We start from the raw sequence: 440,815 nt of genomic DNA, 5'->3' as shown, positions 1-440,815 counted from the left end.
TATTTTTATTTATTTTTTTTTTTAAATTTTTTTGTTTTGTTTTGTTTTTAGATTTTATTTATTTACGAGAGAGAATGAGAGACAGAGAGCATGAGAGGGAGGAGAGTCAGAGGGAGAAGCAGACTCCCCGCCGAGCAGGGAGCCCGATGCGGGACTCGATCCCGGGACTCCAGGATCATGACCTGAGCTGAAGGCAGTCGCTTAACCGACTGAGCCACCCAGGCGCCCTATTATTTTTTTTAAAGATTTTATTTATTTATTTGACAGAGAGAGAGACAGCAAGAGCAGGAACACAAGCAGGGGGAGTGGGAGAGGGAGAAGCAGGCTTCCCGCGGAGCAGGGAGCCCGATGCGGGGCTCGATCCCAGGACCCTGGGACCATGACCTGACCTGAAGGCAGACGCTCAACAACTGAGCCACCCAGGAGCCCCTCATATATTTTTAAATAGACTTTTAAGAGCAGTTTTAGGTTCACAGCAAAACTGAAGGGAAAGGACAGAGAGTTAACATACACCCTCTGCCCCCACACATCCCGCATTATTAACATCCTATACCGGAGAGGTATATTTTTTAAAATCAGTGAATCTACACTGACACACAGTCCAGAGTGTACATTAGTGTTGTAACTTCTATGGGTTTTGACAAATGTGTAAGGATGTGTATCTACCATTATAATATCATACAGAATGGCTTCAGTGCTGTAAAATCCTCTGTGCTCGACCTATTCATCCCTCTCTCCCCTCAACCACCGATCTTTTTACTGTCTCCATTGTTTTGACTTTTCCAGAGTGTTCTGTAGTTGGAATCATACAGTATGTAACCTTTTCAGACTGGCTTCTTTCAGCTATATACATTGAAGTTTCCTCATGTATTTTCATGGCTTCATAGCTCCTTTCTTTATAGCTCTGAGTAATATTCCATAGTCTGGATATATTGCAGTTTATTTTGTCCATTCACCTACTGAAGGACATCTTGGTTGCTCCTGAGTTTTGGCAATTATGAATACAGCTGCTATAAACATCAGTGTGCAGGTTTTTGTGTGGACATTAGCTTTCAACTCATTTGGGTAAACAGCAAGAAGCATGACCACTGGATTGTATGGTAACAGTATGTTTAGTTTTGTAGAAACTGTCAAACTGTCTTCCAAAGTGGCTATACGATTCTGCATTATCATCAGCAATAAATGAGAGTTCCTGTTGCTTTGCATCTTTGCCAGGATTCAGCGTTGTTAGTGTTTTGGGATTTTAACCATTCTAATAAATGTGTAGTAGTGTCTCGTTGTTGTTTTAATTTGCAAGTCCTTTATGACATTTGATGTTGAACATCTTTTCATATGTTTACTTTACATTTGCATATCTTCTTTGTTGAGGTGTCTGTAAAGTTCTTTGCCCTTTTTTTAATCAGGTTATCCATTTTCTAATTGTTAAGAGTTCTTTGTATATTTTAGGTAACACTCCTCTATCAGATATGTCTTTTGCAAATATTTTCTCCCAGTTTGTGGCTTGTCTCATCATTCTCTTGACAGTCTTTCAAAGCTTTTAATTTTAAAGAAGTCTGTCTAACCAATTATTTCTTTCATGGATTGTGTCTTTGGTGTTGTATCGAAAAAGTCATTGTTGTATCCAAAGTCACCTAGATTTTCTCCTATGTTATTGTCAGTTTTATATTTGTGTTTTACATTTAAGCCTTTATTTCATTTTAAATCTTGATCCTTGAGTACCTGTCATTTCAGTATGTGTGACAAAATGGGGAGTTTACACATAAAACACATCTGCACACTGAAGTATAGTAATTTTGAGAAAATGCATTGGTGTAGTTATTTGGGTAATGAGCAGATCTAGCTGCTTTTTTCATGTTTAAAAAATGGGTGAAGGAGCGCCTGGGTGGCTGAGCAACTGATGCTTGATTTTAGCTCAGGTCATGATCTCAGGGTTGTGAGATGAGCCCTGCCTCAGGCTCCGTGTTCAGCGGGGAGTCTGCTTGAGATTCTCTCCTTCTCCCTCTGCCCCTCCCCCTGCTCCTTCTGTTGCTCTTTAAAATAAATAAATAAATAAAATCTTAAAAAAAAAAAAGAGGGGCACCTGCATGGCTCAGTCAGTTAAGTGTGTGCCTTCGGCTCAGGTCATGATCCCAGGATCCTGGGATCGAGCCCCACCTCAGTCTCCCTGCTCAGCATGGAGCCTGCTTCTCCCTCTGCCTGACGCTCCCCCTGCTTGTGCTCTTTCTCTCTGACAAATAAATAAATAAAATCTTAAAAAAAAAAGGGTGAAGTTTGTCAAAGGAAAAAATGAAAGAAAGGAAGAAAAACCATATATGAGTATGACTGACAGACAAACTATGGTTATTCAGATTCAGAAATTTTCTTGAAGATGAACAAAGTGAGCCTGTCACTTAAGAAACATAATTGAGGGGCGCCTGAGTGGTCAGTCGTTAAGCGTCTGCCTTCAGCTCAGGTCATGATCCCAGGGTCCTGGGATCGAGTCCCACGTGGGGCTCCCTGCTCCGCGGGAAGCCTGCTTCTCCCTCTCCCACTCCCCCTGCTTGTGTTCCCTCTCTCGCTGTGTCTCTCTCTGTCAAATAAATAAATAAAATCTTAAAAAAAAAAGAGAGAAACATAATTGATAGTGGGGCGCCTCGGTGGCTCAGCCGGTTAAGTGTCTGACTCTTGATTTCAGCTCAGGTCATGATCTTAGGGTCCTGGTATTGAGCCCCTTCTTGGGCTCCCTGCTCAGCAGGGAGTCTGCTTGTCTCCCTCTCCCTCTGCCCCTCCCCCTGCTCACACTCTGTCTCTTTCTCTCTCAAATAAATAAATAAAATCTTTAAAAAAAACCAACAACAAGACACCCTAGAGAAATACTCAGTATATATTTGATCTGCCAAGAGATCAAAAAGTTTGAGAACCCTGTTCTATAACACTCTCCATTACAGCTGATCCGTGAACAACATGGATTTGAACTGCACAAGTACATTTATATGCTGATTTTTACAGTACTGTAACGGTATTTTCTGTCCTTTATAATTTTCATTACATTTTTTTCTCTAGCTTACTTTATTATAAGAATACGGTGTCTAATACATATAGTATACAAAATATGTGTTAATTGTGATATTGGTAAGGCTTTCGGTCAACTGTAGGCTATTAATTTTGGGGGGAGTAAAAAGTTATGTGTGGATTTTCGATGGGCAGGGGTGGTCAGCGCCCCTAACACTTCCCACTCCCCCCTTCAACGGTCAACTATATATGGTTGGTATCTTAGGAGATGGTGGGCAGTCACCAGGCCCACCTAGCTTAGGCACCTCTCTCAGCCATTGCTACTCTTCCAATCCAAAGGCCAAGTCTGTCTGAGAGACATGATCAGTATCCTCACACTCCCTGGGGAACCAGAACACCAGTCTTGATATTCTTTTTTTTTTTTTTTTAAGATTTTATTTATTTATGTGAGAGAGAGAAAGAGCACAAGAGGGGGCAGCGGGAGAGAGAGAAGCAGGTTCCCCGCCGAGCAGGTAGCCCGATGCGGGACTCGATCCCGGGACTCCAGGATCATGACCTGAGCCGAAGGCAGTCGCTTAACCAACTGAGCCACCCAGGCGCCCCAGGCGCCCCAGTCTTGATATTCTTAACGTTACCCATACTTACCTAGTGTTTAGCTACGGCACAGTTCTGACACTCAGGTGAGGCAAGAGACCTGCATTTAAACCCTGCATTTTGGGGCGCTTGAGGGGCATGGTCAGTGGAGCCTCTCGTTCAGGTCATGGCTGTGGGATCGAGCCCTTGGTTGGGCTCTGTGCTCAGCGCAGAGTCGGCTTGAGATTCTTTCTCCCTGTCCCTCTGTCCTCCAGCGTGTGTTCTCTCTCTCTGAAATAAATAAGTAAATACATATTTTTAAAAAATAATAAAAAATAAACCCTGCCTTTCTGCTTCTCATCCTGAGCTCATTCCCACTCTGGTGGAAGGGCTTTCTCCCCCACGTATGGCAGGAATCTGTGCTTCCTACTCTCTATGGCTTATTCTATCGTCCGTCCTCTAAAAGGCATTGTAGAGGGGCGCCTGGGTGGCTCAGATGGTTAAGCCTCTGCCTTTGGTTCAGGTCACGATCCCAGGGTCCTGGGATCGAGTCCCACATCAGGCTCCCTGCTAGGCGGGGAGCCTGCTTCTCCCTCTGCCGCTGCCTCTCTCTATCTCTCTCTCTGACTCTCATGAATAAATAAAACATTTAATAAATAAATAAAAGGCATTGTAGAAACCCAACGTTAGCATTTCTGAGAAATCCCTCTTTATTTCTTAAAAGAACCCTGGCTCTCAAGACTATTGTCTCACGGTGAACTTTTAAAAAAGTCTCATTCGAAGCGCAAAGCTGAGCCACAACTTCTTTGTTTTAGCCCGGTTCATCTTTCTCTTCCCTCAGGCAATAAACTCTAGTCGGTGGGAAAGGGTGACGGGGAGAGTGGGGGGCGAGTGGGGAGGAGCTACCGGGAAGGGAAAGTACATTATTACCCAATAATTATGGATTGCAGGTGCTAATTAGGTTGAAGAAAAAGTTCAAAACACTGAGATCCAGGGTATTGAGTGGCAAGTCCACGTGTAGATGGGAACAGCAGGTTTACAGCGGGGTGATTTGGAGAAAAAAACCCCACAGATTTCAGACGTCTTTCTCAGTTCTTTCTCATATTTGTAAATGTATGTTGAATCAAGTAGAACTCTTCATTTGCAATTTTAAAATTCTTTCCTTTTACTTTCCAGAATTGGGGAACTGGGACAAAGGGAAAGCAAGGGGAAGGAAGTTTTTTTTTTTTTTTTTTTTTTTGACGCACCGTCAGAAAGAGGGAAGAGTTCATTAGACTCTCTAATTTCAAATTACATTTAATTGGATGTCAAATGATATGAAAATTATTAAGTTAGGGTGCCTGGGTGGCTCAGTTGGTTAAGCGACTGCCTTCGGCTCAGGTCATGATCCCAGAGGCCTGGGATCGAGCCCCACATTGGGCTTTTGGCTCAGCAGGGAGTCTGCTTCTCCCTCTGACCCTTTCTCCTCTCATGCTGTTTCTCTCTCTCTCTCTCTCTCTCTCAAATAAATAAATAAATAAAATCTTAAAAAAAAAGAAAATTACTAAGTTAAAAAATGTACAGCTGACAGGATAAACAAAGGCATATCGATGTTATGTACCACTTTAAGTGTAGTTGGGAATGAAAAAATGCTCACCTCTCCTCAATTTATTTGTAAAATGTATATTTAGACAAATATATGGTTATCTCTTCTGTTTGCTGAGTCGGTATTTCTCTAGTTTAATGCTTTAATTGCAAATAGTAATATTAGCCATCAAATATTTATTGAGCACTAACCATGCGCATGAGGATTGGGACACTGTGGTCCCAGAGAGGAGGAAGGGCGAGAAGATGATGACACACTTCACAAGTAGGCGAGAGCCTCACACATCAATGTTCAGTGGCCACTGGCCTTTGGTGAACGGGGAAATCTGGGCACCTCTATTATTTATGGCCACGTTCCTACATTTGTATCACACATCTACAATTTATATAAAGTGCTTTACAAAATGTATCCCATTTCATCCTCTCATCACTCTCCTGTTAGGTCGAGATTATCATGCTTATTTAACATGCAAACCTCTGAGGCTTCGAGGGGATAAAAGGTCCCCCGTTGCACAGCTAGTCAGTGGCAGAATTAGGAGTGGAACCCAATGTCCTGAATCCTGGGCCCAAGCGCACGTCTGCCTCCCTTCTGGGAATGGGAGAGCATGCCCTGCTGTGGCGAAGGCCAGCCTGCTTGATTGTATTCCTTTTCTGGCCTTACCATTTACTGGGGAGGAATCCCAGGCTCCTCCAGGGGAAAGAATCTCTGCAATTAGACTAAATATAGTCTGCGAGAGGCTGCATCTCATTTGGACTAATTATACTGTCACCCATCAGAAGAACAAAGAGTGAAGAATTTTCAGGCCTCATCATTTCCATTCCTCTTGCTAGCCTGGGCTTCCATGGGATCAGCCTGGAGACAAATGTTAACAGAAGAGACCTGTCCGTGGACTGAGGAAGGTCTGGGCTTCCCTGGCCAGCACAATGACTGCATTTAGAATTGGAAGGAGGCCGGCCTGGGGAGAGATCCCCCCGTCCTGGAGACTTCTGGATGAGAGACCGTGGACAGTGCAGGCTGCCCGGCAGTCACATGACACATCGACCACCCGTTTCACAAAGCCCACTGTGTCCTTCCCTCTAGCAAACCCTTGGCGAACACAGGTGCGAGCCACGTGGGGAGTTTATGAAATATCGCGCTGTAAGGAAAGCAGAAGAAACCCGCCCTGAATCCCTAAGCGTTGAATTCAAAACCAAAGTTAGAAAAATTCAAGAGGAGAAAGATACTTTGGTCAAGACATGTGCTTGTGGGGCGCCTGGGTGACTCAGTCGTTAAGCGTCTGCCTTCGGCTCGGGTCATGGTCCCAGGGTCCTGGGATCGAGCCCCGCATCGGGCTCCCTGCTCCACAGGAAGCCTGCTTCTCCCTCTCCCACTCCCCCTGCTTGTGTTCCTGCTCTCGCTATCTCTCTCTCTGTCAAATAAATAAAATCTTTAAAAAAAAAAAAAGACATGTGCTTGTAAGTCTGGGGGTTGAGTTTCATTACTGAAGGCTAATATGTCAGGGGCAAGTTTAAGCAAGGAAATATTGTCTTAGGAAGTTTTTACTAAGTTCTGTTTATATTAAGGAAGTGCCATCGAACACCTGGCATCAGCCAGTAACAAAAAAGTTTTTTAAAGATTTTATTTATTTGAGAGTGCACGTGGGAGTGAGCGCACAAGCAGGGGGAGGGGCAGAGGGAGAGGGGGAAGCAGACTCCCCGCTGAGCAGGGAGCCCAACATGGGGCTCGATCCCAGGACCCCGGGATCACGACCCGAGCCGAAGGCAGACAGTCAACCGATTGAGCCACCCAGATGCCCCAGATAAATTGTTTTATCAAAGAATCAGTAAGCACATCTCTGACAGGTTCCAAGTAAAATGCTGCATTGGAAAAGACGGATGGCACATTTCAGATCACGTGTTTGCACATTTTAAAATCAAATCTCATTTCTTAGAAAAGGTACGTAGCTTGTTCAGCCGATGGGATGTGAAATACAGAGTTCAAAGCATTCACACCCTAGTTTGAATCATCATCTAACCCAGATGAGTAGGGACATGCCTCACACATCCTGTGTCTGGTACTCATTTGTGGCTATTCAGGCTTCGTCAATAAAGTACCAATAATCCACTAGGATAAAATGAATGGAAATGGTAAGTGGTCTTGCATTGCAGGTGCACATCCTAGCTTCCCTTCGGATCCATATGCTGCCTCAACACAGGATTCTGCTGCAGATCCGCTATGAGACAGGAGCTCCCACCTGTACCCAGAAGCTAGAGGAGAGGGAAGGAAGCCAGAGCCCAACACAGTGCTTCTGGAAAGCACTACAGAAGGCAAAGGAGCAAGCTGATGTGAGGATCCAGGGCTCTTCATGCCGAGAAGCTTAAGACTGGCCATTTCCATTCTTTCTGGGCTTGGTAGCCCCTCCATCCCCCCAGTCCTTTGGTTCTCTCCTCTCTCTTTCTCTCTCTCTCTCACTGTCCTGAGCTCTTGCTCTCTCTCCCTCCTTCTTCCCTCCCTCTCCTTCTGGCTTCATGTTATTTTGCCTCACTATTCCTCATCCTCTGCTTTGTCCAAAATTTCTATTGCCTTGCTGCCCAGATGTGAGAAAACTATCAGATCAAAAGCCAGCCACTCTGGAAGTCTGGGCTGCCCTAAAAACCAAACCGGATTAATTACACCCAGACAAGCTTTTAAAACACTTGAAAAAGAAAGAAAATCAAATGACTGAAAACTTGGATTCAGTGGCCTTGAGATAATTTGGATCATTTGCATATCCTGGTAGGGTTTTCAAAGGGTAAAAAAGATAAGGCCTTTTCCAAGAACTTTTTTTTTTTAAAGATTTTATTTATTTATTTGAGACAGAGAGAATGAGAAGGAGGAAGGTCAGAGGGAGAAGCAGACTCCCTGCTGAGCAGGGAGCCCGATGTGGGACTCGATCCTGGGACTCCAGGATCATGACCTGAGCCGAAGGCAGTCGCTTAACCAACTGAGCCACCCAGGCGCCCCCCAAGAACTTTTTTTTTAAAGTAGGCTCCATGCCCAGCATGGAGCCCAACATGGGGCTTGACCTCACGACCCTGAGATCAGCACCTGAGCTGAGATCAAGAGTCAGACACTTAACTGACTGAGCCACCCAGATGCCCCAGGAACTTTTTGTCTGAAAACTTATTTCTGTAAGAGAATCAGTCAAATATAACACTCAAGGAATGCAGTTGTCGTGCTGAGTTACTCTGAAGACAGACTCCCAGGTCCATTCTCTCTGTCCCCGAGAGGAATACGTTTCTGGTTCGAGAAACTGGAAGAGCCTCCGCTAACATGGGCAAGTGTCATAGAGCCTAGAACAGAAGGGCTGGTTTTTCTAAGACTCGTAAGGGTGGAATGTGTTTCTCCCCCTTTGTGGCCCAAAATAACCGATTGTGGGATGAGCAGGCCCCCTCTAGACCATGGTTTCTCAGCCTCGGCGTATTGAAATTTGGTTCCAGGCGAGTCTGTGCCGGGGGGGCTGTCCTGTGCCCTGTAGTGTGTTTAGCAGAACCCCTGACCGCCACCCATCACATGCCAGGAGCACGCCCCCCTCCCCCAGGTTATGACAACAACATCAAAAAAATGTCTTCAGGGCAGCAAAATTGACCCCTGTTGAGAACCACTGCTTTAGAGAAGAGGATGGAATATTCTGTTCCAAAATATACATATAAGATACTAAGTTTTTGAAAGTATTTGGGAAAAGAGGATGTTTTAGAAGAAATATGATGATACTCCCTTCATAGCTTGCAAGGCATTGCTCCAAGCCATTGTTTCTGCTAAATTATAAGCTTTCAAGGGTGGGAACAACATGCATCTTTCTTATTTACTGCCGTAGTCCTAGGATCCAGTATAGTGCTGGTGATGTACTAGGTGTTTAATAAACAGTTGTGGGATGAAGGCATGATTTATTGAGCAAATACTACATGCCAAGCACTATGCCATGTTCATGTACTAACCCTAATCGTCATGATGACACTAATAAGATAGGCATTAAAGTAAAACTCTTCAACAAAGCAAATTCAGATATTGCATAATTGTTATTTGCCTCCTGGTTCCTGTCCTTCCCCCAGGCTCTGCTCTCAAATGGATGAGCTAAAGTTCTTACCCTTACTGACCAGAGTGGGGAGGGCTGCAACTCCCTCTGGGGAAGTGGGGGGGGGGGGGCGGGGAAGAGAGCGAGTCCCTGTGTCCTCAGTGTTCTTCCAGCCAAATTTCCCTGGGTCCAAAAGACACTGTGGGTGCCAGGTGACTCGGAGATTCCTGGAATTATTGCTCCTGTCCTGGGAACTACAGCCAGCCGCGGGACCCATCCTTGTCCCCATCAATATTTAAACCAGAGTAAACGTACTCAGGTGACACCAAACCACAGCTGAGACTGGAAAGGGCTTAGCTCACATCATCAGAACCTTGGGAATCCAATCGTTTTACACAGTTGACCTCTCTTCGGTCTACCCATCACCTGATGGTGGGGTTTTACTGTATCATCCCTATGGTACGAATGGGGAAATGGAGGTCCTAAGAGATCGCATGACTTGTTCACCTCACAAAGCGGCTCATGGTGACCCAAGATCCGAACCACGCAAGGCTGGGCTGCCTCCTTACTCTGCCAGACGCTACAGAGCCGGACTCACGAACTCTCCCAGCGCTGAGCTGCGGACTGCCATTCCTGCATTCCCTGTGCTACAGTTCCCTGAATGGTGCGGGATGGGGGGTCACGGTCTCTATTGCGTGGGCTGGGGAGGGGCAGATGAACAAGACCTGGCTTAGGGCCAATAGCCCCTAAGCTACGCCAAGCCGGGGTGCAGCAGACATACCGGGATGCGCAGCGGGCAGGACCGGACTGGCCCGGTAAGAACAGGCAGAGGCAAAAATGCAGCATCGACGGAGGAGGGGAGCAGGGTGAGGCTGCACCCTGATGGGGAGCTTGCTCAGCACTTCTGCTGTAGACCGGACCGCAGGCTGGGTGGTGGCCTCCTAGAATGCCCCCAACGGGAAGCCGGCATCAGAGAAGCAGGGCTCTTGCACCTGCCACGTTGGGGAGCGTGCGTGTGGAATTACATGCATCTACAGTTGCTTGCGGGGAAGAAAGCGAGCTGGGTGCAGGAGGAAGCCCACGGTCTTTACACGTACCCTTTTTAATTTTTTCGAGCTCTCTCATTCGTTAAAAAGTGTTACGCTTTGGGCAGTTGTGTGGTCACCAGTGTGGTTGTTGATCTGCATCAGTGAGTGGCGCCGACAGGACAGACCGGGGGTCCAGCTGGTCAGAGAAGTCAAGCACACAACCGTTTCTAGCACAGACGGTGGAAGCCAACATGCTTTCATTGAGGGAGGAACCGCGGGACACCTGACCCCATCTTCCTGATCTGGGAATCCCGTTGCAGGAAGGCAGCCAGGTGTGCTCTGGGAGCTGGAAACGGAAAAGGAGCTAGACCCCGAACACAGTCCGCGTGAGCAGGTGGTCCCAGAGGTGAGCCGAGGGGGAGGTGCTTCCAGGAAAGGAGAGCAGGCCTGCTCGGTTTGACGAGCCCAGGGTGGCAGAGGGGGTGATGCCATGGGACAGGACGGAGCTCGCTGCCTCTCCCCCACCCCCCGGGGGCTCGCTCTGTCTACTCCCGGCCCTCACCTCCCCGGGTCCTCTCTTCCCTCTGCAAGGAAGACGAGCTGTGAGCAATTGTACTTACGACATCCCTCTCCTTCATAGTGTGAACCCGTGTCATATATTACCATGAAAATGATTTCCTGTTATTTCATTAATCAAATTCCGTCCACGCAGGGGAACTCAAGTGCTAGGTCTTTCATTCTCATTTATTTTTTCGTGCGTGGAAAGTTAGTAGTGTATATATATATATATATATATATATATATATATTTTTTTTTTTTTAAGATTTTATTTATTTGACAGAGAGACACAGCCAGAGAGGGAACATAAGCAGGGGGAATGGGAGAGGGAGAAGCAGGCTTCCCGCAGAGCAGGGAGCCCGATGCGGGGCTCGATCCCAGGACCCCGGGACCATGACCCGAGCCGAAGGCAGACGCTTAACGACTGAGCCACCCAGGCGCCCCAGTAGTATATATTTTTTAAAAATGTATCCAGACGTTTATTGATATTTACTAGGTTCTAAATTTTGTTGCAGATCCTAGGAACATAAGACACAGAAGATTCCTGCTCTCTCATGGCTTTGGTAATGCTAGGGAAGCAAGGTGGGAAAGAAACGTGTGTAAACAGATAATATAATCCAGATAGCGATCATCATATCTCTGAAGTTAACACCATGCATTACAGTTTCCTGAATCACTACGTTTATTGTTCTAGATAATATTCTGATGCTCATCACACGTGATAGTTTCCCTGCTCCTCGGTGTCCCGGAGAAAGCATGAACCCTAAATGCAGGTAGGCTTCTTTTCGGCAGAGCCACTTAGCTCTGAAGCTGTTATGTTTCCAGGGGGCTACTTTGGGTCATCCCATTTCTTCCCGGCAATGTTAAGTTTCATCTGCGATCAGTGAGTCAGCCATGTCATTGATTTGCTGCCGTGGTTAAGGAGGTGAGAAGTATCAGGGAAGAGCTTTTCGGGTAGGGAGGATTTTGGAATGGTGAAGAGTTTCACCTTTTTTGGCAGGTTGGAACAGGCTGAATAATGAGCCCCTGAGATGTCCACACCCTAATTCATAGAAGTGGCATTGCTTTATACAACAGACAAAAAAGGGCAACTGTTTGCAGGTGTGATGAAGTTCAAGACCTTGAGTTGGGGAAATGCTCCTGGATCTTCTGGGTGGGCCCAATGTAATCCCAAGAGTTCTTACAAAAGGGAGGCAGGGGATCCGAATGGGCAGAAGTCGATGGGATGATGGAAACAGAGGGGGGAAGGCAATGTGATGTGGGCCAAGGAATGAGGAACGCCTCTAAGAGCTGGAGAGGCAGTGAATTCTCTCCAGAGCCTCCAGAAGGAAAGAGCCCTGCAGACCTTGATCTTAGTCCTGTAAAACTCATTTCGGACATCTAACCCCTTGAACTATTAAAAAAATCATTTTGGTGTTGTTTTAAGCCACTAAGTTGTTATAATTACAACAAGAGCCAGAAATCAGTGCATGTATGATTTTCATCCAGACCCCACAACAGGAAAATGTACGACTCCTTCTCCTTCTGGCTCCATCTCTTCCATCTGGTTGCAGAGCAGGACTCAGTTTGGGAAGCCAGAAGGAATGATAGAGTTGTCTAGGGAAGGAAGGTCACGCAAGGGCAGGCATCTGATCTCCTTTTTCTCTAGCTGCTAACATTACATCCCCTGCCTCCTGCCTTCTTTTGTAGTCTCTCTTCCCGAAACATAAAAGGGAGCCTTCCATGCCTCTCTCTCTGCTCCCAGTGGAGAGGGGCCGCATCGATCTGGGAAGACCAGACTGATGGGGAAAGACCAATCTGAACTAGTTGTGATATTGATTCCCTGGCAGCCAGTGGAGGAATCTGTAAGGAATAAACGAGCGAAGGAATACATGAGGAATTCAGTTCGTTACCAAGCATTTTTTGAGAGCCTCCAATTTACCAAGAACTGCATTGATACTGGAGAGCTAAAGATAATGAAGCAGAGTCCCCGACCTTGAGGAAAGGCAGATGTACACACAATGGATTATAAAACCATACATCACATTCTGTAACAGATGGATCGAATGTGCCTTAGGAACACAAGACACAGGCAGTAATTCTGGCCAGAGATTAGCCATAGCTCAGGAAATATCATCCGATCTGGGCTTTGAAGGATGCACAGGAATTTCACAGAGAAGAAGAAATCCGTGTTCCAGGCAGAGGAGAAGAGACATGAAAATGCATGATTTAGCAGCCCGCAGACCTGCACCGCCCATCCCTCTTCTTTACCTTACGGGCCCCTTGTGTGGCTTCATTACCAAGCTGACGCTAAGTTTCATGCAGAAAGAGTGTGGGTAGGAGTCACGCACCAAGGACCATGGAGACCAGAAACTAGCAATGTGTGGGGGGACAGTTTCCTTCCAAACGCAGGACTACTGGCCTCGTATTAGCTGCCACCCAGCCTTCTCTTCGCTCTTTGCCTGTTCCAAATCCGCCGTCATGTCTTACTGCCTATTCATATACAACCCACGGGCCGTGGAACATTCCTCCCTTTTACCTATGTGGAGACCACTACATAACTGTTCAGAAATGCATTTTTAAAACTATGAGCACAAGACATTATAGAAAAAAAAGGGGGCAACCCTCTCGGGACCCCTCCTTCTTTGGGAGCCTTGTACTATCACTCCCTGAACTTTGCTTTACTATATAACTCAATAAACTTTGCTTTGCTGCCCGCCACTGTCTGGTCTACCTCTTCGTTCGTTGAAGAAGAGGCGTGACCAAGAACCGTGGGCACTAAAGGAGGAGAAATCTGTAACAATTCCTCCGTAACTATTAACCATAGCAACGAGTCAACTCTAAGGCAAAACTTCCAGATCAGCCCCAGAAAAGGAGGGAGGCTGGCCACCCATGGCTTTTCTTTCCCTCACCCCATCCAGTCCCTCCCCTTTCCAATTTTTTTTTTAAAGATTTTTTTTAAATTTATTTATTTGACATTGAGAGAGGGAACACAAGCAGGGGGAGTGGGAGAGGGAGAAGCAGGCTTCCCGCTGAGCAGGGAGCCCAATGCGGGGCTCGATCCCAGGACGCTGGGATCATGACCTGAGCCGAAGGCAGATGCTTAACGACTGAGCCACCCAGGCGCCCCCTCCTTTCCAATTCTTATCCACCCCCCAGTTAACCATTCTCCCAGAGCCCCTTCTTAAGGCCAGCCCACTGGCCCCGGAACCTGCTCCACCCCCCTGCTGTGTCCCCGGTGCCTTGGGGCCTGTGTTCTGTCACTTCCAGGGACAGCGGAGACGTCCTCCCCAACCAGCCCTTTCCCTCCCTCTCCCCGCAAGTAGAATGTGTGCGTCTTCCTCTTCACAGTGACCTTGGTGACATCAGCCTTCCCATTTGCTTCCCAATGGAAAGGAGGGAGGGCGCGGCGAATCCCCTCCCTGCCTGGAAGCCTGGGGTCCAGTCTCGCTCCTGCTTGCCTCTCCTCGGCCCAGCTCAACACTAGGAATCCGCTCCTTTGCCTTCTCTGCCTCAGACCCCGCTCCGGAAAGGAGACCTGCGCAAAAGTCGCAGCGCGGGCGGCGGGGGCAGCGAAGCCGGGAGCCCTCCCCTGCGCAGTGCATGGGGTGGTGGCATTTCCAGGGCCGGTGGGGCGCAGGGCCAACGCCACAGCGGCCTGACTCCCCGCGGCCCTGCGCGGTCACCGGTGGAGCGGCCCTGCTGGCAACATCTTATCAGACCTGCCCCTGGGCCAGAAACGCACGTGGCAAAAATAAATAAAAAATGAAGGACAAAAAACCCCCCAAAAAACAAAAAAACAAAACAAAAAAAAAATGAAGGACAACCCCACCACCACCAGAGAGAGAGATTGCAAACTAAGACTCTTAGCTAGAGACAACACACGGAGGGCGACCAGAGTGGGGAGATCGAGGTGGGGGATGGGTGGAACAGGTGCCGGGGATTAAGGAGTGCACCTGTCGTGAGCGCCAGCTGATGTACGCAAGTGACTCACTATATGGTACACCTGAAACTAATACTGCACCATGCGTTAACTGGAATTGAAATAAAACCTTTAAAAAAAAGGAATTTGATAAATGTTCATCTTGCATGTACCATTTCAGCTTTTGTCAGGAAACTTAAGTTAAAACTCACGAAGTTAGCAAGCTCACTTGTCCAAGTCAGGTCCCTAGCCTCCCACAAACACTAAGAGACAGGGGCTCTGTCTTCAGATGTTGGCTGGGACAAACAGGGCATGCCTGTGGCAGCCTTGAGTTTTCTCAGGCAGGTACTTCCAGTGGGGCCTACGGTCATCCCAAGGATGTGGCCTTGAGCTGTTGGCAACTATGTTAGTGTTCGTTCACGTGTTTCTAGGCTGGGCGCCTGGGTGGCTCAGTCGTTAAGCACCTGCCTTCAGCTCAGGTCATGATCCCAGGGTCCTGGGATCGAGCCCCGCATCGGGCTCCCTGCTCAGCGGGAAGCCTGCTTCTCCCTCTCCCTCTGCCCCTCCCTGCTGCTTGTGTGTGCTCTCTCTCTCTCTCTCTCTCAAATAAATAGATAAAATCTTAAAAAAAAAAAAAAGTCTTTCTAGGAGGTCAAGGAGAGAATGGTCATCACCACTCAGATGGCTGGCCTTGTCCCTGAAGACTTTCCAGGACATGTTCCTGTCTTTGAGATACTTTGTTCTATTTGTTGCTCTTGGGACCCCAAAGATATCTCTCAATAAGTTCTCCTAGTCTCCCAATAAATGTTCCTTTCTTTTTTTTTTTTTTAAGATTTTATTTATTTATTTGACAGAGAGACAGCGAGAGAGGGAACACAAGCAGGGGGAGTGGGAGAGGGAGAAGCAGGCTTCCTGCCGAGCAGGGAGCCCGATGTGGGACTCGGTCCCAGGACCCTGGGATCATGACCTGAGCCGAAGGCAGACGCTTAACGACTGAGCCACCCAGGTGCCCTATTTTCTTTTTTTTAAAGATTTTATTTATTTATTTGACAGAGAGACAGCGAGAGAGGGAACACAAGCAGGGGGAGTGGGAGAGGGAAAAGCAGGCTTCCCGCGGAGCAGGGAGCCCGATGCGGGGCTCGATGCAGGGGCTCGATGCAGGGGCTCGATGCAGGGGCTCGATCCCAGGATCCCGGGATCATGACCTGAGCCAAAGGCAGACGCTTAACGACTGAGCCACCCAGGCGCCCCATAAATGTTCCTTTCTTTAAGCTACTTGGCTGGAGTCTGGGCTCAATAGGAAGCAATCCCTAACCAAGACAGATCATCTTGTCAACACAGCCCACATACTTGTCATTTTTAAAGGTTAAATGGCCGTTCCTTCTTGTTAATGCATCTTAGCTTGTTTTACAATGACTGAGCTCATTTCTAGTTTTTTTAATGCTATTGCTAGAGCTCCGGAGAACATATGTAAGAGTTACTCGTTCCTCCCTCCTGTAAGGTCAACAGGTGCCCTGACTTCAGAGCTCTTCTCCAGCTGGAGAGCAGGGGCGTCTCTATTCCCACAGCCCCATCTCAACAGGGTTTCATTTTTATGTATTTTGGTTTGTGTAATGGTACCTTGGAATTGTTTCACTGATATTTTTAATTTGCTAATGAGGTTCTGTGAGGATTAAATTAGATACTATGTGGAGAGAACAGAGCACAGAGCTGGGCATATAGGAAGCTATCGTCATTAGTATTGACAGTTGCTGAGTAAAAAAAAATTAAATATTGACCTTATATATTTGTATTTTTTCTTTTTTTTTTTTTTAAGATTTATTTATTTCAGAGAGAAAGAGCTCGCCTGCATGCAAGCAGTGGGGAGGGGCAGAGGGAGAGGGAAAGGGGGAAGCAGGCTCCCTCGGAGCTCAAAGCCCGATCACCTGGGGCTTGATCCCACCCCCACCCCTCCCACACTCTCGACTCCCCCACCCCCCCACCCCGTGTCCTGAGCCTAAACCAAGAGTCCGAAGTTCAACTGACTGAGCCACCCAGGAGCCCCTGTTTGTGTTTTTTCTTATGTATTTGTGTTGAGGGTTGTTTCTCTCTCTCTTTTAAAAGATTTTATTTATTTGGCACAGAGAGAGAGAGAGAACGCCAGCAGGGAGAGGGAGAAGCAGGCTCCCCACTGAGCAAGGAGCCCGATGCAGGCGCCCCGGTTGTTTCTTTTTATCTACATGGTAGCACCTTCTCAGTCTGTGTGCCGCCTCCTGGCTCAGGCCTCAGGCCGCTTCACTTTACTCACCAGTTAGTGGTTTCATTCCATCCTGTGTCCTTACTACTCTCCGTATGCAGCAAAGCGCACTCCCGTCTCTAGCCTGGATCTCTCTCCTGTTCTCCAAGCACATCTAACTGCCTCCTCAACATCTCTGCTCGGATGTGGCATCTCACACTTAATAGCCTCCAAAGCGGAGCCCCTGCTCCCCACTAAAGCTGCTCCTCCCGTGGCCCTTTTCCATCTCAGCCAATGGCAACCATCCTTCCAGGTGCTCAAGTTAAAGACTCTTGAGTCTTCCTTGACTCATTTTTTTCCTCTCCCTCTTTATATCCCTGGCCTCCCAAATCCTTTGGGCACTATCTTCAAAATATATCCAGAATCCAGTCACTTGTCACCACCCTGGCCAAGACACCAGCATCTCTCACCTGGCTCTCTCACCTGCAGAAACGAGTCTTCCTACTTGTACACTCGAGCACCCTCAGCATTTCAGCTCTTACCTTGGCCCTCCTCATGCTCATGTCCCATGTCTGGCAATGGTCCTGCCTTCATGGTGAAGGTGCAGTGCGAGAAGAGGACACCTCTTATTTACGGCGAGAGACCGTTTGCAGAAGCTCGCCAGCAGAGCTCCCTTCACCTGCCCATCCCTAAACCAGTCACCCACAAGAGGGACAGATCACCGGACTGACCTGGACCGATCGGGATCACCCCTGAGCAGTGCTGGGCACAGGGTTATCTTTTCTGACGAGTAGACCTCCGAGCAGCAGTGAGGTTTTGTTTGTTGAGGAAGAAATGGGGGACAGATGTTGGGTGAATACCCAAACAGAGTCTATCACAACGTGGGAGGTCAGAGAGTCAATAACAGAGTTTCTGAGCTGCTCCCAGTGTGGGTGGCCCCGGATCCACAGGCCTTGGCCATATACCAGGGACAGGGATGTGGCAGGGAACTTGGGTGTATTTCTGCCAAGGGGAGGTGCCCACCTTTCTTGGGGGGCCCTTTATTTCAGGTTAATGGAAGAAGGCACTTAACAGTGTTAGTATCCTCGGGCTAGGTAACAGATGACCACAAACTGGGGCTTAAAATAATAGAAACTTATCCTCTCTGAGTTCTAGAGCCTACCAGTCAGAAATCAAGTTGTTGGCATGGCCACGCTCTCCCAAGGCACTAGGGGAAAATGGATTCCATGTCTTTTTCTTACCTTCTGGTGCCACCAGTGAGCCTTGGCGTTCCATGGCTCATGACTGCATCACTCTTGTCCTGACCTCTGTTGTCACTTGGTCTTCTCCCTGTGTGTCCCTGCATTCTCTTTGTGTAAGGACATAGCCATATTGAGTTTAGGACCCACCCTATTCCAGTATGACCTTATCTTAACTGATTACATCTACAACGACCCTATTTCCAAATAAGGTCACCTTTTAAGGCCTGGGAGTTAGGACTTCAACAAATTGGGGGGGGGGGGGGCATGAAGGAACCCGTAACACATATTTACAGTATTAATGAGAACCTAATTTTTCTTCACTTCTTCCTTTCTGATCTGAACGCCTTTTTTCATTTTTCTTGCCGAACTGACTGATTTAGAACCTCCAGGCATTTATAACTATAAGTTTCCCTCTATGTACTGCACTCACTAGCTGCGTCCCATACATTTTGGTATGTTGTACTAAATTTTCTTTAGAAACTATTGTGTGTTGAGGCTTGACTTGAGTTTGCTATGTCAGTATTAATAACTGAAATTTTGAAGATGAATATGTATAAAATGTTCCTTCCTTCCTTTCTTTCTTTTCTTCTTTTCCTCACCTTTAAAGAGTAAGGGTCATTTACTGGAATAGTAGCCACGGATTGGGAATTATAGTGCTTAAAGAGAGAGCATAAAGACATTGTGCATTAACGTCCTCTGTTTTCTCATAGTTGTTCACACCTGGGTTATGTCTTTCCCATTGGTGCTAATGGGGCCAAAGCTTGATCCCACTGCACGCATCCCGTCAGTCCACAAATTACAGATGCTGTGCTTAGGAGGAAGCAGCCGCGACAGACTGTATAATCTTTTTTTTTTTTTTAAAGATTTTATTTATTTATTTTGAGAGAGAGAGAATGAGAGAGAACACATGAGAGGGGATAGGATCAGAGGGAGAAGCAGGCTCCCCGCCGAGCAGGGAGCCCGATGCGGGACTCGATCCAGGGACTCCAGGATCATGACCTGAGCCGAAGGCAGTCGCCCAACCAACTGAGCCACCCAGGCGCCCCAGACTGTATAATCTTAAGACTATATATGAAATTCGCATTTTTCATTTCAGTGCACTATTGCTTTAAGTTTTATCTGTAAGCCAGCAACTTTTTGTCTAGTTAATCACCTTCATTTTACAGAACCATTTTTAAGACCCATGGATGGAATTCACTCAGTGATGAAGTGTTTGTATTCTTCAGCTTCCTAGGGATTGGAAGAGCCAAAGGCCCCAAAGGGAAGCATCACCATGGGACCGGATCTTCTATTGTCTCCCTCTGAAAAAGATGCTTTTCTTCCCCTCCCCCCGGCTGCTCCCCCACAGCTCCCAGCATCGCTGGCACCAAAATGCTCTTCCAGTTCACAAGCGGTCCCCTGTGAAGCCCGCCTTGGCCCCCTCTCTCCAGCAAAGTCCTCCCAGGCTCTAATTACATCTCAGGAACTGGCATTCTCCTCCTGCCCTCTGTCCCCAGGGAAAGAAGCTTCTGCCTCTCATTGAGTTCACAGCAGGCAAACCTGACACCGAGGCGAGGATTTCTCCGACTGCATCTCCCTGCGTGGCAACAGCGCTTCGCGCACACCCACCCGGGGTGAGCAGCCCCTGGCGTTTCCACCTGCAGCACGTACCCGGCTCTGCCGCGGCCCAGGCGGTGAAGGCAGGTGGGCCCTTTCGAGCTCGCCCCTCCTTCTAGACCCGGCCCCTGCAGAGGCTCGAAATCTGCCACTGGGCGGGGGGTGGAGAGCGTGGCTCGCGGCGTGAATCCACTCATCGTAGAGCTCGAGCAGAATTAGGCGAGATAAAAAGTCAGACTGTCAGCTCTTCCCGCCGCCTTGCCCAGACCTCATCCTCCGGCCGTCGGCAGAGCACTCCCCCCAGCCTGCGGCTTGAGCAGCTGCTAAGGGGCTGCCCCCCCTCACCTGCCTCTGCAGGGGACCATTAGCTGCCGGGAGCGGAGGCTCCGGTTGCTGAGAACACGCTGGGCTCAGAGCTGCCAGCCGGAGCAGCGACCGTGGAGTTCACCGGGATGCTTTTTGACCTTGGAGTTCACCGGGATGCTTTTTGACCTTGGAGTTCACCGGGATGCTTTTTGACCTTGGAGTTCACCGGGATGCTTTTTGACCTTGGAGTTCACCGGGATGCTTTTTGACCTTTCAAGGTTGGTGAAGACTCCGCAGTTGCATACAGTTCTGTTATTAAACGTTTCCGTCCTGAGTATGGTTTCTCATCTTGTAATTCGGAGGAGAAAAGGGACAGTAGCAAGGTCGTTTTTTTAGTGACTGTAACACTGTGACAGTTTTAAAAGTTTTAGAGAAACAAAGATGGTTACAACTCTCACGTTTTGTTTTTCGCATATTGTTTTGTTTTTTATTTTTGTGTAGCTATAATGATATTTTCTGCACTTAAAAATGCATATTTTTTATTGAAGTATAGTTGAAGTATAGGGTTACATTCGTTTCGGGTATAAACACAGTGATTTGACATCTCTATACGTTCCGCAGGCTCATACAGGGTAGCTGTCTTCTGTCACCGTGCAACCCCATTACAGTATGGTTGGCTGTATTCCCTACGCTCTAGTTTTCATCCTCCTGACCTCCTCATTCCATGACTGGAAGCCTGTTACTCCCACACCCCTTCACCCATTTTGCCCATCCCCCACCCCCACCCCTCTGGCAATCACCAGTTTGTTCTATTTATGGGTCTGTTTCTGCTCCCCCCCCCACTGCCATTTGTTTCTTTAGTTGTTTCATTTTTTAGAGTACACATAGAAGTGAAATCATGTGGCATTTGTCTTTCTGTGACTTATTTCACTTAGCATAATACCCTTTAGGCCCATCTATGTTGGCAAGATCTCATCCTTTTTTATGGCTGAGTAATACTCCATTGTATGTGTATACCGCATCTTCTTTGTTCATCTATCCATAGACACTTAAGTTGCTCCCATATTTTGGCTAATGTAAGTAATGCTGCAAATAGGGTGCATATATCTTTTCAAATTAGTGTTTTTCTTTCCTTTTGGCATTATTGGATCATATGATATTTCTATTTTTAACTTTTTGAGGAAACTCCTCACTGTTTTCCACAGTGGCTGCACCACTTTATATTCCCACCGACAGTGCACGGGGGTTCCTTTTAAAAATCAGATTTTTTTGGGTGCCTGGGTGGCTCAGTTGGTTAAGCAACTGCCTTCGGCTCAGGTCATGATCCTGGAGTCCTGGGATCGAGTCCCACATCGGGCTCCCGGCTCAGCGGGGAGCCTGCTTCTCCCTCTGACCCTCTCCTCTCTCATGCTGTTTCTCTCTCGCTCGCTCTCCAAATAAATAAATAAATAAATAAATAAATAAATAAAATCTTTTTAAAAAATCAGATTTTTTTTTTTTTTAGTGTTGAGCTGTGTAAATTCTGTATATATTTTGGATATTAACCCCTTATTGGACATATCATTGCAAATATCTTCTCCCATTCAGTAGGTTGTCATTTTGTTTTGTTGATGGTTTCCTTTGCTGTGCAAAAGCATTTTACTTTGGTGTAGTCCCAATAGTTTGTTTTTGCTTTTGTTTCCCTTGCCTGAGGAGACATATCTAGAAAAATGTTGCTAAGGCAGCTATCAGAGAGATTAGTGCCTATGTTTTATTAATAATGTATATTATTTAGTAAGTATTACCGTAAGTTTCTTTTTTTTAAGATTTTATTTATTTATTTGACAGAAAGAGCGAGAGCACCAGCAGGGGGAGGGGCAGAGGGAGAAGGAGAAGCAGACTTCCCAATGAGCAGGGAGCCCAATGTGGGGCTCAATCCGAGGACCCTGAGATCATGACCTGGGCTGAAGGCAGATGCTTAACCGACTGAGCCACCCAGGCACTCCTTGCCCTAAGTTTCTATATAATCCTTATGGTAGTTTTTTTTTTTTTTTAAGATTTTATTTGTTTATTTATCTATTTGAGAGAGAGCATGTATGTGCGTGGGGGGGGGGCAGTGAGGAGCAGAGGGGGAGAGAGAGGAAGAGGGAAAAAACCCCAAGTGGACTCTGAGCTGAGCACGGAGTCCCATGTGGGGCTTGATTTCAGGACTCTGAGATCATGACCTGAACCAAAACCAAGAGTAAAAGGTTTAACTGGCTGAGCCACCAGGGACCCCTCTTTATAGTAGCTTGAAAGGCTGCCTAATCCACTGAGTTGATGTGTATCACAGATGACATATCACTTCCTTACTTGTTGCATATCTAGGTTTTTGCAGAAGTCATTTAGTTGAAGAAGGTGCCAGAGAATGCAGTACTCGCCAGGGGGGTGCTAAGGGGGGGGCCACAGTGAAGGTTCTGGTATCCACTGCCATGTGAAGCCATTGGGTACCATGGGATGGGGTTGTAATAGGACAGAAACAAACCACTCACCTATTTTGTCAGAGACTAGTCCTGGTTCTGTGTACTTCAACTCATGCTTGATCTTAAAAAGAAAAAGAAAAAAACCCAAACCCAAAAAACTCATGTTAGAAAAAAATGTTGAGGTCTGTGTCTTTTTAGTACTGCAGGAACCCCATGGTGTCCTATCAGGGTCCAAAAGCCAGAGCCCACTGGTCAGCACACGGTAGAACTTCTATTAGGTTCCAGGACTAGCATGGCTGCAGCTGGGGTTTGTGAAGTGGGTAGTATACACACTTAGGAATAGAAACAGGACTCACCTTGGGGAGGGGAACCACAAGTAGAGATTCTTAGCACACACACACACCCGCATACCATGAGGGGCCCAGGAATTAGCATTTCGACAAGTATGCTGATTATCCTGATACGATGATCAACGGGATGGGAGACACACAACCTCTGGACATAGCTTAGGACCTGTGGTCAAGACTGCTTTCCTGATGCAGTAGCTGGGCCCTACCATGTACTCTGCCCACTTCTCAGGGAACGGGGCGTCTGCTTGGCTCCTCCACTCTCCCAGGTTCTGGCTGGGCCCAACTCCTGGCTCGTGGGCTTCCACGACACCGGCTGCTTGAATGTGGGGCGCAACCGTCCTCATCCTGCCTGGCTGTCGGACACTCCCGGGTGACTCCTTGAAGGGACACTCACCAGTCCTCACGCTCTCCTATCCCCTCCACACCTCCTGCCTGGTACTCACGGGCCTTCGCCTCCCGTCTGCTGCCAGGCCCGCGCCACCTCCTCCCCACCCTGGTCCTACCTCCCCTCAGCCGGCACATCCACCTGCCTCGGAAAGAATCACCCTCCGGTCAGAAAGCCAAACAGACCTCCCGGGAGCTACTATGAATGCTGTGCTTGGCAGCCGCGGAGGCTCCTTCCAGCTCCCGTTTCTCAGCTTTTCTGAAAAAACGGCAGGGTGTCTCACCCTCTGTCCTGTGGGTCTTTCATGATCACCTCCAAAATGACGCCTTCTCACGCCTCCCCCGTGCCCTGGTCAGTGCTCTAATCTGGGACCTTATGATGTCTACCCGGTGGCCTCCTGCTCGCTGCAACCATCAGCTCGTTACCATTTACAAGCAGATGAACATGAGGCCAAAATAGGTACAGTTAGTGTTGGAGTCAGTCAGTCAAACCAAATAAATGTGATATATTTAATGGCGCCTTCTAATTATTCTGCTGTATGGTACTTCATCATGAGTAATAGCCGTAAACGGGAGTCACCCTGCTGTATGGCTGATGACTCAGACATGGGTTTGTAAATTCGCCCTGACCTCTGCTCATAAACCAACCAAGTAGGAACGGCCATGCAACTGCAATGGGCGGCCTCACCACCAGAAGGCAAAGGTGCGGGGTTTCTGCCTCTCTTTCTGGTAGCTTGCAGCTTCTGGGTGAAGGTGCTAGAGAACAGCGGGTTTCTAGGCTCCTGGAGTCCCAAAGTGGGTGGGGGCGGTGAAGGAAGCTACCAAGGTGGGAAAAGAAGGAAGCCGACATTAACTGATAGTTTCGGGCACGCTGGGTTCTGTGTTAGTCACTTCCACACACCTATCTTACTTAATCCTTTTAGCCGCCGATTGACAGAGGAGCAAACAGAATCAGGGGGACAGAACACCCTGCCCCAGACAATGGAGCTAACTCCAGTGCAGCACGGATCGAAGCAGAAGCTGTCTTGACGCCCAAGCCTGGGCTTTAGGGCACAAATCAGACCAGCAAGGGAAGGCTAGCGTGCCTCATCACAACCGGGCTTCGTTTGTAGGAATGACCATCTCTGTTCTTGCCACCTGGGCTCCGACCACAGCCGTCTGTGAGCTTCAGGCTTCTGCCTCCAGAAACGGTGCTTCGGAAGCCTGGCAGGCTCCTTTCCTTCCCGAAATTCAAATACTCAAGTGTCCTTCTAGAGTCAGGCCTCAAATCTTAAAAGATGGACCAGACACCCTAGTCTAGGGCTCTAGAAATGGGGGTGTGAGCAACTGCCAAACCAGCGACTCTGCCCAGGCCAGGCTGGTCGGCTTGTACCGAGCTCGCACACGTCCAGCACCGCCCATTTTGTCAAAGTTGCACTGGTCTATTTTTATGCAGTTATGTATATCGTTTTGAAGAACACACCGTGGACAATTCCACTTCTGGGTACATGCACAGAAGAACTGAAAACAGGGACTGAAGAGGTATTTGTCCACCAAAGTTCCCAGCAGCATTATTCACAGCAGCCCATTGTTGGAATCGACCACGTGTCCACTCACTGAGGAATGAATAAACAAAACACATATCCATACAATGCAATGTTTTTTTAAAGGTTTTATTTATTTACTTAGAGAGAGAGAGCACAGAGGCAGAGCGAGAAGCAGACTCCCCACTGAGCAGGGAGCCCGATGCAGAGCTCAATCCCAGGACCCTGGGATCATGACCTGAGCAGAAGGCAGACGCCTAACCGACTGAGCCACCCAGGTGCCCCCATACAATATTATTCAGCCTTAAAAAGGACAGAAGTCCTGGCACATGCTATAATGTAGATGAACCTTGAAAACATTATGCTAAGTGAAATAGGCCAGTCACAAAAAGACAAATATTGTATGGTTTCCCCAATAGGAGATACCTAGAGTAATCAAATTCCTAGAGACAGAAAGTAGAACAGTGGTTACCAGGCACGGGGGTGGAGGGAAAAATGGAAAATTGGTGTCTAATGGGGACAGTTTCAGTTGGGGATGTTGGAAAGGTTCTGGAAATGGATGGTGACGATGACTGCACAACAATGTAAATTATTGAATGCCACAGAACTGTACTCTTTACAATGGCTAAAAATGGCAAATTTAATGTTATGTACAATTTACCATAATTTTAAAAATTGTGTTGAACACCTCCCCGAAAATCTCAGCCCTAATTTGCCAGTGACCTGACCCTGAAAGGAGCCTCGTCTCCCACCGATCACAGCCAAAGGAGCGCCGCTCTGGGCACCCAGGAAATCCCTGCTGTCTGGCATGGCAGCAAGGGGACCCCAGGAAAGGCTGGCTCTCTCGGCCATGTCCTCGAAAGCTCCTGAGATCCCCTCACGCCCCAGCCTCCCATCAGACTGTGTCAGCCCTGAGCCTGGATAATCAGCGTCAGGGGCTGCTTCTGCCCAGGCAGCCAGCCTTGTGGGAGGAAAGCAAGTGCCAGCTAGCTGCACTTCGCATTCAAGCTCCAACTCAGCAGGGACCTTCGTGTTGCTTGGAAATCGCATGCTTTCCAGCTCAAGTGCCGTCAGCAGCTCGTTTTTTTCCACCATGACTCTTCCAAATTCTTTTTTTTGTTAAGCTTTCCGTTTTTCAACATCCCCATCACGCTGGCAGCAAAATCTCTCCGTTTCTCCTTCACTCACTTCATTATGTTCTCCTCCCTTTCTGTTTTGCTTGGAGCTGATGCCCCAGGAGAACGAGGGCCTTCCACGGCCTCCCTGGTTCCCTATTTCAATTCAACATCAATGATTTTAGATATTGCGGTTCTGAATAAGGTTTACCTGAAAGAAGTTGCTGTCATTTAAAAAAAGTTTCTTCTTCTTCATCATCTTCGTCTTCTCTTTCTCCTTTTTTTTTTTTTTAAGATTTTATTTATTTATTTGAGAGAGAGAGAGTGAGAGAGAGCATGAGAGGGGAGAGGGTCAGAGGGAGAAGCAGACTCCCCACTGAGCGGGGAGCCCGATGTGGGACTCAATCCCGGGACTCCAGGATCACGACCTGAGCTGAAGGCAGTTGCTTAACCAACTGAGCCACCCAGGCGCCCATTCTCTTTCTCCTTCTTTTTAAAGTTTCTTTTGACAGCATTGCCTTGAAGGCTCAGGTATGTCTCTTCTGCTAGCGCTGACGCCACCACGGCCCCATCCATCCTCTCTTCTCCAGGGCAGTGATGCTCATGGTCCTTTTATCACCATCTTCTTACCTACAAGCATGCTCAAAGGTGTACACCCCAAAAAACACATTCCCTTGACCCTGCACCCTATTCAGGGGGCCACCTAACCCTCTTCTCCTTACCACCAAACTTAATGAAAAAGTTGTCAGAGTCTGTCCCCACTTTGTGATGGTGCTTTCAGCTTCTTACAGCCTGGCTTCTGGCGCCCCCCACCACAATGCTTACCTGGGACCCCCCCCCCAGCCCCCGGGCTGGCCTCGCCTGCTCATCATGGTCGCCACTTTCCATCCCAGCCCGGGGACCCTGCTCTCCTCTGTGCCCTCTGTCCCACCACTTTCTCTGTCATTTGCTTCTTCTCCTCTGCCGCCTACAGATGGGGTCACGAGGTTCTGACATTAGCCCTGACATCTCGCCCTCCCCCGCTGCAGCCTTTGAAGGGCTAGCTCTCAAATGCAGCCCTGACTTGCTCTAGCAAGCCTCTTGTTGGACTCACTGCATCCTGAGCGAAGCCCCTCCCTTTCACCTCCTGCTCCAGCCCATTCTTCCCAGTTTCCTGTCCCCATTGTCAGCATCCCCAGCGCTCTGTCTCCTGGGCTTGAAGTCCTGGACTTATCTAGGGCTCCTTCCTCCCGCCAGACACCAGTCAGTCACCAAGCCCCGTCGGTTCTGCCTCTGCAGCCCTCCTCACGTCTTTTCCTTTCTGTTCAGCTGCTGACACCCCAGCCCCATCCAGCTCTCTTTGCCCCTCCCTGGTATGGCTGCTCCTTCCTGTCTTCCCGGCTCTGACTGTCCCCAAGGTCCTGTTGCTGTGCACTCTGCGTTATTCTAAAGCACGGCCAGGCAGACCACTGGAGGCACGACTCCCCCTCCTGGCTCCAATTCCCCTTCGCACCAAATCTTTGGCTGCCCTCACTCCAGGGCTCAGGCCCAGCCTCACCGGACCGCTCACGGCTGCCCAGGTGCCCCAGGGCCTTCCCCCACCTCTGCCTTTTCGGCTTCCACCGGCTCCTCAGCCTGAACACCTCCCCAGGGGTCATCTCCGCCAAAACCCAGCCTTTAAAGCCCGGAGCAAGGGACCCTTCTGGCTGGACGTGATCTCTTCCTCCTCCTGACTTTGGTAGCAGTGGTTTGCCCCACTGTTAAATATTCTGCCTTGGAGCCTACACCTCTCTGTCTCTCCGTCTCTCCGTCTCTCCGTCTCTGTGTCTCTCTCCCTTCTCCCCCTCCCCCACACCCCTGGCTGGGATGCAAGCTCCTTGCAGCAACAACCCTTAGTCATCTTTGTATCCTCTTGGGTGTCTTATGCAAAGTAGATGCTCAAAAATGGGGTTACTTTGACAAGAAGATGATCTTAACTTCAGATGGGCTGGTGAGGTGATGTCACTTCCGTCAGTGTCTCTCTGGTTTCCAGCAGCAAAACGCCTTGGTCAGGTCACCCCTTGGGCCGTGTTGTTCCCTTGTTCTCAGGTCTCCTGCCAGAACCCTCTTGGCAAAAAGTGGGGCACCTCAGGGTCTCTCACGGTTGCCTTGTTATACTTTCTTCCTGAGTTACCCTCTTGGATGGAGCTACAGATGGCCTGAATAACCCTTTCCTAGTTTAGGGACTCAGGGTCGGCCCCTCTGGGTCACTGGCGGGTCTCCTGGATGCTTCCAGGACAGGTCTGGGCCTGTGTCAGGGCTCTTACAGCTGGAGGGCCTCAGGGCACCCCCAGAGCGTGTGTGGTGGGCTTTCCTGTTCTCTTGCTCCCATAGGAACACCCGAGTAGTCACCAGAGTGAAGAGCAGAGATAATTTCTTTTTTTTAAGATTTTTTTCTTTTTTAGAAGAGAAAGGCTCCCTTCTTTTTATTTATTTATTTTTTTTTTTAAGATTTATTTATTTATTTATTTATTTGAGAGAGAGAATGAGACAGAGAGAGAGAGCATGAGATGGGGGAGGATCAGAGGGAGAAGCAGACTCCCTGCCGAGCAGGGAGCCCGATGCGGGACTCGATCCCGGGACTCCAGGATCATGACCTGAGTCGAAGGCAGTCGCTCAACCGACTGAGCCACCCAGGCGCCCTCTTTTTTTTAAGATTTTATTTATTTGGAGCACCTGGGTGGCTCAGTCGTTAAACGTCTGCCTTGGGCTCAGGTCATGGTCCCACGGTCCTGGGATCGAGCCCCACATCGGGCTCTCTGCTCCACGGGAAGCCTGCTTCTCCCTCTCCCACTCCCCCTGCTTGTGTTCCCTCTCTCGCTGTGTCTCTCTCGGTCAAATAAATAAATAAAATCTTAAAAAAAAAATAAAAAAGAAAATATCTTCCTAGAACCTTGGGCTTTCAGAGTTGGAGGACACCTGCTCATTTTACAAAGGAAGCACGAAACCCAGAGAAATTGCGTTCAGCGGTCAGCGTTGCAAGGTTGGAAAACAATGGCTCATGTATAGGAACCCTTGATTCTCTGATCCTGGAGCCCTCCGAACTCTCTGCCACGCCCAACTGGTGCAGTCTGGGTGTTTGTTTCTTTCCTCTTAATGCACAGCAGAGAAGTGACAGTGCGTGTTTGCCCTCTGGCCATGGCCACCCACAGAATCTCTTGCACCGCAGATGTTTGGACGTAGAAGCGGGAAAGCTCCAGACCTTTAAGACCCCACAGCCAAGGGGCCCCTGGGTGGCTCAGTCGGTTAAGCAGCTGCCTTCACCTCAGGTCATGATCCCAGGGTCCTGGGATCGAGCCCCGCATCAGGCTCCCTGCTCAGCGGGAAGCCTGCTTCTCCCTCCCCCACTCCCCCTACTTGTGTTCCCTCTCTCGCTGTCTCTCTCTGTCAAATAAATAAATAAAATCTTTAAAAAAAAAAAAAAAAAGACCCCACAGCCAAGCCAAGACCTCTGATGCATAATGAAAGACTGACTGGGGCTGCTTCTAAAAGAGGGCTTCTTTACTCCTTCTGGGGGTGGTTCTGGCTGACTGGCATATTAAGCATGAAGTAGCCTGTAACTCCCTGTCCTTCCCCTTCCCCTTTGCCCCTGCTTATAGTCCTACCTTGCCTTGCCAGGAATAACCTTTCTCCAGCCTTCTATGTGCTCACCCTCTCTGATCTTTAAGTACTAGTTCCTCCAAGAAGGCTTTTAAAAATCTTCCTGTGTATCAGTTATCTATTACTGCCTAAAAAAACCATCCTGAAACTTTTTACTCAAACTTTTTTTTGGGGGCGCCTGGGTGGCTCAGTTGGTTAAGCGACTGCCTTCGGCTCAGGTCGTGATCCTGGAGTCCCGGGATCGAGTCCCACATCGGGCTCCTTGCTCGGCGGGGAGTCTGCTTCTCCCTCTGACCCTCCTCCCTCTCATGCTCTCTGTCTCTCATTCTCTCTGTCTCAAATAAATAAATAAAATCTTTAAAAACAACAACAACAACAACTTTTTTTTTTAAAGATTTTATTTATTTGACAGAGAGAGGCACAGCGAGAGAGGGAACACAAACAGAGGAGTGGGAGAGGGAGAAGCAGGCTTCCCGCCGAGCAGGGAGCCGGATGCGGGGCTCGATCCCAGGACCCTGGGATCATGACCTGAGCCGAAGGCAGACGCTTAACTGACTGAGCCACCTGGGTGCCCCACAAACTAACAGTTATTTATAATTTCCCATCATTCTGTGGATTGACTGAGTGGTTTCAATGGTGGTTTCGCCTGAAAACCCTCATTCAACAAGGGTGGGAGGGCTGATGGTCAAGATCTCTGGCAGTTGTTGGCTCACCCCCGGGGCACCTCAATTCCCCTTTCTGTGGCCTTTCCTCCACCAGTGGGCCCAATAGGCTTACATGGCAGGTGCGGGCGATATTCTAAGGTGCACGTGCTTGTCAAGGCTCTGGCATGGCATTGTCCCATTGGCCAAAGCAAGTCACAAGGACCACACTCAGAGTCTATGGGAGAGGGACACACACACGGTGGGTATACTGGGACGGTTCTTCGAACAAATGGCTCACATCCCTCCCACGTGCAACATCCCCTCATTGCTCCTGGTGCCCTCACGTCTCATCTAATCACACCCCAGGCTCACAGTGCAGGGCCTCCTGATCAGCTCAGGCCCTGGTGCATGCAAGCCTCCTCAGGGGCGGTGCCTCTGTCATTCCTCTTGGTCCAAGGACTGTGAGTTTAAAAGAAACCATCTCCTCTTCTCCAAACACCCAACACACAATGGTGAGAGGGGGCAGGATGACTTCCGTAAATACATTCAAAGCGGGAGCAGTAGAAGCAGCGGGAGACACACAGCCACTGGGCAATTCTAAAAAGAGCAGGATCTGGGTTGTCAGGGCTCTCTACTTTGGAGGTAAGTGTGCTTCTGCCCTAGGGCCCTGCGAGCTCCCTGGGACTGACTCCTCTGTCCATTGTTCTCTGTGCCTCTTAGCTTTGCCCTCTGGGCTTTTGTTCCACCTTCTGAGATACTCTTCCCGGTCAGGAAGAATTGTGTCCGCTCCTGAGGACCTCTCAGCCTGCTTTCTGCACTTAGAACTCTCCCTGTCCAACGACCCCCCCTGAAAGAGTGTCAGAAAAGAGTCTACTTGGTTAGACAAAAGCCATTCCCGCAATTAATTTAGAGATGGTTCTCCCTTCGTTTTGGGCAGCATGTTGGAGAGCTACGGGGCTATGACCTTATGATTCTTGGAAGCTCCTTTTCTGGAGAGGGCTAATGGCCACCACCTTGTATCTTTCTGAGGTCTTTTTTTTTTTTTTTAAAGATTTTATTTATTTGACAGAGAGAGACAGTGAGAGAGGGAACACATGCAGGGGGAGGAGAGGGAGAAGCAGGCTTCCCTCGGAGCAGGGAGCCCAATGAGGGGCTTGATCCCAGGACCCTGGGATCATGACCTGAGCCGAAGGCAGACGCTTAACCAACTGAGCCACCCAGGTGCCCCTCTTTCTGAGGTCTTTTTTTTTTTTTTTAAAGGTTTTATTTATTTATTTGACAGAGAGAGACACAGCGAGAGAGGGAACACAAGCAGGGGGAGTGGGAGAGGGAGAAGCAGGCCTCCCGCTGAGCAGGGAGCCGGATGCGGGGCTCAATCCCAGGACCCTGGGATCATGACCTGAGCCGAAGGCAGACGCTTAACAACTGAGCCACCCAGGCGCCCCGTCTTTCTGAGGTCTTAACAAAGAGTCACAGCCTCAAACTTAAATTTGATCTTTACCCTGAAGCCATGTCTTACTTGGAGACTCTTGTGGGTTAGAGAGACCAGAAATACAATACTTTATTTTGTTTTGTTTTTTATTTATTATTTTATTATTATTATTTGAGAGAGAGAGAGAGCATGCAAGTGCAAGCAGGGGGAGTGGCAGAGGGAGAAGGAAGAGAGTGAATCTCAAGCTGACTCCCCGCTGAGCGTTAACTCTTGATCCAGGACTCGATCTCACAACTCTGAGATCATGACCTGAGCTGAAATCAGGAGTCAGACGCTTAACCGACTGAGCCACCCAGGCGCCCCTGAACTTCTGGTTTCTTGCTGTCCGTGGCCTTGGCGATCTTCCGCACACTGAAGAGCACGGTCTCGCTTGAGGGCTTGCACTCACCCACGGTGACAATGTTGTCATTATGGATGTCCCTGAAACCGGGGGGCAGGTGCATGGATATGTTCTTGTGGCGTTTCTCGAAGTAGCTGTACTTTAGGATGTGGTGGAGGTAGTCTCGGCGGGTGAAAATGGTCCTTTGCGTCTTCATCTTGGTCAACACACCAGGTGGGATCTGCCTTCAGATGGAGACACTACCAGTAAAAGGGCATTTCTTATCAGTACAGGTGTCCTCAGTGGCCTCCGTGGACATCTCAAAGCCCAGACTGACGTTTCTTTAGTATCACAGAGGCTTCTCAGTGTCTCCAAACAGGCCCCTCTTCTTATTTTGAAAGCTGGTCAGCTGCTTCTGGTAGGCATGCTCACTCTGAATGTCCGCCATCTTCCTGCCCCGCTGAGGAAAGGTCTGTAAGCTTCTTTAAGCAGAAATTTCCAGGTCTGTTTTTTATCCCACCTTTTATTTCATAGCCTAGTACGCAGTAAGTATTCATTAAATAGTAGCTGTTAGTGAGAAAGTCCTAGAAACACAGCGCAGGGCATGGATGTTTGTGTGGGGTTGGCATGGAGTTCCTCCTTGCTGTTTCTCACCAAACACCCAAGTACTGCACAGATTCTCAGTCTCCTCAGGCCCATGACTTTTTCAGAGTTCTGTAGAGCCATGAAAGAATGCTGACTGGTGGGAATGTGGTTTAAGCTGTTAGTCTACGTATAGCGTAGTCTCCTCCTTCATAATCACACTTAACACCTGCATCCCAGCCAGGTGCAGACCCTCTGAGGCCCAACCCAAGCCCAAGGTCTCCCTCTCATCTCTTTTTTTTTTTTTTAATTTTTATTTATTTATTTGACAGAGAGAGACACAGCGAAAGAGGCAACACAAGCAGGGGGAGAGGGAGAGGGAGAAGCAGATTCCCAGCTGAGCAGGGAGCCCGATGGGGGCTCGATCCCAGGACCCTGGGACCATGACCTGAGCCGAAGGCAGACGCTTAACAACTGAGCCACCCAGGCGCCCCTCCCTCTCATCTCTTAAGGACAGAGCTCTCATCACGTGTTCTGACCATGAGTCCTGGGTTTTGAGGAACTTGAAATCTAGTTGAGGAAGCAGAATGGGCACATACGAAAAATACCCCAAACTACTTACTAATCAACATGTCAACAAAGGCAAAAATCAGTCACTACCACTGGGCCTGGCAATGTAGGGGATACAACACCGAAGTGGTCAGGATGCAGTGAGGCTAGTTCTCATACACTGTCTCCTGGAGAAGGCGAAGTTTGGGTTGGATCTAGAAACAGGGTATGGACGGATATTGGTGCAGACAATAGAGGGTGATCTAGTATGAGTGTCTGTGAAGGTCTGGGGTCAAATGAATGAGGTAGGAAATTAGCACTCGATGTGTGGCCCAGAGTAAGCAGATCCGGAGGCAGGAAACAAAAAAGGTTGGGAAGATAAGTGGAGTGACAGATACGTGTTTAAAAGCCTCAGCAAAGCAAACTGTACCCAGCGGGTGTTGTCTGGGTAGCTGAGGTTGCCTCTGTGGGTGCAGTTTGTTTCTGGAATTTTCCTCACCTTCCAGTGGTTTTGCATTCAGGGCCATTAAAGAAGGGAGAAATAGCGGAGGTGGGAGGCTGCTTGGCTCTCCCTGTGTTCCCCGGTTCCAACGGGTAACTTCCTTCTTCTCTGCAATTTGGGCTCTTTGCTCCTGCATCTTTGCAAGAAGTGGAAACATCCCAATGACAGAAAAAGGAGGAACTTTTCTGGTCACCCATGGTTCTAACCCATACCTGAAGCACCCTTTTTTTTTTTTATTCATCATTTGAGAGAGCAAGAATGAGAGAGAGAGAGAACACATGAGAGGGGGGAGGGTCAGAGGGAGAAGCAGACCCCCTGCTGAGCAGGGAGCCCGATGCCGGGACTCGATCCAGGGACTCCAGGATCATGACCTGAGCCGAAGGCAGTCGCCCAACCGACTGAGCCACCTAGGCGCCCCCTGAAGCACCCTTAATAGGACATGAAATTAAGGCCCAGGGGTGGTGAGGCCCAGAGAAGCGCTCAGCAGCGGTGGACCCAGGCCCTAGAAGAATTCATGGTGGGGAACGAGAAGAGGCCGCCACGGGCTGAGCTCTGAAATGCTGAGATGAGGAACATAAATGTGCGGAGGCACGGAGCAGGAGAGGTTAACCGCTAGACAAGGAGACCCGAGACCGGTGAGGGCGAGAAAAGACAGCCCAGCTCAGTACAGGTAACGAGGAAGCGCGTTCTTGTTCTGGGGCTCGCTGGGCTCACGCGTCCTTCTTTCTAGTTCAAGAGAGTTCTAGAGAGGGGCCCGGAAGTGGGGCGCAGAAGAGGAATGGGCATGCGTAGCTCTCTTCTCTTTCGTCCCTCCCATGGTCACAGGGACCCAAAAAACGTTCCAATGTCCAAGGCGACATTCTGGCATAGAAAGCAGCTCAGCACACCTGCCCCAGTCACCCGCGCGGGAACAGCCGGGGGCGCACTCGGGCCCGTGTGGGCACTGGAGACCTGGTGGAGTTGTCTTCCTCCTTCCGCTGAGCTGGTCCACAGAGGCCTTTTGCCCTCTTCCTACAATCAGAACCTCTTCAGATAATTAACTTTAACAAATGGAGAAGCTCAGTGCTTCTCCATTTTGGCTACACATGGTATCACTTGCAGGCACTTTAAAAAAATTCAGTTCATCTAGCATGGGCCTGAGACGGAGGGATTTCCTTTTTAATAATTAACTAATTAATTAATTTTAATTCAATTAACATATAAGGTATTATTTGTTTCAGGGGTATAGGTCTGTGATTCATCAGTCTTATATAATACCCAGTGCTCATTATAACACATACAATACCCAGTGCTCATTATAACACAGAGGGATTTTTTTAACGGCATACCAGGTGATTGGTATGCAGCCAGATTGAAAACAGCTGGATTTACTAATCTTGAGCCACTTTAGAAAGTTTAGTCAACATAGAATTTGTTGATCTTTTGAGGTGTCTGAAAATACCACATAAATAATTAGCCTTTGGGGACGTCTGGGTGGCTCAGTTGGTTGAGCATCTGCCTTCGGCTCAGGTCATGATTCCGGGGTCTGGGATCGAGCCCCACATCAGGCGCCTTGCTTGGCAAGGAACCTGCTTCTCCCTCTGCCTGCCGCTCACTCCTGCTTGTGTTCTCTCTCTCTCTGGCAAATAAATAAATAAAATCTTAAAAAAAAATTAGCCTTTGGTATACCAGCAAAACCTAGGAGATACCTTCCCTTGGATTCTGTGGCCTCTGGGTTGCTTTCCTGGGGAATTCTTTTTTTTTCCTATAGATTTTATTTATTTATGAGAGAGAGGGAGGGAGAGAGCAGGGGGAGGAGTGGAGGGAGAGAGACAAGCAGACTCCATGCTGAGTGTGGAGCCCGATGTGGGGCTCGATCTCAGGACCCTGAGACCATGACCTGAACTGAAACCAAGAGTCGGATGCCTAACCGACTGAGCCACCCAGGCGCCCCTCCTGGGGGAATTCTCGAGGATCTTTAGTGTATCTTTTAGGCTCTGGCCTCCTGAGCTTTCCACAGTATGGCAGAATGGGAGATCCTCCTGTGACCATGAGCACGCAGAAAATACCCTAGTGGCTCAGTGTAGCTGTCCGTTTGGTCCAGTACAATCTTGAGCTTGACACCCAAGGACAGTTCTGTTGAGGAGCACAACTGCTGTCCATAATGTAAATCTCAGAAAGTTTCATTCGTAAGGTTTTCCACGCAATTTGTCACAGACTCTCAGACCTCACAAGACATTACGGAGGGTGAGACTACCCCTGTCTCAGTACTGTCTCTCTTCCTGGCAGTCCTGTCCCCATCCAGCCTCTCAGTCGGTCTCCTGGGCCATCTTCATTTCATGTTTGGACAAGACTGAGAACCAATGATTTTTGGACAAGACTGAGAACCAATGATTTAGCCTCTGGGTGTGTGTGGGGGGGAAGGATTTCCACATTGCTACCCACAGTGCAAAATAGCAGTTCCTATTTATCTCTTCCAAATTTGCCTCTTTCAACCACCATCAGCCCCCTCCGACTGCTGGTATAGAAGATTCAGTGACCGCATCTTTCCGACTCTGTACGCCTTTGGCATATCACCTTTAAGCCCTGGTCTTCCTCTGAAGGCCAGTGTTTGGTTTTTGTCATCATGTAAAGAACGCTCTTTCTGCTTGTTATTTTAATTGCCCTCTATCGAACCCTTTCCAGTCCTGTTATATCCTCTGTAAGTGCCAGAGAATAGAATGACACACAGTATAGTGTCCATTTACTATAATTTGATACAAGGATGGGATTGTGATATTTTGTGTCCAGGATTCTTATTTGCATGTCATCAGGGACTTTTGGTGGGAGGGGTGAAGGGCAGGGCAGTGGATTCATAACTTTAAGAAATGGTTTTCAGGTTCATTAAATTATTTCCCTTGAGCTGCTATTACCTTCTTGTTGCCCACAGATGCTCAGCAGGCAGATGTCTGCCCTCCCACACAGCTCGCTAACATCCTTCTGCCGCTTTATTTCTACCACTGTAAGCTCACTACCTGGCCAAACTTGGTGTCACAGACGACCTTGGTGACTCCACTGTGTACCTCTTCCTCGGATCATTTATAACCATGGAAATTAAGACTTGGATGTTCAGACAGCAGAATGCAAACGGGACAGGTTTTAATAATAGATTTTGAAAAATATTCTTTCTTGTTTTCAAAAAAGTGCATATTCATTTAAGACTGTTGGAAAATATAAACAACTACAAAGAAAATTAAAAGCACTCCTAATCCTACCTCCCAGAGATAATCTCTGCTAATATTTTGGTTTCCGTTCTTCCAGTCTTTTCTTCAGGAAGCACAACACCTCCCCCCATAAAACTCTTTCCCTCTATCTTTTTTAACACAAACACCAAGAAGCAAAACGGTATGAATAATTGGCAATAATTGTCATTTGCCTAAGTCCTCTCCCAGCTTTCCACCCACGGGGTAACTATTTTCTCAGAGTCTGTGTTTGTTATTTCCTTGCTTTATAAAAGTGATTTTATAAATTGTTTGGGTTTACTTGATTTTAAGCTTTATAAAAATGGTATCATGCTCTAATCATACGTCTCTTGCTTTTCTTCACTCAAAAAACACATTGGTTCACTTATCCATGCTGTGTTGTGTAGATAGAGTTCATTCGTTGTGACAGCTATTCAGTATTTCCGTTGTAGAGATGCACACGGTTTGTGTTCATTCGTTTCTTGCTGGTCACGTGGATTGTTCTTAGTATTTTGTCATTGTAAACATTGCTTGTACATGTGTCGAGAGTGTCTTTGGGGTGAAATCTTTGGCTATAAAGTATGTTTCCAACTGATCAGCCTCCTGTCCGCCATTTGGAATCGTCAGACTTTAAAACTTTTGCCTTTCTAGTAGGTTTATAATATTGTAGTATTAATTTGCATTTTCTTGAATACTAATGAACTTCAGGATCTTTTCATGCATTTACTTGCCATATGTGTTTACCCTCCTATAAAATGTCTGCTTGTATTTTTGAAACTTTTCCGCTAGCGGTTGTTTGTCTCTCACAAATATATATATTTTAAAGATTTTATTTATTTATTTGACAGAGAGAGACACAGTGAGAGAGGGAACACAAGGGGGGGAGTGGGAGAGGGAGAAGCAGGCTTCCCATGGAGCCGGACCGTGGAATCATGACCTGAGCCAAAGGCAGACACTTAACCAACTGAGCCACCCAGGCGCCTATCTCAGAAATATTTTTAAGCAAAATTTGAAATTGTACTCACATATCATTTTATACTCTTCTATGACATAAAACATTCTTTTAGGGGCGCCTGGGTGGCTCAGTTGTTAAGCGTCTGCCTTCGGCTCAGGTCATGATCCCAGGGTCCTGGGATCGAGCCCCGCGTTGGGCTCCCTGCTCCACGGGAAGCCTGCTTCTCCCTCTCCCACTCCCCCTACTTCTGTTCCCTAACTGTGTCTCTCTCTGTCAAATAAATAAAATCTTAAAAAAAAATTCTTTTATACTATCATTTTCATGGCGGTGACATCTTCTATCTCATGGATATCTTGTAATTTAATCGAAGTTTTATACCTGTTTTTTTTTTTCAATTTTAGTTTTTAGAAGTAATTCTGGTAAGATATCCTAATGCATAAATATAATTACACATCACTAAATGTTTTTGTCAAAGAAGCTTCAAGAATTTGGATTTCTGGGTCAAAGGATATCAACATTAAAAAATATTGATATAGGGACGCCTGGGTGGCTCAGTCGGTTAAGTGTCTGCCTTCGGCTCAGGTCATGATCCCAGGGTCCTGGGATCGAGTTCCGCATCGGGCTCCCTGCTCCACGGGGAGCCTGCTTCTCCCTCTGCCTCTGTCTCTCTCCCTGTCTCTCATGAATAAATAAATAAAATCTTTAAAAAAAAATATTGATATATATTTCCAAATCATTTTAAAGGTTCTATAATTTATATTTCTTCAAAAAACTCTTTAACACTGGATATTAAATATCAAATATTTTGCTAATTTGTAAATATTAGCAATAAAGATAATATTTTAAATTGTTTATTGGCCACTGTGTTTCATCTTTTCCTGGTATTCTTTTTTTTCCAGCTTATAGTTTGCATTCAGCTGAAGGTATATCTAAGTACTATACACAAAATTTCTTGGTTTACTTCTTTCTCCCTCTTCATGTGGTTATGTCATTCATTTGACACGCAACTGGGTTTATTTGTTTCTGTTTGCATCTAGTTACAGGTTTTTAATTTTTTCTTATGCTTGTTGGTTTAATTTTATTATGATTTTTAGTAGTTTTATTTATTTAAATAATCTCTACACTCCACATGGGGCTCAAACTCATGACCCCGAGATCAAGAGTCGCATGCTCCTCCGACTGAGCCAGCCAGGTGCCCCTTAATTTTATTTTTGAATGTATATAACATTAACATGTTTCCAAAGCCAAAACTACCCCAAAAGATATCCTCAAAATTGTCTCTCCCTCTCTTACCCTTTCTGCCTGTTCCCTCACCCAACATCTTATAGGCAACCAATTTCATTGTTTTCTGGTTTATTTTTCTTGTGATGATATTTTACTAAAAGAAGCAAATCCCTTTTATTTTCTTATTTCTTATCTTTATTATCCAAAAGGTAACATACTATATATTTGCTTTTGTACTTTGCTTTTCAAACTTAATAATATACTTGGGAAATTACTATGAATCAGTTCATGAAGATATTCCTCATTCCTTTTTAGTGCTTCCTAGGAGTCAATTATAAGTTTATTTAACCAGTCTTCTCCGTTTGGACATTTAGGTAGCTTCCAATATTCTGCCAATACAAGTAACGGTACAAAGAAGAAGCGTACATATGTAGGTGTACATGTTATTTCTGGAGATATCTTTAGGACAAGTTCCTAGAAGTTGGAGAGCTAGGTTGAAAGGTAAATACACAGAGGCACCTGGGTGGCGCAGACGGTTAAGATCTGACTCTTGGTTTTGGCTCAGGTTGTGATCTCAGTTGCGGTCTCAGGGTCATGATCTCAAGGTCATGAGATTGAGCCCTGCATCGGGCCCCGCACTCAGCATGGAGTCTGCTTAAAACTCTCTCTCCCTCTCCCTCTGCCCCTCCCTCCTCTCCCTGCCATTTCTCTCTCTCTCATAAATAATCTCAGAGGGGCACCTGGGTGGCTCAGTCATTAAGCGTCTGCCTTCGGCTCAGGTCATGATCCCAAGGTCCTGAGATCGAGCCCCACATCGGGCTCCCTGCTCCACGGGAAGCCTGCTTCTCCCTCTCCCACTCCCCCTGCTTGTGTTCCCTCTCTCACTGTGTCTATCTCTGTCAAATAAATAAATAAAATCTTTAAAAAAAATAATCTTATAAAAAAAAAGAAAGGTAAATGCACAGATTGTTCATTAGATATTGGTAAGTGCCCCTCTAAAGGGGTTGTACTATTTCCCATTTTCTCTAGTAATATTTGTCTCCCCATAACCTCAGCAACAGAGTGAGGCTGTGTATGGCTGGACAGTCGTCCCAACACCATAATAAAAAGTCCTTCTTTGTCTCAGCCGTTCGACTGCTTCTCATATACTAGAATTCACATGCAGTTGGACTGATTTCTGTACCTTCTACTTGGTTACACTGGCTGCCTATTCATGTGCCAGAATCACACTGTTTTCAGTCAAGAGGCTCCATAGTGAGTTTTGATATTTATTAGAGCTAGCCTTCTCTCATATCTCTTTTCAGTGTTCCATTAGCTGTTCCTGAGTGTTTATTTTTCCACAAGAACTTTGGTATCAATTTGTCTAGTTCCAGAAAACAAGAAAAAACTTGTTTCTATTTTGGGAGAATCATATTAAATTTATAAATTAACATAAGGAAAACTGTCATCTTAATGATGTTGAGCTCTTTTAACCAAAACCAAAGGATGTCTCCTTCAAGTATACTTTTGTGTCTTTCAGGATCGTCTTATAGTTTTCTTTTTTTCAAAGAACCAGATTTATTGAGACATAATTCATATACCTTTCAATTCATCCATTTAAAGCATACCATTCAGTGGTTTTAGTATAATCACAGACTTGTGAACTCATCACCACAATCATTTTAGAACATTTTCATCAACTCAAAAAGTAATCCCATACCTGTTAGCAGTTCTTTCCTAATCCCTCCAACCCCTCCAGCCAACTACCAACCACCAACCTACTTTCCGTCTCTGTCAATTTGTCTATTCCTTATATCCCATATAAATAGAATCACATAATATTTGGTCTTATGTGGCTGGCTTCTTTCACTTGGCATGTTTTCAAGTTTCTTCCATGTTATAGCATGTGCTGCATTCTGTCTTGTTTTTGTTTTTTAAGAGAAAGAGAGCGTGCATGTATGTGTCGGGTTGGGTGGGTGGGAGAGGGAGTGGGAGAGGGAGAGGAAGAGAGAATCCTAAGCAGGCTCCATGCCCAGCACAGAGCCCAAGGTGGGCTCTCGAGCCTGAGATCACAACCTGAGCAGAAATCAAGAGCTGGCCGCTTAGCTCACTGAGCCACCCAGGTGCCCCTGCTCTGTTCTTTTTTATTGCTAAATACTACTCCATCGTATGGGTGGATGTACCACATTTTGTTTATCCATTCATCAGGTGATGGAGTTTGGGGTCTTTTTCACTTTTTGGCTGTTATGAATAAGACTGTGAACATTTGTGTATAGGTTGTTGTGTGGGCATATATTTTCAAGTTTCTTGGGGTATATACCTAGAAATAGAATTGTTAGAGCATATGATAATGCTATTTTAATATTGCAAGGACTGCCAAGCTGTTTTCTGAAACAGTTGCACCTTTTTACATTCCCACCAACTATGTATCAAGGTTCCAGTTTCTTCACATCCTCACCAACACTTGCTATTGTCTGTGATTTTGTTGGGAGCCATCCTAGTGGGAGTGAAGTGGTATCTCATGTTTTTGATCTACATTCCACTAAGAGCTCATTATGTTGAACATCTTTACATGTGCTTATTGGCCAGATATATATATCTTCTTGGAAGAAAAGTCTGTTCAAATCCTTTTCTTATTTTTCAGCTGAGTTATCTGTGTTATAATTGTGTTGTTCATACATTCCCAATATAAGTACCTTACCATATATATTATTTGGAAATATTTACTCCCATCCTGTAGGCTGTCTTTGCATTGTTTATGGTGTCATTTGATGCACAAAGGTATTTAATTTTGATAAAGTCAAATTTATCTACTTTTTCTTTTGTCATTTGTGCTCATGTGTGTATCTAAAGAGGCTTTGCCAAGGTAACAAAGATTTACACTATGTTTTCTTCTAAGAGTTTTACAGTTTTAGCCTTTTTACTTAGGTTGTTGGAGTCCTATTCAGTACTGAATGTGACTATATTTGAAGATAGGGTCTTGAAAGAGATAATTATATTAAAATGAGGTCATTAGGGGGCACCTGGCTGGCTCAGTTGGAGGAGCATGCTACTCTTGATCTTGGGTTCATGAGTTCGAGTCCCACATTGGGTGTAGAGATTACTAATAAATACATAAGTAAGTAAATAATAAAAAAAATAAAATGAGGTCATTAGGGTGGGCCCTACTTCACTATGACTAGTATCCCTAGGACAGACACTCACAGTATTCAGTGAAGACCATGTGAAGACACAGGGAGGAGAAGGCTATCTAAAAGCCAAGGAGAGAGGCCTCAGAAGAAACCAATCCTTCTGGCACTTTCATATTGGACTTTTAGCCTCCAGAACCGTGAGGAAATAAATTTCTATTCTTTATTTTTTTTTTTAAGATTTTATTTATTTATTTGTCAGAGAGAGAGAGAGCGAGTACACAAGCAGGGGGAGCAGCAGGGCAGAGGGAGAAGCAGGCTCCCTGCTGAGCAGGGAGCCCTATGAGGGGCTTGATTCAAGGACCCTGGGATCATGACAAAGGCAGATGCTTAACTGACTAAGCCACCCAGGTGTCCCATAAATTTCTATTCTTTAGGTCAGTCTGCGGTACTTTGTTATGGTAGGTCTAGCAGACTAATATAAAACCCTACTTGGTAACTGAATGTTATTTTCTTTTAATTTAATTTAATTTAATTTAATTTAATTTAATTTAATTTAATTTAATTTAATTTAATTTAATTTAATTTATTTGACAGAGACACAGCGAGAGAGGGACACAAGCAGGGGGAGTCGGAGAGGGAGAAGCAGGCTTCCCGCGGAGCAGGGAGCTCCATGCGGGGCTCGATCCAGGACCCTGGGATCATAATCTGAGCCGAAGGCAGACACCCAATGACAGCCACCCGGGTGCCCCAGTATGTTATTTTCTTAAATCATATGGGTCTTGTGCTTTTTTGGGAGAAATAACTTTCTCTATTTCTTTTCCTCTAGTATAGGAGTGACAAACTGCAACTCATGGGTCAAATCAAGTTGGCTGCCTATTTTTTTTTTTTTAAGATTTTATTTATTTGTTTTAGAGAGAGAAGGGGCAGAGGGTGAGGGAGAGAAGCAGACTCCCTGCTGTGCAGGGAGCCCAATGTGGGGCTTGATCTCTCCACCCTGAAATCAGAACCTGAACCAAAACCAAGAGTCAGACGCTTAACCAACTGAGCCACCCCAGCGCCCCTGGCTGCCTGTTTTTGTAAATGCAGTTTATTTGGGACAAAGCCACACTCACTTCTTTGTATATATCTATGGAGGCTTTTTGCTTCAATGGCAGAGTTGAATATTAGATCTGCAAACCCCAAACATTCACTATCTGGTGCTTTAGAAAAAAATGTGCTGACCCCTGCTTTAGTAAATACTTAGGATGGGCTTATATGCATATTATTCTTTGAGTTCTTGCATTTTAAAAAGACTGTTTGTTTTTATTTTTCTTCTATAGAGTTCAATGCTTGAAAAACAGTGTGGATGGGTGGATACAAAATCCCTTAGCTTGCATTTTCTTTGCTTGAGTTTTTAGAAAATGCTGCATCACTATTGCCTTGCTTTGCTCTTGAGAAGTCTGATGCCAGATATTTTGGTTACCAGATTCCGTAACAATCTACTTTGAAAAGTAATGGTTTAAGGTGAGAGCTATTTTGATTATAATTTCACAATTTTGGGGGTCAGGAATTTGGGTGGGGTTTGGCTGGATTATTCTTCTGTTCCACATAGCTTCAACTGGGGTCACTCAGTGGTACCCAGCTGATGGATGAACTGATATAGAGCATTCATGATGACTTCACTCACATCGGCTAAGGCCAGCTAGCCTCTCTCCCTCTCTATGCCATCTCAGAGCCTCTCCACAGGGAGTTAGATTTTTTAAAAAAGATTTACTTATTTTATTTTAGAGAGAGAGACTGCATGAGTGGGAGGGGTGGGGGGGGAGAGAGAATCACAAGCAGATTCCATGCTGAGCGCAGAACCAGATGCGGGGCTCTATCCCAGGACCCTGAGATCAAGACCTGAGCCGAAACGAAGAGTCGGACACTTAACCAACTGTGTCACCCAGGTGCCCACGGGGGTTAGATATTCCATATTGTGGCTCAGGACTTCAAGAGCAAGTGTTCTCAAAGATCCCGGTGGATTCTTAAGACTTTTATGACCTAGGCTTGGAAGTCCCATATACATCACACATTCTGTTGGTCAAGCAATTCACTTGGGCCAGCCTGGATCAAAAGGAGGGACAAAGAATTTGCAGACTTCTTTAATGTACTGCAGCCCCATGTCCTTACCTTTTTAAGTAATTTGAACTTTTTGCACTGAGGCTTTGAAAAATTCTTATTTTTGTCTAATAGTTTTAAGAGGTTGGCTCTTAGAATTGATCATTTTGTGATGATTTCCCCAAGTACACTGGGGCTCTTTCATTATAGGTTTACATTTTCTTATTTCCAGAAAGTTTCATTATATGTGGAACTTCAGCTGCACCTATGTTGGACGTTCTTTGCTTGTACTCAAATGACATTCCAAACTGAGACAGAAATAAGCACAAAGGTATTGAAGCAAGGGAAAGTAGGAACATTGCAGGAGTTTGCTTGGGATGTGTGTGGGAAGTGACAAAAGAGGGAGTGGGGAGATGGACAAGGGCTAGATAAATGGAAGGTCTTGTGTGCTATGCTGAGCAGTGACATACACAGGCAGCACATTCTGGAAAGTTTTTTCTGACATGCAGTATGGAATACGGAATGGAAGGAATGAGACCATCAACAGGATTGTTGAGTGAGGTGGGGATGGGAAGGAAGGAATCAAGGATGACTCCCAGGTTTCTGAACTGGGCAACTGAGTGGACAGTAATGCTAAAGACTTTTAGACACGTAGAGCTTTGTAGTGTCTGTAGGGCATCCAGGTGGAGAAGTCCAGCAGGCTTTGTGTCTGTGGAGCTCAGATGAGTGGTCTGAGCCAGATAACTCACTTGATAGATGCTGGTGTATGTGGCAGACGAAAACAGGGAGTGGATGGAATGGCATCGGGAGATGGTGTGGGGTGAAATGAAAGCTGAGAACAGAACCCAGGAGACTCAGGCGAGGTCAAGAGGGGTGAGGAGGTGAGTCATGTCGTGAAGGCCAAGGGAGTTTCAAAAAGAGGAGGGTGCTTTGTGTCGTCAAATGCCACCAGGAGCTCAGTAATACAAGGACTCAAAAACAGCCTGTGGCATTTAGCATTAAGCAAGCCCTTAATGACTGAGCGGTGCAGTGACGTGGTGGCGACAGAAGTTACAGGGCCGTGGGTTGATGAGGGAGAAGCTGCTGAGTTGGCAGAGAGGAGTGCAAACTACTTTCAGGATGTTTGTGAAGGAAAATACTGACAGGGACCAAGCAGTACCTAGAACACAATGCAGAGGGACAGAGGTGTTTCTTTTTCTTGAGGACAAGAAAAGCTCGAACATGGCAGACGGTGAAGGAAAAGGTACGAGTGGTTGATAATTTTGGGAGTGAGAGCTGGGGCATGATCGAAATATGTTTGAAAGGAGTTTTCTGAGGGTGTGGGAAGTGATGAGGTACAGAATGGCGCAGGAGAGATGCTAATACAAGTGTACTTAATTTCCAGAATAGTTTATTCTAGTCTAGCTCACGTACTGAAATTACCTCGGTTTCAATCGATAGGGCAAATATAGCAAACAATATGGACATATTTATTTTATCTCATTTACACATCTTTTCTCCAAAGGGTAGGATCAATGTTTTACCCTTTCAAAGCCTCCCACATAGTTGGTGCTCAGTAAGTAGTAAATGAATAAACAAGACGTCTCTTGCCTGTATTCTGAGTATCTCAGCATATTCAGAACACAGTCAAGACCCTGCATACACGTGAAAAATTCTTCTAAGTGTGCAAAAGAGTCCCAAAATTCATGTGTGAAAGGTGATGTCCTTTTTTTGAGGAACCTGTTTACCCTCACTGAACAAAGTTGGTTACCAGCATTTTCTTCACCATAGGAGTTTAAAAATAGGAAAATGAGAGGAGGAGGAAGAGGATGTTCTAAAGGCAGGCAGGCCGACAGACAGCAGGAGGAGGCGCGATCTGCCTTACCATAAGGTGCCAGAAAGCAGTGAAAACCAGACGCAAAGCATACTGGCTTGGGGGCTCTTCGCTTAGGGACTTCCATCCCGCACTCACACAGCAATTGTCCTTAAAGGACTGCTGATCTGGGCCTTAAGAAATGGCGAGAAAAACGATCCTTTGAACCATCACCAAAAAAAAAAAAAAAAAAAAAAAAGCATAGCTGTTCCTAATTTCGAATCATCTCCTGTGTTTCACACAGTTTGGAAAGGATTCTATCAGAAATGGATAATATTAAAACAAAAGAGCTGATGCTGAGATGGTGAACCTGGGTCCCCTCAGTTCCCTTGTCCAGGCTGTTTACCTAGCCTGGATGCGCTCCTTTTTTTCTCCTAGAACGTCTTTCTTTTTCTTCCTTCCAGGCGCAACACAAATACCACCTCTTCCAGGAACCCCTCCACACGGTCCAGGCGGAAGTAATCTCTTCCTCCTCTGCCCTCCCATAGCATCTCCTTGTGGCTTGGCTTTGCATGGGTCACCAGGCCGGGTTGTTTACACGGCTGCTTTTGCACTAAATTATGCGCACCTCGAGACCAGGGGCCGTGACCGTGACGGGGTACCTACCCAGCACCTGGTACAGCGCTAGGCGCGGAGTCGGTGCTCCGTAAGCGCTCGCTGAGTTGAATCAATTTGGAAAAATCCCTCAGGGCGGGCAAGATCTCTTGCTCGAGGCGCGGATGAATGATTCAAGGGTGGTTTTTTGCATTCTTTACCTTAGAGTCACGGCGCGCCGAGTATCCAGCTGCCCGGCACATACCTGTGGAGTTGAAACGCACCTCCGCCGCCCGCCGCCCGCCGCCAGCCGCCAGCGTGCGGGACCAGCCCCAAGGGGGCAGGTTTCCCCCGCGCGTCCGCACGCCGGCCGGGGAGCTGGTGCGGGGGGGCCCGGGTCCTGCTCGGCCGCAGGGGGCGGGGTTCAGCGGGAACTCGGCCCGCTTGCCCGCCCCCTCCTCCGCGCGGCGGAAGCCCCGCCCCCGGCCGCGCGCTCGCGCAGGCGGCGCGTGCCCGCCCCCCGCCCTGCGCCCTCGCGCCCTCGCGCCCTGGCGCCGGGGGCGGGCTTGCTGCGCGTGCCGGGCGGGGAAACTGCGCGAGCCGGGCGCCTGAGAACGTTCCCCGCGGGGGCGGCTCCGGGGCCTGAGCGGGTGCCGCCGCCACCTCAGCCGCCGGGGCCGGGCCGGAGGACGCGGAGGAGGCTGCGGCCGCCCGAGACCTTCTCGAGGTCCCCAGCTCCGGCCGGGAAGTGAGAGAGGTGGGGGTTCGCGGCGGCGGCCGCGGGCTGCAGGAGAGGAGCTGGGTGCTGGAGCCTCGCGCCCGCGAGGAGCGGGAAGGAGCCCGCGCAGCGCCGGGACCTTGGGAGCCTGCGGGGGTGCAGGGCCGGGAGCGGCGGGGACGGGGCTCCGGGAGCCGGGGCCGCTGCACCGCGCGCGCTGCGAGGGGAGACGGTGCCGCGCGCCCGGCCCTGGAGGGGCGAGCGGAGGGGATGGAGCGGAGCCCCGGGCCGGCGCTGCCGGGCTCTGAGTGCCGGGCCGGGGAGGGGGGTCTCCGGGGTCCCGAGCGCACCGTGGCCGCAGGGCGCCGGGCCGGGGTGCGGGCGCCGGGCTGATGCTGCTGAAGCCCGGCTCGCTGGGAGGAGGCTGTGCGTTAGGTGCTGTAAGGGGCGAAGGAGGCAGGTCCTGGCAGAGGGCAGGTGAGGCCGTTAGGCCCTGGCAGAGGGAAGGGAATGTATTTCAGATCACCCCCAAACACTGTTTGCCGAGGCTCCTAACAGTGAACCTGTGCACCGAGGTCACCTTTGAAAGGAAGGTGTCCTGCGAGGAGGGAGGATGGAGCTAACAAATGCTTGCTGTTAAATTCCTGTGCCAGGCCTTGGGATTAGGAAGACCTTCCAGCATTTCTAGCAGACGTTTATTGATTAGCTACCTTGGGTTAGAGAACCGTGGTCAGCACCGGGGCCACAAAATAGTGTAAAACACACCGTAATTTGCTATTTAGGTGCTGACAATTTGGTAGTGAAGGTATGCGTGTAGAATACAAAGTGGCATTGAATTTCGCCTCATACTTCACTTTAGGTCTTTTCCCAGTGTTGGGAAATTGGAGCCATAAATTGCTTGGTTTGGGGATAAAGCAGAAGAGTCAGAGGAGCTTGTGGGGGAAATTTGGGAGAGTTTTGAAGGCAGTTCTGCCTAACATTTAAAGGGGGAGAAGGGAAGTTCCCTTCCTTCCCTCCTCGAATTAAGCTCGGTGACTATCACTGCTAAATCCTCAAGGACAAGAACAGTGCCTGGCCCACAGCAGTCAGGCAAAAAATAGTACTGCATGAATGAATGAACCAAGCAAGGTTTTGCTGTATTTTACACGCAGCAGTGTTAATTATTTTGGTATTAGGGATGGCTGATGGACTTCCTCTGTTCCTGAAATATTCTTTCTTTTCTTCTCCCTTTCTTCTTCTTCTTTTTTTTTTCTTGTCTTGTGAGGTAGCCCAGGTTTCTAGGTCTGGGAATTTAAAGCAATGGCCAGGGTGATGGAGTGGTGATGTTTGGGGGCCACCCTGCCACTTCTTTATTGCATATTGGCCATCAGGAGCTTACTTCTTGGGACATTGCTTCAAATCATCCAATTCTGGCCCTTCTCTTTTCTATCGCTCAGGAAGAAGAGTACTTTTGTCTAGGCAACATTTTTTTTCTCTTTTATCCTGGTTCTTGGATCTTCCATCTGCAGTAAGAGACTCTCTCTGCTCTTCTGTAAGGGCTGCAATTCTACCTGTTGTCTGCCATGGTTGGATTTCTGGGCTCTCCAGCTCCCAGCTGCTGTTTCAGTGCCCGGGGTTGCAGTGCCTGTTGGATTACTTTGTCTGCCAAATTAAAACTTGACCTTTTATGAGTTCTATGAGGATTTTTATCATACGTAAGTGGAATTACCTTTGGAGAGGGTGACGTAGCTGAAGTTGTGCTAGCAAGGTTTTTGAGTGTTCCCTACCCATGAGACAGATTTTCTACTAAAACCAATAGAATGCCAAGTTACCTTTTATTTTATGACTTTTTTCTTCTTTTTTTATTTTATGACTTTAATAGAAATCTTTTAAGGGCCCTCGTGCCCACGTATAAAAAACAAGGGTAATATATATATATATTTTAAAGATTTTATTTATTTATTTGAGAGAGAGAGTGAGAGAGAGAGAGCACAAGAGGGGGTAAGGTCAGAGGGAGAAGCAGACTCCCCGCCAAGCAGGGAGCCCAATGCAGGATGACCTGAGCCGAAGGCAGTCGCTTAACCAACTGAGCCACCCAGGCACCCAAAAAACAAGGGTAATATTAATCCAGATTTGGTCTCGTGCTGTAAGCCTTGAAGAACTAAGTTCATATCTCTTTCGTTTCAGAGTATAACCAGCAGGAGTCCATCAGTTCTTGTTTTGGGGTACCCTAGTCCTGTTATTTTGGGTGCCTTATTCCAGGTTCTCCCAGTGATATTATAATATATCCGTATGTTTATATTTCTTTTAAAATCAACTTTATGGATGTGCAATTGACATACAATAAAATACCCAAATGTCTGTGTACAGTTGGATGAGTTTTGAAAAATATATATACTTTGTAACCACTATCCCAATCAGGATGTAGAAATTTTGGGGTGCCTGGGTGGCTCAGTCGTTAAGCGTCTGCCTTCGGCTCAGGTCATGGTCCCAGGGTCCTGGGATCGAGCCCCACATTGGGCTACCTGCTCAGCGGGAAGCCTAATTCTCCCTCTCCCACTCCCCCTGCTTGTGTTCCCTCTCTCGCTGTGTCTCTCTCTGTCAAATAAATAAATAAAATCTTAAAAAAAAAAAAAAGAAATTTACATCATCCCAGAAAATTCCCTCATGCTGATTTATACTCCATCCCCTCTCATTTACTTCTAGTTATACAAGCATCAGGGCTGTGGTGTCTAGTTGTGCAGGATGTATATCGCCCACCTTTAGGGGGTGCCATTCCTAGCAGATTCCCTGCAGATGTACCTCCTGGGGTTGTCTCATGCACAGTCTGTGGGGCTATGTACTGCAGCTCTGCAAATGGCTCTTGTACACACACTTACAAAATACTCAAATAGTACAGACTGAATAAAAGCCCCCTTGGTCCACTCCCTTTTCTACTGAAATTGCAGTTATCAGTTTGTTGTTATCCTTCCAGACCTTTGCATTTTCATCTATGTATAGCTAATACTGAAAAAAGACAGAATTTCCCTCCACCCCTAAGTTATTAACATGATACTGTACATTGTTCTGCAACATTTTTTTCCCCCCTAGCAAAATGTCTGAGATCTTTCCATGTTGGAACATAGGTATCTACCTGATTTTTCTTGACTCCTACATGATCTCTTATGTGGTATGTGTATTGTACTATAGTTTATTTAACCGTTTCCTCATTAAGGGCCATTTAAGCTCTTTGCTGTTTCAGACATTGCTGCAGTGAATGAAAGAAGTAGAATTGCAAAGGGGGTGCACATTTTAAATTTTAATTCAGGGAGATTAACCATGGAACTTGATCTGGTTCATTTTTTTTTTTTTAATACTAGGTAATGTTCAATTGTGTAGACTTAAATCACCTTTTTCATTCTTCATTCACTGAGGGACAGACAGTTGTGTTACTTTAGATGCTAATTCTTTGATGGATATATGTGTTGCAGATGCATCCTGCTAGTTGAGGCTTGCCTTTCCCTTGGTTAGCAGTGTCTTTGTATGCAAGTTTAAAATTTTAATGTGTATTTATGAAAAATTTCCCTTAAAAAAAAGGTTGTGTTGAGTGTAGTTTTTTGCTTTTGTTTCTGTTTTAAAGATTTATTTGTTTGAGAGAGAGAGAGCAAGCAGGAGCTGGGGCAGAGGGAGAGGGAGATGGACAAGGACAAGCTGACTCCCCGCTGAGCAGGTAGCCTGACATGGGACTCAGTGCCAGGATCCCAAGATCATGTCCTGAGCCGAAGTCAGATGCTTAACCAACTGAGCCAACCAGGTGCCCCTGTGTGTGTCTGGTTCAAGTAAATTTTCTCTACCCCAGCGTATGAATGATGTATTTCTGTATTTTCTTCCAAAATGAAAAAAGGGGTGCTTGGCTGGCTCAGTTGAAAGAGTGTGCCACTCTTGATCTGGGGTTCTGAGTTTGAGTACCGCATTGGGTGTAGATATGGCTTAAATAAATAAAACTTAAAAAATTTTAAATTAAAAAATGTTTTGCTTTCTTTTTTTTTTTTTTTTTTTAAGATTTTATTTATTTGACAGTGAGAGATACAACGAGAGAGGGAACACAAGCAGGGGGAGTGGGAGAGGAAGAAGCAGGCTTCCCAAGGAGCAGGGAGCCCAGTGTGGGGGCTTGATCCCAGGACTCCGGGATCATGACCTGAGCTGAAGGCAGACGCTTAATGACTGAGCCACCCAGGCGCCCCCCAAAAAGTTTTGCTTTCCATGTGGAATTTCGATGTGGTGTAATGAAGAGAGACTTTTTTTTCCCCCCAATTCGATAATGAAGAGGACTTTTTTTTCCACTTCAGATAACCAGTTTTTCAGCACCTTTTCTCATTTTTTTCAATTGTAAAATATACATGAAATACAGTTGACCATTTTAGCCATTTGTAAGTGTACATTTGTGGTATTAAGTACCTTCATATTGTTGTGTAACCATCACCACTGTCTATCTCCAGAACTTTTTCATCTTCCCCACCTGAAACTCTGTACCCACTAAACACCAATTCCTTATTTTCACCTCTCTTCAGCCCCTGGCAACCACCATTCTACTTTCTGTCTCTATGAATGTGACTACTCCAGGTACCTCATATAAGTGGAATCATACAATATTTGTCCTTTTGTCTGGCTATTTCACTTAGCATGTCTTTGGAGTTCATTTATATTGTAGCATGTGTCGGGATTTCCTTTCTTTTTTAAGGCTAAATACTCTTCCATTTTATGTATATACACATTTGTTTATTTATTCATCTATCAGTGGACACAGATTGTTTCTACCTTTTGCCTATTGTGAATAATGCTGTTATGAATATGGTGTTCAAGTCCCTGTTTTCAGTTCTTTTGTGTATATACACAGAAGTGGACCTATCCATGATATTTTTTTTTTAAAGGTTTTTGTTTATTTATTTCAGAGAGAGAGAGAGCACAAGCAGGGGGAGCAGGAGAGGGAGAAGCAGACTCCCCACCGAGCAGGGAGCCCGGGATCATGACCCAAGCCGAAGGCAGACGCCCAACCCACTGAACCACCCAGGCGCCCCTGTCCATGATATTTAAAAAAAAATTATGTACATGACTGAATATGACCAAAATGGGTAGATAGTAGAGAGTATATACCCCTTCTTCTCCACCTGCAGTTTCTCCTGTTATTAACATCTTGTTTTAGTGTAGTACCTTTGTTATAACTGATGAATCAATGTTGATACATTATTATTAATTTAAGTTCATAGTATCTATTAGGCTTCTCTTTGTGTCCTTTGTGTTTTGTGGATTTTGACAAATGCAAAGTGTCATGCATCATTAATGTCAGCACATGACATTTCATGTAATGTTATTGCACTATTGTCAGAATAATTTCATTGCCCTGAAAATCCCGTGTTCCATCTACGCATTCCTTCCTCCCTCCTCCTGAGCTCCTGATAACTACTGATTATTTTACTGTGTCTATAGTTTTGCCTTTTCCAGAATGACATATGGTTGGAAATCATACAGTATTGTAGTCTTTCAGACTGTTCTCTTTCACTTAGTAATATGCATTTAAAGTTCCTCTATGTCTTTTCTTGGCTTGATTGTTTGTTTGTTTGTTTCTTCTTTTAAATTCTAGTTAACATACAGTTCAATATTGGGTTCAGGAGTTCAGTGGTTCATCACTTACATAGAGCACCCAGTGCTCATCATGGCAAGTGCCCTCCCTAATACCCATGCCACCTCTTTCCCATCCCCCACACACCTCCCTCCATCAACCCTCAGTTTGTTCTCTGTAGTTAAGAGTATCTCATGATTTGTTTCCCTCTCTCTCTTTTCCCCGCCCCCCCGTATGTTCATCCATTTTGTTTCTTAAATTCCACATGAGTGAAATCATTTGGTACTTGTCTTTCTCTGATTTATTTTGCTTAGCATAATACACTCTAACTCCATCCATGTCATTGCAAATGGCAAGATTTCATTCTTTTTGATGGTTGAGTGGTATTCCAATATATATACCACATCTTTATCCATTCATCAGTCGATGGACATTTGGGCTCTTTCCATAGTTTGGCTATTATTGATAATGCTGCTGTAAACATCGGGGTAACTTATTTCTTTTTATTGTTAAATAAATTGTTAAATAAATAATATTTATTTAACTGGTATTCCAGTACCAGTTTGTTTATCCATTCACCTATTGAAGGACATCTTGGTTACTTCCAGTTTTGGGAAATTATGAGTGAAATGTCTAAATATTCATGTTCAGGTTTTTGTTTGGATACAGGTTTTCAACTCTTTTCAGTAAATACATAGGAGCATTTTTGGCTGGATTGCATGGTAAGAGTTTAGCTTTATAAGAAACTGCCTAACTGCCTTCCGAAGTGGCTGTACAATTTTGCATTCCCATTAAGTAAGAAATGTATATCCTTGCACCCTAAATGTACTTAAAAAATAAGTCTTTGTCAGACTGTTCTCTAAAATTAAACTTCATCTGGAATGAATTCTTATTCTAATTGTTGCTTTTGTTGGCCATCTTAGCATTATATTTCTTTATGTCTTTTGAAGTTTTGTTTACAGACTCATTCGAGTGTTGAGTGCTTTTGATTTTGTTTTCCTTATTTCTGTGCTCACCCTTCTCTGTGAGATATTTCAGGTGTTCCCATTGACTTTTTGGACAATAGTCAAGAAGTCAGGTATAATAATGGTGGGTCAGGGGGTCCTACTCTTTGAGATAATTGGGTCTATTTTAGATCGATTCACAGAGTATGTGAATGTCTTGGCTCGGTTCCTGGTCATGAGGCTGTGTTTTTATCTTCCCGCTTTTCTAGGCCTAAAGCATTACATAAACCGTAGCTCTAGGCAGAGACTGGCAGCAGTATTTTGTAGCTTCCGTTCAGCTCCAGCTTCATCCTTGGCTTTAAGCAGTGAGTCTGGTTCAGATGTCTCCTGTTTCTCCACCTCCTTTATTTTGTCACTGTCACCCTGCAGAAGGTACGCACCTGCTTCTGGACTCAGCGTCTAGCAAGCCTGTAGCTTCAGTCCTGCTTACATTTTTGTGTATCTGCTTTGTTTCTGATCCAAATGGAGTTTTATCTTGTTTTTGAGCCTGCCTAAGTCATTAAAAAGAAAAAAAAAATATATATATATATTTATTTATTTTTTATTTTATTTTATTTTTTAAAGATTTATTTATTTATTTGAGAGAGCGAGAATGAGAGAGAGAGAGAGAGTACATGAGAGGGGGGAGGGTTAGAGGGAGAAGCAGGCTCCTCGCCGAGCAGGGAGCCCGATGCGGGACTCGATCCTGGGACTCCAGGATCATGACCTGAGCCGAAGGCAGTCGCTTAACCAACTGAGCCACCCAGGCGCCCCTATATATTTATTTTTAAGATTTTATTTTTAAGTCATCTCTATACCCAATGTGGAGCTTGAACCTAACAATCCTGAGATCAAGAGTCACATGCTCTAGCGACTGAGCCAGCCAGGCACCCCAAGTTATTTAAAAATATATTTAAAAAATATTTTATCTGTTGCTGTGTATTTGGAGTGGAGGGGATGCATCAAAGTGTTTACTTACTGGGCTACTTTGATTAGAAGATCTAACTGACCAGGCTTCTTTCTAATCTCCACACCACTTATTTTGTTGTTTCCGTTATTGCAATGCCTAGACCCTCCAGTACAAAAGTTGAATAGCAGTGATGATAATGGGCATTTTTATCTTTTTCCTGAATGAGAATGCTTCCGGTGTTTCACTATTAGATATGAATCTTACTGAAAGTTTCTGGTAGATTTCTTTTGTCAGTTTATGGAAGTTTTCATCTGTTCTTGGTTTGTATTATTTTTTTGTTTTATTTATTTAAGTAATCTCTGCACCCCCGTGGGGCTTGAACTCACAACCCCAAGATCAAGAGTTGTATGTTTCTTGACCGAGCCAGCCAGGCGTCCTGGCTTGTGTGTGCATGTTTTTTTTTTTTTTTAAGCTTTTATTTATTTATTTGAGAGAGAGAGTGAGCGAGAGAGAGAGAGCACATGAGCAGGGGCAGAAGCAGACTCCCCACTGAGCAGGGAGCCTGATGCGGGGCTCCATCCCAGGACCCTGGGATCATGACCTGAGCCGAAGGCAGACACTTAACCAACTAAGCCACCCAGGCGCCCCTGGTTTATATTTTTATTGGGTGTTGAATTTTTTTTTTTTTGGCATTTGTTGAAATTATCATTGTTTTCTCTTTAATATGTTAAGAGCAGGACAGACAACTTTTTGAGTTGCAGATAACTGAGAGAAACATATATTGTATATGATTTACTTGATAATGCATTTTTTAACAAAAAATGAATCTTTAGAAAACTCAACTTTGATCTTGAATTTTTGTGTATTAACATTATAAATAAGCTAATACAGAACTAAAATGCTATAATAATCAGGTCTGGGCTAAATATTCTTGTAACTAAGCTTCACTATAATAAAATAGTCCTCAGTTAAAACAATTTTTGGGGGGCACCTGGGTGGCTCAGTTGTTAAGTGTCTGCCTTCGGCTCAGGTCATGATCCCAGGGTTCTGGGATCGAGCCCCGCGTCAGGCTCCCTGCTCCGTGGGAAGCCTGCTTCTCGCTCTCCCACTCCCCCTGCTTGTGTTCCCTCTCTCGCTGCATCTCTCTCTGTCAAATAAATAAATAAAATTTTTTAAAAACAACAACAACAATTTTTTGGGTAACTTCTGGGACTCTTCAAGGATTTGTTCAGCCCCTAACCATTCCCACTTCTTCCTGGCTTCTTTTTGTAGACTCTTTACTCCCTCCTTTTAACTTTTCTCTCTGCTCTGTCTCCTCTTGCCAGAGAGAGACTTTCTTCTGTGAGTAATAATATTATTTATTGTGAGGCTATAGTGTATCAGGTGCTTTTCATAGATAAGGACTATTCTTTAATCTTTATAAGTTTGGAAGCTAGGTATGATATCTCGAGTATATGGGTGAGGAAACTGAGCTCAGAGAAGTTAAAACTTCTTTAGGGGGCCATACAGCTAATCAGTGACCCTGCTAGTATTTGAACCCCGGGGCAGACTTCAGAGTCCTTTCTACATGCTGTCTTTAAAGAAGACTGTCGTTCCAGTTCAATTTGAGTTTTGTGTTTTGGCTTACCGACGTGATTCCTGAGCATGGTGATAGGACCACTTTGTGTCTCCAGTATGTTTTCCTTAAGAGACTTTTTCTTTTTTTTTTTTTTCAAGATTTTATTTATTTATTTATTTGACAGAGAGAGAGACAGCAAGAGAGGGAACACAAGCAGAGGGAGTGGGAGAGGGAGAAGCAGACTCCCCGCTGAGCAGGGAGCCGGACGTGGGGCTCGATCCTGGGACCCTGGGATCATGACCTGAGCTGAAGGCAGACGCTTAACGACTGAGCCACCCAGGTACCCCGAGACTTTTTCTTTCTTTCTTTCTTTTTTTTTTTTTTAAAGATTTATTTATTTATTTATTTGAGAGAGAGAGAGAGAGAGAGAGAGAGAGAGAAACAGCATGAGAGGGGAGAGGGTCAGAGGGAGAAGCAGGCTCCCCGCTGAGCCGGGATTCCCGATGTGGGACTCGATCCCAGGACTCCGGGATTATGACCTGAGCCGAAGGCAGTCGCTTAACCAACTGAGCCACCCAGGCGCCCCTCTTTTCTTTTTTTTTTAAAGATTTTATTTATTTATTTGACAGAGAGAGACATAGCGAGAGAGGGAACACAAGCAGGGGGAGTGGGAGAGGGAGAAGCACTCCCCGCCAAGCAGGGAGCCCGATGCGGGGCTCGATCCCAGTACCCTGGGATCATGACCTGAGCCGAAGGCAGATGCTTAACAACTGAGCCACCCAGGTGCCCCTGGCGCCCTAATATTTCTATACCTTTAAATAAATCAGAAGAATTGTAAGTTAGGAAAGAGTCTTGCCTATAGGATTCTAGTCTATGCATCATCCAAGAGGGTAGTTACACAATAACATCAATAATAATGATAATAATATTAGGAGTTAATATTTATTAGGCTCTTATTTTGTGCCAGGCATTGTGCTAAATGCTTTACATAATTTATTAATAGTTACCACAGCCCTATGAGGTTATTATATTAGCTATTCAGAGCTCTTTGTAGTAGTGGAGTGAAGTTTTAAATATTTTTTTATTGGAACCTAGAGAACTTTTTCAGATTTGTAAAAAAGAAAATCTTAGGGTTTCACAAACATTTACTTTCCCTGGCTTTTTTTTTTTTTTTTTTAATCTAAAGGAGAAGAGAAAAGAAGAAGTGGTAGAGGAAGGATAGTTGAGAATTTTCCTGAAATAAGTAAGGAAGTTAGTTCTCTTTCAGGGAAGTTTGACTAGTTACACTAAGTACTGATTAGTGACAATCTCTCTTATCTCTGACTTCTTTTTTTTTTTAATTTTTTAAAAGATTTTATTTATTTATTTGACAGAGAAAGAGACAGGGAGACAGGGAACACAAGCAGGGGAGTGGGAGAGGGAGAAGCAGGGAGCCTGATGCGGGGCTCAATTCCAGGACCCTGGGATCATGAGTGGAAGGCAGACTCTTATCGACTGAGCTACCCAGGCACCCCCTTTTTTTTTTTTAAGATTTTATTTATTTGTTTGACACACAGAGAGAGACCACGAGAGAGGGAATACAAGCAGTGGGAGACGGAGAAGCAGGCTTCCTGAGGGGCAGGGAGCCTGACGTGGGGCTCGATCCCAAGACCCTGGGATCATGACCTGGGCAGAAGGCAGACACTCAATGACTGAGCCACCCAGGCGCCCCTTATCTCTGACTTCTTAAATAAATGGGCATCCAGAGAAAAACTGATAGGAGTTTTGCTGGGAGACAGTGAATTTGCTCAAGAAGTTTTATTACATGGATGCTTTGAAGTAACTGAGAGCTGGAAGGGTTAAGACATTAATAAAAAGATTCAAGGGAGATGAAGGATATTTAACACATAGGTGTAATACAGAGATAATTCTGGAAACATTTCTAGAGCCTGTTCTCTTTCCAATAGTCTTTTCCTTTAGTCTTTCCTGCTTGCAGACTTAGTCCAACTCTGGAGCATATTGCTTTCTAGATAGGACTAACAAGGGTCCAGACGTTTTTTGCACTAGTCTCCAGACTTCATTTAACTGCAACATGAAGTCTAAACCAGCACCACGTCTTGTGGACCTGTATTTTCCTCACTCCTCATGTTTGCCCTGGAGGGGGCGATGTGGTGCAGCAGAAGGAGAGTAGGCTTTAGAGTCAAATGGGTTGGTTGCCTAACTCCACGAATTACCAACTTTGTAACCTTAGGCCAAGTTAACTTACCACATAGGCTCTAAATTTCCTCATCTAATTCTGCCACCCATGTTACTCATTTGTTCCTCAAACCTAGCACAGTCCCATTTTCTCATTCTAGGGTTTTTTTTTTTTTAATTTTTAATTAAAAACAATGTTTTTTTTAAAGAGCAGTGTTTTCTAGAGTGGGAGATGCATGCAAAATGATCCTGTAGGTAGGGTATAACAAAATATGGGCAATTAACTTTTACTAATATTTTGTCCATAGGTTGACACTTTAGTCCATCTCTATGTCTGGTGATACACATCGGGTTTGGTAAGCTAAGTAACCTGAGGGGGGATACTGGGGACACCACAGCCTGGAGGGGCCCGTCATGTGAGCCTCCTTACTTGTTGGCTTACATTCTGTTTGGACATATTAAAGTTCATCTCTGCCTGGCTTAGTGGTCTTTCAGATCATATTATCTGATTTTAGTTAGATGAACCTTGTTAAATAGACAAAGGCCTTAAAGGATTCCTGCAAAGAAATTGCAGGTTGAAGTTTCAGATTCAGCTGAAGATTGAAGTAATAATGCAAGGACACAGGAACAACAAGAAAAACACAGAGATGATACTTTTATTTATATTATAAGCTTGTCAGTCTAATGCAAAGTATAAAATAATAATGATCTAAGTGGATTGAAGAGGAATCTGTAAAAAACTGTTAAATATTATTTGATATATGGGTTTCTATGCACTGTTGAGTATATTGGATCTTAAGATACTAATGATAGTATGAGGCTACTGTTATCAGTTGAGATATTTTAAAACTAAGCATTTGGTATATGAAGACAAACTTACTGAAAATTTTCAGTGATGATTATAGTCATGAGCTAATTAATCTAGTACATTAAAAATTATTAAGTTAGTGATACGTTTTTAGAAGATTCTTTGGAGATTTTTTACTTTAGGGGTAAAAGATAAAAAGCCATAAACCTTTGCTCTCCCTGTTTTGGTAAAAGTGGCTGAAATGCCATATAGACAAATTAATAACTTTAGTTTGGTGACTAAAATGCATTCTTTGTTGGGATACTCATAGAAGACATTGCTAAAGATTGAAGTAATAAATATTATATCAAATTTGGAGTTTGCGAGAGTTTGTGTACATTTGGATAAAAATACAGAGCTTATGGTATTTGATATACTCCATTTCAATATTAAAACATATGGAGTCCTGCCTCCCCAACCCCCCACCCTCTAAAGAAAAGATTTATCAGAGAATATACTCCAAGTAAATGACTTAACATTTTATTACGAGATAGGACCTATAAAGTGTAAAGAATAATACAGGGTGCCCAGAACCCAGTCTAATAAATAAAACATAGCTAAATAGAGTTGGTGTCCTTCTGCAGCCACATCATTCTGCTGAACTTGGTGATGCATGCTTCATGTGCACTTGGAAAGAATTTGTATTTTGCCATTATCGGGTGGGACTTTCAATAAGTATCAATTAGATCTAGTTGGCTGATGGTGTTTTTCAGTCCTTCATATTCATCTTGACTTTCTACTTGTATTGATCATAGAGGAGAATTGAAGTCTCCAAGTGGAAGTGTGGATTTGTCCATGTCTTCTTTCAGTTCTATCGGTTTTTGCTTAGTGTATTTTGAGGCACTGTGGTTAGGTATGTAGACATTTAGGATTGTTATGTCTTCTCAGGGAATTCTATATGTTATAGGTCAACAATACAATGTTATAGATATTGTTTTATGCAGTTGCTTTTTATTTTGAAGATTTTATTAATTTAATTAATTTAATAAATTAGTTTATTTATTAGAGAGAGAGTGCCATGTGAGTGCAAGCCAAGCGAGGGGGTGGGGAGGGTCAAAGAGGGATGGAGAGGGATAAGCAGACTCCACGCTGAGGGTGGAGCCACATTGGGGGGGGGCCACTCTGTCCTACAACCCTGAGATCATGACCTGAGCTAAAATCAAGAGTTGGATGCTCGTCGACTGAGCTACCCAGCCTCCCCTAAAGATTTTATTTTTAAGTAATCTCTGTGCCCATCGTGGGGCTTAAACTCACAACCCCAAGATCAAGAGTCGCATGCTCCACTGACTGAGCCAGCCAGCCAGGCACCCGTATGCAATTGCTTTTAATTTTTTTTTTTTAAGATTTTGTTTATTTATTTGACAGAGAGAGACAGGTAGAGAGGGAACACAAGCAGGGGGAGTGGGAGAGGGAGAAGAGGCCTCCCGCGGAGCTGGGAGCCCGATGCGGGCAGATCCCAGGACTCTTAACGACTGAGCCACCCAGGCGCCCCTGCAATTGCTTTTTAAATCAGTTAAGAGAATAAAGGAAAAGAAATATGTAACTGTTCTGTCTTTAAAAAAAAAACTTTTTAGGAACAGTTTTAGATTTACTGACAAATTAAACAGTAATAGGGAGTACCCGGATGTACCTCTTGCCTGTTCCTTCTCTTATTAACATCTTACATTAGTGTGGTTCATTTGTTACAATTAATGAACTAGTGATGATGTGTTATTATTAACTAAAGTCCATGTTTTATTCAGATTTCTGTAGTGTTTCCTCATGACATTTTTCTGTTCCAGAATCCCGTCCAGGATACCACATCATAATTAGTTGCCACGTCTCCTTAGACTTCTCTCAGCTTTGTCAGTTTCTTAGGCTTTTCTCATCAAGTTTTTGATAAAACTTGATAGATTTGAAGAGTGCTGGTTAGGTAGTTTGTATATTTTCCCTCAATTGAGATTTGCCTACTGTTTTTCTCATGGTTAGACTGGGTTTATGGGTTTTGGGGCAGAAGACCCTAGAAGTAAAATGCCATTTTCATCACATCATGTCAGGGGTACATCCTGTCTACATAATTAGTCACTGTTGACCTCGATCACCTGGCTGAGTTCGTGTTTGTCAGATTTCTCCACTGCCAGGGTATTTGTCCCTCTCCCTTTTCCTCTTTGGAAGGAAGTCACTGAGTGCAGCTCACACTTAAGGAGTGGGGAGTTATGCTCCACTTTCTTTAGGGCAAAGTATCTACATAAATAATCTGGAATTCTGCTGCCTAGGATATTTGTCAATTCTTCATTTGTTAATTTATTCACTCATTTATATTAGTATCAACTTAAGGATATTTAATACTATTTAATGTTGTTGCTGAAATTGTTCCAACTTTGGCCATTGAGAGCTTTCAGTTGGCTTCTGTATTCTTTTGATACACTCCTGTCATATGTTTTTTTTCCCCTCCCAGAACTTCTTTTCTTTTTTTTTTTTTAAAGATTTTATTTATTTATTTGACAGAGAGAGAGATAGCGAGAGCAGGAACACAAGCAGGGGGAGTGGGGGAGCGAGAAGCAGGCTTCCTGCTGAGCAGGGAGCCCGATGTGGGACTCGATCCCAGGACCCTGGGATCATGACCTGAGCCGAAGGCAGACGCTTAACGACTGAGCCACCCAGGTGCTCTATTTTCTTTTTTTAAAAGATTTTATTTATTTATTTGACAGAGAGATATAGAGAGAGTGCAAGTAGGCAGAGCGGCCGGCAGAGGGAGAGGGAGAAGCAGGCTCCCCACCAAGCAGGGAGCCCGATGCGGGTCCCGATCCCAGGACCCCGGGATCATGACCTGAGCCAAAGGCAGCCGCTTAATGACTGAGCCACCCAGGCGCCCCTAAATTTTTAACTCAACTAGCATCTAGTGGTGCTATTGCTATATCACATGGTAATAAGACTATGATTAGCTTTGTAGAGACTGCCAACCTGTCTTCCAACGTGACTGTGCATTATCACGCAATGGATGAGAGTTCCTGTTGCTCTACATTCTTGTCAGCATTTGGTATTGTCATTTTTTTTTTAAATTTTAGCCATTGTAGCAGGCATATAGTAGTATCTCATCGTGTTTTAATTTGTAATATCCTAATGACAATGATATTGAACATTTTTTCATGTACTTATTTGTCATTTATGTCTTCTTTGGTGAGGTATCCAGATCTTTTGATCATTTTTTAATTGGGCTCTTTTCTTTTTTTAAAAGATTTATTTATTTATTTGGATGGGGTTAAGGGCAGAGGGACAGGAAGAGAGACTCTGCACTGAACATGGAGCCTGATGCAAGGCTTGATCTCACTACACTGAGATCAGGACCTGAGCTGAAACCAAGAGTCAGATGCTTAATGGACTGTGCCACCCAGGCACCCGCTTTTTTTAAAAAAAGATTTATTTATTTTAGGGGGTAGGGGCAGAGAGAGAGGGAGAGGGAGGGAGCTTTTTTGCTTATTGTTGAGTTTTAAGAGTTCTTTTCATACTTTGAATACAAGTCCTTTATCAGATATGTTCTGAAAACATTTCTTTCATATTAGGGCTATTCTTTTCATTATCTTAGCAGGTGTTTTTTGTTTTTTGTTTTCTTTTTTCCTTTTTTTAAATCTTAGTTTCTTTTGCACTGTGGTTAATTTTGATAAGATCCAGCTTATAAGTTTTTTCTTTCATGGATTGTGCTTTTGGGGTGTTGTATCTAAAAACTCATTTATTCCATTTGACTTTGGGCTTAAGACATTAAACAGCCTCTTTTAGGGGCTTATGGTTCTAACTCTATTTGATTGAAGAAACTGCTTACATTCTTATAGCTAGGATGCTGTTTTTTTTTTTTTTTCATATTTTATAGACTAAGGCTGTGCTCTTTTTTTTTAAATTTAAATTATTAGTTTTTCTTTAAAGACATTTATTGTTGCATTGTTCAAAGTAGTAGATAATTGGAAATAATTGCCAACAATCAAGGCTTGGATAAGGAATTGTGATAAAATTCTGTTTTGCCATTCAAAATTAGGTTTTTGAAGAGTGCTCAATGGCATGGAAAGATGCTCAGATATATTGTTAAATTCCTCCCCCCCAGCTTTATTGAGGTGTAATTGACAAATAAAATTGTGTGTATATATATATATATAAAGTGTACAACGTGATGATTATATAGATATATATCAAATGTCATAAGGTGTATATATACATATATATACACCTTATGAGATGATTACCACAACTGAGTTAATTAACACATCTGTCACTTCATGGTTACCTTTTTTTGTGGTGGTTTAAATTCTCTCTTATCAAATTTCAAGTATACAATACAGTACAGTATTATCAACTGTACTTACCATGGTGTATATTTGATCCCCAGAACTCATTCATCTAATAACTGAAAGTTTGTATCCTTTGATCACTGTCTTCTCATTTCCCCCACCTCCCAGCCCCTGGAAACTACCATTCTACTCTGCTTTTGTAGTGAACTTGCCTTTTTTTTGTATTACTAGATTCCACATATGAATGAGTTCATGGCATTTGGGTATTTTTCTTTCTCTGACTTAGTTGGGTGGAATGAAGCTCCTGAGTAGGGTGATTAGGATCTGTGAAGATTGAATGTGTTGGCATAAATACACCTAGTGGATTTCTTTGTATGTCTACAGGATGAACTACAGGAAGATGTGGGTGCAGAGTCTGAGACCACGGTGTCATAGAATTGTATTTGTGGGGGTGCGCTGGGTGGCTCAGCTCAGGTCATGATCCCAGGGTCCTGGGATGGAGTCCTGCATTGGGCTCCCTGCTCAGTGGGGAGCCTGCTTCTCCCTCTGCCTGCTGCTTCCACTGCTTGTGCTCTCTGTCAAATAAATAAATAAAATCTTAAAAAAAAAAAGAATTGTATTTATGCATTCATGTGGACAAAGATTTTGGCAGTCAAAATGGGAAAAAAGGGTGGATACAAGTGATCATGAGGAAGGAAATGGCAGTGTTTGAAATCAGAGTTAGTATGTGAAGGGAATGATACAGAGGTGTTGGTTACCTCTTGATCATGAGGCTAAGAAAAGGCAAAGTGCCAGGAATGCGAGTGGAAGGAAGTAAAGAAATGTACTTGGGTTCATGTAAGTGTTGATTTTCAATGTTATATCAGAAGGACAAGGACATACAATCAGGTATGGCAGTAGGATTAGATATTTGTTGAGTGTGGAACTATTAAAATCATAACTACAAAGCTTTAGTTATTAGTATCCATAGAGCACTGGATGGATTCACCTATCATTAAGGTCTAGGGAAGTCATTTATAGTAATCTTAGTTTATATGTAACCTGTAAATTTGGATTTTATGTAATCTGAATTGTAGACTTGGTTGAAGTGAAAAGACTTAATGTTTTAGTTTGAGTTCCCCCAGAAGCTGACTCAGACATGGATTTGAGTGCAAGTATTTTGTTTTGAAGATTATCCCAGGAAATCCTAGTAGGGGACCATGAAGTGAGATAGGGAAGGGAAGTTTAGCAAATAAAGGATTTGTTTCAAGCAAGTTACCACTGTGAGTAACTGGAGCTTATTCCTGCTGGGGAACTCTAGGAGCCGGTATAAAGCATGTCCTCAGAGTTCAACCTCTTGAAAGGGCAAGGTAGGTGGAGTATCTACCAATCATTGGTTAGGACTGTTTCCAGAGGATGGTAAATCTATAGTATTTCAGGCTTGGCATGCAGGGAACAAAATGGACTTCAGAAGTCAGAGAAAGCCATCAGTTTTTGTTTGTGTTTTGTTTCTTTTTTTTTTTTTCTAAGATTTTATTTTATCTTATTATTTTCTAAGTTGGCTCCATGCTCAGTGTGAAGTCCAACATGGAGCCTGAACTCATGACCCTGAGATCAAGACCAGAGCTGAGATCAAGAGTCCGACACTCAACCGACTGAGCCACCTAGGTGCCCCTTGAAGATTTTATTTTTAAGTAATCTCTACACCCAGTGTGGGGCTCAAACCCACAGTTAAAGAGTCATGTGCTCTACTTACTGAGCCAGGCAGGTGCTCCCTGTTTTGTTTTGTTTTTAAAGCAGATGCTGTCTGTCCAGTGGAGACAGAATTGGCAAAGATTAGGAGATATGGGCAGGGGAGCCCTCTTTTGCCTCTTTTCTTTATACTCTGCCATGCGGTTCTAGCATCTTCAATTCATTTTCTATAGGTCATCAATCCTCCTCACCCCGAGGCTTAAATGAGCCAATCCAGCTGCACATTAGCACTGGCTCTAGGTGTCCTTTCTGGAAGATTAAATCCTGGGTCATGGGGGAGTGCCCCTACATCAACAGTTCTCCTCACCAACCTTACACTTGGTCCCCAAGTTCATTCCCAGGTATGTCCTCCCAGGTCCCACCAGTGCATTTCATCAGGTCCAATAGCTGTTTTGGGAATCACCCCTTTCCATCCCAAGTAAGGACAGTACCTCCCTATTTCCATGATGCCGAGACTTGACCTTAGTTATTAGCCTGGAATTAGTGAAAGAGGTAGGGACAGATCTTGAGAAGGGTCAGCATCTTTTGAGGCATGCATCTCAGATGAGGCCTTTTCATGGTCTTTGCAGAGGCAGAGGAGATTGCCATCTTGTAGCAAGAGCAAGAGAGCCACTTCTTCTGGCCCAGAGGGTTCAGGAGAATCTTGACTGAACTGTGAATTCAGTCTTTTAAATAATTTACCTACTTTCATAATCAGAATTTGGGCCTGATTTTTAGCACAATCTGCCTTCTAGTTGTAGGGACTCAGAATTCCTTAAAATGCTGCTATGAGGTCTTCTGGCTGTCATACCATGCTTTGAGTTGATACTTAGATGATTTAGGCTTTGACATTTTCTTTCTTCTGTGTATCAATGCTACGTAACAAAAACTCAACCAATTTAATTGTCTTTAAAATTCTTGATGCCCCTATATTTCTCAAATGCTAAAGCTATCACATAACCCAGTCATCTTTACCTGTATCTCATCCTAGCTCCACCACATCAAGTGTCTTATTAGTAATATTGAAGCAACAGCCCACCAGGGGTTCTCATCAAGCCACTTATTACCACTTATTACCAGCACTGGGAACCTTGTCATTTGGTTGGTGAGTGATCCACTTAACAGAATCCATCTGGAAGACCTGTTATACCAGGATCAAATCTGTCTTATTCTGGGTTACCCTAGAAGCAAATGCTGGTGTAAAGACAAGTGCAAGTTTGTTCTTGTTTTCTTTTGTGGGGGGTTGTTTGTTTGTTTGTTTTTAAAGGTGATCCTAGGAGATACCAGTAGAGTGGAGAAGTGAGACAGAGAAGAGAAAGTAGCTAGTAAAGGCTTTCCTATCAGGCACTGTGGGTAAGCAAACTTAATTCCAATGAGGAACTCTGGAGGCCAGTGGAAAACATTGCCTTTTGTTGGGTAAAGGAGCTGCAGTATTTATATATTAACTTCCATCAGTGGGAGGGTTCCTCTAGGGATGTTAATCCCCTGGTGCTTCTAGACTGCCCTGCAAATGTCAAGGCTGCCTTCAGTGGCCAGAAAAAGCCCTCAGGCAAAGAAATGCAGATGCTGGCCACTAGAAGCTGATCAGGGTGATGGAATAAAGGCAGGATATCAACTGGGTCTTCTATACTCTTTTTTTTTTTTTTAAAGATTTTATTTATTTTTTTTTAGGGAGCGAGCGAGAGAGAAACAGCATGAGAGGGGAGAGGGTCAGAGAGAGAAGCAGGCTCCCCGCTGAGCCAGGAGCCCGATGTGGGACTCGATCCCAGGACCCTGGGATCATGACCTGAGCCGAAGGCAGATGCTTAACCATCTGAGCCACCCAGGTGCCCGGGTCTTCTATACTCCTAAGTCAACAAATAACGTAGGGGCGCCTGGGTGGCTCAGTCGTTGAGTGTGTCTGCCGTCGGCTCAGGTCATGATCCCAGGGTCCTGGAATCAAGTCCCGCATTGGGCTCCCTGTTCTGCGGGAAGCCTGCTTCTCCCTCTCCCACTCCCCCTACTTGTGTTCCCTCTCTCGCTGTGTCTCTCTCTGGCAAATAAATAAATAAAATCTAAAAAAAAAAGAAAAAAGAAAACAAATAATGTCAGTGTTGTAGCTACTGTTGAGTAACAAGCTTTTCTTCCACCTTAGTTTGGTTTTGACAGTTTTTTTAAGTATATATGTATTTTAATTATTATTATTATTTTTTTAAGATTTTATTTATTTATTCATGAGAGATAGAGAGAGAGAGGCAGAGGCAGAGGGAGAAGCAGGCTCCCCGCGGAGCAGGGAGCCCGATGCGGGACTCAATCCCAGGACCCTGGGATCATGACCTGAGCTGAAGGCAGACGCTTAACCGACTGAGCCACCCAGGCGTCCCTATATGTATTTTAATTATAATCCTGTGTTTAACATGTGATTTGCAAATATTTTTCATCCGGTGGTTAACTTGTCTTTTCATTTCTTACCAGTTTCTTATATAGAACAAATTGTTTAATTTTGGTGATGTTCAATTTGTCTTTTTTTTTTTTAATGGCTTGTACTGTGATGTACCAGACCATGAAGACTTTCTCCTGTGTTTTCTTCTAAAAGTTTTATACTTTTTATACTTTACATTTATCTTCCATTTCAAATTATTTTTTGTATGTGGTGTGAAGTATAGGTCAAGGTTCATCTTTTTGTCATATAGATAACCAGTTTTTCCAACACCAAGTCTGTCCTTTTTTCACTGAATTTCTTTTGCACTTAAAAAAAAAAAAAAAATCAAATGGCCTCTTCCAGTACTGTGCTGTCTTTATTACTGTGGCTTTATAGTAATTCTTAAAGTTTTCTATAATCCTGCATCTTGATTTTCCCTTATCAAAATTGTCTTGTCTATTCCCTTTGCCTGTTTATATGGAATTTAGAATTGTCTATATTTACAAAAATTTCTGCTGGAATTTTGATTAGACTGTCTGATTAGATGGTATGTCTTTTTTTTTTTTTTAAAGATTTTATTTATTTATTTGAGAGAGAGAATGAGAGAGAGCACATGAGAGTGGGGAGGGTCAGAGGGAGAAGCAGACTCCCTGCCGAGCAGGGAGCCTGATGCGGGACTCGATCCCGGGACTCCAGGATCATGACCTGAGCTGAAGGCAGTCGCTTAACCAACTGAGCCACCCAGGCGCCCCTAGATGGTATGTCTTTCTGTTTGTTTAGGTCTTTTAAAAATTTCATCACTGTTTTGTGATTCTAGTATACAAATCCTATACGTATTTTGTTAGTATATACCTAAGCATCTTATTTTTGTTAGAGATATTATAAATGCTGTTTTTCAAAGTATTCAATTTCTAGTTGTGCAGTGCTAGTAAACAGAACTGTGGTTGACTTTTGTGTTTTGACCTTGTGTCCTGCAACAGTGTCAGACTCACTTTTTAGTTCTAGGAGCTTTTTTTGGCTCCTAGAATTTGGAATTTCTACAAAGATCATGATGTCTGCAAAATAAGGATACTTTTATTTTTTCCTTTCCAGTCTGTTTGCCTTTTATCTTTCATCTTATTTCACTGGCTAAGACATCCCATATAATGTTTAATAGAAATAGTAAGAATAGACATCTTTGTCTTGGTCCCAGTCTCAGGGGAAAAGCATATAGTTTTCTACCATTAAGTGTGATCTTAGATGTAAGTTTTCTGTAGGTGCCCTTTATCAGGTGTAGAAAAGTTTTACTTCTAGTTTGCAGAGAGTTTATCATCAGGAATGAACCTTGTATTTTGTCAAATGCTCTTTTTGCATCTGATATAAACATGTTTTTTTAATTAGATTATTAATATGTTGGATTATATTGATTAATTTTCAAATGTTGAATTGGCCTTGCATTCCTGGGATAAACTCCCACTGCTTCCAAGGTTTTTATATATGGCTTGATTCAATTTATAATATTTTATTGAGGATTTTGCTCATTGTTGAGGGTTTTCGTGTCTGTGTTCATGAGAGACATTTGTTTTTGTACTTTGTCTGTTTTGGGTATCAGGATATTACTGGCTTTTTAAAATGAATTGTAAGATGTTCTTTTGTGTTTTCTGGTAGCAATTGTATGAAATTGGTGTTATTTCTTCTAACATCTTTTCTATTACTGTTCTTCATTTGTAACACTTTGTAATTATTTTCCTTTCTGAAGAACTTTCCTTAGCAATTATTTTAGAGGGTGTCTGCTGACTACAAATTCTCTCAGTTTTCTTTAATTTCTGAAGGTTAGTATTCTCTCAGTGTAAAATTAAAAGCATTGCTCCACCGTCTTCTGACTTCCATAGTTTCTGATGAGAAATCTGCAGTAATTCAGGTCATCATGCCTCTCGAACAGGAGCTGGTAGGCTATGTTCTGTGGGTTGACTGACTGTTTTCAAAATAAAATTTCAACAAAGCCATACCCATTTGTCTACGTATTGTCTGTCGCTGCTTTCACGCGGCAGTGGCAATGGTGAGTAGTTGTGACAGAAACCACATGGCCTGCAAACCTAAAATATTTACTGTTTGGCCCTTTAAGAAAAAAATTGGCTGATCCCTATCATTTACCTATGGGTAAAATGTTCTTTTACGCTGACTCCTTTCAAGAATTTTTCTTTGTCTCTCAATTTGATTATGATGTGACCATCATAACAAGTTTCTTTGGCTTTAACTTGTTTGCTCAATTTCTTGAATTTGTGGTATGTCTTTCACTGAACTTGGTAAGTCTTCAGCTAGTATGTCTTCACCACATTGCCACACTCCTTTTCTCCTTATGGGATTCTGAGTACATGGTGAATGTTGGATCTTTTGTTTTTGTCTACCCAGTCCCTGAGGCTTTATTCCTTTAAAAAAAAAAAAAATCTCTCTCTTGCCTTTTTTCCCCCCCTGCTGTTCAGATTGGATAATTTCTACTTGATATATCTTAAAGTTGGCTTTCCTCTGTCATCTCCATTCTTCGGTTGAGTCCATCTAGTGAGTCCCTCTTCCCCCCAATGAGTGTATATTTCAGTTCTAACATTTCCATTTGGTTTCTTTCATATCTTTTCTTTCTCTGCTGACACTTAAGATTTTATTTCATTTTATTTTATTTTAAAGATTTTATTTCACAGAGAGAGAGCACAGCAGGGGGAGCGGCAGAGGGAGAGGGAGAAGGAGGCTTCCCGCTGAGCAGGGAGCCCGATGCAGGGCTTGATCCCAGGACCCTGGGATCATGACCTGAGCCGAAGGCAGATGCTTAAGGACTAAGCCACCTAGGCTCCCTGACACTTAAGATTTTAACTCTTGTTTCAAGAGTGTTTGTGATTGCTAATTTGAGCATTTTTATAATCGCTACTTAAAGTCTCTGTCAGGTTACAACAACATCTGTGTCATCTTGTCAGTGGCATCTGATGATTGTCATTTCCCTTGTGAATTAAGATTTTCTTGGTTGGTTGTTTGCCAAATAATTTTGTATTGTGTCTGGACATACTGAACATGATAAAACTTTGGGTCTTCCTTAAATTTTCGGAGAGTGTTGATATTTTTGTTTTAGCATTATAGTTTGGTAGACCTCCCAATGATCCAGAATATAGTTATATTAATTTTTTCAAGATTAATTTGGAAATAGGGGCGCCTGGGTGGCTCAGTTGGTTGGGTGACTGCCTTCGGCTCAGGTCATGATCCTGGAGTCCCGGGATTGAGTCCCGCATCGGGCTCCCTGCTCGGCGGGGAGTCTGCTTCTCCCTCTGACCCTCCTCCCTCTCATGCTCTCTGTCTCTCATTCTCTCTCTCAAATAAATAAAATCTTTAAAAAAAAAAAAAAGATTAATTTGGAAATAAAGGCAAAAGTTAGAAAATTGTCATGAAGAAATTAAAGCTCTCCAGGAATTCTTTTTCTTTGAAAAAAAAAGTGGTGTAGAGAAATAGCAAAAGTAGAAAAAAGCTATAACAAATGAGATATGTTATAAAGGATATTATGATATTATTTTTAATCTATGGTTAGCATTTAAAATTTGTATTACTAGGGGTGCCTGGGTGGCTCAGTCGTTAAGCATCTGCCTTCAGCTCAGGTCATGATCTCAGGGTCCTGGGATCAAGCCCCACATTGGGCTCCCTGCTCAGCGGGGAGCCTGCTTCTCCATCTTGCACTCTCCCTCCTGGTGTTCCCTCTCTGACTGTGTCTCTCTCTGTCAAATAAATAAAATCCTTAAAAAAATAAAATAAAATAAAATTTATATTACCTAGTGAGAGACCAAGATTAGGGAGGAGGCAGTAAACTTTTAAATATCTTCCTTTCTTTGTAATTATAGGCTACTGGTACCAACTCTTTTTTTTTTGTTTTTGTTTTTAAAGATTTTAATTTATTTATGAGAGAGAGGGCACAAGCAGGGGGGAGGAGCAGAGGGAGAAGAAGAAGCAGGCTCCCTGCTGAGCAGGGAGCCCCATGTGGGGCTTGATCCCAGGACCCTGAGATCATGACCTGAGCTGAAGGCAGATGCTTAACCAACTGAGCCACCCAGGCGCCCTGCAAGTCTTGTTTTTTTTCTCTAGGACCTAGATTTCATTATATTTTTGCTGTTTCTAGTTGCTTTGTCTTTTGGCTTTCTTCCTGTTTAAAATTTTTTTCTCTTGGGGGTGAATTGTTAAGTAACCATCATGTGTGTTAAGCCTACTTGGTAATACATCAATGATTTAGGAAAGGATTGGTCTTAATTATCAAAATATTAGGTGTAGAATGTTAAGGAATGCATTTACATTTTAAATTTTCTTTAGGATATATTTAAAACTAAACTTGCCAGGCCCCTTGTTTTAATGGATATGTAATTTTTGTGCAGTTACCATTTAATTTGTGATTCTAATACATTTGAGACTGTGCTATATAAATCACTCCATGATTTACAACAGTTTAATCTCCTTAGGGAAATTGTTTGGCTTATGCTCTTTGTCTAGATATTTTTTCTTCACAGAATAAGGCAAAATTCAGCTGCAATTATCACAGATTTTGCATCAGTAGGGTCTGTGCTTATTGGTTTTTTAGCTTTTTGGGTGTGGAGATTTGACAGTATGCATCTAAAAGCAATGATTATGTAAGATGTTTAGTGAAAGGGTGGGATTTGACTCTACCACTTCTGAGTTGTGCCCTCAAGCAAGTTAGTGTTCTTTTCTAGGCTGTTTCCTAATCTATAGAATGGGGATAATAATGATACCAGTATCTAGGGTTGTTGGAAGGATTCAATGAGGTAGCACATGGAAAGAATTTTAACAGAGTGACTGTCAAAGCCTATGTCTGTCAACCTAAACTATTACTGTGTGGTAAAAAATTCATCTCTAGGAGTTCTTTGAGTTTGGGGATGAATTCTTGCTTTGTTCAATATTGTTTAATATGAAAATAGAAGATTTTATTTATGTCTTTTATGTATAAGCTAATAACTATTATGTTCTTTAGCCTTTCATTATAATTATTTTCTAAATTATATTTAGTACCATGTTTATCTGGATAAAACAGTAGGGATATGGGAAGCTGTGTCCCAACTAATCCAGGACTCTGCAGAGAAAATAATCATAGTTAGAAATAAGACATAGCCCCATATTTTCAGCACAGAAAGCAAGTGTACAAGCTCATTTAATTATTGACTTTGTAATATTATAGAAGCTATCAAGTAAATAAAGGGACAGTGGTTTGTCTTTTTCTATATCGGGCTTCCACTTTATTTTTACTGATTGTCTCTTAAATGTGCATCAACAGCTTGGTTTCCTGTACCTCTTCATAACAGAATGATAAGCACTTGGTTGAATTGTCAAATTGCAGTGGTTTATTGTATCTTTCTTTGTTTCTAGGATGATTGAGGAAAGTGGGAACAAGCGGAAGACCATGGCGGAGAAGAGGCAGCTGTTCATAGAAATGCGTGAGTCCTGAGTGCTTCTGGATTCCTTGTCTGTATGGGTGGGGATGCCTTTTTTTTTTTTCCCTGATGAAGTCAGAGCTTTAAGCATTAGCATGTTCCTTTTTTTTTTTTTTTTTAAGATTTGTTTATTTTAGAAAGAGGCAGAAAGAGAGAGAGAGTGCAAGTGAGCTGAGGGGCAGAGAGAGAGGGGCAGGGAGAGAATCTCAAGCAGACTCCCTGCTGAGCACGAAGCCTAACCCAGAGCTCCATTTCATGACCCTGAGATCATGACCGAGGCTGAAGACAAGGGTTGGATGCTTAATCGACTGAGCCACCCAGGTGCCTCATGAATTAGCATGTCCCAATCTTGGGCGGGGAAGAAAGGGAGTTAAAGAATCATGGAATTGAAGGACCTCAAGCCAGAGCGTATATTATAATTGAGTTGACCTGAAATGCTTTCTTCAGCAAGATCATTAATACTAAGGCAGAAATGTTACCTAGGATATCTGTGAGTAGTCTCTACAACCAATGTGGGGCTCAAATTTACAGTTCCGAGATCAAGAGTCACCTGCTCTGCCGACTCAGCCAGTCAGGTGCCCCAAGGCGCACCAGTCAGTTTAGATCTCTTGCTGTAACTCCCTTGTTACCATGAGCTTGCAGGTGGTGAGAAATAATTAATACATTGTATAAGTTACCTTTTACTAGATACAGATTCTAAGGTGTAGAGGGCTACTTGTTAGGACAATACTTAGAGATATAGGAATAATTAAAAGCACAAATGTAGGGTCACCTGAGTGGCTCAGTCGTTAAGCGTCTGCCTTCGGCTCAGGTCATGGTGATCCCAGGGTCCTGGGATCGAGCCCCACATCGGGCTCCTTGCTCAGTGGGAAGCCTGCTTCTCCCTCTCCCACTCCCCGTGCTTGTGTTCCCTCTCTTGCTGTGTCTCTCTCTGTCAAATAAATAAATAAATAAATGTAGTCATCCAAGCCAGTCATCCAAGCCAGAAACCTTGCAGTCCCTTCCCTCTACCTCACCTTCCACCTCCAAAGAAATCACAAAATGCAGCTGAGTTTTACCTCATAAGGGAGTCTTGGATGGTCTGTTCCTCGTACCACAGTGGTTTTGAATCCAAGCTCTACCGTCAGACTGCCTGTGTTTGGATCTTGGCTGTATAACCTTAGGTGACTTGACTTAATCTCTGTACCACAGTTTCCTTGTCCATAAAATGGGAATAGTATCTACTTCATAGAATGATTGTGAAGATTAAATGGGATAATGTCACTTAGGCACTTAGCACAGTGCTGGACCCAGAATAGTAGGTATTTAATGTGGTTAGTTTTGTTTAATATTTTATCATTGTTACTTTTCTGAACTAAAGCAATCTGTTTTGGATCCCTCCTTCCACGGTCAACCCTTTCAAATCTGTGATCGGTGATGCTGTATGCAGTGAACTGTATAAATCTGTGTTACTTCCTTCTTAAATCCCTTCAGTTGCTCCTCGTCACTCTCCCAGGAAAGCCTGAGCTCCTAGGCATGCCAGGCAAGCCCTCCTGCAGGCAAGCCCTCCTGGTCTCTTTTATCCTCAGTTCTCAGGTTGCCAGTTCCCATCACCCGCCATGTGTGTCATTTCCCAGCAGTACTGAATTGGCTTTGCTCCTGCAGTTGGGCCCCCCTTCATCTGCCTTGTTGTGCGCACTCACCGTTAAGGCTCAGCATAAGGGTCATCTTTTCATTAATTTTTTAACACATTTATTGAAGATCTATTATGTTCCAGGCACTGTTCTAGGTGCTAAGGTTAAGGGGAGAACAGAACATAGTCCCTGACTTCTCGCATATTGCTTACATTTTGGTGAGGAAACAAAATAAGGAAACCAACTAGATAAACAATAAATCCTGATACTAAGAAGTGTGTGGGGTGCCTTCAGTAAGTAAACATGAGCATGCAAGGGAGCACAACTGGGGTAGATCTTTGGAGTAGAAACTGGGTTTTCTGTGAAGATTTGGGTTTGCTCCTTAGTGAATGTCATCATTCTGACACAGAGAGCTCAAACAAATGGCCTTTCTCTGTAACAGACTCAAGGATATGGACTGTTTTGGAGATGTTTGGTGAGTATGGCTTCTTGTCTCCCCTTTCTTCATGGGAAGAATTGCATTGCTGACAGTGGTGTCTGTTCCTAAAAGCCATGCTCTCTGCTTTGCAACATCCCCCCAGATCTCCAGCATTATTACCTTCAATGGATGTAAAAATCATCTTTTGTCAGCCTTATCATAGGGTTCTACCATCTAGGTTTTGGGTTGATTTTATGGCAATTTTGAATCCACTGATGTTTCGGTTTGGATCTTGGCTGTATAACCTTAAGTGACTTGACTTAATTTCTGTGCCACAGTGGGTAATTGATAGATTTTTACTTATTGTAGGTCTATCCATCATTTTTTTTTTTAAGACTTCACTTTTTTAGAGCAGTTTTAGGTTCACAGTAAAACTAAGAGGCAGGTACAGCAAGTTCCCATAGCACACATGCACGACTTCCCCCATTAACAACACCCCCCACCAGAGGGTACATTTGCCACAGCTGATGGGCCTGTGTTGACAAATCGTAACACCCAAAGTTTGTAGTTTACATGAGGGTTCATTCTTTTTTTTTTTTTTTTTTTTTTTTAAGATTTTATTTATTTATTTGAGAGAGAGAGAATGAGAAACAGAGAGCAGGAGAGGGAGGAGGGTCAGAGGGAGAAGCAGACTCCCCGCCGAGCAGGGAGCCCGATGCGGGACTCGATCCAGGGACTCCAGGATCATGACCTGAGCCGAAGGCAGTCGCTTAACCAACTGAGCCACCCAGGCGCCCATGAGGGTTCATTCTTGATGTTGTACATTCTTTGGGACTGTTTTTTTTAGGAAGTGGAAACAAAAGTTTATTGAAGATATAGAGAGAGATACAGACAGACCACCCAGGAGACTCAGAAAGGAAAGGAGAATGAGTCTCATCTTTGTTCAGGGCCTGGGGGTTTTTACTAATGGTTGTGCTCAGGTGCACATGTCCTCTCAGGGATCCAGGAACTGGTCAGAATGAGGTCAAGGTCCAGGTGTTCATCTTAGGTCACTTATTCCTTGAAGCCAGGGGTCTTGGTGTTGAAATGTCTAGTGTTGGTGGTCTAGAACACACATATGATAGCTTCATCCAGTCATCCTTCCAGAAAGTGGTCGCTTTTCTGTTCAGAGTTGCTGCTCTTCTTTTCTTTGATTTCCTGTTGAGTTTGTAGGTGTTCAGAATGGTTTGATCCTTATCTAGCTGAATTCCTGGGACCAGACGAAATTTAGGTCTCCTACTCCTCTGCCATCTTGCTCCTTCCCTGGGACTGTATTATTTTTAAAGAAAAATGGTTTTGACTACTATTTTTGCAACTTTTTTTTTTTTTTTTTAGGATTTTATTTATTTATTTGAGAGAGAGAGAATGAGCCAGGGGGAGGGGCAGAGGGAGAGGGACAAGCAGATTCCCTGCTGAGCACGGAGCCTGATGCAGGGCTCCATCCCAGAACCCTGAGATCATGACCGGAGCCAAAATCAAGAGTTGGACGCTCAACTGACTGAGCCACCCAGGCGCCCTCTCATATATTGAAGAATAGGGAGGATAGCAGTCATCCTTGCCTTGTTTTTGACTTGATAGAAGTAATATTTCACTATTTAAATGACATTTGTTGTAGGTTTTGTGTTGTTTATCAGGTTAGGGAACTACTTCTGGGTTCTAATTTACCAAGAGTTATTACTCTTATTTTCTTTAAATCATGAATGAGTATTGACTTTTATCAGATGTTTTCTGTTTCTCTTGAGATGAATATATTTCTCCTTTACTCTAAATATAGTGCTAGGGCTCACAATCTTTTCCTTAAAGGGTCAGACAGTAAATATTTTAGGATTTGCAGGCTATATGATGAGTTCTCTGTCACAGTGACTCAACTTTGCTGTATAACATGAAAACAGTCCTAATAATTTAATAATTTAGTTAGGTTGTATTTTTTCATGTTGTGTGACCTTTACTATTATTCCTTTCTATAATATTCTTAAGCCTTTCTGTTTTTAGACAGTAACTTTAAATGCCCTACTATTCTTTCTATGCTTAGTATTTTCTTTTATGGACTCTAAGTGCCATGAGAATAAGGATCACATCTATTTATGTTGGTAGCCCCAGTAGCTTGATAAATGTTTATTGAAAGAAGAGTGGAATAAATTACATACAAGTAATTTGCTAGCTTATGATTCTTATATGGTATAAAATTACTAAGAAAAATGAAAGGTGGTAGTTAGAACAGTAGTTCTTTACTCTGGTACTAAAGTATACATGAATCTACAAAATGCTTGATGCCATGCCTCCCGGCTCAGAGATTCTGATTTTATTTGTCCTTTTCCAAAATTTTGTCAGTTTTATCGGTCTTTTGAAGGAACTTTGGCTTTGTTGATCCTCTCCAAGTATCTTTGTTTCTGCCTCATGATTTTGTGCTATTGTGTTTATTACTTTCTTCTTTTCACTTCAGGCGATTCTCTTGTTCTTTTTCCAACTTCTTATGTTGGGTAACTCGAGCTATTTATTTTCAGACTTTTTTCCTCTCTTATGTAAGCACTTAAGAACTTCTTTCCTGTGATTTTCTATTTTTGCATTCCATGTGTTCCGAAAGATGCCATTTTCATGATCACTTCTCTGTGGTTTCTAACTTCTCTTAGGAATAATTAGAAGTACCCTTTTAAATTTGCAAATAAATGACTTTTAATTAAAAAAATATTTAGCATAATTGGGATGTGGGTCAGGGAATGAAGGCTGTTGTAGAATCTTTGAATTTGGTGATATTTTTTGTTATATGTTTTTGTAAATATTCCATGTGTGCTTGAAAATAATGTGTATGATTTCTTCATTATTTAGATTTAACTTGTTCCATGTTTTATTCAGACCTTTTTTGTCCTTACTGATTTGACCGCTTAATTACTGAAAGTTGTAAAAAATCTCTGCTTTGATCATGGACTTTAATTTTTTACCCCTTAGTTCTGACAGTGATTTGAAGCTTTTGTTCTTAGATGCACATGTATTAAAATATTACATCTACCTAGGAAATTGAATATTTTGTCATTATGTGGGTATACTCTTTTTCTAGTGATGCTTTTTGCTGTGAAGTTTATTTTGTTGTTATTAGTATAGCTATACCAGTTTTCTTTTGGTTAGTATGCCTTGTACAGTATCTTTTCTTTCTTTTAAAAAACTTTCTGTATCCTTATGTTTTTTTTTTAAGATTCATTTATTTATTTTGGTGTGGGGGGGTGGAGGGGCAGAGGGAGAGAGAGAATCCTAAGCAGACTTCACGCTGGGCGTGGAGCCCAACATGGGGCTTGATCCCATGACCCTGAGATCATGACCTGAGCCAAAATCAAGAGTCAGATGCTTAAGTACTGAGCCACCCAGGTGCCCCTGTATCTCTTTATGTTTTATGTGTATCTCCTGTAAGCAGTGTAAGCTAGATTATTTAACAACAACTATTGTGACAGACAGTCTTTGCTTTTTCACTGAAGAATTTATCCTGTTTAATTTTTTTTTTATGAATACAGATATATTTCACTTTTTCTTCCAGCTTGTTTTGTGCTTAAACTGTGTCCTTTCTCTGTTGTTTTTTCTTCCTTTCTTGCCTTCCTTAGATGAATTGAGCTTCTTCCTTCCATTCCACTTTTCTGTCTTCTTGGTGGTGGGTTGTATATTCTTTTTCTATTCTTTTTGTGGCTACCCTAAAAATTCTAACATCAATTAAAATGAAGTCCAGAGCTTATCAATATTTATAACTTTATTCGAAGCAATACAGGATTATTAGACAGTTTTAGAGCACCTCCTTCATGAAATATATGCTATTTTTAGTATTACCTTTTTTAACATGACAAATTAGACTTTATAGTTTTTTTGTATGGTCAGTTTTTCTTTTGTCTAACTTACTTGATTACCACTTTCTTTGTTTGCTTTAAAAATTTAAGTCTAAATCTAGGTGGAGCCAGTCATGTGTCCCTAACATTTCCTTTTGTGGGATTTTTTTTTCTTCTGTTTCTAGTTCACCCACTGACAGAGTCACCATTCTGTGGTCTGTACCTTCCTCTCTGTTGGGACCTCTGGCTTCATCTCTGATCCCCAGGGTTTCTAATCATACTGCCAAAAAAAACAAGGAAGTCATTTATGTTTATTTTTGTTACTTATTCAGACTCCTACTCTCTTGAAAAGTTTAGCTTATTAAAAATTGTTGTAGGGGCGCCTGGATGGCTCAGTCGTTAAGCGCCTGCCTTCGGCTCAGGTCATGATCCCAGTGTCCTGGGATCGAGCCCCGCATCAGGCTCCCTGCTCAGCAGGAAGCCTGCTTCTCCCTCTCCCCCTCCCCCTGCTTGTGTTCCCTCTCTCGCTGTATCTCTCTCTGTCAAATAAATAAATAAAAATCTTTATTAAAAAAAATGGTTGTAAGGGTTTCAGACAATTCAGAAATGTTACTATCCTTACATTTACTAGGTTTATTATCTCTTCTCTTCTTTCTCTTTCTCTTCTCCTCATCTCTTTAGTTAAATGCCTTTTTAACAAACTATACTTACTTCCTTACACCTTCTGTGGGTGTGCCAAGCACCTCTACCAAATCCTGTGGCTCCCTAGAATGCAGTTTGGAATCCTGTGTTCTATCTGAAGAATGCTACATGCATCAACATGTTTATACAGGGAAAGGAGTTGCTTTCCCCACTACTTTTATCATCTCCTTGTATTAGCTTTTCCAAAATTGTATAGTTTGTGTAATATTTTGACTTTACTTGGTATATTTTTGGGGGAAAGCAGGTCAGTCTTTTATACCAGCAACACAGAACTTTGTAACTTTCAGTTATTTATTCATTCAATAAATATTTCGGGTGCTAGTTTTATTATGTCCTATTGAGCATATAGTAGCAAACAACACAACAATAAAATGGTCTCTGCCTTCATGGAACTTGTTTTCCTGAAAATGGAAATAAGGAATGATAGGGCAGTTGGGGCCATGATTGGGGAAGCATGGGGGGCCCAGGAAGGGGTCTGGGAGGAAGCAATGTCTAGGCTGAGTCAGTTCAGTGATGTGATGAAGAAAGGGCTGGAGTAGTAAGTAGCACTTACGAAGGCTCAGATGAGAGAGCTTGGCATGTTTGGGTAATTATATGTAGCCCGTACTCATTGGAGTTGGGTGTGAGGTAAATTTGAGAGTTGCACAAGCCAGACCTTGTAGCTGAGTGGGGTAGTTATGTGTTTTCCAAACCTAGCTTGATTATAGGACTCCCTGGAACGAAGATTCCAGGTTCTTGTCCAGGAGACTCTGATACAAGCTTCTGATACAGGCAGATACAATAAAACCCTTCCATTTGACTCTTTGCTTTTCTTCGGATCTGGTTATACTATAGAAGTTGATATCCTATTCTCATGAATGAAGAGAGTCATAATATGGAAAGAAGGGTTAATCCTTTCTCATCCTTTCGCTGTACCTCTTGGATACTCAGTATTTTTAGATTGTCTCCTGTCCGTCCAGGAGCTTCACTGGGCTCTCCACCTGTGGCTAGAGTTCTGCCTATGTGTTTAGTTAGGACCCTTTGTACCATTTCTTGATAAGCTTGAAATATACTGTATGACATTAGTATTAAAGTGACATTTCAGTGTATTTCTTATAAGGAAATATTCTCAAAATGAATGATAATAGAGTGAAGAGTCATCTTTTCTAGTTCACAGTATCCAAAGGGATAACATAATCATTTTAGTTTCTTCACTGGGGGCTTTCTCTTCCATTTTTTATGTGCCAAACTACCATATTTTCTGATCAGGAAATCAACATGACACTTACATAAGGGAAATTTTTTAAAAGTGAAGGCTATTCTTAGAGCAGTGTATGAGGATTTTCCTTATAGAAACCAGGAAAGATGACTGCTTCAGAAGAAGGTAAATGTATGAGAAAAATGACAAAGAATAATACTTGATTCTTGAATAGCACCTAGAACTTCAGGGGCTGGAGCTTGTGGGGTTTCCCATTTTCCCCAACTAGTTCCCTTTGGGCTTGTGTGATATTTGCCCTATTTCATTCTTCATCTGAAGAGAGTGAGTTCTATACCATATGCACTGACGTTTTCCTGTCGTTATTTCTCCACTAGCAAACATGGCCCAATAAATGTCCTGCAGTCTGACTGATCAGATTACTACTCTTTCTGTTTGGTTAATTGGGGATGGGACTTCCCTTTCCCAGCTGCTTACCATTGATTTCCTAGTATTTCCTGTAGAAGTGGTATAGAAGGAAAGATTCACTGAGCTTATGAGTGTTCTCCATCAGGGTGTTTGTCAGGCTGGCAGACAGGATAAGGTAGGCAAAACTGCTGGCATGGAGTGGTCACGTAGAAAGTGTGCCTAACCCTTCCTGACCCCTTTTGTTTCCTCAGAAGAAGGCCTGGTTGACATGTGATATATGGCCCATGCACACGCTGTGGAATAGTCACTTCCCAGCATTGAGAAATTCAGTGGTAAATCCCGTTGAACATCTGTTGTTTGTACTTTTTTCAGGTGCTCAGAATTTTGATGTCATACGACTATCAACTTATAGAACAGCTTGCAAATTACGATTTGTACAAAAACGATGCAACCGTAAGTCATTTCAGCTAATTTCTGTGATAGCTGGATAGTGCACTCAGTAATAGAAAATAAAAGGTTTTAGTATCTTTTAGTCATATTGTAATGTTAATTGAATTGTTTTTGTCTTAAGTGTTTATTAAAATGTAAGCTTTGTCATGGAAAGAACTTGTCATTTAGTGTGTGTCTCAAAATGTTTACAAAATTCAATAATGTAACTGGTTTTGAGGCTGGCATAGTATTAATGTACTTTAAATGAGAGAATTGATTTCTTCTTCTCACCTGTTTTAAATAACTTTTATACAAAATTAATACGATAATCAGCTTCCGGAAGAAAAAAACAGTAATATGCTGATAGAGGTGTAATAAGTTAATTTTCTTGATTAAAATGAATACAACATGAATCAGCCTTTTCTATAAGTAATCACTATGAGAATTGCTACTTATAAGTAAATAAAATATGTATGTGTGTATGTGTGTGTGTATATATATGTAGGCCTATATATATATACACAGACACATAAAATCTTTTTTCTCTTAATTTCCATGAAGATAAACTTATGTCAGACTTATTGTACTTTCCTCGTGTGTGTGTGTGTGTGTGTGTGTGTATTAATAAAGAACGGTTTTGTATAATGGAAAGAACATTGGCTTTAGAATTGGAAAAACATGAGTTTTAGTCCTGGTTTTTGGCATTTACTATAAACATGAATGTTGGGTAAGTCACTTTACATCTGAAAACTTCTACCCTACTTTAAGTGTTATTTTCAGAAATCTTAGCATAAAATTCTCTCTAGAGAGTTTACCATGCCGTCCTGACTGAAGTCTCTGGTTTCCTAAAGCATTGTTTTTCAAATTATGGGTTGTGACCCAATAATGGTTCATGAAATCATTTTGATGAGCTGTAGCCAGAATTTAAAACATGTAATAAAGAAAAAAAGAGAAAAAAAAAATCAGAACACAAATTATGTGGTAAGTCTAAAAGTATTTTGTGAAACTTTTGTTTTTTATATATCTAGAAGAGTGTGTGTGTGTGTGTTGGTGTTGATTTAAATATATTTCTGTGGGTTGTGGTAAAAAAGTTTAAAAACCACTGTCAGAGCAACAACCATTTTAATAATTCTTCCTGTAATTATTCTTGGGAAACAGTAGTCTATGTGTGGAGGGTTCAGAGTCTGAAACCTGGCTACTGGCATTAGTAATGTACAGTAAAAGATGCATTGTTCTAGAACTTTGATTTTGTCACCTAGGATTCTTTAATCAGACTAAATTTTTTTTTTTTTTTTTTTTTGTGGATGTACAGTTTAGGTAGGAGTAAAACTTTAGTTTTGTCCACCTGTACGTTCTATTGTCTCTACACTGTTTATTGAAAAAAAAACAACACCCTTTTTTCTTCACTGCCCCCAAATCTTTCGTCATACTCATTAGGAGAAATATATAAGAATGTTCATAGCAGTTTCTATATATGAGAGGACCTGCTTTTGGACTCTTGTCTCCCACTGGTCTGTTTGTCTATCCTATCAATAACCACTACTGTAGCTTTATAATGTCTTTTTTTTTTTTTAAGATTTATTCATTTATTTGAGACAGAGCGAGAGTGTGAGGGGGCTTGGGGCAGAGAGAGAGGGAGAGAGAGAGAATCTCAGGCAGACTCTGTGCTAAGCAAGGAGCCCAACTCAGGGCTCAGTTCCGACCCTGAGATCATGACCTGAGTCAGTCTCAAGAGTCAGACGCTTAACCAACTGAGCCACTCAGGCACCCTGCTTTATAATAAGTCTTAATATCAGATAGAGCAAGTCTTCCTACTTTGTTCTGTTTTTCTTTTTAAGATTGGGACATTTTTGGCCTCTTACATTTATTTTAATATACATTTTAGAATCTGATTATCAATTTCTACTAAAAGCAAACAAAATAAAACAAAGAACTCTGCTGGGATTTTTTCCATTTTTATTTCTTTTTTTTAAAGTATAATTTACATATAGTAAAATTTATCCTTTTAAAGGAGAGCCCTGTGGCATTTTGTTGGGACTGCACTGAATCTATAGGTTAAGCTGGGGAGAATCACCATATTTCCAATTTCAGATTACCTCCTGTGAACATGGTATATCCCTCCATGTATTTAGGTCTTTAATTTCTGCCAATTATATTTATAGATTTTTTTTTTTGTAGAGATGTTGCACTTCCTTCATTGGATTTATTCCTAAATCTTTGATGATTTATGCTACTATTATAAATAGTATTCTAAAATTTCATTTTTGTCAGTAATAGAAATAGTGACTTTTATATCTTCTATCTAGCAATCATTCTAGACTCAAATATCAATTTTAGTAATTTATCTGGAGAATCTGATTTTCTACGTGTAGAATTTTGTCATTTCTAAATAATGACAGTTAAATTTCTTCATTTCTGAAACTCACATGGTTAATTACTGCTTATTTATATTGGCTAGGACCCAAAATACAATAGAAATGATGATAATGGGCATTGCCTTTTTTTTTGGTAAAGATTTATTTATGTATTTTAGAGAGAAAGAGCACGATTGTGTGAGCATGCAGAGGGGCAGAGGAAGGGGGACAGGGAGAGAATCTGAAGTAGACTCCCCACTGAGCATGGAGCCTGACATGGGTCTTGATCTCACAACCCTGAGATCTTGACCTGAGCTGAAATCAAGAATGGGATGCCTAACTGACTGAGCCACGCAGGCACCCCATTTCTTTCTTTTTTTATTGTAGTTGATACACAATGTTACATTTGTTTCATGTATACAACATAGTGATTCTGTAACTCTTTGTTATGCCATGCTCACTGCAAGTGTATCTACCATCTGTCACCATACAAGGCTGTATTGACTGTATTCCCTATGCTTTTCTTTTTATTCCCATGATTTATTCATTCCCTGACTAGAAGCCTGTATCTCTCATTCCCCTTCACCCATGTTGTCCATCTCCCTCCCTCAGGCAACCACCAGTTTGTTTTCTGTATTTATGGGCCTGTTTCAGGTTTTTTGTTCTTTTGTTTTTTTATATTCCACATATAAGTGAAATCATATGGTGTTTGTCTTTCTCTGACTTACTTCACTTAGTATAATACCCTCTACATCCGTCCATGTTGAAAATGGTAAAAATCTCATTATTTTTTATGCCTGAATAATACTCCATTCTGTATGTATACCACATCCTCTTTATTTATTCATCTATCAATGGACACTTGGATGCTACCATATATTGGCTGATATAAATAAATGTTGCAGTAAACAGAGGGGTGCATGTATCTTTTCGAATTAGCGTCTACGTTTTCTTTGGGCAAATACCCAATAGTGGAATTACTGGTTCATATGGTAGTTTTATTTTTAATTTTTTGAGGAACCTCCATACTGTTTTCCACAGTTACCGTACCAATTTACATTCGATAGTGGGCATTTCTTACCTCGTTCACAATATCAGAGGAAAGGCTTTCAACATTTTACTATTAAGTAATATGTTTGGGGCAGTTTTCTGTAAATACCCTTAATCAGATTAAGGACATTGCCTATACTGTGTTTCTTAATTTCTGAAGTGGTCTTTTTGACGATTTGTAACTTAATCTCATTTTGATCAGAGAGCATGGTTGATACGACTTGAATCCTCTGACATTTGCCAAGATTAGCTTTATGGCTCAGGATAAGGTCAATTTTCATACACATTGTTTGTGTTCTTGAAAATAGAGCATATTCTCTAATCACTGGGGGCAGTATTTCATATAGTGCCCATTATGCCTCCTTTGCCAGTTGTAATGTTTGTCTACCTCTGCACTTAGGCTTTGTACCTTTGCTCTATCACTTACTAAGAGAAACGTGTTAATAGCTCCCACTAAGCTTGTGAATTTGTCTCTTTGATGTTTTGTTCAATTTGACAATATATATTTTTGAGGCTATTGTAAGGGAGGCAAAACCTTACCTCTACCCTCTTAGGGTCTCTGGTTAGGCCTGAGAGTTAAATTGACATAAGACAGATTAGGAGAAGAGCACACAGATTTTTACATGTACCTGGAGCCCCCATAGCAAAATGAAGACCCGAAGGAAGGATGAGGCCTAAGTGCTGATATACTAGGGAAGAAGAAGTAGCACTTGTGGAAAAATAACTAAAATATATGGGGAGTCTCAAGGAAGATAAGGGTTATTTTAATAAAATCTGTGCAGATTTCTCTTGGCCTCAATTCACTGTCTCTGGGGATAAGAATGTTTCTTTCCCCTTGGAATAGGGAGGGCATCTTTCACTTGGGAGTTTATTTCCTGCTTTCCAGAAGAAGAAAGAAGTTTAGCGTGACCTTCTTGGCACCTGCTGTTTTTCAAGTGTCAAAATAGCTCAAAATAATCCTTACGCCAAAGTGGCGTATTTTGGGATCTTACTCTGCCACCCTGCACCATTCTGCTGGCTGTAAATAAATGAAAAGTTTTTATACCTTTCTGATGAATTAAAACTTTTAAATTGTTGACAGTTCATTTTCTTTGTGTTTTAGTCCATCTTGTTGATATCTGGAACATGATTGAAGCCTTCCGAGACAATGGCCTTAATACACTGGACCATACCACTGAGATCAGTGTGTCCCGCCTCGAAACTGTCATCTCCTCTGTCTACTACCAGCTGAACAAGCGCCTTCCTTCTACTCACCAAATCAGCGTGGAGCAGTCCATCAGCCTCCTCCTCAACTTTATGATTGCTGCATATGACAGGCTAGTACCTTGCATGCTTACTTCATTTTAAGAATGTTTGTCCCTTAGTCATCCTTCTTCCAGATTGCCTTGCTGAGGGTTGTCAACTTAGAATCACAGTGAAAAGGGAAATTATTCCATCTAAGTTCCTTCTAAAGACTGGTTAAATGCCAGAGTGACTCACCGTCCTAGGGCATGTCACATAGTAAGTGCTATAAAATTATGGAGAATCACAACACTGAGACATATTGTTTGATCAAATTATAGATACCTTAGTGTAGCTGTTCTCTATCCAGAGAAGTATAGCTAAGTTGTGAATTTGATTATGGGCTTTCTATTTGACCTTAAAGCTAACCTTTCTTTACTCTGTAAAGAAATAGTAAATGCCCCTTGACTCTAGTCTTATTTTCTTCTCATTATGTTTAGGATACTATTTTAATTTTTTTCAGTGCAGAACATTGTCTTTACACCTTATAGCACTAGAAGAAAACGATTTAAGTGTACTCCAAATTAAAACAGAAGTGATTTGCTGTATTTGTATTCATGGAGAATAAAGTTGGTGTTATAAAAAACAAAAAGAAATCATAAATGATGGAACCACAAAAGTTAATGTTTATATTCCAGGAACCAAGAGTTTAGATTTTTGATTTCTGATATATTTTTGATCATCTGGTTTGGATGCATTAATTCTTTCTGCTTCGTTTTTTCTCTCCATAGACCTACTTTGAGTTCGTACATTTGTAAAATGTTATTCATTATACTTTATAATATTGAAAGACTCTGTGAATTAATGGTAAAAGTCTGCAGGTGTCAAAGCCAAGTCACAGTGTAGGATCTCACTAAATTCACATTTTTATAAGATGTTATCAAATTAGATATTCCATCTTTTAATAAAAAATGATTTTAGGAAATTTTTATTTTTATTTTGTTTATTCTTTTAAAGATTTTATTTACTTATTTGAGAGAGAAAGATAGAAAGCATGAGCATCGGGAGAGAGGCAGAGGGAGAGGGAGAGGCAGACTCCCCGTTGAACAAAGAGCCTGATAATGGGGCTCGATCCCAGCACCCTGAGATCATGACCTGAGCTGAAGGCAGATGCTTAACCGACTGAGCCACCCAGGTGCCCCAGGAAATTTGAATTTTTTTTTTTTTTAAAGATTTATTTATTTGACACAGAGAGAGAGACAGCTAGAGAGGAAACACAAGCAGGGGGAGTGGAAGAGGGAGAAGCAGGCTCCTGGCTGAGCAGGGAGCCCGATGCGGGGCTCGATCCCAGGACCCTGGGATCATGACCTGAGCCAAAGGCAGACGCTTAACGACTGAGCCACCCAGGCGCCCTGAAATTTGAATTTTTAAAACAAAAGTACACATGAGACATAAGTCCCAGAATTTGAATGCCATTTTTTTTTTTTTTTTAGTAATTTAGATTAGTGAATTCCTAAGGTTAATTTTATACTGTTCAGGGAATGACTCTTTTGATCCAAAGACCTTAGTAAAAATGGTTATTTCTGTGGTGAATAAGCAGCACATGACACCAATTCACTGAGTAAATCAATTCAGGGTTGCACAACACAAATTAATTCAATAAACAATTTTTTTACAAAATCAGAAATAAAAGTCATCTTACTGTTTAAAAATGATAAGACAGAGATTATAAACTTTGATTCCATAATCATGTCAGGTAAGTTAAATACTATGGCTAAGGAAGGAAGGAGAAGGAAGAGCAAAAAGATAGCAAGAGACAACAGAAGACCAAACTTAGGAGCAGAGGAGTCCTGGGACATAGTCACAGATAGCTGGACACATCCAGACAGAGACAAAGGAAAAGAATAAGCAAACAGTAAATCAAATGAAGACAGATCAGAAGAACAGCACACTAGAGAACTAGGAAAAACAAAAAAAGTTGAGTGAGTTAAGAAGAGGAAGGACAGTAGTATGTCAGTGGTGAATTTGGTAATTCTCACCTCATATCCTATTGAAAACTTTGGCCATGGACATCAGAATCAATCCTCACATCATTGCTAACCTTGAACTCTTACATATCTGATATATATGATAACATCTTATTTTGCTCTTCAGTAATTTGAAATTGGCTTTCATGTACTGGTAAAATGAAAGGATGTGGTTATTGGAATTTTATTTTTGAAAATTACAGTATTTTGTTGTGAAATATTTCAAATATTAGTCTCTCTATTGATTGGCGTCTTTATTTACTTAGGCTCGAGAGTCCCTTTGATATGTAGAGTATCTAGTTATTGATTTTAATTAGTCTTTTCAGGATTTTGTTATTTCATAATTCTTGAGTTAAAATTTGAATGCAACAATTATTTAAGTATTCTTAAGTCCCCTAACCTCTAAATTCACAGTCAAATTTTTAGCCAGGTTGTTTTTTGGTTATAATGGATTATAAGACTATAAAACTACAGCGAGAAACAAATAGGATCTAGACTTTCTCCATCAAGTGTGCATTTTATTAGGAATTAATTTATTTTAATGCTGAGGATTTAAAGTATTTTACATTTGACAACTAAAAACACAGACAACAATACTGTAAGCATCTCTGTAGGACATTAGTAAAAGCTATGAGGAATAGTCAAAACATTTGGATAGCCTCATTTTTTTCCTTGTTGGGTCCTCAGTATGACAGTATCTGTAGTCATGTGGTCTGGTCCGAAGGTGCAACAGGTGATGCTGTGATCAACTATTTCTTCTTTTTTAAAGAACAAGAATATTGAAACTCCCAGCATGAGGAACAGGAAATCTTCCTTACTCTTCTTCATTTGAGCCAATTTCATTATTTAGGGCTTGTGATTTACAAACTCCCTTTCCATCTCTGATGTATTAGGTCAGTGTCTTTAGTTGCAAGCAGTAGAGAACCTACTCACATGGGCTTTTGCGGTAAAAGGAAGATAGGCTCACATCACTGAGGAGCCCAGAGGCAGGCCCGCCCTCGATCTTGCTTGTGTCAGAGCCCTGGCTTCAGTTCTCTTCGTAGTGGTTGTGGTTTTGCCCTCCTCTTGTATCAGCTTCATCCTTTTGCTACTTCAAAAAATGCCTGCTGTCAGCTACTACGTGTTTCCCCTTTCAAGTCTAGGAAGCAGAGAGAGCTGGTTTCTTTCAACACCAAACTAAGGTGTCTGAGCGTCCCTCCAGAAATGTGCATTTGGGCCATGCATGTGTCGGTGTTATGCTTTTTAGCTCAAACAGATCAGGAGTTGTGTCTCTGGAGCAGAGGGTGATTAAATTCTCACCCTCACTGCTTGTTGCCTCACAGTGGGGGGTGGTTGGACTGGCTATGAGGGAGATGGCCACGTGTCCACCACGAAACTCTGCAGCACGTCATAAACGTCTGGCTCCCTTTCCTGTTAAATGGCCCCCGCTCTCCACCCAGCTCCTAAAATCTGAAACCTGTAAGAATCAAATCCACCCTTCCTTCTCCCTCAGCTTCACATCCATGCCGTTACCAGGGTCTGTCATTTCTACACCTTGAATCTCGATTCTGTGTGCGTCTCTCCAGCCCCACCGCTACCACCCAGCCCGCCACCATCCTCTTCTGCCTGAATTGGTGGCGTGGTCTCTAAGCGCTCTTTTTGCTTGTGCTTTCTTCCCTATCCATTCTTAGAAGTAATAAACATCGCGAGCCCCACTATCTAACCTGGGAACTTGAACATTAGCAGTAACTTACGTTTGTCTCTCTTGTCCCATCCCACCGACCTGCACGTAAGTAAGGTGAACCTGATTCTGATTTTGTGTTATCATGTTCTTGCTTCTTAAAGAACAGTTCTTTCCACATAGAGAGGCATAAGCACAGTGTTGTTTAATTGTAATTATTTTTACTAATTGTAAAAAGAAAGTCATGCTGTCTGTACTATTATCTGATTTACTTCCTTCATGCATAATAGCTTTTCAAGATTCGTTCATGTTGCATGTAGCTGTAGTTCAGTTATTTTCACAGTTGCATAACGATCTGTTGTGTTACTGTACATTTTGTTTTCCCTGGGTTCTGGTTCTGAGAAACAACACTGCCTGGAATGTTCTTACATGTGTGTCCTGGTACATGCATACAAGTGTTCTAAACTGCTCTCTTGGTCCTAACCTGAGGAATGGAGTTGCTGATCGGGTGGGGGAGGTACATGAAATTCAGCCTTAGAAGATAGTATCAAATTATTTGAATAAATTGTACCAATGCATGAGAGATCCTCTCAATCCACATTGTTTCTGAAAGCCTTACAGTTGTCAGACTTCACTTTTTGCTAAATGACATCTCATTGTTGTTTGATTTGCATTTTCTTAATTCTCAAGCATGTCTTTGTGTGTTTCTTGGCCAAATATATTACTTCTGGGAAGTGCCTGTTCATGTCTTTTGCCCACTCTAGTGTGTTGTTTCTTCTTTTTGTGCTGATTATAGGGGCTCTTCAGAGACTCCAGGTAGCAGTCCTTTCTTGCTTATCTGTATTGCACATATCTTCTATTTGTAGCTTGACTGTTTACTTTTCTTAGGGTATTTTTTTCTTAAAATTTTTTTTTAGTTATTTTAATTTTTAATTTTTATTTTTGGGGGGAGGTGGGGTGGGGCAGAGGGAGAGAGAGAATTGTAAGCAGGCTCCACACTCAGCGCAGAGCCTGATGTGGGGCTTGATCTCATGACCCGTGACTCGTGAGATTTTGACCTGAGATGAAATCAGGACTCAGACGCTTAACCGACTGTGCCACCCAGGTGCCCCCTCTTAAAGTGTTTTCTCTCTCTTTTTTTAAAGATTTTATTTATTTGACAGATAGAGACACAGGGAGAGAGGGAACACAAGCAGGGGGAGTGGGAGAGGGAGAAGCAGGCTTCCCACGGAGCAGGGAGCCGATGCAGGACTCCATCATAGGACCCTGAGATCATGACCTGAGCCGAAGGCAGATGCTTAACGACTGAGCCACCCAGGCGCCCCTTAAAGTGTTTTCTAATGAAAAATTTCAAATATATACAAACATAGAAAGAATATTGTAATAAAACTCAAGGTATCTATCACTCAGCTTCAGTAATTACATCATCGATCTTATTTCATCTGTGTCCCCAGGCTCTTCCCCCCCCGCCCCACCTTCCTTGGCTTCTTTTGAAGCAAACTCAAGTGTCATTACTTCATGTGCAAAGATTCCAGTGCACACATTCTGTTGTGTTATAATACTATTTTCCCCCCAGATTTTTGCTCTAAGAAATACTACTGCTTGGAATGTAATGAAAGTACATCTTAAATGGAACAAACCTATAAAAAATCATATATCTAATGAAACTAGGTTTGGATAAAATCTTCAAAATACATCAGTGTTGAACCTATCAGTGGAAGGCTCAAGGTTATTGTTTATCATCTAAAATAACAGTATAGAACACTGTTGCTACTTTGAACAATCCAAAGATTTCTTTAGTGTAAAGAGTTTTATGTGTATAATTTTTGGTGGGTAAATATGGAAAAAGTTGCTGTGTAGTTTGGAAATATGGCTAAGAACTATTTTTAAACCTTGCTTTAGCAACTTAATTTGGATATATTTAAAAGTTCCATAGGTTTCTCTTAATACTGAATGCTAAAAACAAAACAATATAAAAAAAGCAAAAACAATTTCTTTTTTTTTTTTTTTTTAAGATATTTATTTATTTATTTAACAGAGATAGAGCACAAGTAGGCAGAGCAACAGACAGAGGGAGAGGGAGAAGCAGGCTCTCCACCGAAGAGGGAGCCCGATGCGGGGCTCGATCCCAGGACCCTGGGACCATGACCTGAGCCGAAGGCAGCCGCTTAACCAACTGAGCCACTCAGGCGCCCCAACAATTTCATTTTAAATAAGTAATTGTATTCCTTATATTCAGAATATGCCCAGCTAGCATATTATGGAATGGACGTTGCTAAAGAAAGATAATATTAGGTTACAGTCTTCCTCAGTGATTTTTAAACAAAACTATCATATCCTGGGAGGCACAAATACTTCGTGTACTTATGTGTAGTATTTACTCTTATCTCCGCTTGTTCTCGGATGGATTCAGGATGGCAGGAAAAAATACAGCCAAATACAAGTAGGAGAGAAGTAGGGCTGAGTGGGAAGAGTTGGATGCTCACAGTAGCAGCACATTTAGCTCTTACAAGGGTGTAAACATAGCTCTTCTAGGAAATTTCCAGGGGTTGGTGGGGAATGAGGTAGGGGTTTTGGATGTTTTAAAAAGGTGAAGTCCTAAGGGGAAAACTAGTGTAAAATGAAGAGGAACAGCGGCCCTGGTGCAACAGGAGGAGGGCAGCCCACCTGCCTATGCCGCTCCCCTGTGCAGCCACGTGGGTGTCAAGATGTGATGTCACCACAGCCTGTTCACTGAGCCACAGTCTCAGCACTTGGTGGCAGGATTATTCCCGGAGCAAAAATGAGTGAACTTGACCAACTGAGCCACCCAGGCGCCCCCAAAAATGAGTGAACTTGAAGTTCACTTACCACCCTTCCCATAACTTGCTCTTTATTTTGTAGCTTTTCTTTTCTTTCAAGAGAAGTCATGCATTCATGCTAATATTCGAAGAATCTTCTTGATTTCAGGATTTGCAGACCTGCAAAGGGTTTCACCATTAGTTACTATTTCAGGAAAAAAAAATTTTTTTTCCTTATTATTTAGGCCTTATCTTACTGTTTCCTTTTTATACTTTTTTTTTTTTTAAGATTTTATTTATTTATTTGACAGAGAGAGACACAGTGAGAGAGGAAACACAAGCAGGGGAGTGGGAGAGGGAGAAGCAGGCTTCCCACGGAGCAGGGAGCCCGATGCGGGGCTTGATCCCAGGACCCTGAGATCATGACCTGATCAGACGCCCAACGACTGAGCCACTCAGGCGCCCCTATACTTTTTTTTTTAAAGAAAAGGCAGGAAAACACACACTTTTTCTGAGTGTTACTTTTTCCTTGCCTTTGTTTCTCTCTGAAAGTGAGGAGAGAGGTAGAAACAGAGGCTTCTCTGGTCCATTCAGTTCCTCCAAATTAATCTGATTAAGACACTGTTTTCATCATGTAACTTCCCACCTCAAGAACCTTCCAAAACTCCCTGTGATTTTTGAATGAGATTCCTACTCCTCAGTTCTAATGGCATCAGTCCTTAATTCCCTGCTCATACCAAGCCCTAAGTAAGCTACTTGAGGCACTTTTCTTTTCTTTTTTAAAAATTTTATTATGTTATGTTAGTCACCATACAGTACATCATTAGTTTTTGATGTAGTGATCCTCGATCCATTGTTTGCGTATAACACCCAGTGCTCCATGCAGTACGTGCCCTCCTTAATACCCATCACTGGGCTAACCCATCCCCCCTCCCCGAGGCACTTTTCAATTTTTCCAACATGACATACTCATTTCTTCCTCCAAGCACACACACACACACACACCCCGACCCCCACCCCACTCAAGTTTTTACCTGCTGTGTAACCTTATAATCACCAACCCCATTTTCATTCCTTTGATGACATATAGTATTTGTCTATATCATTATTTTGACCTTAAATTATATAATGCTCAGAGCTGCTTCATGAGTGTACAAATAAGATTGACGGCCCTTGAGAGCAGAGATTTTACCTTATGTTTCTTTGATTCCTCAATAAACACAGCGCTAAATTCTTAATAAATATTTGTAAGGTTGAAATGAAAATTATCAGGCATTCTGATTGTGATAAAATTGAATAATATTCTAAGTTGATTTTACTTGATTAAGCTGTTTGACATTTGCCAAATGGATTCTTGATTTGCAGTTGGTTATTGCATAATCCATTCACTGTGAAGCTTTGTAAATTAAGATTAATTGGAAAAATATGAGTTTCTGAAAATCAAAGAGAAATGCTCTTATTACTCTTAGCTACATGTGATAATTGGACTGGTAATAGTGTTTCTAAAGTAGAAGCCTATTTTTATGTGAGAAGTACTAATTTATGGTTGGCAGCATCCACAATTGTTTGTTGAAGATGTAGAAACAGCTTGTTTTCTTAAGTAAAAAATGCTTCCTGTGGTCTTGTTTTCAAAAGTATTAATTTGAATACCAAGTTCTTACTAGATAGTGCCAAGCTGTAAACACCATCCAGACCAGGTTAATTTAAATATTTTTTAAAAATAGGTAGGATTTGAGACTTTGCTAAACTGAAATGAGCAAACCTGCATCCAAAGGGCACAGGTGAGGATTGTCGAGGCTTCTGAAGGTATCTGCCTGTTAAAACATAGCAATGTGTATTCAGGGTGACTCACTGTCTGCTTAGCTTGGCACAGAGCTAATCATGGTGTTTTTTCAGCATTGGATAATAAGAACTCTTTTTAGAAGTCATGTGTATGGTTTATTGTCAGACTATAAAATGATAGGTCTATATAAGTGAATCATGCAGGGAAGTCTGAGAAAGAGAAGCATGATGTTTCTTTTTGAGGGAGGGTACTCCCTGGAGAGACCGTTTGGGTGGGGTTAAAATAACAAGTTTCCTCTCTCCCATCATCCTCAACAAATATTACCTGTTTGTCCTTTCATTTTAGTATCTTTATGTAGGGGTTAATAGTCACTGTTGTGTTACTTACTAAATATTGACCTACTAATCAACTCTGCAGTTATCATAGGCCAGATTTTAAGTTGAGCCACATTTTTTTGGTGATAAAACCCGGTTAGGGGCGCCTGGATGGCTCAGTCGTTGGGCGTCTGCCTTCAGCTCAGGTCATGATCCCAGGGTCCTGGGATCGAGTCCAGGCATCGGGCTCCCTGCTTGGCAGGAAGCCTGCTTCTCCTTCTCCCACTCCCCCTGCTTGTGTACCCTCTCTCCCTGTCTCTGTCAAATAAATAAATAAAATCTTAAAAAAAAAAAAAAACCCGGTTAAGTATCTTTTCTGAATCCTTTTTGCAGAGAACTGATTGTGGGATGAACTTGGACTTTACATTGAAAGGACTGAAAACACAGTTGTTGGTGAGGTTATATATGCCACAGCCAGGGCAGCTAACTCTTTAGTTTTAAATGTAACTTGACTAGTGTATACAGATTAAATTCAGATGTCTGGTGGGAAGGATCAAGAATGAGTTTTTCCAAGAAGAAAGAATCAGTTAGATAAAGGACATAATCACAGGGTATTAGGCGGCTAAGCGGCTGCAGTCCTTCTGTACGACCTCTAATTGCAGAGCAAGAATGCAGGAGTGCTAATCCAACACTAGAAAACACAGTAAAAGCGACACTTTCCCTTTGCTTTGTTTGGGGGCAGCTATAGGAAGTTTTAGTTAGGCTTAAAGTTGATGGAGGAGCCTTAGTGCCAAGAAAAGCATTCAGAGCAAAGGAAAAAACGCTGACATGTGGCCTACAAAACAAACAGTTGAGAGGAAGGAGCTGAGGTTCTTTCTATTTGAAGAGAAAAATATAAGTAATGTGATTTCAGGAAGAATTCTGAGAATATCTTCACCAATTTTATTAGTTGATTAGATTTTCTGTAAGTATCTTTAATAAGTACTTAAGGTTTCTTTAAATATACCATTTATTAATTTGCTTATATCAGTATTTCCTTTTGAAAGGTGAAGAAACCTTTTGATGGTTGAAACTGTGAACCTAAAGTTGTAAATGATGGTCAGCATTTATAAGTGGAGAACGTTAGTTTATCATTTGGACCTGAACCCACTGCCTTATTTGAGAATGCACAGTTATATACTTATAAACAGATTCTTGAACACAAGGGCTCAGTAAACATCATTCCCAGATCTCTCTGTCTGCAGGTCCTCATGATCCTTAATCTCAGATGCCTCTCCTTTCTCCTTACTTAAAACACCCTCAACCTTGCCTGTAATATTCTCTTTATCCTGTTGAGTTACCCACTGACATGTACATGCATAGCCCCTCACCCTCCATAAGATATGTATTGCGAAGCACACAGATGTTTGCACACCTCAAAAGAGCATGCAGGCAGAGAGGAGATTCATGGTGCAGTGGGTGGGAGATTATGTGTGGAGATTGCCATGTGGCTGTTGTGAATGGAAAAATGGTTGGAAAGTAGATCTGAGAGGTGATGAGTTGAGGAACCACACATTATGGATAAGAATTAGTTGAGGGGTGATGCACTCTTTTAATACATCTGTGGGCTGCTTGATCTGAGACCAGCCATAGAGACTATTAATAATCCTAATGAGTGGAAAAGGATACAAGTGCTGATTCAGGTCAATTGAGAAGGATATTGTTATCCCATATTTGAATATAAGACTTTCTGAATCTAGAACGAATATTTGCATTTGAGCTGAGTTAAAGAATATTTGAATAAGGAATGGGAAGTGTTGTAAATACTAATGTTTCTAAAGCATTTTGAAGATTAGGAAAAAAGTGTTACTATAATAATTTTCAGAAGTAAAGGTGTCAGTACCCATTGCGCCCTGCCATGTGGCATTTATTGATGGGCATTTATTGATAACAGAGTTGGCTTTGACCTGACTCTCTTGCCAGTATGCTGGGCTCTGCTACACTCTCCCGTTTGCACAAATGGCCTCAGTTTCTCAGTTTCTTCTTTGCAGCAGGAATAGATCTCATTTTTTGTCTTTGAAGGAAGAACATGAGATTCGGAGATAGAGTTATACAATTACAATATGATTTATTCTCTTTCATCTTTTATTATGTCCTTTGATTTATCATTACCTGCAAAATAAAAGCTAAAGTCTTAGTCCTGCCTTCAAAGTTTTGTGTTGGTAGTTCTCAGCTCTGGGTGCATATCAAAATAACCCGAGAAACTGTTTAAAAATACCAAGCACGGGCTGGGATTTAGGCATCTGGATTTTTGTATCCACATTAATGAGGGATACCAACTTGTTTTCTTTTGTTGTAATGGACTGTTGTGTTTTTGGTATCAAAATAATGCAGGTCTCATAAAAGATTTGGGAAGTGTTTCTCCTTTTTTTATGCCCTCAAAGAGTTAGCATAGAAATGCAATTATTTCTTCTTTAAATGTTTAGAATTCACCAGCATCGCTTTCTGCATGAGGAGCTTTCTTTTTTGGAAGGCTTAAAAATACAGATTTAGTTTCTGTGATGGATATGGGCCTATTGAGGTGACCTGTTTGTTCTTGCATGAACTGTAATGGTTGGTGTTTTTCAAGGAGTGGTTTGTGTCTGTGCTGTTCTAATTTAAGTTGTTGAATTTATGGGCTTTATAATATTTCCTCATTTCTGTCATGTTTGTAGAATGCGTGGTTGATAACTGTTCTTTCATTCTTGATATTGGTAATTTGTGTCTTCTTTCTCTTTTTCTTAGTCAGTGTGGCTAGAGATTTATCAATATTATTGATTTATTCAGAGAACCAGCTTTTGGCTTCATTAATTTTTCTCTGTTGTTTTTCTGTTTTTAATTTCACTGGTTTCTGCTCTTAAGCATATTATTTTTTCCCTTTTGCTTGTTTTGGGTTTAATTTGCTGTTCTTTTTCTAGTGTCTTAAGATTATTGAATTGAGAACCATCTTTTCTAGCATAAGCATATTTAATACCTAAAGTGAAAAGTGTCCACCTTGCCATGCTTTCCTTTGGCTGCCTTCTTTCCACCCTGGATGCAACCAGTGTTCTATTTTTCAACATCCTTTCCCAGAATGCTAGATAGCATTACAGCAGTTATTTTATTCCATGCTTTGCCTTTTTTTTTTTTTAACTTGGTAATCTATCTTGTATATAATTCTTTATCTTTCATATATTATTTTTCCTTCTTTTTTATGATAGCATAAATAGCCAGTTTTCTATTAATCGGCATTTAAGGATAGGGCCTGGGTCTTGGTATTTTTAATATTTTTATTATTTTTATGCATTTTATTATTAATTTTATGCATGCAGTTTATATATCTTAAATGTCTTTTAACCTGTGGGTTTCCCTTCATTTTCCACCTTAAACCATTAGCTGGGTCCAGTAATGGTAACCTTCACTTTCCCAGGATTTATTTTTTAAACAGTTTTTATTGAGAATTAGAAAATGCCTACAGAAAGATAGTAAGTGAAGTCCAGTGTAATGTGGCACTGGGAAGCAGATGCCCCATGTAGGTTCTCTGGCGGCTGAGGGACAGAGTACTGTCAGCATCCGGGGGCCACTGGTGTGGTCCTTTCTGTGTCACCCCTTTCCTTTCTCCCAGAGGTAATCGATATCCTGATTTTTATGGAAACCTCTTCTAAGATTAATTTTTTACTTTCTTCTGGATATTCTCACATCATGAAATCGGTGTCTGCAAAAAAACGTTTGAGCAAGTTTACCTTAAAAAATGTTGTTTGCTGTGCATCAGGGCTTCATCTACTGTTGGTGAGCACTTCCTCTTTGTTCTCACTCTGCTGGTCACCAGGCACTACTCCTTGCACTCTGGACTTCAGGAATGTTCTCTCTCGTTGCTTCATCTTTCTGGGCTGCTTTACTTCAGGATAGAAATCGCATCCATCATGGTTCTTTTTTTTTTTTTTTTTAAAGATTTTATTTATTTATTTGAGAGAGAGAGAATGAGAGACAGCACAAGAGGGAAGAGGGTCAGAGGGAGAAGCAGATTCCCCGCTGAGCAGGGATCCCAATGCGGGACTCGATCCCGGGACTCCAGGATCATGACCCGAGCCGAAGGCAGTCGCTTAACCAACTGAGCCACCCAGGCGCCCATGCATCCATCATGGTTCTTAGCTGTAAGCAATAGAAACCATCTCTGGCTAATCTGTTAAAAGGATATGCGTGACCCACAGACTCTCTGAGAAGGTTGGGAAAGTGGGCTTGATGACCACACTGCCCAGAAAAATATCTCAAAATTTTGTCACAAAACGGGTCTTGTGAAGACACCTCTGCACCTCTCTGGAGCACAGATGTTGTTGCCTGTGCTCCGGATACCACTGCCGCTGGGCTGGGGACCTGCCGGAGGAATCCGTCTCTGCTGCCTCAGGAAGCTGCATGTAACCCCTCCGGGTGTGGCCACCCTTGCAGGTGGACTCTTTGAAGTTCCTGCTTCTAAAAGCTGATCATTTTCTATGTGGGCTCGAGTGGGTTTATCTTATTGGTGGAACTTGGGGCATGTGCCCATGTCTTAGTGTTGAAGAAAAATGGGAAAGCAAACAAGTGAGGTTTTCTTTTTTTCTTTCTTCACACTTTGGTGGTGGGACATGTATTGGTCTCAGAAGATAGGGCATGCTTAAATATACACGTGGCATTTGGACGGTTGGTGACCAAAAAGAAATGTCCACTGTAAAAGTTCTGTATCAGTCTTAGAAATCCATTCCTTTTAATAGTTGATGTTCTTCATAGCTACTCATGTTGCTTATACAGTACAGTAGGTATTTGACATGGGCATATTCCTTATATTGGCAGGTGCCATAAAAGATATGGAGCAGTGTCTGCATTTCTAAAGAACTACATATTTAAAAACCCAGTCCTGGGGTGCCTGGCTGGCTCAGTCAGTAGACCATGCAACTCTTGATCTCCAGGTTGTAAGTTTGAGCCCCATGTTGGGTGTAGAGATCACTTACAAATAAAATCTTTAAAAGATAAAATAAAATAAAAACCCCATCCTAATTTTAGCTAATTGCAGGGATTCCTGTTTTATCTTATGAATAAACTTAATGAGTTTAATAGTTGAAAATCAGACTGTAACAAACATTAGTATTTCCTGGAGATCTTTTCACTGTGAACCTTCAGGTTTATAGACCATTTGCCTTTTCCAGGTGTCATCTTACTGTATAAAAGTTTTGGAAAATGGAAGACACTCTATTAGGACCATCAGTAAAGATAAATAGAATGACACTTGCTTTTCAAAACCAAGATGATGTAGTTCTCGTTATTGTAAAGCTATTTTACTCTTACTGTGACACTTTGTACACACAAGCTTTATAAAATGAACACAAAAGCCCATTGTTCATTTGCATGTGATGACTTTAAAAGCTGGCTAGTGATGTTTTCACCTGCTGTGAGCAAGGGCGTGGCTGGCTGGCTGGAGCAGTGGACATGTCGGGTCAGGGGGGCTTGCTGACATTGCTTTGGCTCTGCAGATGATGTACAGCACTGTTTTGGATAATTCGTATATGTTCTGTATTTCATCTTTCCAGTCACTGAAAAAGAATTCATATTCCTATTCTTTCCCCTTCACTTTTCTCACAGTGGTAGTATGGGAAGATCTGAGACAGATCAAGCTTCTTAGGATAAACACATGGTAACATAAGGTTGTCACAGTAAAAACAAAGATGAATGTAAAATAAAATCTTTAGAGCAGTGTGCACCCTGTGGATTGAGTACATAACAATAAACTGTTGTTATCATGGTGGGAGGACACATTTCTGAATTATTCAGGCCAGGTGGTGCCTCAGTTTTGAATACTAAAAACAACTCAGCTGTGGATTTCATAGGCTAAATTGATAGGAAATTTACTTCTGGTTCATCCATTTGGCCTCTGTGTCCAGAGCCAGTAGAAATTTCTTTGCAGAATGTTTGTAGCTCCTTTCCAAATAACTCAGGTAGTTTTAACCCTGTTTACCTAACATACACGAGGCCTTAATTCTGCAAAGGAAAAAAATCCAAGGTTTCTAAAAATCCAAGGTAATATTGTAGCATATAAAGGTAAGGGCCAGCTTACTAATTGCTTGATATTTAGTGATAGCTTTGATTACTTTTGTGGTTCCAGTTAGCAATTGTTTCTAATATAATTTATTTTGCAGTGAGGGCCGAGGCAAGCTGACCGTATTTTCAGTTAAAGCTATGTTAGCAACCATGTGTGGTGGAAAAATGCTGGACAAACTGAGATGTAAGTACTTCCATATTACTTGAAAGATTGTATTTTCAAATCAGGACGTTTGAACAGTTTTAAATTAATGTTTTCAGAATTTTGGATGTTGCTGTATTGAACTTTTTTGTTTTTACTACATCATTCACTTTGTAGCAACTGGCTCAGAGTATTTAAGTTATGCCGCCTACTGTTGAGATGGAAAAATTGGTTCACCTAATTTGTTTAGGTTTTTTTTGTTTTTTGTTTTGAAATAAAGCAACAAAACTAAAGAGATTCAGAACAGTAATGTTGACCTTGAAAAAAGTCTTTTAAAAATGTTTTCCATATTATCAAAAATTTTGCTTGGAGATGATTGTTGAGTGCTTTTAGTTAGAAAATAAATGTGACTATTTTTACCAGGTTTGGTCAAGATTAGCCCTCTTTAAAATAAATTTATTCTTCAACAGGTGATATTTGCTGTGATTAAACTTTTCCTTGGTAGCTTAGAGTTAAGCAGTTACTTAGAAATTTGGAGCCTGTTTTTTAGTTCATTTTTCCTAAATTTTTTCCTACTGTTGGCCATTTTGTCATTTTACTGTTCCTTAGATACTATAAGATTAAATGAAATCAAATGAGGTGAAATTCACAGTTATTGAATTTTTTTGCATGTGGTTTTCATTTATTCATTAGTTACTAACTGCCTAAGATATACCAAGCATTGTTCTAACTGCTTACATATATTTTCTCACTGAATGCTTAAAATTTCTTTGAGCAGCAGGTGGTATATTCTCCATTTTATAGATGAGTTAACTGAGGGGATGAAGCTGGGATTTCAACTCAGGCTATCTAGCTTCATAGCCCTGTCCTAAGCTACTTTGTTGTACTCCATATACTAATCCTGTAATGGGAGGCACGCTCGTGATACAGCACAGTGATCAAAGTGCCATGTTGTAAGGAAGAAACTCTGGCAGGTTTCAGGGAGGTGAGATTGAACCTCTGGGTTTTAATGAAGTGTTGAGATACCCTATGAATTGCTCTGTTGAAGAAACTGGGTCATCTGTCCTATAGCATTTCTCATGGACTAGATTTTGATGATTGCATCCCCATGATGTTCTTCTGTGTCCTACATTTTTTGTGTTAATTGAAAGATATAGAGGCTTGGTCGGATTTAAGCACAGGCTTTTGGGCAAGATGACTTGATAGGTGTATTTATTTTCTGTGCATTTTCTTACATGTTACCATGACATTGGAAGCTGGAAAGCTGGATGGTTCACCGGATATAGATATAAATATTCTAAAGGAAGGTCTTAGATAATCTATGTTTGGTCAGCTGTTATCTGGTTTATCTTCATTTCAAAATCAGCTGCACTGTAAAACAAATTTTTAGTAATAAAACTTCTAGTTTTATTAAATACTCTTCTGAGTATTTTTCACATAGTATCTCAAAATATTACTCTTTTAGGCTGAAATTTCTTAGTATTTTCTTAATTCTAGCATGGTGTTTCTCTGAGGAAGATAATATAATATGGATGAAATTATATTTCATTCAAACACAAAGAAAAAGAAAGCTGGAATTTTATCTGTTTTTAATGATGATGACACCAGGTAAAGAATATACATTGCTATCTTTGTGAGTACTGGAGAAGGTGGCTGAAAAATGGAAAACTGATGATAAAACTGCATTGTAGGTAACTCTGGAGTCTGTAAGTTTCTATGATTAAATCTGCTACATTTACATCGAGCTGGGACCTGGCACATAGTGTCAAAATTTTGCCAAATATCAATAGTTGATTGAGTACTAAAATTATTGCAATTCTCTTTTGTAACTGTTGGAGAAAAAGTGCAAATTTTAGTATTGTGTGAAATGTGGAAGGGATCCAGGTGATGGCAGGGTTTTTTGTTTTGTTTTGTTTTGTTTTTAAGATTTTATTTATTTATTTGACAGAGAAAGACACAGCGAGAGAGGGAACACAAATGGGGAGTGGGAGAGGGAGAAGCAGACTCCCTGCCGAGCAGGGAGCCCGATGTGGGACTCGATCCCGGGACTCCAGGATCATGACCTGAGCCGAAGGCAGTCGCTTAACCAACTGAGCCACCCAGGCGCCCTGTTTTGTTTTTTTAACGTGGATTTTTAACTTCTTGGAGGAACACAAGTGACCAGTATTCAAGTGACACAAAGGACACGTGCCCAGGCCAATGTGACATGTCAGTGTGCTCAGAATGCCAGATCATTGCACATCAGATATGGATTGATGAGATACCAGCCATGCTAGCTCACTAATTACCATGTTTATATCATGCAGATAGATTTAAAATCGTCTTTATGTTCAAAATTACAGTTTCTTTACCATCTGTAGCTCTGTTTCATTATTTTTGTTGTACTAATTATCTTGGCTCGAGAATGATATGTTTAACGTAAGTAAAATTTTCAGGTATTGAAGCCTATCACCACTTCTTAATTTTAATCATCCAGAGTGGAAACCAGTTTACATGTGGTCTGTCCGTCTTGTTTTATACAGAGCTCACGAGTTATAATTTACATATATTTCATAGCTCAGGGATGTCATCCTCTGGTGCATTTGGGGCTAATTGTGAGGCTCTGGGTTTCTTGTCCCTTCTGATGTTTTCAGACGACTGCTTTCTTGGTTCTTGAGCTTTTTGTTGGTGGTGGCAGCAGGGGTGATGGTGTGTGTGTCCCCTTTATCACTGGTAAATGTGACAGGATTATCAGAGTATCAGTCTCTAGAAATCTCTCTTTGCTTCTCATTTACATTTAATATGGAGAAAACATAAGCAAACTTTTGCACATTTTATTTAAGGTGTGAGTGTAAGTGACGACTGGAACTTTTGTAGTGGGATTGGCAGTTTGGCTGTTGTAGGAATCCTTTTCTCCCTGGCTTTCAGATCACAGCTGTGTCCTGCTTAGTTGAGGTGGCTGAATAATAGCGTAGACAGAAGTGAGCCAGAACACTGTACTGTAATATCCAGTGACATTTGCTCACTTTCTTCTCTCAGCTTGTTCCACTGACTTTGGTCTCACTTTCTCCATCTTCCTGCCCCTGACCGCACTTTCTGCTGTTACCTCTGTTAACGTTCCTTTTAAATGAGGTTTTCATGTTTATGGAATACAACTTAGTGTTTCTACTTTTCTTCCCCTTATTTTGATCTTTCTGCATTTTACCTCTTATTTTAGATTTCTTTTTCCTGTAATTTTCTCCCCTCCCCCTTTTTGATTTGGTATATTTTTTGTTTGCTTGTTTTGGGGTCAAGATAGCATTTAGAACAACTTAACCACTATTTGTACTGTAAGCTTGAAACATTTCTTGATTAGATTTTTCAGGTCTCTCTTAAGACAATTTCTGTCCCCAGCTAGCACTCATTTATAGAAATAATTCACTTTTGTGGCCATTAGGGACTATATCCTAGATTCACAGTTAACTTAGGGTCAGATTCTAAATACCAATGATTTAAAATCAGAATACAGACTTTAATTATAAGCATGATCAAGGCAGTAATGTCAGAAACCCTAAAAAATAACTCAGAGAACAAAATTTACAGACTGTAAAGCCCATTATTTATGATTTGTCATTTAATTGTCATTTAATTTATGTGATTTATTTATTTTGTTCATTTCTGCTATTCGTTTTCTAGGAAACTTAGTCTCTTATTCAGACCTCATCTATCTTGCATTAAAAGATAGGAGGAGATGATTCATGTAGTTTATTTTTAAATTTTTTAAAAACCTGGTGTAACCATTTTGAAGGACAGTCTAACAGTATGTATCAGGAAGGCTATAAAAATATCCATATCCATTGACTCAGTCTATTTGTTGAGTTTACCTGGGGGAATTAATCAGAGTGCACCCTAAATTTTATGTATATTTGCTATGACATTTTTTATAATATGCAAAAACTTGAAAGAGCTTCAGTGTCCAAAACTCAGAGCTCGGTTATAGCTCGGGATACCCCTCATGACTGAATATAATGTCCTCAAAAACGTGTTTCAGATCAAAATGCATAAGTGTAATATAGTTTTAGATAAAAATTTGTTATGCATATAGAAAAAGAAATAGTATACCAAAATGATAACAGGTATTTTTTTCTGGATTGTAGCATAAGAATGTTTTTGTAATAATATTTTGCATGTTTTTGATAGACCACACTTTGAATAGCTGGAGAAGAGATGATCTGAGGTGCTGTTTGTGCCCAGAACTGGCAGTTCTCACCGACATTTCGATTGCTTGCTTCCTTGCAGACTGTAGAGGGGCCATCCTTTGCAGCTATAATTAAACAGATTCACCTGTTCAAAATTTAGCCTCCTCTGCAATAATAGTCTTTTCACTGCCTGTCACTGCAGAGTTACCCTGGCTGGTTTCTGCTAACCATCCCTTCTCGTCATTAGACAGAAATGACTCTTTCATCTGAATGAGTGATGTCCACATTTGCATTTCTCATATAACCAAAACGTTCTAGAACTGGAAGCAAGTAAGAGATAAGTCCCCAATCAGTATTTTATCAATAAGAAGAAAAAGAAAAACAAAACCAAGGGAGGCCTTGAGACTTGTCTGAAGTAGTTACTGACTGAGTCAGCTCTATGGAGAGGCCCAAGGCATGCTGACTGCCAGCCTTCAGCCTCACTCTGACTCAATGAAGGATGTAGGAATATTCATGAGTTTGGGAATAAAATATTCACTTGGATTTGGTTACATATAGGTACTTATAAACATGCAGATGTATATACATGTTTTTGTGGGTTAGATTACTTACTTGGCAGAAAGATGATAGGCGGGAAGAGTCAGTTGCCAGAGAAAGCTAACATATAAAAGGAAATGGTATTCTGTTTATTGACTTGACTCTATTGTAAACAAACCTATCATCTTGCAAAAGCATGTGACTGGTTACGTGGGGAGAAAAAAAGAGTGGATAGATGCAGTGAGTAAAACCAGGATCATTATCACCAGAAAAAGAAAACAGAATGGAAACATATGTGATGATGGTAGAATACTAGCATTATTTTGCCATTATACAAAGGACAGAATATATTTTAAAGTGTGTATACATAAGCATTTAGGGACTTGATTGTGGGTATTTCACAAGGGAGAAAGCCTACATTTTTATCTGGAAACAACTAATGGGGAATTAGCATACCTTCTTTCAGAGGTGTATAAATAGAAAGAGAATTACTGGGGAAATTAACCAGCGTTCTGGGGAGTAATTTAGTCCCTTAATGCCAGAAGGGTTGAGGGCTTTAATTAGAGGATTAGTTTAATTTTTTATTAAATTTATTGTCTTTTATTTATTTCTTTGGTAAGATCTTTTTATTTGTGTATAGTAAATCACACTGACTTTCATTGTTATACTTCATTTAAGATAAAAAAAATTAGCAGTAATTTTATACCATTTTTCTTACAGATAAAAGAAGCCTAATCTTTAAAAAAAATATGTATATACTGTTGTAAACCAGTAACTCAGGAAATAATCAGTTACTTCACTATGCTTTCAATTTGGGGTCTGGCGGTATTTCTCTTATTAAATCAAACAAAGAAACATGTTTCTGCTTGTCTCTTGTAAATGTAATATGGCCCTATTATGTTACAGTTTCTTTTTAATGAATTTTTAAAAAATTGATTACTCTAAATATATTTTATGACATGGTAACCAAGTGTAACAGAAAATAATACTTTTTTGAAGGGAGATGTTAGTCATTTTATTATCCAGTCACTCCCTTTTATTACTCTGAATGAGTCAGGTGTAGATTTGTCAGTGCAGTGAATACACAGATGTTTTGTGATTGTGGAACTGTAGATAGTTGTATTTATGTACTTGGTAGCATTAGTTTCCCGTCTTGAATATTTCCACCTTTTAGTTAGTGAGCACAACCTAATCACATGCTAGTTTATCAGTTATTAATACACTGAGTGGCAACAAAAAACATAACTAACAGTGGCTGAACACATTGGGATTTATTTTTCTCCTGTAAAAATAAGTCCAAAGGCTGGTAAGTCAGAGTTGGTACCATGACTGAAGGATGTTGTCAGAGACTCAGGTTCCATCCTCTTGTCCTGCTCTGCCATGTAGCTTTCCTCCTTACGATCTTAAGTGATTGCTGGATGGGCCTCACATTCTCTTTCCAGGCAGAAAGAAGAAAGAAATGCCTCTCTCAGGAAAGCAGAAGCATTCCCAGAAATCCACTTTAGGGTTACATTGTGCAATAGAGACAGGGTTCCATTGTGCAATAGAGACACAGGGTTCACCTGGGAAGCAAGCAGGGGAAAATAGGTATTGAGTAGTTACACACCTCACCACATCCCATACTGACCCTTTGTTTTCATTCAGGTTATTTTCCTCATTATAAGAATAGAACCCAGCTATTTCAAAATGAAGTCACTATGCGCTCCTCTCCTTAAGGGCATCAATTTTTCATATGATTGGCAATATCTCCAAAGCTCTGTATCTTGAACTGTGGCCCAGTACTCTGGTTCTAACTGCCTGCAGGGTGGTTCTACCTGGACATTTGCTGGTTGGTTCAAATATACTTATGTACAAAGCTAAGTATCTTTGTCTTCATTTTCTTTTTTTCAGTCAGAATTTTCAGCATTTTCCCATACTAGAAACTTAAAATAATCCTAACTTCTTAAATTCCTTTATTCCCTAATCCAATTTGCCATCAGCTGTAGTTTCCTGCATTGAAATATCTTGGAGGTGACCCTGACCCCCCCCCCCCCCACTGTCACTGCTGAAATTCACACACTCCCTACCTCATTTGTGCATCATTCATAGGGTTTACTAGCTGATTTCTCCAATCCTGTTCTTCCTCTTTTATCCATTCTGCTGGTCACTAATAGTCTAATTTTATTAAAACTTAGTTTTCTTAAATATTTCTCCCCTATGTAAGAGTTTTTAAGCCAAATTCAAAGTGCTTTCTCTTTCAAAGCTTTCTTTCATACCAGATACTTTTCTTATTCTGTCTTTATTTCCCTTTATTTCTCAAACTAAATTATCTTTCTTGTTGAAGAATGCACTCAGTGCACTGTTTCCTGCTTACCTCCCCTAACAAATACTAGTGGCCGTAGAAAGTTTCCCCCTCTTCTCTGGTTGTGTCCCCCAGTCCCCACTTCCAACCTGTTTTGATCTCATCATTCCAAGTTCTACCTTTCAAGGCCTAGCTTCTAAATTCCTTTCTTTTCGATCTTTCTTGACAGTTCCTGCCTCTGTGTTTTCATAGCTGTTCTAAACTATATTTTGAAGAAGCTGTGTGGTACGATGGGATTGCTTTGAAGTCAGAGAAGTATAATTTTAGATCTTTACTTAGCTACTTACCAACTTTTTAGTCATAAGCAAGTTAACCTTTCTAAGCTAGCTTCTTTATCTATACAATTTAAATAATTACATGTACACACATACGCCTTACCTTTTTGTGAGTGTAAAATGAGGTAATGTTTAGTAATGTATAGTAGCACTTAGTATTAGGGATTGTAGCTTGAAAACAAAAACCCAGGATAAGAGTGTCTTAAACAAAGTTGAAGTTTATTTTTCTTTTATATAAAAGAAGTCTAGGGTTAGGTAGTCCAGGGCTGATTCGGTAGTTCATCTGGGACCTAGGCTTTCTCTACCTTAGTTTTCTACCCTTCAAGAGTATCAAAATTGCAATTACCACATAGTCCAAGGCGGCTGCTGGAGCTCCAGCCATCATAACTACATTTCAGATAGCAAAAGGAGGAAGAGCATGAGAGGGGAAAAAGGGCCTGCCTTCCAGCTTAGTCAGCTTTCTTTAACCAGCTTTCCTGGAAGTCCTTCACAACCATTCTAATGATAGTCTCATTGGCTAGTACTTAGTCACATGAGCACCCCTTGCTAAAAGGAGGCTGTACATTTTAGTCTCTTAGTTATTGGGTACATTGTTGCACAAAACAAAATTAATGTTCTATTACCAAGAAAGAAGGAGATAATGTTGGGTGGCTATAGGCAGCCTCAGCCATGGTTACTTGTGGTAACTTTGTGGTGCTTGACAAATAATGAGGCTTAACAAGTATCTTTATGCCTCTATTCTTTCTGTTCCACTTAGTGTCAATTTAGCGCTTTATTCCTCTTTGATTCAGATGTATCTTATATTTTCAGCTACACTGAAAGTTTCTTGGGGGATAAAGACTGTATATCATAATTCTTTGTCATGTTTCACAACACCTAACAGAGTGCTTGGCATTTGGACCACACAGGAGGAACTTAGTATGTATTTGTTAAGTGATTGATTTTATTTTTTACTGGGACCACATAGTTCTTTTAGCTTCTCATTGAATCTCCCCACCCGCCATGAGCATCTAGTACTTTTTCTTCAACATCAAAGTAGCAGCTATCTAGAGAGGATGTACTGCAGGTTTTCATTCCTTTGATAATTTCCTGTTTTCTGATGCCTAAAAAGTTACTCTGTGGAGCTGATATTCTAACATTTTATCTTTCTTTGGTTAATGTATTTAAAATGTATTTGTTTTACACCTAGTGCTTCAGGATAAATACCTCAGATTAAACCTAAGGAATAATGCATATTTGTATGTAACATATATCAATTACATATATATTTCTAATACTCTTATTCATTATGAATATATAGAATAAGACTTTTCAAAATGCCACTTTTGGCAAAGCCTCAGGAAATGATTTTTCTGTGCATATTTAATTCACTTATTTGTAAGGAAGCTCAATGGTTTGAAAAAAAAAGCTTAGGTCACATTTCTTTGTCACAGTGATTTTGAGCTGCTAGTGATTTTTCTTTTTCTCCCTGACCATGGATGAGAAGAGAGGAAGAGCTAACTGGAGAGAGGAGACTCTCTCCAAGAAGATAAAGAAGTAGTAAATACTGGAAATTTCTTTCCCATCTGCTTGAGTCAGACTTTATGGTAAAAATAAGATCTTACAGTATCAAAGTATCTTGGGATAGAAAAGTTTATAGGAGTTCTTTCTATTCTACTTTGGAACTCACTGAATGGAATATTTTAAACATGCTTTATGCTTGCTTCAAATTTATTCCTTCACAGGTATTCATTACATTATTAGCATATGAATATATAAATATAATACAATCTCATACCCCATAACCTATGTGCTAATATATTCATACACCCAAACATGTGTATGTCTTATATAAACACATATATAAATTTTAAGAGATAAAGGCATGCTGCTACAAATTCTTCTTGGAACAAAGTTAGTTATAAATAAAATAAAAACCTTATCATCCATTTATGCACACTCAAAAAGAGTAGGTAGGTAGACCTACAGGAATGGCTATTTGGTTTGATGTTTAGGTATATATTAAGTATGTGGGAGAGAGGGGCCTGGTCAGTAAGTAACTATACAGTGTTAATAAGAAGGAGAATACATATTAACTAAAAATCATATTAGCTTTATGGTAATTTTTAATGATACTTTTTGACTTACACAAATGACATAGAGTCATTTATTTATAAAAAGTTGATATTTCTTTCTAGTTTGACTTTATTTGGTTTTGTTCTCATAGATGTTTTCTCCCAGATGTCAGATTCCAATGGCTTAATGATATTTAGCAAGTTTGACCAGTTTCTGAAGGAAGTTCTGAAGCTCCCAACAGCTGTCTTTGAAGGGCCATCTTTTGGTTACACAGAGCACTCAGTCCGCACCTGTTTTCCACAGCAGGTAAGGACAGTTTTGTAAAATCTAGGACTAGAAGAGCGCTCATTCATCCCTCTACCTTGTGTCAGATTTGACTAGATTGCTTCTGGTCTAGGGACGTAAAGTCTTGAGTAGGAGAGAAAAAAGAGCTTTAAGCGGGAGGGGCGTGAAAAAGAGGACATATTAAAAAATTCACCTGAGAATTCTGGTTTGGGGGAAAGGGGAGTCTTTCCTGAAAAATGATAACATATGAAATATTTTAAATTACTAAGATTTTTAAAGAAAAGTGTTTAAGATGAAGTGTTTATATTATTGCTACTGGACATATATTACTCTCCTGAATGAATTCTTTAAACTGTGAAATACAGGAATTTTGGTATAAAACTCTATACAGTACCGGACCTTTTTTTCCTGAGCACTGAAGACAAGGAATGCTACACAGCTCCCAGCTGCCAGTTCAGAATCCCTCAACGGTACACTGCCATTTTCATGTGAAGAAAAGATAGATTGGGTTTCTTCTTTATTTGTGTGTCCTTGTGCGATCCTACCCTTGAGGTTGTATGTGTGAATTCCTGAGATCTTAAAACGGTGCCTCAAATAACCCCGAGCAGGGTGGACGCTGATTGTAGCTTCATTTATTCAGGTAGACATGAGATAAAAGGAGCTTCATGCTAAACTCAGAAATTATGGAAAGTGGGGAATTAAGAAAAAGTCTGTGTTAAAACTAATGAGTAAAAGATTAATGGACGTAGGATATTGACGTAGTCTGAAAGTATCTCCCCATAAGATGTTTATTAATTATAAAAGGAAACATAGTAACCTTAGAAAGTTACGATGTTGTAATAGAGAAACCTGTCAGATCCACATTAACCAAGTGATCAACGTCCCTGTCCCCAGTAAAGGGGACAGACTGGTATCCCTGCCTCCCGATAGGTTGCACTGAGAAGTACCCAGTATCCCTACTGTGGTACTTGGGCCAGAAAAGCACAACCTGAGTCTCATATTCCTTTTTTTTTCCTTTTCCTTTTTTTTGTGTTTGATTTTATTTTTTACAGTTTTATTGAGATGTAATTGACATAACATTGTAAAAGTTTAAGGTGTACAACATAATGATTGGATGTTTGTATATATTGCAAAACAGTTATCCACCATAAATTTAATTAACATCTGGTGTGAGTCTCATTTTGAGGAAACATCTGACAAACCCAAATGAAGAGATTTCTACAAAATAACTGGCCTGTGCACTTTAAAAATGTCAATGTCATGAAAGACAAAAAAAGACTGAACTGTTCTATGTTACAGGAGTCTAAAGAGAGAAAAAAATGCAGTTTATGATCCAGGATTTTCTTTTGTTATAAAGGACATTATTGGGACATTTGAAAAAAATCTGAATAAATTTTGTAGACTAGACAATAGTATTTTGTCAATAAATGTTAATTTACTGATTTTGATATTTGTATTAAATTAAGAGAATATCCTTGTTTTTAAAAAATGTGATCTGAGGTATTTAAGGGCAAAGGGTCATCCCTTCTGGAGTGTTAACATTTGAGGAATCTGGGTAAATGGGAAGTTTTTGGGTAACCTTCTTACAATCTTACAGTCTAAAATTACTTAAAAATAAGAAGTTAACATATAAAAAGAACAAATCTAAAGGTTTGAGAACTGAAAGTACATTGTAAACTGGATCCTCCTGACCGGTGATACTTTGATTCACAAGAGCCAAAACCAAGCACACATATACTTTTTTTTTACATTTGAAGTTAAGAATTCCTATTTATCTGAATTCAGACTTTCAAACAATATTTTACAGTTTGTTTGGAGATTACTTATTAGCTTTAGCACCAAAAGTGATACCCATAATACTGGTGAGTTATTTTTACCAAGCTCTGAGGAGATGTTCTCCCCAGATTTGTATGCACTTGGGCTGATTGTTTTTGTGGAAATTTGTCTCTATACGTTATTTTGTTTCCTCCGTGTAAATGACAGTATCAGCCTTTAGCATATTAAAAATAGCTGTGTGCTTCAGTTTATTCTAATAAAGTGTAGTTTGCACTTCCCCTCCCCACCCTGAATATGCATTTTTAAATGGTGGGAGGCTGTCCATACGCACCCTGGTACAGGAGTGTACTGCAGGTGTTAAAGCGCCTGGAAGCAATGTGAGTGAGGGTGGGTGTGATAAAGAAACTGCAAACGCCTTTCATTTAGCACTCATCTCACTGCCGGTACTTTCATAGTACCGTTTCATCAAATGGTTGCCCCCACGATACTCAGGTAATCTTGTATAAGACGTACATGTGGCTTTTCACACAAGATGCTTCCTGGAGGTCAGGCTAAAACTTGATCAAGTTCCGGAATGCTACTATTAAGTGTCAGAATGGGGAAGGCAATTTATAGAAAGGCGTGTCCGTGAAGAGCAACGTCTGACCAGTGGATGACAATTATGCGGGGTGCTAAACCCAAAGTGACCTTTGATCTACTTGTCATCTGAGTACTATGATGAGACTCTGGAATTGGAGCAGAAGTTTGAAATGTCGAAGAATATACAAAAATTTCCAACTGTTAATCCTAAGAATGCTATCTAGAATTCTCCGGATTACCTTATGACTTTATTATGAAGCTTTTGAACTCACAGCTGACTGTTGCTTCTTATCTGCTTCAGATTCTTAGAAAAAACTCAGTCTTTGTTTTTTGGTTTTTTTTAAAATTTAGTTGTGCTGGTAGTAGTGTTGCCACTGTTTTGTTAGTCCTCTGTCACAAGGCTACCTAGGTTCTTAGGTTTGTGCCAACCCTGTTTTTCTCATATACCTTATTATTATTTTTTATTCATTTATTTTTAAAAAGATTTTATTTATTGGGCGCCTGGGTGGCTCAGCTGGTTAAGCAACTGCCTTCGGCTCAGGTCATGATCCTGGAGTCCCGGGATCGAGTCCCGCATCGGGCTCCCTGCTCGGCAGGGAGTCTGCTTCTCCGTCTGACCCTCCACCCTCTCATGCTCTCTCTCTATCATTCTCTCTCTCTCAATAAATAAATAAAAATCTTAAAAAAAAAAGATTTTATTTATTTATGTGACAGAGAGAGACACAGCGAGAGAGGGAACACAAGCAGGGGGAGTGGGGGAGGGAGAAGCAGGCTTCCCGCAGAGCAGGGAGCCCGATGCGGGGCTCCATCCCAGGACCCTGGGATCATGACCTGAGCCGAAGGCAGACGCTTAACGACTGAGCCACCCACGTGCCCCATACCTTATTATTTTTAAAATCCACAGTTTTGCAGTATGTGCAATTTCTCAGTAATGTGTGCATTGCATTACAGGAGAAATACTTGAATTTTTTTTAATGATATGAGGAAAATTTACATATTTGTTTATTTTTATATAGCTTGAATTACCTTTTTTTTTTTTTTAAAGATTTATTTATTTATTTGAGAGAGCGAGAAAGTACATGAGAGGGGGGAGGGTTAGAGGGAGAAGCAGGCTCCCTGCCGAGCAGGGAGCCCAATGCGGGACTCGATCCCGAGACTCCAGGATCATGACCTGAGCAGAAGGCAGTCGCTCAACCAACTGAGCCACCCAGGCGCCCTAGCTTGAATTACTTTTTAAAAAACGATTTTGCAAACCTACCCAAAATAAGAGATGTTGGTCTTACATAGTTTTAAAAACACATCAAAAATTAAAAGCATTTATAAATTAATTCAGCAGAACACATCAACTAGAACAGCTAAAATTCAGACTGACACCAAATGCTGGTGAAGATTTGGAGCAACTAGAACTCTTACACAAACCGCTTTGGAAGAGGCCCTGGTGGTTTCCTACAAACCTCAACAGATACCTACCCGTGATCTGGCAATTCTACTCTTAAGTTTTTCCCACATGAAATAAAAACTTATGTCCACAGAAAGATTTACAAGGATGCTTTTATCAGTCTCCGAAGCATATGAGGTGTCCATAATAAACCACTGGAGTAAAGTTAATTCAAGAAATAAGATGTTTGGAATTTGCTTCAAATTAATCCAGACTGAAGGAAGAGTGAAGGCATAAATTAAAATTAGTCATATGGGGATGCCTGGGGTGGCTCAGTCAGTTAAGCGGCTGCCTTCAGCTCGGGTCATGATCCCGGGATCCTGGGATCGATTCCCACATTGGGCTTCTTGCTCAGCGGGGAGCCTGCTTCCCTCTCTGCCTGCCACTCCCCTCCGCTTGTGCTCTCTTTCTCTCTGACAAATAAATAAAATCTTAAAAAAAAATTAGTCATATGTTGAGAATTGTTGAAGCTGGATGACAAGCATATTATACTATGGTCTCTATTTTGGTAAATTTAAAAAAATTAATAGAAAGATTAATTCTCATTGTAAATTTGTGATCATGATTATTGTCTGAATAAAGCAGTGTTATTAACATAGCACCTCAAGTCTAATATTTTGGTGGGTAGACCAAATATATTGATTCTTCACTGGTTATTTATTGTTAAAGATTTTATTTATTTGAGAGAGAGAGTTTGTGTGGTGGGGGGAGAAACAGAGGGGGAGGGATAGGGAGAGAATCTCAAGTAGACTCCACTGAGAGTGGAGCCTGATGTAGGGCTCGATCCCACAACCCTGAGATCATGACCTGACCCGAAACCAAGAGTCGGATGCCTAGTGAACTGAGCCTCCCAGGCGCTCCTGATTCTTCAATGGTTATCAACTAACAAACTGACTTTAGAGACTTAAAAGTTATTAAATGCAAGCAGTGAATAGCAGTATTTTAAATTTCTCCCCAATTTTTCTAAACTTCAGAGTTTGGCGATGAATTCTGTTTCTCCTTAAAAAGATGATTGGTATTTGTTGTATTATTTCTTAGGTTTGTATTGACTTTAGTTTGAAGTGTTCAGTCCACCCTGCAGAAGATTTTTTTTTTTTTATTGTTTTTTAAATGTGTGATTTTTTTTTTTAAAGAAGGGGGTGGGGCAGAGGGAGAGGGAGAGAGAGAATCTTAAGCAGGCTCTATGCCCAGCATGGAGCTCATCACGGGGCTTGATCTCGCCAACCCTGAGATCATGACCTGAGCAGAAATCAAGAGTCAGATGCTTAGCCGACTGAGCCACCCAGGCACCCCTCACCCTGCAAAGGACTTTAAATTTGATGTCTGTCTTTATGGAAGACTTAAATAAGTAGAGTAGGGGAGAGAGGGAGGAGAGAGGGAGATGGGGAAGTAGAGGCAATTTTTCACTCAGTGTTGCAGGGCTCTCCTTGATTCAGAGGGCAGTGGGAAATGGGTAGTGATGGGATTACATTATTGCTGGTGGATTTTTCAGAATAGCAACAGTATTTCTCATGCCTGGAGATATCCTCTGCTTATACTTCGACCAGCATATCCTCTTCCGCTATATGCCAAAATGACTTTTCTTCCCACTGTATCTTTGAAGTGAGATATTTTCTGGATGTTCCGACCTCGTTTTCCTGGACGTTGAATAAAGTTTGCTAAGAATTGCCTGGCACATGTATATGTGTCTTTCATAGGAATTCTAATTAGGCAGGTTTTACTGTCTCCATCAGCAGTCCCTCGTTACCATGATAATCTAGTTGGGTTATTGCCACGTTTCATTGATTTGAAGACATTCTTTCACACCTTAATGTCTCTGATACCAAGATACCTCCTATGGCCAGTGACATCTTACAATTGCAGTTGGCCAGGCAGTGGTTATGATCAGTTGTCTTTTCTTGCACACGTGTGAACTTGGTCAGAGCTGTTCCTGTTGTTACTTCAGATGAATTATGCCCACGTTTGATACTGCATGTGTTGTCATTTCAAATGATACTGGTTCACACTGACATGCCAGTAACCCCTGACCTACCCTCTCTTCAACAGAGGCCCTCATATTTCATATCCCAGCTAAAATGGCCCTTCCTCTTTGATGCTCTGAATCTCTCAATGTAGCATTAATTAATTGTTCCTCTTCTGCATTCCCATGGCATGTTTTATCTAGCTCACTTAGGCCCTTCAACTTTATAGCCCCATGACTAACGATGTCTGGAAAATGACTGATGCTTACTAGAAATTTGTTGGATTAAATGATTTAAATTAAATATGGCATGAGAAAGTATCTTTGACTTGAATTCTAATTCAAAGCTTAAACCTCATGGCTGTACCTGCAACGTTGTTGTTTTCATTGATTTTTTTTTTTCAAAGGTTTTATTTATTTGACAGAGAGAAAGACAGCCAGAGAGGGAACACAAGCAGGGGGAGTGGGAGAGGGAGAAGCAGGCTTCCCGCGGAGCAAGGAGCCCGATGCGGGGCTCGATCCCAGGACCCTGGGATCATGACCTGAGCCGAAGGCAGACACTTAATGACTGAGCCACCCAGGCGCCCCAGTACTTTAATTTTCAAAATAAATCTGTGATATGGACAAATTCAGTGTCTAATAATATCAAAAGTTTGGCCCATAGCACTGGTCCTATAACCAGTTAATGTGTATTTGCCTTGGTCAGACAGAAAATTTCTAACTCTGCACAAAAGTTTGTATAAAAATGTTTTTAATCTGGAAGATTTAAAAAAATGTTTTTTTTTTTTTTTTTTTTTTTTTTTTTAAAGATTTTATTTATTTATTTGAGACAGAGAGAATGAGAGAGAGAGAGCACATGAGAGGGGGGAGGGTCAGAGGGAGAAGCAGACTCCCTGCCGAGCAGGGAGCCCGATGCGGGACTCGATCCAGGGACTCCAGGATCATGACCTGAGCCGAAGGCAGTCGCTTAACCAACTGAGCCACCCAGGCGCCCTAAAAAAAATGTTTTTAAGTTTATTAACTATATGTCATACGTGGTTTAATTGATTATCAAGTAAGTTAGGCAATGGATAAGAAATACCTGTTGCCCATAAGGAAATAAGACGTTTTAACGGAAATGATGAGTTTGGGAATTGCACCTGTGATGATCCAATGCTAAACTAACTTGTTTTCTCATGTTATTTTAGTGATACTGAATTTCTCATTTTTTTTTCAAGTTTTTTTTTTTTTAATTCTTATGTTAATCCCCATACATTACATCATTAGTTTTAGATGAAGTGTTCCATGATTCATTGTTTGTGGATTTCTCATTTTTAAGCGATGGTCCCTGTCCCCCTTTAAAACAGGGAAAATGTAGTCATGGGAGGAGGGAAGGAGGTGAGAATGGCTCTAGGGTAATAATTGTCAGTATTGAGGCTTAGAATAACAAAGGGCTGGGAGGTAGGTGACCAAAAAAACGCTCACTTCCAAGAAAAAAATGAGTACACACAAGGATAGAAACAGCCTGTTTTATAGTGGAAGGCAGAGATAAATCATGGTGTCTCTGTTCAGTGGATCAGGCAGCTGTTAAAATGATTAGAAATGAAGACCTGGTTGCAAAACAATATTTAATAAAAAGTTAAGTGAAAAAACATTATATATTTTTGTCTGCCCTGTGTACATAATTACATAGAAGCATATATACATTTGGAGAGAAATATAGCAAAATGAGAATTGTGGGAAAGTGTATTTTTGCAATTTTATTATAGTTTTTGTTATAAATATCATTGTGCTATAAAAATAAGGAGAAATGCAAAGAATGTGTTCAACTCAAGAAGAAAAACCAAAATAAAACAAAAAAGGAGAAAAAAGAGCCAACCTGTCTTCCACATAGTTATTTACCGAGTCATGGAATTTTGAGCTGGGAATTTTATCTCAGCTATTCTCAAACTTTCTGGTCTCAGGACCTCTTTACAATAAAAAATTATTGAGGACCCCAGAGAGCTTTTGTTTATGTGGGTTATACCTATTAGTATTTCTATACTAGAAATTAAATTTGAGAAATTAAAGATACTGATTGTCATTTAAAAATAGCAATGATAGGATGCTTGGGGGCTCGGTTGGTCGTCCAACTCTTGATCTTAACTCAGGTCTTGATTTCAGGGTCATGAGTTGAAGCCCCGTGTTGGACTCCACGCTGTGTGTGGAGCCTACATGAAAAAAAAATAATGATAAACCTGTTACATCTTAAATAATACACTTTTATGAAAAATAACTATATATTCCAAAACAAAAATATTTAACAAGTGTGCTGTGGTTTTACATTTTTGCAAATTGCTTTAATATTTGGCTCAATTGAAGACAGCTGGATTCTCCCATCTGCCTCTCCATTGATTCTGTTGTGATATTTTGTTTTGGTTAAAATATGGAAAGAAATCTGACCTCACACAGGGAGGAGTTGGAAAAGGGAGGAATGCTTTAGTAGTTTTTTCAGATGATTGTGGATATGCCACCTTGCTTCTCGCACACCCCACTGGACACCTATGAGAGACTGAAATTGAAAAGGGCAAATAATGTCTGAGAATTGTTATGAAAATAGTTCTTGCCTCATGGGCTCCTTGAAAATGTTTTAGGGACCTACAGGGCAGCTTCTGACCACACTTTGAGAATCACTGCTCTACCCTTTCAGAGGTGAGAAAACTGAAACCAGAATGTCAAATGATTTTCCCCAAATTACATGGTTTATGGAAGACAAGTTACTTGGACAGAGTTCTTCTGGTTTCATTCCTGATGCTTTTGGAGGACTTCAAAATTACAAAATGACCTTAGGACAACTTTTGTAAACTGACCCTGAGTGTTTTTTAATCAGGGTCTTCTGAGATGTCAAATATAATTGTTCCTTTTCATCTTGAAGATTAAAAAAGAAACCTCCATGATAGGTGAATCAAAAGTAGCATTAGGATTATAGGTAGACTTGTAGAAATGCAATTTTAATATAGAAATATTAATTTAAACATACATTTAGTTTTTGGTTACTACCTCTTACTAGCTTCCTAGCATCTTCTTTCTCAGTAATTTTATGTAGACACTTTCCATTTATTTGCTTTGTTGCAATTATCTGCATATCCATAATTAGAGACATTTTCCATATCTGGACCTCCGTTTAAATTCTTCGGTGACTTTCTGGTTTTATTTTTAATGTTGTCCACTCATTCCTCTGAGGTTCCACTGAGGTCTCAGAAACATCAGTGACTTGGATGCCCAAGATGGAAAACACTTTGGAAAACTTTATTTAGCCTGATTGAGTAGGTAGTTTTCAAACCTCACCACCAGAGCACAGCTTTCTTTAGAGGGCCTTTGTATGGTAACTTCCTCTTTATCACCCTCAGTCAGCCCTCTTGCTCGCCCCTTCCTTCACCCTATTCAGTGTTGGCCTCCAATCTCTGTCCTCGATCAGAGGCTTTCCTTCATATTTCTTCATCTTTTTCAAGTTTTTATTGCAAAAGCCTCTTTCTTGTTCTGCCATCTACTTTTATCTTCCTTTTTCTGTTCCCTATTTACCAGTTTCTTTTAAAAAAAGATTATTCTTTTTTTTTTAAAGATTTTATTTATTTATTTGAGTGAGAGAGAGTACACGAGAGGGGGTAGGGTCAGAGGGAGAAGCAGACTCCCCACTGAGCAGGGAGTCTGATGCGGGACTCCATCCCGGGACTCCAGGATCATGACTTGAGCCGAAGGCAGTCGCTTAACCAACTGAGCCACCCAGGCGCCCTTAAAAAGATTATTCTTAATAAGAATTATCTCCTTACATACAATGGAATCAAGATTCTCATAGTTGCCAAAAAGATACACAAAAGTGAGTCTGTAATCTCCTGTTTGTATGATGGTAACCATCATTGGAAAAGTGTCATGATGGACAGTCAAATGCTGGAGGCCACCATCCTCCTGACTTATCACCACAGTGCCTTCACTCCTTGCTTCCAGTTTATGGTGAATAGTGGTAAAAATCACTTATTTTGTAATACACTGGCAAAATCTTTGGGTCAGCTCTAACTAATTTTATCATTTCCCCCCCCACCAAAATAAAGTATTTTAAAGTTTTATGGGGAAACACCCCATTTTGTAGATCCTGTTATCACTTCAGGAAAAGTGGTGGGACTGAGAACACAGTTCTTGGGAGAGACTGAGATAAAATTCTGGGTGCCTTTTGGTGTCCGCTTGTCCCTAGTCCTCAGTCCCTCCCCGTGCCTTGGAATGGTGGGACCAGGACTTGGAAAAGTCCTACTTACTACTGGTCCTGCATTTCCTACCCTCCTGTGTCTGCCCTTTTGTTTCTACCCTTGTTTTGGAATCAAGTCTGAAGTGGGGGCCGAGGTGTCCAAGTCGCAATTACAGAACTCTCACATCTAGTTGTAAGGCACTCCCTTTTCCTCCTTTTTCCTTTCCTTTTGGAGCTGCAAAGGTGTTTTGTGGGTTAGAGGAAATAAAAAGACAATTCATTAATTTGAAAATTGTTGAGAATCTGTTCTATCTACATCACATGACTCTTTTTTCTAGACTGTTTTATTTTCTATGCCCAGTGGGATGTAATTATGCCAGTGTTCCACATGCAGTGGAAGCTTCATATGTATTTGTTTAAAAGAGAGAAATAAAGACAGAACACAAAAATGCAGTCTAGCTGGGGAGATGGTGTAATGGGGGAGTGATGGACAGTGGGTGTTCAGGCTCTATTTTCATCCCTATTGTAACTGTCTTTGTGATTGGGTCAAATTACTTCACTACTCTGTGCTTTAGTTTTCTTTCTGTAAATGAGAAAGTTGTTAAGTGATGTTTAACAATGTTTGCTCCTCACTTTAGTATTTATTCAGTGATTACTTATCAAGTGCCTGTTGTGTGCCTGGCACTGTTATGAAATGCTGGAAATAGAGTAAACAACAAATGGAGTAGTTCCTGCTCTCGCTGATGTTCTGTAATAAGGTGTGGGATGTCTGTCTTCCCTGTGGGTAATAGAAATAGTAATTTGAAGGGCAGCTGAGTTCCAGTCCTCGCTCTGTGTCTGATTTGGGTAGGGCCTTTACAGGTTATTTATTTATTGATTTCCCCCTAAAGATTTATTTATTTATTTGAGAGAGAGAGAAAGAGAGAGAACAAGTGGGAGAGGGACAGAAGCAGAGGGAGAGGGGGAGAGAGAATCCCAAGCAGACTCCCTGCTGAGTGTGGAGCCTGATGCGGGGCTGGATCCCACATCCTGGAGATCATGATCTGAGCTGAAATGAAGAGTCAGACGCTCAACCCACTGAGCCACCCAGGTGCCCCAGGACCTTTATAAGTCATTTAAATGCTTTGTTCCTTTATTTCTCATCTGTAAGATGAAGATAGTGATACCTCAACTATTTACCTTACACAGTTGTTTTAAGACTCAGAATGATGTATGTGGAAATGCATTTGAATATAGCAGTAATGTATAGTGTGTTTCAGTGTCTATAGTAATGTAAAATATCGTTGTATTTTGCTATAGAATTTCACATGGAATTCATTACAACTTGGTTGAGAGAATTCTAGATTAACTTAAATTTGGAATTCAGAGATACTTGAATAATATAAAGTATGTTTGTTTTTCTTCTCTTCACAGAAAAAGATAATGCTAAATATGTTTTTAGACACAATGATGGCCGATCCTCCTCCCCAGTGCCTTGTCTGGCTACCTCTCATGCATAGGCTCGCCCATGTTGAGAATGGTAAGCAGAACTTTGATCATTCAGTCCCTTGTGCTACAGGAAATACATGAACTGATGGTATTTGTAGTGTCCTTAGCTATTAACATTGAAAATTATAATTGACATTTGCTGTCACTGTGTCATTTGAATTTGTGATTTTTAGCTTTCGGAAGAGGGATATTTATTTCTCAAAGAAAAGTAGGGGAAGGGGGCTTATTATTTAGGGTACCAAGAAACAGTAATATCAGGTCATAAAACTTTGTGGGTCAAACTCCAGGCTTTCCCCCACTGAGAATCACTTGAATCCACCTGATTTAGCCATGACTTCCTTTTTTCCCCCCCTTTAATTTATAAAAGTCACAGTTCTAAAAAATTGGATATATGCAGTATCAACCACTAAAACTGTAATGATTTTGGAACAGTTTAAAGGAAAATAGCTACGATAGAATTTGGTACTTCACACATCTTCACTTTCTGCCTTTACTATTTTATCTTGACTTACTCTTGGTATCCTTTCCGGGAATTTGACTTAAATCTTTGTCTTGCTTGGAATTGAAATGGTAGTTATCTCCTGTAACTTCTTAATTCTTTCTTCTATCGCTATCGGTTTATCTCCTTGTTTAGGTTGTGTGAGTTTGTTAAAGGAAAGGCTATAGTTTCTTATGTAACCTCCTCTCAAGGCTCTTGCCTGTTTCTTATTCTGCCAAAGAGAACCAGTAACAGCTGAGAGGCCCGAAAAAGTAGAGCTCTCTTTTTCCCCTTTGTGAGAATGAAATGCACATCCATACTCTGTCTTTTCCCTCTCTCATCCATACCTTTTGTTTTTAAACCTCTCAGCTTTTTGCCCCACTGTGGCCTTAGTTCACAGGTACCTTAGATTCAGGATTATTTTCTTCAAGGTGTAGAATATCTTGACTAAACTAAAACGGCTAAATTTTTTAACAGGATTTTTGGATAGAGATTTATACTGTTAAATTATTATATTATTACTGAAGTATTATTGGCTCTTTTGGAGGCAATACTTTCAAAGCCTGAAGTGTTTTAGGACTTTCATATTCAGTTTGTTTTCTTAAAGTCATTTCGTATGTGCCATACCATATAGAAAGAATCTCATTTGTCCTGATTTTTGTTATCTATATGAACATTTTACTGTGACTTTGTATATAGTGTATTATTTGTTGATTACATTCTTATGAAGTTAGTGATATTTTTCTTAGGGACAGAGAAATAGTATGAACTCATTAACATATCTTGAAAATAAAACGTTATCTATCACAATAACATTTATCTACATATCTTAATTTTTATGGTGGGGAAATAAATTCTAAAATTATGGTATTTCTATATTTCTGTATGGTATTTTTATTGTTGTTTGGGCCTTTTCTATGAAATTCATCACTTGAATTATATTGAAGTTACTACTTATAAGGACAGATATCTATTTAGTTACACAAAAGTTGTACTTTTTATATTGTTTTACTAATCCAAGTGTATCGTGTATAAGATTACTAACATGCGTTCTTCCAAAAAGAATGCTTTTACCAAAACCTGATCTTATTTATAATTGACTGAGTACACTTGATGATCCTCTGCACATTCTGGTTCTTTCCATTTCCACCTGGTCAACCCATGATACTGTCTAATGTGTGGCTCTTGACTGGTGTAGAAGAGGAGAGAAATCACACAGATATACATGTTCAACCAAGATAATCAATATACTTGATAATTTAATATTAATGTACATGTATTATTTAATACTAACCAAAAATAATTGTATAGAATTATAAATGCTGGTATGCTGATGTTGCCTATGTTGATGTGAGCTCCAGATTGATTTGTGAGTAGTGTTCTTTGGTGGAACTTTACTAGATTGTAGTTTTATTGTTTTTAATTAAAAAAATTTTTTTTAAGATTTTATTTATTAGAGAGAGAGAGAGAACGAGTGAGCACAAGGTGGGGAGGGTCAGAGGGAGAAGCAGACTCTCCAATGAACAGGGAGCCTGATGCGGGGCTCGATCCCGGGACTCCGGGACCATGACCTGAGCCGAAGGCAGACGCTTAACCACCTGAGCCACTCAGGCGCCCCTAGATTGTATAGTTTTAATTTGGAGCACAGATTCTTATTAGCACTTAAATTATTCCTTAGAAATATCTTGATGACAAAAGCTTGAATTTTTTAGAGGAAGGATGTCCTTTGGAATTCTCATTCCTGATTTTACTTTTCTTACAGTCTTTAATGATTCTGTTACATTGTTTTCCTCACCTGGTGCTCATTTTTGTTTTTTGAGCCTTGATGGCCTAGTTAATGTCCATTTTTGGAAACAGGACCCCAAATCCTTATTATTGAGATAAGAACTCTTACCTATAACTAACATGGTAATATGTCTAGCCTTACTTTTTTTTTTTTTTAAGCCAGTTAACCACTTACGCCCAGGTGTGTGATAGCTTTTAATCCAGCCAACATTTGAAGGCTTTCAGTTGAAAGGTACTGTGTAAAATACCATTTTCAGGTAACAGAGACACTTAGTACATCATCTGAGCTCTCACGGATCTCATGTTAGGGAACGAAACAAATGTCTCTGCAACTAACAATGATACATCTCTCTAAAACGCAACAGGTTTGGGAAATAAATTTTAGACTGAGAAGGCTTCTTTCTCTTCTTTCCTTACATATTTATCTGAATTTTGAGAAACACGAGTTTCGTTAAAAAAAAAAAAAGAAATTGGTTATTTTCTCAGGTGGGTTGGAATATAATGTAATAACTTGAGAAACTCTTCTCATCTTTAGGGTTAGGGTTAGGGTTATTGTCTTTCCCTTTCATTCTAGTAAATGGCAGGTTCCGTTAACTAGGAGACAATTTAGAATTTTCGCTTCCAATCGTTTTCATCTTTGCTTGTGTACGTGAGGTTTGGTTTTCCCCTGTACTGACTTTATTCCTCCAAATGAAAATGCCTTCTTTCCCTCCCCCGCCCCCGCTGTCTGCTTCCGCAGTCTTCCACCCGGTGGAGTGCTCCTACTGCCGCTGCGAGAGCATGATGGGCTTCCGGTACCGGTGCCAGCAGTGCCACAACTACCAGCTCTGCCAAAACTGCTTTTGGCGCGGCCATGCCAGTGGCCCTCACAGCAACCAGCACCAGATGAAGGAGCACTCGTCCTGGGTAATTGCTTTATGTCCCAGCCCGGGTCCTCCGCTGTTACTCTGTCTCCGCGGCGGCCCCGGGCCGGCTTCCGGGTAGATGCCTTGCGAGCGAGGACGCCGGGTAATCTGGTGTTCGCGCTGATGGCCCATGGCCATGACGGCCATGACGGCCATGACGGCCATGACGGCCATGACGGCCATGACGGCCATGACGGCCATGACGGCCATGACGGCCATGACGGCCATGACGGCCATGACGGCCATGACGGCCATGACGGCCATGACGGCCATGACGGCCATGACGGCCATGACGGCCATGACGGCCATGACGGCCATGACGGCCATGACGGCCATGACGGCCATGACGGCCATGACGGCGGCAAATACCTTGGGCCTCATCCCCTGGTTTTATTGGTTTGTTTGTTTCTTTGTTTGTTTACTTATTTATTTTCATCACTTGATTTTAAAAGGAGAATTTTTAAAGTTCCAGGAGATGGGGATATTATTACAGTTGAAGTGGAAAAGTGAGAAGAGTCTTCTTCTTTTAGAATTGTGCAGCGGGGTATCCCCTCAGAGCTTGCTCTCTGGGCTTTAAGTAAGATTTAAAGTTCTTTTTCTCAAGCATATTTGTTTCATGTCTCTAGGGTTTAAATGTTGCACAGAAAGCTGCATGAAATAAAGGAGTTAAATTTTCATCTCTCTGAGGTTGGGGAAATATTGTATCTTACAGTTGCCACATTGATGTCCGTACGTTCAAAAGTAGTCCTTTAAATAACAATATTTGGGTGCAGGACGTGTGATTTTCCTGCGGTGTTTATAAATCACGTAACAAGCTTAGCATCAATCATTTTTCTTCTCTTTTCTCAGTTTATTTTCAGAGTTTTTAAAATGCCATCCGTTTATTTCCCAAAAGTCGTTTTAAAAACTTTTCCCTTTAGTTTTCGTTGGTTGGTCGGTTGGTTTGCTAAAGGGTAGAACAATATATAGGGTCATACATATAATTCAGGATTTAGGTTCTTACCCTTGGTTATCCTACTGGACTTTAAGTATTAGAAAGCTTCAATTACCAGGGGTTTTTTTCTTTCTTTTTTTTTTTTCTAGTTAGCCTTCTTAAAACTCAATCAAGAAAAAAGGCAAGTAAGTTCATATCAGGGATTGGTTTAAAAAAAAAAACCAAACCAAATTTCAACCCACATGTACACTTCACTTCCTACGTCTCTGACATGTTAGAGATAATTTTTTTTTTTAAATCAGATAGGTTTTCAGTTACACTTAACCATAAAATTTCGTTAAACTGAACATCCTATCCTAGGTTTTGTTGTGTTGTAAATTCCAGTACTTTTTTGGTTGAGGAGTGATTATTTAAAATTTTTAAACAAGCAATGGAAAAAAAAATACAATGTAGTAGTTTCTTTTCTTTTTCATTGAATAGAGATAATCTGTAGATTTTCAAGTTGTTACTTTTCCCTTTCTTAAAGTGCAAGTGTCCCACTTAATTGATTTGTTAATGTTTTTCCCATTGTTTTTTAGAGTCTAACTCTCAACACTGAGATAACTCTTTGCTCTGTTACCACTTAAAATGATTGGATTCATTGAGATGTTTCTTCTGACAATTCTCATTCTAGATGTTGAGGGGAAGTGAGGAACTTGTTCGTCATAGTTTGAACTTGCTCATTTAGCTAATTTGTAGCCCTTTTAAGAAATGGGAATTTTACATTTTTTTTAAAGATAAGTGGCTAAATACTGCTTTATGATTTACAAAGCAGCGTTTCATATACTCTTGAATTTTGGCATTGAGTTAAAACACATAAATGAAGGTACAGAAATCACAAATGAATTCTTGTATTTTTGCTTGATCCTCACAACATTCTTGTGAAGTAAGCCATATTCCCATTTGTTATTTTTATTTTAGCTTTGTTGTTGTTGTTGTTGTTTTTATTTCATTTATTGTTGTTATAGTGACTGGAGATTTCAAGAAAAATCAAGTATTATAGGCATGAAGCTGGTATCAGTTCTGAATTTTGATGAGTATATGCATTATGTGTGACTGATGCATACTGGTAAGGTTTTTTAGTAGTGTGTGTGTGTGTGTGTGTGTGTGTAACTTGTTTTCAAGATTAGAACTGTATGTGCAGTGCCCTTGTTCTTTGAGGAAGATGTGAGTGAATTTTGGGACTGATGTGGGTAAAGAAGATTCCACTAACAAAAAGATGTGTAAATCACTTTAATAGTAATTTCTTTGAAGATTGCCCACTGTGTTTATACTAGTATTTGAGTGAATATTTTTCTGTGTTCACAAGAGATAAATTTAGTGTGCATTTAACAAGTTTGTATATGAATTTGTATTGTAGATTTGATAGGTGTTATATTGGTGCTTGGAAGTTTACTTTGACTTTTCCAAAAGTTTCTGTTTAATGTTTTACCTAAGTAACTATGCAGTGTAATTCATTTATTCTTTTAGTCATCATTCATTTGACTTTAAAATATTTTAGGAAAAAAATGCCATGTGGTATCATATCTGTGATTCATTTTGTGCATTCATTATTCATTCATATTATTTGAGCTCCTACTGTGTCGTTCCAGGCACTGTTACAGGCATGTAGGGTACATCTGTGAACAAATCAGATTCCTGCCCTGTGGGGCTTAAATTTTAAGGGGTATAAAAGAGGTCATTAGGGCTCATTGACATCGCTGTTTTCCTATTTTTGCCGAACATACATCTAGACTACATTTCTCAGCCTTCCCGTATCTAAGAAGGACCATGTAAATAGCACTTATCAGTGGAATGTGATTGGAGTGATACATGTCTTCCGGGAATAAGACCGTTAGTAGCTGAGTGCCTCTTCTGTTCTCTCTGCCAGCTTAGTGGGGAGAATTTCATTAGGACCCATAGGAGGATAAAACCACAAATGAAAGGAAACTAGGTCCTTGAATGATGGGTGGAGAAGAGTATTCTGCCAACCTACTTGAATTGATGGGAGCAAGAGAGAAACTTTGTGTTAAGTTACTGAGGTTTTAGTTTTTGCTATAGTGGTTGGTACTGGAAGTAGAGTCCTGTTAAAAAAAAACCTTAAAATCTGTGTCATTGACTTAGCAGTCAAATAGCTCTGATGAGGACACTCATATTGGAGTTGGGAAGGACAGAAACTCGTGTTATGCAGTGGTGACCAATTGGGTTAATTTGTCATCCATGATAACTTAGAAGGCACATTTCGTGCCACCTGAGCTCCAGGTCAGAAGTTGGAAAGGATTGGAGTGTGAGTGTGTGTTGGCTGTTTTTTTAGGTATGATGAGAAAGAGATGAGCTTAGGAAAGAATTAACAAGTTTTCAAGCAAAAAATGAAAGGAACTAGAGAAAGTTCTGACAGTTGGAGCAGTGACAGGAAAAACAGATTGCTTATAGACCCTGGAGCGCCATAGGTAAGAGTTGAGAAAGGCTTTGAGCAATAAAGGCCTAGGGAACTTTCTCAGTTGAAGAAAGGTAGCTTAGTCCTATGGTGAAGATCAGATAAGGGCATGAGTTCTCGTTCTTGGCTGTTCCTCAGAATCACCTTGTTCTCACATATGTAGCTTCTGATTTAATGGGTCAAAGGTATATGAAACCTAGATAAGGCAGTTTTTAAAAGTTCCCCCAAGTGATTCTCTCATGCAGCCAAAGTTGGAAACTGCTGACCTTTTGTTTCATATGGCCTCCAGGTGGCCTCTGTTAGTTCAAAGCAAGAGGAATGGAGGCAAAGACATAAATCAGGCTTGAGAATTATGTCTAGGAAAGGACTTTGTGTGTGGTTACTGGCACTTGGAACTGACTGGAAACAAATAGATCAAAGGCCTACTAAGTTTTTGAGGGAATTGTATATTGGCAAAGGAACCATGAGCCTGCATGTAACAAGCCCTTGACTATTTGAGCTGTAAACCTACTTCTTAAGGATCCAGACCTTGCTCTGGGAAGAGATGGGTTATGAAGGTTATACAGCCCCTAGGGAGGGCATGCCAGAGCCCACTTTGCCAAGGAGGAGATTGGATAAGGAAGAACCTCCTGCTCGTGTTCCTTCATTGTGTAGTGGAACTGGGGAGGGTGGGTGCAGATAATTTGCCCTGTTTGTTCCTAGTTTGCATCATAAAGAGCTACACATGGTCTTGTTAAAGAAGACTTCGATGTACCCAGAGGCCCTGGACTTGTCTTTAGATGCACTGACTAAATGGGACCTCAGGTTTTCTCTTGCGAGAGATTTAAGTGTGTTTTATGTGTAGAAAGAGGAAGAAAAAGGTATTTCATGATTAGAATTACTTACCAATATCCATGTTTTCCTTCTCTTCCTGGACCTACACCTAGATGATATAGCCCATCCTCCTTGCAGCCCGATGGGGCCATATGACTAGTTCTCACCAGCGGAATTTATTTGCAAGTGATCTGTGTTACTTCTGGGTCAAGGCTGTTTTAAGCAGATGTGTCCCTCTCATCTTCTCTTTACCCTTCTCACTCCCAGTAGACACTGGCCACATGGAAGGATCTCCAAAGAAACAAGTAGAGGCAGATGTCCTTAGATGGGTATCTGGTAGATGGATCAGAGCCCCTCAGCCAATTTACACTGGACTCGCACATGAGCAGGAAATCAGAAAGCAGAATCCAGAGTATCGGGTCATAGAGGCTGTGTTGAGAAAGTGAGATTTGAGCGTGTCTTGGGTGTCTGTAGCAGACATTTGGGGAGGAGGAGGCGTTTTCAGCATGGAGTCTGAGGGCAGGAGTGTGCTTCTGAGTTCCGGGAACAGCAGAGAAGCCTGTGTGCCCAGAGTGGAGTCAATAGGAGGAGGAGGACTACAGGAGAGGAGGTCAGATCGCTCACAAGGGCCATGCTGGCCATTGTAAGGATGTTGGCCTTTGCTCTAGGGAAATGAGGAGTCTTTAGAGAGTTTTGAGTAGAAGAATGGTATGGCTTGATTTATCTTTTAAAATGATCAGGCTGGATAACATGTAAAGGGTAAAGTGGGAGGAAAAGATAGAAGCAGAGAGACCATTTCAGGAGAAATGACTGCAGTCATCAAAACCAAATGCGGTAGGATGGTGGTAGTCAGGTGGTGACAAGGGTGGAACGAGGATGTACTTTAAAAATTGCCTGATGGGTTGGATGTGGCTTGGGAGAGAACAGGAGTTAAGATTTTGTCCTAAACAACTAGAAGGATGGAATTGTCATCAGCTGAGATGGGACAGCTGTGGATAGAGCACACATAGAGGTGAGGATTGAGAGTTCACTGTGGAAATTCAGTTTGAATTTAAGGTGCTTACTAGATATCCATATGGACTTGTTGAATAGGCCCTGGCACATGAGCCTAGACATCAAGAAGGAAGTCTGAGATAGAAATCAGCTTGGGGGTCCTTGGCAAGTGGATGATACTGAAAGCCATGAGACTGGATGGTCCCCCCGAGTGAGTGAGTAGAGAGAGAGCAGAGAAGAAAAAAGAGAAGAGGAATGAGAACTGACGTCAGGGGTCATCATTAAGAGATCTGGGAGAAGAGAAGAACCTGCAAAGAGTGACGCAGGGGAAGAAGCTCTCCTGGAAGCGTGTGAAGAGTGTTTGGAGAAGGAGGGAGCGATCATCTGTGTCCAGGGCTGTGACAGACAGTCCAGTGAGAAGATTGAGAAGTGGCCCCTCATCTAACAATGTGGGGGTCGTCTTGCAAGAGCAGTGGGGACAAAACCTGTCTGAAGTGATCTATTCTAACACTGTTTTCTGATAGTTGTTCTTAGTGGGATTTTAGGAGACCCGATTAATCCCACTTTGCTTTTCCCACTCACAACTGCAGCCTCCCAGGAGTTAGGCAGATGGCAATCTGTTCAAGAAGGTGGTTTTAACTGTGAGGGAGTAATGGCCTTGCCAGTGGCCCCTGAATTGAATACAGCCCACCCCAGTGCAGGCCCTTCCAGCAGGGAGCAGAGCTGGAAGCTCAAGGCTGAGGGCGCAGAGGAGAATGTGTGCTTTATGTGGTGCCTGCAGATACCAGGAAACAAGGGAGGGGAAATGGCTGAGCTGGCATGTTCATGCCTTCCCTCGGACCAGCTAGGCTGGTCAGAAGAATGAGGGGCAGAGAGGGACCCGGGGGGTCCTCCACATGGAAGCAAGGCAGTGGGCCATGTAATCGGTATTGATTTTTACATTCTAGTTTGCAAGGATATATTCAACATCTTCTCTGAGGTTCCCGGGTCGTATTCCTGGTAACCTTGCCACCAGGAGGCCTGCGGTGTACAGTGTTTTAGTTATTGTTGCTGCAGAATAAGCGTCTACAAAACTAGGGACTGAAAACAGCTATTTTGTTAGGCCCACGGCTTTGGTGTCAGGAGTTTGGACAGGGCAGAGGGGCTGGGTTGTTCCTGCTCCATGACTTCTGGAGCCTCTGCTGGATTTCTGAAATACCAGGCAGGGTGGGTGGCTTGAATGACTGGAGGCTTCTTCACTCGTGTGTCTGGCATCTGCCTGGGGAGGGCTAGAAGGCTGGGCTCCACCAGGCGGTATCCTGGAGCCACCTGTGTGTGGCCTGTGGCCTGTGCATTCCACAGCATGGTGGCTGTGTTTTCAGAGAGAGCGTCCCTGGAGGAAGCATCTGGAAAACCAGTGTTCCAGGAGCGTTAGGGGAAAGCTGCAAGGCCTTTCCTGCCTGAGCTGTGGAAGTCATGCAGTCACGTTCTGCCAAATTGTGCTGGTTACAGCATCGAGGCCCTAGGGCCAGTCCAGCTGGGGGGAGGGAGAGGATGCTGGGGGTGGTGGTGGCCATAAAGGCCCATCCGAAGGAGCATGTGTGGTGTGGTGAGTGGTATGGTGCAGTTATGTTTGGGAATAATTCCTGGCATATAGTTAATCCTCAGTAAGTATTTGTTAAATAGATGAATGAAAGAACATACAAATGAGGATATCCAACCGTGCATCCAGTCTGCCACGCTGAGGAGAAAGCTTTATGATCTGCACAAGGCTTTCTGTTCAAATGGTTAATTCACCCAGAGAAACTATCTATCATGTTTTTCTACGAAGTTATACTTTTTAAAAGAGCACTTTGTTAAAACAACTATGCATAATATTTACTGGGATTTTTTTTCTCATATTCCAGTATTCAGATTTGGAGGATGATTCTTTCAAAGTATTTCAAATAGAGTGTTGTTGTTGTTTTTAATCACTGTTAAATGATCTTAACCCTGGCCTTCATTTTCCTTGGTCAGGGCATACATGCTTTTCTGATTTATTTTATGCATTTTCCCCTTCTTCCTTCCCTCCCTGTCCTCCTCCTCCTTTTTTTTCCTCCTCCTCCTCCTCTCTCTCTCCCTGTCTCTCATGTCTCTCACTTTCTTTCAATTAGCGTGAAATATATGTAACATAAAATTTACATTTTACCTCTTTTTAGGTGTCCAGTTCACTGGCATTAAGCACATTCATATTGTCGTGCAGTCATCGCCACCATCCATCTGGAGCTTTTCCATTTTCCCAAACAGAAGCTCTTAACCCTTTCTCAGAAAGGCTAGGAAGAAGCCATTTCCTGCCCTCCCCTCTGCCTTACCTTCAGATCTCTGCTTACCCTGATCTTCACTTTACCAAGAAAAATTTGGTCTCCACTTGGCAGGAAGGCTGTTTGTGTGTTTATACAAAATGCACTTGTAGTAACACGGCTACTATTTGTTAGTTGAGTGGCTTAGTAGAGCGAGTTATATAATACAGAATATATGGAAATTTCACCTTTCTTCCCAGCAGAGGGCAGGCTCCATCTCTGAACAAAGTTACTTACCTTGTTCTTCAGAATCTATAAATGAGGAAGTATTTGGATTTGTTTAGCAATCTCTGTTAATATTATTGCTTCTTTTTAAAAAATAAATATTAACAGGCAACACACATATGTCTAGTATACTTATTTGGGCATTAGTGATATTAAATAATTTACCTTAAGGGTTCAGAGCAAATTTTTTTGTCATAGACCTGGACCAGTTAAGATTTGTTGTTGACCTGTCCTTGTCAGAAGCAGTATTTAGTTCTCATGTGACTAGCACACCTCTCCTCACATCTCTAGAATTTTGAGAGGATATGTATGCAATGAGAAAAAAGTATGCTTCTTGGTCATGTTTCTGCCCAGGTTCAAATAGTCACGTCCTAATTTAACTACTTTGTACATATAGTGTAAAACTAGGCAGGAGGATTTAAAATTTTTTTTAATTTTTAAAATTCAAGTATAATTAACGTACAGTGTTATATTAGTTTCAGGTGTACAATATAGTGATTCAACAACTTTATACCTTACTCAGTGTTCTTCATTAAGTGTGCTCTTAATCCCCTTCACCTATTTCACCCCTCCCCCACCCACCTCCCCTCTGGTAATCATCAGTTTGTTCTCTATAGTTAAGAGTCTGTATTTGGTTTGTCTCATTTTTTCCCTTTGTTTATTTGTTTTGTTTCTTAAATTCCAAATATGAATGAAATCATATAGTATTTGTCTTTCTCTGATTGACATGTTTTACTTAGCATAATACTCTCTAGGTCCATCCACATTGTTGCAAATGGCAAGATTTCATTCTTTTTTTATGGTTGAGTAACATTCCATCATATGTATACCACACCCTCTTTATCCATTCGTCTATTGATGGACACTTGGGTTGCTTCCAAAATTTGACTATTGCAAATAATGTTACAATAAACATAGGGGTGCATATATCTTTTTGAATTAGTGTTTTTGTTTTCTGTGAGTAGATACCTGGTAGTGGAATTATTGGATCATGTAGGAATTTTATTTTTTCCATTTTCCACAGTGGCTACACCAGCTCATCTCTCACCAACAGTGCATGAGGGTTCCTTTTTAGGAGGACGTTTTTTAAAGGCATAAGGCAGTATCCACACTTGTGGCAAGTTATAGCACAAGGTAAGACAAATACATGAAGACATTCCACACAGAATCTACAAACTGGACATGTAGCCCAATGCCCCACACTCCTCAGAGAAGCTGCTGAGACTGTCCGCTGTGGTTCCCACCTCTGTTTTCATTAATCACGATCCGCTCTCACTGTCTTACTGACACCACCATTCCCATCTCCATCTGTCGGTGACTCATTGCTCCCCCACCCCCACCCCCATCCTTCTTGCAGTCCTCAGTCCTCTGCATCTCGAGTGCTTTTACAACTGCTGCTCCTTAGGCAGCAAGCTGCCCTCACTTGTCCTGCTTCTTAAGCATTTCTTTTACCCCCGTCTTAATTGAAGTTTGGCTGTCTGTTAGGAGCTCCCCTTCTCCTGCACCCTTTCAGTTGGTAGCTATTTATTCTCCCACATCTATGTGTTTTTGGGGATTGGGAGGTGAAATTATTGTGAGGGTGGCTATATAATTTATCATATACAACAGACTTACTTGAGAGTAAAGGAGGCCCTATTCTTTATGCAGGGAGGCACAGCATGCAGAAACTGGGATTTCCTGGGTAAACTGTTTATGGACACTGTTTTAGTGTTCTGTTACTGCGTAATAAATTATTACAACGTTAGCAGCTTAAAACAACAGAGATTTGTTATTTCCGTTTCTGTGTGTCAGAGGCCTAGGCAATGGCTTGACTGGATTCTATGCTCTAGGTCTTACTGGGCTGACTTCAGGGTGTCAGTCGAGATTGTAGTTATCATCTGGGTTGGGGGGGTCCTCTTGCCAGCTCACTGGTTGGCTGAATTCATTTTATTGCAGGTATGGTATCGAGGTCCCCATTTTCCTGCTAGCTTCCAGCCAGGGAGGACTCTCAGTTCCCAGAGGTCACCTGCAGTTCCCTACCATGTGGCCCCCAGAGGCAGTTTACAAAATGGACATTTGCTTTCTTCCAAGCCAGTTGGAGCAGATTTCTCTGACTTCCTCTTCTGCAACTCGCCAGAAAAAATGCTCCTTTTAAAGGGCTCACCTGATGATACCAAGCCCATCAGGGTAGTCTCCCTTTTGCCATATCAGAGGGGTGATAGAGTTCATCATCTTCACAGGTTCCAACTACATTCAAAGGGGAAAGGATTCTCTGAGGACAAGTGTTACTGAGAGTCAGCTTAGAATTCTGCATGTACTACTCATCCTCGTCATTTTCTTCCTTGTTTTCTACCTTGCCGCTTCTAGACCATTACAACCTGAATCTCCAGGATTAAACAACCAACAACAACAACAACAATAAGCAAGACACTTTTTTGAGGCTCGTGCCATTTTAGCTCTACCCTCCTTCTTCTTTTCTGATTGCAGTTCTCTTGTCGTTTCCCTTCATTCCAGGATGGATTGGTACCAGAATTGTGGTCACTTCTTGGGTGATTTCAGTATCTAGAGAGTCAATCCTTTCAAGACCCTGGCCACACAGTTTCTTGACTTCCTGGACTCTGACAGTCTTCTCCGCTGAGCCTCAGACATCCACTCCCCCATGTACACCCTGGACCCTCTCAGCACCTCTGACTGCTCTACTTCAGAACCACTGATTTAGATGCCCCATTCTGTGTTGTCATTCCAGCTGACTTGTTCAACTGCTCTCTCATTAAGACCATCCCCTATCTTCCTCCAGCCTCTACTCCATTGACTTGTCTGCATTCTCAGTCCTCTCTTTGTCTTTCTTTTCTCTTTATCGTTTTAGATATGGTGCTTCTTTCCTATACCATAAACTCCATTGTCCTGTGACTTTTTTTTTTTAATCCATCTCTCTGTCAACTAAATTCATGGATGAATTAATCTGTCTGCTTTCTCTTAAGTATTTCTGGAGAAAGCCATACAAAAGGGCAGACTAGTATTACCATAAACTCATGATCATGAACTTCATAGTGACTCTCAGTACTGCAATCCTGTTCTCTGAACACCTTGCTTTTCCATTTTTTGCAATGGTCAGTTAAAGTTGTATAGGAATAAAATCTCCATTTAAAAATAACCATCTACCCCCACTCTTCCCTCTCTTTCAAAAGCTGACCTCCTTTCTTACTACACAGAGAAAACAAAAGCCATTAGAAGGGAACTCCCTTAACTTTCTGCTGCTGAGTTCACTCACTCATTTATATTTATTCAACAAATTCTTATTAGGTACCTGCTACATAGCAGGTGTACAGTGAAAACTATAAAACATCATTGAAAGTAATTAAGGAAAACCTAAGTAAATAGAAATACCTACACATTTGTAGATTGAAGGACTTAATATTGTTAAGATGACAGTACTCCCTAAATTTATCTACAGATTCAATGCAATTTCCATGAGAATCTCAGCTGCTTTTTTTCATAATCCTATAAGCTGATACTAAAATTCATATGGATATGCAACGGACTCAGAATAGCCAAAACAATCTTGAAAAAGAAGAACACAGTTGGATAATTCACACTTCCTGACTTTAAAGCTTATCTCAGTAATAAAACACTAATCAAGACAGTGTAGTACTTGCATGAGGTTAAATGTATAGGTAGATTAATGGAACAGAATTGAGAGTCCAAAAATAAGCCCTTACATTTGTTGTCAACAGATTTTCAACAAGGGTGACAGGACTGTTCAGGAGGGGAAGAATAATCTTTTCAAAATATGGTGCTGGGACAATTGGATATTTACATGCAAAAGACTGAAACTGGACTCCTACCTTATACAGTATAAAAAATTAACTCAAAGTGGGTTATAGACCTAAATGTAAGAGCTAAAACTAAGAAACTCTTAGAACAAAACATAGGCATAGATTTTTGTGACCTTGGGGTATGATACCTGCACCTTCCTAGATGTGATACTAAAAGCACAAGCAACAGACAAATAATAGATAATTGAACTTCATCGAAATTAAAAAGTTGATGCTTCAGAGAACACCATCAAGACAGTAAAAAGGCAATTTACTGAAAAGGAGGAAATACTTGAAAATCATATATCTGATAAGGGACTTGTATCCAGAATTATAAAGAACTCTTATAACTCAACAAAAACCACCAAATAACCCAATTTAAACATGAGCAAAGGGAAAGTAGAGTGGTGGTTACCAGGAGCTGGGGGTGGGGGAAAGAATGAGAGTTGTGTAATCAGTACAGAGTTTCAGATTTGCAAGACGAACAAGTTTGGGAGATCTGTTTCACAACAGTGTGAATATACTTACCACCACTGGAGTTAAGTAATGGTTGAGATGGTCAATTTTCTGTCATGGGGTTTTACAGTGAAAAAAAAAGTAAGTTGACTTTAGGGGGAAAATGGGTAAAGGATCTGAATAGACATTTCTCCAAAGAAGATATACAAACGGCCAATAAGCATGTTGAAAAGATGCTCAACGCCATTAGTCATTAGGGAAATGTCTAATCAAAGCCACCATGAGATGCCACTTCATACCCACTCCTCTCCTTATTTCTTAAAATAAGAAAAGATTGACAATAACTAGTGGTAACGAGAATGTGAAGAAACAGGAACCCCGGTACACTGCTGGTAGGAATGTAAAATTTTTCCACTGTGGAAAAACAGTCTAGTAGTTCCTCAAAATGTTAAACAGAGTTACAATGTGGTCCGGCACTCCCAGGTGAGAATGGAGAATTCTCCTTTGGGAATTGAAAATACACGTGCACACAAAAACTTGTATATGAGTGTTCATAGCAACATTATTCGAAATAGCTAAAAAGTGGAAATAACCCAAGTATTGGTCAACTGACGAATAGATAAGCACAATGTATGTCAATATAGTGGAATATTACTAGACAAGAAAAGGAAATGAAGTACTGATATATGCTAAAACATGGATGAACCTTGAAACTATGCCAAGTAAAAGAAGCCAGACACAAAATGTCACCTCTTGTATGACTCCATTTATATGAAATGTCCAGAATAGGCAAATGCAAAGAGACAGAGAGCAGATTTGTGGTTGCCAAGGCCTGAGGAGAGGGGAGGAATGGGGTGTGACTGCCAATGAGTATTGGATTTCTTTTCGGGGTGAAAAAAATGTTCTGAAATGAGATAATAGTTATGGTCGTACAACTCTTTCAGTATACTAAAAACCACTGAATTGTAATGTTAAAAGGGTGAATTTAATGGTCTGTAAATTATATCTCAATAAAGCTGTTTCGTTTTTTTTTTTTTTAACTTGGTCAAGAAAAGCCTTTTTGAAGAAGCGACATTTAAACTGAGATTGGAATGACTAACTTGAGGTTGGTGGTTATAAATTCAAAGTCCGACCAGTCAGCATAGTTGGGTATTTACTTCCCCAGTGTGTAGAGGGTAGAGGAGCAGAGCGGATGAAGTTGGGGTTTAGACAGAGAGTATGACAAAGGAAGAGAGCTGGCAGAGTGGTGGGGTTGGAGAGTATGCAAAGAAATGAATACAATAATGGGCCATGGAGTGTAGGTTGATTAAAGGAGAAATGAGGCCTTGAGGGATATAGGGGACTGGGGGAAGGTGGTAGGCTCAGTGGAGAATAGGACCTGCTGGCATTGAAGTATTGCTGGAGGTAGGTCCTTAAAGGAGTGAGCTAGACGAACAGAAGTTTGTATGAGAGTGGGGTGCTTGCAATCGAGATTTTTGGTGATGTACAGTCATTGGCAGTAAAATGTTCCAGGATATGACTGTGAGGCTGGTGGCGGATATCGAGGAGGGGAAAGGTGGTTGAAGGTGAGTTCAAGGAAGACCAGTGTATAAGTAAGTTTCCTAGAACTGCCAGAACAAATTATTGCAGACTTGGTGACTTAAAGCAGAAGTTTTGGACACCACAGATTTGAAGTCAAGATGTCAGCAGGACCACACTCCCTGTGGAGACTCTAGGGAAGAATCCGTTTGTATTAGAGGTCTCCAGAGAAACAGAACCTCTGTACGTATTACGTGTATTGATACATATATATTTATATATAAGGAGATTTATTATAAGGAATTGGTTCACGCAGTTCTGGAGGCTGACAGGTCTCGAGGTGTGCAGGATGAGTCAGTAAGCTGGAGCCCCAGGAGAGCCGATGGTGGAGTGCCAGTTTTGGTCTGACAGCTTGGGAACCTGGAGAACCAAGGGTGACATTCTGGTCTGGGCCTCCAGACCCAGGAAGAGCAGATGTTTCCATTCACGTCTGAAGGCAGGAACAAGCCAGCATCCTAGTTCATAGGCAGTCAGGCCAGAGGAATTCTTTCTTATCTGGGCGAGGGTCAGCCTTTGTGTTCTGCTCAGGTCTTCAACTAATTGGATGAAGCCCACTCGCATTAGGGAGGGGAGTGTGCTTTACTTGGTCTACCAATTTATATGTTAATCTCCTCTAACTAAAAACACCCTCACAGGAACACTGAAAATAATGTCTGACCAAATATCTGGGCATCCAGTAGCCCAGCAAGTTGATGTGAAATTAACCGTCACACCATTCTTTGCCTCCTCTCGCTTCTGGTGGCTCTTGGCATTTCTTGACTTGTGGCTGCATCCCTACAGGTACCACCTCCGTGGTCACACCGCCTCTTCCTCTTCTTTCTCTTCTCCTTTGTGTGTCTATTTTATGAGGAGACAGGTAATTGCATCTGGGCCCACCCAGATAATTCAAGATAAACTCTTTGTCTCAAGGTCCTTAACTTAATCGTGTTTTGCCATAGAAGGTAATATTCACCCTTTTTGCCATATAGGCAATATTCTTGCGTTCCAGAGATTAGGATGTGGATATATCTTTGCGGGCCACCATTCAACCCACTATAACTAGTATATGGGAAAGGTCAGCTATGTGGATGTTGGAATCAACAGGAATTATGGCCGGTGTAATGTTGGACTCCACTACGGACAGATACGTAGCATTTTGGTCTGATGATGTGAAATTCAGAACTGGGGTTTTAAGGAAAAGGCAGAATGATGTGAGAGTGGCAGTGAGATTCTAGGAGAAGATCAGTTTGAGGGTATGAGAGAGAAAGCAGCTGCCTCTTGAATGGCTGCAGGGGCAGCTGAGCCGTCGGGGAAAGCCAGGTTTCCTCCAGGGCAAGAAGGTGAGGTAACACTCAGAGAAGAGGATTCTCTGCCAGAGAAGGGGGATGGGGGTGCGGACTATGAAGACAAGTAGAATGAGAATTGAGGATCAGTGGGAGATGGGGCCGTGGGAGGGCATTACAAGGCCTGATGGGAGTGAGCATCCAAGTGGGAGTCTTGGATTTCTGATGAAACAAGCATGGTGTGATAACCTGATGACAGAGGTTGTGCTGGAACGCGTCCCAGGTAGTGTCCAGTGCAGACCATGGTGCTGCTGCTAGCAGCGTGAGTTGGGACAGGTCTTCCCAGGCACGCGCAGAGCCCTGTGCCCGTCCTGCCTCCTGTCCCTGTGGTATGAAGGCCTGGGAGGGAAAGGGCCCTGAAGTTCTCCTGACCGACAGACTAACCGCTTCACTGGCCAAGGTGCTCCCTCTGAAACTGTGGACTTTGTGGTGCCATCTGAGAGAGAGAAGGAACAGGCTGGAGATACCTGATAGCAGTTATCAGCATTTTCAGTAGGTTGATTGGGAGTTTTAAATATTGCTTTTTTCAGCATCTGAACATTGCCCCCACTCTACTATGGTATTTGGATGTACTATTTATTCTTAAATCCATTTACAGCTGCAAAAGTGCTGAGTTTGAAAGCAGAACATTTGAAATGGACCCAGCTGTTTAAAAAGATGGATGCTTATCAAAGAAAGTATTGGTGTATAGTTTATGAACAATAAGTCATTTTTTCCATCCAGCTTGATTATTCTTAGAGCAAAGAGATGACAGGGAGGTTTTCCATTGCAGAGAAATGTATGACTTAACCCAAACAATGCTTCAGATGAGCAGTTTCCTCCCACAGTCCTGACTCCCCCGCAGCACTTTCTCCCACTTTAGATCTTTTCTGATTCTTACAGGTGGCCGCCAGAGCTGAGCTGGAGAACGTGTACCCTACTTCCATGTGTGGAGAGGGTTATAGGGATCCATATGACCCTGCGATGTGAATTGCTTGTTTCTATATTAACTCACATACATCAGGAATTGCCTGTATAAACTGGTGCTTTCTGAGGTCTAGTGGTGCAGATTTAGGGTAGAACTGTTTCTCTAAAGAAGTTTAATACATGTGGATTGTATATTCATTACGTTTTCTCTCCATTTAGTGACTACAACATGTGCAGTGATGGAATGTTCATGTGTTAGTGATGAAACCTTTTATTACCTCTGATAAGCTGATACTATGTTCCCTGGCATCTCTCCTGAGCTGTGTTTTCTTCTCTTTTGGTGCCCTCCCACTGAATGTTTTCACACAATTCCAGGTTTTTAAATGATCCCCTGGACATAGATGGATTTCTGCAATTCTTACTTCCAGCCCAGGGTTCTTATCCTGGTTAAGACTCCTCTATTCAGTGGTCCAGTGGGCATTTCCATCAGAAGTCTCACTGGCCTTTCTGTCAATACATAACTCTAATGATTTTTCAGTCAGTTTTCTTGGACGTCTAAGTAGATACCTGTATCACCTATAGGAAACAGTAACTTAGTAATTTCCCGATAGTTACAACTTTTTTTTTTTTTTTTAACCTCTTTGTGTTGGTAGGAACTTCTAGAGTAGCATTTCCTAAATTTACCTGAAAAGAATCAACTGGGCAGTTTATTACTATACAAAATACCAAGTCTCTACCCCTGGGAATTTTATCTTTGTGGGTCTGGGTTGAGGCAGAGGAATCTGCTTTGTTTTGCTTTATTTTTAAAACAAATACCCCAGGAATTTTTTTTTTTTTTTTTAATCTTCAGGCAAGTTTGGGAAACTCTGTTTCAGAGCAGTGCTAAGTAATAGTGGTGGTAGTCTTTGTTCCCTGACTTTGTTGTGTTTGTATCATGGGTGGTGTTCATTGACTCCTGGCTCTCCTCCTGCCTTGACCTGTGGCCGTATTTGTGACAACCTTTGCAGATATTGGTTACCCAGGTGTAGTCACACAGTTGGTGATCTAAGCCAGACAAAGAGCTCGCTGCCCTGGTAATCCTCCCCAAAACATTTCTAGTGCCTGTTCCATTCCAGGCGCTGGAAAGTGGGGCTATGCACAGACGCACACAGCAGGTCTTCTTGGTTTTCCCACCCGCAGCCTCTCTTTCTTGGGACTCTGTCTGTCAGTCTCTGTCTACAGGACTCCGTGCTCTGCTCCTTTTTGTTCTAGCTGACTAGACCCTTTGTTTGCCACAAACTGAAGTATTGGTCACACCTCCTTGTCCTGTCCTGCCACACAAGCTGCCCTTGCTTTTGAGCCAGAGCTCTGTCTGCTCAATGTAGACTTGTAAACCAGATGATTTATTATACACCGAAGTTCTCTTTATGGAGTAATGTTTTGAAAGCCTTTACAGTTATGTCTTTGGTCTGGGACTTTTATTTATATCCTTGACTCACAGACAGCCCTCCACATAACCAAACTATTTGTAGGTGCATGTTCCCACCGTGTTTTCTTATCTTTCTGTCTTTGAGTCTGTTGTTCAGGCTGCCTTGTCCTCCTCTACTCCCCATCCTCCCAGCTTTGCCTTGCCACCTAATGTAGAGCCTCTACAATTCTGCTTAGCTGTTGCCTCTCTCCCTGGTCCCTCAGGCTGATGTAGATGTCTGCCCATGCTCTGCGGTGGCACACTGAACGCCCCTTTCAGCTTACCCTGCCATTGTGAGTCTGCTCATTTGTCTTTATATTCCATTACATCCTCAGTCCTCAGTATGTTATTAGCCTTTATACCTCAGTGTTTATTAAAGAACTTTCTAAAAGTTGACATTTCCCACTTGTTCCAGTTTTTAAACCATTTCTGATCACAGACATGTTCATTTTATGCCCACCTGACACTTAAGAGATTGATAAAATCAAGTTCTGGAAGGAATGTGGAGAAGAGTATTCTAGAAGATTCTTGGCAGGAGTGTGAATGGATGCATTTGAAAAATAAAATTTTAAATGAATATAACCTTTGACCCAACAATTCCCCATCTAGGAATTCTTTCATAAAAACATTATGTACTAAGTGTATTAGGATTTCTGTATGAGGCTATCATATCAGCATTATTTGTCATAGCCTACCCCCCGTAAAAAAGGAAATGGCTAAAATATCCAATAGTAGCAAAATGGTTTTAATTTGTTATGGTATGTACATAACTTTACCTATGGAATTCTGTATATGTATCAGTCAAAATAAGTGAAATCGATTTTTGTGTACAGATACGTAAAGAAGTCTGTAATACATCCCATTCTCCTTTCTCCTCAGTGAGAACCTCTATTTTGATTTTGGTGTTTAGTATTTCCACTCATATTTTTTGTATTTTTTGTTATACACGTGAATGTAACTATTGAAATATATAGCATCGTTTCTTATATTTTTAAACGTTATCAAAATAGCATCATAGTACATATATATTTTTTTCTGCAGCTTTCTTTTTACCTGCATTGTTTTTTAAATGATCTGTGTTGATGTGGTTATTTTCAATGCCATTTAGAATTCAGTTCTGTTAATATACGACATTTGATTTATTCTCCTATTGATTGACATTCAACTTGTTTCTGATTTTCTACATTTCCAAACAAATTTTTAATGGATTTTCTGTACAGGTCATCTTGTGCAGTGTGAAGCTTTTCTAGGGTATGTTTTTAGGAGTGGAATCCCTGGTTCAAGATCATTGTGCATCTTCAGTTTTACTAGATATTTCAAATTACTTTCCGAGGTGGCTTTACCTCTGTATACTTCCACCAGCAGTGTATGAGCTTTGCTATTTATCTATATCTTAGTTTATAAGGAATATATTACTTTTAATTCTCTCATGGAGCAGCAAAACTCTTAACATATTGTTTGAAGAAGATGGGACTATGAACTGCCAGTTAAAGCTACAGAGAAAGAAAATTCTATCCATGGGATCAGACTGTTGTCTTACAGGGCAATCCACTACTCAGTGCAGCATTTTTCACTGTTGTGTATACTGTGAAGGGTGCCAACTCCCAAACAAAATTGAAGGCTTCATTCTCTTAGGCCAGCTCAATAGGACAACTGAGTTAGGAGCAAAGTTTGGCCTTGAACTGTGTTTTTGTCTATATGCATTCACAACTTTTTCAGTTTTTTCTTTTAATTCAAATTCAACATATAGTACATTCTTAGTTTCAGATGTAGTGTTCAGTAATTCATCAATTGCATATAATACCCAGTGCTCATCACATCATGCACCCTCCTTAATGTCTATCACCCAGTTACCCCATCCCTCCACCCACCTCCCCTCCAGCAACCCTCAGTTTGTTTCCTAGAGTTAAGAGTCTCTCATGGTTTTTCTCCGTCTCTGATGACTTCCCATTCAGTTCTCCCTCCCTTCCCTTATGATCATCTGCGCTGTTTCTTATGTTCCACATATGAGTGAATCCATAGGATAATTGTCTTTCTCTGATTGACTTATTTCGCTCAGCATAATACCATCCAGTTCCATCCACATCGATGTAAATGGTAAGATTTCATCCTTTCTGATGGTTGAGTAATATTCCATTGTATATATACACATTTTTATCCATTCATCTGTCGATGGGCATCTCGGCTCTTCCCAGTTTGGCTGTTGTGGAGACAACTTTTTCAGTTTTAATTTACTTGCATTAATGTAGCAATTGTTTGTGCTTCAGGAGTGCCAGTGTCACCCCCAGGGTTGGTATGTGGGGAACCATAAATACTCCGTTGGCGATCATGGCATACCTAGGAATGTCAGTCTGTCGATGTTGAATTCCTGCAAATCTGTTTTCTTTTTCACCTGAAAGAGGAGCTGAAGCTATTTGCTGCTCAGTCCAAGATACTGCTGTTCTTTATGCAGCTCTTACCTCATCTATTGTTGGACCAATTGGAATAACAATGGTTCCTTTTTTGTGGGTTAAGAGGTTGTTGTAACTTATAAGCATATTTCAGAAGCCATATGTGAACTAATTACATTTTATCCTACCTAACCACATTTTCATAACTGTTAGCTAATACTCTTAAATCTTGGAAGAGTAACAAAAATTACATGGATTACATTTCTCTCGTACATTAATCAATCAAAATTATAGTTTTACAAATTAAGTTAAAGCTCCAAACTGGAGCTTGGCAATTTGAATTTTTTACTCTATAAAGCAGTTATTCTGAAGGCCAAAAGTAATGTATCACAAGAGATACTACAAAATTTTCAAAATAAATTTTTATTAACTTTAATTTAAAAAAAGAAGTGGGAATTCCATTTCAAGGTGGTGGACTAAGGACCTGCTATAGCTTTTCCTTCTTGTCCCAAATATTTAGAAATGATACATTAGAATTTTATTTTTTTTATTTTTTTAAGATTTTATTTATTTATTTATTTATTTGACACAGAGAGAGAGACAGCTAGAGAGGGAATACAAGCAGGGAGAGCGGGAGAGGGAGAAGCAGGCTCCCCGCTGAGCAGAGCGCCTGATGCGGGGCTCGATCCCAGGACCCTGAGATCATGACCTGAGCCGAAGGCAGATGCTTAACGACTGAGCCACCCAGGTGCCCCGATACATTAGAATTTTAAAAATAATCTGCAAGTATACTAGAGGGGGGAAGAAAGGAAAACCGATGGTAGGCCTTAGATCATGAAGAATCCCCATGAAAAGCACATGGGGTCTGTTTGCAAAAGAAAACCTTGGTCCAAAACAAGGTTAAGAAAGTATTGCGGCTCAGGATAAGAATAGCACCTAGAACAGTGTCTACTTCCATTTGGAAGTAGTTGTTATAGGGAGCTGTGAAGGGCTCCGAGCAAGTGAGTGACTTCGGTACCGTTGCATGGTGATGGAGGTGTCTCGGCAGGTGAAGTGTCTGTAGGAACTGGGTTTGGAGAGACAGGGCTGAGTTCCAGGTGCTTAATGAATTCTAGGAGAACAAGAATCTCCCATGCTCAGAAGACTAGGTACTAATCTTTTCCATGAGGTGGTACCTCCTGTCCCTCCTTCACTCTCACTGAAACACTCCTCCCCTCTGCAGTGCACATGGACAGACTGTGTGAACAGTCTTGATGACAAAGATGAGCACTTTTCTTCCTTCCTTCCTTCCTTCCTTCCTTCCTTCCTTCCTTCCTTCCTTCCTTCCTTCCTTTCAAGTAGGCTCCACACCCAGTGTGGGGCTTGAACTCACAAACCTGAGATCAAGAGTTGCATGCTCTACTGACTGAGCCAGCTAGACGCCCCAAAGATGAGCACTTCGCTAAACATCACCAAAAACAAGAGGAACACAAACATGCAGAGGAGATAACAGAATAATTTATTTCAGACATAGAATTAATAGAATAAATAGAACTAGATTTTACAGTATGCATAGTTGAAACCTTGGAGAGAGATTTCAATTATTTTATCTACCAAAAATAATTAAGTATTGATCCGGGAAATTAAAATTTTGATTATCAAAGTGAGATTCATTAGGTGGGCTAAATGACAGGTGTTTCCAGCTGAAGAGCAAATTTGTGAGCTGGAAACTAGAGCAGAGAAGCGTCCCTAAGCCCATCATGAAAGGATAAAGTAATAGAAAAGAAAACTAAGACATGGAGGATAAATGGAGGATTGCCATCTAATAAGAGTTCCAGAAAGAACCTGAAGAGAATGCGGAGAGATGATAGTTAAAGAAATAAAAGATCCAGTTTTGAGATGGTTGACCAGACACATACTACCTCTTTCTCCTTCTGCACCAGACCCATAGAAATGATAAAACTTTAAGTTAGATGAATACATTCCCTTTCAAGATGGAAAAGAAAAGGAATGTTCCAGACCAGAAGCCATAAGACATCTTTAAGCAAAGGAGGTATATATTAAATGAGAAGTTGCAGAAAGGAGCTGCTCACACTGCCTGTGTGAGGTCATCATTACTGCCGCGACCCAGGATCTGCTCTGCCTTCTTCGTCAGAACAGATTCAACATGAGGTGCCCTGGCCAGAAGGCCACTGCTGGCTAAGATGACGACTGAACTGTCCTGTGGGAGATGTATGCATGGCCAAGAACCATGAAAACCCAGAGGACACCTAGCACAGTGAAATATAAATAGGAGAACTACACTTTAGCAAGTAGAGCAATGAGAAAGACACTTTAAAAATCGGTCAATTTAATTTCCTTAGAGGACCAGGGATAGACTTTCATGCCTTTTTGTTTTTTTGTTTTTTATTTTTTTAAGATTTTATTTATTTGACAGAGAGAGACACAGCGAGAGAGGGAACACAAGCAGGGGGAGTGGGAGAGGGAGAAGCAGGCTCCCCGCGGAGCAGGGAGCCCGATGTGGGGCTCGATCCCAGGACCCTGGGATCATGACCTGAGCTGAAGGCAGAAGCTTAACGACTGAGCCACCCAGGCGCCCAACTTTCATGCTTAATACAAGAAGCAGAAATTATGAAATGGCCAACAATAATGAAAATGAATGTGGTTGTTGAACAAGCTTACTGGATAGGCTATAGCAAACTGGATATAGCTAAAGAACAAATTAGTGAACTAAAACAAGGTGAGAAATTCTCTTCAAAGCTCAGCATCAGGGGCGCCTGGGTGGCTCAGTTGGTTAAGCGACTGCCTTCGGCTCAGGTCATGATCCTGGAGTCCCAGGGTCGAGTCCCGCATCGGGCTCCCTGCTCGGCAGGGAGACTGCTTCTCCCTCTGACCCTCCCCTCCTCTCATGCTCTCTCTCTCTCTCATTCTCTCTCTCAAATAAATAAATAAATCTTAAAAAAAAAAAAAAGCTCAGCATCAAGAGTCATAAGAGTTTGAAACAAAGGTTGAGGCATTTGGGACCATGGGGAAGTTACAATATTTATTCAATAGGAGTTGCAAGTGAGGAAAATGAGTTGAGAAGTGTGAGCCCTTAGGTAGAAAGAGCCTACTAACTGTCAAGAAGATTAATTTTAAAAAGAAACAATACAAAAACAGCACCTATATATATCGCGGTGACAATGATGAAGAGAAATTCCTAGGAGACACCAGATGGAAAAGACTGAGAGTCCAAATGATATAAACTTAATTGCCAGTGTTAAGAAAACAGTAACACAATGTCTTCAAGATGCTGAGAGAAAATAAATTGGAACCGAAAATTCTCTCCCCCACCAAACTGTCTTTCAACAGTGAGGGCACTATAATAACATTTTCAGACTTGAAGAACTTTGACAGCCTTTTGCTGAAAGAACTAATTCAAAGATACACTGCAGTAGGAAAAAAAAAAATGAACCAAGAAGGTAAGAATAGGATACAAGAGAAAAGAGGAAGCAGAGAAAGCAGGAAAACAATGTTATACCTAAATAAATATTGGTTGTAAAATAGAAGATGACTTTTATTAAGTTGTAACTTGAATCAGCCAAGAGAGCAACATGGAATTATCAGACTGGATACTGGATTTAGGCCAGTGGTTGGGGTTTAGTCCCCCCATAGCATAGGAAATCTAACTTGGATCCATTAAGAATGAATAGAACTGATATTTTTGTAAAGGCTGGGACTTTAGAATGGCAGCCTCCTTGAAAAAGAGGAACTAGAAATACTCCACTGGCCGGGAGAGGGTACAAATGGGACTCCCATACAAAAAGCAATCCCTGCTTTATATATGGACTACATCTTCTTTATCCATTCATCTGCTGAAGGGCATCTCGGTTCTTTCCATAGTTTGGCTATTGCGGACATTGCTGCTATGAACATTGGGGTGCATATGGCCCTTCTTTTCACTACATCTGTGTCTTTGGGGTAAATACCCAGGAGTGCAATTGCTGGGTCATAGCATAGCTCTATATTTAATTTTCTGAGGCACCTCCACACTGTTTTCCAAAGTGGCTGTACCAACTTGCATTCCCACCAACAGTGTAAGAGGGTTCCCCTTTCTCTACAACCTCTCCAACATTTGTTGTTTCTTGCTGTGTCAATTTTTGCCATTCTAACTGGTTTAAGGTGGTATCTCAGTGTGGTTTTGATTTGAATTTCCCTGATGGCTGATGATGATGAACATTTTTTCATGTGTCTGTTAGCCATTTGTATGTCTTCTTCAGAGAAGTGTCTGTTCATGTCTTCTGCCCATTTTTTGACTTGATTATTTATTTTTGGGGTGTTGAGTTTGAGAAGTTCTTTATAGATCTTGGATACCAGCCCTTTATCTGTAGTGTCATTTGCAAATATCTTCTCCCATTCTTTGGGTTGCCTCTTTGTTTTGTTGACTGTTTCCTTTGCTGTGCAGAAGCTTTTTATCTTGATGAAGTCCCAAAAGTTCATATTTGCTTTTGTTTCATTAGCTTTTGGAGATGTATCTTGAAAGAAGTTGCTGTGGCCGATGTCAAAGAGGTTATTGCCTATGTTCTCCTCTAGGATTTTGATGGATTCCTGTCTCACATTGAGGTCTTTCATCCACTTTGAGTTTATCTTTGTGTATAGTGTTACAGAATGGTTGAGTTTCATTCTTCTGCATGTAGCTGCATATATACAATGGAATATTACTCAGCCATTGGAAAGGATGAATACCCAACTTTTACATCAACATGGATGGGACTGGAGGAGATTATGCTAAGTCAAATAAGTCAAGCAGAGAAAGTTAATTATCATATGGTTTCACTTATTTGTGGGACATAAGGAATAGCATGGAGGACATTAGAAGGAAGGGAGAAATGAAGGGAGGGAAATTGGAGGGAGAGATGAACCATGAGAGAGTATGGACTCTGAGAAACAAACTGAGGGTTTTAGGGGGGGGGTAGGGGGATGGGTTAGCTGGGTGATGGGTATTAAGGAGGGCACATACTGCATGGGGAGCACTGGGTGTTATACGAAAACAATGAATCATGGATCACCACATCAAAAACTAATGATGTATTGTATGGTGATTAACATAACATAATAAAATAAAATTTAAAAAAAAAGCAATCCCTGCTAAAAGTGAACTCATTATCAAAAATTGCAAGCTCAGTTATGAAATGATCAGCAAGGGAATCAACAAATAGCAGCTTTAGGGCACCTGGGTGGCTCAGTCGGTTAAGTGACTGCCTTCGGCTCGGGTCATGATCCCGGGGTCGGGCTCCCTGCTCTGTGGGAAGCCTGCTTCTCCCTTTCCCTCTGCCTGCCGCTCTGCCTACTTGTGCTCTCTCTCTGTCAAATAAATAAATTAAAAAAAAAAATCTTAAAAAAACCCCAAAAAACAAATAGCAACTTTAGTGTGCCAATAACTTTAGAAAATTCTACATTTAATAAGTTAAAGGGGCTACTGGGTGGTTCAGTTGGTAACGTGTTGGACTCTTGATTTCGGCTCAGGTCATGATCTCATGGTTATGAGAGAGAGCCCTGAGTTGGGCTCTATGCTCAGTGCGGAGTCTGCTTGTCCCTCTCCCTCTGCACTCCCCCCACCCCCACGTTCACACACTCTCTCTCTCTCAAATAAATAAATTTTTAAAAAGTTAAAGTACATTTAGAGATAGTGACATTTTAGAAAGGAACAAGTCAATATGAAAAAGGACCAAATTGGACTTCTAGAAATAAAAAAACATTAAGGTTAAAGAGGGGTAAAGTAGCAAATTAGAGACAGCTATAGCAAAAATTAGGGAAAGGAAAACATCTGAAGAAATTAACCAGGATATAGAATATTGAACACAGATATAGGGAAATGGAAAATGTGAAAGGCAATTAAAGGATAGAACCAAAAGATCAACCTAGAATTCTGTACTTAGCTAATCTATTCAAGAGCAAAGAAGAAAAAAGATCTGTTTTTGGAAAAAGTCTTAGTGGTTTTACCATCCATAGACCATTGCTGAAGGAATAATAAAATACATACTTTGGGGAAAAAAATGAATTGAAGCAACAAGGAAGAAATGGGATACCAAGAAGAAATGGTGCACAGTGGAATTGGTAAACATGGGTGAATGTAAATAAGCATCATGTATAAAATAATAATAATTGACTAATTTCAGTGGGTTTAAAATAACATGCAGCTAGAGAACTAGTTAACTATGACATGAATGTAGTTGAGGCATGAGTAGAGGTAAAGGATTTTAACTTAGAGAATGAGAATACAGATGCTAAATAAGATTGCAGTAAGTATTCATCTTAAAATAGTTAGTGGAGGTTTCTGGCTTGTCTGAGGATTTAGTAGGCTTATGTTTCTGCTTGGATCCCCTCAGTGGTGGCTTGGAGCTCAGGATGATGGACTCAGAGAGAGTAATTTGAAGTGAACATGACAGGAATGGCCTCTGAGGCACCAATCCTGAGCTTTTTCCATTAGGTTGTTGTGCTGCCGAGTGTCAGGGCCTGTCAGCATGTGCCCTGAGCTGAATCCTGTGCTGTGCAGCAGTTAGCTTGAGGCTGATTGAAAATGCCATCATCTGAGCTCAACAAAACATTTTTTCAGAGTATCTTAGTGCCTGGTCCACGGCTGTCTGAGCAAAGCGAGTTTTAGCCCTGGCAGAGGAGCACATAGTGCAGCCGTAAAGGCACAAGGCACGTCTCGCTCCCTGCCTTGGAGTCTGCCCCTCATTTGGAAACTCTGTGTCCCTATCTCTGACTCAGCCAGGTTTCCCCTCCATGACCTCCACTGTGGTACTTGGTGTCCCCAGTCTGTCGCTGACTCCGTGCAAGAACGTCTCACCATCCTGCGCTGTCTCTCTTAATCCCTATGTGTTCTTTCTCTGAGTAATTTCACCTGTGGAGGGGCTTGTACTGTGAAGAGTAAGACACACGTAGTTGATACGAGCTTTAGTTGCTGCACCTATTCAAATTGAGACTCTAATAGTCTAGTTCATTAGACTATTGGGAGGGCTAAATGAGCCTTTGTGTGCAAAGCCCCTGTCAGGTATGTGACACCACATTCTTAATAACCGTTGCTTCCAGTTCAGGAAAAAAAACAACAGAAAGCAACCACTAGAAGAGTAGACTCAAAGAGTATGATTGCCAAAAAAGGGAAACAAAATGAGAAAAATAAAACCTAAAAAAGTATGAAAAGATAAAGATATAGGGAAAGTAATGAAATAAATAATAAAACAATGATACAGTAAGCTATAGAAATAAATAAAAGTATATTAGTAGTCAGTAAATTAAATTTTTTAGATAAAAAGCAGCAGTTGTCAAATGGGTATTTTAAAAAATTGGACTTACGCTGTTTATAAGAGACAGAGGGAAAAAAAAGATAGAAAAAGGTTGAACATTAAGGATAAAAAAGGACATACCAGGCAAAGTACCAACCAAAAGAAATTTAGTAAAACTATATTAATCTCAGAAAATAGGTATCAGGGCAAAAATCTTTACCAGAGAGGCTAAAATGATACATTTTACACTATGTATATTTGGTCACAATAAAAATTTTTTTAACAGAGATAGTTTGCCAGAGATAAAAAGATGCAGTTAACAATTCCACAGAAATACGCATTTACTAATGTAGCTATAAAATACATAAATAATATTAATAGGGGCACAATAAGTTGAAAAATACATTATTAAAATGATAACTTTAACACACTTCTCTCAACAATTGTTAGAATCATTAGACAAAAAAATAACCAGACTATATAAAATTTGAATGTACCCAATAATTAATGATTACACATTCTTTTCAAACACACACAAGAAATTGACCACATTAAGGAAGCCTTAATGGAGAATTAGTATCATATAGACTATACTCTGTGACTATAGTGCATCTGGCTTAGGAATTAATTAACAGAAAGATGACAAGAAAAAAACCAGTAGATTGGTTATTGAAAGCTTAGTTGATAATGAACAAATTGCTGAAACAACCTCACTTACCAAAACTGGTTCAAGGTGGAATAAAAAACCCAAATAGTTATAATAATTAGAGAATTTGAATTAGTAGCATAAAAGCTTTACAAAGTAATCAGGCCTGAATGACTTGATATGAATTTCAACAAGCATTCAAAGAAAAGATGAATTCCAGTATTATGTAAAACTTCCCAGATTCCAGAAAAAATAATGAGCAATCCAATTTCGTTTTTGAGGCTAGCATAACCTTCGTACCAAAACCTTATGAGGACAGCAAGAAAGGAAAATTACAAGCTGTTTTCATGAACAGAAATGAAAACCTAAAGAAAATACTGTGAAACTGAATCTAGCAGTATACACAAAAGATAATACATCAGGACCACACTCGTTTTATTCCAGCAATTAAAAATAAATTATTATAACTTAACCAAATTCATAGATTGATGGATTAAGTTCATATAGTCACCTCAAAAGACTTACATAAAACATTTACTAAAACCCAATATCTGTTGATAAGTACACACACACACCACACACCAAAAAAAAAAAAAAAAAAAAAACCTTCAAAACAAAAAACCTTAGCAACCTAATATAAAATATTTATAAAAGCTGATAGTATCCATTATATTTACTGGTGAAATGTTGAAATTATTTAAGATTATAAACTAAACAAAGAAGCTTGATGTCACCACTTCCATTTAACATTTTATTGGTAGTCCTAAGCAGCATAATATGGAAAAGAAAAGGTGCTTGAATTGAAAGGAAATAAAATTGTCATTATGTGAAGATGACTGTCAGTGTAGGAAGTCTGAAAGAATCTATAGATAAATCAGTAGAGTTAAAAACTTCTCTGCATCAAAGGACACAAACAGAACATAGTGAAAAGGCAGATGATGGAATGGGAGAAAATATTTGCATATTCTGTATCTGATTAAGGGTTCATATCCAGAATATAGAAAGAACTGTAACTCAACAACAAAAAACAAGTAACTCAATTGAAAAATGGGTTAAGGACTTGAATGGACATTTCTCCAAAGATAATATAAAAATTGCTAACAAGCATATGAAAAGATAAGTGACATCGCTAATCATTAGGGAAATGCAAATAAAAGTTCAGTGAGATATTCCTTACACCTATTAGGATAGTTACTATTGAAAAAAGGAAAAAGTGTTGGCGAGTATGTAGAGAAATTGGAACCCATCTTTGGTAGACTGTAAAATGGTGCAGCTACTATGGGAGATAATACGGAGATTTCTTAAAAAATTAAAGATAGAATTACCAACAATTCTACTTTTGGGCATATACCAAAAGAATTGAAAATATTGTCTTGAGATATTTATACACCCATGTTCATAATATTATTTACAGTAGCTGAAACTTGGAAGCAGCTCAAGTGTCCATTGATGGATGAATGGATAAACGAAATGTGGTATACATATACAATGGAATATTATTCAACCTTAACAAAGGAAAGAAATTCTGACACATGCTCCAACATGGATGAACCTTGAGGACATTATTCTAAGTAATAGAAGCCAGTCACAAAAAGGCCAATACTGTATGATTCTACTTAATGAGGTTATCTAAAGTAGTAAAATTCATAGAACCAAAAGGTGGATCGGTGGTAGCAGGGGCCCAGAGAAAGGGGAAATGAGGAGTTGTTTAATGAATATAGAGTTTCAGATTGGCAAGATGAAAAAATTTTGGAGGTTGGTTGCACAATGTAAATATATTTTACTGAACTGTATATGTATTTTATGTATGTCTTACTACAATTCTTTTCTTTTTTAAAGATTTTATTTATTAGAATGAGCAGGGGAGGGGCAGAGGGAGAGGGAGAAGCAGACGCCCCTGCTGAGTGGGGAGCCCGACACAGGGCTGATCCCAGGACCTTGAGACCATGGCCTGAGCAGAAGTCAGATGCTTAACCGACTGAGCCACCCAGGCCCCTTACTATAATTCTTAAAAATAAAGTAAAATGAGAGCAGGGTTGCTGGTTACAAAATTTATGTATAAAATAACTAGACGTATAGATCCTTTATGGACAAGGTTTTAACTTTATTGAAAGACATTAAAGAAGGCTTAAATATATGAAAAGAACACATTGATGAAAGGAATGTTCAGTATATACAGATGTCATTTCTATCGAAAATTGATGAGTTCCATTGAAATCGCACAGGATGTTTTGTGGTAAATGATAAACTCATTTTAAAACTTACGAGGAAATTCAGAGGGTCAGAAATAATGAAGACACTCCTAAAGAAGAATATAAGGTATTACCTGAGAAGATACGAGGAAGCTACAATTAAATCCCTGTTACACTGTACAGAGATAGAAATGAAATATTGAGTAGAAAACAAATGAACTTATTTGTTAAATGATCCTGTGGCAATTGATTATCTATAAAGAATAAAATTGGATTCTTTCCTCATACCTATAAAAAAAAATCAGTTCTAAGTAGATTCAAATTAAATATAAAAGAAAAACTATAAAACTTTAGAAGACAATATGGGAGACTATCTTTATGACCTCAGGGAGGGAATATTTCTTAAGATATAAAAAAACAATATAAAGGAGAAGATTAATAAATTGGGACTACTGTTATGATAAAGATTTCTGTTCTTCAAAAACAAGCCTTAAAGTAGGAGTTAATTGTGAGACATAACCTCTGTAGGGTTAAAATACAAAAAATATAAAGAACTCTTACAGGGCGCCTGGGTGGCTCAGTCAGTTAAGTGTCTGCCTTCAGCTCAGGTCATGATCCAGGTCATGATCTGGAGTCCCTGCTCAGTCGGAAGTCTGCTTCTCCCTCTCCCTCTGCCCCACCCCCAGCTCGGGCTCTCTCCTTCTCTCAAATGAATAAATAAAATCTTTAAGGACGGGGCGCCTGGGTGGCTCAGTTGGTTAAGCGACTGCCTTCGGCTCAGGTCATGATCCTGGAGTCCCGGGATCGAGTCACGCATCGGGCTCCCTGCTCGGTGGGGAGTCTGCTTCTCCCTCTGACCCTCCCCCCTCTCATGTGCTCTCTCTCTTTCTCTCTCATTCTCTCTCTCAAATAAATAAATAAATAAAATCTTTAAAAAAAAAATCTTTAAGAAAAAAAAAAGAACTCTTACAAATCAATAAGAGAAAGGCAACCCGGTGAAACATTACACCAAAGACAGGAATAGACAGGAATAGGCATTTCACAGAGGAAGAAACCCAAATGGCTCATAAACATTGGAAAAGATGCTCAGTCTTTTTGGCGATCAGGGAATCGCAAATTAAAACCACATTACCATTTATCACCCACTAGATTGGCAAATGTTAAAATATCTGACAATAATAAGGGTTAGCCAGAATGTGGAGATTTAGGAAGTCTCTCACACAGCTGATGGAGTGGAAATTAGTGTAACCACTTTGTAAAAACAAGTTGACAGGGCCTAGTAAGATTGAATGTGCATTTCCACTCTGATGTAACTCCTACACATGGCCACCAGGAGACATGGACAAGAAAGTTTATAGCAACATTGTGAATGAGGGAAAAATGGAAACAACCCAAATGTTCATCAGCAGTGGAATGGATATATAAATTATGATGTAATTAAGCAATGAAATACAATCAGTTGGTGAAAAAATGTATGACTTACAGTTACATATATCAATATGGATGATTTGTAACATAATTTTAAGTGAAAACAAGTTGCAGAAAAATATATCTGTCTATATAGACTTTAAACATGTATTAAATCATGTATTATTTATACATAATTGCTAAAATATAAAATCAAAGACATGATTAATACAAAATCCAGGATCTAGGTTACCAGGAGAGGAGCAGGTGCAGTGGGGGAGGGGGCTGTTAGCATAAGCTCCCACAGCAAGCTTCAAGCTTCTGAGCAACTGCCATATTTCTGTTTCTCAGGCAGAAGAGTGGGTAGGTGGGTATTTGTTTTATAACTTTTTAAACTGCATATACATATTTTATACCCTCTGACATAGTTTTTAAAAACTGCAACCTGTAGTATTTTTAAGAGATGGTAGGACATGTTTTGATATTAGGTGATGTGGATTATTAAAAACGCACAAAATTTGAAAATCATCACCTAAGACTGTGTTGGGAGGAGATGTCCTTTTTCAGGGTAAGGCCTCTCCATATGTTTATTAGTTTGAGGGTCCAGGTGACGGGAAAGGTACAGAGACATAAAGTGGTATCTCTGGCAGAGTGACTTAAACGGGGTGTAGAAGGCACCAGTCCCTGCACCTGGGCTGCCTTTCTTATTTCCTCACTTCTGTAAATATTTAGTGACTGACTTGTGTTGTAACTCAAAAAATAAGCTTATGTGGTTTGGTCAGGAAAAAGCAATCTAGAAAATTCATCTAGGCAAATTGTACAAATAACATATTCTGTTATAGGACAGATTCTGGGGCTATAAAGAGGAGTAAGATGTAGATTCTACCTTTTAGGAACGCCAGTTTCAAAGATATAGGCACGTAAATTGAAAAGTGCACCATAACGTAAACACAACAGTGGAAACATGTCCACTGTAAATGGGTAGCTGGGAAAGGTGGTCTCTGACTTATGGAGCCAGGAGGAAAGTCTGCCCAGGGCAAGGCTTGCAAGTAGTCTTGAGAGCTGAGCAGGAAACTTACAGAAAAATAGACTGGCAAAGGGCAACCTCAGAAAGGCCCATGCCAAGGTACAGAGACCTATGAGAACATGGCGTTTGGGCTAATTGAAGCTCATCATTGATGCTAGTGTGAGGAGAGGTGGGAGCCAGATATGAAGGCTTTTGTATGGACTGTGATGGTGTGCATTTAGATCTTATTCTATAAGCGATTATCAGCCTTTGAAAGGTGTCAGGCAGAAAAGTGTGACATGAGGTCTGGGGGCAGTATAGAAAACAGAGGGGAGGATCAAGTCACATTTCAGCACATCGTCCTGCAAAAGGAGGATATGGAGAGCACTTAGAGGGGATGTTTAGAGTTTCTGCTTTGTTTAGCTTTATATGATTTTTAGGAAATTAGATTACATTTAGATTTTGCCCAGAATTTAATGTGTTGAAGGTGTTAGTGGTAGGTGATTTGGAGCCAATATATGAAGTTTCTGGAGAAATTGATATTATTCAGGGTGCCTGGGTGGCTCAGTTGGTTAAGCGACTGCCTTTGGCTCAGATCATGATCCTGGAGTCCAGGATCGAGTCCCGCATTGGGCTCCCTGCTCAGCGGGGAGCCTGCTTTTCCCTTTCACCCCCCACCCCATGTTCTTTCTCTTTTTCTCATTCTCTCTCTCAAATAAATAAATGAAATCTTTAAAAAAAAAAAAAGAAATTGATATTATTCAGTCTGTATTATAAACAAGGTATTAACTTTCCCTACATAGTCTTTTTTTTTTTTTTTTAAAGATTAATTTTAGGGAGAGCGAGCCAGAGAGAGCAGGGGGAGGAGAGGGAGAAGGAGAGTGTCTTACGCAGGCTCCTTGCTGAGCACAGAGCCCGATGTGGGGCCTGATCCCATGACCCTGAGATCATGACCTGAGCCAAAATCAAGAGTCGGATACTTAACTGACTGAGCCACCCAGGCGCCCTGTCTTTCCCTACATAGTCTTTTTTTTTTTAAGATTTTATTTATTTATTTATTTGACAGAAAGAGAGAGACAGCGAGAGAGGGAACACAAGCAGGGGGAGTGGGAGAGGGAGAAGCAGGCTTCCTGCAGAGCAGGGATCCCGATGCAGGGCTTGCTCCTAGGACCCTGGGATCATGACCTGAGCCAAAGACAGACACTTAACGGCTGAGCCACCCAGGCGCCCCTCCCTTAAAGGCAAAGAGAGTTTTGCTTATTTTGTGTTAAATACATGCAAGCATATAAAAGTTAAGTGGAGATGTGGTATTGATAAGGCACACAGCTGCAAACAAATTCTATTTTTCAGTGGTACATACGGTAATACACTGCAGAGTGAGTAGAATGAAATATTTACACCTTTTTGCAGTTAATATCCTTCTAAGGAAATCTCAACAACTGTGTTATTTAAAGGAAATTGGGTGGGCAACAATATCAGTATATGAAGAGCCTCCTTTATGTATGGGTTTCCGATGTGAATGTTCTGAATAACTTAATTGTGGCATGTTGTTTACTTTTGTGCATATTTACTATTAAATCTTAGACTCACTGGTCTTTGGATTTGGTGTATATTGTTCTACCTTACAGAGAAATGTATTAGTATGCCAACTTATTCTTGTACCTTCAGCATATCTGAATTTATAGTCACGGGTCTGATGCTGCCTGTGAATATGAGGGCACTCTTCTGTGTCTGAATACATAGCCAGACCCTTAGCATCAAATGTTCTGCCTCACGTTTATTTTGGGAATAATCTCTTAATAGGCACGTTTTGGGATGTGACTTAGCAGCCAATTTGCTAACATTCAAAAGCCACGAGCTCTCAGCATTATCTTAGCCTTTTAGTATTTTAGTCCAGCAAAAATTTCTGACTCTGATTGGGAAATTAACTATAACATCTTACCAAAAATGATCCAGAAGCATCAAAAGAGAGCGTTCATGCAAAGGGCACAGAGAGAAGTTCAAAAGGAAAGTTAACATTAACTTAAGAGTGCATAGTAGAAATGAGGGAGTAAGCATAGAAATGAAGGACCACAAGTGACCTTGGAATAACTGTAGGTTCCTTTCTATAAGGCAAATAATGTTGATTATAATGCATCTTAGCTTTTATTTCGAAAGATATTTTCTGCAGTTCTTGTCACCAAGTTTTTTTGAAATTCTTCTTCGTTCTTTTAAGATTGAATTTATTTCCTTATTTTCTACTTTGACACAGAAATCCCCTGCAAAGAAGCTGAGCCATGCAATTAGTAAATCTCTGGGGTGCGTACCCACCAGAGAACCCCCGCATCCTGTTTTTCCTGAGCAACCAGAGAAACCACTTGACCTTGCAAATATAGTGTAAGTATACACCGGAATTTGGATGTGGATTATACTGAAATGGAGACCTTGCTGATTTCTTTTGGATCAAAGCCAACTTCACCTAACATGAACATTTAACCTTCTGGTTTTTACTTTACTTTTGGGGAACTTAGGACTTCAAGATTTCATTTCTTTAAGTCACCATAAGTATTTATATGGAAGCCTAGCTCCTGAGCCCTGAAGTAATATAATGTAATATATTATAATAATAATGTAATAAAAGTAAAGCCTCAGTAATATAATGATCTCAAACAGAAACATTAATTAATATATTGAAGAGTAATTATGAACTGGTTTTAGCAAGGTTGCCTTTTTTTGTTTGTTCTTCCGTAAATCAGTGGTAGAGATCATTTTTTCTCTGCAGCAATAATGCCTATAGTTATTTTTTTTATGTTAGTTCAGGCAACATAGAAATGAAAATCAACTTCATTTGCTTCTTTGTATTGAGAGAAAATTAGGAAAGATAAGGTTGTATTCTATAAATAAAACTAGTGTTTTATTTTTACTTTCTTTGAATATTCATGCTAAATGAGAGAAAGCCAGACAGGAACAAAAAAGAGAAGTAGACAAAGAGGAAGAGTAAGGAGGAGGAGAAACAACGAAGCGTTAAGATTCAGCCTCTAAACTGGATTCTTAACTCTGAATTAAATGGTGTTGTTACGTGTCCTCCTGGATAAAGTAGTAGGGTTTTTTGTTTTGTTTTGTTTTGGGGAGAGGGGCAAGGGCAGAGGAAGAGAGAGAAAGAGAATCTTAAGCAGGCTTCATGTCCAGCAAGGAGCCTAACACAGGACTCAGTCTCACAACCCTGAGATCATGACCTGAGCTGAAATCAAGAGTCAGATGCTTAACCAACTGAGCCACGCAGGCACCCCAAAGTCAGTAGGTTTTTGATCATTAGTCTTTATTGGGTGTTGACAAGTTTTTCTGTTGGAGCAGACATCTATTTTCTTTTACCTCCGTATAAAACACTTAGGGTTCTTGATCTTTTATTTTCTTTCTCATTCAATAATTTGAAAGACTTTTATTAAAATAATGCATACATATAAATTAGAAATTTAATAATACAGAAAAATATAATAAAATACAGCACATCCTCCGACACTTCCTTGCCTTGTGCTTTGTCTAGGTTTTCGATCTGTGAGATGTCTTTGCATTTGAGTAGTAACTTGTTTCAGAGCCATTTATTGGATGATCTGTCATTCCCCCACTGACCTACAGTGCCACGGTCGTCATAAATGAAGTGTCCAGATGTGCGTGGTCTGGTTCTGGGCTCTTCTATTCCTGTGGTCAAATTGTCTATCCTTATGCCAACATCATACTATTTTAGTTACTATAAGGGATTAAGTAATGTTTTTAGTAGGAGTGTCTTGTCTATTCTTTGCCTTTTGCTCTTTCATATAAATTTTAGAATCAGCTTATTGAGTCCCTCATAAAATTTTGTTTGGATTTTGATCAGAGATTCGTTGGATCTAAAGATCACATTGGGGAGAATTGACATCTTTACAGTATTAAGTCTTCCATGTCATGAATGAGCTGTGTCTTTCTATTTATTTAAATATCACTTTGTGCCTTTCAGTAAAGCTTTATAATTTTCCCTAGAAAGATATTATATATGTTAGATTAATTCTTCCATACTTTTAAAGATTCTTCTGTACAATTTGTTATTGCTCTTGCAAATGGTGCCTTTTTTTCCCTACAGTTTTTTTGAGATATAATTTACATGCGATAAAATGCACCCACTTCAAATGTACAATTTAGTGAGTTTTGGCAAATGTATACTGTCATGCAAATGGTATTTTCATTGAGTTATGTTTTTCAACAGTGTATTGCTGGTATGTGGAAATGCAAATAATCCACTATCTAGTCATCTTGCCTGATGTGCTCATTAATTCTAGTAATTTGTACTGAGATGTTTTTGGATTTCTTATAAATAATTGTATCACTTGCAAATAATGATAGTTTTGTTTTTTCCCTCCCAGTCCTATACTTTTAGATATTAATCATACCTTTTTTTTTTTTTTTTTTGGTCTTCGTACTGGCTGAACCTCCAGTGCAATATTGAATAGAAATAGTTTGGTAGGCATTCTTCTGTTATTGCTAATCCCAGAGAGACAGCTTTCAGCGTTCATTTAGTGTGTTATTTGATGTAGGTTTTATAGAAACTGTTGATCAGGTAAAAGAGCTTCCTTTGTATGCCTTGTTTGCTAAGAGTGCTTTTTTTGGGTCATGAATGGATGTGGAATTTTATCAGACTTTTCTCCCTTGACATGATCATGGGAGTCTCTTTATTCTATTAATGTAGTGAATTATATGAATTTTTTTTAAACAGCCATACATTCCTGGAATAAACATAAGTTGACTCTCTTTTTAATACACTGCTAGTTTTCATTTGCTAATGTTTTGCCTAGATTTTGCCTATGTTTAAAAGTTAAATTGTCCTGTAATTTCCCTTGTTTGTTTGTTTTTTTATTTTGTTTTTAGGACAAAGTCTGCCCAGTTTGCTATCTTCAAAAAGTTGAGGAGAATTCTCTCTTTTTATATTTTTTGGAAAGAACTTATTTAAAATTGGAATTATTTGCTCCTTCAATTTTTGGTGAAATTCACCAATGACGTTATCTCTGCCAAAAGCCTTCTTTGTGGGAAAATTTTGAACTGTGAATTCTATTTTTAAAAACAATTATAAGACTTCGTTTTTATTTCTTTATGAGTCACTTTAGAACATTTTATATTTGTCAGAATTTGTCAGTTTCATTTGAATTTTCAAAGTTATTGGCACAAAGTTCGTAATGTTTGTCTATGGTATGTGTGCTAATGTCCCTTTTAAATTCCTACTCTCGTGTATTTATCATTTTTCTTTCTCTTTGGTTTTTCCTTGAACACATCTTGCCATAGGTTTGTCCAGTCTATTGGACTTTAAGAGGACGAACTTTTGGTTTTGATGATTCTCCTACTGTATGCATTGTATTTTTGAATATTATTTGTGTCCAACCTTATCTTATTTCTTTTGTTACACTTTCTTTGGGTTTATCTTGCTACTCTCTTTCTAACTTCCTTAAAGATATGATTAGCTTACTCATTTCAGGTCTTTTCCCCCTAATTAATGCTATGAATTTCTCTAAGTTCTCTCTGAGTAGTGTCCAAGTTTTCTTATGTACTTTTTTGTTTTTCTAAATATTTTCAAAGTTGTGATATGAATTCTTCTTTAAGAATACTATACTTTCTTTTTTCTTCTTGTTTTTTTAATTTTCTTTTCTTTTTTTTTTTTTTAAGCAATCTCTACATCAGCATGGAGCTTGAACTCACAACCCTAAGATCAAGAGTTGCACACTCTTATCAGCTAAGCCAGCCAGGCACCAAGCAGCATACTTTCTTAATATCCAAACATATGAGGGTTGTTTAGTTGCCTTTTTGTTATTAATTTTTAGTTTAATTTCATTTTGGTCTAATAAGTGGTCTATACTATTCAATTCTTTCAAATTTGTTTTGACATGCTTATTATATGTAGTATATGATCCAGTTTTTATTATGTTCCTAGTAAGCATGAAAATAATGTTCATTCTATGCTTGTTTGGTTTAGAGTTCATAGTGAATGAATGTATGTCAGCTAGGTCAAGTTTGTTAATCCTGTTGCTCTTATCTTCAAAACTATACATATTTCACTAGGAAATTGAAAATTTGTTCTTATCTAGTGAGTCTCTTTATTCCTAATAATTCTGTTTGTTCTCAAGTCTATTTTATTCGCTAAACATCTTTTAGTGTCTTTTGCTTGTATGTGCCTAGTGGAACTTTCCCCATCCTTATACTTTTAACTTTTCTGTATCCTTAAGTGTTCAGTATGCTTCTTGTAAATTGTAAGCTGGGTTTTAAAAATCTAGTCTGACAACTTGTCTTAACTGGCGAGTTTTGTCCATTTAAATGTATTATTATAATGTTGTTATTATAATTAGTCATAAGTAAAATTGGCTTTCATTATTATAGTTACAAAAGTATTACTACTGTAATAATTGAACTTTTTTCTACTATCTTACTTTGTGCTATTTATAATATTTTTAAAATTCCCCCTTTATTTGCATACCCCACTCTGGTCACCCTTTCCTCAGGGGTAATCATTCTGATATGCTCATTGTATATCTTTTTACCAGTATATATTCTTGAAAACTAGGTTGTGTTTTGTACATTCTTTTAAAAAATGTATGTCAGGTGGCACTATGCAGATTTTACCTGTCCGTTCTCCCTACATAGCTGCCTTCAGATCTCTGCCTCCACATAAAATGCTGCAGTAAACAGATGTTTCCCCGGTGGACTGGGTAAGAATTTCTTTAAACTGAGGGTATAGTTGTTGGTCAAAAGTTATGTATATCCCAACCAGAGGAAGTGTGTTGGGGAATCCGGTATTTTAGTACAGACCTGCAGTTAATCTCTCCCGTCTGAGTTCAGGCCTCATTCAGCTGCATCTCCCTGCTGTGGCTGAATTCAGAGACTTTCTGGTCAGTTTCACTAGCGAGTAACCTCTGGTTTTTCACCAGGCCTAGAAAAGAGGAGCCTTTGGCTGTGTGGTTTTGGGTAGTGGACTGAAAGAGATAGGAGGTGTTCTGCTTTTTTAGGTGGACTTTCAACCAATCCTCTTATTTTTATTTTTTATTTTTTATTTTTTTTATTTTATTTTATTTTTTTTTAAAGATTTTATTTATTTATTTGACAGAGAGAGACACAGCGAGAGAGGGAACACAAGCAGGGGGAGTGGGAGAGGGAGAAGCAGGCTCCCCGCAGAGCAGGGAGCCCGATGCGGGACTCGATCCCGGGACCCCGGGATCATGACCTGAGCCGAAGGCAGTCGCTTAACCAACTGAGCCACCCAGGCGCCCAATCCTCTTATTTTTAATGCAGCCCCTCTCCCCTCTTTCCGAGGCACCAGGCAGCTCTAATTACTGAGCATTCCTGATCTTGTGGCTTCATTTCCCTTGTTGCAGGAGGACTTGGACCTCAGGTTTCTTCTTCTCTCTATATTGAACCTTACCCATCTCCAGTTTCTGTTGGAAGTTTGGTATGAATTCAGTCTAGGACTGAGAGCTAAGAATTGGAACCTTGAATTTCTCTTATTGATTCTTATCGTTTTATTATATTTGCCTCGGGCCTTTTTTTTTTTTTTTAATAAGACATTGTAGATAAAGTTGTGGTTTCCTGTGTCTTTCCTAATCCCATTACCCTTTCTCTCCCCATAGAGTAGCCCCTAACATTTATTTGGTATTTATTACTCTATACACGTTCTTTTTTTTTTTTTTTTAAGATTATTTATTTATTTATTTGAGAGAGAGAGACACAGCGAGAGGGGGAACACAAGCAGGGGGAGTGGGAGAGGGAGAAGCACTCCCTGCCAAGCAGGGAGCCCGATGCGGGGCTCTATCCCAGGACCCTGGGACCATGACCTGAGCAGAAGGCAGATGCCCAACGACTGAGCCACCCAGGCACCCCTCTATACATGTTCTTATACTTTTACCAGATGTTCATGCATCCATAAAATAACATATTTTAAAACTTTATATAAATGGTTATGCTCTACATATACTTTTGTAAGTTTATTACTTTATTAAATAGTATGTTTTTGAGATTTATCCAGAATCTCAGATGGCATTCCACTGAATGACTATACAATAAATAATCCATTCTCCTATCGATAGACATTGAGGTTGTTTTTAGTTTTTCACTACAACCTACAATGCAGCTTATGAGCATTCTTTTTTTTTTTTTTTTAAAGATTTTATTTATTTATTCATGAGAGATAGAGAGAGAGGCAGAGGCAGAGGGAGAAGCAGGCTCCCCGCGGAGCAGGGAGCCCGATGCGGGATTCAATCCCAGGACCTTGGGATCATGACCTGAGCCGAAGGCAGACGCTCAACCGACTGAGCCACCCAGGCGTCCTTATGAGCATTCTTATACAGAGCATTTCTCTAAGGTATGAGTGTAGCTGCTGGGTCCTAAGATATGAATATCACATAATCAAGATAGATTAGGTGATAATGCAGTAGAAAATTAACCCCCAAATCTCATGGTTCAACATACGGATGTTTATTTGTCACTCATGCAAAGTCCCTTGTGGATGGGAAGGACTCCAGAGCAGCTGAACTATAGACAGTGGCTCAGTGGTTTAGGCTGCTTCAGTTTTTGGCTCACCATCTTAACGTGAGGCCTCGTTGATCCCTGCAGCAGGGGAAGAGACCATGTGGGGTGCTCATACCCATCTTCCTGTATTCAAAAGTGACACATGTCATTTCCCTTACAATTCTACCTAACTTCAAGTGTATATCATTTTCCATATACCTAGGAAGGAGAGGAGAACTTAGATACTGGTCAGCTCTAGTAACATATACTGCAAGTGTCTTCGTCTTCACTAGGTGTTACCAGACTAGGTATTACCTAGAATTCAGATTTTATATTTCAAATATTTATTAATCTAAATTATTCCCAAGGCAAGAATATAGTCAAGAGGCCACTCAGAGAACAGAATATAGCTTCCTTTTCAGATTCTGATGAAATTTTGAGCAATTAATCTTATTTGGGTTGACTACACAACTTTTTTTTTTTTTTAAGATATTATTTATTTATTTGACAGAGACACAGCGAGAGAGGGAACACAAGCAGGGGGAGTGGGAGAAGGAGAAGCAGGCTTCCCGCTGAGCAGGGAGCCTGATGCAGGGCTCGATCCCAGGACCCCAGGATCACCACCCGAGCCAAAGGCAGATGCTTAACCGACTGAGCCACCCAGGCGCCCCGAGAAGAGTTTTCATAGCTGTCATCAGACTCTCAGAGGGATATGCACCTGTAAAAAAAAGTCTAGTTTTTTTTTCTTTAGTATATGTGCTGCCGAAGCAAGCACAAAAGTTTAGTTTTTGAAATGGGTCTGGAGAGAAAAGGGCATTTTATTTTATTTTTTATTTATTTTTTAAATGAAGAGGCAGGCTCTCTCTTTTTTTTTTTAAAGATTTTATTTATTTATTTGACAGAGAGATAGTGAGAGCAGGAACACAAGCAGGGGGAGTGGGAGAGGGAGAAGCAGGCTTCCCGCTGAGCAGGGAGCCCAATACGGGGCTCGATCCCAGGACCCTGGGACCATGACCTGAGCGGAAGGCAGACGCTTAACAACTGAGCCACCCAGGCACCCCGACTAGACAACTTTTAAGGTCCCTTTCAACTTTGAGTTTCTCTGTTTTGTAGATTTTTCTTCTATATTCACAGGTCACTGGGTCCCAGATTTGGCTGATGTCAGGGTCACTCAGCTTTAAAAAGTATAGATTACTAAGTCACTTTCATTCTGGGTTAGGTCAGCTAATCATTATTCTGGGGGTGGCCTGGAAATCTATCTTTTGAAAAAGTTTCCTAGTGAATCTGATCAAATTATGGAACTGCTTCAGTAGAATATAAATGGTTTTAGCTGTATGAACAAGCTAATAATTCAGTATTAAGCATCCAAAATACATATAGAATATAACTAGAATATAAATATATGACTAGCAGTTCTTAACTCTTGCTGAGATTCTTTTTTTTTTTTTAAGATTTTTTTTGTTTATTTGACAGAGAGAGCACAAGCAGGGGGAGCAACAGGCAGAGGGAAAGGCAGGCTCCCCACTGAGCAGAGAGCCCAATGCGGGACTCGATCCCAGGACCTTGGGATCATGACCCAAGCTGAAGGCAGCCGATTAACCAACTGAGCCACCCAGGTGCCCCTGAGATTCTTAATTATCCATTCATTCAGCAGATAATTATTGAGAACCTTCCAGGTACTATGCAAGGTGCAAATGGTATTCACACAGTGCTTGGCTTCTATGCAGATAGGTTTGAGTGAGTGAGGTAGCCAGTTTTATAAAGGGCAGTGTCTGCTGGCTTCCATAGGAAAGAGTTATAGGGGGAGCTCTAAAGATGAGAAATTTGTGAGGAGTGGGCTGCTGTGCATTTCTAATCTTGATCAAGAAAAGAAGGTCTCTGTTTTGTAGAGATGAAGATGAGTCCTGCTTAAAGTCAGCAAAATATTTCATTTGAATAGGATCATGATTATTTTAATCAGTTTTATTGTATTAATATTAATTATATTTATTTAAAAGGGTTCTTTTTTAGACAAAGAATAGACAGTCGTCTTGCACTTAGTGAGTCTTTACACATTGTAGGTATTACTTTCAGACACCTAAGTTGTTTATATATGTTTTACTAAATATCAGTAATCCTGGTTCAGATGAACCCCATTTACTGAGGGGGTTAGGATTGGGGATAAAATCCAAGGGACTGGATGACCAACATAGTTAACCTTCCCCTAGGCCACTAATTAAAATTTTTTCAAGTTGTTGCATGCTTATTTGCTCACAACTTTTAAAAGATGGGACATGCTAGAAAGTCTAACCTTTTCTTTTCTTTTTTTTTTAAAGATTTATTTATTCATTTGAGAGAGCGAGAATGAGAGAGAGTACATGAGAGGGGGGAGGGTCAGAGGGAGAAGCAGGCTCCTCGCCGAGCAGGGAGCCCGATGCGGGACTCGATCCCGGGACTCCAGGATCATGACCTGAGCCGAAGGCAGTCGCCCAACCAACTGAGCCACCCAGGCACCCGAAAGTCTAACCTTTTCAAGCTGAATCTTTCTCAGAGTAGGGAATAAGGTTTCTTACTAAAGTTTTTTATTTAAAGATCGAATTTGTTAATTTTTTCTTTTTTTCTGGCTTCCATTTCATGTTTAACATTAATGTTCTCATCTCAAAATTATAAGAATACATCTGTCTCTAAAAAATTTCTTATTTCTGGATTTTTTTCTTGTTTTGTTGTTGTCGGATATGAGATAAGAATTTAAGGGTTTTTCTTTCTCAAAATGGTTAGCCATTTGTCCCAACTCCATAATGATTTTCCTCCTGATTTGTTGCAGTTTTAATTTTGCTTTCCTTTTAGCAATTGATACTCACCTTGATAGTCTGAGAAATAATATAAATCACATATGTGTCTGTAGCTGTAAAATAATTCTAGATGTCTTTTTTTTTAAAAAAGATTTTATTCATTTGACAGAGAGAGAGAGCGCAAAGCAGGGGGAGTGGCAGGCAGAGGGAGAGGGAAAAGCAGGCTTCCTGCTGAGCAGGGAGCCCGACGTGGGGCTCGATCCCAGGACCCTGGGACCATGACCTGAGCTGAAGGCAGACGCTTAACCGACTGAGCCACCCAGGCACCCCTGTACAAGATGTCTTTACCTTATGGTTTGTCTTTATCTTATTGGCAGGCTAGAAAGGCTTTTGTGAAGAATAACATTTATAGTGAAGCCTAAAAGATGAATAGGGATTAGCCATGTTGGAGGTCAGTGGAGGAACATTCCCAGCAGAGGGGGAGCAGTAGGACAGAGAGCAGAGGCCACCTGAGATTTTGGACATGATACTGAATTTTGAAGGGTTTTATTTTTATTTATTTATTTATTTATTTATTTTTAAAGATTTTATTTATTTATTTATTTGAAAGAGAGAGAGAGAGAAACAGCATGAGAAGGGATAGCGTCAGAGGGAGAAGCAGGCTCCCCACCGAGCCGGGAGCCCGATGCGGGACTCGATCCCAGGACTCTGGGGTCATGACCTGAGCCGAAGGTAGTCGCTCAACCAACTGAGCCACCCAGGTGCCCCTTGAAGGGTTTTAGATGGGAGAGAGAGATGTTGAATTTTGCATTTTAACAAATCACTGCCTGCTGTGTAGAAATAAGGAGTGGGGACAAGAATGAAAAGAGGCCAGCTAATTTTTTTTTTTTCAGAGGCCAAGTGAGAGATGATGGTGGTTTGGACTGTCATGGTGGTAATGAGAAGAGTTTGTGAACACAGAAGGAATTTTAGGTTTTACCATTATTGCACTCCTAGAAATAAAGTTAAAACCCAATGGAAATGTGGGACAGGAATTGAAATTAAGTGTGAGATAAAGTATATTTTAATGTTAATTGCTTACATTTCATGTTGATATAGAGATTTTTCCAGATTGTCATAAATTCAAGATTCAAGTGTTTTTATTTATTAGGCCCCCACAGTGTTCCAAGCCCTTTGCTCACCTCTTCTGTATATATCATTTCATTTAACTCTTATGGCAACCTTTGCAGTGTAAATATCATTCACCTAAAATGGGTCAGGAAACAGCATTGGTGAGTTTCAGTGACCTACCCAAGATCACACAGCTCACAATGTTGGAGTTGGGACTGGACTCCACACCCAGCCTCTTTCCATTGCACCTCACTTTCCTAACAGGCAGACCCAGTAAGAAATTGTTACCATGGAAACATACAGTAATTGAACCATTGTTTGAGCCCTGTGGTTCGATTTAGTATCAAGAGAGGACATTGAATATAGCTGTATGTTGGTTGATTGAAATATAGAAGGGAGACAGTGTGGTATGATAGAAGAGAAACTAGACTAAAAATAGAGACATCTGTTTGCTTTACTGTGAAGTGATTAAAACTTAATTATCTCAGGATATTGTTTAAGGTTAATGTATTTGAAAATATTTTTTTAAAAAAAGATTTTATTTATTTGAGAGAGAGAGCATGCACATAGGGAGGGGCAGAAGGAGAGGGAGAGAATCTCAAGCAGACTCCACGCTGAGTGGGGAGCCCGACACAGGGCTCAATCTCATGACCCCAAGATCACGACCTGAGCTGAAACCAAGAGTCGGATGCTTAACCAGACTGAGCCCCCCCAGGCACCCCTGAAAATACTTAAGAGGTTAGGATGCTATCATACTGTATTCTAAACTTTTAAAGTCTTTTCCTCAGAATTAAGTAAATCCTATCACAAAAATGTAACCTCCACAAAGGCTGGGACTCTGTCTTACTCTTCACTGAGTTCCTAGTGTCCAGAATAGTGCCTGGTGCTTGGTGGGCGTTCAGAATGCTTTGAATGAATGAATAACACTAAACCTGCTTTATACAAACAGACATCTACCTCATCACCTCCTCTGACTTTTTATGTTTGTTCCTTTCAGAAAATAGTTCAGGTCACGTACCTACATTAAGTCTCCACTAGATGTCAGGCATATTTCCTTGATTGGTTCATTGTGTTTTGTTTTGTTTTGTTTTGTTTTTCTTTTCTGGTGAGTTGAGAATATTAAGTAAACAGGTTTTTCAAATAAACCTCACACAAAACCAATTCACTCATCTTCAACACTAGCAACTTTTCTTACTTATGAGTCTCTGAGAGAAATTAGTTATTTCTTTTGGTCAAAACATCTTTATAAAACTTTCTGGCTGTAGATGTCTGATAGACTTTCTGCTAGCCTAATTCAAGCAATTTGCTGTTGCTTAAGATCTAATTATCTAACCACACAGTCCTTATACCTAATTTCTTTAATTAGTGGTTAATCACCATTACATTTCAGTTTATGGTTACTTATTTCTGAGAGAGGGCAAAACTTCCTGTTGTTGGCTTAGTGTATTTATTCCTCTGAATTTCGTCAGGGGAGAGAATGACCAGTGTCCCGCTGGACACACCTATGATTGATACGTTCTCCTAAACAGGGCTTGGCAAACTACAGCCTCCAGGTAAAGTCTCGCCTGTTGCCTGTCTTTTATGGCCCATGATGACATTTTTAAATGGTCGAAGAGAAAAAAATATTTCATGAAATAGAAAGAGTAATAATATTTTGTGAAAATTATATGAAATTCAAATTTCAGTGTCCATAAATAAAGTTTTGTTTGGACAAGCCACACTTAACTCCTTTATGTATTATCTTTGCTTTCAGGCTACAGTGGCAAAGTTGAATCTTTGTAACTAAGATTGAATGACCCTAAAAACCTAAAATATTTTACAGCATAGGAAATCTAGTCAGTGGTAATGTAATAGCAATGTCTAGTGACAGATGGGAGCTAACCTTGTGGTGAGCACAGCATAATGTATAGACTTGTCAGATCACTATGTTTTTTTGTTTTTGTTTTTTTTTAAAGATTATTTATTTATTTATTTGACAGAGAGAGACACAGTGAGAGAGGGAACACAAGCAAGGGGAGTGGGACAGGGAGAAGCAGGCTTCCCGCGGAGCAGGGAGCCCGATGCGGGACTCGATCCCAGGACCCCAGGATCATGACCTGAGCCGAAGGCAGACGCTTAACCAACTGAGCCACCCAGGCGCCCGTCAGATCACTATGTTGTATACCTGAAGCTAACGTGTATCAACTATACTTCAGTTTTAAAAAAACAAATGCAGAATATTTACTATCTAGCTCTTTAGAGAAAAAGTTTTGCCGACCCCGATTCTTAAGGAAGGTTGATTGATAAAAACTGCAAATTTAGGGAACTTTGTGCTTCTTGATATTTTGTTTTTCTGAATGTTCATCATCATCTTTGATGGTTCAGGTGGTTTTTTCAACCCAAGGGTGAAGGTTAATTGGTAACTTCTGTTGAAGCACTTGGATAAAGTTTGTTACCTAGAAACCAGACTGCCTTATTGTTTCTTGCTGCTTATGCATATATAAATATATAGCCTATTTGAACAGCTGAGCCAACCAGTTTTTTCCACACTTTGTGTCAAAACAGAATTAACCTATATAATAAAAAATTCATTATTTAAATTATAGTTATAATTAAATACTTTAATATGGCTCTTATTTGTTCTCTTTTAACTGCTCTTCTATTGAATGCTTAGACCGTCTATGCATTATTTTGATTTGATCAAAACATATCTGTCCTTATTTATTTGAGAGAGCGAGAGAGTGAGCACGAGTGGGGTGAGGGTCGGAGGAAGAAGCAGACTCCCCAATGAGCAGGGAGCCCAATGTGGGGCTCGATCCTGGGACGCCGGGATCATGACTTGAGCCGAAGGCAGCCGCTTAACCGTATCTGTCCTTTTTTTTTTTTTTTTTTTTTTTTACTTTTCAGCTTTTATTACAAAAAGAAGAGCATGATCCCAGCCCAGTTTTCCAACAAAAGTCACCACCTCAAAGTCTGACTTGGTCAGGGCCTCTCTGGATGGGGAGTGGGCTGGTAGACATGCAGGGCCCCACTCAGACCACCCACTTCACCCTCCCCTGCCCCGGGCTGGACCTGACATATGTAGAAGCAGCTCTTACAGCTGCTCACTGGGCCTCGTTGAAGCGAGTCACCATTGTCTTGTGCAGTGTCTCTTTGTAGGACTTGGTTGAAGTGACCCCATAGGAGCTGCCTCAGGCACCCAAGCCAGAACCCCGCACCCGTGTCTGGGCCTCAGTGGGCGTCACAATGCCCTGCTTCTTGCGGCCCAGGCCACTACCCTCCATATTTGTCCTTTTTTAAATTTCAAGTTCATAGATTTTTTTTAACTTTAGACAACCATGCTTGAAACATCTCATGCTTACAGTATTTGTGAACCTTTTCTGGTAAAATATGAAAACTCTGCTTGTTTTATTCTTATTCATAATGATTTTAAGTAAATCGGTAGAAATTTGTGAGACGGGGAATAATGTAAGACCATTTGTAAAAACCCTATGAAATTTGTAAGACTCTGTGAAAAAAACAACTACTTGTTGAACAACTACTCTATGAAAAAATAACTACTTGTTTATGTTGTTTAGATATTAAAGCACATTTTTATGATGCTTCTTTTAAAATGATGGATGAGTCTGGATTTGGAGACGGCTTTTGTGACAAGGATGCTTCTGGCTAATTGTCCTGTGCCAAACTGAATGCCTCATTGTTAGCAACTTTTTTTATAAGCCAAATTTGGGTGTTTTCAAAAAGAGTTATTAACTGACTTGAACTGTATTCCCGAGCAAATTGTGGGTGTTACAGAATTTTATAATATTGATATGTTGGTCTGGATGAAATCACTGTCTTCCACAACTGTTTACTGAATATGTATTGTGACTGGGGCTCTGTGCTTGGTGCTGAGGATAGAGTCTTATTTGAGAAGACCGACAAGATGATACTTTTCTCTTTGATCACTAGATGAATCTGATATTCTCGTCACTTGAAAGGAGTATCAGATTCGTTTTGGGTATCTTGGTCTTTTGAGATTGAACCTATTTGGAAGGTTATAATTTTGAGCTATTTCCAATAGGTAAGTATTATACTTTGACTCTTAGATCATAGCTCATCTGATACTAATTCTGTCGTGCACTTTGCTGTAGTGATTTTGAAAAACCTAGGCAATGGTGATGTAATCTGCTCACCAGTGGGCCAACAGACACCTTTTATTTCAGGTCTGTCTAATTTAATCTTTGGAGAAAAGAAAAGCTGCTTTTTGTTCTCCTAGTCATATAACCTGGAATGTGAAGGTTCTTATGGCTCTTAAGGGTCACGACTCATCTGATACTAATTCTGTCTTAACATTTTGCTGGGATGATTTTGAAAACCTAGCACCTGAGGAATACAAGAGATTCTCTTAGGTCTTTGAGCTTCTCTTCATCCTGGTTTGGGTGTCATCTTTTTGGCTCCATTTCAGGCTGAAGGTCCCAGATAATTATTCTCTTCCAGGGTTAGGGCGCTTGCTGGCCCTGGAAGTATATCTCTCCAAAAAAGAAAGATGGAGGACAGAGAGCGCTGATACTAAGGGTCATGTGTTGTGTAAGGTAGTCCTAGAAATAGGATAAGGTTTTGTGTGTGGTGGAGGGGGGAGGGCGCATGCATTCATGAACCACACATGTGAGTATATATGTACCTGTGTATGTGTGTGTGAGAGAGTGATGGTCAGGTGAACAGCACATGTGGTGATTGATTATGATGCAGTAAGGAGAAACAGTATTATTTAATACAATAAAACTCAGGGTTTAATCCTAGGAGGGTAATTATTTACAAGTGACTGTGACTTTGGTCTGCTGAGTTTCACCTCCCCCCTTGAGATTTTTCTCTGTTTACCACTGTCATCAAGCACTGTGTTTCTAAACTCTAAATTTAACATGATCTAAATACCATCCCTTGGTTTTTTTCTCATTTCATTGTGGTAAAAATACATAACATAAAATTTACCATCTTAACCATTTTTCAAGTGTATAGTTCAGTAGTATTAAGTATATTTATATTGTTGTGAAACAGATCTCCAGAACCTTTTCAGCTTGCAAATCTGAGACAACCTATCTATTAAACATCAACTTTCCTTTTACTACAAGCCCGTGGTAACCACCATTCTACTTTCATTTTCTATGAATTTGAGTACTTTAGATACCTCATCTAAGTGGAATCATGTATTTTCTTTTTCTTTTTGTGACTGTCTTATTTCATGTAGCATAATGCCCTTAAGGTTCATCCATGTTGTAGCCTGTTTCAGGACTTATTTCGTTGTATGTATATACCACGTTTTGTTTGTGCATTCCTTCATCAGTCGATGTTTGGGTTGCTTTCACCTTTTGGGCCAATCTGAATAATCTGCTATGAAGATGGATGTACAGACAACTCTTTGAGACCCCGCTTTCAATTTATTGAAATCTATGCCCAGAGATGGGATCGCTGGATGTTAATGGTAGTTCCACTTTTAGTATCTGAGGAACTTCTGTAGTGTTTTCCATCCCAGCTATACCAGTTTACATGCCTACTAATGATGTCCAAAGGCTCCAATTTCTCTACATTCCCACTAACACTTGTTATTTTCTCTTTTTTCTTATTACTGTTTTATTTAAAATAGTCACCCTAATGAGTGTGAGATAATATCTCATTGTGGTTTTGCTTTGTCTTTTCTTTTTTAAGTAGTTTTATTGAGATATTTACCTACCATAAAATTCACCCACTGTGACAGTTAAATAACTCTTAGTAAATTTATATAATTTTGCATCCATCACCATCATCCAGTTTTAAAACATTTCTACCATCCAAAAGAGTTTCCTGCTACCTATTTTTGGTCAATTCCAGCTCCTACTGGTGGCCCCAAGGCAACCACTGATACACTTCCTATTTCTATGACTTTGCCTTTTCTAGCAATTTCATATAAATAGAACAATATAATATGTAGTCTTTTGTTCTCTTTCGTTTGGCATAATATTTTCGAGGCTTATCCATATGGTATCAAGTATCAATAGTTCATTCCTTCTAAATGCTGAAAATATCCCATTACATGAATATACCACATTTTATTTATCCCTCAGCAGTTGATGGACATTTGGTTCATTTCCAGTTTTTGCCTATTATGAATAATGCTGCTATGAACATTTGTGTCTCTATGTGGACATTTTTTTTTTAAACGAGTTTGTTTTAAAGATTTTATTTATTTGAGAGGGAGAAAGAGCATGAGCAGGGGGAGGGGCAGAAGGAGAGAGAGAATCTTAAGCAGACTCCATCCTTAGGGCAGAGCCTGGTGTGGGGCTCAATCTCAGGACTCCGAAATCGAGACCTGAGCCAAAACCAAGAGTCAAACGCTGAACCAACTGAGCCACCAGGCTTCCCAAGAGGATGTTTTTATTTCTCTAGGATGGATACCTAGGAGTAGAATTGCTGGGGCATGCAGAAAGTCTATGTTTAACTTTTTAAGAAACCGCCAAACTGTTTTTGAAAGTGACTATACCCTGTTACATTCCTGCCAACAACACGTGAGAGTTCCAATTTCTTCACATTCCCACCAGCACTTCATTTATTGTCATCTTTTGGATTTTTGACATCCTAGTTTGTGAGTAGTGGTATCTAATTGTGGTTTTAGTTTGCATTTCCCCAGTGACTGATGATGTTGAGCTCCTTTTCATGTATTTATAAACTGTTCATGTATCTTCTTTGATACAATTTTCTGTTTAAGATCTTCTGCCTGTTTAAGTAGTCTTTTTGTTTTTTAATAGTTTTATATTTACAGAAATGCTGTAAAGATTGGGCAGGGAGTTCCCATATTCCCTGCACTCAGTTTCCCCTGTTGTTAACATTTTACAAATGAACCAGTATTGATATTAGTATTAACTGAACTCCATGGTTTATTGAGGTTTCATTAATTTTTTTCCTGATGTCTTTTTTCAGTTGCAGTTCCCATCCAAGATACCCCATTACATTTATTCCTCATGCCTCCTTGGGCTCCTCTGGACCCTGACAGTTTTTTTGGCCCACTTTATAATTGAGTTATCTTACTGAGTTTTAAGAGTTCTTCATATATTTTGGTCATAAGTTCTTTATCAAATACATGATTTGAAAATAATTTTTACAGTCTGTGTCTTTTCATTTTCTTAATGATCTTTTGAAGAAAAAGTTTTTAATTTTGAGGAAGCCCAATTTGGCAGGTTTTTTTTCTTTTAAGGATTATGCTTTTGATGTCATATATAAGAAATCTTTAACAATGGATCGTGGATCACCACATCAAAAACCAATGATGTATGGTGACTTAACATAACATAATAAAATAAAAAAATAAAAATAAAAATAAAAGAAGAAATCTTTGCCTGGGGCGCCTGGGTGGTGCAGTCGGTGAAGCGTCTGCCTTTGGCTCAGGTCATGATTCCAGGGTCCTGGGATTGAACCCTGTATCTGGCTCCCTGCTTCTCCCTCTCCCTCTCTCCCTGCTCGTGCGCTTTCTCTTGTCAAATAAATAAGTAAAATCTTTGAAAAAAAAAATCTTTGCCTGACCCAGGGTCACAAAAATTTTCTCCTATGTGTTCCTCAAAAATTTTAGTTTTAACCTTTGCATTTTAGTCTATTATCCATTTTTGTGTTACTTTTGAACTAATTATGATTGCTTTAAAAATCCTTGAAAAGTAATCATTCTTAATAGTGAGAAATCTGCTCTTCTTTGAACTTTATTTCTTCCCAAGCCAAACCTAGGTTATACCTATAATGGAATTTCATGCAGACATTGAGCCTCAGAATTATATTTCACTGAGTGGAATTTCTTTTTTTTTTTTTTTAAGTTTAATTTTTTTTAGTAATTTCTATACTCAATGTGGGGCTTGAAATCACGACCCCGAGATCAAGAGTCATATGCTCTTCCGACTGAGCCAGCCAGGGTCTCCTTGAGTGGAATTTCTTAATAGATAGAATGTGTATACTGTGATCTGGTTGCAATTTAGAATAATCTGAATATTTCTTGGCATCTTTGTAGGTCTTTATATTGCCCACTTTTGATTAGTACCTGAGTTTAGCACCTACTAAATTAGCCCTTTTCATTTTTCTTAAACTTCAAATCTATCTACATATTTCTGACAAATTAATCTTCTTGAATCATTGCCTTTATCATATTACTTCCCTGTTTAAAAGTCTGCAAAACTCCATTGCCTGTGGAATTGAGGAGGCACTCCTCATGCTGGAATTCAGGACCCTGTGTAATCAGGACCCACCCCACTCTTTGAATCTTATCTTCTTCTACTAAATTTATGTAGTATAAAGCCTGTGCTTCAGCCAAACCTACCTCCTTCCCACCCTTTAAAACTTTGTATCTCTTCCTGCCCCTCTGAGCTGACTCATGAACTTCCCAAGCCAACTACTCCCTTTCCTGAATGCCCTTTTTTGCCTCTTTCAGGTTTTTCCTCTTTTGTATATCCATGAGCCAAGCTTAATTCTACTGTATCCACAAAATCTTTGAACCTTGAAGCAGCTAACTCATATGGATCTCTTCTTTCCTTCCCTAAATTCCTTTAGCTCTTGGTTTATCAGTCATCCGGACACCCAAAGTGCTGTTCTCTTCTTTAAGGATTTTTTGAGTACGTATTAGGCCTGATTTCTTTAAGATTGTAAGCACCTCCTTTGCACCTTCAACTTCTTAAGGGATGTCCTTTGTGTATGTCATTTGTGCCTGGTACATTCCAGGTGTTTGTGAGACTAAACTTCACTGACTTGTTACGCTTCTAGAGTATGGAGCACAGTTGTAAATTCTCAGTGAATTAGGTTAAATGTGGTAAGTTACTTATAGCCCCTCTCTTCAGGGTCGCATCTTGGGAGCTTGCTTATTGATTGTATATGACTTTGCTGATCTTACTGAAGCTTTGGAAGGCAATCAAGGAAAGGCTACTCAGATTATAAAAGTCTGTATTTTTTTGTGAGCTTTTGGAGAGAAGATCTTGTTTTAATATTCAAAATAATCCTAGAGGTCAAGATAAGGACAAAATAAGGCATCTTCTCCTTTGGTAAAGTAACCTTTCTCTTTTGTCTTACTTTTTCCCTTTTGGATAATGTTAATGGATCATCTTGAGGTTAAAGCTGGGTACCTTGCCTCCCAAGTGTGAATTTAAGGAAATATTCTATTAAATTGTATTGAATGATTTTCCTCCTTGGTTTTTCACTTTTTAAATGGAATTCTTTTTGGAACTTAAGTGACTTCTTTTTTCTCTTTAGTCATTTCTTTCCAGCTGTCACCACCTCATGTTTAATTCTGTGTAAGTCCAGCTGTTATTTTTCACTTGTTTCCTGTGTCCAGTTTATTACAAGAAAAACATTCTTGTTATGAGCTGCTCCATAGAGTTTCTTGAGATGAATATTTAACATCTTCATTTTAAGAAATTAATTAAACTGCCATTGATATTATCTGTGTGAATTTAGACCTTTGGAGAGCTTAGAAGTCGAGAAGGGTATAATATAGTGGGATAAAAATCTTGCTGCCAGATTGGACATGGAGTATGAGAGAAAGAGAGAAATCAATTTGGCCTAAATAACTGGAAAAATAGAGTTGGAGATACCTACAGGTGAGACACGTTTGGGTAGAATTAGATCTCCAGTTTGGACATGTTCAATTTATTTTGACAGCCAAATAGAGATGTCAGATGGCACCCCAGCTAGCTGATTTTTAAAAATTCTTTTTTTCTAATATGCTGAGTTAAGGCAATTATTTATTTATTTTTATTTTTTTTTAAGTTTATTTATTTATAATCTCTACATTCAATGTGGGGCTCAAACTCATCACCCAGAAATCAAGAGTCGCAAGCTCTTCCGACTAAGCCAGCCAGGCACCCCTAAGGCAATTTTTAAAATTTCCAAACACATGAGACTTTTTGGGAGTATTCCTTGATGCTTTCTGATATTATTGAGTTTTGGTCACAGGTGGTATTCGGTATGATGTTGATTCTTTGGTAGAGTTGAGATATCTTTTAGGGTTAAGTATCTGAACAATTTTTCTAAACATCCTGTGTTTGTTTTAAAAGATTCTCAGATTACTGAGTGTAGTGTTCCCAGTATTCCCATTAGATCAAGTTTGTTAATTATGTGTTTAAAAAAGATTAAATTTAATTTTAAAAATGCATTAAGTGACTATAGATGGAAATGCCAGCTGGCTGAATATTATGGGAGAAGCTTGTGGTAAATTTTCCATTAAGATCATTAGGTACAGGGCGCCTGGGTGGCTCAGTTGGTTAAGCGACTGCCTTCGGCTCAGGTCATGATCCTGGAGTCCCTGGATCGAGTCCCGCATCGGGCTCCCTGCTCGGTGGGGAGTCTGCTTCTCCCTCTGACCCTCTTCCCTCTCATGCTCTCTCTCATTCTCTCTGTCTCAAATAAATAAATAAATAAAATCTTAAAAAAAAAAAAAAAGATCATTAGGTACAGAGGAATTGTTTCTTAGCAATTTGGACAGAAATGACCATGATGTACTCTGGAGAACTGTGTGATGACTCAGAGAACCTTAAATGATGACAAAGACACTGATGTCAAAGATGCATTCAAAGAGTTTGAATAGGGGCACCTGGGTGGCTCAGTTGGTTAAGCGTCCAACTCTTAATCTTAGCTCAGGTCTTGACCTCAGGGTCATGAGTTTGAGCCCCATGTTGGGCTCCATGCTGGACATGGAACCTACTTGAAAACAAAAACCAAAAAAACCTTAAAGAGTTTGGATGAAATTGATTCATGAAAGTGAAATAAAGTTATATTTCTAAATTAGTGTGATCTTAAATGTTAAGTAGCAATGGAAGGAAGGAGAGAAATAGGATTAAGTCGAAGTACAAGTAGCAACAAACTTTTGATACATTTTTTCTTTTTAAAAAATAGGGGAAATGGGGTGCCTGGGGGGCTCAGTGGGTTAAGCATCTGCCTTCGGCTCTGGTCATGGTCCCAGGGTCCTGGGATCTGGTCCCACATTAGGCTCCCTGCTGAGCAGGGAGCCTGCTTCTCCCTTTCCCTCTGCTGCTGCGTGCTCTCCCTCTCTTTCTCTCTCTCTCCCTCTGTCAAATAAATAAAATCTTAAAAAAAAAAATAGGGGAAGTGACCCCAAATATAAGATGATCTTTCCTAAGAAAGAATCTCCAAAAACTAATTTGAACATGTAAACCTTAAATGAATCAAGTCAAATGCCTTTTTGGTGTGGATACAGTGGAATAAGTTACAAATGAAACAATACTGGTGGATCTAAAAATTTAACATCTTCAAAATGAAAAATGCCCTAGACTCCTTCTAACACACACTCCTGCCTACGGGAGCATTCTTCAACTTCTTGTGATTGTGTCCATTTGTCATTTTCCCCAACCTTTGTTATGGGGGCAGAGGAGAAATTGGGACAGTGAAGACCTTGAGAGAAGAATCTGTAAGAGTATGGTTGTCAGCCGTACTTCTCCTCTAGGCATTTCGACAGACAAACAGGGGCACCAGGGGTGGTGCTCTTAGCAGTCAGAGAGATCAGATAGATAGTAATTCAAAAGCCTTCATGATCTGTTGCTCAGTCCTTGCAGTAGAAACCTGGCTTAGAAACTTTTTCTCAAAGCCAAATAATTTCATATATGAATTAGGGATTTCTGTGTAATTAGAGAGAATAATGGATAATTGATGAATATCTGTGAGCCTTTGAACATACTCATACAGGTTGAAATTGGGAAATACATATCCTGCAACTTGGTTCTTTTGGAAGATTGTTTTGGCAATTTTATTTTTCTCCTATTTCCATATGAACTTAGGATCAGTGTGTTTTATAAAAAAGGCAGCTATGATTTTGATAGGGATTGAAATGAATCTATAGATCCATTTGGGGACTTTTGCCATCTTCACACTATTATGTCTTCCAGTGCATGAACATGAAATGTTTTCCCATTTTTTTTTTTAGATCTTCTTTAATTTCCTTCAATGATATTTTATAGTTTTCAGTGTACAAGTCTTCCATTGCTTTGATTAAATTTTTTCCTGAGAATTTTATTCTTTTTGATGCTGTTGTAAATGTAATTGTTTTCTTAATTTCATTTTTAGGTTGTCCATTGCTAGTAGATAGAAATGCAAGTGATTTTTTGTATTGGCCTTTGCCATGTGACTTTATTGAACTTATTAGCTTTAATAGTTTTGGGGGGATTTGCTTGTGTGTTGGTGGATTTTTTTTTAAGGCTGACCCCTGTTTTTTGGTGGATTCTTTAGGGTTTTCTGTATATGAGATCATGTCATCTACAAATAGAGGTAGTTTTACTTCTTCCTTTATAATTTGGATATATTTTCTTTTTCTTGCCTAATTGTTGTGATATACCTTCACTATGGAATGATAATTTGGCTGGATTTAGAATCTAGCCAAAAGATGTTTTCCCTTCATTCTTTGAAGATATCATTCCTCTTTTATTTTGTAACCTCTATTATCTTGTAATCTGATAACAATCTGATTCTCCTTCCTTTCTATTGACTTTCTCATGTTTTACTAGTAACTTTTAGGGTTTTCTTTGTAACATTGGTAATACAAAGTTTTACTATAATCCATCTGGCTATGAGCTCTTTTCTTTTTAGTTTATTTCTATTTAATTTAATTTGTTTTAATACTCAGAGGATTCTTATTCTCTAAAGGCTCATATCTTTCATCAGTTCTAAAAAATTGTTCATTCTCTTTGGTCTCTGGAACTCTGAGAGATAGACCTTAAGACTGGAATTAGCTCTTACATTTGTTTAAGAAAAAAAAAAAGTACCATCACTCTTTTGCTGGATTCAGTCTGGTATTCAGCCTGTCTTTGGAGTTGTTTCTTTTTAATCTCAATAATGACGATTTTCATTTTTAAAATCTCATATTTCTTATTTTTGAGGGTGTTATGGATACTATTCTATCCCTTAGGTGGCTGAGGATATTAGGTATACTAATTTTAAAGACTTTTATAGATGCTCTGTTTTCTCTGATTTTACGGGCAGGGTTGGGGGAGGTTTGGTGTTGATTAAGTTCTTCTAGCTTCCTCAGAGGTGGCCAGCCGTCCTTGGGTGGGGGTCATGGCAGCTTAGCACAGCCCTGTTCACCACAATGCCACCTTGTTTATTTTCTTCCTTGGGGGGGGGGGTTCTTCATTTTTCTTTTTTTAGGTTTAAAGAGAGTTTCCTTTTTTCGTTTTGTTTCTAGCTATGCATGCATCTATTTATTTTTATATCTTTAAATCGTTTTTCTTTGGTGCAGGAGGGTAAGCTCTCAGCATGGGCTCAGTCTGCCACCTTGAACCAGAGGTCTCCCCACTACTTTTTAGCAGATTTATAATTCACTGTCGTAGCGCTGTCTTCAAAGGGCTCTGTGTGGCCTTTCCAGCAGAGACTTTGCTACACATTTAATGAATGGTGTGTGGTTCTTTATTCCCCTTGCGAACTCCCTAATGTATTAGGACATTTCAAATTACTTTTAGATTCTTTTGGCCCAGAAATTAAATACCAAGACTGCTCTAGCAGGCATCACTGGCCGGATGCATTTAGCCGTTTCTTCATATGAGAAGTGTTGCTGTTTTCGCGTGCTCAGGTGAGCTCCTGAGCCCGCTGTTTCATCATCATTACACCTCCCTGTTAGCTACCCTTGGAATTCCTTGTCTGGACATATTTCTCTAGTTAAAATTCATGTGACCTCTTCATGAATTTGCACTTTTAGGTTTAGTGAACGCGTTGTTTCAAGTAGGTTAGAACTGTAAGTAGAACCATAAAATTTCATTCTTGAACCGGTATTTGTTGAACACCCACTCTATGTCAGTCATGGTGTTAGGTTGTTAGGTATGCAGTGTGAACTCGGGTGCAACAGACGCGGTGGGCCCTGCTCTCCGGAAGTTGACAGCCTCTTAAGTGAGACCAATCAAGAAGTCAATGCTAATTACATGTAACTGCAAACTGGTAAGTCCTATAAAGGAAAAGAACGGGATACTCTGCATGAGTAGAGCAGACACTTCTAATTTAAATTTTGTAATAAGGAAAGGGATTTTCAAACTTTTTGAAAAGCAGCAGCGGAATATTTTGTTTATGACATTTTATATGGAGTGGACGTGGAGCTGCTTTACTGACACGAAGTTCAGGTCTAATCTTCCTCTTGCTCTCCTCCATGGTTACTGAGGCATCTCGTGGAATCCTTTGATGCTCAGGGAGTGCATGTGGAAGCCACTGTTCTAAAACCAACCCCTTCATTTCACAGACCAGTTAGCTGAGGCACAGAGGGCTTCATTGTCCAGCATCATGTAGATCACTCAGTCTGCCGAGTACCAGAATCAGAACAAGAACCCACCTCTCCCAAATGTGTGTTCATTTCACTGCCCACTGCTCTGGTTCCCCTTTGATGTGTTTTATTATAAAATTAAGGTATTTCAGTCTCTGCTATGCTGTAGTTCTTTTTTACCCCTTAAATTATTTTTACCCATTGTTGTTCACATTGCACTTCACATTCTGTGCTCTGCTCCCCTTTGTATATCCTTAGAGTTTGTAGCCTTGGAAGATATCCCACTGCTATTTTGTTTTTTATTTTATTTCTGACATGTCATAGAAATCAACTCTTTCATTTTCTGCCAAGAATTCAAACACACACATCCGTTTTATTCTTTAGGCTTTTAAAATTTATATCAAAGTGTTTATATTAACCCGTTAGCATTCTGATTTGTTGGGTTGTTTTTTCTTGCCTCTTCATTTATCTTGGCAAACGAAAGAATTCTCTGCCAGGCACTTCAGTTGTTAGTCTAGGTTTCATTTTGACTTCCTCCTGTTTTTAGTGTAATACTTGTGTATCTTGTACTGTTTTTGTTTTTGTTTTGTTTTACTGTGGCAAAAAAGTTCAGGGCCTTGGTAACATTTTTGCTTGGACACTTAGGAAGCATAAGGAAGTGGTGAAAATTAAGACAGCCTAGGACCTGAGGCTTAGTGTCTGGGCAGTGAGTGCAGAAAGGAAGGTGTTTGTCCTGATTTGGGAGCCTGGTAGGGAATCAATGGTTTGGAGCAGAATGGCACGTGAGAGCTGTACTTAGGAAAGTAATTTTAGCTGTGCGAAATCTGATGAGTAACCATCAAAAGTTGTCTGGACCCTGGCGGACTAACAGAAAGCCGTTCCGATGTTATTTACGTTCTGCCCACCAAGGGCTGCCGTATGGTGATGCCAGTGGACTTGCAGACCAGGCGCAGGTAGATGGGACGGCTCTGGGGGAGAGGAAAGAGATTAGAGGGCACAGGATGACTCAGAGCGTCCGGGACATTCTCATTCTGTGGATGCCCCACTGGAGGTGTCCCTGGAAGCCCATTTGGCAGCTCACACTGTACCCCTTCTGTCACAGCTGCCCTCTGACGAGCTGCCCTTAGGAAGCAGGGAGCTCTTGACATCCAAGGAGGAGGTAGACACCGTTGTCTGTTTTTTTCACTCTGTGTTCCCATTAACTCCTTCGACAAAACAAATAACCAAGGCTTTACTAGTTCTCCCTTCCTCCCAATCCTACGTACCTGGACTGCTTGGCAGACACAGTCCAGCAAGCTACTTTCCTCTCAAGCCTTAGGCAGTTAGGGGAGGAGGTAGGGGGATGCTCCATAACGGCCCCCTCAGAATGGAATTGCAGACTGCATGAATTGGGTCAGTGATTCGCAGCAGAACTTGGATTCCCCTGCAAGACGTGTGTTTCATGTTTATGCGTCCAAGGAGTGGTACCTACTCTGTGTGTTACATCTGCCTTTCTGTCATTGGCTGCACTCGACTGCTTGATGGGCTTGCTGCAGAGTGAGGACGCATGTTTGCCTTCTAGTGAATTGTTCTCTCGTACCTGCTCTCCCCAAAATGCTCCGTGGGATAAACTGCCTTGTGGAGAAGATTCTTCGCCATGTGATTGTTCTGTTTCCTTAGAGACAACAGCAGTGTAACGCACTAGATGCCAAGTCCATAGAGAAAGAAGAGGTATTTGCTACAGAACGTAAAGGTTTGATAGCTTTTCCTTGCCTTTATGTATTTGCTGTTTGAGCTGCTGGGCTGATGATGATCATGTTTATTTTTGGCAGGATGCAAGAGCCTCTGGAACTTCCCAGGCATTTATTATAAAAAAGGGGAAGCCCACTGCATCTTGTCCTGTCTAGTTCATGGTAAAAATACCTGAGAATCCGCTGTCTTCTCTAAGAATGTATCTGTTTCCATTTTTGAACACAAATTTCATAATGACCATACAAGCAAATCAGGAAATGACATTGTTGCATCATGCAGTGACCTCTCTATGAACAGAAACTTGTTGAAGTATTTAAGTTGCTCTCTTTTCTCATCTTTCTAGAAATACAGGAGTTGATGTCTACATAAAGTATTGACAAGTTCCTCTCTAAGCTTAATGAATAAAGAGAACAAAAAAGGGAGGGATTCGGCATGGAAAGGTTTTTTAAGATAAAATAATACATTTCTGTCGATTTAGTTATCTGTCTTATAGACCCTTTCCCTGCTTTTTCAATAGAATAATATTAAACTGAGCAATAGTACTAAATAATTTGCTAACTCAGTCATTCATTTTGCACTTCTGCCCTTTTCCAGAGTTAGAGCAAGATATCTGGGTTCCTCAGGGTGTCTCTAGCTGCTGTCTGGTGGTGAAAGTTCTGTATAAGAATGTGTTTGTGGTAAACCTTTCCTTCCTGAGAAATATTTCATTATAAGTATTATACCACAAATGGCTATGGTGAACTGCTAGAAATTGAATTTGAAGCATGTGTGTCTATTGGTAGGTCTTTTTTACGTTGATGAATTAGTTGCAGTGTGTTTAGATTAGTAGTTGGTTCGGAAATTTAAATCTCTCTGTTGTTTCAATAATAGTAAATGACCAATATCATAAATGTACTAAGCTAGAAGTCAGAGAATCTTCATTGTAAATATGTAACATTATATTTATACTACATTTATCATACCATATGTTTTGTTGTTTTTTTTTCCTAACCTTATGGTTTTCCAAAAGGCAGTTTTGTTTGTTTAACTTCTTTGCTTTGGCAGATAACCATAGAACATAGTGGAGTAACGGGGAATGGTTTGTGTGGTATAGAAAAGTAAAGAGGAAAACATCGTATTCCTCAAGGAGCATAAAAATGATCTGCACTTGTCATAACTGTTGTCAGGCAGGGTGCTTGAGAGAGTAATAGAATCATAGAGATAAAGGGGATCTTAGAATGTGTCCTCCTTCATATTTCACCAGAGTTATAGTCAGTATGCCAGTGTTATAAATCATTGTCACTCCCAAAGATTCTCTTCATCATAATGGAATAATTAGATAAACTGTCTTATTAGATCATATATTGTTTTAACGTGGGGGTCCGTGACTAGTTTTATAGACTACTAAATTTTGGAGGGTAGTGACAAAGAAGAGAGAAACACATCCTACCTTCATTCTATGCTCAGTGTTCATCTAGGCTGATGATCCCAGCAGAGATCCCAAAGTGCCTGGATCCTGGACACTGCCACTTAACACTTTACTTTTGAAGAAAGTTAATCTTTAAGTAAGTGAATATTTTTCATTGATTTGCTCTGCAGCCTTTTTTCCAGGAACAATAACCTCTTTAGAGAATTGGTCCTCTCAGCCCTGTGTATGCTGTTCTGAGAGTACTACCAATCAAAGTATTGGGCGCTTGTGTACCAGAAGGGGTTTTCTGGGAATTTCCAGTTGGAATGAGAGGAAGAGGTTTTGTTCTCCAGTGTAGAGGCTACAGTTTTAGGCAGAAACTATTTCTTGTTAGCGGAAAAAGCCACGAGATATGTATAGACTCACACCTAAAGTGAGATCTCAGCAAGGATAAGAGTCAGCGTCCTAATGACATTCCAGTGTCCTGGAAGCCAGCTGCACCACCACCCTTCATGAAGTTTACTTATGAATTTAGTGATCATGTAGTGATGACACACAGTAAATTCCTCTTTTTTTTCCCTAAACTACTTCAAGTTAGATTTGAAGCCAGTGGTCCTATTCTTCCCTGAGAGTTCTGATCTGAAATTTTCATTTGCATAATACAGGGATGCCTGGGGTAGGATGGTAAGTCTGTGGATTTGAATTATTCGGTGGTTTTAGAACCAGAAAAAAGTGGGTTCTGATACTGGTTCTGCCACTTACTAATTTGTGACTTGGAGCATGTTAATTCGCTTCTTTGATCTTTATTTCCTTATTAGTGAAATAGGAATACCATGATGAGTAGTAACAAGAATTCAAATAATGTATCTGAGGACCTAGCTCAATGCTAATGCAATGGTCATACTTAACAAATGATAGTTCACTGCCCCTCCCCTCCCCAACCCTCTCCAGTGTTCTAAAAGTAAAGAAATAAATGTAGAATATACAGCTAATCTTCTAACTTCCATAGGATTTTTCTAGCTCTTTTGTTGTACTGATCTTTAGTTAATTGCTGGAAATAATTAAGTTGTCGTCTTTCTTTGTTATAAATGATTTTACACATTTTTGGTTGTAAATGATAATTGTCAAGTCACATTTGACCTAAGAATTATAATATGTTAAGCTGGGGGCGCCTGGGTGGCTCAGTGTGTTAAGCGTCTGCCTTCGGCTCAGGTCATGATCCCAGGGTCCTGGGATCGATCCCCGCATCGTGCTCCCTGCTCCACGGGAAGCCTGCTTCTCCCTCTCCCACTCACCCTGCTTGTGTTCCCTCTCACTGTGTCTCTCTCTGTCAAATAAAATCTTAAAAAAAAAAAAAAAAGTTAAGCTGAAGCTTAAGTGCCTGTTGTTGTGATGACTGATGATTATGAGGACTGACTGGTTTATAAACTTTTTTTTTTAAAGATTTTATTTATTTATTTGACAGAGAGAGACACAGTGAGAGAGGGAACACAAGCAGGGGGAGTGGGAGAGGGAGAAGCAGGCTTCCCGTGGAGCAGGGAGCACGATGCGGGGATCGATCCCAGGACCCTGGGATCATGACCTGAGCCGAAGGCAGACGCTTAACACACTGAGCCACCCAGGCGCCCCTGGTTTATAAACTTCTTGTGGGCAGACACAGCCTTCCACTTTGTTTTGTTTTTTGCCTTTTCTCAAAGCCCCAGACAGTGCCTGGCATGAATACGGCATGGATTTTACTTCTTTTGTATGCTGATAAGGTCCTTGTTTCTTTAAATGGAGTTCGTAGTAATCAGAAGGGCTTGGTGGAGATACTGAAATTTCAGGAGCCATTTCTCTGATAAGAGAAGTGAGAAAGAATGTAATGGGGCCAAGGATAGGTATCTAGGGGAAGACTTGAAAGCAGGGGCGAAGAACAACTTGCTTGAAGGATATGGAAAACCTAAGTAGTTTGATAGATGAAAGAATAATGTGGTCGACAGGTGAGTTTTGAATTTGTGTTAAAGTATGGTGAAATCTGCTACATGATCTTAAAGATGAGAATGGAGATCAGAGTGAGTAGGGAAGATCATTTCAGAAGCAATGCAGGTGTCTAGAATTGAAGGCAAATAGCTGGCTACAAAATAATTAACGGAAATGATTAAATACCTCATATGTAAAGCACTGTTTGGGCAATGATCAAGAAAATGAAAGCATAAGGCATGATAAAATCTTTTTCCCTTTCACACTAACAGTAATAAACAGACCCAAAAATCAAGTAAAAAGTCCCCAGGGGCGTGATTCGCAGGTCGCTGTCAAGGTTAAAGGGAACTGCAGGACTGCAGCCTTAACCTCTATAAACAGAATATTCTGGGAGGAAGAGCAAGATAATGAGCAAATACTTTAAGAAGTCTAGGGTAGGGTAAGCATCCACCTATCTGGATGACTTCCCACAGAAGGAGTGCTGTCAAAGGGCCTACAGAAAAGTGACAGCCCTCACAGGTGCCCAGGATCTCACTTGTTCTCTCAGGCTGCGGCTGGCTTTGTTCATGTACTCCTTTATTCATGCACAATTTTTAAGTAGCAATTTTACTTAAATAACGACATCATATTTTCACATCCTTGGTTAGAGAGTTCTACCCAAAAAGTGTTTACCTCTGGAGCTGAGTCAACTTAAAAAACCAGAACAAGTAATTACACTCGATGCTGGTCCTGAGCCCAGTGTTAAACTCCTTTTTTTTTTTTTTTAAATCAGCAGTCTGGCTGATAGATAATTTGCTCATTAAATATATGTAGTTTGTTAGGCTGAGATGAGGAATCCATAAGACCTTTGAAATTAAGATTAGATTTTAAATTGATCTTAATAAATTAGAGATCTGTTTTTGAAGGAAACAATTTATACCAGCTTATCTAGTTTTCCTTGAGGTAGCCTAGAAGTGGCGAAGGATGGGAGCTCTGCAGCCAGGTGGTCTGAGTTCAGATAGGCATTCATAATACAGAGCTCTAATAATGTGATAGGGGAGAGAATAAATCACCCCAAAACTGTACTCCAGGGGTATATAGTTTTACCTTCCTAGAAAAACAATTTTTAATTGATCTATAGAAATAGATTATTTCCTATAGAAATAATTTTTAAGAACTATGATCTAACACCATGCCTTTGTTTTTAATTTATAGACTAAACAGTCTCAAGTAAGCTTTTCTAAAAGCGTAGTAATCAAAGGTGGTAGAGACACTATACCATAATGATTGGTTAAGAACAGAGACACAAGAGCCATACTGCCTTGGTTCAGATCCTACTTCTGCCACAATTTAGCTGTGACCTCCGGTCAATTACTTCTCTCTGGGCCTTGGTGTCTCCCTCTGTAAAATAAAGTTAATAATAGTATCTGTCTCATTGGTGGTTGTGAGGTTTAAATAAGTGAATCCTTGGGAAACGTTTGAACTGAGTGTGATACATATTAAGCACGCAACAAGTATTGCTGCTTCTGTTATTATTAAAGACACTCCATTCTGGTGATTCCATGACGAAGTCACATATGCGAACTTGCTGTGGATGCGAACAATACAAATATATTTACCAAATACAACCACTAATTATGTTGTTACTCCATGTTCCGAGACTAGTCTTAACAAAGCTGAAGTTAACAGAAAGACGACTTCTCATCCACTCTTCACTCCTCTGTATTCCACAGCATGGTGCTAACTCATGACCAGCAAATATTCCATAGAAGCCTGAGCCATGTCTCAGACTCTGCTGGGTAGTTGAAATACAATGGTTAAAACACACACACATACACACACAAATTTCTTACAGTCTGGTAGAGGAAATAAGGTAGCCTGATCTAAGATTTGTTTTTTTTTAAGATTTTTTTTTTTTTTAAAGATTTTATTTATTTTTTTGATAGAAAGAGACACAGTGAGAGAGGGAACACAAACAGGGGGAGTGGGAGAGAGAGAAGCAGGCTTCCCGCAGAGCAGGGAGCCCGATGTGGGGCTCGATCCCAGGACCCTGGGATCATGACCTGAGCCGAAGGCAGACGCTTAACTGACTGAGCCACTCAGGCACCCCTGTTTTTTTTAAGATTTTATTTATTTATTTGAGAGAGAGAGAGAGAATGAGGGAGAGAGAGCACATGAGAGGGGGGAGGGTCAGAGGGAGAAGCAGACTCCGTGCTGAGCAGGGAGCCTGATGTGGGACTCGATCCCGGGACTCCAGGATCATGACCTGAGCCTAAGGCAGTTGCTTAACCAACTGAGCCACCCAGGCGCCCCTAAGGTAGCCTGATCTAATATGTTTTCTTGACTTTCTTTTGGGGGATTGTGGGGTAAGGATGTTGGGGGGTTGTGCAGTTATGTATCTACTTAAATCATTTGCAGGTCTTTTGTCTACTAACAGACTTCAGTTGGTTAAACGCTTTCCTACAGTTTGCTTTCTTAAGGATAACAGTACACTTTAGAGAATTTGACTCAGTGGTATTATAGCTTCTATTTTTCCTTTTTGTCTTTTTTTGGGCCCCCTCCCCCGCCCCTGTGGAGGGAAGGGGAGGGACAGAGGGAGAGGAAGGGAGAGAATCTCAAGCAGGCTCCATGCCCAGCAAGAAGCCCGATGTGGAGCTCCATCCTACAACCCTAAGATCTTGACCTGAGCCAAAATCAAGAGTTGGATCCTTAAGTAACTGAGCCATCCAGGCACCCCTTTTGTTTTTGTCTTTTTTTTTTTTTTACATTAAGCATCTTTTTCTCTGAAAATCAGGAAAAATTTAACTGGAGAATTTGGGGAAATACAGGAAAGTATAAATAGACAGGAAAAAGTTACCTATAATTACACTTCTCTTAACATTTTGACATATTTCCTTCAGATACTTTGTTTTACACTTATACTATAATATATGATTGTTATTATATTATTTAGCTGAGACCATGGTGTGTGTATGTATAATTTTATTTTATTTTACAGGGTTACTGTGAGGATAAAATAAATAATATATTTAAGGCTTTAAACACGGTGTCTGATAGGTATGCATCAAACATTCAAAAATTGTTAGCTATTATTGTAGCTATCTTGCCCTTTTTTACTTCTTACATGCTAAGCATTTGGAAAGTCTTAATAAGCATTATATTTTAATGACAGCATAATATCCTATAATTATGAATGTACTAGGGCTTACTTTTCCTTTCCCTCATATTTGAACAGCTAAGTTTCTTCCAGAATTATCTTATTGTAAATAATATTTCCATAAATATTTTAAAATACAAACCTATCTTTGCATTTCTGATTAATTCCTTGGAATATAGATTCTTAGGGAATTGCTGAGTCAAAATGAACATTTTTATTTTTTTATTTTATTTATTTATTTTTTAAAGATTTTATTTATTTGACAGAGAGAGAGAGAGACAGTGAGAGAGGGAAAATAAGCAGGCGGAGTGGGAGAGGGAGAAGCAGGCTTCCCGAAGCAGAGCAGGGAGCCCGATGCGGGGCTCGATCCCAGGACCCTGAGATCATGACCTGAGCCGAAGGCAGACGCTTAACGACTGAGCCACCCCGGTGCCCCCAAATGAACATTTTTAAAGAACTTTGATGGATGTGTTGCCAAATTGCCCTCTAGAAATTTTGCTTAACTTTATACTTTTACTCTTACTTAGTAAAGTAACGAGCTATGTCAGAAAATCCTCTCCAGCACTAAGGATTGCTTTTTTAAAAAACATGATCATTATTTTTATTTATTTATTTATTTATTTATTTTTAAGAGTTTTTTTTTTTTTTAAGATTTTATTTATTTGACAGAGAGAGAGACAGCGAGAGAGGGAACACAAGCAGGGGGAGTGGGAGAGGGAGAAGCAGGCTTCCCACTGAGCAGGGAGCCCGATTCGGGGCTCGGTCCCAGGACCCTTGGGATCCTGACATGAGCCGAAGGCAGCTGCTTAATGACTGAGCCACCCAGGCGCCCCCATGTTCATTATTTTTAGAAGGGAAAATGGTCTATAATTTTAATAGTTTTTTTCATAATTAAAATGTTTTTGTTATTTATATTTCTTTTTAAAGGTGTATTTTCACTTTGCCCTTTTATTAAATTGAAACCTTAATAATTTTGTTATAAATTTGTGTGACTCCCTTTTATATTAAGGCTATTAATTTTCTTGCTCTGTCACATTTGTTGAAATAGTGTCCTAAATTTATATTTTTCTTTCTTTTCTGATTTTTTAAATTCAAATTAATTGTTCTTTTCCTTCCTAATTTTTCCATTGCTTTTGAGCTTAGGAACTCCTCTCTATCCATAGACCCATATGTTTTTTTCTAATTTATATAATTTAACATTTACATTTAGCTCTTTAACACCCTGGAAATACATTGTTTTTCATGTGGTAAGGTGATCTCAATATTTTCCCATGGCATGTTGCAGTTTTTCTTACTTCTATTAAATACTTATTGCATTATATTGTAATTATTTTTTCTATAAATTATTTTTATTATAAATAATTTTTCTTCCTCATAGGACTTAAGTTTTTATCTTTTTCATTTTTATCCCCAGCAGCTAGCACCATACCACCCACTTTGTAGAGAACAAATAGTTGATAAATGAAAAAAGAAATATACAGTTATATATAATTTGTCCTGTAAGATTTTAAATGCATGATGAATTATTCATCATCTATTCCTAGCTTTCAAAACCTTCAGAGAGATTCTGTAGCAATTTTAATTTCAAGTTAGTGCACATTCCAGAGCATCTGCCAGAATGGAGTGGTCTGGTCATAAGAGAAGTAATGTGAAAATGACTTGTATCCGTAAATGAAATTTTTACTTTATAGCAAGAGGTGTATCTGACCAGTAACTGGAAGCTCTTTACCTGTTATCTAAGCCAGCCTCTTACTGGATATTTCTGCAAACCTATCCTGCTCTATTTGAAAATAGTAAATAAAAATATACCTTTATAGTGATCAGAATACTCAAATGAATAGCTACAATTTAAATGATGATGCTCAATTATTTTCAAACTTGATATCTCACCTGGGTTCCTATTCTCCTTCTTCCAACTGCTTTCTAGATATCACGTACCTGACTCAGTTCTCCTACCTTATCTTTTTTTTTTTAAGATTTTATTTATTTATTTATTTGACAGAGAGAGAGAGTGATAGAGACAGCAGGAACATAAGCAGGGAGAGTGGGAGAGGGAGAAGCAGGCTTCCCGCGGAGCAAGGAGCCCGATGCGGGGCTCGATCCCAGGACCCTGGGATCATGACCTGAGCCAAAGGCAGACGCTTAACGACTGAGCCACCCAGGCACCTCTACCTTATCTTTTTTACCTGAGCAGTATTTTTTCTTTTCTCTCTTTCCCACTATCCACCCTTGTAATCCCTGACCTGGACAATTGTCATAACCTCTTAATTGGTCTCCCAGCTTCCATTCCATCCTTCTTCCCAATCCATTGTACATAAATGATTTTTAAATGGGGTAAGCATTAGAAAAAGTCCTCTTTCCCCTCAAGATTCAGGTTCACTAAATTGAGGGCAGACCTTGGGTACTTGTTTTACAAAAAGCTTCCAAGATGATTCCTATGTACACCTTTGATTAAAACCAATGATTTACAAGCTTCTCAGGTTATCTTTTCAAAGCCCAGCCATAGGTACATCATCCTTTGACTCGAAAGTATTCTGTGCTTCCCCCACTGCCTCTAGATAAAGTCCAGACTTCTTAGCTTGTGGTAGAACAGGCTTCATTCACATCCTGGCCCTAATCTACTTTTCCAGAGGCATTTTCAGCTACTCCCCTTCAAGTGCCTCTGAGTCCGCCAACTAAGTAAGTCCCAAATATGCCATGTACTTTTGGGTTTTAGTCCCCTTTTCCATATCACTTTGTCCAACTGGGGTGCCCTTAACTTTTTTTCTGTAGCTGGGAATCTCTCTCCCTCAATGTTAGCTCGCCCTGACTACTCTTGCCCCTCCTTTCTCCAGGCAGGAGTCACTGCTCTTCACTGGACTCAACACTTTGTACTTGTGTTGCTGCTCCCCACTACTTTGCATAGTGATAATTTGTTTATATATCTGTCTTCATCAATATATGATTAGGTTATTGAGGTAAAAATAGTCTTACTTATCTTTTATGAGTAGGCACCCAGTAAGAATGCTTCTTTCCTTTTGATTAAGATTTTTAAAATTCTCTCCAAGTCGTCTTTTTATACCTACCTCTTCTGCCTAGCAGATTACTTCTATTTGTATCATCCATTTGCTTCTGTCTTCTCATCAAAAAATTGGCATGTCTTATGAACAAAGAAGGAACCTTCCGAATTTGTACCAAGTGATGGTTGGTGGTCATTTGGGTATCACAGAACTCATTAGTGTCTAAAGATACCTTGCTGAGATCTTCAACAAAGGAAGATGTAGAACATCTGGTGACCTGTTCAATGTATTCAACAGGTTTTGAATGTTAAAGAAGACTACCAAAACTGATCTGATCACTTGGATCAATTCTGCTTTGTAAGTTTCTGTAACTGGTACCATTAATGTCTACTTCACACCTGGAAGCATTCTTTCAGCTGTCTTATAGGAACTATGAAACAGAAGTCATTTAAGCCAGAAGTCATTTATAGTATATTACATCTTCTAAGACCACGTCTGAATTGTTGGCTTTCACAGTGAATTGTGGGTCTTTGGTAGATCCTACAGTAAAGACCCCCTTTATGTTTTCAAATACCTCTTTCATTTTGGACCTCAAACACATAGTACCTATTTTTCTAGCAAAACGTGCTAGAAGTTCACAAAGGCTATGAAGCTTGGGGGGAGTTATGATTACCTTCCAACTTACAGTGTAATCATTACTGTCTGGTTCTGAATATTAGAGAAGAGGCTTTGATATGTGTGCTCTAAGATAATAATTGTGCATGATATCTGCCAAGAGATAGAGATGATTATTAATGACTTTTGTGGCATCAGACCAAACAAAATACTACAAATCATGAAATTTTATTGCATGGATCCATGTGTAAGAAATTTTTAAGAAGTTTTTTTTTTTTTCTATTGTCATTTTTCCTCTGAGAAAATCAGACAGGAAATTGAATGTAGTAGTATCTTCAATATTGAAAAATACTAGGTAACTGCATTAGTTCTGAAAGCAACATGAGCATGTCCTTATCTTATTTGGGAAATGGGTTACGAATAACAATATATTAAAGAGGCAAAGCCCATTCTATTTTCAGGAGCAGAATGTTTCTGGTGCCCTCAAGCATGAAAAGCTATGGTGTTGGATTTGTCTCTCTCATAGGAATTGTCTCCTTGTTCCATTTGGACAATTGATTTAAAAGGACTAGAGGCAAAAATATAAATTTAGGATGAAAATTAAGTTAATCTCTGTATTCAGTTTAATTAGTCAGCCTAAAACGATTGATTATAACGCAGCACAGCCATGGGCATTAATAGGCTTGAAAGTTTGGGGGCAATGTTGGATACCTGCCTGGAAGATAGGTAGGGAGATGAATAGTGTGGAATTAAATTCTCGCCTAGAAAGGCATATTTCAATTCTGAATGTCTTACTTTGTGACTTGTCACATAAAGGGAGGAATGTGTAACAGTAAACATAGTGCTGTGGCTTAAAAATCAGGAGACCTAAATCTGTTCCCTGCAAATTACATTCCATCTTTGATCCTGTCCATTAAATGAAAAATCATTTAAAATATTTCCTTACCCAGAAATGAAATTGAGTTAGAAGAAAGGGAGGAGTGTATATAGACAGATACAGAGATAGGTAGGTAGGTAGGTAGGTAGGTAGGTACACAGGTAGGTTGATAGATCGATCCATCCCTCTTAACCTTTCCTTTAGATTCCTTGGCTTTACCTGAAATTTTTCCCTTGAGTCCCTGTTTGAGTGTACTGTAAAACCTGCAAAATAGCAAAGACTCTGGTCCCTTAATATTCACCAAGCCTTGCTAAGTATAACCTCTACAAGAACACTTTATATGATTAACTCAGCACTTAAATATAAGGAGAAACCAGGAGCTAGTTCCCAGCATCTAAATATGAGAGCAGGACTTTTCTACTTCACTTTTTGGCTTTGATGGACAAATTTCTCTGAGAAGTACTTCTTTCAATTTAGAAGAGGAAGTGAGGGATTTCCCAGGAGTAATATTTAGCAACAGTCATGTGGCTCCACATGCAAGGCAGAAACCCTTTGGAGCTGAACTTGGTCAGGAGGGAGAGGAGCTGAAGACGGCTGAAAGGCAAAATCATAGATCCCTTTTGGTAACTTTGGATTCATTCATTTAAGACTCTCCAAGACGAAGCAATAGACCTTGGCTCCAGAAAACCAGCGCTAGAGACAAGTTGTTAAAAATACTTACCTTCAAATTTAAATTTGGATCAGGTTATAAAAGGAAGCATTCTAATTAGAGGATCAGTATAAAATTGTTAAGGTTCTAGTAAAGGACTAATAAAAGAATTTTTTTTTATTTTATTTTTTTTAAAGATTTTATTTATTTATTTGAGACAGAGAGAATGAGAGACAGAGAGCATGAGAGGGAGGAGGGTCAGAGGGAGAAGCAGACTCCCCGCCGAGCAGGGAGCCCGATGTGGGACTCGATCCCGGGACTCCAGGATCATGACCTGAGCCGAAGGCAGTCGCTTAACCAACTGAGCCACCCAGGCGCCCTAATAAAAGAATTTAGTATTTAACAGTCTGTTTTGGAAAAAATATGGAAACTAAGTCCGAGGGAAGACAGTGTGATCTCTAACCAAATCAGGAAAAACATGCATGTTGCCATTGTGACCTGTATACTACAAACATCAAAGGTCTCATAACCCTGGAAAGCACCTACAATGCAGAGAAATTAAGTAGCAGCTCAGACTTGTGTCCTAAACTATGAAACAAAAGCCAGCGGAGTTACTCCGTGTTGCGGTGTGTGTGTAATTGGTCACTCCTCCTGGTACAGCACAGCTCTGTGGCCCGTTGGCTTTGAGCTCGAGAACCCTTCCTGTGGAGTTTGCTTGGGCTGCACTTATCGATTCCCACCTGGCTCTCACTGTGCTTATCAGGAGGAATGATAGTTGGTTCCTTTGCTCTTATCACTCTTTGATTTGTTTCTCCTGGTCATGTTGGTAATTATTAATATAATGTAAATGTCTTTGCTTTCAGTCCACCTCGGCCGCTGGCTAATATGAATGACACCATGGTGAGCCACACGTCCTCCGGAGCACCCACTCCCACCAAGAGGTATGTAGGGTTCCCGCCTCAGTCACTGCTCAGAGTTGGCCTGGCCTGGGAAGCAGAGCATTCCACGGGACGTAAAGGACTGGCTTTCTTTCTCCTCCTTTAACTGTCTTTTAATATTATTTTCTAATTTTTTTCTTCCTTTTTTTCCTGCTAACTCGTAAATACAGCAACCGAAGGAGTCTGCTTGTGAGTGGTGCCTGGGGTGGAAGCTCTTCATTTGTGATAAGCAGTGGATAGAGAGAGTGTCAAAGCAGATTAGGCACTTTTGAGATCTTTTTTTTTTTTTTTTTTAACATTAAACAGTATTTTGATGATCATGAATTGCAACAATTTTGCATTTGTGTTCTTTAAATGTCAAAGATCGTTTCTGCTTCCTGATTAGACTGTGTGAATTGAATTAATCTCTGATACTCTCCTAAATCATTCTATATATGATTCATGAACATTTAAGTTGAAAGCCTGAGTCTCTCTCTTAGTTATACAAGGAGTTTCCTGTAGGGTCCTACAAGGAGCTAGAACTGTGTACTCCTTTCTCTTCTTTATTTAATTTACTCTTCTCCAAAATTCTCTTAGGCAGGACTTAAAAGAACTCTATAAAATGGCTCACTTTCTGTTTGATTTGAGCTGTTCCATAATCAGAGCATTGCAGGAACTCCCTCAAGGGGCACAGCCATTAAAGAATTCTTTCTTTTTTTTTTTTAAGATTTTTTTTTTATTATTATTATTTATTTGCGAGAGAGAGAATGAGAGACAGAGAGCATGAGAGGGAGGAGGGTCAGAGGGAGAAGCAGACTCCCTGCGGAGCAGGGAGCCTGATGTGGGACTCGATCCCGGAACTCCAGGATCATGACCTGAGCCGAAGGCAGTCGCTTAACCAACTGAGCCACCCAGGCGCCCTAAAGAATTCTTTCTAACAGTCATCACCCAAAGAGAAGAAAAAAAAAACAACAAAGACATTCCACCTGACTCCCCAAGTTCTTCCTGAAGAAAACTACTTTGTGCCATATGTACTGATTGCTTTGGATAATTCAGCTGTAGAAATGTCATCTTCTTAATGATACTTTGACTTAACATATAATATATAATACTTAAGATCAACTGTATTTGTTCCCATTGGCTAAAACTCCTGGAGCACTGTTTCCCAAACTTGACTGATGAGAAGAATCGGAAGAATCATCTAGGTCAGTTGTTAAAAATATAATCTTCTGGGACCACATCAAACCCAGTGGATCCTGAGATCCTGAGAAGCTACACCTTCAACAATAAGTATTCCAGGTGATTCTTACCATCAAGCAAGTTTGGGAAAGAGCCTTGGAAGGAAGCTAAGGAGTGCACTGTAAGGCTACCCTGGAATAGAGGAGTTCGGGACTTAATAAATTAGAGTGACCTGATAATGCAGTGTTATCCACTAGGAGACTCGACCAACCAGGTAAGAGCGCTCGCCCTCCACCTTCCTGAGACACTACCAGCAGGGAACAGACACACCGCTTCCTTTGGGCAGAGCTGAGGGGTATCAATGCCTAGAGAATAGACTTGAGCCAGACTATCGGCATTTGGATCCTGACCCTCCCCTGACCTTGAACAAGATTCGTATCTTCATTTTTTAAATTTATAGAATGGGGACAATAAGAGTGTCTACCTTGTGGGGTTATGTGAGAATTTAAGATACTGTTTTCATTATTTAAGAAGTAAACTAATGAGAGAACAAGTGGGTGGGTATGAAGAGGTAACTTACAAATAATACCCTTTCAAGGAAGAACAGAGAACTTCTGGAAGGATACAGAACAATTAAATCTCTCCCACCAACTGAGATAATGCAACAACCCTCACTGGCCTTAGTCCTTAATTTTTTATGTTAAAACACCCTTAGCGTTCAAATCCAGACCCAGAATCTAAATATCAACTCCAGGGATGTTTCCATTTCAAAACCAAGAGGCCAAGGTGGATTATTGAAACAAGTCAGCTTGCACGTGGTAGATTAGTCTCAGCAAGGCCAGCTATTAGGGTTTTACTTCATCTGAGTTGTTCTCTTCATTTACTAGTTTTGTCACTCTGAGTCACTTGAGTCCCTGAGGGCCCTAAGTGCCCGGTGACCAAGGCCCCAGACATTCAGTGACCGCAGCTAAACGTAGCTGCCAGAGGCTATTAGAGGGGGGGCCTCTTTCTGAACAATGTTTTTTGCTTGAGAAGACTGACAGAGGGGGCTCAGGAACAGTGCTAATCACTGCTGCTTCTGTGAAAGGACCAGCCTTTATGCTGGGTGTTGCAGTATTGAGCCCCAGGCTTAGGATTAAGTGGCCTGCGGCAGTTGTCAGTCACTTTTGAAAGTTGTTTCAGGTGGTATACTATAGCCTGGATTAAGATTTTATTTTAAAGTCAGCAGTTTAGCTAGTACCTCTTTCTAGCTGAGCTAAGTCTAGTAGAGTTGGTCAGTCCTCAAGGTGGTTGTCACACTGTATAGGGGTTGAGCAGCAAAAAAAGGCAGCCAAGCCCTTAGCGGGCCAGAATGGAAGACTGGGCGCTTTCATTTATCGAGAAGAGTAGTTGCTGGAGTAGAGGCCATATGGGAACAAGATGGTCCCACCCTAACGATTTAGTCATTAGAATTTTGGAGATTTCATTTATATCTGGGATGAGATTGTGATGTAACATGTGGACATTAATTGCATAATTCATAGATTTGGCTTTTCATGGCCCAAGTTACCAAACCTGGTAAATTTCCAGCTAGTATTCTATATACTTCCATAAGGACTCATCAGTTTTCCTTTCCTCCTCTGAATGTCGTCAGACCTGTGTCTCCAGAGTCTGATGAAAGCTAGGAACCCACACATCAGCACAATCACAGAACTTCCTCTGCTGGGGCAGAGAATCCTCAAGGGGATTAAAGTTCCTTTAGAGCTCAGTGTAAGACATAAATCACTGAATCAGACAAAACATGCACAGTAATAAAAATGCAGGAAAAATTTAAGAGCTACAGTTTCTATCTTTTCAATAGGCAGTGGGTATAAAAATAGTGACAGCCACAAGGGTCAAAAATACTATATTAGTCCAAATAGAAGATTGTCACAAATGTAAGAGTTAACTTTTTATTTTTGTTTATTTACTTTTTAAAGATTTATTTATTTTAGAAAGAGAGTGGGTGCATGTGCATGAGTGGGCCTCAGGGCAGCAGAAGAGGGAGAGAGAGAATCCTCAAGCCCACTCCCTGATGAATGCAGAGACCGACACAGAGCTTGATTCCAGGACTCTGAGATCATGATCTGAGCCACAGTCGAGAGTCGGACACGTAACCGACTGAGCCATCCAGGCACCCCAAGAGTTACTTTTTTTTTTCTTTTACGATTTTATTTATTTATTTGACAGAGAGAGACACAGCGAGAGAGGGAACACAAGCAGGGGGAGTGGGAGAGGGAGAAGCAGGCTTCCCGCTGAGCCAGGAGACTGATGCGGGGCTTGATCCCAGAACCCCGGGATCATCACCCGAGCTGAAGGCAGATGCTTAAGGACTGAGCCACCTAGGCACCCCAAGAGTTACTTTTTAAAGAAGAAAACCTTATCAATTGCAGAGATGCTGGCTGTCATGTGAGATACAATGAATTATGTTCCTGCAAGGGTCCACTGTGGGGGTTTGCTCTGTATAATATTCTTTTAGTATGCCTGTATTGAAATTGCTATAATTGAGTAGAAATTTCATTTTTTGCTTCAGTATAATTAGTTTCTGGAAATTTGCTTTCTTTCAAAAGAACCAAAACAATACACTTAAAAACAAACAACAAAAAACTTTCAAAACTTTAAAACAGAGACTTAAAATCCCTCCCCTTCTACCTGATTCCTCCAAGGCTTGCTTCGGTCCGTCTCCTTCCACAAGGTTCAGAATGTGGATGGTGATATTATTCTCTGGACTATTGTACTGTTTCTAATCATAATGTACTTTCAGACTAATATGGTAAATGATGCCAATATTTTTAATTTTTTTAATATCTCCTAAAGCCTTAGCTTTATGAATTTTTATGAATATTTAAACTTTCACAGTTCTCTGGGCATTTCATAGAACTATGGCAGTAACAAAGACTTCCAATATCAAACTTCTGCTTTGTGCATTTGGTTGATATATTAGTATCAACTCTTTTTAACTTCAGGTATTAAAATTTAACGTCAAAAAGCACAAACCCCAGGGGCGCCTGGGTGGCTCAGTTGGTTAAGCAACTGCCTTCAGCTCGGGTCATGATCCTGGACTCCCGGGATCGAGTCCCGCATCGGGCTCCCTGCTCAGTAGGGGGTCTGCTTCTCCCTCTGACCCTCACCCCTCTCATGCTCTCTCTATCTCATTCTCTCTCTCTCAAATAAATAAAAAAAAAAATCTTAAAAAAAAAAAGCACAAACCCCATTAAGCAAGATGAAAAAGTTTAGGTTTTAATGATCTCTATAACATTGTGTTCATAATGGATACTACACTGTACACTTAAAAACGTGTTAAGTGGGTAGATCTCATGTTACCTGTTCTTAGTTAAAAAAAACAAGAAGGGAAAAAAGGGACAACCCCACAAAGACAAAGGCAAAAGCAGGAAGCAAAGGGCAGAAGCGTTCATGGATCACAAAAGCAATGGAAAAGCTGCTGGGATGCCCACCTGTAGCTTCTCCATCTCTTGGTTACTCTCAGAATGCCATCTCCATTCCCTGCTGCTGTGAACCACCCTCTCCTAATACTGCTGATGGCCTCAGGTGCACAGCCACAGAGTCGCCACTCAAGAGGTTGTGTTTTCCTACCTTGGATTAGAAAACTCCAAGGAAGGATTCCTGCTGTCCTGGGCTGTATTACTGCCAGTCTGTGTGTCTGTGATGGGCTACACCCATTAGACCTACATCATCAAGACGGAGGGAGGAGCATTTCCCCAAAAGAAGGTTATACTGTCAGGAACAGAAGAGAGAGGCCATGGGAAAGACATATAACAAGGTTGTTGGCAGACCACTGTTTTGCTACCCAGTACACCAATGTGTGCAAAAGTGTGTACATACACCCATCCATACACACCTTCTCATACCGTTTCCACTAACAGGGCTTTCCTTCACATAATGCACATAATGAATTCCATGTAAAACTGCATGTAAAATTCCATGTAAAACTGGAGAGTGCACGTCTCTCCCAGGAGTCTGTCCGCCTCCTGTAACAGCCCTGGGCGCTGGATACCTAGGCTATGTCCACTCATCCAGGTCAGGTCTCTGTATGTCTTTTTGTGACTCATCAACCCATCCTACCCTGAAGCAGATAATAAGTTGTGAGCACTATGCACCCAGTATAGAAGGTATAGATCAGGAAGGAGGAGCATTGTAATTCAGATAGTGGGGAAAGGGAAGTGACAGACAACATGGCATATTGAGCCACATTTGCCTATGTTTCCTTTTGAAACACCACCAAAATGACAGCCAAGAGATCATCTTGAGTAAAAACTCACAAGAAGAAAGAAAAACGGAAGAGGAGACAATAGCAATGAGAATTTGGAAGCAACAGAGCAGATGAGTGACTGGAAACTGATTTATGGATTGGAGAAGACCAGAGCCTCAGCTGACAGCAAGAGGAGCCCAGAAGAAAGCCCGCCCCAGGAATGAGAAGGCTCTGAAAAGGAGGATGCAGAACAGTTGGCTGGTAGTCTGTACAGGAAGCACTTAGAGCCACAGATTGTCTACATATTGGGTAACTGCCCCTACCCCACTCTGCCAAAGAGTTGAGGTTTATGTTTGGGTTTTCTGGAACAATACAACCCCCATAAGACCTTAGTTGTCTTAATTATCTCACCCTCAGTGGGTGAGACAATTGCTTTCAGACAACCTATCTCCCAGTTTAACCATTTGCTTTTCTCAGTAGCCATGTAGCAAAGATTGATGTATTCCCTCCTTGGGATGGAGTGTTGCTACCATCCACACCTCAGCTTGACTCAGCTAGTTCTTCTCAGTGTTACTCTCCACTTCTAGTATCAGTTTCTCTTTTAGTCGGAACCCTTGGTTCTAAGTGACAGAAGCTCAGTTTGAATTAGCTTAGGGAAAATAAGAAGGTTTTGGGTTTTTTTTTTTAATTTATTTTAGAGAGAGTGTGCGTGCAAGCAGGGGGAGGGGCAGAGGGAGACGGAGAGGGAGAGAAGCAGACTCTGCCCTGAGAGTGGAGCCCGACAAGGTGCTCAGTCTCAGGACCCTGAGATCATGACCTGAGCCAGAACCAAGAGTCGGACGCTTAACACACGAACCACCCAGGTGCCCCTGAAGGTTTTTGTTTTTGTAGCCAAACTGTGGGAAGAGCAGAGTGGTATGTGGCTGGTCCTCAGGGATGACCAGAGCCAGGGGAGCTCTAACTCGCTTAGGTGTTTCCCTACCTCCCTCAGCTATGCTCATGCTCATTGTTCCTCCCTGTTGTATGTCAGCTGCTTCTTCCCTAACATAGCTACCTTTCACATGACAGGGAATATATCCATGACACCTGTGTTCATATTTCATAACCTCACTACCCTGTGGTGATTGACCTTCTCTTTGTTCCAACTTGAAAACTCCCAGTGAAAGTTCTTTTGGGTCCATTGTGGATCGTGTTACTCACCCACTGGTTTTCTGTTTGCTGGCCCCACCTAAAATAACATGGTTGAATGGGTAGGGGTCGATCTCCAAAGAAGGTGTTCTGCTGTCTGTGGAGAAGGTAGGAAGCTGAAGAGATGCATAGCTATAGGCTTCTTTTTTGGGTGGTTTCTGAAAAATATTGCATGTGTAAGTATATTATATCACCCTTCCATTAGCATAGATTTGCTTCAGGAGACCCTTTTTTCCCCTACCACCTCATTTTTATTTCTCTCAAGGGTTAAATAGTGCTTTCTATTCTGTTCAGATTATTAAGATGTATTGTGTTGGGACATAACACTGTCTTTGGGAGATAACAGGTAAATATTAGAGCCACTAATTCTTAGTAGTCACCAATTGCTAGGAATCTTAAGTAAAGTCAAGATTTTATCAGTCAGAAGTTTTTAACTTTAACACGTACTTCGGAAGAAGGAGAAGCGTTTTGGGGTAGGGGCAGAGGGAGAGCGAGAATCCCAAGCAGGCTCCATGCCCGACACGGGGCTCTATCTCACCACCCTGAGATCATGATCTGAGCCAAAATCAAGAGTCAGACATTTAACTGACTGAGCCATCCAGGCGCCCCGGAAAAGCATTTTTTAAAGACCAGAGGAGGCCATAGTATAAATATTATTTTTGAGCTGAAGACACAGAGATGAGTTGCACTATAATAGTATTAAAATGGCTTTATGAATGGGTGCCAACGTAAAGGTTTTATCTTGTTATCTACAGAATACTGCAGAATGACAAAAGCCACAGTCTGCTGTGTTTTAGACAGAAAATAACAGAGATATTGGCACAACTAAGAAAGGAGGTAACCTGAAATTGGTCAAGCCAGAAAACTATCCATTTGGGAACTCAGGCTACTGATGCTCTTCCCTCCTGTGAAATGAGAATACGAAATTTGGTTGAGGGGCGTCTGGGTGGCTCACTTGGTTTCATGTTTTACTCTTGATCTTAGTTCAGGTCTTAATCTCGGGGTCATGAGTTCCATGCCCAGCATGGAGCCTACTTAAAAATTTTTAAAAAGAAATAAAGAAGAGTTTGGTTGAAAAGCAAGAATTAATGAGGATTTAAGCATGATCATGAAACAAGTAGCTTGCATGAATTCTTCATGAAGATCTCTCCAAGACAACACAAGAATTACTTTTTTCTCCAATCTATTTTTGAAAGACAGAAAAGCAGAGTAATTGAAAATTAACACATAATCTTATGGGTTGCAGGGTCCTCAGTGTTGGCAGATTTCCAAAGTCCATCTGATGGCCCAGGCAGACAGCCAGGTTTCAACTGTTTCTGGGTTGGGATTAAATTCCATTTCCATTCAAGCATTTAAGGTAAACGCTTCAGCAATTCTAACTCAGGTTAGTACAAACAAAAAGGTTGAGTATTTCCAAGTCCATACTTTAAAGCTTAAGTTTGAAAAATTGAAGCCTACAGAAGAATAGTAACTAATAGTTTCCACCTTTCATTGGACTAAGGCTAGAGGGTCTCAACATGAGCAAGAATTATATCCATTATGGACTGTCAGCTGAACAGAGGGGAAGAAGGAACAGGTCTGGGGAGGAAAACTGAGTTCAGTGTTGCCATGTTCAGACTGAGATGCCTGAGAGATCCTGAGAGTGAAGACAGGTTCTGTGGATTTTGGATGTGGGGGGCCAAGGAAGGGGATGGATGATTCTCCTCCAGGTTCCTTTCTGGCTTAAGTTAAGGTACTTGTGGTTGAAACACAGGAGGAAAATTTGGGCAAAAAGATAACAAGATTATGTTGAGTTAGAAGTACCTATGGGACACGGAGGAGCCAGACCTTAGCATGAGTTCTTGTCATCCAGATTCTTCCAGCTACCTCAGATTCACACTAGCAAAGGACAGACAGGTACTCAGATCCAACAAATGACCAGAAGAACCTACACACACACACACACACACACACACACACACACACAATTTTACCCATTTTTCACATCTGCCTTGGAGACTATTAACTTGAATACCTCTTGACCATATGTCCTGTTAAGAAGCTGACTCAGGGGCATCTGGGTGGCTAAGTTGGTTAAGTGTTTGCCTTCAGCTCAGGTCATGGTCCCAGGGTCCTGGGATTGAGTCTCGCATCGGGCTCCCTGCTCATCGGGGAACCTGCTTCTCCCTCTGCCCCCCCCCAACTCGTGGATTCTCTCGCTCATAAATAAATAAATAAGATCTAAAAACAAAAAAAGGGGGGCGCCTGGGTGGCTCAGGTGGTTAAGTGTCTGCCTTCGGCTCAGGTCATGATCCCAGGGTCCTGGGATCAAGCCCCGCATCAGGTTCCCTGCTTGGCGGGAAGCCTGCTTCTCCCTCTCCCTCTCCCTCTCCCACTCCCCCTGCTTGTGTTCCCTCTCTTGCTGTGTCTCTCTCTGTCAAATAAATAAAATCTTAAAAAAAAAAAAAAAGCTGTCTACAAAGCAGGGCACTGCTTTGTAGTGACATGCCAAGGGTTTGCACATTTAATGGAAATCCCTATAGCAATGCTGAAACTCCTATGGTGATTCAGTTTAACCATGGTTTTTCATTCCTTTTAACATCAAACTATTAAAATATTTCAACTTACTGTAGTAAAGCAGATATTTGAAACAAATCAGTGCTGTGGTTAACAAAAAAATCTTACTTTTTTTCATGGATCTTATTAGGAAATCTCTGGTCTCCTCCCTACCTCACCCCCAAAACATTCTTTCCTTTTTCACCAGATGGCTTTTTCTGAAATACAAGTCTAATGACGTTACTCTCCTGGTCAGAACTTTCCAATGACTCTTTCATTCTATAGCACTGTCCAATAGCATGGAAACCAGCATGGTAGCCACCAGCCATGTGAGGCTGTTGAGCACCTGAACTGTGATAGAGGAAGTGAATTTTTAATTTTATTTAATTTGAATTAGTTTGAATTGAAACAGGTACATGTGACTAATGGCAGCACAGTTCTACAGGATTAGGCCACCGTGTCTGGGTCCTGCTTACTGTGGTGTCCTCGTCTTCTGACTCAGTGCCTGACACCTCATAGGTGCTCCAGACATACTCAGATGCCCAATTTCCACCAGAAGTGCTACCAGAACTGTCGTATATTTGACAGTGAAAATCACCTACTTTTATGGATGGAATTGACATTTGTCAGTTTGGCATCTGTAGCTTATGAAGCTATTCCAAGGGGACTGTTGCCAGCCTCCCCAGCCCTGCCTTATTTTACTCTTTCTACTCAGCTTCTACACACAGAATTACTCAAATCACTTACAGTTTCCCAAGCACGTTTCTGCACATGCTGCTTCTGCCTTTAATGCCTTCCCACCCTTTTCCCCCTTTATTCCCCTTTATCATCTAATTCTTCCTTCTTAACTTCAACTCCTCCCGGAAGCCTTCCCTGATACCCTAAGCTAGATTAAGTAGATTAAGTGTTCTTCCTCTGTGATCTGTAGCCTCTTGTTTGTATCAGTGTATTGTAATTACCTGTTTGTTTGATGCCTTTCTAGATAGACTATAAGCTCATTGAAGGTGGGGACTCACCAGCCTTCATCCAGAAACTTACTTCTTTTCTCCAAATCTTGCTGTTGCTTGCCTCGTAATCAGTACTTCCTCTGTTAGGAAAAGGATTTTCTTCTTCAATTACTTCAAGCACATGGCATCTTATAACATTGCCTGCTTAGTCCATTCAGAGCAGAGAAATAAAAAACATGAGTTACAATGACCTATCTGGTTCTACTCCAGTCCTGCATCGTTCACTCTAGCTACGCCCGCCCCTGGTTATCTGTCCCTTTCCTCTGCAAGAGTGAGAAACTGGCTCCTGTTGCCCACCAGCCATGTACCTGGTAGCATGGATAGCGGTTTCAATATTGCTGATTTATTTCTTCAATAGATTATTGAGATATAATTCATTCACCATACCATCCACCCACTTAAAGTGTATGATTCAGTGGTTTTTGGTGTATTCACAGAGTTGTGCGGCCATCACCACAATCAATTTTAGAACATTTTCATCACCCCCCAGATTGATTTACTACTATAAGATCACTCCCTGCAGTGTGGAGAATTGACTATAGTGGGCAAGAGTCGAAGAGGAAAGCAAGCAAGGGCTGTTGGGTAGTCTGAGTGGCACTTGGTGAGACTTTCCAGATGAGAAAGGGTGGGGACAGGGAGAGCAGTGAAAGGGGCTGGTTTGAGGGTCTTGTTTCAGAGAAGAGCCAGCAGGACTGATTAATAGTTTGGATGTGAGGCATCAGGAAATGAGAGAAAACCAGAGGCCTTCCACTTTGAGCTTGATGGTTGGGTGAGTGGTGATGCTATCCATTTAAACTGGTCAGTTTTGGGGTGCAGCAGGTGAGGAAGTGGGTGGAGAGAGTCAGGGGTTTTAGTTTGAACATGTTAGGTTTGGGATGCCTTTTAGGCAGCCATGGGGAGATGCTGAATAGGCCCTCAAATACATAATCCTGGAGCTCCAGGGAGAGGTCAGGGCTGGAGATGCAAAGTTGTGAGGATTACAGTAATACCTTTTTGGTAAGATTATCCTGAGAATAAGCAAAAGAGTATATGTGAAATTCTCTGATAAGGTCACAGGTACTTTCTTGGTAATGACTACTACATTATCTTCTTTAATCCTTCCTGTACTCTCTAAAGTACATAATACATGAAGTAGATTTTATATTATTATTATTATTTTACAGATGAGGGGACTAAAGCAGAGAGATTAATGTCCAGGCTCACACAGCAAGCAGGTGTGTGTGGATTAAACCCAAGACTGCCTCACTCCAAAGCCCAGGCTCTGGTTGCTATGCTCTCTTGCCTCCTGCTGAGTAATGAGTCCTGCTCCTGGGGCTGCAAACTGCCACTCTGGACGGACGCAGCCTCTGCTTCTGACCTTGTCCCCGCCACAGCTTACCCATCGTCCCCTCCCTCATTGCTCACATCCCTTTCCCACAGGGGGCGCCTCTTCACTTCTGTCAAAGGTACCCTCTCTTGCTGCCTATAGAGCTGCTGAAGCCATGAGACTTAAACACCCCCATCCTCTTGAAGAGCAGGTCTCACACTGGAGTGTGCCTCAGAAGCACCTGGAAGCTTGTTTCAAATGCATGGAGTGGGGAGGGTGCCTTGTGAGGGAAAGAATGCTGCTCAGGATTACCCCCCCTCACTCCTCCCCCTCCCCGGGAGAAATGTGCTCATATCATCATCACTCCTCTTTCAACTCTGGTTTATTCTCCTCACCCTTGCTTTTACTGATCTCCCTAATTGGATAAAATTCTATTATGTCTTTTTTTTTCTTCTTAAGTAATCTCTACAGATAATGTGGGGCTTGAACTCATGATCCCAAGATCAAGAGCCGCATGCTGTACCGGCTGAGCCAATCACGCGCCTTCTGTTATGTCTTCTTAGAGGAGGACAGTGTCCCTCCCATCATAACACATACTACATTTGCCATTTTACATTTATTTGTTTGATCATCTCTTTTTCTACTGAACTGTTAGCACCAAGAGAGCAGCCGCCATGTCTGGGTCCCGCTTACTGTGGTGTCCTCGTCTCCTGACTCAGTGCCCGACACCTTGCAGGTGCTCCAGACATGGACTCAGATGCCCAACTTCCACCAGAAGTGCTACTAGAACTATCATATATTCGGCCATGAAAATCACCTACTTTTATGGTTTGAATTGACATTTGTCAGCTTAGAATAGAACAATTATTATTATTATTATTTTATATATTTATTACTTGTATGGGATTCTAAACTATTCCAAATTACTGACTTTGCTTTAGAAAAACAGATTTCTAAAGCAAAACCTATTTGTAAGTTGGAGATTGTATAGAGATTGATATTTTATCAAAAGGAAAGTGTTTAAATTCAAAAAAGTAAATCTGGAAAAACAGGTACACCTTTGAATGAGTATATATATCACATATATATCTAACGTAATACCCACACCCCAACACAGAATTGTCAGAAAATTCGTGGGCCTTTAAGTTCCTTATTTACTATAGACAGCGACTGATAACGCTTTTCATTTTGGTTTAGATCCCTAGTTATCTGGCAAATGACACTAGTTCTGAATAGCAGTCTTTGTAGAAAATTAAAATGGAGTTTAATAAACTGTTGCTTCTACAGTAAATGCTTCCAATTTCGTTGCTGCCATTCCCTTTTGAATGCACCCTGGTCAGATTTCCACTCCTGTTCACTGCCAAAATCGGTTCTGTCGAGGAGACCAGTGCCGTCCTCAGTGTTAAATCCAGTGATGAATTCTCAGGACTTACCCAGGTTGATCTGTCAGTGGCCGTTGACATAGATGATTGCTCCCTTCTACTTGAAACACTTCCCGTACTTGCCTCCAGGTGTCCTACTCTTCCAGTTTTCCTCCTCTTCCTCCGTGGCCCCCTTCGCTAGTTTTCCATACCTCCTTGAACTCTAAATGTTAGTATGCCAGAGGGACCACCTCTCTTTTCTGTATGTCCTCCCCGTAGGTGATACCATCCAGACTGTGAGCTTTTAATACTGTCTACATACCAGTGACTTCCAAACTTCTTTTTCTGGCCCAGACCTTTTCTCTGAGCTCTGACCTCGTAGATCTTCCTCCGAATCAGTACCTTCACCTGGATATCTAATACACATCTCACAATTAGCATGTTCCAAACTGAGTTCCGTGCCTCACCCTACCAAACTTGCCTCTCTTTCAGTCTTCCCCATCTCAGTTAGTGGCAATCCCGTTCAGAGTTTGCCTAGTCATTAGTTGCTTAGTCAGAACTCCTGATGCTTCTCCATCTACGGTGTCAGATTATTAGATCAGCTTTATCCAAAAACGCTGTCAAAATAGGCCCAGGATCTTGCCATTTCTTATTACTTCAACAGCTACTACTATTCTCCTAGCCACTCTTGTCTCTCATCTGGAATGTGGCAGGAGGCTTCTAATTAGCTGCTTCTTCCCAACTCTCTGATACTTCATCTTCCATAGTGCAGATGATCTTATTAAAATATAAGTTAGAGAATACCTGCCTCTGCTCAAAACCCACCAGCAACTTCTCGTATCAGAGTAAAAGCTGAAGCCCTTATGCTGGCCTCTATAACATTGCTACTTTTCAGTCTGCTAAAGAAGCAATTTTGTTTTCTTTTAATTTCTAGTTTGAAGTAGATCAATACTTTACAAAAGTATAAAAATGAGTTACTACAGAGGCACCTGAGTGGCTCAGTTGGTTAAGCGACCAACTCTTGATTTCGGCTCAGGTCATGATCTCAGCGTCATGAGATTGAACCCTTCCAACCCCACCACCCTGCGTGGGCTCCACGCTCAGCACCAACTCTGCTGTCCCTCTCCCTCCGCCTCTCCCACACCCCTGCTTGCACTAACACACACTTGCGCACACACTCTCTCTCTCAAATAAATAAATAAAATCTTTTTTAAAGTGAGTTACTACAGAGAGAAATTCCTCTGGTCATGATGAAGTAACTGATGTCATATTAGTTCTCCCACTATAAACTTCTAGAAAACTATTCTAACTAAAGCAACTGTTTTCAGAAATTAGTAAGTAGGGCAGGACTGTTTTCTGAGGGAAAGGAAATAGATGAGGAGAGCCCTGTGATTGCCCAGGCTTTCTACTGGGAGGTATTTACTAAAGTCTAGTGCTGGAGACAAAGCAGGGTAAGTGCTATTTGCTGAGAATAAGGAGAGAGAGATTGGAGTTTGGGGAGGCTGGAATTTGCCAAGAGGAATACCAGAGGGGAGGAAGCATGCAGAGAAAGAGCTCCCTAAACCTGCATACAGGTCCCTTCCATCTTTGGCTGAAAACTAAGCTGTGTTTGCATAGAATGAGATTTCATAAGACCACCAAAGAACAACTACCTGGGAGAGAACAGGTCCCAGGGATTTGAAAGTGGAACAGCTACTCAAGCCCAGCCTGTTTTGGGGTTCCAACCAACCAGAGTAGAGACATCATCCAACACTGGGGACATTCAATAAAGACCCCAGGAAGGCCATACTTTAGGAGCAGGGTGAAAATAGCCCTAGATAAAAGTTACTCTAGGTCTGCACTAATGAAACTTTAACACAGGCCACAAAAGGACCAGCCTGTCCAAAAGTAAGTTAACTACCAGATTCTTTAGAAGAAGACAACAAAATCCAGACATTCAACAACATAATCCTCATAATTTCCATCATCCAGTGAAAATTTAGAGGACATAGGAAGCAACTGGAAAGTATGTTCTGTGACCAGAATAAAATTAGTCAGTATAAACAGATCCAGAAATAACAGGCATGATGCAATGAACAGAGATGGACTTTAAAACAGCCACAATAGGGGCACCAGGGTGCTCAGTCAGTTAAGTGTCTGCTTTTGTCTCAGGTCATGATCTCCAGGTCCTGGAATTGACTCAGCAGGGAGTCTGCTTCTCTCTCTCTCCCTATGCCTGGCCTCCCTGCTCATTCTCTCTCTCTCTCAAATAAATAAAAATCTTTTTGTTTTGTTTTTTATTTTATTATGTTACATTAGTCACTATATAATACATCATTAGTTTTTGATGTAGTGATCCATGATTCATCATTCTTGTATGACACCCAGTGCTCCATGCAGTACGTGCCCTCCTTAATGCCCATCGCCTGGCTAACCCATCCCCCCACCCCCCTCCCCTCTAAAACCCTCAATTTGTTTCCTGGAGTCCATAGTCTCTCATGGTTCATCTTCCCCTCTGATTCCCCCCCTTCATTTTCCCCTTCCTTCTAATGTCCTCCATGCTATTCCTTATGTTCCACAAATAAGTGAAACCATATGATAATTGACTTTCTCTGCTTGACTTATTTCACATAGCATAATCTCCAGTCCCATCCGTGTTGATGTAAAAGTTGGGTATTCATCTTTTCTGATGGCTGAGTAATATTCCATTGTATATATGGACCACATCTTTATCCATTCATCTGTTGAAGGGCATCTCGGTTCTTTCCACAGTTTGGCTACCGCAATAACCAAACTGAGCAATAGTCAAATAAGTAAAAATCTTTTTTTTAATTTTTTTTAAATTTTTTTTTAAAGATTTTATTTATTTATTGGAGAGAGAGAGTGAGAGAGAGCATGAGAGGGGAAAGGGTCAGAGGGAGAAGCAGACTCTCCACCAAGCGGGGAGCCTGACATGGGACTCGATCCTGGGACTCCATGACCTGAGCTGAAGGCAGTCACTTAACCAACTGAGCCACCCAGGCGCCCATAAATAAAAATCTTAAAAAAAAAAAAAAAAAAACCAGCCACACCAAATACCAAAAATGTAAAGGAAAATATTAGCATAATGAGGAAAAAAATGGAAATAAAAAAGAACCAACTATAAACATAACTGGAGGTTTCTGCATATATATTCTACTTCAATGACAAAAAGTTTTAAATTAAAAAATAGAACTTCTGGAGTTGAAAGAGATAATACCCAAAATGAAAAAGTCAGTGGATGGACTTAACAGTATATCAGAAATGACAGAAGAAAAAGTCCACTGAACTTAAAGACATAGCGATACAAACTATCCAAAATGCAATACTGGAAAATGAACAGAGCCTCCAAGACTTATGGGACAATGGCAAACAGCCTAACAGAGGGAGGAGAGAAAAATTATTTCAGGAAATATTTTTTCTCAAATTTCCAAATAAATTTTTACAAATTTGATGAAAACTATAAACCCATAGCTACAAGAAGCTCAACAAACTATAATCAGGATAAACAGAAAACCATACCAAGGCACATCACAATCAAATTGCTGAAAACCAGTGATGAAGAAAAAGTATTAAAAGCAGCTAGAGGAAAAAATGTTATATACAGGGGGAAAAAGATAAGATTTTTGAAGTGATTTCTCATTAAAAACAATGCACTTGGGGTGCCTGGGTGGCTCAGTCTGGTAAGCATCTGCCTTCACTGAGGTCATGATCCCAGGGTCCCTGCTCAGTGGGGAGTCTGCTTCTCCCTCTGCCTGCCACTCCCCCTGCTTGTGCTTGTGCTCTCTCTCTCAAATAAATAATAAAATCTTTTTAAAAAAATGCATGCTAGCAGAAAATTGAATGGCATTTGAAAGTAGTGAGAGAACCTGTTTTTACTCCTTCTAAAATATATAGATTTCCTAGCTTTATCCACTGAAAAGTTCTAGAAGCAGTGATCGTCCAGGAACAAGGAGCACCCTAGAACCCTAACTGTGGTCTCTAAACATTCTTTCCTAGTAAAGGGAACCTGCAATCCTTGAAGGAATAGTTGATTCCAAGTGTGGGGCAGGACACACACAAGATAGGACTGGGGCATCTTACCAACCAAGTGGGTCATCTGTGCCAACCAAGGAAGCTAATGATATCTAATGGATATATTAGATTAACACAGGAGCCTACTTATAGGAGCTCCCACTGGCCAAAGATAGGACAATTTGAACATCAAAATGATGATTGTAATGGATTGAAGTAATCAGATACATAAAAATCTATGAGTCCCTAATGATACTAAAAAAGAAAACTCCTTGGTAACCATTGGAGGTTGCTAGGGCACTAATTCATTGTTCTGAAATTTGTTAAATAGTAAGAAATGCCAAACATTTGTTTTACCTTTTCTGAATGATCGGTATTTCAAGATAAACAAATAGAGAAACTAATAAATGCAGAAAAGATGATAAAATTGGAAACTGGATCTTGAATCTAGGCAAATCATTAGTAAATGCTAAAGCCATTAGGTGAAAAGTTGATGGGGGACTTTATAATGGAGAGATGTAACCAATAACATCTGAATCCACTGATTAATATTTATATTCCATTGTGTGCCCCCTATTTGATTTTTAAGTGCACCATATTACCTACAACAGATTCTAGCCCCTTCTCAAAAAATGAAACGAAAGCAAAAACTTTAATCAAATCTCTAGCTCTAGCCACAGGGGATAGAGAAACAAATTAAATGGCACCAAGAAAATAATCAGTCAAATCCAGAATCTAGGGTATGCCACTAGATAACTTGCTTTCTTCACAAATAAATGACATGACAGAAACAAGGAAAAGGAAGAACTGTTAGAGATTAAAAACAGAAACATATCAACCAAATGCAGTGTGTATGCACCTTGTTGGAATCTTGATTCTAAATGTAGATGGATATTTTTGAAGATCTGAGGAATTTTTTGGATGGACTGAGTTAAAATTTTCTTAATTTTTTTTTTAGGTGTGATGATGGCATTGTGGTTATGTAAATTAAGTATTCTCAAATGAAATAATAAATTGTCTGGGATTTGCTCCAGCCACCTCATTCTAGACAAAAAGTTGAGCGAAGGAAGAATAGATTCAATAAGTTGGCAAATTTGGGGTTTTGTTGAAGTTTGGTGATGGGTACATGAAAAGTAGTCATTAGTTCACTCCCCATTTTGTGCATGTTTTAACATTTTTGGAATAAAACACTTTTAGAAACTCTTTTGCTTAAGGACCGTCTGAATGTCTATAAAAGAGTCTCGCTCAGAATGTATACAGTGTTGTCTTACAATAAGGAACAATTCTAACAAGTTTGGTTTAAGTATCAGTTTTATGGGAGAAAATAGAATGATGCTAAAGGCAGTACGTATCCTTATAGAAATAAAAGGGTTTAACTGGTGTCATGAGGTAACACTGAAAATTCTTTACATGTAGACAAAAGCTATAAAAGCAGTAGGGGGCATTTGGTGATGTTAAATAGACCCACTCTGCCTGTTTTCCTGCCATTGGGCATTCCCTAAAAGGTGCATCCATCTCAGAGCCCAGAACGTGGGTAAGACTGATGGGCAAGGCTTCTTGGTGACCCCTCCTTGCTTTCCCCTGCTCAGATGCGGAAGTGTCAGTCACCCAAGGCTGTTTCCTAAGAGACTGCTTTTGTTTAAAGGATTGGTGAAACGTATTTTCTATGGTCTAACACCATATTCCATTATGTATTGTGGTTTTTTATTGTTTTCCTTATCATGATTTATTATTTTTTTCTATTTTTCTTTGAAGTTTGCCCATGTTAATCCATGTTCATTTTTCGCTCTGTATGTGTTTGTGTTGTGCTTGGTGTCTTTGCGTCCGTTGTTCCTAGGTTACAGTATAGCCAGGATATACGCAGTCACTTGGCCGATGAGCATGCGCTGATAGCCTCCTATGTGGCCCGTCTGCAACACTGTGCACGGTCAGTGGTAGAGCAGCGACAGCAGGCCGGTCGCCAGGGGCTGATCAGAGGGAGGGAGAGCTGTGTTACCTGGGCTTGCCAGCTGGAAAAAGCTCTGCATGTGGGGTTTTTCTTGAGAAGCTACCAGCTATGTTTGGCAGAGTTTAAATAATTGCTAAAGCATTAACTTCTAAAAGAGAAGGAGCCTTGCCAAGCCTGGGCACTTACCTAAACATATCGTCAGAAATGCTGTTTTAAAGTGGAATTCATTTCCTTCAGCTTACACTTAAAGGCTCTGTAAATGGCAAACATACGCAGTCCCAAAGATGTACATTCACAGAGCTCTTTGATGCACCCTCTTACTGCTCATTCTTGTCTAAATAATGAAACCTTTCTACCGACATTCAGAGCATAGGGTTAATCAACCCACAGATATCTCACTTTGTCTAATCTTTGATACCATCACCCTGTAACATCTTTGCATGTTACAACTTCATCTCTTCCCCCCAAATCTGGTCATTGTTGATTATTTAAACCACTGGTTTGCAATAGTGGTATTGGATCATTGTCACTTGAGGGAGACTTTACCCAAACAATATGTACGTCCACATGTGATAATTATACGTAATATAATAACTCCATATTCCCCTTTCTCTGAAAACTACTGGTAGTGACTCACTGTTAATGTGGGAATATGCCTGGTTCCTCAGTGGGTTAGGATAGAAAAACGTTTGATAACCACTAACTACAGCAAAGTTAACCCTTTAAAACAAAGTGCCATTGCATTCAGGTAGACCCAGAGCTACCTGTCCACTCTGTGTCCATACCCATTCTGCAAGGAGAATAGCAGGTAAAGTTTAAATAATCTAAAGCCATCCCTCCACTCTACATAGCAGCAGATTGATTCTTACTCTTAGAGAGGAAGCGTAATTTATTAACTAAGCACATAAGAGAGTCTGGAGCCTTACATTTTGATCTTAGTTTTGCCCAGAACATGCCGTGGCTCCGTGAGAAGGTGTTGACCTTGGTTTTATTTCCTGTGATAACAAGAATAAATAATGTGAAAAAATATATATTTGGAAAGGACTGTTTTCTATATTATACTTCATACCATTTCCCATAGTTTTGCCAGTGTGACTAAATAGCTTTGATATTTTTTGGCATTTATTTAATTCTAAAGTCTACTTTCCTACTTCCCAAGTATGTTTAATAGGCTTTTCCTATGGGAGGGAAGGAAAGGCCTGATAATTGGGCATCATATCAACCAAGAGTGCCTCTTCAGCCAACAGATGATTTCTGTGCAGTCTGTCCCAGCTCCTTGGGTCTCTAGGAATAGAGTTGTCTCATCCCTGGCAGGACAGCTTACTTATTATCAGTAAGGGCAGTTGTCCAGGTGATTAAAAGTTTCCATGGTGAAAATAGAAGCAGAGTGTTGGCAGAGGCTGCAACCTGATATTTCAGCCCCAGAAGATTTATGGGAGGTTTAGCTAAGGTCCTCAAGCGTCCTGGCTTAGGGATTAGGCTTCCTGAGCAAGAACTGGTGGCTGGGAGCCCTGGGAGAACATGAGGATTGGGTGAGTACTGCATTTCTTGATTTATAGTCTAAGGAACTGAGCTTCATGCTCCTCAAAGAAGTCAGAAATTTCCTGGCTAATTCTGAAAATGAAAGTCAGCTCAAGCAGAAAAATAAGGAACCTTTCTAATTTTCCTCTTAATTTTCATTGACCTTAAAACCTCTCATCAACATAAAGTTCTAGTTTCTGGTTGGAAAGCATAGCCAATTAAAGCAACCATGTCGTCCACACTTAGGTATAAATGACAAGTAGAATTAACCTTCCTAGGGAGATGGAACACGATGGAGGAGAGGGAGCTTTTTTGCACAGAGGAAAAAATTAAGTTTTTGTTATATCCCTTGCCAAAACAAAGGGCAGTAACTTTAAGTCCCATTTCTTAGGTTGCCAGTCCCTCTATAATATTATCCACTTGTATAATGTTCATTTTTGTTGTTTTTTTTAAAGATAAAGGTAGTTCTCTTATTTCCAGCAAACAACTTTAAGGCACAAATATTATAGTTCAGCCTTGACCTTGGGGCCTTGACCCTAATGTATTAAAGCCAATTGATGGTAGCATGTTCTTATTACAAAATCATCTCATGAGAGGATGATGATACAGACTGACATTTGCGTACCTAAAATTATAAAGTATTCAGAAGTGGCACAGGCAGAAGAAGTACATTAAAAAGAAAATCCATCCTAGAGGAAAGACCAAGTTAAGCTTAAAGACTTAGCCACAATGATAGAAATACAGAAAGGTGAAAAAAATCTAGGAAAAATACAGTTGATTCTATACATGAAAAGGTCAGATACATTTCTATCAATTTAACTTCACCCTTCCCAGATTCCCCCCCATCAGTAATTATTACAAGATTTGACGAGTATTGAACTCATGTCTTTAAATTTTTTCTTATTACTAATTGTGTTGCTAAATTCCATTCAGAGGTTTTTGGAACACCAAGAACCAAGGGCCGACGTAGAAGCAGGCCACAACAGCCATCTTGGGTCAGTTGTCATCACCACTGTTACCTTAAAGCATCTGCCAGACTTAAACAAACAGAATTCTATAGCCACAGTCCCTATTAATCTAGGAGTGCCCTGCTATGGATAAATGACAGTTGATGTAACATGCTAAACTAAAGGAGTCCATTATTTCATAATCCAGTCAAAAGGTCATTGCATCACATATACACAGAGCTAGGAACACTTCCTTCATCCAGGTGCAGCAGTATCTGATATCCCACATAAGTCTTAAAGACCTTAAAGTTAAGGTGCTGGTACTCTTGTGAAAGAGTAATGGACTAAATTAATTCACTCTAAGATGGGGCTGTAATTGTGGAACAAACATGGTGAAAGAAGAGAAAGACACATCGAAAGGGAATGTTTGATACCATGGATTCTTCTCCAGCTTTACCATATGTTGGACCTGCCCTTTCCTGGGCTCCTCAGTTTTCCTCAGTTGTTCAGCCAGTGTTAAGTGTACTTTTCTTTAGCCCTCTGTTTTTCATGATGCTTTAGTTTTCTCTTGATCTTTTAAAATTCAAGACCTATGTCTAAAAGTTATGAGTTTTTCCAAAACATTTGATTAGAAATCCCCCCTCAGACTTTGCAGATGCTCTGTCTTTTCTCGGACCTTGCATTCAAAAAGAAGTGCCCCTTCTTACAGCGTAGGAGCCAGGGGGATGCTGCTGAAAAGAAAGGGCATGTGTGGTCTCATCATTTCTCTATAAACCACCTTTCAGAAGACCATTATTATCTATGACCCAGGCCTCTTGTTTCTTTTGCTACCATACTTTTTTATAAGCTTTCTCCCATCTGTTCTTTCTAAGAGAAAAGCAAGGGTAGGGAATGTTTAATAGACACCTGTTGAATTTTTTGTCTCTTTGGCAGTGTCCTGGATAGTCCAAGCCGACTGGATGAGGAACACCGACTTATAGCTCGCTATGCTGCCCGGCTGGCTGCAGAAGCAGGAAACATGGTGAGTAAACGAAAGGTCCTAGTAGAGTAGCGGAAATTAGCATTATTTTAATATACAAATTGTAGGTGATAGTAAACATGAAACTTAGAAGAATAGGTACCTCAGGAACAGAAGGAGAGGAGTGGGTTGTTTAGGGAAGGGATTATAGTGGCCTTTAATTTTATCTACAGTATCCTCTATAAAAAATGAATCAAGAAAATCAAAGAGGGGCGCGTGGGTGGCTCAGTTGTTAAGCGTCTGCCTTCGGCTCAGGTCATGATCCCAGGGTCCTGGGATCAAGCCCTGCATCGGGCTCCCTGCTCAGCGGGAAGCCTGCTTCTCCCTCTCCTACTCCACTTGCTTGTGTTCCCTCTCTTGCTGTGTCTGTCTGTAAAATTAATTAATTAATTAATTAATTAATTAAAATCTTAAAAAAAAGAAGAAAATCAAAGAGCTAGAATTTGGTTCTTTAAAAAGCAATAAAATTAATTACCCCCTAGAAATCCTGATCAAGAAAAAAGGAAAGAAAATACAAATTACCAATATCACAAATGAAAGAAGGGACATTGCTACAGACCCTATAGTTATTATAAGGATGATAAGGGAATATTGTGAGCAACTTTTTGCCAATAAATTTGGCAACCTAGATGAAATAAGCAAATTCCTTGGAAGATACAAATTAGGGTTGTCTGGCTGGTTCAGTCAGTAGAGTATGCAGCTCTTGATCTTGAAGTTGTGGGTTCAAGCCACATGTAGGGTATAGAATCTTTTTTAAAAAAACGACACAAATTAACAAAACTGACTTAAGAAAAAATAGAAAATCTAAATAGTCCTAAATCTGTTAAGGAAATTGAATTTGTAATTAACTTCCCACAAAGAAAACTCTAAGCTCAGAGGGCTGAACTGTTGAATACTATCATATATTTAAGGAAGAAATAATAACAATCTGACATAAATTCTCAATACACAGAGGAAGAAGGTACACTTTCCAAGTCATTTTATCAGGCTACTCTAAACCTGATACAAAAAAAAAGCCATTACAAGAAAATAAAATCCATAATCAAATTCTCTCATGAATATGGATGAAAAAACCTTTAACAAAATATTACCAAATTGAATGTGGAAATATATAAAAAGGATAATACTCCATGATCAAGTGAGATTTATCCTAGGAGTACAGATTCATTTAATACATAAAAATCAGCCAACGTATTTCACCATATTAGCAGTTTAAAAAAGAAAATTATAAGATCATTTCAGTAGGTGCAGAAAAAATATTTGACAATAATGCCCATTTATGATAACATTTCTCAATATACCAGGAGTCAAAGAAGCTTCTTCAATCTGATAAAGAACACCTACAAAAAAACGTACAGCTAATATTATACCAAAAGGTTAAATTTTGGAGTATTTCCTACCTAATATTGAGAACAAGCAAAGGTGTCCACTTTTCACCACCTCTATTCAAAATTGTACTGGAGGCCTTAGCCAGTGAAGAAAAGGGCATAAATGTTGGAAAGGAAGAAGTAAAGCTGTCCTATTTGCAGACGACATGATTATGTAGAGACAGTCCTAAGGAATCTATAAAAACACTCCTAGAACAGATACATGACTATAGAGCAGTGTTGCAGGATACAAAGTCAGTGTACAAAAATTGATTATATTTCCATCTATAGCAGTGAGTAATTAGAAAACTAAATTTAGGAAAAACACCATTTACTATAAGATTAAAAAAACATCAAATACTTATGGATAAATTTAATGAAAGATGTTAAGACTGAAAACTATAAAATATTGCTGAGAAGAATTAAAGAAAACCTAAATAAGTGGAGAGGTTTGCCATGGAATATTCACATTCAATATAGTTAGGATGGCACATTTTTCCAAATTTATCTGTAGATTCAATACCAATCCAAATCCCAATAAACTTTGAAGAAACTGGCCAACTGATTTTAAAATATATTTGGAAACCAGAGGACTTAGAAAAACCAAGTCTTTAAAAAGAGCAAAGTTGAAGGACTTAACAACTCTACTTGACATCAAGACTTACAAAAAGCCACAGTAATCAAGAAAGTGTGATATTGGCAAAAGAATACACAAGTGGGACGCCTGGGTGGCTCAGTCGGTTAAGCGTCTGCCTTCGACTCAGGTCATGATCCCAGGGTTCTGGGATCCTTGCTCCTCAGCAAGGAGCCAGCTTCTCCCTCTGCCTGCCTCTGTCTCTCTCTCTCTCTGATAAATAAATAAAATCTTAAAAAAAAAAAAAAAAAGAATACACAAGTCATCCATACAGTAAGCTCACATGTATAAGGTCAAATGACTTTTTTTTTTTTTTTAACAAGGCACAAAAGAAATTCAGTTGGGAAAGGAAAATCTTTTTAACAAGTGCTTCTGGAAAAACTATATATTTATATGAAATAAAGAACCTCAACCTCTTCCTCATACTTTACGTAGGAACCAGTTTGAAATGTATCATAAATTTAAACATAAAAGCTAAAACCATAAAGCTACTAAAAGAAGGCTTAGAAAAATATCTTCATGTCTTTGGAGCAGGCAAAGAATTCTTAGAGGAATCATGAACCATTAAAAACTGATAAGTTGGACCTTATTGAAAATAAATTCTTTCCTCATTAAAGAATACTATTAAAAAGACAAAGCCCAACCTGAAAGAAAATATTTGCAACACGTGTCTGACAAAGGACAAACTATGTAACGAATTCCTGCACCTCAAATTCCTGCCCAAATTTTAAATGGTCTAAAGACTTGGACAGACACTTCACAGAAGAAGATATACAAATGGGCAATAAGCACATAAAAAGGTGCTTGATATCATTAATCATCAGGAAAATGCCAATTAAAACCATAATGACCCACTAGAATGACTACAGTGAAAAAGATTGACAACATCAATTGTTGGAGATGAGGTGGAGCACATGGAATTCTCATACACTGCATACCAAAAGTACATAAATTTGATTACGTGTACATGAAATTCTAGAATAGGTAAAATTGATTTATAGTGACGGAAATTGCACCAGGTACTGTTTCTGGGAATGGGGATATTGAAATAAAGGTAAGGAAACTTTCTGGATTGATAGAAACATTCTGCATTTTTATAGAGGTGTGTGTTACGAGAGTTGTATGTATTTGTCAAGACCGATTGGATGGCATACTTAGGATATGAGTATTATATCTCAGTTAAAAGAAAGAGGAACCAAGAATGGTGAATATGTAAGTTTGATTGCATTGAGAAATGGCTACCCAAGGATTTGCCATGGGTTTACTGCAATTTTGAAATAATTTATAATAAAATGTTCTCTTTTTTCTTTCATTTCAGCCCTTTACTTTCCTTGAAGAGTTATGTGCATATTAATATCCATTTTTCCTTCCCTCCCTCATGTATGTATTCATTTGGCAAATATTTATTTTGTTCCTATGATGTGCCAGATTGGATACTATGATGAACAAATGATTCCTGCCCTCATGGAACTAACAGTCTAGTGAGAGAGACAAACAGTAAACAAATACACTATTAAACTTAACTATAGGGGCGCCTGGTGGCTCAGTCGGTTAAGCATCTGACTCTTGGCTTCAGCTCAGGTCGTGATCTCGGGGTCCTGGGATCGAGCCCCGCATCAGGCTCCCCACTCAGCAGGGGAGTCTCTTTCCCTCTCTCTCCCTCTGTCCCTCCTCCCACTCATGCTCTCTCTCTTTCTGAAATAAATAAAATCTTAAAAAAAATAAACAATTACAAATAATTAGGTGCACTGGAGGAAAAATGGAAGGAACTATGAAAATGGATAGCAGGTCCCTGACATACACTGTATGGCCTCTGTGAGAAAGTGTTACTTGTGTTGAGATCTGAAGATAAAAGAATTCATTTTCCTGAGAACTAAAAAGGACTGAAACCCAAAGCAGCCCCTGGGCCACTGTTGCTGCCCCTCCTGCCCTATGCTTAGGTTTTAACTGTCTTGAGGTGCAGTGGGCAAAACCTTGTATGTATGCAAAGTGGAGAGTTGGAAATGAGGCTTTCACATTAAGCTAGGCCCCTGAAAGCATTATAACCCGGTGAAGGTACAGTGTAGAAGACCATCCGCCAACACAAAGATAGAACAAGAAAGCTTTAGGTTCTCCTCCTGTTGGAGTGGAAGAGGTCTCCCCTGGGGATTCACAACCTTAGTCCTGTCTGTACTTGTGTTGGGTCCATTTACATTACTTCATAGATTGAGAAACACCAAAGTAAAATTTTAATATAAAATTAATCCTACGGCATTGAGGAGAAGCAAAATATAAATCCTCTCCTGAGGTTAACATTCTCAATTGAGGCCAAGCAGTGATTCCCACAGAAAGAGTCCAACTAAACATGAACTCCTGAGCATCTCTGTCAGTGACTTTAGATACTAGAATCATTGGCTATAGAATAACTATGTTTAAAATTTCTTCAGACCTGAGGGGCGCCTGGGTGGCTCAGTCATTAAGCTTCTGCCTTCGGCTCAGGTAATGATCCCAGGGTCCTGGAATCGAGCCCCACGGGGGGCTCTCTGCTCAGCGGGGAGCCTGCTTCTCCCTCTCTCACTGTGTCTCTCTCTGTCAAATAAATAAAATCTTTAAAAAAAATAAAATTTCTTCAGACCTGAAAGAAGGAATTAAAAACATGATAAAAGAAAAGACTATCTAAAGAGACTGGAGATGAAAACAATCCAAATAGAACATAAACATTTTAAAAACAAAAGTTGCTGAAATTTAAAACTCAGTGGATGGGTTAAATGTTAGGTCAGACACAGCTGCACAGAGAATTAGTCTGCTGGAAAATACATGTAAGAAGGTTCCCCAAATGGGGGCGCCTGGGTGGCTCAGATGGTTAAGCATCTGCCTTCAGCTCAGGTCATGATCCCAGGGTCCTAGGATTGAGCCCCACGTTGGGCTCCCTGCTCAGTGGAGAGCCTGCTTCTCCCTCTCCCTCTGCTGCTCTCCCTGCTTGTGTTTGCTCTCTCTTCCTCTCTCTCTGTCAAATAAATAAAAATAAAATCTTTTTAAAAAAGAAGTTTCCCAAATACAACACAAAAAGGTGAAAAATTTGAAACAAGGTTTTCAGACATGGAAGATGGAGAACCAACAGTCAACTCATTGGAATCCCCCCACCTCCCCCCCCAAAAAAGGAAAGTAAATTTATTTTCTATTAGGTGAGAAAGTATTTGAGGGATTAATGGCTGAAAAAATTTACAAAATTGATTCATGACATGAATCCTCAGACTGAAATATCACAATGAGTCCTAAACTGGATAAATAAAAGTTCACACCTACGTGTATCCTAGTGAAACTGCAGAATACAAAGACAAGATACTCAAAAAGCAACCAGAGAGGATAGATACCTACAAAGAATCGATAATTAGATTTCTCAACACCAAGAACAATATAACAATTGTTTCATTAACAAAAAAAAAACCCCTTTATTTAAAAATAAATAACACATCCAATTATATCCAGTCCTACTAATGTTTATGTTGAAACTTTAAGAATTTTCTTTATGAAAAAAGATAGTCAAATATCATTAATATACTGAAAGTAACTAAACCTGTCAAAGGAAAAGGAAAAAGACTTTTTCTGGCCAGGATTGAGAAAGGTCCCGGTGAGACTCATGCTAAAAGAATAATACTGATGGCTAACTTTTATTGACTGTTTACTATGTGCCAGTCATTATTCTAAGTGCATATTTTAGCTCATTTATTCATCAAAACAATCTCATGAGAAAACTAATCTTCCAAAAGGTAAGGAAGCTAATCAAGGTGACAGTTTGTAAGTGGTCCAGCTGGGACTGGGGTACTAGTCTGCCAACTACTGAGATTTAGCTACAGAAGGTTGTAGTTCAGGAAGAGCATTAAATCTGGAAGAAAAGAGGAAGACAAAAGGAGGAAGGATCTGAGGCTGAAACAACAGACTATGTGAGCATGAAGGGAACACCCAGTGTGGGACAGGGGGCTGTTTCAGCTTCTGTGAAGGCCCTGAGCTCGGAGGTTGCAGCGCCTATAAGATGCTTGTGTGGCTAGAGCCCCGAGAACAATATTTGGAGTGAAATTGGACTAGACAGGCAGCCAGGTGTCTCAGGACCGTCTTCCATAAACATAGTATATTACTTTTAGGAATTGTACCAATTTATCTTTACTTCTTCATAGAGAAATAGAGTAACGAAAGCTTCCAATGGAGAGTTCTTGCTTTGTTTCTCCTCAAAAAAGTAATTTATTCCTTTGGGTTTGTTTAGACTTCAAACTTTTCCTTGAGAATCCAGTATTAGGTCACACATCTGACTCCTAACATTACAACTCTAAAGGTTAGTGGAAAAGAACAAAATGGAGGGGGCGGGGGGCATCAGGGAAAAAGAAAAGTTCCATTTAATCAGTTACACCTTACATGTGTCCTCAGTCAGTCACAACTGTTTAGGTCATTGTAGAAATTAGAATGTATAAAATTAAATGTGTTGAGATAGACAGCATTGTGGTTGAATTTTTAAAATGAAGTGTATTTAATGCCATGATGTAGTCTTAACTGACTTTACCTCATGCTTTTAAAATATTGTAAATAAAAGCTCCAAAGCCATCTGACCCTGGAAAGGAGGTCACAGTTCTCCTTTCCTGCAAACAAGATAAGTCTGTTTACACCTGATAGTTTCTGATGCCAATTCTCTAATTTGTGTGAAAATGATCATTGTTAGAGTGGTCTTAAGAGAAATGCTGATACGGTCCCTTTCGTCTTCAGTTTGTTTTCCAAAGTGTAGTTATCTTATTAAATATTGGGCCTCTCAGGAAGGAATCTTCTTGACTAGATTTCTGTTAAACAGAAGACTACCGATCCACTAATCTCTCACTCGTGCAAGTGCTTTGCATAAAGTGGGTGTAGGCTCAAAAGAATTTATTTATAACCTGCCAGGTAGGCTTTGTATTGATTTTTCTTTTTTTTTCCAAAACCTTCTTTAACAAAAAAAGACCATTAAATTACTTGAGCAGCCAGCATTGCACCCCATGGAGTGCCTCCGTAGCAGATCCGTCCTGTCTCCTTAGGTGACAGTATGGCCACTGAAACCTCTTCAGGCTCACCCTTGAACAAAGAGATTCGAGGTTGCTTAGATGAGCTAGGAAAGCTCATTTGTTTTCCTGGAGTGCCTAAATTCCTTTAAAACCAAACCAAAACAAAATTACAGTGTGTGGTAATCATAGTAATAACAGCAAATTCTTAAAATTTCATCACCAACATCAGCAACATTGGATGTAATCTGAGGAGGGTTTGGGGTGGTTTGTTGTTGTGTTTTTTTTTTTTTTAATTTTTTTTTCTTTATGTGAACTTCATTATGGAAAACTTGGAAGAAATGTGAAAGGGGAAATAGCGTGTTGTCATCCCACCTCACATGTTCCCCCGAGAAGCTTTTTTTCAGATAGCTCAGCCCAGCCTTCACAGCCTTATCACTTTGCCTCCTCCAGGCATGCACCATTCCAGAAATATCCTTATGGCTTCTTACAGGTAAAGATCAACAGTATCCATGTGGTATTTCACACACATTTAATGACTCAAAGCCCCTGTAAAATAGTAGTTGTCAAACATGGATACATACTATAATCATATGTGAAACATTTAAAAAATAGATCCTTGGCTTTGCTTCCAGCCTACTAAATCAGAATCTCTGTGTTTAGAGTCCACTGATTTTTATTTAAAAAGGAAAAGCAAAACTTCAGTCTTCTGATTTACAGCTAGCTAGGGACCCACTACCCTAAAAAACATTGGGTTTTTGAGAGAGATTAATAATCCACAGCCCTCCATTTGGTCTAAACGAGATGGGAGGGTGCGGCGTGCCCCTGGGATACAAAGAAAGCCTAGCTGGTATCAGGCATATCTCTGGAACTCATCCTGCCAAGTTCGTACAGATGGGAAGCCTCCAGTCCTTTTTTAGGAGGTTTCAGAAATGCGTGCTACCAGATTATAGTTTGCTGACTACGTCGGCTTTCCTTGGTTTTGTAACATTTGCCCAGTTTTACCCGAAAGGGTCTTGTTTTCTACCCTGAGCCACCCAGGCGCCCCTACTCTGTATTTTTCACATGTATTTCCATCTCATTAAAGATGAGAGAGCTCTGTGAGATTACCTAAACCTAAGAGAATGCTCATGTAACAGAGGAGTTGATCCTCTTCACATATCTTTCTGTAAATATTCCCATTTTACAGCTAAGAAAATAAAAATATAGGGAAATAAAATAACTCAAGGTTTGCAGTGAGTAGATAGCAAAACCTAGGATTCCTCGCTAGCCTATCTACTTCCATTCTTCGCTCACTATGGTAAATTATATAGGAGCCAAAACAGGGTTCACTTTCTATAAACTTTTTATTATAGAACAGTTTTAGATTTACAGAGAAGTTGCAAAGCTACTAGAGTTTCCAAATAACCCATTCTCAGTTTCTCCTATTATTAACATATTAGCATGGCACACATATTACAATTAATGAGCCAATACTGATGCATTATTATTAACTAAAGTCCATACTTTGTTCAGATTTTGTTAGTTTTTATCTAATGTCCCTTTTCCACTGCAGGATTCCATCCAGGATAGCACATTACATTTAGTTGTCATGTCTGTTAGTCTCCTCTGGGCTGTGACAGTTTCTCTAACTCTCCTTGTTTTTGATGACCTTGACAGCTTTGAGGAGTACTAGTCGAATACATTGTAGAATGTCCCTTAAATGGGATTAGTCTGATGTTTTCCTCATGATCAGACTTGAGTTACAGCTTTTGAGGATGAGGTAAGCGCCATTTTTCTTCCATTGTATCGAGGGTACATAGTACCAACATCATTTATCACCGTTGATGTTGACCTTGATCACCTGGCCAAGGTAGTGTTTGTCAGGTTTCTCCAACATAAAGTTACTTTTTCCCCGCTTTCCACACTGTCCTCTTTGGAAAGAAGTCACTACGGATAGCCTGTACTAAAGGACTGAGAGATAAGCTCCATCTCCTTGAAGGCAGAGTATGTACTTACAGTATTTGGACTTGAGTCCATATTTCCTTGTTCAGAATCCTACAGTGGCTTCATACCACTTTCAGAATGAAATGGAAACTCTCCAATACTAAAAGGCCCTTGGTGGTCGGGGCCCAGGGTCATCTCCTAGAGTCTGCTACCAATTTCACCAGAGCCTGCTCTGTTCCATCATACTGACCCGAACACACCCAGATGGAGCAGCTGCAGGCCTTGGCCTCTGCCCAGCACACCCATCCCTTAGCCCAGCACCTGGTTTGCTTCCCCACTTGACTGAGTCTCTGAGAGCCTTTTCATTATCACCTCATTCAAAAAGAGTCAGTCTTCTGTCTCAGTTTACTCTGTTTTGTTACCCTATATTTCATCATTGAATTTATCACCTCTGATGGTCTGTACTTAGATCTTTGGTTCCTTAGCTTTCTCTCCCAGCATCATGTAGCTACACAAGGGTGGGGCTGTATCTTACTCACTCATGCATCCTACTTCCTAGAACAGTATCTAGCACATAGTAGATGCTCAGGAAATATTTGCTAAATAAAGGAATGAACTAGTTAATTTTTTAAAGAAATCATTCTTAGGTCTCTTGTGGTCGAAGTATTCTATGTCTTTATGAACTAATAATTCCCTTTCTATCTTTTTCTCTTCAGTATCCTCGAGGCATTTTAGGAAGAGAGACCTGGCCTGCCTTTCTTTTTTTTTTTTTTTTTTTATAAAAGAAGCAGTGTGGAGTTTAAGATAATAAATAAATAAACTCCTATGTTTCTCTGTTACTTAATGTACACTTGACTGTGTTCAGAATTTGATTGGGTGAAATAAGCCATCATAAACACTTACCCCTGGGGGCTCTCCCTGTTGTCAGCCCAGTGGAACTGCTGCCTCAGGATAGAAATCTTCTTCCACCCACGCTTCTTTGTACTTGAGTAACAATACTTCTTGGTGCCAAAGAATCTCACCTGGTTAGGAATTGCTGCTGATAATAACTCTTGATCCCTGTTTTAACCTCTTCTTTGAAAGAAGCCTCAGCCTTGCAGTAACTGAAAACTGAAAAAATTCTTTAGAAATATCCAATGAAGGGGCACCTGGGTGGCTAAGTCGGTTAAGCGTCTACCCAGAGGTCATGATCCCGGGGTCCTGGGATCGAACCCCACATAGGGCTCTCTGCTTAGTAGGAAGTCTGCTTCCACCTCTCCCTTTGCCGCTCCCCCTCCACTTGTGCCCTCTCTCTGTCAAATAAATAAATAAAATCTTTTTTAAAAAGAAAAGAAATTTCCAGTAAAATACTGTGAGGTTTTTGTTTGCCATCACGAAGCCAGTTCATTTTAGAGCCCATTTCCTCATCCATAATTTTCCCTGATCCCACGCTAATAAGGAGCCATTTGCTTTAACTCCAGTTTTCAGGAATTGGAAATCTGTTATTCACAGCAGATTCAGTCTCAGGCAAGCCATTTTTCTGAGGCTCAGCTCTGGCTCTCACAAGATTCTGGAAAGAATATAGAAAATTTGCTCAATTGGCTGTTGGTCCACTCTAAAAGAAGAAACATCACCTTTTTTTTTTTCTTTTAAGAAAAAAGTATTTGGTAAAAAAAAAAAAAAAAGCCTCCCACCCACATTTGCTATGCTGTTTTACCCCTGTTTATTTAGGAAGTGCCACATGAAAAGAATTACTTATTGCATCTTTAAGCTCTAGATAGGAAACAAAGTTTCTGCTTCATGGTAGGTCATGTTTTGGGTAGAACCAAGTATGTGCAGAGTGTAAAGCATAGCCATTGCAGAGCCTTCCTTTTGGGCTTCCATTCTGGTTAATGAAAAAAAAGGGAACCATCACCTATGCATCCTTTTTCCTAGTTTGTGTTGATTGGCTTCCATATTCTTAAAGGAGGTAATAAGGGTCAGGAATGTCAGTGGATATGCAAATCAAACCACAAATGATTTCTCCAGAGAAGATATGCAAATGCCCAATAAGCACATGAACGCATGCTCCACAGATTAGTCATAGGGAAAATGCAAGTTGAATTCACAAGGAGATACCACTTCACACCTACTAGGAAGACTACGATCAAAAAGATGTACAATAACAAGTGTTGACAAGGATATGGAAAAAATGGAACCTTCATAAATTGCTGGTGAGCATGTAAAATGGTGCAGCCACTTAGGAAAATAATTTGGCAGTTCCTCAAAAGGCAGTTACTGTATGACCCAGCAATTCCACTCCTAGATGTATACCCAAGAGAAATGAAAACCTATCTGTACACAAAAATGTGTCCACAGATGTTCATAGCAACATATTCAAAATAGCCAAAAAATGGGAAGAACCCAAATGCCCATCAACTGTTGAATGCATAAACAAAATGTGGTATATCCATGTAAAAATATTGTTCAGCCCCCCCAAAAAATGAAGTATTGATACATGCTACAACACAGATGAACCCTGAAAACATTTTGCTGAAAGAAGCCAGACATAAAAGATCACATATTGTATGATTCCATTTATATGAAATATCCAGAATAGGCAAATCCATAGATGGAAAAAATAGGTTAGCAGTTGTCAGGATGTGGGTGTAGGGGGAATGGGGGATGACTGCTAATGGGTATGGGGTTTCTTTTGGGGCTGATGAAAATGTTCTGGAGTTAGTGGCAGTAAGTAATCTTGTAAATATACTAAAAACCACTGAATTGGACACTTCTTGATTTCAGCTCAGGTCATGATCTCAGAATCCCAGGATCAAGCCCCATGTTGGGCTCTGCGCTCAGCACAGAGTCTGCTTGGGATTCTCTCCCCCCCTCTCCTTCTGCCCCTCCCCCTCCTCGTGCTCTCTCTCTCTCTCTCAATAAATAAAATCTTTAAAAAACCCCACAAATTAAATATTTCACATGCACTAGAATCTGGTTAAAACAAAAGACAATGACAGGTGTTGAAGATGTGGAGAAATTGAAACTGTCCCTCGTTGGTGGGATTCTAAAATGGTACAGCTACTTTGGAAAACAGTTGGATCGTTCCTCAAAATATTAAATACAGAGTAAACATATAACTCGGGAATTCCACTCCTAGGTATTTACCCAAGAGAAATAAAAACATATCAACACAAAGACTTGTAAATGAAAATTTACAGCAACTTCATTTGTAACAGTCAAAAACTGGAAACAGTGGAATACTATTCAGCAATAAAAGGGAAGGAGCTCCTGATTCATGGAGCAACAGTGACAAACCTCAGAAACATCATGCTTAGTGAAAGCCAGAAACCAAAGACTGCATATTGTATGAGTCCATATATATGAAGCTTCTAGAAAAGGCAAAACTATAGACAGAAAGTTATCAGTGGTTGCCTGTGGTTGAGGATGAGAGTGGCAATTGACGACAAACCAGCATGAGGGAATTTTTTGTGGTGACAGAAAATGTTCTAAAACTGGACTGTGGTGATTGTTGCACAACAGTTTAAATTTACTAAGACTCCATGAATGGTATACTTAAAATAGGTGGATTTTATGGTATGTAAGTTATACCTAAAAAATCTGTTTTAAAAAATCAGTAGTCTAGGACTCAGGATATAGTTTAATCACACACACACCAAAAAAACAAAAAGAAAAACAACCCTTTCTTTCTCCTCACTGTAGACCCGTCCTCCCACTGACTTGAGCTTTAACTTTGATGCCAACAAACAACAAAGACAGCTTATTGCAGAACTAGAAAACAAAAACAGGTAAGTGCAGAGGTCGAGCCAGCTTCTAAAGTCCAAGATCATCATGTGAGTATCTGTTTCTCATTTTCCTTGTAGATTAGCTGGCTTTGTAAAGAAAGACCCCACCTCAGTGAATATAGGCCAGACCAACTCATGGGAATGCCCCTACTCTAATCGGTAGATCTCTGCACGCTATACATTCTGGTAGCTCACAGCCCTGCTTACGTGCCCTCAGGTGGATTCTTTACCCCAGTGCCTTCTCCCACCCACCAGGTCCCCTCCCATGATTCTGTTTTCCACTCCAACCCCCTTTTGCTCTGTCTAGTCATCTTATCCTGGCCCACTGTGTTGTGTGTGACTGGTCTCTCACCACAAAGCCATTTAAAGACACAGAGAGGGACGCCTAGGTGGCTCAGTCAGTTAAGCGTCTGCCTTCGGCTCAGGTCATGATCCCAGGGTCCCGGGATCGAGTCCCACATCAGGCTCCCTGCTGAGCAAGGAGGGACTTGCTCCCTCTGCCTGCAGCTCCTGCAGCTTGTGCTCTCTCTCTCAAATAGGTAGATAAAATCTTAAAAATAAATAAATAAATAGATAAATAGATTAATTAATTAATTAAAGGCATGGAGACCAGACAGCACACCAGTATGCCCTGAGAGGCAGAAACCGGGACAAGGAGTTGGATGTAACGTAACAGGCACAGGAAGAAGAAATGGCAGCTCTCATCATTCAGCAGCTCAACAGGAAGAAGAGAGACAAAGACGGGAGAAGTTAGCATAGGACCCACATTAGGAGGTTGCAGGGAGTTCTTTTTTCCTTTCCCTAGAAAGGAACAGAGCTTTCTAGTGGTGGTTTTCCTTTTGTGGAGATTTTTCAAGTTCTTGAGAAGAGTATTTATATCACTTTTTCTACCACAAAGGATTGTTTCATTGAGGAAATATGAAGTGCAGCAGTGTTAAGAAGGTGGCTCTTTGACATCTTGGTCATTCGGAAACAGAACAAGATTGGGAGAGGCCACTGTACTACAGTTAGAAGTCCTGACAGGAAAGAGCGAGCTGTGCAGCCATCTTTCTTTCATCTGTCCTCCCTAGGGAGATCCTGCAAGAGATCCAGCGTCTCCGTCTGGAGCATGAGCAGGCTTCCCAGCCCACCCCCGAGAAGGCGCAGCAGAACCCCACATTGCTGGCAGAGCTGCGGCTGCTGAGGTAAGTATCTGCTACAGTAGGAATTTATGTGTCAGGGAACCAAACTAGTGGGATAGAATCTGTTTATCACTATAACTAGTCCTGTCAGAACAAATGCATTCCACTCATTCTGTTACCGCTTCAGGTGTTTGGCTTCCATTATTAATGACTCTGAGAACTTTAGCCATCATTACAGAACCAGGTCAACACCATTCTCCAGCTCCAGGACAAGCAGAGCAGTGTTTATACTTTTGTGATTGCTTTAAGACCATTGTGCTACAATCTTCTTATCTTGTTAATTAGTCTGACTTTAAAGACTCTTGGCAGGAATAATGCTCTTCTGTCCTATGAGTATATTCTCCTGGTGCCTCATGGAGCAGGACTCTTGAAGGAGAAGGGTGCTTGCTACCTATACGCATCCTCAGACACAAAACCAAGTGGGAGTCCCTTGCACCATGGCTGTGGAATCTTCCCACTTCAGCATAAATACAAACTGTCTCAGGACTGGGAGACTAAAGGGCACAGGATCTGACTAGGGGTAGAGAGCAGCTTCAGCCCCCATTCGGATGCTATTTTGGAGGAAATGGAGAAATCTTCTAGAAGACCGTAACATGAAAGTGAACCAGTCAAAGCTATTAGGGTCTTATATCCTATCAGTCTTAGAAAGATGTGTGTGTACTCTTTGGTAAGTGAAGACATTTTGGACACTAAGTGACTTGATTTTCACCAGACCTCTAAATTTCCAAAGAGTGGGTTCTTTCTGTGTAGGTTGTAACATTTGACATTCCACAGTTGATTTTTAATGTGCTATCACCTGGGATTCTGCATAGCTATCCTTTTTTTTTTTTAATTAACATATAATGTATTATTAGTTTCAGAGGCAGAGTTCAGTGACTCATCAGTCTTATATAATACCCAGTGCTCATTACATCATGTGCCCTCTTTAATGTCCATCACCCAGTTACCCCATCCTCCCCCCCCACCCCCCCCCAGCAACCCCCAGTTTGTTTCCTATGATTAAGAGTCTCTTATGGTTTGTCTCCCTCTCTGGTTTCATCTTGTTTTATTTTTCCCTCTCTTCCCCTATGATCCTCTGTTTTGTTTTTAAAGTCCACATGTGAATTAGATCATATAATTTTCTTTCTCTGATTGACTTATTCCACTTATAGCTGTCCTTTTTTAATTTTTCTTTGGCTTAGTCATTTAGCTTCTCAACCATGATTTCTTTTCCTAGAGAATGGACATTATTGTTTTTCTCTAACTATCTTTCTGTCTAGATTTATATCATCAATAAATAAGTCACAAAGAATTTAAACTGTGCAGATGAAAATCATTAGAGATATAGAGATTTCCATTCTTCTGAAAATTCATTTTAGTTTCTGTATTTAATTGGGCTTGAGGATTTGGTTGCTATGCGGTCCTCTGTTGCATGCCTGGGATGTTGGCAGGTTGGTGCTACACTAGGAAGTCTGGGAGAACATGTCCTGCTGACTCAAACCCAGTGTAATTCCAAACTCTCAGCATAAGATACAACTGTTCTGTTTCCCCACCACGGCTCAGGCACAAGTAACTATTTTGTATTTAGCAAAGCAAAAATGGTTCTACTCCAGTTTTAACTGCTGCTGGAAGTGGGATTGCTAGAAGTCCTTTATTAAGCTGGAGGGGTCTGAAAAATATCATAGATTTAGTAGGCAAAGGGCTAAGTCCAGTGGTGTCATGTCATGTAGGCAGCAAGAAGCAAGAATTTAACCTAAATCCAAGGAGGGTCTAACTCTTGAGAAATCAGGAAGTATTTAAATAATCTAAAAAGCAGCTTCCATTATCATTGAAGAAAGAGGGACTCTTTCATAATTGTGCAGGATCGATTGGTTATGCATACAGACAAAACATACTGGCTCTTTGCTTCATACTGTATAGAGAAAATACCACCAGATGGATTAAACATGAAGACAAAACTTTAAAACTTTAGAAGAAAATGTAGGGAATGTCTTTTTTTTTTTATGATTTTATTTATTTATTAGAGAAAGAGAGCATGATCAGGGTGCGGCGGAGGAGCAGAGAGAAAGGAAAAAGCAGACTCCCTGCTGAGCAGGGAGCCCAACATGGGGCTCAATCCCAGAACCCTGGGATCATGACCTGAGCCGAAGGCAGGCACTTAACTAACCATGAAAGAAGTTGGTAAATTCATCTATATTCATATTAAGAACTGTTGTTTATCAAAAGACATATAACGGGCAAGATTCATTCCTAGGTATCTGACATCCTTCTGGTTTTGACCAATATATAGGAATCCAGGAACTGCCAATACCCAGCTAGTATAATAAAAGAAGATGGAGAATTGCATTCTTAGGATTAGTTGTCATGAATTCTGACAACCAGGGTTGTCTTTTCCCCTTGATTATTATTTTTAATGGCATATTCATTGGCTTCCAATATATATATATGACAAATATATATGACATATATGACAACAGCATATATATGACAAATGTGTAAGATACGAAGTATAATGATAAAATGAATACGCATGAACCCACATCTACTCATATATTGTTAAAACCGTGTTGTGTAAAAGTGCCCCCGATCCCATTTCCTTGCTTCCACCTTCTCCACAGAGCTCACCTCTATCCAGAATTTGGTTTATCATTCCTTTGCCTTTTAAATAGTATTATCAAATATATGTGTATTCCCACATATTGAAGTGTTTAGTTTTGTGTTTTGTTTTTTGAGCTTTCGAGAAATGTTATTATATGCATATAGTGGAAACTTCCCCCCCCCCCCGCCGCCCCCCAGTATTATGCTTCAGGATCCTTCCATGTAGCTGGAGTTCATTCATTTTCACCACATATTATAATGACTTGGTTATGCACAGCACAGGGAAAGAGTACTGCATCCAGTCTTAAAAGTTCAGGGAAGAAAGGCTTTCTAGAAAACTGAATGAGTCAGTTTCTCTATATTGCATTTATAGCTGCACTGTACTGGAAATTTAGAGAGTATGAAGACTAGAAAACAATGGTTCCATCTTAAAAATTTATAATATAGTTTTGAAAATAAATGTAAAATAATTTTCTAGTCAGTTAACTAATATTATATAGTGTTACTAAATAGTATGGGCACTATGTCATAAGAAATCTAAGTAGGTGGGGCGCCTGGGTAGCTCAGTCAGTTAAGCATCAGCCTTTGGCTCAGGTCATGATCTCAGAGTCCTGAGATCGAGCCCTGCATTGGGCTCCCTGCTCAGCAGGAAGTCAGCTTCTTCCTCTCTCTCTGCCCCACACCCTGCTCATTATCTCTCTCTGTCTCAAATAAAAAATAAAATCTTAAAAAAAAAAAAGAATATAAGAAGGAAAATATATACACACATATATACATATATGTGTATATGTATGTGTATATATATATGTGTGTGTATATGTGTGTATATATATATATATACACATATATAGGCTGGAAGCAGTTAGACCCATGGAGGTGGTGGAAATTGAGCTAGACCATGAAAGGTAGGGATGATGTGGATAAAACCTGGGAGAAAACATTTCAGATTAGAAGTGGAGTTGGGGTTCAGCATGATTCCCCAAATAACTATATGATACATTTCAGAGGAGGGAAGGAGTCTTGGAGCTAAGAATTTGTTTCAGGCATCCATTACATTAATCTTTAAAGTGCCAGTGATATGAGATAAAATTAGTTGAATAATTGAGACCGGATTCTAGGGAGCCTTAAGTGATAGGTGATTGGAAGTCCTTGGAGGATTTCAAACAATAATTGTGTAACTTCACCAGATGTTAACTGAGTACATACTGGAGGTGTGATATTCTCTTAACCATTCAGTACATGCAAAGACTCATCCCTCACCTCAAGGATTTTGCATCATGGTAGGAATGACGGCAATGCAAGATAAAATAAATTAAGTACCACAGAGAAGCACCAATTGCTATGGTGATTAATTGAGCAGGACTTGACACCTGCTGAAGTAATCAGGAGAAGCTTCCTGGGAAGAGTGACATTTGGGTTGGACACTAAGGAGTGAATAACATTTGGAAGAAGTGGGGGAATGGCTGTGAGTCGTGAAATGATAGGATCTGTTTAGGGAAAAAGGAACCATCAACTAGACATCCAGACATGGAAGGGAATAGAAGGTGAGGCACTAGGGATAGGAATGTTGGTGGGGTCTGGAGCAGCATTCTCTGATAGAAATATAATGTGAGCCACACATGTAATTAAAACTTTTCTAACAACCACAATGAAAAACTAAAAGGAAATAGGTGCCATTAATTTTAACACTATCTTTTACTTAACCTGATTTACCCAAAATATTACCATTTCAACATATAATCAACATTAAAAAATATTGAGATATTTTACTTTCTTTTTTTTTTTCACAGTAAGGTTTTGAAATCCAGTGCATCTCAATTCAGAATACCCATGTTTCAAGTGTTCAGTAGTCACGTATGGCTAGTGGCTACTAGAGTGGACAGATGAGGCATGGATCATGCAAGGCAAGAGTTAGTGATGCTAGAAATGCTACTAAGATTATTACATAAGATGATGAACAGTCTTTGAGCAGCATTGTAAAGTTCATAGAACACTTTCATACCTAGTATCTTATTTGATCTTCAAAACATTGCCATTGCTGTTTGTAGTTAGTCCCATTTTAGCAAAGAGAAAATTGAAGCTCTTACAGGGTAAGTGACTTGGCCAAGTTTGTAGTATTTAGTAAATGGTGGCCCTAAGTCTCCTGATTTCTATTCCACCTCAGCATACCAGGTGAAATCAGGATTAATCAGGATGGGAGACCATTGCACATGTGAGGTAAGGTGTGCCTGGATAAAGTGAGAGATGTGTGGAGAGAAAGACACGTAAAGTTCTAGGAAAGAATCATGTCAATTGGGTGATGGAGAATAGGATATAAGCAGAAAAGTATTAAAGAGGACTGAAGTTTTCAGCCATGACAACTGGAAGAAATCAGGAAAGAGAACTATTTGTGGACCACAGTCTTAAGTTTGGTTTTGGACATGTTGAGCTAGAATTGACATGAAATCTGTCCTCAGGAAAAAGTGAATTCTCTTAGACACAGAGTCACCCTAATGTCAGTCACGCTCTTGAGGCTGGTGTCTGGTGCTGGAAGTAATAGCAACGGAACCCTATTCTCCCTGAGCAGTTTTCATACATTTTCTCACTACCGATTTAAATGTGGACTAGTTTTATGTATCTTTCTAAATGAGGTTTTTGACTTCCTGAGGAATTTTTTAAATTGCTTTATTAATAATATTAATAATACTTTTTCTCTATATTGCCATATCTATACTGTGTGTTTTCCAAAGCATTTTTACGTACTATTCTCACAACAGTAAAGGAAAGAGAGCAAAACAAATATTATGCCCACTTTCTAACTAGTAGAGGTTAAATGACTTGCTCAGCTTATCAGACCCTGGTAAGTAGCAGAATTCGGGTCTAAAATCAGTTTCACCTACACTTGGACCCTTCTTTGAAGATCCCTTTATCTTCAGAGTTTTCTTGCTGATGGGCTTTTCCCCTCGGACAGGCAGAGGAAAGATGAGCTGGAGCAGAGAATGTCGGCACTGCAGGAGAGCAGGCGTGAGCTGATGGTTCAGCTGGAAGGGCTGATGAAGCTGCTGAAGGTGAGAGAGCCCTGGCGCCTCCCCGCTCCCCGCTGCCCCGCCTCCCCACCCTCCGCTCAGCTGTCCTCCTTCGCCTTCACCACCGGCTCCACTGCCTCCCCTGTGGTGTCAGGACAGGACTCAGCTAAAGGATGAAATGCCGCTGTCCCTAAAGTTAGCTGTGACTCCAGAAATTCCTCGAAACTAGTGTGAAGCCGGATGATAAAAAATGAGTAACTGGAACTAGAGTTCTGTCCTTGAGTAGTTGCTTATATGAATAAATATAAAGGTTTGTAAAGAGGATATTAACTATATGTAAATGAAAATTTCTCAACGATTTAAAATTTCTTAAGACAAGTTTTCAAATAGTCCACCTAAATACATAACAATTATTAACTATTTTAGTAAGTATTACAGCAGGAAACCAAGCTAATCAGACTAACTCTAATGAATAACTTTATTAGGAGGAAAAAAATAGCATATTAGCTCTAGGTTTGTTATATTGGAGCTTAAATAACTTTGGGATGATTCAGGTCTCACTATCTTTTTCTTTTTTTTTTTTTGAATTTATTACAAACCCTGTGCCCCAGAGGAGAGAGAGGCACTCTTGGCATTTAAATGTCCTCACCTAGACAGTTTTACTGGCATTCAACAGGAATATTTACCCAGATACGGAGCAGCAATACCAGAGCACATTTGTTCCTGCTGCTAATTCCTTGGTTCTCTGTGTCTGTGCTGTAAACCACTGTATTTTGTGGTGGGACAGAGTTAGCAGCCAGAGTGGAGATCATACAATGTGGATTACCTCAAAAGCCAGGCTGAGGGGAGTGGATTGAATCCTGTGGTAGGGGAGTCATTGAAGTTTTTGGAAATAATGGTTTGGGAAAATGTGTAGAGCAGATTAGAGAGGGAAGGAACTAAAGGAGAAATGGAGACAAATATAATCATCTAGCTTGAAGTGAGTGACAAGGGTCTAGACTAGGAGTGGTGGCTCAAGAAAACATCCACTTGGAGACTTTTTTCTACTTCTCTATTCCAGACGGGTCCCTTCATAATGAAGCTAGAGGTATTAGCAGCTTGGGTAAATGCAGTGTTTGTGTTTTAAACTGACTTGGGACTTGCTCAAGACAATCACTTCTTTTAGTCTTGAGCTTTGGTCCTGGGTATTTGGGTGGTTTTGCAGGGACATGTTTCTACATTAACCCTTTTAACAGAATTTCTCCTGAGAAATATTTCACGTCTAAGTGGGTCTTGTTTAAAGAAAATCTTTTTTATTTTATTTTTTTAAGATTTTATTTATTTATTTGATAGAGAGAGCAAGAGAGCACAAGCAGGGAGAACAGCAGAGGGAGAGGGAGAAGCAGGCTCCCCGCCAAGCAGGGACCCCGATGCAGGGTTCGATCCCAGGACCCTGAGATCATGACCTGAGCCGAAGGCAGACGCTCAGCCATCTGAGTGTTTAAAGAAAATCTTACGCATAAAACCTGGCCCACATCCCTCTAACAGTTGTCAAGAATCCAGCTACTCCAGCCCCATCACCCACTCAAGACAGCAGAGATGTACTTAAATGCATTTGGCTGTTGTAACATCTGGAGCCGTGTAGGGCTTCGAAAGCCCTGCCATGTGGGGTAGTCCCCTGTCAGGAGATAAATGGATCCACCCACCCCTTGCCTGGGTCAAACTCCTTTTTTAGTAAGATGCTCTCAGACATTCCCCAAACATAGGTGGGAAGGTACCCTAGGGTAATTTTTGTAAAAGGCAAAAGGTTTATGCAAACTGAAGGGAGGTCAGAATATATTTCCCCAAAGTACCGCAGTGTGCTTTCTCGTCAGCTGGGTGACCCTCATGTTTCTTAAGAGTTCCTGGTTCAGAGCCCCATGTATATTACTTAACTTTGTAGTTCACTTCCAATGCTGGTGTTCAGGGGCTAAGCAGAATGGGCTGATGCCTAGAACTCTGATACCAACCCCTGAGTTTCTTTGTATTTCTAGCTATTGTCTTACAGTAAAGTAAGCAGGATCCTGGTGCCCCAGTTTGTAGAATCCCCTGCCAGCTTCTTAAATGTCTTAGAGTTTACTCATCTGATAGGCTGAGGCCATTCATACTGGGAGGAGGAATTTGCAACACAGACCAGGAATGTTGTCTTTTTATCCATTGATTAGAACTTACAGTTGAAAATCTCATGCCTCTAGTGTCCAGCTACCTATAAGGATGATAGCACAATCCTAATTTGTATATTACACGCACTCCGTAGGAGTCATTGACTTCCATGAAAATTTCAAAGATGTTTTCCTACTGTTAAAAAAAATATTCACCAACCCATAATAAAAGTACACTTTAGAATCCTAGTTTTAATTTCAAAGGACTGTCCTGCCTTCATTGATGTTCAGTCTGCTAGCATTTAATGCTCTCATAAAACAGCTGTAAGCACTTAGTCAAATGGACAATCAAACCACATGGTCTGGGATACTCATAAATTAAAATATGCCACACAGTAAATTTCCATTTCACAGCAAGTTCTTTCTACTGCTTCAGTGAAATATAATGTACATTGTCTGTTTATCTGAAAAATGATAATTTAAGGAAGCATACATATGAAGTGTCACCATTGCTTATTAATTCATTCAACAATAATCTTAAGTCCTTTTTTGGGAATAAGGCAGGGTGAAAAGTAATCATATATTTATTTAACAAGAAAATATTGGTTCCTGAATATCACATTTAGCTATTTGGCGATGAGTAAGATTTAGTCCCCGTCACCAAGGAGTATCAGGGACCTTCTTAATAGTTTTTTTGTTTGTTTGTTTTCTTAATAACATAATGTAGACTGACACCCAGGTACCCGTGGTCAGAGTGTATCTTTTCCTTACATTTTTCCCCTGATTAATGTGTATAGGTAACCTCTGTCTCAAACTTATTTCATCTGGAAGTGGTTGTATGTTGGTGTTTCACTTTCTAACTCATGTCCCCAGTATTTTTCTGCCTCATTTTCCATTTTTCTAATATTGCTTTTGAAACATAGTCACCAGGTGAATTCTGTAGTTTTGGATTTCACCCTTATTTGCGAACGAGGTTTAGAATATAAATTTTCATATAAATAACTGCAATGTTTATGGCAGTACTGTGGCCACCTAGCCAGACATCCCCCACGTGATGTGGAAGAGTCTCACATGTTTTTAGGTGACATAAGCACTTCTAGATTTGCACTTTTTAGTTAAAGTATTATGACTTCCTTTAAATCAGCTTGGCTCCTAGGCCAGTTGCGATCAGTCAGTGTTTACTGACCACAGCTGACGATAACAAAAAGGTTCCAAGACCTTATATCTGACCTGTTTACTGTGTTGATAGAGCCTTCAAGGCTTTATCTGAGTAACTTCCAGTGAGTTTAAATACTGTAACACCATCCCGAGTAACACTTTGTCAAAGCCCGCCCCTTTTTAATCCCAGTGTACAGTGAAGGCCTCTGACTCTGGAAAACGCTGCCCTGTCCACCCCTCCCGTCCTAACCTGACACATGATTACTGCAGATTATAATGATGTCATGTCTTTGAACAAACTATCAATAGCAGTCACCAGATGTGCAAACATGAAACACTGCCTTCTGAAATTTCCTTATTCTGTTGAGCCAAAGCAATGTTACCTCCAATACTAAACCCGGAAAAAACAGTGAAAATAGGGAGGTGTCTTAGAAACAGTTCTGAGAACTTTCATCCTGGTCTTCTGACCTCAGCTGCCATTTCAGCCTGTCAGGATTGCCTCCTCCCTCCCCCACCATTTCAGTGTCCATGTCAACACTTAGTGCCAGGAATAAAAACACATTTTAAATTGTTTAATAACTCTTCCTTTGGCTCTCTGCCTTGGCTAGTGAATGGAAGAAGTGTTCTGCCTTACAGGGAAGCCTGTCCAGGAAGGGGGAGATATCCTCCCAACTGCAGAGTTAGAATCCCTTCTAATCAGAGCCGTACATGCCAGATACAAAAGCTAAAAGGTGCTAACTTCATAAGGCTAACTCAGCTCATGCTCAGGGCCCCTCTTTGCTTGGGCTCCTGTGAGTATACGTATGGTCAGGCATGTAGCAGCTGGGTTTGATTATGAAGAACATCTTCTTGTGCTGACTTGGAGTCTCCTTAAGAGAGTTCTTGGTGCCCATTTAATTCCTAGTCCATGTCTCTCCCTTGCAGGAACAAAATTATTTTTTTCCACATTTTTTACCTCCTCTTTCCTTTTTGTAATTGGTGGGACTTTCCGAAGTCATTCTCGCCATGGCCCCCAGATCTGCAGACTCTGTGAAAGCAGAAGCTCTCGTCTATCCCTAAGACTTCCCACACACATGTTCAATGAAGACGGCCTGCACGGATGGATCCGATTTAAATAGAACCATTGCAACCGCTTTTAGATTTGCCCACTTGAGGCAAAGAGCAAAGGCTCCCTGACCACAGTTACCCATGATGAGGCACAGAAAGAAGAAGCAAAAAGACCCGTGAAAAGACAGAGGGAAGGACTGAGGGAGAGAAACTCAGAAGTGTTTATTTCGTCTTCCTAGTGGTGCATGCTGATAGCTGAGAGCTGGCGAGTACCCACGCTGCCCACGGTCACTGGAAGGCTCTGGAAGACAGAGGCTACGCCTTAGCTTCATGTTTCCAGTGCTTTATGCATAAATACTAAAGGAACCTGTGTTGAGTTAGTGAAAAACTGAGGTCAAGAGTTCTTTTTCAAAAGCCTCTCAGGGCCCTGGAGCAGTTTCCAATTTATTGGAGGAATGGGGATGCATGTGCGTCCTTGGGGAAAAAAAAAAACCCACAAAGCAGCCCAAAAGCAAGTGGAGAGGAGGGGACTAAATAAGGGAATCTGTGGTCAGGTGAAATTGCTAGTTTGGGGGAAGTTTTTAGAGCGGTGTCTCTCAATCTAAACAGGCATCAGAATTAGCTGCCAGGCTCTGACATGCTTGGCTGTGCCCCACCCACCCTGAGTTTGAATTCAGGTGGTCTTGGCTGGTGCCCCAAACTTGCATCTCTGACAAGTTCCCCGGTGCGGCTGCTGCTTTGAGGTCTGCTGGTCTAGAGAAATATAGCTAACACACATGAATATGGGGGATGGCGAGATTGATTATTGGGCTTTTGAGGCTTCGTGGAGCTGTCTTTGAGTTTACCCTAAACAGCTGGGTGACCTCGGGCAAGTCAGGCTCTCTAGGCCTTTTCAGTCTGTAAATGAGGAAGTTGTATTAGATGGTTTCCCAGCTCTAGAAGCTAGCACTGAATGAACCGGATGGGGAAGAGGCCTGCCGTTCACTCTGTCCAGCTGATGGTGCTCTGATGGCAGTCAGGGCCTTTGGTCTCTGAACCTGGGGGCCTGGCCTGGCTTGCCAGATTCTTCTATCATTTCTTCCAGATGTTTGTGGTGATGGGCATTAATCTCTCTCCTTTTTCCCTCTGCCTTTTCTTCATCTGCAACATCTCTAGGAGGAAGAGCAAAAGCAGGCAGTAAGTGAACTTGGGGATTCTCGCTCCTTTTGCATGGTCTTCTTTTCGAACTCATGTAACTGTTATATACGTTTTCCTCCCCTCCCTGTGCAAGTTCATCTCTGCAGAGTTGGTTATGTGTAAAACCCTCACCAACTCTCTCCGTGGTGGTGTAAAATGGCCTGAAAGTCCACGTCATGTTTACCTAGTAGAGCATGTTCTTACTTGAAACCAGAGCTTGTTGAATTTTTTTTTTTTTAAGTACACATCTGTTGTGTTTAGTTAAATATGCATGATTAGCCAGGCCACGATTGCATTTTCCTGCTTTTGTCTAGAGTGACTTTAATTGCTCGAAACAGCTTTTGGGGTTGTGCGGTGACCTCAGGTCTAAATGCTATGTCATGAATGATTGTGCATGAAAATGTGTAGTTTTTGTGATGACTTGAAATGTCCTTTAGTCTTGATCAGGCTTCTGGATGCTCCAGCTCCAGTAGCCTTTGTAACAAAGTTACCAATGAAAACTAAGTGTTTATGGAGCTCTGGTTTTTGAGCTAAAATGGCTGTTGCATGGTGTTTAGGGAAGTTTTATGTTTGTTTCTATTTTTCTGGATAGCCCTTAACCCACACAAGAAAATCAATTGAGGGCCTATCCACAATAGTACCCCATATGTGTATATAACATTGTAAGGTTTTCAAAGCATACGTTTTTTTACACAAGCTAAACCTGATTTTTAATTCACCTCAGGGCTTTAATTTTAAAAGCGAGAAATATGAGATGTTTAATTCAAAAAATTTACTCATTTCTTTTTCAAAAAACAAACTGATCCATGTTTTAAATTAAGAATAGGAATCTACATTATATTTTTTATTTTCAGTTAGGACAATGAAATAATAAAGGGGAGAAGAAAGGAAGGAAGAGATCAAATGAGGGGATGAGGCAAGAAAGGAGCAAGGGAGAGACAGACCGTCAGAAAGAGGGAACAGGGGCACCTGGGTGGCTCAGTTGTTAAGCGTCTTCTGCCTTCGGCTCAGGTCATGATCCAAGGGTCCTGGGATCGAGCCCCACATCAGGTTCCCTACTTGGTGGGAAGCCTGCTTCTCCCTCTCCCACTCCCCCTGCTTGTGTTCCCTTTCTCTCTGAGTCTCTCTCAAATAAATAAATAAAATCTTTAAAAAAAAAAAAGAAAGAGGGAACAAAGATAGATTATGGGATTAAGATACGCGAACAACCCAGAAATCTCAGTGGCTTTACTGTAACAAAAATTTGTTTGGTTTTGGTTTTTTCCTCATTAATACATAGTTTATTGCTTTGATCTTATGGCATGTCCTCAGTAGGTACATTCACATGGGCAAAAGCAGGAGAAGATGAGGATGGAAAGTCAAGCCCAGTCATTAAATGCTTCTTCCAGGAACTGACACACATCACTTCCACTGCATTTCATTGGGCAAAGCAAGTTACATGACCACCCTTGACTTCCGGGGGACATGGAAGTATAATCCTCCAGTTTGCTTGGAAGCCGCAGAGAAGCAGATGCTGGTAATGCCTACCACGAGTAGGAGGATGGGTGAGCTTGTGATTAGAGAAGGAAAGAGAACATCTTTCCTTCCTTCTCCCTGCTCCCCGCTTTCCCTGACAGCCTCATCTCCTTCCTGCCGACCTAGGGCATCACCTCACCTGTTGCTGCTGACGACCAGTGTTCCCCTTCTTCTCTTCCCTCCCCTACACCCCAAAGATGCATGTCACAGCTAAAACCACCTGCTGGGAACTTATTCCAGCAGTCTGCACAGACTAGCATCTCCTGATCCCTCTCTGAATGTGCCAGCTCAGAGTGAAATACCTTGCACCTTACCTGAGAACTCTCTCTCAGAAGAGGGCAGACATTATGAGTATCTATTTTTAATGGTAGCAGTAGAGCTTCCAATAGACATTTCATTTTTTAAAAATATTATGGATTGCCATGTAATCCAAGAACCAGAAATTGCCACTTCTGGTATTTTGTTTCTCAGGTCAATTTAAAGCTGACCTTGGGGCATCTGGCTGGCTCAGTCAGTAGAGCATGTTGACTCTTGATCTCAGGGTTTGAGCCCCATGAGTTCGAGCCCCATGTTGGGGGTAGAGATTACTTAAAAAAATTAAAATATTTAAAAAGCTGACTTGAGCAGATAAGGGATTAAATAACATGCTCACTTCAGTGACTGTGCTTCTGTGTGAGATCATCATCCCCTTGAAGTTGGCAAAATAAGCTAGACCTGGACCACTGAAGCTTGCCCCTAATGAACTGCTTGTTTGTATGTCTTGGGCGTTCTCCATGGCCATGGTCCTGTGTTCATGACCTTGTCCTCACACTCTTATAGGACCACCCATGGCATGAATTGGTACAAACTATTTTTTTTCCTCATATTTCTCCACAACGGTGTAGGTAAGACATTCTGTTCTGTGGATATAGGTTTAAATATCCTCTGTTTAGGGGCGCCTGGGTGGCTCAGTTGGTTAAGCAACTGCCTTCGGCTCAGGTCATGATCCTGGAGTCCCGGGATCGAGTCCCGCATCGGGCTCCCTGCTCAGCGGGGAGTCTGCTTCTCCCTCTGACCCTCCCCCTCTCAAGCTCTCTCTCTCTCTCTCATTCTCTTTCTCAAATAAATATTCTCTTTCTCAAATAAATAAAATCTTTAAAAAAATAATAATAAAAATAAATAAATAAATATCCTCTGTTTACATCACAGGTTTAAACTGGACCCACCCAAGGCTCAGCTCTGAGGCTCAAATTTGAACTGAATGGCTTTATATAATTGAACAACATTTTTAACACCTAGACATATAAAGCTTTAGAACTAGCGCCTCTGTTTTAGTCTCTCTCATTACTGAGTGAGGCACAAAAAGGTATTTAGCACAGAGCTAAGTTGTAACTTTCTTCCTTCCTGGGTTCTGACTGGTATAGTTTAATTTTTTCCCTATCAAAATGTATTACCCTATATGGGTAATAAAATAATCGTGAGAGACTTGTACAATGAAGGATTTACTAGACAGGCTTCTCCAAATTGGCTCTATAAATCCATTATAGAGAACTTTTCATGTAGTCCACCTTCTTGCTTCTTTCCTCTTTAGGGATTATTCTGGCTTTGGGGGGATCTGAGAGGAATGGGTAATGACTGTGACTTAGCCACTCTCGTGCTGTGGGCCTGCCTTCAGCCTCAGCCATTTCCCCACTACTGTGAATGACATCAGTACCTCAGCTGATAATTCTTGTGTCTTTCCTCTTTCCCTCCCTCCCTCCTTCCCTTCTCTTTTCTCAGATCCAAGGGTTATAATTAAGGGCAGAACTGCCTGGCTATTTCAGATAAGACTACACTGAGTGACTCTTCAACCCACAATATACCCTACAGTTTAACAGGCTCAGGAATTAGATTGTATCAGTTGAGTCAGGGTTAATCAGGCCCACGATAATCATCAGACTGTAATTAAAGGACTTTGCCTTTCTTACTACTCCATCCCCAGTCACTAGCCTGGTGCCTGCCACACAGCAGATACTCAATAAATAGTTGCTGAATGAAAACCAGTATTAACCAGATCGACAAGATTTTGAGTAAAAATGGGCAGTGTGAATTCATAAGTTTATTAATTATAAGGGACATAACTGCTTCGACTACCTATAGCAGTCACTTTGCTCAAGGTACTACTGTATAATAGGTCTACACATTCAGGAGACTAAATCATGGCTCAGAAAAGCCCTTAATAAAAAGGTATCAGAAAAAGGAATCTCAGGGTTGCCAAAAGAATAGGAACACCAAGCTAATATATTAGTTATTAACTCTATTTTTTTTCTGTCTAAAGAACAGATACTAATTATATAGAATAAAATCATCCTCTTTTTTTTTAATAGATAATCTATAAGATGGGGGATATCTATAGTTATTTGTATCACTTGGAAATATTCTGAGCTTTGCTTTGTAGAAACCCAGTGCCTGCAGCCTGGCTATGGGATTCACCAGCATGTTACAAAGGAGCTCACTGAGGTAACAACAGACTGCCTGAGTAATGAGTAATGCTGGTCATGGTGTTTACTACCATTCGTGCCCTTGAGCTGTAGGCTCCTCCGGTCCTAGTCTGGAGAGATTTCAGATGTATGAATTCATTCTAGTTACATCTCAGTGTTCCATTTTCTCCAGGGACTCCATTTACCATAAAATTTTACTGCTGGATTGCTAACACCAAATAAAATGAGCTATCCAAGGCAAGGGGTAAAGTTTTTTCATGAAAGATGTTTCCTTGAACATTTCTCTGAATTCTCCTATTAGAAGTCATTACCTTTTATATGTAGATCAACATCAGGCTTAAGGACTCTAACTTTAGATAGTAACATATAAGGATAGGGGGCTCCCATGGAGGTGGCCTGATCCAAATTAGTAGTATGGTAATGGTCCAGAGAACTATAGGTGGGACTCTGAAAATTATGTAATTAGAGGAATCTTGGGGATTCCACTAAGAGAGAATTGTCATACTTGGAACCTTTCTTTTTACTTCAGTAAGTTGGGATATCAAGTGGGATCTTGCCCCATGCCCTTTCTGATTTCCAGAATCAGATAACCCACTACAACTGCACTAAAGAAAGAACAGTGTGGGCTGGCTCCTTAGAAGCCTACATCTCTGATCTGGCTCCCCCAAATATGCCTCAGAGGAAGACCACTCAATATTTAGTTAGCTATGGTTGATCCATGAGGACTCTAACAAACCTCATGAATATTAACTTTGTAAGTTTAAGAGAAAGTACTTTAAAAAAAAAACAACTCTACACAACAACAAATAAAAACTCCTTTGTCCATTAAAGAGATTATTGGTCAAGCCCCGGATGTGCTCATGGACCATTTCCCCTCTTGCCTCACTTAACCTTTGGACACAATCTCACTGGGAAGTGATTCAGATTCACATGCCTCTAAGTCTTCTGGACTCTTGGACCCCACCATACTCTGAAATAGAAGACTGAGTCTACTTCTACCTGAAGGCAAAGAATTGCCATTCATTTATTTATTCTGCAGTTTCTTACTATATATGTTCAAGGCAGTGAACTTGGCCTTTTGGAGGCTAACAAGAGAAATCCTACACAAATACCACAAATAGTACGAACATTATTTCATTGTTGGCATGATACCTTAAATACAGAAACACAAGCCAGGTCAGTGATATCCTGAGCCATAGGTACCACTGCTGTCCCCCTAAGTTTGCAAACTCCACAGATGTCTTTTGGTAAATAAAGATCAGTGTGGTGTAGTATATGACTTTGCCACAAACCTTTAGCCTGAGTCCCAGTCCTAGTCTGTCTAGACTATCTGATGTGCTGACTGCACAGAGATGGCCTTGTGAGAGTCTGCCAAGTGGGCTCATTCATCAGTCTTGGCTCCTGTACTCACTATGGGAACCTGGTACTTTGTTGTTTAATTTTTATTCAGTTTTTTCCCAAGAAGAGGAAATATCATTACAATATTAAAAATAAGTATTTGTATTTCACTCCCCAAAACTCCTTGAACACTTGCCAGGAGTTTACAGTCTGAGGATATAGGGGAGAAATCACTTGAGTCTTTGCAGCATCCCCAGGATTTTTCATCCCCCTCATCAATGACAGACTGAGAGATTTCCTGCTTTTTTATTTCCCTTCTGTACTATATTTCTGTCTTTTCCTTTCTTGGCCAGAATGCATACAACATATGAAAACTATCCTCCAAGGTCTCCAGGAAAATTCTCTACACACCAAGCTAGAGAAATTGTCCTTCTGCTGGAAGACTGTTGAATCCCTGGGACACACTGTCTCACCTAGAATACTACAGTCTGAGTCTCAGCAAAGCATCAACAGAAAAGAATAAGTAAAAGATGACTTTTCTAGGTTCTGAGCCTGAGGACCTGGGAAAATGATGCGTACACTGAAGAAGTGAAAAGGGGAGATGATCTGGGGCAAGAAAGGGACTTTGACCTGATTTTGAACATAGCGAATTCCAAAGATTGGGCAGGCAGTCAAGCTTTTTCTCTGGTCTGCTATATATTTGGGGATATGCAACTGGAATTTCAGTGGAAGTACATGGCTAGCATTGTAGATTTGGAAGTCTTCAACATAAAATTAAGGTTGAAACCATAAACATGAGCCTTAGGGAAAAACCATAGTAGAGAAAAGGAAGAAAGAGGAGGTGGGAGGGGTAGGATTGTGGGTTCTTGTGAAAGCTCAGAAAGTTTCAAGAGGGAGAAAGTTAGTAAGACAATAAAATAAGGAAATCCTTGGATTTGACAATCAGTAAGTTATCAGCAACCCTGGAAAGAAAATTTTCAGTAGAGTAGTAGAGTATTGACAGCTCTGAAAAATAGGCTTTGTTTTGTCCAACCCCCATCCCCCTTTGGTTTCAACCAATGAAGGAGAAGGAACTAAATCTTCTATCTGCCTTATTGAATTATCTGTGAGTGGATTGCTCTTCTGATTCATAGAACCTTCTTGACAAAACCTCACTTTTTTAATATCTGAAGGTGTGCGTTGTCTTTACAGACATGTTTCCTCCTCTGTAAACTTCAGCCCTTTGATCCTTCCATCCCCGATACCAGTCGGTATATTGCGGAAAGACTATAAACCAAGAAGGGTCTACCGAAAACCAACTGGATTCATTAGACTGGTGTCTCCTTTTGTGACTTTGAAACCCTCTGCCTCCCCTTCATTGTCTAGGCTTTCTTTCAATAACCAGCTCCTCCCTCAGTGTTGCCTCATGCCAACCTTCTACCTCCCACTTTTCCAGACAAAAAAAAGCATCCTAAGAAAACATCAGCTGCTCCCATGAAGGCCTCTCCTTCAGCTTACCTCTGGGATTCTTGGGCTTCCACAGAAGGAGAGGAATCCCTAGTGCTCTCTTTCTGTTAGACCTCACCCCAGCATCCTCTCTCAGCTTGGGATTGGATCTATGACTCTTCAGTTTGAGAGCATCCATAGGCATTTCATCAAATCCTGATGCTGTACCAGTCTCTGGGGTTGTCTAGCTGGTCTCAGGCTGGTTCTGATGTTCCCATATTAACCATAATGCCAAGGTAGGGAGCTTTCTGGCTCAGAGTCCTTAACTGAAATGAACATCTGCTTAGTTTCAGCTAAAAGAAGCATGTTATAAAGGGTACAGTAGACTTTTGCACTCTTCTCCATTTGCTGCCAATCATAATCTGGCAAGGGGAATCACTGTCATTTGGCACTGGAGTACAAATGCCCTGTGCTTTAAAAGAAAGGTGGTGGGGTGGGGAGAAGGGAGGAGGGAGGGAGCTGGAAGGAGGAAGAGAGAGAAAGAGAAGAAAAGAAGAAGTGTGTTTTATAAAATCAGAGGCAACGCAGAGAGACAGTTAACTGCAGCTAATATGGTACCTTTAATAAGGTTTCGTGCCAACTCACCACTGCTGTACGAGCTGGCTAACTATAAATCCTTCAGTACTTTTATCTATTTTTTTTTTTTATAAATCCTTCAGTACTTTTATTATTATGTGTTTATTAATTTAAATATACATATCATTCACTATCTATTCATTGCTTTCACATTTCAAATTTCAGCTCCTGTAGTTAACCAACTCAGACCTCAGAAAACCAAGAGAGAGTCTAGCAGACTCTGAGGCCTATAGCTGCCACCGCCCTGGGACATCTTCCAAATGTGCAGAAGATGTGAGAGTTTATTCTTGGGCCCCTTGAAGGTCCCAAGCTAACCTGAGGCTCTGGGTGACCTGCCCTTCCTTCCACGGCAGCCCACCACCTGGGAGAAGAAGACTGTCTCACCCTCAGCCAGGTTCCTCATCCTTAGCACCATGGAATTATGGGCCAGATAACTCTTTAGGGGGGGCCATTGGGAGGTTGACCTATGCATTGTAGGGTGTTCAGCAGCATCCTTGACCTCCACCTACTAAATTCTAGTGGTATCCCCTGCCTGCCCAGTAGGTCCTAGCAGATGAAATTATCCCCAGTTAAGAAGCACTGCCCTGAGCCCAGAGAGCCTTGCTCCAGGACACCAGCCTGAGCCCCAAGGCATTCTCAGAATCCCTGAGGCTGAGGCTTAGATACGGACTGGATGGTGGACGCTTTCCAGGCGTGTTCCCCGAAAATCACTCCTCTGTCCGTGCACCCTCTCCAGGCTTCTGCTCCTCTGTGCGCTTGCTTTTTTTCTCTGAAAGCTTGCTTGTGTCTCTCCTTCCCATTCGTACCACCTTTCTTCATTCCAGCCTCCATCATCTGTCCCCTGGTCTGTCGGAAGAGCCTCCACATGGGTCCTGTCTCTGGCTGCTTAGTCCTCCTTCACGTTGCCCCAGAGCCAGGTTCCTAGACACACATGGCACTGGCCATGCCGTGGTCTCTTCAGGAACCTTCCCTAGCTCCCTAGCTCCCTAGCTCCCTGTGCCGCAGCCCCCAGCAGGGCTCAACAAGCATTTTATTAAAGGCTTAGACAATAAATATTTTAGGCTTGGTAAACCAAATCAGAAATATTATGTAGGTACTTATATAACCACTTAAAATGTAACCGTTTCAAAATGTAAAAACCATTCTTAGCTCATGGACTGTAAAAAACAGGCAGTGGTGAGCTGGATTTGGCCATGGGCTGCAGTTTGCCCATCTCTGGCCTAGTAAATAAACTAGGTGACTATTTAAGGCCCTGGATGATGGTAGCCCACACTTCTCTTTCCTACCACCTGTCTTCGTGCTTCCTACATGCTAGCCACCCCCCTCCTTACCCTCGTGTGCAGCCACCTCTCCCAGGCCAGCGCCCTGTGTGTGTATGCCCTTTCCTCACCTGGATTGCCCTTCCCAAGCCTTTTCTGCCGATTGAAATTATACCCCTCAAGATACTCTCAGATGCCACCTCTTCTGTGAAACCTTACCCCGTTCCAGAAGGTCAGAGTTACACTCTGTGTAAAGAGTTACATTCCGTGCTTTCCCTTTGGGCCTCCACTAAGGCATGGCTTTCACCCTCCCTTGTATGCTAATTGCACACATGCCTCACCACCCCAGGGGACTGTGAGCCTGCTGGGAGTGGAGACTTTGCCCCTTTGTAACCCCCCAGCACCTTTCAAAGTAGAATAATGGCAGGTAGGATTCTATTGAGCCCATGTGAAGCATTTCATGTTTATCCACACCAGCCTGTAAAGATATTACCCATTTTGCATATGAAGAATCTGAGATGTGGAAAGGTTAAGTAAGTTACCCAAGATCACACTGCTAGTAAATGGCAAAGCTGGCATCCAAACTAGGTCTCACTAACTGCAAAGCCTGGACTCTAACCGCTGTATTATATACAGCAGGGACTCAGCAAAGAATGGTGGTGTTGAATAGGGTGCCATACCTCACCATACACGTTTGACATTCTGTAAGTAGCATTTAAATTTGACTCATTGAATTTTAAAATATCACAGATAGGTTCTGGCTGCCTGTCTGATCACTGATTTAGTTGTCTGAATAAGGACCGTGCTCTCCTGGCAGTCTGTTCTCTGTTTGTCTCTAAGAATGCAATCTGAGTGTTTGGTATTCATTTTATAGGGATTTTCCCCTCAGTGGGGTCCCCGATCATTTCACCGAGAAATGACTTTAAAATCCTGCAATGAGAGCTAATGGAATACCATTTTCAAGTAGAGCTGGACAAACTAGGAGAAACAAACAGAAAGAGGGTAATCTGGTCTTAGAATTTATGAGCTTCCCTATCTGAAAGTTTAAATTTAACTTCTGTTGATCTTTGGGTTTATGATGAGTTTTAGTAGGTTGTTCTTTGTCTCTGGAACTTAGTATGTGTTCCTCCTTCTACTAAGAAAGATAGCTAGACACTTGCCTCCCACCCCCCGAAGCCTCGAGGGAAGCTTCATCTTCTGCATAATTTAGTTTGACTTGGTTAGGGACAGAATCATGAAGATTGAGAACCATAACCTGCTTCTGCCCATTGCCAATCCTGTGATCATAAACCCCCAGCAGTGCTCTGGTCACTGTTGCCCATCTAGCAGCGGACCCCACAGGCCACCCCAGCGAGGGACGGGCTCTGTGTAAGCCTGAGCTTCCCAGAGTGATGTGGGAACAAATGGGTGCCAGCCCTCTGTGGAGGGACCTCATGGCAGACTTTTTGGTGGTGCCATCCTATCCTTCCAGCGGACCCACACACGTGTATGTTCGTGGTATTCGTAGCGGAAAGAAAAAAGATCATAAAACCGTTCAGCTCTTCTCTCTGGTGTTGAGAAGCAAAATGTACCTTTAAAACCTATCAGCTTGCAGATGGCACCTTTGCTGAGCTGGGAAGGTCTCCGGGCGTGTTCTGTAGCTCTTTTGAACTCATCCCAAAGGGAAGCACGGCCCCTTCTTTGCTCACTGCCAGGGGGATGTCTTTCTCGTCTCCTCCACCTCACTCTCTCCTGTCTGCTCACTTCCATCCCTGGTGCCCTGTGAGGCAGTTCTTTCCAAGCCTGCAGCAGGACGGGCGGCGCGGCCTCCTCTCTCCTCTCACTTCCACATTTGATGAGGTGGCTGCATTTTCCTAGCGGAGCTGCCACCAACACCAGTTGGAAATAGGATGTGGGCTCTGGTTTACCTTTTCTTGAAGGAAAAAAATCCATGCAAAGTCCGTTCTTTATACATCCCATTTCTCTCTGCGGTCAGAGCTGCCTCACCTAAATTTCAGACTTAACAACTCCTTTCCCTCAGTGTTGTTTTTTGGTGTGTTTTGTTGTTGTTGTTTTTCTGAGAGGGCCTCTGAAAATCGGCAGCAAAGAGGCCAGTTTGTTTAATTTAAATACACTGCAGCAAAATGAAGGTAATTGTCCACAAAGGCCATCTGCTACCTGGCAGGTATCCATGAGTCAGAGAGAGAGAGAGAGAGAGAGACTGAAGTGTCTCCCTCTGTTACCGTGATAACAGTGTAGTTCAGAGTTTCAGGTGGGTTGTGTGCGTGTGTGTGCGTGTGTGTGTGCGTGTGCGTGTGTGTGTGTGCGCGCAGAGGGTACAGTTATCAATGCTCCACAGAGGGCAATAACTCCAAATCAGGCTTTTTGCCACGAACCACTCTGGGCTTGATTACCTGATTGTAATGTGTACTAAGGAGATAGGAATAAATTCGTACCTGTTCCATGAAGAAAAAGAAGGGAGGGAGATAGTATTTATGGAGCCCCTACTGTATGCCAAGCACCATGCCGGGGATGTTTAAACACAGCTGAGCATGGTGCAAATCATTCAGCTAAAGACAGTGGCTTTCTCCCTTTGTAGCCGGCTCTCTCTGCCACAGCCTGTGGGCTCCTGTCTCTGCTCACAGTGTCCTCACGTCACCTCTCTGGCATTCTCTGTACCTGCTTTGGCTCCAGTATTAGATTTGTGTCATAGACAAGAGACTAAGTCATAATCACTGTACTCTCCTTTCTCACATTTCTCACCTTCATTGGAAATTAATTGTCCTGTTGAAGATCATGGTTAGCTTCAGTTGTGAGAGGTCTCAAACTAATCCATGTTCCTTCTACCCTATTAACACTATGCTATGCCTTGGATTCTCCTAGCAGTTTGAGGCAATTAGAAGACCCAGGTACTAGTCTTAGCCTTTCTGCTCATTTGTTTGGAACCCCCTGACCTCGCTAGGCCTCAGTCTCTTCAAATATGAAATGAGTGTTGGACTAAAAAAAGAGGCTATTTTCTTGGGGTCATGAACATTCTGAAATTATAAGCCTAATTTCTGAGTCCTTTTCTTAGAATGTGATACCTCGTTTTCTCAGGTTCTCAGAGTCCTTGCCAATTTAGAAGTGAAGAGCCAGCCGACCAAAGAGCTTCTCAGATTGTAACATTTTTCCAGCTCTGTATTTCCAGCAGAATTGTTTCTAACTACAAGGGACCTCAGTGTTCAGAGAACCTGAGTTACAGGGCATTTATTGTGTTGAGTTATTGGTGACTGGCCCATGCTGCATTCAAGCCTTTGTTATAGGTTGTATTACAACAAGGTCCCACTGTCCTTGTATCAGGAAGCCTTCAAACACCAAGTAGCATTTTGTAGACCTTCCCTAGCTTCCCCAGGCTAATTGACCCATCCTGGCAGCTCCAACCAGTGGCGCAAGTGTTTTATACCCTCATTGGACAGCTCATCCCCATCCCCAGGAGCCACCTGACTAGTTCTTCCACCTTTACTGATTTCTGTGTGATTCTCAGGTTCCCCATAACCTCAAGGTTCCAACCGTGATGTGGCCCCCAGCCTCCTCCTCTAGAAAACCATTCTAGAATTTGGTTTTGTGGTGGGTGGAGTGCTTGGCATTCTTCACAGGGAGGTCCTGCCTGGCTGAATGTAAAACCCAATCTGTGCTTTTGAGACAAGGTAAAATTTCACAGTGTAGTGCTCCAGCTTGATTTTGAGTGTATCTGTCTGGCCCAGACCTACTGAGGGCAGAGAATGAACAGACCCTAACCAGGATCATCGGTGACTGTCAGCATGCCCAGAGTGCTGCTCGAGCTCTGTGTGCTCTCTACACTCCAGCCTGTGGTCATATAACTGGAAGGACCTATTGAAACTCTGTCTGTCTTGAGCTAGCCCCTTCCTTGTTACAGTCACCTGCTCCCTGCACCTCCTCACAGGCTTCGTTTGCATGAGCCTAAATGGGCAGCATCTCTGGTACTGACTCCACTCGTGAGAAGGGTAGGTTAGATAGAGAACACGCCATGCTGAGAACCCTCAGAGCATCCTTCGCTGATAGCGTGATTGTGACCAAAGCAAAGCCATGATGACTTGACATTTTCGAGATGAGGTAACTTGGCAAAAGTTACAGAATCATAGAATTTTAAACCTGAAAAGTACTTCAGAGATCATCTACTTGATGCCACTCGGTTTATAAATGAGAAGACTACACCTCAGAAAAATTAAAATGCATGTGCTGTACAGTCCAAAGAAAATCCCAGGTCTCCCGACATCCAGGCCATGCCCTTCCCACTGAGCTACACCACATATGTGTCCACCCCAAAGCAGTGGAGAGAGCTAGGATTCCATCTCTGAGCCTGCAGCTTTCCCTCCTCTTCCCAGTCATGGAATTTGCGGCAGAGAATCGTCTCCAGGGCCTGTGATTATTGACAAAGCTGTTACTATTGTCCAGCATCAGGACAAGCTCATTTACTCGGGAACTGAGGCACGTTCCCCAAGCAGGTAAAGTGTTTTTTGATTATATATCTTTGCCTCTATTCTCATCCATAGTCCTCTTTCCCTGGGTCTCTGACCTTTCACGAGGGCCTCTGGGCTTGGTCTCTCATATTCCAAAAGCCTCCCTCCCATTCCTTCTCAATCAAATGTCCTTCAGATGGGACTGCCCCAGTAATGTATGAAGAAGAAAATCAGCCTGAGCATATGAGTTACCTATTGCTGTGGAACAACTTACCCCAAAACCTACTGGCTTCTTAGAACAAATGTTTATTACCTCACAGCTTCTCTGGGCCTAGAGTCCAGGTGACGGCAAGCTGAGGGTCAGGGTCTCTTGCAAGGCTACAGGCATCTCAAGGCTCAACAACTCACATGGTTGTTGGCAGGATTCTTCGTCAGCTGCTGGACTGAGGGCCTCCATTCAATGCCAGCTGGTGGCTGGAGGCTGCCTCAGTTCCCTGTCACGTGGGCCTCTCCACAGGGCAGCTCACAAGGTGGCAGCTGGCTTCATTAGACTGAACAAACAGGAGGGAGAAAGAGAGTATATGGGCAAGACGTAAGTCACAGTCGTTTCTAAGCTAATCTCAGAAGTTACCTCCCATTCACCTGGCTCAGGAGCCACCGTCCCTGCGCCCAGCCTGTATTCCGGGGGAGGGGATGACACAGGAGTGTGACAGCGGGGGCAAGGGCATTGGAGGCCGTCTCAGAGCTCTGCCCGCCGCATTTACTCATCCAGTTAAGCATCTCACACAAAGCTTTATCGATGACTGATAGATTTAGTGCTCCCTGGAGATTACTGCCTGCTCTGGCTACGTTCCCACTTTCCATTACTGAAGAAAAAGGGTCAGGAATGTGATATACCTCATTGTCATTTAACAAACGTTTATTAAGCATTTACATGCGCTAAGCACAATGGTAAGGAGATAAAATTTGAGAGGTGAGGTTAATGCTGTTCAGAGTTCTGGGGAGCATAGCAGGAAGACCTGATCTGACCCTAGAGGACGGAACACTGGGGCAAACACCTAGAGGAGCAGCGGGAGCTAGTCCGACCACGCTGGGGGGCTCGGCGCTTCTGGCAGAGAGGCCTCCAGGCAAGGGCCCGCCGAGTCTTTCTATAGATTGGAGCAACTGTCACCCGTCCTTTCACTTTCTGAGCCAGCCAGTGGCGGTCACGGACATCCCTGCGCTCACGTTTGCCTCCTCCGAGACCCACCCTAGTCTCTAGGCCTTTCTGAAGCCACAGCCTCGGGCCTGAATGAAGTGTGTGCCTATCAGTTGGCTGTGGTTTGTGCCTCTCCCATGCCAGTTGTGGTTTACTGACCTACCAGGATGCCAAACTGGTGTTGCTCTGCTGGAGCCAGAATTCACAGAGGGCTCTGGACCGTTCATCCCACAATTGTTGTAATCCAGTGTGGCCCTAAAGCCAAGGGCTGGTGCTTGACATCTTTTGGGGAAAATGGTGCCTTCCCAGCAGTCTTCACCTTTCTCTTTCTGCTGCTCTGAACAAAGACAGCTTCTGGAGTCTGTTCTTCATCTTCCTCAGAAAGCACGTCCTGGGCACTGATCCCAGGAAGAGGGCCTGATTATTTTAGAGCCAATGGTGGGCAGTAGTTTCATTTCCTGATTCTGGAGCTTCAGCCCCGGGCATCCCTTCAGCCTCATCTCCTGTCATCATTTTCCTATTAAAATACTTGCAGAGGTTCAGTTTCATGTTCTTAAAAAGCAACCTAGTCATTCATCTCGGGTCTTACGACTCTAACATTCAGACCTCGGGCAGTGGTGCCTGGCCCAGATCTCACTGAGGGAGCTTTATTGAATAGTTGCCACATGCTTGATGCTGGGTCGGCCCTCTGCGGGGATGACAGACAACTGTCACACGGTGAAATGAGTGTGACTTTCACAGGCCACACACTCAGATAAGCAAAAAAGGAATCTTTAACAGGACTTCATGTCCCTCTTGAGTGCGCACTGTCTGAGCTGGGCACAGTCTGGACATTTCCAGGCAAACTCTGAAGAGACTCAGCCCAGATTCTTATCCCCCTTCCTGCACCTGAGATGGGTGCTATGCCTTGGGGGACTAGTGCTGGGTGCTGTGGCACCAGGGGAGGGGTGTCCATGGCTCCAACTTGATCTGTGCTGAGGCAGTCATGTCCTTTGCTTGTGGCCTGGCCTGGCTCACACAGGCAGCGCTCCTCGCCCTGCAACTGAGGCAGCTGAATTCATAGGCTCCCTGAGCAGCCAAGGTGCACACATGGTCTCAGTGAGACTCTCACTCCTCCGTGACTGAGAGACAACTTTAGGCTTGTTGCCTTTGCAGCTGGAAAACCACCGGCTCCTGGGGTGCATGAGGTCCTTCCTTGATGCTGTCCAGGCAACCGGGGCAATGATCTTGACTCTGTGCTCCTCAGCTCTTGGAGGCCCAAGAAAGACCCTGGCTTTGCCAGTGTCCACTACTTGTGATCTCCTGTGTCCCAAATTCTGCTGGCTTATAGGACTTCCCTGCAAAGCCAGGCCACTGCATAGACTTTCTTGCTTTTCTACAGATTCTCTTACCTCTCTCCCACCTTCATTATCTTGTTTGGATTGGGGCTGGAACTGCCGGATCTGGCTGTTCAAAAGCACTTTCCAAACCAGAGTGAATTTTATACTTTATTATTTGCCCGCCCTCCCCCAAAAATGGCCAGAAAAGCAGGGCATGAAAAAAAGAAAAGAAAAGAAAAGCAGGGCATGATGGCAATTATAGGCTAAAAGGTGGAGGTTGTTCCCCAAAATACAATGGTTAATATGTGATAATGTTATCTAACCAAAACAGGATTCCTGAGATGTTGGGAAGAAAAATATATACCCTGAAAAGATTAATAATAAATGTTTTATAAGCACTGAGAAAAAGAAATAGAACATGTTTGTCAATGGAAAATTATTATAAAAGTTAAACAATAGCAAAAAGAGCAAAAAGAGACTTCTTAGTATTGCATTGTATGGATAAACCACATTCTGTCAATTCATTCACCAATCAACTTTTGGTTATTTCCACTTTTGTCCTATTAAACTGTAGCTAATGAACATTTGTGTATAAGTTTTGGGTGGGCATGTGTTTTCATTTCTCTTGGGCACATACTCAAGAGTCAGGTTGCTGGGTTATATGGTAAGTTTATGTTTACCATTTTAAAAAGCTACCAAACTGTTTTCCAATGTGGTTGTAGCATTTTACAGTCCCATCAGCAATGTACACGAGTTCTGGTTTTCCCACGTCTGTTAGTCTTTTTGAGTGTAGCTATTTCAGTAGATAAGTGGTATCTTATTGTAATTTCAATTTTCACTTCCCTCTTGGCTCCTCATGTTGAGCATTTGTCCTGTGATTATTAGCCCATTTGTACATCATCTTCAGTGAACTATCTATTCAGATCTTTGCCTGTTTTGTAGTTGGGTTATCTTATTACTCAGCTGTAAGAGTTCTTTTTATGTTCTGGACACAAGTTTGTTTTTTGTTTGTTTGTTTAGTTCTTTTTTTTCATTTCCACTTTCTTGACATATAAACTTGTAAGATATTTAAAGCGTATATTGGGGTGACTTGGTACACACATATATGGTGAAAGGATTCTATCTAGGTAGCTAATATATCCATCACCTCACATATTTATCTTTATGTATGAAAACTTTGAAGTTTTACTCTCTCAGCCAATTTCAGCTATACAGTAGTGTTATCAACTCTAGTCAACATGTTTTACATTACATCCTCACACCTTATTTATCTTATAGCTGAAAGTTTGAACCTCTCCCTATTTCCCCCAACCCTCAGCCCCAACTACTTTTCTACTCGATTTTGACCCTTTCGTTTCCACATATAAGTGAGACCATGCAGTATTTGTCTTTCTCTTTCTGGCTTATTTCACTTAACATAATGCCCTCAGGGTCCATCCATATTGTTGCAAACAGTGGGACAGTCTTTCTAATGGTTGAATAATATTCCATTGTACATATATTACCACCTCTTGTTTGGCCATTTATCTGTGATGGACACTTAGGTTGTTTCCATATCTTAGTTACCGTGAATAATGCTGCAGTGATCATGGGAGTTTCTTCTAGATCCTGTTTTCATTTTCTTTCAATCTTTTGAAGAACTTCTATACTGTTTTCTGTAGTGACTGCACCAGTTTACCTTCCCACCAGTAGTACACAGGGGTTTCCTTTTCTCCATGTTTTCACCAATATGTATCTCTTATCTTTTTGATAACCATCCTCACAGGTGTGAAGTGATATCTCATTGTGGTTTTGATTTGCGTTTCCCTGATGATTCATGATTTTGAGCACCTTTTCATATACATGTTGGCCATTTGTCTATCTTCTTTGGAAAAATGCCTGGTTCCTCTGTCCTTTTTTTTTTTTTTTTTTAAGATTTTATTTATTTGAGAGAGAAAGAGCACAAGCAGGGAGAGCGGCAGGCAGAGTGAAAGGGAGAAGCAGGTTCCCCACTGAGCAGGGAACCCGACGTGGGGCTCGATCCCAGGACCCCGGGATTACAACCTGAGCTGAAGGCAGACACTTAACTGAATGAGCCACCCAGGCACCCCTGGATGCCCCCCCCCTTTTTTTAAGGTTTTATTTATTTATTTGACAGAGAGAGCACAAGCATGGGGAATGGGAAAGGGAGAAGCTCCCTGCTGAGCAAGGAGCCCGATGCAGGACTTGATCCTGGGACCCTGGGATCATGACCTGAGCTGAAGGCAGACACTTAACTGACTGAGCCACCCAGGCACCCCTCTTCTGTCCATGTTTAAATTAGATTGTTTTTGTTTCTACTGTTGGGTTGTATTAATTCATTATATATTTCATTTTTTAAAGATTTTTTTTTTTGACAGAGACAGAGACAGCAAGAGAGGGAACACAAGCAGGGGGAGTGAGAGAGGGAGAAGCAGGCTTCCCGCCGAGCAGGGAGCCCGATGTGGGACTTGATTCCAGGACCCTGGGATCATGACCTGAGCCGAAGGCAGTCGCTTAACCAACTGAGCCACCCAGGCGCCCCCAGAAGCTTTTTACTTCTGATGTAATCCCGCTAGTTTATTTTTGTTGCCTTTGCTTTTAGTGTCAAATTCAAAAAATCATTACAAAGACCCACAATTTTATATCAGATGTAATTTACAAATATGTTTTCCCAGTCTGTGACTTATCTTTTTATTTTTCTTAGTGGTATCTTTTTTATAATAGTTTTATTGAGATATAATTCACATACTAAATACAATTCACCATTTTAAAGCCTAAAATACAGTTGTTTTTACTATATTCAGGGAATTGTGCAACAATCACCACAGTCAACTTTAGAACATTTCATCACCTTCTGAAAGAATCCCACACTCATTAGCACTCACTCCTGATCTCTCCAAGGCCCCTACCCCCAGGCAACCACTAATCTACTTTCTGTCTCTATGGATTTGCCTATTGTGGACATTTCATATAAATGTAATCAAACAATATTTGGTCTTTTGTAACTGGCTTATTTCATTTAGTACATCTTCAGGGTTTGTCCGTGTTGTAGCATGTATCCGTACTTCATTTCTTTATTTGCCAAATCCTATTCGTGGACCGTTGAATAATGGTGGGGATGTTAGGGGTACTGACCTCCTACATAGTCAGAAATCTGTGTATAACTTTTGACTCCCCCAAAACTTAACCACTAATAGCCTACTGTTGATCAGAAGCCTTACCCATAAAATAGTCCATTAACACATATTTTGTGATATATGTATTATATGTATTCTTACCATAAAGTGAGCCAGAGAAAAGAAAATGTTGAAGAAAATCATAAAGAAAATACATTTACAGTTGTGAGCTATTCATAAGTTATTGTGAGGGTCAAATGCGATAATGTACATAACTGTGTTTACAGACAAAAATGAAAGATGTTTGTGTATCATTTCCCAACTGCGTGGCCCCAACCCCACTCAGATCCTGGACCCCGCTACTCTGCTCAGTCTACCTGCAAGGCCCCCCTCTCCATACTAGCCTCTACTTTCCCTCCCACTTTTAGTTCAGTCTAATGGTATTCTCTCTCCTCCTCCCTCCCCCCTCTTCCTTTCTTTTTTTCCTTTTCTTCTTCTCTGCAGTCCTGGAGGCAGCCTGACTCCTTCCTTTCAAATGTGATTGTGCAGTGAGTGCACTGCCCCACTGACCTGCAGCTGCCTCGGCGGGCTTAGGTTGACTGAGAAAAAGGACTTTCTGCTTCCTCCAAGAGGTAAGATACCTGAGATAACATGTTTTATCTCTTTGATTCTCCCAGGCTCAGGCCACAGGGTCACCACATACATCGCCCACTCACGGAGGCGGCCGCCCAATGCCCATGCCTGTCCGCTCCATGTCTGCTGGCTCCACCCCCACCCACTGCCCACAGGACCCACTGAGCGGAGTCGGGGGAGACATGCAGGAGGCGTTTGCACAAGGTGAGATTCGGGAGCAAAATGTAATGGAGAGCTAGAGGGGTTTGGCAACATGGACAAGATTCCTACTGAGATTTTTCCAGTTTCTTTTTTGTGTGTGTGCTTACTTTCAATGATCAGATTTTCATATACAGTATACATAAGTCAAGTGGTTGGTCCTTTCTCATTAGATGGGCTGGGCTCCCAACGGGAGGTCAACAGGCTTTGTATGTTTGTGAAGACCAGGCCTCCGGGGCTTCTGTGCTCTTTTTTCTGGGTTTGGGGAAGTGACTTGTCCTTTGGGCTTTGCCTCCTCCTCCTCAGGAGGAATTGGATGGAACAATTCCTGAAGTTGTGCTTTGCCTGGAAAATCTTTAGAGCAAGTAAGAGGAGGAAGAGTGGAACTCTAAATAGGACCTTGCTGGAGGCCCACTGGGCACAGGATTGCCACGACTGAGGAGCTAGCGGCCAGCTGTGTGGTAGAGGTGGGGGCAGACGCTGCGGCCAAGGAGTCTCGGTAGGGTGGAGACAGAACAGGACGGTGGAGCTGCTGTAGAGCAACGTCCTGCCTCAGGCCATCTGGGAGCCGTGTTGGTTCTGGAATCCAACTCTCTCGAATGCGGCTAAGAAGCGTGCAGCTGACAGGGTCCTACTACGCAGGTAGAGAAGAAGAGGGGGGAGAACGAGGCCTTGGGTGCCTCGTGGCCCCGACCTGCCAAGGAGCGGGTGGAGGTGCCCGGCGCCGTGCGCGGGGCCTGGCCGACCGAGGCGTGCACTCGCTCGCTTCTCCACGCCCACCCACCCGGCATCGCCGTCTGCTCTGACTGTCCTCAGGTACGAGGAGAAACCTCCGCAATGACCTGCTGGTGGCCGCTGACTCCATCACCAACACCATGTCATCCCTGGTGAAGGAGCTCCACTCAGGTGAAGCCCAGAGCTCCCGCCCGGCCCCACGCCCTGCTCCCTCGCCCACCGCCGTAGAACGGGCGGCCGCAGCCCGCGCTGCTTCAGCTCCGCGCTCCGTCTTCCCGCCGTCCAGGAACGGCCCGGACGGCGTCCCCCGGGGAGCCTCTGTCCCGCACGTGTTCGCTCACACGTGTTCACACACACACGCCCACACGTTCTGTTTCTCTGAAGGCCGGCCCTGTAGAACAAGTGCAGTCCAGCATCTCCACGCGCATGCAGTCAGCCCCTGTCCCCCCACTCCCCGGGCTGCCCCCCCCACCCTCCATCCACAGCCGCTCTTTCCCCAGGGCTGCTCGGCGCCTCACTCGGAAGCTTTCCTGGATGACTGGAACCGAATCAGCCACAAAAGCTTCTGGACTTTCTCCCAGCTGTCATTCTGCTCTCTCCTATTTGATTTGGTCTTGAAACCCTATTCTCTCCTTTTGTCCGTGACTAGGCTCTGATCTCACGTGAAGTTCGTGACCTGCATCTGTCGCTCTTGACCCCTCTGTTCAGTAGTACGTGTGGCTCCTTCTTCAGTCTCTCCCGCACCTAGCTCTTTCAGTGACTTCCCGGAGACTCTTACCTTATTGTTCCCCTTATATAAAACCCAGGAAAACCCTCTGTTGTTTCTTTTCAGCTAATGGAGGACTTTTAAATACCTTGGAGTAGCTTAACAAGGTTATTAAAAACGTAAAGCAGGTTTTCCATGGGCTGTTCAAACACATCCACTGAAATCATCAGTCCCCGCCCTGAGGACAGGGAAGCCTCGGGTATGTCCTCAGACCTTTGAAGGAGAAAGCATATGCCTATGACTGGCCCGCGGTTCCCTCTCAAATCTGCTGATTTCCACTTAGAAGAGAATAAATGCGTGGCCCAGGTTGGTTTTTCCGTGGCAGTTAAGATGCTGGTTGTCCCTCGCAGGGAGTGTGAAGGTGATGCTGCTTCCATTCTGGTACCATTTCTCAATCCTTGTCAGAAGCACTGTCCTCTCCGTAAACACACATAGAAGAGGTGACTGCCTTTGAGATGACTTCACAGGTGATTAGCAAGTCCCTTCCCTGATACAGTTTCCCACAGAAGCCAGAGATCCCACTTTTAGAGGGAATTTCAGGCCATGGAGGTTAATCACACTGGGCCTCCCGACCACTTACTAGGATTTGGGCAAGACCAGTAGCTCGTGAGCTCATCACACTAGGAGGAGAGGTAACTGGACACTGTTAAACACACAGCACCCAGAGACCAAATAGCTTCACAAAACGTAAAAGGTTATAAGCAATCTCTCATGGCAGGAAAGCATGGTTTTAACACAATTCTGTGATGTATTTGGAAGGTACCTCAGAGATCACATTGTCAAGTCCGCTTTAGAAAGGCAGTGAGTGATTATCAGAAAAGCGATTGCCTGAAGTTGTGCATCTTGAAGCGGCAAAGGCCAGTCCTAGAACTCAGGTGCCAAGGACACACAGCCAGTGTTCCTGCTGCCACAGCGCCCTTCTGTCTGCACAGGACCGGAGGTCAGGTTTGCGGGCCCACAAGGGCCCCTTTCACTGATGCTCTGCTCTCAGGCCCTGAAGTCCACGGGCAGGTGTGGACTAAGTCCGCACGTGACACTGCATCCTTACAGAGTGCAGAACTAGACACCGTTTACATGTGAGGCTGCCAGTTTCCCAGTGAATGGAAGAGGCTCACCCAGCACCCACACATGTTTACTATCACTGTTGGGGTTTGTGTTAGGATGAGGTGAGATATTCAGATTGTCTTTAAATATTTCCCATGCCATGTGCACATACTATTTATAGCCGTAGCTTCTCCTCCTCATCTTTTTTTTTTTTTTTTTAAAGATTTTATTTATTTGACAGAGAGAGACACAGCGAGAGAGGGAACACAAGCGGGGGGAGCGGGAGAGGGAGAAGCAGGCTTCCCGCGGAGCAGGGAGCCCGATGCAGGGCTCGATCCCAGGACCCTGAGATCATGACCCGGGCCGAAGGCAGACGCTTAACGACTGAGCCACCCAGGCGCCCCTCCTCCTCATCTTTTTAAAGATATTTTCACAAATAATAGAATCTTAGGGTTGGAAAAGATCCTAGAAGTCATTTAATCCAGCCTACTGCCCAATATAAAAGTCCTCTGTTTGAATATTTCCAGTGAGCTCATTCATGACCAGCTCCCATCACAGTGAAGTTCTTCCTTATCAGGGAGCCAAAATGTGCCTTTCTGTAAGCAGTTTATCCTCATCCCATCCTCTGAAGCTACCCAGAGTAAGTTCAGGCCCTCCCATGTCTATTAATTTAGCCTTTCAAGTATTTGATGGCAGGTAACACTACTGTCCCCAAGCCTTCTCCTCTTGAAGGCGACCGTTCACTGTTCCTTCAGCCACTCTTAATGTGACATGGTTTTCACTTCACCATTTTGCTTGCCCACGCTAGGATGTGGCCAAGAGCTTCAAGGCCCCAGTTCAAAGTGAGTTCCCAGAGTTGAGCACACTTCTCCCTATCACAGGGGACCTGCTCCCTGCAGAGCACAGTGAACTGTGACCTCCCTGAGCGAGGGCCCTGGGAAGGCAACCTGAGAGGGCATTAGCTTTTTCCACGCAGCCACTTTGCTGCTCAGTCATTTTAAGTTTGTTGTCAGCGAAAACTTCTAGTTTTGGGTTCTTTTCTCTTAACAGAAGCTGGTGTTAATCTAGGTATTCCCCACCATGTACTTTGACGGTTGCTTTCTTGAACCTGAATGCCAGATACTCGGTGTAGATGTGGTCACCTTAGGGAAAGCAGGCATTGAGAAAAAGCAGCGACCCCCACCCCAGTCACCAGGGAAGCCAGCCACAGAGCCCGTAGCAGGTTGGGTGACCTCAGCCTGCGCTGCCCCTAAGGGCTCAGAGCTCATGGGTAAAGAGTGGTAGCATGTGCACCATGCATGGGGCAGGCTAGGTGGGTGTCAGCACCCTTGGAGGCCTATGACCGTAAGCCTTTAGCTAGGGCTTCATCCCAAGCCTGCTAAGTCATTCCCTTCACCCTCGTCCTATGCTTGTGCCATGCTGAAGTGTCACTGGCCGCCTTGGACTTGTTTTCACAGCAGAGGAAGGTGCAGAGGAAGAAGAGGAGAAGCAGCAGAATGGGAAAGACAGAGGTAAAGGCAGCTCGCAGGACCCCTAGTTTGAGTGGGAGGCAGAGCTGCACAGCCCCTGAGGGAACCCTCCCCCATTTCGTTTCTGCTTTTCTTCCTGCTGCCAGTTTCCCCAAAGCTTTCAGATCCCCACAGTGCCTTCGGCCTGCTTTTCCCAACTGACCATTAAAGAGGTGGTGGCGTCTGGCGATCAACAAAAGCCTCCTGATTTCCTAATACTATGATAGATGGTTCGGACATAGGAAGTAGATACCAGGAAAGCACACAACATGACCCTTTGCCTCCAGGAGTTTATAATATAGTTAGGGAGGCAAGACAGAGATATGCAAAATAAATAGGAGATAAAATGAAGTGGCAGGAAAAGTTAATCATCAAACTTTGAGTGTGTGATTACAAATACAAGAAGGGTTTCTGGAAAGGAAGAGATTATTGTGGGCAGAATAGCTAAATGGTTTTGTGACCTCAACAGAGGAATTAAAAGCAATAAAGAAAGGTATCGGTAGAGGAGAGTAATGCCTTCCTAGTTTTATTGTATATAAAACCTGCTTAATAACTTGTTATGTACAAAGAGCTGTGCTAAATGATGTCCACGTATTAGCTAATTAATACTTAACAACCCTGGAAGATATATAATGATGTCCCGATTTTACCAGTGAGAAAATAAGCTCTTTGAACTGGGTCTTTCTGACTCTACACTCCACACTCTTCATCTTCATGTGTCTGTGTTATGCCGAACGCATAACATTTGAGAGTTAGCTGTTATTTCTGTCCTATATTAATATGTCTGTTTCTGGATTCCTCCAAAACATAAGCTCCACAAGGTGGAGATTTGGGTCTCTTTTGTTCAGGATGTATCCCCAGTGTCCAGAACAGTGCCCGGCACAGAGTGGGGTATCAGTAAATGAACAAATACAGGGAAAGAAGCCAGGGGATGTGCTAAAGTGCTGTCAGGCAGAGAGTGGGAGCGGCCCCGAGGAGGCTGGGCTGTGGAAGGTGCGCCCACTCTCGCCACCTCTGCTGGATGCTCTGCACTGAGCACACCCTTTTGGTCTGAATTCATCGCCTACGAGGCAGGATTCAAGACAGGGCTCCGAGTGGTGAAATAACCTGCACGGGAAGTAGCTGTTAGAGCGGGATTCCGCCCGGGCCGCTAACGCCAGCGCCCGTGCTTTCTTCTGAGTGGCAGGCAGACTAGGCAAGGGGAGAAAAGCTGTAAGGAAGGGTGGGAAGAAGTTGAGTGGGAGCCGCAGGCAAAGAAGGTGCGATGGGGAAGGAGAAGCACCTGGGGATGAGGGTCTGCAGCACTGCTTGCCCGCAGGGGCTGGTGTGGGTAAGAGAGGCAGGCCCCACCAGGACTCCGAGACTGCCAAGGAGGAGACTGGGAGGAGGGGAGAAACATATTCCAGGTGCCACAGTTGTCTGCGAGGCTGTGGACGGTAACTGTGAGGAATTGAGGAGGACGACATATTTGGCATGGCCACCAAAATGTCACGAGTAGAGGTCAGCCATGTTGGAGACATCTAGCAGTACTGTAGGGCATGGTAGAGACGACCGACTTTCTGGGCTGAGAGTGGACCAGGAAGAAGGCAGGAGGGTTGTCGTGCAAGAGGCAAAGAGGGGAGGAGATGCACAGAGATACGTTTACACTCCACAAACACGTGCTCTGGTCACACACGCACACACACACACCCCAACCAGATCCCGGCGTTCATGTGGAATGTTCTTGGCTGAAGACGTAACAGCTGCTGCTCTGGCCTCTCTTCCCTTTGACCCTTCCTTCCCCGTAGCTTTTCCCTTGGCTCCTCCTCAGCCTTCCTGCATTCCTTGTAGCACATGGACGGCGGCGCTGACCACGTGGGCCTTGCCCTGACTGTGCACTGCGGCCCCGGTCCTGCTTCAGGTCTGGGTGCGGGCTGCGTCTCACATGTGGATGGGCATGGCTTCCCTTGCCTCGTGCCTCCTGGTCTTGGGTGCCTCTGTCTGCACCCGTGTTCCCTGCCAGCCTCTCTCCTGTCTGCCCCTCCTGCTCTCAGTGTCTCCCCATCTCTCTTCCAGTGCACACACCAGCGTTTCTGTCTGTCCCTGAGAGACCTCGTGAGAGCACCTGAGTTTCTGTTTCTGTGGCTTTAGGTGCCATCCCAAGGGAAAGAGTGTTAAGAGTCGGGGTGAGACGTGGGTAGGGTTTTAAACAAATGTTTGACTCTCAGGTCCCAGGATGTGTTTTTGTAGCTGCACCGTAGGGGGTATGTGAGTAGGGGTATAAGCCAAGTGTTTTTACAGAGGGACCTTACTGTCTGCCGTGGTCTGGGCATGAGATTTTACTGTAGACCAACACGGCAGTAACTGGTGTCACCAAGGCATTAGAGAGCAGTAACTACCAACCAGGGAGACAGGAGGTTTGCTTCTTTGGGGTTGAAATCATGCTGACCTCACATAAACACAACTTGGTCAGCACCCTGTCAGGCAGACATAGTCTGCTCACTGCAAAAACCGTAAGAACCAAATGGGCACTTCCGAAGAATTCATGACCAAGCTGGACTTCCTGACCACATTCACCCCTCCCTCAGCCCCCTCGCTGCCCTCCCCTGGGGAATGCTTCTGCTCCACTGGCATGCCCTTCTGACTTTGCAGCCCCTCACTGCTCACCTGGAGTGCTGAATACTTGTAACCAAGACTACGTAGATGAGACAGACTAATATATTACTTCAGAGCCCAAAATTCATCTCAGCCCCTCCAGAGCCTCATCTTGTGCTCCTTTGTCCTTCAGAATTGCCTCTCCAGAACCTGCCACCCACCGTGTTGGGAGCTGTAAATCCAGTTTGCATGCTCTGAGAACGCTGGTGCATGTCTGGTAGACTGAGAGCAGGGGCCCTGTGTGAATTCTCAGGCTTTTGAGGGTGCAGGCAGTGTTCAAGATTTCAGGGTGAGCGGAATGATTTCGTATTCCCAAGCGATACGCCTGCAGGCAGGAAATACTGCCTATATCAAAATTGAATTGCTTCTCACCTTGGTCACTTTCAGAACCAAGGGATGGGCCTTGCCCCCTGATGTAACTGCTCCCCAGATTTAGGGTGGCTTCATTTCCATGGTAGTACTATTATTCTCCTTCTCCTAAGAGACGTCTGTCTCCAAGGCTGTTTTATGTTCGTGGCAGCTGCTGGTTGTAGGTAGCGTGACTCTCCTGGCCCTTTTCATACCTGGTTGGGAAAAGTCAGCATACGGGGCAGAAAGGGGAGAGGCGAGTCTAGAAGCCCTTGCGTCCGTGGGGCGGCTGGTGAGGAGACGCCGGCCGTGACCTCTGGGTGTTGTTTGTGTTCGTGTTGTACAGGTTAGCAGAGGAGCTGGGACAGAGGGAGCGCAGGTGAGTACAGTGTTCTCTGCCCTGCCCACGGCCCCTTTCCCTTTGTAGCCAATGTCTTTGTCCCCCTCCTCCCTTGCCCTGGTCACACTTTCCAAGCCAGAGCTGTCCTAAAGGGTGGGAGATTCAAGTTAAGGTTTTCCTTTAAAGAGCCCAGCCGCACCTGTTCCCTCTGGTGCAGCCCCGCCATCGTACCCTCTTGGCCCCTTTCCCGGGCTCTGACCCATCTTGCACTACACTGGGCCTGGCCTGGGCTTCAGGCATGGCTTGGTGGCCCGTGTGCCTGGATGTAGCTGGCAGGCTGAGAGCTGCTGGCTGAACCAGGCTCTGGGAGCAGGCGGCAGAGGCCGTCTGGCCACCTCTGCCACCTTGCTCCTGATGGCCCACGGCCACTGTCATTTCTCTCCAGGGGTCCAAACCACTGCCAGTGCCCCTGGGGTTCCGACACCCAGAGCTGTGACCTGCCCACAGACTGAATTTCCATCATGCAGGATCACTCTCACTGCATAAGGCCGCCCGAGCCCCTTCCCATGGTGCCTGTCAACCCGCACTGTCTCACGTCCTAAAACGGTTAATGAAAGCACAGATTTCCCCAGAGGACAGTGCTCATTGCTTTAGGAATTAGTCTTCCGCACCTTTCCATCTAAGGACCTTGACTCCTCTCCCCCCCAGTTCTGAGATACTGTGGCTTTGGGGCCTGCTCACTAGAAAGAAGGGATGAAAATAATAGGACAACCAAGTCTGTTCAGGAGAAGAGTTCTTTCAAGGATAGATGTCTTTGGTTTGGCCATGAGATGTCTCTTTGTCGATCTTGCCTTCCCTCCCCTCCCGCACTAGTTGTGTGTAAGTCAGGCCGTGGTCCTCCGTTACAGATCTTCCAGGCAAAAGAGCCAGGGCTGCAGCCCCATAATCCCAAAAAAGGAACTTTCCCAGGCCCTTCCGAGGAGTCCCATCCTGGAGCAGCCTCCCAGCCTTTTCCCGATCGCCCGGCCCCCATCGGCACCAGGCCTGGAGGGGTTCTGTTCTGCTCCCGCTGCGGGGCCAGCTGTCTCTGAGCCCGCACTGACTCAGGGATGGTGCGAGCACACGAGCTGCAGAAATTCTCCCGCTGCCCTGGAAAGCTCAGGGCCTCCGGGGCTTGGGCTGGGCTCTACCTAATCTCACTGCACATTCAGGCAAGGCCCTTCCCAACAGCAGGCCTAGGCTGCCCCAGCCAAGGAGGCTGTCAGGATCTGACTTGCCCCTCAGGAGCCAGCCAGAGCCCCTCTCCCCGGGGCACAGAGGAACTGGGGGATAAGGAAAAGGCACGCTGGAGCCATCCGACCCCCCCTCTTCATGCAGATGAGGAAACGAAAGCCCACAGCCTGGGAGCTTGGTGCCAGAAGTAGACTGAGAGTGGCGTCTCCTGATGCTGTCCTCTGACCCTGTCGGGAGTTCCAAGAAACTCACTAGTAGTAGAGAGTCGGATGAAAAGCGTAAAAACTCAGGTGGCTCAGTTTCACAGACCCTTACATTTCTCCCCTCCTCCGGCCTGAGGCTAAGGCTGTCTTCCCTTCCACCCAGTATTTATAGGCACCTCTCCAAGCTCGGTGCCCTCCTCAGTCACAATCCTTCTTCCCAAAAAAACACCACATTCCAAACCTTGCACTGTGAACCCAGTTCTTTCTTCCTGGAAACGTTTCCTGACCCTGTGACCTCAGCAACGACTGCAAAAACTCCAGGTGCCCCAGAAAAGAGAATACCCCTTTCCCTAAAAGGGGGCATGAGTGTTCTCAGTTCTTTGCATCTCCCGAGTTGAAAGGTAACCATCCCAACAGCCCCATCCCAGGACACCGTCTCGTCCCCAGCAGATGTTAGCATTGGCTCGCAGGCCCTCGGTAGTGCCCGTGAGTAACAGCGTGTCTGTCCTGCACAGGGGACATGCAGCAAGCTGGCGTTGACATGAGGAAGGCGAGGCCCTCCCCCCGAGGCGCATTCCAGTCCATCTTTCCCCTGCACACCTGGACCAGGCTTGTGGGCTGCCAGACGTCACTACCTGGCAGGGAGAGGGGAGCCCGAGCCGGTGGGAAGTGGGAGGGGCCGCCCGCCGCCGCCGCCGGTGGGCCTCCCCCTTGCGCAGTCCTGCATGAACTAGCATCTTCATCACTCCCCTCGGGCCACGGTCTCATCTCTGCAACAGGAATTTACCGGGAGGTTGAAAAGAGAAAAGAAACAGCACGAATCTCCTGTGTGTGTGACCTGATGGAGTTCTTGCCGGCACATGGGGTGCTCCCCAGGGTGGGGGCCCAAGTTTCCTTCCTACCTTTGACCTTTAAGAACCGACAAATTTTCTTCCGTGTACCGTGCAAAGACAGCTTCAGGCCTTGCTCAGTCTTACAGACATTCACACCCTGGCCACAGTGCTAAAAATAGCCTCCTTCCTTTCTCTCACACTGGTTAGGCTTCCGCCCGCCCCGTTTGAAGCTGCTGCTCTGCAGCCTAGGCGGGAAGGGGGAGCAGAGCGCTCTGCACTGCAGCCCCGGACGGTCGTGTCGTGTCGTCGTCGTCCCCCCCCCCCCCCCCCCCCCGGCAGCCAGAGGATTCTCTGCAGCCAGGCCCGCGGCCGGCCAGGCAGGGAGCGCTGACCCGGGACCACCAGAGGGAGCGCTGACCCCCGCCGGGCGCTGTGCTCGCGCCGCCTCTCCCCTGCTCGGGGTTCCATTCTGCTCTGGCACACATGATAATCAATCCCAATTCCCGGTGATTTTCATTTATTTTTTTCTGCTCCCTGGGCTCCAGAATGTTATTTTTAGTAGGAGAACTGCTATAAATATTTATAAAGGGCAGTGACTGGAATGAAGTGAGAGGCCCCACAGCTGGCTCTCTCGTCGCCCCCCCCCCCAACACACACACCTCTGCAGACCCCTGCCCGCTGCCTGAGGAGGCTGGGGCAGGGCCAGTGGGCTCAGCCTGTAGCCACACACGGAGAGAGTCGCATGGAAACCTCGTGAGGGGGCACTCAGGGTGACACGGGTGGGCGTAGCTCTGCATCCTTCCCTCTCACAGTCCGCGCTCCCTCCATAACTCCCACTCCTGAAGGAGGTGAAGGTTCGTGTGAGGGCGTGCTGTGCCCCGCAAGGCCCAGTGCCCCGATGTCATGAACATGAGGTGTGAGGGGCAGGTGCAACTTGGATCGTTCCAGCTCGTGAGAGCAAAAAGGAAACGGGAGCCTGAGGAGAAGCTCCCATGCCAGTGGAGGCCTTCCCTCCCACGGCAGCTCCTGAGCGCTGCGTAGGCCCCAACTGTGACCAGCAGGGAGCCGAGGCCCTCCACGGCCAGCAGGGGCCCTGGGAAAATAAAAGCACTGGCGAAAAGGTTCTCCCACACACTGAGGAAACGGGGATCCAGCCTTGCCTAGAGGGCCGGATGGGGCAAGAATGAAAGTGACCATGTGGAAAGTTCTAGGGGACACACCGTACCCACCAATGGTGAGATTAGGTCTGCGGGGGCGCTGCAACAAGGTCTCAGGGATGATCCTGTGGGGTGACTATATGCTTCCCCCACAATCCGGACTTTCCACACTTTGTACCCTGCCCCTGAGGACAGGGCAGAATCCCACCTCCCAGTTGCTCACATGAGCTGCTTGCTGCTTCTGGAGCAGAAACAGCCAAAGAACAGTCAGATTAAAAGCACCAGGGACTCCAAAACAGCCAAGTGCTCAGGCCAGCTAAGGGGCACGTGGCGCGTGGCAGTGTCCTCTGGGCCCCGGGCGTGACCCTCCACATCTGGGAGGCTGCCCAACTCCACCGCTCAGCAGGTCCTCGCCCCAAGGAGGAGCCTCAATGTCTTCAACCACCGGAGAGGCTCTGGACTCTCAGCCTCTCACCTGCACCTGGGGGTGGGAAGCGTGGCCAGAGAGCCACGGGGATGAGCTCAGATGGCAGGAGGACGGTGCGTGGGGTGTGGGGTTTTATACAAATTCTTGTTGACAGCTGCGTTCTTTTACAGCTAGACTATCCACCATTATCCAAGGCCCCGAGGTGCCTCCTGACTTCTCGGCATCTGCTGTAGAATGCAGATCCGTATCAGAAGTTTGAAGCAGGTCCCTTGCTCAACTCTGACCTAGAACACAGGTGTCACCCTGTGGGGAGGGGCACTTCCTTCTTAATTGCTCTGTGACCATTTGGGAGTCTAATTTAACCTGAGTAGAGGATTTTTTTTTTTTTAAGATTATTTATTTATTTATTTGTCAGAGAGAGAGAGACCGAGCACAAGCAGGGAGAGCAGCAGACAGAGGGAGAAGCAGGCTCCCCGCTGAGCAGGGAGCCTGATGTGGGACTCGATCCCAGGACCCTGGGATCATGACCTGAGCCGAAGACAGCCGCTTAACTGACTGAGCCACCCAGGCATCCCTAGTAGAGGATCTTTTAACAGAAGTGCAGATACTGTCCGCACCATCAGCCCCCTGGGCTGGTGTTTCGTAGCTGTGAAGAGCCCCCTAGAGAGGTGCTGAATGTGTCCTGGGTCTCAAGGAGGTGGCGGCTCCACGCAGCTCAGGTCCAGAAATGCCAGCCGTGCCCAGATTCCATGTACTCTCACAGCCCCCCTCATCTGCTGCTTGTGCTTTATCCCCTGGCAGACTCCCCCTTTTCTGCATTGCTTACTCCCTGCTCCCGTAGTCCGTGACAGCTTCAGAAAGGTACAGTTGCTATGGCAATGCCTGGAGCCATCTGAATTCCTGCTGCACCTTCTGGAAGAAAAGGGCTGATGAAGAAACCAGTGGATTCCAAATCTAGCCTCCCCTGGCCTCTCCTAAGCCAGGGGCTAGATGACCGTTACGAACTGGCAGTGTGAGAGGTAGGTAGCCCATCTTCCTTGGGAAGATACCCCCATAGCTGCAAGCCATGTGTACCGGACCAGGTTCTCCTTGTGTGGATCAGAGAACTAAGGCTTCCTACCTGGGGCTCTTAGGTAAGACACCATCCCAGTGGTTCCTCAAACTCCGAATCCCAATACCCTGGAAGGCTCATTAACACATGGAGAGCCAGGTCCCACCCCCAGGTTCTGATTCAGTGGCGGTTCTCACAAGTTCCTGGATGGTATTGGCACTGCTGGTCCAAAGCCTACACCATGAGGACCAGTCACACTCGCAAGTACAAGAGAAGGCTCAGGAGCCACGGCCAGTCAGGCGGAGAGGCCAGAATCAGTGGTCTGTTCTAAAGGAAGAAAAAGAGGGGAGCCTCAGCAATCATTTTTCTTGGTTAGGTGCCCTGGGGAACACATGCCCTGGGGAACCCCAAGACAGGGGCCCTACACTTTTTTTTTTTTGTCTCCAGCAATCCATAAACAAAGACCTTCCCCCCCAGATGTGTAAGAGGGGGCAGCATTACAAGACAGGCCATGAATGTACAGAAGACCAATATCCCAGATGCCCAGTGACTGAGCGGGTCTTGCATGAGGAGGCTAAGGGCCTGCCTGGCTCCAGAGGGAGATGGGGAGAAGTGGTATAACAGTCACCGGACCCCCACAGTTGGAGCTTTTACACCAGAATGCGAATACCATACTCTACTCCAAACCCCGTGTTTGGGCCCCCGCTGGGCTGCTGACTTGGAGCCTACCTGAAGCTCTGACCCCCATGAGTATAATTCTAAGAGGAAATGATTACTGCAGGGCCCAGGATCAGGGTTGCAGGCCTTCCCAGTTATGAAGAGCAGATCCCACGGGTTCTGACACCTTCTCTGCACGCAAAACCAGGCCCGTGGGTGGTGGGCGTGCTTATGAGCAGGGGGAGCGTGCTGGCACCATCAGCCCTCTGCCTCCTACTCCAAGGGGGCACAGCTAAGGTAGGGCCACGGTGTAAAAGAAGTGGGCATGAAATCAGTTTACAGATTCCCAGAAAACAATACTAGTTTCCCTGTTGTGTGAAAGTTTGGATGGGTAGTGAGTGCTTTCACTTGGGAATGTATAATTCCTAAGGGACACCATGAGGCGAACTGGACTTGCTGGGGGTGGGAGGGTGCTCGGAAAAGCAGGCACCAGATGGCCATCTTGGTATTTCTGAAGTGAAGGGAGCCTGGCACTGCTAAAGGTAGACATTAAGAAGGGACAAGTAGGGGCCCCTGGCTGGCTCAGTCAGAGCATGTGACTCTTGATCTCGGGATCATGAGTTCAAGCCCCAGATTGGGCATAGAGTTTACTTAAAAAAAAAAAGGAGAGGGGGGACAAGTAGTTTGGAGTGGGACTGTCATTCAATCAAGAAGATACTTAGGAGCTCTGTGTGCTGAGCACCAGGCCCCCTTCTCAGGGTTAAGGTTGGTCTGAGTTCATAACTAGGGAGTGGGGATGGGCTTGGAGGGCCTGCACTGCCCTCTGGAGCCTACCGGACTGGGGACAGTGGGCACAAATGGGACAGGTCACAGGGGAGGGGAAATGGTCACTGCTCAGAGTGGTTCTGGTCGCGTGGAAGTGTTGGTCTTCAGGCCCGAGAACGGGAGAGGAGACTAGGAAGGGTGTGTCCTGTCTGCAGCCCCTGGGGCCCAGGCACACTGCCAAGTAGTAACAGTTCATTATAATTCATAGTTAGAGCCTGAGTCCCCTCAGCCCCTGCAGAGTCCTCAACCAGAGAAACCTGTTAGGGTGCAGGCCCTTGCCCCACCTCCGAGCCGGAGTCTGTAGGCCTGTGGCCTGCAGGGGGATGGCTGGGCAGACACACAACACCCCACGCCCCCCCCCCTTTTGGCAGGGGGCACGGTGAGTCCTCAGCACACAGCACACACACAGGGGGGCCCTCTGGCCGCAGCTGTAGGCCACGGATGCTGTGGCGATCCCCCCTCAGCAGAGTGAATCCTTAGACTCAGCACAGCACCTGGGGCGGGGCACGTCTACACCAGCAGGCCTCAAGATCACCTGTAGCCCGTGGGCTTTTCATTCAGGTGCCCGCTCAGGAGACATGCCTGTTCCACCAGGGCCGGGTCCCGAGACCTCTGTCACTTAGTCTTTACCTCCCTCTCCACCTACGGCTGGCATCCTTGCACACCAGCCACCATCCCGTAGCAGGAAGAACTTGGTCCGGGGTCCAGAGTTTCTGGGAGTCCTCCCCACCCACAGCTGCTCAGAATCCCAGGCCTCCTGGTCAGGGCCCCCATCTTCCTGCTCCCCCAGAAAGCAGGCCCTGGGGCTTCTTTTCCACAAAACCCGATGGCCACCGGTGGCGATGGGTGGCCTGGGTGAGGCCCTGCCTGCCGAGGCCCCTTAGCCTGTGAGATGTTGCCTCTGTGGGGCTCCCTGACCGGGTCGGCCCTTTGGAAGGAGGATGGCATGCAGAGGGGAAGTGGGGAGCAGCTCCGGGACAGAGCAGGGGTGGGGGGGGTGCAGCTGTCGGCGGCCGAGGGGGTCAGCCTGAGCTTCCTTTCTGCTGGACGCGCTTCCAGCCGGTCCAGCTCCTCAGAACCAGATTCAGGGGTGCGAGGAACGAGGCCTCCCCACTTGGGGACCTCAGGTGGTTCCCCTCTTGCCCTGATGGCTGGTCGGCATTTGTCCCACTTTCATCATTGCCTAGGCAACCACTTGGGGTCACCGTTTGTCACCCACCTACCCTGGGAGCCCACACAGAGGAGGGGGACTAAGGACAGGAATACAGAGCGGCAGGGTGGAGTGAGGGAGGCATGAAGGACCAGAGAGAGGGGAGAGAAGAGGAAGGAGAGGGTGGGAAGAGGGGCAGAGCTCAGGTGAGGAGGGGAGCTTTTCTCTCTGGGGTGCAGGGGGCCGGACAGGAGGGGGAGCAGATTATCCCCCAGGCTTAGGGGATCTCATTCCTGTCCTGTTGTTGCTGCAGCTTGCCCCCACATTTTACCCTGATTAGCCCCCACTGGAAAGTGGTGCTGCGTACGCCTTCCTCTGGGATTCCCACCCCTGGCGCGGCCGTTGGCCCAGAAAGCAGAGGCCTTATCGCGCCGCGCCCCCCCCCCCCCACGTCCCACCCTGCCCCCAGCAGTTGAGAGAGCTGAGTTGCAGCCTCAGAAGGGGTGATGGAATTTCCCTGGGGGTTGTCTTGTTTGAGGAGTCTCTTATCTTGCTGCCTTCGGCCATCACTGGAGAGCGGAGGGGAGTTAGATCGGGGTCATTGGGAGGCCTCTGGAGCCAAACTTCGCAAACTGGGGGGTTTAAAGCTAGGGTGGAGTTGGGGAGGCCCTGTTTGACATTTGTTTACTGAGGCCCCTACCCTGACCTGCCACAGCCCACCTCACTTCGCTTGCAACTGGTCTTTGCCTGCCCCCATTTTATGACGGAGATTGGGTCTTTCCTCACCTGCATATTCTTTGGGGGGGGGGGACAGCGCCCTGGACAAGGTCACTCTCCAGGTGTATTGTACACACAGAACTACCTTCAGAAAGGCTCAGCACACCCAGGCACACCCAAGACAGGAACTCCCTTCGGGCAGGGACCCGAGCAACTCCGAAACCACAGCCCCGAGGCCCTGTGTCTGGAGAGGACTGTCCGGGAGCTGTGAAGAGAGCGAGGAGCTCTGCCTCCGGCAACCGGCCACCAGAGCCACTTGAAGACTTCTAGGAGGGAGTTAAGGAAAATACTAGAACAGAAAAAATAACAAGATAATTACACGCATAATCAGTCGTAGCTGTTCCGTGAGAGGCAGGAAACGTCAGGCTCGCTGAGGTCACTGCGTGATGAGAACCAGGTGGGCTTCTTAGAGCTTTGCTCTAAAGGGAAGCCAACGAGTTACGTTAAATGCCTACCGTGCGCCAGGTGCGTTCACATCTGTAGGTCTTATTTAGCGTCATCCACTCAACAAAGCGGTGATGTAGGGACCGTCAGTTCAGAGAACAAGGCTCAGAGAGGTCAAGTAACCTGCCCAAGAGCACACAGTCGGCTTGACTGGGCTGCAGCTCTACTTCCCGCTCTGTCAGACTGCTGAAGTGGCAGAATTTCGGCAGGAAGAGGAAGAATATTCCAAGCTTGGGGAAGGAGGAGCAGGGAGATGGCTCAGGGAAGGAAGTGAAGTGTTGAATCAGTTGACTTAACTAGAGCCTGGTTTGCCTACTTTGAAAAATCACACGGGAGAAAATAGTTGCCCAGATTTGCCTATATATATATATACATACATATATATATTTAATCTTTTTTTTTTAAAGATTTTATTTATTTATTTGAGAGAGAGAGAATGAGAGCGAGCACATGAGAGGAGGGAGGGTCAGAGGGAGAAGCAGACTCCCTGCCGAGCAGGGAGCCCGATGCGGGACTCGATCCAGGGACTCCAGGATCATGAGCTGAGCCGAAGGCAGTCGCTTAACCAACTGAGCCACCCAGGTACCCCTATATATATTTAATCTTAACCGAGATAGTGTCTCTAATTCCTAAGTTCACCTCTCCTCTGGGCGTGCCTCAGCCAGCGCAAACCCAGCCTGTGTGTGCCACGGACACGGAAGTCTGTTTTCCCCCCGATGAGGACCCGTGAGCCCCAGCCCAGCAAGAAGAGAAGGTGCAGACATGAGCGCAGATCCGCACAGATGTGGTGTGCATGTGGGCCGGCCCGTCCTAAGCACAGGGCCTTGATCCCTGCAACTCCCCCCGAGAGCCACTAGCTCTGTTGCCCCCCCGCCCCCCCATCCACAGATGAGGGAGCTGGAACGAGGAAAGTGTTTCGCCCAGGGACACGGGGTACCATAGTGGCAGGGACTTGAATCCAGGCAAGCTATCTCCGGAGGCATCTCCCAACCACAATGCTCTGCCTCTCCGGCTGACAGTGACTGAGCCAGACGTCTGTGCCTGGCACTGTGATGTTCTTTCCACGTATTCTCTCACGCAGGGAAGGAGGTAAAGACTCGGGCTCCTGTTAAGCTGAGTGGTCTTCCCCTAGGGCCCACTCTGCCTTGTGGACGCGGCACGCACAGGGGCCCATGCCAACATCTGGGGCTCCTTGGCTCCACCTGACTTTGCAGGGCAGGATTGGAAGGTCCTCCATCCACCTGTCACATCCAGCCCTCACACTGAAAGGACTTGCGGGTTCCATCAACAGCCCCTGGGGATGGGAGGAGGAAGAAAAGGGGGCCAAATCCCTATAGACCCGGTGGGAGGGGTGTGGGGGGATAGGAATCAACAGGAATTTAATCGTGAGCCCCATGGAGGGATGTGCTGGCCTTCCAGGCTTCCTTCTGTTGATATGCATCAAGGCAACTGGCCCTGCTGCTCAGGATCATCCTGAACCTTAGGGCAGGGTGTTGAAGGACATCCCGTGAGAACATACTAACCACTCTACACCTCACTTTGTAGCCTGGTCTTAGGCTAAGTGAGCATTCCCCCCACCCCCACCCCGCCGGCCTGAGCCACATTACAAAGCATTCTCATTAACTGACCGGGCTGGCCAAGCACAGGGAATCCCCCTCCTCTCTACTGCTTTTTATTAAAAAAATTTTTTATTAATTTAATTTTTATCTTATTTTTAAGTAGGCTCTATGCCCAACGCGGGGCTTGAACTCATGACTGTGAGATCCACCGACTGAGCCAGGCAGGCGCCCCTCTCTGCTTCTTTTAAGTTGCTGGCAAAATCAGAGGGGTCAATGGGTACATACTGCATGAAAAATAGAGTTCTTAATTTGCCATCCACACTTGATTGTGTGTGTACCGTGTTGTCTCTTTCCCCAAGGTGGGAGAGCGTATATTGTTAAGAGGCGGTAATAGTACAAGGGGATGCTTGTTAATCACCACACACTGGGGTGCAGGAAAGTTCCCCGGGGAATCAGGGAAGGAGGAAGAGTTCAACCACAGGTAAACCAAATGATAGGAAAAGATGAAAAAACAGAAAACCTAGTGTCTCTTCTTACATGAACTCATTCCTTCACGTGCTCACTCAGCCTGTCCAAGGATGCTTTCAGATAGAGTTCCAGTGAGTTCTTCTTCTGTTTCCTCTGCATGCTAGGTCTTAAATATGCCTGGTCAGCTCCTTCAGCATCTTCAGCTTGAAAAAACACGTATTAAAAGCTATTTTTGAAGCAAACCCTTCCTCTTGGGATAAAACTTCCCTGCGCCGGCTCTTGCCTTTGAAGCTATGCGTCCCCTGCCCCGAGCCAGCGCCTCCTCTGCGGTCCCTCTCAGTCTGTCCGGAGGCCTGTGGGGTGGCGGGTGGTGTGCTACAGCCGTTTCCAATTAAACCCCTCGAGCTGAATCCGAGCGGGTGGCTTTAGCGAGTTTCCAAAGGGTCAATCTTATTCTGAACCAGCATGTCAAAACAAAATCAACTCAACCCAAAACACAGACAAAGCAAATAAGTACATCTGTTTGCAGATTTACCTTAAAAACACAAGGGCAAGGCGAGTTGCAAAGGGTCCGTGGAGCTTCCAGGGAGGGAAGGGGCATCTGTTTCAGCTTCCCCAACGGAGGCGGTGAAGACATGGCACCCAAACCAGGTCCTGGCCCCGGGGTGGTTAAGACTGGGCTCAGGCCTGGAATGACCCGTGTCTCCTCCCCTCCTTGGGCCCAGGATTGGGGCAGGTGACCCAGAGAGCACGCACTTCACCTGCTGAGGCCTCCGCAGCCTCGCCCGCGACAGATGCCAGGCCGGGCGCAGGGCATCACAAGGCCGTGGGCATCGGAGGAAGGGGTAACCCCACACTGGGCTGACTCCCCGCGGGCACTGATACCTGCCCCCGCCCCAGTCTCATTCGCCCACTTGGCCCTCTGGGGAAGGAGAGCTTTGAGGAGCGTTACACCACAGGGGGCGGGCCCTCCTCATTTGGGCTAAAGAGGTAGATGCTGGGCTTGCTGTTTGGGGTCTAAACTGGAGGGTGGCCTGAAGTCATTTTCTCTGGCCCAAGAGGTGTTTTTAAAAACAATTCAATGGGTTGCAAACGGTGAAACATCAGAAGATTTCACAGAAAAATCCAGATTTACAGCTTCTCTGGAAAAGTGAGAATATCTGGCTACTCTGGTCCCACAAGTCCCCCATGGCAATGGTTCTGCCAAAAACCCTCAGCCACCCTTCCTCCCCACTGACCATGCCTGCGCGTCCTGGGCAGCTGCTCTGGGGGCTGCCGGGGCCTGGAACTAGCAGGCACTTTCCTGCTGTGTGGGGTGTCCTTGCGTCCTCTGAAGCCCCAGCCACAGAGTACCCACCCGTCCACTCCCACCTCCCCACCATTCCCAGGCTGCAGCCCAGAGGGAGCCTCCCTCTGGCCCCAAGGAGAAGAAGGAACCCTTTTATTTTTTTATTTTATTTTATTATTATTATTTTTTAAAGATTTTATTTATTTGACAGAGAGAGAGAGTGAGAGAGCACAAGCAGGGGGCAGTGGGAGAGGGAGAAGCAGGCTTCCCGCTGAGCAAGGAGCCCGATGTGGGACTCGATCCCAGGACCCTGGGATCATGACCTGAGCCGAAGGCAGTCGCTCAACTGACTGAGCCACCCAGGCGCCCCAGAACCCTTTTAATAAGAGCTGAGACAACTGAATTTCTGGGGAGCTCTGACTTGTGGGAAAGCATCCACACCCACAGTCATCCCACCCACCCCCTTTGCCATGCAGATCCAGAGTGCTGGGCCAGAAAGGCCAGAGACGGGCCTCCCCACTGAGTCACAAACAGTCCCCTTTGCCCGGGTCAGCTGCTGCCATCGCGCCTCCAGCTGCCATCACACTGGGGGACTCCACTGGCAAAAGCCCCACACCCCCAATCTATATGTGGACCACACTGTTTTGCTCATCAGCGGCTGATGTAAAATTTGCATAGGTAAATGCCAAACTGTGGTTTTCCTGGCAGACATGACTTTGGGCCACCCCACAGTGACGGTGGCCCGGTAGTGACTGTCCAGGATGGCCCTGGGCTATAAGCAGGAAGGGAGAGGTGGTTTTAGAGAAACAAGCAACTGAGGAAGACCATGAGGAGAGACGCTTCAATGTTGTCGCACTCAGGAAGTCAGCAACCACCCGGCCCAGAAGCTCACCTCCCTGGAAACGTTTATGTTTTGTGTCTCCATTCATTCAACATACACAACCTTGAACTTTGGAGCTTTTTATTTTATTTTATTTTATTTTAAAGATTTTATTTATTTATTTGACAGAGAGACAGCGAGAGAGGGAACACAAGCAGGGGGAGGGGGAGAGGGAGAAGCAGGCTTCCCGTGGAGCAGGGAGCCCGATGCGGGGCTCGATCCCAGGACCCCGGGACCATGACCTGAGCCGAAGGCAGACGCCCAACGACTGAGCCACCCAGGCGCCCCCCTTCGAGCTTTTTAACATGGACTCCTCTTGCCTTCCTGAATGGACTGCAAGTTCCCCGAGGGCAGGGATGGTGACCTCTTTCTTCAAGTCTTCTCACAACAGGAAATACTGTTCTCCAACATTCCTAGTGACTAAAATGAGTGCTTATGGACAAATACCTAAAGTGCAAATGATTTAATATAGATGGATATAATGTAACTAAATTTCTGCCCATCAGTCAACACCCATGAAATGCTCTGATAGTATCTGAACAAAGTTTACAATAGTATTGCTATTTTGTTGCCTTTTTTTTTTTTTAAGATTTTATTTATTTATTTGACAGAGAGAGAGATAGCTAGAGCAGGAACACAAGCAGGGGGAGTGGGAGAGGGAGAAGCAGGCTTCCTGCCGAGCAGGGAGCCCGATGTGGGGCTCGATCCCAGGACCCTGGGATCATGACCTGAGCCGAAGGCAGACGCTTAACGACTGAGCCACCCAGGTGCCCTTGTTGCCTTTTTTTAAAAAAGATTTTATTTATTCATTTGACAGAGAGAGAGAGAGCACAAGCAGGGGGAGCAGCAGAGGCAGAGGGAGAAGCAGGCTCTCCGCTGAGCAGGGAGCCCGACGCGGGGCTCGATCCCAGGGATGCGGGGCTCGATCCCAGGAGCCTGGGATCATGATCTAAGCCGAAGGCAGATGCTTAACCATCTGAGCCACCCAGGAGCCCTTATTTTGTTGCTTTTTAAAAAAAGATTTATTTAGGGCGCCTGGGTGGCTCAGTTGGTTGAGCGTCTGCCGTCGGCTTAGATCATGATCCCAGGCTCCTGGGATCGAGTCCCACATCGGGCTCCCGGCTCAGCAGGGAGCCTGCTTCTCCCTCTGACCCTCTCCCTTCTCATGCTGTTTCTCTCTCGCTTGCTCTCTAATAAATAAATAAATAAAATCTTTAAAAATAAAAAGATTGATTTATTTATTTTAGAGAGAGCACAAGCAAGAGGGGCAGTGGGAGTGGGAGCGAGAATCTCAAGCAGACTCCCCACTGAGCGTGGAGCCCAGCGTGGAGCTCGATCTCACAACCCTGAGATCCTGACCTGAGCCAAAATCAAGAGTCAGACGCCTAAACGACTGTGCCACTCAGGCTCCCCTTTTGTTGCTTTTTATTAAAAAAAAAAAAAAATCCACCTCCCATCACCTGTCTTCCTGAATGACCTCCTCCAGCCCACAGCCGCTCCGGCCCAAAGCTGGAGCCGTGAGGCCAGGTGTGGTCTCCTAAAGCCGGGGGCCGTCCTCGGGCTCCATGGGAGCCGGCGCCTGCCTGCAGGTGCTTCCTGGGGAGGCGGCAGGCAGTCCAATTACCCTGGCCCGCAGGAAGCAATGTTTTGTTCTGTGGCAGCGACCACACCGGGTATTCCCACTTGGGAACACCCAGAAGGGGTATAGACCTCCCCAAACATACCAGTCAACCTGAAGCACGGGAGAAGGAGCTAGAAGTGAGTGCTAAGGGCAGATTGGGTGCTGATTCTGAGCAAGCAAATGGCCGGTGTATGGGGACCCAGAGAGTGCATTGGCCTGGAAATGAAACCTAAATTAGAACCAAATTGTTGTGTAGACTGTTCCTAACTAATATGGGTAAAAGAGTGCTTTTCAGTGCAGTTAATGACTATGTGGTTTAGGATGATGCAGAGACGCATCCATCTGTAGAAAAAAACTCAGAGAGGCGAACGGGGACAGTAAGGACCGCGTGAAGAGGCAGAGGGGAGCCAATGCTCGAGCGTCTGGTGTCCTCTTACTGCCTAGGAAAGACAGTGTGGTCCCCGGCTGACCCCTGGTCACCGGGGAGCTCCCGGACCCTTGCTCTAACTCCCTCAGTCCCGGCAGCCCGTGTGCGCCTGCTTCCACTGGGTCTGTTCGTGCCCCCAGCTCACCTGCCCGTGGACGTGACCAGCCCAGCTCCTGGAGGTCTTCAAGTGCGTGAGTCCTGCCCTCTGTTCCGACTTGGTGCCAAGTCAGCCAGGCCTGTTGGGCCACCTCGGGCTGCCCTGGTCTTCTTCCCCCACGACCTCCCCAGAGCTGGCCTCACTTTTCCTTTTGAATTTTCTCTCTTTTCTCTCCCTGTGAGCCTGCCCCCTGCATGCCCCTGACTAAGGCTCCTCCTTCTGCCCCATCTTTCCTCCCAAGTGCCTTCACTGGCAAGGGCCCTGCCCTCTTCTCTGAGCTTGTCCCCTCCTCTCTCGGAGGCCCAGGTGAGGTCCTATTCCTGGGGAAATCTTCCTTGGGCTCCCTGCCCCGACCTTGTTTTCTTGGGCAGCCGTAGGGTAGAGTGGAACAAACGTGGGCTTTGGGGGGGCAGACACGCCTGTGTCCGAATCCTCATGCCGCTTCTTTCTGGAGCGTGACCTCAGTCACGCCTTATTCTCCGCATCTATAAAATGAGGATCATTTCAATCTACACGGTTGTTATAACGATTATATTAAAAGTCCGGGAGAGCGCTCGGCACATAGCAAATGACCACGAGCCTTGCCTTTCCTTCCTTCCTCCGACACTAAGTGCCCCCGCCGGTTGACACTGCAGGCCTTGCCCTTCCAGAGCCTCAGCCTTGGGGAGGGCTCCGGAGCCATGCCTGGCCCAGGGGGCTCAAAGTCACCCCGGTGGTGTCTCCCAGGGCCAGCGAGGGCCGCAAGGGCTTGGGGCACCAGCTCATCTCCCCTGAACAGACACATGAGGGGCCACCTTCAGGTCGAAGGGTGGGATTTGGAGTGTGACCAGCTCACAGACCCCACCCCACCCCCAAGTACCTGCACACCCCTCTCTGGTGACCAGCGGCCCCCTCAGTGGGTGAGGCAGACTTTTCAAGCCTCTGAAACACCAGAGTCTTGCACCAGCCTTCTCTCAGGGCAGAGGCCTCTCAGAACAATGTATCCTTCGATGGTGATCCCCGCTCGGCACATGCCACATTACATGGAAGGAGGCTTCTCTACAGACCAGGAAGAATCTGCTTCGTTCATTTAACAAATATTCATAGAGTGCCTACTAGGGACCAGACATATTCCAGGCCCTGGGGATACAGCAAAGAACAACCAGGTGTCTGCCCTCCACAAGCCAGGCAACAAACGATTGCGTGATGCCAGGAGGTGGAAGACGCTTGGGTGGGGGCCGGGGGGGTGGGAAGGTATGGTGAAAGTTTAGAGAGGATATGGCGGGGAGGGCAGCATGTGAACCTTCCCGTGTTCTCAGCCTCTGCCCCTATGTGCAGGAATTGGCCACTTTTTAGGGGAACAAAGAGAAAACACAATTACACTTGGCAGGAAATTGCTCTGGTAGGTATCCAGTTGAGGACAAACTCTTTTGCCCTGGCAGCTTATGACCCTCTGGGTCATGTCTCACCATTGCTGGCTACGCAGGCCAGACACTCCCAGCAACCTATCCAGTCTCAGACTAAAACCTTCCTGCCTCCTTTTCCCCTCCTTCTTCCCTCTGAAGTCCACTCTCTGTTTCACAGCCAGGTGTTGCTTATTTGCATGCTTGCTTTGCCAGTCCTTCATTGGCTACCTTTTCCAGTGACAAAGTTTATAGTCCCCCTATCATATCCAATCCCAGAATACAGCTTTCTACCTGGAGCAAGAAAAGAATATTCCGGAAGTTATACACTTTCCAGGGCTTTCCCCCACACCAACCAGACAGAAGGCCAGGTAGCCAACCCTGGCTGCCTGAAGGTATCTCCCGAACCACCTCAAATCTCCTTCTACACCTCCCTGGCTTCCTCATCTTCACAAGGGAGCCCACCGGTCTTCTAGAATGAGATCAGTTACCCTTCAGTATCCTACTCTTTGGGGGAGTGGCTCTATTACTTGTCCTCAGTACTACACTTCCTCAAATCTCCATGCTTCTCTCTCAAAGCACTAGCCACTTCTCATTTATTGCCACAAGGAGTTTTTTGTTTTGTTTTGTTATAATTTGACATGGATGTGATTGCTAAATCATGTCTGTGAGCTCCTTGAGGGCAGGGTCCAGGTCTGTTTTGCTCACGTTGACTCCACAAAACCTCACCCAATGCCTGGAAGATAGTAGAAGCGTAACAGTTGTCAAACATGCAAATAAAATATACCCAAGATACAATTATATTGGTAATACACATACAACAAAGACTAAGGAAACGCGAAAAAGGAAGGTCTGCGTGGTAAACCCTAAATCTTAGCTCCCTTGTAAATAAACCATGTATTTGTTATAAACAGGTCTGACCAAGGATTTTCCCTGATGTGTAAATTTATGAGGTGTCTTATAAGGGTATGAAAAATGGAAACTCAGTTTTAGCTGTAAAGAAAAAAATAATAACATGAAATACACACACACAAACACACACACACTTCCTCTCGCCCCTCCCTAAAACCTGCTCTGGACACGAAAAGAAAGCGAGACTGAGCCCAACCAATCAGAAGTCAGCTTTTCCAAGGCCCCGCCCGCCACATGGGTGACAGACAGCATGTTCCGCACCAGCGCAGCGCCACCTGGAGGTCGAGAAGTGCAAGTGCGGCGCCTGCCGAGGGGTTCTTTGCCCAGACCCGGCTGGGTCTCTGGGGCCCATCGAGACGCTGGCCTCCGGTCCCCACGGCCACTCTGTCACACCCACCCCAAGTCAGACCGCATAGGGGGCCGCTGAGGGGTCCACCAAGCGGGAACCTCTGAGGAGCTGTCGCTAGCGGTGTTTATCTTGTTTGTTCAAGTGACTTTTCCCACAACTTTCCCTACTTCGTTGTAAATTATCCCTGCTTGACCAGAAGAATGGATTTAATGAGTGTCTGAGAAAAGTGACATAATAGTGGTTTTAAATGCTTTAGTGGCATCTGTTTGGGGCCCAACCTCCATTAAGCAGATGGATGCGGAGAAGGGGTGGCAGTCTTTCTCTGGCCCCCAGTCAGTGGGGGACGTGGAGGGGGGCTGGTTTCCAGCTAGTGGCCCGGAGAGCCCAGGCCGCTGGCACTGCACCCAGACCTTCAGGTACCCTCTCTGAATGGGCCTGACTGGGTGACTGTCAGCCCCGCTCTCCCTCACCTGGTCGGAGCTAAAATAATCACCATTCATTTCATATTCCTTATTCCTGATTTTTAAAAATTTTATTATTCATTCATTCATTCATTCATTCATTTGCAAAGTTTATTTATGTAAGTAATCTCTACACCCAACGTGGGGCTCGAACTTACCACCCAAGATCAAGAGTTGCATGCTCTTCCGACTGGAGCCAACCAGGCGCGCCCTTATTCCTAATTTGAAAGAAGGTCTGAGGAGTATACCTGCAGGACACTGAAGACTTGCTTGGCTCAAGGTGGATTTTTCCCTTGTGTCACTCAGTGGCCCTCAGGACAACCCCTTGGTGCTGCCTGCCCTCCTCTACAGAAGGGGTTTGTTCTGGAAGGAGGGCAGCCCGACATCCGGGAAGTCCAGATGCTCTCAGGACCCCCCAATATGGGGAAGGTCGGGGAGGGTAAAAGTGTGGGGAAGAGGACCTTTTATTGAGCACCTGTTATGTGTCATGTTAGATTTCTGACCAGAACAGCAATGTCCTCACAAAAGCCCAAGAAATTTGGTTTAAAAAACATATTTATCATTTGAATATCACATATTAATTTTATACAAACAAGAATATCCCTTTAGGCTCTTCTTCTACCACCTGGCGCTGCTTTTCTTACCTGTGGCCAATAAAAGTGGGAGTCTATAGGCATAGAATGGACAGGCTAAGGTATGCCACCAAAATCACCTGAGAAGGGAGATGAGATCCTGGTCTGATTAGTACCAGAGGAATTGAGAGAGCTGGAAAATAAGGATCCAGGCCTTTCCCAGGCGGGCAAGGAAGAAGCTTGAGGTTTCTGAAGAAACTGACGTTGGAAACTCCAAGATGATGTGTCGGGTCTAGGGGGAGAGGAGAGGGCAACTCCATGAGCCCTGCTCACTGCTGGCTGCTGGGAAGGGAGGGTCTAGGCCAGTTACCGAATCTGGAAAATCAGCTGAGTCAGGGCTCCATGGGGGTTGGCAGGGGAACCACTCTGTCTAAGACCACCATAGTGGTGAGGGAAGACTTGCTTCCTGGGGACCCAAGTTTGCCCTAGCAGAACCAACAGCCAACCCAGGACCTAAGACAGGCTATTCCTGTCAATCCCTAGGCCAATCTCTAGGCATCACGTAAAGTAGCCTGTGCTGGGGTGGGGCGGGATGGAGACAGGCACTGCTGGGACCCCTGAGAAGAACCAAAGCTTAGCTTTTCCCTCTTTGGGGTAGCCTGACCTCTGACCTCTATTTCTCCTCCTCGTTCCAATTTCCTCCTGGCTACTTTGTCCCCAGGAACATGCTAATCCCAGTTTTGGTCAGAAAAATCGACTCCCATGCCCAGCTTCTCCTTTCCCCCTCTCCCAAGCCCCTTTCCCCCTCTCCACTCCTCTCCTGCCTGCCCGGGGACTCCGATAGCAGCAGGGCCACAGGTCACATTCAGCGCCTGGGAATTCATTAATTGTGGAATAAAAGGAGTGGCTGGTCTCCAAGTAAAGAAATGTCAAGATGTCTAGGGGTAGGAAGGTTTTCTGAACACTCCTCGGATGCTGGGAACCCGGGCCCCTTTGGGGAGGGGGTGCGGGGTACTGCAGGGGCAGGGCTCGGGTGAGGCTGTGAGCTCGAAGCCCCACACGTGGCATGGCCACAGTGAGCCGGCGAGCTGTGTCCACTACCTCGGCCACCCTCCCGGGCTCAGAGCGGCCCGGGGCCCTCTGGGACCCTCCACGTGGGCACCGAGTGTGGCAAGGAGTCTAGCTTTGGTCCTGCTGGGCTGCTGACTTGCCAGGAGACCTCTCTGGGCCTCGTGGCCCCAGCCTTCACACCAGCTAACGGTCTCTGGCCCAGTGCCTTCAGGTTTGTGATTAGGATCTAAGGAGAGCCCCGTTGTAAACATTAGGTCCTGTTGAGGGCATTTTCCGTATTCCTCTCTCACCTCCTGCGACAGGGGACAGAGAGAAGTGGAAAGGCAATTAATAAAGGTACTGTTAGGGCACCTGAAACTAATATCACACTGCATGCTCATTCGACGGCGATGCAAACATACTAGACTTGCTTTAGAAATAAACAAATCAAAGTGCTGTCTGCTGACGTTTGTGGAGTGCTTGCTGGGTGCCCGTCCTGGGACTAGAGCTCCGGGGAGCGAGACCCCCGGCCTGGGGAAACGCCTTCCGAGGAGTCCGACCTGAGTTCCGTGCTCTCCGCAGCTCCCTGCGTGGGCCTGGGAAATATGGACTTTTCTGGGCCACCACCCCCTCCTTTGTTTACAAGGGGTTTTGCTCTCCATGTCCCCGGCCGGGTGTTCCAGGGTCATTTCTCTCCTCCCGGCGCTAGTCCTCTGTTTGGTTAGAAAAGGAATAGACGGGCAGAAGAGGGACAGACCTAGGGGGCTGGGGGGGTGGCCCTGAGTCCTAAAGTGGATTCTTGCAGCCCTTGAGCATCCCCACGTGCGGTCTGGACTCAACCACCCCAGGTGTGGGAGGGGAGAGTAGGGGGACATTGTAGCCTGTTGCCAAAGCCCATGTTTCAGAAAACTAATGTCTTCTCGGGTCGAAGAGCAAGTTAGAGGCAGAGCTAGGGTTGTTGCAGATCTCTCAAGCCCTAGACCAGGCTGCTCTGGCTCCCTGGGCTCAGGCCCCAGCCTGGAGCAGAGGAGGAAGAACAAGGAAGGGGGTGTCTGCAGGGCTGGGGTCCTTTCTGAAAGCCTAAGGGAAGACCCATGTCCTTGCCTTCGCCAGCTTCCAGAGGCTGCCCATAGCCCTTGACTCGGGGCGCCTTCCTCCTCCTTCAAAGCCAGCAGCGGTGGGTCATGTCCTTCTCAGGCCTTGTCCCTTTGAAGCTTCCTCTTCTGTCTCCTCCCCTACTTCGAAGGCCCCCTGTGATTACAACGAACCCCCTCACCCGGGATAATCCAGGTGATCTCCCCATCTCCAGCCGGGCTGATTAGCAACCTTAACTCCCCTTGCCATGTGACCTAACATATTCACAGGTTCCAGGGATTCGGGTGTGGACATCTTTGGGGGTCATTATTCTGGCTGCCATATGCCCCTTGTCCCAAAGGCAGCTCCCCCAAATAGTCACATTTCCTGCACATCCGGCCCAGGGACTGTGATTTGCATCCGCGGCTCTCCCCTATGCACCTCTTGGAAAAGACTGTGTCTGGCCCCAGCCTCATCCCTGGAGGATTTTCCCTCCATTCCATTTCTGGCTTCCTATGTTCCCCTGCAAGTGTTCCCAGGGGGTGCCAGATCCTGGTGGGAGGGCCCTGGTTCCCACCTTCCCAGCACTTCCCTGTCTTTCTGTGTGTCCCTCCCACAAGTGGACCCTTAGCATCTGGGCTGGAGGAGGGACAGGGAGACAGGCCCAGGTTGCTGGCCAGGCTCAGCAGGGGAAGGGGGAACGCGTCTGCTGATGGGACAGTGGTCACTCCTGGTGCGTCAGCTGGCTGGCTGCCAGTCCTGGAGTGTGCAAAGGGCTATGGAATCTGTTCCTGTCCTCCCAGGCTCTGAGGAGGATCCTGTCTCTCACTGGAGAAATGGAGTTGGTTTCAGCTGGTGAAATGGAGATGGGGGCCCAGGCCCTGTCTGCTTGTGTGGCCCTGCTCTGCTTGCGGGGGGAAGGGGGGGTGGAGGAAGCAGACTGGGCAGATAGCTGCGCTGGGATCTTCTGGGAACTGGGGTGGAGGCCGTGAGTTTGTCCATGTCCCCCGACATGCTGGGGGCAGCTGGGAATTGGGCATCACCGCTGGTCTCCCTCCATTCTGTCCCCTGACCCTTACACTCTCCTGACACTGTCCTTTCAGGGGCCACCTGGGTCAGTCTTGGGTCAAACGCAGCCCCCTTGTCTTTGCTTCCTGTAGTAGGCAGCTAAAATGGTTTCCTGGGATTCAGACCCTTGTATATTCCTTTCCCCTTGAGTGTGGGCTGGTCCTGGTAACTTGCTGTTTACAAAGAGAGTAGGACAAAAGCTTCTAAGAGGATACAGAAGTCTGTGACTTCTCTCCTGCCTGAATACTGTCTCCCTCTCTCGGGCTTGCCACTCTGACGAAGGTGGCTGCCATCTTGTGAGCTGTCCTGTGGAGAGGCCACATGGCAGGGAACTGAGGGCCGCTTTCAGCCTTCGGCCAGCATTGAATGGAAGGCCTCAGTCTGACAACCTACAAGGAACTGAATCCTGTGAAGAACTAGCACACGAGTAACCTTGGAAATGGATCCTTCCGCATCAAATCTGGAGATGGCCGGAGCCACCCCCAGATTCCCGACACACAGAATCCGTGAGATAGTGAATGTTGCTGTTTAAGCCACCAAGGTTTGGGTTAGTTTGTTATGCAGTGATAGATAACAGATATACCCCTTTGTCCTTGACCCCGTTGCCCCACCAGCCCTATGTCCTTAGCCTTTGTTCACTTATCTGGTTCTCCCCTTGCCTTCCTGAGCCTCCTTCTCTCTCCTTCACTGTCATCTCTTCCACCCCAGGCTGAGGTCTACCCCAGTGTCTCTGGTCTCCACACACCTCAGGGAGAGCCCATCTACTCATGGCTTCAGTAATGTCTACCTACCGTGTCTATAGCGATGTTCTTCCAGTCATTCCATCAGCTCATCTGCATTCAGTTCCATTTCTCCTCCGGCCCCTGAATATATATTTTATCTGAATGTTACTATAACAACCCAAACCAGTGAATATGTCCCTTCCCGTCATCTCTGTTTCCAGTCAGCAATAGATGTTCCTTTTGGAAGGAGGCTGATGGCTTGCCCATACCCCCTGCTGGAGCTGAGCACAGATCTTGTCTCTGAGCTGCCTCCCTCCAAAGCAGACTCGCCTTCCTTAAACATGATCCCCAAGGCATCAGATCATCACTTGCTGCCAAGTCTCCACACTCTTTCCCGTTGAACTTGCCTGATGTTTCCCACCCATATCCCCACGTGACTCTAGTGGCTGGACCAGAGTCTGCATGCTGGTTCTATCATATTCTGCCTGTGTGCAGTTGGGTTCATCTCCCTGGCCTCCGGTTTCTAACCTGAAGCTAAAAACTGGGAAGGCCCCAGATGTCCTTCAACAGGTGCATGGTTAAACTGTGGCACATCTGTACCGTGGAATTCCCCCCAGCAATAAAAAAAAAAAAAAGGTGCTATGGACACATGCAGCAACCTGGATGAATCTCCAGAGACTTAACGCTGGGTGAAAAAAAGCCAATCCCGAAAGGTCTGACTCCATTTATATAACATCATTGAAATGAGAAAACTGTAGAAATGGAGAACAGATTCGTATTGCCCAGGGCTGGGGTGAGGCACAGGGCAGGTGGGTGAGACTGTAAAAGGGGACGGCGTCAATGTCAATATCCTGATCGGGGGCGCCTGGGTGGCTCAGTTGGTTAAGCGACTGCCTTCGGCTCAGGTCATGATCCTGGAGTCCTGGGATCGAGTCCCGCATCGGGCTCCCTGCTCAGCGGGGAGTCTCCTTCTCCCTCTGACCCTCCCCCCTCTCATGTACTCTCTATCTCATTCTCTCTCTCAAATAAATAAGTAAAATCTTAAAAAAAAAATACCCTGATCGGGATATGACGTTTAAGTGTTGAGAGAATTTATCACGGGATTGGGGGGGGGTACTGGTAAAGGGTACAGAGGATTTCTCTGTAGTTCTTACAACCGCACATGAATCTAAAATTATCTCTGAAAAGGGGCGCCTGGCTGGCTCAGTCGTTGGGCATCTGCCTTCGGCTCAGGTCATGGTCCCAGGGTCCTGGGATCGAGCCCCGCGTCGGGCTCCCTGCTCCGCGGGAAGCCTGCTTCTCCCTCTCCCACTCCCCCTGTTTGTGTTCCTGCTCTCGCTATCTCTCTCTTTCTGTCAAATAAATAAATAAAATCTTAAAAAAATAAAAATAAAAATAAATTTAAAAAGATACCCCTTTTATTGAGTTGCATGGAACTGAAAGCCTGGAAGGTACATTACTAATAAAAGAATATGACTGAAAAAAATCACTGCTTTTTACTCACGAAAATGTTTGTATCTGACACAAACCACAGGCTTCCAGTCTTTTATCTTGACATTGAATTACATGTCCCACAAAGAGCCAGGTGGGCTGTGGGGTTGTTCAGCAGCTTCCCTGAGCCCATGAGGCCCGATTCAGCAGGTGGTAGCTCCTTCTCTTCCCTCCAGAGAAGCAATGAAAGGAAGGGGTGGGGAGGACTTGGGTGAGGGGAGGCTGCAGCAGAATCAGGAAAGTTCCATAAGGCAGGGTCACTGAGTCTGAGGGTGCAGGCCAGCAGCAGAGGAGAGGGGCTGAGGGGGAGTGACCCTGGGCATCAAGTTCTTGCCCTCCCTGTGCCTCCCCAAATAGTTCCCTCTCAGCCCTGATGCCCTCACCTACCAAATCCCAACCAAGCTTTCAGCTCTGGCTTAGGTCTGTTTCCTGAGATGCTCATGCCAGCCTCAATCCCTTCTTGTTTGAGCTCCGCAATTTACATTTTATTTTTATTATTTTTTTTTTAGAGAGAGAGAGGGAAAGGAGGGGGGACAGGCAGAGGGAGAGAATCCTCAAGCAGATTCCTCACTGAGCAGGGAGCCCGATGTGGGGCTCCATCCCACGACCCTGAGATCATGACCGGAGCCGAAATCAAGAGTTGGACGCTCAATTGGGGCACCTGGATGGCTCAAAAGCAACTGCCTTCGGCTCAGGTCATGATCCCAGGGTCCTGGGATCGAGCCCCGCATCGGGCTCCCTGCTCAACGGGGAGCCTGCTTCTCCCTCTGACCCTCTCCCCTCTCACGCTGTTTCTCTCTCTCTCTCAAATAAATAAATAAAATCTTTAAAAAAAAAAAAAAAGCGTTGGCCACTCAACTGACCGAGCCCCCCAGGCCCCCCTGAGCTCCACAGTTGAGCTCATGATTCACTGGCTGACACTGGGCTGCGTTGTGTCACATGATAACTCCTCACAGACAGAGAGCGTCGCACCAGGCTCCTTGGCAGTGTTAGGCATAGAATACACAGTACAAAAATAATTGTTGGCTTATATCACAGTCAAAGGGATGACCCCCTTGATTTATGGAGCGGTCATAAAATTCAAGAAGAAAGAGATCCATGGCCTGAGAGAAATAGGGTCAAAAACAAACAGATCGTTTTCAGTTTATAAATGCAAGTGGCCCTTAAACCTATGAAAAGATGGTCAACCTCCTCAAAATGAAAGAAATGCAAGACCAAACGTGTGGTGAGAGAGCACGGCTCACCTATCAGATGGGCAAACATCCAAGAGTTTAACAACATACTCAACTGGCAACACACCTTTTCATACATAGTCCTGCGGGGAAGGCAAAATGCTACAACCCCTGGGGGTAATTTTTAAAAACTTATTTAAAAGCAATCTTAAACTTACAGAAAAGACGCAAATACAGTAAAAGAACTTCGTTTTCTCTAAACTTTTTTTTAAAGACTTTATGTATTTACGTATGTATGTATGTATTTATTTAGAGAGCATGAGCGGAGGAAGGAAGAGAGAGAGAGGGAGAGAGAATCCCAAGCAGATTCATGTGGGGCTCAAGCTCATGATCTTGAGATCATGACCAAGGATCATGTCCTGAGCCAAAATCAAGAGTCGGACATTTAACTGACTGAACCACCCAGGCACCCCTTCTCTAAACTTTTTATGACTGTGTCAACGTGATGTCCAATCACTTCCAGGAAACTTTAGTGTTGTATATATTTCTTTTCCAATAAGGACATTGTCTTTCACAATTACAGCATAAACATCAAAATCAGGAAGGTAACACTGATCCATTACTACCATCTACCCTCAGACCCCATTCAAGTTTCTCCTATTGTTCCAGAAACATCCTTTAGAGCAAAAAGATTTGATCCGGAATCACATATTTATTTTTTTTAATTTTTTTTAAGATTTTATTTATTTATTTGAGAGAGCAAGAGAGCCCGTGAGAGGGGGGAGGGTCAGAGGGAGAAGAAGACTCCCTGCTGAGCAGAGAGCCCGTTGCGGGACTCGATCCCGGGACTCCAGGATCATGACCTGAGCTGAAGGCAGTCGCTTAACCAACTGAGCCACCCAGGCGCCCCTGGAATCACATATTTAATTGTCATGTGTTAAGTTTCCTTTGATCTGGAACAGTTCCTCAATCTGTCATTGACTTTCATGACCTTGATATGCTTGAAAAATACAAGTCAGTTATTTTGTAGAATATCCCTTGTTTTGGGTTTGCTGTGGTCTGGTGTTTGTGTCCTCTCAAAATTCGTATGTTGAAACCTAATGCCCAAGGTGATGGCATTAGGAGGTAGGGCTTTGGAGGGCTCTGCCCTCATGATTGGGATTAAAGCCCATATAAAAGAGCCCCCAGGGTGCTGGCTTGTCCCTCCCACCATGTGAAGACACAGAAAAGATGGCTGTCCATGAACCAGGAAATCCTCATCAAACATCAGATCTGCTGGTGTGATGATCTTTGACTTTTCAGACCCCAGAACTGTGAGAAGTGAATGTTTGTTGTTTTGTTTGTTTGTTTGTTTTTTAAAGATTTTATTTATTTGACAGAGAGAGAGAGACACAGCGAGAGAGGGAACACAAGCAGGGGGAGTGAGAGAGGGAGAAACAGGCTTCCCGCTGAGCAAGGAGCCTGACGTGGGGCTCGATCCCAGGACCCTGGGATCATGACCTGATCCGAAGGCAGACGCTTAATGGCTGAGCCACCCAGGCACCCATGAATTTTGTTGTTTATAAGCCACCAGCCTCTGGTACTTTGTCATAGCAGCCCAATGGATTAAGATAGGGTTTGTCTGATGTCTCCTCAAGATTAGATTCAGGTGATGCATCTTGGGCTGGAATATAGAAATGATGCCATGTGGTTGTCACGGCTTCCTGTTAGGTAGCATACCATTTCAATTTGGCTCATTACTGATGATGTTAACTTTAATCACTTGATGAAAGGATGTGTTTCAGGTTTTTCCATTGTAAAGTCACTCTTTTTCCCTTTGTAATTAGTATTTTGTTGGGAAGTATTTTGAGACTATGTAAATATCCTGTTCCTCATTATGCTTGTAATTTATTCATTTATTTCTAGCAGTGTGGACTCCTAGATTCCTATTTTATTTGGTGGGTTGTAATCTGTTGGTATCATCATGATTCTGATGCTCAAATTTTCCCATATTTTGCCAGTGGGAGCCCCTCCCCTATACCCCATTATTCTTTGAGCACTTCCTTACTTTTCAGTGTGACATGTTCTGGGCTCATCTTGTTCCTTGCTTGGCCCCACTCTGGAATCTGCCATTCCTCCAAAAAGGCACAGTTCTTTTTAGTAAAGAATGGTATTTAGAAACTAAGATCTGGGCATGAGGTGTGCTCATTGCTGGGGAGGTTTCATTGCTTGTAGGCGCTCTCCATGGACAGAAAAAAGGAATCCATCTATAGAGACACAGACAGACATGCATATATACACATATATATTTTACATCTATATTTTTATGTCTGTCAAAGTGCAGTGTGAGGCTCATGTTGGAGTGAGAGGTAGAGGCTGAGGTGTCTCCTGGGAGAAGGGGCCAAACCAACGTCTAGAAATGGGGGAGGTTCATGACAGTTGCTGTGGGAGTGGGGCCTTCGGGGGGCTGGTTGCTGGTCCACGGAGCTCCCAGAGAATGAGCTGACAGGCAGCTGGCTAAGGCTTTACAGAAGTGATATCAAATCCCCAGACCTAGGGATGGCTCAAGCTCTGAAGGAATCCCCAGGAAGACGCGACCGTGCCACCAGGAAGCTGGCCCTCCCCGAAGGAGACTTCTTCCCTGTGGGCCCTCAGGCATGGCCACGGAGGACAGGGAACTGGGGAGACTCTCTCAGGACCAGGCCCGGGCTCCCCCGTGGAGAAGTGAGCCCTGGCAGCCCAGCCAGCAGGGTGTGGTATAGGCCGTGGGCTGGCAACCCCCGAAGGATCTTCCCCTTCTCCTCTTTTGCAAAGTCAGTCCTTAAGGTGGATCATCTGTTTTCTCTCTGCCGTCATGGACTTGGTGTTTTGGGGTAGTTATATTTATAATTTAGCCACCGTGATAGATAAGAAGCCACATCCACCTCATTGAGAGAAATGCACATTACTCAGAGATCCTGATTTTAGAGCTGGTCATACTTGGATCATCTTCCTTTGGGAAGGAGATCAAGTGCATTTTTAGTTGTAGATGGCGTGGGTTCTTCGTTTTAGTAAGAACATCTTAAAAATATCTCTTTTATTGAGGTGAAATTCCCATAACATTAATCATGTAAAAATGTACAATTCAGTGGTGGGTAGCACATTTGCAATGTTGTGCAACCACCATCTCCATCAGATAGCCAGAGCGTTTTGAAAGCGCATACACGAGGAAAGAAGGTCCGCGTGGATGCTGGGCAGCCATGGGGTGACGTGCAGAGTGTCTGCCCAGCACCCCTTGCTTTGGGGGACAACTCTGCTCCTACTCCCTGGGGCGCTGGCTGGATCTGTCCATGCGAGGGCCACCTTCTGCCCTCACTTACGGGGGTGGGCATGTGACTCATGCTGTCCTACTGTTTGTAGAACCTGGGTCACGGTGGGCTTATGACCAAGGCCAGAACAACTGAAGTGACCCTTGGAACTTTTCTGCTGGGGATGGCCCCTTGAGTGAGGGTAACAACAAAAAACAGAACAGTTACGTGTCTCAGACCTTGAGGCTCGAGGTGGGGGAGGGGTTGTTGCTAAAAGACGTGGAGTTTCATGTCCTAGAAGCATTGGGGTGCTTCCTGAGGGGAAAGAAAACATTGTTCTTCCACTGGGATTCTGAACTGGGAGAAGGTATGCCTGAGACTGCTTGGCACCATCTTGGAATCTGACGCAAGGAGGAGAGAAAGTGCCAACACAATGGGGAGCAGACAAGCGTGATGGAGACAGCGAGCTCAGGAGGTGGCATTTGAGTCCCCGGATTGACCTATTCCTGACTCTCCAACCCTGGGCTTCCCAATTGTCTAAACTCTAAACTACTGAATCCCTTTGTTTAAAATCTGGTTTAGGCTGGGATTCTGTCCCATGTGACTGAGAGTCTTGACGAATATAACAAGCCACATGGAAGGTAGGTGGAAGTGTCACCATTTGCTATCGATGAAGAACCTACGTGGATAGTGGCCTGTGATGCAGTTCTCCCGGTGGGTGTGACAAGCAGTGGGTATGAAGATGACCCAAGTGGTGAGTCACTGTGCGGTTGAAATCACCCAGCAGGATGGTAAGTGAGCCAGGTCCGGACATCAGGGAGGGGGTGCAGCAAAGGCAGGTGGAATAGTTTCAGAAGCCGACTGATGGAGAGGACATAAGGTCTAGCAGAGTGTGGGGGGCCAAGGGTAGAGTCTCGTCTGAGTCAGAGGTGTAGGAATGGAGCCTTCCGCTGGAGTCGCCGGGTGGAAGATGTTAGAGGAACATGTTGTGGGTGAAGGAGTTGCTGCTGTTTGCTAAATGTGTCTGGTTCTCCCTGCTTTGAGATCCGTGGTAGTGTTTACTTCCTGGATCCTGATAGTTGAATGGAGCTGTGGGACTCGTTCTGGCCAATGAGGGAAGAACAGCTCTGTCGGTGTGATACCCTCCCGCGCTCTCCTGGCAGCTCTTCTGTCAGCCAGGGTCCCAGAATATTCCGTGAGCTCTACCCCTCTGCAGACTTGCCACAGACATGTAACAGGAGCAGGAAAAGTTACGGTTTTTTATATTTGGTACACTTAATTTACAGTTGTGCCATGCTCAATTTTTTTTCTTGTGGTAAAATATGTGTAACATAAAATTGCCATCTTAGCCATTTTTAAGTGTAGAGTTCAGAGGCGGTAAGTACACTCACATATTGTGCAAGCATCCCCACCATCCACCTCCTCCAGAACTCTTTTCCATCTTTCCAAACTGAAGCTCTGCACCCACTAAACATGACCTTCCCACTCCTCACACCCACCCCCCAGAGCCCAGTCCCTGGCAGCTACTATTCTACTTTGTCTCTATGAATTTGACTACTCTCCGTACCTCATGTACGTGGAATCACACAATATTTGTCCTTTCGTGTCTGACTTATTTCACTCAGCAGAATGTCTTCAAGGTTTATCCATGTTGTGGCAGCTTTCAGAATTTCCTTCCCTTTTAAGACTGAATAATATTCCACTGTATGTATACGCCACATTTTATTTATCTGTTCATCTATTCATGAACATCTGGGTTGTCTTCAACCTTTTGGCTATTGCAAATAATACTGCTATGAACGTTGGTGTACAAATAGCAGAGACTATGAGAGTCTCTGCTTTCAGTTCCTTTGGGTCTATACGCGGAAATGGGATTGCTAGATCATATGGTAATTCCACGTTTAATTTTTGTGAGGAACCACCATGCTGTTTTCCACAGAACTTCTGTGATTTTAAGTCACGAAAATTTGGGGTTGTTTGCTATTGCAGGATAACCTAGCATATCCTAACTGATACTGCCCCTCGATCCAGATAATCTAGGATCAACCAGGATTCTGGTCAGACCACAGTGGAATGGACAGAAGTGAGGGGGTCTAGGAGCCCAAAGGGCTAAACCAATCGGAGCCAGACCCAGTGTGATGTGTGGTACGGAGGGCCCAGTAGGATTAGCCAGCACTGATATGCCTCTTCTTGGGACCACCCGGAGGGACCTTCTCATGCCGAAGACGTCAGGGCCAGGCTCTGGAACCAGCCCTGTAGCCACATGGTGGCTTCTTACTGGACACAAACCCCCCTCTAACATGGTCAACTTGGGCCTCTTGACCCCAGCAACACAGATATCCAAGGTCACACACATTATGGGCTCCCAGTGACTTCATCATAGGTAGTTCTACTCAACAGAAACTTACATTTGCCCTTCTTGATCCCGAGAATTTCAGCTTGTGGAGAGCAACTATAATGTTTCAAAGGTGTGATGTGGTGATTTCAGGGTCAGATGAACCAGGCCTTGAATCCTGGTTCTGTGACTTCCCCAACTGTGTGGTTTGACTAAGCCTCAGTTTCTTCATCTGTAGAGTGAGGATAATATAAACTACCACACAGGTTTGGCAGAGAAATGTGCCAAGCCCGGTGCCTAGCACGCAGGGGCACTCAGGAAACAGTCGCTGCTATTTGGGGGCAGTATTATATAAGCCCTTGAGGAAGGGAGAGGTATGGCACCATCCTTCTAAACATGGTCTTCCCCTTAGCCCTGCTTTACAGTATTTGCGGATGCCTATCTTGGTGTGGAAAGCAGAGCAGCAAGGAGCCAGCGATGCATGCATTCATTCAACAAATGTTTATTGAGAACCTACTGGGTGCCAAGTGCCAAGCTACAGATGTGGTTCTTGTCCTCATGGGAGAAACAGCACGAGTCTGGAACTGGACAGGTGGAATCCACGGACAGCAGGGCCTGTCATCAGCGGCATGGGGTGACCACTCGAGTGAGGGTGACACTGAAAAAGGCCAGGACGATTGTGTGGAGAGTGGCCTCTGACCTTGAGGCTGGGGAGTGGGGAAGACTGGAGGATCTGGGAGCATTAGGGAGCTTCCAGAAGGAAAACCGCCTGGACGAAAGTTGGGCTCCATGTCTCAAAGACTTTGGTAACTGTGTACCTATGCCCTCAAAGGGGTGAAGCTGGTGGGGGAGAAGGGAAAAGCAGGACTGGTTTCAGCAGTGAGGGCCTGAGTGCCCATCTCTGGGAGCCCCCGCCCACAAGTGGGATGGTGGGTGCCTGGGGAAGGGAGCACAACATGTCCTGGGTCAGAGAGCTGAGGGCACTGCCATGTAGCTGAAGTGCTCGGTGCACTGGGGGTGCACAGTAGGAGAGGCTGGGGGAGGTACAGGCAGAAGTGGAGAGCCAGGCTGAGGGGATCAGGGGGCCCAGCACCAAGCCCTAGAGATAGCAGTTGGGGAAGTGATGAGCAGAGGGTGGCTGTGCTGACAGAAGTAGAGAGAGATGCCCCAAGTCAGAAACCTGGAGCCCGAAGTCTCTGGGAAATGAGCACAACCCCCGCGGGAAAGGGGTGAGTAAGCGTGAGGGTGGAGTGTAGGTGTGCACAGAATCTTAGAGCTGGAAGGGATCTTCAATGTCATTTAGTTCAAACTCCCACCCCATGAGGTCTTTCAGTCTTCCACTGTCCAACTGAGGGCACTCAACTCTACTTGGACACTTCAAGGTATGGGGAGCTCACTCCCCCTAAGGGGACTCATCCTATAGACGTGCCCGAGCCTCCAGGACGGCCTGGATGGACCTGGCGCCTCGACCTTGGCCCTGTCGAGTGGGCTGGCCTCCATTCGGCGGCGGCACCTGGCGGGGGCGGCGGGTCGGGTGGGGATTGCGGTGCGGATGGGCCGGCGCTGCTGTCCCCAGCCCCAGTGCTGAGGCAGGCAGAGTGCAGTGGGCTCTGGTGGAGGTCGGGAGAACTGCAGGGTGAAGGCCGCCGGGGGCTCCGCGGGCTGCTGGGGGGAGGCACTTGACACCGGCCCGGGGAGAGGAGGGGCCGCTGTCCCTGCGGCCAGTGCTGGATGCGGGGACCCAGCGCAGAGGCAGCGCCAGGTAGCGGGGTGCCCCGCGGGGGGGGGGCGCGGAGGAGGGCTGCAGCAAGGCCCCCGGCGGAGTGGCCCGGAGCGCGGCCGCGGCGGGGTGCCCAGGCCCAGCGCAGGGTCGGGGCACTGTGGGGTCCGGCCCTCCGTCTCGCAGCGTGCGGAGACCCCCGGCGGGGCCGCAGAGGCCGGGAAGTCGGGCCGAGGGCGCTAGGACCGGCCGCGTTCCCAGGCCGCTACCGCCGCGGCGCCCCGGGGCCCCCCAGTCGGCGCTGCCTCCCGGGCCGGCTCCGCAGCGCCGGGGCCGGGGCCAGCGCGGCCGCGGGGGGCGAGCAGCGGGCGGAGGCCTGGGCCCGCGGGCGGCCGGAGGGAGGGAAGGAGGAAGGCGGAGAGAAGGGGTGGGAGGGGGGGACCCGGCAGAGGAGGCGGAGAGAGGGAGCGCGACAGCGAGCGGAGGGAGGGAGCGAGCGAGGCAGGCAGGCGGGCCGGGAGGGAGGGAGGGCGCGCGGGCGGCGGCGGCGGCGGCGAGAGCAGAGGACGAGCCGGGACGCGGCGCCGCGGCACCAGGGCGCGCAGCCGGGCCGGCCCGACCCCACCGGCCACACGGTAATGAGCGCCGCTGCTGGCGGCCCGGGAGGCCGGCCCGGAGGCGGGCAGGGAGGAGGGGAGGCCGGGCGGGGGGCACGGCGGCGGGCAGTGCCCAGCTCGGGGCACGCTCCCGGACCCCTGCAACTCGGCGCCGGGCGCTCGCGGGGCCAGAGCTGCGGGCGGGGACGGCGGGCCGGGCTGGCCAGGGCGGCGCGGGGGATTGGAGGGTTTGTTTATGTCCCCGCGGGCTCGGCAGGCGCCCCCTCCCGTCCCGCCCGCTCCCGGCGCGGAGCCCCCTCCCCGCCCCCGCCCGGCTCCGGGCTCAAGTTCAAGTCTATACAATGCCGCGGGGGGCCCCCCTCCACCGCCGGCCTCAGCCGTGGTGCCCGGCTCGGCGCTGCCGCAGGGGCCCCGGCCTGGCCGCCCCCGCCTTCCGGGCCCTGCCCCCGCCCCGGGGCCCCGCCTGGGGCCTGCGGCCGGGGCGCCGGAGGGCGCGGACCCCGACCCGGAATGATCGGCTCCCGCCGCGGCCCGCAGGGAGCGGGGGAGGGGGCGGGGGCCGGGCCCCGCGCAGGCTCCGCGGCGGCGGCAGAAAATGGCAGCCTGGCACGACCCGGCCCCCCGCCCCTCCCCCCGGCTCCCGGCCCTCCTCGGCCCGGCGGGGCGGGGGACCCGGGAGGCCCCCGGGGGCGGGCCGAGGGGTGATCCGGGGGCCGGGCCGGGGAGCGCTGCGCAGCGATCCTCCTCCGGCCACCTGTGGCTGGGGGTGCGGGGTGCCAGCGGATCTGGGAGGGGCGGCGGGGGTGGGGAAAGTGCCACTTGGGGGGCACACCTCCCCGCGGAGGGCCGGGCGGCGCGCGGGGGGGGACGTCGTGCCTGGCTCCTCCCTGCCCCCGCCGCGGGCCGTGGGAGCCGGGGCGGCGGCGGTGGCGGCGGTGGCGGCGGCGCCGCAGTGTGGGGGCGGGGCGGGGGCGGGCGAAGATCCCGGGCCGGGGCTCCGGGGGCCGGAAAACGCGGGGATGGGAGCTGCGGGCCAGGGCCAGGGCCAGGGCCAGGGCCGGGAGCGGCGCGGGTGGGAGCGCCCGGGGTCGCCCCCCGCAGCAGCACCCCCGTCGTACACACTCACACGCACGCGGACACACTCACGCACACGCACCCCCGCTGGGCCGGTGCAGACGTGTCCTTGAAAGCTTCGCATCTGTACAGTGAAGGACGAGGCCTCGCAGAGGCTGCAGATCGGGGTCTTCGGCCCCGCGGCCCCGCGCCCCAGGAGACCCCGAGCTTCGGAGCCGCAGGCGGCCGCGGTCCGTGTCCCGCCCTCACCCCGGCTCCCCTCCCCCAGGCCTCCCTGCCCTCCCTCCCCCTCGGCGCGGACCAAGCTGGCGTGGGTCCAGGGCCCGCCCCCGGCCTCCCCCAGCCCCCCATCGCTGGGGCCCGCGGCCCTCCGGCTGCCAAACTGCGTTTCGCTTTCCTGGAACCTCCCTTCTTGGGGGCACCCACTCCCCTCCCACCCCCTCTCTGTTATTTCCCACTTTTCTCTCCATCCGCACGTCCTTCCACCTCTCTCTACTGCAAAGCCAGTTGAGTAGGTGTTGCTGCCCTGGTTGAGGAATGGGGGGCTTGCTGAGTCTCGGGGGCTTTCTTCCCCTGCTCCTGAGGGGAGCCCCCTGTGGCTGCACCTTGACCCAAGATGGCGTCCAGCACCCAGCTGGGCAGCTCTGGCCTCAGGGCGGGGGAGGAAGGGCGGCGGGGGGCGGGGAGGGGGCGCCCAGAGCCACTCCACGCGGCCCCTCTCAAACCAGCAGGGACAGGAGCCTGGACGAGAAGCGCCCTCTGCCCTGTGACCCAGCTTGCCCCTCGCCGCCATGCCCAGAGACTGCCATCAGCATCCCTGGGGGACTGTCCGGTCTTCATGTTTCACCCTGGGCTGCCAGCGGCCGAACCGGCCTCCAGCTCCTGGGCCGGCGGGCTGTGAAGGGATCCTGGGATCAGGTGCTGCTCGCCTGTGCCTCCTCCCTTCCAGGCAGATGGGACAGCTGCAGCCAGGGAAGCTTTTCTTCCTAGGCGTTGCTGGAGTGTGAGGACCGGCCTGTGGGATCTGGGGAGCCCAGCTGTCAGGCGGAGGGACCCTCTTTGGGCTTGTCCTCTCTGCTGGCAGGGGCTATCTTCTGGTGGTTTCCTGAGCTGCCTGGCTTTGGGAGGCGGCGGTTGTCAGGAGTTGCTGCTAGGTTTCTGGGGCAACGTGGTCCCCCTCCGCCTCCAGGTCCCGTTGAGGAGAGCTTGGCTGGGCTGTTTGACAGGCCACTCTGTGCAAGCGTGAGTGTGCGTGCATGTGGTGCTCCCGGGCAGGGGCCGGCCGACTGGGCTTGGGCTCTGCCACCTGCCTGCCTGCCTCCCTTCCCTGGCCCCACTTCTCTGGGCCCTGGCGCCCTCTCTGCACTCTTGTCCAGCTGCTTGGTTCTTGTCCGCAGCTACTCCTCCAATGCAGAGCCCCCAGCTCAGGCTGAGCCAGGCTCTCTCCTTGTTTTCCAGCCCAGGCACAGGGGGGCTGCAACAGGAGGCTGGCCTTAGAAAGGTGAATTCCTTCTAGAATCGAGGAGTGCGGGGTGCACAGTGCGAGGGCTGCCCCCTTAGCCCTGGAGAGGACACCGGACCGCACTGTGGCCATCTGACAGGGTGTCCGCGGACAGGATTCCTCTGTGGGGTGGGGGTTGGACTGGAGCTTGGAGGTCCGTTCCAACTTTGAAATTCTATGGCTCTGATTCTAGTGGTGGAATTTCAGACCCAGGAATGGGGGTGGGGTGGTCTGTTTTCACCACACAGCGGTAATCCGGAAGGGCTTCCAAGGAGAGGAGGTCTGAGAGAGCAAGGCCTCCTGGGGGATGGGGCTTTGAAAGGAAAAGGTGGCGTGAGGGGTGGGGGCCCTGCAGGGAGAGAGGTTTGTCTCAGGTGTCTCCACAGAGAGCGTAAAAATACAGCCTCCCCGGTAAACCTTCACACGCGTGTGTCCTTCTGTAGGCTTCCATGTGTAAATCCGTGTGTGTATATAATTTCTGAGGTTCCCCCCCCTCTCCGGAGTCCAATTCACAATATGCTCTCGAGTCCCTTGTGGATATTTTCTTTTCTTTTTTTTTTTAAAGATTTTATTTATTTATTTGACAGAGAAAGACACAGCGAGAGAGGGAACACAAGCAGGGGGAGTGGGAGAGGGAGAAGCAGGCTCCCCGCCGAGCAGGGAGCCCGATGCGGGACTCGATCCCGGGACTCCAGGATCACGACCTGAGCCGAAGGCAGTCGCTTAACCAACTGAGCCACCCAGGCGCCCCCCCTTGTGGATATTTTCCTATCACAGTCACACATCACTGCCAATGGTCCTCTGAAAAAGGCTGCAAGAAATGCAGGACAAGCTATAAAATGCTTGCCCAGGGTGACTTGGCCCTTGGGGAATTTACGTTCTCCCCTGCTCCCGCTCTCTCCCATAAGCCTGTGGTCCCCACAGGACCAGGACCTTGACTTGGCTGCCTCTGGGTCCCCCATCAGACATTTAGCGGGACCTCCATGGGTGTCTGCTGAATGGTGGGGGAGCTTGCTACACATCTGTGATTTTGGTCCCTGTCCTCTCCCTAGCTGTGGCCAGGCGAGGCTTCTTTTGCTGGGAAGCATGTAGGGAACTTGGAGCAATCTTAGCTGCTCCCCATCCGCAATGGGTCAGTTCAGAATAGACCACTCACTCCCCATCACTGGGCCTGAAATTTTTTATTTTATTTTATTTATTTATTTCAGAGGGAGAATGAGAGAGAGAGAGAGAGCATGAGGGGGGGAGGGTCAGAGGGAGAAGCAGACTCCCTGCCAAGCAGGGAGCCCGATGCGGGACTCGATCCAGGGACTCCAGGATCATGACCTGAGCCGAAGGCAGTCGCTTAACCAGCTGAGCCACCCAGGCGCCCCTGGGCCTGAAATGTTATCATTAGTATCCAAGCCTTACGATGTAGGGTTGAAAGAGAACTTTAAGTGCTAAGAGCCCTTGGAGCTGGGTTGGGGGCTGTTTGGGGGTGGGGCCAGGCTGGGCTTGGGAATTCTACCCAGAGCCTGAGGCCAGAAGGGCCGATCCTGCGCCTTGCCTTTCGCTGTTCCCTTCCTGCTGCTTGTGCGGGCCTGGGGTCCCTGACTCTGAGTGTGGGGTGTGGCGCGGCCCTTGGGAACTGGAGCCCCCACCTGCCCTTTGAGGCTGGGCATCTCCGTGGGCCTACGTTTTGCTGCTCCTGAGGGCTTTCATGGTAAACTAAGGTGCCAGATTCCTTTCCCCCCAAATCTTGAGGGCTTGTTTTCAGTCAGGTCTCTGACTATTTTTCCCTAAAAAAAAAAAAGAAAAACCAAAACCAAAACCAAATCTGAGACCCATGAAGTGTCAGAGATGTGTGTGTGTGTGTGTGTGTGTGTGTGTCCAGCCTGCCTCCCCTTGGCTGAGTGTTGTGGGCAGGACAGGGTGGGGAGCACGTGTGTCTGTGCGGACTTCTCCGTGCAGCCGCATGGGGAGGGAGGTGACTTGCTTAGACAGGAGCCCGTTTCGAGGCAGCCCAGGTGAGGGCCCTGGAGTCAGCCACTTTCCTGCCTCAAGATCCGGGGCAGCTAACTTAGTGGCTCTGTGCCTCAGTTTCCTCACCTGTACCGTGGAAATGAGACGTGGCTGTACTTAAGGTTGTGGTGAGAATTCCAGAGCACGGTGTGTGTCCCTCCCTTAGCGAAGTGGCGGTCTGAGGGGTTTGGGCAGCGTGGGTGGACCGATGCTGCAGGAAGTGCGCTCAGAAGCCTGGTCCACCGTCCTGCCTCTTTTGCACAATCTTGGACAGCGGAGGAAACGGCTGATTCTGATTGACAGAGCCTCAGAGGGGAGGGCTCCTCAGTGCCACTTGGCAGTCGGTTCCCCAGTGTAACGGATCACCCCGCGAACAGGTTGTCTGTGTGCTCACCTTAAATCCCTCACGCTGTAGTTCCAGCTCTTTCTTCCGTCCCGTGTTTGCTTGCTGAGCATTTCCTGTGGGCAAGGCCCTGTGCTAGGATTTGAGGGGACACAGAGTGAGTTAGGATGAGCCCAGCTAATTAATGACCACAGACCAAAGTCACAGGAGAGGGAGAAATAAAGCGCTCGAAGGACAGTGAGGTCACAAAGAACTGAGGGGATCAAGGGAAGGCTTCTTGGAAGAGGTGGTACCTAAGATGGGCCTTAAAGCACTGAGGTGGGGCTTCCAGGCTGAGGGGAGGAAGCCAGGCTGTGGGGGATGGGGTGGCTGGAGTGTGGAGGAGATGCTGGGGGGGAGTGGGGGGGGTGGGAGGTGGAGTGGGGCCCTGGGTGTGCTGGGGGCCAGGCTGAGGCCCCACATCAATTTGGGGAGAGCGGCCCCTGTGCTCTATAACTCCTGCTTGTCCTGTGGACAGTCGTTTTGAACTGCCCTGTTTGTAGTGGTTTTGTGGGGTGGAGTGGGGTGGGGAGAAGCCAGAAGGACGAAAGGGAGGGCAGGGAAGGGGCCAGCTGAGCTCATTTGGTGTAGGCTCTTGATGATCCCTTTATATTCCAAAGACTACTAGCGCTTAAGAGCTCAGACTTGGAGGGAAAGAGAGCATATTTAAATCACACCAACCCCAGGGGGCTGTGGAGGTTAAGGGGAACAGCAGCCAGGGTAAGATCGGCATGCCCATGGTTGAATGGGGAGGAGGAGTGTCCCTGGCTTGGCCTCCCATTGCTTTCCCTCACCCAGGCTGAGGTGCCCCAGCCTCCAGAACATTCTTGCAAGGGGCTACGAGTAGGAGGGAAATGGGGGCCACAGAAGCTGACTCTGCCCTTCCCTCCAGTCTCTCTCCGCCACACGCAGCTGAACTGAGCCCCCAGCTCCGAGGGGATGTGGCCCGGGCATGGCTGCAGGTGCCTGGCAGCCCCCAGCAAGGACAGCTAGTGGTCAGGGCCCTCCAGACCACATCTCCCTTGCTGATCACATCCAGGCCAGGCCTGTCTGGAGGACAGCGACAGGGGGAGGAGGTGCAGACGTCTGGGGCTTTCCTAACTGAATCCCAGTAGGGAGTGGAATTTTTTCTTTCAACCATAGCTCAGCATGGTCCACTCCTGTCCTGCTGAGGGCCCCTCTGACCCCTAAGGCTTCCCAGCCTTATTTACTTCTATACCCAGGTTCCTATTTTCTCTTTCCTGCGGTCATGGCCCTGCTCACTGTCATCCCTATTGATCTTCCCTCTCTGTTTCTGTTTCAAATGTCAAGGTCATTTTTATTCTGAGCCAGTTGTTAGCCGCCCTGTCTGGGTACACCGAGGGGACAGAGGACCATCTCTGCCAGCTAGTAAGAGGAGGGTCAGAACTTGGGTGTTCTGACTTCTACTCTAGTTCTCTGCTGCTGTGGTGTGTGGATGGATCTGGGGCTTGGTGCAGATGTTCTGGACCTAATAGCTCACCTAGATCCCTGTGTTCCAGTGGTCCTTACTTGAACAGGTTAAAAGATGCTGATAGGGGATATTATGGGACGGTGGGGTCAGATCTGTGGTTTACTGAGCACCGAATTGGACCGGGCCGTGTCACGGTGAATGTCGGGGAATGCTTGGGCTGGGAGGCTGGGGCCTCTGGAAGTGTTCCTCCCCTCAGAGGTTCCCCAGAGGACCCTGAGAGGGGCCTGTGCCTGGCAGGAGGGATCCTTCAACACTCCAGCAAACGGAACCTGTTGGGAAGGGGCTTCTTGAGGGAACGGTCCTGTGTGATTAATTTTAGAGATTCTGAAAGGATAAATACATTTATGGATAAAGGGGAATCTATTTAGATTCCCCCGAGCCAAGCCTTTGAAATGTGGTAGTAAGCATGTCTATTCTGATGTGTGAAATGTCCACGATATGGTGTTGGGTAACCCACAAAAGCAGTGTGCAGAGTGTAATCTTGTTTTTTGTAAAATCCTTTAAAATAAATACAAATATACATGGACAGAAAAAGTTGTTCTGGGAGGATACACAGCAGACCTGTCAACAACGACTTTGCCTTTTTACTTTATATACGTTATACATCTTTGTAATCTTTGAAAAAATGTAAACGCACGTGTGTTACTTTCTTAATGACAACAAAAATAAATAAAACCACACTTTAAAAATTTTTTTTTAAAGATTTTTTAAAATTTATTTATTTGACAGGGAGATAGCACAAGTAGGCAGAGCGGCAGGCAGAGGGAAAGGGAGAAGCAGGCTCTCTGCTGAGCAGGGAGCCTGATGCGGGGCTCGGTCCCAGGACCCTGGGATCATGACCTGAGCCGAAGGCAGCCGCTTAACCGACTGAGCCACCCAGGCGCCCCCAAACCACACTTTTTAAAGCTCCTGGGTAAGGACATGAAAAAGATTTGAGTCATGCTAGGGTTGGAAGGAGGACTCTTTTTTATAATGGATAAGAGGTGAGCTTGGAGACTGACAGCAGAGGGTGGGGCCACTCAAGTACCTGTCCTTCCTGGGAGGGTTGCAGGGAGAAATAGTACAGCTCGGAGGCCTCTAAGCAAAGGCTGGGGCTAAGTGGGCGAGTGGAAAATAGGCAGCTGGCTGAATCCCCGTCTGTGCCAGGGCCAGTGGGCCAAGTTAGCTTGATAGGACAGCGACTTGAACTCTCAGTTCACCCAGGATGGGAAGCAGATCCTTGAAGGCTTCGATCTGGTGGCTCTTGTGGCCCAAATGGGTCCCTGGGAACCGGAGGTATAACCAGGGCCGGGTCCCAGGGTGGAGCTCAGGCGACCCAGCCCTGGCACAGAATGGCCAGCGTGGGGGGCCGCACACAGGGAGGACAGAATGGGGCTTCAGGAGGCCCCAGGAAGGGATGGAAAGGGTTCTGGGGAACTCCTCTGGCATGTGGGCTCAAGCTGCACCCAGCTCTGTGATCGGGAGGCCCATGAGTGGGTGGCAGTGACCCAGGGGACAGGGTGGAGAGGTGAGAAAAAGCAGCTACAAATTCCTCTGTCTGTTGCTTGGCAACAGCCCCCACCTTCCCCTTCCATAGCCCCCCCCCCCCCAGCGCCAGCCCCCACACATGGGTGCCCTCTGGGAGTTTGCTTTCCCCTCTGAGGCTGCCCATTTAACATGATACGAGAAAGGGTATGCGTCCTTGTCTGTCTCTGCCCCACCCCTGGATTAAGGCAGGAAGATAAATATGGTACCATGCAAGCAAGCGCGGAGCAGGTCCCTCTGCCCCACTCCCCTTCCCGCGCCCTGAGCCCCCTGCCCCTAGGGGACGGAGATGCTGGGCCCAGAGGAGACTTGGCAGGCCGGGCGGCGGGCAGACCTGGATGCGCATCTCAGCGCTCGGAGCCCGCAGTTCCTGTCCCCGGGTCCTCGGGCCGGTCCTCGTGCCGCAGGCTCTGCATCTGTGCATCAATCAGGGAGAAGAGCCTCCGCCTCTCCCCCGCATTGCCCGAATCAAATGCACGCTGTCTGAAACACAGCGAGCGCTGGTCCTGGCACACAGTAGGTGGCCAGGAGATACGAGTTCCTTTTCTTTACGTGGGGTCACGAGAGGGCTGCATGAGGGTTTCTGTGGGGACCGGGCAAGATGACCCCCCGCGAAGGCCCTGTTGCTCCCTCAGACCCCACCAAGGTTGTCTGTCATCCTCCCTGTACGGGTCTCAGGGCTGGTGGATCTCAGGCCCTGGCCGCCTGGTCTCTGGGCCTTTCATCTGGATGCACGAACTTCAGTCTTATTAGAGTCCATGCCCACTGGGGCCCTCGCTGGTCCCCTAAGCCCTGGGCCTCCTCTCTCGCTCCCCTCTGGTCTCTTTGGGCCCAGAACAGGCAGTGACTCTGCTGGGTTCTGGGCCTGCTGGCAGAGTCGGCCCTGCCCCCCGGCCTGGAGGCGTGGAAGGGTCTAGACCACAGTGGGCCTGGCAGATGGCATGCGGATGGATCCTAGTGGGGTTATGACCAGCGACAACGTGGTGCCTATTGCCATCCCCTCATGCCCGGCTCCCTTCCTATCTGGTAGTGGCCTGAGGGCCCACCTGGTACTGGAGGCTCAGCTGGGAAGCCCACTGGGGCCGGGCAGTTGCTTCTCTGTTTTCTTTGGTCAACACCCTCTACGCAGCCTGGACTCCAGGAGAGCTGGGTTTCCGTAGGAGTGAGTGGCCAGGGCCCCACCTTGGCAGGCCTGGCAGCTCTCGGGTTTCTGTCCAGAGGTCCCCTGCTTCAGATCCTCAAATAATGTTCATCTGTTCCTTTACTCAAGACCTACTATGCACCGGGCACTGGCCACAAAGATGAAAGGGACTGAGGCGGTCTCTAAGTGCACAGTGAGATGCGTCTGACCAGGGCGACTGTTAGAATCCAGGCTGGTGGAGAGAGCTCTGGACACCACGGGGGCTCAGAGAAGGGACGTCTCATTCAGAGGGGAGAGAAAATCAGGAAGGGCTTTTTTTTTTTTTTAATTGAAATTTAGTTGACCTATACTATTAAATGAGCTTCAGATATACAATATAGTGATTCGACAATGACATAATGACGTGCTCCTCACGATACCGTTCTAAAGCGGTGATGCTTGAGCAGAGCGTCAGAGGGCAGAGAGCAGTGAGCCAGGGGGTCAAGGGCACTTTCTGACCTGGTGGGATATGAGGGGTGGTGGGCTGTGGGGCCGGAGGGCGGGGCTGGAGCTGGGCCGTGGAAGGCTGGGATGTAGCCCGCTGAGATGTCGGGCTTGGAGTAACGTGCCCGCATTTATACCTGCGAGAGCCCTCAGGGGCCTCCGGGCGAGAGGCTGGGGGCAGGGGGAGCCTGGGCAGAAGGGGAGAGCAGCAGTGTGGGCGTGGAGGCGGGGCACCTTGTGAGGCATTTTGGGAGCAGAGCTGAGCAGAGCTGCCAGGAACGGCTGGGCCATGTCACCTGGCCAGCTGCGTGGGTGCAGGTGGCAGCCGTGGAGAGGCACAGGTGGGGGTAGGCTGGGAGAGCCCTGGGGGTGCTTCACGTGGGGGAAGGGACTGCAGTTGGGGGGCCCAGCGTGGGGCCCGGTCCAGCATGATGGATTAGAAGGGCGGGCACATTTTCTTCCATAACTGTGGCCACCTCTGTAGATTTTTGAGGAGGGAAGTAACTGGGGGATCCTGATGTCTGGGGCCCTGAGCAGGGGCTTGTACTTCTCAGGAGCCCCCTCAGAAGATGAGCCTCGGGGCGCTTGGGTAGCTCAGTAGTTAAGGTTAAGCGCCTGCCTGCCTTAGGCTCAGGTCATGATCCTGGGCTCCCTGCTCAGCGGGGAGTCTGCTTCTGCCTCTGCCCCTCCCCCTGCTCATGCTCTCTCTTGCTCGCTCTCTCAAATAAATAAATAAAATCCTTAAAAAAAAAAAAAAAAGATAAGCCTCAAGGCCTAGACTCTGTCCCTGGGCTCCCTGGCTGCAGGACCCCGGGTGAGTCCTGTCACCCTTTGAGAACACTATGTGAATTGCAAAGTTGGCATCCACCCTCCCTTCAGAGGCAGGCCTGCCGAGATAGTTGGGGATTAGCTGGGGACAGGAGTTTTGGGAAGCAAGTAAAAGAAACAAACAAAAACTTTCTCTAAAATAGAAGTGAGTCTTCTGTATGTCACGGGAAAGGCCATTTCCAGAGAACTTCTAGAAAAACGACATGAGCCAGGTTAACACCACTGAGAGAAGAGGCAGAGTGTAGCATTGTGCCAGGGCCACCAGACCCAGTGCTGGACAGCCAGGGGTCTCACCTTGGCCCTGCCACCTCCTAGCCGTACCCTTGGGCAAATCATGCCATGCTCCTTAGCCTCAGTTTTGCCATCTGCAAATAACCTCACAGGCTTGTGTGAGCTTGTTTGAAACACTGCTTCTTGCACTAAACCTGAGTATTTTATGTCACTCGTCACACTTTTAATGTCCCCCATCTTTTAGAAGAATCCTTATGCGGTTGGCCTCACGGGTGTTCGAGAATTAACCTTCAGCCGCGCGGGTTCCCGGTCTGGTGCTGCGGAGGCGCCCGCGTGCGTGCCCCTGCTTTCCCGCTCTCGCTGGCTGAGCTGCTTCTTGCTCTTTGCCGCTGGGAGGCCTGTCCCACCTCAGTCAGTTGTCTCCTCAGTCAGTTGTGAGGAGTTCCCTGTCCTGGGCAGGTCCATTTATCACGCTCCATGGACTGACTCTCAGGCCTGGGTCACCCTAGTGTATTTGAAGAGCATCTAGTGGGTGACATGGGAATTAGGGGAGTCGGTTCCTTTTCTCCTTAATAAAGGGAGGACAGAACTGCCCACGGCTGTGTGGAGAGCAGAGGGCGAGGGAGGGAGAGGCTCTGCACTGTGCACGGCCCGGGCGGAGCATGGCTGGGACCTCGCCCAGGAGCTGCCTCGGAGGGCCAGGGAAAGGGCTGCAGGGCCCTGGTGGGGTCTGGGAGATGAGCTTGGGGTGACCCTGTCTGGACAGTGAGCAGTACACATGGTGACCATTGGCTGTATCCTGGCCCCCGGGGCATGCGGCCACGCCCAGGGGGAGACCTTCGAAGCATCTCTGCCTTCTGGAGGAGGCTCTGCGGGGAAGATGGCTTCCCGGCCCGGGGCTCCCATGGTGGTGATGTCAGCAGGAAGGCCTGGGCCGGAGTCAGGCTGTCTCTGGCCGAGCAAGGGGTTGGGGTGGGGACCACTCTCGATTTGAGTGTGGAACCCGATGCTTCTCTGGATTTGTACAGACCTGTGCGTGTGCCCCGCCGGAGGGGCAGCCCTCTGGAAGCTGGGCAGATATGGACTGAGGGTGTGGTGGTGTAATCCGATGAAACGGAGAGCCGTAATTAATCTGGCATGCCCTTAATGGTATGCATAATTGTGCTGCATGGTAATTAGGTGTCAATGGTAAGCAGTTCAGATAAATGTTTTTGTAATTGGTATTAATTTTGCAGAGGCAAACTAAGTTTATGCGGTTTTTCTCTTCTTGCTCTGTTAGTTTTCTAGCACAGGCAATTCCTAGCTCTTGGAGGAATTCTATTGCAAATGTTTGTTTATCGGGCGATGTTTTGTGTTTTCTCTCGGAACAATGTTATGAATGGTTATGAGGTTCCCAAGCTGGTTTCCAAATGCCTCTTTGGCCCAGACCGTAGGTGAAATGTATGACGCATGTGCAGGGCGCGCCTGGAGTGGGAGAAGAGTGTGTGTCTGTGTGTACCTACGTGTCTGTCTACATATGTGTGTCTCTGTGTGTCTGTAACTGGCTGTGTGTTTGTGGGGGGAGTGTCTGTATGTGTGTCTGTGTGAGCACATGCATGTGCATGCGTGCACGCGCATCTGTCTGTGTGTATCTGTGTGTGCATGTGCGTATGGCCACGATGACAGATTCTGGGCTCTGGTGTAGACGTCATCTGTCCCTGTGGCCAGGGGCCTTGGACTGGGGGATTCGCGGCAGACTCGGGCTTGAGCCCCCAAGGGGGGACTCTGGGTCAGGCCACAGCGAGCGAGAACCACTTGTGGGTGTGGTCTGAAGCCAGAGTCTAGGTTCTAGGTTTCCTAAGGACACGTCACTGGCCTTTTGGCCTGATTGATCACATAATACTTTTTTAAAGACTTAACATTTATTTAGTGCCCATTGTGTACCAGGCATTGTGCTAAATGGTTGACTCGGATTCTCGCATACCTTAAAATGGGTTTATAAAGTAGGGGCTCCTATTTACTGCACTGTACAGATTGGGAAACCCAAGCCCACGTCTCTGAGGGGCAGAGCCGGGGTTTGAGGTAGGGACCGGTTGAGCCTCCCTAGGGCTGAAGTGGGGGATGAATGGCACCAGGGCTGCTGGGCCAGGGGCTAGTGATTCTGAGGGCTGCTGCCCAGAATCTGGCGCTCTTCTTCCTCCCCTCGGCCCCCTCCACAAGAGGTTTGGTTTTGGGTGGGGCAGAGGGTGAGGAGAAAGCAAACCAGGGACCAGTGGGTAGTTCATTTAGCAGTGGGTAGAGAGGACAGCAGCTCCGAGGCCCTGAGGACCCTTTGGGGGACATCTTAGTTTTGGCCTGGGAGGGGGTCAGGTGGGTGGTCGCTTGGTGTCACTTGATCTGGGAGGAGTGAAAGAAGCATGTGCAGAGATGGTGGGGAGAGAGTGGTCCCAGGCAAGCCGGGGACTCAGCCTCCAAGCGCCTGGAGGGGTGTGGGAGACCAGCCCCCCTTGCTCCCTGTGGTTCACTGACACCCTGACCTGGGACCCTCACAAACCCCTTCTCCCTGGGCATCTGGGGGCTCGTGCAGCAGGTGTACGTCCTGGCCTGAGAAAGGTGACGCAGGAGCCCAGAGCCCCTGAAAGTGGCCCTTTCCATTGACACAGTGCCTCGGGGAACTCTGCTAAACGACCCCTAGAATGGGGCTCGTGGGGGGTCACTCTGGGCACCGCAGCACTGTGCTAGGGATGTTGTAGCTGCCTGGGAGTGACTTCACACAGTCCTCTCTGCCTCAAGGGTCACCTGGAATAGGCAGGAGGGGGAGGGGCGGGAGGGGGAGACAGCTGTTGGCCGTTCAGGGGGCCCTGCAAGGTGCGAGGTGTGAACTCTGACCTCATCTGTTTGGGAAAGCAGACATGTGCATGTACACATGGAAAGCAAAATGCCCACACAACAGAAACTGATTAAAGACCCCTGGTTGGGTGGTCGAGGAGAAGCAGTGGGAGTGGGGGGTGCTGAGGGATGGAGGAGAGGGGGCCCTGTCAGAGGAGAGAATGGTGTGAGTGTAGTCACAAGTGTGGGGACGGAGGATGTAAGCTGGGGGACAGTGACTGGTCCTGGAACGATGGGGGCGGGGGGGGGGGGTTCTGCAGTGAGCCATGGGCATAGACCAGGCCAGAGTTTAGATTTTACTGTGCGTGAAAATCACTGGCATCATGGGCTTTTTAAAATATCAGCTTTCCTGAAATATAATTCACATACCGTACAATTCACCCATTTAAAGTGTGCAGTTCGATGGTTTTTAGTACATCCACAGAGTTGTACCACTGTCACTACCATCGATTTTAGACCATTTTCATCAGGCATCATAGGTTTTTTTTGTTTTGTTTTGTTTTTTTAAAGATTTTATTTATTTATTTGACAGAGAAAGACACAGCGAGAGAGGGAACACAAACGGGGAGTGGGAGAGGGAGAAGCAGACTCCCTGCCGAGCAGGGAGCCCAATGCGGGACTCGATCCTGGGACTCCAGGATCATGACCTGAGCCGAAGGCAGTCGCTTAACCAACTGAGCCACCCAGGCGCCCCAGGCATCATAGGTTTTGACCGAGGAAGCCATGTGTGGAAAATCTTCACTGAGTGGCTGGGGTGGGAGGTCGAGGTACGAGAGGCAGGGAGGCCCGTTGCACAATAACCACCAAGGCCGAGGCCTGTGGTGGTGAGGGCCAGGGCGGAGGTGGGGATGGAGGCCTGAGGATCAGGTGGGGGAAGGGGGATCTCAGTTCTCTTCGGGGTTTGGGACTTCAGCAGCTGAGGGGAGGGTGCTGCCACTTCCACAGACGGAAAGAAGCCAGAAGAAACAGGAGGCATCCGGTTCTAGAAGAGTAGGATTTTAGTTGACTGCCAATCAGCCAGGTGGAGATGTTCAGAAAGTGGACTCCGAAGCCTGAGTGTCTCAGCAGGGGGAAGTTAGAGGGCGGCTGAAGGTCCAGCGGGACCCCAGAGGGTGCCCACTAGTAGAGACAGAGCAGAGGGGCCCGCGGGGTGGGAGAGTCAAGGGTGTGGAGCCAGGTGGAGGCATGGACGGGGGAGAGAGCCAGAGAATCCCCCACCCTGTGAACTTGCAGAAGGAGGGGTGTCTCGGGGCTCAGCAGTGGCGCTCAGTAGATGATTGACGTGCTGGAAGTGGGTAATGGGTGGCTGGCACGGATGCTGAATTGAACTCAAGGACTGAGAGGTTGGAAAATGGCCCTTTGAGGCTGTGGGTGACCGTATCAGTCAGAGTCCATTCAGAAGACAGAAACCACATAGTGATTTGAACAGGAAAAGTTCACCATCGAGACTTATTAACTACAACAGGGGATGGGAGTAATGAGAGATTGGCTAGTGAGCAGTAAAACGAATGGCTGAGAATCTAGAAATAGCACATTTGAGACCAGCCACTAAGGGGAAGAGGCCCCCCAGGGCTGAGACCTTTGCTGGAAACCTGCCCCCTAGAACCCACTGGAAGCCCATCCTTTGGGTCCCAAGGAAAGCTGTGCATGAGGAAATATCTTGCTGGGGGCACAGTTGCCACTAAAGCCCCCTCAAGGGGAGTGTTGGGTGAAGCTGCTGCCGGTCACACACGGCAGAGGCCAGGCCCTGCAGGAGCCCCCTCCCTGCAGGAGCCCCTTCCCTGCAGGAGCCCGGTGCTGGACGGGGCAGGCCTGGGGGCAGGACTGGGTGTAGGGGAGCCACAGGGGCAGCGGGATCTGGCTGCTGGAGGAGTTGTGTATGGTGCTGGAAACCTCAGAGAAAGCACACTGGGTCTAGGGAAGACGGCTCCCTTTTCTTCAGTGTCTCTCCATCGCCCTCTGCTGGCGGAGTCTGACGCCGGGCCCTCTGGCCAAGGAGAAATATTTCAAGGGCCTAGCTCCATTTTCACTGAGCAGGAAATGAAGGATGAATAAATCCATAACTGGCACCGTCTACTCCTTTGGCTGCACAGTTCCATTTGCACCTTTTACGCACATTTGGGCCCCCCGACAACTACCAAATAAGCTATATTTCTACCTAGCAAGACACAGCTATTTTTCTCACTGAGGTTCTCACCCTTTTCCCCAGATGAAGAGTCCCACCAATCATTGTATCAGCCACTGTCTACATGAATAACTTCTCAAATTCAATCACAGTCCCATTGACTATTCTCTTCCCTAAAGACTAAATTATAGGGGCGCCTGGCTGGCTCAGTCGGTGGAGCGTGCGACTCTTTTTTTTTTTTTTTTAAGATTTATTTATTTATTTGAGAGAGAGAGCATGAGCAGGAGGAGCAGAGGGAGAGGGAGAAGGAGAGAGAATCCCAAGCAGACTCTGCGCTGAGCACAGAGCCTGATGCGGGGCCTGATCCCCAACCCTGAGATCACAACCTGATCCAAAACCAAGAGTCAGATGCTTAACCAATTACACCACCCAGGCCCTCTGCGCCTGCAACTCTTGATCTCGGGGTCGTGAGTTTGAGCCCTTAAAAAAAAAAAAAAAGGACTAAATTATAAAGTTAACTTCCAACAACTGGTGTATGAAATAATGGGAAGAAAGAGGGAAAACAAGAAAACAGTTACCATGTACAAATAAACATGTATATATATCAAGTAAATAGAAAATATGCAAAACTACTACAGTTCTCATTTCTATATTTGTTTGCAAGGCCACATCTGCTGTCTGGCTCCTTTTTCCCATTGCCCACCCTACATTTCCTCTGCGCTCAGCTGGACTCTCAGCAGGCCAGCCTTCTTTTACCTGGTGCAGTGACCTAAACCTAGATTCTCGAAGGATCCGAATCCCCGGTTGTCCTATCTTCTTTGTTGTTGTCACTGTTACTGAAGTTTTCCCTTAACCTTAACTTTGGGGCATGGAAATTCTAAGAGGTAACTGAGAGAATCCTCTGGATTTCAGACATGGTCTTCCTTGCTTCTGTTGTGAACCAGCAACTCATTTTCTCTTTGGTAACCAGCATCGATCACCCAAGCCAGTGGGGTAACTCCTTTTTCTGTCTGTTGGTTCAGTGGCAGAGGGATCCAAAAAAGCCAGGCTGTTGACTTGCCTTCCAGAGGAACCATGGTGGTGGGGATCATGACATTCAGCACTCCTAGAGGGTTTCAGAGACATGGGGTGGGGGACTGGATGCAGGGGCCAACGGTCTGGAGATGACAGGTGTGGACCACGGGCCACCTCCACGGGAGGGGAGGACAGAATCTGACCCATGCTCACAGCCACCCCAAACAGCAGGCCCTGTCGGGGTTCACAGGGCTGATTCTCACATGGACCCTCAGCCTGGCCCCTGACCCCGAGGGCGTGGGATGCCCATCTGGCTGCAGCAGCATGCGTGGCTCCCGACAGGGCATCTCCTGACTTGTCACGCTCAGAATTGCATGCTCCTTTCTGGAAGTCTGTACTGGCTCTTTTCAATGCCCAAGGACAACTTCAGCTCCTTACCAGCATCTATTTTGGGTATAAATCTTTTTTTTTTTTTTTTTTTTTTTGCCTCCTTGCTTTTGGGGCTGTGTCATGGTAACCATTAGTATGAGCAGAGGAGTCTGATTCAGCTCATCTCCGCTAGTGTGGCCGATAACATGGCAGCAGGTTTGGGGTGATCATAAATGCTCACACTGGTGCTCTGGCCTTGAGGGTGGTGTGAGAACCACAAGTCATCTTGTGACTCCAGAGCCAGACAGATGTGCTTTGAAGTGGCAACAGGATGGCAGGACTGTTGGCCTGTTGCCAGTGGCTTTGGGTATTCTATGTGCAGCTGGTGGTTTGGATGGGAGAGACGTTTCTGGAAGCCAGGGTAATGGTATGATGATATGCATCTCACTCATGTTAAGAGAGAATGAGCAGTCCAAAGGAGAGATACTCATCCTTCCCCACACACATCCAGCCCAGTCTTGTGACTGAGAGAGGCTGTGGTAGGGGGGAAAAGACTTGGCAGATAGACATCTCTGTCTAGGAAGCCCTGATTGCTCCCCTCAGCCTTCTACTGGCCCCCAGCTTACCAGCCCTGGAGCTTATCACCACCCTGGGCGGCATGGGGCACAAGATTACTCTCCTGCCTTCTGTCATCTACAGGAGTCATTTGCTCCTCCTCCCAAGCTCAACTGGCAAATTCAGCTATGCAGCTGTTATCTGTGGGCTGATGTCACAGCAGGGGCGTAGAGAGCTGATCTGGGGTCTATGCTTAGCGTGCACATCCATGACAGAGTGCTGCCATGTTTGTAAGGCCTCTGGAGTTAGATGGACCTGGATTCACAATCCTGCTCTGGAACTTTCTACCTGCGCTACCCCGGAGAGGGAATAAACCTCTTTTGGCTTCAGGTTCTCCTCCTATAAGATGGAAATAACAAGAGAACGTGCTTCAGAAACTTCACAGGATGGTTGTGAGGCTGAAATGGGACAGGGCATGTCTCTTAGCGAGGGCCTGGCACATGGTGGGTACTCAGCAAATAGCCGAATGAATGATGGCCACACTGGGCCGGGCACCGAATGCCATGATTAGAAGATTGCATTGCTTACCACCATCCCTACCCCTGCCCCCTCTGCAGACAGGCCTGACCAGGAAAGGGAGGCTAACCGGAAACTTTGCTTTTGGACCAGTCTGTGCCCAAAGTTAATATGTCTGTCACAGTCACATGTGAATTATAAGAGGACATGATGGCGTGGAAAACTCTGGACTTCAGGGTAGGACAGACCTGGATTTGAATCTGGTTCCACCGTTTAATCATGACCTTGGGCAGCTTTGTTAACCTCTCTATATTGGAAAATGGGGAAAAAATGGCCCCCGCTTCAAAAGGTCGGGGTGAGGCGTAAGGATGAACGAGATGTTGCAATTGTAAAGCTTTATTCACAGAGGCTGGAACATCGTGGGAGCTTCCTAAGTAAAGCTCCTGTTTGAGCGATGTACGCTCACAGGCACTCGGGGGATTTCAAGAAAAGGAGAGAAAACTGTGGGCTGGATTAGTCAGGGACTAACAGTTGTTAAAATGTATTGCGTATTTTCTTCGTGCCAGGCACCCTTGTAAGCGCGTTCAATGCACTTCATTTAGAGTCTCGCAACAGCCCCGTGAAGTGGCTCCTGTCATTCCCCCCGTTTTACAGCTGAGTAAACTGAGGCTGTGGGCCACGGTTCTGCCCCAGGTCACACAGCTGTTAGAGTAACCAGGTCAGGATTTGAACCCCCGCAGGAAGAAGCCCTTTAGGAGGCTGAGATTAGCATATGAGTCAGGACTGTCAGCCGCAGGGCGGACGCAGACTCACTCATATCACTCATACCCAAGAACGGAAAGGCTCCCATGACGGGGAGGTTTAGAGATGCCCTGCCTCCAGGTGCAGCGAGATTCGGGGACCCAGACAATGACCACAGTTTGCCATCCGTCTATCTTCAGCCCTTTGTTCTCGGGCAAGCCCTCCCCCGCAGGCAGCGGCTCCTGACTCACAGCCTACCCCGTAGCATCTTTCCATTGCACCACCTCGGGCCCGGGAGGCGTCTGATTGGCCCTGCCTGGTCACGTGCCCACTCGCCGCCCGGGGTGAGGGGCGGGGTCAGCGCCGAGGCACCCTACTCGGGCTGGTGGGGCGGGGAAGGCCGCTAGATAGCTGGAAACAAGCAAAGTCCACGAGGAGGAAAGCAGGCTTCAGGCGGAGGGGGGAAGGAGGGCCTGCTGCAGAGACGGTCAGACGTTTTTCAGCAGTGCAGATCCAGGGCTTGAGACGGAGTCCAAGGGGCTCTTATGGCGATGGCATTTGGATTGTTCTTGATGGAGCAAGGATTTAGGTTTGGGGCAATGCTGGTTTTGCTTCTGGAAGAGAAAATACTTCTGGGCGGCCCCTGTTGAGGTGACACCGTGGGGTCACGGTGTCAGTGCTGGTTGGGGCAGACGTGGAGGGGAGATTTGGGATGATCCGCGGGGGAGGGGCTGATGAGGTTGGGCTTCGGGAGGAAGGCGGGAATGGCGCGGCGTGGGGTGGGGGCGGGGCGGGGGCGAGAGGTGACGTGGCGGGGATGGCTGCACCGTGGGTCTCCGGCTGAGGTGGGCTGTTGAGTGAGCCAGCGCCGTGGTTAGGGATGTAGGCAGCCGTGGCAGGCACAGATGCAGTTTGGGAGGTGCAGCAGGCCCCCGGGTGCCTGGGCCGCGCCGGGTGCAAGTGATGTACTGGGAGATGTTAAACGTGTGGGAAGGGGTGGGGTGGGGGGCGGGGAAGGAGGTACCACGTCTGTAGCTGGTGATGGAACTCGGTGTGGGTGTGAGCAGCTAGCTGGTCATGGTTATGCTGTGGGATGTGATGGTTTCATAGAGCAACAGAGGTGGAAGGGCTGAGCTGCGCTCAGAGAGGAGGATGGAAGCCAAACCCAACCAATGGTTGCAGTGGGGAGGTAAGATCTCCTTCCCATCCCCGTTCTGTCTCTGTACAATTCCTTTTTTAATTTCCTCAGAGTAGTACATGCATATCATTGAAGAAGGCAATACCAGCATCTCTTCACCAGAGACGGGCTCCCACCCTCTTCCTCTTCGCAGAGGCCACCCCTTCGAGCTGTTTCTTCTAGCAACTTTACATCTCACGTTTCTGAGGAATGTGCCTATTTTTGACTCTTCCATTTTAGACATTTCCCATTGATTTCTTATTTAGTAAATAAAAACGTAGCTCTCCTACGTGGCCACGCTTTCCACTCCTAAAGAGTTCTTGGGGTGGGCACGCTATTAAAGGCACCCTACCGGTGTTCTTTCAAAAATGTTTTAGGCGCATGTGGATATATGCGTGTAGACGAGTGTTGTAGGCCCTATAATGCCCCGGCCCCCAAGACGACACATCCTCGGCCCCCGAACCTGTCAATATGTTACCCTTATGTGGCAAGAGGGACTTTGCAGTTGGAGATCTTGAGGTGGGGAGGTTATCCTGCACTCTGTGGGTGGGCCCACTGTCATCACAAGGGGCCTTAGAAGTGGACGGCGGAAGCAGGAGAAGCAGGGGAGCGAGGGTGGGAGCAGAGGCAGAGTCATGGCCATTGCTGACTCCAGGGACGGGAGGGGCCAGGAGCCAGGGCATGTGAGCAGCCTTAGGAGCTGAAAGAGTCAAGGGAACAGATTCTCCCTAGAGCCTCCAGAAAAGAATGCAGCCCTGCCAGCACCTTGATGGGTAGCCCAGTGACACGAACCATTTGGAACCTCTGACTCCCAGAGCTGCAACAGAGCAAATATGCGTTGTTTTAAGCCCTTAATTTTGTGGTAATTTATAACAGCAGTAGCAGGACGTTTCTATGTACATATGTGTATACATACACACATCCACACGCATTACATACGTGTGTGTGCAGACACACACGTATTTGTTAAATCAGTGAATGCAACCGTGTTCACAACCAGGCCTTACAGTATCCTGCCAGAGTTTCCTTTCTTTTTTTTCCCCCGGAAGTTAATAACAACCTTGTTTCGTCATCTGCCTTATTTTCTCTGTACCTTCTGCTGATTGCTACCTCACCTTCTCACAGCTGGTGGCGGGGCTCTCTGCAAGGGCAGTCACATCAAGTATGACATGTTTCAGTTCCAGTTCTCCAGTTTCTGCCGTCTGGGTTTGTGACACGTCGGAGCGGCCATTCTGGGACTTCCTTTTGTGGGCCTCCCTGGCATTCCCTTTGCCTTCTTTCTGGTTGGAGTTCCTGTTTTCTGGATCTCGTGTCTTTCTCTTGTTTGGCTTACTCCCGCTCCGGGACAAGGTACCTGTCAATATCCGAGTCCGTTCAGTTCCTGAGTCTGGATGGCGGAGTGCAGACAGGGAGGGACACCTGTGGTTTTGTCGGATTGAGAAGACGGTTCGGTGGTCGTGGGCATGGCGACCACAGCACTCAGCAGGCCCGAGTCTTGAGTCACACTCCTTAGATCTGAACACTGGCCCCCTACGGCTTCATCTGACCTCTTTTCACCTTAATCCTGGAGAATCCCTTCCTGTGTCTCGGGTGTCTTAGAGGACATCTGCTCGCGGTCCCTGAGAAAGGAGACCTGAAAATATCTTTATTCTACCATCGCACCTAAATGAGGATTAGGCTGTGTAAAGAACTCTAGTGGGAGAATTGTTTTAAGAATTCCGAAGGTATTGGTTCTTTGTCTTCTTGCTTTCCACATTAACGTTGAGCAGCTTGAGGCCATTCTGATTCCTGAACCTCAGTAGGTCACTTTTTCCTCCCTCTGTGCAGGTCTGTAGGATCTGCTGTTTGTGCCAGTGTTCTGAAATTTCACAGTGATGTGCCTTGTTGTGGGTCTGCTTTCCTCCATTGTGCTGACGTGCAGTGGGCCTTTTCAACTGGGCCACTCATGTCTTTCAGTTCTGGGAGATTCTCTTGTACTCTTTCATCAGTAATGTTCTCCCCTGTTTTTTTTTTTTATTTTCTGTAACTCCTGCTTTTCAGGTGTGCAAACTTCTGGACCAGTTCTCTCTCTTTTCCATCCTGTCCAATTTTCATTTTTCTTTTTAAGGTACCCTTTGCATTGAATTTTGCATCTTTACTAGCATGGTTTGTATTTCTACAGATCTTTTTTGTTCTCTGAATGCTCTTTGTAAATAGCACCACGTGCCCTTGTTTCGTGAACGTAGTCTCTTCTCTGTGCATGAAGTGTGTCTTTTCCAAGTTATGTTTTGGTTTGGTTTGGCTTCTTTGTTCTCCTTTCTATTTTCCAAGTCAGAGGCCTCCCTCAGACATCTACTGGTCCATGGTTGTCTTGTACAGGATTCAGAAGAGGGGACTGGGAGTTCTGTGCATGATGGTGGGGCTTGTTTCCTGGCAGATCCACCAGATCCTGGTTAGCCCCCACAAGCCGTTTGGACACCATTTGGGTTCTGGGGGCAGCATCTCTATCCATAGGCCTTTCCTCTCGGACTGTAAGATTCTCCAGAGAAGAAGGTAAGGGTCTGGCTGCCAGGGTTCGAGGAGCCAGTGAGGGAAGAGCTGGGGGCACTCAACATCAGCATTTAAAATAACCTTCATCTCCTTGATTTTGCTATATTACCGTTGCTCTCAACTGCGCCAGTCAACTCCGTGCAGAGACCCTGTGTTTTGTGCTCCCCAGAGGGTAAACCTTCAGACTTCTGGGGGAGGGGGTCTAGGGCTGTTCCTTCTTTCATTCAGTCCGCTTTATTTTCACACATGGGTCCTCTCCACCCCTGGCCTGGGAGGTACCGGGTGCTCTTGCCTCTCGAGTGTCTTTTAAGGATTCTTGTTATAAATTAGGTTTGTTTTGATTTGATTTTGATTTGAGAGCAGTTTTGTCTGAAATCTGGCCATCACAAGTCTGCTTTCCAGACCCCAAAATTGTGTTGGTGGTGTGTCCTCTTTGTTCGGCCCACTCGTGTGACTATACGTCTTTAAAAAAGCTTTCTACTAAGTTGGATTTAGAAGGTAGTGAAACTGGGTGTGTGTAGTCAAAATCCCAGTCCTTTTTCCACAACAGTTTTGTAACTGGAGTGGTAATAATGGTGAGCGTGTCAGTTGTGATTCCAGGACTTTTTTTTATGATGGGATTCCTTAAACATTTGTGGAAGTTATTGTTAGAAACATTATTTATGGCCCCTGTGGCCACTGGAAGTATAAAGGAGGAAATAAAAGCTGCCTGTCATGGTGGTAGGGTTCTTGGCATGGGTTCTTCTTTGGTGGTGGTTCTTGTGGCACAGCCCTTGGCGTGGGTGAGGAAGATGCTTCAGTGCTAGGAGCAGTAGAACCATGCTTGGCGAAGGACCATCATGGTGGACACAGGCTGCTGGTGTTGGGACCGTGGGCCTCGGGGCAGGTCCCTCCCCTCAGGAGGGCTGCTTGAGAGAAGGAAGCTTCTAAGGCCAGGTGGGAAGCACTGTGTCAAGTCCTGGACCATGGCCACCACAGGGGGCCCCCTGGCGTCGTGCAGCACGTGGCCTGCCTGGCCATATGCTGGGTGGATTTAGATGATGCCGGGGGACTCTGAGGAACACTTTCTGACAGGTCTGTTCCACTGAGGAACACGAACCTACAGACTGACCCAGGTCAGCTGAGTTTGCCGTGAGGTTAGCGCACCAGCTCAGATATCAGGGGAATGTGTGGAGGAAGGGGAGAAGGAAAGAGCGTTTCCCTTCCTTTCCGGGGTGTCTGCCCTCAGGTTCAGTGCCTTGTGATGTTCTGCTTTTCCTCCTACTTCTTCCTCTTCTCACTGGCAATCAGAGAGAGGTTCTCTGAAAGTGTGTTTTTTTTGTTTTGTTTTGCTTTTTTTCTCACAGAAGCTCCCTGGATATTTCTAGGCCTCAGGGCAGTGCTGAGACAAACATCTGGCAGAATCTGCCTCTACTTTGTGCCTGGGCCTTCATGGACTCCATGCTGGGGCTCTGGGGCTCCTGAAAGTGTCCCAGCCTTGTCTGCTTCTCCCCTTTGCCCTTGGCACCTCCAACAGCTTGGCAGGGCAGGGCTAGAAGACGCCTTGTAGATCATGTAGTCCAACTTTCCCATTTCATGGATGAGGAAGCTGAGGGTGGGAGGCCCTGGTCAGGACTAGAACCCACATCTGCTGACTCCAGGTTCAATGTTCTTTCCAACCAGACTCTGCCTCTCTTAGCTTCCGCATCCTTTTGAGGGTTTTGATGTGGGGCCGGGGCGGGGAGGGGGGGGGTCATTGGATATGTTTGTGCTAACAAACGGTGTGTGGGTTTGAAGCGGGAATCTCTGGCTGATAATGGAGGGAAGCCCCATGGAGTTCTGGGTTGGACCAGTTCTGTAATGGGCTCTCGGGAGTTGTTTCTGGGCGGTGGTGGAAGCTGGGGGACACAGCTTCACAGAGACCGCCCTCAGAGCTTTAGTGGGAGAGATCTGGATTCAAGCCTCTGCTTTGACTCTGGAATATGGACAAATACTGATCTTTTTGAGCCTGAGGTTCCACTGTAAACGAGGAATAGTAATAGTATCGGTAGCTGCCCGAAGGCAGGCAGGCGGGCAGGCCGGCCTGTCACGTGCTTAGCACCGCGTCTGACACACGAAGCACACTCTCTGTTGCTGTCTACGCACGCGTGTATTGGGGCAGCAACCGTGCCCGGAGCCCAGCCCGGTGCTGAGCTTAGCAGCGCGCATTGCACCTGGAGTTTCCCTAGGGCTCACCTGTGGGGCTTGGAGCACCTTCAGCCCGGTGAGGTTTTAACTTAAAGCCCCTCCTGCTCTGGCCCTAAGGAGGCTGCTCCCAGCTCCAGCCTCCCGCTCCACGCCCGCGGCAGAGCCCACCTCCCAGCGAAGCGCGCGTCCCCGGGGAAGGGGCTGCGCCCGTGGGAGACCCAAGCCTGTGCTTTCTCCAGTGCCTGGTTTTCCAGGGAGCCTTGGCTGGAGGGGGATGGGAGAAGAAGCCCAAGAGGGAGGGGAAGCCGGGGAAGCAGAACGGGAACTGGAAGGGGAAGGGTGTGGGTGGGCCCAGATCCAGCTGCCTCCCACTTTCCTTCTCCTGCCAATCCCCTCCCTGCAGGCGGGTGCACTGGAGGCGGGGGCTTGGCCCGTGTTTCCTCCTGGGGGGTGGGGAGCCAGAGAACTCGGTGTCTCTGAGCGGAGGGGGTTGAATCTGCAACACCCCCACCCCTAGCTGAGGCCTGCGGCAGGGGCTTTGTTATTTTACTGGCTTGAGGCCCACACCTGAAGCAGGGAAGATGAAAAGCCCCTAAAATTAAGCCGTGTGGGTGCAGAGGGCCCCCTCCAGCCCCCCAGTTTCCCGAGGCAAATGGGGCCGATTCGCGGGGTGGCGGGGAGAGCGGCCCCCGGTCCGCCCTCAGCGTGGCCTTGGCTGTGGCCTCTGCCTACCAGGACGTCCTCCCAACAGCACGGCGGACCTAGGCCTTCAGCCTGGCCGCAGCCCGAGTTCAAACTCAGCTTTCTCGGGGCCCGGGCGCTGGTCCTAAAGTGAGGTGACATTCATTTCACTACATCCTGTGACTGCAGCTCACTTCCTCCACGTGGTGGGAGCGGGGTGGGGGTGGGGGCGTGAGGGGAGGACAGGTTAGAAGGAAAATGTAGCAGGGCTGGGGACCTCTGGGATTTCCCAGGGGGTGGCTGGGTGGGAGGGAGGGTGCGGGAAGCTTTCAAAGGAGAGAACAGAAGTGAATGAAGAGAAGGGAGGAGGCAGGAGGCAGTTGGAAGGCCCAGAAGAGGCGCCCACGGTGCCACGGCAACCCGGAGGCCCCGGGGAGACTTGCCGCCTCGGAGGCAGGAGGCGGCCCTGAGTCAGCCTCGGTTTCCCCCGCTCTCTGGCGGGCTAGGCTGGCCCGAGCTGCTGGTGAGCCTGGGAAGAGGAGTGAGGTCGGAGGAACAGGCCTCACAGGGCGGTGGGGGGGGGCTGAGGGGAGGGGGGGGTGTCAGGTGGGGCCTGGGCTGGGGGTGCCCTGCCCTGCCCTGCTGACCCCTCTTGTCTTCCCCCCCACAGGTGGAGCCACTGGAAGCCCACACCGCAGGCAGCCGGAGTCCGAGTTTCACCGGGATCTATGTCTAAGTTCTAACTCTTGCTTACAAAGACCACGATAATTCCTTCCCCAAAGCCCAGCAGCCCCCCAGCCCCACGCAGCCCCAGCCTGCCTCCCACCGCCCAGCTGCCCGCAATGCCCTCCAGCGGCCCCGGGGACACCAGCAGCTCCGCTCCGGAGCGGGAGGAGGACCGCAAGGTGAGCGGCTGGCTCTGCCCGGGACCCCCGGGACCCCCGGGACCCCCGGCCCCAGCCTGGGGAGGGGAAGGGGGAGGGCCCGTCCCCGAGGAATGACAGCTCTGGTGTGCTGAGCGCTGGACCGCGCAGCTCAGTCTTCACGCTGGGCGGTGGGGAGGGCTGATGTTCCTGTTGGGGCCATGGCTTGTAGAGGTTCGGTCTTGGGGGTATGGCGGGAATTTGAAGCATGTAATCAGGCTCCAGGACCCACGCTTTTTAACTCCCCTGGTGTTTGAGCAGAGGTTCAAGCCCCGGGTCTGTAGACAGTGTTGGGGGGCAGCCTGGCAGAGTGTCCCCAAACCCAGATTCCTTCCTGGATTCGCCTGTACCAACGCTGTGTCCTCAGCTGGGTCACTTGACCTGTCTTAGCTACTCCCCAGGCTGTTCAGTAGCTTCTGGGAGGCCAAAGACCAGTTCAGGGAGGCTCAGTAGATAGGAGGCCGCGTGAGGGCTCCCCCTCTCAGAGTGCCAGGCACACGGTGACACCAGTCATCCTGGAGATGGTGATTTCCTGCCCCTCACCCCCACCCCGGGCTCTGAGTGTCACTTCTGACCATGGAGCCAATGACATCCTTGTTCTCAGAGCCCCCTGCGGGGTGACCTCATCACCCTCTGCTGAACTCCAGGATGGGCCTGAATCAAAGGAGATCCCAGCAGCCCCACAGGGATCCCTGCTCAGTCCTGAAAGGCTGCCTTGGGACCTCACCAAGCTGTGTCCCCCCACAGGAAAGCCACCCTGAACCCCTAACAATTGGGCTCTATTTTCGCTCTCTGGCAGTGAGATGCTAAACCACACCACCACCTTTCTGGGGAAGCTATACCAGCCATGGGCCTTTCTGGGGTATCCGGTCTGCTGTGCCCTGGTCCCCACATCTCCCTCTGCCTGTTCCCCTTTTCCTGAGCAGGAGGGAGGGGTGGTGATGCTCGGTGGGAGGTATAGCTTGTCCTTCTGGAACCAGAGTGGACACCTGGCACCAGGTATGGGCCCCTGGGCACTGCAAGGAGTGTCCCATCTGCTCGCCCACCGTTGGGGACAGCTCTGAGACCCACTTAAGCTCCCTGATGCGTCCCCACGCGTGCTCAGCTCCTTCCTGGGCTCCCTCAGCCTTTCAGCCTTTTTCTGTTCTCTGAGTGGTTTCCAGCCAGTTGGTTCTTGGGAACAATCCTTGAAATAAGTGGGGGCAAGGACTGATGGCCCTAGTTTACAGATGAGGAAGCTGAGCTCAGCTACTCAGTGGGGGGTCCAGATGAGAGCCTGGTGGATCAGAACCTTTCCTGCCGCCGCACCTGTGTCAGTCCCTGTGCGGACACACACGCAGGTGTGCGCACGAAGCCCAGTCACCTGCCTCCCCAGCCTGGAATCATGCGGAATGCCCTACTGGGGGGTGTATACCCAGCAAGCTGGGGAGAGAGTGCTTGCTGTGGCCTGCTGAGCCAGGCTCCTAGGGGCTATAGGTCCCCTTCTTTCTGACCCCACAGAGAAAGAACAGGTAGTCCAGGTTATCCTATGGGCCTCTGAGCTACTCCTGTCCCAGGCAGCAGTCGACCCACACAGAGTCAGGGCCACCTGCGGCCGGCCACCTGTGCTCTCGAGTGGAGGCTCGGGATAATTCCCTTCCCCTCATCGGGTCTGTTTTGCTCCTCTGTTGGATTAGGTGACCCTGACCCCCCTACCCGGTCTGATGCCCGGACTGGTGCTGACAGGGCTCTGTGTCCATACACTTGCAGGTGGGGGTCAGCTGCCCCCCGCAGGTGGGGAAGGTAGGGACAGTCAGGCCAAGCTTCCCTTGTTACCGGACGGTGCTGCTCTAGATAGCAGAGCCCCTGGTTCCCTCGCATGGAGAGCAGCAGAGCAGGCTCTCTGTTCTGACAGTTCAGGATAGAGAAAATGCACTGGACAGAGTCAGAAGCCCAAGGCCCTGGTCCCAGGCCCGAGTATGCCACTTCCTGGAGATGTGACTTCAGGCCATCTGGGCTCGCGTTTGCTCAGCTGTAAAGTGGGGATAGTAACTCTAGCTGTGCCTGTTTTACAGGGTGGTTGTGGAAGTCAGATGAGGTCATGGGCATGGAAATGCCCTGCAAACAGCAAAGTCTGGTCCAATTATGAGGGATTACGATTGCTATTATTATCTACCCATAGTAACTGTTCTGGCTCATGCGGCAACAAACACACCCAGCCCCAGATTCTGGTGTTGATAGAGCGGGCTGATAGACGGGGGCCGGGGCTCGGTGGGTGCTCCTCCCCAGACGCCCACACCCACGGGGCGCATGCTGGCTCACCTGGCACACCTCCCTGGCATCTCTGGGCTGGCTCCCGCAGCTCCGGGGAGCTGCCCGGGGGGGGGGGGGGCTGGTAGAGACACTGACAGCCGCCCACGGCAGCTGGAGAAAGCCAGGCCTGGGGCAGAGGTGCCATGTCACTGCAGAGGGGGAAGATGGGCTTGGGCTGCAGCCCAAGGAGCCTGGCAGAGTCGCCAGAGGCACCTGGCACTAAGGAACTGTTCGGTGAGCCAGAGGGAAGGGGTGTGGCCACCCCCCTGGCCTTGGGCCCCACGTGCCCTTCCAGCCTCCTTCCCGGCCACGCCTCCACGCACCTTCCACTCTGGTACTTCCTGGAGCCGCCAGCCCTTTGTTTATGCTCCTTCCTCCGCCTGGTGGGCCCTTTCCCTAACTTTCACCGCTCCTCTCTGATCAAAGCCTTTGCTTCCTTCAGTCTGCCTTGAATTACAGTTTGTAGGGGACCCGCGGTGATTTTGAGAATGCCAGTGGCACCTGGAAAGGTTAGAAATGCCAGTCAGAGCGTCTGGGGCTGGGGCCCAGCAGTCCTTGTTTTAGCCAGGCCTCCAGGGCATCTGAGAAGTACCAGTATGGGTAACATCCAGCCCCACTGCTGCCCCTGGAGGGCAGGGCCTGACTAGCACGGAGTAGGTGCTCAGGAAGTACCCGGTGGCTAGGGTAGGAAGGAAAATGAGAGTGGTAAGACCCCTCCACAAGGGAATAGCCGGGGGCCTGGATCTGGCAGGCTGGATGCGGAGCCAGGGGTAAGAGCTGAGGAGCTGGGAGTGCATAGAGAGGGGTCTGCCCAGCGCCCCTTCTCCCTGCGGCCTCCCCTACCCTGCCGCCCATGTGTCAGATGGGGAGGGAGCTGGTGGGGAGGCTGGGACCATGCAGGTTTGGGGGAGCTGAGCGCTGGGGTTCTGGCCAGGCTACGTCAGCTGGGGAAATGTGGCCACAGTGGAGGGAGGGGGAGCTGGTCTTATGGGATATGGGTGGGGAGGTGAACAGCAGGGAGGCCAGGAGCCGGGGTGGGGTGTCAGGCCCTGCATGGAGGGGAGGGGAGGGACAGAGGCAGCAGCAAAGGGGACCAAGAGCATTCCAACCTTGGGGCCAGAAGGGCCTCCTCAGATCCCCAAATATGAATCAGCGCCTGGCCAAGAGTCCAAGCCCCAGGCTGGGCCCCCGATTGTGCGGCTCCCCTCTTTCCTCTGTCCTCAGAAACACAACAGCCAAGATGCACTGAGTGCTGACTCTCTGCCAGGTGCTGTTTTAAGCTCTGTGCTCGCGGTATCTCTTCCGTCTGCCTTGAATTACAGTTTGTAGGGGACCCGCGGTGCTTTTGAGAACACCAGTGGCACCTGGAAAGGTTAGAAATGCCAATCAGAGCTTCTGGGGCTGGGGCCCAGCAGTCCTTGTTTTAGCCAGGCCTCTAGGGCATCTGAGAAGCACTGGTGTGGATAACATCCACTCTTCACTCTTAGGGCTGCTCCATAAGGTATTTTTCAGCACTCTAGCTTATTAACCACTAAATGGATGCTTAGACACGTGAGGTCACTTGCCTAAGGTCACACAGCCAGTGAGTGGCTAGTCCAGTGGCGTGGCACTCAGCCGGCGGTCCCCTGCGTGAAGCGGTGCCTCCCGGCCGGGATGCCCCACAGCCCTGCCCATGGTGCTTCTGCTGCAGGTTCAAGGCTGTTTATCTAGACTGGAAGTCGGGATGGTCAGAGAATGCTTTACTCGGTGTGGCAGCGCTTTTGCCCTGGGGTGGAGGTTGGGGGCGTTCATGTCCAGTAAGAGTTCACGTACGAGGCTAGCGTGCATGCACGCACACATGCACTCCGGACTTCACTCTTCCGCGAAGACAGTGCCGTGGCCACACTGCTTCTCGCCGTTCCTCCCTTCCTGCCTGTGTGCCCACCTCCCTCCCTCCTGCATTGTTTCCCTTTTTTCCTCTTCTTCTCTTTCTTTGCAGGTACCTTCCCAGGTACCCAGCACGTAGTAGGGCTCCGCAGTTCTGTCAGATGAACTGAATAAACCTTCCTGGAGGACCTGGTAAAGGAAAGGGAATAGGAAGATACAAGTCCTGCCTACCATCCGGGGCGGGGAGGCCCTTCCTGGACAGCTGGGGAGAAGTAGAAGCAACAGCAGGGCATGTGGATCCGTGCTGGGCGAGCACAGCATGTGGGCCTGAGTGCATGTGCGTGTATGGACACGTGTGTGGCCAGTGCTGTGGCCGGGCTTCTCCCTTCTCACCCGAGGCCCACCCGGAGGCCCGGCAAGTGCCGACTTCCCTTGGGCACTCACCACTTCCTGCGGTCGGTCCACAGGCTTGAGGGCGCCCTGGGTGGGCTTCTCCCAGCTCCACTCTCCGTTGTTCTTGCTGGTCCGTAGGTCTGTTGCCTGCTCGGGCACGCTCTGCCTTCATTACACTCAGATGCCCACATACTGTCGCTGAGGGCCGGCTCTTTGCTTTATAATAGTCACTATAGGGGTTGTTGATTGAAATAGCATCCCTCTTAGGACATTCAAGCAGTTGCAGAAGAGGCAGCTGTCCCCTTCCCTCTTCAGGAACCCAGCTAAGAAGAAGGGTGCATCCATTCTTAGCTCAGTGGAGTCCATTAGAAGCTTGGGCACGTGGAGCAGGTGTTTAATGCACACGATGCCCACCCCTGCACTGACAGGGACCTGTGTTTCCGTGTTCAGATTCTCTCTCTTTTTTTTTAAAGATTTTATTTATTTATTTGAGAGAGAGAATGAGAGAGAGCATATGAGAGGGGGGAGGGTCAGAGGGAGAAGCAGACTCCCTGCCAAGCAGGGAGCCCGATGCGGGACTCGATCCCGGGACTCCAGGATCATGACCTGAGCCGAAGGCATCGCTTAACCAACTGAGCCACCCAGGCGCCCATGTTCAGATTCTCTTAAGTTCTCTAAGTTAGATAGGACAGGCATACCTCAGAGAGATCTCGGGCTCATTTCCAGATCACCACCGTAAAGCGAGTATCGCAATAAAGCAAGCCAGAGGAATTTTTTTTGACTTCCTAATACATAAACGTGTTTGTACTCTACTGGAGTCTATCAAGTGTGCAATGACACACCTAAAAAATTTACATACCTTAACTTAAAAATAGTGCTAAAAAATGCTAACCCTCTGAGCTGTCAGCAAATTGAAATCACTGGTCACTATAACAAATCTAGTAATAATAATAATAAGGAGGGCGCCTGGGTGGCTCAGTTGGTTAAACGACTGCCTTCGGCTCAGGTCATGATCCTGGAGTCCCGGGATCGAGTCCCGCATCGGGCTCCCTGCTCAGCAGGGAGTCTGCTTCTCCCTCTGACCCTCCTTCCTCTCATGCTCTCTGTCTCTCATTCTCTCTCTTGCAAATAAATAAAAATCTTAAAAAAAATAAAAAATAAAAAAATAGTAAGGAAACAATTTGGAATATTGCAAGAATTACCAGAATGTGACACAGAGACACGAAGCGAGCAACATGCTGTTGGAAACACTTGCTGGACGCAGGGTTGCCACGCACCTTCGGTTCACAAAACGTGCGATATCCGCGTGGCTCGGTGAGAGGAGGTTTGGCTGTGCACGTCCGGTTCAGGTCGATACGGTTGTGAGCAGGCGTCACTGGGACTCTGGAGACAGACCTATGTTCGAATCTGGACTCTGCTGTGTGACTTGGCGACGTGGCCTCTGAGCGGGGAAATGAGAGGTTTACGTGGTGTGTGTTTTAACACGGGGGCCTGACACGTATTCCGTTAGTCTTGGGACTTACTTTGGATAACTAGCTAGCTTGCTATCTACCTACCTAGCGATCTCTTTATCTACCTGCCTACCTGCACATTCATGCTGTAGATCCACTGCAGCCCCAAGGACCTCAGGGGCACAGGGTAAGAGTGTGGAAAATATAGGTGGGGTGTGAATGGTGTGGGTTGAAAGTCCATGGAGAACCTGGCATGTGGAAGGAAGGTTATTTCTGGGTCCTTGAGAACAGGCGGGCCTGAGGTCCCTCTTCCCTTCACACATTGAATAGAAGCAGCACTGAGGCAAGAGACAGGGAGCCCTAACTCTTGTTGGGAGAGGCTGTGACTACCTTCAGAAGCTTGGGTGAGGGTCCCTCAGGCCTTTATTGGTCAGGCTGGGGATGGAGCCCCTCCCTGCCAAAAAGCGTGTCTCCCAAGGCCTTGGTGGGAAAAGCTGAGCTCAGCTCTGCGGAGTAGAAAAGGGCAGGCTGCACTGGGTGTCCCAGGAAGCTGGGGAAGGGGGGTGGTCGATGCCCTTCCTTTCTGGCACCTTGGCCTTGCCCTGCCCTGTGGAGAGCCACAGGGCAATTAGGGATATTACTTATAACCGTCCCATGCAACATTTGCATAGTATGGAAGGGCATATAAAGGAGTTTCCTTGGCTTGGCAATTAACTCACTTAATCCTCACGATTGCCCTGGGGGCATCGCCTCTCATTATCCCCATTTTATAGATGCGGAATTGAGGCATAGGGAGGTTAAGAAAGTTCGCAAAGGTCACATGGCTCTGAAGCAGTTTCATCTGGATTCTTTCCCTCTTTAAATCGAGAAGAATCAAGCCCTATGTAGTGTTGTAGTGCATCCAGAAAGGGGTTCCCTGATGGGATTGGGGTGAGCTGGTGGACTGTGCAGGGCTGGGGTGGGCTCGGGTCCACAAAGGGGGACACTCTACTCAGGTTCTTCTTTGTTTATGTGTTGCCTCTCTCTCCAAATTGAGTGTTGTGTTTGCTTATCTCTGTATCCAGTACACAGTAGGTGCTGGATAAATATTTTTGAGCACGCCCATTGGCCTGGCCTCACGTCGGCCTTGAGGGCACAGAGGTTAACATGGCTGGGCTGCAGTGCACTGGGTATGTGCCTAGTGGAGTCTCCATTCTGGAAGGCAGTGAGGCCCCAGCATGGTGCACAGGTTGTGGGGGAGGGCTGCAGCCCTGGCCGGAGGGCTTGGGAAAACCCACAAGCACCGCCATTTTCAACCATTTGGCACTTACGGAACATCTGCTGTGTGCGGGTCCCCGGGAGCTGTGGGGGCATGGAGGGCCAAACAGGACATGGCGGTACCCTCCAAGAGCATGGCCTTTTGGGAGGGATGGAGGCTTTCATCAATATGTATAGTATGAAGCATACGAAACAGTCGATGAATACTTGTTGAATATTGTTGAATAATTGAAACAGAGGGCTGATAGCTTTGGGAGGCGACTGAAACAGCGGGGGGCTTTGGGGGTTTCTGCGGAAGTATGAGCATGTGCAACCATTCCCGGGGCCACTGTGTGGTCACTCACACTGCAGCCTTCATCCTCCCCCCACCCCCTGTTCTCCAGCAGCTTGCCCTGCCACCCACCTGCATGTAGGCCCAGCCTGGGCGTGCAGCACCTGTTAGCATGTGTGCACGGTGTGGTATGAGGGGTCCTGTGGCCGTTGCTCTGCAGACCTGGGCCTCGGGCAGCCCATACTGGGGGCTGGGCCTGGCGGAGAGGCCAGTTGGTTTCACTGAATTCCACGATCATGGACGGACCCCTGGAGGCCAGCCAGGCAGCTGGCCAAAGCTGTACGTGCTTCTTGTCCCAAAGGGTCTGGGCAAGTGGCTGGCTAGATCCGGCAAGTTCATCCCCTCCACTCAAACACCAACTTGAGACATCTGCTCAACGGATGCTGGGTCAGTAGATCCGGTGTGTGTTCTGGAGGGAGCACGTACATCTGGCTGGCTGGCTGGCTCCGGGTGAGACATAGATCTCTTAAGGGGAGGGGTCCTATGTCCAGGCAGGAGCCTCCTGAGACAGCTGCGTGGATGTGTACATGTGAATGCTAATGTGTGCCCCTGCCTTGGATTGCCTGCCTGCTCATGGTTTCCCGGTGATGCACACGGTGACACACAATAGGAGCATGGAGCCTAGTAGGGCATAGTGGCAGAAAGGCCCATGAGCTGGGAATCAAAAGATTTAAATGTTGGTTCTAAAGCCTTTTTTCCTGGCTCTCTGATCTCTGCAAGTTAGGTAACCCCTCTGAGCTTCAGATTTCCCGCCTGTGTGATAGAAGAAAATAATATGGGCTCTGCTTTCTGTAGAGCAGAAGAACAAAATGAAACAATGTATGTGAAAATGCTTTGTTAATTACCGTGTACTGTACAACTGCGAGAGATTATTATCGTCACAGCCCAGCTCATCAGAATGAGAAGTTGTATGTGGCTTAAAATAATCCATCCAGTGAGCTGTGCTGAAATCTAGGTCAAATCATAGCCTCAGAAGTTTAGAGAGGCTGATGGTAACTACCTAATCTAACAGGCCACCAAATGTGAAGGTGCTTGGAAAGCTGTGAAGAGTTACATAAATGTAAAGTGACATGATTGTGTTTAAGCTAGAAAGTACATTTTAGTCATCCTGTTTCCTGATTTCAAATCCTAAAGATCGGAGCCACACTAGAGCCTCATGCACGGTTATATTCATGCCGGTTTGTGGATTTCATGCCTCACACTAGGTGCCTCGGTCTAGGCACTGGGGTTGCCGAGGTAAGACAAAGCCCCTTCCCCCAAGGGGCTCATGGCCTGTCTAGGACACTAGTTAGCAATCGCAGTGCTGGGGAGTGGGTTCTATGGGGAAGGGAGGACCTATGACTCAGTCAGAGGATCAGAGGAGGGAGCCTAGGGGAAGGAAATCTGGGAAATGAGGTTGGAAAAGTAAGGGTTTGCTGGTCCACCTGAGTGGGGAGGTAGTCGGGGCAGAAGGAATGTTCTATGCCAAGGCGCTGGGGAGGGAAGCAGCCTGCTTTTGCACCTGGTGCAGTCTGTTGGCGATGGGTGGGAGGAAGGCAGTGGGGAGAAGAGACCAAGGTGGCCCGCCAGATCTTGGGGGCCTTCCTTCACACTGGCTAAGGAGCTTGGCTTGATCCTGCAGGCCCCCGGGAGCCCCCTCAGCAAGGGCTTAAGCTCTGCAGAGTGACATAATCAGCTTTGCATTTTGGGAAGATCAGAGAGCCCCGTGTTCCTGAGTATCTCACTGCAGCAGGACCAGCCAGATGCTAGGGTTTGTCTGTGGTAGTGAGTGATAGCTGCAAATGCAGGGCGCTGGGATTCGCATGGGGATGGGGAGGGAGGGCGGGGGGAGAGGGAGGGATGCACTTTTGTGAATAGTTCTGATCAGGATGTGTGAAGCAGAAGTTAGCAGTTCTTGAGGGACTATATCATGTGTCAGCTTTGGATAGACTATTACCTCATTGAATTGTCACAGCATCGCTGTAAAGGAGATGTTATCATCCCCGTTTTATAGCTGAGGAAAGCAAGACTCAGGGTAACTAGCCTGAAGTTACTAGTGAGTCAAGAGCAGGGCAGGAAGTCCAGCTCACCGCCTGCCCCCCCCCCCCGCCCTCTCCAAATCCCACCCAACTAGAATTTCTGCCCCCCTTCTGCCACTTCCCACTGTAGGGATTGACTAATTCAGTCCCCTTAGTGGATGGATGAGGAAACCAACCCGGGCTCATGTCTGTTCCTGCTCAGTTTGTTTTCCAGCTGCCCAAGTCCCCATGGATCAGATTCTTCCCTTTCAGAGTATTAGTGATGCCGCCTAATTCAGTGCTGCTTACAGATTTGATAAGCATATTTTACATTCCTTTGCTCAGCCCATCAGCAAAGATATTGAATGAACCCGGCCCCATGACAGATGCAAGAATGGACCACTTGATACGCCTCCTTGAGGGGCCTGGCCCCGAGCTATCTGCTCACCCTCCTCTGTGTGTTATCTCTCTAACTCTGTGTGAACTCAGGCAGGCCTGGAGCAGGAGGTCCCGCCACCCTCTCTTTGCCCTCATGACACTGCTACATGGTGAAAGAGTGTATGTTGGCCCCAAATAACATGCTTTTCACAGAGCCGTACTCTAGGGCCTGATGGAAACGGCATGGGTCAGGAGTTGCGTAGACCTAGGTTCGAGCCCCCACCCAGGCTCTTGGGGAGATTTGGTTTCTTCGGGCACAAACCAGGGGAGCCTGAGGCCTGAATGCCAGACGGGGCATATCGCACCTTGCGCTGGGCTCTGCACGGGACGGCCTGCCCTGGTGATGTCCACACTCTCAACACGTCGGGGCCTGGCTAGGTGGCATGGCATCTGGGCATTCCTTCCTCCCTGGGTATATTGCGGCTGCATTGAATACAACAGGGGAGGATGTGTCGAGCATCTCCTGCTCATCCCGCATAGCCTGTGTCACCAACGTGCAGAATCACAGAAGTCTCCAGGTAGCGCGGGAGTTGCCTGCCAGGCGCCCCTGGGCCTTTCTCCATGTACTGATGGGAGCCAGGGCTTAGGGGTCCCGAAATACCAAGTGTCTTTGTTGTTAGGTCATTGCAGTGGGGCAACTGTGGTTCCTTAGTGCTGAGCAGGGGCACAGAATGGCTTTTGCATCTCAGGTCAGTTCAGAATAAAACAAACTCAGATGAATCCCTCTGTCGGAGGGATCTTCCATGCAGTCCGTTAAAGAAATAGTTCATAGCCCAGAATTTCTGGGTGGTAGGAGTCTTCCCAGACCCTGTGGCCACCCAGACTGATCCCGATCCACATTGGTGCCCCCCTCTTGCCCATTGCCTTGTGCGTTCCAGTCCCAGGGGCCCTGCTGTGAGGAATGGTCAGCAGCTTGGCAAGGTCTGGCCTAGTGCTTTCCAGGCAAACACAGGGGCTGAGCGGGCCTCCTGCCACCCAGGGAATATGTAAGCCCCCCCACCCCCCACCCTTCCCGGGGGTGGCGGGGGGGCATGTGGAATACTCACTCACTAAGTGCATGGCCAGGTCTAGGCTCTGGAAACTCAGCAGTGCACAAAACAGACAAGGGGACAGAATATTTGTTCATTCCTCTTAAAAACTTGAGAAGCGGGCAGAATGGGCCCCTTCATGCTCCCCTTTTACGAATGAGGAGAGTGAGGCTCAGAGAAAGTGATATACTGTAACTAGCTAATGGACAAGCGGGGCCCAAACCCATGCTGGTCTGCTCTAAATCCCAGTGCCGTTGCATGACCTCACATGACCTCACATTGACTCTGTTTTATAAACGCTGAGTTACCTAGTCAGGATGATCAAGACAGTGCCCATTTAGCCACGGTAGAGTCAGACCCAAAGCACCGTCTTGCCCTAAAATTCACCGCCTTTGCGTAGATGCAGCTGAAACCATCACCAGGATTAGGGTGCCTTGGTAATACTTCCTCTCTCTGTGATCCAAGTGATCATTTCTTCTACAGGGCTATCTGCAGGGATCTCAAGGACAGCCCAGCACCAGAGGCCTGGCCTACCGTGGGGTATGTGCCCCGGCCCCTCCACCGTCTGGCTGTCCCCCCTGTGGCCATCCTGCCCTCACAGCTTCTCTGCCGTGTTTTCCTGAAAAGAGCCTGTCAGGGGTCTCTGGTCCTGGTGCACACTCTCTCTCCACCCTGGACCCTCCCCTCCCACCCACAGACGGGCAAACCACAAGCTATTTTGAAATCACAGAAAATGAAAGTTGAGTGGGATGTTGAGGGACATCTTGATTAAATCCACTGGGAACCTGGGCACCCTCCCTTTCTCTCCTGGGGCACCGGGGCTGCTCTGGGGTGGCACCCTCCCCAGGGAGGACCATGAAGCCATCATTGGCTCCTGACGTCCTGCAGGGGCTTGGAGAGCTGCCCATGGTCCCTCCGCTGGGTCAGGGTCCTTCCCCAGCGTTGTTTCTGTTTGTGATTAGTCATGCTGGAGCCGGCTGAGTCAGAAGCGACCTGTGGGTGGTTTGTGGCCGGGCTGCTGGAGCAGTGAGGCAGGAGGGCTTTCTAGGTTTCTTACTCCATGCTCCATGAGACAACGTAGCAGGGCCTGGCCCTGGCAGGTGTCGGGTGAGGTGGGTCCGCAAACCAGACTTTGGGTCCAGAACTCCGTGAGTGCAGGGAGGGCATCCAGATGAACCAAGACACTGTCCCTGAGATGCTCCTGGGGGGTGACAGGCATACGGGGCAAGCGCTCCCCAGCAGGTGTATTCACAGGGGCCGTGAAAGTTCTCCATCGTTGGCCACGGTCCTCATTCCAAGTGTTGCTCCTGTTTCCAATTGCTCAATTTAATATTTCTTTTCAGGGGATCTTATTTTCAAGAAAGGTGATCCATTAAATATGAGACTCATTTAATTTTTGTATCCGTGTAAGATGTGTTTCACAGAAACAAACTCCTTTCCAGAAACACACTTTTTGTCAGAGCACGCATTGTGATTCTGGGGTTAAGAGAACGTGTCCACCAGGAGGGAGGGCAACATAGCGTCAGGCCAGCAACGCCTACCCTGAAGTCCCCCGAGGTTCTGTTTACATGGGGCCCGAAGGGTGGGTTCTGGCTTTGCCAGGCCAGAGACGGGCGAAGGCCGCCCCTGCCAGGGGGAACAGCCTGGCGTGGCCCTGGAAGTGTGGCCGTCGTGGGGGTCGGGGGACAGGGGAGGGGCCTCTTGGATCCAGCCCCGGCTTCACAGGCTGTCTGTACCCACAGGAGGGAGAGGAGCAGGACGGAGCTCGTGGCAAGGAGGAGCGGCAGGAACCTGGCACCACCGCTCGGAAGGTGGGGCGGCCTGGGCGGAAGCGCAAGCACCCCCCGGTGAGTGTCACGGCACCCCCCCCAGCACGCACGCACGCACGTGAGCACGCACACATGCTCTAAACAGCAGTCAGTCATGTGTGTCCTGCAGGCACCTGAGGTCATTAGGGCCGGGCCATGGGGTGCAGCCCTCCAGCTGCAGAGCTCCCTGACCTTCCCCGTGCTTGGAACCCTACCATCATCCTCACAACTTTCCTGCTCTCTGCCTTGAACCGGAAGCCCCTAGGGACCAGAGGACTTGCACTGTGAGTTGGAGCAGAGCTGGGACTTCCTTCTGGAAGGGGCAGTAAGAGAGCCTGACGGTGACCCCAGGCCAGCCTGCCCAGGCCCCTTCCTCCCCGTCCACACACCCACCCTCGGCCTCAGCCCCACCTGAGAACCTGGAGGAAGGGAGCCCAGGCCTGGGAGTCTGATCAAAGTGAGGGGAGATGCAGGCCGATGGGTCCCTTCAGAATAAAGGAGAAGCGGACGCTGTTTAAGTGTGGGCTTCAGGGCTGGCCCCAAGCCCAGGTTCTGGGGGCCAGAACCTCTCTGAGTCTGGGGGGGAGCCCCGGGGTTGCCCAAGATGAACAGTGCTCTGGGGGGCACGACCCATGGGCTCTAGGAGCCTGCGTGCCTATGCGCTCGACTCAGAGGCAGAAGTTACTTGCAAGCGCCGAAGACAGCTGGTTCCTTTCCTTCAGCCCCTTCCAGCTGAGAATGAGAGCTCAGACTTGTAACTCAGCCCATCAAGGAAATGTTCTCAGCAGGGCAGGATTTTCTCCCGTGGGGTGGAGAGTCAGGGTGCATGGTGGCCTTAGCGAAAGGGACAGTGGAGGGTGGGAGGGCTGCAGCGGCGGGAGGTGAGGGGGCCCAGAGCCAGAGGCCGGGCACCTGCGCGAACCAAAGTGCACCACTGCTAAATCTGCTTAAAGACTGGGAGGGGCGGGGGGGAGAAGTTAAGTCGTTTAATTGGTAAGTAATTTTAAGCATTTTAATATTAAAGCAAACATGGATATTTTATGGCCTATAATGAAAAATTCACGTGAAGTTGAAAGATAAAATGGGACTTCAAAGGAATAGACTCCAGGCTGTACTCCCAGATTCCCAGGGTGCCCCTCTCCTCTCCTCCTTGTGGGAGAAGGTGGAGGGCCCCAGTGCAGGCTGAAGGGGGAGCCAGGCTGAGTCAGAGCCCACTGGTAATTCCCCATCTGCCCTTGTGACTACGATCTGTGGGCGAGAACTCCACCCCCCACCTCCCATCCAGGTGCACTGGGGACAAGAGTCACCACCTATAGCAAATAAAGACCTGGCAACCCTTTGGCTCATCCTTGTGAGTCTCCAGGACCAGAGGGAGGGCACATCAGCGGGAGGTGGAGTGAGGCCCTGGGGACAGAAAGTGCAAGGAAGTCAGGGGCAGGTGTGTGGAAATGTGTCCAGAGAGGGACCAGTGAGAGGGAGGAGGGGCAGGGCCGAGTCGGGGAAGGGTCAGTGGGTCCTCCAGCCTTCCCACCCCTGGCCCCAGGACAGGGACTTAGTGTAGAGGGAAAAGCACCATCTTCAGGATACAACAGACCTATGTTTAAGTCCTAGCTCCACCACTCACCATCCATGTGATCTTGAAGAAGTCACTGTCTGAACCTTGGCTTCCCCCGCCTGAAAAACAGAGATGATAAGGATGCATTCCTCTTAGACGCCTGGGGGAATTAAATGTGTGCAAGCACCAGAGAGAGCCAGTGCTTAGCAGAGGCCGTCATGCCCTTGCCCCGACAAACCTTTCCTCTTTAGGAGGCCACAGCAACCTCAGTTTGATAGAAGAAACCACACTGGAGTTACTGCTTCTCAGCTGTGTGACCTTGAGCAAGTTACTGAGCTTCTCGGAACTTCTTCTTCATTGGGAAAATATGGCTACCAGTAATACCTGTCCTGTCCACCCCCGGGGGTGCTTTGCAAATTGCAAAGTGGATCCAAATGTGCAGGGCGGATCCCCTGAGCCAGTGGGGCCAGCGTCTATCAGACCTTTCAGTTGGGAGCCCAGCCTTGGCCTCGCAGCAGCCCTGGTGGGAGGTGCTGTACATCCTATGTGGGTCATAGTCTGCGTGTGGTCTGCAGGATTTTCTCTTGAACAGAAATGTACCGTGGACAGTATTTAGTGTAACTGAATGTGGCCCTCCTCTCTAGCACATCAAGGTGAAAGGTAAGTCTTATTTATCAGTGTGGCCTCCTCAGCCTGGCTGACACCTGCAGCCTCCTGGACTCTCAACAGAGGCCCCAAGGTGGGAGAGAGAGCATGGGGAAGGCAACGCTGATGGGGGAGGCAGCTCTTGTGAAAGGGAACCCTTGCACCCTAGGGGAGCAGGGAAAGACGGACCCCAGAGAAAAGAGCGCGCAGGCCTTCCCGGACAGCAGGCCCCCGGGCCCCCAAGGGAGCCCACGTGGGGGACGTTGGCACTGCTGCTAGAGGTTGGCTCCTGGTCCCCTGGCTCCCAGGCCGTCTGGCTTGCTGTGGAGCAGGTGCTTGCCCTGGCCTCCCCTCCCCCCAGCAGAGAAGTGTAGCCGGAGGGCTTCTTGGGGACCTGGTGCAGCTGTGGCCCTGGGAATAGATTGACCAGGGAGCTTTAAAGCAGCTGAGTGTGTGTCATCCAGCTAAGCCTGGAAAGAGGAGGGAGCTTGGTTCACATCCCGGCAGGTGGCACGGAGTGGGGAGTGCTGGGAAGCGAGAGTAAGAGAGGGCTGTGGGCTGGGGTCTTTATTTGTGCATATCCCGTGCTGGACGGGGGGGAATGAGGCACACCACCACCGTCCTCACCATCCCCTGGCCTCCGAGGCTAAGGAATCATCGTCTCTCTCCTTGTTTTGTCCCCAAGGCCCGTCTGTTCCTGGGTATCTCCCACTCATTCCTGCTCCGGTCTTAGCCTCCTGGCTGCCCCCCAGTATACTTTATAACCCCTCAGCGACGGACACTTGACACCCGCTGAGCACGTACCAGGCTGAGGAGGCCACACTGATAAATAAGACTTACCTTTCACCTTGATGTGCTAGAGAGGAGGGCCACATTCAGTTACACTAAATACTGTCCACGGTACGTTTCTGTTCAAGACTCTCCAGGGAGCCCCCCCCCTTTTTTTTTAAGGTTTTACTTGTTTATTTGAAAGAGCATGAGCAGGGGAGAGGGAGGGGCAGAGGGAGAAGGAGAAGCAGACTCCCCACTGAGCAGGGAGCCCAACATGGGAGCTCCCAGGACCCCGAGATCATGACCTGAGCTGAAGGCAGGTGCCCGACTGAGCCACCCAGGTGCCCCCAGGGACCCCATTTCTTATGGGTTAAGGTCTGGAATACTCCAGATGGCTCCTCACCACATGATCTCTCCTGCCCCTGCTCTGGGACTCAGTATCCATGGCTTTTATCATAGAAACCCCGACTTCTCGCTGCCCCTGGAACACACCAGGCATGTTTCTCCTGCTGCCTTGTGTGCTGGTCCACGGTCTGCTCTTCTCTCTCCCTGCCCCACCGTCCAGACCATCCAAGCCCATCCTGCAAGTGAAGCCCACTTCAGCCACTGTGACCTTCTCTCCTGAGCTGTTTGTACAATTAATCAAAATGAACACTAAGGAATGAAAGAGGAGATACAAAGCCCACTGATCGTGTGCTTGGACGGCGCTGGTCTTTGACCTGCCACAGGTCTTTCTAGGACGGGAGAATAAGTAATTTGAAACTTTTACGTCCATTTGGTACTGTCCCCACATTTTGTATTTTACCAAAGTATCATTTCTTGATGGATTGAGAACGACGAAAACTACAGCAAAAACCTGGCCTTTCAGCTCAGATAGTTGGAAAAGCACACAGAGAGAGCTTGTCCCTTCCACTAGACTTGACGCTTACCACCACCCGACCTTGCACTGTCTACCCACCTCCCTGAGGCCAGAGGCCACGAATAAAGGCTCAGAGTCATGTAGCACTTTATGGCCTACAGAGGCTTCCGGCAAGGATGACCTCTCTGTGTGGGAAGTAGGTGGGGCCCCTGTCATTACCACGCCCACATTCAGATGAAGAGACTGAGGTTCAGAGAGGCTGACTGGGCCTGGGACTCCATGCGTCCCGCCCTGCAGAGGCCACAGTGCTCGTTCCTCCTCACCACTGCAGTCACGTGCTCTGGAAGCCTGGGTGTCCAAAATCCCCCTTAAGTTAACATGTGAATGCAGGGCTGTTAGAAGTGTAGACTCCAAGGAGCATACAGAGAAACAGAACTCATATATATAATGGGAGGAGGGTGATTGACCCAAGTACCAGGGAACCTGTGGGTAAGCGGGGAAGGCTGCGGCGGTCTGAGGAACGAGAGCTGGCCCGTCCAAACCAGGCAGTGCGGTGCCCTGCGGTGCTGGCCTCAGAGCCGGGATGCTTGAGCGGAGCCGGTAACAGGAAACCGGAAGCCAGCGCAGGGCTGGGCGGGGCTTAGGAAGGGAGCTGGCACCTGGGCTCAGGGCCTGTGGGCTGGCCGGTGCCCACGATGGGGAGGAGGGACAACAGTGTGCAGGGCTGATTTCTGCTGGCCGGAGAGTGTGAGCCTGTGTGTGGGTGTGAGCGTCAGGGTGAGAGGAAGAGGCATCTTCCTGTGCACCAACTCCTGAGGACGTCACAAGTGAGGGCGTCCGAAGCTGGGTCCTGACTGGTCACAAGCCCAGGCAGCCCCGCCACCACTTTGTCTTTCATGCTGGTTGCAACTGGGGCATCAGGAGGGACAGTTTCTGCCTTGCCCACCAGACCCTGGGTGACCAGCCCTTTGGGGTTCCATACCCTATTTACTAGCTATCTGTATTTATTCATTGAAGATTTATACCCACCAACTTCCTCCAGGGTTATTTTTGCTCAGTGGGAGCATTCTGAGGTCACCTCTTGCTAAGAATAACCCAGAAAGGGAGGGGTAGGGGGAAGGGGCTGGGGCTGGGAGCAGGGGCTGAGCTCAGCCAGGCCAGCCCAAAGCCAGCATTACTCACTCCACATTGGAGGCTAAGCCTCTGTCACAATGCCCAAATGAGTTCAAGAGGGCAAAGCTGCCCCTCTTCAGGAGCAGAAGACTTGGGGTATAAACTGGGAAGTTAGGGAGCCATTCAGCTACAGCTTAAGCCAGCTGCGGACAGTTTAACTCAGCTGTTGGGGAGTTTGCAGTGTGGGCTCATTTGCCAGTCTAATAGGAACTTTTGATTTGCTCCAAGTTAACACGGAGCTCAAATCCCCTCTTTGTGTCCAGGTCAGAATTGTTCCTTCACCAATCCCTGGAACCTTGATTCAGTGACTTGGTACCCCCCTTGTTTTTATGCACAAAACTTCCAGAAAGAGTATCTCCCCATCCTAGCCGCCAGCCCCTCTGAGGTCTCCCCTACCCGTGAGCCTGCATGGACACTGCTGGCCCCCCTCTGCTCACGTGTTTGAAGGTGTGAGGAAAAGAGGTCTGTCACATGTCTTATGAAGTTAGAGACCTCTCTTGTAACTGTGCCCTGCAGATTCATCTGCCCATTCCTGCACCTGACTGGTCAGCAGCACTCACCAATGGCATCCAGTACCAAGAGGCCGGCTGCTGGGCTGGTCTTCAAGTGCCAAAGACATGTTGTGTGTGTGTGTGTGTGTTGGGGGGAGGGGGGCGGGAGGTCATGTTTCGAAGTCCAGGGCAAAGTGGGAGACTTTCCTACCTGGGACCTTCCTGAACGAAGGTGTGGAGGGGGGAATGTGCACTGGGGGAGGGACACATTAGTCCTGGGTTGGAGAGGTCGTTTGCAGGCGGCCTGAGGGGTTTATGCTTTATCATCTCAGAAATGTGTTTATCTGGAAGGTTTCTGAGGGGATGGGGGGCGTGAAGTGATGGGAGTCCTGTTTTGGGAAGCTGGGCCTGGCATCCGTGAGCGTGGTGGGTCGAGCACGAGAGGATGCAGGGAGGTAGGGCAGGGTGGGGTGGGGTGGTGCCAGAAAACACCCCCAGAGCCTGCTGGGGGGAGGCAGCGGGGGACAGAATCGGCAGGGCCCCCGCCGCTGGCTGCCACGGACCGGGGAGAGCAAGGGGAGGAAGGAGATGTTTCAGGCCCCAGGGATGGCATCAGTGTTACTGTCAGAGACGGAGGGAGACTTCTGGAAGAGAGCAGATTTGGCAACAGCCCTTGCAGAGGCCACTCTAGATAGCTGGTCTTACTTAGTAGGGGAGCATCTCAGTGAAATCCCAGCATCTCCATTTTGTTTTTCCAAAGACTCCCCTTGCTTTTCATCCCTCCCTGTTCCCTTCCTTGGGGTCACACATTCCAGGGCCACCTCCAGGGAAGTCACTCACTCCCCCGGGTCTGGCCTCCCTGGGCTTCCTGGGAGCCTGCAGCCTTCTATAGAGCCCAAGCTGCGCCGGCGCCACTCCTGTGCCGAGGGACTCGCTGGCAGGTGCATCTGGACAGAGCTGGTGTCGCTGCTTTCCTTTCATCATCCTCGCCTAGAGAATTGGGTGCCTTTTGGTCCTGCCACCTCGAGAAAGATAGAACTGTATTGGAAAAGCTCCAGAGCCGGGCAGCTAGTTTGATCAAGGGGAAGGCAGTGCTGCCAAGTGAGGACAGACGAAAGAGATTATGGCTCTCCAGTCTGGAGAGACAGAAGCTAGAGGGGATATGATTAAAGCTATGAAATCACGTTGTGGGGTGGGGCAGGGGAGTGCACCCCAGTGGGGGCGCGGCGGGGTGGGGAGATACCCATTTGAAGCTTTAGAAAGGTACGTGAAGCATAGAAAAGAAAGCCCCATTTCCCATGGTGGGTTTCCTTCTTACCACACCCCAGGCATGGATGGTAGAGGTTGAAAATAGAAATCACTTCAAAAGAGATTTACTTAAATGTATGGATCTCCTGTACATAATGGCTTTTTAGAGGGAGCCTTCAGCTCATCCTGAAATCCTTTGAGGTTGACTTCAAAGAGCACAGCCAGGCCCTCTTCCAGGTGGACAGGTGTCCCAGCTGGAAGCGGAACCCCGAGCGGCTTGGCCACCACCAGGCATGCTCGTTCTTGCGTCCCTGCCATGGCCAGCAGCGGCACGGACTGCGTGACCTCTGAGGCTCTGCCGGGCCCCAAAGTTCTCTCCTAGAACCAGTGTCTGTCTGTCTGTCTGTCTCTGGCACACACACACGGGGTAGACAGATCTCTGGGAGGAGGGAGGGAAGGCAGCTCCCCGCCCAAGTGGCGAGGGAAATGGTGAGACCCAGAGAGCATGCCCAGGCTTTCCAAAGTTGGCCCTCTTTGGCTTCTGGTCCTACTGTCCCTTCATGCCCCTGGTGGCCCTTTTAGCTGCTCCACCAGGGAAAAGGAAATCAGAGGTCCTAGTTCCAAAGTCTTGGAGCCTGACTCCATTCACCCCAGGAAGGCTGAGCAGGGAGGCTTTGAGGACCTCTCTTGGGAGCTGGCACAGGGTGGACCTCTCCTGCTCTCCCTGCCTCAAGGCCACTTCGGGCCAGTCGGATGCCGGGCTGCCAGCAGAAGGGGCTGCAGGAAGGCCTGGAGCAGAGGGGAGGGGGGAGGCGTGGGCCCAGCGCCAGTGTTTGTGGGACAGGCTGTTTCCTGAAGCTGGAGTCAACCTGGGAAAATCCAGGCCTTGGTTGGGGGCTGATGGGCCTGCAGTTGCAAGGAGAGGGGGACTGTTGACATGGCTCCGCCGCATCCCTGCCCATCTCCCGGACTGTGTCTCCAGGAGGTGGCGCACCCCTGTATGTCTGTGCGTGCGACTGGGTGTCTTTAATCAAGAGGCCAAGGCTGGCCGGATGCCAGGGTTCCCGGCTGGCACGGAGCTGAGTGCCGCCACGGGCCTTAAAGGCACAATGGTGGTACCGTGGGGGGGGGCGCCCCACATCTGCCGGCCTCTGGGCCTCCCTCCCCAGCGCTGCGCTGGGGTGCAGTGGAGAAGGCCGCTTCCAGCCGCAGCCCCTGGCCTCCAGCACCTCAGGGGAGAGTGAGGCAGGTGCCCAGAGCCAGCCTGGGACCCTGGCTCTGACCTCCAGGGGCTGCCAGTGAGCGAGGCCGGGCCCTGGGCCTGTCCCCTCCACACCTGGGCCCAGGGGAGCCTGCACGCAGCTGGTCCTGGACAGCTGGTCCCTGTGCCCTGGCCGCCCCCAGCCGATGGACTCCTCTGACCACGCATGGCTGGGCCTCGTCTCCTTTGTATCGTTTCCCTCATCTCTTATTTGCCAGGTTTTAATTTTTTATGTGTAAATATTATTATTATTATTATAATAAAGGGCCACTCAAAAATCACTTCCTTATTTGGAGTTCAGCACTCTGCCCCACTTTGGGAGACCAGGCCTCACCTGGAGAGGGAGGGGTGGGAGTTCTGGGGTCTGGTCCAGACTTCCAGCAAAGTGGGAGGAGGACAGGGGCTGGGGCCTGGACAGGTTCACTGCCGAGGGTTGCTCCTCGCTTTGCCTCCGGCTTGTCCCTGCAGTGGCTGCTGCCAGGGAAACAGCCTGGCCCTGCTTAGGCACATCAAAGCCTCCTTTTCCTCCTTGGAACCCTTGGGAGTTGAGGTTGGGTTTTTCCAGAGACTCAACCCAAAGAGGGAGCCAGCTTTCAAATGACTCTTTTGTACCTGGGTCATTCTGGAAGCTTTACCACTTAGAAGGTGTGTACCTTGAGGCAAGCCTTGGAGCCTTTTCCCTCAGAAAAGTGAGGGTAGCACTACACATCAGGACAAACGTGATAAGTACATTTATTAATTGTATACGCATATTTATGCTGGGCGCTGTGCTTTGAGCTGTAGGTGGAGTGGTTGGAAGGGAGATAAATAAAAAAAAAAAATAAGTAAGGCAAAGCTCACAAGTCTAGGAGGGAGACACGCAGTGAGTAGGTGCAGCCTAAGAGCAGGAGTGCTGTAATGAGATAGGGTGTGAAAAGCTCTGTGAACAAGCCATGCCTGCAGTGGGCTGGGGGTTCGGTGACCACTGGAGCGGACTTTACCCCCACTCCTTCGCTGGGGGGCTGGGGGGCGGGGCCTAGCACAAATGCCTCCCTCCCAGGGGTGCGTGTGTGTGTAAGAGACAGGCAGACTTTCAGACGTTCCCGAGGAGACAGAAAGCAGAGTAGTGGTGACCAGGGACCGGGGGCCGGGGGGAATGGGGAGTTACTATTTAGTGGGGACAGAGTTTCAGTCTGAGGTGACAAAAAAGTTCTGAAGATGGATGGTGGTGACATGTACAATATGGATATACTTAATGCCACTCAATTGTACACTTGGAAATGGTTAAAATGGTAAATATTACGTTATGTATATTTTACCACAATATATTTTTTTAAGTTTTTAAAAAATTTTTTTTAAAAAAGGTTCTTAGAGAAAGGCAGTCTCTGGTCAGTGCGCCGACCTTCAGCCCGGAGTTTTTCAACAGCAGCGCTATTGACATCTTGGGCCGAATAATTCGTCGTTGTGGTCACCGCCCTGTTCTAGTGCGGGGTTCAGCAGCATCCCCAACCCCTACCCACTGGAAGCCAGCAGTCTCCCCACCCCAGCGTGACCACCAGAAGTGTCTCAGACACACAGTCAAAGCAAAACTGCCTCCAGGGGAGAAGCACTGCCTTCACCAGCTTGGAAGAAGCCGCTCCCGGGGGCGGGGGGGGGGGGGGGGAGCCCGAGGTAGGGGTGGCTGGCAACAGAGAAGCAGGAAGCAGCTGTCCTGGGATGGAGGGCCTTTCCTGGACAGAAGGCAAAGGGCAACGAATTCTGAGGGACCCCAGGAGGTGGTGGGCAGGGTCTGAAGATCCAGAATGGGGCAAATCAGACATGGGTAGGCGCACAGAGGGCAATAGGATCAGACTTTACCCAAATCTGTTGCCCCCCCAGCCCCCCACTTCCAGGGGAGACCTCTGCTGCCCGCCCCCTCCGCCAGCCTCACAGGTGAGAAGCAGAGGAAGTTGGAATTGTCAACTTCAGCTGCTGGTGGTGCTTCTAGAAGGACTAGGGGCTTCTGCTGCTCCCCCTCCCCCCACAGGGAGAAATGAGTATCTCAGGGTATATTGTCTCTCCTTTGAAGGCAACTGTAAAATACAAGCAAACAAAAACAGAATTTTAAACAGTTACTTCTGATGTGCAACTAAGTTGAAACTCCCTCTACTCACACGAGCGGGATGTTCTGAGTCTTAAGCGAGGCTTGGCATTCAGGAATCAGTTATGGATACTGAGCGCCCTGAGTCTAGCCTGAGAAAGCAAAGTCCCTGACTCCAGGAGTGGACAAGCCAAGGGTGATGGGGGACAGGAGGTGGCTGAGAGGTGGGGGCAGAAGGGTGCAGGCCTGGCTCTCCTAGTGGCTTCCAGGTGTGGATTAGGCTGTTCATCTCATCAAAGATGCCCCTTTCAGGGTGCACCCAGCCCCTCTAAGAGATTTGGACAGTTGCTTCAGTCCGTTTGCCTGTGGACCTCCTTCTTCCCTCTCAGTGGTTTCTTATACGTGGATTCAACCTGCTCAGTTGCCTGGGCCCCAGAGAGGGAGCCAGTGAAGGTCCACTCCTGGCTGGGTGGGGTGGAGGGGGTGTGTGGGTCTTTTCTTTCTTTCTTTCTTCTTTTTTTTTTTTTTTTAAAGATTTTTTATTTATTTATTGGACAGAGCGAGAGAGGGAACACAAGCAGGGGGAGTGGGAGAGGGAGAAGCAGGCTTCCCGCCGAGCAGGGAGCCCGATGCAGGGCTCGATCCCAGGACCCTGGGATCACGACCTGAGCTGAAGGCAGATGCTTAATGACTGAGCCACCCAGGCGCCCCTTAAGATTTCATTTTTAAGTTATCTCTATACCCAATGTGGGGCTCAAACTTACAAGCTGGAGATCATGGTCACATGCTCCACCGACTGAGCCAGCCAGTCACCCCAGGGTGGGGGGGTTCTTGAGGGGTAAGTTGGATCAAGGGCTGGCCTGGGCAGGAGTCAGCAGCTTCCCCGATCCCAGAACTTTGGTTAACACAGGGTCATCTAGAACCAGAGAGGGTGGCTCAGTTGGGAGGAGAGGAGGTGAGGCCTGGGGGGATCAGGGGGGATTTCGGCATGCTGAGCTAACCCTGGCGGGGGCTGTGCAGACCACTTCCCTTCCCCTCATTCGCCCACCTCTGGAAGGGGTGTGGGCCTCACGCTGCTGCAGCCTGGGGTCCTCCAGGGCCGGCCTGGGAGGGATGCTTGATGAGAGCACGTGGGGGGTCAGAGCAGATACTCCTGGCTCTCTCTGCTATGGAGCTGGCAATCAACAGGAAGTGAGTCCCAGGGTGAGAGGAGGCCATGTGGTCCCCAGGCAGGAAGTTAGTGACAGCAGAGTTGTCTCAAGCAGCTTTGTGGGCTGGGAGCCTGCTCTAACTTGAGGTGTCTTTGGGGCAGCAAGTGGCCAGAAGGTAAAAGGACACGGCCGTGGTAAGAGCTTGACTCTGACCTGAATTCCCCAGCCCACCTCCCTGGCAGAGGCACGATCAGAGCTCTGTGATGCCCAGCACAGCTGGACATCGGGGTGGCTGTGGGGGCCTGGGCATGCCCCACTCTGTTTGGGCTGTCTAGAGGTGAGAGGATTTCTACCAGGGAGGGGCGTTCTAGGCCAGGGAACCCTGTCGGCTTGACCTGGGAGGTGGGAAAGGCCATCTCAGTCCTGGACAGAGTATGTCCCAACACTCAGGGATGGAAGCTAAGGAGAAAGACAGGGCCTACTTGCTCACTCGCATTCCTGTGTCTGACCTCCTGGCCCTGCTGCCTTCAGCCCTCTGTGCCCAAGGCTAGGCCAACAGAGGACTTCTTGCCTCCTTCTCTTGCTCCAGCCCCCACCCCCACCCGCCGAGGACTGCACACCTTTGCAGCTTTCCCTGGGAGCTTCCCTTCCTGGAAGCAGGCCTGCCCCAGGCTGCCCCACTCAGCCAGGAAAACAGCTTGGCAAGTCCCTCTGCTCGCCCTTAGGCTGCTCTGTGTGCCTGGAACCTTGTCCAGGGAAGACTCTGGTTTTTATTTTGTTTTTATTTCTTTATTTTTGTCCCCAAGGCCCTTGTCCCTATTTGCCACCCTGGGGGTTCCTCAGCAGACAGCAGTGGGCTCAGAGTTGAGGATATAGACCTTAGAGCAGAAGCAGCCTTGGAGATGGCCGGGCTGTGTGGGAGGGAGCCCAGCGCGCTCTGAGGCTGTCAGGGTGTGCCCGAGGGGTACACCTCTTTGGAGGGAATTTGGCCTGTCTACTCACACCTAGGCAGGCCCTCCACCAGCCAGCCCACCTCTGGGACCGCGATCTATAGACATATGCAGGCGCACGGAACTGTAAGTGCACGGGGTTCATTGCACAAAAAGCAAATCGGCCCAAAGGCCCACTATTAGGGAACTGTTTGAATAAATTATGGAGCATCCATTCAATAGAATGTTGAGCAGCTGTGAAATAGGAGACAGATCCATATGCACGGGTATGGAGTGATGCCCACTATGCTTGTTAAGTGAAAAAGCAAGTTATAGAACACTGAGTAGCAAGACACCCTATTAGAAGAAAAAATTCTGGATCTGGCTGTGCGTGTGAATCCATGTGTGTAAACATGTAACTAACAGATGATTGTAGACACAGAAACAAAGTCTAGAAAGGATCCTCACCAAACTGTTAATAAGGGTTTACCTATGATTTCAGAGGTGGGGGATTGAAAAAGGAGCTTTAACTTTTCACCACGACTCATTTTTGGTCACCACGACCAAAATAGGTGGAGCAGCCGAGGTACCCTCCTGAGCAGCGCCTTGCTGGGGTGGCAGGCTAGCCACGTGTCTGCCCTTCCCAGAGGCATTCCACGGATGGAGCCGGTTGGGATTGCTGAGGGCAGCCCTGTGCCCATGGGCGTGAGCACAGGGGACGCTTGCCTCTTCCTCCGCAAGAGAGCACCTCCATTCCTCTGAGATGCTCTAGCCTACTTGCCCCCCGCAGGGCCGAGGACAGAGTGTTCCCCAGGCTCTCATGCCCTCACTCTGTCCTTACAGAGTGTGTGACCTTGAGCAATTCTCTGTAGCCTCCTCAGGGAGGTTGAGCGGCTCTAAAGGATGGTCGTGGTGAGAAGGAGCCTTGCCCACCAGGCAGTGGCATTTACAAAGGACAGTTAGAGGATTACCCTTGATGTGATTCTTATTACCTGGAACTGTAGCAAGTTCTGTTCTTAGACTCTTGGGGATGAAGGGATACATTTCCTTCTGGAAGGGGAACGTGAGACCACATGCCAGGGGGCGCTTACTGTGGACGCTGCAAACTGCTTGTGGGGGCTATGGATCTCCAGGGTCAGGGTGCCGGAGAGACGGGGGGTCCAGAGCTGAAGGAAATAACTGTGCTGGGCTTTGGGACTCAACAGAATGCTTATTTGGGAGGCCTCCTTTGACCCTTTTGCTCCAATGCGCAGCTAGTCCCTGTTTGGGTCTGGGCCTTGAGAGGCCAAAAGGAAAGCCGGAGGGATCTGGCAAAAGTCAGATCAGCCCAAAGTTACCAGAATTGATTGGTGGCACTAGAGTCTTCGGAGGAGGGGTCCTGATTTGAAGTAGGGATAGTGTGAAGAATGTTTGTTTTGAAAAAAAAAAAAAAATCTTTTTTTTTTTTAAGTAAGCCCAGTGTGAGGCTTGAACTCGTAACCCTGAGATCAAGAGTTGCATGCTCTACCGACTGAGCCAGGCAGGCACCCCAGAATGTTTGTTTTCACTTACATATATATGTATTTCTTTCCCCACTTATGTATAGAGGAACGTTTGTTTTTAATAGGGGCTTCAGAATAGGCTCGGAGGCCCTATGTCACCTCAGGGAGTGGGGGTGCTAGCTGCTGTGGGTCACAGCTTGGGCATTGAAACCAGGCTGGCAGACCTGCCTGCATTCTTCTGCTTCTTATGCTCGAGTCCACAAACCTGTTGACTTCAGGGAGTCAGGCCCAGAGATCCCTTAAAACTGAGAGCAGAATTGTGTGTATTTGCTTGTGCGGACACTTATGCGAACAAGGTTTTCTGGACAACGGGTGCATAACTTTCACCGGAACTTCAGAGGGGTTAGTGATCCAAAAGAGGCAAGGCCACTGATCTAATTGTCCCCTCCTGTTTCTTCATCTTTCCAGGTGGAAAGCAGTGACACGCCAAAGGACTCTGCAGTGACCTCCAAGTCCCCGTCCATGGCCCAGGACTCAGGCCCCTCAGAGCTGTTACCCAACGGGGACTTGGAGAAGCGGAGTGAGCCCCAGCCAGAGGAGGGGAGCCCCGCTGGAGGGCAGAAGGGCGGGGCCCCAGCAGAGGGAGAGGGTGCGGCTGAGACCCCGCTCGAAGCCTCCAGAGCCCTGGAGAATGGCTGCTGCACCCCCAAGGATGGCCGAGGAGCCCCTGCAGAAGAGAGTGAGTCCTGGGCGCAAGGGGCAGCCTCTTCTGGGATCCCCAGGATTCTCCCAAGGGTTAGAGACTGGGGGCCAGTAGGCCCCAGGAGGCACGGGAGCTGGAGGTCTACTTGCCAAGGCTGTACCCCGGAGTCTGCTGGCTGGCTGCAGCCTGCACACATGTTTTATTTGGCCCATGTAGTGTTTTAAACATTTTCAAAAATTAGTTGCCAGTATTTAAAAATCAAGAAATTTCACATAAAAATCTGGAGTTTTGGCTTCTCGTGGAAAAAAAAAAAAAAGCTAGATCTGGCAACAGTGGATTTATAGGACGCCAACAGTTGCAGGACTGGGGTGATGGCTGTCCCCCTGCCCGACCCCCCCCACCCCTTCATAGGCTGGTTGTGAGCCTCAGTTTCCTTCAGCCCTCACGTGGCCTGCTTCCTCTTCTACAAGCCCTGCAGCTCCCGGGGACTGCGTGTGTAGCCCCTGGCCTGGGTGCTCCAGGCAGTGGATGCCCTCGGAGCCCTGAAACCCCAGTTAGCCTGCCCCAGCACAGATGTCTCGAACCCACCACAGTTCAGCTGACTCAATTCAAGTGTGGTTGTGACTGAGCAGGGTGGGGGTGGGGCGGAGGGGGGTGGCCAGTTCGCCGCCCCGGCCCAGACCCCTTCCTCCCCAGACTTTCTGGTCTTGCCCTGGAGTCCTGGAAAATTGCCTACTTTTCTCTTTCAGGTTAAGCCAGTGATTTCAGGGCCAACCGAGCTGTAAACATGTTAGTAATGAGGACAACTAGCATTTGTATGGGGCTTCACAGTTTACAGAGCGCTTCCTCATATATTATCACATTTGATCCTCCCGGGGCCCTGCCAGGTTGTTTTGCATATGTGCATTTTAATTCAAAAAGTCTTCCAAGTGCGTCTGATGGAATGAGTAAATCGATTAATTGGCATAACTTATTTTGCATGGATCTAAACCCAATATTCATGCAGGATTGAGAGCATTTCCAGAAAGGAGATTTCCAAATTAAAAAATATATATATTTCATTCATTTATTATTCAACTAATATTTATGATGTTCCCATTATGTGCAAAGCGCTTTTTAAGGTACTCCGTATTCGCTGTTTTAGTTCTCCAAACAATCTTCTTCGAGAGGTATTGTTATCCTCGTTTTAAGGCAGGAAAAACCTGCCGCTTAGCGAGATGAAGTGACTTGGTCAGGGCCTCCGAGCCTGTAAGTGGTGGATCCAGGATGCATTCCGTCTTGGCTTCAAAGTTGTTGTGCCCTTCTGCTGTCTCCTTTTATTCTGCAGTGGGGCTTGGGGCAGGCTAGCCCGGAACTGCCCAGGGCGTCTGGCCTCACCTGAGTGCCTTGTGGGTAGGTCCTGACACTGGGCGGGAGTGTTCAAGGGGCCGGAGTGGAGGGAAACTGAGGAGGAAAGGGAGAAGAGACCCCATCCCTCCCGCTAAAAAGACCAGGTATTCCAGAGCGGAAACTGGGAGCCTATACGCTCCACCCCCCGCCATGTGCTGATTCTTGGGACCCCACCACGACTGGCAGTAAGCTGCAGTCCTAAGCTGCAGTCCTTCCCGCCTGGTGGGATGGAGCCATAGTTCTAAGGCCGCTCTTAACCCTTGAGGGTTTGCTTTCACTTTGGTGTTTCCCTGTCTCCACTTCCGTTTGTTCTCCAGAGTTCCTTCTTCAGTCAGTCAGTAGGTGTATATGAAACATCCATTGTGTGTGTGTGTCAGGACCTGGGCAAACCGTCATGAACAAAATCCTGGTTCTTGCCTTCAAGGACCTCAAAGTCCGCTGGAAAGACAGACGTTAATGAGAAATTCACACTGAAAGGCGTGTGATTATACAGGGAGATAGGTTCTCTAAGAGAAAATAAACACGGTTCTCTGAGGAACTGTGACCAGGGAAACCCCAGGCAGCCCGGCCTGTTCCACGGAAGTGGAAGGATGACTGGGGGTTCACCAGGTGAGGGGTGGTGGGGGAGGGAGTGAAAACAGGTACAGAGGCTCCTGGGTGGGAGGGAGCAGGGCACCCAGAGACCTGACAGAAACCAGTAAGGCTGCAGTGAGAGAGCAAAGAAGGGTGTGAGAGCTGACGGGACCAGGGCAGGCCTTTGAGGACACCCTCCGGCGGGGGGGAGGGCGGGGGGCAGGTGACATGATCTGCTTTGTGTTTTGAAAAAATCACTTTGCTCTCTGGTTCCCAGAGTGGAACCGAGGGGCTGGGAAGCCGGGTTAGGGGCTGCTGCAGGCGTGGTGGAGAGGAGGGCGGCTGTAATGAGGTGGCAGCAGAGGTGGAGAAGCGGGCAAGCGCCAGGAACCCAAGGGGAAAAGGGAGAGATGGTGTCGAGGTGACTCCTGGGTTTGGGATTTTCCCACATCAGGGGACCTTCCTCAGAATCCTAGTGCTGAGTGTGGCAGGCCAAAGCTCCAAGCCTCCCTGACCCCCCAGTAGCCTCGGAGCACTCTTGTGTGCTGGCAGCCTCAGAGCTGGGGGGGACCCCTGAAGGCCACATGCATTGCCTGGATGCTGAGACCGGCGAGGTGCTGCCCGGGGGCGTAGGCAGCGGTCTGCTGGGGGCTCGGCCACCTGGCCTGCAGGCAGCCACACAGAACGCGTACGCAGCTGCTTAGTTCCAAGGTGGAAGGAGACTGAGGCCCCAGGGAGGAAATGAGTTGGCCATGGTCTCCCATCTGTTCCCCTCACTCCAGGTCTCCTCTCAGGGGGCCCCATCCGTCTCCCCTGAACCCCTCCCATTAGTTCCTATACAGGAAAAACGGAGGACTTTAAGGCAACATTCCTGTGCACACAGGCGCCCCAGATCCTGATAGTACAGCCAGGAGAAAGAAGGAGGAATGGGGGAGATGATGAGTCATCAGGCCAAGAGCCACCTGGATGGGCAGGTGGCGGCCTCGGGACTGCTTCTGCACTCCTAGCATTAATGCTGCCATGATCCTCATAGAAACGATGGTAATATGGCTTTCTTTTACTGAATATTGACTATGTGTTTACTGTCCTATATCCTCACTACTCAAAGTGGCCCATGGACCAACAGCTTTGCCTGGTATCACCTCTGAAGTTAGAAATGCCGAATCTCAGGCCCCACCCTAGACCTGTGGAGTCAAAATCTACATTTTAAAGAGATCCTGATTTCGATGCATATTGAAGTTTAAGAAGCCCGGCTCTTTAGTTACACGTTCTCTTGTTTAATCTTTGTGATCATGTGAGGAAGACTCTTATTGTCCCCATTTTTCAGATGGGGAGACTGAGGGTTCAGAAAGGTTAAGTTACTTACCCAAGATTATCCAACTAGTAAAGGACCCTTTTCTGCTCAGATGGAACACCCAGTATTGGGTTAGTGACTGCCCTCTGAGGCAAGCCTGGCCTTAGCCTTGTCATGGAGATTTGGGTTCCTTTTAAAGGAAATTTGGGGCGGGTCCCCCGGCTGAGTATAGGCTTAGACCGATGGGTAAGTGTTGGAAGCACCCTGGCCTCTCCTGCCCCCTGGACCTGAGATACTCTAGGGTCATGTCTGAGCCTGCCAGGGCCACCCTGGGAGGCATGCAGCCACCTGGCCCGCCTGTGACCCTGGGTCTGGGCCAGGAGCAGATGGACTGCAGAGGGAGTGTTGAGAGAGCAGCTGACCCTCCTTGACTCAGGACAAGTGCTGCATTCGGAGGCAGCCCAGTTTGTTGTTTTGCTGGGCCAGGCTGGAAAGTGTGTGTGTGTGTGTGTGTGTGTGTTTATGTGTGAGATATCACTCAATGGGCATGTGCAGAATCTGTCAGGGAGAAAATTCCAGAAAGAAGCCAGTTGGAAACTGGACAAGGAAAAGCAATTCTCTTTGGAGGAGCATGGGGGCCAGGGAATGGGGAAGGGGAGAACAGGAAGGTAGTGGAGGGTAACGTGAATGGGCTTGGCATTCAGGAGCCCTGAAATCTGATTTCAGCTCTGTCAGTAAGTCACTCCACCCCCACCCCCCCAGCCTCAGTTTCCCCATTGGCAAAATCTAGGGGCTGGACAGGTGCTCCATCATCTCTGTAGTTCCCTTCAACCCTGATTTTCTTTCATCCGAATGAATAGATGATTCCCCATAATGAGATGCCACGGAGGGACCCCCATAGGAAATGTTCGAGAGGTCCGAGGGACCCCTGGCCGCGGCCTGGTCCAAGGGCGGGCGCCCCCTTCTGGCAGCCCAAAGCCTCGCCGGGAGAACGTGCAGGTCTGAGAAAAGGGGTGGGGGACCCCTGGGGGCAGGAGGGGGACCCGGCTCCAGGGAGCCTGAGAAAAAGTCGGGGGAGCTGGCTGTGCTGAGCGGAAGCACGGAGGAAGAGACAGCGAGCCCGGGTGAGACATACCTTAAAAAGCCTGTCGTGTAAAGTGTTGGCGGCACCCCCGTTCCCACCGCGCGCGCGCCCACGACAGACACTGGCACGTCCGTGTCCCGTTGTCCCCCCCCCCCCCCCCCCCCCGCCCCCGTGGCACCGGCTTGGTGCCCATGCTGGCTGCCGGGGGAGGGTGGGGCCTGCAAGCGCCGGCCCTGCCTCCCCTCCCCCGGGCTCCGGGGGCGCTGTAACCCCGGGACTGCCCCTCCCCCGGGGGCACACACGGAGAGCCCCAGGGCTTCTCTAGTGAGAGAGAGGGAAAGAAACTTCCTGTCCGGGGCCTTCAATGCTGTGTCTGGTTTCCGCCTCAGAGCCGGGAGATGAAGTAGGGGCTGTTTTTTCCGTTTGGGGCTCCCCCACCCCAACTACCATGAGCCAGCCTCAGCGACCTTCCTGCTCTGGGCCCAAGCTCAGTCCTCTTGGCTTCAGAGAAAGGAGTTCAGGGGCCCAGATGAGAGGGGGGGGCTGCCCTCCCTTCCCCCCCCCGAAGTTCTGGAAGGCATAATTACGCCAGCCCCACAGCCAGGGGCAGCTGGACTGCACGGCGTGTGCTGGGCCTGGGAAGGGCATCTGGGTGAGGACCTGAGAGGCCCAGGGTAGGAGCACAAGGATATTCTGGAGGAGTGTGGCTGCCCTGTGTGGGGCCTGGACAGGGAGAGGACGAGACTGTCCTATAGACAGAACTTCTGGGGCCTCCTGCCCCCAGGGAAGCCTCTCCTTCTAGGAACTGGAATCCGGGCCCAGTTGAAGAGCTGCAGGGAAGAGGAGCAGGGAGATGCCTTAGGGAAAGGGATCCAAAGTAATATTTATTGAGCACCTACTATATGCCAAATCCTGCTCCAGGCACTCGATGTTCCCAGTAACCTAAAGATTTTAGAACAGTTGGCTCTATCTTGATTCAGTGAGAAAACAGGCTAAGAGAGATTACAGAGGTCACACGGCAACACCTGGAATCCAAGTCTTTTAGAATAAAGGTTCAGAGACCTGAGACTGGGGTGGGAAATGGCCGTACAGAGGCAGGTATCAATAACAGAACCACAGTATTGAGAACTGCAGAAGGACCCTAGAAATCATCTCCAGCATCATTATTTTCCAGATAAGGATGCTGAGCCTCAGAGACAAAGTTGCTTTATCAGAGTCTTGCTGCAGTGGCCGTGTACCCCATTGCCCCCCAGGACATCTCTGCCTCACTCCATAGCAGTATGCAGCTCCCTTCCAGGGCAGGGGGAGACTGTGCCATCTAGGCCCCTCCTCTGGGAAGGGAGCTGTTCCTAGACGACCCCATTTGTGTGCCTGAGACAGAGTCAGTGGGCCAGAAACCATGGCCCTGGCTTTCCTATCGTTCCTTTGGATTTGGGCCTCCGAACCTGCCCCAGTCTCTTCTCTGCTCTAGGCCATGCTCTGAGTCCTTGGGGCCAGCATGGTGCCTAGCACATGGTGGGCTATCAGGTTTGACACATGAACAACTGAATGGTTGGAGGACCCCTGTCCCTGTGGCAGGGACCCCAGGCACAAGGTGGGGCCTCTGAGCCACTCCCGTAACTCTGCCGACAGTCCCTTTGTTCTTCCCTCTCCACAGGCAAAGAACAGAAGGAGACCAACATCGAATCCATGAAAATGGAGGCAAGTGTTTTGCTCAACCCCCAGGGGCTCTGTGGATCCTGATTCTAGAAGAAAGCCACCTCTCTGACCAACTGTGGCGAATGTGTGTGAGGGGATTCCTGAGGTGGTCCCGTCCCCTTCTTTATATGTCCCCGTGTAAGGAGGAAAGGAGATGGGTGTGGAGGTTAGAAGCCCCCCAACAAGGCAGCCAGCTGGTCCCCGTCTGAGACCAAGCTCCTCCCCTCATGGTTCACGTCCATGTGCCCCCCTCAGCCCGTGGCTCACTTCTCCAGTCCAAACAGGGCCTTGCCCAGCACTTGCAGGGTTGACATCTCTGGCCAGGAGTCAAAGCTCCTGTGTTCTGTTCGAGGTGAGTGCCTCCTCAGTTTCCCCTCAGGAGGAGCAAACCTTGCAGTGGGACTGTCAGTGCCCATCTTAATGCCAGTCTGTCTCTCTGTCGTCTCTCTGTCCTAGGGCTCCCGGGGCCGGCTGCGGGGTGGCTTGGGCTGGGAGTCCAGCCTCCGCCAGCGGCCCATGCCGCGCCTCACCTTCCAGGCGGGGGACCCCTACTACATCAGCAAGCGCAAGCGGGACGAGTGGCTGGCACGCTGGAAAAGGGAGGTGAGGTGCCTTCTGGCCTGGGCCCCAGCCTGTCCCACAGAATTGGAAAACCAGAAGTTAGCTTCAGCCACCCTCTGGAGCTGTTGTCAGGCCCCGGCTGAGCCTCAGTTTCCCCTTCAGGTTAACCTCTTGCACTTACAGGGAACTGCTTAACTGCTAGGCAGTGACTGGTTTCTTTTTTTGTTCAACAAACGTTTATTGAGCACTTAACCGTGTACCAAGTAGCGTACTAGGCTCTGTGCATATGTAATTCCCGGCCTCGTGGAGCTGACATTCTGATGGAGGAGATAGAACAAGACAGAAAAGTAAAGGAGGGGCTGAAATAGAGGATAACAGAGGCCTGCTTTAGGTGGGGGTGGTCAGGGGAGGCTTCTTGGAGGAGGTGGCATTTAAGTTAAGACCTAAAGGAGCAGGAGAGCTGGCTCTGGTCTGGTCGCTCCTTGGTCTTTCAGTTCTCCACTGCCTCAGTGCCTCTTGCTGCTAAATCCCTCTACTAGCTAGCTTCCACCCTCCGACCCTTGCTGCTCACGACCCCCATGGAAGGTATCTGGTGAGGAGCGGGATGGGGTAGAATGTTCTAGGCAGAGGAAACACCACAAGCAAGACCCCAGCTTGTTTGGCAAAATGAGAGACCAGTATGCCCAGTGTGAAACGAGTGAGGGAGAAAGTGGGGTCAGACAAGGCTGGGAGGTAGGCAGTGATCCAAACACGTGGGGCTCTGCAGGTCTTGGCCAGAAGCTGGTATAATTCTGAGTACATGGAAGGTTTCTGTGCAGAGGAATGATTTGATGTGGATTAAAGGGGCAGCAGTGGAGACAGGGCAGATTCAGGACGTATTTTGGAGATAGAATCAGTAGGGCTTGCTGATGGATGGGAGGGGTGAAGGAGGGGAGGAAATGGAAGGACCCAAGGACAACTCGGAGGGGTCTCACTTGAATACCCAGTGATGGTTGTGCCATGTCCTCAGATGGGGAAGGCAGGTGGAGAAGTGGGTTTGGGACTGGTGGGAATTGCCAGTTCAGTCTGAGAGGCCGAGGTGCCTGGAGCTCGGGGGTTAGGGAAGTCTGCGCTGCAGATGCAAAGGTGGGAGGATGTCAAGAGCAGAAGCTGGTGTTTAAGTCCAGGGAAACTGATAAGCTCATCTAGAGACAGGGAGAGAGAAGAGGCCACGTCCCAGGATCGCATCCACAGAAACTCCACCATTTATGGGCTGTGTAGAGAGGCCTACAGGGGCTGAGAGGCATGCCCATCGCCTCTGACAACCTGGAGGTAGCTGGTGACTTTTCTAAGAGAAGCTTCCATGGGGGTGGAAGCCAGCCCATGGCAGGCTGCAGCAGGGACAGGAGGTGAGGCCGTGGAGACTGAAAGACCAAGGAGCCAGCAGCCTATCAATCCCGATGTGAGGGGCTGCTCTCATGTCTGATCCTCAGAGACAAGGCGGTTGATCTCTGGCACCAGGAAGTGAGCGGAAATGTTGCTGAGTTGCCACCATCTGGGGCGTTTACCCCAGGCCTACAAAGGAAGGCGTTACATTGTGTGAGAGCTTGCTCTAGAAAAAGGTCAGAACAAGGTAGGGGTTTGGCTACTTGACTGTTTCCAGTTCCTTCGGGATCCAGGAAGGCAGAAATTTCTTTCCTGGAAGAGCCTGGAAAAGGAGCAGCCTGTCGAAGGTCCCGGAGAAGAGAGGCACTTGACCCTGAGCACAAAGTGTGGTCTTTAGGACGAAATTCAGGAGCTGGGGCTGTTCTTGCCATCTGGTCAGTTGCCCACTTATCAGTCCCTGGCGGCCAGCAGGGGGGGGGTTTGCTTTTTCCTGCTCTCCCTGAGCCCGGGGGCCGGAAGCGTAGGCATGGTGACTTTTAGACCTGGAACATTTATAAGTTCTGTGGTTCTCAAACTATGCTCCCCTAGAGAAGCAGTATGGGAACCTGCTTTCAGCTGCCATAGCAAAGGGGATCTTCTCTCAACTCGCAGGAAAAATTGAGAGTCGATGCATTTTATCGATGTTAAGATTCCTACTAAAATTTAAAAAGACTTTATCATGCATCTCTTGTAGTATACGCAGAAGTACAGACAGTAATGTGCTGAACAAACCCCCATGTACCTTTCACCCAGCTTCAACAATCATCAAAAGCTTTTCTAGTAAACTTGAAGTGTTTGGCATCCGCTTCCCTAGCCCCAGCCAAGAAAGGTAATCAATGAGCATTATCAGAAAAAATTAAAAAGTTGATTTAATTCAAAGTGTTTGAGGTATATGTGACTTGAGATGTAGAGACCTGCCCCTGCCCCCAAAATATATTTTCTGGGGCGCCTGGCTGGCTCAGTCGGTCGAGCATGAGACTCTTGATCTCTGGGTCATGAGTTCAAGCCCCATGCTGGGTGTAGAGCTTACTTAAAAAAAAAAAAAAAGTATACTTTTTGCCAAACTGTTCCTTCCTTATTTATATTCTATGACTAAAGATGTCCGTAGAGAATTCTGTGACTGCCAGCACAGGTGTCAGAACTGCTGGTCCCCTCCCTCTCAGGCTTGGGGGGCAGGGGCCGCACTTAGGTGCTGGCCATGGGCCTGGGCTCCATTCAGGCTTCCTGCTGCCCTCCGAGGCCTGGCCCCAGTGCTGTACCCGCCCGCCTTGGGCTGGGCCAGCAGTCTCGAGGAGAGCTAGCTGCAGGTAACAGCAATGTTGGGGAAACACGGTTCCCCAACAGTTCAAGACTGCCAGGTTCCCTTCAGACAAAAGAGTAGTAACTGTCACCAGCAGAGTGGCTTACCAGAGGTAAAGAAACCCTTCCTCCTCTCGTAACCTCACCCCGTTCCCTGGCATCGACCCTTTCTTCTTCTTTTTTTTTTAAAAGATTGATTATTTATTTATTTATTTATTTGAGACAGAATGAGAGAGAGAGAGCACATGAGAGGGGGGAGGGTCAGAGGCAGAAGCAGGCTCCCTGCCGAGCAGGGAGCCCGATGCGGGACTCAATCCAGGGACTCCAGGATCATGACCTGAGCCGAAGGCAGTCGCTTAACCAACTGAGCCACCCAGGTGCCCTCGACCCTTTCTTCTTCCTCTTCTTTTTTTTTTTTTTTTTAAAGATTTTATTTATTTGAGAGAGAGAGATTAAGAGAGAGAGAGAGAGAGAGCACATGAGAGGGGGGAGGGTCAGAGGGAGAAGCAGACTCCCTGCTGAGCAGAGAGCCCGATGCGGGACTCGATCCAGGGACTCCAGGATCATGACCTGAGCCGAAGGCAGTCGCTTAACCAACTGAGCCACCCAGGCGCCCCGACCCTTTCTTCTAACACCGCCTCCCTCGGCCTTCCTGACCTTGGCCCTGAAATTCTTTTTTTTTTTTTTTTTAAAGATTTTATTTATTTATTTAACAGAGACACGGTGAGAGAAGGAACACAAGCAGGGGGAGTGGGAGAGGGAGAAACAGGTTTCCCGCTGAGCAGAGAGCCTGATGCGGGGCTCCATCCCAGGACCCTGGGATCATGACTTGAGCCGAAGGCAGACACTTAACAACTGAGCCATGCAGGTGCCCCTTGGCCCTGAAATTCTTACCCATTTCCTCCAACTGCATCTGCTCAGCCTCCTCCTCTGCCCCATGACAATGGCATCCCCAGATCTCTGCCTGCCACTCTTGATCCCCTTACCACTTATGTGCTCTCATAGATCCTACTACTTGCCTTCCTCCCAAAAAGACACCTCCCCTCCCAGAAGCATGGTTCCAGCTGTTTCCTAGGCAGTGTCACTTGAAGGCCCAGCCAGCACGTCCTGACCTCAGAATGCAACACCTGCTCTTTAAAACTTCCTCCAGGGCACTGTTACTGGGCGACCAGAACCCTCCATGTCTGAGCGCTGGGGGGTACTGGCAGTACCAGAAGCCTGGAGAATTCCTAGTTATCACAAGATGGGATGAGGTTTCAGGGCACCTCGGGAAGAGCATCACCCCAAGGGGCTTAGATCTCAATTCTGCCCGGATCATCCATGCATCAGCAAGAGGTGGCTTTTGGCTTTTGGCTTTTAAGGGATGAACTAGAATTTCGGGAAGAGGGAAGAAGGGCATTGCAGAAAGGTGTATAGCCTGTGCAAAGGTCCTGGGGCACAAGGCAGCATGGCCTTTTCAGCATCAGGAAGGGAAGTTGGTGGTGGGGCATAGGATGTGGGGCCTCAGGACTGTGTTGTCCTGTCTTGGGGTTTCCATCTGACCCCAGTCTGCACCTGCCCCTTCCCTGGTCCACATGCCCCACCTGTGGGGCCTGCTTCCCTCAAGATACTCCGTCAGCTAAATTTCTTTTTGCCATGACACCCTTGTCAGTCCAGTTATTGAGTGAGGCTTACTTTTGACTTTTACATCTGAGATTACCGACCTCCCCAGGCTTTCCTCCCCCAGAAAAAAATGTTTAAGAAGGTTTAGAATATCACAAAAGGAATGAAATTTAAAATAACCAGGTGAGGAAAATGAGACATTTGCTCCTTCCCTGGGGCTGAGGTGGGAACTCCGGCTGGAGGTGGGGAGGTGTTATCTTCTGTCTCTCCCATCACGGATTCCCTTCACTTCCTCACTAATCCTTTTAAGGACTAAGCTCTGCTTGAATCATGACCAGGCCCTGCTCTATAATGTACAGCGGCTCCCCATTGTCTCCCTCGTGGTGCCAGAAATCCTCCGGCTGTTTCTCAAGGTGTCAACTCTTGCTGTGACTTCATCCCACCCCGCTTCACTATCATTCTCTAAGAGAAAGGTCCTCTAAGAGGGACCAGTCCCTGCTTTATATTTGACTCTTCTTTCCTCCCTGCCTCTGTTCCCACTGGGCTTTCCTTGATCTGTTCTTTGGGAGTGAGTCCATGGAGGCTCTCCGGCTCACAGGGACCTCCTTCTCTCCACCCCGTAGCCCTTACTGTCAATATTTTTGGATTTAGCACTCCGTGATATCTCATAGGGTATTTTTCACTATTTCTTACGTGTTAATCGTGTCTTCCCCCATCATGCCCAGTCGGATGTTGGGCAGGGGAAATAGGCTCAACAAATGGCTCTGGGTTGGCCATGCAGTTGACAGGTTGGTGAATGTGGGACACCCCCTCAGAGAGCTCAGGCCGGGGATTTCTGCCTTGAGGCCCCAAGCCCTTGGTTTCCATATGGTTTTTTCCAGAGGCGCTGACAGTGTATCTGGAGAACAGCACGGAGCCAGGGGACCTGTGTGGTTAGGTTCTCATGGATAAGGTGGGGCCTTGATTCTTGTCCGCCCTGTGCTCCTGCTGTTTCTGCTGGGCCTCTGCTGTGCTTGAGCCCAGGAGAACCTGCCCCGCCCTGGTGGGCAGAGGGGCCTGGGCCCTGGCAGCGGGGAGGACAGGTGTGAGGCAATTCCTCCTTCCAGGGAGGGCAAGGCCTAGGCTCCTCTTTCTGACAATTAACGGGACAGAAGGACCCAAGGACTCTGGGCTTAGGAAGGGCTTCTCACATGTGGTACTTCCTTGGTTCTCGCCACTGTGAGGAAGAGGGGGTGAGGAGGGCTAGTCAGGCAGCTGGAACAGTCATCCAGCCAGAGGGGCTATGGACTCCCCTCTGCTTATGGTTGCAGGACTCACTTGCAGCTGGGGGATGTTGTGGCTCTGTCAATAGTCTCTTCCCCCCAGCCTGATTCTAAGTTCTGTCGAGGCAAGGATACCACGTGCTGCTGATCTAGGATCTGGTCTCTTTCCTGGCTCCCACTCTGAAGGGAGGGACTTAGGCATCCTTACACTTATGGGATGCTTCGTACACATTCAGTAGCGATGATGACAAATAATCTGTGGCTCAAGGCTAGTCTCTTGTCCCCTTCCATCCCCCTCCTACATCGGGCAGCTCCCCCATCCCCTGCCTCCAGGCTGCCCTACAGGTAGCAAAACTTTCATATTCCTGAAGGGAAGGGTGCCTTTGGAGGCTAGTTCAGATGGCACTTGGCGACTTACCAGAGGTGGGACCTTCAGCATCGCTTTTAATCTCACCGAGCCGAGGTCCCTCAGCTGTCGCTGGCCTTGGGCTATGCTGGGCACTCCCAGGCATGTCGCATGTCCCCGCGAGCAGCACTTGCCCGTGCTTGCTTTCTGCCTCTCCCCAACCCGAGCCTGGTAGATGCAGGCACTCTAGGCACCTCTGTCCCCGGGGCTGGCATTCAGAAGGAGCTGGGTAAAGGTGTGCTGAATGAATCAATAATTCTAATCTCAGAATTGTGTGGGTTGATAAAGTAATCCTTAATATCTAAAGCTCCTAGGGCAGGACTAGCATATAACAGGAGCCGGGTGATTTTTGAAATGATTCTAAATGACACAAGTATTACCCAAATACGTTCTTCTTGTAAAAAAAAACCTCATCCCTCCCCCATGGTTTTAATTCCTCCAGCAGAGGTGCCTGATGTTAGTTTGGTGCATATATGACGTGATTTTTTTCTATCCATCTATCAAAAAAAATGTATAATTTTGCTTCACAGTTGCTTTTGTTTCTTTTCCTTTTTTACATAAATGGAACCACATTTTAGTTTCATTTTACAGCTTGGTTTTTCACTTACGATAAGTATCAATAATCTAGCCATGTAATTACGGTTCTATCCCACCGTATGGATTACCATGATTTTACTTAACCTGAGTGGGGAGCGTTCATGTTATAGTATTTTGCTGCTTGAGTACCTGCAGCGGTGAACATCCTTGGTCATGCCTCTGTGCATCTGTGTTTCTCTAAGACAGACACCCAGGAAGAGAAATGCTAGGTCGAAGGGAATGTGTATTTTGCTTTTTGTCAGATCTGCCAAATTGCCCTCCAAAAAGGGCAACTGCCAATTTATGCTCCCATAAACAGGGTATGAGAAGACTTCCACCTTTGCCAACATCAGTGTTTTGCTAATCTAACGGGTGGGGAAAAAACGGTATCTTGTTATGGTTTTAATTGGCATTTCCCAGATACTAAGTGAGGCTGGACATCTTTTCATATGGTTATGGGACATTTGTGCTATGGCTTCTGTGAGCAGAGCAAATGTTGCTTCCTCTTGCTTTATAACCCTGCAGTCTCAACAGACTGTGCTTCCTGTCTGTCCTGGGAAGAACAGCCTGTGAATGTCCAGAGGGTCATCTCCTGCTGTGCTATATTCCATTTAATAAGCAATCACTAAGCACCTACTAAGTAGGGGGCCATTGTGCTGGGGGCTTTGGGATGAATTAGGTGTGATCCCATGGGCTTTAGCACAGGAGACATGAGAAATGGTGGCAACACAAAGTAGATCATTAAGCACTAAAACCAAATTATTAGCAAAGTATGTGGCTAGTAGTTTTAGGGTATTCTGGCCAGTAGGCATTCCTCACTTATCCACCATATATAAATGAATGACAACCTGAACTTTTGCAGGATGGCCTCAAAAATAACATCTCCCTTCAAGGAGGTGAGGCCATTTGGGGGCAGGCGTGACAAGAATACTTCACCAAAAGGCTGAGCACGTTTTTAAAGGCATGCCTGTGACAGCCTGTAATCAGAGTGACTTTCAGGGCTGGCCTTTAGCATGGGCTGTGAAATTGTCATCCTAGCGGCTCCCATGGTCTCCCAAGTGGGTGGGCCGTTTGCACACTGGAGGGTTCACTTCATCCCTGGGACACAGAGAAGAGCTCTGAGAACAACCCCAACTTTTTAGGGATGAGAAAGCAAGCAGCGGGGCTGGCCATAGTAGTGGGCGGGGTCTAGCGGGGGCAGGGGAGTGCGGAGGGGGCCCGCACCAACCCTGGAACCAGGCTAAAGGGGTCGGACTTGACTGAGCACCTATTTCATGCCAGGCACTGTGCCAAGAGCATTCACTTTCACCCCAGAGCTAAGTGAATTTGTGTATCGGGACCCACAAAATTGAGTCTGCTCCAGGGGCCCAGCCCAGGGCAGAAATCTAAACCGCGGTCCCTCTGTGCTTATGGGAAACACCTGTCCCCAAAACCTCACAGGCACCAATCACAGTTGTCCAGCTCAGCTTTCACGCTAGCTCACCTTACCCTAGAAATCAGGACCTGCCAGCCTTTTAAGGAAATTCCCAACGTCCTAGCCAATCGTGCCCTGCTTCCGAGTTGCCTCTCCTAATATTCCGTCAAGCTCGATCCTATCCAGAATCCCTCAGGAAGAGTGCTCCATTTCTTGTTAGGCTCTGTACTCCCCAAACCGTGGATTGTTCTCCCTTGAACAAAGGACATCAAACTCATTACTAAATTGTATTATTTTTGTCATTTGACAGATATATTGTCTGCAATTACTATAAGAACTATTTTTATCCCTGTTTTACTCGTAGGAAACCAAGATTTCCCCTAGATAAGGCGGTAAGAGCCACATGGATATGCTTGTAGAACATTCCCAGGGGCAAAACTGATCTCAGGCTGCTTCTGTTTTGCACCCAAATGACTCACCTAGAACAGGATCTGCCTGGTTTGCAGTCGTGACTTCTCCTCCAACTAAAGTATGGGGCTAAAAGAGGGATAGAGCTAGCTGGCCCAGCAGCCCCCAGCTGCCTCCGCTCCCCACCTCCTGGGCTGCCCACATGCATGCAGGCCACTCCATCTTTCCAGGTTTGGGTCCTTTTCAGCCCTCGGGACTGGTCCCCTGCTCCGCTCCTTTGGTCCTGAGCCCTTCCTTCCCTTGAGTTGCTGTTTTCTTGTGACTGTCCATTTGACATTGTGAGATTGGATTAAAACAATGTTGGGATGTGATTCAGGAGGCCTGGTTTCTGGACTCAGCCTCTGCCCCTGATGCATTTGAGAAGGTCTTTCCCCTCTCTGCACTTTAGCTTCCTTATTTGTAACGTGACGGAAATAGACGTAGCTGATCCCAGAGATTCTAAAATTTTATAATTTGCGGGGAGGAGGGCTGGAGTCATGCTCCGTAGCGCCTTTGTCTCCCATACTACCTTGTACGTGAATTCCAAATTAAATATCGGAGTGCATCCTCAGACCTTACATACATGCCTCTTCAAGAATCGCACATGTAAAGTATCCTGATAAGGATTCTTATAAAGACTTCCGTAATATTTACGTGTTTGGTGCTAGAGTCTAGCTTTCCTTTCCTCTTCATTACTATCCCTCTTTCCTCCTCTGCTGTTATATACCCAGATCAGAAATGTTGACCTTGGTGCTCATCTTCAGGCACTAGGCCCAGGCCGGGGAGGGGCTAAAAAGGCCATGTTGCAAAGTGGGCCCTCCTCCCCACAGCGGTTGACACTCATGTCTTCCTGGGGCATTTCCTCAGCTCGGGAATTCACGTTCCAGCTTCTGGCTTTGGTGGCCATCTACTTAGATCTGCCCCTTATTGTTAGTTTTCTTTTCGTGAATCACATAATCATTCATTCATTATTTTAAAGACTTGTCAAACCTTAACTGAGCAAGGTTCAGTTAAGGCGTGCCCAGGCTTTAAGATAAGACCACATGTGTTTGGGTATCTACTGCATGTCAACATTTTCTAGACACTAAGGAAACGAATGCGAAGGAAAGCCAGAATCCCACCCTGGGATTCCCCTTCCCCCCAGAGAGATAGGCACGTAAGGGAGTACCTCACACTGTAACCCAGTAGGACCATTTTAGAAAAATGAGCAAATGGGCCATGGGAGCAACTAACTAGCCCTGCCTGAGGACCTTGGGGCCGGCTTGCCAAAGAGAAGAGACAGCCTGCAGGCCTTCCACGGGAACCAGGAGTCTCCCTGGCAGGGATGGTGGGGGAAGGGCATTGAGGGGGGATCCTAAGGTAGGTGCCGAGAAATCTCTGGCAGTTTGGAGCCTAGAGCACCTCAAGATAGCTTGCATCGTTAGTTCAACTTTGAGAAGAATTCTCGTAGTACTTTCTATGAGGCAAAGGAGAAGATACAATGGTGATGTTCTCTCTGCTTTGCTTTAAAGACCAGCCCATTTGTCCAGGAGGCCCCAGGGATGTTCAAGCATGGGGAGGGCGGATGAACTGTGTGACGCTAGTAAGGAGCCAATATGCTAGACGAAGGGGGTAATGGCTTGAATTCGGTTATAACTGAACACACAGCACTGTGCTGTGTGTTGGAGGATTGCACATCCCAGGGGCGCAGGTGGCTGGTGGAAGAGCCTGGAATGTTCACCGTGAACCTCGGTGTCAGGTAGAGCGTGGGGCTTGTTCTGTGCTTCTGGCACCAAGAGTCTGGTGAGCTACCAAGGAGGGGGAGGGCGCTTCCTGGTGGAGGCATCCTTTGAGAGTTCTAGTAGATACGGATACACAAGGAAGGTATTTCAGGGAAAGGACCACTGAGGGCAAAGAGAAGGAGGCATGAAGCTTCTGGGTTATTTAGAGAACAGCAAGAGATCTGGTAACTAGGGTGGGAGAGTCAGGGAGGAAGCGTAAGAAGAGATAAGACTGCAAACGAAGATGGTCAGATCGGCAAAGGCCTTCCTGTCACGGTGAGAAATTTAGGCTTCATTGTGCAGGGGAGAGCAGGAATGTGAGAGAAGTGAACGTGGATTTTAGGAAGATAGCCCTGGCAGCATTGCAAGGGAGTCCAGAGTGGAAAAGTTGAGAAGGAAGATGAGTTAGGAGGGCATTCCATTTGGCTTTGACCGAGGGTCCAGGTAACAGGAGGCAGACATGATAGAATTGTCTCCAGTTGGAGGGCAGGGAGAAACCTGCTTCCTATCCAGGGGCTGGGGGTGATGGTCATTATCTGAGCTAGAGAATCCTGGAGGAAGAGCAGGTTTGGGACCAGAAGGTGGTGTGGGGCTTTTCATTTCCTTAAGGATGTATTCTGATCAGCAAGAGCTTTTAATTTTAATAAGGTCCAGTTTATCCATTTTGTTTTACTTTTATTAGTTCGTGTGCGTACCTCTAAGAATTCTCTGCCTACCCCAAGGTCAGGAAAATACTCTCTTGGGAGGGGCTGGACCTTTGAGTCAGGCGTTAGACAAGCTGCTTCTTGGCAGGGTGGCTGTGCACAGGGAGAGGTGTAGCAGGCAGCTCAAAAGGTGGGTCAGGAACCAGAGTCACCGTTGTGGAGGGCAAGTGCATGCTGCAGAGCGGGGAGGGGAGGGCCTGGAGCATGGAGGGCAGCCCGCATTGACAGGACCCGGATAGGGAGGGGCAGGGACACGGAGCGGATGTCCGGGACCTGAAGGAGTTCTGGAAGCCATTAGAGGACCATTCAAGCCCCCCTTTTCCGCCAATCTGTGGAGCCCTGTCTAATATCCGTGTGGTGTCTGGCCATCCTGGCCTTCCACCTCTCCGTTTATACTCTCCCATGGCCACCAGGTCGTGTGTGTGTGTGTGTGTGTGTGTGTAATTTTCCCCGTTTTCAGACTTGCCATTTTTTAATTACAACTCTTTGCAGATGCCTTATGACTCTTCCCCTATTCCTCTTTAGTCAGTAGAGGGTGGGCAGTATAAATAATTTTTCATTTCCAACTCAGATGGGTTGAACAAAAATAGGGATGAAACAGCTCAGTCTCCTGTGTATTTGCATCTAGATGCTGTTTAAAGGGCAACTTTGCGGGGGTAAACAAAAACCAAAAATTGAGTTGGACTTGCTTTATACGTAACAAAAATGCGATCAGAATTCAGTTTTGAAGGGCGAGTTGGTGTAATAATACTGCATCAGAATCACCTGTGCAGTGCATTCAAAAGGCACATTCCCAGGCCCCTTTTAGAACCTATGGAGGCAGAATCTTTAGGGCCGTTCCTGAGAAAGCTGGTTTTCTAGCCAACTCCCCAGATGATTCTGTGGCTTACAGAAGTTTGAGAACCACCAAGCTTTGGATGATTCCAAGTAAACTAAACTTGGCAGAGAAGTGATTCCCTGAAAGATGCATTTATTGTAGCACCCACATTGCGGGGGGGGGGGGGGGTCTCTGTGCACATTAGGATCACTTGGGAGTTTTGTTTTGCTTTAACCACCACGGCCTGGGCCCCTCCTCTGGATTCATTCATTACATTTAGAATTTAGTGATGGGCCCTGGCCCACATAGTTTCTGAAGCTCTCCAGGTGATCCTAATGTACAGCCCGGGGTGAGACTCTGATCTGGGACCACTGAGCTGGGAAAGAAGTGCGGCCTCTAAGCAGGCAGAGCTAGGGAACTGTTTCCAAACATGGGTGGGGGAGAGAAGACCGGAAAGGACTTGGTACAGGAATTCAAATTTTCCCTTTGGGATGGAGATGGTAGGCGTTCCTGCTGTTTTCAGCAATAGTTTACCGCAATGCTGGTCTGCCGGGCTCCTCCTGGGGCTTCTCTTAGGACTCTGAAACTTGAGAGGGTCTGCATGCCTGAATCTGAATGGTGGTCCCCAAGGCCCCTCCCTTTGACCCCCAGGCCTGGAGCAGGGGTGGGGGGAGGGGAGAGCAGCCCAAGCAGTTTGGGTTTACCAGGTTCCTTTTGACCCGTACCCCCCAGGTATGAAATTTACACTTCTCTCTAGGGTCAGGTTTCTAAAGCAAAGGGACAACATCGACAAGTCCTCAGGCCAACTTGTCATAGGGTTCTTTCCACCTCTCCAGTGCTGTGCCCCCCACCCCCCCGACTTCCTTCCGTCCTCCCTGCAACATTCAGCAGATATTCGTGGTCCCATCAGACTGATTAGGGAACCAGGATCCAGAGAAGCTAGGCATTTACAGAAGGTCCTGGCATCCGCTGCTCAGTCCCTGCTCAGTCCGAGACCTCATATCCCGCTCCTTGTGCGGACGTGGTGAGGTATGGGGACCAGCCACACGGCCACCTGCACCCCTGCTCCCGGCCCAGACCCTGCCCCCCACTCACTGGCGGAGCCCTGTACACCCAGCAGCTCTGGGCTAGGGGATGAAAGTGATCCAGAGGGGAGAGCTGGCTTTGCGGGGAAGTCTTCCCCTTACGGAGCAGACCTGGAGCTGGAGGGAAGGAGAAGGCAGATGGGGGCAGTGAGGAAGGAGGTAGCAGCTGCGGCTCCGGGAGCCTCAGGGATGCTCTGGAGAGCTGGGGCTTCCAGGCACATGGCATTAGCGAACGTGCAGCAGTGACTAGAGAATGACGGGGACTGGGGAGGAGTGAAGGCTGCGGGCAGAGGTGAGGTGAGGGGTCAGCCAGGAGGTGCCGCCCCCACCCTTTCTGTGGCTCTCTGGATCCGAAGAATGCATGTGAGTGATTGGAGTGCGTGGATTGTGCAGCAGGTGCCCCGGGGCGCCTCCTCTCTCATAGCTAGGCAGACGCTGTGCCTGCGCCTCGCACCCCTGCCTCCATCTGCTGGGGGGCTGATGCAACTGCACACACCCCCAAAGATGGGGCCGCTCCCATCTGAAAAACCTGGGAGGTCGTGCCCACTCCTCGTTCACCCTCTGCCATGCTCCCACTGCTGCCCTTACGGATCTCGGTCTCCTCCGATTTCCTTCAGCACATGGAGACAGCATCCCTACCACATAATTTACCATCTAATTGCATGCTGCCTTGGATGAGGGCTGTGGTTCCATGTGCGGTGGGTCTCGGGCACACGATTAGGCTGTGAGTAACAGAAGGGTGGAGGCCCGTCTCCCCCACCTACACAGTGCCCTCCCCTGGCCCAGCTACTGCAGGTGCTCAGGACGGCTGTGCTCCCAGATTGTCGGTTCCAGAGCACAGCACAGCCCCCCTGCGGGTTCTTAGACTGGCGGGGGGTGGGGTGCCCCTGGCCCCCAGCGTTTGCCTGAACGCTGCACCTCTCCTGGGCCCAAGTTTGGGAGGATGGCACGGAGCCCAACCAGGCCAGCACAGTGCAGGTTGCCATGGTGACCCTTTTGGTTTCCTTTCCGAAGGAGGATAGTTTCTTTCAGCCCAGATCATCTGCCTGGGCTGCCACCATTCTCTGCACTCTGGGAACCAGGCTGCCCAGCCCCATTACCTCTGCTTTGTGCCACGGGGGACGGCTTGTCGAGAGAGGCTCGGTTCTAAGCCACGATCCAGTATCAGCTGGTAGCGTGTTCTGGCTTGAAGGGGAGCAGGAGGGATAAGGCCCCGGAGATACGGCCTCAGTTCAGACACAGGCACTGGGGGAGCTTACCTCTGCATCTCCTTCTACCTCCAGACCTCTACCCCCTCCTCTCTCCAGACCGCTTCCTCTTCAGTTAGTGGCTCTGACCCTTTGGGTGGGCTCAGTTCCTGCAGGGTTTCAGTTTCCTCATTTGTAACAAGGACAGCCGGGGCCTTTAGTGGTTTCCACACCTGGCAAGAATCAGAATTACCTAGGGAGGTTTCTGAATAGATTCCTGGGCCCTGCTCCAAGCCTGCTGATCTCCATAGGAGGGCCCAAGAATCTGTATTTAAAAACCTCCTTGGGTGATCCTAATACAATTAAACCCGACCGACTTTGGGATTCTTCTGGCAAGATGATCTGTGGGGCCCTTGCAGGAAGAAAGGGAAGCTCTGCCCTGTGCTGAGGACTGACCGGCCTTTCTGGGTTCTCAGGAGCTTCTGAAGAGCCTTTCGCAGGTTACTCTTGTCAGGAAGCGGGTGTTTCCTGGTCATGCTGGCTAAGCCAAGACCAAGCCCCCACCTTTCCCCCACAGGAGAAGCCCGGAGAGAGAGAGAATGACAGGAAGGGGGGGGGGGGGAGATGTTGCCATAACAACCAGCTCTAGGCAGAGGCCTTCCTTCCAGGGGCTGGTACTTCACCCCAGTAATGGTGGTTTCCATGGAGATGGGTTACTGAGGGACAGGGGGAACATTTGCCCCACTTAGAGCATTAGTCAGGAGCTGCCAGAAGGCAGAACATCTCTAGGTGGGAGCCTTGGACCCCTGTCAACTTCAAGCCGCACCCCCCCCCCCCAACTATGGCCTCTGCTCTCCAGGTGCAGGTCTGACACTCTCCTGCTTAGTTGCTCTCTCTGCGATTGGTCTCCCTAGCAACAAGTCCTGCCAACTCCTTGCTGTTGGCTCCGTGGCTATTTTTAGCTTCACCGCCAGCAGCCCAGTCCTGGTCATTTGCTTGCAACCTCCATGTGGATTGCAGGGGAACAGGCAAAGATTCCTGGCCTCTTTGGGGGGCCCTAGGCCTGCACCTCTTAGCACCTATTAGAAATTTGCTCTGGAAAGTATCTGTCCCCCACTGGGAACTTGGGCAGTGGATTCTGGAAGAGGCTCCCAAGACAACGTTGAATTCAGTTCAGCAAACGCTGTTTAAATCCTCTACAATGTGCAAGGAGCGCTAGTCCTCACCGCTTCCATAGGAAGCTGAATAAGGTCCAGGCCCTGCCCTCTAGGAATTTTTAATCTTGTGGAGGAGAAAGATGAGTACACAATCGCCTTAGTGGGCAAATATGGGCAGGTGCTGAAAGAAGATTACAAGGTGCTATGGGAGTAAGGTGGAGGAGGGGCAGGGTAATTTTTCAGTGAGGGGAAGGTAAGGGGGAGAGGCCAGAGCAGCGCTGTCCCCACAGAACTTTCCGCAGCGATAAAAATGTTTTAAAATCTGTGCTGTCCAGGACAGTAGCCCCAGCCACGTGTGGCTCTAGGACACTTGGAAGGTGGGCCAGTGCAACTGAGGAACTGAACTTTTCCTTTTATTTCATTTTAATTCATTGAAATAGCACATGCAGTGAGTGGCGGCCCTGTTGGACAGTTTGGGTCAAAAGAAACTTCCCTGGTGGAGGTAACTGGTGAACTGGGCCTGGGAGGACAGATAGGATTTGGGCTGGTGGGAGTTGAAGGGGAGGAGCAAGGAACAGCATGAGCAAAGGCACAGAGGCAGGGAAAAGGGCATATTTTGGGAATAGCAAGTGGGTGGGCAGAGTGTGGGCTGTGTGATGTAAGCGCTCTACAGATTGTGGGGGCCTTGAGTGCCATGCAGAGTGTTGATTGTAACCAGCAGGTAGTCAGAGTCTCCTGCACAGCACAGAGGCTTTTGAGCTTGTAGGTAAGAGAAGGGCAGGATCAGAATAGACATCCATTTTGATCTCATGGCCTTTTGTCTGGATAAAGCCTCCCTGGCCTTGGGATGGCTGGGAATGCTCGTGTGGCAAAAAAAATACGAGGTGCCTCCTCGATACGTGCCTTTGCAGATGGCTTCAGAGGGATCCTGGCTTCTCTGGTTTTGAGTAAAGGGACTCCGGTGGTTAAATATACTGTTTCATGGAAGCCACATAACCTCCCCCCTCATTCCAGCACTGGATTTCATGTCAAAGCAGACCACAGAACACCCAGCCCAGCTGACATGGCAGTCCCACCTTGACATGTGGGAATTCCTGCTTGGGGGGGGGGGGGCGGGCTCTCAGTTCTGTGAGCTGGAAAGTCAGATTAACCACACTTACTGCGATCGTGTTCTTCAGAAACACAGGAGCACGACATATACCAGAATGTTAAATTTACCAATTTCTAACAGGACGTGACCTCCTTGCCACATAGATCCTACTGCTTGTCCTGCTGCCTTTGGCAACTTAGTGGTATCAGAGTCACTGGGAAATGTCATTAAGATTAGAAGTTTGCTTGATGAATCCAGGATCAAGGCAAAGAGTCAGGTGTCCTGAAAAGAGGTAATTCATCAGGCCTGCTCTCTGTCTGTCAAACAGAAGTGTGCCCTCTCTTTCAGGTCACCCTCTCTTTGAGGCCATCCTGGATACTTCTCTCCAACACTTCTTTTAGGCTCTTGACATCCACCAGATCTTCTTTTCATCCAGGAGTTCCCCCTTTCAGCATACTTTTATCACGTTGCCAAGACCCTGCCTGGATTTGCATGACTCTCCTACTTCAGGCTATCTTTATCACAAAGGCCTGTCTGCGGGCACCTGGCTGGCCTGGTTGGAATTGATCTCGGGGTCGTGAGTTCAAGCCCCACGTTGGGTGTAGAGATTACTTAAATAAATAAACAAACTTAGAAAAAAGATCTATCTCAGGAACCAGCCCCAAAGGGTTACTTTGGACGGTCGAGGACATACATGACCTGAGGATCCTTGAAGTCTGCCCTATTTTGTTCCTGACCTTTTGCTAAAGTCACCTCTTGTAACTCTGAGGTCTTTTCTGTTTTGGGGCCTGTCTCTGCCCGCTGAGCATGAAGAAGACACGAATCTCTAAGTGACTCATGCATTGTACAGAAGAGGGGGAACCCTTCCTGTCCACATAGCTACAGGAGAGGGACGGTGTCTGAGGTTGGCGAGGGGACAATCTTGAGTTTGGGCTTTCTTTTGCTTCAGCTGGGAGCTGCATGTAAGACATAAGATTTGAGCTTAATTTCAAAGGATGAGAATAAGGACGTTTGGCAGCTGGAGGGAAAGGCTACTTTATAAGTGCGGCAAGAGAAAGTGAAACTGATGATGGCCCTGGTCCATTCTGGCACCTTGAGTCCTGGCTGTGTGCATAGGCGTCATTACTTACTGTCTGAAGAAGTCCCAAGACCAAAGAGTTGTAGAGTCTAAGGTGTTATAGCCACGTAGTAATGGAAAAGGAGATGTCAGAGAGGAGACAGAGTATCTTTAAAAAGAGCCAGCCAAGCCAGATCAGAAACTTCATTTTGAGAAGAGGCTGGGGGTGGGGGGTGGGGGGTCTACAGTGGCCTTGTTTACCAGCCCTGGATGCTGAGCAGACATCAGGAAGAGAAGCAGCAAAGCAAGTCCTATTGCATTCCTTAAAGGAGAGCAGGTGAGAGGTACAAATTCAGGGCTTCCCGTCTCTGCTTGGAGCTCTCCTGAAAAATTGTACCAGATAGCTTAATAGGGTTGAAAGATGGGTTGGAGCAGAAGAGCCTGTGTTTTGCAGAACAGCTCCTTCTCCTGGCTGTATGGATTCTGGGCCTCCCTCGGGGTTGGGAGAGGGAAGTTTGAATTCCCCAAGTATTATCTGGAGAAAGCCCTCTCTCTGATTTGGCGTCCTCCTCCCTCTTCAGGGCTTGCTTGCTCTGATGGCCCTCAGAAGGATGCTCAGCCCCAGGAGGGAAGGTGGGCTGTCCTTCACAGCACATCTCTTGACCTCATTCTCCGGGCATGGGTTCCAGCTGGTATGTTCCCAGCTGACTGTGGCTGGAAGCCAGGCACCTGGGGCATTATCTCTTTTAAGAGATGCTGGTATTCCAGGGCCTGGGAGGGCAGATGTTATCACTTCTGTTTCGCAAATGAGAAAACAGACCTCTTGGGGTTAAGTGACTCGTTCAAGGTCATGGTGGTGGAACCAGAACCCAAGTCCAGCTCTTCCAACAAGTGCTGCTGGCTAAGCAGCCCTCTGCTGCTGAGAGTGATGGCCTTCAGTTCCTCTGCTCTTCCTTCCAATTCATCTTGCAAACTGTCTATGGCCATACCAGCCTGAAGGCGCCGGATCTCGTCTGATCTCATCTTGCAAACTGAAACCAGGCTGATCTTTCCAAAATACCCATTCATCTGGTCTTCTCAGAAAGTCTGCCGTTATCCTTCGCTGCTATAGGATGTATCCATTGACCTCTTTGCACCCTTTAGCCTTAGTTGTATTGGGAGGTGGCAGGTGGAGGTGGGCAAGATTTTACTCCCATTCCAGCTTTACCTCTCTTTATTTCCCTCCTGTCTGACCTCATTCCAAACTTGATTCATCTCTGCTCCGCACTGCCCTCCTTAACCTCATTTATCATTCCTACTAGCCATTTGGTTTTTGTTGGCTTTGAAGCCAACCAGGTCGGTGGGGCTGGGTATTTGTGGTATAGTTATCTTTACAGATGTTTTTCAATGACCTTTTCCTACCTCTCCAGGTGTAGTTGAATCTGTCAACTCATTGAAGGCAGGGCCAAGAGGGTCTGCTTCTTTATGTGATGTGGGTGGAGACTGTGAGTGTGTGTGTGTGTGTGTGTCCGTGGGGGGAGGGGCCTCTGCTAGGGAGGAGGGAGCTTGAATCGGTTGAGGCTGCACCTGGGGGCTGCACCTGGAGGCTCCAGGAGATGAATGAAGTCTCCTTGAGCTGCAGATGGTTGTGTCCAGGAATGAGAAATTGCAGAGCTTTTAGAGTGTACCCTCCCCACCACCACCTTGCACAGAGGAAAATGGGACGTTCAGCGCAGATCCTGACTGACCTAGGGGACCCAGGGACTTGGCCAGGAAGAGGTTTTCAGAGCCTGAACTCAAGCCACGCTTTTAAGGGACCCCTCTCTATCCACCTGTAGCATGAAGAGGAGAACCCTCTCCCCAGCAGTTCTTGCTCTGGAGCGCTCCCAATTTCCGCAGGCGCCTTCTGTCCGCCTCTGTGTGCTTTGAGTTTTCCCTACAGCTTCCTGGGCCTCTACGCTCATCTGTAAGCTTTTTCTTGTTTTCTTTCCTTTTTTTTTTTTTTTTTTTTTTGGTTGTGCTGCCGAGAGACTGACTTTTAACAACTTTCTCCTGGCTCTCCCAGGCTGTCCGCAACCTCCTCTCTTCTTTTGCCGGCGCTCCTGGCTCTCTCCGCGCTCCCGGCTTACCTCCGCCGCTGCACAGCAGCCCCTTCCCTCCCGGTCCCCTTCCCTGCCTCCGCGGGCTCCCCGCCTCGCCCCCACGGCGCCCCTCGGAGCTCTGGCAGAGTCGGGGGAAGAGGGGGCGGGAGGGCCAGCCCGGAGGAGGGGGTGGTGCCGCCTCCAGCCCGGCCTGGGCGGGGTCCTGGGAACGGGCGGAGGCCCAGCCGCGCCCCCAGGCCCCAGCGGCGGCCCGCGCCCCTCGGACGGGAGGAGAGGGGCTGGCCCACTGCCAGCGTCTGAGAGCCGGCCCCCTCCCCCGGCCCGCTTGCAGCCAACCAGGCACTCCAGCGGGGCCCACGTGACCTGGAGTTCTAGACAAAGAAAATGTTCAAGCCCTCCCCCCCACCGCCCCCCTCCCCCTCTCTCTGGCCCCCTCCGCCCCCAGCCCCATCGCCCCCTTCCCCTCCCCCCAGACGGGCAGCTACTTACAGAGCTTCAGGGCCGGGGCTCACACCTGAGCCGGACCACAGAGGGGCTGCACCTGGCCTTATGGGTAGGTTCCTGGACGGAGCCCTGGGGAGACTGGGGGCGGGGAGGCGGCAGGGGCCGGTGGGAGGATCTCTGGGCCGCTGCAGCCCTCTGGATTTGCGAAGAGTCAAAGTGTGCCTCCCTGGCCCGCAGGAGCTGGTTGCTCTGCCTGGCCCGAGTTCTGGAGATGCTGAGTTAGTGCTGTCCCACCCACTCCCTCCTCAGGAGCCCCAAGCCCCGCTCCTCCCAGCGCTCAGGTGGGACCTGGCGGTGCAGAGGCCCGAAGAGCAGCCCCAGCGTGTGAGCCTGGGGCAGTAGTCAATGACGGCTGGGGGGCAGGCCCTGGCCCAGGGGGAGCTGGGAGACCAGGCGTTGGGCTGCAAGGAGCGCCCCTGCTGAGCTGGCCGGCTGATGGGCTGTTGGCATTTCCGTGCGGACCCGTGCTCCTGGTGGTGGACCATGCTGTCCTTGGGCCATGCCCACCGTGCGGCCTCTTGGGAGGGACAGTTCCTCTCGTGCGTGTCCCTGGGAGCCAGCGGGCAGGCCCGCAGAGAGAAGTGGTGCTGGGTGGGAGGGAGCAGTGTGACCCTGACAGGGGCTGTGGCACATCAGCGGGGGCCGTGGGGGGTGGGGGCAGCCTGACGACGCCTGCCTGTGATGGGAGAGGTGCCTGGGACAGCCTGGGATCCACTGCACCAGCGGGGAGTCCGCATGGGCGCCCAGACCTCTGACCTTTGGAACGGGAAGCAGCCTGTGTCTGTCGCAGAGGAAGGCGGAGGCGGGACAGCCGCCCAGGAAGATGAGACAGGTCGGGGAGGCCTTGCCTCTACTCGAGTGGAGTTACCAATGGCTTTCCAGGCTGGACAAACTCCAGACGAAGTGGCTTCCTTGAGCCACAATAGTGGGGGCTGGGGTGCTGTCTCCCTGGGCCTGACCCATCTCTGGGCCGCTGTGGAGTAGGACCTCGTAGGACCTCGAGACTGGGGGTAGGAGCCTTTAGCCCAAATGCCAAAGCCCTGAGTTAACCCTTCTTTCTCCCATTGTTTGCCTGGGGAGGAGGGTCGGAGTGAGCGTGGAAAAAAGGCATTCCCACACTGCCCTAGGCAGACTATTCTAATGAGGCCCCTCCCCCACCCAGCCACCATCTCTGCCACTTCTTCCCCTTTCCTCCTGCCTCCCGCTGCTAACCCACCCCCTTCCTCCTTCCCCCACCCCTGCTGGCCTCGTCCCGACGGAGGCCCCCTTCTTCCTCCTCCTCCGCCTGCCAAAACCCTGCTGGGTGCGTGTTCTCCTGCACCTAGTGGGCTGGGGGCGCTTAACAGCCGTCAGCAGCAGCGTCTGACAAGCTGGGGGAAGTTGTGGGGGAAGAATAATGTTTAGGAACTGGCTGTGGAGAGGTTGAGAAGAGAGACAAAGGGGCTGTGGGGGAGTGAGGAGGGTGGCATCAGGCACGACTCCCTTCTAGACCTGGGGAGCCCGGCACCCGCTTGCTGTGCAGGTGACTTCACCTTTCCTCAGAAGGCCCCTCCCGCCCTCTGCCACCTGCACCTTGTTCTGGCCGAGGGGCCTCATCATCCCTGAAGCGGGGTCTTGGGGTCACCCATGGCAGCACCCTGGTCTAGGTCAGTCAGCCGTGCCTGAATTTCAAGGAGGTGTGGAGTTTCTCTGTGAGCGGATCTGGGGCTTTAATAGTGCCTCCCTAGAAGAGGATGGGCTTCAGTGCACACCTAGGTGCACCTTCTTATGGGGGAGGGGGTGGTAGATAATTGACAGTGGGAAGGGGAGGGCAAAGTCCCAGCAGGTGAGAGAAGGGGCTCGGGAGGGAAGAGCCGTTGCTCTGTATTCTCCCACCACCAGCTTCCTGCTCCTTTGCCCAGCTGTTTGTGGGCTGGGCGCAAAGGATGCATCATCCCATCTTCGAATTTGTTGAATCACGGAAAGAACTAGGATTTCCATCCTCAGTATTCAAGGACTCTCCTGGAAGCGGGTTTGGTTGGTGGCCTGGAGGCAAAGACATGAGACTGAAACAAAAATGACTCTACAACACAGTAGACCTTGCGCACAACACAAAGGTTCTTAAGCTGGGGCCCTGGGATCTGGGAGTCCATTGGCAACTTGGGAGAGTCCTTGGCATTCTTGATACTTACATACATCAGATTCTTAAGCCAGTCAGAAAAGTGTAACGGAAATCCTTTAGATGAAAGGCTTTTTTAGGTTGAAGCAACTTGGAAGAGCAAGGACTGCTCCAGAATCTGCTGTTCAGTGAGTTGCAAAGCAAAGACAGGAATGCAGATCCTCTGCCTTCTAGCTTAGAGTTCTTATACTCCCAGTTACTTTCTGATGTTCTTGTTTAGTCTTGAGGGTGGGCTTTGCATTCCCAGCTCTAAACTCTCTGGGAAAGCTTCATGTTGAAAGCCATGTTGAAGATGGGAGGTTTTTCACTGAATGTGGTGGAAACAGGTGCAGAGCCTTAAAGTTTGAGTTCACGGGTCCCTCGGATTCAGTCGCTGGGGTGAGATTAGGTTGAATGATTCTCAGGGCTAAGGAGCAGGGATTTCATTCTCTTCTGTAGGGTGATGGGAATCCTGGAGCAGGCTTTGGGAAGGATGAGCGTGAGACAGTGAATGGATGGAGGCTGCCCAAATGGGAGCACGATTGGGTGTGGATTGTTAATTTATCAGGATAGCAGAGAGGATGCGTGGCTTGTAGTGTGTTCTCAGTAAACTGTTGTTGAAAGAATAAATGTATTGACGGATCTGAAAGGTGTGTGTAGAAAGAATGGGTGAATCTGATAACATACATTTGATAGAATCCTAAGATTCCAGAATGGCGTGGGAGCAGGCAAGCTCTTTAGGGGCTTGTGGTGGTGTTTGAGCAGAGGGGGACACGGAGCAGTGATTTCATCACTGTAGACATCACGACCAAACTGGATTTGTGGTCTGGAAGCCAAGACCAGGAATAGAAGGGGTTGATTGCCCGGGAAAATTGTGAAAAGGACGAGAGGATCCAATTCGTGATTGGGAAGTAAGATAGGAGAGGACGGAGCCAAGATCTGTGCCTAAGCTAAGACGCACGATTACTCTTTGATTAGAATTACTCTTTCCATGTCAGAGGGTGGGCAACTGATGGAGGCTGACTTATGGAGGAAGATTTCGGGAGAGGCACAAGAGAAGGTTGGAAACCAGCCAAATGATTTGCGTTCACTGACCAACTTCAGATTTTCCCATTTTCCATGGCAAGCCAATTGAGTTGATGAGCAAAGAACTCAGTCCTTTACCTCCCGTCACTGTCTCCAGAGCACAAAGAGATTGAGAAGAGCAGGACCCCCCCCCCCCCCCCGTATCAAGCGGCCTTGCTTGCTAATACCTGCAGAGGTCAAGGTAACTTCTGTTCCTTGTTTCTCCAGGCTGAGAAGAAAGCCAAGGTGACTGCAGTAATGAATGCTGTGGAGGAAAACCAGGGGTCTGGCGAGTCTCAGAAGGTGGAGGAGGCCAGCCCTCCTGCAGTGCAGCAACCCACCGACCCTGCATCCCCCACCGTGGCCACCACACCTGAGCCCGTGGGGGCGGACGCTGGGGACAAGAACACCACCAAAGCAGCCGACGATGAGCCGGAGTACGAGGTGAGCGGCTCGCTTCTTCAACTGCCTCGTCCAGCTCTTTCCTGGGTCCTTCCACTACCAGCTCTTCCCGTCCTGCTCTCCTCTCTCCACCTGACCCCAGGCCTCTTCGTCTGCCCAGTCTTGCTCTGTCTCGGGCGGTTCAGATGCAGCTCCCTCCTGGCTGTCCCGACCCTCAGATGCCCAGGGCTGGGGTTGCCATGGGGGGGTCAGGGTGGCAGGGCCTCGTGACCACCACGTAATGACTTCTGCTCCTTGGGGCTCCAGGACGGCCGGGGCTTTGGCATTGGGGAGCTGGTGTGGGGGAAACTTCGGGGCTTCTCCTGGTGGCCAGGCCGCATTGTGTCTTGGTGGATGACGGGCCGGAGCCGAGCAGCTGAAGGCACCCGCTGGGTCATGTGGTTTGGAGACGGCAAGTTCTCGGTGGTAAGTCCTGGGGTCTGGTGGTAGCCTCGGGGAGGGATGGGTCTTGGTCTCAGGGCCTGTGGTTTGGGGCTGGGGACTCGGTCCAGAACTGCGGTGGAAGAAGTGGGCTCTGCTCGCCCCCACTCTCCACATGGGACCAAAAGAAGCCCTAGAGAAAAGTGGGCTGCCCTGGGGGGACTCAGGGAGCTGGGGCGCCTGCCAAGCTCTTGCCTTCCAGGACCCTTTCTCCAGAACGCCTTTCCTGCTTGCATTCAGGTCCTCCCCCACGTTTGGGTTGGACTCTTCCTTTGAGCATCATAGAACTATTTATCAATCCATCTGGTCCTCTCAAGGGCAGAGGCTGGGTCTCAGTGCCCCAGTCCCTGCCCTTTGCCAGGCACGTGGTGGGGGCTTGATGGGTGTGGCAGAAGGAGAAAGCGAGGGCATTGGTCGTTCCTCCAGGTGTGCGTTGAGAAGCTGATGCCGCTGAGCTCCTTCTGCAGTGCTTTCCACCAGGCCACCTACAACAAGCAGCCCATGTACCGCAAAGCCATCTACGAAGTCCTGCAGGTGAGTGCCCCTCCGGGTAGAGGGGGCTTGGACAGCAGGGACTCCTAGTTGGTCTAGAAGCTGGAGTGCAGAGGTCCACCTGCAAGGCCCCCGGGACTCCCTTTTGTCCGTGTCCCCCCCCATTACTCACCCCTTTTCTGCACTCCCTTCCTCCGACACTCTCCTGTGACCCTCCCCTGCCCCTTTCCCCAGCACTCGCCTCAGGCCGCCCTCGCTGTCCTCCAGCCTGTCCTGACACCCTCCCCCATACGTGCTGCCCTCCAGGTGGCCAGTAGTCGCGCCGGGAAGCTGTTCCCAGCATGCCATGACAGCGACGAGAGCGACACAGCCAAGGCCGTGGAGGTGCAGAACAAACAGATGATCGAGTGGGCTCTCGGAGGGTTCCAGCCCTCTGGCCCCAAGGGCCTGGAGCCACCCGAAGGTAAATGCAGGTGCCCAGGCCAGCCTTCTGGGAGAGCTGCCAGCTCTTTGGTTGAGAGGCCCCGGGGGCGTGGCCACAGTCTCCCTTTCCCTGGGGTCAGGATAGGGGCAGGGCCGCTCGGGGACTCAGGATAAACTCCTCCCATTGGTTTGCTGGCACTGGAGAGCTGGGAGCTAGAACAAGTTGGGGACCAGGCTGCGCCCCTTCGTAGGCAGAATAGAGGAGGGGAGGAAGCCGGCACTGCGTGTTGGTGGTGACCGTGATCTCGTCACCTGCTTTCTCCATCAGAAGAGAAGAACCCCTACAAAGAAGTTTACACAGACATGTGGGTCGAACCCGAGGCAGCTGCCTATGCACCACCCCCACCCGCCAAAAAGCCCCGAAAGAGCACAACGGAGAAGCCTAAGGTCAAGGAGATAATTGACGAACGCACAAGAGGTAGTTGGCCTGGCTTTGGAGAGAGTGGCGCGGCGAGGCTGGCATTCAGAGGCGCGGCCGCGGCCCTCACGGCCCCCTCTGATGCTGGGCTCTCCTCCCCCCCGCAGAGCGGCTGGTGTACGAGGTGCGGCAGAAGTGCCGGAACATCGAGGGTGAGTCCCGACGGCCATTGACTCCCTGCGAAGTCCGTAGTCTGTTGCCCCCAGGACTGGCTGGAGGGCTTGGCTCCTGGCGCAGGGCCTGGTGCAGAGTAGCCTAGGCCCTTAGGGAGGTTTGAACGTCATGGGACGTCTGTACCCAGTGAAGGCCTCTGTCCTGCCCGTCCCACCACCCCCACCCCGCTTCACCCACATAGCTGTCTTCCTGGTGCCACCATCTTACTTTCCTATCAATGGCAGGCACTGGTCATTAGGGTTTCGACACTCCAGTGGGTCCGAGAAGGGTGGCCTCTCTTGGATTTGCTTGAACTTGTGACCTTTGGCCTTTTACCTTTCCTCATCTGTTCTCCAGTGGTCATTAGAGCATCGCAGGGCTGGCAAAGATGGGGGCAGGAGCCTAAGATTTAAGGACTGCCCAGGGACTGTCTCCAGAGTCCCCCAGGGCCCCGGCCCTCTTCTCAGACGTTCCCGTCCTCGAATTATGCCTTTCCTGGGTGGGTGGCATTGCCGCTCTGAGAGCTGAATGGGCATTGAGATTGGGGCCACAATGCCCCCCTGCTCCATGGGGCACCCTCCCAGACTCCTGTCTGCCTCCTTTTTCGGCTGCTGCTCCGACACGCCCTTTTCCTGTAGCCCTTCTTGGAGCTGGGCTTAGGCGCCGAGGTGGGAAGGGGCCCTTTGGAGACATTCACTCTGCTTTCTCCACGCTCCCTGCTTTCCAGACATTTGCATCTCTTGTGGGAGCCTCAACGTCACCCTGGAACACCCTCTCTTCATCGGAGGAATGTGCCAAAACTGTAAGGTAGGGGCACAGCCCCCGGCGGTCTATACCTTCTCCCGTCTTGGGGCTCGCTGTCACCTGGAGTAGCTGCTGTGGTGACCCCGCGGTTTGCTCTGGACGCAGAGTCCTGATCAAACAGGCCCGTGGGCTTCGAAGCGTTCGACTTGCTGTTATTTGTCCTCCCCGGAAAGATCGTCCCCCTCGAAAGCCCATTCTGGTCCGCAGATGTGGGCTCACCGTGTCACAGTCCCTGGTGTGGGGCAGGGGGCTGACAGATGGGTGGGTGGGCGGGTTGCCGCGTCCTTGGGGTCCCGGGAGGAGAGCCCAGGGCTGTGGCGAGGGACAAGGGGGTGCGGTTGCCTCTCTGGCCTCGCTCTGGGGGCTTCCCGATTCTGTGCACTGCTCTGGGTCGGGACACCTGCTGGCCCCTTCCCACGCGTGTGGCTCAGTAGGCGGCAGGCTCACGCCCGCAAGGACGGATTACGGTTCCTGGGTCGGGGCCCAGAGGCCGGGCGCAAAGCCTGCCGTCACGCTGGCCGCGTGGGGTGCTGCCCAGTGGTCTCTGACGTGCCCCCCCCGCCCCCGCCCTCTAGAATTGCTTCCTGGAGTGTGCGTACCAGTACGATGATGATGGGTACCAGTCATACTGCACCATCTGCTGCGGGGGGCGCGAGGTGCTCATGTGCGGGAACAACAACTGTTGCAGGTGAGGCTCCCCGGCCCGCCCCCTCCCCCCACCCCCAGCCAGGCTCCCTCTGGGGCTGAGAAGCTCCCCTCTCCCCCCCCGCTACACTGGGCTTCCTTCCAGGTGCTTCTGTGTGGAGTGTGTGGACCTCTTGGTGGGGCCAGGGGCTGCCCAGGCAGCCATCAAGGAGGACCCCTGGAACTGCTACATGTGTGGGCACAAGGGCACCTACGGGCTGCTGCGGCGGCGGGACGACTGGCCCTCGCGGCTCCAGATGTTCTTCGCCAATAACCACGACCAGGAATTTGTGAGTGCTGGGCCTGGGCCGTTCGCGGGGGCGGGTTCCGAAGCCAGAGCGGTCCTAGCGGGGCTGGGGGGGCCAGCCTTGGGTGCCCACCTGCAGAATCCTCCTGGGCACTTACCTGGCCCGTTGTGCTCGCCACCTAGGACCCTCCGAAGGTGTACCCACCTGTCCCAGCCGAGAAGAGGAAGCCCATCCGGGTGCTGTCTCTATTTGACGGAATTGCTACAGGTGAGCGTGTGGCCCCCGAGCCCCACGAGGTGCTGCCGTCCCTGTCCCGGGGCAGGGGAGCTCCGCGTGAGGGACCGCGTGTGTTTCTCACACGATAAACAATAGTTAACACGACAGCCGTTGAATTGGTACCCCGCCGAGGAAAATTTGTGTTGAGTGAGAAGTAAAATCGTGGTCAGCTGCTGTGTCCGGGAGGCACGTGTCTTTGTTGGGGGGGTGGTGAGCTCCAGCATTGGACAGGGTGATCATTAGAGATTATTGAAGATTTTCACAAAGCCTCAAAGGACAGACTCGGCGACCAGAACGGAAACATAGGCAGTGTTCTGTCGTACGATGACTGTAAGTCACAGTAAAAAAACAAAAAAAACAAAAAAAAAAACCCCCAAAAAACAATAAACAAGAGAGTAAAGTAAAGAATAATATATAATTCTATAATTAGCATTTTGGTGAATATCCTTTGATGTTTTTTTTTCCGTGCATATATGTATGTGTGTTTCTAGAATCCTACGTAGCTAGAAAAATAAAACGAGAGTATAGTAAAACGCACACTGTGTTGTAACTCGCCTTTTCATTTGCTGTCATGACTGCTTTTTCATGTTAACATGGAACTGCATCCTTTATTTGTAAATGCTGCATAGGATTCCATTGGGTGGAAAGTACCATGATTTATGTAACTAACCCTCTGTTGGGTTGTTGATTATTTTTCTCTGTTACGAGCAGCGCTGTGACAAGCATCCTTACACACACATCATTATATACGTAAACTACTCTCTTGTAGGGAGAGCTGGGGCACAGCGTAGGAAGTTTGTTTCATATGGTTCTTGACCTTGCCCGAGAGCCCTCCCGCAAGGTGCTCCTGACACATACCCACCCCCCTGCCATAGCCCCAGGCCGACGGCTTCTCAGTTCTTAAGAAAGGAATAACCTCCTCAGAACAGGTGTCTTCACGTGACCGGAGGGAGACGGGCTGTCAGAGGGCCCGGGCGGGGTGGCATCCCAGGCCAGATGTTTATATTCTGTTCTCGGCTTAGTGTTGAGATTCTATAAACCTAGGGAAATTAATTTACAGCCTTGGTTTCCCAGGCCAGAACCTGGAGGCCCTCTTAAACCACGCCACACCCCGAGAGGCTGGAAAAACTCCTCGGTGGGGAGGTCTCTGGGAGCAGGAAATGGTGCTGCTGAACCCTATTTCTCCAGAGGCTCTCAGGGTCTGTTCTCATTGTTTCCTTGCCCTCAATCCAGCAAACATTTGTGAAGGGGTCATGGTAAGGAAGTGAGTGTAGTTTGCTCGGGAGGAAACCTGGGTGAGCTCCTCTGTTCTGAAGAGCATTTGCAATCTAAGAGGAGAGCTGAATGAGGAATACACAGGGTTCTGAGGAGTTGGAGAGAGATGCAAAGCGTGGGGGGTTTACAGCGGAGGGGGTTGCTTCCAGGGGGCTGCAGGGTGCGGTGTGGGGGTGTTGATGAAACCTTCTTGGAGCAGGTGGCATTTATGTTGAGTCTTGGAGGATGAAGTGCAGTAGGAAGCCATGGGTGGGGGGGTGAGGAAGGAGCAGTCTATGCAGGATGTAGGAACAGCAAAGAAAAGGCCACCCCAAAAGTCACCTGCTGTTTTCTCTGGTCCTGGAAACCACCTATTGTCTGGTCTTGACGGCCTTCTAAGTAGATCAGAGTAGGTATGAAATGGGATCCAGAAGGATCCTGCAGCTCACTGGGCAGGGTAGGGCTCAGGCCTGTTGCTGACCCATGTGTCCGGCTGGCCGGAGAGCCCCCTGCGAAGACCAGGGTGCTGGGGAGGAGCCCCAGTGACCGTGCCTTTCGCTGGCTGGCACAGGGCTTCTGGTGCTGAAGGACTTGGGAATTCAGGTGGACCGCTACATCGCCTCAGAGGTGTGTGAGGACTCCATCACGGTGGGCATGGTGCGGCACCAGGGGAAGATCATGTACGTCGGGGACGTCCGCAGCGTCACGCAGAAGCATGTACGTCAGTGTCGTGGGTCCCGTCCCACTTCTCTGTGTCCCTTGCACTTTGCTCCTGGGGGCGGCGGCGGCCCTCTGGCATTTTGCTCATTTGCTCTTTTCCTTTCTCCTTTTTCCCAGTCTCTTCTCTGCCGTGTGGAATATGGGCAGATTCCAGTGGGAACCGGGAGCTGGCCTTTTGAGGCTCCGGCTGTCCCCTGACTAGCTTCAGGGCCTTTGTAGCAGAGCGCTTTGGTTCCCATTTTCCCAGTACTTTTGGCAACAGCTTTACCAGCCTCCGTTTCTGGGGGGGACTCTGGCAGGGTCTTGCCCAGGTGACCCTTTGCCTTTCCAGTTAACTGTGTCTACGACCCTGAAACTGCAGGCCCTCAGGGATCCCCAAGGGCGTTTGGAGGGCATTCAGATGGCCCGGACACCCTGCCCAAAGTGCACAGAGCGCAAAATGCCTTCATGGTCAGCTGCCCGGCCTGGACCGCCTTCCCCCTAAGTGGCTGCTTTTCGTGTTGGGAGCACAGCTGTCTCCCTGCTGGCCTCCGAGATGATCCAACTGGATCCCTTCCCTTTGTTTAGGAAACTGAGCTCAGAGAGCCTCAGTGACTTGCCCGTGGTGCTGTGTGTGTGTGAAGTATGTACTTATGAAGGTGTAGAGTGAGCATACCGAGCCGCTGGGTCTCCTCTCTCCGGTGCCAAAGTACTTTTTTTAGCCAAGTCCACGGATAACTTCCTTCTTCCTTTCTGCCTCTGTCCCCGGACATCAGGCCATCCCATTACCTTTATCCTCCCAGATCCAGGAGTGGGGCCCGTTCGATCTGGTGATTGGGGGCAGTCCTTGCAATGATCTCTCCATCGTCAACCCTGCCCGTAAAGGACTCTACGGTAGGTGCCGTGCTCACCCCTCCACCTTCTGAGCTGGTGCTTCCGCACGTAGGTTTCCTACTTGGACATTTCTGCCCTGGGACAGCTACTCCCGATGACCCTGTCCTCCCTTGCCCTCCCTGTGCCCGAGCCACACCACTGTCTCGTGCAGACAGCCCCAGCTGATGGCTTTCTCTTCCGACCTCTCAGAGGGCACTGGCCGGCTCTTCTTTGAGTTCTACCGCCTCCTGCATGATGCGCGGCCCAAGGAGGGAGATGACCGCCCCTTCTTCTGGCTCTTTGAGAATGTGGTGGCCATGGGCGTTAGTGACAAGAGGGACATCTCGCGATTTCTCGAGGTATAGCCAGCAACCTTGGTTTGGCCAGCTCACTAATGGCTTCTACCTTGGACTGCTGCTTTATCCCTGTCTCATCTGCATTGTGGAGCTGGGGACTGGTGACTTCTGCTTTGCAAGGGGCCTGTTCGGGAAGCTCGAGGGCTTCCCAGTTAGACAGGGAGGAAACACTGGTCGAGGCCTGCTCTGGACAGAACCTGTGGTCTGACTCTAAGAGGTAGTGTGTGGGTGTGGGCCTCAGGGCTTGAAGAAACTTGACTGTTCCTAATAGGGTGGGGTGCCAGGCTCCTAGAGTTTGGGGTTCTGAGTGGTGTTTCCCTAGGGGCGCCCTTTGAGGTGGCCACGCCAATCTTCCCCGACCAGAATGGCTTGCCCTCACTCCCTGGCACCATGACAGATGCGCTGTGGTGCCTGGGAAGTAAAAGACACGGCTTACCTGTTTTTATTCCCCATAACGTGGGTCCCATGTCCGTGCTGAGCCGGGTTGGAGGCATGCACAGAGGGTCTCTGTGGCCAGAGGCATTCTCAGGGTGGGCGGTCTGGGAGCTCGAGCCCATGCTCCAGAGTCTTGGGGTCAGTAACGCCTCGAGCTGGTGTTCTGAAGTGTGAGCAAGTGTCTATTTGGCTCATGATCTGGACATACAGTGAACACGTCTGCACTCATTGGAACTTTCTTGCTCAGAGCCTCTGGGTGAGCTAGAGCTACGTAGTCCAGTTAGGGTAGTCCTCAGGCACGTGTGGTATTTAAAGTAACATTAAAATTCGTCTGTCGCTCGAGCCTCATTTCAAGTACTCATTAGCCACCTGCAGCCACTCCACTGAACAGTGCAGACAGAAAACCTGTCCATCATCACAGAATGTTCAGTTAGACTGCAGTGGTCTAGAATGTTCTAACGAGAGCATGTGGAATGTGGCTGGGTTCCATTCTGGCTTTTCCTGGAGGCTTCAGGCTGTCCCACTGCGTGGCTTCCTGAGAGAGGAGTAAGCAAGAGCCTCTGAGGCTGTAAGGCTCCAAACTAGCGTAATTTCCTGGCACCGTCTGCTGTTCCTCTCCCGCTCATCTTTAATCTTTCTCCTGTTTTATAGTCCAACCCTGTGATGATTGATGCCAAAGAAGTGTCAGCTGCACACAGGGCCCGCTACTTCTGGGGGAACCTTCCTGGTATGAACAGGTTGGTGAGAGTGCTCGGGCCTGGGGAGGCAGTGGGTTGGTGTCTGCAGGCAGCTCGGCCCAAGGAGGAGGCGATCACTGAGTGGCCGCTCTTGGGCACCCTCCCCCGCTGACTAGCTTGCTGCTCTACCACGTTCTTCTGTTTCCTTCTCCTTGAGGGGGAAGGGGAGTGAGGGTATAGAAAATATTTGCCTGAGAAACCAACGGCTAGTGGTTGAAATAGGAGACTCACCATGCTGCCGAGTTACATCGTTGGTTCTAGTGCACTGGTGACGTATCTGGAGTCAGCTTGTCCTCGGTCTCCAGAGGTGAAGCTGTGGAGGGTGGAGTTGGGATGGGGAAGAGTGGTGCCCACAGCTGGGCCACACCTGCTGGGTGCAGCTTAGAGAGTCCTGCTTTGCTTATGAGCCACACACTTTGTGGCTTCGGGTCCATCGTTGGGAGGAGGTTCTTTATTTAGGTTACACAGAGAGAGATGTTAATGTCTGGGAACAAAGATAACTTCATTTCTTCAGTGTCATAGTTGGATTATAAAAAGGCCTGTGAGGAGAAAGGAATTCTGATTGAGAGTCAGCAGTTCAAGAGCAGAGTGAGATCCACCCCATCTGGATATCTGTTATGCAGGGAAATATTTTCCAGAATGTTCTAAGAGTGGATTGTCAACTTTGTTGTATCTATAAATTGTTCACATCATCTAATCTGGCTTCAGTCTTCTCTCCCTCTCCGCCATTAGCATGAAGTTGTAGGAACATCCCAGTCTCATACCCGCTTTACAAAGCTGCTATCTTTTGTGAAGGTTTATTGATGGGAAGGAGACCTGTCCGTGGGATAGCTGACCTACAGACCGTTGAGTGCCCCTTCCTAGGTTCCCCAGCTGTACCTGTGTCCTGGAAGAGTAGACTGGGTTATGTGGTCCAGTATTCCATGGAGCCACGAACTCAGTGTCTCCTCACAGACCTTGGTCCTATGGGATTGTTCTCACCTGCTTCTTCCAACTCTAAAATTCTAGAACTCTGAGCTTCGAGGTGGAGCAGAGGTACTGTGTGGGGCCATGTAGGGGGTGTGTGTGTGCATAAATAGGGCAGAGGCTGGAGGTGTGCACTTTGGCCACGGGTCCCTTTGGGTCCCATGCTGAGATGGTAGACTGCTGTGTGAAATATCAGAAAAGGTCAGCCCTAAAGGTGACGTTCAGTGATCTCCGCTCTCTGAGAAGTGACACATTCAGTGTCACAGAACTGTGGTCTTCTGGGCACTGTGCAGAAGTTAAAGCCTTTTAAACTGTACAGTTCGGGTGCACACTTCGATGAATTTCATCCAGCATACACCCATGCAGCCATCCCCGTATTCAAAGGTACAGAACATTTGGTCACCCCCAAAGCTTGCTTTGTGACGGATACTTTTTTTTTAAAAGATTTTATTAGAAAACCCATGGGTGGGGGGAGGGGCAGAGGGAGAGGGACAAGCAGACGGCCTCACTCAGTGCCGATTCCCGAAGCGGGGCTCGATCCCAGGACCCTGAGATCATCACCTGAGCCCAGGTCAGATGCTTAACCGACTGAGCCACCCAGGTGACCCTGTGACAGATACTTTTAGAACTCAGTATGTTTTACGATGACTGGCATAAAAGTCATTGGGTTTTCCTTCCTTTTTTTTTTTTTAAGATTTTTTTAAATTTATTTGACAGAGAGACAATGAGAGAGGGAACACAAGCAGGGGGAGTGGGAGAGGGAGAAGCAGGCTTCCTGCCGAGCAGGGAGCCCGATGTGGGACTCGATCCCAGGACCCTGGGATCATGACCTGAGCCGAAGGCAGAGGCTTAACGACTGAGCCACCCAGGCACCCTGGGTTTTCCTTCTTGTGGACAGGTGGTATCTGCTTATTTGTAGATTGAGACCACTGTGGAATTTAGGTTTAAGGGTTAACGCTTGGTGTGCTGTCCGTGGATGGCTGCAGTGTGTGTGCGAATGTTCTGGGGGAGTTTGAAGGGGGTCTCAGTGTGTGCGGGTGACGACAGTCCCCTTTTACCTCTCCGTGTGAGTCCTGGCTGCTGGCTGCATCCCTGCTGGTCTCCTGGTCTCTGTCATTACCTCTCTTTCTGCTTCCTAGGCCGTTGGCATCCACTGTGAATGATAAGCTGGAGCTGCAGGAGTGTTTGGAGCATGGCAGAATAGCCAAGGTTAGCCCCGGTGCCAAAGCCCTCTCTCTGCTGGGGGGTAGGGAGAAGGGCAGAGAGGGCAGGATGAGCCCGAGTGCTGTCCAGGCCAGTGTCCCCTGCTGGTGCGGAGAACAGTTTAGGAGGTGGCTCGGGGTCGTACACCTAGCCGGCCAGAGGGGGGCGCCCAGGGGAGAGCCTGGATGGCAAGGAGAGAGATCAGAAATCCTTCCCGGTCTTCAGTCCCTCGTTGAGCATCGCCTGCTGGTCCTGGAAGAAGCAGACACTTAAGAAGTCTTTGCCAAAGTCCCTGGATCTGCTAGGGCGCTTAAACGTTTTGGCCAGGACCTATTGCACAAGCCTTCAGGACGGCGCATTCTCCTGTGATGTGGAAGCTGCATTTCTCTCTGGAGAAATCTCCCGGAGTGAGTGTATCGGGCGTCAGGTTCCATGAGTCGGGGCGCCAGCATCCAGCCCTGCGGGCGCCCCTCAGTAATTTGGGATCCTTTTGCCTGCAAAGTCACTACACGTGTGCAAGAACCCATTCGTAGAAGACTGAGGAAGTTCAGTGGTGCGAGCTGCTCCCTCTCAAGTCCTTGGCCAGCGAGCCTGGACTGAGGATGGCCGGGTGACCTCCAAGTGGGAAGAAGAGCAGGGCAGTGGGGTCTGTGGAGGCCCGCGCTGGAGCCTTACCCCGGCCACCTGTGTGGACCAGGCCTTGTCCGTGTTTGATTCACCCGTCCCGGCCCATGCCTGGCACACGTGTTGGATGCATGGCCAGCGAACGAGTGCTCATTCCTCTTTTCCTCTCCTCATCTTCTAGTTCAGCAAAGTGCGGACCATTACTACTAGGTCGAACTCCATAAAGCAAGGCAAAGACCAGCATTTCCCCGTCTTCATGAATGAGAAAGAGGACATCTTATGGTGCACTGAAATGGAAAGGTAGTACCCGAGGCCACGTGCTGGTGTCGTGGGATGCGTGGCTCGTGGCGGTTGCGGCCTCTGAGGGAGGGATCGCTGCCCCTTCCGGCCGGGCTCGTAGCTTGCCCAGATACCACGTGAGCAGTGGGTCTCCCCGAGCATTTCCCAGCAGGGCAGGTTCCTGGAGGTAGGGGGACACTCCTGTGCATTGTAAGGCCGGGCCCAGGATCAGAGGGATCTAGGAGTGGGCTCAGGGGGCCGTGGCTAAACTCCCAGGAAACAGGGCCGCTCATTTCGGGAACTGTGCAAACCAGGACAGCACAGGACCAGGCGGGCCGCGCACCCTCATGCCCTGACTGGGTGCAAACCAGACTCACGGGCTAGACGGCCTCCTGGTCCCCAGTGGAACTGCAGTTTAGCCGAAGCGACCCTTGACATACGCGACGCGAGCAGACAGAAGCTTGGAGCTCCTGCAGTCGGGCAAGAGTTCGGCTCCTTTGTCGAGTTCTTGCTCTTGTGGGCGAGGTCCTAGGGATGCGCGTTGATAACGGATAGACTCCAGGTACCTGCTGCGGCTCCGTCTCCGGCGGAGCACGCCCTGGAGGTGTCTTTCACCGATGCTAACTTTGTTTCCGTCCTGTGGCCACTCCGGGCGGCGGTTGGCTTCCTTCCCTTCAGGCCCCCGGCAGGTGGCAGGGTGCCTGAGTCGTGGTTGGCGACACAGGACGGAAGATGCAGCCGGATCGCACCCGCCCGCGCTCACCCCCGCCCTTTCTGCCTTTTCTCCCCAGGGTGTTTGGCTTCCCTGTCCACTATACCGACGTCTCCAACATGAGCCGCTTGGCGAGGCAGAGACTGCTGGGCCGGTCGTGGAGCGTGCCGGTCATCCGCCACCTCTTCGCTCCGCTGAAGGAATATTTTGCTTGTGTGTAAGGGACATGAGGGCAAACTGAGGTAGTGACACAAAGTTAAACAAACAAAAAACACAAAACACAAAACACCAACAACATGAGGATCGAGAGGAGTATCAGCACCCAGAAGAGAAAAAGGAATTTCAAACAGAAACCACAGAGTCGGAAGTACCGGAGGCTTTGCCTTGCACAAAGGGTTGGACATCATCTCCTGATTTTTCAATGTTAATCTTCAGTCCTATTTAAAAACAAAACCAAGCTCCCTCCCCCCCCCACCCCCCACGCCCTTTTTTTTGGTTTTGGTCAAACCTTTTGTTTTCTACTCTTTTCAGAGGGGTTTTCTGTTTGTTTGGGTTTTTGTTTCTTGCTGTGACTGAAACGAGAGGGTTTGTTGCAGCAAAAATCAGTAACAAGAAATAGTAACAATACCTTGCAGAAGAAGGGTGGGAGAAAAGGAAAAAAGGAAATTCTATAGAAATCTATATATTGAATTTTTTTTTTTTTACTATATATCTTTTTTTTTTTTTTTTTTTTTCGTTGTTGTCTCTAGCCTGATCAGATAGGAGCACAAGCAAGGGACAGAGAATAGTGACACTCAGCGGCAGAATTCCCTCCCAGCCGCTGAGCTGTCTTGCCAGCACCATTCCTGGTCATGCAGAACAGAGCCCAACTAGCAGCAGGAAGACAGAACACACAAGACCCTTTTATACAGTATTTCAGGTGCCTACCACACAGGAAACCTTGAAGAAAATCAGTTTCTAGAAGCCGCTGTTACCTCTTGTTTACAGTTTATATATATATGATAGATATGAGATCTATATATAAAAGGTACTGTTAACTACTGTACAACCCGACTTCATACTGGTGCTTTAAACAGCGAGATGAGTAAAAACATCAGCTTCCACGTTGCCTTACGTGCAAAGGGTTAAACCGAGGATGGAGAAGGGAGGCAGCTTGAAGGTGAATCGTTGCCGCGGTGGGCTTTCCCCCGGTATTGAACAAGGTGAAGGGGGAGAATCCGGGACCCGCGTTCTCCTGCTTCTCCCTGTCAAAAACGGGGGTGAGGGGAGGTGGGTCGGACCGTGGAGAGCTGAGAGTGGGATTCATCCAGGCTCACGCAATAACCTTTTGATTTTTTTTCGAAAAGGAGACTCCCTCGGCAAGATGACAGGATAAGGGGTCTTCCTTCCCAATTTCTCACATTAGCCGATTCGAGGGCTCCTTGTGGTGGGATCAGAAATAATCCAGAGTGTGGGCAAGTGACCGTTAAAACCCCACCTGGAGCAAATAAAAAAACATACAAAACGTACTGGTGCTTTCCTGTCTAAGTCGCCTTTTGTGTGTTCTTTTATGAGGCCCTCACCATCCACCCTCTGTGCACAAGGCGGCTTCCGGCCCCTGGAATGTGATGTTTTTGGTCATCTCCAAAGGCTGCAGTTTTATACTGGGAGGCTGATGACACCTTTTGTTAATAATTATTCTTATGGTTCTGGTTATAATTATGTTTGTTTTCAGATTTTTTCTTTAAGAAAACAAAAACCCAACCCCCCCTCCCTTGCAGTTTCAAACCGAGGTGCGGGGAGCAGGGTGCTTCTAAGTTAGCGGTGGCCCTGGTGCCCTGGCTCCCCACCCCTCGGGCCAGGTGGGCCACCGGGCGCAGCGAAAGCTGGGCGGCCAGGGGAGTCCCCGAGGCCGGCCTTCCGGGCGCGTCTCTCCTCTCTTCTACTTCCCCTCCTCTGAGTCGTGCGTGTCAGGGCCGGAGGGAGGACCAGGCCATCTCTCTCCTCGTGTGTATGATTGGAGTGGTGTGTATTTCTTTTCTAGTACTTGGTCTGATGATAGCCGTGCTCTTACCCGGAGCCGGCAGCTCCTGGAGCCCCAAGGGCACGGACACTTGGTTGCCCCTCCTACCGAGGCAGGCGTTGGCGGTAGGCAGGGCCAGCATCAGTGGCTCCAGGGTGAGGGCCCAATGGGCAGATGCTTGCCTGAATAGATGGGGTGTAGATATGTGGCATATAGAGATATATATTTTATAATGGGAGGGGGGATGGCACCTCCTGGGACGGGCAGGGCTGGGAGGGGTGCCGTCAAGCACATGGTCCCAAGTTCGCATCCCTAGAAGATAGGGCCTACGGTGATAGGCGCTATATAAATACATAGATAGGGTCATGTATAAGAAATATTATGTAGTGGGGAGCGGGGCGAGGGGGCTCAGAGTGCTGAGCCTCGGGTCCCACTGCAGACATAAGCCCCACACCAATCAATCAATCCCACACGCATACACAGGAACCGATCTCTACAGATGCGGAATGGGCACACACACACACACACACACACAGCCGGGGGGCTCCCAGCGCTCTTCTCCCCAGGATTCAGGACTTTGTGGCGTCGACCCTGCAGCTCTTTACCTCTGTTGCCCTGATTGCAGGTAGACTCTCAATCCCAGAAGTTGCTAGGTGCTGAAGGCAGGAAAAGGAGGAGGTTTTATTCCCGCAGGTGCTCTCCTCTAGCAGGTAGCATTCTATCTCTTTTGCCCCTGGTGATGTCAAAAGATTCTTCTGTTAGCAACCTGTGATACTGACCTGCAACTCTAGGCACCAGTCAAGTCAGCCCTCGACTCCCCCTACCTATTCTCCCCCAATCAAAATAAAATTGACATCCAGGTCTGTCTTGGCCAGGGGGCTTCCATTGGGAAAAAAAAAAAAAAGAAAGAAAAATGGGACAGTGAAACTCATCTTTTGAATAAAGTAAATTAGTAATTGGTGACAAAACTAAACCAAGGCTTTGAATCCCTCGCTCATTGCTCAGGAGTAAGCTCACAGCTGGTGGCCACGGTCTCCCACTCCTTTTAGAGGTGCTTGGTCCTGGGCTTCAGGCTACGTGTTTCCTTGTCAGATTGGTTTTTAAGATCACACCCAGTTTGCTCCCTGCCAACTCTGTGACTTGGCGGCAGGTGGCCACGGTGGGCCCCCTTGGGGCTGGAGCAGCTAGGAGGGGGAATACCTCTGCCCCTCCCTCTTTGGAATCCCTGTACCTAACCCGTGGTGCTCACCCTCGTCCCCTCCTTCTCCAGCTGGGCTCCATCTCCCTGGCCTGGGTCCACCAGCACCACTCCAGGAGGGCTGCGGGGAGGAGGGGCTGCCTCAGGCAGTCCAAGGTGCTCCCTCCCCCACTGGCCAAGGCTAAGGTCTTCGCAGCCCCCAGTGTCAGGACCGGCTCTTCACGGGCCTGCCTCTGCAAACAGACTTTCCAGCTCTCCTGGCCCTCCTAGGCCTTTCGTCCACTGCTTACGTGAAGGAGTTTGCCTTTCCCGATGGCCCAAGCTTCACCGGGGGGTTGGTGTGGTAGCCGTGGAGGCAGCAAGCCTGAGGGCTTAGTGTGGGCTGGCCAGCTTGCTGGGGGGACGCCTGCTTGTTGTGACTGATCCTGAGGAGTACTTGTTTCTCCTGGTCCAGCAACCTGACTAGGCCCCAGAATGGGCCAGATGACCGTTAGCAATCACCAGCTTTTCTTCCAGCCCGCCCCACGGGCTTGGTCCCCTCAGTAGAACTTGGGAACGTACCAGCTTGGCCGTGCCCGATGCTCGCAACAGTCTGCTTCTAGCCCTGGTTGGGGTGCTTCTGGGGACATGGATCTGGTCGCCTTCTAAAGGAGGGCTGTGCTTTGGCCGAGGCAGGGTTGCGTGAGGATTAAGGAGGGGATCATTACACTTGCTGTGGGTGAAGCCAAGGGTAGAGGCGTGGAGTAGGAGAAACCAAGAAGGCCCAGGGAAAATTCTGGAGTATGTCCCCAGTGGGATTTTTCTTACGAAATTTACCCCTGGAAACCAGGGCTTCTGGGTACTGAGGCTGATGCCTCCCCATTTGTGGCAGGTGCCAAGTAGAAGATGGCGCCAAAGAGATGGGTGGCTTTTGTCTGGGGGAGGTTGCCGGGGGCTTGTGCCAAGGTCACAGAGCCGACGGTCGCCTGCCTGGGGAGGAAGTGAGTCTCCCGCAGGCAGCTGCTGAGCCCTGTGGGCCGGGCCTCAAGCTGGCCGGTGCTAAGCCCCTTCCCCGTGGGATTGGCTGGAGAGCAGTTGGCTGGGGGAGCAGCAGGTGAGGACTGGGGCGGGGAGAGGGTTCTTGCAGTCAGCAGATCACGCCATGAGTGTGTTACTATCTGTTTTTCTCTCTAGACCTCAGAACCTTCCTGCTATTGAACATTCTTCTAGAAAGCAAACTTCCCCAAAGAGCGTCCAGGACCTCTTAGCTTTTGAGACAGGCCTGGGAGTGGTTGGCTGGTGGAGATGCCCGTGGGAGTCTTGGTGAGTCGCTAGGGTGTGGATTGGGACAGGCAGACCGGGCAGCAGGGAAGGCTGCTGGACACTGAACTGGTCTCTTGAGGGTCGGCTCCCCCTCCTCCCCGCTTCGCCGGTGGTTCTGGGAAAACCTAGATGAGAATACCTACCATCTCCAGCACAGGAAGGTCTGTCGCAGGAGCAAGGGAAGGAGCCATCTGGGAAGCATGTGCTCCAGGAAAACTGCAATCCAGAGTCCTCCTGTGTTTGACGATCTAGGTATACATAAAGTTGATCTCGGAGGAGGTTTTGAATTCCTGTCGCCGTTCTGCTTGGCCAGAGGTTGCTGTGGCTTTCGGAGCAGTCATTTTTAGGAAACTTGCAGGAGTCCCCTCAAACTGTGGATTAGGGCCTTGGGGCCTCCCCTGGCGCTGTGATCTAGAGAGGGTTGGTTGTTCCCTTTGGTCAGGGGAACAGCAGACCCAAGATTCTGGCGAGAACAGAATTTCTAGCCAGGCCCCGTTCTGATCCCAGGAGGTGAGGGATCTGAGTTTGTCTTCGGGCATTGTCTAGTCTGGTTGCTCCCAGTGCTTGTGATTAGAGGTGACATCGGAGTTGTCCTTGGCAGGAGAGCTGAAGGCTTTCCTCCAGCACAGGATGGGGGGCTGTTGTGGAGGCCTGGCCCGGAGCTGGCACGGCCTCCCGGCCTGACCCTGCTGAGGCAGGGATTCACGACACATGTTTGCAGGATCTGGGAGGAAAGAGGGGGAGATTGATGGCAAGGATAGACTCTGAGGTTCTAGCAGAAGCTCTCGAATCTTTACATTTTGGTAAAGGAAAGCCTGGGTGTCTTTGGGAAGCGAGGGCAGCCCCTCCTGTCCCTGTGTGTCTCAGAGACCTGGCTGAGGGGGGCCTTTGCTTGGTGACCTCTTGCCCATCACGGACCCTAGGCAGTGGAGCTTCTGGGGCGGGAGAAACAGGCAGGTCTAAAGCAGCGAGGACAAGGACACAAGGTCCCTTTGCTATTTGTGACTGTGGCTGAATTGCCTGAACGGAGGCCCATGGACTCCTGGAACTCTGGTAACTGGAAACCCCCCCAGTCTGCTCCACCGGAGGGCTGCAGGAGGGCAGGCGGCTCCCCGCTCCCCGCTCCCCACCCCAGTCCCGCAGCCTCCAGCCCCTGCACCTGAGGAGATGAGCAGGGATCGAAAGCCTCACACCAGTCCCATTTCACTTCCCAGACTGATTCGGTCGCACAGCTCTAGAATTCAACATCCAACCAAAATGCCGAAATTTCTTAGAATACGCAGAGGGAGGAGGTGACTCAACAAGGTGCTAAAAACATTTTATTAAAAATATATATTGTTAAATTAAGTCTGCTGTCTGGACAATGACTGTTTGTTTTGTTTTCTTGTAGTGGAGTTTAAAAGAGACTATTATTTTACTCTGATATATTATTATTAAAAAGGCATTTTAACTTTGTACTTGAAAACTAAATGAGCGATTTCATGTGTTTTAGCTGAGGCATTGAAGTAGCGGGTGCTTACTTATTTGTGGGAAATCATGTATTCATACTGAAGAATAAACTCTGTAGCTGATTTGGTAATACCTTTTACTGTTACAGACGATTTCGCTTTGACCCCCCGCGGCAGAGCACTTTTACTCCACATTCCACGCAGCTAAATGCAGGACTTCCTCCCCCGCCCTTCCCCCACCCCAGCCTTTCTCTTCAGTTCCTCTTTTTTTTTTTTTCTTTGGGGTTTTTTTTTTTTTCGTTTGTTTGTTTTCCTGGTTCCAGCATCCTTTCACCACTGTATTTTTTTTTTTTTTTTAGGGTTGCTTCTCTATTTATTGACAATAATAATGTACATTTCACAGTCTGGTTCTGGGACATCCAAGGAGGGGCGCGGGAGAGGGGGGGCCCCCCCACCCCGAGTGGGTCCCCAGCCCCGTCCCCCGGTGTTCTGTTGTATCTCTGTGTAAGTGATGCTCGTGACATAGCTGTTTATGAAATAATTAAAGAGGTCAATGCGTACAGCAGATGTAGAAAGTCTGTCAGTTCCGCCTTCATCACATTTTTTTTTGTGCCCAGAAGAATATAATAAAGCTCCTTTCTAATGTACTTGTGCTGGAGAACACTTGAATAAATGGACTGTTTTTGTGCAAAAAGAAAAACGGAAAAAGCACCGTAATAATGTCCTTTTGTCTTGCGTCTCCTTCCCCCACCCCCCCCACATGACTGTTCACAGCCTTCCCAGAGGGGTCAAGTGCCCAAGTGGGGAGGGACTGGCATTGGGTCCAGACAATGCAGTTTCTCCCTTGAAAATATCACCTGCGTGAGCATTAAATAGGGGCTGTAGACTGGATGGAAAAAGGGACAGTTTTGTCAGCTCGAAGCTCCAACATAAGTTACGGAGTGAGACGAGGTCGCTGAAGGAGCAAAATCTGTCCTGGGCTGAGGGGTAGGAGTTTTCAGGCTGCCGGGAGACGGGGGGCCTTGTGCCAGTGCCTGGGTCAGACGAGCGGAGGGCTTTTGGTTACGGGCACTGTTCCCCTCCCTAGGGGGTTTCTCGGAGGTAGGCAGTCTGGACAGTGCAGGGGACCCTGGAACAGACTGAGGCATTTGGCCTAAAAAAGAGAGAATCGAGAGATGTTTGCAAACACTGACAGGGCAAGGCCGAGGGGCTGCGATTGTTCTGGGTAGTTCCAAAAAGCAGGCAGAAGTGGGGCCAGTTTGCGGGAAGTCAGCCCATTTCAGCTCAGCTGAAGATAGATCCTTCTTGGCCCCTGGCCAGCAGTGCATGGGGCCTCCGGGAATGGCAGTGGAGAGGTACTGGGCAGCCGTTTGGGGATACTACTGGGCTTCCTTGAAACCCTGAGTCTGGGCTCCTCTCGCTGCCCAGCCCCTTCTCAGAACTGTCTTGCAAGCGGACAGTGCCTTATGGCTTGAAGAGTCCATTCGTATGCAATGTCCCCTTCATCCTCACAATTCTTTGTCTATGAGTCACTCAGTGACTCCCAGTCTCCACCATCTAAAAACCGGAATCTGAACACACATAGGAATGGGATCTTCCTGCCACATCTCAGCTCTAAGACCCTGGCGTTCCGTGTGGTGTTTCTATCTCCCAAGTGCCAAGCAAGTCCCTGCCAACAGCTGCTTCCCTTAAGGGTAGATTATTCAAGGTTTCTTTCCTGCCTTAGACTTTGGGAGGGGTTTAGGACTGCACCACTTTGTTGGCTGCTTTGAAAGAAATCCTAAAGGGGAAATTGGAGAAAAAGGAGAAAATAAACTTTTCTCATGGGCACTTTTCTTTACAAAATTGTAAATGTACATTTAACTTTTGTCCTACTTTTTTTCTATTTTTCAGTGTTGATGTAGAATGCTTTTTTTTTTTTCCTCAAATGGCTGCATGGTATTTTCTTGTTGGATATGTTTCTATATATATGCATTTTATTTTAGCTATAAATAGAGCTGTAATAAATATCTTTATGTGTTGGGTTTTTTTTCCCCCCTATATTTTGTGTTTTTTCTCCTTAACTAGATTCCCAGAAGTGAGATGTACTGGGACAAAGAGAGAAAGATTTTGGTTGGCTCCTGACACATTTACCTGATTTCCTCCAAGTGGTCAGCAGACCTGTAGTAGATCTTAAGCTCTGAGGCTCTCAGTCCAGGAAAAAAACAAACAAACATAGTCCTTAGTTGGACCAACTCAGAAAAGTGTTAATCCCAGTGGGGAAGTGAAGGCTCAAACATCCCCCGCCGAAAAGCTAGAAATCTGTAGCAAGAAGCTGGAGGTAGAAACACTGGTCACTAAATTGTGCCCACGTGGAGGAAGCCTGTGGGGGATGGAATGCACCCTGAATCTTTGAGACTCGGGTTCCAAGGCTAAGGAGGAATGGGAGGATGTCATCAGTATGGAGTGCGCCAGTGTCATCTGAGCTGGATGGAGATGGGTGGCATGGCCAGAGCATACAGGAAGGAGCTGCGGGGGTCGTTCCATTAGTAAAAACCATCTCGTGAAGTTCCTGCATTTAAATGAGGTATCATTTAATGGTGGAGGAGTAGGGAGAGAGAGGGGTCAGGGCTGGGCAGGAGTGAGGTGACAGGGCCCACAGCCCAACGGGACTGCCCAGGTGGGTCTTCCCTGGGGTGGGGTGGAGACTGTGCACACCACCAGGCCCAGGCTCGCTGGTTCAGGAGAAACTTCCCCGGACTCGGCAAGATTGACGTGGTGAATGTGGGGTGGAATAGAGGAGGGAGGGAGACAGGCTGTCTGGGAGGTGGCTGGTTGTGGGGGCCAAAGGCATAGGCCAGAGGTGGCAGGCACGGGCAGTGGGGTGTTAGGTGGGGGGCTTCCCTGAAGGGAAGAGAGTATATGTTGAATATGGGGGCATAAGGAGGTCACATCCGAGGGGAACAGGGCTCCCCTGTGATGGGCTCCTGGCATCACCCCCAAAGCTCCCTTTCTCTTTGCTTCCAATACACTTTAAAAGAACAAGGCCCATTCACCTCAGTTGGCATATTTTGCTCCTCTCTGCAGGAATCCTAGGGGGGGTGCAGCTGGGTTGGGAGGAAAGGGCCTGGAGGTTTGGGGGTTATGAAGTTGCAAGTGCCCTAAACTGTCTCAGAAGGAAGACAACAGCATTTAGAATGCTGGGATCTGAATGCTGTGTGACCTTGGGTGGAGTTAGCTACCGGTCTTGAGCTCAGTCCTCTGGCTGGAAACCTGGGTCTCGTCTTTTTGTCTGTCAAGCTTGTGGCTCCTGGCAGGTGTGGGAGGCAGTTTCGGGGCCTGGGGAAGCAAGGAGCCCGGCCTGTGGAGACACGCTGCCACTCGGCCCTCGCTGAGCCCAGGGCTTCGGCCAAAGAGGGTGTGTGTGGGTTAAGGGAGGGAACCTAAAGCCTCTCGGAAGCTTTCACTCGGAGGGAAACACAAGGCCCCCGCCTCTCGCTGCACGACCATCCCTGGCCTGGCCCCAACTTGGCTCACAAAACTGTGCCAGGAGCTGTGTAGATCACCTGGGTTCTGCCTGGCCCGGTGTGAGGACTTCTGTGATCTCCCTGTCCCTTCCTGCCCCAGCCCGTCCCTGCTCCTGGTTCAGGGGCCTCCCTCCACTAGGACCACCCTTGTCTGGCTCGGAATCCCACTCTGGCCTCCTGCTTGGCCATGGCTCCTAAGTCTGGCACCATTAATCTCTGTTTTCCCCTGAGCATTTCCTTAATGGCACCATCGATCTTAAACACACGTGCACACTGTCCCTTGACCTCCCCCAGATGCCCGATTTCTCTGCTCCACAGCAAAACTTGAAAGCACTCCTGAGATTTGAGGACTTTGCTTTTGTGCTCCCATTCTCGTCCACCTGCCCCAGCGGGGCCCACCCCCCCCCCCACCCCATGTCCCTTCTCAGGAGCTGGGGCCCGGGGGGCCTCTCTCCTCCCTGAAACATCTTCCCGGGGCTCCTGACATCATACCCTGTGTCTTCTTACCCCCTGGCTTCCTTGGCTCTTTCCTGTTCTCTACATGTTGGAGGGCTTGGGGATCGCTCGTCTGCTTTCACCCTGATGTCCCCCGAGGCCCAGGTTCTCCTGTCCAGCTGCCTGCTTGGCCTCTCCACTTGGGTGTGAAACGGGCACTTCAAACATGACCTGTCAAAAACAGAACTCTTGGGGCGTCTGGGTGGCTCCGTCGGTGAAGCATCTGACTCTTGATTTCGGCTCAGGTCATGATCCCAGGGTCATGAGATTGAGCCCTGTGTCGAGCTCTGCACAGGGAGTGGAGCCTGCTTCAGATTCTCTCTCCCTCTGTTCCTCCCCTGCTCTCTCTCTCTCTCTCAAAAACAAAACCAAACCAAAAAACCCCCCTAAAATCCCAGAACTCTTGGTCTCCTCCCAGCTTGCTCCCATACTTCTATGTCTTAGTAGCTGGCGCTTAGTTGGTGTCAAGGACCCTGGGGCTCATCCTCGATTCCCCTTTCTGTCATATCCCACTTCCAGCTCGCCAGCTTGCTCTGACACACTTACCTCTAAATATACCCTCATTTGGGCCATTTTTCACTATCTTACTTTTGCAGCTTTTCCCCAAGTCCTCATCATCTGTCCCTGACTGGTCTCTGTCCCCATCATACCACAACAGATCTCTTTGCTCTGTTCCTGTCCCTTCCAGGCCATCCAACACACAGAATAATCTTATTAAAAATCAAACCCTTTAGGGCGCCTGGGTGGCTCAGTTGGTTGGGCGACTGCCTTCGGCTCGGGTCATGATCCTGGAGTCCCGGGATCGAGTCCCGCATCGAGTCCCGCATCGGGCTCCCTGCTCGGCGGGGAGTCTGCTTCTCCCTCTGACCCTCCTCCATCTCATGCTCTCTGTCTCTCATTCTCTCTGTCTCAAATAAATAATAAATAAAATCTTAAAAAAAAAAAAAATCAAACCCTTTAAAAACCCATCAGCTGTGTGCCCCTGCAACCAGGATAAACCCTTCTTGCCCTGGCCTGCATAGCCCGACCTCCTCAGACGCTCCAGCCGCCGGCCTCCCTTCCCTGGAACACGCCAAGCTCTTTCCCGTCACAGAGCCTTTGCACGTGCTGTACCCGCCACCTGGAAATCTTGCTTGCCTTTCTCCTCAGCCTCTTTCCCCTCGTTCAGGTCTCAGCTCGGAGAAACCCTGGCTGACCACTGTTTCTCCAGTACTTCCGTGCCCGCCCCTTTCAATTGTATGTATTCTCTTCGTAGCCCTCACCCTCTGGACTTCTTACTCAGGATTTGGCCTACCTGTGTATGGAGGAAGCCAGGGCACAGGGGAACCTCAGTAGATTTATTTTATAGCTATTCTGTGCACAGACATTCCTACTAGTACCGCTTCCCCAAGAGAGGCTACCCTGGGCTCAGATTAGGATCTCCTCTCCCCTAATTTTCTGTTTCAGCCTTTTACCTCCTCTGCAGTTCTTACCGTAATTAGTAATCATTTTGTTTACTCATTTATTGGGTCTCCCTCACTAAAATGGAAAGGCAGGAGAGTGGGAACAGAATCTGTCTTGTCCTTTACTGTATCCCCAGAAGCACATTACGTGTTTGTGGAATGAATGGGGAACCACACCCAGCCCCACACCTGTGGGGATCTCCAGGACGGCTCTCAAGAAGCCTCCTGCCGGGCTGAGCAGGGTTTCAGGAATTGTTTTATAACGTCTGGGCCTTTGTTAGTTCCAGGTCGGCTGCATGAATGTTGGCTGTGCCCCCGGTGCTCTCAGGGCCAGGAGAAGGGAAGCAAAGTTCATTATTGAGTGTCTAGCAGATCCAGGAGTCCTGCCCCCGCCGCCACTGCCAACAGTGACCGAGCTTCCCATGGGTCCAGACTTGTGCCACGTTCTTTACGTGCATTAGCTCATTTAATTCCTGTGCAAAGACCTCGTGATTATGCGCATTTTATGGAAGGGAAAATTGAGGCTCATCAAGGGTCCACAACTTGCCAGGTGGAAGCTGGATGGGGGTGCGTCTGACATCCCAGCCCGGCGGGCTGCTTCCGCTGTCCCGGCTCCCTCGGAGAGGGCGTCTGCCCAACGGGAGGGGTGCCTGTGCTCTCCAGGCAGCCTCCACATCGAAGAGAATGAACCAAGGGTTTTTAAAGAAATCAATATGACTCCCCAGCCTAAAATCATGTGAATCGCACCTTTAAAATAATGAAAAAGGGATAAGTGAAAACTCATTCATTACCCCACCTCCCAGAGATAACTGCTTTTGGAATCTGTTTCTTCCCTTTGCATGAGACACATCTACAACTTTACTAATTTCAGACCACATTATTTGTCAATATACTGTTTTGAAATAATTATTACTAACATTTTTTTGAGAATTCACTGTGTGCCAGATATTATTTTCCTGTGAGCATTTTCTCACATCACTGTTCTTTGAAAACATTATTTTCAATGGCTGCATGTTATTCTGTCTCATAGATGTAGCATAATTTATTTGATCCAGCTTCTCCTCCAGAGGGTGGGCCTCCCCGACCCCGTGGGCCCTTTGCAGGCGCCTGGTGCCCTCATCTGCTACAGTGACCCTGCTTCCCCCGTGACCCAGATGCACCCTGCCTGTAAGGAGGGGTCTAACGGGATCCTTTGTTCAGCCTGGTGTCCGTATGTGATCATTTTCTAGCATAAATGTTTGAGATGTAATTTCTGGTAGAAGGACTCAGGACCCGTATGAGTAAATTGGTCCCAGAGAGATTGTGTGCTCCCATCGGTGGCAAGGGAGGACCCCCGAGCACCCCGCTCCACTTTTTGGCAGGTGGAACAGCGAATGGAGAAAGGGCAGGGGCGTTAGGGGCTTACCTGTACCACGCAGTTCTCAGCGGCCATGTGTGGGGGTGGGCACGGGGGTCGTCGGTGGTGGTCAGTGGCAGGAGTGTAATGGCTGGGGGTCCTGCACAGTTAGGTTGCAGCCTCCCAACCTAGGAAGGTTATTTTGCTGCTCTGAGCCTCAGTTTCCTCACTTAAGGAAATGGGGGCAATAATGGGGTTATTGTGGGAATTACAGTGGTACTCGTGTAAATGGTCAGCACCAACGGCTGGGCTGGCCTACACGGAAGCACAATAAATGCTGTGTATACGTGTGTGTGTGTGTGTGTGTGTGTGTGTGTGTGTGTGGTAGGTCCAGGAAAGGGCACAGGTTTGGGATGTGCACAGGGTCCCCCTGGCCCGCAGCCTTCTCCTTTGCTGCCCTGAGGCTGTGAAGTCCCACTGTTTACTGTGCAATTTTTTCCATATTAGTCCTCCACACCTGGGCTTCTCGGTGAACTGAGTCAGAGGAGGGGCCGTGGGAATGTCTGGATTTGCAGCCCCAGGGGACTCTGCTGTGGTGGGAGTCCTTCTTGGAGGTGGAGAGGAAGTGTGTGTGTTGTGGGGGATAAGGGGTGCAGCTCTCCCTGTCCTAGCTTGCCATGGAGGGGAGTTGGGGGGACAAGGGCAAAAAGTGGGTCCTGCTGGCAGGTGTTCACCCCTTTGGAGTTTGGGTGCCGTGTCCAGAGGTCTGTGGAGGGAGCAGGCCTCCTGGTCTGGGCCAGGATCACCCTTTACCTCCTGAATCCGATGTGTGGCCAGTGGGAGGGGGCTGCTATAGCTGAACAGGCTGCTGGCTCCATTCCCTGCAGCTCTGTGGAGCCAGGGACCCCCAGAGGCCTGGAGAAAGTTTAGTCGGGCTCTCCACGCCTGGTGGTGTGGTCCCTGTTGAGTATGGCATATGGAAAAAGCACTGGACCCGGGGTCCAAGAATGTCCCCTCTTGGTTCTTACTGTACACTTTGTGGGCAGGGTACTGGACCTCTCTAAGCTGTAGTTCATTCACCTACAAAATTCGCTAACTTTCCGCTTTAACCAGGTCAACAGGGCATGACTGTGGGAAGCCACATGAGGCGACGGCTATTGAAACCCCTGGTCAACCTGCACTAGAGTGCAAGGTCAGAGACATAGGAACCCCCCACCCGTCGGTCCAGGTTTTATCCAATTACTCAAGTCACACTTGTCTGCTGAATTAAAAAAAATTAGAAATTACAGAAAGGCACAAAGTAGGGCGCCTGGGTGGCTCAGTTGGTTAAGCGACTGCCTTCGGCTCAGGTCATGATCCCAGAGTCCCGGGATCGAGTCCCGCATCGGGCTCCCTGCTCGGCGGGGGGTCTGCTTCTCCCTCTGACCCTCCCCCCCTCATGGTCTCTCTCTCTCATTCTCTCTCTCTCTCTCAAATAAATAAATAAAATCTTTAAAAAAAAAAAAGAAAGGCACAAAGTAAAAAAAATATCACACACTGGTTACCTGGGTGCATATTTTTGTCAACACGATTGAACTGTACTCTTAAAACAGGTAAAGCTTATTGTATGTACATTATGCCTCAATAAAGTCTTTATTTTTAAAACATTTATTTTTAAAATTCCCACCATCGTTGGCATTTTAGTATATTTGCTTCTAAATTTTTACTTAGACATAACATATATTCTGTCATATGTATGTGCATATAAATGTGTGCGTTTCTCTATATAAATATTATGTACACAAAGGCTAAACAACTCTCAGACTCTAAATGTATGTGTGTGTGTGTATATATATATTTATTTGTTTTTTAAATAAAAATGGACGAGGACATGTGTGCTGTTTGTGAGGGGAGGCTTGCTGGAGCGGAGGCCGCTGGCTGGCCCATCTACCTTGGGGCGGCCTCACCCCGCCTTCATAAGGGAACCGGGCTGTGCTCACGGGCCCCCATCCACACCGCGTGCTGTCTGACCCCAAGGCGCTCAGGGTCGGGAGCCAGCCGCCTGGCGAGAGTAACACTCCCTGCACTCAGCAAGGCCTCTCTCGGGCCCATGGAGCCCCGGGCAGAGGAGGTGCAAGGCCTGTGGACGAGGCTGGGGAAGGAGGTAACACTGGTCGAGCGAAGTCGAAGTGAGAATGTCTAGAAACTCGGGGATGGCGTAGGTAGAGAGGAAGTCCCACTTGGAGGGGGAGGGCTGGGAGTGGTATGGGCTTGGCCATAAGAGGTGTCGGAGGGAACACAGGCTCCTGCTTGGCTGATAGAAGGGGGCTCAGCAGAGCTTGGATTGGAGTAGGAGTAGGTGTGGAGGGTGGAGGGATGGGAGGCAAGGATGCTTGGACTGATGTGGGGTTTACCAGAGAGACAGGGTCCCAAGAACTGCCATAGGGATTTCTGTATGGCTGGATCCCATACAGGGAAGATCTGATATGATAGGTGTTCTGAGCCTCGGAGTCGGCCGGTGTAGAACATACTATCTACGTCCGAAGGGCAGAGTGGACAGATGAAACAGGTGCTAGGGGTGGACTTTACGGGGCCGGCTGTCTTCTCACCATGAGAGAAACTTCCTGGTCAGTTCAGCCTCCATCCCTTGAGCCCCCGGAGCAAGTTTTCATGGTGACATATTACAGACCCACATGCTTAACAAAAAGGAAACGGTCCCGCTCAGAGTTAGGAAGGACGTGGGACTGGTCGCAGAATTGAACAGACGTCAGGACCTGGCCTGGAGAGGCTTTGCCGCCTCTCTTTTGCTTTCTCTCTCCTTGATTTCTGTCTTTCGTGTTCTTTCCACTTCTCTCTTTTGTTTGGCTCTGCCTGGTTTCCTTCTGTAAACAGACCGATTCCAGATGGGGGAATGACAGCCATGGACATCTCGTAGCTCACAGCCTCGGTGGGATTCTGCCGATCGCCTTTTAGCTCACTCCTTACACGGACAGTGTCTGTGTCCAAGGAAGCTGGGTACTCTGATTGGCCAAGCCAGAGTGATATGGTTGAAGGGGATGGGGTAGAATCTGCTTCCAGAAGGAAACGGGGTTGACAGGGGCTGGCCAACCAAAAGCCGTCACACACGGTTTTCAGGATAAAGTTAACAACGAGGAAGGCAGAGGGTCTACATGGAAGAGCACAGTCTATTCAGGATGATGGAAACACAACAGAGGTCCGTAGAACATACTAGTGGCTGGCTATCCTCAGCCCACTATGAGACTGCTTGGCTCTTGGAAAAGTTAGAGTACAGAACTGTTACCCCTACTCTCAACCAATTGACTCACATTGCAAGGCCATAGCAGTTGGGGGAATCAAGCCTAGAAATATGGGTCTTAATTATGGTAACAATACAGTGTGGCAAAGCAGAAAAAGCACGCAGACCAGAGAAGGAATACTTGCTCTTTACTAGCTGCGTGATAATCAATGTCTTCAAAGACTCAGTTTCCTCACCTGTAAAATGGGAACAATGAATGGCCTCCCTCCCAGGGTTGTTGTGAGGATGAAGACATGCACCTCAGGTGTTCGAGAGAGCATGTACACAAGCGTTTAATAAATGAGATCCAACATTATGGTACTAGTCTTTGACCCACTGCAGCTACCAATGAAATGATTGGAATCCCGACCCTAGCTCCCTCCCTCTATTCTGGGGGGATCCTTACTTCCCAGAACCCCAGATGCCTTCCTTGGGCAGAAGTAAAGCATCCCAGCCCTGGAAGGCGGGTGGAACCTCCTCGGATGGAGGAAGATGCCTTGAGTAGCTGCCTTGGGCTGGGCCCACCCTGCCTTCCTTGTGAACTTGCCCTGAGGCAGCTGGTTTGGCTGCGAGGTCCAGAAGCCCACCTCAGCTACTTACATCAGGGGGACCTGGAAGAAGCAACCAGGCATTCGGGCACCCAGCTGCAGGAAGCAGAGCAGGTGTCCCAGCAAGGAAGGACACCAGGCAGCCACTCTCTCTGGGGCCCTGTGCTCTCTGCCTGCTGCCTTCTTGCTTCTCTGTTCCCTTTCCTGGCCTCCGGCCACTCACTTAAGCGTGCCTCTCAAGGCCCCTCTAAAGGGCCTGTGGCCCCACATTTCCAACCTCCCAATCCAGGCACCAGTCCTGGTTGACTCAGTCTCTCCCTCCACACCAGGTTTCTGGGACAGGATCTGGTTGCCCAGCTTGGAAGGGGGGTCACCCCAGGCCAGTGAGCTCCGACCGGGGAGTGGCTCATGGGGGGCTGAAGCCCTTCTTTCCCCCGGGAAGGGGACAGCCGGCTCTCTAAGGCAGATCAGTGGCCGGGAGATGCCGTCCGTCCCTGGAGGAACTACCTGCCGTGTCCATGCTGAGCCCCGAGGCTGCCTTGTGTTCTCTACAAATGACACCAAGAAGTATTTGGTGACCTGTGAACACCATATAAAATTCCAGTTCAGGGTTGTATTCGTTTCCCGGGGCTGCCATAAGAAAGCACCACAAACCGAGTGGCTTAAGACGGCGATTTCTTGCCCCAGAGTTCTGGAGGCTTGGAAGTCCCAGACCAAGGCACTGGCTGTGCCATGCTCCCCCTGACGCCTCGAGGGAGGATCCTTCCTTGCCTCTTCCCGCTTCTGGTGTCCCCCCGCATTCCTTGGCTTGTGGCAGCCTAGCTTCTGTCTGCTCCGTCCCCACATGGCTGCTTCCCTCTGTGTCTGTGTCTTCATGCGGCATTCTCTGTGTGCCTGTGTCCAAATGCCCCGCTTCTCAGAAGGACGACAGTCGTGCTGGCTTAGGGGACACCCCGAGGACCTCGTCTTGACTTGATGACGTCTGCAAAGACCTTATTTCCAAATCAGCTCCCATGCACAGGGACTGGAGGTGAGCACTTCAAACAATCTTTCTGGGGGAACACAATTCCATCCACAGCAAGTAACTGTAAGTAAAATGTAATGTAAAACCCTCGTAAGTAAAGCCTCCATGCTAGCTGGGACAGAGACGGTAGACAAAGCTTGAACTATTTCCCATTTGGCCTTTACAGGAAATGTCTGCAGTCCCCTGCCCTAGGGGAGCGGGGTGGGGTTCACAGGAGGAGAAGGTGAGGGGCGTCCTGGGACCAGTGGCCGGTCAGGGAGGCCTCCAGGGAATTGTGACCCCGGAGCGCTCACCAGCAAGACCTCTCATGAGCTAGAGTTAAAATACAAAGTGTCTTGAGTGGAAACCCGTTCAGAAACAGGCCTGCAGTTTTTTCTTCCCCGCGGGGAGGGCAGTGTGGGAACCAGAACCTTCTGTCTGTGTGCACCCCCTGCCCCACCCCCAGCTTCGGGGATCCCGCTGGAGGGACAGTGTCTGCCTGTCCGGGTGGGTGAGTTGATTATGCTCAGGGCCTGGATGAGGGTGCCTGTGTTCGGCAAAAAACCACCTCACAGTAGCCTTTTATTTATTTATGTTTTAAAAGATTTTATTTATTTATTTGACAGAGAGAGAGACACAGCGAGAGAGGGAACACAAGCAGGGGGAGTGGGAGAGGGAGAAGCAGGCCTCCTGCTGAGCAGGGAGCCCGATGCGGGGCTCGATCCCAGGACCCTGGGATCATGACCCGAGCCGAAGGCAGACGCTTAACGACTGAGCCACCCAGGCGCCCCCATAGTAGCCTTTTAGGTAGACAGGGCAGAGGAACGATCCCCATCTGACTGCTGGAAACTGCAGCTCCAGGCATGTTCCTTGAGTCACCAAAGGTCACGCAGCTAGGTGAGGTCTGGTGGGACGGGCACCTCGGCCTTGTGCCACCCCTGGCGGGCCTCCCTCCGCTCTCTACCTGCCTTATCCTGCCCAACCTTTCCTCCTCTGTTCCTGGATCACGTAACACGGCCTCATTAAAGGGCGACATTTAAAGAAAATCTCTCAATCCCAGCACCTTAACTCACTGCTACATGTGCACGTGTTCTTTAAAAAAACCATTCCTGCATGATAAAATTGCATATTACTAAACACACACACACACGACTGTAAGTAAAACTGGTAACTCTGAACGAGGTCAGTGGATTCTATCACTGTCAATATCCTGGTTTTGCAAGATGTTACCATGAGGGGAACTGTAAAACCTGTATTTTATCTAGCAATCTCGATTGCAAAATTAAATTAATAAAATGGAAAAATAAAATGATAAAACATGGCGATAAAAGAAAAGATAAAAAAGTAAAATAAAGTTTAAAACGAATACAAAATATAAAATTTAGAGAAAGAAATTAGATATACTATAAAAATTAGAAAATTAAAAATTCAAAAATATAATAAAATGTGTTTGTTTATTTAACAGGTGGGTGAAGGCCTGCGCCGGCCCTGGCTCCTTCACCGTCCAGCAGTTTGGCAAGGGTCCTCAGCCACCTGGTGGGGAGGATTCTGGGTGCCAGGTGCCTATTTCTCAGGGGTGATCACTGCCCAGGAGGCACAGTGGGGCCAGCCAGGGGGACCCGCAGGGGGGTGCTTGAAATACAGAACGCCCAGCTTAATTTGAATTTTAGATAAACAATAGATAATTTTTTAGCCTATGTATATCCTATTTAGTGCATCCAATTTAGTATAAATATGTCCCTAGTATTCTGTCCTGTATTTTTATTTATTTAAATCTGGCAACCCTATTTGCAGAGGAACACCTTCTTTGGAGGAAATCTGACCGAGAATCCTAATACCTACCACAGGGAAATCGAGGCTGTTTGTGTGAACTGAGGGCAGGGTGGGAGGATGAGTGTCATCCAGCGTCTCCCAGGCTGACCTCAGGAGCCCCGCTGCACAGAACCCATTAACCTGACCTCTCCCGCAGGGGTTAAGCTTCCCAGAGGGCAAGATAGCAAGAGTCATAGCTGGAACCTGACAGAGCCTGCTGTCGCTGTTCCTGTCTCTCCGGATTTTAGAAGGGGACCCACTGGCCCCCGCAGAGGGAGCCATGACCTCTGCACGTCAAACTGTCGCAACCACGACTAGCCCACATCCTCTGAAAATGTCCCTCAGGCCCATATCCTGTGAGCAACAAGCTCTGAGGGTGGGGCCCAGGTTGGTCACTGTGGGAGATGGGCAAGCCACTGACACCTCAGTTTCTCCATCTGTGAAATGGGGCTATTGCTGGGGTTACACAAGACGAGCACAGTGAAAGTGGTGAACTGCAAAGCTCAGATACTCCGGGACGCTCTATGCTGTAATTCACAAGCAATGACGTCCACCAATTAGTGTAACATTCATGGAACTCTGACCTGTTTACAATCGTGTGCTTACCGCAATTACATATATCCCCCTTTTTCAGATCGGTGAACATTTGTTGAGCACTCTGTCCTCGGCTCTGCCAGGCACTCCGGGCACAGAGATGAAAGCCGGAGTCCTCCCTTGAGGAACCCAGGGTCTGGGAGAGGCGAAGTCACAAGAAGTACCACGTATAGGCAGTGCACCAGTCACAGAGGCCCATCGGGGTATGAGGGTGCCAGTGTGACTAGAACTCCCTTGAGCATTTCACCACCTGGCTGCGTCCACCGCAGCCCCCTCAAGCCCTCAGCCCACCCTGCCGAAGCTCACTGGGCCCCATGTACCCCTACATCCTCTTTTCTCCTCTTTATCTGGCAGGAGCTCATCCCTCTTCATGCTGCAAGTCCCAACTCACATGTTGCCTCCTCTGAGAAGCCACCTTGACTTTCCTCGTGGTTCTAGGACAAATCTGTGGCCCTCTGCTCAGTGGATCTGGGGCTTGCAGGTGCTTTGGGTTCGAGGGAGGCCCAGCGGGAAGGGCGCAGGGTAGGCCAGAGAAGGATCACTTCCTGTAAGCAGCAGGTGCAAAGGGCAGGGCAAGGAGTGTGGGGGCCGGGGCTCAGGGGTGCAGGTGGGGAGTCTGAGCAGCCTTCCTCCCGGACCAAGTGCACCCAGCCAGGAGAAGCTGCGGGGCAGGAACCAGAGTTCGGGCATGGGGGTAGTGAGCGGTGTACCCGCTGGGAAGGGGCTCTGCTTGCACAGCCTTCTGGATCGGGACGACGTGTACCCATTCAAATAGTCACTCGACAGGTGCCAAGCAGGCTCCTACCTGGTGCTGAGGCCTGTACGCATGAGTGTGTGTGTGAGAGTCAGTGGGGTCAGTGGGCAGACCCGGCTCGAACCCTCTCCCTGCTTTAGCCCAGGCTCTGTTCCAAGTAGAGAACGTAACAGCTGAGGTCTCTGTCCTCACAGAGCTTCTAGAACAGTGGCGTGGGGGATATTTGTCGTGGGGCAGAAAGGTGGGGTGGGAGAGGGTCTGTGGGAGCCCGGAGCAGTTCCAGTCTCGTCTGCCTGTCCGTGTTGCCTTTTAGGTAAAGCTGGAATCCACCGCAATCTCAGCACCACCGCTCTCCCGGGCACCGTCCCGCCCTCTCTGGATGGCCGAACGTCTCTCCAGAAGCTGCCTATGGCCCCTGTGGTCAGCTCGCTCCATGTTAGCCCGGGTGATCTTAAAATAGCTGCAGCGACAACGTTCGTGCTATTACAGAAGTGGTACAGGCTCAGGATAAAAATTCAGGTAGAGAAGGAGGATATAAGGCGAAAAGTGGAAGCTAGACCCCTGGCTCCCCCAACCCCAAACTCCAGGCTTACTTCCCAGAAGCCATCAGGTTCTTCTGTATCCTTTCAAATTTTTTCAAAGCATACAAATGCTTTCATCTATGTGTGTATACATAGATATGCATATCTGTGTATACACGTACAGTGTATGTATCCAGCCTTGAAACACGAACGATTCAGACTTCCACACCTCGCATTTTTCCCTTGAAAGTGCACGCCGGGGCGCCTGGGTGGCTCAGTCATGAAGCGGCTGCCTTCGGCTCAGGTCACGATCGCAGGGTCCTGGGATCGAGCCCCACGTCGGGCTCCCTGCTCAGGGGCGAGTCTGCTTCTCCCTCTGCCTCTGTGCTTCCCCCTGCTCGTGTTTGCATGTGCTCTCTCTCTCTCGCTCTCAAATAAATATATAAAATCTTAAAAAAAAGAAAAAAAAAAGAAAGTGCGTGCTGGAGCTCTTTTCCTACGGCTGTATCCGAGGACTGCCACCCTGTCTCCAGTGATTTGCTTCTACAAGTGAATTCCGTTCCTAAAAGTGGAGTTGCTGGTGTAATGGGGATGGACAATTAAAATGTCTGTAACCACTGCCCAGCGGCCTTTCCTAGTGGCCCTACTGATTTCCATTCGTGTGGTCTGACGTTTCTCTTCTCCCCTACCAACTTATTTTTGTCACCCTGATAAGGTTAAAAATAGCATTTATTTTAATTTATATTTTTAAAATTATGAGTTAGGCTGAGCTTCTAATGTGTCTGTTATCCACACGTGTCTCTTTTTCTGCAATGTGTTGTCTTGCTTGTTCTTTTCATTGGGTTCAATGGAAATGTATTCATGCTTTCTTCTCACGCCTTCATGATCTACCCGCAGTTTATTTGGATGTGGAGAAAGGTATGGATCCACATTTAATTGTTTTCTAAATGGCAAGCCTTTTCCCCATTGCTGTTTCTTGAATAATCCATTCCCCCACTGACATAGTGCCACCTTGGCATATTCGAAATTTCCACGTAGAGTTGGGATCTATTTCTGGTTTCTCTATTGTGTTCTCTTGATCCTTCCGCCTATTTTTGTATGGGTGCCAAATTGTTTTATTTACTCCAGCTTTATAATATATTTTTATTACCTGGTAAGATTATTATTATTATTTTTCAAGAAATGTACTGGCTAATTTTACTTGTGTATTTTCCAGATGAATTTTAGTGTTCTTTACCAAGGTAGCGGGTAGGCAGTCCAAACACATAACCACAAAAATAATCACACGGTCGTACATGTTACGGAGGCAAAGTCCCGGAATTTGGGAAAGTGTTAAAACAGGGGCCCGAGGATCCATATATATATGCGTGTGAGAACTCATCCTGTTTTCACAATACTGTCTTTTATTCGAGACCAAATGTGTCTTTCCATTCATTCAGGTCTCTTTTCTGTCCCTCAGGAAAGTTTACAGCTTTTCTTTAGATACGTATTACATATTTCTTGATAAATGACTTTCTAAATAGCTTGGTCTTTGTGTTACTCTTATGAATGGATTCTTTTCTTCCAGTGTACTTTCTAACTGGTTATGTTTCTTACAGGGGATCTTTCTAAAAGGCCAGTCTCGCTCAGAAATGCTCAAAACCCTGCGGTGACTTCCTGTTGCCCCGGGATAGACCCCCCTTGCCGGCCCAGCCCCGCCCCCCTTCTTCTCTCTTGCTCTCTGGGGGTCAGCTGTTGCACCTGCCTGCCCCCTGCCTGGGCCCCGCCCTCAGTACCCCTGCAGAGCCCCGAGTTCTGAGCTTAATGGAGACCTCCTCAGGGGAAGGGGATCCCTCAGATGAAGTCGGATTAAGTGGGGACCCTCTTTTATACTCTGGTGCATGACAGTGGCATGAGGATGGTCTTGGTGACGATGTGCTCCCCACCACCGTCCCACAGAGCTCTCCCCGGGAGGCAGGCGCCCAGCCCCTAGTGTCCCGCAGGCAGGTGCTAACTGTGGAGCAAAGGCAGGTATCTAGACAGCGGGTGTGTGTCCCCCACTTCAGGTCTGGAGCACGTGGACATTCGGGACTGAGGAGCTGGAGGCAGTAAAACCCCACACGGGTGGGATGTGAAGCCGCTCAGCCAGCCGCAGCTCACTCACGTGAAGGAAGACACCCGAAGCTTCTCATCTGCCCAATGGCCGAGGACAGGAACTCCATGGGCTGTCATCCGGCCATCGGCAGTGCTTTGTATGAAGACAGTGCAGGTGACGACAGAGGCGAAGATCTCAGGAGACAAAAATACAGAATGTAAATGCAGAGTGCATGAACTGCGTCTAGATCCTAGGTTGAAAGCAGACACGATTGGAAGCCCCAGTAGCATCAAGGGTGTTAAGGTGATGTGATTACTTTTTACTCCCTCACCTTCTGTCTTCTCCGTTGTCTACAATGGAGTCAGGCAACTTGGATGATGACAAAAAAATTCCCTAAAATCGCTGTCAAAGCTTTTCCGCGATGGCACTGCACTCGGTGGCCACCAGGGGGCAGGGCCGCCCTACTGTGGGGGACTGTAACCACCAGACCAAGGTTTTCCTGAAGACTTTAATGCGGAGGTTTAGTTACTTGCCTGCGGACCTTCCTGCTGACAGCAATCAACCCCATTTCCCCCTCACCTAGATCTCAGCTCCGCAGATGGGAGACAAAAGTCTTTTTTTTTTTTTTTTTTTTTTTTTTTTGCTCTCGTGTGAGGAACACAACCTGTCCCACTGGGCCCCGCACCTACTCGGAACCAACCATTTATTGAGGGCTGAGCCCCTCTGAGAATCTTCTCTGAGAACAGGACTCAGTCCCTACCTTCACGGAGCTTGTCCCAGGCTTCAGATTCACGCAGGAAAACTCAGGCCTGGAGAGATTCTAAGCCTTGCAAAAAAAGTCAAGACCTTACTTTAGGAACCTGTGTTATTTTTTGCGTGTGTCCCTTCAGAAAAGTGCGTGGTACTGACTTGTGTGACTGGGGCTTGTGGGCAGGTTCGTTCATTCTCCCGTAGTATGCACCCGGTACCTCCCCTGCACAGGCGCTGCTCCAGGCACTGGGGAAGCCACAGATCCTTTGCTCAGGAAACTCACAAGTTTGGTGGTGGGTGGTAGCCCAGGTGAAGCTGGGGATAAGTGCTCCGAAGGAAAACAAGCAAGATTAGGGGACTGACAGCGATAGGCCCGGGTACTGTTTCATACAAGGGGATCAGGGAAATCTCCGATGAGGTTCATTTCGAGCAGAGACCTTAATAAAAGGAGGGAGCTAGACGAGTGGCCATCTGGGAGAGGGCAGAGCAAAGGCCCTGAGGCAGGAGTGTGTTTGGGTGGGAATTCGTTTGCTCAGGTTGGGGGGGGTGTGTGAGGTGCGGGTCTCGCAGGGGGTGTGAGAGCCCATGGATCCTGTGGACTATTGTAGATTCTGCCTTTTGCTCGGGCTGAGTTGCTGCATTGAGAATAGTCTGTCGAGGCACAAGGTGGCAGCAGGGAGACCGGTCATCCAGGCAAAATGATGGTGGTGGCTTTGCACCTGGGACACTCAGTAAATGCTTGCTGAATGGAACTGAGCTGTTCCACACAGAGCTGGCTGGAAATCATGACTTCCTGATCCCCTACAGAGAATGGACAGCAGGAACAAAGCCTCCAAAGGAAAAATTGCCCTGATTTTGGTGGTTGGGGTTAAAAGGAAGATTTCTTTCTATTCTCCAACAGGAACCTCAGAGTTCTAAAGGGAAAGGCTCCTGGTCAGAAATCCCTGGCCACATCTCACATTTGACAGATGAGTTTTCTGAAGCCCTGGGTGGTCACGTGACTGATCCACTGATCCAGTCTGATTCCGGATTCTTGCCCTGCGCAGCGCCTTTCTGCTTTGTTCCTTTTCTCAGGCTCTCAGATGGGCCCGTCTCCATTCCCCGAGTACAAATCACCCCACCGCCAAGGTTCCTAAGGTCTGCTAGTGAGTGAATGTGGTACTTGTTGGCTTGGCCAAGTCATGGCCAGCAACCCAAACCTTGCCTTGTTCCCCCAGGACCCTGAGCCGGCTCTGGTCCTCTCTCCACTTAGCAGGCAATCTGGTTCTCTCACTCCCCATCCAGAACAGAAATAGGTTTTGTCCATTACTGATGTTTTCACGCAATGTGGATGAGAGGGAGAGTTTGCGGCCTCTTTCAGAATTACAAGTGCCCATGTCTTTGACCTAGAAGTTCTGCCTCTAGGACGTATTCTAGAGAAATAGGTGGAGACTCATGCCCGGAGATCACTGCTCAGCATACCGAATTTTGAAATGGCCCCATATGAAATGCAGCCTGTGACTCCATGCCCTCCTGATCTACCCCCTCTCTGGCCTTCCCTTCTGGGTCTCTCTCGTGGGCCCCTCCTCTGCCACCCAAGCTCTAAATGGGGCTCTTTCTCCAGGCACTAGGCTTCAGCCACTTCTCCCCTCTGCGTGCTATCTTGGTGTGACTCTCAGTTCCCTTGGTTTTAAATGTCATCTCTATGCGGACTCTCCCTCTGTTAGGTCTTCAGTCCTGACCTCTCGATGGCCCCAGTCCCGTTCAGCCAAGTGCCTTTTATTTTTTTTGAAATATAATTTATATACCATAAAATACATCATTTTAAAGTGCGTGTTTCGGTGGTTTTTAGTATATTCACAAGGTTGTGCAACTATAATCACTGTATAATTCCGGAACATTTTTTTTTAAAGATTTTATTTATTTTTCAACAGAGAGAGAGACAGCGAGAGAACACAAGCAGGGGGAGTGGGAGAGGGAGAAGCAGGCTTCCCGCTGAGCAGGGAGCCCGATGTGGGGCTCGATCCCAGGACCCTGGGATCATGACCTGAGCTGAAGGCAGATGCTTAACCAACTGAGCCACCCAGGCGCCCCCGGAACATTTTTTTAAAGATTTTTATTCATTTATTTATTTATTCATTCATCAGAGAGAGAGAGCACAAGCAGGGGGAAGGACAGAGGCAGAGGGAGAAACAGCCTTCCCGCTGAGCAGAGAGCCCGGGTGCAGGGCTCGATCCCAAGACCCTGGGATCATGACCTGAGCCAAAGGCAGACGCTTAACTAACTGAGGCACCCAGGCATCCCAATTCCAGAACATTTTTATCACCCCAAAAAGAAACCAGTCACTACCATTCCCCTCTGTCCCCAGCCCCTAGGCAAGCACTTGTTTACTTTCTGTCTCTATGGATTTGCCTATTCTGGACATTTCCTATAAATGCAATCAGACAATACAAAGCCTTTTGTGTCTGACTTCTTTCACTTAGCATCCTGTTTTTGAGGTTCATCCATGTTGTCGCATGTCTCAGTACTTCATTCCTTTTTGTGTCCACGTACAATTTCATGTTATACCACCATATTTTGTATATCCGTTCATCAGTGGATGGACATTTGGGTTCTTTCCATTTTTTGGCTATTATGAATCATGTTGCTATGGATATTTGTGTACAAGTTTTCGTGTGAACATGTGTTCAGTTCTCCTGGATGCACACCCAGGAATGGAGTTACGTTTCACTTTTTGAGGAACTGCCAAACTGTTTCCCAAAGCAGCTGCACCATTTTACATTCCCACCCGTGGTGTAGGAGTTCCAGCCTCCAGCCTCTAGAGGCTCCCCCCGGAGGGGCCTTAGGGTGCTCTCACATGCAATGAGTCAACATGTGAACACTCTCTCTCTTTCGTCTTGGTCCGTGGCACACAGCTAACTGTTAAAGCCAGACACTTGGGGACCACTCTTGAAACTGCCTAAATTCTTGACCCCTTCAGTCAATTCATCAACAAGTCTTCTCAGTGCTGCCCCCCAAATAGATCCCCAAACTTTCCATCTGCCCATCTCCACTGCCAACACCCTAGCCACTCACTTGAATGACCTTTGTGGTCTCCTCTTGGGATTCCCACCTCCAGGCTTGCTCCCTCCAATCTGCTCTCTAGCAGAGAAATTTTTTTTTTTTTAAGATTTTATTTATTTATTTGACAAAGAGAGACAGCGAGAGCAGGAACACAAGCAGGGGGAGTGGGAGAGGGAGAAGTGGGCTTCCTGCCGAGCAGGGAGCCCGATGTGGGACTCGATCCCAGGACCCTGGGATCATGACCTGAGCCGAAGCCAGACGCTTAACTACTGAGCCACCCAGGTGCCCCTAAAAGAAATTTTTAAAAATTAAATCAAAATTATATACACACACACACACACACACACACATACCTGGTGAGGAAAATCAACCATTAACTAGAAGGTACTATGGCCCATAGGCCATCCCTGATCTGGTTGCCTGTTACCTCCCTGACCTTATCTCCTACCTCTCTGCCTTAGCTCACTCCAGTCCAGCCTCACAGGTCTCCTTACTGTTCCTCAAACCCACCAGGACCTCTTAAACCACAGGGCCTTTGCACTTGCTAGTCCCTCGGCTGGTATGCTCTTCTCCATGTGGCTCTCTCCTTTTCACTCCTTCACACATCACTCAGTGACGCCATCTCTGGCCCTCCCCCATCCCACCCTTCTCTCCTGCTTTTCTCCCCCATAGCCCTTACCATTCTGTAACATAGTGCAGATTTTATTTCTTGTCTCCCCTTCTGGAATATAAACTCCATTTTTTGACTGCTTTGTTGACTTCTGTATCCCTCGTGTCTAGAACAAGGCCTTGAACCAAAGTGGCTCAGCAAGTATGTGTTGAATGAGTAAATGAATGAATGAAACACAACTGTTCCACCACTCAACTCTTTCCCAACCCCTAGTCCTCTGCCTCAGAAGTCACCACTTTTCACTCTTCGTTCTGGTTGTTCACTCCATTTCCCTACATAACGTGCTACTGCGGCTGGTCCTGATTTGCCCACTGACACCATCTACTGACTTCCTCTGACTCTACCACCTCCTTCCCATCGTCTCCAAACTCACATTTTACATTTCGTTAAATCATCAGGACTATGTAAATATTATTCTCTGCAAAGACAAATTCACGCCCTGGTTCTATTTCCTTCCTTACACAGTATTTTGCTCCCCAAGTGCTCATGGCTTGTGTCATTCCCTGCAGTGTTTATTACAGTTATCACAATCCTGATAATTTTCACATGTTGCACCATATTAGAGATTCTTAGGGCTTCTTCCTCTGTAGTCTATTTCACAATTTGTAATTATATGTCTCTTTGAACGTTTACTTTCTTAAATGTCTGTCACTGGAGCATGAGCTTCTAGGAGCCTCTTTGTTTACCAGACCATTCCCAACACCTGGCATCTCACTCCGTGTCTGGCACATAATAGATCCTCAATACATATTTAGTGACTAAATGAACGGTAAAAACTGGCAACGTATGTGGCCGTCGGTGGCTGGTTGGTTGGACAAATTGTGGAGTTTTCTCTGGACTGGGATAGTATTCATTTAGAAACAATAAGCTTGAAAGGCTGAATACTCTTCCATATCATCATTGTTTTGATTCTTTTTTTTTTAAGTGTATTTATTTTTTAATAATCTCTACACCCATCAGGGGGCTCAAACTCATGACCCCGAGATCAAGAGTTGCATGTTCTTCCAACTGAGCCAAACAGGCGCCCGTTTTCATTCTTATTACTGCTAAACCCCCCAAATTTAACGGCTTCAACGTAATCATTTTATTACAGTCGAGGATTCTGTGGGTCAGGAATTCAGCTCCACATTATTGTTTTTGAAACTTAACATTGTGGGCACCTGGCTGGCTCAGTTGGAAGAGCATGTGACTCTTGATCTGGGGGGCCGTGAGTTCGAGCCCCATGTTGGGTGTAGAGATTACTTAAAGAAATAAATAAACTCAAAAAAATAAAACTTAACATTGTGTTTTTTCCTATGAGACTGAAACGTGGTTATTACGGAGAAGTCAGAAAATATAAACAAAAAGAATAAATAAACCCCATCATCTAACTCCTCTAGAAATAAGCACTGTTAACACCTCTAGCGCGTGCTTTTCAAGCCCTTTGCGTTTTGTTTTCATGGAAATTCTTCCAGGCTTCAACAAATGTAGATGCAAATCTGCCCTGTTGGCTTGCAACAAAGATGTGCACTTAGCAGCACGCTGTGGCCATCCTCCCCACCAGGAGTACCAGACCTCAGGGGCACCTGGGCGGCTTAAGTGTCAGGGTCCTGATCTCAGAGTCATGATCCCAGGGTCGTGAGTTCAAGCCCCGCTGGGCATGTAGCCTACTCAAATAAAAGGGGGGGGGGGGCGCGCCTGGGTGGCTCAGTCATTGAGTGGCTGCCTTCGGCTCTGGTCATGGTCCCAGGGTCCTGGGATCGAGCCCCACATCGGGCTCCCTGCTCAGCGGGAAGCCTGCTTCTCCTTCTCCCACTCCCTCTGCTTGTGTTCCCTCTCTTGTTGTGTCTCTCTGTCAAATAAATAAAATATTTAAAAAAAAAAGGAGTACCAGACCTCAACATCACTCTTCGAAGTGCTTTATCACATAGCTTTTGTGTGCTTGCTCCTTTTGCCTTCCTCCTTGAGTGGAGACCTACTATGTGCCATGCACTGTCTTATGTGGTGTTGATGATGTAGACACCGCTCTGCCCTCGGGGCTTGCAGTCACTTTAGCGTATGAAAGCACCATGATGTATTAAACCAGTCCCCAGCTGATGGATATTCATGTTGTTTGCCTCTTTTCCTCTTACAAATACCCCTCTCCATATATCTTCAGGCACCTCTTCCTCCACTTTCTTAGGCTACAAATCCTAGAAATAGGATTGCTGTGGTATGCTGACAAGATGGATACATAAATACAGATTTGCTATCCAGCAAAGTTGTTTCAGTTTACGTTCCCAGAGCCACAAGTGAGAGTCAGCTTTTGTTTCTGATACCCATCTTGTGGGTGCCCACCAGCGCTTCGGTCTCTGGGCACGCCCGCCATCTGGCCCATTAGGGAACACACTCTCTTCCCAAACCCTTTCCTGGTCTCAAAAGAGAGCCGACCCACGATAAACACACAGCCTCCCCCTTTGCCTCACGACCCCTTTCAGACCCTCCCTCTGTCCCTCTGCCCTCCCTGCGCTGTGTCTTTCCCCAGCAGCTCAGCATTTCACTCTCCTGTAACCTTGATATCATTTGGCATCTTCTCTTCAAGGTCGTGTATTAATGTCTTTCAAAAGACCAGTCGTTGCACAGAGCCCTGAGATGCTGAGCCCTTCCCTCTCTCTGTCACGCCAGATTCCTGTTCATGACGACATTCCCTCTCATGCATGGACACATTTCCATTAAGGTGCTTTTGGTGGAGAAGCTACCTGTCGAAATCTGAGAGTATATGTGACGTGGGAGACTCAGCTGCATGCACACGTTTCCTTCAAAGCCTCATCTTTTATTCCTTAAGACGAAGCATCAGCCTAAGGGATTATTTTGGGATGTGGGGGTTTTTGATACGGTAGCAGGATGTGAGAGAGGGAGCTTTGTATTGATTTATTGGTCATTAAAAGTTTTTTTAATTAATTAGTTTTTTAAAAGCCATCTCTAGGGGCATCTGGGTGGCTCAAGTCATTGAGCGTCTGCCTTCGACTCAGGTCATGATCCCAGAGTCCTGGGATCGAGCCCCGCATCAGGCTCCCTGCTCCATGGGAAGCCTGCTTCTCCCTCTCCCACTCCCCCTGCTTGTGTTCCCTCTCTCGCGGTGTCTCTCTCTATCAAATAAATAAATAAAATCTTAAAAAAAATAAAAATAAAAGTCATCTCTACACCCAACGTGGGGCTCAAATTCATGACCCCAAGATCAAGAGTCAGATACTCTATGGACTGAGCCAGGCAGGTGCCCCTTAATTTTATTAATAAAAATTTTGTCTTGCGGGGCGCCTGGGTGGCTCAGTTGGTTAAGCGACTGCCTTCGGCTCAGGTCATGATCCTGGAGTCCCTGGATCGAGTCCCGCATCGGGCTCCCTGCTCAGCAGGGAGTCTGCTTCGTCCTCTGACCCTATCCCCTCTCATGTGTTCTCTCTCTCTCATTCTCTCTCTCTCAAATAAATAAATAAAATCTTTAAAAAAAAATTTTTGTCTTGCAAAAGGACTATGTGTTTATTTTAGAAAGTTTGGCAAATAGAGACAAGCAAAACGTAGAGAAAAATCCCAATATTCCCCAGATAAGCATCGCTAAAGTACAGTACACTTCCTCCAGAATTTTACATTTTCTTGTATACACTCTTTGAAAATAGCAAAGATCAGATCACACCACAGAAATTGACTTATAACCTGCTATTTGTCAAGTAATAAGAGTATGAACATCTTTTTTTTACTATAATATAGAGGTACTTAATTCCACCAGTCTGAGGGAGAGACTTCTGGATGCTCATGCAGGCAGCAACCCACTCATGCTTGTGTGCGTGAGCCTTGCTTGTCTCAGGGGGCGGTAGGGAAGAGAACCCTTCTTGGCTCTGCACCCCCCCACCCCGACTCCTCTGAGCCACATGCTCTGGCCCACCTCAGGATTGCTGGACAGTGTGCCTCCTCGTCCCTGCCCTGACCACGAGGGGCACAACCCGGACCACCACACGTGGGCCTTGGGGTTTGAGCCTGTCATTCCCGATGCCAAGCAGGCCCCTGGGTGGGCAGCAGAGGAGGCTGGTTGTAGAGCAGAGACCCCAGGCCCCCTGAGAACTTCTGAGAGGCTCCCCACCCCAGCTTCCCTCCTGCCTTCCTCCATTCTCCCGTTCGCTTCGCATCCCATTACCGGGGTCTGGCCATCATTAGCGTTTAAAACATACGCCAGCAGAGTCATGGGGGCCCGTGGCCTTTGTCTTCCAGCCACTTCACTGCGGGTGCCGTGGGCTGAAGGCCGCGGGCACAAAGGCCAACGGCCCCCCCGTCTGCGCTGATGCAGCCAGGCCCAGGCTCTTCTGAAAGCCTCTCCCCTCCCCAAGTTCATCTCAGCATCTCCATCTAGGAAATCTGCCTCTTCAGGAGCTCGCAAACCGCCTGCCCTCTCCGCATCTCGAGCTTTTTAAAAGCAGAGGGAAGAGATGGAGACGTGACTACCCCCTTTTATGCCGACCTCCCTCCCCTTTTATGCCGACTTCCCTCCCCTCCCCTCCGCATTCAGGCCTTCGCAGTGGACACTGCAGCTGCCTAAGAGGAGGTCCTGGCTTTGTGAGGGGAAGACAGCGCCTGGCGGACCTTCTTTCTCCCCGCTGGCTTCAGCTGAAAAGGCGGGGGCCCTTGACAGCATTTGTTTTCCTTCAGTGACTGTGTCAGGGCTAGTGTTCTCAAGGCCAGGCCACCGGCAGCCCTGGGGACTAGTCACGGCAGATCCAAGGTGGGGGTGGGCCATCCTGCGGGCAAGGCTGCCCCACTCGGAGACCCTCTGAGGGCACACATGGCCACCACTCCCTCCTCTTACAAACTGGGGTGTAATTTCCCTACAGTGAGTTGCACACGTGGTAAGTATACCTTTTGTGAACCTCTGATAAATACATACACCTGTGTAACCCACACCCCCATTAGGACATAGAATATTTTGGACGCCTGGGTGGCTCAGTTGGTGGTCTGCCTTCGGCTCAGGTACGATCCTCGGGTCCTGGGATCGAGCCCCGCATGGGGCTCCCTGCTCAGTGGGGAGCCTGCTTCTCCCTCTCCCTCTGCCTGCCACTCCCCCTGCTTGTGCTCTCTCTCTGCCCCTGACAAATAAATAAAATCATAAAAAAAAAAGGACATAGAATATTTTCCTGACTCCAGAAAGTTCCCTCAAATCTCTTCTCTGCCAACCCTCCTCGCCATCGCCAGGGGCAACACTCATGGGACTTCTTTCACCCTAGATGAATTTTGCCTGTTGGAGAACTTGATAGAAACAGAACCATACAGTATGAATGCTTCCAACTTCTTTCATCCAGTGTCACGTTTTTTAGATTCACCCATGTTGTTGTATGTGCATCAGTAGTTTGTTCCTTTTTCAACTAGTGTTCCCCTCTATGAATACACCATAATTTTTTATAAGTTTTCCTCCACAATCATCCCCTCCCCATTTTTTGTTGTTTCATCTTTTCTTTCTTTCTTTCTTTCTTTCTTTCTTTCTTTCTTTCTTTCTTTCTTTCTTTCTTTCTTTCTTTCTTTCTTTCTTTCTTCTTTCTTTCTTCTTTCTCTTTCTTTCTTCTTTCTTTCTTTCTTTCTTTCTTTCTTTCTTCCTTCCTTCTTTCCTTTCTTTCTTTTCTTTCTTTCTCCTTCCTTCCTTCCTTCCTTCCTTCCTTCCTTCCTTCCTTCCTTCCTTCCTTCCTTTCGTAGGCTCTGCGCCCAGCTTGGAGCCCAACATGAGGCTGGAACTCATGACCCTGAGATCAAGACCTGAGCTGAGATCAAGAGTCGGATGCTTAAACGACTGAGCCCTCTAGGCGCCCCAATGTATGTTTATTTATACAGCACTGAACTGGATTTTTTAAACCTATCTAAACATATTTTTTCTTTATAGATGATTCAAGTTCATTTACATATATGAATATGCTTTATTGGGTCCCAGTTTGTCCTATTGCTTTACATTTCACACGTTACTTTTGTACATACCACAGGTTATACATACCGAGTAAGTTTTTCACTAGATGGACTACGTTTTCTTTCTCATTCTGTGGTGTTTAGGAAGGTATATATTATTGTCCCAGGGATGATCACTAATGAATACTTTTATTACATAATACCTTTAGTTATCTCTTTAGAGATTTAGATACTGTCTCTTGGTTTCCCAGTAGGAGCCATATGGACATTAGCCACAAACTACTTCTCTCCCTCTCTTGCCCACTACTTTGCTGCTCAGGATTTTATCTCTATAAATGGAAATAAACCCCTGTTACTTGATTTTTCGGTTTCAAGGCTGTTGTTTTATTTCACCTAATGCCCAGAGGCAGTCCGAGACATTATTCTATGTTATGCTTATTGCCTTCCTTCCTCTCACATTTGTAGTTAGTTGAATTATTTCTACATGGTCAGAGCATATGACCGGTTCTTACAGCTTTGCCTCCCTTTGCCCATTTTTCAGTTTTCGTGCTTGGGTTATTTACATTTAATGTGAACCCTTCCAGAGTTATGCTGAAGCTGCAGAACCATCTTGTAGTTACCTGAAATTTGGTCTGTGTTCGATCCCTGCAGCCCTTCATTGGTTGTCTGTGGTCTTTACACTTGAAGAAGAGTTTAGGGCAAGACTAGATCCTTGGCTCACGTTTTTTCATGAGAATGTTGCTTCAATTAAATATTAATTGATATTAACTGTTATTAATTGATAATTAATTGATTAATTAACTGATAATAAGTCCGATTTTCTTTACTTTATACAGATTTGGACTTTCTGCATAATGCTGAAAGCATGTTTTCCTTGTAATAAAAGCCCAATGATTGTATTGAAGTATGTGTCGGCATTGAACATTTTGAGTCAACTTTTCAAGTTATGGAGCATCCTTTCAATATAAATATTAAAACGTGTTATCTATATATATTTTAAAGTTTTTCATATTTATTATTATTTTTTAGTAATCTCTACGTCCAACATGGGGCTCGAACTCATGACCCTGGGATCAAGAGTCCCCATGCTCTTCTGAGTCAGCTGGGCACCTCATGTATACCTATATTTTAAAGTCTTTTATTACAGTGATGTTTCCTTGAGTTATAGTTTTAAATATTTATTCTGTTGCTTTGGTTTTCTTTTCTGGAGACTTCAATTAAATATCAGCCAGATCTGGGTGCCTGGGTGGCTCAGTCAGTTAAGCATCTGCCTTCGGCTCGGGTCATGATCTCAGGATCCTGGGATTGAGCCCCCCATCGGGCTCCATGCTCTGCAGGAAGCCTGTTTTTCCTTCTCCTGCTCCCTTTACTTGTGCGCTGTGCGCGCTCTCTCTGTCTCAAATAAACAAAATCTTAAAAAAAAATCAGTCAGATCATGGTTGCCTTGCTTCTTTATCATTTTCTCTAGAAACTTTTATTTCTTTTTTTTTCTTATGTGATTTTTCTTTTACCTATGTCTTTTTATAGCTTTTTTCCTTTCTGTGCTTTTAATTATGTGTATTTTCTCTCATGTTTGTTTTTGTGTTTCTTCTAATCTAGTCTTTATCTCTGAAACATCATTTTCTCCTAATATATTTTTTTAAGGATTATTTATTTGACAGAGAGAGACACAGTGAGAGAGGGAACACAAACAGGGGGAGTGGGGGAGGGAGAAGCAGGCTTCCCATGGAGCAGGGAGCCCGATGCGGGGCTCGATCCCAGGGTTCGAGCTGAAGGCAGACAATTAACAACTGGGGCAGACACTTAACGACTGAGCCACCCAGGCACCCCTCTTAATATGTTTTTATTTCAGTAAGCATTCTCTTGCCTCATTCTGCCTACCCCCAAATAACTCCTTAAGGTGTTAGCTCACAGCCTTGCTTCCTTTTGCATGTTTAGATTGGATGGATTTTCTGAGGTTCCTATAGGAGGTTCTCATGGAATGGCATGAGATAATAGGAAATAGATATTATTGAGATAATAGGAAATAGATATTATTGAGATAATAGGAAATATATAACAACATCTCTGCCCCTCGTTCCTGGCACTGTTCCTAAGACCCTAGCCATTTCCTAAGTGATAAGAGTACTAGGAACATTTTTTTTTTCTATTGAGGTGACTCTGAGTGGACTCCTGGATGGACACCAGTCACCAGATAGACCAAGGCATGATTAAAAGCTTGAAATTTTCAGCACCCCACTCCTGTCCTCTAGAGAGGGGAGAGGGGCTGGAAATGGACTTAATAATGAATCATGTTTACATGAGGAAGTCTCTATAAAATCCTAATAGTGTGGGGTTCAGGAAGCTTCCAGGTGGGTAAACACTGGGAGGGTGACACACCTCAACTCCACGGGGACAGAAGCTCCCGCTCAGGACTCTCCCAGACCTCACCCTAGGTGTCTCCTCATCGGGCTGTCCACCTGTATCCGTTATCATATCATTGAATAAACTGGTAAATGTGTTTCTCTGAGTTCTGTGAGACTTGCCAGCCAATTAATCCAACCTGGAGAAAGATCATGAGAACCTCCGATTTATAGCCAAATCAGACAGAAGTCGTGGGTGATCCGGGTACCTGCCATGTGCGGTGGGCATCTGAAGTGGGGTGGGGGGTGGTCTTGTGGGACTGAGCCCTTAACCTGGGGGAACAGACTCTATCTCCAGGTAAATAGTGTGAGAATCGAGTTAAATTGTAGGACACCCACCTGGTGTTGTGGAGAATTCCTTGATGTGGGGGAAAACCCCAGACATATGGTGACCAGAAATGTCAGAAGTGAAGTGTTCTGTGTGAGCAGACGTACAGCAAAGACGCAGGAGGAAAAACTGGGTGCTTTTTCTTATGCAAGGGGGTAGTAGGTCTGGGTGGGTTTCACAGCTTCACATCTGCAGGATCCCCTCCTCTTTTCTTAAGTCGAAAGATTCAACACAAGCCTTTCTCTGTGGCCAATGTCTTTGTCTCTCAAAAAATTACCCCCTTTAGGGGCGCCTGGGTGGCTCAGTTGGTTAAACGACTGCCTTCGGCTCAGGTCATGATCCTGGAGTCCCGGGATCGAGTCCCGCATCGGGCTCCCTGCTCAGCGGGGAGCCTGCTTCTCCCTCTGCTTGTGCTCTCTCTCTCTGACAAATAAGTAAATAAAATCTTAAAAAAAAAAAAAATTACCCCCTTTAAATAAAGTATTATCGAGATATAATTTACATACTATACAATTCATTCATTTAAAGTGTACAGTAAAATGGCTTTTATTATCTTCACAGAGACTGTGTCACCATCGCCACAGTTTTATTTTAATGTTTTTAAAGATTTTATTTATTTATTTGAGAGAGAGAGGGAACACAAGCAGGGGGAGTGGGAGAGGGAGAAGCAGGCTTCCCGCAGAGCAGGGAGCCCGATGCGGGGCTCGATCCCAGGACCCTGGGACCATGACCTGAGCTGAAGGCAGACACTTAATGACTGAGCCCACCCGGGTGCCCCATTGATGCATTTTTAAAAATGTGACTTTGGAGTCCAAGGACGGGCCTTTTTGGGTGACTTAGAAACTGGCCCTGGAGGCAGCTCCCCCCAGAGGGCTCTGCAGCTGGTCCCACTGCAGGCATCACGAACGATGCTTTGAAGAGCATCACTTCCAGCTGGACTTAAAGATGTTAGTCAGTTTGTTAAAAACCGAATCAAACTACCTGCCAGAAGTCCTTGCACCGTTCGCATCCGGTCCCCCCCCCCCCCCCCCCACGGTGCAGGCCCGGGTTCCCGCGCATGTGCGGAGTACGGGGCTCTCAGCGCTGTGGCAGATCAGGTCACCGTGCACCCGCACTGCCCAAGCCTGGCGTCACTCTCCCAGGGCAACAGGACTTGAGGGCATGGCGTGGGCTCTCTGGGCCTCCATTCCTTTGAGCAGGGCACGAAATACAAGATGAGCCCCAACGGGTGGGGCTCAGACATAGGGACTGAGCTGAGTGCCTGTAAAAAGGCCACTCCAAGCCCCCTCCACAGTAGCCATTGTTGCATCTGGAGGAAGGACAATTCCAGAGCTTCTGAATGCCTCTTCTATGATGCACTAATGGATGTACATTATCAGTGTCCTTCCTGGCCACCAAGTCACCCTCCTGCCTTCAACTCCTGGCTAGAGAACTCTGCATTCTTCTGGAAAAGCATCTGTCCTGCAGGAGGCCTCACAAAGGCATTTCCCCACAAAAGGACCATTATGACCATCCCTGCTTCAGAATGGTGGCTGCTGACATCTGGGCTCTGTCTGGAGCTAGTGGCAGCAGGGACATCACGTAGGAGAGCTTCGTGTGTCCTTAATGTCTGTGACATCTCCAGCAAGACCCCCACCTCCAGGAAGTCCACTTTGATTGCACAGGAACAAGCCCTCAGTTTGAAGAAAGGGTTTAGGATAAGGGAGTGGATGAAAGAACACACACATCATTCTGTGTGGCCATATACCTGCGTACAGAGTAGGTGACATTCCTTTTTTTTATTATTTTAATTTTATTTATTTTTTTAAAGCAAGCTCCACACCGGGTGGAGCTTGAATTCAACGTGGGGCTTAAACTCAGGACCCTGAGATCAAGACCTGAGCTAAGATCAAGAGTCAGATGCTTAACTGACTGAGCCACGCAGGTGCCCCAGGGTGGGTGACATTTCTAACGTGGGACTGTAAATGAATATGAATTCACAGGCCTCTGTGTCCCCATTCTAGGCCACATTCTATAGAACCAGCTATTTTTACCACCTAGTTTGACTTTAGATAAGAGCTTAAAACCATAGAACCTCAGGCCTGGGTGGGACTGAGGGGCCATCGACTCCACAAACCCCCTCCCTGCCACCGTTCAGAGGAGACAGCCCCCGAGGGGCGGTGCCGGCCAGGTTTCTAGGCCCTCCCACAGCAGAGCTGGGGCCCGGAACCCTGCCCCTGCTTCTTCCCCACTCTGGACTCTGCCTTGGACCCTGCGGGGGCTGCAAACCAATTCCTGGGAGGGGGCTGGACTCCGGCTCCTGGGCCTCCTTCTGCCCCTCCTCCCCGCTCCCGCCATCCCGACGGAGGCCCAGGCCGCCGCACTAATGGCCGCTTTAGTGGATAAAGGCAGTCTCAAGGGTCTCTTCAGGAGGCCCCTTCGGCTGTAATAAAGCAAATTAAAACCCCATTCAAAGGTCAATTGAAATCGCTTTCATCCCAATTCTCTGCACAAATTGATTCCTCTTTGCCCTTGGGGTCAAACTGAAGGCCAGCGAAGTGGCCCAGCTGCAAGGGGCTGTGGCTGGGAGTGTGGTGGGGGGGCCGGGCATAAAGGGGGGGCGTGGGGCACCCCCTCTCTGGGCCATTGGGGCACCAGGGACCTTCTCCTTTACTGTACTCTAGGCTTCAGGGTCCCTTTTTGGAGGTTAGCTCTACGTCTGCCCCCCCAACCCCCATCAAGCTCCCCTCGGAGAAATTCTTGTGTTTTTCCCCCCCCTTAGAGGAGTTCTTTTTTTTTTTTAATTTTTTTTTATTCTTATGTTAATCCCCATACATTACATCATTAGTTTTAGATGTAGTGTTCCATGATTCATTGTTTGTGCATAACACCCAGTGC

General features: G+C 46.1%; 2 protein-coding genes, 1 long non-coding RNA gene and 1 pseudogene across 12 annotated transcripts; 2 read left to right on the top strand and 2 right to left on the bottom strand.

Annotated features, from left to right (window-relative positions):
- Window positions 1–31,404: 31,404 nt before the first annotated feature.
- Window positions 31,405–37,594, bottom strand: LOC135361719 (small ribosomal subunit protein uS17-like; annotated as a pseudogene).
- Window positions 37,595–47,031: 9,437 nt separating this feature from the next.
- DTNB (dystrobrevin beta) lies at window positions 47,032–274,709 on the top strand. 7 transcript variants are annotated; one of them, XM_064571947.1, is made up of 22 exons: window positions 47,032–47,257; window positions 56,432–56,587; window positions 73,022–73,089; window positions 81,640–81,720; window positions 86,203–86,416; window positions 101,050–101,135; window positions 110,610–110,764; window positions 122,108–122,213; window positions 125,185–125,351; window positions 159,731–159,855; window positions 198,288–198,365; window positions 216,994–217,083; window positions 220,506–220,593; window positions 233,199–233,284; window positions 234,352–234,465; window positions 239,990–240,086; window positions 245,525–245,545; window positions 264,927–265,086; window positions 265,897–265,986; window positions 269,083–269,136; window positions 272,462–272,494; window positions 274,407–274,587. In XM_064571947.1, the coding sequence occupies exons 3-21, from the start codon at window positions 73,023–73,025 to the stop codon at window positions 272,464–272,466; spliced, it is 1,884 nt and encodes a 627-aa protein (XP_064428017.1). In that variant the 5' UTR covers window positions 47,032–47,257; window positions 56,432–56,587; window position 73,022; the 3' UTR covers window positions 272,467–272,494; window positions 274,407–274,587. The 7 variants fall into 7 exon arrangements, with proteins under 7 accessions (XP_064428017.1, XP_045740172.1, XP_045740170.1 ...); XM_045884216.3 differs by lacking the exon at window positions 56,432–56,587 and having other exon boundaries at window positions 47,032–47,248; XM_045884214.3 differs by lacking the exon at window positions 56,432–56,587.
- A 29,243-nt stretch (window positions 274,710–303,952) lies between these two features.
- LOC123850886 (uncharacterized) lies at window positions 303,953–307,172 on the bottom strand. Its single transcript, XR_006792435.3, has 2 exons — window positions 306,960–307,172; window positions 303,953–304,124 (listed from the first exon to the last, which is right to left on the bottom strand). It is a non-coding gene; the product is annotated as an uncharacterized LOC123850886 (long non-coding RNA).
- On the top strand, window positions 305,092–403,047 carry DNMT3A (DNA methyltransferase 3 alpha). Of its 4 annotated transcripts, none has more exons than XM_045884210.3 (23): window positions 305,092–305,228; window positions 331,872–332,106; window positions 344,920–345,024; window positions 359,077–359,347; window positions 365,309–365,352; window positions 365,806–365,952; window positions 389,193–389,408; window positions 389,673–389,831; window positions 390,273–390,380; window positions 390,645–390,801; window positions 391,090–391,239; window positions 391,347–391,391; window positions 392,120–392,199; window positions 392,772–392,884; window positions 392,987–393,170; window positions 393,311–393,395; window positions 395,230–395,375; window positions 396,161–396,251; window positions 396,441–396,589; window positions 397,673–397,758; window positions 399,864–399,933; window positions 400,733–400,851; window positions 401,622–403,047. In XM_045884210.3, exons 2-23 carry the CDS (start codon window positions 332,044–332,046, stop codon window positions 401,761–401,763), a joined length of 2,730 nt encoding a protein of 909 aa, XP_045740166.1. In that variant the 5' UTR covers window positions 305,092–305,228; window positions 331,872–332,043; the 3' UTR covers window positions 401,764–403,047. The 4 variants fall into 4 exon arrangements, with proteins under 4 accessions (XP_045740166.1, XP_045740165.1, XP_054365617.1 ...); XM_045884209.3 differs by lacking the exon at window positions 305,092–305,228 and adding an exon at window positions 305,687–305,821; XM_054509642.2 differs by lacking the exon at window positions 305,092–305,228 and adding an exon at window positions 330,986–331,351.
- The last annotated feature ends 37,768 nt before the right edge of the window (window positions 403,048–440,815 follow it).

This window comes from Mirounga angustirostris, unplaced genomic scaffold, assembly GCF_029215605.1.
Source record: "Mirounga angustirostris isolate CCGP_5_RB_7025 unplaced genomic scaffold, mMirAng1.0.hap1 SCAF_10, whole genome shotgun sequence".
Classification (NCBI taxonomy): Eukaryota; Metazoa; Chordata; class Mammalia; order Carnivora; family Phocidae; genus Mirounga; species Mirounga angustirostris.
The sequence above is the reverse complement of the archived record's forward strand: the minus strand, read 5'-3'. Positions and strand labels throughout refer to the sequence as shown.

What these genes read in the sequence shown, in the direction of transcription:
- DTNB (XM_045884216.3), top strand. Translation starts at nt 73,023, where the DNA reads ATGATTGAGGAAAGTGGGAACAAGCGGAAGACCATGGCGGAGAAGAGG. An exon ending in ATGATTGCTGCATATGACAG is followed by an intron (nt 86,417 to 101,049) that starts GCTAGTACCTTG and finishes TTTATTTTGCAG; the next exon opens with TGAGGGCCGAGGCAAGCTGA. An exon ending in CTTGACCTTGCAAATATAGT is followed by an intron (nt 159,856 to 198,287) that starts GTAAGTATACAC and finishes CTTTGCTTTCAG; the next exon opens with TCCACCTCGGCCGCTGGCTA.
- DNMT3A (XM_045884210.3), top strand. Translation starts at nt 332,044, where the DNA reads ATGCCCTCCAGCGGCCCCGGGGACACCAGCAGCTCCGCTCCGGAGCGG. An exon ending in TGGCACGCTGGAAAAGGGAG is followed by an intron (nt 365,953 to 389,192) that starts GTGAGGTGCCTT and finishes TTGTTTCTCCAG; the next exon opens with GCTGAGAAGAAAGCCAAGGT. An exon ending in GAAGTGCCGGAACATCGAGG is followed by an intron (nt 391,392 to 392,119) that starts GTGAGTCCCGAC and finishes CCTGCTTTCCAG; the next exon opens with ACATTTGCATCTCTTGTGGG.